Below are 576,716 nucleotides of genomic sequence, written 5' to 3' on the forward strand. Positions count from 1 at the left end.
AAATGCTCACACGTCTTTGACTTGCTGAAAAATACAAAACGTATTCCATATTTTAAAGTCAATCAGTTTGACGCACTTGAATTCCATGAATAGGCAAACACCAAAAACATGTCATAGACACGCTGGAAAGTACACAGACAGTTCTATATTAGTAAATCAATGAAGTTGACGCAAGCCAAACTCATGAATAGAACAGCCGCTCGTCTACGATGACGTCATTGAGTTCATTTGAAATATCCGTCAGAGCGGCGCCTCCGACGTGAGTATCTAGGAAACTGATTTAGCGTGTTCACTTGCACGCACCCGCTGCGTTCGATCAGGAGAACCTTTTGTTGGGCAAGTTGGTGCACGTTCATAATTGATGTTTAAGGCGCAAAGAAGGGCATATTCAAATGACACACAAGACGGTATGCACTAGCAGCGTATTTTTATTCTCCGAAATGCAGACACATATATGTCGTTCTCAGAGCGTGCGCAGAAACAAAAGTATTGCCACCGTTGGGGCCGGGATAAAGCATGTTAAATGAACTTTTTATCTCATTTAAACAAAACTATAGCAGTGTCGCTAACGCACTTGTAACCTTTTTTATCGATAAAAAATGCTTCCATTAATTCTCTGGCAGTTTGGTCCGAGCTCCTTGCAATAACCCGCACGTTAATAAATCATGGTCCACAAGAGCTTAACGGACACTGCCTAATGTGCTTAGGCAAATTGGGGCCCTCTTTATTTTGCTCTACATTCCGTTCGTGCTCCCTGATTCGCTCATTAAGCATCTGCCGGTTTGTCATATAAAGGAACAGCTGCACGCAAGAGGAATCTCGTACACTACCCCTTCAGCACATTTCATGTAGGACAGCCTATGTCGAGGTCCACAGACTCTTACATTCTCAATGTCTTTTTCTTGTCCTATTTGAGAGCAAAACCCTCCGAGCTTCCTAGGTGCAGAAAAAATGAGCGGAATGCCATGTCTACACGCAACCTTTTTCAGGTTGTGGGCACACTTGTGCACATGCGGCACGGCCACAGGTCTGACCTGTTCACGAGGGACTGCTGCTGAAGCTCAACCGCCAACTCGTTGCACAGTTCGCACGTTGTGACGCTTGGTGCAATTCTGTACCCTTCTTCCACGCAATACTACGTCCTAAAACCTGAATCCTCGTCGGACAGCACCTCCACAGCACCTCACTGAACCAGTTTCAATTAATGGCGTGGCTCTATGTAGAGTATTTGATTGCCAGGCAGAATGGCTGGGTTCGATTCCCATCTCGGGCAACTCGGTAAGCTTGTTTTTTGAGGATGGCGTTTCTTTGCCCAGGAACCCTCCACGATACCAATTTCACTGATGGGGCGTCTTCACTTGCGCTTAAAATAACACATGCGAATTAATCTGAGGGCCTTAATGCTCGTGATGTTCAACACCACCCTGCGCTCGTCCGCGCCGGCGGAGGGATTTTTAGATGCGAAGCAGCTTTTGCTCGGGGCTGTGTCAGGCCGTGGCGTCCGCGCTCCGCTGCGCATGCGCCTACTCCCACGCTCTCGCGCCAGAATAGGTCTTCTTCCTCTTGTTCTTCGACCACATTGATGTGTACAGAGCGCGCGCTCGCGCCAAGGAGAAATCTTCTTCATCTTGTTCTTCGACAGCCTTGACGATAATACGTGCAGAGCACTTTAGGGGACCGGGCCTCCGCATGCTGTCCAAGCTTGGCGTAACGCAGACAAAGCCGTACGTGCCGGCACGCGCTAGCGCGTTCGGGCGTGCGTAAAGGGGCTGGGCAAGGCGCTGTGGCCTCTCCCCCTTACACTCTCTCAGCGATCACGTGATGGCGTCGGGGAACGAGATTCTGTAGACGCACGACGAACCCACCTGGCGTGCTCCAAGAAGAGTTCGGGACGAGTAAGAGCAACAGCAACTGCAGTGGATTCGTGATGTGTTCCACTTGCAAGGACGCGTTAACATCGGGCAAGGTGCCTGTGATGAACGGAAATTTAGGTCGACCCATGCGCTGCTTCGCATCCTCACATGGTTCCCTTTAGTGAGAGATGGTATAATATTTTTCGCTATTGCGAAAGTTATTTTTTCCTCTCGTCGACACTGGAGCCGGCTTTTCCGTCGTCAGTGGACCGTTCACCGCCAAGCTGAAGAAAGTAACGTCTTTTTGGGAAGGACTGGACCGCTAAAGTAACCATTAACAACCACATTCATCCCGCGAAATTCATAATCCTACAGCGTTGCTCAAGAGATCCCATCCTTGGAATGTACTTCTTAAGCCTACATGCGGCAATCATCGATATGATATTCGAGTCGATAGCACATTCCAGAGAAAAAAAGCGCTACGGCCGCACACGCCACCAGAAAAGCGCGCCTTGAATGTGTTTGATGACCAAGTCACCATTCCTCCTCACTCCAGCTTCGTCATTTCCGTCGGCAATCAACAATCAGCAGACCTGGAGGGCGTCGTTGAAGCTGACCAGCACCTACTGATCAAGTGCGAGATCGGCGTCGCAAGAGGAATAGCCGAGTTGCGAGGAGGGATTGCAGCACTGATGCTCACGAATTTCAGCAACGAGTACAAGCATGTGAACAAAGGCATGACGGTCGCCTAAATCGAAGAAATTGTTGAAGCCACCAATGCTGTCGCCATCAACGATCCTACTGAACCTACTCCGAGAAACCAAGCTACTCAACCAGCTTTCGACGTCAATCCGAGAGTTCCGAAGCATATGTGAAAACCACACAAGCGCCTGCTCCTGCAATTCGAGGACTGCATTTCGTCGTCGTCAAGAATTCGGCCACCCCCGTAGCAAAACATCGCAACATAACAGAGGAAAGCGCTAGACCTTTCCTCCAGAAACAAAGGAAAGCGCTAGACCATTGCGCCGGAGTCCTCACGGAGTTTAGACGCGATAACGCGAGGCCATAAATAAAGAACTCGACGAAATGCCGCGAGACGACGTCATCCGGCCTTCCAAGAGTCCATGGGCGTCACCTGTGGTATTAATGGAGAAGGCCGTACCCCGATTTCTCGGCTTGTACGCCTTCTACAGACGCTTTATCAAAGAACTTGCTCGAATCGCCGAGCCAATAATGCAACTCACGAAGACCGACCTCGAATTCAGGTGGGATGCTGCTCAAGGCGAAGCATTTCGAGAACTGAAATGACGCCTACAGATGCGGCCGATACTTGCGCATCTGACGTATAGGCCGATACAGAAATTCACACCGACGCAAGCAGCGTAGGACTCGACGTCGTCCTTGTGCAGAGGACTGATTGTTCGGAAACGGTTATCAGTTAGGCTAGGCGGTCGCTATTCAAGGAGAAGCAAACTATTCCGCAAAAGAAAAGGAGTGCCTTGCCATCATCTGAGGTACGTCATAGTTTCGCCCCTACCTCTACTGCAGGTCTTTCGAAATTGTGAGCGGCCAGCACGCCTTGCGTTAGCTATTTAACGTGTAAGAGGCTCCAGGTCGCCTAGCACGGTGGAGACTAAGACTTGAAGAATTTGACATTGCCGTAGTCTAGAAGTCCGGAAGAAAACATTCCGACGCTCACTGCCTGTCTCGTACCCCCGTCGACCTGCCGTCGTAGGAAGACCAGGATGATGACTGCTTCCTGCTACCATAAGTGCCGATGACTTCGCCGAACGACGGCGAGCCGACCCGGACCTCACGGGCCTTGTGGAATAATAAAGATACGGAACGGTACGACCTACGACACACATTTGTTACCTACACACCAGGCGACAAGGTTTGGGTCTGGATCCCAATACGTCGGCGCGTACTTTCTGATGAATTGCCGACACGATACTAGAGGCCATACAGTCATCCGACGCTTGAACGACGTGAACTTCGAGATCGTTCCCGATAGTGATTGCAGTTCTAGTCACCGAAAACATTCAGCCGAGGTCGGGCATGTCGTGCCGATGAAACCGTACCTGTCCGGCTATCTCTGGTTGGGTTTCAGTGCATATGTGCGCGGTTTTCTAAGCAGAGTGCCTAGGCTGCGCATCTGGATGATGCCTTTTTTGGAGGGACGAGGATGCCACGTGCGTGCTACGAGAAAGACGAAGACGACAGCGCAAAGGCTCATAACATTTTGTACAGGGGGTAGAAAAAAGAAAGAAGAACTCGGTGGCGCGCGGTAGTAAAAAGACCGACCTGCTGTTCTTCTCTCGATCTTCGCATTGCGACATCTCGACGTCGCGACAATATTTACTGATGAGAGGCGTGAGTTGCGGAGGAAGCGGGAGATGAGGTGCCTTGACCTCTCTGCGCGAATATTTCCATCGGAAATTATTGATAGAAATATTTCGTGTGAGCCATCTCTTGAAATAAAAAGGTCTTTATTGAAGTACAAACTCTGATAACTCGTGTTTCAAGGTACTAGATCAAAATGTGCTAAACAGAGCACCGATCATGGGCGATATTTGTGCTAAAGAGCATTCACACTATGGTCGAAAAAGCAAATTCTAGTCGAAGAGATTCATGAGTCTACTCACCGAGACTCAGATTGAAGTGTGAGTCAGACAGAGTTCGAGTGACCTATATTTTGGTGAGTCTGAGTCCGAGTGAGTCCGGTTGAGAAAATTTATAGTGAATGAGAGTCCGGGTGAGTCCGGATGAGAAAAAGTTTGGTGACTCTCAGTCCAAGTGAGCCCTAAGGGCAAGATATGTATCGTGAGTGAGACTGACTAAGCTCCACATTTTTTATCGACCTGTGCAGCTGGCATATAAATGGTGGGAAGTAAATTTTGAGCTGTTGGAACTGTTCTAGAAATTTGGAATTATGAAGACTTAAAGAGTAGTTGATTTTGGTGGTAGATCTCAGTCGCTAGTTTCAGTTTCTCAGAAACCAAGTTTGTGGCTTGCGTACTCTCAATGTTCGGCTAAGACATCACATTGTGAAGTGTAGGTTCTGACGTCATTATTGTGATGATGCTCCTGCTATTTTTTATTTTTGCCACTGCATGCTGCTTTACAGTCGAAAACAACTGGTTTTGTAGATAACCTCTTTACTTCTATATGTTGTAGCATGGATTTTGGGGGCCAGTACACTGATGATATTTATGTGTTCTTTCTTTAAAATTCGGCTGATGAATGCACTGGTACATTTACATAGGGGGGAGACACATTAAGACAAGATACTTGTTTCTGAGCGTTGTTCTTGACAGGCTTTCTTTCTGCCCGCTTGCCTTATGAAGGAAGCAATGTGGGCAGGCTGTTTTTCCTGAGTTCTGTAAACATCACGCTTTCCTTGCATCTGTCACGCTCCAACTTAAAATGCTTTTCATTTATTCTGAATATAGTATTGGAAACCCATGATTTTGGCTTACCGGATGGCTCAAGCTGAAATGCACGTGGCGGTGTGAATGTGTTGGTTTGTGGTAGATAGAAAACTTTCGTCTCTTTGTTTTTCATGGTGATGCTCAAGTGAGGACCTGAGCCTCAGTTAACGTGACCAACGTAATCGTAAAAATGAGAACACCTCATTAGATTTTACACGAAACAAAAAGTATTCCTTATGTACAATAATGAGAACCAACATACATTCAAGCCAAGGAAATTATTCGCCGCGAGATCGGGCTACAGGTGGCAGCACCGTCGCCGCGCAAGTGTGGATAGGCGGTTGTCGGCGCGTACACAGACGAACACTACAGCGCTTTGCTGTGAGCGATCTCACCCGATTTCCGGCAAACAAAATGCGTTGAGTGCAGCTATCTGTTAATATGTGCGCTCTTCATTCCAGAATTAATGCACGAAGCGCGCCGAACGTTACTATCACTTGCGAGAGAAGCGCATTCTGTCGACGAACGGGCAGCTCGCCTTTGGCAACAGTCGACGTCTTTGCAATGGATGACGTTTTCTTGTTTTATTTGTACATGTTTAGCTTGTGTTCCAGCTACTACGCACTGATGTTGCGCAACTGAATTAAGTATTTACTTCTTGTTCATCTGTATATCCTTAACAAAAAGAAAGCCCGTATTCCTTCACGATGAGTTCAAATAGTAGTTTGCGCCCTGCGTGCTCAAATATTCATCGGCATTTCTTATTCAGTTCTCCATGAAATGTAGGACAGTTGATAGGTTAACTCAGAAAAGCTGCGTGGCTGACAGCGCTTTAGCGCTACGGAGACGTTTAACACGCACACGTTTGTTTTTATTCCAGTAATGGTACCCAAAGGTAACTGTACAACACAGAACTTTATTCGATGGATTACTTGTATGACAGTAATGGAACAAAGACCCGGTTATTTAACGGGACCAAAGTACGGTTTTTCATGGGAATAATGTCCGCTGTCTTCCGTCGATCTATAAGAACGCAACACAAACGCTCAAGATAATGTAAAGAATTAACTTTGACCATCAGGGCTCTTTAACGCGTACCTTAATTAAGTACACAGGTGTTTTTGTATAAATGTCGCCACAAGATAAAATTGCGCAAGGCAACTGAGTTTTGCGGTTTCCACGTCCCTACATTTTCTGTTCTTTTTAGGCGACAATTTAAGTACTGAAGTAGCAGACGTGACTTGACAGAAATATTTCGCTGTAGTGGGACCAGGACAGTACACAACTAAAACTCGTCGCGTAACCTATAAACGGCAGTGCCGATGTTACACACCTAACCACAACGCGCAAGTGCATGAGAGCCTTTTTGTAACCACCGAGCGGCTAAAAGGCTATATTCACATGAGATTTAATACTTCTCATCTTTAGGACAACGCCAAGTGCACTTGGCAATGCGCTTGGGCCACAGAACGGCACCTACACTGATATGACTTTCGTGAACGGAGGATACGACGACCACACACAGCACTCTCGACAAGTGCACTCACTGATCTTATTACAGCACATATACAGGCGGTCAAGGCCAAATGCTTCTTTACATCGTGTTAGGCATCCGTACGAGCGGTTAAAGTAGCACTAACGCAACGGAACAAACCGCCTTTTGAGCACCTGCATGACTGTGATGTGCAAGTGCGCGTTTGAAAAGGGCGCGACGCAAAGACAAACCAGAGAAGACGACGACGATGACTCGCGACCGCAGTGCGTGTGAGCGTGAACAATTCTGGTCCAATGAAGAGCCGCCACGGTGTTTCGGAAGAGAAAGCCACGGGTGAAGAACGGCAGAGCGGGGAGACGTGGCCGGGACGTGACCGAGTGAAGAAGGCGACCAGGGCGTGGGAGTGGCGGCCGGCAGAGTTCCTGCGTCGAGGCCGCTGCGGGCTCCCACCTGGGCGCGTACCCAGCTTCTTCAATCGTCTGGCGTTGGCCAGACACACGCTGCTCATCGTCTGGCGTTGGCCAGTCAAGACCGGCGTCTCCCGCTTCAAACCCAGTCTGCGGCTGGCGAACGCCGAAGGGGCGTCCGGCAGTTGACCTCGACTCGCCCCACGCTTCTGTCCACCCGAGTGAGCGTCTACCGCACCTCTAGCCGTTGGCGTCTGCGTGAGTTCGTCTGTGCCTTGCCTTCCCCGTCTCCGCTACAAGCTCCGCGTCTCGATGAACGGTGACACTGCGTTTTTCTCTTGTACTTATCTTCTGTGAACTGTTCGCGTCCGTTAACATTTTCCTACTCTTGTTAACTTCTTTTCCGCTTGCATTTTCTGTACTTTTCTCTCTCCTTTGCTATTCATATTTCTGCTGTGTAAATACATTGAGTGTTTGGTGTCTGGTGTGCACAAATGGTCTCGCCTCCTTTCTTGATGACGGTTATGTCATCAGTTCAATGTTTACCGAACCTACACGAGAGCGTATCGAATAAATAGCCTCGTGACAATGACCTATGCGCGCATGCAAACACAACGGGGCTAGCGGACGACGCATGGAGCAATCCACACTAGGCGCGGTTCAGCGAGAAGCCGCCAGGCAGCGACTCCGGTCGATCTCGCGGCTAATAGCGGATATTATTTGTTGTAATTATGATATAAATCTGAAAAAAAAATTAAAGTGGACAAAAAGACAGCGTGCTGCCAGCAGCGACCAATGTACACAGATATACTCGATAAAATGTGCAGGAGGAAAACCGCTGCCGTAGTTCAATTGGTAGAGCATCGGATGCATTATTGAAAGGTTGCATATTCGGTCCCTGCTGGTGGCAAGTTGTCTTTTCATCCACTTTAGTTTCTTCCCATTTATATCATACTTGCTACTGTGAACTGAATTCACAAGTGAATTCAGTTTACTTGTGAATGCGGAAAGATGGAGTAGAAAGTCTGTAATAACTCATTGTCAGGAAGTTTTACTTTAGGTAAAAAATAATTTGAAATGTATATAGTGTGAAATAATGTGTGCAGCTGGCGACAAAGTTGCAAAAAAAATTGTTCTTGCAGAGGTTTAGTCATATATTTTGCCTTGATGGGCTCCTAATAAAAATATGGTACATAACGCATTTACTAGCAAGCTTCATTGGCTACTGAATGAGAAAATTTTATAAAGTAATTTTTTTGTTTTAGGCGAGAAAAATATTTTTGAATTTGCGTCCTGCCAGTCTGCGTTTGCGCGTGTTTATACCTCGTAGCAATGCGTCCTAGTGGCATGTACAAGCTGCATGGACACCAGGAATATTCAGACAACGTAAGCAGCTTTATCCGTGCCTTTTTAAATGATTTACTTTTGAGTGTTAGCCTCAGTAAACAAGAAATCAAACCCCTTAGAGTGCATTCAATCACATGCAGCTTTCCGCTGACTGTTCGCATATTGCGCTTACGCAGCACCCGTCACCTATAATTCAAGATTGAGAAGTGGGAGGAACACTACGATTATGAAACGGATTTATCGAAATAATAAAGAAATATATGTTGCATGGTGGAAAAGTTGCAGTTTTGAACAAATACATTGTCAATGATGAAACATGGTCCCTTAAGTATGAATGTGTTGGTTCATGACTGCCACTTATCCTGTTTTTCATCTCGATAAGATCTTTTTGCTAATCGTAGTGTCCTCCCCACTTCTGAATCTTATCGCATAGGTAGGTAACGGGGTGTTCCACACATCGGTATTACTTCCCGGTGCTGTGTAAGCACACTATTCGAGCCGTCAGTGGAAAGCTGCATGTGGCGACCACATGCACTTTAGTATGGTTCGAATTTACGAAGTCCCCTACCCTGCCGTGAGCGCACATTCCCGGTCGACTACCTGATCGAATGCATTGAACCACCTTCGGACATGCGCCGTCGACGGCACGACATTGTCAACGTGGTGTGCCTCAAGGCCTATTGTGCAAGTAGGCCTTGAGCCGCTCATAGTGACAAGCTGTTAGGTCACCGGGCGGCTCCCTTTTCGACCGGGGTAATTGTGGTGAAGCCTTGGAACGGAGTAATGGGTTGCACTCTCCAGCGCCATGTAGATGGTTGTCCTCTTCGGCTCCTTCCTCAAAGACAGTCACTCGCGTTCAGAGTCCGTGCTCTAGCCTTGACTTTGTATATTGTAACGAACAAATACAGCGCCTGCTGCTAAAATAACTATTTATATAGGGCGAACCTGTGCCCGTCAACTCAAGACACACAACTTTTTGCAGAGATGTCCGCCGCTAGCTAGTCCGAGCCTCGTCTACTTCTTCTTCACACATATAGTCACGTGCCGGTCATTCCATCAGCCGCCAGTCTTCTTCTTCAGCCCGTGGTGTCGTGGCGCGCGCAATCCGGTGTTGTATTCTGCGGCGGAGTTTATAAAAGGAGGAAGCGGCGTGGGCGTGCTTCTTCAAAGGATGTATATATATATATATATATATATATATATATATATATATATATATATATATATATATATATATATATATATATATATATATATATATATATATATATATATACAGACGTATATATATCTATAGTGTTGAGGCGTCTATTGGACGGTAGTCGGCGACGATATGCAATGGCGACAGTCAAGGCACAAACACGGACCCAGAGCGCGAGCGCGAAGAGCCAAAGGCGACGACCCACTAGAAGGCTATTGAGAGCGCAACCCATTACCCATTAAAGGCTTCGCTACAATTCCCCGGGTACGAAAAGGGAGCCGTCCGGCGACCTAACAGCTCGTCACTATGAGTGGGTCATAGTAGGCCTTGAGACGCTCCACGTTGACGATGTCGCGCCCTCGACGGCGCATGTCCGAAGATGGTTCGATGGGTTCGATCACGTAGTTGACCGGGGATGTGCGCTCGACGACCCGGTAGGGGCCTTCGTATTTCGGAAGTAGTTTTGTAGAGAGGCCAGTTGCAGTGGTAGGGACCGAGAGCCATACGAGCGCTCCAGGGAGGAACGTGGACTCAGAAGTGGTGGTTCCACCGCGAATGGTCTTCTGCCGCTCTTGTTCCTGCGTTGTAAACGTCTTGGCAAGCTCGCGACACTCTTCCGCAAGCCTGGCTGTGTCAGACATCGGCGCCCACTCAGTTGAATCCGGCTTGTATGGGAGTATCGTGTCGATGGTGTGCGACGACTGCCTTCCGTACAATAGGAAGAAGGGTGAAAAACCATTTGTGCTTTGAGGGGCGGTATTATAGGCGTAGGTGAAGAAGGGCAGAATGGCATCCGAATTTGTGTGATCGGCGGCGACGTACATTGAGAGCATGTCGCCGAGCGTGCGGTTAAAGCGTTCGGTGAGCCCATTCGTCTGCGGGTGGTAAGCAGTAGTTTTGCGGTGAACAGCACGGCACTCTTTTAGAATGGCTTCGACGACTTCCGACAAGAAGACACGGCCTCGATCGCTGAGAAGCTCCTGGGGTGGACCGTGACGCAGCATGAATCGGTGTAGCAGGAAGGAGGCAACATCGCGCGCTGTAGCCGCTGGGAGAGCGGCGGTTTCGGCGTATCGCGTAAGGTGGTCAACAGCGACGATGGCCCAGCGGTTACCAGCCGATGTCAGAGGAAGTGGTCCGCACAAGTCGATGCCCACGCGCCCGAACGGACGGTTCGGGCAAGGTAATGGTTGTAGACCGGCGGGTGACGGTTGAAGGTTTTCGGCGTTGGGAATCGAGGCAGGAGCGAACGAACTTCTGCACGTAGCGGTACATTCCTCGCCAGAAGTATTGTTGTCGAATGCGGTGGTAAGTTTTGGATACTCCAGAGTGCGCGCATTGTGGATCAGAGTGGAAAGACTCGCATATTTCAGAACGCAGACTGCGGGGTATCACAAGTAGCCACTGGCGGCCGTCGGCGTTGTAATTGCGTCGGTGCAGTAGGTCGTCACGAATGGTGAAATGGTGGGCTTGACGACGCAACGCGCGAGTGGTTGGTGTTGCCGACGGATCAGTGAGCAAGTCTATCAGCGAGGCGATCCATTTATCCTTGCGTTGTTCGGTAGCGATGGTGTGAACGTCGATGGAAGAAACAACATTGTTAGGTACCGAGCAAGGAGCATCGTCGTCAGGCAAGGGGGAGCGCGAGAGGGCGTCGGCGTCAGCATGCTGGCGTCCGTTGCGGTACAGCACGCGAATATCATAGTCCTGTAGGCGAAGTGCCCAGCGGGCGAGGCGGCCTGAGGGATCCTTCAATGACGACAACCAGCATAGTGCATGATGGTCGGTGATGACATCAAATGGGCGGCCATATAAATAGGGTCGGAACTTTGTAAGGGCCCATATGATCGCCAGGCATTCCTTTTCAGTGACTGTGTAATTGGTCTCGGCTTTAGTAAGCGTACGACTTGCATATGCCACGACATATTCAGGGAATCGTGGTTTGCGCTGCGCAAGGACAGCGCCAAGGCCAACACCGCTCGCGTCTGTGTGTACCTCTGTAGGGGCCGTAGGGTCGTAGTGGCGTAGTATGGGAGGTGACGTCAACAAACGACGGAGCTTTGCGAAAGCGTCGTCGCACTCCGACGACCACGAATGGAGGGGCCCGTTACTTCCGAGGAGCTTCGTCAGCGGTGATATGATAGTCGCAAAGTTTCGAGTGAAGCGCCGAGAGTAGGAACACAGTCCTACGAAACTGCGCAGTTCTTTGACGGACGTAGGTTTCGGGAACTCGGTCACGGCCCGAAGTTTGGCTGGATCGGGGAGAATTTCGTCCTTGGAGACGACGTAGCCGAGTATTGTCAGCTGCCGTGCTGAAATCGGCACTTCTTTAAATTCAGTTGCAGACCAGCGTCGCTTAAACGTGTCAACACATGCCGGAGGCGTTGAGGATGCGTGGAGAAGTCTGGAGCGAAAACGACGACGTCGTCGAGGTAGCACAAGCACGTGTGCCATTTCAGGTTGCGCAGAACAGTATCCATCATGCGCTCGAAGGTGGCGGGCGCATTACACAGCCCAAATGGCATGACGTTGAATTCGTACAAGCCGTCGGGCGTGACAAAGGCGGTCTTCGGTCGAGCGTCATCAGCCATAGGTACCTGCCAGTACCCTGAGCGCAAATCGATAGACGAAAAGAATTCGGCTCCTTGTAGGCTGTCAATCGCGTCGTCTATTCGCGGTAGTGGATACACGTCCTTAAGAGTGATCTTATTGAGTCGTCGGTAGTCCACACAGAACCGCACAGAACCGTCCTTCTTCGCAACAAGTACGACAGGAGACGCCCAGGGGCTGTTAGATGGTCGAATAACATCGCGTCGAAGCATGTCGTCGACTTGCTCGTTGATTACGCGGCGTTCTGTGGGAGATGCGCGATATGGACGTTGCCGCAGTGGTGGTTGGGCGCCAGTGTCGATGCGATGCGTAACGGTGGACGTGCGGCCGAGAGAAGTCTGAGCAATATCGAAAGAAGCGCGAAATTCTTCCAAGAGGTCTAGAAGCTGGGAACGCTGGACCGGCGTAAGGTTGTCAGCAATGGAAGAAGCAAATACATCAGCGGGCGATGAACCAGACGTGGTAACAGAACTGAGCGTGCCGGAACTGGGGCAGTGCGTGCCATCTGGTTCGTCCATAACCTGTGCGTCTTCGAGGGGTTCCACGCTGCCGAGACATTCTCCTCGCACCAACGTAACACTGTACGGAGATGGGTTGATAACAAAAATTGACGTGCTGCCTTGAGTGACTTGCACGGTCGCGAAGGGCACCAGCAAGCCTTTCCTCGTGCAAACACGGTCGGATGGCGAGAGGAGGGCGACGGTGTCGGAGAGACTGGCGCAGGAGGCGGACACGGCCGTTGACGAGTATTCAGGCAGTTTGGTGTCGTCTTTGACGAGTACCTTGCTCACAGACATTGGACTGTCAGCCGGCGTCAGATCAGAGAATGGTGAGAGCTCTATTTCGGCGGGTGCGCAATGAATCACGGCGTCGTGGTGGGAGAGAAAATACCATCCTAGGATGACGTCGTGAGAGCATGCTGTAATTATTATCAATTCGACGGCGTACAGAGCATCCTTAATCATGACGCGGGCTGTGCACACCGCTGTAGGGTGAATACTTTGGGCGCTTGCTGTACGGCGTCGTCACTTTTCGCAGTAGTCGGCTAAGTTTGGCGTCAATAAGGGATACGGCGGCTCCAGTGTCAATAAGGGCAGATGCGCGCACACCGTCCACAAACACGTCTAACACGTTTGATGGGCTTCGCTGAGGGCTTTCGCAGTTCGATAGCGTCGCAGCCCTTGCCTCGTGGACTGCGACGACTAGTTTTCCTGGTCACGTGTGACCGGCCGTGGCCGCATCGGTGACAGTGATCGGCGTCGTGGTGACGGCGAACGGTGGGTAGATGGAGCTGGGCGAGACGACGGTGACATAGGCGGCGGTGAATCGTAAAACGGGCGGCTTGACTGGCTGGTGATGGTTGAGTCGACACGAGGCGGCTGCACGCGATTGCAATAGCGGGCGACATGACGTAGCCGTCAACTCGCTTCGAAGGCTTGAGGTCTGGCGACGGCTTCGGCGTAAGTAACTGGGGCAGCCACAGGAATCGCTTGGGGTGACCTGGCTACAACCTGCGCGTAACTGAGCGGCGCAGGTGCCGGAGGGGGCTGGTGGTATTCCGGCATGACCTCCGCGATTTCCTTCTGAGCGCGGCGTAAGGGAGCTAGCAGCGTGGTCGACGGCTGTTCAACATGCTGCGGGTGAGGGAAGGCCAGTCGGGAGAACTGGCGGGCAATTTCCTCGCGCACGAATGACTTGATCTCGGCGAGCAAGGCGGACTGATCAGAAATGGCCGACAAGCCTGCGAGATCGGCGTCGCGTGATGGAGGTCGACGGGTCAGCAGTCGCTGCCGGCGCAGCTCCTCGTAGCTTTGGCAGAGCGTGATCACCTCGGCCACAGTACGAGGGTTCTTGGCGACCAGCATAGTGAAGGCATCGTCGTCGATGCCTTTCAGAACGTGGCGGATCTTGTCAGACTCAGTAGCTGACAAGATGTAGCTCGTAAAGGACTCACCGGTCTGCTGAGCTCGTTCACGTAAACGTTGTTCGGCTTGCAGTTTACGAACGGCAGGGCGGCCAAACACATCGATGATGGCGGTCTTGAAAGCAGACCACGTGGGGAACTCGGTGGTGTGGTTGTTGTACCACAGGCCCGCCACACCCGCGAGGTAGAAAACCAGGTTGCTGAGTTTGCCTGCCTCGTCCCATTTGTTTGGTACGCTCACACGCTCGTACATCGCAAGCCAGTCCTCAACATCGGTCCCATCCGCGCCGGTGAAGATAGGAGGGTCGCGGATGCGGGGGACACCGGGGCATGCGGTCGTTGTGGAAGGAGACGTTTGCTGAGCAGCGTCTTGAGGCATGGTAGTTGGTAGGGTACGGGATCTCAGCTCCAGGGGCATCGAATAGGAGCACAGCACTCTCCACCAATTTGTTGAGGCGTTTATTGGACGGTAGTCGGCGACGATATGCAATGGCGACAGTCAAGGCACAAACACGGACCCAGAGCGCGAGCGCGAAGAGCCAAAGGCGACGACCCACTAGAAGGCTATAGAGAGCGCAACCCATTACTCATATATATATATATTACTATTACTTATATATATATATATATATATATATATATATATATATATATATATATATATATATATATATATATATATATATATATATATATATATATATATATATTGTAATGAACGAGACACAGAGACAGCACCCGTTCCTGGGCCAGCTGTTCTACATTCTAAACTTCTTCCTCCTTTTCCTTGGTGCTTTACCAGCTCCTCGCGCAAGCAGCCGAGCCGCATTGCCGTTCTTGCCTTTCACACTCGGCCACGCTGCGGACCTGGCAAACAAAAAGAAACAACAGTTCAGTCCAAGGGACGCACTCGTTTCTTGAAGCGTGAAACATGCACTGCGAAGTTGTTCTTTTTCCGCCGATCGAGTGCAAAGCTTGGATTTGAGGTGGTAACGCGCCAGGTATTTTGTCCTAACCGTTCGGTGATCGTGAAGGGCCCCTCGAACTTCGGTAGTAACTTCTTGCCCGGGCAGCTGCCGCCCCTTTGCACCCACACTTCGTCTCCAATTTTATATTCCGGTGCAGGGCGCCGGCGGCGGTCGTAATAGCGCTTTTGTTTTTCTTGTGCTCGTGCGGCTCTTTTCCTGGCCGCAGCTCTGATCTTCTGACAGGCGTCTGTACGGCTGTCATAGCGTGTGACGCTAACAGGAGCGTCTAGGCTGAGGACCGCTTTCAGCTGGGGCAGCTTTCCGTATACGATTTCGTACGGTGTCGCACCGGTAGACGTCTGCAGCGCCGTGTTAACTGCATAGCCAGCAGCCCGAAGGTGTACGTCCCAATCGGCCTCTCCTTTCGTGTCGACTTTGATGTACGAAGCGAGTCTTGCCTGAATACTTTGATTAGTACGCTCAGTAAGGCCGTTTGTCTGCGGATGGAACGCTGATGCGTAATGGTGCTGTACACCCGCCTTGGAAAGATACGTTCGCAGTTCCCGGCTACGAAATGTTGTTGCACGGTCAGATATAAGTTATTTTGGCAAGCCATGCCTCCATTCAAATCTGCGCTGCAAGAAATTGACTAAATGAACGGAGGCAAGAGATGGTACGGCTGCCACTTCTACGTATTTGGACAGATAGTCCACAGCTGCAATGATGTAGCGGTTTCCAGCAGTGGTGGTGGGTAGCGGCCCTATGTAATCGATGCCCACCGTATGAAATATCTGATCGGGTATCTGCACTGGTGTTAACAGTCCAGGCTGACACCCCGGCAGTCGTTTAAACCGTTGACACTCTTCGCAACAGGCTACGTAAGAGCGCACATTACTCTGCATTTTCGGCCACCAGAAGCGTTCTTGCAGCTTGCGAAGCGTGGCTCGTTGTCCAATGTGCCCTCCTTCGGGATCATCATGAATGGCCCGTAGTATTTCGGTACGCAGACATTTCGGAACAGCCAAGAGATAGCGTTCTTCCGAGAGGTCGTGGTTCCACTGACGACGGCACAGTACATCATTGCGTATTGCAAACAACGGATTTGTTTCCGTGCCCGTTACAAATGCAATGATTGGCGCCAAGTCCTCGTCCTCTTCTTGGGTTTTGCGCACGTTTACTTGGGCAAAATAGATGTGATTTTGCTTGCTTCCTTCAACGCGCATGAGTGGGTTGCGTGACAAGGCATCGGCGATGTTGTTCAAGACCCCAGCGCGATGACGCACGTCAAAGTCATACTCTTGGAGCGTGATAATCCACCGAGCAAACTTATGCTTGAGCTGTTGCTTGGAAAACATCCAAGTCAACGCGGCATTATCGGTTACCACGGTGAACCTGCGTCCGAACAGATAATGGCGGAATTTATCGTCCACGCTCCACACCACTGCCAGACATTCCAGCTCATTGGAGTGATAGTGGCGCTCGGTCTCGGAGAGTTCCGGCTGGCATAAGCGACGATGTGCTCGACGCCTTCTGGATCACGCTGGACTAGCACCGCCCCTAGACCGACTTGGCTAGCGTCGGTGTGCACTTCAGTGGCCCAGTCATCATTGAAGTGACTCAATACAGGACAGGCAGTGAGCTTTCGCTTTATCGTCCGAAAAGCAGTTTCTTGCGCGGCGCCCCATTCAAACTGGACGTCCTTTTTGAGGAGATCGCTCAGGGGAGCCGCAATCGAAGCGAAGTGGGGAATAAACCTCCGCAGGTAAGATGCCATGCCCATAAACGACTGCACTTGCTTCAAGCTGGCTGGTGTGGGAAATTCCGACACTGCTGCGATGCGCTCCGGGAGTGGCTGTATACCGTCGGGAGAAATCTGATGTCCAAGGTACGCTATCTTAGACAGACCGAACTGGCACTTCTCTCGGTTTAAGCGGAACCCCGCCTCGTAGAGCTTGTGTAGCACTTCGTTTAAATTGCGAAGGTGTTCATCTTCTGTGGTGCCGACGACGAGGATGTCATCTAAATAGACCACGCAGGCTCGGTTCTTCAGTGAGCCTAGTACGGAATTCATCGCGCGCTGAAATGTGCTAGGGGCCGTTCTGAGCCCAAACGGCATGCGATTGAATTCATATGGGCCTGACGGAGTGCGAAAGGCGGTCTTGCGCTTATCCTCTTCTGCGACGCTAATCTGCCAGTAGCCTGCGCGTAAGTCGAGTGAGGAGAAGAATCTGCAGTGGCGAACTGTATCGATGGCGTCGTCGATGCGAGGCAATGGGTACGAGTCGGGCGTTGTACACTTGTTGAGCTGCCTGTAGTCTACGCAGAACCGCATGGACCCATTTTTCTTTCGCACGAGCACGACAGGTGCTGCCCACGGACTTGATGAAGGCCTGATTATGCCTGCGGAGAGCATTTCGCGTACTTGATCTGCGATAACGGCGCGCTCCTTCTCAGCGTATCTTCTCAACGGCACGCATATCGGAGAGTGGTCCCCCGTTGGTATTCGATGCAAAAGCATCTTAGTACCCGGGAGATCTGCCGTAGTGTCGGCGAATATTGCGTTATGCCGAGTCAGTATAGAACTTAAGGTAAGCGGACTCGGCGGCTCACCTCTCGGCGTTGGCAGGGGCGTCGCCGCAGCCTCGGTTGACGAAGGCCGGAGCTCTACATGGCCGCGATCGATGGTGATCTGGATGTCGTCCGACAGCAGGAAGTCTGTGCCCAGAATCATGTCGGCAGGTAGATCCTCGAAGACAGGAATGACTGGCAGAAACTTTGTCCCCGCTGTCGTCCGGACATAAACGTCGAGCATGCCCACTGGCATCACGCTGCCTCCCAGTCCGCGGAGTGGAGGCTGCGTCCATGGGGAAATGGCGTCGGGAGCGTGACGTCGGTGCAGTGCCGTTCGTTCAGCGCCGGTATCAACAAGCGCTGACAAGTCGCCGATCCCTTCAACATGCACTGGTAACACTGGGGTTTGAAATGCTTGGTACTGAATCTGGGGTTGGGACGATTGGCGGCACTCCTTGGCGTTGTGCCCAATACGTCCGCACAAAAAGCAACCCCGTCGCGCGGAGGTGGGTGGGGACTGTCCGGCCTGCTGTGTCGTGCCGAACGTAAGACGGCGTCGGGTACCCTGCTGCACTTCCGCGGCCTTGTGAGCGAAGACGGTGGGTGAGATCTCAGGCAACTGAGAGGACAGGATGGCCGCATGAGTGGCGTCCCACATTCCGTCGACCGCGTACTGGCGCGCAGCTGGAGACTGCCACGTGATTCCACAGTCGTTGAGGAGCTGAAGCTTATCATAAATGTAAGTCGTGACATCTTCAGTGGGACCTCGCCGGCGCGATCGCATTCGCATGAACTGCTCATCATACGTGGACGAAAGCGGGCGGAAGGCACTCACTAGGGCTGCACTCCATGAGGTCCAAGTGGTGTGGTTATGTCCGTCGTAACGATGCCAAGCTTTGGCCGAGTCGCGTAGTCGGTTCTCGGCGAAAGACATTTTGACGTCGTCAGGCCAAGAATGTTGGCGGGCCAAGGCATCGATGGTCTGCAGCCAGATCGTTGGGCTGTCTTGAAATCCTCGAAATTCGGGAAGTTCGGTCAGAGATGGCGGAGGCAGTGTTGTACGTGCCAAGGCTCTTGTAATGCATGCGTTGGTGTCTGCCACGGACTTCATGATGGTAGAGACTGCCTGCGTGAGCACGGTGAAGTCGCTGCAGACCGCATTTGAAGTAGGAGTGTTGACCTCTGGCGTCGATGCGGAGGTCGCTTGGGCGGCGGTGTGCGAAATAAAGTCCGAGGGAGCATGGACAGCGTCCCTTGGGACTGAGGTAGCGTCCACCTGCAAGGCAGTGAAGTCGAAGACCGGAGCTGTGGTGACGCCTGTAGACGAGTCAGTTGGTCCTGGGGCGGGGTTGGGCTCGGAGCCCGAAGCCGCTGTAGCGGAAGCCGCTGAACGCCAAACTGTGCGTCCGCTCAGGAGCACTGTGTGCGACTGCAGGTCGTCAAGCAGAGGTCCGTCTGTCGGCTGCGCCATTGTAATGAACGAGACACAGAGACAGCACCCGTTCCTGGGCCAGCTGTTCTATATTCTAAACTTCTTCCTCCTTTTCCTTGGTGCTTTCCCAGCTCCTCGCGCAAGCAGCCGAGCCGCATTGCCGTTCTTGCCTTTCACACTATATATATATATATATATATATATATATATATATATATATATATATATATATATATATATATATATATATATATATATATATATATCTTGTGGGAACCACGCCCACCGGCCATCGGGAGATAGCGCCACGCGCTGCGCAGAGGCGGTGGGCGTGGCCAAGCTGCGCGGCTTAAAAGGGGCAGCCTGCGCGCTGCTCAGGGGGGAGGTACCTTGGCTGCCAGGAGCGACGCATGCTGCCACCCGCGCTGGCCGATTGCCGCTGCCGGAGACCGTGGTCGCCGCCTCGCTTTCTCGTGTCTCTGGACCGACCCGACCATATGCAGAGTAGCGTTAAATAAATTGTTGTTGTTTGTTGTGAGTTGAAGCCTCCGTCGTCCTTGCTTTAACTACGGACGGAACGCAGCAAGCCCAGTACCCACAGTCTGCGCCCAAGGTGGTTTTTGCTGCTGCCCGTAGGAATTGCACGATGGACGTAGGTCCGGTCTCTTGTCTTGTTCGTCGAGTATCAGTGAAGCGCATTCTCGTGTGTGTTCGTCTGTGGCGCTGGGTTTTTTTTCTCTTCATGGCGCAGGCAGACGGAAAGCACCTCCGGTCCGGGACGATCTTGCCTACCGGCGGCGAGCACGATTCTTCACACGAGCAGTCTGACTAGCTGCTGGCACAACAGCTGAACACATTTCAGCACGTCGCTGTGTTGTACAACACGGTCATGGACCGCATGGGCACTCGGGCCGGCGAACCATAGCTCCTACCTCCAGCCACGCTACCCACGTACACGGGTTACGACGACGCGAAATCAGTGGCTGACTTACTAGAGGAAATAGACAGATATGTCAAAGCTATCGGTGCCTCGGAAGCGCACGTGATAGCTAGAATTCTGCCGTTGGCTTTACGGGATGCCGCAGGACGGTGGTGGAGGCTACAAACGCCTTTCACCACATGGGCACAATTTAAACAGCGCTGCCGAGAGGCAGTTGTGACCCCTGGGTACGAGAGGCGAGTCCAGCGTGAGCTCGAACTGAGAACCCAGCATCCGGACGAAAGTTTGTTCGAGTACGTCCGGACGATGCAGGAACTGCATCGCCGAGCAGCACCGACTGCCTCGGAAAGGGACCAAGTAGTTCGGGTCATTCGACAGAGTCAACCCAGATTTAGGCCATTTCTTTTTAGGTGCACATTCTAAACCCTTGAGCATCTCGCACGGGAGGCCCTTGGTGTACAAGACGCCCTGTTAGCTGAGAGCACTTACGTGCCATAGCCAGCGCCGCAATCTGCTCTTGAGCCGTCACTGGCTTGGCGCGCCCCCGTAGCCAGTCCCTCATGCGACCTGACGAGCCCAAAGGCATTCACAGCTGTCTCCTCCCGCGCCCTGGACCCCTTCGCGCCTGAGCAAGGGTGGCGCGGGGCCCCATTCAATACCGTATCAGGGGTAAGCTGTTCCTGGGAGCAAGTGTCCGTGGAGAAGCGTCATAGTGCAGAGCGCCCGCTCCTTACTCGAGCCATACAAGAGAGAACGGTGAGAAAGAAAGAACGGTGAGAATCCTGTGGTGGCTTGCGTAGCAGTTTTGTACGCGTATGACACGAATGGAAGAACGGTGTCCTAGTTGGTCTGGTCGGATGCGGTGTACATCGTCAGCATCTCACCGAGGGCGCGATTAAATCTTTCGGTTAGGCCATTGGTTTGTGGATGATATACGATCGTCTGAACGAGCAATGCTTCAATAGCTTCTGACAGGAAAACACGTCCTCTGTCACTCAAAAGTTCGCGCGGGGCGCCGTGGCGCAGGACGAAGTTGCGTAGAATGAAAAACGCCACTTTTCTGGCTGTTGCTGTGGCCAAAGCTGCAGTCTCTGCGTAACGCGTGAGGTGGTCTACGCCGACAATAATCCATCTGTTCCCAGAAGTGGTCGAGGGAAGCGGGCCGTATAAATCAATACCAACGCGGTCAAACGGACGTGCCAAGCACGGGAGAGGCTGATGTGTACCGGCTGGTCGTTGGGGTGGAGCCTTTCGTCGCTGACAGGCGGTACAAGTGCGGATATACTTGCATAGAAACAAATGAATACAGACCGCGCCAATAGTATCGCTGACGCAGGTGGTTGTAGGTCTTGAGAACGCCGGCGTGAGCGCTTTGCGGGTCGGTGTAAAAAGCAGCGCACATTTCCATGCGCATGTGGCGAGATATCACAAGGAGCCACCTCCGACCATCAGACGCGTAATTCCGCCGATAGAGGAGCCCATCTCGAAAGCCAAATGGGGCGCTTGGCGACGAAGTGGGGTAAGCTGATGGATCAGCCAGAAAGTCGAGCATGTGGCAAAGCCACGCATCCTTGGTTGCTCCAACGACATGTCTGCGACGTCGATTGGCGACAAGGAAGCTGAGGGAGAAGCTGTGTCGGACGCTAGCGGTGAGCGGGAGAGCGCATCAGCATCAGAGTGCTTGCGGCCTGATCGGTACACAACACGAATGTCGTACTCTTGCAGCCGAAGCGCCCAATGACCCAGGCGTCCCTACGGATCTTCCAGCGATGAGAGCCAACATAGAGCATGGTGGTCCGTGACGACGTCGAAAGGGCGGCCTTAGAGGTGCGGGCGAAACTTAGCCCAGCCCCGATGTGCCGGGTTCACAAGTCCTGCGCGAGCCGACTGCGATAGGTGCTCCTGTGATGGGTACTTCCGGGGTAACTCTGACGAAAGGCGTGATTTCAGTGACAGGCTAACAGGCCAACGCAGACATGCGCAAGTCGTATGTTCCAGTCGAACTGGTATTGCGAGGCGGCAACGCTTTGCGAGCCGTGCCGCGAATGCAGAAAGTTGAGGAAACCGCTTCGGCCGGCGACACTAACCACTGGCGTTGTGTCGCAGCCCACGGCCGTCAATGCCAGGAGCGTGGAATGATGTCCGGGGCGTATCATGGAGGAACATTAAGCTGGTGAGTCAGTCATCGTTCCCTCTGCACGCCGCATAACGCAGGTACAGTATCCAGAACCGACGATGAACGTTAAAGCGCTGGGCATTACCGTACCTGCTCTTCATGATACCGGTTCAAGAATCTCGTTAATAGGTGACCTGTTGCTGGATAAGAGTAAAGCTAAAAAGGTGAAGTTTCGTAGCACATATGTTCAGCTGCGAATGGCATCAAACCACGTATCAAACGCTGAAGGTTGTGTTCGTTTACGGATAAGCTTTTATGGGAAACGAAGCGCCAGCGATTTGTTTGTTTGCCTGGTCTATCAGTACCAATGTTTCTCGGCCGAGATTTCCTTGCAGACGAGGGGTTCACACTTGACTTTCCGGCAAGAGGTTACCGCTTTCATGGACAGTCCGAGACAACACCCTTTGCGGAGACGATAGACTTCGGGCCTGTACCAAGACACGGGTAAAGCATGGCAGCCATGCACAGCACTCTGCCGTCAGCAGTCACGCAGTCCCTCGGCGACTTCAGGGGAACGAACCACCAGCGGAAGCAGCTAGAGGCTGTACTGACACCGTTCTCAGGAATGTTTACGGAACGTCCAGGGAAGACCGACGTTCCAGTGCATCGCATCAATACCAGCGACGCCCGGCCTTGGCGTTGCAACAGCAGAAGCGAGCCGTTCTCGATAAAGCCCTGGACGAAATCGACACAGGAGCCGTCCGACCCTCGGACAGTCGATGGGCCTTCCCTGTGGTATTAGCCCCAAAGAAAGATGGTACGGCACGTCTTTGTGCGGACTACCGCAGGCTCAACGCAGTCACGGTGAGAGAATCCTACCCTTTGCCAGCAATAGCAAGCGTAACTTATGTGCTGGGAAACGCAAAGTTCTTCACCACTATGGACTGCTCTCATGGATATCTGCAAATTGAGGTTCATCCTGACGATGTCCCTAAAACGGCATTCACATGCTACAGAGGCTTGTTTGAGTTTGTGTGCCTGCCCTTTGGTCTTTCCAATAGTCCGAGTTCCTATCAGCGCATGATGGATATGGTACTGGAAGATGCAAAGTTTAATTATGCACTTTGGTATCTAAGTGAGGCGACGGTGTTCTCGCGCACGTTTGAAGAGCACCTTGAACATTTGCAAACGGTGCGGCAGCGCAAATCAGCAGCCGGTCTAACCGTTCATCCCGGAAAACTGCAGCTCCCTACTAACAAGATCAACCATCTTGGGTTTGTTGTCGACAACGGTGTACTAAAACCAAACGCAGGTATACTCATTATGCCTATATGGTTAGGTAGCGCACTTTCGACGGGGACAAAAGAAACAGAAAGGACACGACTCGAAAGTGCGCTTGCACCGCCTTGTACCGCCTTGCGACTCGTAGGAGATACCGCCACGTGCTGCGCAGAGGCGGTGCGCGTGGCCCAGCTGCGCGGCTTAAAAGGTGCAGCCTGCGCGCTGCCCAAAGGGAGAGGTCCCTTGGCTGCCAGGAGGAACGGATGCTGTCACCCGCGCTGGCCGATTGCCGCTGCCGGAGACCATGGTCGCCGTCTCATGTCCCTGGACCGACCCCGCCTTATGCAGATTCATCATCATCATCAGCCTGTCTACGCCCACTGCAGGGCGAGGGCCTCTCCCATGTTCCGCCAATCAACCCAGTCCTGCGCTTTCTGCTGCCACGTTATACCTACAAACTTCTTCATCTCATCTACCCATCTCATTTTCTGTCTCCCCCTCACGCGTTTGCCATCTCTTGGAATCCAGTCAGTTACCCTTAATGACCACCGGTTAACCTGCTGCCGTGCTACGTGCTACGTGCCCGGCCCATATCCATTTCTTCTTCTTGATTTCAACTATGATATTGTCACGTGGTCGTGACGTCGACGCAGGCAGCAGTCAGCACGACACAGATAAAACTCTTTATTTGGCCGAACTTGTGGCCGGGAAATTAAAGGCAAACTACAGCAATAGACTGATACCGGCGAGCAGAGCGCCGACCGTCGTTCAACTGACAAGCGGTGAAGAGCGTCCGCATTTACACATGTGCCGTCGAATATTCCAGCGTTATCGCTGGTTGTCGCGCAATTTCTAGAATAAGCTCGAGTGTTCGCGTCTTGCGCGCAATGTTAACAAAACGATCTACAATAATCGGGAAGCTTCTCGAACAATGACGCGCAGTTTCTGCTGAGCGTTGCTGACAGTCTTCGTGGGCGAAAACCGAATGCAGCAAAAGTGACAGTAAGAAACGCACGTGGGAATATCCTTAACACCCGTTTGTTCCCTGACCCACTCTGCTCTCTTCCTGTCTCTTAAGGTAACACCTATAATTTTTCTTTCCATCGCTCGCTGCGTCGTCCTCAATTTAAGTTGAACCCTCTTGGTAAATCTCCAGGTTTCTGCTCTGTGGCAACGCCGCGGTGGTCTAATGGTTATGGCGCTCGACTGCTGACCCGAAGGTCGCGGGATCGAATTCCGGCCGCGGCGGTTGTATGTTCTATGGAGGCGAAAATCTCTGAGGCCCGTGTACTTAGATTTAGGTGCACGTCAAAGAACCCCAGGTGGTCAAAATTTCCGGAGCCCTCCACTACGGCGTCTCTCATAATCATATCGTGGTTTAGGGACGTTAAACACCACATCTTATTATTATTCTTCTCCGTAGGTAGAGTAGCGTTAAATACATTGTTGTTCTTTGTTGTGAGTTGAAGCCTCCGTCGTCCATGCTTTACCTACGGACGGGACGCAGCAAGCCAAGTACCCACTATATATATATATATATATATATATATATATATATATATATATATATATATATATATATATTCCTAATCAATTGGTTTCACTCTGGCTCAGTTCACTAATATACCGCTCAATCATGCTCCTGCTCCAATAAAGTCGTCCCACGGTTCCTTGTGCATTCGCCTAAGATTTGGAGGCGAAGGCTATCTTTCTTCTTCTTAACCCGAAATTTTTTTATGCCGTGGTTCACCAAGACTTTTATGACGTATTGCCGTCACGGAAATACGTCAGCAAAATGCACCCAATGAAACTGCACAGAAAAAAAACTAGAAGAATAAAGCTTTTGTAACAATGAAACATAGCAATTGTTGCAGCTCCACTAACGTGAAACCTGTTGAGGGGCGAAGTATGCAATGTGCGCCGGTGTTTCAGCTTCATCGGCCCTGAGTCGGCCTTGTCTTTTGCGGGTCGTGTTCTCGCTCCTTGCGAGCTTACAGTTCAGCGTCCATCACAGAAAGATCGTTCGTGGAGCTAACCTGCGCCGTTCGCCCTCTCTCGGCACACAGCTTGCGCTGACTGGGCGCCGGAGAAGGTTGGTAGGAGGAGCAGTCGTGTCCTTGCTGAGGCGGGGCACCCTCTCTTGCATAGAATCGATTTTAATAATTTAAGTGAGAGGCAGTCTTGCGAAAGTTGTCTTCGCGTTGCACACCGCAACATGCTACGAAGTATGCTTTGCACGAGAAAACTTTTGAAACCCGTTTTGTGACAGAATTTAAGAAGTTTCTGTTAATAATGCAATAAATCCGGATTAATTCTCTACTTTAAATTAGCTTAAGTCATGTTAGTTTATTCTGAACTGGTTTTGAATAATTTACACTTGGTGTTTACCATAGTTTGACAACTTGATTTACCGTAACGACGACATGGCACGCCGACAAGCCGAGACCATAAGATGCTTCGTCCCTAAAAGCTCCGTAAACAGGAGTCGAATCCACGACCTTTCGGTCCGCGGCAGTAGGTGACGGTTGCTCTAAGCAATGGGCAACAATCACACATGCAAGAGTCTTCGCGAACGCGCCTTTTATCTCTTACACCTTCATTTAACAGTGATCTTGACCGCGGGGTGGTGTCGCCATGTGGGAGCGGTGGAATGAAGTGATGCATGGCCTCCGAAATTAGCTCGGGCAACGCGCCGTCGCACAGTTACTACGGATGTCCCATTCGGCGCGTCTCCGAAAGAAGTTTAATTTATCAACGCTTTACACCGCGATGCGGCCGCCTTAGCCCAAACCTCGCTCATAGCATCCATCTAAATTAAAAAAAAAAGCTCGGCGACGATCGCCTGGCTCTCATACCACGTTCCTCGCACGAACCGCGAAAAATCACGGCTAGATTAGAGGGGAGACACGACGCGCGTCGCGTTTTCTCTCGCGTTTACAGAAAGGAAATGACCTTACTGTTAACTATTTACCGTTCCACGGGAGGCCACCTTAGCACAAGCTCATTAAAGAAGTTGAACGTCCAATAACCGACGCTCTTCTGGCTGTCACAACGCTTTCTCCGACTTTGTTCCTCAGTGCGAATGAAACGGCCTCTGCAAAACTAGCAACGGCGCGGTGCCGGAGCCGATGGCGGAGGCCACGAGTGATGCATCATGACAGTAAGGAGCCTCGACTGTGAGCGTTTCGGTAGTCTCGGCGCGGCGGAGGCTTTCGCTACAATATGTAGTAAATTCCATGGTCGGAGAAATGCGGCGTTCACGGCGATTCGATTCGGTAACGACGCAGTTACGCGATTCGCCTTTCGCGTCAGCGCGTGACGCCTCCTCACCAGCGTAGATGCCGCTTCGAAATGGACTGACGGCGTTTCTCTGCCACCTCAATTCCGAGAGCACTGTAGCCGACTACTAGGGAGCACACACCTTACCATTTCTCTCCTCAAATGCCGATGCTTTGAAAGAGTGCATGTCGAGTTTCTCTTTATTATGTGCATTTCGGAGCCATCTTAGCGCGGGATTCACCGTATGCTTTGTCCAGGTGTTAATTACTACAGCTACCACAAAGGTTTATACATGTTCATGAATGTTAGTCTTCGGGATGGAGACGTGCTACTAGGCGTCAACGTGGGTGCGTCTACATCATGCAGCACAATGGCTGCCAAACACCAATAAAAATTGTACAAGTTATCCAATATTAATGCATAATAAACACTCAACTACTCCTGCGAGGACACGTTTCACTTTCGTGTTAAGCTGATTCCTATGACGAAGGGATCAACCGTGTTTTTTCATCTATGTCGATTGTACTGAAACCCCTCCCTGTATGCTTTCTGTACCTAACGTGATTTTTTCCCTCCTTCGCACCCTCAGTTCTCTTTCCCACCCTTATACTATACTGTAGAAGGCTATGCTCTGGTTTTCCCTCTCACCTCCTCTTTTCCTTGCTCCTTACCTTCACATCACTACTCCTCCTCACCATTTCTCTTGCCCACCTACTTGTTTACTATACGATGCTCCTTTCATGGCTTGCGTGCGATGGCATAGCTAGGCAGGGCTCCCTATACAGTGACTCTAGGGCTCCCTTTCTCTCAAAGTGTCTCCTCCTCGCTCAACCAGTTAGTGCGGGCGAGAATGGAGTTACAGTTTCGTCGCAAAGCTGAAGCAGCGGGACAGCAACAAATTGGAATGTTATACGAAATAAGGCTAGCAGCCAACTCTTTTCGATTTGATCTCGCGTAACTCTAGAAGGAGCTAAGCGTTTTTCATGCTGACTGTTGTCTTAGCGCGAAGTAAGCGGCGCGAGCACAAGACATACAAGGATATACGAGCCGTCCTCTGACGTCTGTGCGACCGTGCCGTTTTGATTCAAGTTCGCAGTCGCTGCTCGAACGACGCGACACCTCTCCCCCATCCGGCGCCCTTTCGTGCTCTTTTGCCAGAGGAAAGCCAAGCAGGGCAGGACGTTTGCTCTCTGCTTTAGGAACCATCGACGGCAGGCCTCAAACGCGGGGTGATGTAATCGCATGGGTCCTTATGCAACGGAGATGGCCGGCTCGTTTCACCTCTGCCTCAGCCGCGTTCGTCGCCAGCGCTTGCGCGTTTTTTCTTTTACTCGCGCGTAAACCATACGATGCGTGGGGAGATGTTATCTATGCTCCCATGCAGATGGCCCAGGTTCGAGCCTCGTTCCATCCTGAAATTTTTTCTTATTGAGTTTTTTTCTTATTTAGAGCGATACTGGTTACGGACACCGGCGGCGGCGGACAACTACGGCGCCAAAAACGGCCGGTGAAATGATCTCATAACAGCTTTCGCTGTAAAAATATGCTCTTCCAGAGCCTGAACGAAGTGTGGTGACATATTGACTGAATCTGGAAGTCTATTACAGTCCTATATAGTTTTGGGAAAGAAGCTATTTTAAATGCCTTAGTTTTAGCGAAAATTGGTTTCAATATATGAGGTCTGGTGTGTCTTGCTTGTCGAGTTGTAAGAGGACGAAGGTATGGCAAATCATTTAATAACTTTTCAACCCTTTAATAACTCTTCGACCGCGTTGCGGAGTTGCTCAGGGATGAGTGATTTTAAAATCTGTTCATTATTTATTCAAATAAAGGTGACATAGGACGTCATAACCTCTGTGCGTCTGCTACATGGGAATGTCAACAAATGTGCACGTACGATTCACATGCTTGAACGAGGATCAATCGCGTAACGACAGACTTTCTTTTTTCTTTTGTGAACATATCATGTCGAGTAGACAGTATAAATAGCGTGCCCCATAGCGGTCTAGCTACTCTGAAAGCAGGCAGACAATCTGATGGCGACTTTCATAGCACTTATGTTTTCGGCCCTTGCCGTGGCAGAGGCTTCCCTAGATCTGCACGAATTTGTCAAAAACCCGGATCTTTCTAAGTATCAAGACCCCTCAAAGGTGATTATTTTTTCTGTTCCTTGTTATTAGTGCGAATGAAGCTTAGTTTTATGATACTGAATAATGTTATACTGATATTGCTTACTACGTTTTGGTATTCATAACGCACACGCTTTGTCATGCTGTTCCCATTAAGATTTATCATATCTAACAGGCCCATAATGCCGATCGGGCAGCTCATGAAAGCACGTAGGAAGATACCTCCCACTTTCAAGGTCTGACGCTGGCAGCAGTCTTCGAGGGCTTGCACATGAGATAACGCCCGCTCTATGGGCCTACCAAGCAGCCGAACCAACCGGACCAATCGTCAACGCCACCTGCCCTCTTTGATGCATCTCTGTATGCCAACTGTACTACGCCGAAGAGAGGCCACACTGCTTATGGCTAGGCGTGGCATTTACGAAGTCCTATTCCTTTCGGGTTGAAACGGCCGACAACGCTCTTTGCGATGCCTGTCGTTGCGAGGAGACGCTACACCACGTCCTGTGCGACGGTCCGGCATATAATGTTCAGAGACAGTCACTGGCGTCCGTTCTAGCGCGCCTTGACAGTAGACAAATGTCTGTTGAAACAGTTCTTGCATGCCGTCAACAGAAGACATCACAGCTGAAGGCGACGAAGGCACTGCTGATGTTTTTAAGAGAGACGAACTTGGACAAGCGGCTGTGACAGAAATGTCGCGTACCACGCAAGAGTGACCGACTGATTCTGTGTGTGCAGTGTCATGTACTATCTTTCTGTCTTTCTCTCTCTCTTTCCTCTCCATCTTTAATCTTCCCCACCCTGTCCCCATGTGTAGGGTAGCAACCCGGTTGTATTATACTGGCTAACCTCCCTGCCTTTCCTTCTATATTACTTCTCCCTCTTCATAATTATGTTGCAGCTGCCACTGCATGCAAGAGATCCAGCATCGCAAAAAATTCAGGCTTATTCCGCACACGGTGGGAGCAGATATCATGCGATGCAGTCAGAGAGTAGCTGAATATGACGCATTTCATGGCTTCAGCCAAGTCTTACGAGGTGAATCGCCGGCTGTGTGTAAATTTAGCACTTGTACCCACGTCGTGGACTTACCAGGCACATCGGCTGCACTGGCGTGTAAAAGGTCTGACATAATGGGCCGCTTACACGCTAGTGTAAATGGCCGTTATGGTTGATATAAATGGTCCGACATAACGTCGGCACTAACGTTACAGCGCAGACATCAATTAGATCAAACCAAAGTGTATGCAGCGTTTGTTGGCGTATTCCTGCGGTGACAAGCAACGCTTGCCGAGTCATTTGAGAACATGTGTAATGTTTAATAAATTGTTATCAAGTGGATAGCCAACGATACAAGCAAGAATTGTCGCTGGACAGGCGCTACTATGCACCACAACTGATGTTAGGCAGTGGTTGACGTAATGGATGTACTTACGATCTGTGCCGCGCGGTTGCTGCCTAAGAGTCATTGCAACAGGTTTCTCAGCGCCAATATGCTGCATTAAAGTTATCAGCAATGACAAGCGGTATGTCTTTCTCTTGTTTAACCTACGCAAATTATCCTATAATGTTTTAATTGGTTATGTTTTTACTGCTCCTGGGTTGGTATGGACTGTCAGGTATGGTGGATACACGCGTTCCACAGACGGTGTACAGCACACCGCAATACAAGAAATTAAGCATAAAAGCAGCGGAGCAAAGGCACATTTGCGTGTGCAAGTTTTATTAACAGCGGAGCTGATCAAACCGGCCGTAATCTCTCCAACGCGGAAAAAAAAACGCCAGGCCTGCGCTGAAACCGCAGCACTGTCATAGCGAAAGCTGGAAGAGCGGCGTTTCTAGAGCACGTTGTAAGCTCTCTTGGGGCTACAAAAAAGTACACTAGAAAGGTACCCACTACGCCATAAATCACAATTTTTGTGAAGTTGGGCAGCACCTACTAAGCCATTATTCGTCATTCTGCGGAGAAGCGAGGCAGCAGCTACACGTCTGTAAGGCATTATGTGCACTTTGTTGGTGCGACGACTGATGACGATGAAGAATTATGGCTCAGCCCTTCGTAATGGGTTGGAAGCTTTAAACGGGCCACCAGTTATGTGATTTACATTGGGCGACGTCCGGTCGCTATTTTCCTCTTCCGTCATGCTGTATAACATACGTTGACGTGGGAGAGAGACGGGGGGGGCGAAGAACTTTACTGAGACCCCGAGGAAATGGATCATGCGCTTATGGGCTTCCTTGGCAACCAATACAAGTGCACAAGCGAGGAACCCACTACGCTATAAATCATTGTAATTTTACTGAGACCCCGAGGAAATGGATCATGCGCTTATAGGCTTCCTTAGCAACCAATACAAGTGCACTTGCGAGGAACCCACTACGCCTTGAATCATTGTTTTTTGAGAAGTAGGGCAGCAGGCACTGTGGCATTTTTCGTCATTCTACGGAGAGCCGTGGTAGCTGCTAAACGCATGTAAGGTATTATGCGCACTTTGTTGATGCTGTGTCTGATGACGATGAAGAATTATGGCAAAGCCTTTTGTAATGGGTTCGAAGCATTCTACGACGTACTCGTTGCGCAATTCGCATTTTGTGACGCCTGGTTACAGAATTCGCGTTGTGCGACGCTTGGTGCTTATTTTACTCTTCTACTACGCTATATTGCATATGCTATGGTGGTTCCTACCCGACATGAAGCCCTTTTGCAAAGCTGTTACAAGCACCGGCGTGCCTCAGAGGTTGAATACTGGGCCCCCACGCAGAGGGCCCCGTTTCGAATCTCGTTCCATCCTGGAATTCTTTTCTTATTTCGTTTTTTTTTTCTCATTTCGAGTGATACTGGTTAAGGACACCGGGGGTCGGCGGCGGACAACTACGGCACAAAAAACGGCCGGTGAAATGATCTCATAATAGCTTTCGCTTGTAAAAAACTCCGCGCCGCGATATTCCGCAAACGGGCCTGCTGGGACTCGAGTAAGGTATTCCACGACGTAGTACGGCTGAAACGACGAGAGGCGACTGTGCTGGACTCGACTGTAACTTGGCATTCCTTGGCATTACTTGGTATAACTTAACATCACTTGGCATCACTTCGTATCGCCAGGTCGCGCTAGGAACCGATCAGTCCCGCTGTGCCTTTAGCCTTGCGACAATTGTGCAAGCTATGCTCGGCTATTTTTTTCCATTACACCCAACATTCACGCAGGAATAGGTAGCTCGACTAGCACTCATTCAGAATAAACATTCCTATAATCGACGTTTGAGTGTATGACGGTTCATTATGGTAAAGCCAAGCAGTGGCATTGAGCTCAACTGCAAGAAAAGCCGTTGAATAGTGAAGAATAATGTTGAAGAAGGTAGAATAACCTGTTGGCCGTCGCATGTTCACAGTCACGGACGTCCTGATGTTTTGTCCCACATAAACATGCTGTATACCTGGTGCCGATTTGTACAATGAAAATCGATGCGCGGTAGCATGCTGCGGCCAATACGTTTTGCATGGTATGGTCAGAAGTTGCTACCCGCGATATGTCGCTGCTAAGTCGCCAGCGTTAAATGACAAGCTTGTTGGTGTTTAATACGCAAGCATGCACAGTCAAAGGGTGGAAACCTATGGTAGAAAGCAAACCAACATATTTTTAGTGTGACAGCAATACGTCAAAATATACAAAATTTCTTGGAAACATTTCGGCGCGCACACAAAAGACGAAAACAAAAGGCGAGAAGACAAACGTTTGTTTTCTCGCCTTTCGTTTTCGTCTGTTGTGTGCGCGCCGAAATGTTTCCAAGAATGTCCTCAAACCGACTCGCCCAGCTCTCCATACTGTTACAATACAAAATTTCACGAAAAAAGAAACTGGCACACATGCATTAGAAATGTTCAATGGATGTGACGCAATACAAGCAGCGAAAAACTATTCATAGGTGAAAAAATTAGGGCACCAGGGAAATCAGAATCCGCTAAACATTCATACGAGTACGGTCAACAGCGGATAATTAAAAGGAAGTTAAAAATTACACCATGTCCCGCTAAAGGGGACCATGAAGCGATGCGAAGCCGGAGCACTTGCACGATCGCGTTCCGTTGGCGTTCTTTGGGCATGCTACCGACCTCGCTTCGTGGAACGCGAAGAGGAACTCTACGCGCGTCTTGTCTTCCCTCTAGCCTGGCTGTTAATTCTCACAGGACGAGCGGGAAACGCGGTCGGCAGGCGTGCGAGAGAGGGGCAGCGTAGGAGAGGAGAGAGAGGGGGAGGGGATGCGCATGCGCTGGTGCTCATCGCGGCGTGGCGCAGGAGAGAATTTCGGCATGTCTAGCCCGCGTTTCAGAGGAAGAGTGGAAAGGGGATGGGAGAGGGGGAGGGGAGAGGGACATGGAGAGGGGAAATGAGAGAGGGGAACGGGGAGAGGGGAAGTGGAAAGAGGGCGAGTGGAGAGGGTATGCGCATGCGTAGTAAGGGTGGTCACGCCGCACACCACCACCACCACCGGATTGAGCTCCGCCATAAGATACTTCGCATCTAAAAAATTCGGCACATCCCACGTACCGTGTGAATCGATGTTATGCGAAGCATGCGCGGAATGGTGACTGTGGTTATTTTTCACATTGAGCGAAACGTTACGGAATGACGCTAGAGAAATGTGGAAGTGGCGTACGCACACTCCTATACTGAAGAGTTGCATGTAATTTTAAAGCCAGTTGTTTATATGCAGTTGCGTAACGATGTCAACAGCAAAATGGGTGTTACCAACACCAGACGCGGTAAGCTGATATGTAGTGCTTATATTTTTCAGTACCGGATAGCGCGAATCCGAATAAGATAAAGAAGGAACACTGATGCACAGGACAGGCGTTACTCGCAACTAAGCTTGATTCAGGAAAGCTTTCCCAGATATATAGACAGCCGAGTGGCAAGCGCAGGCGCACTGCACGTATGTTACAGTCACAGTTGCAATTGTTACAGTTGTTATCAGTGCTGGGCAGTATCGAAGATACATGTATCTTAGATACTATCTTAGATACTCTATGGGTATCTTGTATCTGTATCGCGATACGTCTCGAAAGACGAGTATCCGTATCTGTATTTCCGATACATTCGATAATGTATCATGTATCTTAAGATACAAGATACTTCCATCGCAACACAACCGTGCGAAACAATAATCACTGGCGAAGCTCCGCTTTTCAAGCCGATATTGGTGCCAATAAGCTATCCGAACAAGTCTAAGGGCAGTGACGCAATTTTATTTTTCCGCCAGAAGGCAGAAGATGAGGAAGACAAGCGCGCGGACGTCTACGCCCAGCCCACGTACCTTTTGTTTTGTCGATTTCTTTTCTTTTTAGTTGCACCAAAGCCACGACATTGCTCTTAGCCACTGTCCTGCGCCGCGTACTCAACCGCGTGCCGCGTCTATCGCGCAAATTCTGATGTTGCTACAGTGTCGTTATTGAAGATTCTCTTGCATCTTGCTCCGTAACGAAATGTGATGCGTGCAAGAATGGGGTTGCTTTGTGTCTCGTGGATTTTACGTATCAGTGATTTGAAGGATCTCGTGGATGTAAAGCTTGACTTGCATGCAATGAATTAACTTATATGCAAATAAGATTCTAACAACTTTAGCACCACTGGTACTGATGCTAGATCTAATAGAGCAAGCGCTTACCTAACAGAAAATAACTTGGCGTACCGTATTTTTCACTTCCTGCTACATTTATTCAAAGACTTTAGGAAATCATAATTTGATTATTAGCACAAGTGCTTTTTTGCTGGCACTTTGCCTCCCATACATTACCCAGGTCTCTGTACTACTGTTTTTCCGGTCTGGTCGCTGCAGTATTTTTGACGGCGCCTGCTTGGGCCTACGTGGTTCTTAATCGGTTAAATCGAAGTACATTGTCCTCTGAGAGGGCCAGAGACATGACATAACGAGTTTGTGGAAATTTCGTCGAGCCAGTGGCGCCAAATACGTTAAGTGCTCTTTTAAGTCTTTTACGTCACGAATTACAAAGTTCGGCGCGAAATTTAAAAATGAAACACTGAACTTGGTTTTCTCCCCTAATAATAATAATAATAATAATAATAATAATAATAATAATAATAATAACCTATGGTGGTGAAATAAACAATGAAACATTGAACTTGGTTTTCTCCCCTAATAATAAACCTATGGTGGTGAAATAAACTACACAAGAGTTCTCCAAGCGCACTTTATCAATCTAAACCTATTCATTGTTTCTCTTCTGTGTCCCTTTAAGTGCGCCCTCTGTATTGTGTTTGTACTCATTCAATGTGAATGTTTGATACAGAACCACCTCTCTATTTTACTTATATTAGGTTTCCTGTTTTAGGCCTTCCTAAACATTTTTCGTATTACTAATCGCCACCTAATAGGAGCTTTAAGCGGCAATAGCGCGAATAACGGCGGTGCCCTCCGACGCTTTGTGCAACTATACAATACGTGAGATGTTTCTGTGTTGCACATGCTTTCTCGTTGAAGAAAAGTTGCTAAAAGATTGCAGGTTAGTGAGTATATCAACAAATAATCCTTTACGCCAGAAGATAAGTAGAATATGAAAATTCATTGCTGTTTTACGTCATCTACGTATACACCAGAGGTCTCAAACTCAGCCTATAGCCAGCGGGCCACAGTCGCGAAATTTAGTTCCAAGCGCCGGCACAATGAGGATGGTGCGAGAGAGTTTGAACAAAATGACGTTGCCATTCGAAAGGAAGCCTTTCCCATGTCTCATATAGAGGTCATTTCTGAAGGGGACTTGGAGTCAGGATTCGAGAAACATCGATACCGATGTACACAACGAGGGAAATCTGTACGGGGATTGAAATATAAAGTTTTTGTTCCACGGTTATATTTCAGCAAGTGGTGACCACATGTTCTTCACGAAAGAAATGCTTGAGACCAGTCATATCTGTGTAGCTCACGAACATACTTATTTAGAAAACAAAAACAAATTGGACGGAGACCCCGTCTCAAACCCCGTATACACCATGCGCTCCCTGCGCATGGTGTATACTAACAGACATTTCATTAAAGTGAAACAAAATAGGTCACAATTAGGAAATTTTCAAGAAGGCATTTTCGTGCATAGGCGTTCGCTGCTACATTATATGGATCGATAATAACAAATTAGAGAATGTATCGAAGTATCTTAAGATACAATTGCCAAGTATCGTATGGGATACAATTATTGAGGCAGTATCTTGTATCTGTATTTCCAATACTTCTTGCCTTAGTATCTTGTATCGTATCGCGATACAATTTCAAAGTATCTTTGCCCAGCCCTGGTTGTTATGCTCATACTTGTCCGTTTTGACGGAGAACGCACGCACGTTTAACGAACCCGTATGCATGCGGGAAAGGGGTTCTTGACAGTTCTTGAATAAGGTCATCATCACTGTGATCAGTGAGCCCCAGCAGCTGGACAGGACTTGTTAATCGGATCCGTTCATGATCGCGGCTACGAGAGGTACAAGTGCAGTGAAGTGCGAGTGATGCACAGTTGGTGAAAATCCTGGATGCTCTTACGATGAAATGATCTATGATGTCTCCTGTCCTTGATGTGGCAATGAAGTCTTTTGATGCCTTGTCCACATCCAATCCGTCTTTAACGCAGTATAAGGACCAGGCGTTGTTGGGTCATGATAATTCAATGCTGAAGTCACCGGTAATGATGAGAGGCCTGGTTCTCTCGGCAGATTTACTATGGGAAGCATTGATCCCGGTTTTTGCGTAATCCACGTCGTCCACGTTGCGGACCACGTGGACGAGTCGATGGTAGTTGAGCGTCTTCCAGGGGTGTTCTGTATTCAGCTTCCTCGCTTTCCTTGCGTCCATCGCGGTGGTGTAGCGGTTACGGTGCGCGGCTGCTGACCCGAACGTCGCAGGTTCGATCCTGGCCGTGGCGGCCGAATTTCGATGGATGCAAAATGCTAGATGCCCGTGTACTGTGCGATCTCGGTACACGTTAAAGAATGCCAGATGGACAAAATTTCCGGAGCCCTTCGCTACGGCGGCTCTCGTAATCATATCGTAGTTTTGGGATGTAAAGCCAACAGTTATTATTATTATCATTTTCCTTGCGTGTCAATGTGTGTGTCTTCGTGGTTACTGTGTTCGTTGAGACTGTGTCACCTGTGGCACATACCCGCATAACGCGAACTCTGGTATACGGGTATGTGCCACACGTGACTGAGAAAAAGGGTGTCATGGCGTACGCGGCAGGTACTTTGCGTTATTCGTGTTATCACCACTAAATCGTGTTTGTCATAAACTGATCCCCCGCCATGCCAATTTTTGTATATTACAAGTTATGGAGACGAACAGCAGAGCGCGCTGACATAGGCGGCTGGATAGATAGATACGTAGATAGAAACGGCCAAAGTGCCTGAGGTTCGCTAAGAAATGCTTCGCATTTAAAAACTTATGGCAACTTCGCACTAGGGGTGCCAAGTCTGAAGTTACAGTGCAGCTGGGTGGCTTTCCTGGTGTCTCCTATATTTCTTCTTTGTTTCTTCTGTTTCTTTCTCTTTCTCTCTGTTTCTTGTATCTCTTTTTCTTATCTATGCCTTTCTATTCCTTTCTTTCAATTTTTCCCCTTCTCTCTGTACTTATTTCTCTTTCTCGCTCTTTCTATCTTTATCCTTTCTGCCTTTTCCCCTCTCTCTCCTTCTTTCTCTCTGTTTCTTTGTTTCTATTTAGTTCTCTCTTTCTTTCTCTTCATGTCTTGCTCTCCGTTTTTTCTATCTCTTTTCTGAGTCTGTTTCTATCTTTCGATCTTTTTGTGTCTCTATTCCGTTTGTTTCTCTCTATCTTTCACTTCCTCTTTTTTCTCTTTCTTCCGCTGTCTCTTTTTCACGTGTTCGTTGGCGTTTGACACTTACACCTGTACACGGTAGTGGGGCTTGTCCAATTCCTGTGGCACGTACCCACATGAGGAGCTTTGCATGACGGAGCGCAAGCTACCGATAGCCTAAACAACTTCATCGTAAAGAGAAGGAAGAAATGAAGTGCCGGTTCATGATGATGACAGTTTTTTAGGACGAAGCACAAGTTAGCGACAGCTTAAACAGCTTAGCTGGTAAAATTCAACAAACACATGGCACACGCATGTCTGACAACGTTCACAAGCCTTTACATGAAGGTGAACAGTCCAGTAGAGTGCTTGCGAGTCTTCTTGCGTCACATGGGATATCAGCGCTGTTTTACAGCGAAAGCTGTTATGAGATCATTTCAGCGGCCGTTTTTGGTGCCGTAGTTGTCCGCCGCTGCCGCCGCCGGTGTCCGTAACCAGTATCGCTCGAATTCAGAAAGAAAAACGAGATAAGAAAAAAATTCCAGGATGGAACTGGATTCGAACCTGGGCCCTCTGCGTGGGAGCCCAGTATTCAACCTCTGAGCCATGCCGGTTTTTTTTTCTTTATTGCCGTTTTATTAACGTCACATGTACATCAATAACAGACACCACTTACAGAATAATACACAATGCTACAAGAATGTGTCAAGATGAAAAAATAAATGAAATAAAATAATAAAAAATAAATTACGGGACTGGCTTTCAAAATTCCTTAAGGTATGCCAGAGGTTCAACCCTGGCCAGCCAGTCAGGAACAAAGTCTTGTTGTTGGAGCACACCTATGCATTGAACAATGTTCTCGCGAAAAAGCACACGTGCAGGTCGCCTGTCAGGGTCGCAGTGAAACCCCGCCATTCTCGCCCGCCATAAGCAGTGGAGGCCAAGAAGCATAATAAGGTCAAAAAGCATCCCATCCTCGTTTTCTATCTGCAAAAACCTGATTCCAAGTGGATGCAGAGGAAACTCTTTCTTCAGCGTTCTCTGTAAAACATCCCAGAAGTAGACCCCTTCCCAATAGTGCAAAGATACGTGTTCTATTGTCTCCGGTTTTCTACAGATAAAACAATGAGAACCCTACGGCATGTAAAAACCCCGTTCTTCCAAGAAGGTCCGCACCGATAAAGTACCCGAATGTAATTTAAAAAAGAAAGTTTTCGCCGCTGAATGAATTTACATTTTCTTCACTCGTTTGAGTACATCTTTTCCTTCGCCTCCACTGTTTATTGACCTATACATAAACACTGGAAAAATCATATCACATATGTCTTTATATAATTTCTTTCTAGTGACTGTAAAGATATATTCATTTGAGAACCTCACTGATAGAAAATGGACGCTGTTCACAACTTCCTTAAAAAAGCCTCGCGCAGCTCCAGGCATGTTTGCAGTGCTAACAAAGTTAGGTAGCACGCGACAAAGGCGTAGCTGGCACACTGTTCGCAGAAAAGGATCTTGCACGCCCCGAAAGAAGAGAAAGCGATTAACTAGCTGCCGGACAAATAGATGCGACTAGCTAAGTCCCCCTGCTTTAACTCGTCTGAACAGATTCGATCTACTGCATCTTTCCCAAGTTGACCCCCACACAAAAACAGCGAATACTCTATGAAACTTTTGCAAATTCACTCGTGCACAACTTAGCACTTGCATCACATACCACAACTTGCTCATAAAAACACATTACATACAGTGGCTCGCGCAAACATTGAGAGACAAGTGGCGTTCCACCGTGTTGCTTTTTCTCGCATTTGCTGGACCTGCTCAGTCCAATATTCATCGGTGCTTTTATAGTGTTGAAGGGGTATACCTAGGTACTTTCCTGGACTTCTAAACCACCGAATGTTGGCAAAAGCATCTGGGAGCGATGACCATTCGCCATGCCATAGCCCCAGACACTTCCCCCAGTTCACTCGACTTCCGGTAATTTGGCCAAATTTCTTAACGACGTCAATTGTCTCTTGGACACCTTCTTTCGATGTACAACATACTGCCACGTCATCGGCATACGCCAAAACCTTCACTTAGGCTTCCAGTAGCCTAAAACCGCAAATGCTTTCATTGTGGACAATGGCCAAGCACAAACTCTCGATGTAAAGGGCAAACAATAGAGGAATAGCTGGGCCCATATCACTATAGCACACCCATATCAATAACTAACACCGACTATAAAATACTCATGAAAATACTTGCAGGGAGATTGCAGTCCGTTATTAAAGAAGTAGTTGGTGAGCACCAGACGTGTGGCATCAAGGGGCGTTCCATTTTGACGAGGACGCACAATGCGTTGTGTCCTTGAATGCTCTGAGCCATGCCGGTGCTTGAAACTGCTTTGGAAAAAGGTCCTATACAGGCTTCATGTCGGGAAGGAGCCACATTAAAGGAGCACTGACATCAAATTTACGCATGTCAAGATTTTTGCATCCACGAGTAGTTATCTACCCCCTAGTAGCGATTCACGACCGAAAATGCAACTGAGGGACGAATAACTATCTGTTTTATTGATTTATATCACCGGTATCTAGCACGATTCAAAACGGCCGGCAAGCCCGCCATTTCTTAGCGCTGGCAGCGCTCCCTCGCGGTCAATTCCAGACCGCGCCCAGTTTACCACTTGTCCACAGAAAGGAGTGACGTGAGGATCAGCTGCTCAGCTAACATTTCGTCTGCTAGGCACGCGCGTTCAGTCATGCCTTGTCACCAGCATCGCCGTCGCCGCCGTCAGAAGTGTCGACTAGTGTTGAAGACGGCATTTTGGAACTTAGAATCACCGCGATACGCGACGTCGCGAATCATTTTCGCTTCGACGCTTTGCAAAACAGCGATTAAAAAATGAACGCTGTTCCAAGCAGCAACGAGGAGGTGCCCAGGGACGCACGCTTGGGCCATACTCGCTGGTGTGCGTCAATTATATATATCAGAGAATTTTAGCGTGCACAACATTCCGGTATACGCAAAGGGGTCTATGAAATATCGGCATAGCGAATGCACACCAGCGGCGAAACAGAATACGATAGGTTTATACAATAACAATTCTGCGCCGCCAGATGGCCCCACCTATCCGGCCTCTCACGGTTACGGCTGCAGTAACCCGGTATTACGCTAGCGCAAGGAAGTCCACGGACGAACTAACATTCACTAATAACGCTACATACGTGTTACTTGTTAGCGATGATATCTATTTATAGGCTGCTCCACTTCGATAACTTGTGGTCGTGTTGGCGTGTACCGTACGTGTAATGAAACGCCACGCACTTTCCGCTTTTTCCGCGCCTCGACGAGCAGGTCCGTACTACGCAGCGGTTCCCCGACATGCTGGCACGTAGTCGCTCCGATTGATCGCACTCGCGCTGAGGATCACACGACAAATCAGTCGATACGACACGATGAATCGCAGGCACGGATCGGGACAGCGAGGACAGCCACTGGCTGGGAGAGCCGGTGAGAGCGTCGCCTGGCGTCGGCGGCACAATAAATACTCAGATCGTCGACGTCATTATTACTAGCGTATCGTCACTCAGGATGGTATGGTCGGAATGTATCACACTTGTTACGTAGCAGTAGTGTCGATGTCGCAGCGTGATCAATCTTCCGTTGAGCTTTCGTACGCTGTTTGCCCTCGAAATAAAATTACTTCCACGCGACGGACGCCATTCAAATTTGGCCAAGGAGACCTATGCATACCGAGCAATCGAATGAAGGGCACATCTCGACTTTGAAATTTGATGTCAGTGCTCCCTTAACATATGCAATATAGCGTGGTATAAGAGTAAAATAAGCACTAAGCGTCGCGAAACGCGAATTCTGTAACCAGGCGTCACACAATGCGAATTGCGCAATGAGAAGGTTGTTGAATGCTTCCAACCCATTACTAAGAGCTCCGCCGTAATTCTTAATCGTCATCAGGCACAGCATCAACAAAGTGCGCATAATGCTTTACATATGTTTAGAAGGTACCACGGCTCTCCGTAGAATGACGAAAAATGGCATAATGCCTGCTTTTGTACTTCTCAAAACTTACACTGATTTATAGCGTAGTGGGTTCCTCGCAAGTGCACTTGTATCGGTTGCAAGGAAGCTCATAAGCGCATGATCTATTTCCTCGGGGTCGCAATAATGTTCTTCGCCCCCCCCCCCCCCGCTCTCTATCCCACGTCAACGTATGTTATACAGCATGGCGGGAGAGGGAAATAGCGACCGGGCGTCACCCAATGCAAATTACATAACGGGTGGGCCGGTTAAAGCTTCCGACCCATTACAAAGGACTGAGCCATAATTCTTCATCGCCATCAATCGTCGCGTCAACAAAGTGCACATAATGCCTTACAGACGTGTAGCTGGTGCCTCGCTTCCCAGCCGAATGACGAATAATGGCATAGTAAGTGCTTCCCAACTTCACAAAAACTGTGATTTATGGCGTAGTGGGTACCTTGCTAGTGTACTTGTACTAGTAGCCCCAAGAGCGCTTACATGGGCTCTAGAAACGCCGCTCTTCCAGCTTTCGCTGTGACTGTGCTGCGGTTTTAGCGCAGGCCTGGCGTTTTTTTCCTGGGAGTGTAGTTCTGATGGTTTCCCTGAAGTGGGTTGAGCTAACTTGAGAGGAAATACGAGAGGCTTGAGAGGCTTGGTTGCAAAGATGGTTTGACGTATCTTCATCATATAGTCATTCAGGGAATGTTGGGCAGCCAGGCGATACTAGGCGATGCTGACGGCTTATAGAAGAGCGACGGGGTTCAGCAGGAGAGAGTAAAGCGCAGCACAGAAAGAATGAGGAAGAGAGAGAAAGAAATGGAGAATGAAAAGAGAGAGAAAATAGAGCACTGCACGGGCCTGAATTCTCGGCTTCGGACGGCCCAGCCCTTCGCGTCGGCCCGAGCCCGTGCAGTGCTCTAATGGAGAACATCAACGAAAGAGAAAGAAAGTGGTAGAGAGAGAGAGAGAGGAAAAAAATAGAAAGGAAAGATTGTAGCCCAAAGAAAATTCTTCACGATTTAAACCCGCGTACCCTCGATCTGCAGGCGAGCGTCCTAACCACTCAGCTTTCCAGGCACGCTAGCAGAGCATGCGAGCAGACCTAAAGAGTCAGGGGGCGTCCTAGGGAAGCGCGTACTCCGAGGAGGAAGCCGCGCATGTCGAAGCTAGACGTGTTGGTCAACGGGGAGTACGAGCGGCGAAGGGCCTTCGTTGTGCCAAGCTTTGCGCGACTTAGGGCAAACAATAAAACTTTTTTAAAGAATAAAACACCTTGCCTGTTACAATATTAAGCTCAAGTCGTGGGGGATAGACGTTATTCATCAACACACGTACTCCATGAGCAGTTCGTAAACGGTACTCTTATTTGTAGGTACACATCATTTAAACTGTTGCAAAGCTGCAACTGAGCTAGTGTTTACCTCCGCAACGCTCATGATCATCACTCGCAGTAATAGTGGTACGATTGTACAAGAGCAAATTGTGAATAGAGCAGTCTAAAATGTGGGAATCGTTACGATATCTTGTAAGAAGCTGTTGCTAGTGAAAAAACACGATGAGTGCAGACAAGCCACTGCACTGAGGAAAAGGAGGTGAGAGGGACTGGGCCGAAACATGAGTTGCGGTCCCGGCAGAAAGCAGTACATATAAATGTCTCTTCCTTGTTTCAGTTTATTTGGACTAACAGTAGTGTTTATCTTTTACGTCTATCTGTACCTGCGGAGACGACGCGAAATATATCAAAACCAGAAACTCCCTGTGTGCGCTCACAGTATTGGAGTAATACAACAGACAAAGTTGAGCGGTCTCTCGACGTTTATAATAAAACGAACCACAGGTAAGAATTCCAATATAGCCGAACTTATTAAAGCCTTGCTTGAAGGCAAAGTAACCGAAAGGAAAATCACGTAACTTCAGGTTGGTGCCTAAAGTTAGTCCTAAATAATTTAAAGGCAAGTACAAGTTGCGACAGCAGTGAAACAGAAGTCTGTGTTGGAGCGCTATAATACACAACGTGGGAGGAGTTTTCAGCATTTCAAGTATAATAAATTGTGTAGAAATTAATTCACCCTGACAAGATACTGTCACGTTTTAGGCGTCATGAAGACAAATATTTACTACCAAGCTCTCAGGCAAAAGAGCTCCGAAAAGTTTGAAGAACCCCATTGTGGCACACAGTATGGCCTGTTGAGGAAGATTAAGGCAGCTTCCAACTAGCGGTACCAAGCCTGAAGGAACAGGGGAGTTGAGCGGATTTCGTTGTTGCTATTTATTTTTCACTTTCTTTCTCGCTCTTCTTCCTTCTCACTCTCTTTCTCTATGTGTTTTCTTTCTTTTAGGTGCCTTTTACGTTCACCATCTTTCTCTCTCTATCTGCTTCTCTGCCTCTCTCTATACATGTCGATTCCTCTTTCCTTATTCTATCCCTCTCTTTCTCTCTCTATTACTTTCCATCTATTTCCTTGCTTCTCTCTCTTCTTTCCTGTTTTTCTCTTGCTTTTCTTTATTTCTATCACTTTGTCTCTTTCTTTCTCTCTGTACTTGTTCTCTCACCATCCCAATTATTGCATCCCGCGGCCTAGATGTGTTCTGGAATCGAAGCAGAAGATAAAGAAGAGGACAAAAAAGCGCAAAAACACTCATTGCATTGCATGGGCTAGACTTTAAGGTAGATGCTAAGGTAGATGCGGCGGTTCATGGTGATAGTTTCTGTTCACGCCCAATGATTTTTCTTTGAGCATAAACAGCTCCACTGCAAAAATCATGTGTCACGTGCTCAGGCGTGGTAGCTGAACTTCGATGAAGCGAGACAAAAATGCACTGCCGCTGGATTTTAATGTCCGCCATTAAGTAAGCTTACTCCTCCAAAAATGCCACAGTTTCGCCTCAAGCGCGAACCAATGAATGAGATAGCAAGAAATAGGAATGTCACAGGAAGAACGGCAAGCAGCTAGGAACTTGCTGCGCGTTGCTCAAGCACAAAGGACGCTGGAAAAGAAAACACACAGGGTGAGCGCGAACTAACAACTGTCACAGCTCGACATTTGCAGCTCGCTGCTAAAACACACCGAAGAACACACGAAAAGAAAAGTCTTGCGTGGAAAGCGCTTTCCTGAAGCCAATGAGGTTGTGCCTAAAAAGTTCGTGATTTCCAATGTGACCTGTAATACGACTGTGTATCGCATCTTCTGTCACTTTCCCAATGCACGATGTGAGGGAGATTGGGCGTAAGTTATCCATGTTTGCCCTGGCTTGGGGATTGACACACCTTGGGAGTGCACCATTCTATCGGAACTTGTCCAGTGCTGGATCCAGACCTCGCTGATTTTTTTTGAAGTGATTACAATGACCTTATCATCGAGATTGCGCAGTATTTTGCTAGTGACTCTATCGGGCCCCGGCGCAGACCTACCATTTAGGTTGAAAAGAACGTGTCTGATTTCAGACTCCGTGAATGGCTCGTCTAACTCCGGCCTATCTAGACCTGTATACTTAGTTTGTTCCTGATCTTGATCGACATTCTGTGGAATAGTCTCTAAGGGGCAGATGGGTGCAGGCCATGTTGCTAGCAATCTGCGTCTCCATGAGGCCGAGAGCAATCTGTTTCTTGATAAGCCTGTCTGTAGCCAAATTAGTCGCACTCTTCGAATGTGTATCGCTAAGGAGGCTTTTGAGTAGGTTCCACTTAGTGCCTCTTCTCATGCGACCATCCGTTTCATTACATTTGTCATGAGGCTTTTTTTTTCTCCAGACCACTATCCAGTATGGCATCCTCTGCTTTATTTTATTTTTATTCCTTCTGTACGCACTTTCGAGTTCAGCCTCCCTCGGGGCTCCGCAAGGGGTGAACTAATTTAGTCCCATCTTCCCCTTACTCACTTAATTTCTTTATTTCTCTCTCCTCACAACAATGGTTTCTCACTCTCCAATCTCCGTCCTTCCTCGTTTCCCTCACCGCATCGCTTGCTGGACGACAGCACCTCAGCTGAACTACCCTAGGGGCAAAGTTTGAGCGCCGGCTCCAAGCGGTCTCGAGCGTTTGAGCTCCTCCTGAGAGAAGCGAGGAACCTCATCAGAGATGAAGAGAGAAAAAAAACAGCTTTCACCTCGGAGCAAGAAAAAGCTCTGTCCAACCAAGCAAGCGCACCCGTCGTGCGGCGACAACACCGGGCTCCGTGAACCCTTGTCCGGCTTTTCCAACCAGCCTCGGTCTCTTCTAATTGCTTGGAGCAGCAGCGGAGCCTGTAGAGAATTCAGCCACGGCCATCTTGCCTCTGCCTGACTCACAAGGCCGCCATATTTTTCCCGAGCAATTCTCTCAAAGCGATCCTGCACCTGCAGACCCAGAAGGGAATAGCCCCAACTTAGCGGAGGCAGCTTCGCCAGCACCCCTTCTCAGTACTCGCAGCATTCCTGAAACAAGCATCGAAGGGTGATCGCCCTCGCCCACCTCAACTTCGGAGGGAAACACCTCTTCCACCTCGGGCCTTGACACACCACCTTCCTCCTCTCCCGCCGTCTCCACAGCGGCGAGCAGCGCAACAGGTCCCCCGCCTGTCCCTTCCTCTGCGGCCTGTGACGTCACTGGGTTACCAGGAACAGCCGCAGCCCCCACTCCCAGCACAGCCAAGAGCGTGACCCCTCCTCCTCCCCCTCTGACCATGACTGTCATCGATGGAGGGACAAAGGAGCAGCGCAGCAATCATGCCTCTGTTGCCCTCCCCACCCAGCAGGCATCTCTCCTGACGCCTGTCCAAAAGGGTGCCTCCGCAGGCGCGCTTCCCAAGCGTCCCTCTCGGCCAAGTTGTGTATTGGGCCAGCTACCAGCTGAGGACCCCTTCCCCTACCTTCTATCTAGAGGAGCTGCAAGCGGAACAGCGCTATGCGCACCGCTCGTCTCAATCCCGCGTCCAAACCCACGCGTGTTGACAAACCAGCCCCAAACCCTTACCAAACACAGATACCTACTCTCACACATGTGGACGCAGTCCTCTTTCGCCCTACTGAGAGGAAGGCATCCTTCCGGACTGCCACGCAGGAAGCCATCTCTACCTCTTTTGCCCCCATTGATGGAGTTGCGCGTGTGCGAGTTAACTTTCGGCGCAATGTGATCGCGGCCGACGTTGCTCCGGGCGCACCTCTCGCCACCCTCCTTGCCATTGCCGACACCTGCGGCATCCCAGTGCGAGCAAAGAAGGTGACCACCAATACCTGCAGTGGTGCTGTATACAACGTGGACCCCTCCATAGGTAATGAGGACTTCATTGCGAATGTTACGTCGCAGTACCCGATCATAGAGTGCTCCTGTACTGGCCGGAACATTCTTCTGACGTTCAGCGAGTCCAAACCCCCCGCTGACATCGAACTTTACAAACAGCGCCGCACTGTTCGCCCCTTACGGCCCCGCCCAGCTCAGTGCGCCCGCTGTGCCCGCTACGGCCACATGCATGTCACGTGCACGTCCACCAGGCGCTGTGTGCGATGTGGAGGGCCCCACCCTCCGGCTGAGTGTGCGGCTTAGCAGCCAAAGTGTTTGTTCTGTGGCGCGAAACACCTTGCCACGGAACCGCGATACTTCAGGCTCACGATCGACAACCGGCTAGGGTGGCTGCCCGCTGTCAAGCGCATTCGCCAGGCCGCCCGTCGTGTCGAGACCTGTGTGCGCCGGCTCCTCGCCCGTGGTGACGGCTGCCCCCGCCCCCGCCTTTGCTTGCAACATCTACGAGGCAAATAGCACTGTCGGCAGTGCATTACGCCCTTCCGCTGTGCAGTGTGCGGGAGGTGCAGCGGCGCGCGTTGGAGCGGGATTACCTGCTTGTGATCCGCATGTGCCACGGTCTTCCCCGCAGCTCTCGTGTGGCAGAAACACTTGCGGAAGCTCGCGCGTGGCCTGTGTCATTAACATCTGACATGCGCGCCCTCTGCGACATGGAGCGCCTTCACCGAGCCCCGGATGCCAGCCCCCTAATCACCAGACTGCGTGCAGTGCCCAACTCGCGCTTCGGCCGAATCCTCAATTTGTACGACAGTGTGGTGGTTGATAAACCGACGCCCCCTGCTCACTGGCCCGTCCCACACTGCCGCAAGTCCCTGCGAGTCTCCCTCGAGCTCCCCGGTGTCCGCTCCAAGCGCGTCACCCCTCGCTGTGCCATCGCTCAAGAAGCCGCAGCGCGGATGCACGAGGACCTCGTCGGCAGGACTCACGTCTTCACCGACGACTCTGTACTACGGACCACTCTGCTGCAGCCACCTGTGTCGCCCTCGAGCTCGCCACTGACGCCCAGAGACGCCTGAGCTACTGCGCCTCCTCTACCACTGCCGAGCTGATGGGTCTGCAGCTAGCTGCCGATCTCCTGCGAGAGTCGCCGGCTGTCGCTAGCGTGGCCATCTTCTGCGACTCCAGGGCAGCCCTGCGTCAACTAGTGAGGGAGGACCGCGGTCCTCCGCTCGCCCAGCGCGTCGCCCAGGGCCTCCTGGCACTTCATCGGAGTAGTTGGAACGTGGTCCTGCAGTGGCTACCATCCCACGTCGGCATCGCGGGCAACGAGGCGGCGGACGAACTCGCGAAGCGAGCACACTGCAGCGCGACCCCGTTCACGGACTACGCAACATCGTTCGACTCGGCGCGCATCAACATTCGCCGTGAGTGGTGCGAGAGCATCCCGACGCGCCGATCGCCGTTGGACACGCCCCACCTCCCCTTTCTGCAACTGGCTTCTCCCACCGTAATCGCGCGCTCCTCCTCACCCTGACAACAGGTTCGGCGTGACCCGCGGAACGTAAACATCGTCTCCGCGGCGCGGCTGCACGGAACTGCGTCGACTGCGGCGCCGTGGAAACAGTTGCAATCTCCTCTGTGAGTGTCCCGCCCTTGTTGACGCTCGGAAGCGGCTCAAAACTGAGTACCGCCGCCACGGCCTGCCCTGTGTAACCCTACAGGACTTCCTCTTCCCCAGCGGCTGCGAGGATCGCCTCCGTGGCGCTCTTGCGGCCCTGATCTCCTTCCTTCAACGTGCGAACCTGATCGAGCTGCTTTTCTAAGTCGCTCGACACGGATAACCATACTCCTCTCCCGCCTCCGCTCCAATCACTACCTCATCCTCTTCTCTCTTTCTACCGCCTTCATTGCCCCCCCCCCCTCCAATGAGTGTTTTGATTGAGGTGTCCTATACAGAGACAGTATCGAGCACTCTTCCCCATTTTCTCTCCTTTCACTCTCTCTTACCCCTATACTAAAAGAATAAAGAATCACCGACATTCCACTGTTGATCAGCAATTTGTTTGGAGAAGATTTCAATTTCTTTGTTAACCGAGGTTAGCTTAGCCCTGAGTCTACGGTTTAGTTTTTGCGTTTTCCATGTATTGGTGAGGGCATGTTTGGATTCTAACAGGTGCGCTAGTTTCGAGCCCACTTTAGGAACCTCAAGCTGCGTCGTTATTTCCTTCTAGCGCTTCTGACGGCTTGCTTCAAATTGTCGATTACATCAGCGTAGCTTTTTCTGGCGGCGCTGTCTCCTCTCTGATGTTTCTAAAGAGATCCCAGTCGACGTATTCTTATTTCATTGGTGGTTTGGGTTTAACCCGATTTATAATCTCTATGATAGAATGGTCGCTGCCTAAATCTTTCTGAAGGTTTTCTCACATTCACTCGGTGTCCCGTAGGAACGCGAGGTCAGGTGTGATGTCACGGCTCGCCGAGTTTCGCCTTCTTGTAAGGAACCGCGATCCGTGATGAGCGTCAGGCTAGACTAGGGAGCGCTGTTTGTGCCTTTGTTGGCTCTATATCCGTATCCCCATTCCGCATTGGGGAATTAAAATCACCTGCCTCGAACAAAGGCATGTTGGTGGCTAATTTAATTGGGGCATTGAATAGGATATGAAACTTCCTCCGTCTGTAGAGGGGGCGCTGTATAGATTGAGTATGAAAACGTTGGCTTTGCTCGTGAGACCAGGTATGATCTCGATCAGCTGTACCTCGAGTCTGACCTTTTATTAAGGCACATCATGTTCAACAAAGGGTACGTTTTTTACTATCAAGGTATCTGTACCTCTCCCCTTTTCGCTTTTGTACGCAACAACGTGATAACCGAATAAAGAGACGTTCTTGTCCCCTAATGTTTCTTGTAATAAGATTACTGCGCTATAATTTACCATCCATCCCAAATGAATATGCCAAACGTACTACTGCTACACACGGGCAGTTCCGTGAATTTTTTGCGTCTCTGTTGTAGCTCCAGCGTTCATAAGTCTTGACTGTGCAAACTTTAACTTACCTTGTCATATCGCATCTATATTACTATTTTCTGCCCTGTCATCTTTATGCGATATTGTTATTCCGTAAAATTTCCGCACTTTCAGCAAACGTTCAGGTTAACAGAATGCTGTTCGTATTTTTTATCTTTTTTTTTCGATCTTGCAATTACAGTACCTTTTTGTATTATGAAATTGTTTATGCTGCACTAAACGTCTAAATGCGAATGTTACTGTGACTTTCTGTATGCAATTTCGTTTGCTTGATGTAATCCTAAATGCAACTCTTACAGTATTACTCGCCTATGTAAAAGTATGATTTTATAGGCCCATTTTACTGTAAAAGTCGTATGCTGCCAATGTAACGGTCTTCAGGGACCAAGTCAAGCTGTCTAGAGCAGCTTTGAGCCCTCAAGACTATCCAGAATTCACTGGTGAAATATACTTTGACCATGACATTGACTTGTGGCTTCTCAGCCATTGATCTAATGAGATGACCTAGCGGAGCCTTGCGCCTCTGGAAACTAGCACTGTCCCACTGCCAAATTTTAAGGTTGCACTAATTTACGTTCGCCATTTTGCCTACTGCATTAAATCTTTCAGCACTTTGGCACCGCCATGGGAGTTTGTATTGACTGGGAGCGGTTCAGAGTGACTCATTGGTCTACTTTTGGATTGAACCTTTGGCCTTTCCAAAAGCGAAAGCCTGTTCTCCAAAGACGAAAACATTTCCGTCGTTTGTTCCTGCATCCTCTTCAGAGTCCTCTCTATGCACGTTGATTTACTCTTACGCATTGGCTTTTGTGGGAGGGAAGAAACGAGACGGTTGAACCAGAATCACAGTATATATCTCACCGTGACCAGAATCCTGAGGTTAAATTACAGCGCTAAGGCACAATACATTCACAAAGAAAAGAAACCTATGACACCACGCTGACTAACAACTGCTTTATTATTTCATACGTCAGTGCATATATAAGTCCCAAGGCAACTTTGCGGCACATGCGCACACAACAATAGCTCTAAACCAAAACGCGCAACAACGATGATAGTGTATTAGATACGCGAAGACATGAAATCGTATTCAGATGGGTGCAGGGACAAAGAAGTAAAGCAGAAGTAAGAAGGACAAAAAAGAGCGTTTGCGCTGTAATTCTAGCTTCAGGCATGTGTACCAACTAGACCCAAATGGAGTGACCAGAATCGGCGTCAGCAGGAACGCGAGCCGTGGCTTCGCGCGCCACTGACAAGCGCCGTCTTTATTTTCTTCCCTTGTGGTTGCGCGCTCTCCGCTTTCGTTTGCCGCCCAAAAGAGGGTGCTACAGGGTCTTGGGACAACGCGAGCGCAAGATTCCGAGAGTGGCTTGCGAGAGTGGATTGCCTGTGCGTTCTTTTTGTGCGTCCTTTTTTAGGGGCCGCGGGTCTTCCTCCGTTTGTATGTAGCGTTGTTGTAGCCACCTCTAGCTCGTGAGAAGCGCGCGTTCTGGTATGCAGTAGAAGAAGAAGACGACGTTGACGAGTGAGACTCTCGTTGCGTGTTCGCCTGTGTGGCGTTCTTTCTTCTTTACTACGTCTCGTGTTTTCAACGACACCCGAAGACAACATTTCAGAAGTAACGCGCCATGAGGCTCCCGCTTGGCACGCTTTCTCTTATGGCTCGGAGTCGCCAGATGGAAGACAAGGCTGCGGAACGGAGGGCACGAAAGGCGGCGGCAGCGCGCGCTCGCAGACAGAATCCTGAGGTGAGAGCCCGCGAGCCGACGCTGCACGTCGACGCCGCGAAGCAGATTCCGCCGTTCGAGCCCGGGAAGCCGAAGCTGCTCGACAAGCTGCACGGCGGCGGCTAGAAGACCCCGCCGTTCGAGCCCGCGAGGCCGAAGCTGCATGGCTGCGGCTAGAAGACCCCGCCGTTCGAGCCCGCGAGGCCGAAGCTGCACGGCTGCGGCGCGAAGACCCCGCCGTTCGAGCCCGCGAGGCCGAAGCTGCACGGCTGCGGCGCGAATAGGATTTTCAAAATGTGAAGGACCGTGAAGCGGCGAGAAAGCGCGCGTACCGGCAGGCAGAGCACGAGGCTGTGCGAGCACGTGAAGTGGCTGCGAAACGCATCAGGCGGGCTCTGCCCGAAGGCGCCGACGTGCGCTTCCAGCGCTTCCAGCGGGACTTCCTTGATAACAGTTTCGGCCAAAGTTGCGGTGTGTGCAACAGATTGTGGTTCTTAAACAATCTAGTCACAATATCTTCCATCAAGAAGGACCACGCTCGCGCCAATGCCATCGCCGCGCTGCAGCGCCAGTTCACTTTGCCCCACTCATCATTATTCATCACGTGGATATGCTGTGACTTTTTTGTATTTCCGCAGCGCGCTGCATGTGTCGAGCTGTGATAGTTGTTATTTCGCACTCGCCTTGTGTGTTTTCCTTTCCTGCGTCCTTTGTGCTTGAAGCTTTCTGCAACTACCGTGGTCTTGCACTGCCTTCATGATGGGAGGCCCATCGGACGATTTCTACATCTCACTCGCTTTTACACTGCCTCCGTAATCGGCCCACGTCTGACTAAAAGACAATGTCATGGGATGACGTCATCATGTGACGTCACGTTATGTGACACCATAGTGACGTCTTATGGGGCCGTCGTCACGTGATGATGACTTTTTGCATCACTTGTACTGACGCCGCCGGCGCGGGACGCCGACGTTCAATTTTCGTGTTTGGTGAGGCATCTAAGGCTTTTGCAATTATACAGTGCAATCACATACCACTATAGTTAACATGCCATGAAGTCACACGAACGCCGCAGTTGCTGAAAATAACACTACACGGCATCCAGTCACGCAACAACACTATAATTGGCAAATTCCAGTCACAAAGACACAGAGTAATTTTTACACTGAAGCCACACTTAGCCCAAAAGTTCAAGTGAGACTATACGCATAAATTGAACCTAAAATGTTTTCTCAATGATTTAAAAGTATACCACTCACTTTTCGAAACTTTTTCATCGTGAGCAGCGCCCCTTTTCAAAGGCACGTGTTGGCCATGGACCTATGGATTTCCTGTGTCTGAAGGGCCGACGGTCCATTGCGTTTAAATCTCGTAGTAGCTATCATCTTTGCTCAGGATATCGTGGGCATAAGCACGTGGCCACATACGCATTCTGGCCTCTCGTGAATGTTTGTGTAAAAGTGCTTTGTTTACGCGGACCAAATGTTTACTCCCTGCTATAACTTCTTTTGGGTCATGTAACTAGCAGGACGCCAAATATATTTGTCGATAGTAAGGAAACAGCGCGATGCTACGCAGAGCTACGCTGTCTTGCTTGTTTACACAAAAGACCCTAGCGACACAGTCAAGCTTTGCATTTTTGCTTAAACTAATGTCAATAGCTCAAAAGTACAAGCTTTATATTTATTTCAGTATTTTGAATGTTATATTTATTAAGGTTACACCATCGGACGCATTACACTTTTTTTCTCTCAGTGATTACAGGTCTACAAATATTACTCTTACCGTAAAATCAGAAGTCTTTCAAACGCTTCTTAATGTTGACCACAAAGGTAAGTCAAATCTCGACGCACAATGATGGTTCTCATTTATTTGCTCCATATGGTGAAAATAGCACATCCCGTTTGTTTAATGTATAGCCATATATGTAAACTTAAACTTTTAAATGTGTATCTAGCTATGTAATTATAGGTATGTAAATATAGGTGGAGTTGGGCAATGGTGGTTCGTACGTAGTAATCTATGGCTAACTGTCACTTGGGCTTTGCTTGTGTGGGTTACAGTCAATTGGTGTTGCCTATGCGCTCTCACAGCACTGTAAAACGTGACAGGCCGAAACAATAAATACGAGAAAAAAAATTACAATGCTATACGAAGAAAGGATAGCGGCTCGCTCCTTTAGCAACCTCGGTTGTTGCAGCGAGTGAAGGGACCTTCGTGCGGTCTATGACTTCAACTCAAACCTTGCGATGACAGCACAGCGCGTACGTAGCAATGTGCTATCTGTTGAACTACACTCAATAGATTGGGGGCGACGAGTTGCGGAGTCGCCCTTAATCGAATGCGCCTCTTTTGCGCCTAGTTAGGATAACGGCGACGCGCTCCTTATAGTTTTTTGCTGTCGGCGCTCTACAAAAACACCACGCCTTAGTCCTGCTGGGCATTTCTGTGGATACTTTCGAAACGAAAGAGGTTTTTACAGCCAAAATAACTACCTTGGAAAAAAAAACCAAAACACAGAACTGTTTGTAGGAGCTATCTGTTTACGAAATATACACCGTGAGCACACATTGCGCTCAGTCACCGCGGTGGCGTATCCGCAAACAATCTTCCTGCATAAAATGTAGGAAATCCCCGAAGGTGCACTATTTGACAGACACTATTACAGTGGTCTGCCTGTATACGGGAGCATACCACAATAAAGCGTCAGTTAATCGATAGGGCAGCCGCAGCACATAGAGGCATAGTTGTATACACAAGTTGCCACTCAGGCATGAAGCTTATCAAACCTTTTCGAAAATAATTTATTTTAAAATTAAGCAAATCGGTGCCTTCGGCGACCTAATTGTCGGCGCCGTCAGCAAGATTTCTTTCTGTAAGTTCTTCGACGTTTCAATATGATTATTACTAAAGTGACGTCGCAGTCTGCATTTATTGGTCTCTTTAGCGAGCAATGTCCCGTCCTTTTTTTTTCGATCCAGTACATTCACTGTTTGGGTCTATGACAAACATGGACATGTACCATGCATTCTTTTTTAAGATGATTCCTACCGCTTCCTTTTCATTCTGCAGTGAACTTGCCAGTAGCAATGGTATCAAAACGTGCATAAACGAAAGCTTACCGTAGGCTTCGCGAGTTCTGTGAATAGGAGAAGCAGTCTACGAGCGGAAACATGTGGCATATCGTGCAACACGAAGGCGAACAAATATCATATCAACGGTTGATGGACTAGTTCTAGAAACGACGGCAGTAGATAAGGACCCGCATGAGCTAGGAATCGGAGTGAAAAACAGAGAAGCTATTACAGCAAGCGCTGCAATGTGAGGTAAAAAGAAGTGGTAGAAACCACAATGGAAAGTTCTAATGCGCAAATTTCTTTGGCAATTTCTCGAGTAATATTAGTGGCAAAATCAAGTCCACAGCGCTAAGGGCGCGGCACCTTTCAGACAAGAATACATAAGCCTTCATAGAAAACAAGTAAGGTTGGGACGATCGAACATGTAGTTGGGAGTGAATTAAGCTAATTTTGAATGCAATATGAAGGCGGGAAACATATGGGCCAGCTCACAGGAGAAAGGCATCATTCGTTTGCCAGGGTGCACGGGCGAGCGTCTTAGTGAGCGCTTTCTTCTGCTCCCCGAACATTGGAAGGCCATGCAAAAACAAAAATGATCCACGCGGGAGTGCTGGCCGCACGCGCGTGTTGTAGCTGGTGACTGTTTACCATGCCTAAGTTTCAGAATCTGAGTTTGGCGCAGCTTTTAGGGACGAAGCTCCTTACGCCGTGGGTCTGTCTATCCTCCGTTTGTTTGTGTGCAGTAGCCACCTTTAGTTCGTGAAGTGCGCGTGGCGCTCGCTCCGTATATATATATATATATATATATATATATATATATATATATATATATATATATATATATATATATATATATATATGTCTGTCGGGAAAAGATGATTCTGGGTCCGGGCATATTGACGTGTCGGCCGCGGGTCCGGCCTTCATCAGAATACAATGCATGGCATGAGTGCAGTTTATATATATATGTATATATATATAGTATTGCACATAATATCGCGAGATGGTGCTAGTTTTAGTATAGTTGCAAAGGAACCAAAAGAATTGGTCGGAGAAGGCGGAAAAGAAGAGGCTAGAAGAAGAGGTTGAAGATGCCAGGAGGAATGTAAATAAAATGGCTGAAAGCAAAATGCTTTCTTTGGAACTTTGCATGCCCACGTAGACGATGTGGAACGGCACCCGATACTTACTGCGATGGACGTTCTCTGTCTTACCGAGACGTGGAACGCCAAAAGACCGTATATGAAAGGATACGTTCCAGTCGCGTACATTGATGATGCAGAGCGTCCTGCAGGTGGTGTGGCCGTATACGTCAAACAAACAGAAAAGGCAGAAGACCTGAAACTACTACCAATGACACAGAGCGACAACGGTGAATATGATGCCATCGATTTTGATGGATGCATCATCATGACCACGTACTTGCACCCAATTTGCCGAGTGGGAATATCAAGACATTCATTGACACAGCATTGTGTAATTATGACAAGTACAAGAATATGCCATTTGTGTTAGTTGGTGACCTGAATGTCGATTTTACCGATAAGAACAATCAGTGGTTAATACAACATATGGCAGCCAAATATGCTCTCACTTGCACGTCCGTTGATCATATGAAACCAGCGACCATCCGAGGGACGTGTATAGACCTGGTATTTTCAAATTTCCAATTGCGACCGACCCGTACAGGAACCGCTATCCCTTCATTTCACGGACCATAAAGCCGTGATAATGAATGAACAACGCAAGCCAAGCATCATTTATTCCAGGAAAATAAAAATTTGATGCTTGTAATATACACACAGTGTTTCTCACTCTTTATATGATGATTGATGGGGCGTTACACGGAAGATTCACGGTTTACCGATGATTCCCTGCGGAGCTTCGCCTTACTGATCATCATTCGCCACGTGGATATGCTGTGATTTTTTATCCTGCGGACACGTTTGAAGGTTGACACCGGGTTCTGTTGCGTACGTCCTGAACAGCTACGGCGGCACCGAGTATTGGAATGCAGTATCAGATGCCATCAAAGAATACGACCGCATATTGTAGTGCTTGCAAGTGTGAAGCGCACAGCTGAAGCTCAGAAACCTCCGCATATAATCAGAATAAGAGAGCAGGTGGCATTCTATAGTGTCGTGTTCACCTCGCATCGGTGCTACCGTAGCAGACGACGAACCCATGATCCTGTCTAGCACGTCTTGCCGACACTGGCGCCAGCTTTTCTATTGATGGGTCTCGCGCTCACGCAGCCAAACTTCCGCGAAAGACGAGCTTGACGACACCCTGTAAAACGCTCCCTTTGCGCCACATCGCGGGTGTGATAGTAAACAAAAGCCTCTGCCACGCATACAGATCTGCTTACAGATACACACACACACACACACACACACACACACACACACACACACACACACACACGCATACATATATATATATATATATATATATATATATATATATATATATATATATATATATATATATATATATATATATATATATTATATATATATATATATATAATTGTTTTTTTTTGCACACGTGGTCACGACCTACTTGCATGAACTGGCCTTCTCAGTATGTGTTTGACCTTTCTGCCGCTGGGAAGGATTACACTGTGGTGGTATGACTGATCTTGGCGCAATATGTCTTTTGTTTGTACGTGCACGTGTCCAACTGCATCTGGCTGCTGTGGTGTCCCCCCCTAATGCATTCCTATGCCTTTGTTCCCCTTCATAAAAAAAATGGGGAAGGACGAAGCATGCAGGGAATGGTGTTTCAGCTCCACTAACGTAAAACATGTGGAGGGGCGAAGCTTGCAGCGTGCGCCGTTGTTTCCCGCAGCAAAAACGCTGCTAATGGACAATGAGAGAGAAAACGAATATCAGACACAGAGACCCGCAGTGCGCTTTTAGTTAACGTGCACGCTGCGAATCTTTATTGTTGAAATACGCACAAGAGAAATCTTCCACCGACCCTACATTGCAGGTCAAGATCCAGTCCTTTCAACGGTTGTGCTGCGCGAGCAGTCGGTTTTAGGGGCGAAGATCCTTAAACCGGCACCCGTTCGTCCCCGTCGTAGTGCGTAACCAGTCTTAACGCTAGTACCAGATCTTGACCTGCAAGGTGGTGCCGGTGGGAGATTTCTCCTGTGCGTTGTTGAACAATAAAAAATTCGCAGCGTGCGCCTTAACTAAAAGCCGAATTCTTCTGTCTCTCATTCCCCATTAGCAGCCATTGGCATGTTCCAGTAGGAAACGTTAGTAGAAGTAGAGGTGCAAGTGTTAGCTAAAGGCCGACTTCTTCTGTCTCTCATTCCCATTAGCAGCCATTGTTTACCTCCAAGGTAGTGCCTGGATAGATTTCTCCTGTGCGTGATTAAACAATAGAAGTTTTGTTCAAAACGCCGTTGATTGATTAAATGAACCAACGAAAGACGGCAGATGTTTTCTAAAAGCAAAACGAAAAGACGCCAGATGTTTCTAAAGCAAAAGGAAAAGACGCCAGCTGCTTAACGAAAGACGCCAGATGTTTCTAAAGCAAAACGAAAAGACACCAGCTGCTTAACGAAAGACGCCAGATGTTTCTCCTCCTTTCTCCTGTGCGTGATTAAACAATGAAAATTCACAGCGTACATGTAAAATTAAAGTGAGCTGCAAGTCGTCATAACTCTCATCGAACCTTTAGTATAAACGCGCCCGATCTCACGTCGGTGATGATGTACTGGGCAGAATTCAAGGAAGATTCACGTTTTACCGATGAACCTCCGCAGCTTCGCCCACTCATCATCATTCACTCCGTGGATATGCTGTGTTTTTTTTTTCATGTAAGAAACTCAGTAGCAGACGCTGCTTGTGTCGGCGTTGTCTTTCGCGGGCGAGGGTGCGTTCTCGTTCCTTGCGAGCTGGTAGTTCAGCGTTCATCGCAGAAAGAGCGTTCCCATAGTCAACGCGCGCCGTTCGCTCCCTCGCCACACGGCGAGTGCTGAGGCGAGGTCGCCCTCTGTTGCGTTTTGCAAATGTGCCGTCACGACAGCAGACGACGACGCATGCCGACATGTCGAGACCCTAAGGTGTTTTGCCCCTAACAAACTCTTGTACCACGGCCGCTACATAAAAAAAACAGGTGCGGCCTGCTGCGTGGCATCGAAACGGCGTCTGGGGCCTAGTTCTCCTTGCGCCCGCTCTGGCGCCACCACATCGGCCAGCTGTTCACGGAGAAGCACCTCGACAGTCGCGTTCGTACGCGCGTACTTACTCCAATCAGGCCGTAGATAACCACACTGAGCTCCATTAAAAAGCCTGGACGGCGCATCCCCGCTCTGCGAGGCGGGCGCTTGTGAAGCCACCGGTAGGTCCCCTGTTTGTCCCGGAAGCTGGCGCCTTCTGTCCGTCTCAGTCGCGCAATTAAAATATTCTCGGGTGGCAGCTGTTGTTATGATCGTTTTTCTTTTTTATTTTTTTCAAACTCTGCGATTACACCTCACTTTAGACGCCGACATACGCTACACGAAAGATGACAGACGCCGTGCCGACACCGTCCGAATATGGCGGAGTGCTGTAACGTACAAAATGAGTAAAAAGTAACGCAACTTTGAGGTACATACGCGTGAAATTTCTCTGACGACTTTTCCGGTTGATTCGTTCAGTTTACTGCGCTGCAGGCAGGTATTTCTTTAAAAAAGAAGAGAAAAGCTCTCTTCCGGGACAAAAACGGCGGCTTCCGGTGGCTTCACGTCCGCGTGCTCGATGCGCCATCCAGCTCCTCCTGGTGGAGATCAGTGCAGATAACGCGGTTTATAGCTGCACGTTACAGGTTGAATATTGAGGTCGGTATTAGAAGTGCCGATTACCTCACATATGTGAACAGTTTGCCGTAGGAGTACAAATGTTTTGTAGAGTGGGCCTCAATACTCTGCATGAATGCTGCCCGTTTGACTCACCTGAAATGAACAGTATCACTTAGTCACTGATCCCGTTAATCGGGAGGCATTCGCCGGGCAGATTCCAAGCACTGACTTATTGGTCCACCGAAACACACCACGAAAGCACACACAATTTAAATGTTGGTCTTTTAGTGCGGCAACGAACGCCGGTTGTGGCCCGAAGACCGAGTTAGAGCCAAGAGTTGGTAACAGAAACAAAATGTATTCTCAATTAAGGCTGTACAAGCATCACACAAACTTGCACACTCGGCAGGTATCAATTACAACTCACAACATCACTTAAATGGTGTTTAAAACAACGGGAACGAACTTACCGTGCTGCAAATGCACTCTCATGCATTCGAAACTATCCAAGAACATCTAGCGCCTTGAATATTCACCAAACGTGTACAGCCCACAATTAGTTGAACGTTTCAGGAATATTTCTCTTCCAGGCAACACTCAAACGACCTACAGCTCTGATCACCGTCATCCGGCGATACTCTTCAAAACAGTGCTCCCACGGCATCATCACTCGATCATCCAAGATCTACTGACAGCACTACACGACTCACACGAACAACATAACTGCTTCGCCGACTTCACCATACCGTCCTACCCTCCGTCGTCTCTCGTTTTGGATTCCTCCCGGTTTCGCGACCATTCCAAGTGATTGTTCCGCTCGTACCACTAGAGTCTACCTAGAACTGTTGAGTGGCGTGAACGCGCCTCGCCGCCTGATGCCTTCCGCGTCGACCGTAGCGGCGGCGCTGCAGTCGCTCGGTACTGAAGGCGCGCGGCGCGGCGCGCTAGAACGGGCCGCTAGAACTGCTGGACGCGTCGGCGGCACCCGGCTAATCGGCACTAATTTGGCTTTCGTTGCGTGTCTATCATTATTAAGCGTAGGAATTGTCGTCGTAAGCCTTGATGGACGAAACTTCAAAGCTTTTAATGGATGCTTGCTTGATATATGCCTTTGAGAGATACTGCAAATCAGTTGTTGTAGCCGAAGTGACTGCTGGAAAGTACGCAAAATATAAAAATGAAAACGGGCTGACACCGACCGTGAATATTCGCGATCTAGTGTAATTGAGCCGAACTTATTGCTGGGCTATTTAGAACAATTACTCTCAATTAACTATACGCCGAACGACCGCCAGAAGAAAGAGACAGAGGAAACAAAAAGGGCATGCCTTATTCTGATTTCTTCTGCCCTAATGCTTTCTTTGGTGGTGATTCGGCGTCTAGTTTATTCAGAGTAACTGAGCTGCTCTAATGGAATTTAACTGTGCTCAGAAAGCTGTGAGCTGATATTGTGCCGAAAGCACACCGATCATTTCCGCACGTTGGCGAAGCTGCATGCGACGTGTACGGTGCGTATCTTTGCAAATGCGCTGTAAATATGACTTAGACATTACAAGGGCTCAAAGGTATTGGAACTCAAAGTTAACTCGACCAGTACAAATAACGGTCGTCCTCAGGTGTCTTGCACGGATATTGTTATTAATTGCTAGGCGCCGGTTGGGGAGGGGATACTTCTATCCGCATTTGTGCGTGTAAATATATATATATATATATATATATATATATATATATATATATATATATATAGAGCACCACCGCCCCAGGAGGGGCGGTGGTGCTCTATGTTTTGCGAGATTATGTTTATGTATATATATATATATATACATAAACACATATATATATATATATATATATATATATATATATGTATATATATATATATATATATATATATATATATATACATAATCTGGAGGGGCGGTGGTGCTCTATGCTTTGCGAGATTATGTATATATATATATATATATATATATATGTATACATAATCTCGCAAAGCATAGAGCACCACCGCCCCTCCTGGCTTCACTTTTGACACTTAACAGATGGATGGATGGATGGATGGATGAACAACTTTATTTTACAGATAAAGCAATGAAATTATAATACAAAACGTTGTCAAAAAGAAGTTTTTCTAATGGCATCGATAGAAGATCAGGAAAAGTGCAATATAAGGTGTCCATTGACAATGAGAACTGGCTGTAATGAATTTAGGCAGAATAACCGACGGGCTATATTTATATTTGCGAATTTGAATACGCTTGAGATAAGCCCTGATGCATGAAGTTTGTTCCTCGGAGGTGAACACGCGCCTTCGGCTCGGTTTCCTGGCTCGCCTTCCTGGTATGTTAAGCCCTCAGAGGTCGCATAACCGATGCATCGTAACCGCGGAAGCATGCTGTTAAAACAAGATAGCCTTTCAGCATTTAAGAAACAGTGTAAAGCTGGCAGAACTCAGCCGTCACTAATATAAATGTTGCGATAGTCCTTTGTACTCCGGTTATATCCATGAAACAGTCGAGCGCAGATCAATGCTCTGGATATATCGTATACAGACTGCCGGCAGAAGAATTGTAGGCTTTCGTCGCTGGTTCGTTAGTTCTTCGTAGTCAGTGTTCGTAGTCACTTATAGTGTAGCGCGGCTCGAAGTGCTGCTTGCAAACCGCAGAGCAATCAGTGAGCAGCTAGATGCATGTGCGCAAAATCCGATTGTCACCTTCTTTGGGGGTCGGCAGGCTCCAAGAACAGGAAATATCTCGGCGCAATTTTGGCACGCCTGCATATTCACTCATGCACCATGACGAGTAGCAGGCGTTGAGACACCGATTGAAGCTCAGTAATGCAATAAACGCGCTCAAAACGCGCAATTACACGCTTTCGTAGGCTGCGACGAGCGCGCGCCAAATGCAGAGGCTCTCCACAGCTTCAGTACAAAGTGACTACAGCGCCGCCGCTACGGTCGCCCGTCGGAGCATCACCAGAGATGCGGCGCGGCCGCTTCGTTCGTTCCACTGCCCCCTTCTAGTACACTGTAGTACCACGCAGCGCAGCGACAGCTAGGGGAAAGGGATTCGTCTCGCCGGTTCGTCTGCGGAATCGGTCGGTTCCACTTTGATTTCCTGAATTCTCCCGATCTGCGCGGGTGTTAGGCTCTCGCGACCGCGACGGCGTCTTCGGTGAAGAGGGAAGGTGCTCGCCCTGGGCGCCTTTTGATGCTTGTCTTGTTTTTTTTCGATGCGCGCACCCGTTTGGGGTAAGAGTGGGCGCAGTGGCTTGATGCTGTCGTCTGGATGCGGCGGCGAGCGCCTGTTTTAGCGCTCGTTTGTGAAAAAAAGAAGTGCTATGTTACGAATATTACGCTTCCCGACACTGTAGATCGCACGGGAGCACGTGGTACTTCACAGTAGCGTCTTTTCACGCTTTCGAATTGCGCAGCGCCACAGAACAGCTTCGCGTCATCACACCGCTAGAAAAAGCCGTCTACCACACACGCGCGCACCAAAAAACCGTACTCAGGTGCAGGGAACATGAGGCAACCTGCTCACACGCGCGGTCACACACAAGAAAGACTCCAGAAAGCACATGAAAAAGCACACGGACACGCGGACACGCATAAATCATGAGGCGACCACATAGTAACACGAACCGGCGTCTGTCTTGAGTACCGTGCTAGAGGCGCCCTCACCCAAAACAGCTGCCGCTCAGCCGACCCGTGCTCGCCCATTGACGGCGACGCGACGCAGCAGGCCGCACATGTTTTGTTATATAGAGGCCGCGGTTTTACCGTCTAAGGGCTTCAAAACGTCGGACGTCGGCGCACTACAACCACATTCACTCTGACAAAGGTCGGTCAACTGGCCGCAGCCTTCGTTAATAAATTATTAGTTGTTTTTCTTTAATAAACGTGGGTATCTTCATATATATATATATATATATATATATATATCATCAGCCTGTCTACGCCCACTGCAAGGCAAGACCTCTCCCATGTTCCGCCAATCAACCCGGTCCTGTGCTTTCTGCTGCCACGTTATACCTGCAAACTACTTAATCTCATCTACCCACCTAATTTGGTGTCTCCCCCTCACGCGTTTGCCATCTCTTGGAATCCAGTCAGTTACCCTTAATGACCACCGGTTATCCTGCCGACGTGCTACGTGCCCGGCCCATATATATATATATATATATATATATATATATATATATAATATATATATATATATATATATTATATATATATATATATATAATAAAACAAGGCGTTTAGGAGTAGCACTGGTTTATAAAACAGAGGAACAGTGACGACAAGTTACGTGCTAATGGCGAATGGCGGAACCAGCCTAAGCGCCGAGACAACCAAACGGCTTCTTCTTTTCCACCTGAGTGGTACTCTCTGCCTTTCCGAGCAGCACTCATCTTCTTCACTACATTTTCTACCCCTCCGGAAAAGAGCCATCCTGGCGACTTAGTGGCAGGAGACGACAGAGGGGTCGTAATACGGTTTTAGGCGGTCTATGTGAACAGTCTCACGTCCACGGCGTCGTTGATCAGAGGACTGCGCAAGCGGCTCCACTACGTAATTCACAGGTGATGTTTGTTTGACAACACGGTAAAGGCCGTGATACTTGGAGAGAAGTTTCGTTGACAGACCAGGGCTGGTTAAAGGGATCCAAAGCCATACAAGTTGATCAGGGGCATAGGATGCCGGAGGCGTCGACCTATCGCGATGGTGTTTCTGGCGTTGCTGGTCAGCAGTAGTGAGGGAGCGGGCAAGCTGGCGACACTCTTCCGCGTATTTAGCTGCTTGTGACAACGTCGTCGACTCAGCCACATCAGGGCGGCAAGGGAGGATGGTGTCTAGCGTGCAGGATGGCTCGCGTCCGTAAAGGAAGAAGTATGGAGGTACAGTGGTTGTCTGTACTGCAGTATTATGCGCGTACATCACAAAAGTGAGAACATGGTCCTAGTTGGAGTGGTCGGAAGCGACGTACAGTGACAGCATATCTCCTAATGTTTGGTTGAATCGTTCTGTCCTGCCGTTTGTTTGAGTGTGGTACGCGGTGGTGGTCCGATGAAGGACATGGCATTCCTTTAGAAGTGATTCGACGGCGTCCGACAAAAACACCTGGCCTCGGTCGCTTGGCAGCTCACGCGGTGCACCATGACGTAGAATGATGCGATGCAAAAGGAAAGAACCGACGTCATTTGCCGATGCAGACGGCAACGGTGAAGTTTCTGCATACCGCATAAGGTGATCAATGGCGACGATTATTCAGCGATTTCCAGCAAGTGTGATTGGAAGAGGTCCATAGAGATCTATACCAACACGGTCGAATGGTCTGGCAGGACAAGGCAAGGGCTGTAGTGGAGCTGGAGAACGGGAAGCTGGATTCTTCCGGCGCTAGCAAGCAATACAGGAACGGACGTAGCGGTGGACGAAGCGATACATTCCGCGCCAGTAGAAGCGTTGGGATAGGCGGGTGTAAGTTTTTAACACTTCCGCATGCGCGCAATGCGGGTTGGCGTGAAAAGAGGCGCATATGTCCGAGCGGAGATGTGTGGGAATAACCAGGAGCCATCGGCGTCCTTCAGGGAGATAATTTCGTCGGTATAGCAAACCATCCCGTATAACGAAGTGCTGTATTTGACGGCGCATGCCTCTCGGGATGGGTTGCGAGGGAGGCCGACGCAACAAGTTAAGAATTGAAGCAACCAAGGGATCTTTGCGTTGCTCCAGAAACATGTCGTTGACACCAAGTGCAGATATGTCGTGTGTAGGCGTAGACGGCGACTCGTCACTAGATGGTAGGGGTCAGGGCTGGGCACAGATACATTCAAATTGAATCGCGATACGATACAAGATCCTCGGGCTAGGAGTATTTGAGATACAGATACAAGATACGTCCGGAATAATTGTATCCGATACGATACTGCCCAATTGTATCTTAAGATACTTCGATACATTTGCAAATTTTCTATTATATATCTATATAATGAAGCAGCAAAGACCTCTGTAGAAATGTGTTTACTTGAAAGTTTCTTAACTGTGACCGACTTCGTTTAATTTTGACCCAATTTTGCTCAAGGTATATTAGTTTCATTCCTAAGCAACATATTGGGATTTGTTTGGCTGCTTAACCAGACAGCTCTTTAAAGGGGTTGTGCCACCATATTTGTGGCTTGCGCGTTCTTTGCTGCAAGCGTTTCCTATAGCTCCAGGAAACATGATGCACGAACCAAGATTCATGTATTCTCGCTAAATAACTTAATATCGCCTTTTGATGTGGACAACTTTCGGTTTCGGTTTCTGGGCGCCGAGGTTGGGCAGTGACGTAGGAGTGTAGAAGGCTTGGTCACGTGACCACACAAGGCTGTGACGCACTTAGCCAGGAAGCGATAGAAAGTCGGCGCGCCAACATAATGCATGGTGGTCTGTAACCACCTGAGTGGTTCCCTCTGCCTTTCCGAGTATATATATATATATATATATATATATATATATATATATATATATATATATATATATATATATATATTAACGAGAACTAACATATATTAATGCCAAGGGATATATAGGGGATGTTATTTGTAGTACTTAGGATACATATGTGAAGAAGTAAAGTAGACGAAAAGATAACTTGGCGCCGGCAGGGACCCAACCTGTGACCTTCCAATAACGCGTCCGATGCTCTACCGCTGAGCTACGGCGGCGGTCATCCTTCCGTCCACTTTATAGGGCATAGATGTGCATTAAACCTAGGAGTGTTAGTCAGCGCCAATCGCAGCCATGGCGGCGAGTCTGGAACACTCTTTTTCTGCCTGTTGGCGTCACGTAGCACCTGATCTTTTTACGAGCTGGCAGCTGACCAATAATCCCTCGCATAATACCTGAAGGCATCAAGTCTGCCAGAACGAGACCCTCGCTATGTATGAAGGAAAGAAAACGACTTTTAAGGGGCCGTTTTTCTTTGTTAGACACATTATTAATGAGAACTAACAGACAATAATGTCAAGGAACATACAGGAATGTTGTTTGTAGCAACTGAGATACAAATGTGAAGAAAGTAAAGTGGACGAAAAGATAACTGGCCGCCGGCAGGGACCGAACCGAATATATTGTAGCGAAGCCTCGAAACCCTGTAATGGGTCGTCCTCTCCAGCCCCCTCTAATGAATGTTCCTTTTCAGTTCCTTTATGAAAGAACGCCTCTCATGCTAAGGGTCCCTGCTCTGCCTTGGCTGTCAGAGTGTCGTCACATTAACACCTTTGTCACTTTGGTGGAGAGTGCTGTACCCGCAAAACAGCTTCGGTCCCCATTCGGTGCTCTTGGAGCTTCGATCTCGTACCCTGCCATCTACCATGCCTCAAGACGCCGCCCAGCAAATGCCTGCTCCCGCACCGACCGCATGTCGTGGTGTCTCTCGTGTCCGCGAGCGAGCTCTTTCCACTGGCGCGGATTGGCAACAGGATTGGAGGACTGGCCCCTGATATGCTTGCACGTGAGTGTTCCGAATAAATGGACCGAGGCAGAAAAACTCAGCAATTTTTTTTCTACCTCACGGGTGTGGCAAGGCTGTAGTGCAACAAGCACGCATCAGGCTTTCCAATGTGGTCCGATTTCAAGACGGCCATTTTTGATGTGTTCGGCCGCTGTGCCGTTCGTAAGCACCAAACAGAACAGCGTTTACGCGAACGAGCTTAGCAGGTCGGTGAATCTTTAACAAGTTACATCGAAGATATTCTCGACGCGTGCAGAAGAAAGAAGTGTTGCGTAGTGTGCACGTGTCTGCGTCGGCTCCCGCTTCTCAACATGATTTCAGCCATCATTTTTGAAACTAGCACTACAGTTCCGGCATTTTCTGAACGGCTATTCTGCGCTGTTCTCGAGGATATCACCTTCTTCGTAGTGAGTGCATTTTTCAAGACTTTATCGGACTTTGAACACTCGAGGCTGCTAAGCCTAACCACGCCTAGGTTCAGCGCGAGTACGGCATTCACGCGGCGGCGCCGGGCCCGTTGAGGTCCGTGGCTTGAAGACACTAGGCAAGATGCCTGAGACCATCGCTGTGGAGGGAATGGAAGCTGTAGTAGAGGATCTTTTCGGCGATGAATGGATTACCGCCTATGGTAATCGGACAAGGCAGGACCAGATGAAGAACACGGCGCCTCGTCTGGTGCGGAATGTGAGGTCGCGACTTAGAAAAAAGGACGTTACAATGGCACCCCGTCGACATTTCAGAGGGTAGTAGTTGGCTAACGACTCCCTCGAATGTCGGAGGACCATTTCAGGGTCATCGTCCGTCCCAAGGGAGGACTGAAACTTTCTACAGTGGACCACTGCACTCTCCAAGTCTCTGATCATGGCCGCAGCTCTCACGGACAAAGAGGCAGAGCAGGACTCAGTCTACCTGAACAAGACACAAAATATTATCGTCATATCAACTCCCATGATCGCCAACGCCAAAGCTTATGCCGGCGTAAGGAAAATTCACGCCAGCCTTTGACGGCTCTGCCTACGGGGCGGCACCGGAAAATACGCGCAAAGGTGTACTTAGAAACATAGACCCGTTGACCACTGATCAACAACTCAACGAGGCAATTTTAAACAGCCGTAACACAACAGCGATTGGCGTGAAGAGAATCAAGAACACGCGAGGCGTGATCATATTTTTTTGAGGGTTCCCATGTACCGAGGCATGTTGCGTGCAGATTGGCGTACATGCAGTGCTCGCTATACCGAAGACAGGTAGATATCTGCTACGCTTGCGGCCAAGTTGGGCACCGAGCCGCTGTATGCCACAAGAGCACAGAAGAAAAGGAGAAGTGTCACAACTGCGGGTTGAGCATTCCAAGTGATACCCGGGAGACACACAGTTGCACACCATAGTGCAAACGTTGCGGAGGAGCTCGCATCACGGGAGACCGTTCATAGAAAAAGAGATACCACGTTCCGTGCATAGTGCGAAAACGTCGGAGACAGGCGCTCCAGATCACGGGCCGACCAGAGGAGGACACCGGGGCGGCCATGATGCGCGGGGCACCTGCTGTTGCCGCATCCAGATCCACCTCCAGATCCAGGGATCGCTCCAGCTCCAGGGCTCTAGAGGGCGTTCTGGTCAACGAGGCGGTACCGGAGGACCTGCCAGGAGCCAATCCAGGAGCCACTCTCGCTCCAAGGCGAAGCTGATCTGGGCGGAAAAGGTACGAGGTGCTAGCGGTAGCAGCGGTGGCAACATTGGCGAAGCAGGACCCAGTCCCAGGCCCTCGACTCCGGTTAGAGTTAAGGCACAGTCAGAGCGAAACGAATATGAAAAACGCATCTTTGCCCTAGAGCCGGAAAACAGAGAATTAAAGCATAAACTAGAAGAACTCATGGCCCTTATGGCCATCAAAGTTAGTGAACCACAAAACAGCACTGTAAAAGCCCCCACGCCGCATCCACAACCACCCGCGATCGTAGGCACACAAAGAAAGGCACACCAGTTGCCGCCATGTCGGACGAAGGAGAGGATGACTAGTGGGGCATGTCAGACATCAGCGAGGCCCCCTCCAACGTCTCAGCTGTAGAAGGCACCTCTACGAGTCTACGCGACAAGAGACTGAATACCACGTTCAACACCAACAGCGCTGCGTTAGCGAAACTAAAAGATTCAATCGCAGAGATTAGCTCCAGACTGAACCACATAGGAATACCGGTTGCACACCCGAAATCCGCAAAACAATCACCAGCTTCAGCAGCAGGAGCCCTTATACCCTGTCCGAGAGCAGTAATCCCAGACTCGGTCACTAGAACGGCCAGTTGCACACCCGAAATCCGCAAAACAAGCACCAGCTTCAGCAGCAGGAGCCCTTATACCCTGTCCGAGAGCAGTAATCCCAGACTCGGTCACCTAGAAAGGCCAGTTGCACACCCGAAATCCACAAAACAAGCACCAGCTTCAGCAGCAGGAGCCTTTATACCCTGTCCGAGAGCAGTAATCCCAGACTCGGTCACCTAGCGGCCAGTTGCACACCAGAAATCCGCAAAACAAGCACCAGCTTCAGCAGCAGGAGCCCTTATACCCTGTCCGAGAGCAGTAATCCCAGACTCGGTCACCTAGAAAGGCCAGTTGCACACCCGAAATCCGCAAAACAAGCACCAGCTTCAGCAGCAGGAGCCTTTATACCCTGTCCGAGAGCAGTAATCCCAGACTCGGTCACCTAGAACGGCCAGTTGCACACCCGAAATCCGCAAAACAAGCACCAGCTTCAGCAGCAGGAGCCCTTATACCCTGTCCGAGAGCAGTAATCCCAGACTCGGTCACCTAGAAAGGCCAGTTGCACACCCGAAATCCGCAAAACAAGCACCAGCTTCAGCAGCAGGAGCCTTTATACCCTGTCCGAGAGCAGTAATCCCAGACTCGGTCACCTAGAACGGCCAGTTGCACACCCGAAATCCGCAAAACAAGCACCAGCTTCAGCAGCAGGAGCCCTTATACCCTGTCCGAGAGCAGTAATCCCAGACTCGGTCATCTAGAACGGCCAGTCGCACACCCGAAATCCGCAAAACAAGCACCAGCTTCAGCAGCAGGAGCCTTTATACCCTGTCCGGGAGCAGTAATCCCGCCGCATGAACCCACTGACCAGCACAGAGCCGATAAGGATTGTGCCAATAGGGTCGTCCCACTAGCACAGCCACATCATGTATAGTTTGCCGCAAGTTTTCAAAATCTGGCAGTGTAACTGCAACTCATTCACTTAGAAGAAGATTAGTCTAGCACAACTTCTCAGATCATACAAAAAAAAGCCACATGTCATTCATTTGCAAGAATGCGGGGGCAATGAATTCCTATGGTGTCTAACTTTTCCGGGTACAGGGTAACCAGGTCGACCCTGTACCCAGACTTTAAACAAGCTAGGGGTTAGCCACTCTTGTCCGCGAAGACGTCAGCTTTGTGGAGAGGACCACTCCCGCATACAAGCAAGGCCTGGAGTCACAGCTGGTCGAAATTATTCCCTGTTGTGCTTCCAAATCCAACATCTTTCTTCTGAACGTTTACAGGCACCCGAGGGACAGGCTTCGAAATTTCAACAACCTGTTTCTGGCAGCTACAAAGTAAGCCAAGGATAAACTGCTAATCTTCGCTGGGGACTTCAACGTGCACAGTAAAGCGTGGGGTTTATCCAAAAATGATGGCAAAAGGAACAAACTTGCCGAGTGTGCGGAAACCCTTGGCCTGAAACTCATCACGGACCCGAGATTTCCGACAAGCAAGGGCAATTCGGCACAGAGGGATACCACCCCAGATGTGGCCTTCCTGAGCAACGTAGAATGGTCATGGGACAACCTACAGGAGGACCTGGGTAGTGACCACTTCATTACGGAAATCAACGTAAGCATTACGCAACCCCCACCTAGAATTTACACGTATATTGACTGGGATGTATTCCGCGACATCCGGACCAAAGAAGAGAGGACCCGGGAAACATTCGAAGACCTCATTAGTAATCTCAAGGAGGCGGTCCACAAAGCCATCAAAGAGATCTCGACGGAACTGGAACTGGCAGTGCCTGCATTGGACTCTAGACTAGCCCATCTCCTGGAGGCCAAAAACGCTCTCAGTGACAGGTGGAAGAAACAAAAGATGAACAGGAGGCTCAGAACCAAAATATCCGAACTCAACATGTAGATGGAAACGCATGCCAAGAAGCTCGCCGCGCAGCAATGGGATGATGTATGCAACGAAGCAGATGGGAAAATGCGCAAAGGCAGTAAGTAGATACCAAGGCATTCGACTGGGCTGGTTGGTACATAGTCACAAAGGATAAAAACCAGCGGAGAACACAGGACACAGCGAAAAGAAGTCGACGGGACAGGCTGCCCTTTCTTTTCGGCCTTCTTTTCGCTGTGCCCTGTGTTCTCCGCTTGTTTTTTTATCTTTTGTGGCAGCCAGTGGAGCCTACTCAAGCACCTGCTTTCTGACAGTAAACCATCCAAAAGCAGCGCCCGGTTGGAAATTGAAAGGCTTGTGCACATGAACACCAAAGACGGCGGCGATCCGCAGACCTTCGCTGACAAATTAGCGTATATTTACATCCTGCTTGAGGGCAAGTCCATTCCGTGAAAGAACTCAAGGCCCGAATACCAAGAATCCCTGCAGTAAGCCTTGGATAGATCTTTCGAGGCTGCGGAGATTGTTCATGCCTTGCGGGACCTAAACGGACGGTCGGCGCCCGGCCCAGACGGAATTACCAACAAGCTCCTTATAAATCTGGACGACGCAGCGGTAGATGTCATTACAGAAAAAATCAACCAAGTGTGGTCCGATGGCAAAGTCCCCGATGAGTGGAGAACAGCCAAGGTCGTATTCATACCCAAACCGGGAAAGCACCTTCAAGCAGAGAACTTGCGACCGATGTCACTCACGTCGTGCCTCGGGAAAGTAGCTGAACATGCCATTCATAACCGAATTAGCGAGCACATTGAGGAAGAAGGCCTCTTTCGCCACAACATGGTGGGTTTTCGGAAATCTTTGCCACACAAGACGCTATGCTTTTCATTAGAGTGCCATAATTCACAGCACATCTCTGGACATCAAATGGATACTGGCGCTCGACCTGACTAAGGCCTTTGACACGGTCAGGCATGAGCATATTCTGAATGAAATTTCCAACTTGAGCCTTGGCGAAAAGTTTCACACCTTTGTTAAGTCTTTTCTGGCAAACAGAAAGGCTACAGTTCATATTGGCCAAATCAAGAGTAAAGAATAAGCGCTGGGTAACATTGGCACACCACAAGGGTCGGTGTTGTCCCCGCTTTTATTTAACATTGCAATGCGCAACCTATCCAAGCGGCTTGCCGACGTTCCGAAAATCGGCCACGTAATATACGCGGACGGCACCACAATATGGTCGGCGGAGGGCGCTCTTGGCAAGCTGGAGGGAAACCTACATCGGGCACCCGATGTCACGGAAGACTTTCTGGCTAGCACGGGCCTACAGCTGTCGCCTAACAAATCCGAACTCCTCCTCCACAAGCGTTTCCCGAGACGGGAGCCGGAGATCGACGGGGCGTCTATTTGCCTGCGGTCCAAAAGCGGAAAAACAATCCCCATCGGTGACTCAATCAAGGTTGTTGGCATGACAATGGGAAAGTGCAGCAATAACAACACTGACACACTCAGACGTATCGAGAACAATACTCACAGCTTCACCAGGGTCATCTCCAGAGTTGCCAAGAAGAGGAAAGGGCTTAACGAGGAGAATCTCATGGAAGGCTTCCATGCGTTGCTCATCAGCCACATTATCTACGCTGACCTTTACTTGAAATTGAAGAAGATGGATCTCGATAAAATTGATGCCGTTATCAGGACAGGGGTTAAACGGGTTCGTAATGTTCCAAAATGCAGCAACATAGAGCGGCTATTGCAGCTTGGACTGCACAAGACAGCAACGGAGCTCTTTGAAGCTTAACGAACATCTCAAATTTGCCGATTGTCCCTCACAAAAGCAGGCACCAGGATCCTCCTGGAGGCAGGGCTGCAACCCCTGTTCATGCCCCCCGACAAGACAAGATCTCCTCGGCGATAAAAGGGGCCATATGCATCGACCTGGTCCCCAGGAGCATACAGCCCATTACATTCAGCCCATTACAGGAGCATTCAGCCCATCAATTACTATCATTCCACAAGATCACCTCAGCTCACAAACTAGGGCGCGGGCTCTTCCCCCCTCCACACCCTAAATTGAAGAAAGCGCCAGCGGTCACACTACGACAACTACAGACAAAAACGTACATCACTCCAGCCATGCTAAACAGAATCGATCCAGACTTTTCACCTCACTGCCAGCACTGTAATCACTTGCACTGCAATTTCGAACATATACTCTGGCTATGCCCCGTTAGTTCAGGGTCACGATTATCAAACCCTCCTGGGAGGCTGCCACGCGCAGGATGGAACTCAACAACCAATTCTTGGCATTCCAGAGGACCCCGGACATCGCCGAGAGGCTCCAGCTTCCGGCACCTTCCTAGGTAGAGCCACCTGGCTGAGCTAGCGGGACCTCCAGTCGCGTTCAGCTTCTGCCGCTTTTGGAGCACAATAAAGTTCTCACTCGCTCACTCGACTTGTGCAAGAAAGCCAACGCGACGATGTCGGTGTCTGCCAAGATAGGGAATGTTATGAAAGACACCGACGACGGTGGCTTCACCATGCTCCTCGCAAGAAACGCGCGCACTGTAGCAGACGTGCGATGAGCTGCGGGGAAAGTTACGAGGAGCTGCCCCGGCAGCGGTTGATGACCCGTCGCCCTCCATCACGCCATGCAAATCTTCCTGGCTTGACGGCGATTTCTGACAACTCCGCCCTGCTCGCCGAAATCAAGTCATTCGATGTGTAAGGCGCGACTACGACAACGGACAATTTTAATAATTTGAAAAAGATCGCTAAACATGCTGGTGTAACGTCGGTCTTCTCTGCATCGTTAACGCTTTCTAGGCTCTGCAGGATGTATGATCCTTGTCTCTGAAGAGCTCCCACCTGCATCGTAAATCACAAAAACAAGTGCGTCCGCTGTCAGACGGGTGTTGTCTACGAGATCCCCTTGTGGCGTGGGAAGAAGTACGTCGGCCAAACTCAGCAATGCCTGAACGACAGACTGGAAAAACAACACATCACAAATGGCAGACAATGCCACCTCCCAATTCATTGTCGTGATTGTCAATGTAGTCGTCGCTTTCACGCCTGCTCTGTTGTCGCCAGAAGCCACGATAAATGCGTAAGAATTAATATTCAGGTCAAGAAAATCATTGAAGAAGGCGATAAGTGTGTGTCACAAACGAGTGCGTCAATAAAGCGCGCGCGAGGCCACTTTCAAACGGCAGAGGGATCGCACGGCGCCAGCCGCCCGCCCAAGAAGCGCGAACAAGAAAAAAATTACACCATCTCCCGCTAAAGGGGACCATGAGGCGATGCGAAGCCGGAGCACTTGCACCATCGCGTTGCGTTGGCGTTCGTTGGGCATGCTACCGACCTCGCGTCGTGGAACGCGAAGAGGGACGCTACGCGCGTCGTATCTTCCATCTAGCCTGGCCGTTAATTCTCACAGGGCGAGCGGGGAACGCGGTCGACAGGCGGGCGAGAGGGGCGCAGCGTAGGAGAGGAGAGAGAAGGGGAGGGGGCGCGCATGCGCTCGAGCTCATCACGGCGTTGCGCAGGAGCGAATTTCGGCATGTCTAGCCCGCGTTTCAGAGGAAGAGTGGAAAGGGGGAGAGGGAAAGTGGAGAGGGGAGTGGGAGAGGGAAAGTGGAAAGGGGGATGGGAGAGGGAAAGTGGAGATGGGGAGGGGAGAGGGAAGGTGGAGAGGGGAAAGGGAGAGGGAACGTGGAGAGGGGCAGGGGAGAGGGTGAGTGTAGATGAGGTGTGTGGAGAGGGTATGCGCATGCGCAGTAAGGGTGGTCACGCCGCACACCACCACCACCACCACCGGATTGAGCTCCGCCTAAGATACTTCGCATCTAAAACAAAGTCGCCGGCGTGCCGACTCCTCCCTTACTCACTCGAGCCAGACGCAGACAACCAGATCAAACGCCCGGTAAAGTCTGGAACAATCTCGACGGAAATCGTGACGCGACGCCGCTGCGAGTAGAACTGCCGAGAGAAATCTAGTACTTTCCCTAGTCTTGGCTTTGCTGCACGCCGAAGAACCCTCCCGACGCTTCTGGAACCCGGGGAGAAGGGATAAAATCTTGCATTGACTACCAGTCAGTCGGTCGGTCAGTCAATCCGGATTTTGTCCAGCAACCAACGGACAAAAGTACACAACTGAGGTGTCTGAAACATTGCCGTTGATGAGATGGCAGCTGAACGAAATCAGGGCTTGTTGTCCGACGTGTGGTCACCGCTTTACACAATTTTAACGTTGCAACGTTCAAGGAAGACGCGACGAAAGCGACGAGCCCAGACGCTCTTGTCGGGTGCACTGTCGACTGCACAGTGTACAGCGCGCGCTCTCACGGCCACCGAAAGAAATAAAAGAAAGTGGAGAGAGGGGTCACCTTGGAGCATGGCATATCGGTGGAAGCAAGAAGAGGTGTTGCATCGTCGGTGTGGCGTATTGAGAGATGGCGCTAGTTTGTTTTTGCGCAACGGAATCGCACATTTCGTTCAAGATGCATGGTATCCTATGGGGGGTTGGGAGAGGGTGCAACCGCCTGAGCCGAGCGGTGACGCCACCATACCAGCGCATGAGGCGGATAGCGAAGGGCTCCGGAAATTATGACCATCTGGTATTCTTTAAAGTGCACCAAGGTCGCACATTACACGGGCGTCTAGCATTTTGCCTCAATCAAAATGCAACCGCCGCGGCTGGGATCGAGACCGCGACTTTCGGGTCAGCAGCCGAGCACCGTAACCGCTACATCACCGCGGTGGACACAAGGAAAATAACGGAGCTGCAGACAAAAGACCACTGGAAGACGCTCAACTACCATCCAGTCGTCCACATGGTCCGTAACGTGGACCACGTGGATTACAAGAAAGCCGGGGTCAATGTTTCCCTACAATAAATCTGCCGATAGACACAGGCCCCTGATCATTAGCGGTGACTTCAACATTGACTTATCAAGACCCAACAACGCCTGGTCCTTATACTACCTGAAAGAGGTCTTGGATGTGGACAGGGCATCAAAAGAGCTTGCTGCCACGTCCAGAACAGGAGGCATAATAGATCATTTCATCGTAAGAGGCATCTAGGATTTCCACCATCTGCATTATACCTCGCACTTCACTACACTTACACCCCTCGTAGCCGCGATTACGAACGGATCCGACAGAAGTCCGGTCCAGCTGCTGGTACTCGCTGATCATAGTGATGATGGCCTTGTTCAAGAACTGTCAAGAACCCCTTCTGCACATACACAGATGTTCGTGAAACGTGCGCGCGTTCTCCGTCGTAACGGACATTTATAATCATAACAACTGTAACGCAACTGCAACAACTGCAAGTGTGACTGTAACGTACGTGCAGTGAGCCTGCGCGTGCCACTCGGCTGCGTACCATATATCCAGGGAAACTTTCCTGAATGAAGCTTAGTTGCGAGTAGCGCTAGTCCTGTGCATCTGTGATCCGTCTTTGTCCGGTTCACATTCGCGCTATCCAGTATTGAAGAATACAAGCACTACATATCAACTTGCCGCGTCTTGTGTTGGCAACACCCATGTTGCTGTTCCCATCGTTACGGAACTGTAAACAACTGGTTCTATAATACATATGCGACTCTTCAACTTATTGTTTCGTTCAATGTGAAAAATTAAGCCACAGTCAACAGCCCGCACATGCTTCACATAACGTCGATTCCCACGGTGCGTGGGATCTGCCGAATTTTTCGTACCCGCGGTACTTGTAGCGAAGCCTTAGAACTCTGCGGCAGATCGTTCTCTCGAGAGCATTCCAGTGGATCGCCCTCTTGGTTTCCTTTCTTTGAGAACGCCGTTTGTGCTGAGAGTCCGCGATGCGCTGCAACTGCCGCCCTCCTAGGGGCTACAGCTCGCTATGTGGCCTCCTTCCTGCTCCACCAATTCATGCTGCGTCACGCTCCACCCCAGGAGCTGCTCAGCAATCGAGGCCGTGTCTTCTGTCTGAAATCGCCGAAGCCATTCTCAAAGAGTGCAACGTTGTTCACCGCAAAACTACTGCTTACCACACGCAGACCAATGGCCTCACCGAACGCTTTAAATTGGAATGCCATTCTGCATTTCATAACGAGGCCTAGAAAACCGCCCCTCAGAGCACTACCGGTATGTCCCCCTTTTGTAGCGTTAGCTACATTGGTCGAGCCGGAGTGGTTTCGCGTGCACGTACAAGAGCCACGCTGCGCATGCGCGAGGAGCAGTGATGTCAGACAGCTGGCGCACCGGAACGCTGGAACACTCTAATACTATGCGCCCGTGGCTGCGGGCGGGCTGACCGCGTCCCTGTCGCGTGTGCAACGTCGACTAACTGAGTGCGTTCACTGCTGCCACTGCATGAACGGGCAAACTGCGCCACGGGCGATAGCGTTACTCTGCGCCAGGCAAGGTCTATGCCGTCACGGAGGGAGTGCGCAGGCCATCCCTTGACCGGGCACGAGACGCTGCCGTCTTTATGGCCCCAACACCGGCGCTGCGCCGGGCATTGGGGCCATAGGGACGGCAGCGTGTTACTACACTGACCACCGAGCCGTCTTTGTGGCAATAGAGAAATGACGTTGGGAAGAAAATAAGTATATATGTGTCGCATAATGCGTACAACATGTGTCTGTCATTGAAGCAGCAGTAAGCATGATAATCAAGCTAATCCTAGACAGCCAGGAGAGCTAAGAATAATCAGCTGAACCTTAGCTCACGCGACGTATATCCTGGGATAGCCGAGCTAAGCCACTGCAATTTTTTTTCTTATCGTACGGCTGGCATCCGTCACACACAATCGACACACTCGTTTCATTCAAGCCGGATCGATCTGAGTTCGCGCCTATTTCTGCCACAGCCAGACTTGCTGAAGAGTATTGCGAGCTTGCCAAGACCATGAAAAGAGCGGCAGAAAAGCATTCGCGGTGACAACACCACTTCTCCGTCCACGTTCCTCCCTGGAGCACTCGTAAGGCTCTCGATTTCTACCACTAGAAGTTGGTTCTCTTCAAAACTACTGCCCAAATACAAAGGCCCCTACCATGTCGTCGAACGCACTTTTCCGGCTAACTTCCTGATCGAACCCACTGATTCATTTGCCGACATGCGCTGTCGAGGGTGCGACATTGTCAATGTGGAGCGCATAAATGCTTATCAGAACCCACTCATAGTGACAAGCTGTTAGGTCACCAGGCGCCTCTCTTTTCGTACCCACGGTAATTGCAGCGAAGCCTTGGAATTCCGCGGGGGGTCGTCCTCTCCAGCGATTTCTAGTGGGTGGCCCTCTTCGTTTCCTTTCTGAGAGAACGCCGCTCGTTCTGAGATTCCGTGCTCCACCGTTTGTGTTACATTGGCTCACTGATGCCCATGGCGTGCGGCTTTCAGCGGTACAAGCCCGATTCGAAGGACTGACTGCTAGAGTAGGTTGATGTTGATTATAAGATTAACACTAATGCCATATGGTGCTCGAATGATAAGTTCACACACTTGAGAGAAAGCGCACCTGCGCGCGCTCGACAGATGATTGCGCTAGCCTATATGTACGTCCGTCGCTTAAAGGGGTGGTGCAACCCAATGTGTGGCCTGTGCGTTCTTTGCTGCAAGCGCTTCCTATAGCTCCAGGAAGCATGATGCACGCACCAAGATTCATGTATTCTCGCTAAGTAATTTTGTATCACATTTTGATGTGGACAACTTTCGGATTCGGCGTCTGGCGCCGAGGTTGGGCAGTGACGTAGAAGTGTAGAAGGCGTGGTCACATGACCACACAAGGCTGTGACGCACTAGTCAGGAAGCGATGGAAACTCGGCGAGTGATGTAGCAACCGATGCTTTGCCGGTACTATAGTGAACTAGAAGATATTCTAGTTCACTACAGCCGGTACGTACGTTGCGGAAGTGGTGGAGGTCTGGCGGTCACTCACATTACTACAGTAGATTTGGTGTGACGTCACTACAACTTTCGTTGCCCATCCTACAGATCTACGTCAGTGTTGGCGCGCTAGCGATGGGTTTCAATCGGGAGAATGGGCATTTACGTGCACTTTGGAAGTGAATGAAAATATATTCTAAACGTTTGCTGTGTCCGACCCTTCGTGTAGAGTGTCTTTGCATGCAGAGGAAACCCCGAATAGGATTGTTATAGCCTCGAAATTTCATGGCACCACCCCTTTAACTAAAGCTAAAGCTATATCTGCGTTGGACACACAACAGAATGATATTTTGAAAATATTCGACGAGTTTGCTTTCGAATTCTCGCGATCCAATATCAAATCTGCGCAGTGCTCGGGCAGACTCTGTACAGCAGCGTGGCCAGTGCGTCCGAGTGCGCTGAACGACACTGGGCCAAGCTGTACAGTATTCCCAGCGTCTTTCAGCGCACTGGGCGGCACTGGCCAGGCTGTACAGTCTGTCGCAGTGCCTCCCAGCGCGCTGTAGTACACTGGGACACACTGTACAGCGTTTCCAGTGCTAACCAGTGCACTGGAAGGCACTAGGAGGCAACGGAAACGCTGTTTTTAGATGTGTAGCATCTTATAGCGGAGTTCAATCCGGTGGTGGTGGTGGTGGTGTGCGGCGTGACCACCCTTACTGCGCATACGCAAGCCTTCTCAACTCCCCCTCTCCGATCCCCCTCTCCACTTCTCATTTCCCCTCCACTTCCCCCTCTCCACTACCCCTCTCCCCTCCACACTCCCTTTCCTCTCCTCCTCTCCACTTCCCCTTTACCTCTCTCCCCTCCCCGTCTCCCCTTTCTCTCCCCTTTTCCCTTCCTTTCTCCACTTCCCCTCTCCCATTTCACTCTCTCTCCTCCCCTCTCCCCTCCGCCTCTGAAACGTGGGCTCTACATGCCAAAACGCTTCTTCGCATCGCCTCAGGTCCCCTTTAGCGGGAGATGGCGTGATTTTTCCTATAGGGATATGTTTAATGTACTTCGCCTTTATGGCGAGTGCCTTTAATTATTGTATTAGCAACCGCCAGTAGCTGGGGTTACAAGCCAACAAGGCAGCACCCATGCAGACGCGACCGCCCGCTTCGATCCGAACTCGCGCTTGCTACTCGCCCACTGTCCTCACAGCAATAGATAAATGGCGAAATCGGCCATCGCTTTGTGTCAGCTCACGGTGGAGAAAAAGCTTCAGGTATGCCTTGCCTTTGTTATTTCGATCAGCTGTGTTTTTTTAGCCACTGCTGCTAAGCCTTGTCTCAGGGAATATGCGAATGAATCTTGGAAACCCTGCAAAATACCGACGAGTACATTGCTCTCGAAGCTTCAGGAAGCGAATAGAAAGCAAATAAATGCGTAGGATTTGAACTTACGGGCCACACAGCGCAGGACGACGACGTGATATATCCGAGGCGGAAGGAAATTGCATCCACAAGTGCCACCATCTCGACATTTCCGGCGCTGCTGTCCGCTCGCTTTTCCGTGCGTGCGCGCAGAGGCTGTGGGAACACGGAGCAGACGACGCGACGTGGATGGAGACATATTGAGCAGCGCTGCCAAAGGCCAAAGAGGGATGGCCATGGCGATGGCGACGGTAGGGGGACGGCCACGGTGCGGGGGCGCCATCTAGTTTTAATTGAAGAAACCAGCTGCGCAAAATCGTCTATAGATGCTTCTGTCTGCCTAATGTCATGCATGACTGTGCTATGCTTTACCCTCTCTCTTCCTCCTTTTCATCCTCCCCACTCTCACTTCACTTTCCCATTTATGCTAAGCTATGCCTAGGCATGCTAGGCTTTACCCTCTCTATTCCCCCTTCTCATCCTCCTTATCCTCGTATCACTCCACCTCACGCTCGCTTCCCTTTCCCAGCCCTCGCTATACACGGCTACGCTATAATGGTCCTGACTTTGCTGCTTTATCCTCTCTCTTCCTCCTTTCCATTCTCCGAACCCTCACATCACTCCTCGTCACCGTAACTTACCTTTCCTGCCCCCTTGCTGTACATGGTCACGCTATGCATTGTTTTGTGTGCGTACGCCAAGCTGTGATTTAAAATGACAGCATATTCCCTTCCTCCTCCCCCTTTCTCCCTCCTTTTTCACCTCCCCCATACATCGCTCCTCCTCAGTCTCAATTTCCTTTCCGGCCCCCTGCTATACATGACTATGCTACAGATGGCTATGCTATGCATGGTTTTGCCTGCGTTACGCCAAGCTACGACGACAGCATACGGCAGCCCGAGCTCCTAAAGCGCTCCGCACTTCAAACTATTTCTTACCACCCGGAAACCAACGGCTTACTAGAACGCTTAAACAAGACTATATCCGAAGTAAGACCAAATGACGAGCTAGTTAATACGTATACATCTTACAAATGTAGAGCGCAAACTTTGACATGGACAACGAGGGAGGGAACGGCACCAGATTTTTTTTCACTATTTACTGAAAGCTTTACTGGGCAAGATCAAACATATATACCCAACCGGAGCACGTCACCCGCTGCACATGCGCACCGTCCTAGATGCACTTTGTCCCGTCCTCGTTGTCCGTGTCAAAGTTCGCACTGGACTTTTCCAAGCAGATTGTTGCCGGAATGTAGTGTATGTACACAGACGTGGTTCATAAAAATTAGACGACATTCAACCATACGTCACGTTCGCCTATAGTACAGCGCAGCAGGAAACTTCTAGAAAGACGCTATTTAGTCTTTTTCATGGCCGTGAAATAACGACGATGCTTAATGCAATGTTACTGCATGACTACAACGATATATACACGGACGCTGTTACTTTCATTCAACGAGCTCCTTGCTCACTCAGCGAGCTGCTCACTCAACGAGGCAACTTGCGCGCGTCGGAATCGCACGGCAGTAGCACTACGACGCACAACATTACAATCTTCGGCACCGATACGTCCACTGTCAACCAGGTGCGGAAGTGTGGGTCTTGAGACCTATCCGCCAAAGGGACTTTCTGGAAGATTACTGAAGAGGTATTTTGGTCCCTACAAAGTAGCACGATGCCTAAGCGACCTGAACTACGGGGTATTCCTGACAGCCTCTCGAGAACTTGCCGGCACAAACCATAAGTCGGTCATGTTCTGCGAATGAAGCCCTCTTGTCCAGATTGATGTGGTTCATGCTTCTACTGCATCGTTTTCTTGCACTAGAGCATCGGGATGATGCTCGCTCCGGAGGGAGGCCAATGCCGCATCCAAGCAGGAAGACCGATGCCGCATCCGTGCAGCGCGAAAACGACAACGAAGAGCACGCAAGGTGAAAAATGCAAACGAGGTTCACGCCTGATCCTCTCTTCAGCGTATATAGCCGCTCACGACGCTGCACGTGAGGCGTCGCGACGCGTAGCAAAGGCTGCAAATGAAACGCTAAAATGCGAAAAAAAGAGACGCTAAGGGATCCACTACAACATGTTGTCAACCGGGGTTAGTTTATTGTAAATATAGCATCTTCATTTATTACTCAGTCTAAACACGACAAGGAAGATGGCTTTTCGGGTTATGAAATCGCTGAACTATTTCTTGGTGCAAACTCAGAGACTGCAAGAAGTCTCGCCAGCTTCGGTAGCATTGCACCTGATGTATGCAATTGAGCAAAGTTGAGGATATAGGGAACAAAAAATGTGGACCTCACTGAAACTCACTCCAGATTAATATTGTCTGCGCTTAGCACTCACTCGCGCTCATACTCACCAAAGTTTTCCTCAGCCGGACTCACTCGGACTCATAGTAAACAAAACATTACTTACTCGGACTCACACGGACTTGAAGTGAGTCTGAGTGAGTCGACTCATGAGGGAGATTGCCGACCTATGGTGGAGAACAACAGTATGACGCTGAAGGACGGAAAAAGTGGAAAGGAGCATACATAGTAAATCTAGCCAAGTCCTCCCGACGTCGATGTTCCGCGAAAGGCACAACGAATAACAAGCACGGCAAATGCATAGGCCTGATGCTGTATGTCATCCAGAACAATGAACGCACTACTCGGCTCAACACAGCTGCGCACGAGGAAGAAAAACTTACAGCATCTCCCACTAAAGGGGACCATGAGGCGATGCAAAGCAGCGTTTCGGCATGTCCAGCCCTTGTTTCATCCATAGCAGATTCCCGCCGACGTTGCCTCTTCCGCTGGGCTTCCCTATACCGAAGCTCAGGGTCCGCTTGCTGACATTTACGTTGCGCTTCGGCGCGTTGAGCCTTCCGCTGCTCTGCGATCTCGGCAGGCCTTAAGGTATTACTGCAACTGGCACCGCCATTGACGTTGGAACTCATGACACCGGAGCAGCCGGCGCAATGACTGAGCGTGTGTACGACCTAACGCGAGCCGTGGAGAGGGGAAAGGGAAGTGAACAGGCGGAGAGGGGGAGGAGGATTGCAGAGGGGGAGTGTGCAGGAGGTGTGTGGAGAGGGTTTGCGCATGCGCAGTAAGGGTGGTCACGACGCACGCCACCACCACTACCGGATTGAACTCCGCCATAAGATGCTTCGCGACGAAAAAGCCGGTGATTAGTAACAGTCACTTAGGCATCACGTAGACAACATCGAGAGCAGAGTCTGCATGAATTTTTCAACGTAGGCGCAGTACAAGTTACCGATTTCGGGGGCGGAGGCAGCGAAAACCGTCGCCGGCGAGTGTACAGAAATGCAGCCCTCGAAGGTGCGTCGGTCGCATTTGTATTTGTATGGGCCTATTTTCAAAAAGTGATGCTTTCTCGACCGTGGGCTTTATGGCCAGGAATTTGGGATATCGATGTACTTGAGGAAGTGGCCACCAGATGCCACTACAGAAGCTAAAAATGCGCGCACGCTGCCCGCACCAGTGGTGAGGCAGAGTTACTGAGGCATTTAAGCACCCTCTTCGTCTCGCTCGCGCGCACACGCTACCGAGCATTGTATTCGAAAACATTGTCAGCTCCGCCAGCTGTTCCGGCACACCCAGATACAATGTAGTTCTAGATGTGGACTTTGGAAACAACAAGAATAAACTGCAGCAAGGTCGACAATTGAGCTAGTGCTTTAACCATAAGGCAACATGAATAAGGCCGACAAAAAGACCAAGCAAGTTACATGGCTTTACTTACGCAATAAAGTAGCATGAAAATTGAAAGAACGCTTTTCAGCCAATATAAAACCGGGAGTCGCATTTGAAACCTCTTCTTTCAGTTTTGCAAACGAAGTTGTCCTGAAATCCTGGGGATGGTCGGCGATCGGCCGCTTCTGATATGTCGGTCCCATTTTTTTGTCCAGGTCCCTTGTCATTTTACGTTACCTCCTTTCATTGTTTCCTGGATATGAAGGCAGTTGTTGCCTGTAGCAACTCAAGCGTTGCGCTGTTAAGCACTTTATTTAAAGTCAATTTCCCGAAATAAAGGAGGCAAACAAATTACGGCAGCTTCGCACTAGTGGCGCCAAGCCTGAAAGGAGAGCGGAGCCGGGTGGTCTCCGTTTTTCTGTTTATTTTTCTCTTTCTTTATTGCATTTATTTCTATTTCTCTCTGTTTCCTCTATCATCTTTATACCAATTTCTTTCTCTCCTTCTCTTTCTATATTGATCTCTGTTATTTCTATCTCTTTCTTGTGTCTTTTTTATCTTTTTGTGTCTGTGCTCCCTTTATTTTTCTCTATTTGTCCTTTTCCCTTACTTCCTATCACTTTCCCTCTCTCTCTATTTTTCGCTTTTTCTTTCTTTTTATCTCTTCCTTTCCCTATCTCTTTTTCACGTATTTACGTGCTCCACTTCACCGAGCATAGTTTTCGTTTAAAGCTCACACCTGCTGTACTCAGTAGTGGGGCTTGCCCGATTTCTCCGGCGCATATCCGCATGAGCATTTTTGTTAACTTTGGATAGATAACGGCCGGCTTAAAAAGCTTCGCTGTTAAAAGTTAGGAGGGTGCATTGCGCAATGCGAAAGAAAGAAAAAAACATGGCTGATCCCTCCGGCATAGGAATCGGTATAACACGAAAGTGAAACGTGTCTTCACAAAGGTAGATGGGCGTTTATTGTGCATTGTTTCACCGCAAAGGCGAAGAAGCACTGAATGCAATAGCAACAAATTCAAATGTCACGCGAAGAACAGCAATCAGCTCGAAACTTGCAGGGTGCTGCTCAAACACAAAGGACGCAAGAAAAGAACACACAGAGGACAAGTACGAACTAACAATTGTCACAGTTGTTACTTCTTTGTGTTTGAATAGCACGCTTCTTTAGCAAACGCGGCCCCTTCAGCGAGCGTAGTGACCTTCGTGCACTCTGTAACATCAACGTAAACTTGCGGTGAAAGCACAATATGCACAAATCGCCCCCATCACGAGATGGAGGCGGTTTGTGTACAGGGTGTGGTCGCCATCCCGGGCGACCACACCCTGTAGGGCAAAGTACAGGTGGGGGCGCTTTGCGTATCGCAACGATCGGTTCGACGACCTTTAAAGAGCACCATTCGAATCCTTCGCGACATCTCGCTGGTGATAACAAAAAAAGTGCCTCAGAGCTCCGCGCACCGCCAGCGGTAAATTATGTATAGCAATAGCTCGCCATTAGTGGGCTGAAGAACGTAGGCGTTGTGGCCGAGTCGTTTCGCGCGGCGCGCTGCGAAGGAAGGCGCCGCGGGTGGGATTCCTGGCTACGGAACTTCTTCTTTGTTCTTGCCATCTGTTAGTGTACAGTTTAAAACGTCATATCCGTGACGGAAATACGTCATTGAAGTCTTGGTGGACCCTGGCACAAAACACTTTCGTGTTAAAAAAGAAAGAAAGAAGCAAGGAAAGAATTTTCTCGATAGGAAAAAGACTCCTGTAATTTTTTATAACCGCCGCCTATAACCCCCTCTTCGCAATTGGTAGGTTAGGAGTTAAGACTTAAGCAACCAGCATGCTAATGCAATGGCATTGTGGCATCCGTGTCGCAGAAATTCTTGCGTGGCAGCGTTAGTTCCGAGCAAAAAGTCGGCGTTGTACGTGAGCGAAGGTGGCGAAAACGCTATCAAAGTTCTGCTCACGAAATGCTTGGCAGGGCTGAGCACTACGATAGTCATTCATGAGGAGCGACCTTTCGACCCGGTGCGCCAGCATACAAGCTTCGGCCACTAGGTCCATTATAGCGAGGGGCTTTACGGCTCTGCTTAAGACTTCACAAATATTATACAAATGCTGTATTATAACTGGAAGCTTGAACACCACCCCTTTTAATTATATTTGTTCAGTCGTTACTTTATTTACTAAATGTAAAAATTCGCGAGGTGCTTCCCATGACTACGCAACATAACACTGCAGAAATTGTCTACGACTATATTTTTCCAAACTACGTGAAATTACTACCTTGCGCCGTTTTAAGTGGGTTGCTGTAAGAGCATCTCAATACTCTACCAACTAATGTTCTTATTGGAACGGAGGTGTCACAATCTGAGGAAAGATCTGGCATATTTTGCCCTGAACTCGATTGGTCTTTTTCATTACGGTTGCCTGACTTTCTGCCTGTTTTTTTGCTGAGTTTTTAGCACCTCCACCACTTATGAGACGACGCCCAGTTCAGTAATCGAAAGGTTATATTTCAATGTCCAAAGCGGCGCAGCCCGCGTGACAAACGAAGATGATGATTACAATGGTTTCTGTACAGATGAAGATGAACTATATAGTCAGCGCTCACAATATTATTATCTTTATGTAAGCAAAGTATTTCAATTACAATAGTTGCAGTTATAACTCATTCCTTATCTATGTGCTCCTCACTTGCCGCACCTGGTCAAATGGCGACATACTAAAGCTCTTTGAACTACTAGTTCGCGCTGATATTCAATGTATTCGTTCGATCTGGGTACCTGGCCGCAGAGGATTGTTGTTAAGTGAAATCGCTGATTCTCTAGCAAAAGCGTCGCTTTTGGCGCCGATAATTCGTGCTTATACGACAACAGCACGCATCCAGATGGCGAGATTTCGCTTGATAGAAGTAAGAAGTTAACCCACTATTGACAGCTTCTCCGGAGAATAAGCACCTGTTATTTCCCTGGTGCAGCGATTTATCCAAGTGAAGAACGATTGAAATGGCCATAACAAAATTTTATTGCCGTGTTACCTTCCTCAATTTTTACTTGCATAAAGCAGGTTTAGTGACTTCCCCTCTGTGCCTCTTCTGTAACAAGAAGGAAACTATCAGTCATTTTTTTCTATGGACGAAAAGAATAACAGTACTATCTCTTTGGAAACTGGGCCTGGAAGTATCAGAACCGGTTATCCTTGATTATGGAGTCGCTACTCTGGGATACAAGCACAGGGATGTTTTCTTAGCCATTGAGGATTTCATCAGCGAGACAAAAAATATCTTGCTAAATCTTTCTGGTATAAATATATCATTATCAGTAACTCCTACTTCAAATCAATATCATAATGAACTGTAGCTTCTACAAATGATTACCTACAGAAAATATTGGATAAATTCAACCACTACTCGGCCAATCCCCTACATTGGGTGTGAGCCATGTCCAGAGGAAAACGACCAGAATGACGCAGGCGCGAAGGTTGCTGCGGTCTCGGATCGGTTGCTCTGAGCAGCTGTTCTCACGTCTCTTGTGAGAGAGCTGGTAGGAGGTACACGGGAAAGGGCAGATTCTCGCACCCCCAAATATTGCAATTTTTGGTAGGTAATATTTGATTCGTGCCGCTTTGACATACTGAGTTTTATTGCCCGTTGGTAGTTAATTTGCCAGCGCATGAGAGCTATGGAATGAATTACCGTCGTGACGCTTGCGTGCAGAGGCAGATAAATTCGCCTTTTCTCCATGTAGTGTTATTCCGTGGTATGAGCTCGGTTCCTCATCCATATTATCCGAGTCAGAGGCGCGCATCTATTCGTTTGTAAATTATCGTTTGTAAATTCCTGTAGGCATAGGCGTGCGCAGGGTTCCCCATCAGGGGGGGCAAAGGTTCACCGCAGCGCCCTCCCACCCTACTAAGTCAATGCACGGGGCAGATTTTGCGCCACCCCCGCTCTTAGGTGACTATGGGTCAATGCACGGGGCAGATTTTGCGCCCCCCTCTTAGATGACTAGGGGGGGCCGGCCGCCCCCCCTGCCCCCCCTGTGCGCACGCCTATGCCTGTAGGACTCCCTCTGGGCAGACGCCTATGCTACCTCGCGAAAAGTTTGCGATCGGGCTTTTGGAGTCTCAGTGGACGGTTTGTACGGCAGGATGCGCGACGGTCAGAGCAATGCCAGCTTCTTCCACTTCGACGGTGAACGGTGTTCTTATGGTCGCGGCGTAAAGGATAGGTCCCTCAGTGGACACCACACACACTACGTAACTGTGGCGATACTGCAGTGCCGCATTGACGTACCAGTAGCTAAAAATCGCGATAAATGGGAAGAATAAAAATCATCGGTTCGCGCCGGAATGCAACCTAGTGCGGGACAGCTCTACCACAGAACGACACCTATGGTTGAAACTGTATCGCCAAAAAAATATATAAAAAAAACAATGGAGGTGTGATGTCGTGTAAAAAGTCCCGCAAAGACATGTAATATTGTGTGGTAGAAGCGTCGAATCACACCAGGCGTCGTACCATGTACACTACGAAAGAGTAGGCTGCTTAAAGGTCTATTCATTACAAAGCGCTCAGGCATATTTCATGATCAACATCCACCACAGCATCAACAAAGTCTGAAGCGGCAGAGGGGCGCGTGTTGCCTCACGGAGGCGTCGTGGGTACTTCGCTGTTTATTATGGCGTAGTGAACTCGTAACTGCACTTCCTTTAAGCATTCTCGGAGAGTTTAAGACGGCCAATATTACGCGCACAGACGTTCCTTTCCTAGCGGCACAGTTTAGGGGTCTAGGTGTCAACCAAATCGCGTTCCACTCTTAGACGGAACTCTAGCTTCGCTAGAGTTCCGTCTAAGTCCTTTACTTCAGTTCTTATTGAGATAGCAATTGTAAATACTGCGGGTTTTCGCCGTCACCGTCGATCATGCCTCGGTTATCTCTCTCTCTCTCTCTCTCTCTCTCTCTCTCGATATATATATATATATATATATATATATGTATATATATATATATATATATATATATATATATATATATATATATATATATATATATATATATATATATATAAGCTACAAATAAATATAAGCCCCACTAGCACCTGCCTTGGGTAGGCCGCTCTTGTGTTCGGAGGAGCAGCAGCGTTTGAGTGTTGGATAAAACGCAGCCGGCGTTGGGTCAAACGCACGAGACGCCACACAGGAGGAGGAAATAACTTTATTCCGAGTCCTGCGAGTTCGTGGGGCGGGCCGATGGCCCCGCCTAGCAGACGGCCAGGGGTCCTTGAAACCTGGCGGCTTCCTCGGCCCGCTGGACGGCCCAGAGCTGATCCTCGAGGGCGGAGCTGAGCAGCGTGGCTTCCCAGCGTCGCGAAGGCTGTCACTAGAGGCCGCGTTCTTGGCATTGTGACTAATCCCTCGGCATTCCCATAACATATGCTCCAGAGTGGCTCTGGATTCACATTGTTTACATTGGTCCGTTTCGTAAACCACACGGGACGAAATTAAAATTATGCGAGACTCGGGGCATGCTGCGTCGTTTCCCGTGCAGCGTTTCCGCCATATCGCTGGCGACCCACGCTAGTTTTCGATTTGTTGGTCTTGGGACAACGCGAGCGCAAGATGCCAAGAGCGGCTTGGGTTCTGCGCATGAGCCCTGGCGGCTCGCAAATTTATTGGGTCGCAAATTTTAAAGCTCTCTAGGGTTTCGCCGGGGTTGGGATGTGTGCCTTCGGCTTGTACTTTGACATACAGGACATGGTCGCCCGTGCTTGGGCGCTTATCTCTGGAGGGAGGAGGTTTATACATCTTGTGCTTTCATCGCAACGTTTGCGTTGAAGCTATAGGCCACACGATGGTCACTTCGCTCGCTTTAAGGACGTGTTTGCGAGAGGAATTAGCTGCTAGCTAAAAGAGCGAAAGTAGGGGCTGGTTGAAGTGACAACTGTGACAGTTGCTAGTTCGCGCTCGTCCTGTGTATGCCAGAGCGTTCTTTTCATGTGTCATGTTTGGTGCTTGACCAGCGCGCTGCAAGTGTCGAGCTGTGACTGTAGTGAATTCGCGCTCGCACTATGTGTGTTATTTTCGTGCGTATTTTGGGCTTGAGAAGCACGCAGCAAGTTTTGAGCTACTTGCCGTTCTTTCGTGTGACATTCTGATTTGTTGCAATCGCATTCATTGCTTTGCCATGCGGCGAAACTTACTTTCTCACTCTTACTAATATTCGTTTATCGTTAAATATATTATGTATTGTGTTGTTTCGTATTCTTTGATTTTTATGTTTTATTGGTTATTTAAATTTGATTTCACTGTTTTTGTTAAACAAAATACCTATCGTGCCCCTTTTACGACTATGGGTTGATAGGACACAAGAAAAGTTTTGCAAGAGCTAAACAGGTCACTTTTCTTTTTTCAGGGGGAAATTTTTCTATTATGAACATCACTGGCCAGGAATTCGCTATATCCTCCGCGAACTACACTTTCCTTGTACTTTTTAGTGACAGTAATTGCCTCATTCTGGCCCGAACGTTAAAAACAGGTAAGATTGCTGAATATTTCTCAACGAAAAATTTATTAGATTGTTGATTGTTTAAGGTGTAGCGTGCAGGCTGGCTTGGTGTAGACGAAGTTGCGGTGCATATTCTTATCGAATAGAGCACTGCACAGGCTTACCCTGAGCCTAAAAGCCCTAGCGCAACGTGACCGATTGGCCAGCCTCTGGTCAGGTAAGCAATTAGATCAAGTGCCTGTAGCCTGTCGGGATCGAGAACGATTCCAGCCTCCGATAGGCCCCGTAATGATGTGCTACTCCGCAAATCTATAGACAACAAAACTAAAGCTTTATGGAGGTCTTAGTTCAGTGGTGTCTCGATTTCTTGCAAATATTAGGCAAGCAGTCGACGAAAAAGCAGCGGTAAACTGCACTGATAAGTGGTGCTCTTCGATCGATGAGATGACAGCACCGGTGTCCGCGTCCGTACTATCGGTATTAAATGAAACGCGAACAGAGGAGCGAGTGACTTAAGTATTCGCCACTGTATAACACGCACGTTCCGTTCACACTAATAGGCAGGCGCACACATTTCGTTTGGCAGCACTGCGCGATTCCCCTGTAGGCCTCATGCGCTGCTGTTTCGAATCGAACACGCAGTGCCACTGCAGCGACGTTGTGGCGACTGCCGGTGAAGAGACTCGATTCCCTCTGCGCAGGCGCTCCCGCGTTACTCTGGCCTCCAGCAACACGAACCTGTGTACATGGCGAAAAAAAAGTACGTCTAGAAACTGTTTAGGGTGTGGACGAAGTACCTGTAACAAAGCATCCAGTAAGCTGCAAAGGTAGAATATGAACATTCGGTTTGGGTCATTTGACTGATTATATACGCTAAAGGACGAAGAGCCCACATGAAGCGCCCGTCCCATGTTCTTTCCGTGTCCGTTTTCTTCCACTGCCGTGGACGATTAAGTTGCAAAGTATACGTAAACTGGAAGCAATACTTCCATAGAAGCCCATGTGGCAAGAAGTTGGCGGCACGTTGCCACCGTCGCCATCTGCGTATGGTGAAGACAACTAACAGCAAGGAAAAAATAAAATATGGTGTCATAACCGGAAGCGGTAGCGACGTCCCGCATTTATGCTACGTGGCATGAAATGTCATATATTTTTTAAAGCGCTGCTCTCTTACTTCCTTTTGATATATACGGTTTTTTTCATCTTTACGGCCCGCTAATAGTCGTATGTTAGAGAAAAGGAGCATGAAAAAGAATGATTTGAGAAACACGCTTGCTGTTGCAAATACACCGCAAGTAGACTATTGGGCTAATAAGCCTAAAAGTGTACTTTTGGTGAATTTGCAATAGACAGCAAAATATTTTGCAGATAAAATAATATGATGATACAACGGCTCAGGAGCACAATAGCACAATAGTTCAAAAAGTCACGTTAGACAATAAAGGAAAACCACTGGAGCGATACAGCAGCCATGAAAGGATCACTTTGGCAGCCTTAAGCCTGTTCCACATGACAACGATTTTGCTCCAAGAGCAGGCTGCTGCCGTCGCGGGAGCCCAAAGCCGGTTCCTAGAGCGTCGAAACGTCGCTGCGATCTTCTTCGCTATAGTTGGAAAAATTCGCTCGCGGTAGAGCGTCTGCTCAACGTCAGCCAACAGGGGAGCAGTGACTTGGGGAGCACGTGACTGAAGGCGTGGAGTCGAGGAGCGGGCGCGCACGCCGGGAGGAACTCGCTTTCCTAGGAGACGACATCCGCTACAACGAGCTGGAATTGTCGATGTGCCGTCCTTTTCCTTTGGTTTTCTCAACGGCGCTTCCATCAAAGCACACAAATAGTTTGCACGTGTTATTTTGTCCTTTTGCATTTTTGTCGAATCACGGCGCCAATATAGGTCCCGACAGGGTGACTCTACGGCACTCCACATTTGTAGTTCGCAGCACATGTTGCTGTTTCAGATGCGAAGTATCTTAAGGCCGAGCTCAATCCGATGGTGTGCGGCGTGACCACCCTTACTGCGCATGCGCATACCCTCTCCACACACCACCTCTCCACTCACCATCTCCCCTTCCCCTCTCCACTTTCCCTCTCCCCTTCCCCTCTCCACTTTCCCTCTGACTTTACCTCTTTCCACTTTCCCTCACTTCTCCCCCTCTCCCATACCCCTCTCCCCTCCCCATTTCCACTCTTCCTCTGAAACGCGGGCTAGACATGCCGAAATTCTCTCCTGCGCAACGCCGCGATGAGCGCGAGCGCATGCGCGTCCCCTCCCCTTCTCTCTCCTCTCCTACGCTGCCCCCCTCTCGCCCGCCTGTCGACCGCGTTCTCCGCTCGCCCTGTGAGAATTGACGGCCAGGCTAGATGGAAGATACGACGCGCGTAGCGTCCCTCTTCGCGTTCCACGACGCGAGGTCGGTAGCATGCCCAACGAACGCCAACGGAACGCGATCGTGCAAGTGCTCCGGCTTCGCATCGCCTCATGGTCCCCTTTAGCGGGAGATGGGGTAATTTTTTTCTTGTTTACTCTTCTGACCCTGCGAGTCCGAATATTTTCCCGTTTGCTTCCTTTGAATGGTCACGTACCCCGATGACAACAAATGCCGCCGCCTCTTTAGTGGATTGGCCATAGGTTAAAAGAGAGATGAGCTCCTTCTCAAAGCCACAATGTCTTCGACTGGGCCGCTTGCATCCGGTTGCCGACCGAGACGGCGCACCAACTCCTTGCGGCATACGGTAGCAAAAGCCACCGAAAGCCCTGTGAGAGCTTAAAACCACAAAAGAAAACTTTTTTTTTGCTTTTTAGTTGCGTAATTCGGAATGTGTGCCTGGTCGTTCTTGAACTCTCCCGCCACTCTTTATAACATACGTTAACGTGAGGAAGAGAGAGAGCGAATTAAATTTATTTGGACCTGGAGGAAATGGGTAATGGGAACCTTATGGGCTTCCTTGGCAACCAACAGAAGTGCACTGCGAGGAATCCACTATGCTATAAATCATGATTTTTGTGAAGATGAGAAGCAGCCGTTATGCAATTTTTTCTTATTCTGCGGAGAACCGTGGTACCCGCTAAATACCTGTAAGACATTATGTTCACTTTGTTGATGATGTGGCTGATGACGATGAAAAATTAATGGCAGATTCCTTTGTAATGGTTTGGAAGCATTCAACAACGCTCTCGTTGCGCCATTCGCGTTGTGTGACGCCTGGTTACAGAATTCACAATGTGTGACTCCTGGTTGTTATTCAACTCTTCTACCACTCTACGTTTCATATGTTAATGTGGTTCCTTCCCGACATCAAGCCCGTAAAGGGTCATTTTGCAAAGCATTTTCAAGCACCCGCATGGCTTTGAGGTAGAACACTGGGCTCTCACGCAGAGGGCCCAGGTTCAAACCTTCTTATTTCGTTTTTTTTTCTTATTTCGAACGATAGTGGTTACAGACACCGGCGGCGGCGGCGGCGGCGGCGGACAACTACGGCGCCGAAAACGGCCCTTGTTGTGATCTCATAACAACTTCATGATCCGAAGAGTTAAGCTTCTTCGCTCTTCTGCGCCTTTGAGCAGCTCTCCTTTTCTAAGGCTAAACCATACATGGCAAACGCCTGTCAGAGGCGCTATCAAGCGGCTCCAGCGCAGTGTCAGCCGGCGACTGCACAGCGAAGGCGAATAGCTGCGCGCGCGCCTGCGCCAGTACGTCTACCTCGGCTACGACGTCACTCCTCTGGAAAGCGCAGATCGGAGGCAGCGACGGAGTGCGCGGGAGGTGCCGGCTTCGATGCGCCCGCTGTGGGACATCACCAATCCTCGCGCACACGCAGCACGGCTCTTGAGAAGCCACGCGAATCTGGCTCGGCTAGGCCATTGTAGCGAATGCTACCAAAAATTCCATTGAGCTCTTAATTTGCACTATTTGTCCCCACCTCACCCACTCGCGCTTCAAACGTACGCCCCGCGTTGATGTCCGTGGCAACAGGCTTTTGACCGCTTTTCATTACAACTTTCGCGACCGATATGAATTGACCTTGTATGTTGTCTGAAACTTTCCTTAGAATTTTCGCTTTCTGTGTCGTTCTTGGTACACGCACTCCAGCCGGCTGGTTCTCTTCTACTCCCAGGAAGTGCCTACATCTGTGCGCATATAGACCTACTGTTTTTACAGCGAAAGCTGTTATGAGATCATTTCACCGGCCGTTTTTGGCGCCGTAGTTGTCCGCCGCCGCCGCCGCCGGTGTCCGTAACCAGTATCGCTCGAAATAGGAAAAAAAAACGAAAAAAGACAAAAATTTCAGAATGGAACGAGGTTCGAACCTGGGCCCTCTGCGTATTCAACCTCTGAGCCATGCCGGTGCTTGAAACTGCTTCGCAAAAAGGTCCTATACAGGCTTCATGTCGGGGAGGAACCACATTAGCATATGCAGTATAGCATGGTAGAAGAGGAAAATAAGCACCAAGCGTCGCACAACGTGAATTCTGTAACCAGGCGTCACACAATGCGAATTGCGCAATGAGTAGGTTGTTGAATGCTTCCAACCCATTACAAAGGGCTCTGCCATAATTCTTCATCGTCATCAGGCGCAGCATCAACAAAGTGCGCATAATGCCTTACATGCGTTTAGCAGGTACCAATGCTCTCCGTAGAATGACGAAAAATGGCACAGTGCCTGCTGCCCTACTTCTCAAAAATTACAATGATTGATAGCGTAGTGGGTTCCTCGCAAGTGCACTTGTATTGGTTGCCAAGGAAGCCCATAAGCGCATGATCCATTTCCTCATGGTCTCAGTAAAGTTCTTCTTCCCCCCCGTCTCTCTCCCACGTCAACGTATGGTATACAGCATGACGGGAGAGGGAAATAGCGACCGGGCGTCACCCAATGCAAATTACACAACTGGTGGGCCGTTTAAAGCTTCCAACCCATTACAAAGGACTGAGCCATAATTCTTCATCGTAATCAGTCGTCGCGTCGGCAAAGTGCAGATAATGCCTTACAGACGTGTAGCTGGTGCCTCGCTTCTCCGCAGAATGAAGAATAATGGCTTAGTAGGTGCTTCCCAACTTCACAAAAATTGTGATTTATGGCTTAGTGGGTACTTTCTAGTGTACTTGTATTGTAGCCCCAAGAGAGCTTACAACGGGCTCTAGAAACGCCGCTCTTCCAGCTTTCGCTGTGACTGTGCTGCGGTTTCAGCGCAGGCCTGGCGTTTTTTTAAGGGCCCTTCACCGCCACTCGTTCAAAGACGAGGGAGTGCCTTCCTCCTCGCCTTCGCTGCCCTTCCTACAGGCCATATTTCTTCCTCAGCACTTATTTCCTGAAAGCACGGGTACCATGCCAGCACTCGGCGTGGACCCTATCAACATTTCGCGCTTGTCGACTACACCCTTGTTTCTCCGTTTGCACAGTCGCTAGCACAGAAAATGAAGCGCAATCAGTTGATCGCGCAAGATAGTCATGCGAGGCAAGGAAGAACGGGTGGGTGGCTGCATGCCAAAGCAGTTCAGAGACAATGCACGTCTCATATCTCATGTATATAGATGAATCGAGTATGTACTATATAGACGTCGCGGGAGTCATTGTTCTGTGTCACGAAGTGGGCCAGAAAGACGAGAAACGCCAGGAGGGAATATTGCGCTCGTTTTTTGTATTTTCAGAGGCTCGTGAGGGGTCCTTTAACGCGATAGCTTTAAAGGGCGCCTAAACCCCCTCCGACATTTTCCCAAACATTTCAAGTAAACAAGCGCATCGCGTGCAGAATGCCGTCGCGATCAACGATGCCACACGCCGCAGCGCTACAGGTCGCGGGCGCGCCACAATTTCGAAAAAACAATAGTTTCTCCTTTCCGGTCCCCGCCATTCCCGCCACTGACATGTGTGACATCAGCAGTGAAACTATGACGTTATCAGTTTCGATGCTTGCGATTGGCCGAACGACAACCGACGACTTCCGGTAACTCTGCAAACAGCTGTTCGTGCGCACATTGCTGTTCTTGGTCGTGTTGCCGCTTGCGAATCGACATCTGCGGCCCGTAAGGGCCCGCTCACGCTAGCGGCAAGCCTGCCGCAACGGCGCGGTGCCGCAGAACGTCGGCCGTCGCCGCACGCGCGACAGCAGTCCAACTTGCACGGCAAGCTACGCCGGCAAGCCTCCGAAAAACATGGCCGCAGTGCCAAAAGCGGTTGTCGTCCACCTCGAGTCTATCAAGTGGCCGCCGTGTGCTCTGTAGCGTGTAAGCTCCGAACTGATGCTTCCATTTGCTTTAGATTCATGTCCTTAAGCTTCGACAGCAAAGTATTCGTACCGATTCAGCCCCTTTTTGGAGAGCCATACTCAAATAATCGATGCTGTAGGCTTAGCGAGTCGAGAAGGGCGCTTCCGAATGCTCGGAGGACATAGATTACGCGTTTGTTAGTTGTTTCTAATCCTCCATAGCTGGCGCCACTTGACCTGGCGCCAGCTTGGGGACATTTTATTTGGTTTTACGCGACGCTTTCTTTAATGCCGGACAGACTAAAACGCAACCGCCAAGTCGCTAGCGTAATTACACATCCACGCCTTGCGGTTTGATGAGCTCCGTGTACTCATCTCGAGCCGAGGTGGTCTGGCACGGCGTGTCCCCGTACGGGTCTCATCACGTTGGCGATCCTTTGAAGGCGTGCGCGCAACACAGGGTCCATACCGGCACGATTCGTAGGGGCACCGGCCGGCACGGCAGCAACAGCGGTTAGTCAACGAACAGTGCACCCAGATACCTCACAGAGTTGACGGCGAGCTGGAGCGTCGGAGTCGCGGCAACCGGAAGTAGACGCTGTCTCGAACAGCGCGTCAGCGGTGACGTATGCCACGCGAGATGAGGAGGGGGCATTCAGCGAGGAGGGCAAAGCGGTTTTGGAAGAGGGTAACGTAGGAAAGAGGGAAAGAAGCGATCGTCGCGTTTCGATCATCAAACGCGTGTAACTCCGCTATTACGGCACCGTTTCGAAAAATTCTCACGGCTACGTGTTCGTTGTAAACTCGAGCACAACTTCCTCACCTCAACTAAATTTCGACCGCTGGGTGATCTTATTAAGTGCCCGGTAGTCTACGCAAAATCGCACGGAGCCATCTTTTTTCCGTACAAAAACAACGGGAGATGACCAAGGACTCACTGAGGGACGTATGATGTTCCGTTGCAGCATACCGGTGACATTTTTCTTCAATTACCTTCCTCTCGAATGAAGAGACGCGATATGGTCGACGGCGTACGATAGAAGTGCCATCCGTCTCGATCCGATGCGTGATAATGGACGTTTGTCCCAAATAGGAGGAATGGGCATCAAGCGATGTCGCATGCTTCTGTAGCAAGGCAAGCAACTCATCTGACTGCGATGAGGTAGGTCGGGACTGATAGTCGCAGCGAGAGCAGAAATGCATGGCGAACGTGCAACAGAAGTAGGGTCAGAGGACGCCGGCACGAGCGGAACAACAAAGAGAGGCTGGGATTCCGTGACGCAAGCCATTGTAGTGCCTTTAGGGATGAGAATCTCCTCGGACGTCTGGTTTGTAGCGTAGAGAAGTCCGCAGCCATCGTGGAACCGCACTAGCCCTGACACAAAGGCTATCCCTCTTGCGAGACAGCGTGCAGACGGTAGGACAAGCACGTCACCATAGTCGATCACGTCAGAAGCGATGTTAACTATTCGTTGATGACCAGGTGGTAGCTCGATATCCTGCACAGCGAGCAAGCGAAGTGGCTTGTCATCCGCAGATAGGGCATAGTCAGTTTCCGTCATGTGAAGAACACGTTCTCGACAGCAGATGGAAGCGTTTGCCGTAGACAGAAAACCACACCCCAATATCATCTGGTGGGCGCACGAACTCAGCACGGCGAACTGTACGTAATGGAGGAGTCCATCAATGAAAACACGAGCGGTGCACATGGCAGAAGGTTGAATGACGTCCCCTTGAGCAGCGAACGATGTAGGTCCATCATAAGGGGTGGTGACTTTCCGGAGACGGGAACACAAAGAACGATCAATAACCGATAAACAAGCACCAGTGTCTATCAAAGTGTCCACGTATACACCCTCTACTAAAACAGATGCCATATTATATGGACGCACTGGAGGAATTTCTGTCTTGTCGTTCAATGCAGCTTTTCCTCCAAAAGCTGCATAGGTTAGTTTTCCGGGCGATGGTCGGTGAACTGCGAGACAGGTCGCAGTGGTGACGTAGAGTGGTGAAGGGGCGACGGTGAGCGGCGTCTAGTGGGGCGGTAAGTTGGTGCCGTCTCGGATGTTGCAGTTGGCGATGGAGAGCGACGTGGCGGCGGAGCGTAAGGACGGCGTTGAAAGTGGCCCCGGCGGCACCATCATCCCGTTCGTAGGCGTCGAATCCACGGCGCTCGTCCTGCTGACGCTTACGACAAAAGCGTGCAATGTGGCCACGATACACGCAGTAATAGCAGACCGGACGAGGCGATCGCCATGGTGGGTGACAGGGCTGGCTAGGCGCACTCGGTGTCATCGAAGCCAGGTGGGCAGGCGTCGAGTGTGCAGACATCGATTGCACGACACCTGGTGAACCAGTGACGACTTATGCGTACGTTGGTTGGAGTCGAGGGGTCATAGAGTACACATACGCTGGAGCGGCCATGGACGCCAACTCCTCCTTGATCACGTCGCGCAAAAGAGTGCTGGAGGCGTGAGGTGGACTCGGGGTCGCTGATAGGCCAAGAGATTGTAGCTCTTCCCGTATGATCGCGCGGATCATAGCACGCAACGAGGGATCGGCGGTGGCGTTGTTGTCAGGGATGTGTCCACTGGGACTCGAGTTCCTCTAGGCGTTGGCACGTCGCAACAACGTCGGCGACTGTTGTCGGGTTCTGAATGGCCAACGCATTGAAGGCGATTGTGCCGATGCCTTTCAGCAGATGGCGAACCCTCTCTGATTGGGTCATGGAGCGGCGGCAAAGAGCAAGCACACCCTCAATATATGAGGTGTAGGATTCGCCAAGTCGTTGCTTGCGAGCGTCCAAGGTCTTCTTTGCGAGGGCAGAACGAACTGCGGGAGTGCCGAAAATTTGGCGAAGACGTTGCTTGAAATGGGTCCAGTCCGTGAAATCAATTTCGTGATTGAAATACCACGTTTTCGGCACGTCCGTGAGGTAGAAAGAAACACGACGAAGCTTGGCCGGATCATCCCAGTTGTTTGTTGAACTCACTCGGTCGTAGTGGTCCAACCAATCCTCCACATCTTCACCTCGAAGTCCGGCGAACATAGGGGGATCGCGCTGGTGCCCACTGATAATCATGGTGGATAGGCCGCGGTAGTCGGGGCAGTGGCGGTAGATGCATGTGCGCCGGTTGGCTCGTCCTGAGGCATGGTACCGGACACCTGGTAGAGACGGCGACCTGAGCGGAGCTTCAGGAGGTAGAGCAGGTTGGGAGAGGAAGGAAGATCGCTTAGCAGCCTCCACCACTTGTGACGCAACGGTTAACGCGACCTTTATTAGGCCCTGAAGGCACGGTGAAGCGATAACACCCGAGGCACAGATCTCACCATCAAGCAGCGTTTCCACCACCGACGAAGATGACAAACACTCATGATGATGAACATGCATGAAGAGGGTAGATGTGTCTAATGAACGCCCACACTATATGAATGTCATGCAGTGGAAGGAGTCTCCTTAACGCATGTAATATTGCGTAGCGGAAGCATAGAATCGCGCCAGGCGTGAAATTTGTGATCTGTGTAACGAGTGGGTCGTTTAAAGCTGCCCACCTATTACAAAGTGTGCAGCTGCGAGGGTGCGCGTGGCACCTTACGGCCGCCTAGGGGGCCCATGACCAATTTGCATTAATATTTGGGGTTTAACGTCCCAAAAGAACTGTATGATTATGAGGGACGCCGTAGTGGAGGGCTAAGGAATTTTCGACCACGTGGAGTTTTTAACCTGAACCTATATCTGAGTACACGGGCCTCAAACATTTTTGCCTCCATCTAAAATGCAGCCGCCGCGGCCGGGATTCGATCCCGCGACCTTCAAGTCAGCAGTCGAGCGCCGTAACCGCTAGGCCACAGTGGCGAGGCCATGGCCAATGTTCAAGAGGAAGAATTATCGCGTAGCGGGCACTTAACAACTGTACTTGTAGCAGGCATTCTAGGATAGTTTTAAACGGCCAGTGTGAAGCACACAATCGTTTGTTTCCTTACGGCACGGTTGAGGCATGCACTGAGAACGGAAGCCAGGCTGGCAATTACGAACGCGATGCGCACGGGGCCCGACTACGTTATCGCGTTCTACTCCTCTATGCGAAGCTCAAGCGTCCTCCAATTTTTATTTCGGTACTTATTGGCTCACTAAAAAAATGGCCGCGTATCTGCGTGCTTCGCTGTAAAAGTCGTCGAAAGACTCCTCCGTGTTGAATCTGCCACATGTGGCTGGCATTGATTAAATAGAGGAGGCGCTGCGGGAGATATGGGTGACTCTGGCAGTAGCCTCGGGAAGTATGAGCTTGTGCCGAACCCAGGGCCACTGCCAGGTGGTAGCTCAATATCGTCGGCAGAGAGCTTTTCGTGCATAGCGCCGCATTTTCAGCGCAGCCTAGGAAACACTAGGGTCTTTAGAATTACGTATCAATCTATTTTAAATGCGAAGCATTTCTTAGCGAACTTCTGCGAGTTTGAGCGTATCTATCTAGCTATCTATCTAGCCGCCTACGACTTTTCGCTCTCCTGGCCGTTTCGTTAATCGGATGTATACCAAAACTGGTATGGAATAACATGACCGCATTAGGAACATAAATAACAGGTCATAACATGAAAATCATGACATGCATGTCATGAACAGCATGATTTACATTCCACGGCCTTGGGGTTCTTGCGGCCGTTTCGTTAATTTCACATATACCAAAACTGGTATGACGTGACAAGAGTTCATGGCCAACATAATGACAGGTCCTAACGTGCAAATCATGACACGCATGTCATGTGCGGCATGATTTACATGACATGGTCTCAGGGCGCTCGCGGCCGTTTAAATGAATGGATATATACGAAAACTGGTATGACGTCACATTTCGACATTACGAACATAAGTGACACGTGGTAACATGGAAATCATGACATGCGTGTTATGCACGTCATAATTTACATGCCACGCTCATGACGCACTCGCGGCCGTTTCGCTAGGTTGTAAATACCAAAATTGGTATTGCGCGATGTGACTGTATGAAGAACATGAATAACAGGTGGTAACATGAAAATCATAACACGCGTGTCATGCATGACATGATTTACATGCCACGCTCATGACGCACTCGCGGCCGTTTCGCTAGGTTGATATACACCAAAATTGGTACTGCGTGATGTGACTGTATGAAGAACATGAATAACAGGTGGTAACATGTAAACCATGACACGCATGTCATGCATGTCATGATTTACATGCCACGCTCATGGTGCATTCGCGGCCGTTTCGCGGTCTTGATATACACCAAAGTTGGTATTGCACGACTCGACTGTATGACGAACGTAAATTAGAGGTGGTAACATGAAAATGATGACATGCGTGTCATGTACGACATGATTTACATGGCACGCTCGTGGTGCGCTCGAGGCCGTTTCGCTACATTGATATGCACCAAAATTGGTATTGCGCGATGTGACTGTATCAAGAACATGAATAGCAGGTGGTAACATGAAAACCAGGACATGCATGTCATGTATGTCATGCTTTACATGCCATACTTATGGTGCATTCGCGGCCGTTTCGCGGGCTCGATATACACCAAAATTGGTATTGCACGACGCGACTGTATGACGAACGTAAATTAGAGGTGGTAACATGACAATCATGACATGCGTGTCATGTACGACTTGATTTACATGGCACGCTCATGGCGCGCTCGCGGCCGTTTCGCTCGCTTGATATACACCAAAATTGGTATTGCGCTACGTGACTGTATCACAAGCATACATGATAGGTGGTAACTTGAAAATTATGATATGCATATCATTTACGGCATTATTTACAAGCCACGCTCATTGTCCGATCGCGGCCATTTCGCTAGCTTGATATACACCAAAACTGGCATTGCGTGACGCGAATGTATGACGAACATTAATGATTGGTGGTAACATGAAGAACATGTCATGCATGTCATGTATGGCAGGATTTACATGCTCTGTTATACGCTACATGCTCCGCCTTCTGTTATACATTACATGCTCCGCCTTCTGTTATACTTTTTACCGGTCTACTGAGTTAAAACTTCCCTAATTTGATCACCCACGGTTTCGCTAAGTCTAGGGGAACAACCTGATAACAATTTTGACCCGGGCCACCCAAATGTTTTTTTTTCTTTTTCAACCAACATTTCGCTTTCACTCGCTAAGCCTCGAGCAGGCTTAACACGACTACGTACCCCTCTGCCGGCGTCCCGCCGCTACGCCGCCGTCATGCCTGAGGCCATGGTGGAGGGACAACCAATCACTCACAAGGAAGCTAGCCCGCTTGGCTGGATCGACGCAATTCGACGTCGAGCAACATCTTCAACTACTACCACCAGCATGTCTGCCGGCGCAGCGTTGGTGCCCTGCGAACCGGAGCTGCGACGAGGGTTGCAGCCGCCAGCCGGCTCCCCCCGCTGCCAACGGATCATGACCGTGTCATCGTCCGCCCCGGAGGTGGACTGGATGTGCGTAAGTTTTTACAAGCTCTGCGTAAGTGCGTAAGTTTTTACAAGCTGTGCGTAAGTTTTTACAAGCTTAAGTTTTTACAAGCTCTGCTATTCGCTGCACGACTCCCGCCAGCGGCGGCAGAGGAAGATATCGTCTGCACTAATGACACACAGAATATTTTTGTGATCAGCACGCCGAACTTACAAATGGCCGAAGCGTACGCTAAAGTACGAGCAATTGTTCTCATGGAGCAAGCACAACCAGTATCCGCTTACGTAGTCGCCTCTGGCACGACCACCGAGGCGTAGTCCGAGGGGTCGACGCTGACCTTCCGGACTCCGAGCTACAACGCTTGTTCGTCTCATCACACAACCCCACGTTAATGAGGGTATGACAAATCAAGGATACAACCACCATCATCCTTCTCTTCGACTGACTTAAAGTCCCCAACAATGTGCGCTGCGGCATGCTTCTGCTGCGTTGCACGATCTACAAGCGACAGATCGACCCCTGCCGCAACTGCGGTAGAGTCGGGTACCGACAAGACGTCTGCCCTACCCCATCTGAGAAAGTGTGTGAACACTGCAGTATCAAACCCACCAGACCTGACCATGTGTGTGTGACTCCCAAGTGCGCATTGTGCGGCCAGGCCCACATTACAGGCGACCGCACATGCCCAAATCTCTATGAAATTCCTTACGTCGTTCGACGTCGACGCCGCCGCAGACGCTGGCGCAACAACAACCAACAGACCCAAGGTGGCTCGGCAAAGCAACAGCCGACGCCCAAGCAACCAGCCCCGAGTCTACCGACGAAGCACCTGCCTACCACAGCCGAGAGTCCGACTGCAACACCTACCTGGGCTGACCGATTCGCCGGTAAAGGTGAGACTCGCGGTTCCGCGCGGACGGGTAACTTGCCACAGCATGAAAAAGATGAGATTCAAGAGCTCAAACACGAGCTAGCGTTACTGCCCAAAGAAAACGCAGAATTCAAAGCACTCATCAGAAATCTGCAGCAGCCGAGCGAACGCGTTATCGAGGCACCGACGCCCACCGCTCCGGTCGTTGAACCCGCCCCCACTACCTCGTCGAACGCCAGTCGCGCCGCGTAGCGTCGCGCGGCCGAGGACCCGCCTGACGAGCCAGTTACTATGTCTAACTTCATGGAGGCACTTGGCCGCCTCCGCGCAGACATTGCGGCAGCCCGAGCTGCCGATATGACCCCGCACACCCTCCAGCTCACCGAGCTCCACGCGCGGTTACAATTATTAGAAGGAATACACGGCGGTTCGTGCGCCACCTTCTATGCACTAATCACGGCTAACACAAGCAATATTGTAATTTGGCAATAAAATTGCTTCAGCTTTCCGAAGCGGAAGGCAGCTTTGCAACAATTCATTAATTCTAGCGCCAATCGGCCTGCCGTAATTCTCTTACAAGAAATGCTAACTGCCGCCCTGTTTTGCGTGCCTATCGCACCGAAGCGGACCATCGAACGGGAACGCGAGGAATAGCGACGCTCATCTCCAAGAACGCATATGTTCGCCAAGAGGTCCGCCCCGATCTCAAAGACGAACACAATATGATGGAGTTAATTCCGAACTCAAAGCTTAAACAGTCAGTCTTTATTCTCAACGTATATAGTACACCGAAACACACGCAAACCACATTTCAGGTACTCTTTCAGCGAGCGAACAAAATTGCAGGGGACCACATGCTCATAATCGCGGGAGACTTTAATGCCACGCATCCAGACTTTGGGTACCGCGGCTCTTCCCGTAAGGGCACTGCCCTGGTATCACAAATGCACACACATAGACTCACGCTCCTAACAGATCCCACTTCAGCCACACGGGCAGGTAACTCGGTTACGCGGGATAGCGCCCCGGACCTCACAATGGTCAGGCACGCGGGACAACCCACGTGGACTAACCTAGGTGAGAATCTGGGCCGTGATCATTACATTATAGAGACGATCGTAAACGTTTCAACAAACAAAATCAGACAGTTTCGAATAACGGACTGGGTTCATTTTCGAGAGCTCAGGAAACGCGACGGCACTCACTACGAAACCCTAACAGCACTGCTCGCACGACTTAAAAAGGACGTTGCAAATTCGACTAAGTACGTTGAAACCGAACTGGAGGTCGAGCGCATGGATAGCTTGCTAACTCACCTACTCGAAGCTAAAAAAACACTGCACGCGAAATGGCGCACGCGAAAGCTCAACCGTAACCTTCGTAAAAAGATAGCTGAACTCAATCGTCAAATCGAGGAACATCGCCGTAACCTAGAGCGTCAGCACTGGGACGATGTGCGTAAGTCGGTTGATGGTCAAATGAGAAACGGGGCCAAATGGAACGTGTTGAAACACTTACTAGGCGACAAACCGTCGAAAGCATCCCAACAGCTCACGCATCCACAAACTCAGTCTCGGGTAAGACCGATACTCAAATCACCGAAGAGCTAGCTCTGCGTTACCTATGTACCGAACTTAGCTCCCCATCCGATTACCCGCGTCCCCCTGACGCTACGGAGGAAGATAAGGATCCCCCTTAACTTGCGCCGAGGTTACGGTGGTCCTCTCCGAACTAAACTGCCGCTCGGCCCCGGGCCCTGATGGCATACAGAATAAGCTTCTTAAAAATTTTGCCGAGCAGGACATAGAACTTCTCACCGAACACATTAACAAAATCTGGGAGACAGGTAACGTCCCGCCTGAATGGCGCGAGGCAACCGTCATACTTAGCCCTAAGCCGGGTAAACACTTAGCGCTAGGCTCACTTCGTCCCATCTCGCTCACGTCCTGCGTGGGTAAGGTGGCCGAACACGTAATCCTCAAGCGAGTCACGAAATTCGTAGAGGAGCGTCAGATTCTACCGATCAATCAAATTGGTTTTCGCCCGTCCATGTCCACGCAGGACGTAATGCTGTTGCTCAACTACGAGCTCATGGATAAGACCACCAGAGACACTAGAGCCATCCTAGCGCTCGACCTCGAGAAGGCATTCGACCGCGTAAATCACTCTCACGTCCTTGACTCGATTCGTGAGGCAGGATTAGGTACGCGCTTCTACAATTACGTTAGCTCGTTCCTACGTGACAGGGCAGCTACAATCCAACTCGGCTCGATGGGCTCGAAGCAGTTCAACCTGGTACCGAGGGACACACCCCAAGGGGCCGTGATATCTCCGTTACTGTTCAACCTCTCCATGCGCGCTCTGTCGCGACAATACTCACAGATCGACGGCATCAGTCACGCCCTCTACGCAGACGACATCACCGTCTGGTGTACGAGCGGCAGCGACGGCCATATCGAGGAGCGATTGCAAGAAGCGGTAAACACGGTAGAAACGTTCTTACGGCAGGCCGGCCTCTCGCTATCGGCCGAGAAATCAGAATTACTACTCTACCGCCCGAAATACAAGGCGCGCAGAGACGCATACGCGGAGATCAACGTCCTGACGGCGGACGGTACACCGATCCCTACGGTGGACCAAGTTCGCATTCTAAACATGGTCATTCAGGCCAACGGCCATAACGACGTCAGTATCATTCACATTTCCAAGAAGGCCGAAGCTATGGCTAAACTAATTCATCGAGTAGCTAACAAGCGCGGGGGACTGTTTGAGGAGAATCTCCGTAGACGGCTCCACGCGTTCCTCATGAGCCACATCAACTATGTGGGTCCCGCCCACCTGTGGTAGAAAGGAGACGTACGCCGTCTCGAAGTGATCTACCGCCGGTACGTTAAACAGGCGCTCCAGTTACCGGGCAGCACCCGCACGACCAAGCTCAACGGACTAGGCATTCACAACACATTCAACGAAGTCGTAGAAGCTGAAAAAGTATCTCAAATTGTAAGGCTGTCTTCCGCTGCAGCTGGGCGACGGTTACTACCACACCTCGGGCTCAAATCTCCCCTAACCCCAGAAAGCCCGTGACAGCTCCCCGAAGAGCTGCGCGCGAAACTTACAGTATCCCCAATACCCCGTAACATGCATCCCACTCATAATGTGGGGAGACGTCAGGCACGGGCGCGAGCCCTCTCAGTACCGCAGCCGCTATGGAGGGTAACGTGGCCGTCGTAGACGCCGCGCAATACGGCTATACGGACCACTTTGTCTCGGTAGTAACAACACTCAAAGACGAACACTTGTGGTCTATGACTTTATTAATTTCAAAGGCTGATCGCGCCGAGCAGGTCCCTGTGGCACTAGCTCTCGCTGCCACCGACCACACCGCCATTTGCACAGATTTGCGCGTAGCCGCACGGGCCTTCATGACGGGCTCGGTTTGTCGGGAAGCAGCACGCGTTCTCTCTGCTGCAAATTGGTCAGACAAAAAATTCGGCAGATCCCACGTACCATGGGAGTCGATGTTATGCGAAGCATGCGGCGGGTCGGGGACGGTGGCGTAACTTTTTTTTTACTGAGCGACACGTTACGAAATGACGCTAAAGATTTGTAGAAATTTTATACGCACACATATATATGTTGCAGAGCCGCATATGTGTTATATAACCAGTTGTTTACGGTTACGTATGCAACGTGGGTATTACCAACACCAGTAGCGGTAAGCTGATACATAGTGCTTATACCTGTCTCAAGAACGCACGCACGTTTCAGGAACCCGTGTACATGTGTGCAAGAAGTTCTTCACAGTTCTTGAACAAGGGCATCATCACCGTAATCAGTGAGCACCAGCAGCTGGTCATGACTTGTTATAGTATCCGGTCGTGATCGTGGTGACGAGGGGTCCATGTGTAGTGAAGTATGTGGTATAGTAGAGCTGTTGGAATTCGTGGATGCCTCGGTCATTTCGTCGACAAATTGTCTGTCGACACAGCCGGCGACATGTCGGAACCTGAAGCCACCCATCGCATTGGTGAGGTTCAGGCCGTCGAGGCTGGTAGGCCTGGATAGTGCTACGTAGACCAACATCAGTGGATGGTGTTTGTCGTGTTCGTAGACTACCTGGGTGTGTGTGGCCTACGTAGCCTAATCTACAAAGCGGCTGTCAATCAATCTGGCATCATCCTCGGTCAGCATGAGGCCATCGCCCAACCTCGTAAGAAATGAAGAGGACACTGCGCCGTTCTGGTGGACGAAGTGCACTTTACGGTGTGGTGATGTGGATATCATATGTAACTTTCGTTAATGTATTCCTCCGGGGTCGAGCAATGCTTCAATATAGCTTGCTGAATCATAGGAATACAAACGTAATGTTTATTAGACTGCTATAAAAGCAGAGCCGACACTGGAACTACAGACGTTAATCTGATACGACGCCTGTATCGTAGGAGTACATATCGTAGGAGCATCATGTAGCGTTTATTGCTTTCATGTAAAATTAGATAGCCAGCACCACAACCACAATTGACGTTGTACCGAATTACGCCTGCGTAGGCTGTTTTTTTCAAACCAGTTTATAGACCTGGCGTGGCTCAATGGTGGAATACCTGATAGCCACGCAGAATCCTTGGGTTCGATTCCTGCTGGGATCCTAATTTTGATTCTTTCTATTCGTTGAGTCAATGCTGCCGATGTTGGTTTTCCTTAACGCTTTAGCATTTAAGTAACCAATGTCTGTTCTCGCCGTTCCTGGGTAGATATAAACTGTCAATCACCTGTGGCGCATACCCGTACACCGCGGCCCATGGTAAACGGGTGTGCGCCACACGTGTCTACTGGAAAGGGTTTGACGACGTACGCGACAGGATTTTAACGTTAGTCATGTCATGACCCGGCAATCACATTCGTCAAATCCTCTTACCCTCCCATGCAAATTTTGGTCTACACCAAGTTAAGGAGGCGATCATGAGAGTACCCAGACGTATGTGGCTAGATAGATAGATAGATAGATAGATAGATAGATAGATAGATAGATAGATAGATAGATAGATAGATAGATAGATAGATAGATAGATAGATAGATACGTAGATAGAAACGCTCAAAGTGCCAGAGGTTCGCTAAGAAATGCTTCGCATTTAAAAGCACATCATCTGGTTCCCAGCACACGTTGGCCGACACGTACACGGAACCATCCACAATGCCAATGAATTGGCTCACTCCCGGCCGCAAGGTCTCACATTCCACGCCGGGCAGAACCAATCGTAGGCTGAGGACGTTACTTGGTACTTCAGAGATCCGTATTAACATTTAATGAAATCTGCAAACATTACCAGTTGGAGCGGCGCAGGTACCCACTCCCGCACCCACACATAAACAGTGCTCAATCTATCACTCTACGTCTGTTACAGACGGAGGCATATGTATCGCCTTTAAAATGTTCCAAATACATGGATGGCATAGAGGCGGAGTGCCCGCGCTGTGGCCACCCCAAATGCACCTTACAACACATGCTGTGGCAATGCCCTGCGTTGCGCGAGAGCAGCGAGTCTCCCCCTACGGAGGAAGACTGGAACTATCTGCTCACTAGGCAAGACAAAGAAGACCAGCTTAGGGCCATCCAGAGGGCCCGCGACATGGCCGTGGAGTTTAACCTCCCCGTCACGTCGTGGGAGCGGCCCACCGGTGTCACCCCATAAAGGGGGTTGAGCGCCGCCTCCGGATAATAATAAAGTTCTTTGCCTGCCTGCCTGCCTGCCTGCCTGCCTGCCTGCCTGCCTGCAGAGATTCAAACAATTCAAAGGGAGTTGTGATAGCTGTTTTGGGAATATTTTCCGGAGCCATGGGAATGTGATGATATACCTTTGCCAGATCAATCATGGAAAATATTTTCGCTCCGTGAAGAATAGCCGTAAAATCCTGAATGTTCGGCAGGGAGTATCTATCAGGAATTATGGCTGCGTTCAGAGCACGATAGTCTCCTCATGGACGCCAATCACCGCTTTTATTGGGTACCATATGTAGAGGTCACGACCATACACTGCAGGAAGGACGAGCGAACCAATCTCCAGCCTATGTTAGAAATCGTTTTTGGCTATGCTTCAGTTGTCTGGTGCCAGGCGGTGAGGTGAGGCATGCCATGGTGGGCCTCGAGTGATGATGTGAGGTTGGACGTTATGGCATGCAGATTTAGTCCAGTCAGCTGCAATGATAGGGAATGGAAACTCGTCAAGTAATGCGGCGTGGGGTTCTGAAACAGCGTGCCGTATCGAGAAAGCGAATGACTCGATGGAGGAAACCACGCCAGAAACTTTTGATCCAGTAGTGGAATCTAGTATCTGTTTCTTTGCCATGTCGACTAGGAGGCCATAGTGCGCAAGAAAATCGGCACTGAGTATTGCATGACTTACAGAAGAGGCTAGAACAATCCACCTGAATGTTCTTCTAAGTCTAATATTAAGCGTGACGAACCTGCGGAAGTATACGTCTATTTTGCTGCCGTTCACAGCTTGTAATTGCATGATTGGCCCATAGTTCTTGTCTATGCTACGAGCGGGTAGTACGCTCAACTCTGCTCCTGCGTCTACTAGAAACCGAAGTCCGCAGATGAAGTCTTAAAAAAAACAAAAGAAAAACAAGCGACTGGAAGATATGCGGGAGTCACTCGTTGCCGTTAGTGCTTCCCGATGCCGCTTTGCGTCCAGCCACTTGGTCGTGTGCAACGCCGCACGGATTCTCCAGAACGTTGATGGTATCAGCAGGGCGGCAGGGACTCTAAAGAATTTCTCTCTGGAGACGGACGGCCGAAACACGCTGGCGAATTAGGTCGAGATCGGCTGAAGCGTTGTTCATGTCTGAAGCGTCTCACTGAAGCGTCGTCAGCCGTTGTGGTGAGGTTGCTCGCTATGAAATCTGTGAGCCGCTGAATGTCGGCGCGAAGGTCAGTAATGTCATCTTGCCTTGACCAGGAAGCATACGACAGACTGGCAGGCAACGTCGCTGAAAGCGTGGTAGATGTCCGACTCTCGGAACTTGTATCAGGCACGGGTAGCTGAGAAGGCGCTAATTCGTATACCTTGTTGGCGTGGGCGGCCAAAGAGGAGAGATATAGCTCCGACGCTGTTGTCAAAACCATCTGAACAGTGGGTGGCAAATTCTGAATTTACAGTTCTTTTAGTAGCACGTCGTCAAAAGATAAGGCTCGAACGCAGAGAAGGGCTTGCATCTGCCTGAGAAGCTGTGATAGACGCCGATCTCCGAGCTTGGTTGGCGACAGGAGCGTTTGCAGCCGCCTTCGCTCTGAAATTGTAGTGCGCTCAAGGATTGCATTCTTCAACGTGTCATAGGGCTTCTTACCTACTGGCGCCGATAGGATGTCGCACAACTCGAGCGCAAGATTGTAGGGCAAAGCACGAAGTAAGTGGCCATACTTTAGATAACAGATAACTTTAGTGTGTGGTCATACTTTCAGGTAACCTGAAATCGGGCCTCTACTTGCATAAACCAAATGTCTGGATGCTCAGGCGAGAACTGAGGCAGCCGCACTGCGTAGTGGCCCATCGACGGTAGCGTAGACTCGGTTGAGTCGGTGTTCGGTAGCAACCCGGTGGAAACTTCTGGAACGTTGTGTTTCATGGACCATAGTCACCACTGTAGCGGAGAGGCAAAAGAAGAAGGATGCTGCTACATGCGTTACCAAAACCATGGCCGCTAGCGACCATGCCAAAACCAACTGATTTATTTCGATGCCCAAGCGCTCGCACTGCACGTGCCTCCGCTAACCTCGTCGTCGGTGCCTCGGCACGCCAGCACGCGACATGCGCAACCGAAATTGGGTAAATGCCACTGCTCACCACTGGCCTACTGAAAATGAAGAAGGCAACAGTTATCCCTACGAGAAATGGCCGCGAAGCTGCGGCGGCGAGCCGAAGACCCCGAGTGCGTGCAACGAGAGAACACCTGGTAACAGGAAAGGCTACGGCTGCAGCGAGAACACCCCGAAACGATGGAAGGCCTACGCCGACGACGACGTGCCCGTAGTTCTATGAGAGGTGGGAACTAGGTTTCAGTGCGAGGTTCTGTCTCTGGAGTTTGTACATCCGTGTCGTGTCTGTGAATGTCTGTGATTAACCTCGAAACTTTCTCCACTGAGAATCACCGTAGAAACAACCTAGCATCACCTAGCTATAGCCTAGCAATGACCTAGAAGCAAGCAAGAAAGAACCTGCTCCACCTAGCTAAGGCTTAGAAACAAGCAAGAAGCAACCAGATTAGTGTTCAGAATCGTCCAGTTTCAAGCCTTGCGCGACTTACTGCAAGCCTCGGCAATTTTTTTGAATATGTAGAAATGTGCGGCACGAATAATACAGGGCGAGTGTTTCGTGTGGCCCTGCTTTTTGTTAGCCATCCGAATATATCAAATAAACCCTAACAACTAGCGCCCCTTTCTGATAATCCGCGCCAATCACGCGACAAGCGATCGCGCTTTGCTGGCGACAGAAAGTAATTTTCTAAATTTAAGCTTTACAAAGAAAGTATATAACCGCAATGTATACCAGGAAAAGTCTACTCGCCCCTAAGCGCATGTCCTTTTGCAGCTTTTTATTTTTGAGACGCATTTTCTGAGGATGTCTGACGGTCTCACTACACTGGGGAGTTCTCTCACATAATAAACGTTATTAGCGAGACACAAGTCGCTGCTAACCTCATTTTCGCACTACTGTCATGTGTATGTACAGGTCACCAGGGCAATTGTCAAGCCGTTCTCATGGCTTTTAGCCTTGACGACCTTCCAACTTTGTGTGGTAAATAAAATTTGAATTTGAATTTGAAAATGCACTCATTCATAGTCGCAAAGCAGAAAGCGGGACTCTTTTTGCATTCACGCAACGACGTTGCTCGCACCAAACCAACTTCGAGCTACGCGTCGAAAAGAGAGCCGAGACAATATGCTGGACTTCGCCGCATAGGCGCTGCAGCTTCGAAGAACAGCGGCGCCATCAAATAAGTGCACTAGGCTTGTAGTGCGATACTTTCGCTTGTGTTTTAGGTCTGATGCCGTGTAAACGGCGGCCGGCGTGGGCGGGCCCGGCGTCTTTGGCCGTTCTACCTGCAGTGCTTCACTTTTACTCCAGTATCGCAGTGCAGTCGGCGTCTGTACATGATACAACGAAAAAAAAAATTCAACTCACTTCAGTTTTATTGCTTTCAAAACAGCACTACGAAATCACAAATATACATGCGAGGGTTCCAAAGTAAAATAACTGTAGTGGACCGTCGGTTAATTATGCAAACATTGATGGTAATAACTAACACAGCAAATGAACGCAATTATAGGCAAAATCGAAACGTATGAGATGAGACATTTCAGTTCACATCACTAAAACATGAAAAAGCACAGAAAAACGAAGCTCAAGTTACAAGTGAGAGAGTGAAGAAAAAAGTCGACAGTACTACAGCCGGGATGCGAGTACAGGTTTTTGAGGTAGTCATGTCCACGATCATTTGTAAAGACTTCAAGAGAAAGAAAAGATTTAAGAGCTGATGGTAAATCATTCCAAAATGAAATTTCAGTGAGCGCAGATGTTTTTTGCCTTAATTAGTGGGAGCCAAACGGACTTGCGGTAAATCAAATCAACTTGCGGTTGATTAGCTTTATTGTACTTTTATTTTTATTATCTCCCTTTGAATTATCAGAACTTGTAGAGAAGCGAAAATATTGCAGTTAAGGGGAATATCGCTGTGCTGCAAAACGGATGTGCGCGCCTTTCAGTGGTCATGACTGGCCGGCGCGCACAATACCGTTGTTAATGCTTCAGCCACGCGCTTCACTGTGCGTGTTTCATTTGACGCAGGAGTACACATTTGTGGCCGTAATTTTACAGCGAAAGCTGTTATGAGATCATTTCACCGGCCGTTTTTGGCGCCGTAGTTGTCCGCCGCCGCCGCCGCCGCTGCCGCCGCCGCCGGTGTCCATAGCCAGTATCGCTCGAAATAAGAAAAAAACGAAATAAGAAAAAAATTTCAGGATGGAACGAGGTTCGAACCTGGGCCCTCTGCGTGGGAGCCCAGTATTCAACCTCTGAGCCATGCCGGTGCTTGAAACTGCTTTGCAGAAAGGTCCTATACAGGCTTCATGTCGGGAAGGAACCACATTAGCATATGCAATATAGCGTGGTAGAAGAGTAAAATAAGCACCAAGCGTCGCACAACGCGAATTCTGTAACCAGGCGTCACGCAATGCGAATTGCGCAACGAGTAGGTTGTTGAATGCTTCCAACCCATTACAAAGGGCTCTGCCATAATTCTTCATCGTCATCCGGCACAGCATCAATAAAATGCGCATAATGCCTTACATGCGTTTAGCAGATACCAACGCTCTCCGTAGAATGACCAAAAATGTCACAGTGCCTGCTGCCCTACTTCTCAAAAATTACAATGATTTATAGCGTAGTGGGTTCTTCGCAAGTGCACTTGTATTGGTTGCCAAGGAAGCCCATAAGCGCATGATCCGTTTCCGCGGGGTCTCAGTAAAATTACAATGGTTTATAGCGTAGTGGGTTCCTCGCAAGTTCACTTGAATTGGTTGCCAAGGAAGCCCATAAGCGCATGATCCATTTCCTCGGGGTCTCAGTAAAGTTCTTCATCCCCCCCGTCTCTCTCCCACGTCAACGTATGTTATACAGCATGACGGGAGAGGGAACTAGCGACTGGGCGTCACCCAACGCAAATTACATAACTGGTGGGCCGTTTAAAGCTTCCAACCCATTACAAAGAGATGAGCCATAATTCTTAATCGTCATTAGTCGTCGCGTCAACAAAGTTCACATAATGCCTTACAGACGTGTAGCTGGTGCCTCGCTTCTTCGCAGAATGACAAATGATGGCTTAGAAGGTGCTTCCCAACTTCACAAAAATTGTGATTTATGGCGTAGTGGGTACCTTTCTAGTGTACTTGTATTGTAGCCCCGAGAGAGCTTATAACGGGCTCTAGAAACGCCGCTCTTCCAGCTTTCGCTGTGACTGTGCTGTGGTTTCAGCGCAGGCCTGGCGTTTTTTTCGTTTCCGGGACCACAAAAATTGTCAACACTGGTCACTGTGGTTTCCAAGCGTATAAACCTCTAACTGTGGGAAAGGTACCAAGACGAATAATAACAAAAAAATCGAAAAGTGCTATGAAGCTGAATCAAAGAAAGACTATTTAAATTGTAGTAATGGAAACAGAAGATTGGTAGTTAGGGCAGTGTTCGTATAATTACATTCGTCGTGCGTTCTTTCGTACGCTAGAAATTTCTCCAAATTACCATTCGCATAGTAGCCCGAAATGAAATCAGCTAAAGGAGGTTAAGTGCAACTGGTTGTCTCCTATGACGCTAGCTGTGAGCGATATAAGGCTATAGCGGAAAGGTTGACTCTCACGACACCACCCTCCCTCCCAAAGAAAAGAAAAGAAAAAGAAGAAATGAATGCAGTTGCACAGAACGTGAAAGGTGTCAGAAGTGCGGAGCACTCATTCGACCGCCTTTCAGTGACGCTCGCATTCACGGGAAAGCAGGACCTGGTGTTCCAAACGTGCAGCCTGCTCGGCGTTGATGGCGGGAAAGGAAGCCTTCATTTGTGATGCTGTGGCGCTCTTTTCCTTTCTCGTTTGCCTCCTCCTCATCGTCACTTCCCTTTCCTATCGACTTGCTATACTGCACTATAAACGTCTATGCTATGCTTTTACGCTCCCCCTGCTCGTCATCCTCAAATCACTCCTCCTCACCCTTACTTGCCTTTTCCAACTCCTCTCTATACTACACTATACAATGCTATGCTGTTCTTTACCCTCTCCCACATCCTCTCCCTACTCCTCACTCTTGCATCTATCCTCCTGACCCTCACTCCTATTTCTCACCCCTTGCTATGCTGCACTCTACACGGCTATGCTGTGATATGTCGTCCCCTTCTTCTTTTCCTCCTCATCATGCTCACGTCACTCCTCCTCCCCCTCACTTCCGTTTCCCACCACTTGCTATATTATACTACACACAGTTATCGAATGCTATGCTGGCTATGCTGCGCTTTACCTCCTCCCCTCCTTATTTTCATCCTTCTCACCCTCAGGTCAATTCTAGTCACCCTCAGTTACCTTCCCTGCCCCTTTGCTATATTGTGCTATCAATCGGTGTACTCAACAAGGTTTCATTTTGCGTGACGCAACTCATGGCTATGATAGGCTTTACTCTCTCACTTCCTCCTTTCCATCGTCCTCATCCTCCCTTCACTCTACAGCTCCCTTGCTATACTATACTATACATGGCTAGGTTATACGTGGTTTTGTTGCATGACGCCAAGCGACGACATGAAATGACTGTAAACGATGCCGGCATACGACAGTATACGACAGCGCGGTTCCCCAAAATGCAACGCACTTAAGAGGTGTACCGAAAGCAGGGGAAATAAAGAAATCAATAAAATGTAGTAATGGTTCTAGTGAATGGTTCTACAGGACAGAGAGCGCAACGAGCATTAGGTTAATCGGAGGGAATATTTCGATAGCTGCGTTGATAGTTAATCAAAACCTAATTAAAGGGGTCACTAAGACGTTGAAAGCACAGAAAAGTGCCTATAGGTACCCCGAAAGAGATCATAGGGCAGCATAGTGTGGTAGGTACGAGGTACCCAAGTGTCATGCTTCGAGGGGCATACTTCCCACATGTAATACCTAATTAGGAGTAATCGGGTATCTCAGAACGCCGTACAATATCTATAGCATCGCAGCAAATAGAGGTAGGAAGGGAGGGGTTGTGGCATAGATATATTGTGAGCGCAGCAAATCAGTGACTCTTCTTTGTCATCTCGACATATCATCATCGTTTGTGCAACTTCCTCATCTGTATATATCATCATGATTGTAGAACAGCTCGAGCTAGACTCGAATGAAGCGGTGCCTCACAAGTGGTGGACGGTGCTTTTCGATCCCCAATTCCTCTCGCACGTTCTCACTGGAGCTCCGCTCGGGTCGTCACGTCATACCACCTTCCATGCCCGCTCACGAGGATCCTGCCTCGTCCAACGCCGCCGGTCCAAACCAACCTCTGCCACCCGCTCCAGCCATCAACAGCCGGCAGCGTGATCCGCCACTGTTTTCTGGTCTACGCGGGGAAGACGTCGAAGAATGGCTACAAAACTACGACCTCGTCAGCGACTTGAACAGGTGGGACAACTCACAGAAGTTGCGGAACGTCCCCTTCTACCTTTCTGATGTCGCAAAAACCTGGTTTTGGAACCATCAACCAGATCTTCCCGACTGGGACACGTTCACTCAGCAGCTTCGTCATATTTTCGGTGCCCCCACACTTCGCGCTGAGGCAGCGAAGAAGAAGCTGGCTGAACGTATTCAACTGCCCCGCGAATCATACACCTCGTACATTGAGGACGTTCTTGCATTGTGCAAGCGCGTAAACTGCGCCATGTCCCAGACCGACCGAATACGCCATATTATCAAAAGCATAAACACCATCGCGTTTAACGCCCTTGCAACGCAAAATCCTGCCACCACCCAAGATGTCATCACCATTTGCGAACGACTTGAGGAACTCCAGTCCCTTCGCCTTTGCTACGACACCTCGAACATTCGTCTTCTTGCGGCCCTCGACTTACGTACGCTGATCCGCGACATCGTTCGTGAAGAGCTTCACGGGCGTTACTCTTCCTGCCCTCCGGAATCTCCTCTGCCTTCTGCTCCAAGCAACTTGCGAGACATGATTAGGCAAGAGATAGCGTCCGCGTCACGTCTAACGTGTTCCGATGGTTCCTGCACTTGTCAGGTGCCAACGTACGCCGACGTTGTGGCACTCCCGGAAGCCACCACCATCTCTGTGCCTACACCAGGAGACCACGCATCTGTGGCTTCGTTGACACCGCCGATGCGTGTCGAGCAGTACTACACCACTCCGCGTCCTCCTCGACCCATCTGGTGCTACTGTGGCTATCGAGGACACATCTCCCGGTTTTGCCGAAGGCGACAACAGGACGAGCAACGCGGCTACGCTCCCGAGGAACGCCCAGGCATCCGTCCAACCACGAGCTACCAACGGACGCCCTACCGCCCTTCCCTTCGCCGTTCACCTTCTCCTCCTTACTATGCTGATATGCCTGTGAATTCCTGTGAGTCTTGCCGCAGGTCACCTTCTCCACGCCGCCGTTCAGCGTCGCCTCTGCGACCCGCCTCCCATGTCACGAACGCCCACTCGGAAAACTCCCCGATGCAGTTTTAGGAGGGGAAACTGCATCCACCGGACAGCCACCAATTCCTCCAGAGCGTCCGTCGAACTTGTTAGTCGTGTTAGTTGAAGGTGTACGCGTCGAAGCTCTTGTGGACACTGGCGCTGCCATTTCCATTATTCGTGCTGACTTTTGTTCTCGCCTCCGAAAAGTAACCACGCCTTACTGCGGCCCATCTCTCCGTGCAGCGACAAACGCCGTCATTCGTCCGCTCGCACAGTGTACGGTTCGTGTTCCTATAGATGGTATTCGTCACCACATTGTCTATTTCGTGAGTGCACCCACGAACTCATTTTGGGGTGGGATTTTTTGTCGTCAGCGTCCGCTTCCATATCTTGTCGTCAGCGCCTAATCCATCTGAACGTCACGGATGACTCTCTCCCTCAGCACGAAGAGCGCATTCGCCTCGTCACCGCTTCAGACTACGTTCTTTAGCCAAAGAATAAATTATTCAATTCCAGCAACATTGTGGATGACGACGTGCTCATTTTACCTTACGGCCACAACCTATGTCGAAGAATTCTGATTATTCCTGGCCTTATTCGCTTCGCCGACGGGTCTGCCTTCGTTACTGCGTTAAATCCCACACCTGATCCCAAGATGTTGCCCCGTGGATCAACAGTCACTTGCGCCGTTGACACTCATCCGGTTGCGATTGTTGCCCTTCCAACTGATGTGCCAGAGTCAAGCTCGCCGCCACTTCATGCCTCTTCCAGACCTCTGTCGGCAACCATAAGCCCTGGCCTGACACCTGCCCAGAGACAAGTTTTGCTTGCCCTGTTGAATCAACACCGTTCTTTGTTCGACGTGAATTCGCACGTCCTCAGCATGACTACCGCCGCTACTCATCGCATCCAGACGTACGGCTCCCGTATTCACCGGCGCCCATATCGCGTGTCTCTGGCAGAGCGAAAAATCATCGAGGAAAACGTCTCAGACATGCTCGACAAAACATCATACGTCCTTCCTCGAGTCCCTGGTCCTCCCCAGTTGTTCTGGTACAGAAAAAAGGCGGAAAAGTGCGCTTTTGCGTCGATTACCGTGCCCTGAACAAAATAACGCGCAAAGATGTTTACCCCCTGCTACGGATCGACGACGCACTGGATTCGTTACATGGCGCCAAGTATATTTCTAGCCTTGATCTTCGATCCGGCTACTGGCAAATACCGATGTCCGAATCTGACAAAGAGAAGACCGCTCTTTCCACCCCAGATGGGCTGTACGAATTTAATCTGATGCCTTTTGGACTTTGTAATGCGCCCGCTACCTTGCAACGCATGATTGACAGTGTACTGGGTGGTCTAAAATGGAAAAGCTGTTTGCGCTATCTCGACGACATAGTCGTTTTTAGGGGCGAAGCTCCTTAAGCCGGCACCCGTTCGTCCCTCGTAGTCGTAGTAGTGTGTAACCAGTCGTAACGCTAGTACCAGATCTTGACCTCCAAGGTGGTGCCAGTGGGAGATTTTTCCTGTGCGTTGTTGAACAATAAAAAATTCGCAGCGTGCGCGTTAACTAAAAGCCGAATTCTTCTGTCTCTCATTCCCCATTAGCAGCCATCGGCATGTTCCAGTAGGAAACGTTAGTAGAAGTAGAAGTGTAAGTGTTAGCTAAAAGCCGACTTCTTCTGTCTCTTATTCCCATTAGCAGCCATTGTTTACCTCCAAGGTAGTGCCTGGTGAGATTTCTCCTGTGCGTGAATAAACAATAAAAATTTTGTTCAAAACGCCGTTGATTGATGAAATAAACCAACGAAAGACGCCAGATGTTTTCTAAAAGAAAAACGAAAGAACGCCAGATGTTTCTAAAGCAAAACGAAAAGACGCCAGATGTTTTCTAAAGCAATGGTTTTCTAAACAATGAAAATTCACAGCGTACATGTAAAATTAAAGTGAGCTGCAAGTCGTCATAACTCATCGAACCTTTAGCATAAACGCGCCCGATCTCACGTCGGTGATGATGTACTGGGCAGAATTCACGGAAGATTCACGGTTTACCGATGAACCTCCGCAGCTTCGCCCACTCATCATCATTCACTCCGTGGATATGCTGTGATTTTTCGTCCACGTTTTCGCAGCATCTGCAACGTCTTGAAGAAGTCCTCGCTTGCTTTGCAAAAGCTGGCCTCCAGCTAAATACAAGAAAATGCACCTTCGCAAGCAAGACGATCAAGGTTCTAGGGCACTTAGTCAGCAAAGAAGGGATTCGCCCGGACCCTGAGAAGCTTGCCGCCGTTCTCGACTTTCCCCGTCCGCTGCATCAAAAAGACCTCCGCAGTTTTCTCGGCTTGGCATCTTACTTCCGGCGCTTCATACGTGACTGCGCAGAGCTTGCGTCTCCACTCCATCAACGACTCGCAAGCAACGCGCCCTTCGTTTGGTCCGAAGACTGTGAACGTGCGTTCCTGGCGTTGAGACAAGGCCTTACATCCGACCCGGTACTGTGCCACTTCGATCCACGCGCGCCCACCATCCTTCACACTGACGCTAGCAGTCATGGTCTCGGTGCCATTCTCCTGCAACGTGACAACACATCGCGAGAACGAGTCAGTGCTTATGCCAGTCGTGCTCTCACCGCGGCAGAGAAGAATTACACCATCACCGAGCAGGAGTGCCTAGCTGTTGTTTGGGCAGTACAAAAATGTCGCCCATATCTCCATGGCCGCCACTTCACAGTCGTTACTGACCACAACGCACTGTGCTGGCTTTCGTCGCTAAAAAACGTATCGGGCCGCCTTGGTCGCTGGGTGCTTCGCTTGCAGGAGTACGATTTCAACGTCGCCTATGATATCTGTACATCGCCTCCTGCTACTGAAAGTGCTTTACCCATCCCAGCACTCAGTTGGCTAAGATCTGGCAGCCCATCCGTACTTGTGTCGCACCAACGCACCGACCCATACTGCCGCACTATTTTGGAGCGCATCGAAGGTTCTTCTGCTCCTCCGAACGCCCGAGTTCGTCGACAGCTTAACCAGTTCAAGCTTCACGGTGGTGTTCTACATCGCTATGTTTACCACGTCGACGGCAACAAATGGGTACCCATCATACCACGTTCTCTACAACGTGATGTTCTTCAAGCATTTCACGATGATCCCACAGCCGGTCATCTAGGCTATCATAAAACCTATGACAAAATACGAAGTCGCTGCATCTGGCCTGGCCTCTCTTCAGCCGTTGCGAAATATGTTGCTTCCTGCGTCCATTGTCAAAGCCGCAAACGACCCACGACTGCTCCTTCTGGCCTCCTGCAACCTCTTCCTTGTCCCGCTTTGCCTTTTGAAGTCATCGGGATAGACTTGTAGGGTCCCCTACCAGTGACATCGAATGGGAATCGTTGGATTGTGACGGCTGTTGACCATCTAACCCGCTACGCGGAAACAGCCTCGCTACAATCTGGGGCTGCCACTAAAGTCGCCTATTTTTTTCTGCGCAGCATATATTTACGCCACGGAGCTCCATGCGTTCTGCTCAGTGACAGCGGCAAAGTCTTCCTTTCTTCTATTCTTGACAAGGTTCTGCGCGCCGCCAACACCATTCACAAAACAACTTCTGCTTACCATCCGCAGACCAACGGCTTGACAGAACGCTTTCATCGCAACCTCTCTGATATGATTGCAATGTACATCGACCCCGACCACTCGAATTCGGACGCAATCCTGCCGTTCGTCATGTTCGCTCATAACACGGCTACGCAACGCACCACCGGCTTTTCTCCCTTTTTCCTAGTCCACGGCCGCTTGCCGAATTTCGCTCTGGACGTCTCGTTCCTTTCGGCTCCCGCACCCTCCGTAGGTCCTTTATCCGAAGTCTTTTTATCTTGCCTCGCACACTGCCGTCATCTGGCCCGAATTAACACCGGCACCTGCCAGGAAGCTCGCAAGTCTCGCTACGACTCCACTCGCCGTGCTGTGACTTTTTCCCCTGGAGACGAAGTTCTTCTATGGACTCCGCTGCGCGTTCCTGGCTCGTCCGAAAAATTCATGAGGCGCTTTCTTGGACCTTACACGGTCGTTGAGCAAACCTCACCAGTTAATTACCGTATCTCACCTCTTACGACTCCTTCCGATCACCGCTGCCGGGGGACAGAAATAGTGCATGTTTCTCGTTTAAAGCCGTATACCCGACGCCTTACGTAATACTGTCACGCGGCCAAGCGCCCGCTTCCAGCGCGAGGGGGAATCAGTGTGAGCGCAGCAAATCAGCGACTCTTCTTTGTCATCTCGACATATCATCATCGTTTGTGCAACTTCCTCATCTGTATATATCATCATCATTGTAGAACAGCTCGAGCTAGACTCGAATAAAGCGGTGCCTCACAATATGTACAACCGAAAACTGTTGTGGGGTACTACTCGGTTCGTCTCATTTGAAGGGAAGGGATAGAGTGGCCAGAGTGACATCATTCAATCCATGCACGCGCAGTGTGCGCCACTTCCTCGGGTCTTGTGGCGGCGCTCGCACAGCGCACAATTGCTGGCGCCGTCTGCGCCCGCTTGCACTCCGCTATGCTTACGTCACGTGCTTGTCAGGCACTTAGCGTGCGCTTATTGTTGTGCTCTGGTGACGGCACTCATCGCGCCCTCCGCTGCTTCCTCCGCTACTCTCATCTTGTTCGGCGCTGGCTTGCGCTTACGTGTTCGGACACGTCAGTAGTCGCCTGCCCGGATCGCTTAGGAGTAAGACGTGTGCACGCTTGCGCTGGCTTGCGCTCGCTCGTTCACGTGCAATGAAGGCGGGCGATGGTCAAGTATTAGGTCCTAACGTTCACGCAGTCTATAAGTCTATAAGTATATATAAACGGTCTTCAAAGTTTACCGAAACCGCACATCCCACAAAGAGTTGCCATCACAGGTTGTGAATTCTTCAAGAGCCATTAAGTAACTCAAGCCCAGCGAAGTACACCTAAAGTTTTCCCAGCAAAAGAGATGTGCCTAAAATTTGAATTTTCACAATCTTTTCACAGTGGAACTGCTTAGGTTGGAGCTTGGTCTATTGAGGAAGCAAAAATTCCGTCGAGCGATTACGTCATCATACGTCGCCCAGAAACGGGTTGGAGGAAGGAAAGGAGGACGAGAGAAGAAGAGCAAATAAATAGAATAATATAAAGTTACTTGGCGAGGCGGAATTCAAAGTTGACACTTCAGCGCACAGAAAGAACAAGATACTAAGCTAAGACGCGGACACGGCGGCAACTTCCAAGAAATTTGGGATTCTAAAGTTTTGGGACGTTAAACCTCAGATATTATTATTATAACTTTCAAAAAATGATATATTTTACGAAGCAGTACAAGTAAAAATATAAGAACCAGGTAGCAACGCACGAAGGCGCATACGTACGAGATTAGAACTTTTATTACATGTGAAAGATAGATGAAGGTAACATGAAAGGGCAGCGAAAGAAATATTTACAAAATTGCCGGGGCATCAAGATAAACCATCTTCGTCATGTCGTCAAGGTATCACATTTAAGAAGTACAATTCTTTTTTGACAGCTCAGTATTGGCGCTAAAGAGGAAGCAATGCAAATTTCTTGTTTTTGGAGGAAAAACATTACCATCCAACTTCGAGAAGGTGGAATGTAGATAAGGGACACCAGTTCAAGAGTACCCCGAGCAGATGTGCAGACGTAATTAACGAACTTTAGTTCATCGTGAGCGTCAATAGCCTTTGGAGACAGACTAGTAATTCATTATGTGGCAACGAATAATATAAATCCTTTACTTCTATAGAAAACGCGTTCAAATTACTACCTGCCTGCATCTTCAAGTACCCATCACTTTCTCGGAGTTCATGGCCAAAAAGGGGTCATTGACTGCCTACAATTTTAGCTTTTTGAATGCGCAGCATTTCTTAGCGAACCTTCGGCACTTTGAGCGTTTCTATCTATCCATTTATCTATATATCTATCTAGCCGCCTACGTCCTCTCATGGTCGCCTCCTTAACCCAGTGTACACCAAAATTGGCATGGGAGGGTAAGAGGATTTGACGAATATGATTGTCGGGTCATGACATGAATAATGTGAAAATCCTGTCGCGTACGTCGTCGAAGCCTTTCTACTAGACACGTGTGGCACATACCCGTTTGCCACGGGCCTTCGTGTACGGGTATGCGCCACAGGTGATTAACACCTTATAAATATCGAGGAACGGCGAGAACAGACATAGGTAACTTAAATCCGAGAGCGTTAAGAAGAACGGACATCCGGAACGTCGTCCCGACGAATGTGAAGAATGAAATCTAGGATCCCAGTAGGAATCGAACACAAGCATTCCGCGTGGCAATCAGGTATTCTACCACTGAGCTACGCCAGGTCTATAAACTGGTTTGGAAAAACAGCTTACGCAGGCGTAATATCGGTGCAACGTCAATTGTGGTTGTGGTGCTTGCTATCAAATTTTACAAGAAAGCAATGAGCACTACACGATACTGCTACGATCTCTACTCCTACGATACAGGCGTCATATCGGATTAACGCCTGTGGTTCCAGTGTTGGCTCAGCTTTTATAGCAGTCTAATAAACAATAAATTTGTATTCCTATGAGTCAGCAAGCTATATTGAAGAATTGCTGGACCACGGAGGAATACATTAATGAATGTTACGTGTGATATTCACATCACCGCACCGTAAAGTGCACTTCGTCCGCCAGAATGACGCAGTGTCCTCTTCATTTCTTAAGAGGCTGGGCGATGGCCTCATGCTGACCGAGAATGATGCCAGATTGGTTGGCAGCCGCTTTCTGGACTAGGCAACGTAGGCGACATACGCCAAGCTAGTCTATGAATACGACAAGCGCCATCCACTGATGTTGGTCTACGTAGCATTATCCAGACCTACCAGCCTCGACGGCCTATACCTCACCAACGCGAAGGGTGGATTCAGGTTCCGACATGTCGCCGCCTCTATCGACAGACAATTTGTCGACGAAATGACCGAGGCATCCACGATTTATAATAGCTGTACTATAACTCATACTTCACTACACATGGACCCCTCGTCACCGGGATCACGTACGGACCCTATAACAAGTCATGACCAGCTGCTGGTGCTCACTGATCACGGTGATGATGACCTTGTTAAAGAACTGTCAAGAACTTCTTCCAACATGCACACGGGTTCGTGAAACGTGCGTGCGTTCTCCAACATAAGGGACAAGTATAAGCACTACATATCAGCTTACCGCTTGTGGTGTTGGTAATACCCACGTTGGCGTTGGCAGCGTTACCCAACCGTTAACAACAGGTTATATAACAGATATGCGGCTCTTCAACGTATATGTGTGGGTATAAAATTTATACAAATCTTTAGCGTCATTTTGTAACGTGTCGCTTAGTAAAAAAAATTACGCCACAGTCACCTTCCCGGCGCATAATTGCATAACATCGACTCACATTATATGTGGGATCTGCCGAATTTTCTTGTACAAAAATTCGGCAGATCCCACCTGCCGTTGGAATCGACGTGATGCGAAGCATGCGCAGGATGGTGACTGTGGCGTAATTTTTCACATTGAGCGAAACGTTACGGAATGACGATAGAGAAATGTGGAAGTGGTATACGCACACTCATATGTTCAAGAGTAGCATATGTATTGTATAACCCATTGTTTACAGTTGCGTAACGATGCCAACAGCAACATGGGTGTTAAAAACACCAGACGCGGTAAGCTTATATTCTTCAATACTGGATAGCACGAATCCGAACAGGACAAAGAACACAGATGCACAGGACAGGCGTTACTCGCAACTAAGCTTCATTCAGGATAGTTTCCCTAGATATATACACAGCCGAGTGCCACGCGCAGGCGCACTGCACGTACGTTACAGTCACAGTTACAGTTGTTATGCTTATACTTTTCCGTTATGACGGAGAACGCACGCACGTTTCACGAACCCGTGTGTATGTGTAGAGGGGTTCTTGACAGTTCTTGAACAAGGTCACCATCACAGTGATCAGTGAGCACCAACAGCTGGACCGGACTTGTTAATAGGATCCGTTCATGATCGCGGCTATGAGGAATCTAAGTGTAGTGAAGTGCGAGATATTGTGAAGCTGGTGGAAATCCTGGATGCCTCTTACGATGAAATGATCTATGATGCCTTCTGTCGTGGACGTGGCAGCGAGGTCTTTTGATGCCCTGTCCACAACCAGGCCGTCTTTCACACAGTATAAGCACCAATCATTGTTGGGTATTGATAAATCAATGTTGAAGTCACCGGTAATAATGATAGGCCTAGTTTTCTTAGCAGATTTATTGTACAAAGCACTGACCCAGTTTTTTGCGTAATCCACGTGGTCCACGTTGCCGACCACTTGGACGAGTGGATGGTAGTTGAGCGTCTTCCACGGGTGTTCTGTCTTCAGCTTCCTCACTTTCCTTGCGTCCGCCGCGGTGGTGCAGCGGTTACGGTGCTTGGCTGCTGACACGAAGGTAGCAGGTTCGATCCCGGTCGCGGCGGTCGCATTTCGATGGAGGCAAAATGCTAGATGACCGTGTACTGTGCGATCTCGGTACACGTTAAAGAACACCCAATGGTCAAAACTTCCCGAGCCCTTCGCTATGGCGTCTCTCATAATCATATCGTAGTTCTGGGACATAAAAGCCCCACAATTATTAATATTATCACTTTCCTTGCTTGTCAATGTGTGTGTTCGCGGTTACTGTGTTGGTTGAGACTTTGTATCACCTGTGGCACATACCCGCATAACATAAACTCTGGTGTACGGGTATGTGCCACACGTGACTGAGAGAAAGGGTTTCATGACGTACGCGACAGGTATTTTGCGTTATTCATGTCATGACCAGTGAATTGTGTTCGTCATACACTGATCGCCTGCTACGCCAATCTTGGCATATTACAAGTTATGGAGACGACCAGGAGAGCGCCGAGACGTAGGCGGCTAGATAGATAGATAGATAGATAGATAGATAGATAGATAGATATATACGTAGATAGAAACGGCCAAAGTGCCTGAGGTTCGCTAAGAAATGCTTCGCATTTAATAGGCCTACGGCCTTTTGGCAAGTCCCCTAATCTGACACTATAGCACGTAGCGGCCACTCCGGTTTGTGGGGTTTGATTGAAAAGACCATTTCAACATTTCGACAGCTGGGCACGCGCCGGCGGCAGTGCATCTGCCGCGGCAATGACGTCACTCTTCTGGAATGCGCAGACCCGCGAGGCCCGCGCGGCTATGCTAGCCACCATAGCGCGGCGCCAGCTGTGCGCCGTGTCGTCACTGCTCCTCGCGCATGCGCAGTACGTCTCTCGAGAAGCCACGCGAAACTGCTCAACATCGGCCAAAGAAAAGAATTGCATTTCTTAAATGCGATTCGAAGGGTGACTTTACGAAGATGGTTTTTCTTGATGGCCCGGCAATCTCGTAAATATTTCTTTCGCTGCACTTTTCTCTTCATATATTTCCCATGTTTAAAAAGCTCTAATCTCGTACATACGCGCCTGCATGTGTTGCTACCTGGTTCCTCTATTTTAGTTGTACTGGCTTCGTAAAATAAATTATTTGTTGGAAGCTAGAGCCGTGTCCGCGTCGTACCTCAGTGTCTTGTTCTTTCGGTGCGCTAAAAGTTTTAAGATGCAATACCAACATGCGAAAGCTCACGTTCTTTCGGGATTCAAACCCGGGTACATATGGTGCGAAGGTGAGTGTCGTAACCACTCGGATATCGAGGCACGTAGCAGAACAAGCGTTTATGGGAACCAATTTATATCGTTGCTGTGGGCGAGAGAATGAAAAATAATAGAGAGAAAGATAAACAAAGAGAGAAAGAAAGAGAAACAGATAGAGATGAGGAAACAGACAGAAAGAAACAGGCAGACAGATAAAGAAAAAAAGAATTTGAAAGAGACAAAAAAATGAGAGAGAAATCAATAGAACGAGAGAGCCTCAACTTGGCTTTCCTCTGCCTAAAATGGCCTTTCCTGGATTAATTGCCCCTCTCTGTGCTCATGGGGCTACACCAAGGCTTAACTGGCTATCTTTGGGCTAAGCTTGACTGGTATGCTAAGAAAGCCCGCCCAGCTGCACGGTTCCTTCAGGCTTGGGTTCAGTGTGCAGCTGCCCCAATTTTTTGTTGCTGCGTTGAAGGTGTATAGGTTTGCTATCTTTTATTCATATTCTGCCTTGTATCCGTTCTGTGTAATAATTTTAACGCAGAAACGGAATAGAGGCTCACCAAATAACTTATTGGACATTCATTACAACTTAAACTATGTAATAGTAGAGATAACAAACCGCTTCACATTAAGTACTGCACTGTAGCGACGTAATGTGGAACAATCTTGGCAGAGAACAGCGCTTTGCGATAGGTGGCGAGGCACTTGAAGTTGTAGAGTACGTCTACTTAGGACAGGTAGTAACCGCGGAGCCGAACCATGAGAGTGAAATAACTAGAAGAATAAGGATGGGTTGGGGCTCATTCGGCAAGCATTATCAAAGCATGAATGGTAATCTACCACTATCCCTCAAGAGGAAGGTATATAACAGCTGCATCTTACCGGTACTTACCTACGGAGCAGAAACCTGGAGACTTACAAAGAGGGTTCAACTTAAATTGAGGACGACGCAGCGAGCGATGGAAAGGAAAATGATAGGTGTAACCTTAAGAGACAGGAAGAGAGCAGAGTGGGTCAGGGAACAAACGTGGGTTAAGGACATCATAGTTCAAATCAAGAAGAAGAAATGAATATGGACCGGGCACGTAGCACGTCGGCAGGATAACCGGTGGTCATTAAGGGTAACTGACTCTGACGGGATTCCAAGAGATGGCAAACGCGTGAGGGGAAGACAGAAAATTAGGTGGGTAGATGAGATTAAGAAGTTTGTAGGTATAACGTGGCAGCAGAAAGCACAGGACCGGGTTGATTGGCGGAACATGGGAGAGGCCTTTGCCCTGCAGTGGGCGTAGACAGGCTGATGATGATGATGATGATGTAGCGACGGGCCAACAGGAACCACACACGTGCGGTGGTTGAACCGTATGTTTCAGGCGTCCAAGTGAGATGCGACCAATCAATCTTAATTACTGCACCGACATTCGGTTAGGCCCCGTCAAATGACACGACCTTCCACCAGAGGGAGTACTTATTGTGAAGCCCGCGACCGTCATTTCGTTTCAGAAGCTTGTATTATTTCTTTGTAGTGGGGAAAGAGTAAGACCGCGAGCGGTAATCGCGACCTGTTGGCGCCGAGTCTGTGGAACTGTTTTTCGCTGTGCCGGCTTTCTGCCTGCTACCCGACGTCGTTCAATAAATCCAGTTCCACCTTACATATACCTTGTATTGCGACGGCAATTATATAGACACTCCAGGCACATTTTCGCCGTCTCCGTCAGTGTCGCCGCTCCATAATAATGTCTAAGGGCGATAACATCACCCTGCGCGTTCTATGCTCTGTCTGCAAGCAAAAACTTGCGAGGACAGCTGATGATGCTAGCTCAAGTAGAGAGGAAACGCGTCGGGCGTCTTCCGACGTGCGAAGGGCCCATGAGGGTACCGGAAATAGAGAGAGAGGGAAGGGGGCGCTGCGTGAGTGCGGCAAAGACTTAGTACATTGAACGACCGGGCGCGGTCGCGCGCCCGCTCTCTTGACATGGAATGGCATACGAATTATACATTTGTACTTGCTGCGTTCTCATCGCTCGCTTTGCGTTCAAACAATAGTCTGCACGGAGGTCGCTTCGATCGCTGTAGCAGCCGCGTTCCCTTAGACCAATGTTTTGCTGAATTACGTCAAGCTGGATGCTAATGGAGTTAGCTGCTAGCCTTACTAGAAAGGTGTTAGAGCAAATCGGCGTGCGTGTCTCTGAACGCGGGTAGCACCTTGCGAACAGGAGTGCTGGTACAAACAGCGAGAACGACAGTAGAGAATAACAGTAACAAGAAAGAGAATCATCTGTATTTCTTATACCTAAAGAACGAATAAAAACGCTGCCGAAATAAGAAACGCTAAAACGCTACAAAAAACAAACCACAGGTTGCGTAAATGTACCATTAAAAAGAAGGCCAAGAATAAAAGTTCACTAGGAGTTCTTTAGGAAGTCAAACTGTAATGCTGACCTTGGAACTGTGATTCCGGAGACCTCTGCAACACCGTTCCTCGTAGTGACCGCAAAATGTTGTCCTGTTAAATCCCTCGATTATATTTAGTACATGTCCTAACCTCTATACGTTGTTAACACTGGATTATAACGATGTCAACGATTATGTGCTTAGTTGTGAAGTAGATGACATTTCTTGATATTTACGCATAATTGCAGAACGCATATTTAGGTATGACAACTGACCATCTGGGCTGCAACCCTGCCAGTCTTGCAGAACGGTAGAGAATTGTCAACTCGCCGCTTTTGACAGCCGCTACAATGGTTACATTTCTTTGCTTGTTTATTTCACAGCACACGCCCAACGCCCCTGGCTTCAATGCTCCATGTGGCTTCCACAACATCGTATAACAAAGCCACCAAAATGTTGCCTGTTCGTTTTCGAACTTCTGTGCGCCTACTTGGTTGATACTATTGAAGTTTCTGACCAAAAATGTCTTAATACAACATCAAGACGCTCCAAATCTGCTTGAGATCCTACGACATCTACACTGTATCTAAAGTGGTGACGGGAATGAATGAATTGCCGCGTATTATTTTCATCAGTGCGCAAATAAAGGTTTTGCTTACGGAAACTGTTCAGCCTCACGAGCATTCCAGTGTACATATAGTAGCTTGAGCCCCATAATATAAAAAATCCACAGAACAATACTGGCAGTAAAATTTCATAATGGTTTTTCAGTGGTAAAGGCATCATTAAATTTTTATTTTAATATGTGAAGTGAAGACATAGTTGCTTGACCATAAGCATGTTATGGTAAAAGTTTTCATCGCTGGAACAAAAAACAGACGTCCCTGCCAAAAATTAACTAATAAATCCTATAAACGAATATACCGTTATGTGCACCCTATCAGAAATGAAAGCGGTAGCTGTGTGTTAAAATAAACATACTGCTTTGTTCTACTATATATTTACTGATTTAGAGTACTCTCAAAGTAAAAATACATTGCAGAAGGTAGACGCTACATAAAGAATGGCAAAAGCAAAACTTGGAAATAAAAGGAGCATGATAAATAACAACTGAAGAGTGTTAGCTTCGTAATTAAACTTTATATTGTAACACTTTTCCGATGCACAACTTAAGAGTGGCAGCTGAACACGTGCATAGTTTCAAGTATCGCGTTTATACTGGCCACAAAATGCACATGCAGCACCATTCACATGCTCCACACGTTAAATATGGTAAAGTTCTTGTATACATCACTTTCAATATGAAATTTTAGTTTACCAATTACATTTCACGATCAACACTTTTGCACTAGTCTACTTAGGATGGACAGCGCAATGCACACAACTTTCAAGTATCGTTGTCATTCACAGCATCACAAGTTCAAAAGATTTATCATTCACAATAAAGTTCCAAGTTAGATCTGGTTATCTCATTCAGTTTTAAGTATAGCGAGATTACTCATGCTAACAACGGACGCTGGCAGATTGTTCCGTTCATTCCATGTTCTACGTAAAAGTGACTGTGAGTCTGTCACTTTGTTGCAGTGGTCCAAACAAGCCAGAAGTTTCAGGGAAAATGGAGGCTCGAAGTCATCAGAAATCCTTGAAGATAGCCGGGTGTCTCTGGAACTAAGATTTCGAGAAGTGGACTTGTCTTCGTCAAGGCAGCAAGTTCCTAGACGAGGTCCTGCCTAGTGGAAGACAAGCCCACTTGAAAGGTTGGCTGCAGCGACACTCCCTGTTGAAGGATTTTTCATGTGTTGTAGTCAAAGCACATGTCTTGTGTATCCAGTCTCTGCTAGAGGAGATGAATGCTATTTGACTAGTACGTTTGTAGATCGGCTTAGTAGATGCGAGAAGTTACGTTGGATTTCACAACCTAAATTAAATTCAAGAGTAGATTGATGTTCATTCACAAGTAAGAGCAGTTCCCCGGAGTGCGGAAAAAAAGGCGCATGAGCACTGAGGGAGCGAGGAAGGGAAACGTGGGGAACTATTAGGACTCCGAATGCGAAAGGAAAGAAACTCTGGGCGACGAAGAACTGGTCCACCGAGGAGCCAGGAGAAATCCGCCTTCAGTGGTTAAGGAAATTCAGGTCCACCGTGGAGAAGACAAAACGAACTTTACTCTTGGGAGAGAGAGAGAAGGAAGTGTGACGATCGCTACAAAAGGCTGCCACCTGTAAGGCTGAGATCAGGGACAAAAAGAGGTAGATGCAGTCGCACAACACGGTTTATTGTTTGCCACGAAGGCCAATTATCAAGGTTTTGTCCGAACGCGAAACCACACTAAAGGAGCCATCTTTGCAAAAAGCTTAGTGGTGGCTTGATGGAGTAGCATCGCAAGATGGCGTGCGTGGCCATGTACATGAGAAACTAAACCCTGTCAGGCCGCGGGTGACAAGTGGCGACGTTGCTCGAAGGTAAGTCGAGTCAGGTTTCAGCTTCTATAATTGCTGCGATGGTGCCGGTGGTTTATTACAGCGGAAGCTCTTAAGAGATCATACCAAGAGTGCCGTAGCTGTGTACCGCCGCGGCCGCCGGTGTCCGGAAGCGCTAAGAAAAAGCGAAATGAGAAAACAAATGTAGTGGAACGGATATGATTTGAAGCCACGCTGGTGCTTGAAACTCCTTTGCAAAAACAACCTATATAGACGTCATCTCGGGCAAGGATATCAATCTAAAGAACCGCAGCACTGTGACAGCGAAAGCTGTGACAGTGCTACAGTTTCCGAAAGTGCTTCGGTTTTTTCCTCAGTGCCGAAAATTTCGCGTGGTATACGCATGGGTGAGATGAAAAAAAATTCGGCTGCGGTGACTTCAACGCCATCCGTGAAAGTTGTGTTGTACCATCGTATTACTAGAGTGTGGTTCTCAATGACGCCTTCGGTTGTCCCTGGAAGCGCTTGAAGGTGCCGTTGCTCTATGAGTGGTAAAAGTGGTGTTACGGAGGTGTGCGCCGAGGAGTCGTGCCAGGACAGAAGAAGTGACCTTCGGAACTGCGTCCTTGGTCAGCAGCAATGCAAGGGGACGGTTGTACAACACCTACGTCGCAATAAATGCTGCCATCCCTCTTTTAGCGATTATACACCATTTTCCGGACACGCTCAAGCGCCGCCATCTTGGACTGATAACGTTGCAGTTTTCTATCCGTATCAAATAAACAAACAGTGCCGCGGTCAACTCGCACGCACGAAAACGCTTGGGCCGGTACATTCAACGTTTCATGACCATGATCATTTCATATTACGACATAGACAACAGGCAGAACAATCGCTTATCAGTCCAAGATGGCGGCGCCCATAAATGGAAAATAAAATCGTGTATATCTTGCAGAGGAGTCACCCCACTACAGCCTGATTGGCGTTCGGTACACGTGAAGAGGAGATTAAACCCTTGTTAGGAAGGAATATGCCCCACTAAGTCTAAACCCACTTGGTGCAAACGGCTATCTAGGAGCACGAACAGCTGCACTGCTGTGCGCGTTTGTTTGGCCACTTTCCCGGCTTGACACTGGGATAAGCTTTTAACAGCGAAGCATTTTAACACGAAGTTAGGCCGTTCGATGTGCGCAGGAAAAGCTCCCAGAGCGACGACGTCACCGTGCGTCGCCTAGCGACGCCTCGGAGGAAGGATTGGAGGATGAGGGAGAAAGAATGTGGAGAGGAAGATGAGAAGAAAGAAAATAAAACAAAATAACATTGCTGGGAGAGGCGGGGTTCGAACCCGGGTACCCACGATCCAAAGGCAAGCGTCGGAACTATTTGGCGGTCCAGGTACGCTAGCAGAACCATTTATGGAAACCATGATTCCGTTGCTATTGGCCGCGAGAGCGAGCAGAGTCGCCGCCTGGCGGCTGCTGGCTGAAGCGCGCCTAGTGTGGATTGCTCCCTGCGTCGTCTGCTAGCCACGCGTTGTGTTTCCATGTGCGCGTACGTCGTGCAGGTCCTCAAAAGGCGGTTTGTTCCGTTGCGTTAGTGCAACTTTAACCGCTCCTACGTATGCCTAACACTACGTAAAGAAGCATTTGGCCTTGATCGGCTGTATATGTGCTGTAATAAGGTCAGTGAGTGCACTTCTCGAGAGTGCTGTGTGTGATCGTCGTATCCTCCGTTCACGAAAGTCCTATCAGTGTAGGTGCCGCTCTGTGGTTCAAGCGCATTGCAAAGTGCACTTGGCGTTGTCCTAAAGGTGAGAAGTATTAAATCTCATGTGAATATAACCTTTTAGCGGCTCGGTGGTAAAAAAAAGGCTCTCGTGCACTTGCGCGTTGTGGTTAGGCGAATAACTTCGGGACTGTTGTTTACAGGTTACGCGGCGAGCTTGAGTTTTGTACGGTCTTGGTCCCACTACAAAGAAATATTTCTGTCAAGTCACGTCTGACACTTCGTTACCTAAAATTGTCCCCTAAAAATAACAGAAAATGGAATGACGCGGAAATCGCAAAACTGAGTTGCCTTGCACAATTTTAACCTGTGGCAAAATTTATACAAAAACATTCGCGTACTTAGATGAAGGTACGCGTTAAAGAGCCCTCGTGGTCTAAATTAACCCAAATGGCGTACTTTAAATTTATGTCGTACAAACTTTTTGCGAAGCCGCATCTTTTTTTCTTTACATTATCTTGAGCGTTCGCGTTGCGTTGTTATCGATTGACGGAAGGAAGCGGACATTATTCGCATGAAAAAAATGTATTTTGGTCCTGTGAAATAACCGGGCCTTTGGTCCATTACTGTTGGGCAAGTAATCAATCGCAGAAAGTTCCGTGCTGCAGTTGCATTTGTGTACTGTTGCTGGAATAAAAACAAGCGCGTGCGTGTTAAACGTCTCCGTAGCGCTAAAGTGCTGTCAGCCACGTAGCTTTCCTCAGTAAACCTATAAACTGTCCTACATTTCATGGAGAACTGAATAAGAAATAAGGATCAATATTTGAGCACGAAGTGCAGAACGTGCTATTTCAACTCATCGTGCAGGAATTAGGGCTCTTCTGGTTGGGGAGTATCCAGATGCACAAGAAGTAAATACCTAATTCAATCGCGCTACAGCAGTACGTAGTAGGTGGAACACAAGCTAAAAAGTGCAAATAAAACAACAAGAAAACGTCATCTATTGCGAAAACGCCGACTGTTGCCGAAGGCGAGCAACCCATTCGTTGCCAGAATGCGCTTCTCTCACAAGTAATAGTAACGTTCGGCGCGCTTCGTGCATTAATTCGGAAATAAGAGCGCACATATTACCAAAAAGCTGCAGTCAACGCATTTTGTTTGCCGGAAATCAGGTCAAATCGCTCACAACGAAACGCTGTTGCGCGCGTTTGTATAGACCGTTGCATCGGGCGAGGAGGACCGGACTGGCAACCAGCGCATTCCTCCTTTCTGGCTCGTGCGCGACGGCGCGGAGTGTGCGGGCTGGTGCTTCGATGAGTGCCGTTTTCGAACAATTTTTGCGTGTTTTAGGTCGACCTGCGGATTTTGTTCACTTTTATTGCGATGTCAGCCAGTGAAAGGTCAACGGGAAACCACTGTGCCGTTTTTGGTTGTTCTAACAACTATAGAAAGTAAACTGCTGCCAGAATAAGTATGCGACGTGCATCACCAAGCGCGGTGTGTTTGCGGTTGTGTGCACTCTTCAAGGTACATCGTTTGTGTTACGTTACAAGTTATAAATTGGCAAGTGCCGCAATATATCCGGAATTCCCAGTGTTCCACGCAGTCAAATGTCAATCGGATATGGCCAGATTTGCGAACAAATATAAGCGGTCAAGTACGGCCCTGTTCGGTAAAGTGCAGAACATCCAAGTACCACTCGAGTAGAGTTGTTTTCGCTTCGTTGTATTATCATATTTTAATATGATGTGTTTGGTCTAACAATTAGCTTCGTAGCTCGGCTCAACACGGTGATCGCTGCAGTTGATGTATACCGGTATTAGCACGGACGAGACTTCGCAGCGGGGCATCATACATTTCATTTGTGCTCCGCCTTGTAAAACCCGACCATTCACTGAACGCTACATGAAAAGGATGTGGCGAGATCTCTGTCATGAGGTCACAACTTCCGTAAGACAGTGGGGTGTATCGTATACAATGAGCCACAAGAAAGCCGAATAGCAAAAAAAAAGTGTTCTGTCGCTTCCTGTCGAACAACTACCTCAGGAAGAAAAAATTTTTACGTGGTCAAGAACAGTGTCCGACCAGTCGCGCAATGATATGCAACATAGTTAATTCTCTTCTACGCGCGATACAAAACCACGTTGTTACGCTTGTCTAGTGTTTCTTCAACTGCCAGTTTTCCTGCTTAGCTTTGCGAACGACAGCAAGAATTTTGCAAACACAGTACATCTGGTAGATGAAGTTACAAAAAAAAACGCGAATCACCTCCAATGCTGATCAAATGCTCGAGCCCGGGAGCACTTCGTGCCTCACCGGCAGAAGAAACTCTCTAACCATCTTCATCTTATCGCCGCCGAAATCCACTCAAGTATCACGACTCTTAAAAGAAAAAGAAGCGCGCCGGCATGTCAACATCAGCATCGTTTTTATATGTACCAGCACATCCCTGTAAACAGGTAGCTTCGTCCACACCGGTGGGCAATAAACGAGCGAGTAATAAGCGGTTACCTTAATGTCGAGGAACAAGATAGGTAACTGTTCGCGAGCAACAAACAGATGCCACCCGCGCCACGAAATCGAGACTTCTTGCTCACGCACAACCGCATGTACATACGAGCGGTAGTCGGTGCGACAGCACAAACACACCGTGAATGAAAAAACAAACTAAAAGATTGCAGTCCAAGAAAAAATTCATTGTATCTGCTAAGAGTGGCGGCACTTGCTTGCCCTGCTAGAACAAGTCGAAATATTTACTTGGTTTTCCAACAGACAGTGCGGAAAATATATGATATCGACCACTTGCGACACGTTCGCGTCGTCGTATATCCTGAAACGGATCAAACAATTTCAGGACGTCTCACAGATTCATTTCCTACGTAGACCACATCACTTGATACGAAATTCAGTGCGCCAGAACGAAATAAACCGGCTGCAACTGCAGACGCACGTATATCTCTCATACAAACGCGGAGATTCGCACACGCCAGTGGGTTGCCAGACCAAGGACGGCGCCGCCCGCTAAGCAGTATGGCGGCGCCCACGAAGAAAAGGTCTATACGCGCCGACAACCCCCTGTCCACACTAGCGCGGCAACGGTGCTGCCACCTGTAGCCCGATCTCGCGGCGAATAGGGGAGACCCACGCCGTGGGAGGCGCTGCCGGTGAAAGTGGGGAGAAAACTCGTTTCTCGACTGCTGACCCCTCCGCTGTCCCCTTCAGGCTGCTGTCGAACGCGTTGCTTTGCTCGCACGCTGGGCGCGTTCTGCACGTGTTTTTGAGTTTCGCGTCGCGCGGAGTTAGGATGTACGCGCTTCTGTCCGCGTTTAAGAAGATCGCCGCAATTGAAGATGTTTTTCGTGACAGCAATTTGTGAAAGATCAGCGTCTGCTCAGCCACGCAGCACATGCGGATCAAGTGACAGCAGACGACGCCGTCCTCGTCAGAGGGAAGTGCATTTCACAAGTAAAGGACGACGCTGTTTACGCTGTTTACGACGTGGAGTTAGAGATGAGTACAATGTTCTTCACGTTCATAATTATATACCTGTTTTATTTGGTTTGCTGTGTGTACTATGCACTCTCTATGTTTGTTACTGGATGCATGGGTAAGGCCGCTTGTAGTGCTTTATGTTAAGCGGCCTTGGCGCTGTGACTGCGATTAGTTGGGATACCTTAATTTACTAGCAACCGTTCGAGGTATCATGCGGTACGCAACACTGCAAAAATAAACGGTCTATTTGGGGCTTCCTTTTGTCCCGCAACAAAAATTGACATCTATCTCGCGTGTCCTTCCTTGCATTATCTCTGTCCTCTTAGCCGGTATTCCGAGTTCACGAACAGCGTGCGTACTATCAACGTGAGGTAGCATGAAACATGAGCGCCGAGCTTTCAGAAAAGCTTTTTTTATGCACTCTGCGGGGGAAGAGCCAATTGCTGTCAAGGCATTTTATCTTGGTCACTATCGCAAGTGCACCGTGTGGTAGGGGCTGTACCTGCACACTCCGTAAAAACTAGTTCACTGTATCTGCCAAAAACCAATGGACATGCAACAACGGCTAATGCATTGTTTCTTTTTAACACGAAAGTGTTTTATGCCGGGGTCCACCAAGACTTTCATGACGTATTTCCGTCACGGAAGTACGTCAGCAAAACGAATACCATCAGACGGCAAAGAAAAAAAAACATAGTCGAACCCATGGCCTCTCGGTATGTGGCGATGGCTGGCGGGCGTTTAGCCCACTGAGCTACCGCCAAACACGTTACGGAGGCTATATGAACGCGCATTTTATCTTTCACACTTTCCTCTCGCAGTACTCTTTGGTAGATGGATGGATGCTATGAGCGTCCTTTTTATAACGGGGCGGTGAAACCAGGCTCGAAAAAAAAAACAATAACAAAAAGAAAACGTACCGTTGTTACGACCGTCCCATTCGGCGCGTTTCCAATAGAAGTTTAATTCTATCAACGCCTTAACACACCGTGAGGTGGCGGCTTTAGCCCAAGCCTCGCTCATAGAATCCATCCATATCGAAAAATATCTCTCTGACAGTCGCCTGGCTGTCGCACCGCGTTCCCCGCTCGCCCTCCGTCCCGTTTTTTGCGCTGTTCCCCTCAGCATCATGTACCAACTGGCCCTTCAAGAAACCCTTCTGCGATTAGAGATAGATACGCTCTTCCGGTTTCCACTCGTGAGCCAGATTCATGCTTTCGATCGCGCAGTGCTGCCTAATCGGGTTTGCGTGCCTGTCAATGGTGACGACAGGACGGCGCGCATTATACAGCTCCTAATGGTTGGGCAACCCGCTCCGCTGTTCGTGTTTCATTTTCCACCGATAATACAGCTTGAGAAACAGTAGGAAAGATTGGCGAGATATCTAGTAAGAGAAACAAAAGAGCTCCTTCCCATCATTTTTTTGGCCCCTTTGGCTGGTTATTGCCATTCTTTACCGCGCTGTAACAAGGTTAAATATTTTAAGATGAAAGCTTTGGATTCCTGATCAAACGCAAAAATGCACCGTCGGCGACCCTAGTCGGCAGCGTCAACACGAGTGATGCAAGAAATCCTCACACGATGACGCCACCTTATGACGCCCTCATGATATCACAGACCGCCAAAAATTCGTGACGTCATAACGTCACGTCACATGACATCATCGATTTGCATTGCCTCCGTGATCGGTGCGTCGATCACGGAGGCAATGCAAAGCCAGGTGTTGTATGGAAAGCTTGCAACGCCTCCGATCCTGGAGGTAGTGCAAAACCACGTTACGTCCAAAAGGCATTCGGAAGGGGGCGGGGAAGGAACAATACATCGACTGAACAAAAAGAAACAGATGGATTTCGCCTTCAATTCGTCTTAGGCAAATGCACAAGGGACCCTGCGAGTCTTTTTAGTAGAGTGACCGCATCACGCCCAATCAGGAGTTGGCCGTTGAGAGTGAATTACACTATTTTATAGCAAATACATCTTAGTACGATTTTCGATGCGAAAGCTTTGTATTTATCTACGTTAGTATGATTACACTAATTCTGTTCAGCATGCATTCAAACGGCCGGGAACGAGTAAGAAAACGTTGATTTTTTAACGTAGGGATTAAAATATGCTGCAAAAATAAAGCAAAGACACTCCGCACAACCTGTGATATATTTCATATCGCCATCGTGCATCCCCTTTTGAGACGTGCTCTCGAGGCTTGGCAACCGAACACAGCAGCACGCGGTATACGTATATTGCGCTTTAACGCAGACACGGTAGCGGAAGTCCGAATGCTACAATTAGTGATTGAAAACGGGCCGGAAAGGCAGTCGGAGTGCGTCGCGGCCACAGAACGGTCGCGAAAAGAAATCGTCGCCACACAAACAGATGTACACATTGATGGCTAGCAGACGACACCAGGAGAAATCGACACTGAAGGTGCTCCTAACGGCAGCTCCGCTCGATTTCGCTGGGCGTTTTGCTTGAACCTTCAGTACAAATTGCTTTATGAACTTGCCCATTCATGTCTCAATAACTCGAGCAGGACAGACTGGCCGATAGCGTCGAGTAGCCGTCACGCAGCGAGCGCCCGCGCGAACGGCGGCAACTGATTCCCCTCTCTGACGTCCCACGCGAGAGGGCGCCATTCAAAGGTCTCGAGGCCAATAGTCCGGCGTGTTCGGCGCATCAGGTTGCGCGCGCCGAGGTCAGATACGCTGGGTACGCGCAGCCAGCGACGGCGACCAATCCCTCACTCTCGAGTCCGGCGCGCGCACCATGCCGCGGCGATCAGCTTCAGAGTGGCGCATGCGCACCCTATTCCTGTAACGTGTACGCGGCTCCACGTTCTTCGGTTGACGCGTAAACACTTTTCTCGCCGTCTGCCTGTCTACCCGTGATTTTCGGTTGACGCGCGTTTTTAGCTGCGAAGCATCTCTTGCTCGGGGGTATGTCCCGCGGCGTACTAGTCCGCACTCACACTGCGCATACGCAACTCTCCTCCTTCCCTCTCTCCAACAGCTGCACGTTACTCTCTCCGCTTCACTCTCAGCAGCTGCTTGCGCTTCTCCTGCGTTCTCACTTCTGCTCTCGCGGACATGCGCTACTCTCCTCCTCTAGTCTCCTCTCCTTCAAGCCGGTACAACGCTGCGCGCGTTGTCTAGCGCTTGCTTCGGTCGACTCCTCTGAAATGCGACTCCTCGACATGCTGAAATTCTCTCCTGCGCAGCGCCGCCATGAGAGCCAGCACATGCGCATCCCCTCCCCCTCTCCCTCTTCTCCTACGCTGCCTCCCTCTCGCGCGACTGTGAACCGCGTTCCCCGCTCGCCCTGTGAGAATTAACGGCCAGGCTAGAGGGAAGACACGACGCGCGTAGTGTTCCTCTTCGCGTTCCACGACGCGAGGTCGGTAGCATGCCCAACGAACGCCAACGGAACGCGATAGTTCAAGTGCTCCGGCTTCGCATCGCCTCATGGTCCCCTTTAGCGGGAGATGGTGTAATTTTTCTCGCTGTCTGCACTGTTTTACTTTGCATCGGAAACGACTTTCCTCACAATCATTGCATTGAACGCTCTGGGAGCGAGACGTAAGCTACATAGGTTGCATTGGAAACGAAAGCGGATCATGTATTTACATACGAGAGCGCATTCCGAAGGCACCCCAGGCGTTCCTTGTCTCTCCGTGTCGCAGCAGTCTACACACACATGTGATTTATAATGCCTTCGAGCAGGCACACAGTTATGGCATCGTCGATGAATGTCCAGTATACCACGACCGCACTTTTCGAACGCGGGCCACACGCTGTCATTTTGCCGACCGCGGATGCCGCGCGCAGTGCATTGTGGTCTAACGCCAGCCGCGTGGAGCACTTAAAATAGGACATGTTCTATCTCGGCGCCGGCGACGCGAAACGACAAATGTAGCCAAGGGCGCCGGCTACGCCGTGACGCTGGACTACACGTTCTTCAATATTCGCCGGTGTAGCTTATTCGCGTCGCCCGTGCACGCTACGCCGGACTATATATAGGCGTTTAGGGCGCGCAAATACAAACGATAAGCTGGCCCACCGCTGATGCACGGCAGTGCGTCACCTACCTGATTTTCAGTCGCGGAAATGTTGCGGGTGCCCAGAGAAAATTTAAAAATAAAGTTGCCGAATGTCAATTTCTGAGTATAGAAAGCAGTTCATTGAAGACATTATGAAGGGCTTATGCTCAGTTAAATTGTAACAAGTTCAGCTTTCAAGGAATAAAAGGAAACGCGTGACAGTGCACTAGACGCCCATTCAATCTCTCCTGACGTGGTTGTAGCGAAACCCATTAGGCTTCAGACAATCTTAGGTGCCCCGCGCGCTCAGGTCTGTGACATCATGCTGTCGCAGTTTAGTGTCCACTGCCGTGTCTGAAGCGCCTGCTATATGGAGATATGGTGCGTCGACAACCGATAAATCAGCTGAACTGCGGTCGCCGTTTCGTGCTTGCACATCGCGCGTTTGATGAGGCATCTTAGGTTTTTCCCTTAATAAAACAATATTTATATCATTTTATTGTTACGACATATTTCAAAGTTCACTCTCTAATATGCGACCTTTAGCTTAACCCATTTCATGCCTTTCGTATTTCTTACTTGACAGCGAAAGCTGTTACGAGATAAAAACAGATGATCTTGGGGGTGTAATTGTCCTGTGCCGCCGCCGGTGTCCGTAACCGCTATCACGCACAATGAGGAAAAGATATCCAAGATCGCGCGAGATTTGTACCAAAGCCCTGTGCGCGGCAGCCGACCATTCTACCAGAGAGCCACGCCGGTACTTGAAATTGTGTAGCAAAATACAAAATACCCCACACAGGCGGGATGTCGGCCAAGGAATCGCGGTAAGAAATGTAATATAGCTTGGCAGAAGACTAATATAACGTTAATGCGTCACACAATTCGAAATGCGTAGCGAGTGGCTGGTTTAAAGCTTCCCACCCATTACAAAGGACTCACCTTAATTCTTCATCGTCATCAGCCACATCCACAAAGTGCACATAATGCCCTACAGAAGGGTAGTGGGTACCTGGCATCTCTGCAGAATGATGAATAGTAATGGCATAGTGGGTACTTCCGGGTTTCAGAAAGTTATTATGATTTATGGCTCAGTGGGTACCTTGCAAGTGTACTTGTATTAGTTGCCCGAAGAGAGTTTACAATGGGCTCTAGAAAGGCCGTTCCTCCAGCTTTCACTGTGACTGTCCTGCGCGTTCCGTGCAGTCCTGGCGTTTTTTTATCAACGTTTTCGAACAACGCGCGTTTGACAGGGCGAACTGGAATCCTAGCAAAAAGCGTCACTCGGTACTCGTGTGAGTAAAAAACAACAAAAATGCCGTTTTTTGCACTGTATGAATAAAAAAAGAAAGAAAGCGTGCTAGAAAGTGGAATGGTCCCTGTTGGCTGCTTCGGTTAATTAACATATTTTTCTGCAGATTAGAAAGAGAAACATTGAAATGACAGTCATTTCACATATAACGTACATCATGAAAATAGTGTAAATTTCATCCTGTTTCTTTGCCAAGCTAGAAAATGTGACAGATCTTTGGGACCTGTTGGGATACCATCTATCGGTAACATGAAACTATGAAATATATCTAGCGAACTCTATTAAACTGTAAATAATAAAAAAATGAAGTATAATAAAACGCAATTCAATGCTGTCACTGTAGATTTTGTCGTTGTATCACCCGTGACAACGATAAGCACACAATAAAATACAGACGAGACATGCCCGAGAGAAGAGCAGAATGCAGAAAGTCTGCTATAATCTCATTATTTTATTTTGGCATCAACTGACAGGTCCTAGCGGAAACATTTCGCTCGGGAACAACTTCTGTTTCGTTATTTCAATACATGGAAAACGGAGACATGATTTTACGAGGACAATCCACGGTACATTTCAATAAAACTTGTCTTTAAAACAGGTTAAAGTTCAATGACGGCTCCGGAAATCTATTTTGCCACCACCACATGCAAAGAAAAAAATTGGCGCAGGTTGCACTAAGTCGCCCAAGGCTGGGTCCCAGCAGAGCTGGTGGGCACGAGCTGGTCCTAGCTTGCCTAGGCTGTTACCCTCTCCCCTCTCTCTTTCCCACCCCTTGGCTATACTATACTATATGTGGCTATGCTTGCTCTAACAATTTTTTTTTCACCAAGAATTTCTCTATCTTTATCTTTCTCTCTGTTTGTACTAGTTCTCTCACCAATCAAAGTTATTGGATCCTACCTCAGAGAAATGGGCGAACGTGTTCTGGGAGCGAAGCAGAAGACAACAATGAAGAAGAGAGCGCGTGCTGGTTTATGATGATGATAATTTTCGATCTGCGATACACGGACAACCTCGAGAATAACACATCTCTGCTGTAAAACGGTGACGTTCACCGCGGTGCTCAGGCCGCCTGTAGGAACGTCTGGAGGGGCGGCGTCGCAGCCGATACACTGAACATACTAAAACAACGAAGGAATCCGCTACGGTACAGTTGCGTAGCCTGAGTTCACATGTACGTCGATCTAGGGGGACGAAGCGGCCCACACCTCTGCCGGCCGGCTTGTCAGCCCGGCTCTCTTCGCCCCATACGGTTTCCGACTCGTGGCGCTGTTGGTGGAGGTCGTAACCATCATCTATATACCTATGCGGCGATTCTGCGACACTGCCAGATTGAACGCCGTGGGCATCATGCGCCTCATCCAAAGATGGTCAAAAAATTCACGCGTGCTTTTAGCTAACTTAACACCGTAAAGCCCAATGTGCAGTGGAGCGGAGGGGAAGCCTCAGTGATGAAATGCAGTGATGCAAGGCTAGGTGAACATGGGCATGGTTTACTACTGAAGGAACCTCCTCTCCGCTTGACCACCTGCATGTCTCCAACCTACATCTCGCCTCCTTTCTCCGCTCGCCTCCGCTATACTGTGATATACTCTCCCTCCTCCTTACCCCTCCTCAACCTCCTGCACCTTTTCCACCCATTGCTATACTATACCATACATGGCTGTGCTATGCTACACACTCTTCCCTTCCTGCTTTGTTTCCTGCTCGCCCTTACCTTCCTTTTCAATCTTCTTGTTGCACTGTACTTCACATGGCTTATGCTATGCTTCTACCTTCTCCAATCTCCCTCACCCTCGCATCAGTCCTTCTCATGTCTCATTTCCCTTTTCCACCCCTTTGCTATACTACAATATACATGGCTGTGCTATGCTTCTACCCTCTCCCCTCCTTCTCGCCCTCCTTCGCTAGGCTGCGGTTGATACTTCTCCCGTTTGAGATGGGCATTGAGACCTCAGCTGTAAAAGGAAGCGTGATCAGCAGGCGCCTCAAAGCAACGCAAACACTCATGGAACGTTAATGCTCCGCCTCCCCCACTTTCGACAGCCCCATGTGCCCACTCTGCAACCTACTGGACACCCTGGTATATTTTGCACTGGAATGCAGTTGACATGCAAGCCGCCATGCGTAACAGGTTACGGACGCGAACTGGGCGCAAGAAGCAAAGGAAGACCACCTATTGCCGAAATGTGCTTGCGTGGCCAAACTCGCCCTCGTGAACCCTGGACACCAAATAGAGCCCTTCGATAGGGCAAAGTGCAGAGTCAAAGCTAGAGGATTCCTCTATTATGAAGCCTACCCTCCCCAGAGTGATACCCGTCTTCACTCGGTACACTGCTTCTACCAATCAACGTTAAGCTCTTGCTCTCAGCCTCTCTCTTGAAAGTACAATGTTGGGTTTTGTTTTCGGCATGATCTTGAAATATTGAAGGCAGTCAAATAAAGCAGACGAATAGAGCGTAGAAGTTCGTTCTTTGGCAACGAAACAGAAATGACAGTTCTATAAATTGCAGTTGTTAGAGCACATAAAGTGGACAAATCTTACATGCGAATTATCCGCTTACTTGAGCTATCATCCGATTTACGAGTGTTATGCTAAAGCAGTACACATGTATAGTTGGTATACTTAACAACATGCAGTAATTTGGTTGCTTTAGCAATAATATTAACGCTATAGTGTTAAGGAGCACGTCGTGCAGGAAATGCCGGCGTCAGCGGCATTGTCCGGGAGCCAAAAATCGCGATGGATGAGTGAACACAAAGGATGGTTCTAGCCGCAATTGAACCCAGGTATTCTGTGTGGCCGTCAAGTATTCCGCCACGCAGCCACGCCAGCGCTCGGAACTTCTCCCAAAAAAACTCAATGCAGGCGTCATGTCGGGCGAAGAGTCACATTAACTGATGTAATATTACATTGCACATGTGTTGAATCTCCACTGGTGTCACACCTTGTGAATTACGTAACGAGTGGGTTGTTTCAAACTGCCCGCGTTCTGCAAAGAGCTCAGCCATAATAATCATCGTCATCAGTCATCATCGCCAACAAAATGGGCAGCAGCATAGATGGGCGTATTCCCCAGGCGCGTAGTGGGTGCTTCGCAACTGTATTCGCAGCGGGCGCCCTACGAGAGTTCACTGCGGCCAGTGTCACGCGCAGAGACCTTTTTAAGGCGATAGTCTTTCTTGGAATACTTGAACGCAGAAAGTTTGGTCTGTCTGTCTGTGTGTCTGTCTGTCTGTCACACGATTCAGCCACCCGGCCAAAGTTTAAGCACTGGCTGAACGCCCAGCCTTTTTGAACTGGTAGCTGCGTTTGTACGTGTGAACATTGTCAATCAAAAAGCAAATATTACGCATATCGGAGGTGCAAGATCAATACGGAAATATTAAGTGGTGTGTTCCTTTACTAGAAAATACATAGATACGTAATACTAAAGACCTAGTGTATCTTAGGCTGCGCTGAAAATGCGACGCTATGCACGAAAAAAACCCTCTGCTGACGATATGGGGCAGCCACCTGGCAGTGGCCCTGGGAACAGCATCACGGGTGGCCGCGGATGAGACGAGGACTCATGCAGTACGGCCGGCAGAAAGACTAATTGGCCGCGTATCTGCGTGCTTCGCTGCAAGTGTGGTCGAAAGACGACATTTGCAGCGAAGCACGCAGATACGCGGCCAATTTTTTTAGCCCCCCGGCATGAATGAGGTGTCCTGCGAGAAGAGAATTATGACAAGGGAATGAGCAAGCGATGCGAGCAGTGCCCGATGCTGCTATCGTGTTGCAATGTCACAGGCGCATCGTAAGCGTCCTCCAAGTTTTAGGCGCATACTGACAAAACAAATACGGTGCGCTTCCTCAAAATACGCCACCATTCGCAGTACACCAAGCAGATCTTACTTGGCATGTACAGTGAGCTTCTGTTTGCGAATATATTAACGCGATAGCGTTACAGAGCTCGTTTCATGGAAATTCCCGTGTCGGTGTCGGCGGCGGCGCCTTTGGTTGTGAGCGAGAATTTTAGGTAGATGCAAATAAAGAATTAATAAAAATCTTTTGTTCGAGTTGGGCTGGAGATTTGAGGTCGCGACGCCTGGCTCCGTGGCACGATGTTCTCAACCGCTCGGCCACCACGCATACTTCCTCTAACATACTAACGGCGAGCTATTTATATATACGATTTAGCGTTGGGGCAGCGCATCTCGGAGTTTATTAGGGCGCTTGACTATCACCCGCGAGATGGCGCAAAGCGCCCACGGGCGCGCTTTTAAACGTCACCGCATCATGGTGTTTCGTCGCTCCGCATGCATGAATATAGGAGCGGGAGAACGTCCACACTTTGACTTTCCTTGAGGCACATTTGAGGTGTCCACCGAGAAGCGAAGCCAGGCGAGTGTTTGGGAAGGCGATACGAACAAGGTCCGATCACGCTGTCGCGTTCTACTACTCAAAGCGAAGCTCAAGCGTCCTCCAAGTTTTTGACAAGAAACGACTATATCTTTGCGAAGAATAGCATGCTTTTTCAAATCTCGAAGCCAATTCCTAAAATTAGTATGCTTTGAAGAACTATGACGTCGAATTCCGAACGCACCGTCATAATGTCATGCTTTCTCCGCGTACTCCTTATGAGAAAGCTGCCAAATTGTTACGACATGTTTCTGTTACTTTAAGAGGAATTTTCTGCGTTAAATATGTACCTAAAAGTGGTCAGATAGAGAGAGAGAGATAATACTAAGGCAGGTAGCGCAAAGAGACACGGACACAAGCGAAGAATAAGTGCACAGGACAAGCGCCAACTTCAAACTAAAGTTTATTTCCTGAATCCTCGCCTATTTATCCATGGTGACTATGTGGTGGTGTGATATAAGATAAATAGGTGAGGATTCAGGAAATAAACTTTAGTTTGAAGTTGGCGCTTGTCCTGTGCACTTATTCTTCGCTTGTGTCCGTGTCTCTTTGCGCTACCTGCCTTAACATGTGTTCCCACAAACTAGCCCAGTTATCCGTTCTCGTAAGAGATAATACTTTTTAATGAAATTCCCGGGGAGCTTAGCCTGGTTTGTCGCCTGGTTTGCTACTCCACGTGTCGGGTGATTACTGCGGTATATACAATGATGACATATTGGCACGCCCACTTCTTGTTTTATTTTGATGTTTTTTGGGTTTGACCGGCAAGGGCGGTTATCAACGCTCGAGGCTGTCCGCGAAGCAGTGTTCGAGAAACTTCTCGATTGTAGTAGATCGTTTTGTTAAGCTTTCGCGCCGCACGCGAATGTTCCAGCTTTATCGAGAGATAACGCCGCCACCAGCGATATCGCTGGAAAGTTCGATAGCACCTGTATAAAAAACCGACGCACCTGACCGCTTGTCAGTTGATCGACGCACGACGCCCTGTTCGCCGCTATCATTGTACAGCGTGTATTGCTGTAGTTATAGTTCTCATTTTCCCGGCCACAAGTTCGGCCAAATAAACAGTTTCATTCTGCAAACGCCGACTGCTGTCTTCGTCGACGTCACGACCACGTGACACACAAATATTACGTACACTCACAAACGCAAATATATGCACAAAATGGTCCTTCATAATCTTTCGTCGACTGTTCCTCAAGAACAACAACAGCGCTACGGAAGCATCACTTTGCTCGTGACATTCAGTGAAAAAGATTTCGCCTTCTCAGATAAATTGATAAATGTCGTCCTTCCCGGCACTGTGAGCGCATTAATTTCTCGCGGGGCGTAGGCGTATCACACTTGCCATGACGATGACTACGGCTTTACTGGTGTGGCAAAAGATTTACCTCGGATATGAATAATTCCTGACGTGGAAATTGAAGAAACTCAGAGAGAGCCTCAGAAAGGGGTCATTCCACGCCAAACGTCCGAGACACTGTGCTCGACCCTCTCCAATTGTATTGTAAAAAATTGTGGACGTTCATATCAGTGCACTATTTGCCCTCGGAAAGTATTTTTTGGAAAAAAAATTTCATGTCTGTTAAAGTGATTTAAATTTTGCCGTAGTGGGTGAAACATAGGTTGCGAAAAAATACTCTAAAAAATACAATACTTTAGGGAACGCCTTAAATGTCTGCTGTTTACTTGAAAAGGAATGGCGCTATCTTATTATTGCCCATTGACGACCACTACTTTGTCTCACAATGTGCTTTGTGGCGAAGCAATGCTGCAATCCTGAGCCTATATTGATTACTTTTTAAAAATTCTACGAATATTACAGACAAAACAGGACTATATCACATGGCTGGATAGTTGGCAGTTAGCGTGTCAAAAAGGTATTGAAGTCGATGACCGAGTAGTTTCAAAGTGGAAGGGGCGCAAACATTGAAAAATGTGTGAAATGCTCCAAGTTCAGGCACATTTAGAGTGGTGATGCAGTCCAAGTAAAAATGCACGCTTGGTCTCGTTGGCAAGCGTAAACAAAGGAGATTTATTTGTGAAAGTTTAATCGGAGTGTTTTTTGTTTTTGGCGAGAAACAAAAATATATGTTGAGCGTTCGCGGCGTGCCTGGGCGCGGGCCCGTAAGTCCGCTTCACTGCGCCGAAACTGTTCCTTGGGGCAACGGAAGTATGCAGCGCCCACGCAGGTGGCACGATCGTGTGCCGCTGTGAGTTTTCATGTTGCTGAAAACTTGCAAACAGTGTATATGGCTGGCAGAATGTCTCGGAAGGGCACTAAAGGCTGCCGGTTAGTAGCCGGAGCAGAGCACGATTTCATTGCCACGTCACTGCATGCACACGTACGACAGGCGCAGTGCTTGGGTTGTGTTTTCGATCTCTGCGGAGGTTGCAGTTTTTACTTCCGTTGCCGACGTAGGGTCTTCGCCACTTGAAATTCCTGTGTTGCTGAGTAGGTGGTGAGCCCAGCATTATGAGTGGTCAGTGATGATGGCACGAAATGGTGAAATGTGCGCGTACCTTTGAGGGAGATTGTAGACTCAAAGCTTGCTGAGAGCTCAGCTTTCTTCCGCGCTGCATGCGATGCCTTCATCTTAGTAATCGCCTTGCGATTACTAAGCGAAGGCGATAGATATTTAAAAGGACGAAGCCGCCTGGAAGGCGGCTTCGTCCTTTTGTATATTTATCGCGTTCAGTTTCCGTTGTACAGGCTCTCCGTCTAAAATATGACACGATAGCAGTATACTCGCCATTCGCAATGTTTATCTTACGCGCTGCCAAGGGATGCGGCCGAAAGACGAACCGAGGCACAAATGAAGTGAGTCACGTTCAAGCGAGCTGCCCACAAAAAAGAATTATAAGTGTATTTCGGGTGCCTGTTAGCCACTTTTATTATGTAATAATATATTTTAAACGAACCATCACTCGTTTTCCCTGACACTCCGTCGGCGGCACTGCGGTAAGCCGAAGAACGCGTGTCGAAACGTGAAAACTCACAGCAGCACACGATCGTACCACCCGCGTGGGCGCTGCATACTTCCGTTGCCCCAAGGAACAGTGGCGGCGCAGTGAAGCGGACTTACGGGCCCGCGCCCAGGCATGCCGCGAACGCTCAACATAAATTTTTGTTTCTCGCCAAAAACAAAAAAAAAACACTCCGGTTAAACTTTCGCAAATAAATCTACTTTGTTTACTCTTCCCAACAAGACTAAGCATTCATTTTTACTTGTATTGCATCACCACTCTACATGTGCCTGACAGTGGGGCATTTCACACATTTTTCAATGTTTGCGCCCCTTCCACTTCGAAACTACTCGGTCATCGACTTCAATACTTTTTTGACACGCTTAACGCCAACTATCCAGCCATGTGATATAGTCCTATTTTGTCTGTAATATTCGTAGAATTTTTAAAAAATAATCAAAATGGGCGCTGAATTGCAGCATTGGTTCACCACAAGGCACATCGTGAGACATAGTAGTGGTCATCAGTAGGCGATAATAAGATAGTGCCATTCCTTTTCAAGTAAACAGCAGATATTTAAGGCTTTCCATAAAGTATTGTATTTTTAGAGTATTTTTTCGCAACCTATGTTTCACCCACTACGGCAAAATTCAAATCACTGTAACAGACAAGAAAACTTTTTTTTTCCAAAAACTACTTTCCGAGCGCAAATAGTGCACTGATATGAACGTCCACAATTTTTTACAAAACAATTGGAGAGGGTTGAGCGCGATGTCTGGGACGTTTGGCGTGGAATGACCCAAAGGCTAAAACGCGACAGCCTTTAAAGATACAATTAAGGTCAGATCAAGTCGTACTTGAGCGGTCAAGCTCGCGCTCACTAATAAAATGAAGGTCACACCCGTTATAAAATGCAGACGCAAGTTGTTGATTTCATTAGGGCTGGAAACAAAGCAAGCGACGAAATAATAATAAATAACGTACTATAGCCTTGTTATGAGACTATTTTTACTGTGCCAGAAAGCTGCCTTCGCTCTAAATGAGCCAGCAACTGTGATTACCTTTCTGTTTAGTTTCTTTAGGCAGGGGCAGAGAAGCGGATCGGGTACAGGGACAAGGCCCTGTCGAGTATTGCCCGATGCCTCTAACATTTCATAAAGCGGAATTTCCCCTGGTATATTCTTCCACGAGTTTCGGGATTTATAGCAGCTGTAGACGGGGAACATTGGTGTTGTTGTCAACGAAAATAGCACATGTGAACACGGACGCAACAACAACAACAATAATAATGATGATAATAATAAAATAATAATAATAATAATAATAATAATAATAATAATAATAATAATAATAATAATAATAATAATAATAATAATAATAATAATAATAATAATAATAATAATAATAATCAATCATTTATTTAACGTGCCCAGGAACAACCGTAAGGTCTTTGTGCAGGCGCACGCAAAAAAAAACCAATAAAAATAAACAATACAATACAGACAGTTTTCAGAAATAAAAAGAGCAAAAACACGTAGACAAAGAAAAATGAACACAAAAGGGGAGGAGTAAAATAAGACAACATGACAAATATTGACGGGGAATAAAAAATTAGATTGCATATATACAATTATGCGGAAAGACTGAGAAGGGAAGACTTTGTACATTATACCACACTATGTCAAAACAGTGCAAAGCTCGGATAAAAACAATGATTGTGGGCCATGAAAAACGTCAAGATCAAGAAAATTAATATTATAAAGACTTTGTATTCTGTGAACGGTAGAGTGTTGGAAGAAGCAGGCGAGTACATGAAACGGTCTGTTCTCTCTGGTTAACTTACGCGGAATTCGAAAATTAACACAATTGAGAAGTACAGGGCAGGATATGATACCGTGGACTAGCTTGTAAAGAAATAAGAGATCAGAACGATTTCGTCGGCAGTGAAGTGATGGCAGTGATAATGACTCAGCAGTATTTGAACGAGATCCAGAGTCATTTTTAGCAAAGCGATGGTTATATATGCTGAGGAATTTTTTCTGGACTCGTTCAATGGTGTTACCGCTGGATTGAGCAATGCCATTCCATATCACGGACGCATACTCAAGTTGCGGAAGACATATTGCCGTGTACAATTTGTGTAGGGCCATGGGAGACCTGAATTCTCGAGATATTCTACAAACACATCCGAGAGAACGAAGGCCCCGCATAGCAGCACGCTTAGCGTGAGAAGAAAAAGTTTAACGCGCTGTCAACAACAACACCAAGATCACTGATTTCATAAACCTTGCATAACAGCACAGAATTGACAAAGTATTGAAATGACACGCTAGATGTTTTGCGAGTGATAGACATGAATTTTGTCTTTGAGGTATTTAGAGAAAGGTTATTGCCGTTGCACCATTCGGAAAAAGAACACACACAAATCTGACTGCAAGAAGCGACAGTCGTTAACTGAATGAATTTTCTTAATTATCTTGATGTCATCGGTATACAAGAGGAAAGAAGAATTACGAATGGCAAAAGAAACATCATTAACGTAAATTAAAAATAGGAGTGGGCCTAATACCGACCCTTGAGGGACCCCACTAGTCACTTTATACAAAGAAGAGGTTTGGCCATTTACGGCAACATAACAAGATCTATTGAGCAGATAGCTGTGCAAGAGATTCACAATCGACAAGTGAACGTCAAAGTTCACAAGTTTAACCATAATCAGTGTGTGGCTGACTACGTCAAAAGCCTTGCTCAGGTCACAGTAGATTACGTCAACCTGTCCTCTCTGAGAAATAGGTGTGGAGATCTGCGTCATGAAACTAGCAAGATTTGTGGTAGTTGAGCGGCCAGCAAGAAAAGCATGTTGATTTGGAGTCAATGAGTTTTTCACACTACAAGACAATATTTTGTGAAGATCCAGTTCGAAGATCTTTGATGTGGCACATGGTAGAGAAATTGGGCGATAATTTGAAACATCTCTCTTAGAGCCCGACTTAAATACTGGGAAAACACGAGCAGTTTTCCACATGCTAGGAAATGTGGAAGTGTCCAGGCAGTTATTAAATATCGTAGTCAGTACTGGGACAAATATAGTACCATATGCTTTTAGTATGGCGGAGGGGATGCCATCTGGGCCACATAATAAGGATGGTTTTAAGCGCTTAATGCATTAGCTGATAAGATTTTCATCCAGCGACAAAGCACTGGATGAGCTGACTGCCTTGGGCTGTTGTCTGATATCAGTGCTGGAGTCTAAGGCCTTATAAACGGATGAGAAATGTGTGGCAAAACAGTCAGCGACGGCATGCACTTCTACCCCATTTGAGTCTAGTAGTCTGAAGGACACTCCGCTTTTGCTAGACCGTTTACGTACATACTTCCAAAACTCAGCCGGCCTGTCAGAGGCGCTTTTTTCTAAGAATTAAATGTACGAACTATGATCCCGTTTATATAGGCGTTTAGAGAGAGTTCGAAAAAAGCTGAACTCTTCCTTCCACTCGCTGGATGGAGAACATTTAGATTTCCTGTGTGCGTAACCTTTATGCTTCAGTGCACTGATAAGTTCAGATGAGAACCAGTGGGGATATTTACGTTGTTTAGGTGTATACTGGGGAATAAAATTAAGCATGCTGCTCAGTACAAGCTCCGTAAACCGATCAACCTGGTCATCAACATTAGGTTTGTCAGTAACCTGTGACCACTCAACGGTGGACAAGTGATGATAGAGGCCCGTGTAATCACCTCGCTTGAACGCAAATCTTGGAGATTTGTTTACGTAACTGCTGTAGCTCGTTGTTTCGGCTGATGCAGATAATCTTACGTTAAGTGGTGGGTGGAATTTGTCCGGACGTACAAGAGAGATGTTGGAGCGGGAAACTTCAAGGGGTTGATCGTTTGACACACACAGGTCTAAGACGTTGCCACTGGAATTGACGAGTGAGTTATGTTGCACTAGGGAATTAAACGCCAGAAAGTCCAAGAGCAGGCTGCACTTTTTCTCTGTGAAATGATTGTAATGAGAAAAGGTAAGCGCGCTCCAGTCAATTCCAGGTGCATTGAAATCCCGAAGAACAATAATTCTGTGCCCACTATGAGAAGATATCACAAGTTCAATAGAAGATATGACATCGTGAAACGAGGCAGGGGAAATGCTGGGCGGTAAATAGAAGCATCCAATCAACAATTTTTCACGGCGCTCAAGGTTGATTTCTAGCCAGATCGATTCTTCGATGGTTTCTAGGTCTTTCCGTCTAACGGATTTCAGTGAATTGTCAACGGCAATCAGCACGCCACCGCCTTTCTGTTTGGTTTCACTGAAATCTCGGTCACGGCGGAAGGTGGTGTAGGTCGGGGATAATAATAATAATAATAATAATAATAATAATAATAATAATAATAATAATAATAATAATAAGTAGTAGTAGTAGTAGTAGTAGTAGTAGTAATAATTGTTGGGATTTTACGCCGCCAATCCACGATATGGTTATGAGGGAGCCGTAGTCGAGGGCTCCGTAAATTTTGACCATCTGGTGTTTCTTAAGATGCACCAAAATCTAAGTGGATGTGCCTCTGTGTACATGATCTCGCGACCGCGGACACAACAAGAAGACACATGACACAAGGCGCTGGTGTCCGTGTTCACGTTACTATACCAACAAGCCCAGATTTCAACTGTGCTGCACGGGATTCTGCGTTTCTTACCGTACACATGTCTACATTGAAAGTGGTACTTCTAAAATCATAACCTGGACATGTTTACACTTGTGATGTGACAGCCGGAGCCGTTTAGGGCATCGACCGGAATATATTAGAATGTTCTTCCTAAAGGTCACTAGCTGCTGACGTTAAAATATACTAATAAAATAAATTCGATGCACTTTTTTTATTGCTTTTCCGTTTGAACTACATTATTATAAAGCACGAATAAAAAATATCAGCTCCTTTTATTACAATATACGTTCACGCAAATGCTGACACGTTTTGGGGATGCTGGAAAGTACTAAGAGTATCCCCTATTTGAAAGTCAATCAGTTTGACGCGAGACTGCTGTTCAGTTTGACGCAGGAAAACTGTTGTCTATTAGTAAATTAATGACGTTGACGCACGCCGAACTCATCAATAGTCAAGCACAGAAAACCGAACTGCCACTCGTGTACGGTGACGTCATTGAGTTCGCTTGAAATATCCGTCAGAGCTGCGCCCCAGACGTGAGTATCCAACGAACTGACGTAGCATGTTCGCTACGTCAGTTCGTTTTCTTTTAACAAGGAAACGTTGGGCGAGAAGCGTTTTTGACGGTATAAGGTGTGATTTTGTGGCGTTTGTTACAGTGTGTCTTCGTTTCTATCTTTTGCGTGTTATTTATCTGCTAGTGGACAGCAAGTGTGGCTCCTTCACTCAAAAGCCGATGAGTCGGAGTTCGGATTCCCAGGTCAGGTAATCCAGTGTCACAAATTAGCGGGTTATAAAGCGCGCGCGAGGCCGCTTTCAAACTGCTACGAGACAGAACGGCGCGAACCGCTCGCCAAGAAGCGCGAAAAGACGAAAAAACAAGCATCAAAAGACGCCGGCGCTCCGCATCCTCCTCACCCAATCGAGCCAGGCACAGACGACGCGATCAAACGCCCGGCAAATCCTGGATGTTTCTAGAAGGAAGGGGGGACGCATCCGCGAGCGATGCCGCCGCGATTCGAACCTACGAGAAAGCTCTCGCCCTTTCCCCAGGCTTAGCTGTACTGCACGCAGAAGAAACATCCCGACGCTTCTAGAACCCGGGGGAGAAGGGATAAAAGCGTGCAATCGACGGTAGTGGAGTCAGTGCAGACAGGAGTCGGGAGGTCAGTGAAGGAGTCGAGACAGTCCGCGAAGGAGTGAGCGAGTCAGTCGGCCCGGTGATGGTGAAGTTATGCGAAGTGTGGCTCCGTTAGCCAAAGAAGACGTGTTTATGGTGGTGTGCGGTCGGCCGATCGTCAATTTGGAAGAATTGGATGACGACGCCGTGTGAGCCGTGACAAGTCACGACGACGGTTGAGCTACGACGATCAACGCTGGAGCTGGCGTGAGTGTTTCCTTGAAGAGAAGCATTCGATTACCGTCCAAGTATCGTGGACTGGATACGCCATTATCTATTCAGGACTTTAACGGTCATTGAATAGTTTTAATGCATGTGATTGCATTTGTAGCGTGTGATCTGTTTGTTTAGCTCCCGTTGTGTAAACACCATCTGAATTATATTGTGAAGCTGTAACGGGTACCAGCCGAGTGTGCACGTGTTTGTGATATTGGTATTGCCTTAACTGAGAATATATTTCGTTTTCGTTTGTGTTATCGACTGTCGGCTCTGACTCGGTCTTTGGACCACAACCGGCGTTCGCTGGCGCACCAAAGGACCAACTCTAAATTGTCCGCGCTTTCGTGGTGCGTTTTCGGAGGGCCGTGACGCCAGCCCTTAGAATCCGCCCGGCGATTGCCGTCCCCATTAACGGGATTAGTGACAATTATTCTGGCGTCCGCGACACAGGACCTTTTTGGTGCAACGTGTGTCCAAAGTAGGGAGAAAGAGCCTTGAGACGTTGATAGTGCTTGCAAACGATTTTTGAGTGCTGCACCGCGTTCTCGCTAACCTGTGTGCATAGAGTGTTTTGTAATTCGAAGTTAGGCAGAGGATTTGTGCACGCGGCTAGGTTATCGTTGACGGGCATCATGGATCTCGAGAAATTAGTTGCCCTTGGTGAGAAGATGGGTCTTTCTGGGGCCGACCTATGAAAGTGGGTTAGCCAAAAGGAAAAAGAAGAGAGAGAAAGAGCTAAGGAAGAGAGAGAGATGAAGGAACAACAGCTGAAAGCAGAGCTTGAAAGAGAGAGGTTGGCGGCTGAGAGGGCCATCAAAGAGAGAGAAGCAGAACTAGAGAAAGAGAGGCTGGCAGCTGAGAGGGAGAAAGAAGAGCGAGAGGCGAAGGAGCGACAGTTGAAGGAAGAAAGAGAACAACAATTGAAACTGGAGCTGGAGAGAGAGAGGCTAGCAGCTGAGAGGAAGAAAGAAGAAAGAGAGGCACAGATGGCTGAGAGAGAAAGGCAACGGCAGCACGAATTGGAACTCGAACGGCTCCGTTTACAGCAGCGCATAGAGACTCCCGTGCAAGCTAGAGTGGAGAGCAGCGAAAGGGAAGATCATAGCTTCCGATTAAACCCAAGCAAACTGCTTGTGGCGTTTGATGAGAGGAAAGATGACCTTGATGCATACCTGCACAGGTTTGAGACAATAGCTAGAAGCCAAAATTGGCCGGAGCAGCAATGGGCAACGGCTTTGAGCACTTGCTTGAGTGGCGAAGCGCTCAGTGTGTACGGTAGGATGACACCTACCGATGCAGCTAATTACACGAGAGTGAAAGCTGCTTTATTGAAGCGATTTCGATTCACCGTGGAAGGCTTCCGAGATCGGTTCCGTACAGGAAAGCCAGCTGATGGCGAGACGGCAACGCAGTATGCTGCGCGGCTCAGCAATTACTTTGACAGGTGGATCGAACTTTCAGAGACGGCAGAGGAGTACGGTGAGCTTAGAGAGCTTTTAATCAGAGAGCAATTTCTCACCAGTTGCCACCCGAGCCTGTCGCTGTATCTGAAAGAGAGGAGAGCTAAATCGCTCGAGGATATGCTTGAATTGGCCGATCAGTTCTTAGAAGCGCAAGGTGGCACGAATTTGGCCAAAGTAAAAAAGGAGGTTCACGAGGAGTCGAAGAAATCGGCACCCGAAGAGAACAAGCGTGCACCGGAGAGAGTTCCGCGATGCTTTCTGTGTAACCGACTGGGCCATCGCGCTAACAGTTGTCGGACCAACTTTTCACGTCCCGGTGTGACGAAATGTTTTAAATGCGGGCGAACTGGCCACAAAGCAGACGCATGTCGAAGTGATGTGAGCAAAGCCCACCAAGCAGCTTGTGCGTATGCCCCGCCAAACGAGGAAACAGAAGCGATCAAAGGTGAATTGGCCGATGTGAAAAGCGGGAAGAAGATGCATTTCATTGGTGCTGCGGTGACAACAGACACAAAGAAAGAAATGCCGACAGTTAAGGGGAAAGTTGGTGGAAAGGAAGTCACGGTATTAAGAGATAGTGGGTGCACCACTGTTATCGTACGAAAGAAATTGGTCCGAGAGAGTGACTTCACAGGCAATTCCACCCCGGTTCGCTTGCTTGATAGTTCCATTCGAACGCTTCCCGAAGCCAAGATTGAAGTTGAGACCCCTTACTTCAGAGGGAGAGTTACTGCTCTGTGCATGAATAACCCCCTGTTTGACCTAACCGTGGGAAACATCGACGGAGCTCGAGGGCCATACGATCCTGAACGTTTGGGAGAAGCCCCGAAGATGGAGCCCTCGTCAGTTCGGGAACCGCGACAAAAAGGAAGCGCGGAAGGGAACCCCATGAAGGATGCCGCCCGAGCTCAAATTGAGGCCGAGGTATCACGGAATATCAGTGAGGAGGCACCAACGGTTGCTGTACCGCCTGTGAAGACGCGCCGAGCAGGTGATGTTGCCACGAAGCGGCCACCACCACCCGTGAGTGGAATGATGACGAAGGTGGTCGTCCAGTCAAAACACCACGACGCGCAGAAGTCGGCGAAGCACCGCGAACGTTCGAACGAACGCGACCACGCCTTGCCGGTGTCGAATGTGTCGACGGCAGCAGAGACGCCCCCTCCGGCACCGTCAAATGGAACGGCTCGCAAGAAAAAGAAGAGGGACAAAAAGAGAGCGAGCGAGCACCGAAAGAAGGGGCGCAAGCGCGATACGATTTAAACAGGACAGGCTGTTGGAGTTGAAAGTGTTTGAAGTGTTTTGAGTTTGAAAGTGTTTGTTGTATTATTATACCCTGTGTCGAGTGTGTATAGCTAGTGAGCCGAAGAGCTACTTGCGTTATTTTATGTGTCCAATGTTATTGATATAACTGTATAAGCGTTGTAAAGGAAGAGCTTTGTTTTGCGCTTTTGCATTGTTGATATGAAATGTATGATGGCGTTTTGTACTTATGTACTTGTGTTTACCTTTCATATGTTGTGACATTGAAATGCCCTGGAATTGTATTAAGAGTTCTATTATGAATGTGACGCGCATTGTGTGTGGACTGAGTTATGAACTCTGTATGTGGGACATTTTTGGATGTGTATGTGCGCGCTAATTTGTGTTGTTTGAATATTATGTGATAATATTCTTGAAGTGGGGGGCAGTGTCACAAATTAGCGGGTTATAAAGCGCGCGCGAGGCCGCTTTCAAACTGCTACGAGACAGAACGGCGCGAACCGCTCGCCAAGAAGCGCGAAAAGACGAAAAAAACAAGCATCAAAAGACGCCGGCGCGCCGCATCCTCCTCACCCAATCGAGCCAGGCGCAGACGATGCGATCAAACGCCCGGCAAATCCTGGATGTTTCTAGAAGGAAGGGGGTACGCATCCGCGAGCGATGCCGCCGCGATTCGAACCTACGAGAAAGCTCTCGCCCTTTCCCCAGGCTTAGCTGTACTGCACGCAGAAGAAACATCCCGACGCTTCTAGAACCCGGGGGAGAAGGGATAAAAGCGTGCAATCGACGGTAGTGGAGTCAGTGCAGACAGGAGTCGGGAGGTCAGTGAAGGAGTCGAGACAGTCCGCGAAGGAGTGAGGGAGTCAGTCGGCCCGGTGATGGTGAAGTTATGCGAAGTGTGGCTCCGTTAGCCAAAGAAGACATGTTTATGGTGGTGTGCGGTCGGCCGATCGTCAATTTGGAAGAATTGGATGACGACGCCGTGTGAGCCGTGACAAGTCACGACGACGGTTGAGCTACGACGATCAACGCTGGAGCTGGCGTGAGTGTTTCCTTGAAGAGAAGCATTCGATTACCGTCCAAGTATTGTGGACTGGATACGCCATTATCTATTCAGGACTTTAACTGTCGTTGAATAGTTGTAATGCATGCGATTGCATTCGTAGCGTGTGATCTGTTTGTTTAGCTCCCGTTGTGTAAACACCATCTGAATTACATTGTGAAGTTGTAACTGGTACCAGCCGAGTGTGCATGTGTTTGTGTTATTTGTATTGCCTTAACTGAGAATATATTTCGTTTTCGTTTGTGTTATCGACTCTCGGCTCTGACTCGGTCTTTAGACCACAACCGGCGTTCGCTGGCGCACCAAAGGACCAACTCTAAATTGTCCGCGCTTTCGTGGTTTGTTTTCGGAGGGCCGTGACGCCAGCCCTTAGAATCCGCCCGGCGATTGCCGTCCCCATTAACGGGATTAGTGACATCCAGTAACAATTTTGTCTGTTGTTTCCTCTCAGCTAGCTTCGCAGCCTTTTATTGATGTCAGGTCCGTGAAGGAAGTAACGTGCTTCAAATCTTGATGATCCCCGATATAGTCCTAGGGTGCCTACTGCGAGTAAAGTTGCGAAATATCCACAACGACTTAATTCACCAAATTGCGAAATACCCACTGCTATCTGTAAGGCTATTCGAGCGCCAATGTAGCTTCACACTCTTTCTCATGCTGTTGCTGACGATAATTACGCTTTACGTCTTAGCACATTCCTTATTAGTGGGAAGCTATAAGCCGCCAACTCGTTGCACAGTTCGCATGTTGTGACGCTTGGTGCGATTCTAAACCCTTCTTCACGGAATACTACATACTGTAACGTGACTTCTCGCCGGACAGCCTCTCCACAGTATTTTTTTAAGTTGAACCAGTTTCAAGTAGTGGCGTCGCTCTAAGTAGAATATTTATTACAGTTTTTTCCGTCCGTCCGTCCGTCCTGAAATGTACAGACGTCCTCCAATGCACCCTCTGCAATTTGCCTTACGAAATACGGCCGAAGTGCGCTGCAAACTATTTTTCTTCTTGCGTAAGCAAAAATGCAAACGGCGACGAAAACAGGATGGTGTCCTTGCACTGGCTAGGTTCCTACTTATTTCCAAGTCACCTGTGTGCTTAAAAAGTTTGGGCAAAACCACAGCAAAATATTAAAGCACATCAAAGAGAAACATGCAGCAACTGTCTATAATAAGTATTATTGAACACAGAATATCAGTAACACTGAACCAGAAACACTGAGAAATGCGAGAAAATTTAAACAATATAAAAACCGGCAACACGAAGAATGAAAACATACACCCGCTTAAAATAAACATATATTTTAGGAGAAAAAAAACTAGAGGGTTAGGAAACAAACCTGCGTTTAAAATTGTATTTTCCAAACGGGCAGCTTTGCAACACACTGCTAAGTAAAGTACGCCCATCAATCGATGCTACTTACTTGCCATGTCTCTTTCTTTATCGTACACATCTCATCACCACCCTCTATATATGAGCGCTAAGAAAATGAGCGCTAAAAACAGTTCCGACTTTCTCCGAGTAAGTTTTTACCGACGTTTGGCAAATGAATTTTGTAAAATCTACGGGCCGCGCCAGGGCTGAGCGAGAAAACAGAGGTCTTGCAAAAATATTTTGCTCAAACGTTGCAGTAAAATTTCGCAAAAAATTAGTAAATTGCGAACACAAGAATTTCGCTGTAAATATTGTGTGCGAGAAAACGTGGCCAATAATGTCACGCCGATCTAAAGAGTTCGAATGACAATATAAGCGAAAGGGTTTAGTAGTGATCGATTTACCTCCCATAGCCTCCCGTCGTGGCAATCGAAGTTTTTTCCCGATAAAACGGGGTTATATCGCTCGCCGCTTCAGGTTATGCTTTCCACCAGGAGCAGCAAAAAGCTTGTCACCCTTGGCAATGCTGTTCCAGCAGCCAACAGCGCAACAAGTTGGAATCTGGCTGGAGCCGATGGCATCTTCCAACTGTAAAAAAGCTATAAGAAGCCGGCGCTCAGTACAGCGCGCACGTGCGGCGGTGTTTCTACGCCCAATAATGGCGTCGCTTTCGGGCGCCAGAGCAAGAGGCAGATGGGTTATCGGGGATAACTGGTCACGTGTCGGGCCTGTCCAATAGAGGAGCACAAAAGGGCGAAGAGAGGAGAGACGCAGAGGGCGGGGAGGAAATTCTCCCTATCCTTTTTGTACAATAGTTTGCGCTACCTTTGAAAAATAAAGGGACCTTAAATCAATGTCGATGGCCCCGCCACTGTAGTCTAGTGGTTATGGCGTTCGACTGCAGACCCGAAGGTCGCGGGATCGAATCCCGGCCGCGGCGGCTGCATTTTCGATGGAGGGGAAAATGTTTGAGGTGCGTGTACTTAGATTAAAGTGCACGTTGACGAATCGCAGGTGGTAGAAATTCGCGGAGCCCCCCACTACGGCGTCCCTCATAATCATATCGTGGTTTTGGGACGTAAAACCCCAGATAGTATCAATCAATGTCGGTGGAAATGTTATGAAGTAGACTAAAGCGCATCTCAAAACGACACCTTGCACCTTCAGCGGTGCACACACAATGTGCGATCAGCAAACAATAATCCTTGATAAGTGTTTGCATCGCTCGTTTTATGGGAGCTTCTACAGCAACGGGCATAACGGTGTTAACTCGTTAAGTGACAGTTTTATTTGGGCATTCGCAACAGCCCCGAGGTCACAGGCTGCTGTTGGAAATGTCTGGCAGCCTATTTACACAGAGCTGGTGCAGAGGCCCAGCTAAAGCTTTATAATTACTACCTACGAAGGCAGTACACTCGCCGTTAACAGGCGCACGTCGTCCATGTCCACAGCTCTATGAATATTCCGCCTTCCAAACGTCACTTTCAGCACGGAGCACGGCGTCACCGCCACCGAAGATGCGCATGTTCGCTCAAACACGAAACAGCAAGACAGGCAACTGACGGAACCCGCGGAACTCACGCAACGCATTCCAAAATCCCGAGGAGACTGAGAGAGGAGGCGGAGGCGCCGCGCCAGCCCGGATCTGTCGACGAGCCATGGCGCCACGACAGCGCCGAACGGCAAACGCGCAATATGTACGGCGTATATGGCGCTGCCTTCATCACGGAAGCCAATCGAAGCACGCTTCACGAGAGTCTAGTGACTCCTTCAGAAATGACTACTCTGTTTTTTTGCTTCTACCTTCCAAAATGGGTGAAATGGATAGTCGAAGAGAGTCACGGTGCCCTGACCCTCTTTTGACTCTTTTAACGTGAAAGTGTTTTATGTCCGGGTCCACCCAGACTTTCATGACGTATTTCCATCAGGGAAATACGTCAGAAAATGAAGTGCCATCATATGGAAAAGAAAAGAAAAACTGTAAGAAAAAGCCCAGTTGACAGCAGTCGAACCCGTGACCTCTCGGTCCGTAATGATGGCTGGCGGGCGTTTAGCCCACTGAGCTACCGTCAAACCCATCACGGAAGCTACATGAACACACCTTTTATCTTTCACACTTTGCTCTCGCAGTGCTCTTGGATGGATGGATGGATGGATGGATGGATGCTATGAGCTTCCTCTTTATAACGGGACGGTGACATGTGCCACCAGGCTCGAAAAAAAATCCACGCATATCCACGAAGTGAACGATGATGAGTGGGCGAAGCACTGAGGATCGTTCGGTAACCATGAATCTCCTGTTTGTCGTTTTTGCCATTTCCGACCCTTCCCACGCGCTCGCTATGGTACAATACCCTTGCCTCCGGAGTAGTAGCCTGCCGTCGGCGTTCCCGTTGTGCCGTCGCATGCGGTGCCTTGCACTCGTTTTCATCCATGGCAGAAAGAGAATGTGTGGTCTGGAACGCGCTTACATACGCATTTGCACCGCAGCGTCCTCTCGTGTATTTTCACTCTAGCGTGCATAGTGTTGTCATATGATTGATTTATGGGCTCTAATTGTCGGTATTTTTATGCTGTTTTGACCTTTTTATTTTGTAGCAGAGAGAATGTGTGGTATGGAATACACCTCCATGAAGTAAATGATGACGAGTGGGGGAAGCTAGGTCCTAAAGTCTCTAACGCCTATGTTGTAGTCGCCGACAAGTATAAAGAATTTGTGCTTGTAGGAGCTTTATATTGTACTGTCACAATTACGATTGATATTAGTGTACTGTTCAACCTTTTTTTGTGCCTCACATATATTACCCAAGCCTTGCCCCGCATAATGTAAATTGAGCGATATAAAGTTACATAAAGAGTCGATCACAAAGCTGGGTCCTAAGGTCCCTAATGTGTACGTTGAAATCGCCGACTAGTATAAAAGGTTTGTGCTTGTAGGTGTTTTATATTGCTTCGCCACAATTACGATTGTTGTTGGTCTATTGTAAACCTTTTTAGGGGCGAAGCTCCTCAAGGCGGCACCCGTTCGTCCCTCGTAGTCGCAGTAGTCGTAGTGCGTAACCAGTCGTAACGCTAGTACCAGATCTTGACCTCCAAGGTGGTGCCGGTGGGAGATCTTTCCTGTGCGTTGTTGAACAATAAAAAATTCGCAGCGTGCGCGTTAACTAAAAGCCGAATTCTTCTGTCTCTCATTCCCCATTAGCAGCCATTGGCATGTTCCAGTAGGAAACGTTAGTAGATGTAGAAGTGTAAGTGTTCGCTAAAAGCCGACTTCTTCTGTCTCTCATTCCCATTAGCAGCCATTGTTTACCTCCAAGGTAGTGCCTGGTGAGATTTCTCCTGTGCGTGATTAAACAATAAAAAGTTTGTTCAAAACGCCGTTGATTGATGAAATAAACCAACGAAAGATGCCAGATGTTTTGTAAAAGCAAAACGAAAGAACGCCAGATGTTTCTAAAGCAAAACGAAAAGACGCCAGCTGCTTAACGAAAGACGCCAGATGTTTTCTAAAGCAATGGTTTTCTAAACAATGAAAATTCACAGCGTACATGTAAAATTAAAGTGAGCTGCAAGTCGTCATAACTCATCGAACCTTTAGTATAAACGCGCCCGATCTCACATCGGTGATGATGTACTGGGCAGAATTCACGGAAGATTCACGGTTTACCGATGAACCTCCGCAGCTTCGCCCACTCATCATCATTCACTCCGTGGATATGCTGTGATTTTTTTGATTCACATACACACATATCTTTCGACTATAGCAACGGTTTTCTACCACCATATCAGCGGACAGTGAGCGTCGATGACAAAGCTAGGTTGTAAGGTCCATAACGTCTACGTTGAAATCGCCGACTAGTATAAAGGTTTCGTGCTTTTAGGTGTTTTATATTCTTCTGTCAAAATATGATTGGTATTAGCCTATTGTTAAACCTTTTTTTACAGAATTTTACACAGTGCTGTGCCGTGAGCACGGACAACACCACACGCCGGACAAGCCTAGACCCTAAGGTGCTTCGCCCCTGAAAAACGCACCGTTGCTACAACCGTCCCATTCGGCGCGTTTCCAATACAAGTGTAATTTTATCAACGCTTTAACACACCGCGAGGTGGCGGCTTTAGCCCAAACCTCGCTCATAACATCCATGCTTATAAAAAATAGCTCTCTGACGGTCGCATGGCTGTCGCACCGCGTTCCCCGCTCGCCCTGTGAGAATTAACAGCTGGGCTAGAGGGAATACACGACGCGCGTAGCGTTTTTCTTCTAGTTTCACTACACTTTGAAGGAGTGCATGTCGAGTATCAGTGCTTATTATGTGCTTGTTGATGCCATCTCTGCGCCGGATCTGCCATATGCGGTGTCCACTACGGTAAGGGTTAAATCATGATCATGGGCGTTAGTCGTCGGTAGTTTTTCTTAGAGTGTATATATCAGGGGCGTAGCCAATCCTCGGGGAGGGGGGTTGGGGGTTCAACCCCCCAAATTTTAAATTTTTTCTTGCGTATATGTACACGCACGCATACAAAGGCACGCACGAACATACATAATGTATGGTTGAACCGACCCCCCCCCCCCCAAAAAAAAAGAAAAATATTCTGCCTACGCTCCTGGTATAAATGTTGCTGCGAAGTGGAGGTGCAAGTGATAAATGAAGTGACGGCGCATCGGTTTACCCAGTTCTAATCGGTGTTGTCGCTCTCACATGAAACTTATTTCCCGCGTGTTGTATGTTCTATGTGCCAGCGAAAACTTGCGAGGGCAGTCGACAATCGTGGCTCAAGCAGAAAAGAAACGCACCGGCCATCTTCCGCGTGCGAAAGGCTCGGGAGGGTCCCGGAGAGAGAGAGAAAAAGGAGAGGGTGGGGAGGGTATTTGCGTGGGTCTAGGAGACATTGAGTACCTTTAGCGGACAGGCGTGGTCACGCGCTTGCCATCGTGATAGGAATTAGCATGATACATATTTACTTGCTGTCTTATCATTGCTCAATTTGCGTTGAAGCGATAGATATCAAGGAGGTCGCTTCGCTCGCTGTAGCGGCTGCGTTTCTTCACGCCAACGTTTTCTTGAGTAACGTCTGGTTGCAGGCTTAAAGTGTTCGCTACTAGCCTTGCTAGAAAGATGAGAGAGCAAATCGGTGAGCGTGTCCCTAAGCGCGGCCACCACCTTGCGATCAGAAGCGCTGGCACAGACAACGAGAACGAAAGTAGAGAATAACAGTAACAAGAAACAGAATCATCACTATTTCTAACAATGAAAGGACGAAGAAACAGTCCAGCTCAAGTAAGAAGCGCTAAAAGAGCGACAAATAAAAAGCATAGGTTTCGTAAATGTACCATGCAATTCAAGGCCAATCATAAAATTAACACATCGCCGTTCCTATGATTTGTTCAGATTAAACCTCACAATTTTATTCCGTATAAATCTCAGCCTTGTGGTAATCGCCGCCGATGAACCCCCGCGCCCCCAATGGCTACGACACGAGGAATGATCCGACTTCAGTGCGCACGTTCCACGCGTCAGGAGGAACATATAAGAAGGGAGTGTTCGTGCACGCGGAGTGCGCCCCGCCGGGATCAAGGTTAGGAGCCAGCAGCTTTGCCTAACAGCTCGAGTGTGTTTCCACTAATAAATGATGTTCCAGCTGCCCAGCAGTCTCCGACGGCGTTCTTTGGAGCAGACAGCCATGAACCCCTACAGCCTTTAAAAGGCGTTAACGCAGGAGTTGACGCATGTCGACGATTATGTGCTTCGTTATGAAGTAGGTGTCCTTGCTTGAAATTTGCGCTTAATTGCAGAACGGCTGTTCTGGTATGACAACTGGCTATCTAGGCTGCAGCCCTGCCAGTCTTGCAAAGCGGTAGAAAATTGTCAACTCGCAGTTTTAGACAGCCGATGCAATGATTACATTTGGTTGCATGTTTATTTTACAGCAAGCGCCAAACGCTACTGGCTTCAATGCTCCACGTGGCTTTTACAACATTGCATAACAAAGCCACCAAATTGTTGCCAGTTTGTTTTCAGACTTCTGTGCAACTACCAGGATGATGTTGTTGAAGTTCGTGAAAAATCATGCCATAATACAACAGCAGAACACTTCAAATGTGGTTGAGATCCTACGGCATCTACATTGTATCGAAAATGGTGACGGGTAGGAATGAACTGGAGCGTATGATTTTATCCATGCGCAAATAAAGATTTTGGTTACGGAACCCGTACAGCCTCAAGATCATTGCATTGTACATGCAGTGTACATGACTCATTATAAAAAAATTCGGCGGACCTTACGCGTTGTGGGAACCGGTTTCATGCGAAGCAGTCAGCAAGTACATCTATGCTGTATTTTATGGCTTTGAGCCAAGCGTTACGAGGTTGTTCGACGTGTTCTTGTAAGTGTAGTAACTGTATGCACATGGTGGGCTTACCAGGCAGGACAAAAACGACAACACTGGCATTTATAGGGTAAGTTATGGTGCCACGTCACGTCAGCCTTCACTTTAGAGTACACATACGCCAGTATTATCCTATCGAAGTGGACTTTATGGTGCAATAATGTGAATATCATACCTAACATTCGTTAATGTATTCCTCCGGGGTCGCTTACATGTAGCTTGCTGAACATGGGAATGCAAATGTAATGTTTATTAGACTGCAATAAAAGCGGAGCGAACACTGGAACCACAGATGTTAACCTGATATGACGCCTGTATCGTAGGATGACATATGCAGTGTTCATTACTTGTAAAATTAGATAGCCAGCACCACAACCACAATCGATGTTGCACCAACATTAGGCCTGCATAGGGTGTGTATCCAAACCATTTTATAGACCTGGCGTGGCTTTGTGGTAGAATGCCGGATTCCCACGCAGAATGCTTGGCTTCGATTCCTACTGGGATCATAATTTTTATTCTTTCCATTCGTCGGGTCAACGCTGCCGATGTAGGTTTTTCTGAAAGTTCTAAATTACCAGTGTCTGTTCTCGCCGTTCCTGCGTTGATATAAACCGTCACTCACCTGTGGCGCATACCCGTACACCGCGGCCTGTGGTAAACGGGCATGTGTCGCACGTGTCTGGAGGAAAGGGTTTGACGACGTACTCGGCAGCATTTTCACGTTGTTCCTCATGACCCGACAGGCGTATGTCAAATCCTTTTACCCTCCCATGTGAATTTCGGTCCACACCATGTTAAGGAGGCGATCATGAGAGCACCCAGACGAAGGCGGCTAGATAGATAGATAGATAGATAGATAGATAGATAGATAGATAGATAGATAGATAGATAGATAGATAGATAGATAGATAGATAGATAGATAGAAACGCTAAAAGTGCCAAAGCTTCGCTATGAAATGCTTCGCACTTAAAAAAAACGCTGAGCAGTTTCGACAACATAACTTTATTATGATGTTTCAGCGGTCATGGCATCATTCTATTAGGATATGGAGGTGTCAAGTGTGGAGATATCGTGGCTCCACACTTGTTGCTTCTTTTGGAAAGACCTGTTTTCACTTCTAAGAAGGAGGAGGAAGAAAATCGGAGAAGAAAAAGTAGGCATTTCCGATAACTTATATACTGTTAATTTCTGAAGGCGATTTGACGTCAGTAATCAAGAAACATTTCGATACCGACCTCCGAAACGACTAAATTCGCGAGGCGCCGATTTCGAATTAGAGTTTTTGTTCCACGCTTATGTTTCAACACATCGTAACCGCACGGGGTACCTCAAGAAAAAAGAAACCTTGAGAGCAGTCACGTTTATATAACTTACCCGCATAAATAACTGTTCAGGTTTAACGTCCCTGTGATTATGAGGGACGCCGTAGTGGAGAGCTCCGGAAATATAGACCACCTGGGTTTCTTGAACGTGCACCTAAATCTAACTACACGGGCCACAAGAATTCTTGCCTCCATCGAAAATGCGGCCGCCGCAGCCGGGATTCGATCCCGCGACCATCGGGTCAGCAGTCGAGCGCCAGACCCACTACAAAAGCGTGGCAGGTTACCCGAATAAAGCATTAATAATTGCAATAGGCGAGAAAATAATGCGGGTACCATTTAGCAAAGTAATAGAACTTAGTTCTTCGTGAAGCACGAAAAAAATTAAGGGGACCCTTAATCTTCGCCTTTAAGTGTTGAACGCGATAGGAAAATCCGGCCCCTAGTGCGCACTTTAACCACTAAGTGTATACTTATTATTGTGTGTCGTTACACACACACGCGCACAGACACAAACACACGTCCGCGCGACGTATCTATAGTGTTGTTACAGGTTTTCGATCTAAAGCACTTCCCTGTGCTAGAGTCGAGACATGTTTCTCACAATACCTCACAGATGGCAGCACATTATCTAATGTTTGCTTGATATCTTTTCCTTTAGATAGACATAGTTGTCCATTTTTGGAGCTATTCGCAAGTTTGTGTGCGTTTTTAGCGCCGATGGGTGCACTATCTCGGCTTTTTTCGACGCATTGCGTCGCGCGAAAACGTAGTTTGATGCTTTAGGAGAACTTGCGTTTGGCCTAGTTGGTGCTTACCTTTTGACATTTTGACCGCACGAAAAAGACGAGGACAGAGGGAGGTACGACGACACGGGCGGTAAACTTTCAACTCATTTTATTCAGTGAAAGACGTAGCAATATGTAGCAAGTTTTGGCATGCGCAGACACAGTTAGGTCCGCTCATCAGTCTAGTGGCGCAGCCACCTGTCCAAGAAAGACATTTCCGATTGAAATAATCTGATAGAGGTGTCACTGACACAATCATCATTTTTCTTTCTAACAAAGTAAGCTTCTAATAGCTCTCGAGCTGGTTGATCTTGGCTTCTGCCCAGAATCTTTATCCCTTGAAACCGTGGTTCACACGTGCAGTCTTTACAGTGCGCAGGCAGGTGCGCCAAAACGTCTCCGTTCTTTAACTTTTGCTCGTGTTCCCTGGCTCGATCATTTAGGCACCCTATGCCCTATGTAGGACTTGCCGCACGTCAGGGGGATTTCGTACACGACTCCTGTAGAGCACTTCGCGATTCTGGGCAGAAGCCAAGATCAAACAGCTCGAGAGCTATTAGAAGCTTACTTTATTAGAAAGAAAAATGATGATTGTGTCAGTGACACCTCTATCAGATTATTTCAATCGGAAATGTCTTTCTTGGACAGGTGGCTGCGCCACTAGACTGATGAGCGGACGTAACTGTGTCTGCGCATGTCAAAACTCGCTACATATTGCTACGTCTTTCACTGAATAAAATGAGTTGAAATTTTACCGCCCGTGTCGTCGTACCTCCCTCTGTCCTCGTCTTTTTTGTACGGTCAAAATGTCAAACAGCAAGCACCAACTAGGCCAAACGCAAGTTCTCCTAAAGCATATATCTCGTACAGTGGGCCTTCTTTCTGTGTTCCTCCGCATTCCGTGTCCTGCAATGAAGATTCGCTGATCAGTTACATCGTGGCAACTACCTGCCGGGCAAGATTCACCGGCTTCTGCATTAAGTGAGGCCTGATCCCTCTTGAAGTGAGTGCACTGTTCGGATTGTTGTTCCGTCCTGGGGGCACATAAAGCGCATGTGCAAAATTCTACGCGCTGAGTTGTGGCGGCAAGTTAGACTATGCAACGATTGGCTTCGCATCTTATGCTTCGCAAGAGACAGGGAGTGGTCCGCGGAAAAGAACCTAAAGTCTGCTAGACGTGTCACACATCAGTTGACTGAGTACTACTGGAATAACTTGGTTGGTCATTTTCTGAGAGCGTCGAAAGGTTCGAGGGCCGGACAGGAGCAAGCAAGGAAGCCTCTCGTGTTGGGCAGCGTAGACATCCCAGAAGACATGTCCACCTTGCTTGGGAAAGGTCCGAAGTTCAGCGTCGAGGCGCTGGTTCCTGCCCATGAACTGGCTGCTTGGAATAGACGTGTGGCGAAGAAGGCCCCGCAGGAAAGCCATGACAGGTGCCTGCTAGAAGGTGTTGACTGTCTTACCAAGAGTGTTTCCTGCCCATCTTCTAATCGTACTGTATCCGTTATACATAGGACTTTCAACTTTTGTAAGGATAATGACCTTGTTTATTTGGAAGCAGATAAGGAAGGAGGGTTTGTAGTCCTTCCGAGGGGTTTGTTTGGCACAAAGGCCTCTGATGGTTTGAGGAAGAATTTTAAACCTATAAAAAGCTCTGAAGCTAGGGTAAAGAGCAAGGTTATAAATATGTGCAAGTCTTTTAACCTAGATAGACTAGCCAGAGACATTAGTAGCACTACGAGTAAGGCCTTAAGTGTTTTCTTCACGGCGAAGACACATAAGCCTAGTATTCCGTTCAGAACAATTGTTAGCGAGCGTGGAACCGGGCAGCTACATGTTAGTCGCTTCATTCTTAAGAGTTTGAAGAGTCTTGTTATTACCGATCCCTTTTTGACTAAAAGTTCGGATGATGTTGTTGCCTTTTTTAGGAACAACCAGGCCATAGGCCCAGCTTTTTCTGTAGATGTGGAGGATCTTTTTTACTCCATCCGACATAGCGACCTGCTTAGGGCGGTTAGGATGTGCGTTGACGAAAATGGCTCGATTCCTTTCCAGAACGCAGTTGGTATCTCGGTGGAACATTTTTTAACGCTTTTAGAGACTTATCTTAATAGCACTTTTATCAGGTTTGACGAACAGCTTTTTTACAGAAGCGTGGCATCTGCATCGAGTCGTGTATTGCGCCGCTACTGTGTAATATATTTCTAGGTTACATTGACAAGGCGCTCGAGGAGGCATTTAAAGGCAACGCGTTTTTAAACATTTTAACCGTTTTTAGATATATGGACGATCTTTTATTTGTTTTTAACGAGCAAGGGACTTTAACCACCTTTCATGCCATTCTGGATATGTTTGAACGTCTTGGCAAATGTCTTTCCTTTACTCGTGAGCTTCCACTTGAGAATACCCTGCGTTTTTTGGACCTAAGCATTTCTTTTGCTATGGTCATGCCTGCTGGCAGTATTTTCCTCGGGCAGAGAAGGGTTTGGTGCCATATGATTCTTCCCAGTCAAAGATTGTGAAAAGGGGAGTTGCTATGCTCTGTTTAGAGTCTGCTCTCAGGAAGTCGTGCGTTCACAAAATGCAGGATGCATTTGACAATCAGATTTCCCGTCTCAAGACGGCTGGGTTCCCTGACTCGATGGTGACGCCAGTGGTGGGACCACTTCTGCAGAAGGTGAAAGGTTCGAGGAGGGAGGCAAGGACGAGGACGACCCCTCTTACCGTAAGACCTGGAGTGGTTCCTTATATACACAAGGTCAGCCACAACCTAAGGAAGGTAGCAGGCAGGTATGGTGTCCCCCTTGTTTTTTCGGCGCCATTCAAGCTGGCGCGGCTCTGGCCCCGTACCTCCAGAGAACCTAAAAGAAGTCTCGGCTGTGGTAAAAACCATGCAAAGCCGTACGCGAAGTGCTCTACAGGAGTCGTGTACGAAATCCCCCTGACGTGCGGCAAGTCCTACATAGGGCAGACGGGGCGGTGCCTAAATGATCGAGCCAGGGAACACGAGTAAAAGTTAAAGAAAGGAGACGTTTTGGCGCACCTGCCTGCGCACTAAAAGACTGCACGTGTGAACCACGGTTTCAAGCTATAAAGATTCTGGGCTGAAGCCAAGATGAAGCAGCTCGACAGCTATTAGAAGCTTACTTTATTAGAAAGAAAAATGATGATTGTGTCAGTGACACCTCTATGAGATTACTTCAATCGGAAATGTCTTTCTTGGACAGGTGGCTGCGCCACTAGACTGATGAGCGGACGTAACTGTGTCTGCGCATGTCAACTCGCTATATATTGCTACGTCTTTCACTGAATAAAATGAGTTGAAAGTTTACCGCGCGTGTCGTCGTACCTCCCTCTGTCCTCGTCTTTTTTGTGCGGTCAAAATGTCGAACAGTAGTTTGATGGCCTCGCGAATGCGCGTACAAGTCGCCGAATGGGCTCATTTTCGTCGTAACGCCTGTCGAACAAAATGCGTTAAGGAGAGTCTTTCTACCACATGGCATTAATGCAGTGTTTCTTCCCGAAGCAGCTGCAAGTAACATCGTGGCTTTGTGGTAGGACACCTGCTTGCCACGCAAACGGCCTGGATTCAATCCTCAATGTGACCGAATATTTCTATTGTTTATTTTATTTGCTTCTATCCCTATTTTTCGCTCACAAGCGACGCCGTCCCCGATGCCGACATCGGAATTTCTACAAAAGGAGCTCTCAAACTCTATCGCGTTAAAACGGCTAAAGATCTACACACGCCTAGATAATGCCTGGCGACGCTTAGCTGCGATGAAAGAAGAAATACCCACATTAACTTCTTGTGCGGAGGCAATCCTCATGGACGGTCGCGTGTATTCATCCTTGACCGGACTTGTACCTTCAGCAAGCAGAACAGTTGTTTGCACAAATAGGTACTTCCGAAAATAGCGATGACCCTACCAGCCTGTCAACTTAGAACCGGGCCGTGGGCCGTTACCGAAGGGTGCGCGGGTCGCATGCGGCCCACGCACTGCATGTGTGAGACGCCTGACGTACCTGATGTATACAGTCTGCGCGACAGGAGATGAATGGTTTGTGATTAGTCTGTTCGTAGGTCGGTTTAGAAGATGCGAGAAATTATATTAGATTCAATACACTAAAGTAAATTAAACAGTAGACTGACGGTTATTCACAAGTAAGAAGAGGTGCGTGGAGCGCAGAAAAAAGGCACACGAGCATTTGAGGGAGCGAAGAAGGGAAAACGGTGTAAAGTATAAGAACTCCGAATGCGAGACGAAATAAACTCTGCGCTAAATTAATTTTTAAAGGAAATGCAGGTGCACCGCTTGATGGTGAAACACAGTTGACTCTAGGCAAATAGGGAGAATGTAGCGTCGGAGGATCCGCTACAGAAGGCTCTCACATGCAATGGTCAGCTAAGGAAAAAAAAGAACACATCAGCACAAGATGGCCTTTTGTTTGCCTAGAACGTGAACTTTCAAGGTGTTGTCCTAACGCGATACCTCACGACAAGGGTGGCGATGCGGGCTTGTTGGTTGGTCATACTTGAATGAGTTGAGCGCATACGAGGACACGGACAGAAGGAAGAGACGTACACACACTGGCGCTACTAACAACAATGGTTTATTTCATTCTCCTGCCGATTCATATACCAGTTTTGCGCACGACAGTCACGTGAACACTCTTTCATAAAAAACAACAATTTGATAACAACCAGGGAATTCACCTCACGAGAAGATAAACAGGGTGCACAGGCAATGACAAGCAAATTTAATGATTCATGCGCAGAAAGTGTAATTCTTTAGCACTCAGGGACATTGAGGGATTGCTAACACAAGCGTCTCCAAGAAAATCGATTTGTTCGGCTTCAATGATCAGCCTCGTAATTTCGGACCGGTTCCTACTGACGACAACGGTTCCCTGAAAGTTCGGTTTGCACGCACAAGCATGGCAGTGTTGCGCCAGGAAGCCGTCAGGTGGGAAGTTGCCCACTTTATTACAGTGCTCACCAAGCCGGACATTTAGGCAGCGGCCAGTCTGCCCAATGTAAGCACGGCCACAAGACAGAGGAATGCGGTATACAACGTTAGTCACACACTGCACAAAAGGTTTTCTGTGCTTAACGGAGCATTCAGACTGAGCTGTCTTATCTGGATTAGTTTTCTTGCACAACTTACTGAGTTTAAACGGGGCGGAAAAGACAACACGGGTGTTAACTCTGGCGGCTATTTTTTTTGAGATTGTGCGATACTTGATGGATATACGGAACCACTGCCACGTTTCTATTTTCAGGCGTGGGGCGATCATTGGTGCTGGCATTACAGTGCATACCTTTAGATTCTTTAAGCAAACACTCGGCTACTGCAATTATGAGGTAGGTCGGGTACCCTGCTGTTTGTAAACGTGAAGCTTGCTGCCTAAAGCTCTCGTCAAGCATGTGCACACAGGACTTACTGAGGGCATTTTTGAGACACATTTTTACGATGCCCCTTTTAACGAGGTTAGAGTGACTCGAGTTAAACGCCAATAACGACTTATTTGCCCTGGTCTCGTAACACCAGCAAATTAGATCATCTGCAAGGGTGAGCGATACGTCAAGGAATCTGATGACACCATCTGCAGGCTGCTCCACAGTCACAACCAAGGGACAAAGACAGTTACGTATCAATGATACAAGGTCATTACACTGATCATTGAAATGATTAGTCGTACATTTAAAAAAACACAATAAAATCGTCAACGAACCTAAAAACTGTTACACTGCTACCCTTTGCGTCAAGCTGCGTGGACATCTGTCGGTCAATTCTAGCTAAAAACAGATCGCTTAAAAGAGGTGCTAGGCAGGAGCCGATACATACTCCTGCTTTCTGTAGGAAGGAAACTTGGTTCCTTTGGATGAAAGTGGAAGTTAGATAAAATTGGAGCAGCTCCAAGAAAGCACCCACCGAAACACCGGCTTCGCCGGAAAACTTAACGGAGCCAAATTCGTCAATAGATTCTTCAATGCAAAGCAAAAGCTTGTCATGGGGCAGAGAATAGTAGAGGTCTTTTACGTCGACAGAAAAGGTTTTCAGGCCTTCCTTAGCATGAGTGGCTAAAAACTCTAAAACCTGGTTGGAATTTTTGATAAGAAATGGATCCCGGACTTCGAGAAGCCTAAGCTTATCGAGTAGATACACAGCAATCTCCTTCTGCCACGTCCCTTTTTCGGATATGATAACCCTGAAGGGAATGTTCAATTTGTGGGTCTTCGCGCTGAAGAACACATCTAAGGATAATTTGTCACTTTTTTCAACACTTTTGCGTAGTCTATCAAGGCCTAAGCTCTTGCACATTTTCACTGCTCTTGCCTTGACTTTGGCCAAGGAAACATTGTTGTGCTCGTTAAACACTTCCGACACCGCTTTGCATGCTTTTTCGTTAAAACAACTGCGCGAGAAGACGGCAAAGCCGCCTTCTTTATCGGCCGGTATTACACAGAGAGAATGTTCTTGAAGGTAGGAGCACGCGCGTTTCACAGGAAGTCTAGAAGCTGATGGTTTGCAGCGGAGCAACACGTCAACTCCCTCCGAGTTGATTCTCGGCTCGTCCTCAGGGGGGACGCGCTTTGAAACCTGCCGAACTACGGTAAGGAGCTCAGAGAGACTTCGCTTAGTTTCAACACCAAACTTAGGTCCGAGGCTAAGAACGTGGCGCACATCCGCAGGGAGGCTAAAACCTTCAGGAATGCAAACACTGCTGCTGACCTTTTGGCGAGCCTCTGCGCAGCGGCGACGAAGATGCTTTAGCTGGATACCCCAGAGGTGTTCCGTAACTTGATCCGCCAGACGGAGGTGCTTCTTGAGAAGACAGGACGCGACACTGGGTTCAAAGGACTTGTGAAGCTGAACGCTGAGGTAGGTCCGAAGCAGGCGGGCTTGCCGCTGCCATTCCGAGCGCAATATCTTCAATATTCTTTTGCCGTGACCAATGGACGGAGTAAAATAGCCAAAGATGGCCAAAACGTCTTCTGGTAAAAAACCGTTGCGTATACAAAAGCTGAGAGAACGTGCTTTGCAAACGGCCGTGGCAAGGATGGCGACAGTGCGGCTAGGATCTTGATATACACATAAGAAAGGGCCCGAAGAACGAGAAATGAAGTCGACGAGGGTGGCGATGTGGGCTTGTTGGTTGGTCATACTTGAATGAGTTGAGCGCATACGAGGACACGGACAGAAGGAAGAGACGTACACACACTGGCGCTACTAACAACAATGTTTTATTTCATTCTCCTGCCGATTCATATACCAGTTTTGCGCACGACAGTCACGTGAACACTCTTTCATAAAAAACAACAATTTGATAACAACCAGGGAATTCACCTCACGAGAAGATAAACAGGGTGCACAGGCAATGACAAGCAAATTTAATGATTCATGCGCAGAAAGTGTACTTCTTTAGCACTCAGGGACATTGAGGGATTGCTAACACAAGCGTCTCCAAGAAAATCGATTTGTTCGGCTTCAATGATCAGCCTCGTAATTTCGGACCGGTTCCTACTGACGACAACGGTTCCCTGAAAGTTTTTTATGAAACAGTGTTCACGTGACTGTCGTGCGCAAAACTGGTATATGAATCGGCAGGAGAATGAAATAAACCATTGTTGTTAGTAGCGCCAGTGTGTGTACGTCTCTTCCTTCTGTCCGTGTCCTCGTATGCGCTCAACTCATTCAAGTATGACCAACCAACAAGCCCACATCGCCACCCTCGTCGACTTCATTTCTCGTTCTTCGGGCCCTTTCTTATGTGTATATCAAGATCCTAGCCGCACTGTCGCCATCCTTGCCACGGCCGTTTGCAAAGCACGTTCTCTCAGCTTTTGTATACGCAACGGTTTTTTACCAGAAGACGTTTTGGCCATCTTTGGCTATTTTACTCCGTCCATTGGTCACGGCAAAAGAATATTCTGAGCAGCTGAACGCTTATCTATTTCCGCAATTAGCGCTTATTCGCAATGCACGCTTTAGCACGGCATTCAGTGAACCTCTATAACGCATATCCAGTATTTATTTGCTTTCATACTCGGATACTACCTACATTTCTTACTAATTAGCTTTTATTGGTAAGCATCACGCCACCGCGTTAAAGCGAATGCCTAACGCGTGCCCCAAGGTCAAGGACAGCCTCCCCAGTTTACCAGTGACAGGTCTCCCACAAAACAAAAAAGTTAATGTACTTGCACTTCTCTCTTGTGAACGTCCATGTGTACTTGGCGCTCCCCTCAGACAGATGATGCAGCACCCATTAAAAAAAAGCATTACCAATGGAACAGCTGTTCTTGAGAAAATATGGTTCTGTTGAATTACTTCACCACAGCAGCAGAGAGGTTGGCTTGTTTGCAATTCAGAATTTCACAATTGAAACACAGAAACACGAGGACTGTAGCAAATATGCAGAAAACTGGAAAAACTATCATATGTGCACTCCCTCGTCCACCTGCACACTACGTTAAACTTTATTTATACAACAGCAACCTTCAATTATGCTACTATTGATAAAAGATCACCCAATCTACGTTAGAACGCAGTGATGACTTTCTGTCTTTCTCTTGCCTATCTTCTACAATGTGTCATAATCTGTGAATCATCTGGTCAATGTGTTTGGTAATAAAACACAAGCAGTTACATTGAGCAGGCAGTGTTTCAGCAATTTGTTTTGCAAGCACAAATTCATTTCTTGAATTTGCATGCACGACAAGTAGTGATACTTCAATTGATACAAGAACCAGTGGTTGCAACATTTTATTGGAATCAAAACAGCAGCAGTTCTCGTGTCAATGTAAGGATATAGGTATATATTTCCATCGTCGTGCACAGAACCTACTCCCAAAACTGAACACGTGGAACAACATATACAGTACAGCCTAAGCACTATACATAATTCACAGCAGTAAAGCAATACGAAAGTAGGGTGTAAAATCTCATCATGATGCGCACTAACGTGTGCACTTCACCGTACCAGTATGTAAGTATAATCCAAAAAAATAAGCTACCCAAGGAACTTGGTGTCAGCCTACACACGAAGGCAACTAATTAGTACAATAAGGCTAGCATCACTTTTGGGAAATATGAAACCGTGTAGACAGGCAGTTGTACAGTTTTTTATTGCATTAGTTTGCCCTATGGCATCAAAACATGTCGCACATGATTTTGGAGTTGAGTTTCCTACAAAAAAGCCCAAAATAGACCTGTGGTGTTGACTGTAGGTCCACTTAGCAAGGTGCATAAAAGCATTCAGCAATGCCCACAAAATTACAAGGTTGCCTTCATATGTTGCTGTACATATTTACTCACAGATACCTGGAAGCCATCGTAAATTTCTGGAAGTGTGCTTGGGAACTTGTCGGCATAATCACATGAGTGCAGTGTATCAATACTTCTAATATGCATAACAAGTACAGCCATGCTTCAATGTTTTTATGCCAGCTAGTGCCATCTGTAACTCAAAAGTTCATCCTTAATTCGTCACTTGATGGCTTACGCATAATTACCACATTGAAAACAATCCAAGCACCATGGCTGCAACGTCAACTTGCAATTAGGCAATCACAGGCACTAAATAAAAAAATTCCTGTAAATAGTGACTGGTCGCTTTGCACATTAGATCCTAGGACTTGATATGCCATGAGGATGAATAAAAATTGGCCACACATATATAGAGACTGTGAAACAGTCAGGAGTTCATTTCATAGGTAAGGAAAACGTGAAAACGAAATCAGAACACATAGCAACAAAGGGGACGGAACGACACACTACTAACAACTGAAGCTGAACATGTGCGGCTTTTTTAGTCATGTGTGTTTATATCTTTCTGTGGTTTTGATTACACTTCAGTTACTAGTAGCGCACTGTCCTGTCTGCCCCCTTCATTCCTCTGTGGATGTGTGATTGTTTAGTCTCGTAATTTTTTCATACTGTGTGTTTACATCTTTCTGTGGTTCGATTAAACTTCAGTTGCTAGTAACGCGTCATCCTGTCCCCTTCATTTCTCTGTGCTGTGATTTTTTTGCACCCTCTTTAACTATGAATATACACCAACTCGCCCAACTGCCCCTGTTAAGACTTATGTTTGCTGAATAACACTGGGCCCACTCAGTGTCTTTTTAAACAATGCGAAATTTTCAAATGCACACGATATCAGAAAGGTTGCTCGCAGTATTGCGCATAACACTCTGCATCAATACCAGTGTTGGCCTAAATGTGGTAAGATGTACGAGCTGTTCGACATAGTGTAAAGTGAGGCACATCAGGGTGTTCCCACAATCATGGGTGTCGGCAGGGGTTTGCACAAAGGGTACCTGCCACCATCAAGACATACCAGCACTTGACCCCACCCAAGCTACACCAATGCTCTCCTGCTCACCAGGCCGACACGTTACACCGCCTTGCACCCCCAAGACAAAATCCTGCTGACACTCATGCCCACAATACACTTGACTTCAACACAGACTGGTGGGCAAGCAACACTTGCTGCTTTGCCAGAAGTGTATTGCTGAAAATTACACAAAAAAGAAGTCCACTAAGATTTCTGTATACATAAAACTGAATGTCATACCGAAGATTCGCACTTGACTATCCTTATTGCAGACATTTTGTCAAAACACGAAATAAATACAAAATTGAGATGCTGCTAAGTATTTCCTTATGAGCGTTTCACTTCGTGTGCACAGGGCGAAAAACAAACGGATGTAAAAAAAAATGCGAAACACCACCAGAAGTGTACTCTTGCCATGTTTACCATTATGTGGGTAGTTTTTGATGTCAGTAAAGTTATCATTATAAGTACACTTTAAAAGGGTTGTGAATGTTAGCAAGGTCTTGATTAACCGCACCTACTCTGTTTAGGAGTGAAGATTGGGCAACTTGGCACTGAACCATGGCAAAAATAAACAGCGCACTTCTAGTGAGGATAAACTAAGGCCGATGTGCAATCAGCAGGTCGCCGCGTCTGCCTCGTTTTCGAGAGAGAGATGGTACGCTAAAAGACTTGCAATTGTCTCTATTAGGGGCGAAGCTCCTTAAGGCGGCACCCGTTCGTCCCTCGTAGTCTCAGTAGTGCGTAACCAGTCGTAACGCTAGTACCAGATCTTGACCTCCAAGGTGGTGCCGGTGGGAGATTTTTCCTGTGCGTTGCTGAACAATAAAAAATCCGCAGCGTGCGCGTTAACTAAAAGCCGAATTCTTCTGTCTGTCATTTCCCATTAGCAGCCATTGGCATGTTCCAGTAGGAAACGTTAGTAGAAGTAGAAGTGTAAGTGTTAGCTAAAAGCCGACTTCTTCTGTCTTTCATTCCCATTAGCAGCAATTGTTTACCTCCAAGGTAGTGCCTGGTGAGATTTTTCCTGTGCGTGATTAAACAATAACAATTTTGTTCAAAACGCCGTTGGTTGATGAAATAAACCAAAGAAAGACGCCAGATGTTTTCTAAAAGCAAAACGAAAGAACGCCAGATGTTTTCTAAAGCAATGTATTTCTAAACAATGAAAATTCACAGCGTACATTTAAAATTAAAGTGAGCTGCAAGTCGTCATACCTCATCGAACCTTTAGTATAAACGCGCCCGATCTCACGTCGGTGATGATGTACTGGGCAGAACTCACGGAAGATTCACGGTTTACCGATGAACCTCCGCAGCTTCGCCCACTCATCATCATTCACTCCGTGGATATGCTGTGATTTTTTCCTCCGTACGATCACCCATGGCGAGGCAGACAAGAGCGCTGACAAGGAAAACAGACGCCCACTGTTGCCACAATAATATATAAAGGCCGCCAGTTGGGCAAACGCTTCTTAAGATATTACTGCGTGAACATTTTTTTTCAACTGGAGTTGTTAAATTTATGTCAACAAATGTGCCATACAATAAATTTGGACATCTTCTGTCGAGATACCTAATTTTCTTTTCGCTGGTTCTCTTTTGAAAGTGAGCGCCACTCTTTCGGCAGCGCATTCGGAAGAAACCTCTAAAGAGAGACCGTCGGTGCCGTGTGACTGCGAGGGGACGCCACGGTGGTCTACTGTTTATGGCACTCGACTGCTGACCCGGAGGTCGCGGGATCGAATCCCGGCCACGGCGGCCCAATTTTCGACGGAAACAAAAATCTTTGATGCCCGTGTGCTTAGATTTAGGTCACGTTAACGAACCACAGATAGTCGAAATTTCCGGAGCCGTCCACTACGGCGTCTCGCATAATCATATCGTGGTTTTGGGACATTAAACACCAGATATTGTTATTGTTATTACACCTGTATCTTATGCTATCATCTTTAAGGCAACAAAAACCATTATATATAGCGCGTCTAAGTGTTCTGCAAGCAGACTATTTTTGATTACGTTCCCATGCGCGGAGGATACTGTACACTCAATGTCGATGAAAATGTCATTATGAAGCGGACTACAGCGCATCTCAAGACGAGACCTTTCATCTTCACTAGTGCAGACACAATGTGCGATCAGCAAACAATTATGAAGAGTCATTGTTTGCTGATCGCACATTGTGCAGTCAGCAAAAATGACCCTTGATAATTGCTTGCATCACTAATTTTATGGGAGCTTATGGGAGCAACGTGCATAATGGTGTCAACTTGTTAACTAACAGTTTCAGATGGGCATCCGCAACAACCCCGCGGACGCAGGCTGCTGTAGGATCAGGCAGAGAGCCTACTTCCGCACAGCTGCTACAGACGCCCAGCTAAGGCTTTACAATGAGTACCTGCGAATGCAGTTCACTCACCGCTAACGGGCACATGTTGTCCGTGTCCGCAGATCCGTGAAACGACCGCCCACAAAGCGTCACTTCGAACACGGAGTCTGGCGCAACCTAAGATGAGCGTGCTCGCTCGAACACAAAGCTACAGGCTACTGACGCAACCCGGGCCGACCGCGCAACCAACGCAATGTATTCCAAAAAACTGAGGAGACTGAGAGAGGAGGCGGAGCCGCACATTTACAAAGTCGAGCGGATAAGAGTACACGGAATGAGCTCCGCCACGGCGCTCTCGGGGGCTATGTATTTTGGGTGGCCTCCTTGTCTCGGGCGGCTTCCAGTCCCCGTATTTTCGTATCAGGGAAAACAGCCCCGGTGGCTGTGACTGTGCTGCTGCCAGCTGCTGCAAAGGCAACCGCGTAGCAGGCAAACACCAGTGCTGGCACGCCCTAGGAGGAATCGGATATACGTGAAGAGGCAGTAGATGCTTCGTGAAACCCTGCGCGCACACCTAAAGGCGCGTTAACACTGGGCCTCAAAGGGGACGAAAGCGGCAAAACTCACCGGAAATTCACTCGCTTCGCCGCCTAAGCGGTCGGAAAACGAGGCGGCGAGCCCGACGCGAAAACATCGGTGCAAGACCGATGTCTCCGCCACGCGAATGCGGATCGCCTTTCCGCTTCACGGGACGCCGTGCTTTGGCTGCACTATAGCTCAAACCACGCGATGTAAACAACGGTGGGCTGCAAATTCAACATGGCGGCCAGGGTGTTGGCGGTGTCTCGCATCGGCGCAATTGCAAGCTACCCGTGCAGCACGACAAAGCTCACAGCTTCGACAAGACGCGTTCTTTGAGAGCCTGGTTTGGATTAAGATTGCCGAGAAGACTGGAATTCGCAGAAGGTCAGGCAGCAGGGAATCGGCGTGCCCCAACGTATTTCGCTTTTCCACAACCGGGTGAACCGGCACCGCCGCTGCAGGCGTGCCCGCTTATGTAGTTTCTGCTGATGTATCTCCCGAAACAACAGTTTGAAAAAGGTGAAAGCTATTCCTTTTCCGTGTTTTGGATGCATGACTTGAATTCTGTAAGAAATATAAATGCTGAGGGAACGGGCAAGACAGAATGAATTCTCGAAGTCGCAATGGCGGCGACGGCATGCAGGAGGGGCAGAACAAACGTGAACATTTTCAACGCGCACGCTTTTTCGGCCGCTGTGGCGTTTTCGCTTTCTCTTCGCTTCTCAAGTGTGAATGCGCTTTACTGACGCAGAGTTTCGCTGCCGAAAGTTGCCTCGGTCAAGATGCATTTAACAGGACACAGCCTCCAGTGAAAAACAACGCGATGGCAGGATGACGGATGCGGGCGCCGCGTAGGCGGCGCCCGCAACGACATTGCAGTCGTGGCGGAGCAGAGGGAAAGAAGTGGTCTCCGGGACGATGTGACTATAGAAAACCCTCTACGACAGATCGGATACACATGAAAGTGTAAATGCTTTAAGCAACGTTGGTGCTCGCGCGCAAAGAGTTTCCTATAGATACACTAAAGGGAACTCTAGCGCTAGTGATTATGGGAGCTTCAACGTCCACAACGTCCATGTTTTATCGGAAACGAATTCCAAAACACAGCAGTAAACAAAGCCCCAAGTGCGTTCGAAGCTGTAAGCACGAAGATTAGGCAAATCCGTGTAACGACTCGATAGGGAGCTTCATACCTGGGCAGTAACTTCGAGTCGAGAGCAGGTGCAGCGGACAAGCAGCACGCACATACCGGATTTAGACAAGGTAAGCAGCTTTGTCCGTGCTTATATGAATGATCTGCTAGCGTGTCTTAGCCTGAGCCAACGAGAAAGTCGAACCATACTAAAGTGCATGTGGTCGCCACATGAAGCTTTCTACTGAAGGCCCAAATAGCCTGCTTACACAGCACCGGGAAGTTATACCCACGTGTGGAACACCCAGTTACGTACCTATACGATAAGATTTAGAAGTGGGAAGGACACTAGGATTAGGAAAAATATCTTATCGAGACAAAAAACAGGATAAGTGGCAGTCATGGACCAACACATTCATACTTATGGGACCATGTTTCATCATTTACCATGTCTTCGTTCATATCTGCAACTTTTCCACCATGCAACATATCCTTTTCTATTATTTTGGTAAATCCTTTTCTTAATCGCAGTGTTCTTCCCACTTCTCAATATTGAATTATAGTTAACGGGTGCTCCGTAAGTGCATATGCGAGCAGTCAGCGGACAGCTGCATGTGATTGAATGCACTCTAAGTAGGCGTTTGATCTCTTGTTCACTCAGGTTAACACTCAAAAGTAAATAATTTAAATAGGCACGGATAAAGCCGCTTACGTTGTCTAAATATTTCTTGTGTCCACGCAGCTTGTACATGCCACTAGGACGCATTGCTACGAGGTATAAACACGCGCAAACACAGACTGGCAGAACGCAAATTCAAAAAGAGTTTTCTCGCTTAAAACAAAAAAAAATACTTTATGAAGGTTACTAGTAAATGCGTTATGTACCATATGTTTATTAGGAACCCCTCAAGGCTAAAGTTACGACTAAACAGCTGCAAGAACAAACTTTTTTGCAACTTTGTTGCCAGCTGTACACATTATTTCACACAATGTACATATCTAATTATTTTTTGCCTACAGTAACACTTCCGGATAATGAGTTAATACAGACTTTCTACTCCTTCTTTCCGCATTCACAAGTGAACTGAATTCACTTGTGAATTGAGTTCACAGCAGCAATTATGATATAAATGTCAAGGAACTAAAGTGGATGAAGACAACTTGCCACCAGCAGGGACCGAATATGTAACCTTTCAATAATGCATCCGACGCTCCACCAAATGAACTACGGCAGTGGTCTTCCTGCTGCCCATTTTATCGAGTGTATCTGTGTACATCGGTCGCTGCTGGCCGCACGCTGTCTTTTTGTCCACTTTATTTTTTTCAGATTTATATCATAAAACCACAAATAATAACCCCTATAGTTTTCTTGCCTTGAATGTATGTTGGTTCTCATTATTGTACTTGAGAAGTACTTTTCGTTTCGTGTAAAATCTGATGAGGTGCTCTTATTTTTTGATTACGTTCGTCACGTTAATTGAGGCTGAGGCCCTCATTGGAGCACCACCATCAGAAACAGAGAGCCCTCCGCTCATTTCACCGAAAACTAAAAGTCTTTCTCAGGTGCAATCGACCACAAAATAATACGGACCTCACAAGTGTGTGATGAAATTGCCGTCTGCACTGTCTAGGGGAGAGGCATCTGCTGTCGAGAGCATAGCTGTGGCCACGCATTCTCCAGAGCACCACTCTCGACAGCAGATGGCTAAACATTGGCTAAACAGTGCAGGTGGCAATTTCGGCACGCGCTCCCATGGTCCACATTATTTCGTGGCCGACTGTGTGGGAATTACGGTGATGCCACAATTCAGAAGCTTACTCATCCGTCTAAACTTGGCGCATATTCAGTTCATTTGTCAATGCAAAAAGATGAATCTCTCCCATTCCTCCGATATATGAATAACCGAAACGGGAGACGAAAGTTCGGTATCTACCACAAACACATTCACCCCGCCACGTGCATTTCAGCTTGAGACATCCAGTAAGCCAGAAGCATGGGTTGCCAATACCTCACCGAAGCAAAGAAAGCGTGATTTTTACTGAACTCGGCAAAAACAGCCTGTCCACATCGCTTCCTTCATAAGACAACCTGGCAGGAAGAAAGCCTGACAAGAACAACGCTCAGAAACAAGTATCTTGTCTTAATGTATCTCCACTTATGTAAATGTACTAGTGCAGTCATCAGCCGAAATTTAAAAAAGAAGACATGAATATCACCCGGCTACTGGCCCCCAAAATTCATGCTACAACATATAGAAGTAAATGGGTTATCTACCAAACCAGTTGTTCCGACTGTAAAGCAGCATACAGTGGCAAAAATAGCAGGATAATCATCACAATAATGATGTCAGAACCTGCACTTAACATAGCGATGCCTTAGCCAAACATTCAGAGTAGGCTAGCCACAAAGTTGGTATCTGAAGAACTGAAACAAGCGACCGAAGCCTACCAGCAAAATCAACTACTCTTTAAGTCTTTATAGTTCAAAATTTCTAGAATAGTTCCAATCGCTCAAAATGAAACCTCCCATGATTTTTATGCAAGCTGCACAGGTTGACAAAAACTGCTTGTCCTTTGACCAAGACCCATTGACCACCATTGACCAAGAACCGAATCGTACACCATTGACCAAGAACCGAATCGTTCTTGAGGATAACACGAGACCTATCCGAGAAAATCCCTACGATGTGGCACCGAAAGAACGCGATTCAAAAGCAAGTACAGAAGATGCTCCAGGATGAAGTCATACAGCCTTCAAAAATTTCATACAGCCTTCAAAAAATTGGTTAAAAAGAAATACAGCAGCTTGCGCTTCTGTACAGATTACAAGTTAAACCAAGTCACGATGAAAGACGTCTACCCGCCGCGACGCAAATACGATCCTCTTGATAGGCCGCGGCATGCACTCTACTTCTCATCAATGGACCTGCGAAGTGGCTATTGGCAGATAGAGGTCGACGAGGGAGATTGTGGTAAAATTTCCTTCGTGACGACCGACGGTCTTTTTGAATTAGGGTGCTTCCATTCGGGTTATGCTGAGTGCCAGCCACTTGTCAGCATTTAATAGACACTGCGCTACCAGGCCTGAAATTGCAAACATGCTTGGTCTGTCTAGAGGACGTTAGTCTTCTCAGCTACATTTGAAGAACATCTATGCAGGTTATCACAGTTTTCCAAGCTATACGTTTGGCTGGTCTTACGTGAACTAGGGCTCTTTCTGAGAACTAGAGTTGGCTACGACAGCGCCATCTAGTGAAGACTCCAAGAACTAGAGGTGACTACCTACTACTACTACTAACGCGGGAGACGAATTACAGCTCATGATAACTGAACTGGACACGGAAAGTAGAAAAGTAGGTCTGAAAATTAATATGCATAAAACTAAAGTAATGTGGAACAATCTTGGCAGAGAACAGCGCTTTGCGATTGGTGGCGAGACACTGGATGTTGTAAAGGAGTACGTCTACTTAGGACAGGTAGTAACCGCGGAGCCGAACCATAAGAGTGAAATAACTAGAAGAATAAGGATGGGTTGGGGCTCATTCGGCAAGCATTATCAAATCATGAATCGTAATCTACCACTATCCCTCAAGAGGAAGGTATGTAACCGCTGCATCTTACCGGTACTTACCTACGCAGCAGAAACCTGGAGACTTACAAAGAGGGTTCAACTTAAACTAAGGACGACGCAGCGAGCGATGGAAAGGAAAATGATAGGTGTAACCTTAAGAGACAGGAAGAGAGCAGAGTGGGTCAGGGAAGAAACGGGAACAAAGTTTGCAGGTATAACGTGGCAGCAGAAAGCAGAGGACCGGGTTGATTGGCGGAACACGGGAGAGGCCTTTGCCCTGCAGTGGGAGTAGACAGGCTGATGATAATGATCATGATGATGACCTACTACTACTACTACTACTACTACTAGCACTACTACTACTACTACTACTACTACTACTACTACATACTACAGAGGAGGGACAGACCCACACCCAAAGGAGCTTCGCCCCTAAAAACACTACATAAACGCCGTGTAATGGAAGGAGCCTCCTTAACGCATTTAATGTTGCATGGCAGAAGCGCACAATCGCGCGAGGCGACGCTTAACCGCTTCAAGTATTTCAGTGCTATTTTCGTGTGTGAAAAGGCACGTGAAGATCAACTTCACATTTTTCGCACTCCCATCGGCTCTCGGGCTTCTTGCCGTGTGCCTTGCAAACTAAGCACAGCCTTGAGGGATTCTTTATTTTCTTCGGCAGTTGTCACGACGAAACTGAGCCCATTCGGCGATTTATAGGCGCATTGGCGAGGCCATCAAATTATGTTACACACACAGACCTTCGTTTATTTGCGGCGCAGTTGAGGCGTCCACGAAGAAGCGAAGCATGCCAAGCGAATGAGAAGGCGATACCAACGCTGCCCGGCTACGCTATAGCGTTCCTCTCTTGAGGGCGAAGCTCAAGCTACCTCCAAGTTCTCGTTTTCAATTTCAATTTCTCACTTTTACTATATTTGCGTTTATATTTTATTGTATTCTGTTTTATTGTTTATATTTTATTTCTGTTTTATGGTTATGCTGATTTGTTTTCAGTGTTTATTTAATAAGAAATACACATCGTACCCCTTTACTGAATATGGGAAAAAAGGGCATAAGAAAACAGTTTTTGCAGGAGCTTAACGGATCACTTTTGTTTTGCAGGGCGATATTGTTGAATCATGACCCACCCTGATATGAACATCGCCCTCTTCGAGCACGACTGAATACGGATTCCTTGTGCTTTTGAGTGACGCTCATTGCCTTATTCTGGCCAAAGCGCTTTTACAGGTAAGAGTTATGGGTTTTTGACAAAGTCAAATTGATTTGTGTGCGTTCATTATTTAAGGTGAAACGTGCAGTTTGACTTGGTGAAAACGTGCTTGTGGCGCATATTGTCACTGAGTAGAGCACCACACAGGCCTACCCTCAGTCTAAAAGCGCGGGCCCGTCGTGACCCACTGGACGGCCACAAATGGGCCGCAAAGCCTGAGCTCTCCACTGCTCTTACGTCCCGCGCGCGTACGGCGGGTCGCATGCGCTTCTCGCTGTGTTCTCGCAATCGCACTTGTATCGCACCCTCCTCTGCTTCCTCCGTTCTCCGCTACTCTCAGCTCGTTCGGCACTAGCTTGCGCCGACGCGTTTGGACACGTTAGCAGTAACCTGTCCAAGTCCCGTAGGATCATGCATGCGCTGGCTGGCACTCGCTCGTTCACGTGCAGTGGGGGTAGGCGATGGTCAAGAACTTCGTCCTAGCGTTCACACAGTCCATAAGTATACATAGAGCGTCTTCAAAGTTTACCGAAATCGCACATTCCACACAGAGTAGTCATCACAGGAAGCGAACCCTGCTAGAGCCATAACGTAACTGGAGCCCAGCTAGGGGCATCTAAAGTTTTCTACAAAAATATACGTGCCTAAAATAGGAATTATTAACAATCTTTTCACAGCAGAGCTGTTTAAGCTCGAGCTTGGTCCGTTGGCGTTGGTGAATGCTCCATTCAGCGACGATGTCATCGTGCGTCACCTAACGACGCATTAGAGGAAGGAAAGGAGTAGGAGAGAAGAGTCTGAGAGAAGGGAGAGAAGAAATAAATAAAATCAAATAAAATTACTTTGCGAGACGAGATTCGAACCCGGGTACACACAGTCCGAAGGCAAGCGTCGTAACTACCCGCCGATCCAGGTACTCTGGCAGAAGAAGCGCACTGGCCTTGAAGAAGGCAAACAATTGGAAGTTCTTATGGAGAGATCACTGTTAAATCAAAGCCAGAAGGACTACAGAGAGCAGGGTGCTCCGCATAACCTGCGAAGCTGACCTGTCTAAATTCTTCTAACGAACAATATTGACTTGCAATTTCTTCCTTTGTTCACTTAGGTCTATCCAATTATAGCTACTTATTCCTAAACAGAGCATCTCAACAGCTTTCTTTCACCTGTCTCTCGCTCTGCGATTCATATTAATGCAAGAAGCATCCGCAAACACTTTGATGACATAGAGCTTCTTCTCTCTGCTCTTGACAATCCGTTTTCACGTATCGGTATCCCTGAAACCTAGCTAAGCGATGACGACGGAACTTTGTTCTCCCCTGATACAAGTCTGAATATTCTCATAGGGCAAGCAACAACCATGGAGGTGTCGCCGTTTACATCAACTAGAACATACACCATATACTATGACATGACATTGAATTAAATGTACATGACTGCGAAAGTGTTTGGGTACAGCATAACCACGATTTTCTTAACCTAGACAGCAAGAGCTTGATCTTTGGGTGCATATATCGATCCCCATCCTCATCGGTCATTATTTTTTGTGAAGCCCTCCACAAAGTATAAAACAGACTATCTCTTATTCATACAAATGTAGTGATCATGGGTGATTTCAACATAGATTTACTCCACCTTTTTTCTTGTTTTTTGAATTACTCCAGAGTTTTTGTAAGAGTTTCGGCTACGAATGTTTAATCTCCCTTCCTACGGGCTGCATCAATGGTGAAAGTACCTTGATTGATTATGCACTTTCTAATTTACCAGAAGTACCGGATGCAGGTGTTCTTAATGCCGACATCACTGACCATTCACTGATATTTCTGCGCTTCAACTGTAATGCTTCACCGAGCAGCATATGTTACACTAGGTGTATTTTAGACCAAGAATCGTTCAATGATAATGTTATGCGCACTGACTGGTCCTCAGCAATACCCTTAGATTATCCACAAATTACATTCAGTGTTTTCATCTGTATGGTTATCTCCTATTCAACGTCATACTTGTGTTCGTAAATGTAATAAAGTATACGCCGGTCCTCAATACCTTTGTATTACTGAAAAATTATTGAAGGAGCTGAGAGCCAAAGAGAACCTTTATGTAAAAACAAAACGGAAGCCTTTTAATTTAAAATTACTCGAGCGTTACAAACAGTTCTGCAGCGCCCTTACATTGTGACTGAAAAATGAACGAAAAATTGAAGATCCTGGTTCAAATGTCACGAAAAATGGGAGATCGTCAACATTCCTGAACAGGAATGAAAGGCACTCCAGCATCACTACTATTCAGTAGAAAAATTACAGCGTCTCCTTCTAAAGGAAACCATGCGGGGATGCGAAGCAGCGCATGGGTCGACTTAATCTTCCGTTCATCATGGGCACCTTGCCCGATGTTAACGTGTCCTTGCAAGTGGAGCCCGCCATGAATTCCCTGTAGTTGTTGTTGCTGTTACTCGTCCCGAACTCTTGTTGGAGCACGCCACGCGGGTTCATCGCGCGTATGCAGAATCTCGTTCCCCGGCGCCATCACGTGATTGCTGAGAGAGTGTAAGGAGGAGAGGCCACAGTGTCTTACCCACACCCTTACACAGTCCGGAACGCGTTAGAGCATGTCAGCACACATGGTTTTGTCTTCGTTACGCCAAGCTAGGACAGCACACGGCAGCCCGGGCCCCTCAAGCGCTCTGCACGTATCATCATCAAGGCAGTCGAAGAACAAGAAGAACACTTCTCCTTGGCGCGAGCGTGCGCTCAGATGGCTATGCTAGGTGGTAGAAAGCGGACGCCACCGCCGAACACAACCCTGAGCAAAAGCTGCTTGGCATCTAAAACGTTACATATGATACCCATTAGAAATTGATGAGGCATTCAGTAACTACTTTTTTCTCTCTGAATTCATCCGCAATGCTATCATCTTCCTCTTTCTCGTCTGTCACAACCTTTCTTTTTATTTCCTACCACATCTCATGAAGTACACGATGCCATTTGCAACCTGAAGACACGGGCTGGCTCTAATGGTATTCATGCAACCCACGTAAAAATAATTGGTCATGGTGTTTCTGATAGGTTGGCATCCATCATCAACCTAGCTTTCAAAACTGGCCTCTTTCCTGTAGAATTGAAAGGTGTAAGAGTCGTTCCCGTGTTTAAAAAAGGTGACCGTACACTGACATATAACATCGATCCATTTTCATAATACCCTTTCTCAGTAAAACATTTGAAAAATTGCTAGAAATTCATCTGTCGAAATACCTCAATAAATTTCAGATTCTATCTCTTTCCCACTTCGGTTTTCGTGAAGCACGTGGCATTGACCTCGCTTTGTTACCTTTAGCTGAAAAGCTGAAGGAAGTAATTGATGGGGGCTACTAGGCAGGTTCCGTTTTTATAGATTTCACCAAATCATTCGACACTATCAACCGCCACATTCTATTTATGTCCTGCACTGTTAATTATAAAAAACTACCTACTCAATAAAAGCCACGTTTTCAGTCTGTTAGGTAATAAATCTTTTCCTGAAATAACAAATATATGAGTACCTCAAGGTTCTATTCTCGGCCTAGTTCTTTTCATATAAATGATCTGCCATCTTTTCTTACCAGTTTAGAATTTTTACTGTATGCAGACGACACAACAGTTATTAACACTGATAAATGCCTCCAAACTCTGACTCAGAAATAAACTCATGACTTTTCAAACTTGGCTGCTTGGTGTATCTATAATAAATTACAAATCAAGCCGACTAAAACGAACCTCGTTGTTTTCCACTCTGACCAACGTGAACATAAATATATCCCACCAATATTTCTAAATCAATTCGCAATGGAAGCAGACGATGAGGCGACCTTGTTGAAAATTAAGCTGAACCGTCACTTGATAATTCATTCGCATCTTGCATACCTGCGCAAAAAATGGCTTACGGCCTATGTGTTCTAAATAATCCAGCAATATATTTACCCAACCTACATTACTTTCATTGTGCTACGCTTTTATTCATCTTCATATTAATTACTGTATCACGTCTTCGGGCATTACATAAAGCAGTGATCTTGTCTCCCTTCAAGCTATGCAAAATCACTCAAGAATACTTACCCACAGTCATTATCGCTGTGATGCTAAAGCACCCCTGCATGCAACAGTTTCAAATGTATTCTAAGAATACCAGTTTTCAAGCAAATAAAAAATCAGCTTCCTTTGTTTATAATCCCTCCATCAAGTCTAGAGACTACAAACGTGAAAAGGTTTGCGCACAATCACAATTTTATTTTAGCTATAGTTCATACTAACTGTGGCAAAGAAATAGCCCACCTCGCTGGAATCCGTCTCTGTAATAGCATACCTTCAGGAATCAAAGCCTCGCAATCAATCGACATATTTAAAAAAGATATGAAGGCTTTCCTCGCATCCATTCCGTAATCTGGATTGCTTTGGTCACCTCTATTACTCCCGATCTTTTCATGCTTTCTCACAAGCTAATGTTAACGAAGCATCGCATATTCACCCTATATTGCCGAAATCAGATGTCTCTGTTTACTTTTCTTTTTCGTCGTTTATTTTTTACGCTCTTTCACGATGTAATTATCTGAAAACTCTTTAGGAGAGTTGAATTACCTCTATTTTTAGGTTGTCTAATTTGGGTTTCTGTTGCTGCTTTCTGCTAATGTTTTTCTTAAGTGGAACTTCTTCTTTTGCATGCCATGTATTTTATTGCCTGTTTTCTGTGCCACTGTTTACTGCATCAAATAATTTTTTTAAAGATGATAGTCTTTCTTGGGGAACTTAGACGCAGAAATTTCGGTCTGTCTCTCTGCTTTTCTGTTTGTCTGTCTGTCACCCGATTCAGCCACTAGGCCAAAGTTGAAGCACTTTCTGAACACCCGGCCATCTTGCACTGGTATCGCCGTTCATACTTGTGAACATTTTCGATCAAAAAGCAAATGTTACGTATGCCTGAGGCGCAACATCAATAACTATATATTAGATGGTGTGTTCCCTTAATAGAAAATACATAGATACGTAATTCTAAAGAACGTAGTGTTTCTTGCGCTGCGCTGAAAATGCTAGTGTTTTTTGCGCTGCGGTGCAAATGCGACGCTAGGAGCCAGATGCTGCGATTCAACGTAGAGGAGGAGGGCTCATGTAGTACGGCCGACAGAAGACTATCGTCTTTCGACGGCATTTGCAGCGAAGCACGCAGATACGCGGCCAATTTTTTTTCTATATTATCTGACTATGGGACCTCCTTCTGTATAGACAGGTTTTGTAATCGATTCGATGCCTAAATAAAACCATTTCTTACCCTGATTCTTATTGGAGCTATTTTATTGTGTTGCTATGGGCCAGAGAAAGAGAGAAGGATACAAAGAATGCGAGAAAGAAAAAGAAACGGAGAGAAAGGGAGAGAAAGAAAGACAGAGACAGACAGAGAAAGAGAGAGATAAAAACACAGAAAGAGAGAGAAACAGATAGAAATAAATAAAGAGCGACATAGAAAATTAACTTGGCTTTCCCAGGCTTAACTGCCTCTCTGTATGCTCCTATGGCTATAACAAGACCTAACTAGCTATCTCTTGGCTAGGCTTGCCAGGTATGCTAAGGAAGGCCGCCCAGCTCCGCTTCGCACGGGTGGCTTGGTACCACCAGTGCGAAGTTGTCTTAATTTTTTGTTGCTGCCTTAAAGAATTGCATTTTTTGAAGCCTTTATTCATATTGAATTTTGTGGCCGCTTTTCTGTATATTTCTAAAGAAAAAAGAGAATAGATACACACCAATTAATTTCTTGTATACTCATCCCGAATTTAAATGATGAGAAGGAGCACAACTCGCTACCAATTTCCATTTATTTATTCAGTGCGTGTTGAACCAATCTGGACAATCTGAAACTCATTATCGCATAAATAAATCAACTATTTGACACACTGAGGTTTCGACGGTGGTTAGGATGAACTCTAGGTAAAGGCGCTCCTGAAAAATCATTGCCAGTTAGTCAAGGGGCTCAGAGATTGTAAAATACGACGCAGAGAAATGAACTTTATCACAGCATTCTTTTATTGAATGACGCTTTCAGAGGCACTGGCAGATATTTTTTGCGGGAACGAAGCGGTTGGAAGAGTATAGTGTTCTCGGGAGGCACAGAAGCACGTTTTAGTACAAATGTTGCCGCACAGTGGAAGCGCAAGTGATGAAGGAAGGTGACGGCACATCGGTTTGCCCGGTTGTACTCCGTGTTGCCTCTCTCACATGAAACTTATTTCCCGCGCGTTGTATGCTCTATGTGTGAGTGAAAACTTGCGAGGACAGTCGACGATTGCGGCTCAAGCAGAATAGAAACGCGCCGGCCATCTTCCGACGTACGAAAGTCTCAGGAGGGTCGCGGAGAGAGAGAGAGAGGAAAGATAGGGTGAGGAGGGCGTCTGCGTGGGTCCAGCAGGGATTGAGTACTTTGAGCGGACTGGCGTGGTCGCGCGCTCGCTGTCCTAACATGAATTAGCATCATTCATAGGCATTTGCTGTCTTCTCATCGCTAACATAGCGTTGCAGCTATGGACAGCAAAAACTTGCCACATCCCACGCATTGTGGGAATCGATGTAATGCGAAGCAGCCAGCAAAGAGCTGCATACATAGTTTTGTCTGTCATTGAGGAAAATGTGTGCTATTCATGTTATTTATGTACGTTACACAGTAACGTTGCGCAATACCAATTACGGGGTATATCAAGCTAGCGAAACGGCCGCCAGCGCACCATGAGCGTGGCACGTATGTCATGCTGTACATGACATGCGTGTCATAATTTTCATGTTAACTAGTGGTATTTATGTTTGTCACACAGTAAGGTCACAGAATACCAATTTCGGCGTACATCAAGCTAGCGAAACGGCCACCAGCGCACCATGAGCGGGGCACGTAAGTAATGCTGTACATGGCATGCGTGTCATGATTGTCATGTTAACTCATGTTATTTATGTTCGTTACACAGTAACGTTGCGCAATACCAATGTTGGTATATATCAATCTAGCGAAACGACCGCGAGCGCGCCATGAGCGTGGCATGTAAATCATGCTGTACATGACATGCGTCTCATGACTTGCACCTTAGGACCTGTCAGTGATGTTTGTCATATATTCTTCTCACGCCGTACCGATTTTGGTATATATAAAGTTAACGAAACGGCCGTAAGAGTACCAAGACTGTGGCATGTATATCATGTCGTTCATGACATGCATGTCATGATTTTCTTGTTATGACTTGTCATTTATTGTCGTCGTGCAGTCATGTTACGCCATACCAATTTTGGTGTACATTCTATTAACGAAACGAGGAGGACAGCACAAAGTCGTTGGCGGCTAGATAGATAGATACGCTCAAAGTCGCAGAAGTTCGCTAAGAAATGCTTCGCATTTAAAAGGCCACCGTTTTCTTGAGTTACGTCTCGTTGGAGGCTAAGAGAGTTCGCTTCTAGCCTTGCTAGAAAGCGCTGTCACAAAGAACGGGAACGACAGTATAAAGAATAAATGTAACAAGAAAACGAATCATCACTATTTTATAATAATTAAAGGAGGAAGAAACAGAGCAGGGAAAATAAACCCTAAAAGCGCTACAAAGAAAAGCGCAGGTTTCGTAAATGCACCATACAATGGAAGGCCAGGATTGAAAAGAAACGGAGTGGCGTTCCAAATATTTGGCCAGATTAAACCTCACAATTTCATTCAGTATGAATCTCAGCCTCGATATGCCGTTAACGCAGGAGTAGAAGCGTGTTAAAGATAATGTGCTTCTTATTAAGTATACTTCATTGCTTGAAATTTGCGCTTAATTGCAGATTCCCTATTCTGGTACGACAAATGGCTATCTAGGCTGCAGCCCTGCCATTGTTGCAGAACTTTAGAAAATTGTCAACTCGCAGTTTCTGACAGCCGCTACAATGATTACATTTGATTGCTTGTTTATTTCCCAGCAAATGCCAAGCGCCACTGGCTTCAATGCTTCATGTGGCTTCCACAACATCGTATAACAACGCTAAGAACTTGTTACCAGCATGTTTTCAGGCTCCTGTGCATCTACCAGGATGAAGTTGTTCAAGTTTGCGACAAAGCATGTCTCAATACAACAGCAGAACGCTTTAAATGTGGTTGAGATCCTACGACACCTACAATGTATCGAAACTGCTGAGGGAAAGGAATGAACTGCCGCATATGATTTTATCCATGCGCAAATAAAGACTTTGTTTACGGAACCCATAGAGCCCCAAGATCATTGCATTGTACATGTCGAAGCTTCTGCCTCCTTACTTAAGAAAAAAAAATAGGCTGAGCAGTTTTGACATACAACTTTATTGTGATGTTTCAGCGGTCAATAAATCCTTCTATGGTCACATGCGACACATCGCAGAAGTCTCCAAGACCCTTCGTCCCGGTCCAGTTTCGGCGTGCAGTGTTTGACAGCCTTCACGAACTCAGCCACCCGGAATCCGCGCGACGCAGAGGCTCGTCACGGACCGCTTTGTGTGGCCAGGCATAAACGCCGACGTTCGACGCTGGGCGAAGACGTGCCAAACATGTCAAGTAGACAAAGTAACTCGTCACACGAGCACAGCACTTCAAGCATTTCGGCCACCAGGGTGTCGTTTCGACCACGTCCACTTAGACTTGGTAGGACCTCTTCCTCCTTCCCAGGGTTACAGGTACCTGCTCACATGTGTCGACCGCTACTCACGGTGGCCTGAGGCGACGCCGATTCTGGACATCGCAGCCGGGACCGTCGCACAGGCGTTTGTGGCCACATGGGTTTCACGCTATGGCTGCCCACTGCGCATAACAACCGACCGTGGACGACAATTCCAGAGCAACCTATGCTCTGCGCTGGCAAGGCTTCTGGAAACACGGCTCCACTTCACCAGGGCTTACCACCCAGCGAGCAATGGAATGGTGGAGCGGCTACACCGTCAACTGAAGGCATCTCTAACGGCCAAATTGGATAGAGAGCACTGGGTGGAGAAGCTCCCTCTTGTTCTTCTGGGCCTGCACACCGCGACAAAAGACCTCGGACTTAGTGCAGCAGAAATGCTGTACGGCTCTACAATCCGACTACCGGGAGAATTCTTTGGTGAGAAACCAAGCACTGCACCGACACCTTCAGAACATAAGGAAAGGCTACATTCCTGGTTGGAGCACCTGCGACCCAACGCGCCACGCGTCAGCCGCGACCAAAAGTTCTTGCCCAGACTTCAAGGAGTGTATGTGTTTGCTTTTCGCTCCTCCTTGGGGCGAGTACGCTACACTTCTATTAGTATTTCGAGGTTTCAAGTGGAGCTATTGCTTCTCCACTGATGTTGCTTCTTTAAGAAAGGCCGGCTTTCACTTCTAAGAAGGCCTTTCGTAGAACTCATATATGGCTCATTTCTGAAGACGATTTGGCGTCAGTGTTTAGGAAAGCTTTCGAAACCGATCTCCGGAACGACTAAATTCTGGAGACGCCGATTCTGAAATATAGTTTTTTTTCCAGAGCTTCATTTCACGACATGGTGGGCGCATGGGGTGCCTCACGAAAATCAAAATGCCTGAGAGCAGTCATGTCTACGTATCTCACCCCTATAATAATACTTGTTCGGGTTTAACGTGCCAAAACCACGATAGGGTTATAAGGGACGCCGGAGTGCAGAGCTCCGGAAATTTAGACCACGAGGGTGTCTTTAACGTGACCTAAGAACACAAGCCCGAAGAATTTTCGCCTTCATCGAAAATGCGGCCGCCGCGGCCGGGATTCGAAGCCGCGACCTTCGGGTTAGCAGTCGAGCGCCATAAACACTAGAGCAGCGCTGCGGGTTCCCCGAATAAAGGATTATTAATTGCAATAGGCGAGAAAATAATACGGGCACCGTTAAGCGAAGTCATAAAACTTAATTTCTCGTGAAGTACAAAAAAAAGATGGTTGATTCCTCCGTCATAGGAATCGGAATAACACGAGAGCAAAGCGTGCCCTTACAGAAGTAACTCAACCTTTACTGTACATTGATATAAGAGAGTTTGCACAATGCATATTTATGTCTGGCAGCTATAGCACTATTCAACGTGGATGCACCCACTTTGATGATTGGTGGTACATCTCCATCCCGACGACTAACAGCCATGTTAAATGATTACACAGAACCTTGTGGTAGCCGTGGTAGTTAATGCTGAAAGCGTAATCAGAGAACGAGGTGTGATTGCCAGAAGAGCGCCGCATATTGGACGCCGAACTTGGTCGCCATCCCGCGGCATGTTAAAATGTGATTGAACACCACGGCCGGACCAGCGGGAAATGCAAATCCCGTCATGCCGCCCCCCGGGGGTGATTTTTCTAGGGGCGAGCGCGTGAGCGGGGAATGCGGTGTAACAGCCAGGCCAGCCAGGTGAGGCAGGCGCGCGTCGCAGAGCTAATTTTGGTTTGGATTAGCGTGATGCTATCAGCGAGCCCGACGCTTTTACGACGCCTGAGCTAAGATCGCCCCCTCGCGGTGTGTTAAAGAATTCACAAACTTGAACTTCTGTTGAAAACGCGCCAAATGAGACGGACGTGTAACGCGTTGCAGGTGTTAATCGCGGTGGCCAGAGTAATGACGAATTACTTTAGCGCTCCCAGAGGGCAACACCACCCCGCCGACCGGGAGAGTGGTATATATATGACAAGCACGTTTGCAAAGCCTCTGGAGTCTGTGACCGCGGCACAGTGGATAGCGTGCCCGGCATCTGTTGTGGCGGACCGAGCGGTCGTGGGTTCGATTCCCGTTGACGGAACTTTTTTCTTTGCCATCTGACTGTGTAATTTTTTCCACGTCATTTCTGTGACGGAAATACGTCACTGAAGCCTTGGTGGACCCTGGCATAAAACACTTTCGTGTTAAAAACGGCGTCGGATGATCGCTACAGAAGGCTCTCAGCTGTAATGCTCAGCTAAGAAAAAAAAAGACACAGCAGCACAGGGTGCCCTTTTGTTTCCCTAGAACGTCAACTTTAAAGATTTTGCCCTAAAGCGAAGCCGCGCGACAGAGACTTGATGGAGCGACTGTGCAAAAAGACGTGCGTGGCCGTGTCGATAGTTCACAAAATAAGTACTGGCTGACCACGGGCTGCAAGTGCCGACGTAGGTCGAAACTAGTGCAGTCAGGCATTCATTTTGTGTAAGGCGGCGTGCTTTGCTAGGCGCCAAAAACTAGCCTAGAATGCGAATTGACGAGATAACTTCGACTGCGCTTACTCTAACGCGAACTTTGAACAGTGGCGTCACTAGGAGAGGGGCAGGGGGATACAAGTGCCCGGGGCGCCACTTGGGAGGGGGCGCTGAGCCCAGTCCGCCCGACGTGCGCTCGGGGACTTCCTGAGGACACAAACGGGGCGCTAGCGCCCCGCGCATAATCGAAAGGTCGCCCCTACAGGTTCTAAACCAGTGGGGAATGCCCCCACACTGTTCCAACACCCCCGTCCTCGCCTTCTCTCTTGGTGTTACCCGTGAGGCTATAGACTCCTCGGACTAGTTAAATGGTGCACATTTCCTTTAAAAAAATGAAACACAATCTTCTGGAAGCCTATGGCTCCCGACATTCAATTTGTCGGCAGCACTGCCTTTTTTCGTCTGGTCCAGCGTATCTTCTTCCTTGAAATTGTTCTCGAGGAGGTAAAGGCTAGCGCTATATTCCGTAGCCCTTGCATGAGCCCGTCTCTGCGCAACGACTTCGGAATGCCTCTTGTTATCTCCCCCCCCCCCTCCCCGGCAATACACCTTCTTTTTTTGCTCATATCCAAGCCCATGAAAAGCAATAAGATAAAAAGACGCCAGGCCTGCGCTGAAACCGCAGCACAGTCACAGCGAAAGCTGGAAGAGCGGCGTTTCTAGAGGCCGTTAAGCTTTCTTGGGGCTACAATACAAGTAAACCAGAAAGGTACCCACTACGCCATAAATCACAATTTTTGTGAAGTTGGGAAGCACCTACTAAGCCATTATTCGTCATTCTGCGGAGAAACGAGGCACCAGCTACACGTCTGTAAGGCATTATGTGCACTTTGTTGAGGCGACAACTGATGACGATGAAGAATTGTGGCTCAGCCCTTTGTAATGGGTTGGAATCTTTAAAAGGCCCACCAGTTATGTAATTTGCACTGGGTGACGCACTGTCGCTATTTCCCTCTCCCGTCATGCTGTATAACATACGTTGGCTTGGGAGAGAGACGGTCGGGGGGGTGAAGAACTTTACTGAGACCCTGAGGAAATGGATCATGCGCTTATGGGCTTCCTTGGCAACCAATACAAGTGCACTTGCGAGGAACCCACTACGCTATAAATCATTGTAATTTTACTGAGACCCCGAGGAAGTGGATCATGCGCTTATGGGCTTCCTTGGCAACCAATACCAATTAATAATACCGCACAGGGACGTCGCATGGGTATTAGAATATAAAAAATAGTTAATCGCTGATTATGCCACGCACAGGGCCACAGAGATTAACATGGCAAAGGCAAGCTTGGTCCAGTTTCACGCCACGCAGCCTAAAAAAAGCTTAAAGAGCTCTGCTTTTAAAAAAACGCCAGGCCTGCGCGGAAAGCGCAGCACAGTCACAGCGAAAGCTGGAAGAGCGGCATTTCTAGAGACCGTTATAAACTCTCCTTTGGCTACTAACACAGGTACATTAGCAACGTACCCACTACGCCACAAAGCGTAATTTTTGGGAAGCACCCAGCACGACATTATTCGTTGTTCTGCGGAGAAGCGAGGTACCATATGTAAGCGATTATGTGCAGTTTGTTGATGCGGCGGTTGATGACGATGAATAATTATGGTTGCGCCCTTTGTAATGGGTTGGAAGCTTTAAACGACCCACTAGTTACGTAATGTATATTGTGTGACGGCCGGTCGTTATTTAACTGTCCCACCACGCTTTATAACACACTTTAACCGGAGAAACGTAGAGCGAGAGAGAGAGAGAATTGACTTTATTGAGACCCTGAGGAAATGGATCATGGGAGCCTTATGGGCTTCCTTGGCAACCAACAGAAGTGCACTTGCGAGGAACCCACTACGCTATAAATCATTGTAATTTTTGAGAAGTAGGGCAGCAGGCACTGTGCCATTTTTCGTCATTCTACGGAGAGCGTTAGTACCTGCTAAACCCATGTAAGGCATTATGCGCACTTTGTTGATGCTGTGCCTGATGACGATGAAGAATTATGGCAGAGTCCTTTGTAATGGGTTGGAAGCATTCAACAACCTACGTTGCGCAATTCGCATTGTGTGACGCCTGGTTACAGAATTCGCGTTGTGCGACACTTGGTGCTTATTTTACTCTTCTACCGCGCTATATTGCATATGCTAATGTGGTTCCTTCCCGACATGAAGCCTGTATAGGACCTTTTTGCAAAGCAGTTTCAAGCACCGGCTTGGCTCAGAGGTTGAATACTGGGCTCACACCCAGAGGGCCAGGGTTCGAACCTCGTTCCATCCTGGAATTTTTCTCTTATTTCGAGCGATACTGGTTACGGACACCGGCGGCGGCGGAGAAAAAAGGTCGGTGTAAGCCCGTTTCCACATAAGCATGATTTTAACCATAAACGTACCTGTCCAGTGTGGTAGACAAAAACCTTTTTTCTGGGGTTCTGACTTCCCTTTATGCGTGATCTGGCATGTTTTTGTATCTGTGTGCATATACATACACATACAAAATGTAATAATATCGGGGTGGGGGGGAGGTTGAACATCTCAAACCTTCTTCTAGCTTCGCCACGGAACTTATCGCTTGAACTGTTCGTTTCCTTCTCGTTCGACCCAAACCCCCTTTGTTCTTCCACGCGTAATAACCGTAGAGAAAATTGGAAAGGGAAAGCGCTGCCCACGGTCTTGTTGCTTAAGGGTTGCGATCGAGCAGCTCTTTACCAACTCATCAGAAATGTCAGCCTCCAAGCTTACGGCGAGCTTTCACAGCCGGACATGGGGATGAAATGCCGAAATGAAAAATAAGCCAACTAAATATGGGCTTTCCTGCAAGGTTTCTATTTTGTCCTCAACTCAAAAACTCGTCCACAGACAGCTTTCTGCCATCAAATTACGTCAACCCTCCTCATTTTTCTCTGTGTATCGGTACCTTCCACACGACATTTTTCCAGATCAGCGTGCGTAGGATGGGGTTCACTATGAGGAATGACGTCCCGGAAGTAATTTTTGAGAAGTCTTCGTGGCGTGGGTGTCTCCACGTCAGGAGGTAGATGTGACGTGTGAACTCACTGTCGCTCACCAAATTAACATTTGCGTTCCTGGTGTGCAGACAAAGCCGCCTTCTCGGAAGTGCTGGCTGCAAACACATGCGTGGGATGGCGTAAATTAATGACGAGACGAGCATTTGTACCGTAACCATTTATTTACACATTCATCAGCACCTGTTTGTGTTGTCATTGCACCTGACGGCCATAATCTCAGCCTTGTGGTCGCCGTTGGCATTTCACAGCGGCGTCTAGAGCACACATTTCCGGAGGGGGCAAGGGTAAGCGCGCGCGCCCGCAGCTGTTGCTATGGGAGAGGGAGTGAGAGCAGAGAGATAACACCTGCCGGCGCGCGTACAACACCGGAGTCCTTACCTAGCCCGACTAAGAAATGCATTCGCATTTAAAATGTAGGCATAGTATGCAGACTTGATGTACGCAATAAATAATTTCATAGTGATGTAGCCAAAAACGATGAGAACAGTTTACATGCCTACGTCGTCGATCTCTTTTGTGTGGTTCTATTGTAATTTAAGAACTTTTCGTGAAAAGCGAGACGACAGCAGGACAGCGGCGCGGTTCATTTCTTCTCGCATTTTTTCTAAGCTTGTGAACTTCTGGTGTGTCGTACGATGCGTGGATGTGCAAGACGGCTTTTTCTTGCACATGAATAATAATAATAATAATAATAATAATAATAATAATAATAATAATAATAATAATAATAATAATAATAGTAATAATAATAATAATAATAATAATTGTTGAAAACCAGGAACCTTATCACTTCTTCGTCTTCGCTCCTCTTCCAAAAGAATATTTAACAATAATAATAATAATAATCAATCAATCAATCAATCAATCAATCAATCAATGATTTATTTAACGTACCCAGGAACAACCGTAAGGTCTTTGTGCTGGCGCACGCAAAAAAACAATAAAAATAAACAATACAATACAGACAGTTTTCAGAAATAAAAAGAGCAAAAACACGTAGACAAAGAGAAATGAACACAAAAGGGGACGAGTAAAATAAGACAACACGAGAAATATTGACGGGGCATAAAAAATAGATTGCATATATACAACTATGTGGAAAGACTGAGAAGGGAAGACTTTGCACATTGTGCCACACTATGTCAAAACAGTGCAAAGCTCGGATAAAAACAATGATTGTGGGCTATGAAAAACGTCAAGATCAGGAAAATTAACATTATAGAGACTTTGTATTCTGTGAACGGTAGAGTGTTGGAAGAAGCAGGCGGGTACATGAAACGGTCTGTTCTCTCTGGTTAACTTACGCGGAATTCGAAAATTTACATAATTGAGAAGTACAGGGCACGATATGATACCGTGGACTAGCTTGTAAAGAAATAAGAGATCAGAGCGATTTCGTCGGCAGTGAAGTGATGGCAGTGATAATAATTCAGCAGTACTTGAACGAGATCCAGAGTCATTTTTAGCAAAGCGATGGTTATATATGCTGAGGAATTTTTTCTGGACTCGTTCAATGGTGTTACCGCTGGATTGAGCAATGCCATTCCATATCACGGACGCATACTCAAGTTGCGGAGACATATTGCCGTGTACAATTTGTGTAGGGCCATGGGAGACCTGAATTCTCGAGGTATTCTACAAACACATCCGGGAGAACGAAGACCCCGCATAGCAGCACGCTTAACGTGAGAAGAAAAGTTTAACGCGCTGTCAACAACAACACCAAGATCACTGATTTCATAAACCTTGCATAACGGCACAGAATTGACAGAGTATTGGAATGACACGCTAGATGTTTTGCGAGTGATAGACATGAATTTTGTCTTCGAGGTATTCAGAGAAAGGTTATTACCGTCGCACCATTCGGAAAAAGAGCGCAAGTCTGACTGCAGCAAGCGACAGTCGTTAACTGAATGAATTTCCTTAAAAATCTTGATGTCATCGGCATACAAGAGGAAAGAAGAATTACGAATGGCAAAAGAAACATCATTAACGTAAATTAAAAATAGGAGTGGGCCTAATACCGACCCTTGAGGGACCCCACTAGTCACTTTATACAAAGAAGACGTTTGGCCATTTACGGCAACATAACAATATCTATTGAGCAGATAGCTCTGCAGGAGATTCACAACTGGCAAGTCAACATCAAAGTGCGCAAGTTTAACCATAATCAGCGTGTGGCTGACTACGTCAAAAGCCTTGCTCAGGTCACAGTAAATTACGTCAAACTGTCCTCTCTGAGAAATAGGTGTGGAGATCTGCGTCATGAAACTAGCAAGATTTGTGGTAGTTGAGCGGCCAGCGAGAAAACCATGTTGATTAGGAATCAATGAGTTTTTCACACTAAAGGACAATATGTCGTGAAGAGCCAGCTCGAAGATCTTTGATGTGGCACATAGTAGAGAAATCGGGCGATAATTAGAAGCATCTGTTTTAGAGCCCGACTTAAATACTGGAAAAACACGAGCAGTTTTCCACATGCTTGGAAATGTGGAAGTGTCCAGGCAGTTATTAAATATCGTAGTTAGTACTGGGACAAATATACTACCAGAAGCTTTTAGTATGGCGGAGGGGATGCCATCTGGCCCACATGATAAGAATGGTTTTAAGCGCTTAATGCATTCGCAGATAAGATTTTCATCCAGCGACAAAGCACTGGATGAGCTAACCGCCTTGGGCTGTTTTCTGATATCAGTGCTACAGTCTGAGGCCTTATAAACGGATGAGAAATGCGTGGCAAAACAGTCAGCGACGGCATGCACTTCTACCCTATTTGAGTCCAGTAGTCTGAAGGACTCTCCGCTTTTGCTGGACCGTTTACGTACATACTTCCAAAACTCAGCCGGCCTGTCAGAGGCGCTTTTTTCTAAGAATTCAATATACGAACTATGATCCCGTTTATATAGGCGTTTAGAGAGAGTTCGAAGGAAGCTGAACTCTTCCTTGCACTCGCTGGATGGAGAACATTTAGATCTCGTGTGTGCGTGATCTTTATGCTTCAGTGCACTGATAAGTTCAGATGAGAACCAGTGGGGATATTTACGTTGTTTAGGTGTATATTGGGGAATAAAATTACGCATGCTGCTCAGTACAAGCTCCGTAAACCGATCAACCTGCTCATCAACATTTGGTTTGTCAGTAACCTGTGACCACTGAACGGTAGACAAGTGATGATAGAGGCTCGTGTAATCACCTCGCTTGAAGGAAAATCTCGGAGATTTGTTTACGTAACTGCTGAAGCTCGTTGTTCCGGCTGATGCGGATAATCTTACGTTAAGTGGTGGGTGGAATTTGTCCGGACGTACAAGAGAGATGTCGGAGCGGGAAACTTCAAGGGGTTGATCGTTTGACACACACAGGTCTAAGACGTTGCCACTGGAATTGACGACTGAGTTATGTTGCAGTAGGGAATTAAACGCCAGAAAGTCCAAGAGCAGGCTGCACTTTTTCTATATGAAATGATTGTTATGAGAAAAAGTAAGCGTGCTCCAGTCAATTCCAGGTGCATTGAAATCCCCAAGAACAATAATTCTGTGCCCACTATGAGAAGACACCACAAGTTCAATGGAAAACATGACATCATGAAACGAGGCAGGGGACATGCTGGGCGGTAAATAGAAACATCCAATCAACAATTTTTCACTGCGCTCAAGGTTAGTTTCTAGCCAAATGGATTCTTCGATAGTTTCTAGGTCTTTCCGTCTAACGGATTTCAGTGAATTGTCAATGGAAATCAGCACGCCACCGCCTTTCTGCTTGGTTTCACTGAAATCTCGGTCAGTGCGGAAGGTGGTGTAGGTCGGGGAAAAAAAGTCAGATGAGGGAATTTCAGCGCCTAGCCAGGTTTCAGAAATAGCAATAATAGGAAAAGAAGACGAAAGAACATTAGAGAAAAACTCTCGTGTCTTGGTACGTAGACCACGAGCATTTTGGTAGAATATCTCTACGTTACACGGCACTTTCGATTCCAGTCACTTGCTCAGAGGGATGCTTCAGCTCCCCACGAAATGGGGAGCTTCAGCTCCCCACGATCTTCAGCTCCCCACGAAATGGCTTGAAGAGGCATCCGAGGGGCCACATCGAAGGGTCATTCAGGCGTTGTAGTGTTTCCTTGTCGACTTCGATGTAGAACGAAGAATAGGACTGAAATTTGGTTTGAAGTCGCCGGCAGGAGATGGGAGACAGATCGAATGAAGCAATATGTTTTTTGATGTCAGCAACAGTGGTGTCCGGGCTCAGCTTCGTAACAAAAATGGCCTTTCGCCGTTGTGGCCGTTGTACTACAGATATATTCGATGTTGTCATAGCTCCAAAAGAGGCGGGTTTCTTCTTTCTTTCCCCCTCAGTCACCGCTGCATAAGAGGCTGTCGCAGGCATCACACTGCCACGCTCGGACGTGTCTACGTCAGCTGGCGGCGAATTCGAAGATGAAAGAGTTTTGGAGAGAGGTGGTTCAGAGCAGGCAGCTTGCTCGGAAGTCACTGATCGCTCAACGATCACATGCGCTGGGGGGATCACAGGTGCCTTCACTGCCACTCCGGCCTTGCGGCGCGTCAGCTCCTCACGCAGGAAGCGGACCTCTGCACGAAGGGAGGCGACCACGCGGGCTTGTTGTTCAACACCGCGGGAGTGATCCTTACGGAGGCGCTCGTTGTCTTCGCGTAGTTCGGATACCTCGTCGCTGAGGAACGAGATTCCCTCCAAAGCGTCGAGGAGAAGGCGGCGCAGCCCGGCGAGATCGCCATCCGGAGGGGTGCACGTGAAGAGGGAACCGGTTTGAGAGCTGCAATGCTCATCGATGCAGGCCGCCGAGTTGTCTTCGCTAGGCTTACCAGCAGCACGGCTCAGATCACATAAATTGCAGCAAAACGAGCGCGATCCAGACTTCAGGAGTTGGAGCTCTTCATCAGGCCAGGTTACACACTTCGCATGAACACGTTTAGAGCAATTTTCACAGGGGAAAAACTGCTGCTTACCGAAAAACGGGCAGGAGCATAGCAAGCATGCGTCCTGACTGGGAGCCATGGTGCGGGACTAATAATAATAATAATAATAATAATAATAATAATAATAATAATAATAATAATAATAATAATAATAATAATAATAATAATAATAGTAATAATAATAATAATCACTGTCATTACCATCAGCGCGGAAATATGTTTGCCATGGGCGCCGTCCTTTCTAGTTACGCGATACCTCTGCATTGCTAGAGACAGATATCTATTAGGCGGGGGGCGGCGCATTGGGCGAGTTGTTCATCAGTTGAGACGATCAGCTGCACGAAAACACCAGTGATGAGCAAAGGACAGGAGACGGGCGTGGTGGTCAATGACGCCTTCAGTTCTCGCTGGAAGCGCTCGAACACGCCGTTGCTCTATGGGCGGTAAAAGAAGTGTTATCGAGGCGCGTGTCGAGGAGTCATGCTGGGCAAGAAAGTGGCCTCTGGAACTGCCGGTCTCGGTTCGCAGAGATACCAAAGGTGCGGCTCTACCTCCGCAGCCACGTCGCAATAAATGCTTCCATCCCTCTTTCAACCATTATGTCTTGCACAGTCTATATGCTATAACTTTTTCCATTCCTGGTTTTTTTACTTCCTCGCCCTCACCTTCCTTTTCAATTTTACACTATACTTCACAGAGCTATGGTATACATTTACCTTCTGCAATCTCCGTCGCCCTCGCACCACTCCTCTTCATTTCTCACTTCTCTTCTCCACCTCTTTGCTATACTATACTCTACACGGCTATGCTTATGCTTTACTCTCTTCCCTCCTCCTCGCCCTCCTTCTCTAGACTGCGGTCGATACTCCTCCCGTTTGAACTGGGCTTTGACAGCTCCACTGTATAAAGAGATCGTCATCATCAGACGCCTCAAAGCAACGCATACACTCATAGAATGTTAATGCTCAGCCTCAACCCGACTCTTCACAGCCACATGTGCGCGCTCTGTAACGTACTGCGCACCCTCGTACACTTGGTCCTGGCATGCAGTTGACATAGAAGCCGCCATGTGTAACAGGGGACGGACGAGAGCCGAGCACAAGAATCAAACGAAGACCACCTGTCACGGACTGCCATTTTTGCGACCCGGCGTCACGGCTAATTAACGGGCGCCGCACTTCCCCGCTGACCCGCGGGAACCGCGTACTCTTGAAAAGAGCCGGGAAGTGCTGAATGGGGTGTCCTTCTTCGAACGTCGCCGCGGACGATTGATCCTTTGTACCTACGGCGGCGGCGGCAGGATCTTGGAAGGCCGCGAGGTACTCCGAACAAGCTCTTGACTACAAGAGCTGTAAGCCAAACAAACTGACCGTTCCCACGGGAAGAACTTCTGGTGGACAAGCCGTATGGCAGCACCCCAACAGATTGTCACCTGCGCTCAGTTGAGGACCCTCTCCTAATTAAAAGGGGGTGTAGTCAGTGTATTTTTAGGGCGGAGTTTCTAACAATAAAACGCGCATGATTGGACCCAGGTAGAGGTCTCTTGTTCCCCCAGGAAGGGGATGAGGGGACACGGAGGATGATTTAAGGGCCGGATTTTGCCCTGCTAAGTAGTCTAGTCGCTTACCAACATGGTGTAGAAGCAGATCAACAAGTTTCCCTTCTGGAAGTTTTTAGTGTGGCTCTGTATCGGCTAGCCACCTAAACTTAGCCGTTCGTCTAGTTGTGACGAGAAATTAACGTCTGCATCGTAGACGTCGGAGCTTCCTCTCGGGTTAGCTCAACCTGCCCGAGATCGCCTTCAAGCCTCCCGGAAACACCAGCGTTGCAACACCACCGACATCGCAGTCGTGCCAGAACTCTCTTCGACTTCTCACTTCCGGTCGTCGTGGACTCAACGCTGCCGGTCATCACACGTATGCCTTCACCTGTGTATACCTTCGAACTTTCGCATCAGTAGTCTTAGTGTTTGTTAGCTTTGTGTAGTTTATAATCCTTCTCTCTTGTAAGCTGATTTATTGAGTTTGTATGTAGTTGTTAGTTCGTAATAGGTGTTGTATTCGATTTCTTGTGCTGCAATATTAATAGAGTAAAGTTTGCTTTGTTTCACCCACGTCCCTGATCTCTTCACTGTCTCTGCTTACGTACGGAACGAACTAACCTCCTGTCATCCCGTCGCCGACTTCGCGCTGGCGACGCTGGTGGCTGCTTGTAACACCACCTATTGCCGAAATGTGCATGCGTGGCCAAACTCGCCCTCGTGAGCCCTAAACACGAAAGACAGTCTTTCAATAGGGCCAAGGGCAGAGTCAATGGTAGAGGATTACTTTATTATAAAACTTACCATCATCAGGATGATACCAGTCCTCACTCGGTACACTGCTTCTGCCAATAAACATTAAGCTTTCTCTCTCAGTCTCTCTGTTGAAAGAAATATGCTGAGTTTTGGTTTTCGGCAATGATCTTGAAATACTGAAGATAGTCAAATAAAGTAGACGACTGAAGATAACTCGTGCGTACTTTGGCACCGACGACAGAACTGGCAGTTCTATATTCTGCAGGAGTCAGAGCACACAAAGTAACAAACGTTACATGTGAATTAGCCACACACTTTAACTCTTAAACGATTTACGAGCGTTATGCAAAAGTAGTACACTTATATATTGGGTATACTTAACAGCATGCAGCAATAAATACATCATTTGGCTGCTTTAAAATTATTAATAACGTGATACAGAAAATGAGATGTCGGCGTCGGCGGTGGTCCATGAGCGAAAAATCCCGATAATTGCAGAAAATACAAAGCAGGGTTCTAGCCGCAATTGAATCCAAATTTCCTGCACGGCCCTGAAGTATTCCGCCGTACACCCACCCCAGCGCTCGAAACTTCTCCCGAAACGAACCCTACGCAAGCGTCAAGCAGGGTGAAGAGCCACATTAACAGATGTAACCTGACATGACACATGCGTTGAATCTCCACAGGCGTCACACTATGTGATTTACATGAGTGGGTGGTTTAAAGCTGCCCGCCTGTTGCAAAGGGCTCACCCATAATAAATCATCATCATCAGTCATCATCACCAACAAAATGGGCAGCAACGTAGGTGGGCGTATTCCCCAGGCGCGTAGTGCGTGCTTCGCAACTGCATTTGCAGTAGGCGCCTTTTGAGAGTTCGCTCAGGCCAGTGTCACACGGAGACACATTTTTTGCTCGCAGCATGGATGAAGTGGCCCGAGAGAAGAGAATTGTGGCAAGGGAATGAGCAAACGATGCGAGCACTGCCCGTTAAGGCTATCGTGTTGCACTGTCACAGGCGCCCCGGAAGCGTCCTGCACGTTTTTAGGCATATGCTGGCAAAGTCAGTACGGTGCGCTTCCTCAAAATACGCCGCCATTCGCAGTACATTATGTAGGTCGCTCTACCGGCATGTATAGCGAGCTTCGGTTTGCGAATATATTAACGGGATAGCGTTAAAAGCTCGTTTGGCAGAAATTCCTGCGTCGGCGTCGCCGTATATGGTTGTGATAAAAAAATCAGCGTTGTTCGTGTGCGAAAATGCTAGGCAGATGCAAATACAGGAATAATGAAAATCTTTTGTTCGAGTGGGACTGGAGATGCGAAGTTGCGACACCTCGCTCAGTGGCGCGATGCATTAAACCGCTCGGCCACCACGCATACATCATCTAACATACTAACGGCGAGTTACTTATATACACCGTTTTGCGTTGGGGTAACGCACATCTCCGAGTTCCTCCGGCCGCTTGTTTATCACCCGCGAGATGGCGCAAAGGCCCACGGACGCGCTTTTATACGCTATGGGATTCCTTGAGGCACCTTTGAGGTGTCTACCGAGAAGCGAAGCCAGCAGAGCGTTTGAAAAGGCGATACGAACAAGGCATGATTAAGCTATCACGTGCTACCACTCAAAGCGAAACTCAAGCGTCCTCCAAGCGTTTGACAAGAAACGAGTATATCCTTGCAAAGAATATTATGCTTTCTCAATTCTCAAAGCCAATTCTCAACAACTAGTATGTTTTGAACAAATATGACGCTCAATTTCGAATGCACCGTTATAAAGTCATGCTTTCTCCGCGTTCTCCTTGCGAGAAAGCTGCCAATTTTTCACGACATGTTTCTTTTGGTTCTTTTGAGGAATTTTCCACGTGACATATGTACCAAAAATGGACAAAGAGAGAGTTAATAATCTTCAATGAACTTCCCGGAGAGGTTAGCGAGGTTTGTCGCCTGGATTGCTACGCCATGTGTCCGGTAATGACTATGATATATACAGTGATCACATATACACACAAATAGTACATACAGTCAAAAACGCAGATATCAACACAAAAGAGTCATTCACAAACTTTGGTAAAGTCGAGTGTTCCTCTAGAATACCGACGGCGCTTTACTGAATGTACTTTGGTGCACTTTGTGCAGGCTGGCACTTAAACACCTATTGCAAGAATGAAATCGTGAAAGTGTTGCCTGTCATAGATTGGCAAAATCCTACGGAAGCGTCACTTTGCTCGTGACATTTAGTAAAAAAAGATTTCGCCTTCCCAGGTAAATATCCTCATTCCTCGCACTTTGAGCTCATTAATTTCTCGCTGAGCGTAGGCATATCACGCATGCCATGATGATGACTACGACTTTACTGATGTGGCGAAAGATTCTTCTCGGAGATGAACAATTCTTCTCGGAGATGAATAAGCGATTCTTCTCGGAAATGAAGGAAGTCGCAGAGAGCCTCGGAAAGGCTAAGACGCGACCGCCCTTTAACGATTCAGTTAAGGTCAGATCAGGCCATACTTCAAAGGTCACGCTCGGTCACACTAGAAATAGTGTGCAGACGAAAGATGTTAATTTGATTAGGGCTGGAAAGCAAGCGACGAAATAATCATGAATGACGAACAATGGCCGTGTTATGAGACTATTTTTACTATGCTAGAATGCTGCCTTCGCGCCAAATGAGCGAGCATACGTGATTGCCTTTCCGTTTGGTTTCTTTAAGTAGGGGCAGGGAAGCGGATCGGGTACAGTGACAAGGCTCTGTCGACAATTCCCCGATACCTCTAATATTTCATAAAGCGGAATTTCCCCTAGTATATTGTTTCATGAGTTTCGGGACTTATAGTCTCTGTGTACGGTGAACAGGGGTATTAAAGTAAACGAAAATAGCACATGTGAAAAAGGACGCAACAACAATAATAATAATAATAATAATAATAATAATAATAATAATAATAATAATAATAATAATAATAATAATAATAATAATAATAATAATAATAATAATAATAATAACAATAATAATAATAATAATAATAATAATAATAATAATGATAAACATTGTTGGCATTTTACGCCCCTAAACCACGATATGGTTATTAGGAACGCCGTAGTGAACGGCTCCTTATATTTTGACCCTCTGGTCTTCGTTAGAACGCACCTAAATCTAAGTATATGGGCCTCTATGTACATGATTCTCCGACCGCGGACACAACAAGAAGACACATGACACAAGGCGCTGGTGTGCGTATTCGTGATACTATATCAACAAGGCCAGATTGAAGCTGTGGTGAACGGGGTTATCCTTGCTTACCGTACACATGTCTAGATTGAAAGCGGTATTTCTGAGTTCATAACGTGGACATATTTATACTCGATATGTGACAGCGCCGCAGCCGCTTAAGGCGTCGGCCGAAAAATTTTAGAATGTTCCTCGTAAAAGACACTAGCACTTGACAAGACGTGTGTGACAATATACCAATAAAATAAACTGTATGCAGTTTTTTTTGCTACTCTGTTCGAAGTATAATATTATAAAGCACGATTAATTCTGCTCATCTATTTTTAATACTATATATGTTCAAGTCAATGCTCACACGTCTTGGACTTGCTGAAAAATACAAAACGTATTCCGTATTTGAAGGTCAATCGGTTTGACGCACTTGTATTCCATGAATAGGCAAACACCAAAAACATCCCTTAGACACGCTGGAAAGTACACAGAGAGTTTTATATTAGTAAATCAATGAAGTTGACGCAAGCCAAACTCATGAATAGAACAGCCGCTCGTCTACGATGACGTCATTGAGTTCGCCGGAAATATTCGTCACAGCTGCGCCTCCGACGTGAGTATCCAAGAAACTGATGTAGCGTGTTCACGCACGCGTACCCGCTGCGTTGGATCAGGAGAACCTTTTGTTGGGCAAGTTGTTGAACGTTCATACTTGATATTTACGGCGCAAAGAAGGACATACAGAAAAAGGACACGGGACGGACTGCACTAGCAACGTATTTTTATTCGCCGAAATGCGCACACATATACGTCGTCCTCAGAGCGTGCGCAGAAACAAAAGTATTGCCACCATTGGGGGCGGAATAAAGCATGTTCAATGAACTTTTAGGGGCGAAGCTCCTTAAGGCGGCACCCGTTCGTCCCTCGTAGTCGTCGTGGTCGTAGTAGTGAGTAACAAGTCTTACGCTTTGACCTCCAAGGTGGTGCCGGTGGGAGATTTCTCCTGTGCGTTGTTGAACAAAAAAAAAATCGCAGCGTGCGCGTTAACTACAAGCCGAATTCTCCTGTCTCATTCCCCATTAGCAGCCATTGGCATGTTCCAGTAGGAAACGTTAGTAGAAGTAGAAGTGTAAGTGTTAGCTAAAAGCCGACTTCTTCTGTCTCTCATTGCCATTAGCAGCCATTGTTTACCTCCAAGGTAGTGCCTGGTGAGATTTCTCCTGTGCGTGATTAAACAATAAAAATTTTGTTCAAAACGCCGTTGATTGATGAAATAAACCAACGAAAGACGCCAGATGTTTTGTAAAAGCAGAACGAAAGAACGCCAGATGTTTTTCTTAAAGTGTAGTAGTAGTAGTAGTCCACCTCGCCCGATCGTCAACGGGCCAGGTGGACCGGCAACGGCGCGAGGACCCTGCCGTACGAGAGTTAAATCACACTAAAAGACATACTTTGCGGGCGATACACTCTAGTGAGCTTTCAAGTTTTCGTCTTAATGCACATGATAAAGAAATTATTTCTACGAAAAACGCAAGGCACACCTTGAGCAATATGTTTGGTTTTGGGACGCTAAATGGAACCATGAGGCGATGCGAAGCCGGAGCACTTGCACGATCGCGTTCCGTTGGCTTTCGTTGGGCATGCTACCGACCTCGCGTCGTGGAACGCGCGTCCTGTCTTCCCTCTAGCCTTGCCTTTAATTCGCACAGGGCGAGCGGGGAATGCGGTCGCTCTTGGCGCTCTTTCGCTCGGGAGCGGACTTCTTCCTTGCATTTCACCGATCACAAGTGATAATGAAGGGACCACGTAAACCAACAGTACAATAAAAGTTTGATGTTTAATATATACACGATGTTTCACACTCTTTATATTATGCACTGGGCGCATTTCACGGAAGAGTTTCACGGTTTACAGATGATTCCCTCCGTAGCTTCGCCCCACTCATCATCATTCACCCCGTGGATATGCTGTGATTTTTTCACTTGTCACCTTTTTTATCGATAAAAAATGCTTCGATTAATTCTCTGGCGGTTTCGTTAGAGCTTCTGGCAATAACCCGCACGTCAGTAAATCATGGTCCACAAGAGCTTAACGGCAAATTGGGGCCCTCTTTATTTTGCTCTACATTCCGTTTGTGCTCGCTGATTCGCTCATTAGGCATCTACCGGTTTGTCATATAAAGGAATAACGCACGCAAGAGGAATCTCGTACACTACCCCTTCAGCACATTTCATGTAGGAGAGCCCATGTCGAGGTCCACAGCCTCTTACATTCTCAATGTCTTTTTCTTTTTCTTGTCCTATTTGAGAGCAAAGCCCTCCGAGCTTCCTTGGCGCAGAAAACACGAGCGGAACACCATGTGTACTCGCAACCTTTTTCCGGTTGTGGGCACACTTGTGCACATACGGCACGGCCAGCGGCCTCACCTCTTCACGAGGGGCCGTTGCTGAGGCCCACCCGCCAACTCATTGCACAATTCGCACGTTGTGACGCTTGGTGCAAATCTGTACCCTTCTTCCATGCAATATAACATCCTTTAACGTGACTCCTTGTCGCACAGCACCCCCACAGTTTCAATTATTGGCGTGGCTCTATGTAGAATATTTGATTGCCAGGCAGAATGGCTGGGCTCGATTCCCATCTCGGGCAACTCGGTAAAGTTGTTTTAGGGGCGAAGCTCCTTACGGCGGCACCCGTTCGTCCCTTGTAGTCGTAGTCGTAGTAGTCGTAGTGCGTAGCCAGTCTTACGCTTTGACCTCCAAGGTGGTGCCGGTGGGAGATTTTTCCTGTGCGTTGTTGAACAATAAAAAATTCGCAGCGTGCGCGTTAACTAAAAGCCGAATTCCCCATTAGCAGTCATTGGCATGTTCCAGTAGGAAACGTTAGTAGAAGTAGAAGCAGAAGTGTAAGTGTTAGCTAAAAGCCGACTTCTTCTGTCTCTCATTCCCATTAGCAGCCATTGTTTACCTCCAAGGTAGTGCCTGGTGAGATTTCTCCTGTGCGTGATTAAACAATAAAAATTTTGTTTAAAACGCCGTTGATTGATGAAATAAACCAACGAAAGACGCCAGATGTTTTCTAAAAGCAAAACGAAAAGACGCCAGCTGCTTAACGAAAGACGCCAGATGTTTTCTAAAGCAATGGTGTTCTAAACAATGAAAATTCACAGCGTACATGTAAAATAAAGTGAGCTGCAAGTCGTGATAACTCATCGAAACTTTAGTATAAACGCGGCCGCTCTCACGTCGGTGATGATGTACTAGGCAGAATTCACGGAAGATTCACGGTTTACCGATGAACCTCCGCAGCTTCGCCCACTCATCATCATTCACTCCGTGGATATGCTGTGATTTTTTTGAGGTTGCCGTTTCTTTGCCCGAGAGGCCTCCACGATACCGATTTCACTGATGGGTTATCTACACTTGCGCCTAAAATAACAAAGACGAATTAATCTGAGTGTCTTAATGTTCGTGATGTTCAACACCACCCTGCGCTCATCCGCGCCCGCGGAGCGATTTTTAAATGCGCAGCATGTTGTGCTCGCGGCTGTGTCCGGCGGTGGCGTCCCCGCTCCCTTACGCATGCGCCTACTCTCGCACGCTCGCGCAAAGGAAAACTCTTCCTCCTCTTGCTCTTCGATGGCCTTGATGTGTGTAGAGCGCGCGCTCGCGTCAAGGAGAATTCTTCCTCTTGTTCTTCGACCGCCTTGATGATTACACGTGCAGAGCACTTTAGAGGGCCTGGCTTCCGGATACTGTCCTAGCTTGGCGTAACGCAAAGCCGTATGTGCTGGCACACGCTAGCGCGTTCGGGCCGGTGTAAAGGGCTGGGTGAGACGCTGTGGCCTCTCCCTCTCGCACTCGCTCAGCAATCATGTGATGGCGTCGGGGAACGAGATTCTGCAGACGCGCGATGAACCAACACGTTGTAGCCTAGTCAGAACGCGCTCGCACGCGCTAGCGCGTTCGGGCGTGTGTAGGGGGATGGGTAAGACGCTGTGGCCTCTCCCCCTTATCTTACACTCTTTGAGCAATAACGTGATGGCGTCGGGCCACGAGATTCTGCAGACGCGCGATGAACCCGCCTGGCGTGCTCCCACAAGAAACCCGCACCGAAAATCAGAAGCACCTACAAAGGGCAATCCATAGCTTCCAGGGCAATACAACTCAGCTGGCGCACAAATTAAGGGACCAATACCTGTGCTCCACACAGGACCCCCGCGGAACGGCGTACTCCTATGCAGGTTCGGAGAACGTTGCGCTGGATCGACCTTTCCAGCTTTTCGAACTGCGGAAGGCCCTGTCTAAAATGAAACGTGGCACCGCTCCGGGTCGGGACAAAATTACTGTGAAAATGTTAGCTAACCTTCCCGATCCGGCATATGAATCACTATTAGCTTACATCAACTCAATTTGGTCAGGGGAAGTGCCACTCCCCATAGAATGGAAGACCGCCCTAGTCACATTTATCCCAAAACCTGGCAAGGCCGTGAACACGGATAACCTTCGCCCCATTTCGCTCACATCATGTGCGGGCAAACTGATGGAGACGATGGTGCGGGATCGGTTGTCTGATTTCATGGAGAACCAATGTATTTTCGCAGAATCAATGCACGGGTTTCGCCCGTACAGATCCGCGCAGGACATTCTGCTTCAACTTAACCGGGACATTCTAGACCCCGTCGAATGCCCTCGCAACGACAAGGTCGTACTCGCCTTGGACTTGAAGGGAGCATTTGACAATGTAACCCATGAGTCAATTTTAACACACCTTTCAGAAACCGGCTGTGGCTTGAGAGCGTTCGAATACATTCGGCAGTTCTTAACCGATAGACAATCTTACATCCGCATACAAGACAAGGAATATGGCCCTTTCCCCTTAGGAACTAGAGGTACACCACAAGGCGCAGTGCTGTCTCCTCTATTATTCAATCTGGCCATGATGCACCTGCCGGCTCAGCTGGCTGATGTCCCTGGTATACAACATGCGTTGTATGCTGATGACATCACCATCTGGGCCACTCAGGGCTCACTCGGAGACATTGAGGCGAACCTGCAACAAGCCGCGAGCATAGTCGACCGCTATGCCCGCCAGTGCGGCCTTCAATGCTCACCCTCGAAATCAGAATTCGTGCACATACGCCCCTCGCCAAAGTGCACGGCCAAAATTGAACTTTCGCTGGAGACAGGTCCAATCCCTGAACAAAAAGAAGTCCGGGTACTGGGGCTCTTTATTAATCAAAACAGAAGGTCAGACAGCACATTGGCCAAACTCCGTAAGGTGGGAGACCAGGTGGGCCGCATGGTCCGCCGGGTCTCTAACAAACGCGGGGGGCTACGGTGCAGAGATGCCTTGCGGCTGGCACATGCATTTGTAACCAGTAGAATTTTGTATTCTACCCCATACCTCCACCTGCGGAAGCAAGACGAGGATGCACTTGAAGTCATCCTTCGCAAAATAGTTAAGCGGGCCCTCGACGTCCCCGTGAATACCTCGAACCAGCGCCTTCTAGGCCTGGGCATGGCAAACACGTTTTGGGAGCTTCGAGAGGCCCAGCTCACAAATCAGTACACTCGACTCTCAAAGACGGTAGCGGGTCGCCGCCTATTAGCCCGCTTACATATCCAACACACCAACATCACGGAAGACCGCGTTCAACTCCCATTCGAGTGGAGATGCGCCCTCCACGTGCGCCCTCTTCCAAGCAACATGACAAAAGAAGACCACAATGGCCGGCGCCTGGCGCGGGCGGAAGCCCTGGCCCGCCATTATGGATCGAAACCCGGCGTGTTCTACGTGGACGCCTCCGGCCCGCACCATGGGGGATGGTATACATCCGCTGTCGTCCACGAGAACCGAACAGTTAACGGGCTCACTTTCCGAGCCCGGGACATAATACACGCGGAGGAAGTCGCCATTGCATTGGCAGCTTGTCACCCCGCATCGCAAACCATCATCTCCGACTCGCGAGGGGCCTGTCGGAACATCGAAAACGGCTGTGTCGCGGACTTAGCCTATCGACTATTGAAACGTTGTGACTATCAGGGAATCCCCGCACCCCGCCGTATAGTCTGGGCTCCTGCTCACATGGGATTAGAAGGGAATGAGGCAGCCGACGCCGCCGCCCGCGCGCTCTCTTACCGGGCATTCCCACTCGCCTCCCGCGATCAGGAAGACCTCGAATTTAATCCTGTCTATTCTTTCCGCGAAATTGTGCAGCATTACCAATCTGACCACAGCCTTTATCCACGCCCGTGTAAAGGCTTAAGTAAAGCGGAGGAGCGGCTTTTACTCCGTCTGTACACAAACACTATGCTGTGCCCGGCAGCACTAAAACACTTCGACCCCTCTTTTCCGGCAGTTGCTCGCACTGTGGGGAGAAGTCTTCGGACATCTACCACATGGTGTGGGCCTGCCCCTCCAATCCTGCTATACCCCCTATCCCCAACCCAACCCGGGAGGAGTGGGAGGCGACCCTGCTTGGCTGTTCTGACCTTCAGGCCCAAAAGGCCTTGGTCCGACGAGCCCAGGCAGCAGCCGACGCCAATGGGGTCCCGTACTAGGGAGCCCCACCTACTGTTTGTAGGTGCCGTCCCCTTAAGGGGTAGTGCCTGCATACCTCCCTTGTTTTCTTTTTTCTAATAAATGTTTTTACCACCACCACCCACAAGAGTTCGGGACGAGTAAGAGCAACAGCAACTGCTGTGTATTCATGGTGCGCTCCACTTGCAAGGTTGCTTTAACATCGGGCAAGGTGCCCGTAATGAATGGAATTCTAAGTCGATCCATGCACTGCTTCGCGTCCTCCCATGGCTCCCTTTAGTGGGAGGTAGTATAAGTTTTTTCGGTATGGCGAAACACATTTTGTCCTCTCGTCGACACTGCAGCCGACTATTCCGTCGTCAGTGGACCGTTCGCCGCCAAGCTGAAGAAAGTAACGTCTTTTTGGGAAGAACTGGACCGCGAAAGTAACCATTACCAACCGAATTTATCCCGCGAACTTCGTAATCCTACCGCGTTGCTCAAGAGATCCCGTCCTTGGAATTGACTTCTTAAGAATAACAGAGAGCTGGGCTAGTTGGTAAGTATTCATTCTAGAAAGACCAGGCTTGCAAACACGGACACAAGAAAGAAGTCAGGACACCAGAAACGCCGACTAACAACTGAAGAGACGCACAACGGCTGAAAAGAAACAAGGCACGAAATCTTATATGCGCATGCCCATGCAACAGGCGAACCTATCAATCCGGCACGCGTGGCGGTCTACGTGGAAGGTAACTGTTAAGGCATTTGATTTCATATTTATGTAAGTTAATCGACGGTTGGCTCACGCATGCGCTACCATTATTCTCGATATGCCATGCTTCAATCATCAGGCGGGTTTCTTCATTTCTATGACAGTACAACACTGGGCATTCATCGAATTTTGGCGTGCACTTACAATCTCGACACTGTAGAGATAGATTAGAAGGTGAGCCTCCTGTTAGCGATCTCTTATGTTCCAACAATCTCTGGTTAATACATCGGCCCGTTTGTCCTACGTAGAAGCGGCAACAGCTGAAAGGGGCCTTATACACCACACTCGTACGGCAATCAGTGAATTTGTTGGTGTGTTTTACGAAGCAAATATCGGTCCGCTTCTTGTTTTTTACTCGCTCATTCTTCCTCTTGGTTTCACTCTGGCTCAGTTCACTAATGTACCGCTCAAGCATGCTCGTGCTCAAATAAAACGCCCCACGGTTCCTTATGCATTCGCCTAACATTTGGAGGCGAAGCCCACCTTTTTTCTTCTTCACCCGAAATGGTTTTATGCCGTGGTCCACCAAGACTTTTATGACGTATTGCCGTCACGGAAATACGTCAGCACAATGCACTCAATGAGATTGCAAAGAAAAAAAAACTAGAAGAATAAAACTTTTGAAACAATGAAACATCGCAAATGTTTCAGCTCCACTAACGTGAAACCTGTCGAGGGGCGAAGTATGCAATGTGCGCCGGTGTTTCAGCTTCATCGGCCCTGCGGCGGCGTTGTCTTTCGCGGGCGAGCTCGTGTTCTCGCTCCTTGCAAGCTTACAGTTGAGCGTCCATCACAGAAAGATCGTTCGTGGAGCTAATACGCGCCGTTCGCTCCCTCTCGGCACACAGCTTGCGCTGACTGGGTGCTGGAGAAGGTTGGTGGGAGGAGCAGTGGCGTCCTTGCTGAGGCGGTGGCGCCCTCTCTTGCGTAGAATAGATTTTAATCATTTGAATGAGAGGCAGACTTGACGTAAGTTGTCTTCGCGTTGCACACCGCAACATGCTACGAAGTATGCTTTACACGAGAAAAGTTTTGAAAGAAGTTTTGTGACAGAATTTAAGGAATTGCTGTTAATTAATTCAAATAAATCTGGATTATTTCTCAATTTTAAATTATTTTAGATCATGTTAGTTTATTCTGAAGCGGTATTTTGACTAATTTACACTTGTTTTTTTGTTACCATAGTTTGACAACTTGATTTACCGTAACGACGACATGACACGCCGACAAGCCGAGACCATAAGATGCTTCGTCCCTAAAAGCTCCGTAAACAGGAGTCGAATCCACGACCTTTCGGTCCGCGGCAGTAGGTGACGGTTGCTCTAAGCACTGGGCAACAATCACACATGCAAGAGTCTTCGCGAAAGCGCCTTTTATCTCTTACACCTTCATTTAACAGTGATCTTGACCGCGGGGTGGTGTCGCCATGTGGGAGCGGTGGAATGAAGTGATGCATGGCCTCCGAAATTAGCTCGGGCAAAGCGCTGTTGCACAGTTGCTACGGCTGCCCCATTCGGCGCGTCTCCAAAAGAAGAATAATTTCTCAACGCTTTACACCGCGATGCGGCCGCCTTAGCCCAAGCCTCGCTCATAGCATCCATCCAAGTTGAAAAAAAGCTCGGCGACTATCGCCTGGCTGTCATATCACGTTCCTCGCACGAACAGCGAAGAATCACGGCAATACTAGAGCCGTCGCGTTTTCTGTCGCGTTTACAGAACGGAAATGACCTTACTGTTAACTATTTAACATTCCACGGGAGGCCACCTTAGCACAAGCTTATTAAAGAAGTTGAACGTCCAATAACCGACGCTCTTCTGGCTGTCACAGCGCTTTTTCCGATTACGCTCTCCCCGTGCGAATGAAAGGGCCTCTGCAAAAGTAGCAATGGCGCGGTGCCTGAGCCGATGGCGGAGGTCACGAGTAATGCATCATGACAGTAACGAGCCCCGACTGTGACCGTTTCGGTAGTCTCGGCGTGGTGGAGGCTTTCGTTGCAATAGGTAGTAAATTCCATGGTCGGATAAATGCGGCGTCCACGGCGATTCGATTCGGTAACGACGCAGTTACGCGATTCGCCATTCGCGTCAGCACGTGACGCCGCCTCACCAGCGTAATTACCGCTTCGAAATGGACTAACGGCGTTTCTCCGCCATCTTCAGTCCGAGAGCACTGATACCGACTACTAGGGAGCGCACACCTTACCATTTCTCTCCTCAAATGACGATGCTTTGAAAAAGTGCGTGTCGAGATTCTCTTTATTATGTGCATTTTTGAGCCATCTTTGCGCGGGATTCACCGTTTGCTTTGTCCAGGTGTTAACTACTACAGCTACCACAAAGGTTTATTTATGTTCATCAACGTTAGCCTCCGCGATAGAGACGTGCTACCAGGCGTCAACGTGGGTGCGTCTACATCATGCAGTAAAATGGCTGCCAAACACCAATAGAAATTGTACAAGCTATCCTATATCAATGTGAAATAAACACTCAACTGCTTCTGCGAGGACACGTTTCACTTCCTTGTTAAGCTAATTCCTATGACGAAGGGATCAACCATGTTTTAAATGCGAAGAATTTCTTGGCGAACCTCTGGCACTTTGAGCGTTTCTATCCATCTAGCCGCCTACGTCTGGGTGCTTTCATGATCGCCCCTTTAATTTGGTGTGGACCAAAATTGACATGGGAGGGTAAGAGTATTGGCGAATATGACTGTCGGGTCATGATATGAATAACGTGAATATCCTGTCGCGTACGTCGTCAAACCCCTTCCTCTAGACACGAGTGGTACATACCCGTTTACCACGGGCCCCGGTGTACCGGTATGCGGCACAGGTGATTGACAGTTTATATCTACCCAGGAACGGCGAGAACAGACATTGGTAACTTAAATGCGAGAGCGTTAAGAAAAACCAATACCGGCAAGGTTGACCCGACGAATGGAAAGAATGAAAATTGGGATCCCAGCAGAAATCGAACCCAAGCATTCTGCGTGGTAATCAGGTGCTCTACCACAGAGCAACGCCAGGTCTCTAAACTGCTTTGGAAAAAACAGCCTATACAGGCGTAAAAGCGGTGCAACGTCAATTGTGGTTGTGGTGCTTGCAATATAATTTTACAACATGCAATAAACACTACATGATATTCCTACGATCTGTACTCCTACGATACAGGCATCATATCAGATTAACGTCTGTGGTTCCATTGTTGACTCCGCTTTTATAGTAGTCTAATAAACATTAAGTTTGTATTCTTATGATTCAATAAGCTATATTGAAGCATTGCTCGAGCCCTGAGGAATTCATTCACGAAAGTTACGTATGATATTCACATCACCGCACTGTAAAGTGCACTTAGCCCGTAGTCCATCAGCATAAGGCCATCGCCCAGCCTCTTGCGAGGTTGGGCGATGGCCTCATGCTGACCGAACATGCCTGACTGATTAACAGCCGCTTTGTAGACTAGGCTACGTAGGCCACGTACGCCCAGGTAGTCTACGAATACTACAAGAGCCATCCACTGATGTTGGTTTATGTAGCACTATCCAGGCCTACCAGCCTCGTCGGCCTATACCTCACCAAAGCAAAGGATGACTTAAGGTTACGACATGTCGCTGGCTCTATCGAGAGACAATTTCCCGACGAAATGACCGAGGCATCCAAGAATTCCAGCATCCAGCAGCTGTACTATACATCATGTTTCACTACAAAAGGACCCCTCGTGACCGCGATCACGACCGGATCCGATATCCAGTCATGACCAGCTGCGGTGTTAATGACCTTGTTCTCGCACCTTTTACACAGGTTTGGGAAACGTGAGTGTGTTCTCCATCATAAAAGACAAGTATAAGCACTTCATATCAGCCTACCGCTTCTGGTGTCGATAATACCCCCGTTGCCGTTGGCAGCGTTACCCGATTGTAAACAACTGATTATATAACACATATGCGGCTCTTGAACCTATATGTGTGCGTGTAACATTTATATAAATCTTTAGCGTCATTTTGTAACGTCTGGCCAGTGCAAAATGATTACGCCACAGTCCCCTTTCCGCCGCGCGCTTCGCATAATATCCACTCCCACGGTACGTGGGATCTGCCGATATTTTTTTTTTCATCTATGTCGATTGTACTGAACCCCCCTCTCTGTAAGTTTTCTGTACCTAACGTGATTTTGTACAACCTCAGGGATCGGAGGTATTGCAATTTTTGCAGCTCACGTGGTTTTGCGCTGCTTCACGAATCCGCCCACGTATGACCAGCGACGATGTTGTGTGCAATGACGTCATCATGTCGCCGTAATGACGTTACAGGCTCAGATCTGTGAAGTCACATGACGTCATGGTGCGACGTCATTGGCCGGAGAACGTCACGGGGATTGCGAGACCTTTCGAGACCTTCCGAGAGCTTTACCAGCTCTTGCGGTCTCGTGTTCCCGCGGAAGCCTCGTGGTCAGGAGCACCAACGTAGCCAATTAAACCTTTCGGCTTAAGAAGTTTCAGCGTAGCTCATTCAGGCTACATTCGCGGTTCGGTCGGAGTATGAGTCAGTCTCGGTGAGTGGACGCATGAGTGAGTTCGCCTACCTATGGGCAGAACAGGCGCACAGCGTTGACCTCAAGGATCATGGATGTGAGTCTACGTGACGCTCTGTCCGTGCCCGAATTTCGTCAGCTGTCGATAAACGCAGGCGTTAGGTAGGCGCAAAGTTCCCTGAGGCTGTCTATGAGGTGGCAACGCTAAGTCAGAAAGCTCATGGGATGTCAGTGATCCACGGTCGTCAAAATATATCTGGTCAATGGCTGCTAAGGACAAGGCATATGTGGAAATGTGGTTTTAAGAGATGGCCCCGGAGGGTAGTCGCGGAACCGTTGCTTCGTGCCATAGTAAGCGAGCAACCACAAAGTACATCTGTGTCCTGGTGCTTTTTAGCGGCACGAGCACCAAGTGACAGTCTTGCTTATGTTCCAAACCTATCCGGTCGAGCACTCACCTCCGGCTTTCCAAATATCCACCTAAAATTTGGGGCAGCTACGCTCTAGTGGTGCAAAGACTGAGGAAACAGGGGACCTGGTGGCCTTCCCCGCCCCCTTTTTCTCCTTCCATCTCGCTCTTTTCTTTGTACTACAGAATTATTTTGTACTACACAAGATTATGCCTTGCTATACATACCACCAGGGTGTCGGAACGAAATGTTTTTCGTTTCGGTTTTAGTTTCGTTCCACCGCAAAAAGTTCCGTTCCGTTCCTGTTCCTGAACGAAAAAAAAATGTTCCGTAACGGTTCGTAACGTTTTTTTACAGCGAAAGCTGTTATGAGATCATTTCACCGGCCGTTTTTGGCGCCGTAGTTGTCCGCCGCCGCCGCTGCCGCCGCCGCCGCCGCCGCCGGTGTCCGTAACCAGTATCGCTCGAAATAAGAAAAAAAACGAAATAAGAAAAAATTCCAGGATGGAAGGAGGTTCGAACCTGGGCCCTCTGCGTGGGAGCCCAGTATTCAACCTCTGAGCCATGCCTTTTTTTTTTTTCTTTATTGCCTGCTTTTGACAAGAAACAAACAAAAACAAGAAGAAACGCTATTTACAATACAAACACTGGTTGCGTAAAAAGGGAGAGGGATCGACAGGGAAAAAAAAAAAGGAAAGGCCATACTGGGACTAATGAGGACGCTCTAAACCTCCTTCATGCCTGTGCTTGAAACTACTTTGCAAAAAGGTCTTGTACAGGCTTCATGTCGGGAAGGAACCACATTAGCATATGCAATATAGCGTGGTAGAAGAGTAAAATAAGCACCAAGCGTCGCACAGCGCGAATTCTGTAACCAGGCGTCACACAATGGGAATTGCGCAACGAGTAGGCTGTTGAATGCTTCCAACCCATTACAAAGATCTCTGCCATAATTCTTCATCGTCATCAGGCACAGCCTCAACAAAGTGCGCATAATGCCTTACATGCGTTTAGCAGGTGCCAACGCTCTCCGTAGAATGACGAAAAATGGCACAGTGCCTGCTGCCCTACTTCTCAAAAATTACAATGATAGCGTGATAAATAGGAGATAGCGTAGCGTAGATTATAGTGTAGTGGGTTCCTCGCAAGTGCACTTGTATTGGTTGCCAAGGAAGCCCATAAGCGCATGATCCATTTCCTCGGGGTCTCAGTAAACTTCTTCACCCCCCCCCCCCCCCCGTCTCTCTCCCACGTCAACGTATGTTATACAGCATGACGGGAGAGGAAAATAGCGACCGGGCGTCACCCAATGCAAATTACATAAGTGGTGGGCCGTTTAAAGATTCCAACCCATTACAAAGGGCTGAGCCATAATTCTTCATCGTCAACAAAGTGCACATAATGCCTTACAGACGTGTAGCTGGTGCCTCGCTTCTCCGCAGAATGACGAATAATGGCTTAGTAGGTGCTTCCCAACTTCACAAAAATTGTCATTTATGGCGTAGTGGGTACCTTTCTAGTGTACTTTTATCGTAGCCCCAAGAGAGCTAGCTTACAACGTGCTCTAGAAACGCCGGTCTTCCAGCTTTCGCTGTGACTGTGCTGCGGTTTCAGCGCAGGCCTGGCGTTTTATGGAAAAATTTTGAAGTGAAGGTAATCATGAAGAACATTGGATTCTGAGGAGCGGAAGTAACTGTACCACAAATTCCCACCAACTAGCACAGACCAGTATTTCATTTCTCAAAAGTCAATTAGGAATATTTTGAGCAGGCAAGGAAGTGGGCATGATCTCAGAAGCAGCACGTCATTGAGTGTATGCTCTTATGTGCAAGACCGCTGTTGTGATAAAAGGATCGCCAGGCCTGCGAAGAACACGTAGCACAGTCACAGCGAAAACTCGAAGAGCGGAGTTTGCAGATCCTTTTGTAGAATCTCTAGGAGCAACTAATACAAGTACACATGCAATGTACCCACTACGCCATAAATCGTCGTAATTTTTCTGAAGTAGCCAAGTTCCCACTATGCCATTTTTCGTGATTCTTCGAAGAAACGTAGTACCGCTATACGTCTGTAAGGCATTATGTGCACTTTGTGCTGTGGCTGAGGACGATGAAGAGTTATGGCTGAGCACATTGCAGTGGGTGGGAAGCATTAAACCACAGACTCTTTGCGCAATTAGCATTGTGTATTGACTGGTTGTTATTTTACTGTTCTGCAACGCTATATTACATGCGTTAGCACGATTCCTTGCCTGACATGGCGCCTGTATAGCGCATTTTTGCGAAGGAGTCACAAGCACCAGCATGGCACTGTGGTGGAAGACTCGACTGCCATGCAGAGGGCGCGGGTTAAAATCCCATCCGATCCTAGAAATTCATTCCTCATTGCATTCTTTCTTATTTCACGGGATAGTGGTTACGGACACCGGCGGCGCCGGACAACTATGGCGCCATAATCAGCAGTTGTGGTTTCATAACTGTTTTCGCTGTAACAAATTCAGCGCCGACAATGCCGTCTCCACTTTGGCCTGAGTGACTGGCGCGCAAAATTCCACTTGCGTTAATGTAAACATCTCTGCCTGCCACTGTTCTCGTTTTTCGCACAATTTCAACACACCTTTGCGTTGGAATTCTTTCCTGAGGCACGCGCTAATACTATACCCTGAGATATGCTCGCATTGCATGAGCGCAGTTGTTCCGGATTTCGAAGCTTTGACGTAAACCAAAAAACGATTGAAAAAATTTTGAGTGATTGAAAAATGGAAAATATCGTGTTTTTTTTTTCGTTTTTCGTTTTCGGTTTTCGTTCCGTTCCGACACACTGCATACCACACATGGCTCTGCTGTGCTTTACCATCTGCCCTCCCATTACAGTGAAAGCTTCTGTCAAATCACAACAGTGCCGCAGTTGTCCGCCGCCGCATCCACCGCCGGTGTCCGTAACCGCTATGAAAAAAAATGAAATAAATGTAGAAATATTCAGGATCACACGGGATTTGAACCTAGGCCAGTGGAGTGACATACCCATAGGACCAATGGGGACGTTTTTCCGCTTCCGGCGACGGTGGCGGTTCCTGGGATGGGCGGCAATTGACTGGATTTTGGATTTCTACTGGAGGCGAGCCAATCCGAAAGGAAAAAAAATCCAATATGGCCGCGCCCGTTTACGGTCGCTTTACAGTGTACTAGAATGTAGGTCGCTTCCTCGCTCGTGGTGCCGCCGGCCCCGCGGCGGCGACGTCTGTTCGAGCGTTTACGCACTAATTGCTACTGCACTGTCCTCTCTCTTTATTGCCGATAGACGTACGTAATGTGTGTAGTTGTTTTTCTGCTTCGTTGTAGCCTCTGTGGTAGCATGGCGAATGGTGGCGAGCGGCGCCGTCGCAGCTGCATAGCAGCCGCTTTCGGCGCTCGCTCGAGAAGGAAAAAGCGCATATAAATTTCTTCACATGACATTTTATTGAAGGAAACGCAAATTGCTGCACGTTTAGGCAATATTTGGGCTATAATATCGGTAATAATAACAAAAGAAAACGAAAAAGATTCGAAATACTGCTGTGGTAGAACCTGAATACAGGAATGCGTACATCGAGCACGCGTACAATATAAATAGGATACGAAAACGCATATTACAATCACATAAGCAGGGTAAGCATATAAAGAAGTGCTACATCAGCGTAAATAGGTGTACACATACTAGTTGTATAGATTATGACTAACAGCATGAAGCGAAACAATCCCGCGCATTGAAATATATCATAACAAAACAAGTTGTTCGAATGGTTGGTTCATACTGTGCAAAAGATAATGACGCAACGCAAGCCGAAGAAAACAAGGGGTATAGGAAAAACACCCTTTCCTTACTTTTTTTATTGCCCTGCGTTGTGTCATTGCCTTTTGCACATACACACACACACACACACACACACACACACACACACACACACACACACACACACACACACACACACACACACACACACACACACACACACACACACATACTTTTGCATATATGTACACAGAAAGTGCACCTAACAGTCATAGCCTTTGGCTCATGGAGACGAACCCATGGAGCATAAGTATATCAATGTCATAATATGCTGCAGTGCTACAGCATATTATTTTGTAAAAGCAGTGAGACAAATCTACCATTTGGCTCAGCTATCCCTGATCATGTTTTCCTCCAGGTAAATGTGTTGCAGGCAAGCTCACGTGATGTGAACAAGACACGCGACGCTTTAATTTTCAAGTAATAAAGGGAGAAAAACGCAACGAAGAATGGTCTAGACTCAGTTGCAGAGGCGACCTTTGAAATATGTGGAAACATTGTGGTTGTGACTGGTGAACAACAGGAATGATCACAGGTCATTAGTTAAGTTGGAAGTGGTGCGAATTACTCAAGGTAACATGAATTATACACGAAGATAAGCATCTTATCAAAGAAATAAGTAGAGTAAAGTGCAAAGTTGAACGCAGCTTCCCTATTATTTTTGCTACCAGGTATCATGTTGGATCCATCACAATGTCAGAAGATTTTCTGAGCAGTACTTAAATTGCAGATGGGGAACGCTGCACAGTTTCATCATAATGCGTCACTAACTAGAACTGCATCGCTTGTCATTCGTTGGTTCAGAAAGTGGAATGTCGGAGTTTGCAGAGTTTAGTTAAACAAGAAACACAGTTGCTCTACACAAACAGTACGTTGTGAATAGTTTCAGTGAGTATGGATGCATGCTTCTATTTCAAACTAACATGCACGTCAACCGACTCGCAGCTTCTGCAAAAACCCCTCTGGAATCCTCACAGAGCTGAGCACTTCATCAATGTTTCTTTTATGCCTGTGAATAGCTGACACCATCAGTTCTTTGCAGTGGCACAACAGTCATGACCAGAGGTTTGTAATTGAAAAGTGACAGAGCCCCTGGGTGCTGAAAATCTTTTGGACTTGGTGAGCACCTGAATTCATGCATGCTTCAAACTTCGTGGCCCATCACAGTGGTCTAGTGGTTACGGTGCTCAACTGCTGGCCCGAACGTAGTGGGATTGAATCCCGGCTGCATATCAATGGATGCAATATGCTTGAGGCCCATCTGCCTAGATTTAGGTGCACGTTAAAAAAACGCCAGGTGCTCAAAATATCTGAAGTGCTCCACTACTGCATGCCTCATATTCGTATCATGGTTTTTGGACATAAAACCCCGACATTTCTTATTAATCAACCTATTTTTGCAACGTTCATTGTCAATTAATCACACTGTTACTGTTTGTAAAGACTGCTTCAGTGTAAAACGAGTCGTCAGTATTATATAAATTTTGGCATTTTTTGGGAGGCTGGATGTTTGATTGCCTTCCAAACCATGTCAACAAACAGAAAGAAAGCAGAACGAGCAGGGTTTTCCAGTGCATTTTGGGAAGTGTTGGCATTTGCCAATACTAAAGCAATCCAGAACCTCTGGTTGTAATACTCATGCTGATAGCGGCACACAAGGCTTCAAAAAAAAGTTAGTCGGTTAAACTTGTATAATACAAAAGTAACGCAGCAGGAGCAAAAGTAGTCAATGCATTACATAGAACCACAGCAGAATTATAAATACACATATATAAATATATACCTACATAACATATTCATATATACATAAAAATACGTACATATACACATAAAAAAAGAAATAGTGCAACACATCTAAAAAATGGATAGGAAATGGGTGCAGAAGGCTGCACTAGAAATCCAATTTACATAACCATGTTCTAGAAAGGCACAGGATAAATTTAGCCTGCTACTTTACGTTTTTGCTGGCAGCAGCACTGTGCCTTGACTTTGTTTCTTGTGTTTTTGTTTACAAATGTAATGTGCCAATGTAGCCTTGTGCGGCAGAATATTTTAAGAAATTTCTCAGTGCAGCCAACTGAACAGAAAATAGCTTGCCGGATTGCCATCCTTTCCACCAGATTTTTGCACACATTGGAAAAATGTGCACAATAGTTGATTTCATGTCTGAAGGCCGAATCTAATTCCTTTATGTAATTCAGACATGATTCAGAGGTTACTGCAATGGAACCGAGGAGTTTCTCGGGTACACCACTTTCCTTGAGTAGTGCAAAGAATTGGTGTCGTTCATGGAGAGAGCCACCATCCACTTCAAGAAGTGTTCTCTCACATATGCACTCACTAGTCCTCAGTTCAAGAAAGCTGTTCACAAGAGTACCAGCGACATGGTACACACCATTTTCATACACCATGTCGGTCGCATCTTGTGAAGATGCCTGCAGATCAGATGAATCAGAGGCCTGCTGCGTGCTGTGGCTTGTGGTTGGTGTGCTGCTAGTTGACAACAATGCAGATGCACTCTCCAAGTTGTTGAGGATAGCAATTGTTGACACCTCACAGTTTCCTTGAGAAAGCTTGAAGAGCTTGCCAATCCAAATATGTTTTAGAGCCGCCACGAATTGGTACACATTTGGTGTCTCATTGCAGCCATGTTTTTGACAAATGATTCCAAAAGAGTTTTCTAGGGGATCTTGCTGCAATCAACGTGTGAAAAGATGAGTGAAATCAAAGTCCCCATTTAAATCAGTCCACAGCAACAACAAGGCTTTGATTGTAATCTGCCAACCTTTAACAGTGCGTGGCTGCTTGTCCCGAGGACTACCAAAGTGCCATTGGGCAATCCAACTGATGCATGACTCAAGGGAAGCACGGTGTTCCAACCCATCAACCATTGCATACCGCAACTTATCGTCCTGATTTTTTAGGGTCGAACTGTTCTGGCTGTCAAAAATCTTATCCATTCTTTCTGTGAACAGAGCTGTAAATTTAGCATCATGAGGAAGCTCTTGAATGGCAATGAGAGTGAGAAGTGCCACAGAGAGAGATTCACTGAATACTTGTGTGGCATACTTCACTCTTATGTCAGCCACGGCCGCTGGATGAAAGAGCGCACTTTTTATCCAGCGGCCGTGTGTCAGCAAAGGGCATCTTGTAGATATGTTGCTCTTTGAGCTTCCTTGGCAATCTTTCTTTCTTAGATGTTCAGTTGGTGTGTTGGAGGGGTGATTTGCGAGTATTTTTGTAAAAGGTTTCAATGTACGCCCAGTCAACAACCTCGGAGCCAATCGTGAGCTTGTGTTTTCTCAAATTATTCCGCGTGCATTTTATCAGGTGTGGGATGTCAAACATGAAGCATAGTTTGCAGTTGTTGACAGTAAAACATGGTTCATGAAGAGAATGGATCAGCATTCTTGACAGGCTGACATTTTTTGACCCTTGATCATAGATGACCACTTTTACCAAAAGACCTTTTTTTTTCAAGCTGCATAATTACATCTAATAGCAGCTTGTGCATTGCAAGAGCTGACGTTGCATTGCGGGACACTGCAAAGGCTACTGGCTGCATCCAAATTCTCGATATGCCAGACACAGCCATTAGAATGGCTGCATTTGCCACACGAGAAGTCCTTGTGTTTCCTTCATATGTGTAGCCAATCACTATATCTTTTGATTGATCGTACATCAAATGTCTTTTCAAGGCTATTTAATCGAATAAAAGACAGCATGCTTCGTCTTGCAGAGGCCAAGCTTTAATGATTGATTCTATTGCATCCATGGCACCTGGAATGATACCAGGTGTCATTGGGATGTCTGCCAGCCAGCACCTGAGTGTCCGCACATGTGGCAAGTGAAGCATTTCTCTGAAGAAGCGTGAATTGAGAGTGAATTGTTTCATCATTTGGACCAATGTTTTTTTTGTTTTTTTGGGGGGAATGTACCAAGCCTGATTCGTGCTTTAAGCAGTTCAAAAAAGGTCCTTTGACAAATCCGGTTCAAGCTTGTTTAAAACCTCCTGCTGCGTTACTCGCCTCGCCTCGTCCCTTTTTTTCATCTGACCGACTGCCTTGCGGTACCTTTCCCTTCTTCGTGAGTGAAGTGAAGAATCATTCAAGAGAGCTAGCTTACAACGTGCTCTAGAAACGCCGCTCTTCCAGCTTTCGCTGTGACTGTGCTGCGGTTTCAGCGCAGGCCTGGCGTTTTTTTCATCTGACCGACTGCCTTGCGGTACCTTTCCCTTCGTGAGTGAAGTGTTAGCAGTTTCTTTTTGGTGCGAAGAGTGTGCACAGAGCTGCGTTTTCTTCGCCCACTTTTTTGGCGTTTCTTGCATCTGCTCCGCGCTGCTGCCCTCCTTGGAAAATTGGAGGCCGCTCGGACCAGGCTCAGCTGAAAAAAAAAGACCTGGAAGAATGCGAAGGTATAACCTTCATCAGTCTTGTAGAGAAAAAAAATCACGATTAAGATATCAGGGCGCAATCACAGGGCTACTAATATACGGACCACTATGTGCTGCCATGCCATTTTTCATTGGAAGCAATGTGTATGCTGCGACTGAGACAGGAATCATAATTGATTTATACATTCCAAGCATTTTATCTTCAAAGAATCATCCATGATTAAGGAAATATCACAAAGCATTGCAAAAATGAACATTTCATGAAATGCTGAGCAGAGGCAATGGCATTTACAAAGTGGAGGATTTTGAATTATTCATCTCATAAGTAGCTATCTGGGCTGCATAAGCCACATTTACATGAATGCACACCTTGATTGTGCATCATATTATGCTGGCCTATCTCGCAGAGCTACTCTCATCACAACAAATCGGACAGCACAATTTTCAGTGTGAACCATGTAGGTCCAACTGCACCCACCTTATATTTGAAATATAAATAATTGCGTGAACTAAATCACGGGTTGCAGGCCCTGAACTATATGTATGGTTTTGTCAACATTATAGGTTGTGACAATATTACACAGGCTTAGGTGTCCATATCTACTAGGAAAACATCAAGACTACTGGTCCATACTTCCTTATACAGATGCAGGATGTGTACTTTGCAATAATTCTCTCTCTCACGTTTTGCACTTACCATCACTTGGTGAAACCTGTGACGGTGGTGTGGGCCTTCTTGTGGGTGTGCTTGGCGAAGCGGCTGTTGAAAAAGAAATAAATATGCTATAAAAGGCTGGCAAGCAGGTATTTTATTACCCTCACTTTGCATTGCACGTGTGAATGCTGAGCAACAGACATATGGAGCAATTTTCACATGTGCCTGAGGAAAACTACTCAGTGTTTTCATCTCTATGGAATGAGCTCAACAAAGAAAGCACTGAGTCTGCATTGATTTAGAAAAAGAAAAGATATCTATACCACGCAACAAAGTTTTCTTGCAGGGAGGTTGGTTTGTTGTGAACTCATACCGAGCTCCACAAACACTAGAGGAGTAAGGACGGAAACAGGACAGAGTACAAACTATTTATACTGTGAGATGCCAAAAGCCATTTTCGCTGCTCTATCTCCCTGTTTCTTCATTTTGCGTTTGTGCAGCATGCTATCAGTTCATCCATATCATGTAAACAGTGCACTCAGACATTCTTACTGGAAAGCATGCAAAATGCTACTCTATGAGTGCAAGCTAACAACATTTTTTTTCCCTAGAGTACATTTCCTGCATTTAAGGTTTACGTACAGCAATTGTTCTCATAGCACTGGTAATTGAAAAACAGCTGTGGCATTTCTACCTACTGTTCTAATTTCAGAGAACAATCTGCTCGAGTGTGCAGATGTAGAATACAAAATGGTACCGCTCTTTGTTTTTATTTTTTGCAAGCTATTCGTGCAGTATTACAGTGGCACCACCAACCATATATTCTGTACCCTTTCATTCCAAGCAGAAAGGTGAAACAGATCCTTGTTCGGTACACCTACCTTCCACACTAGGGGGACAGTCTCAGCAGCAGGGATGGCAACTCGCTTGCAGTAAACTGGTTGTCTGCAATTAATGTACTCGAACTTAGTCACCCTACGGTGAAAAAACAGCTGGTAGAGTAAACACACTTGCAAGCTTTTAAAGGCATGGCACTAAGCCTAATAAATGTGCTTGTTTTTAATCTCCACTAAATTATAATTACAGATAATTACATATATCCCGACAATATTCTCTGAATTAAAACTTGATATATGAAACACAACTCGATCGAGTTCTTGTTTTTCCACTGCTTTTGCGAGTCGAAACGATATTGTAAGCTTATAAGGAATTATGGTGTGTAAACGCTAAGCGCAAACAGCGCATTGAAAAAAAAATACAGAAAAGTGAAAGGGTGGCGGTGGGGATGGGTGCAGATTAGAGAGGGAAAAAAAGTGGCCCCGCGCGATAAGCGCGGCCTGTTTCATGAACATCCAAAACCGAGCTTGGCCATGCCTTCGCCAGTTGGAAGCATCACGAAGGAGTAATGAAGAGATAAGCGAAACTGTTTCCGGGAGCTTCCCGAGAGCGAAAAGGGGCAGGTGGGTATCACGCTTGGTTCAAGGTCCCCCGTCGAGCAGCGCGGCAAGGTACGCCGAAGGGAAGGAATGAGCACAATTTACGGCGACAAAAATCCGAGCAGGCGGTCGGTGTGTAAACAGACACACAGATGAGGAACGCGGTGGTTTTCACTTGTGCAACACCGCAGCACACATTCGAATCTGAGGGCAGTGTCCCGAGTTCGCTACTGGGGCCTCCGCAATAACTTTGCGAGCGATACTTTCGTCGGCTGCGAGCACCACCCATAAACTACACGGACGTGATGTATACGCACGCATTAAAGCGCTTAAAGCGCTTAAAAAAACAGCTGCAGCGAGCACAACAACTATCCCACTCCGTTAACGTTACTAGCACGCATAAGTTAAAGTAACACGTAACAAAACACCCTGAAGACACGGTTGTATGACACGGTAATCCGAATTGGTTAGCTTTCATGAGATAGTAGAGGTAACGTCAGGCACTGAGGCACGCACATATATACTAACGTGAGCAACCATAACTAGCGAACAGCTCCGCTTTTGAAAGGTGACGCCGCGTCGAGCCACAAACTGCAGCCCGCCCACTAATTTTAACTTATTATCGTAACCATTTCTCAAACAGATAGCTGCAGCAACGAATGGCAGCAAGAAAATTCGCTGTTCATTCAGCAGTTTCAAATCATAACGGTCAACGACAGTCAAATCAAAACTTTGCGAACATCTTGGGAAATATATAATAGTGAACGTATAAATACCTGCGGTCAGCAGGGATTCTGAAGAAGTGTTCGCCTTCATTCCCCGAGGAATCGCACCACTTCACGCCGCAATAAAGGTGCGACATCGCTGCTCCTCGCTGCGGTGGTAAAGTTTGCGTTTCTATGCGCTCTCGTGCTTGCGCGTCGTCTGCTTGTGCGCTGCGCAGGCGTGATGGCGGCGGTACCTAGCGGAGCCACGCACAGTCATGTTTACAAAACTTCTTTAAAACTTTGCCTTGTAATACTCGTGGCTGGTTATAGTTTAATGCAGAAGCACGTTTTTACTTACTACTGTGTACTACCGTGGCCGCGTTATTTTATTTTAATTAGGCTTACTGAGGCTTGCACTTCCCGCCCGTACCAGGTTCGCTGCAATCGTTTCGACGGTAGCGACGCCCCATGGCCGGACGCCAAACTGTCATCATGCCTCGGGCCTGCCTAGGCCTTCTTCGTGGCAGTCGAGTATTCTACCACAGAGCCACGCTGGTGCCGGAAATTCGTTTACGAAAAGACGCTATATAGGTGTCATGTCGAGAAAGCAATTGCGTTAACATGTGTAACATAGCGTGGTAGAAGCGTAAATAGCAAAGAGGCGTCACAAAATGCGAATTGCGAAACGAATCGGTCGTTGAATCGTTCCAACCCATTACAAAGGGCTCAGCCATAATTCTTCATCGTCATCAGCTACAGCACGAAGTGCACATTATACATTACAGATCTGTAGCGGGTACCACGATTCTCCGAAGAGTGACGAAAAGTGGCATAGTGGCTGCTTCGGTACTTCAGAAAAATTACGGTGATTTATGGTGTAGTGGGTACCTTGCGTATGTACTTGTATTAGTTGCCCCAAGAGAGTCTACAACGTACTCTAGAAAGGCCGCTCGTCCAGCTTTCGCCGTGACTGTGCTGCGTGTTCCGCGCAGGCGTGGCGATTTTTTTTAAATAGCGAAGCTGCTCCAGCTAGACGTGAAATGTCGTGACTCAAAGTTATCATTATCATGAACTGGCATGCGCTGTCCTCGTACTCTTCTTCATCATCTGCTTCGTTCGCAGAACACGTGCGCCAATTTATCCGGCGTTAACAAGGGGCAAGTACAAAGTGAACAAGACATATGAGGGTGAGAAGGAGGGCGAAGAAAGAAAGAAAGAAACATAGAGACAGAAAGAAAGAATTACATACAATAATAGAAAATTATTGGCGAAAAAAAAATTTTCACGAGGCGGCGGGATTTGAACCGCCATACCCACGATTCGAACTCGAGCCTCTCAACCAATCGGCTATCGAGGCACGCTGCCAGAACGTAGCCTAGCCTTGTATAGTATCGTATAGAAAGGGGGTAGAAAAGGCAAGTGATGTGAAGAGAGAAGATGTAAGGGTGAGGGAAGGGAAAGCAAAGGAAAGGGAGTAAAGCATATTATATAAAGATTGAGAAAGAGAGTAATAGAGGGAAAGAAAGATAGACAGAGAGAATAAAAGAAACAGAAAGAATGGAATAGAGAGAGAGAAAAAAATGTAGTGAAACGGGAAGCAGGCGAGAAATAGGCAGAGAATGACGCATAGATAGTGGAAGAAAGAGAAAAAACGGCAGAAAGAGGAAGAAATAATAAAAAATAGAGAGAGAGAGAGAGAGAGAAAGAAATAGAAAAAAGTCCCAGTTTCGCCTTAACGGCGAAGCAATGAATGCGATAGCAATAAATTGGAATGTAACGCGAAGAACGGAAAGTAGCTCGAAATTGCCAGCGCATCGCTCGAGCCCAAAGGACGCACAAAAAGAACACACACAGGACGAGCGCAAACTATCATGCGTCACAGTTCGACACTGGAAGCGCACTGCTCAAACATAAAGCAGGACGCACGAAACGAACGAACAGGACACACAGGATGAGCGGGAACTGTCACAATTGTTATTTATTTCTGTTTGAACAGCGCGCTCCTTTCGCAAACGCGGCTGCTGCAGCGGGCGAAGTGACCTTCGTACGCTCTGTGACTTCAGCGCGGACATCGCGGGGAAAGCACAACACATACGACCCCTCGCCCCCCCCCCCACCCCACCAGCCGCCCCCTTCTTTCCTCGAAATAAGCGCATGAAGGCGACCACGCCCTGTAGGGCGAAGAGCAACGGCGCTCGCAGGAACGGGGCGATGATCTTTGAAGCGCGCCACGCGTGCACATCGCGCCATCTATGTGGTAACTAAGAAAGCATGCTGATGTAAGTGGTGTATATAAATAGCTCGCAGTTAGGAGACTGGAGGACGGGGCTGTTGGTGGTCTAACCGTCTAACGCCGCGCGCTGGAAAGCGGGAGGTTGCCCGTTCGATTCCGCGCGTCGGATAATTTTTCTGGATTCTTTTTCTTTGTGGCTTTGATATATATATATATATATATATATATATATATATATATATATAGACATAGGCATACAGTGAAACCTCGGTCATACGATCACAGCTGATACGAATTTCGGGGTGATACGAATTTTTCGTTGGTCCCGGCTAAGGCCCATTGGCCTGCAATATAATGGAGTACGCTTGCTACGAACCGATTTTCACCGAGGGACGTGCGATACGAACGTACGCTACCGCCCAGCTACGAGCGCGGACAGCTACCGCCCTGCTGTCCGCGCTGTCGCGGAAGACGCGCCAAGCACGTGCGAGCGCGAGAGGGCAAGCGTGGGCATGGGCGCCGCACCGCCAAATCGTCAAAACCGCGGTGTAAGAAAAACACTTTTTTTTACCGTCAGAATAAACCTGCAGAGACGCGTCACGGTCTCCGATATTGTGTGTGCGAATCTCTGAGGCTCTTATGTGCATCCGTGTGCCTTCGCGTTTAGATTACAGAGTACATTTGTGCCATGCCTTTTTTTTTCTCTCTCTAACGCATCGACGTGGGCTGCTGTCGTTGTAGTGTGTTTACATGTGCTTGCCTCGTGCATCAGACATACTATGAAAGGTGGACGAGGACCAGTAGAAGGCGAGGACGGCCTTGGCGAAGAAATCAGGCCTCGCAACGTCAACACGCGCGACCGTTAAGGTCGCACTTGTGCGGACACGGCCGTGAGTCTTCCAAAAAACATCCCCAACGCCTCCGCGATAACAAAAACATAACCCAGGACCATGGTTCTGTAATTTTGTGGCCTTGATCCATAGCGTCAAAGCGCTTCTTTCGTTACTTTCGCTGCTGTATTCCGGTGTCATGCAAAAACGCATACTAAAATTTGGAAGGGGCTACTGCTCTCGTGGGTCACGACGCACCTGGTCCATTAATTAAATACGCGCGTAACGGGCCGTATATTTACGAGTGCTGGTATGATTGCCCATATCTAGCAACTTAACCGACAATCATTCAGGGTTCTTCGTGACGTCTTCGTGACGTCGTGACGTCAGGGTTCTTCGTGACGTGTCGACAAGTAGCTGTGTCAGTGGGGCGATTATTGTCGCGAAATTGCGTTGCTGGAGCCCTGAAAAACAATAAATGAAAATGTATGCCAGCTTTCCTTTGTCGCATGCTAATTTTCCATGCTTTCTGGTGATACGAATTTTGGATGTTACGAATATTTTTGGTGGTCCCGTGAGATTCGTATCACCGAGGTTTCACTGTATACGGTGCATGACGGCGGTGATGGCCATGGCAAAAATCAGCCGAGACTGTCCATTTAATTGCTATCGCAATAATAAACATCGACAAAAATGACAAAAAACAGAGATTAGAGAGAAAAAGAAAGAGGGAGAAACAAATACTAAACACGGCTGATACCTCCGTCATAGGAATCGGCATAACACGAAAGTGAAACGTGTCTTCACAGAAGTAATACTTATTGTGTAGTGATATATGACAGCTTGTTCAATGTCTATTGGTGTTTGGCATTTATAATACCGTTTGACGGGGACGCACGCACGTTGACACCTAGTGGCACATCTCCATCGCGACGACTAATGCCCATGATGATTATTTAACAGCTGTGGTAGCTGAAGTTATTAATATGTGGACACAGCACATAATAAGCAGTAGTACTGAATATGCACTTCTTGAAGGCTTCGTTAATTGAGGAGAGACACGGCACGATATGCGCTACCGAGTAATGGGGTAACGTACGCCTATGCTCATGCACACACTTCCGAACTGCACTTCAGCAACACGGGAGGCAGAGATTCGTAGCTTGAGCCGCGAACGCGCGAAGGCGTTCCACGTCCCACGTGGACCGTCAGCCTTCCCGGACCGAGAGGTCGTAAGTTCGATTCCCGGCGACGAAAGGTTTTCTTCTAGTTCTTTTCCCTCTCATCCGTTAGTGTGCATTTTACCAACGTCTTATCCGTGACGCAGTGTTGAAAACTAAAGAGCAACAAAGAAGGCTACCTAGCTCTATAGAGAAATATAAAGAAATAGAGAAATCGGTTGCCCACCGAGCAGCGACGGGCTCGTGCTTCGCTGTGGCAAGCTTTGCGTGACTTAGTGCGCAATTGCCTCATTTTTTTTCCCTTCTTCGCACCCTCAGTTCCCCTTCCCACCCTAGGGATGGTCGATTAAAATTTTTAATCGATTAATCGTTAATCGTTAATCGATTTAGCCTTTAATCGAATAATTGCTTTCGGTGGAATGTTTTAATCGATTAATCGTTTAATCGACATTTTTTGTGGTTGCTTTAAAACCGATATCTCTTTGTATGAGAGGCATCGTTCGTGTTTTATATGGACCCAAATCTTTTTATCAGACGCGCTGACGATACAAAATTCCCAGTTTTGAAAGTGTCGACAACGACCCCATTGTGTACAGTGTGCGAAAATTCCCACATTCGCACACTGGACAAGGAGGGGTCCGTCGTCGTTGGTTGATGTCGCGGATTCAAGCATCTGCGGCCATCATCCCTGGACTATTCGGCAGCAGGCATAGGCGTGGGCAAAGGTTCTTCGCAGCGCCCCCCACCCTACTAAGTCAATGTATGGGGCAGATTTTGCGCCCCCCTCTTAGGTGATTAGGGGGGGGCGGCCGTCCCCCCTGCCCCCCCTGTGCGCACGCCTATGGCAGCAGGTCGTATTTTCTCGAAGCCTGCCTACTGGAGCTCATCGAAACCGGAGGCGCGTTCGGGGACCACACTGGTTGGAAAGTGGCAGCAGAAACATGCAGTGTGGCGGAGGGTGAGGAAATCCCGAGAATGGTAAAAGACAGACGAGGAGGAAGAGGAATTAAATAAGACGCTCGCTCTCGTAAGCACAGCATCTTTTATCGGTTTGTCGGTTAGATATTGTGGAAGCCCTACTTAATATTTTAACTGCGGACTGACGCGATCTTTTCCTTGAGGTCACCCATGCAGAGATTACACAGAAACATACTGGCCTCACACAGACCATCGGTACAGGTAACTGCGGGAGTGACATGAGTTTCTGGCTCCCAGCTAGAATAAACAGGAGCTGCGCCAGTATACTCCGCAGGTTTCATCTGATCGTTGCCTTAACGCGGCGCCACTCGCATCTTTCCAGTCGTACGTACAGCCTGAACGGTGAGCGCTGTCTAGTGTATCAGACATTACAATATAAATTTCGCGACTGTCCTTCTTTCTTGTCACAGCAGAAGACGAGGGCCTCTGGCTGAAAGCTGTATTTGTCCCTAAATATGCGACCATACAGTATTAGTAAATGCTACAAGGTCACTTCTTCAATAGTAATGCACTGGATGCTAGACGTTCGGTAAACCGACGCGTAAAGCTGAGGATTACATAAAGGGTCTATAAGGCCCTTTTCACAATTCGCGAGTGCGCATTCCTGCGCTACATTTTCTCTCTCAACTAATGGGAGCAACTTTCGTGCTTCAAGTGGAGACGAGGTCGTAGTTGCACGTGCTGTCTATTATGCGTGTTCGTGTCAAGAGAGCCGAGTCTACATTTCCGCGTCCCAGCGTAAGCATACTGCGCTCGAACACTCTGTTTGAAGAAGTGACTAGCTGTCATTAATTGGGCTAACTGCATCGAAGGAAAGCTAGGTGAAAATTATGAAAGTAGTATATACCCTATAAGACGGACAGTTGGGCTAATTGGTATACAGCATAATAAAAGATGCTTACTAGCGTCCCTGTCCTATTTAAGTTAGCAAAGGTGTCTTATGTATATAAGGATTGCGTAATCCTCTCCCATCATTGTACTTCATCACTCTTTTTCCCCCGTTGCGTTTTCCCCGGTGCAGAGTAGCAGGCAGGGGCGTACTAGCTCAGGCCACCTTCTCTGCCTTATAATATATTTTTTTCTCTCTTTCATTGATAAAGAATATTTTATTTGCTAAAGAGTAAAACAGAACGGCACTAAGAACCAGTCAGGAAATAAGCAGCGCATATTACAATGCCGCACTTACACAAGAAACGAGTAAAATCTGAGTGTTGAATAAAATACAAAGAAAGTTGCGATTGACACTACAGTTGACGAAAACTACTCGTTTATCAAATGTAAGGAGAGATGCGTTTATGCGGCAACACGATGAAACAGCGCGGCAAAAAGCGAACACAAACAAAATAAGCAACAAGACGATATGCGCTGGCAAATATGAGGCAGCAGCAGCAAATGACGGTGAGCCGGAGAGAAGCGGGCAAGTTCATTTCTGCCTCGATGGGGTAGAGCCGCCTCTTGCCCGGGCTTGAAGCATTGGTGAGTGCTTTGAGTTGGACGCTGTACGCGACGGAGATCAGAGCGTGTTCATATCTTTCTCTATGGGGTATGGCCGCCGCCAGCACCGGGCTCGTTCTGCTAGCGCAGAAATATGCGCTGTAGTGAGAGCAGTGAAAGAGACGCAATGTGCACGGCATCTGCGGCTCAGGATAGCGCGCCTCACACTCATGCTGGAGTGTACTAGAATATATTCAGTACACTCTACTCATGCGCTCCGGCCAAGGGGCGAGGTTGGGGGCGGGAGTGGGGGGTGCCGTAATCAATTAATCGAGTAGTTTTAATCGATTAACTCGATTAATTGAAAGCCGGAAATCGATGACGATTAATCGATTAATTGTTGACTTAGAATCGATTAATCGTTCATCAATTTGACCATCCCTATCCCACCCCTTATACTATACTCTACATGGCTATGCTACAGGTTTACCATCGCACCTCCTGTTTTCCTTCCTCTTAACCTTCACGTCACTCCTCCTTACCATTTCCCTTTCCCACCCACTTGCTTACTATAAGATGCTTTTTTCATGGCTTTGAGTGCCATGGCATAGGTAGGCTGGGCTCCCTCTCTCTCTATGTGTCTCCTCTCGCCTAACCAGGTAATGCGACGCTGCAACGGAGTTAGTTTTACCGCAAGGGTGAAGCAACGCGACAGCAACAGAGTGGAATGTTATACGAAGTATAGCAGCCAATTCTTTTTCATCTGATCTCGGCTAACTCTACAAGGAGCGAAGCGTTTTTCATGCTGACTGTCCTCTTAGCGTGTAGCAGCAGTGAAAGCACAGCACATGCAAGGATGTACGAGCCGTCTGTGCGACCGTGCCGTTTTGATTAAAGTTTGCAGTCGCTGCTCGAACGACGCCACACCCCCCTCCCTACCCCCCTCCCCCCCCCCCGTCCGGCGCCCCTTCGTGCTCTTTTCACTGAGGAAAGCCAAGCCGGGCAGGACGTTTCTTCTATGCTTTAGGAACCAGGAACCATCGACGGAAGGCCTCACACGTGGAGTGATATTACCGCATGCGTCCTTCATGCGACGGAGATGGCCGGCTCGCTTCACCTCTGTCTCAGCCGCGTTCCTCGACACCGCTCACGCGTTTGTTAGGGGCGAAGCTCCCTAAGGCGGCACCCGTTCGTCCCTCGTAGCCGTAGTCGTAGTAGTCGTAGTGCGTAACCAGTCTTACGCTTTGACCTCCAAAGTGGTGCCGGTGGGAGATTTTTCCTGTGCGTTGTTGAACAATAAAAAATTCGCAGCGTGCACGTTAACTAAAAGCCGAATTCTTCTGTCTCTCATTCCCCATTAGCAGCCGTTGGCATGTTCCAGTAGGAAACGTTAGTAGAACTAGAAGTGTGGGTGTTAGCTAAAAGCCGGCTTCTTCTGTCTCTCATTCCCATTAGCAGCCATTGTTTACCTCCAAGGTAGTGCCTGGTGAGATTTCTCCTTTGCGTGATTAAACAATAAATCTTTTGTTCAAAACGCCGTTGATTGATGAAATAAACCAACGAAAGAAGCCAGATGTTTTGTAAAAGCAAAACGAAAGAACGCCAGATGTTTCTAAAGCAAAACGAAAAGACGCAAGCTGCTTAACGAAAGACGCCAGATGTTTTCCAAAGCAATGATTTTCTAAACAATGAAAATTCACAGCGTACATGTAAAATTAAAGTGAGCTGCAAGTCGTCATAACTCATCGAACCTTTAGTATAAACGCGCCCGATGTCACGTCGGTGATGATGTACTGGGCAGAATTCACGGAAGATTCACGGTTTACCGATGAACCTCCGCAGCTTCGCCCACTCATCATCATTCACTCCGTGGATATGCTGTGATTTTTTACTCGCGCGTAAACCTTAAGATGCGTGGGGAGATGTTATCGATTTCGACTTTATACAGAACATTGGGGACTGCATAAAGGCCCCATGAGTGCCCATTTAATTTCTATCACAATAAAGATCTTCTAGAAATAGAAATCAATTTTATGGTTCAAGTTAAGAGTTATATTGTATCATGTGATATTGTGATGTAATTTTACATAAAATAAGGGACTGTGACGATAATACTGATGGTTACGTGACTGAGTTCATTGAAATAATGTGAGCTGTTGAGATCGTTGCGGCAGGTGGCGGAGCAGATCCCAACCACGCATTTCTTTCTATGCGGCCTCTGAGATCCGCTTCAGCCACGCGCGAAACACAATGTTAAATGACCACTAAGAAACCATTTTGTTTGTAACTATCATGCTTTAATAGGCAACCTTCTCTCTCATAATCTCGAATTTGTATCGTAAATGCTCTAACGTATCGCATAATTAGGCACTTTCAGAATAGTGTACGAAAAGATACGGTTCGTTGGGTACGTACGCTATTTACGTCACCTAATGATCGGTACGCAAAAGGATAGCGTATGATGCACGCGCGGTTGCAACGAACGCTAAAGCAAAGATTTGCGTGCCCTATTTTAAAACTGCCTATTAATACCAGCGCCATTGATTCTGACATATTTTGGAGTCTTTCGAAACGACAGCTTTATATCATAATGATAGCATGCGTTTAATAGTTTAGGTACGGTGAGCGTCTTAGAGGCGGGTCAGCGACGGGACAGCAGTCAGTTCCCACAAACGGAGCTAGCACGTGGACCAACCACAAGAACCGTCTTCTTCATCGTTTCTCTACGGCAACCATATTTATCACTACAATCACTCCCCGGCAGAAAAGGAGCCATCCTGGCGACCTACTGCACAGGTAATACTGGTGGGTCGTAGTGAGGTTTCAATCGGTCGACGTGAGCAGTCTCGCGCCCGCGGCGCCGTTGATTCGTAGGTGGCTGAAGCGGCTCAATAAGTAGTTGACCGCTGAAGTCTGGCGTAGGAACCGGTAAGGACCGTCATACTTAGGGACGAGCTTTGCGGAAAGGCCGGGGGCAGATGAAGGCACGCGAAGCCACACGATTGTTCCAGGTGAATATGACGAAGGAGATATGTTTCGGTCATGAGAGTGTTTATGGCGGGCCTGGTTGTGCGTGGTAAGCGAGCGTGCGAGCTGCCGACATTCTTCGGCTTAAGTGGCGGCTTCGGCTAGAGTCGTAGTTTCTGAGGGGTCCGGTCGATACAGAAGAATAGTATCCAAGAACGAGGAAGGTTCCCGACCATAAAGTAGGAAGAACGGAGAAAACCCCGTAGTAGACTGAATGGCGCTGTTGTAAGCATACGTGCCAAACGGCAGTACGCGGTCTTAATTTGTGTGGTGATCGGAAACATAGATGGAGAGCATGTCGCCGAGTTTGCGATTTAAGCGCTCGGTCATCCCGTTGGTTTCCGGGAATATTCGGTAGTAGTTCGATGGACTACGTTGCATTCGCGGAGGAGGGGTTCTACGGTTTCGCATAAAAAGGAACGTCCGCGGTCACTGAGTAGCTCGCGAGGCGTACCATGCCGAAGAACGAGCTTTCAAAGGATGAACAAGCCGACCTCACGCGTTGTGGCCTCTGGAAGCGCGGCAGTTTCCTGCATAGCGCGTGAGGTGGTCCACAGCGACGATCACCCAGCGGTTGCCATCTGGTGTGTACGGTAGGGGACCGTACAAATCGATCCCGATGCGGTCGAACGTTCGAGAGACAAGGCAGTGGCTGGAGTGGCCCTGTGGTGGTGCGCACAGAGCTCTTCCGGTGTTGGCACTTGGAGCATGAACGGACATACTGCCGAACAAAGCGGTACATTCCGCGCCAGTAGTATCGAATCCGGAAGCGTGCATATGTCTTCATACCAGCATGGGCGCATTGCGGATCCGCGTGAAAGGAGGCACAGACGTCGGAACGTAGATGGCGAGGAATTACCAGCAACCATTTGCGGCCATCAGACAGGTAGTTTCGGCGGTACAGGAGGCCGTCACGGATTTGAAAGTGGCGAGCAGTGCGTCGAAGCGAGCGGTTGGTTGTACGTGGAGACGCTTGAGACAGATACTCTAGGAGAGAGGCTATCCATGGATCCTGGCGTTGCTCAGATGACATGTCGGCATGTTCAAGAGATAAACAATCGCGGCTGGAAACAGATGCAACACCATACTCATGGGGAAGTGGCGAACGAGAAAAAGCATCGACATCCGAATGCTTACGCCTGATTGATAGACGACACGGATGTCATAATCTTGAAGACGGAGCGCGTAACGAGAGGCGACCAGATGGGTCTTTTAATGACGACAACCAGCACAAAGCGTGGTGATCAGTCACGGCGTCGAATGGGCGGCCATATAAGTAAGGACGAAATTTCGTGATTGCCCAAACGGTGGCAAGGCATTCTTTTTCCGTGGCTGAGTAGTTCTTTTCCGCTTTAGTGAGAGTGCGACTGGCGTAGGAAACGACATACTAGTGGAAGCCAGATTTACGCTGGGCAAGAACAGCGCCGAGGCCTACTCCACTAGCGTCAGTGTGGATTTCGGTTGGAGCATCCGGGTCAAACTGGCGTAGGATAGGCGGGGATGTCAGAAGATGGCGTAAAGAGGCGAATGCTTTGTCGGAAGCGGAAGACCACGCCGAGATGTCTCGGTTGTCGACAAGTAGCTGTGTCAGTGGGGCGACTATTGTCGCGAAATTGCGCACAAATCTGCAAAAGCACGAACAGAGGCCTATGAAGCTACGGAGTTCTTTTAGTGTATACGGCCTGAGAAAGTCGGCGACAGCGCGAAGCTTTGCAAGATCGGGACGAACACCATCCTTGCTGACAACATGCCCTAAGGTGGTAAGCTGGCATGCAGCGAAATTGCACTTTTTCAAGTTCATCTGCAGTCCCGCGTCCACAAGGCAAGTGAGGACGCTTGCGAGGCGACTGAGGTGGGAGTCGAAGTCCTTCGAGAAAATGACGAGGTCATCCAGATAGCACAGGCACGTGTTTCATTTTAGGCCTCTTAGGATGTTGTCCATCAGACGTTCGAAGGTGGCAGGCGCATTAGAGAGGCCAAACCGCATCACGTTGAACTCGTAGAATCCGTCAGGAGTTACGAACGTAGTCTCGGGGCGGTCGGCTTCATTCATAGGAATCTGCCAGTAGCCCGATGAAAGGTCTAAAGTAGAAAAGAACTCCGCTCCTTGCAGGCATTCGAGAGCGTCCTCGATTCTGGGCAGCGGGTAAACATCTTTTCGCGTGATCTTATCAAGGCGCCTATAATTAACACAGAATCTCATGCTGCCGTCCTTTTCTTTTTCACCAGCACAACCGGGGAGGCCCAAGGGCTCTGTGAAGGTTGTATTACGCCACGTTGAAGCATGTCGCTCACCTGCTCGTCGATGACCCGGCGTTCAGTGTGAGACTCGATAGGGACGCTAGTGCAAAGGTGCATGGGTGCTGGTGTCAATGCGGTGAACGATGGCAGACGTGCGGCCAAAAGAACGTTGGTTATGGTCGAATGACGTCTTGAAGCGATCATGTAGCGCCAAGAGTTGCGCACGCTGAGCAGGGGGGAGCTCAGAATCAATCGATTGAAGGAATGCCTCGAGAGATGAAGTGGTAGTGGTATCGGAGGTTACGCTGTTGACGTGAGGAGTTGTCGAGCCATCAGGCAGGTGACTGGCGTAAACAGAAACTATTTCCTCAAGGTGACCTATGAGTTCGCCGCAGAATAATGTGGCTGGGGAAGAAAACGGGCTCGTGATATAGATGGCGCCGCAAGAGTTTCCTATAGTGACAACTGCGAATGGGAGAACGAAGCTCTTGCGAGAGCCAGAGGCTTCGGAGGGTGTAAACAGGGCAGTGACAGAGGACGCGCCGTCGCAAGAGAGTGGCACAAGAACAGAGGATAGAGAAGAAATGTGAGTGGCCGCAGCGACGCCGACTCGAGAAGATAATGCCTGGTCAGAGGGTTCGTCATGCATCAGCGTTTGACACAGCGGCAGCTCACACATCGTTGACAACTCTAGTTCGGCACGCGCACTGTCGACGACGGCATGATGAGGGGAAAGGAAGTCCCAGCCCAAAATGATGTCATGCAAACATGGTGAAAATACGATAAATTCAACTGCATACAAAACGTTCTGTATGACTAGCCGAGCTGTGCACGCCACAGAAGGTTGGATGTTGTGCGAAGTTGCCGTACGGAGAGAGACGTCGTAAAGCGGGATCGTAATCTTCTTTAACTTGCGGCACAGTTCACCACTCAGCACAGACACAGCAGCACCAGTATCAACGAGCGCTTGCACAGCTACACCATCAATATACACGGTTATTTCGTTGGCGGGTAGAAATCGAGGCCTTGAAGTTTTCAATATGAGCGCAGCTCTTGCCTCGGGAACTGCGACGGTTAGTTTTCCGCTGGGACGGGTGGCGGTCGACGAACCATAGGCGAAATGGAACGGCGCCGTGGTGAGGGTGACCGATGACTGTCGAAGCCGCGACGACTTCACGATGACGTGTCCGACGTGGGGTGGAAGGAACTCGACTGAGGTGGCTCTGTACGATAGTAGCTGTAACCTTCTTCACCGGCACCTTGGCGGAAATCACGACGACGAGAGAAACGGGCGACATGGCCAGGCAGACGGCAGGAGTAGCAGATCGGCCTGTTGTCGGGTGTGCGCCAAGGATTCGAGGACGGTGGTGCGGGACCACGAAAAGGAGGCGGGTCTGGGCGTACACGCGGACTTGCTGCGTAGAAGGCATTAGCCTGTCGAGCAGGGTCCGTGACGAGTGGTAGCGACAGCGATGGTCGTCTGGCGACCTCAGCGTAAGTTTTAGGTGCGGAGGTAGGCGAATGATGGTAGGTGGAAGGCAGAGCGTCAGAGACTTGCTCCTCTATCGCTTGTCTGAGCGTTGGGGTCAGCGTATGCGCACTGGCCAGAACGTAAGGCACAAGATCTTCGCGGACGAACTGCTGTATCTGTTGCATTAACGTGGTCTGGTCGATCGAAACAGCGCCAACGGTTAATGCAGACGTTGCGGCCGCGTCGAAGCTCGGCTGTCGCGCAGAAATGCGCTGTCGCCGCAGCGCGTCGTAGCTCTTACAGTACTGAGTTACCTCTGCGACAGTTTGGGGTTTTTTTGGCAACGAGCACGTGGAAGGCGTAGTCTTCGATACCTTTCATAATATACCGGATTTTGTCAGTATCAGACATGTCTGGATTGACACGACGGCAGAGGTCCACATGCCGGAACAGGTAAGAGATGGAGTTGGGGTAGCAGCTTGCTCGGCCATGTCGTCAGGAATTGACGAGGCGGAGGGTAGAGTCCGAGAACGAAGTTCCACGGTGAAGAACCCAGCACGCTCCACCAATTGATAGTATGCGTTCAATAGTTTAAGTACGGTGAGCGTCGTAGAGGCGGGACAGCAGTCAGTTCCCACAAACGGAGCCAGCACGATGTAGATGTAGATGTAGATCCTGGACTGCTGGCTCACACCCACTCAGTGCGATTGGCCAAGAATCGGGTAGCTTAGAAAAAATTATTTAAAAGCTAGTAATCAGAATAATTTCCTATTTTGTTTAACATAAAGATTTTTTACAAGTTATTTTGTGAGAAGAATAATTTATAAAAAAAGGAAAAAAAGTGGGTGGAATTAGTTTTCATCAAAAAAGAAATACATGAATATAGAAACGAATCTTTCTGTACTTTGCTTCTGGTTAACTATGGAGCTTTTGAACTGTGGTTATTGTTTAAATCTCTTTCACTGTTCGATGAATACCTCAATGGCCTCGCATACTTTCCCGCGGCTGTGCCCAAGGGTAAGTGCCCCTAGAGATAGTAAATTTGAGGTTCTCAACTCTAATGCCATTATGCGTACCGACGTTTCCAGAGATGTCTTTCGTAATGTAGAAAACTTCTCACATGAGATCAGAAAGTGTTCTATTGTTTCCTCTTCCCTACAATAAGAACAAAGGGGTGATGGTGCCAAACCGGCTCTACATAAATAAAAATTTAATGATGGAATTCGGCAACGCAACTTCGTAATTATAACTTCCAGATCTCTGTTATGACATGTTGAACTTTTCCTGGGTGCCATTAGACGATTGAAGTCCGGAGAATTTCTTAGACCTGATATACTGAATTCTCGCATCATCATTTGCATCCGAAATCTAGCCGCAGTATAAAAGCTGATGTAGGGGTAATATTAACAGCTGGTCCGTCTAACGCCGCTTTCGCTAATGTATCAGCTGTTTCATTTAGAAATAGACCTCTATACCCAGGTACCCATACTAAACGAACATACGTTAAGTGCTCAGGTGTTAGAGATTTGAACTCTTTCAATGTTTTCGTATCACCGGATGCCGTGAGCGCGCTGCACAATGATAAAGAGTCCGTTATTATTACTGCGGAAGTTATTGATGTCGGCATTTACGCAGGGCCAAGACTATCGCTAAAAATTCTGCAGTAAAGATGGGTGTGTAATATGGAATTCGGAGCGAAAGGACCAGTCGAGAACAGGGCAGTATATACCGATGCCACACTTTTCCTCTCTCTGAGACGCGTCCGTCGTAATGACTACGTTTGCTTGCATTCTGACCAGGTAGTCCTGTAGTGTAGCTCTTAACATGTTACTCGGCAGGTGTTTTGCATTGTTAGGAAAAATGTCATCAAAGTAGATTTGAAGAGAATTTGTCACTTTACTAATCTGAATAACCTCCCTTATTTGGACGGACAGTGGATCGAGGAGAGTTTGTACAAATTTTACTTGAGGTGTGTGAAATCTAGTCCAATAACAATAAAAAATAAACCCGGTTGCGCAATGAAAACTGTTTCGTTACGCCTTAAAGGGGATTCAAATGCCCTTAATTATGTTTGCACTGCCAATACTCTGAATCTAGTGAGAAGTGAGGGAATTCTAGCTTCCGTATACAAAACATTATTCGCTACAAATTTAGGTAGCCCTAAGCACATGCGCAGTGCTTGCTTTTCCAGAAGAACAAGAGGACGAAGCTTATAGGCAGGTGCCCCGGAGTATAAAACACTCCCAAATTCTAGAACCGGTCGTACATACATTTGGTATATTGATAATAATGTGGTCCTACGCATTCCTGATCTCCTGTTGCTTATTCTCCGTGGGATACCAACTGCCCGAACACCCTTCGCTGGGATATATTCTATGTGGTTTCGCCATAAGAGAGAGCTGTCATATATCACTCCCTAATATTTGATATTTTGAACTTGTGGAATGATGTCAAGTTTGTATGATAGAGATAAATGCACTGGGTCTTTTATAGAGAATAGTAGTACCGCACACTTGTTCACGCTTAGAGAAAGATGAATATCGTCAAGCCAATGTTCTATTCCAGATAAGTACCTTTGCAGGTTATCATAGAGAGCGTGAATGTCATTAGCTGATGAAAAGAACGCTATGTCATCCGCATAGACGTACGTGTGTACGTTGTCGTTACATGGAATCGAGCTTAATAAATATTGAGTAAGACCGGTGACAGAACAGCCCCTTGGGGTACTCCTTTTGTCTGTTTATAATTACTTGATGAAACTACGTTCTGAGAACAATAAAATTTGCTATTACCTAGAAATCCCGTAATCCACGCTTCTAAATAATGTCGGAAGTTGATTTCTCTCAGACCACTAATTAATACGGTGTGTTCAACACTATCGTACGCTTTTGTAATGTCCAGAGTAACTAAAGCTGCATACTGTCCTTGTCGCCGCGCCAGATGTATCCGATTTTCGAGGTGAATATGTGCTTGCCATATTGAACATCCCTGCCTGAATCCAATTTGACATGGACGAAGGATCATTTCTCCATCCACAAATTTCACTATCCGAATGAGTAATCCTCTTTCTATTAACTTGACAAAATTTGACGTTAGTGCAATTGGCCTGATATTGTCTAAAACATATCCTTCTCCTGTTTTTTTAAGAACAGGTATAATTTTGGCTCTTTTCCATTCAGTTGGAATCCAAGCTTCTTTTATGGATTATTTTAATATATTAAGGATATCTTCCCGTGACTGTTTGAATAGAATTTTTAACATTGCCGACGTGACTCCAACGGGGCCTGGAGCAGCAGCGGAAAGTTTTCTTATCACCTCTGATAATTCCTCCATCGATATTTCAGTACAAATATCACCTGATTTCGGCATTAATGGAGGGGCGTGCACCTTAGCCGCAAAGCGCTTTTCCAAACCTTGCGCTATGCTGTCCAATGACTGCGTCGATTCCTGTGACGATAATATTATGGATTCAATATTTACTGATTGAGGAATTAGTTTCTTATGTCTGAGAAAGCCAAGTAGTGCTCTTTTGTTATTTGATTTCGAAAGAAATTCAAAATGCTTTTGGTCATACTCCACCTTCGCTTTCGTGACTGTATGTTTAACTGTACCTGCAATGAATTTATAATCTACCAGTTTTAAGGGCATTGATTGTGTAGTAGCTTCTTCCAGGCGGCTTTTCTACGCATGTAATGCCGAGTGCAGTCATCATTCCACCAACGCGACATCGACTTTTGTTCAACTGAGTGCACCTCAAATTCCGCTTTTCTACGCGACTCCTGTAAAACAGAACAAATGCTCAATGCTTTTTGTTTTGACGTTCTTCTGACAGAGATGCCATGGAGCATCGCAAGCTCTTTTTAGACGTACTGTAATTTATGCACGTGAGTCTTCTAGAAATTACTGATATTACCGGACATATAATCTTAAATATCACCGGAATGTGATCACCATTAGTAGCAGAATCAACAGTCGACCAAGATGAAATACAAAGGCCTGATCCCGAGAAAGTCAAATCTAGAGAAGAGGCAGCCATCCCTCTGATAAAAGTAGGGATGCCTGAGTTGTGACAAGTCAGACTTTCTTTATTGTGAGGTATGAAAAAGAAAGAAAAAAATAAAAAAATAAAATAATATAAAAATAAAACCTCGGCCTGCACCATAATAATATAGCAGGCAATGCCAATGAGAAAAGAAAAATGAACAGGTCAGAGCCAAGTTAAATTTTGGAGGGGAAGGAGAACGGGACCCCAACCCAGAGTAGCGGACAAAAAAAAAACTACTGTTCATGTTACATTGATTTCTTGCTGCTAACATGTGTCAGAGTTTAATCTTCGGAACTGAATCTTGAAAGTGGTAGCTCTTCAGTCTTGTCTTCGTGGAATCTTCCTTGTCTTGTTTCCTTGGGGGCAGGCTGTTGATTTTTGGTTTAACTTCTACTGATTAAGTGCTCTGTAAAATAATGAAATTTTTGATTACTGACCCCCCCACCCCCCACCACGGTAGAATGTGACTTGATTACGTGTCAGTAGTAGATGCGGAGAATATATCTAAGTTGAATTATTCTTGAATTCTTGATTTTCAATTTTTTTAATTACATTACTGATATCTAGTGGTTGAAAGTGTGAGAGAATGGTGAGGCGCTTACATATTCTGTGGTTGACTTGTTAGTGTGGTTAACCTTCCTGCATGAATTTTAGAGGTGTAATTTCATGGTTTTAATTGTGAGAAAGAGAATTTTGAAGTGTGACAGATGGTCCTCGATAGTTAGAGGTTGGCATTCGTGAGTAAATATAGTATACATATACATATACATACACACATATACACACATACATACACATACACGTATATATACATATATATATACATACATACATACACACCTATATACACACATACACACACATATATATATATATATATATATATATATATATTGCATATACTTCCATTTTCACATTTTTGGTTCTTTCTTTTCTTTTATTTCTTCTTTTTTCTTTTGCATCGGTCTCTGTTTTTTTTGTTATTTTTCTTTTTCTCTCTCGATGGTTTCTCTTGTTTTTTTTTTCACTTCTTTTGTTTTGTTTTGTTTTATCTTTTCCTCTATTACCCTGAGACCAATGCCATAACCGAGTTCCACACGAGTCTGTCCTTAAACCCCATGTTTTATGATGGGAGTTGAAGTCACCCGCCAATAGGTCATTATTACCGCGAACAGAGATTACACTATCCGAAGGGTTTGTGTCGTTAACCCCTTACGGATAATATACATTTGCTATGTAAAATGTTCTACATCAAGGAAGGCTCAATGCAATTACAAGAATTTCGTGCTCCGACGACAGAAGCTGAAGTGCTATTTGCGCCTTGTGGCAAAATCTGTTTGAAGTTAACGTAAGTAACCCACCCCCTCTTGACCTTCGGTCAAGACGAAATGATCGATAGTTTTTTAAATGGTCATGCTGTTCTGGACCTAACCAAGTTTCCTGTAATAATATATCTGAATTTTTTTCAACAATGAGACACCATAAATCTGTGGAAGCTGAAAAAATTGAACGACAATTCCACTGTAATACTTTCAAAGCCTTAATGATTGGATATACCAACCGTAGAGACAATCTTCTGAAAGACGCTTTCCTTTAAGACCTTGCTAGTCGGAGCCTTCTTCGTTTTAATCTCAGGCGACAAGGAAGACGATGGGTTTAGGGGAGATCGGCTACGTTTCTGAGCCCGCGAATCTATTTCAACGTCAGTATTAACACTCAGATCTAGGGTGTGGAGACGGCCCTCGCTCCCTGTAGAGTTATTCATCTCCCGGAAGTCATCGAGAGGCTGCCTATCTTCATTCATGCCACATCTGGCTTCCTGCTGATCAGGCAGCGAAGTCCTTTTCTGGGGAGGAGCAGTTATGTTATTTATCAGCTGAGTATTCATTATCTGATACAATCATTCCGAGAGGCTGGTAAATAACCTATCTATTGCTTGCTTTAGACATTGCCTTTTCCACTGCCGCCTCAGTTGTTTGTGCGATATTTGCATCTGCCATTGTATTTTGCCGAGCGGTAATCCCAGCATAACCTTGTGTCCTTTCCTTAATAACTGCCATTGCTTCTCTCCTAGAACATCGTCTTCTGTCCATTACTTCCAGTAGTTACTTCTCTTGAAAATGAACTGGACAGCTAGAATAGTCCGCTCTATGAGCGCCCTCACATGGGCAGCACTTCTCATCTTGGGCAGTACAGTCAGAGCGTTTGTGACCCTCGCCACATATGCAACACCGTATTCCAGATTTACACCAACTAGCACTATGGCCAAAATGCCAACAATTTCTGCACGGCAGGGGACGCGATGCTAACGGTTCAACCCTGGAGATTAGAGGCCAAGCTTTTCTTTCCGATGGGTATGATGTACCGGCGAAGGTTGCAATCACCGACTCTGTGGCTACTCTCACGTTGTCTGCCACGCGATTGCACCGGTAGATAGCTTTGACTCCGGCCATTGAGAGTTTCTCGAGTGTCTCAGAAATGCTAAGTTGTGAGTCAACTCCACGTAGTACACATTTGGTGCATGCGAGATGAGGTGGAATGCATGCACTCACCGGGATAGAGGCAAATGACGAACATTTCAGTAGATCCGCTACACAATCTTTGTCCGGTGATCTGCATATGATACCTCCGCGGCCGAACTGTCGCACATCGGTGATGCTCTGATACTGAGAAGTTACCGCACGAAGTTGCTCCTGAATCGCCTTAGGGTTGTTCAACCGGATTGAACCACTGGACGATCCCTGAAAACAGAACTAACACAGGTGAAAGTAAATACTCGATAGAAACAAAAGATATTAAGCTACCCGATTCTTAGCCACCAATCTGCGAAGAAGCTTGCCGAACGGGCAGACCGAACGGGCAGACCGACCCTTCAACGTCCCTTCAACTTGGTTTCCTTCTTATTCTCCTTCATGCATCAACCACAACAACCGTCTTCTTCATCGTTCCTCTACGGTAACCATATTTATCACTGCAATAAGAAACTAGCGTCCTACTGCGGTGAATCACCATATGACGACGCGAACCCAAGTTTTGGTGACGTTGAGACCGCGCATTTTGAATCGAAGGGAATGAAGCGGGAAAAAATGAAAATGGAAAAGTGCTGCGGTATTAAGGCGTGATGCAGCAGGCACGGTTCTCCTGGCGAAATTTCTGCGATACACCCACCAGCCAAGCACCCACTTTACTGTCAAGAGCATGCCACCGCAGAAAAAATAAATGCTCACTCGGTTTATGTAAGTGAAGGCAACGTGAAAAATAAGTAGTTTGCTGGCTAACAGCAACCAACGATTCATTGAATGCAATGGTCGTCTTCAAGGTGGAATATGTCCGCACTGCTCAGAATTACGGTCTCGTCTGCCTTCCGTAGGGTTCGCCTTCTTACACCACTTAGCCAGCCAGCCACGCGCACACACACACGTGTACACACACACAAACAAACAAGCACACGCTGTCGACGCTCCGCGCATCTGGTTCCTTGCCTGACGTCTGTACTGGTGCGTCTCGCCCATCTCACCATCAAACAAACAACGAAGTCTGGGATTTTGGGAGCACACTCTCTGGGTGTGTGAGGCAAACGTTGAATGTGTCACCGAGACGCGTGCACAGGAAACGTAAATACATGCGCAGTCTTACCTGGACTTTTTGGTGAACGACCTTTGGAGCTATCCGTGGGTATGACATTCATTCATGCGGTACTTTAAACACCTCAGGCGTAAGCACAACTGTTTAATGACGTGCTGGCACGTAATGCATTTGTAATCGTCGCTCCTAATAATCCCACACGCGCTGATGAGTGCACGACAAATCATTGGGAGCACCACGACGAAGACGCAGGAGGATGGCGACGAACCAAGTCAGACGATGGAAGTGAAAAGCGTTGCCAGGCGTCACATCATTCGGAGCTACGATGATAACACTGAGATCGCCGACGTTATCATAACCAGCGCATCGGCATTCGGGCGGATGGACTGGTGTCGAGGGTTCGTTGAACGCGTCACAGTACTGTGAAACACACAGCGCGAAACAATGACGGGGACACAGAAAGGAAACACACACCGTCGTTGTTTCGCGCTGTGTGTTTCACTATGCTACACCAACATGCTCTATCACAGTACTGTCTTTGTGAAAGACTGCTGAACACACTATTGAGCCTTCGTATGCTGCCTTCGAAATAAAATAGTAATTTCTAAGTAGCCCACGCAATCTATACTTCGCTAAAAACTTACCCATACCCTGCTATCGAGTGAAGGCCACATCGCGAGCTTGAAATTTATGTCGGGGCTCCTTTAACTCAAGGATTACACCAAAGCACAAAGACGCTGATAGAGCACCCCTAACAGACACCCAAGTCAAGGAAGAGGGTTGCCACCAGAACGTTTACAGCACTAGCAGAGAATAGTGACTTCATATTCCTGCAGACGGGTGATGCAGCGACCAGGGCATATGGACAAGTTTTTGAGCATAGAAAGCCAGCATAATGCATGGTGGTCCGTAAAGGCGGTAAAATGGTGGTCATGGGGATTTATTTATTTACTTATTTTATTTCATAATGCACCTAAAAACTCTTGACGGGGTATTCCGTAGGGGAACAGGCACATAATGCAAAGCGATGTGCGTTTACGCAGCTTAAGACAAGATTATACAAAATAACGAAAGCGAGCTAAATAAACAAATAAATCGTCAAAGCTCTGACACAAGGAGAGGAGTGCAGCGACTGTGGTGGGATTCCTTGCGAGGAGCATCTGAAACGCATCGTCCTCGATGCCCTTCAGGATGTGCTTGATCTTATCCTCTTCGGTCATGGTAGAGTTCACGCGGTTGCACAGGTTCAGCACATCCTCAATGTAGCCCGTGAAGTTCTCGCCGTGTTGCTGCGCGCGCTGACGCAAGCGCTGCTCTGCCCGAAGCTGGCGAGCCGATGGCCGACCGAAAACGTCCGTAATGGAAGTCTTAAAGACGGACCAAGTGGGAATGTCGCTCTCGTGGTTGTTATACTACAGCTGGGCGATGTCCGCAAGGTAGAACTGGACGTAACCAAGCTTCATTTGGTCGTCCCATTTGTTGCTGGCACTCACACGTTCGTATTTCGAGAGCCATTCTTCCACGTCCGAGTCACCTGAGCCGGTAAAGATGGGTGGATCTCGCTGGCGGAACACGGCGCCGCAGGTGACGTGGACTGCCGAAGGTCCCGACTGGAGAGGGGTCTCCTCGGCCATTGTCGCGATGTGGTCACGAACCGGGGGAAGTTTCCGGGAGCGAAAGTCCAGGTTGGTACTGGGAATCCACGTACCTCCACCAAATGTGACGTGGTTTATTGACGCGTCTTCAGGGAATGTCAACAAGCGTCTAGAGTAGGGCGTCGGAGAGCGGCGGGCGTCAAGCACTCACGACGACCGACACGCTATCGAGTACACTAGCAAGGTACGCACTACGCCATACATCACAATTTTTGTGAAGTTGGGAAGCACGTACTAAGCCAATATTCTTCATTCTACGGTGAAGCCAGGCACCAGCTTCACGTCTGTAAGGCATTATGTGCGCTTTGTTGACGCGACGACTTTCTGGCAAACGCTTTGTAATGGGTTGGAAGCTTTCCACGGCCCACCAGGTATGTTAGTTGCATTGGGTGACGCCCGGTCGTTTTTTCCCTCTCCCGAAATGTTGTATAACATACGTTCACGTGAGAAAGAGAGAGAGAGGGGAATAACTTTATTGAGACCCCGAGGAAATGGATCATGCGCTTATGGGCTTCCTTGGCAACCAATACAAGTGCACCTGCGAGGAACCCACTACGCTATAAATCATTGTAATTTTACTGAGACCCCGAGGAAACAGATCTTTTGGCAACCAATACAAGTGCACTTGCGAGGAACCCACTACGCTCTAAATTATAGCAATTTTACTGAGACCCCGAGGAAATGGATCTTGCGCTTATGAGCTTCTTTCGCAACCAATACAAGTGCACTTGCGAGGAAACCACTACACTAGTGATCATTGTAATTTTACTGAGACCCCAAGGAAATGGAATATGCGCTTATGGGCTTCCTTGGTAACCAATACAAGTGCACTTCCGAGGAACCCACTACGCTATAAATCATTGTAATTTTTGAGAAGTAGGGAAGGAAGCACTATGCCATTTTTCGTCATTCTACGGAGAGCCGTGGTACCTCCTAAGCGCATGTAAGGCATTACACGCACTTTGTTGATGCTGTGCCTAATGACAAGGAAGAATTATGGCGGAGCCCTTTGTAATGGGTTGGAAGCATTCAAAACCTACTCGTTACACAATTCGCATTGTGTGGTGTCTGGATACAGAATTCCCGTTGTGCGACGCTTGGTGATTATTTTACTCTTCTACCACGCTATATTGCATGTGTTAATGGGGTTCCTTCCCGACATGAAGCCTGCATAGGACCTTTTGCAAAAGCAGTTTCAAGCACCGGCATGGCTCGGAGGATGAATACGGGGCTCCACGCAGAGGGCCCAGGTTCGAACATCGTTCAATGCTGGAATGTTTTTCTTATTTCGAGCGATAGTGGATACGAATGCCGGCGGCGACGGCGGCGGCTGACAACTACGACGCTGAAAACGGCCGCTGAAGTGATCTCATAACAGCTTTCGCTGTAAAAAAAAAACGCCAGGCCTGCGCGCAACGCCCAGCAAACGCACAGCGAAACCTCGAAGAGCGGCATTTCTAGAGCCCGTTGCAAACTCTCTTGTGGCTACTTATACAACTACACTAGCAACGTATCCACTACGCTACAAATCCTAATTTTTGTGAAGTTGGAAAGCACCCACCACGACATTACTCGTCATTCTGCGGAGAAGCGAGGTACTATCTGTTAGGCATCATGTGCAGTTTCTTCAGGCGACGGCTGATGACGATGAAGAATTATGACTGAGCCTTATCTAATGGCGTGGAAGCTTTAAATAACCCACTAGTTGCATAATTCCCATTGTGTGATGCCCGGTCGCTATTTCACTCTCCCACCACGCTTTATAACATACGCTAACGTGAGAAAGAGATAGAGAGAGGGGAATTAACTTTATTGAGACCCTGAGGAAATGGATCATGGGAGCCTTATGGGCTTCCTTGACACCCGACAACCAATAGAGGTGCACTTGCGACGAACCCACTACGCTATAAATCATAATTTTTGTGAAGTAAGGAAACAGCCACTACGCAATTTTTCGTCATTCTGCGCAAAACCGTGGTTCCTGCTAAATACCTGTAAGGTATTATGAGCACTTTGTAGATGCTCTGGCTAATGACCACGCATAATTGTGGCAAAACCCTATGTAATTGGTTCAGTTTCAGTTTCAGTTTATTGATATCAAAAGGTAATACAAGATTAGCGAATATACAGGCGAGGGTCCCAAAGTAAAAGAACTGTAGTGGGACCCTCGGTTCATTATACAAGCATTGTGGCAATAACTAACAGCAGCAAATGAACAGAATTCTTAGAACAAAAAATCAAAACATATAGGTGAAACATTTCAATACAAATCAGTTAAACATGAAAAAAGCACAACAAAAGAAATTCAAAGTACAAGCAAAAAAAATCTTTTAGACAGCAGCCATTACGTGGGTACACTTAGTACAGATAATGATGTCTAAGGCCATTTTTAAAGACTGGAAGGGAAACACAAGATTTGATAGATGTAGGTAAATCATTCCAGAGTGAAATAGCAGTGAATGCAGATGTTTTTTTGCCGTAATTAGTGTGAACTGTTGGTAACAAAAAATTCTTATTAGCTGCAAATCTCGTCAGGTTTTTATTCAGCAGTAAATCACGTGACACGAGTGGATGCATGAGGTTATTATGAAGCATTTCGTGAAATAGGACGACTATGTTGTACTGGAACAAACGAATGACAGGCAAGATATTGAAGGAGTGGAGTAACACAGAAGCATTAGATTGCATGGAACTAGAAGTGATAATGCGTATTGACTGATTTTCGATATGTTGTACTGATGACAAGTGACAAGCGTACGTGTTCCCCCATGAAACGATACCATAGTTAATGTGACTATGAATGAAAGCGAAGTACAACGCTAGAAGAGCCTCACGAGAAAAGAAGGGGCGAGCTTTGATTAGTGCGCGGATGCCAAACGAAGTTTTATGCTTGAGATGGTGGAAATGACAGCGGAATGTAAGTTTAGGGTAAAGATGTATGCCAAGAAATGTGACGTCTTCGCAAGCGGGTATAGAATGAGTCCCAAGTGTTAAGTCGGGAATAATTGTTAAGGGCCTTTGAGCAGTCTTAAACACCATATATTTTGTTTTTGAAGGATTAAGAACTAAGTAATTATTGCTGCACCAGTTCATGATGTTACTCAATGCAGTATTTAGCCGTGAAGTGAGAACAGTAATAGATTTATCAGATGAAGATATGGTAGTGTCATCGGCGTATAAAATGCAATGATCGTTGTCGGAAGCATTCAGCAACTCACTCGTTGCGCAATTCGCATTGTGTGACGCCTCATTACAGAATTCGCGTTGTGTGACACTTGCTTGGGATTTTACTCTTCTACCACGCTACACTACATATGTTAATGTGGTTCCTTCCCGACAGTAAGCCTGTATAGGGTCTTTTTGCAAAGCAGGTTCAAGCACCGGCACGGCTCTGAGGTAGGATACTGGGCTCCCACGCAGAGCGCCCAGGTTCAGACCTTGTTCCATCCTGGAAATTTTTTCTTATTTCGTTTTTTTTCCTATTTCGAGCGATAGGGGTTACGGACACCGGCTCCGGCGGCGGCGGCGGCGGACAACTACGGTGCCATAAATGGCCCTTTTTGGGATGTCATAACAGCTTTCGCTGTAGAATAAAAGGAAATGCTTGACAGAAAATAGACGCGCAACGAACCTCTCATGAAGCTGTTGCAGCGAGAACCGTTGGTTTCAGACAATTTGCGAATCCCAGGCCTGTGCCATCAGGCTGCTGCAACCACCGCTCTTGATAGAAGCGTTTGCCATGTGGTCAAATGGTGCATCAAGCAACGAATAAATGAGCAAAGCTGCGGTCAACATGTCCTGTCTTCGCTACTTTCGCCCTAACAAGAAAATATTTATGTAATTTTTTTAATGAGATATATCTATCATGTTGCCACGTGCGTTTCTTTATCGTCTTTGCTGTTTTCGGTTTTAGGCCACAAGGACTGTCAGCAACGCTCAGCGCGAACCGCCCCTCATTGTTCGAAAAGCTTCGCTATCATTGTAGACCGTTTTGTTAAGATTGCGCGCACGAAGCGCACACTCGAGCTTATTCTAGAATTGGCACGACAGCAAGCGACAACGCTGGAATATTCGACGGCGCATGTTTAAATGCCGACGCGCCTCACCGTTTGTCAGCTGATCGACGGTCGACGCTCTGTTCGCCGCTATAAGTGCGTAGCTGTAGTTTGAGTTTCAGTTTCCCGGCCACAAGTTCGGCCAAATAAAGAATTTCATCTCTAACGTGCTGACTGCTGCCTTCGTCGACGTCACGACCACGTGACATCTGGTGGAGGTGCTGGGTACGTTCTTGTTCCAGACGCCCCCGTCAAGCCGTGAACCCAGCCCACTCGTGAAGAAGACACCGACACCATCAGGGACAGTCGAGCAAGCCGGACACTCAAAGAACCCTCAATTTGGACTCCCTTTGGAAGCACGCGTACAATGTGAGCACTAAGCGTTGAACCTGTCATGAATTTGCGCTCGTCGGCTATAGTCTGTTATCTCTGCATGCGCGGTCGCAAACGCACAAAATGGAGCGCAGTCAGTTAATCGAGCACGATAGTCGTGCGACAGAAGCAAGATCGGGTGGGCGGCTACAAAGCAAAGCAGTATGGAAGGCAATTCACAACTGTTATTACTCGTACATGAACCAGTCGGGAGTATGTACCCTGATGATGTCACGTGACTCACTGTTCTGTCAACACGATGTAACCAAAAGACAACAAACTCCAAGAGAGATTAACGCACAGGTTGTTTTTTTGTTTTCAACATGAAAGTGTTTTATGCCGGGGTCCACAAAGACTTCAGTGACGTATTTCCGTCACGGAAATGACGTCGAAAAAATTTGCACGATCAGATGGCAAAGAAAAAAAGTTCCGACAACGGGCACTGAGCCCACGACCGCTCGGTCCGCAACAACAGATTCGCGGCACGCTATTCACTGCGCCACGGTCTCTTTTTTTTCTTTATTTCCGGTTGTTTTTCGGCACGTTGCTGCGCCATTGTAAGCCATGCCATAGGAACGTCTGCAGGCTCTGTCCTGTTCATTAAGAGGTTACCAGGTCTTGCAGTTTAAAACACCTTCTCATGCACAGCGCCACGGTCACAGACTCTAGATTCTTTACAAACGCGCCTTTTATATCTACCACTCTCCCGGTCGGCGGGGTGGTGTTGCCCTCTGGGAGCGGTAATGTAAAGTAGTTCTCCATTACTGTGGCTTCCGCTATTAACACCTGCAGCGCGTTGCACGTCCGTCCCATTCGGCGCGTTTTCAATAGAAGTTCAATTTTGTCAATGCCTTAATACACCGCGAGGTGGCGATCTTAGCGCAAGCGTCGTAAAAGCGTCGGCCTCGCTCATAGCATCACGCTTATCCACTGCGTTCCCCGCTCACGTGATCGCCCCGAGAAAAATGGCGGCCGGGGGGCGGCCCGACGCTCTTTGCGTTTCCCTCTAGTCCGGCCGTGGTGTTCAATCACACTTTAACATGCCGCGCGATGGCAACCAAGTTCTGCGTCCAATATGCGACGCTCTTCTGGATATCACACCTCGTTCTCTGATTACGCTTTCACCGTTAACTACTACAGCTACCACAAGGTTTTGTGTAATCATTTAACATGGACGTTAGTAGTCGGGATGAAGATGTACCACCAGTCATCAAAGTAGGTGCATCCACGTTAAACGGTGCTATATCATCCACGTTAAACGGTGCTATACGTGAGAGATAGCTGTTCACTCTGTTGAATTTTCTCTTATGTCCGTGTTTCCACGTCATGTCTTCTTAACACGAATACCTCCCAACTAGCACAGCTATATTCTTAGTTTGCCATTCTCTTTACTTCTGCATTTATTTATCAGTTTACTCAAGTAAGAGTGAAAGAAAAAAGTGTACTAAGGCACTGATGTATATATATTACTCATATATCCTATTTATTTTTGCACAGTGTACTAGGTCAAACGACTCCAAGAATATGCTATTCAGCGAGTTGGGCCGTCGCCCTTTAAGGCTGGAGGACGCGGCAGCGTTAAGGTCAGGCAATACTCGTGCTAAATTTTGGAGAAGAAAAACATGCTACAACTTCTGGGGAGCTTTTCTCGATGCGTTCATCCAAAGATGTCCACAATCTATTTCGGCAGAGCGCATTCAGTGATTCCAAAAAGCGGTGAGCCGTTATGTCACCTCGCTCTTGATAACGTCGCCGCACCGAACCCGCCAGCACATTCCTAGCGTAAGAAGAGAGTGGACGAAATGCACGGAAACAGAAACTTTTCAAGTCTGAATTTGCATATGAATGTGTCCGAGATGTTTGACAACGATGCAGGGAATACGTACCGACCTTACAGATGCGTTAGACGAGCGGCCGCGTTAAACCTAAATCGATGGCTAACACGATCAAGAGACATGTGCACCGAAAATCGGATCTCTGAGGGTTGCGTTCGTTGGATTGAAGCGCATTCCGTCCTTATCATTTGTGTCGAGAGTGTTTGAAAGCTTCGTGATGTCATGATGGCGCTGCAGAACAAGAACCGGAAACAGGGGGCGCGCTTCTCGCCGAGTTCCCGATATTCCGTGCCGCTGAAATGGACTGTTCATTACATGAACACGTCGAGAAGAGCTCCTCTGGCGAACTGCTGTATTTTATTTCCAGATTTCTTATTGGAATTACAGTTGAGCCCCTCAGTAACGAAAGCCCTCAAGAACGAAATTCTCGCGGCAACAAAGAAATCAGGCGTTCCCGGCGAACGTCCATAGAGTTCAACGCGTCTGCCTTCTCTCAACACCGAAGATAATTTAAAAAGCTCTCCCACAATAATGAAAGTTTCAGGCAGTGATACGCAACATCTTTTTCCAGCTCATGAGCTAGTAGGGAACCCATCAATCCGAAAATGGCAGCGCCGCTCATTCCACAAGTCGGACACATAAGTTTCCGCCAACTAGCATCGGTGCGACCATTCCTGCCATTTGGTAGGATGGTGATTATAGCAAGATCACTACTTCTTTTCGTTGAGACTAGTTTTTGTTGAGGCGGCGTGATCTCTCTTGGAACTTCGGCGGCGGCGGCGCGGCGGCGGTGCGGCGCGGCGCGGTGGCGGTGGCGGCGCGGCGCGGTGGCGCACACCTCAACGTACTACTTGCGTCAGTATTATGTACACACATATTACTGACGCATTACATACTGACTTATATACATACGTTTCGCATACGTCAGCATTACGGAAACTAAGTGCACTTTATGCTGCAGTCATGTTTACACTATACGCAACTTTCATTAATGTATTCCTCCGGGATCGAGCAATGCTTCAATATAGCTCGCTGAATCGTAGGAATGCAAATGTAATGTTTAGTAGACTGCTACAAAAGCGTAATCGACACTGGAACCACAGACGTTAACCTGATATGACGCCTGTATCGTGGGAGTACATACGTAGTGTTTATAGCTTTCATGTAAAATTAGATAGCCAGCACCACAACCGCAACTGACAATGTACTGACATCACGCCTGCATATGCTGGTATTTCAAACCAGTTTATACACTTGACAAGGCTCTACGGGGTGTGTCCAGATAAGATCGAACACGAGGTCCCGGTCACCCAGTAAGCGGCTTCAATACAGCACGCATGTATTTTTTTCCGGCTGTTATGCCCGAAGCCGTAAAATATCGTGATAAACGCTCGACTTGCGTTGAATATTCTATCTGCGGACGCCCAACAATACAGTATTGTAAAAGCGGTTCTTCAATGAAGCAAGGGACTTGGGCACATTTCTTTCCACAGCCGGCTGACGCAAGTGTTCTCGCACGAGATGAACTGCAGTTTGAGTTATTCGACCATCGGAAGCACGTATAGCAGCTTTCTTTAGATGCCATTGGTTTTTGTGTGTGTGATATGCTGCTCATAGAATGAACCTAATTATCTTTAGGCCATCAGAAGATAGAAAGCAACACATGAGCGCACTACTGGAGGCGCTATCCTGGAAATTGCCGGCAGAGTTTTCGTTGCATACTATGACATTTGTTAGCACGTAACAGCCTTTAACTTTCACAGTGATGCGTTCATTCTCTCGTTTGTCCTCTGAGCGGCAGTCATGTAATGTGAGTGCCCGCAGCATCGAGCGGCGCCTGCTGCGGGTTTGTCAAGCGGCTGATCGCAAGACAAAGCTTGCTGAAGCATGACCATGACACCTGGCTGCGGATTTGTTGGTGTGGAGCTCCTGATTTATGGTTGTGTCGTGTACAAGTATTTTTTTTAAGAATTTATATCTGGGTGTCAGCAAATAACGAATGACGCGGCCGCTAGGCTGGCATGGTCACATTTGATGCACTATAACATGTTAGCAACCAAAATAATGCAACGTTTTTTTCTGCGGAATGGTAGATGACGACCTTTACTTGAATCAGAGGGATTTAAAAAATATAAAAACGTCCTTTTTGAGAAATTCATTTTCAAGCTCGGCGTTTTTGGTAAATCACTTATATTTCAGCCCACTTATCTAGTAAAACGGAGCGCGATATAACCACGCAAATTTATTTAAAAGAGAGCGAAAGTGTCAAAGTTCATATGTACCGAATTTTATTATCCTCACTTTAACTGGCTTGCAGCAATAAGTTCCTGAAAAACAGGTATTTTGTGCAATTTGCCAAGTTTGTGTTTTTTTTTCTTCAAAAGTGCTTCGACAAGCAAGAGAAACACTAGACTCATAAGATTCTATTTCACTTTTTCTTTAAGGGGAGTAAATATTGTGACGAAGAAGTGTACCGTTTTCTCCCTTGGTGCGCTCAAAATTCAGAAATCGCGAAATTGGCGGAAACGTGTTCTTTGCGGCCAGAATTTGTATTTTTTTTTCAGGCGAACAAAATATTTTTTCGCGAAACTAAGCGCGAAACCATTGTTCCGGGTGTAATGCTTAGACCTACAGTAAATTTCATCAAAATCGGCAATCGTGACCGGGACCTCGTGTTCGATCTTATCTGGACCCACCCTGCGGTAGAATACCTGATTGCCACGCAGAATGCTTGAGTGCGATTCCTGCTGGTATCCTAGCTTTTATTCTTTCCATTCAGTGGATCAATGCTGCCGATATCGGTTTCTTCTTAAAGCTCTCGCAGTTAAATTACGAATGTCTCTTGTCGCCGTTCCTGGGAGGTAGAAACTGTGAATCACCTGTAGCGTACACCCGTACACCGCGGCCCGTGTCACACGTCTCTGGAGGAAAGGGTTTGACGACGTACGCGACATGATTTTCATGTTATTCATGTTTTGACCCGGCAGTCATATGAATCAAATCATCTTACCCTCCCATGTCCATCTTGGTCTACACCAAGGTAAGGAGGCGATCATGAGAGCATCCAGAGGTAGGCGGCTAGTTAGATAGATAGATAGATAGATAGATAGATAGATAGATAGATAGATAGATAGATAGATAGATAGATAGATAGATAGATAGATAGATAGATAGATAGATAGATAGATAGATAGATAGATAGATAGAAACGCTCAAAGTGCCAAAGGTTCGCTAAGAAATGCTTCGCATTTAAAATATTCAGGTGCGTCAAGTGACCGTTCAGGTCATCCCCGCCTATTCCTCAGCGTTCTTGTCTACTACAAGTAACTTCGCTTATGTATCAATACTGAAGCCCTACCACACACCTTTCATCACAAATGAGCAGGTTAAGCACCGGGACGGTGACGGTACCGGCAGGGTTGATGACACGGAAGGGCAGCGGCAGCGTGGTTGCAGTGAAGACGAAGACGAGTTTGTTATTGCTGGATAGTCGCCATTTTATCTGTACGCATATATATATATATATATATATATATATATATATATATATATATATATATATATATATATATATATATATATATATATATATATATATATATATATATTGTAGCGAAGCTTATTGGAACCCTGAAGTGGGTCGTCCTCTCCGGCCCCTTCTAGTGGGTTGCCCTCTTCGGACAGAGCGCAGCTCGCGCAGAGTCGGCCCCGCCTTGACTGTCGCTGTCGCTCATCTTCGCCGAGTGTCCGCCAATAAACATCTTTATAATTTGGTGGAGAGTGCTGTGCCCTTCAAACAACTACGGTCAGCATTCAATGCCCTTGGAGCTGCGATCCCGTGCCGTGCCCTCTACCATGACTCAAGATGCCGCCCAGCAAACGCCTCCCCCTGCACCGACATCTTGTCCCGGTATGCCCCGTATCCGCGACCCTCCTGTTTTCACCGGCGCGGATGGCACCGACGTCGAGGACTGGCTCGCGATTTACGAGCGTGTCAGCGTACCCAATAAATGGGACGAGGCCGGAAAACTAAGCAACCTGGTTTTCTACCTCGCGGGTGTCGCAGGCCTATGGTACAACAACCACGCTTCCGATTTCACTACGTGGTCCGCTTTCAAGACCGCCATCGTCGACGTGTTTGGCCGCCCTGCCGTTCGTAAGCTGCAAGCTGAACAGCGTTTGCGTGAACGAGCCCAGCAGTCCGGCGAGTCTTTCACGACTTACATTGAAGACGTCCTGGACTTGTGCAAGAAAGCCAATGCGACCATGCCTGAGTCTGACAAGATCCGGAACGTCATGAAAGGCATCGACGACGATGCCTTCACCATGTTGCTCGCGAAAAACCCTAGCACTGTGGCTGAGGTCATCACACTGTGCCAAAGTTATGAGGAGCTGCGCCAGCAGCGGCTGATGACGCGTCGACCTCCATCACGCGACGCCGACCTCGCAGGCATGTCGGCCATTTCGGACCACTCCGTCTTGCTCGCCGAAATCAAGTCCTTCGTGCGCGAGGAGATTGCCCGCCAGTTCTCTCTACTGGCCTTCGCTCACCCGCAGCCTGTTGAACAGCCGTCAACCCCACTGCTGCCTCCCCTACGCCGGGCTATTGAGCATGAAATCGCGGAGGTCATGCCGGAATACCACCAGCCCCCTCGGGCGACTGTGCCGCTCAGTTACGCGCAAGTTGTCGCCAGGGCGCCTCCAGCGATTCCTGTGGTTCCCCCACATAATTACGCCGGAGCCGTCGCAAGGCCTCAGGCCTTCGAAGAGAGTGTGCCGGCTGCGTACGCCGACGTCGTCCATACGCCACGACTGCAGCCCACCATGCAGTCATATCAGCAGCCACCCCGTCCCTCGCGTCCTACGACATGGATGGGACCTAGCCTGGCAAGCCGATGGCGCACTTCCGACAACCGCCTCATCTGCTTTGCGTGCGGTTGCGCCGGTCACGTCGCCCGCTATTGCAACCGCATGCAGGCGCCTCGATTCGGATCGACCGTCACCAGCCAGTCCAGCCGCCCATACTACGAGCCGCCGCCGCCTATGTCACCGACGTCACGCCCGTCTCCATCTAACCGCCGTTCGCCGTCCCCAAGATGCCGCTCACTGTCACCGATGCGGCCCCGTCCGGTCGCGCGCGACCAGGAAAACTAGTCGTCGCAGTCCAAGAGGCAAGGGCTGCGACGCTATCGAACTGCCAAAGCCCTCAGCAAAGCCCATCGAACGTAGTAGACGTGTTTGTAGATGGCGTGCGCACATTGGCCCTTGTGGACACTGGAGCTGCCGTATCCGTTATGGACGCTAAATTTAGCCGACTACTACGAAAAGTGACGACGCCGCTTTCCGGGCTCTCCCTCCGTACAGCCAGCGCCCAAAGTATTCACACGACAGCGGTGTGTACAGCCCGTGTCATCATTCAGGACGCTCTGTACGCCGTCGAATTCATCATCATTTCTTCATGCTCTCACGACGTCATCCTGGGTTGGGATTTTCTCGCTCGCCACGATGCCGTAATTCGTTGCGCACCAGCCGAAATAGAGCTCTCACCATTCTCCAATTTGACGCCGACGAATAGTCCATCGGCTGCGACCAAGGTACTCGTCAAAGACGACACAACAGTTCCTGCATACTCGTCAACGGCTGTCCCCGTCTATTGCACCGGTCTCTCCGACACCGTTGCACTCCTTTCTCCCTCTGACCGCGTTTTCACCAGGAAAGGTTTGCTGGTGCCATTTGCGACCGTGCAAGTCACTCAGGGCGACACCGATATTTTCGTTACGAACCCATCCCCGTACGTTGTTACGTTGGTGCGAGGGGAATGTCTCGGCAGAGCGGAAGCCCTCGAAGACGCACAAGTTATGGACGCACCGGGTGACACGCACTGTGCCAGCTCCCGTACGCTCAGTGCTGTTACCACATCCGACTCGTCACCCGCTGACGTGTTTGCTTCCTCCATTGATGACAACCTTACGTCGGTCCAGCGTTCCCAGCTTCTGTGCCTGTTGGAAGAATTTCGTTCTTCGTTCGATGTCGCGCAAACTTCTCTCGGCCGCACGTCTGCTGTCACGCATCACATCGACACTGGCGCCCAAGCACCGCTGCGGCAACGTCCATATCGCGTATCTCCAGCGGAGCGTCGTGTGATTAACGAGCAAGTCGAAGACATGCTTCGCCGCGATGTTATTCGACCCTCAAACAGCCCATGGGCGTCTCCTGTCGTTCTCGTTGCGAAGAAGGACGGCTCTGTGCGGTTCTGCGTGGACTACCGACGACTCAATAAGATCACCCGTAAAGACGTTTATCCCCTCCCTCGAATAGACGACGCCATTGACAGCCTGCAAGGAGCAGAATTCTTTTCATCGCTCGATTTGCGCTCAGGGTACTGGCAAGTCCCCATGGCTGATGACGCTCGACCGAAGACAGCGTTTGTCACACCCGACGGCTTGTACGAATTCAACGTCATGCCGTTTGGGCTGTGTAATGCGCCCGCAACCTTTGAGCGCATGATGGACACCGTTCTGCGCAACTTGAAATGGCACACGTGCCTGTGCTACCTCGACGACGTCGTCGTTTTCGCCCCGGACTTCTCCTCGCACCTTCAACACCTGCGGCTTGTTTTGACGCGTTTGAGCGACGCCGGGCTACAACTGAACCTAAAGAAGTGCCGATTTGCAGCACGGCAGCTGACAATACTAGGCTACGTCGTATCCAAGGACGGAATTCTCACCGATCCAGCCAAGCTTCGGGCCGTGACAGAGTTCCCCAAACCTACGTCTGTCAAAGAACTGCGCAGTTTCGTAGGACTATGCTCCTACTTTCGGCGCTTCATACGAAACTTCGCGACCATCATATCGCCGCTGACGAAGCTCCTTGGCAGCAACGGGCCCCTCAATACGTGGTCGTCAGAGTGCGACGCCGCTTTCGCGAAGCTCCGTCGTTTGTTGACGTCTCCTCCGATACTACGCCACTACGACCCTGCGGCCCCTACAGAGGTACACACGGACGCCAGCGGTGTGGGCCTCGGCGCTGTCCTTGCACAGCGCAAACCTGGGTTTCCGGAATATGTCGTGGCATATGCAAGTCGCACGCTTACTAAAGCCGAGACCAATTACACCGTCACGGAGAAAGAATGCCTGGCAATCATCTGGGCCCTTACGAAGTTCCGACCTTATTTGTATGGTCGCCCATTTGATGTCGTCACCGACCATCATGCGCTGTGCTGGTTGTCGTCATTGAAAGATCCCTCAGGCCGTCTCGCCCGTTGGGCACTTCGCCTGCAAGACTACGACATCCGCCTTGTGTACCGCAACGGACGCCAGCATGCTGACGCCGACGCCCTGTCGCGCTCTCCCTTGCCTGACGACAGTGCCCACAGCTCAGTGTCTCCCCTTGCCGTTTCTTCCATCGACATTCACACCATCGCTACCGAACAGCGCAAGGATCGCTGGATTGCCTCACTGATAGCCTTGCTGACTGATCCGTCGGCAACACCACCCACTCGCGCGTTGCGTCGTCAAGTCCACCATTTCGCCGTTCGCGACGACCTCCTCCACCGACGCAACTACAGCGGCGACGGCCGCCAATGGCTACTAGTAATACCCCGGAGTCTGCGTTCTGACATATGCGAGTCGTTCCACTCTGATCCGCAGTGTGCGCATTCTGGGGTATCGAAAACTTACCACCGCATCCGCCAACGGTACTTTTGGCGAGGGATGTACCGCTACGTGCAGAAGTTCGTTCGCTCCTGCATCGATTGTCAGCGCCGGAAGACTTCAAGGCACCTGTCGCCGACAGGTCTGCAACCTCTACCTTGCCCTGACCGGCCGTTTGGGCGTGTTGGCATCGATTTGTATGGGCCACTTCCTCTGACATCCGCTGGTAACCGCTGGGCCATCGTCGCTGTAGACCACCTCAAGCGATACGCCGAAACTGCCGCCCTCCCAGCGGCTACAGCGCGCGATGTGGCCTCCTTCCTGCTCCACCGATTCATGCTACGTCACGGTCCACCTCAGGAGCTGCTCAGTGATCGAGGCCGTGTCTTCTTGTCAGAAGTCGTCGAAGCCATTCTAAAGGAGTGCAACGTTGTTCACCGCAAAACTACTGCTTACCACCCGCAGACGAATGGCCTCACCGAACGCTTTAACCGCACGCTCGGCGACATGCTCTCCATGTACGTCGCCGCCGATCACACCAATTGGGATGCCATTCTGCCCTTCGTCACCTACGCCTACAATACCGCCGCTCAGAGCACCACTGGTTTTTCTCCCTTTTTCTTATTGTATGGCAGGCACCCCTCGCACACAATCGATACAATCCTTCCATACAAGCCGGATCGGTCTGAGTGTGCGCCGATTTCTGCTACCGCCCGACTTGCTGAAGAGTGTCGCGAACTTGCCAAGACCTTCACTACGCATGACCAAGAGCGACAGAGGAGCATTAGCGGTGACACAATCACTTCTGAGCAGACGTTCCTCCCTGGAGCGCTCGTATGGCTCTCGATCCCTACCACTGCACCTGGCCTCTCTTCAAAACTACTGCCCAAATACGAAGGCCCCTACCGTGTCGTTGAACGCACATCCCCTGTAAACTACCTGATCGAACCTACCGATCCATCCTCGGACATGCGCCGTCGAGGGCGCGACATTGTAAACGTGGAGCGCCTCAAGGCGTACCATGACCCGCTCATTGTGACAAGTTGTTAGGTCGCCAGGCGGCTCCCTTTTCGCACCCGGAGTAATTGTAGCGAAGCTTATTGGAACCCTGAAGTGGGTCGTCCTCTCCGGCCCCTTCTAGTGGGTTGCCCTCTTCGGACAGAGCGCAGCTCGCGCAGAGTCGGCCCCGCCTTGACTGTCGCTGTCGCTCATCTTCGCCGAGTGTCCGCCAATAAACATCTTTATAATATATATATATATATATATATATATATATATATATATATATATATATATATATATATATATATATATATATATATATATATATATATATATATATATATATCTGTGCGGCAGACTTTCGGTCTAACCCACTCGCAACAATGTCGAATACTGCCGCTCTCCAACTCAGCGTTCTAGTCCACCTCGGTGGTACAGTTGTTAAAGTTCTCAGCTGCTGACTCGGTGGTCTCGGGTTCAATCCCGCCCGTGAGAGTCGCAACCCAATGGAGATGAAATACTAGAGGCCCGTGCACTGTGCGATGTGAGTGCACGTTAAGGAACACCAGATGGCCGAAATTGCCGGATGCCTCCACCAAGGCGTGCCCAATAATCCTCATCTTGATTTTGGTCCCCACGTATTATTCTCAGCTTTGCAAGCTAGCCGACCTTTGCCTACCACACACAAAAAATTGAGCATGTGCGAAAGGCCGAGTTTATGATATGAATAACCAGAAGTATGAATCAGCCATTCATGAATCTCATAAGGCAGTCTACTTAGGTGGTCGTAATCGCGTGCTTCCTTTGTTTACTCGCGACTTGTGCTCTTGAGCCCCTTTGAATGAAATCCTTAGTATAATACATACGTACTCGCATCTTGCTTAGAACGCGGTATGAATAACCCCTAAGTCAAGATAATTCTGGGAAACTTTCCTCCACCGGAGGAAACTGCGTAGTTTTTCATGAGAAGTTCATTCAGACCTACGTCAATATAGTTTACGGAGCGAGAATGTAGAGACACGGCTTTTGAAATTCTGCGTGAGTGCTTATAGGTCACACGCAGGGGTGTTTGCTCACCACACACAAAAAAAATGAGCATGTGCGAAAGGCCGAGTTTATGATATGAATAACCAGAAGTATGAATCAGCCATTCATGAATCTCATAAGGCAGTCTACTTAGGTGGTCATAATCGCGTGCTTCCTTTGTTTACTCGCGACTTGTGCTCTTGAGCCCCTTTCAATGAAATCCTTACTATAATACATACGCCCTCGCACCTTGCTTAGTACGCGGTATGAATAACCCCTAAGTCACAAGATAATTCTGGGAAACTTTCCTCCACCGGAGGAAACTGCGTAGGTTTTCATGAGAAGTTCATCAGACCTACGTCGATATAGTTTACGGAGCGAGAATGTAGAGACACGGCTTTTGAAATTCTGCTTGAGTGCTTATAGGTCCCACGCAGGGGTGTATTTTCTGAAAATGATTAGGAGGACGTCACGGGCCACATTCGTCAGCGAACAATCAACTCTGCTGTGGCGCGCACTAGAATTTCTATGAAATAGGTGACGTGTCTGAAACTAATAATAATTGTTTGGGTTCAGCGTCCCAAAAGCACGGTTTGATTATATTAAAAGACGGCGCAAATTTCGATCATTTCCAGGAACTTCGACCATCTGGGGTTCTTTAACGAGCACGTAAATCTAAATACAAGAGCCTCAAGTATTTTCGCTTCCCTCGAAAATGCAGGTGCAGCAGCCGGGATTCGATCCCGCGGCCTTCGGGTCAGCAGTCGAGTGCCATAACCACTCGACAACTATGGCATGTGTGTGGAAAACTTGAGATATTCAATAACAACAGTTATTGTTTTAGGACACGTATAGTGTCTTCGGCTAAGCACCGCGGAAAGGAAGTTAGCTAAGCGGTGTGGAGGCGCTGTCAGGAAACATCGCCAGTAGTACGGAGGCCTTAATTATGGCTTCTGTAGCGATACCACTGTGGGCCCTCAGTTCCATGGTATCTGCCGCAAATAATGCATGGGAGTTTCTCGAACCAAACTTTCCTGCAATTCCTCAACTTTAAAATCATTGGATGGTAAATACTTGAGTTTTTCATGGCAATGTAATAGACCTGGAATGCTATACAATCACCTTTTAAATATTTGTCGTTTTTGTCGCTACTTTGATATTATTGTTTTTCAATTGTTCTTCCTTAGGTGCTTGTGCAACTTCCAATGAAACGTGTATTCAGTATTTGTGATGCTATTTTGTGATGTCATGGCCCAGCAAACGTGTTTTCTGTTGAAACCTAAGATTAATAATCGAAACGAGCAACCGCAAGCGGCGCCGCACAGCAATTTACGTCCAAGCTCGCAAAGCTGCGTGTTAAGCCGTTAGTGTGTGTGCGCGAAATTGCGTATCAGGTATTATCAATGTAAGCTATTTTTTTGTAAGTTGACGATGAGCCTCCAAAAAGTGCTATGTCTTCGAGGCTACAACGTTGCTCTGGTAAGCACGAAGACGTGGGTTCAATTCCCAACCAACCGCGACCCCCGCAATTTTTTTGGGTGGGGGGAGAGACGCAAAACGCTAGTTGGCGTGGTTTGATTAAACACGTTAAGGAAATCATGATGATTAGAGGTAATTTGTTCTTCTCTGCGCGGACATGCCTCAATTGATATCGTGTCTGTAACATGTGAAACTTATTAGCCTAAAACGGTAACTTATGAGAAACACGTAAACAGGCGCAAATGAAGCCATGCAAGGGTTTAATAGCGCCTTTTCTTTAAATGTACTATCTACATGAAGATTGTCTTGATGCTGACTAACAAAGGACGGTTCAGTGATAGGGTTTCATACGAGCCATAATGGACTGTTTTGTTTTGTATTGTACGACATGTGTGTCCTGGTGGCTTCGCCCAAGCTAGCGATAAACGCGACCACAATTAAAGCAATAGCAAACATGTCCGAGAGCCAAACAAAATGTAGAAGGCCTGCTGTCAATTTCTTATTTCATTTCGGTGCCTACTATCATGTCTTATGGAGAATATACTGTTCGGGGCCAACTCCGATGTCGCGATTCGAATACATGTAAAACACAGAGGTGACTTTACGAGAAAACCCACGACCAATTTAATAACAGTATGTTGCATTTGAAAAGGCAGAGTCCAGTGATCCTTGAGATAATAGATATCGCCACCATCACAGAGGGATGCAGCAATGTTCACCGACTTCACGTCACCTCTAGGAAATGCTCAGGGGCGCTCCTCTCAGCTGATGCGCTCAAGATTCTAAAAGATTGGAGAACTCCGTCCCTGTACAGCTACGTAAAGTGGCTGCTTGGGTACGAGAGACTAGAGGGGTACGAAGCGGCCCAGAGCGCAGCGTGCATACACGTCAGCAGGGCTCCCCTCGCCCCACAGTCTCCAACGCGCAGCAGTATAGGCGCAGGCCGTAAAGACCACCTGTTCGACGGTACTAGACCAGCACATACTCCAGTGCCAGGCATATGATCCATCGCACCGATAACAGGCCCAAGAAGATAGCGTGATAATCAGACGCCAACAAAGCGACGCCTGCTCTCATTGAACGATGATGCGCCACGTTTACGCAAAGACCAAGGCTGCTTGTGTCGCTCTGTAACGTACCGGAGCCCCTCACACAATTGCTCCAGGAACACCCATGACATCCAAACCGCAAAGCAACCGGAGACGGAGGCGAACGGAGCTGTACAAGCAAACAAATAGCACCTACACTCGAAACTAGGGAATCCAAGCTCGCCCTCGTCGACCAGGAAGACAAGCCACAACTGTTTGCCGGACCATGAACAGGGTCCAAGACAGATGACTCCTACAATAAGAAGTCTTCCCCTCTCAGGGTGCATAGAGCTCCTCACGGATTATCGTTTTGAGCAATGAGCCTTTGTCTCCGTCTCTGAATCTCCTTGAAAAATGTAGATCTGTGTTTTGGTAATGTTCAAACAACGTTCAAATCAAAAACAATAACCAAGCGCACATATTCGTTACACAACAAGAACAACACAAACCATAGTTCTGTATATGCAGGAGTTAGATTATCTAAAACGCGAGATCTTCCGCGCTATTTTGCAGTTTAATTGAATTCTTATTCAGTTTACAAGCTTTCTGCAAAAGTAGTACGCATACATGGCTGGTATGTATAACAGCTGCTAATAGTTGATATAGAATTTTGTCTGCTTTGAAGCGGTGACAAATGCCTCTCAACCGCTTTTTCAGGTACCAGATGTGTGGACTCCATGATATGCCTCTGTCTATTATGATGCCCAGAAACTCGCTAGAAAGACCTGGGGGATGTCGCCCAGTGCTATATTGCAACTGTACAAGGTGTTTATAGGAGCGAACAGCCTTAGGGCCACCCCCCGCCGTCGCCGTTGAAGCTCCCTTCTCTTAAGCATCGCTCTGGGTTGCAGTGGCCGGTGATTTAAGAGGAAATATTTAGGCCTTGAGCAGTTTGATTCTAGGCCACCAGAAATTCAAGGTTAAAAGAAATAAGCTCTGTGCACAACTGGTTATAATGGTCGTCTTCACTTTCACCACCTTTATTGCGGATTGTGAAATGACAACCATCATTCTAGCGTCCAACGGGCGTTTTGTCTAAGGTAGTAGCAGACGCTCTCCCCACCCGGCGCCCGCGGAAAAAGACAATGACTGCGTGCGACGTTGCGTTGCCGCTGTCGAAGCTCACCGCCGCATCTCCGCTCGCACCTCTCTCCCACCTGGTTCCGTCTCCCTGCGCGTACCGCACTCAATCGCTCAGGCGTTCCCGCACCCGAGGGCAGTAGGCGCTCCCCACTCAACCGCCTTTGCCAGCATTGCCAGCAGCGAGATCAGGCGCGTAGTCGTTTGCGTCCCATTTCTAAGGAGCTTCGCTCATCGGTTGACTTCTTACACGGAACTGCTAGTTTTTTTTTCGGTTTCCTGGGCTACGGTTTGCCTCCATTAACTAACGCAGGCCTGCCACAGAGTGCGTCATCAATGGCGACTATTGTCATCGCTAAGGGCCACCTCGTAAAGACTCATATTGCGGTTGAAGCGCTGAGGACGCACATAAGATATGTTGCCCGGACCCCACACCACCACTCAGCCTCTCTACCAGCAAACAGTCCATGCACCTCGTTTTGCCGAATAGTAACCGCACTAGGCTCATCTCGACCATCTGAATTGACACCTGCGGCGGGACCTTTGTTCCTCCTTGGTGCCTCAAACAGTCCATCAAAAACATGACAATACCAGGTGTCCAACAAAAATCTCTCAGCACCAGCTCTTAAACTGCCCTATTCACTTCTATTGTACGAGAAATTATCAAGACTACACTCACGTCTACACCGATGGCTCCGTCCTACCGAGCAGTTCAACAGCGGCGGTCGTGATTTCAGCGATCGCCACAACTATCCAGTTCAGGACGGCTCAGCCAACAACATCGACGGCAGCAGAGCTTACAGCTCTGGGCGCCGCGCTGCTTTTTGTTAATGATCATCATCATCATCAGCCTGTCTACGCCCACTGCAGGGCAAAGGCCTCTCCCATGTCCGTTGCTTCCATGTCAGCTTCCTGTGCGTTGTCTACAAGCTATTTAGAAATGTAATTGCTAACAGAATTATTGCGACATTAGAGTCCAATCAACCAAATGGCCAGGCAGGATTTCGTACAAGCTTCTCAACAATAGACCATATCCATACTCTCAATCAGGTGTTAGAGAAATGCGCGAAGTACAGCCAACCCCTATACATAGCCTTCATTGATTACGAGAGGGCATTTTATTCGGTGGAGACAACAGTAGTCATGCAGGTACTGCGGAATCAGAGCATCGACGAAGCCCATATAAACATAATGAAAGAAATGTACAGCTGATCCACAGCCACTATACTCCTCCATAAAGAAAGCGACATAATCCCAATAAAGAAGGGCGTACGGCAGGGACACACAATTCTCTGCAATTCTATTCACCGCGTGTTTACAGGAGGTTTTCAGTGCCCTAGATTAGGAAGAATTATGGATAAGAGTTAATGGAGAGTATCTCAGTAACCTGCGATTGGCTGATGACAATGCATTGATGAGTAACGCGGGAGACGAATTACAGCTCATGATTGCTGAACTGGATACGAAAGGTAGAAGAGTAGGTCTGAAAATGAATATGCATAAAACTAAAGTAATGTTGAACAATCCTGGCAAAGAGCAGCGCTTTGCGATAGGTGGCGAGACACTTGAAGTTGTAAAGGAGTACGTCTACTTAGGACAGGTAGTATCCGCGGAGCCGAGCCATGAGAGTGAAAAAACTAGAAGAATAAGGATGGGGATTGGGCTCATTCGGCAAGCATTATCAAATCATGAATGGTAGTCTACCACTATCCCTCAAGACGAAGGTATATAACAGCTGCATCTTGCCGGTACTTACCTACGGAGCAGAAACCTGGAGACTTGCAAAGAGGGTTCAACTTAAATTGAGGACGACGCAGCGAGCGATGGAAAGGAAAATTATAGGTGTTATTATAAGAGACAGGAAGAGAGCAGAGTGGGTCAGGGAACAAACGGGGGTTAACAATATCATGAAATCAAGAAGAAGAAATGGATTTGGGCCGGGCACGTAGCACGTCGGCAGGATAACCGGTGGTCATTAAGGGTAACTGGCTGGGTTCCAAGAGATGGCAAACGCGTGAGGTGGAGACACAAAATTAGGTGGGTAGAGGAGATTAAGAAGTTTGTAGGTATAACGTGGCAGCAGAAAGCACAGGACCGGGTTGATTGGCGGAACATGGGAGAGGCCTTTTAATAATAACCAACTGGGAAAAAAGTGGACGATTTTCTGCGACTCCAAATAGACACTGCAGCCTTCACTGCCGACTTTACGCAGCGGTCCGCGCGAAAAGTGTGTACTTGAGTCTGCAGAGATGTTACACCACCTAACCGAGAAAGGACAGCATATTACATTTCAATGGCTAGCAAGTCACTGTGGGCTTATCGGTAATGAACGGGGCGATGAAGTTGCCCGTTCAGCTCATATACCGGAAACTACCTTCTGGTTACCGTCCCTGCCTTCCTCTTTTCTTTCTCTCTTTCTTGTCCGCTTTAATTTTGATGTGAGATATAGTTTTCGGGAGTGTGATGTTATTTTTGCTACAGAGGTGCGCGGTTGTAAACTTCGTTCTTTGGTGCTTTTCTCCCAAGTTTCTATAGTTTGGATAAGTAGGCTTACCTCTCAAATAAAGTATTCGCTAGCGACATTCAACTGTTACAAATTGTTTTTCTGTAATAGAGACAAAATATTGTCGAAGTCGGTAAATACTTCATTTAGCAACACGATGTCTGCGCTCCAGTGCAATTTTCTGTGAGCCCGCAATCCGTCGCTTGCACAACGGAAGCTTGCAGGAACTCAGATCGCACCTGTTCTGATGCATGTAAACAGAGGCGTACTTTTATGACAAACACTACTGATCATTTGCATAAGGCATTACGCCTTTGTTACAGCACTTTAACGGGAAAAGCTTGCAACAGCTGAGTCGTGGTTGTTGCAGTATTTACAACATAGAAATATTTTAGTCACCATTTAGTAGAGTACAGTTGAAACTTGGATTAACGAAATGATGCCTACGCTCGAATCATGTTGTTAAATCGGGAAGTTTGTAAAATCGAGAAAAGGAATATTTCGGTCCTTCGAAATGTAAACAGCAACGAAAAGGGCAAGCGTTGAAAGCAAGGAAAGCCTTGGTAAGTAGGAGGGTAACTGTGAGTCGCATGAGGTTTTCTTGTTGCATGGTGCTACACATAACTTAACCTGCGTATAATTTGATAATGCTGTAGCCTGAGCGCACGCACAAAAGAAAGAAAGAAAAATATTTTATGGTCTTTTTTAATCCACAGTACCCTTGCTTTCTCATTTCTGATCGCTAATATATATCCCTATAAAACAGCTAATCAAGGCTGAATAGAAGGTACTATTAAATACAGTATTGAACGGTCTCATCATCTGCTGCCCAAATATCAAATTGTGTAAACATTATTTTAAAAAAAAGCTTATAATGTGACATCGAGGTAAAATATCGTTTCAAATGCTCCGCCGAATAATCGACGGGTCGGTACTTTTGCACTGACCAACTGAATGCTTTAAATATAAAAAAAAATTATGTGGGAACCATTCAGAAGAATTGGTCAGTGGGTCGTTGTACAATAAAGGTTACATAGACGGGCATGAAGTGCCTCTGATAAGTTGGCTGACGTTTCGGTGGGCCGGCCTATCCTTGTAAAAGGCGCCTTGTTATCATTGTCGTGTTAGATTTCAAAGGACCATTGGTTGACGTCACGTCACGTGGTGTTGCTGGCGGTTTACGTTAACGGCAAGAGAAGAAACTGCAAGGGAAATGAGCATCTGTGTCGCGGCGTGGAGCATCGCACTAGAAGAAGTCTCTAATGATATTATAAAAACAAAATAAAGAAAGAATAAAAGGTGCCTGGGTCCAAAAATTTAAGGAACACGGAGATGCAAAAAAATGAATTAAAGAGGGGAGAAAAGAAGCTTTATTCAAAAGCAAGGAGAACACAAGGACAGTAGAAACGGCTGAGTAGTGGTCTCAAATAACCGCTGGATGCACATAATATAAAATGTTGAGGTAAAATTGGTTGAGGAAAGAAAACAAGACAAGCAAGAACAGGTTAGTTAGGTTCACTGTCAACGAATGCTGCTGTCGCAAGAGAGATGAGAGCCGCGTAGGTCATTTAAATGTCTGTTTTTTTTAAGTTTTAAGCACAACCGATGATGGCTGTCTTATCGAGGATGTCTAGTAGAGAGAGAAACTGTAAGAGACTGTGCGTAAAGTCTGAGTGTGTCGGACAGGAAGCAAGCAACACTACAATTGAACGAATCCTCAATATTTCGTTCTTGTCGCTTAATATGGCAAGGTAAGGAGCTATCCCGTACAGCCAAATTTCAACATCACAAAATAATATATAGGCCAATAAAGTACCCAACAAACTACACCATCTCCCTTAGATATTCCAATACAGCCAAAATGTGGAGCTCCCACATGTAAGTTTCTTACACGGTACTGAAACCGCTTCGTTGGGTATATACAAACAACTAAAAAATTGCTGAGGACCAAAAAGAGCCGCAGATTGTTCGCGTGGGACGAACAACTTTTCTAAAAACACCATCAAAACAAGACACACCTCACTGCACCCTAGAGCGCCCCTGTGGGACCAAATTGCGCGCAAAAAAACGAGAAGAAAATGCAAAAAAGAAAGACGCACGCAAGAGAGCGGGGTGAGAAAGATTTTTTTTTATATCACACGATAGCGGTCACGAACACTGGCAGCGGTGGACAACTATGGCGCCACAATCAGCTGTTGTGATCTCATAACAGGTTTCGCTGTAACAAACTGCAGCGCCGACAATGCCCTCTCTACGCTGGCCTATGTGAGAGGCGCGCGGAAGTCCACTTGAGTTAATATAAACACCTCTGATTGCCACTGTTTTCATTTTTCGCACAAATCCAACATATCTTTGCTTCAGAATACTTGCCTGGGGTACGCGCTAATACCGTACCCTGAGATATGTTCACATTGCATGGGCTCAATTACTCCGGATTCCGAAGTTTTCTCGTGACACGAAAAACGATTGAAAAATTTCCGGTTTCACTCCGGAACGTAATAATAGATAAAGTTTCGGTTACGTTTTCGTTCCAGTCGAAAATATCGTTTTTTTTTTCGTTTTTCGTTTTCGGTTTTCGTTCCGTTCCGACACTCTGGCCGTAACTATTACTGCAACGAAATTATGCAATATGTTTTCAATGATTGTGAAAGCTGATGTGGAGGAGAATAAGTGGACAAAGTCTAAGAAATATAAAAAAATGTTCTTTTTTAATTGTCATAAGTTTCCATTGTTCGGTGTTTTCTTGAAATTAGTCCGATCGTATCTCTTTGCGGAAAAGTTATATAAAAAGAACATTCGGCAGTTTGGTAGATAAGTATGCGAAGAACGTAATGAGGAATTTTTGTCGCTCCGCTACAAGGCTTTTTTGAGATAAAGACCTTCAAATTAATGAAAATAGCGTTTCCTGGGCCAATTTTGAGGTTTTTTTATAAAAACGTCTACACCACACAAAAACAAAATATGCCTGAGCAGGAGCAAAAGCATGCATATATTTAGTTAGACAAATTTCACCTGCCTAACTTGAATATATTTTGTGCAATTCATAACGAAAGTTGGCCAAAACCAACGTTACTTGGCCAATACAGCAGAGCGGATGAGCACTCCACTCCACCTCTTCGTTATTATTGATGTCCTGTGCTTCGACAAAATTTTTGGCGGCCAAAGAAATTGCGGGTCTCTTCTCTCTACTCATCAAGCAATAATATATAAAATTTTGAAATAAATTTAAGAGCTCGACCAGCCATCGTTTGTTCGATCTTACGTGGAATCACCCAGCATAGCATCGTATATCTAGGAGATAGGAAAGGGATGTGAGGGTGAGGAGATAAAGTAAAGCATGGCATATAAAGAATGAGAAAGAGTGAAATAGAGAGATAGAAAGAGAGGATAAAAGAGATAAAAAGAAAGGAATAGAGAGAGAAAAAAAGATAGAACGAAACAGGAAGCAAGCGAGAAAAAGACTGAGAGTGAGACAAAGAAGGGGAAGAAAGAGAGATATAGAAAGAGAAAAAAAGCTATTATGAAGATAGAGAGAAAGAAGGGAACAGAAATGAACAGAGATAAAAAAGACGAAAAACAGAGGTTAGAAAGAAAGAGAGACGGAGAAAGAAACACAAAACCTGGTTGATCCCTTCGTCGTAGGAATCGGTGTAACACGAAAGCAAAACGTGTCTTCACAGAAGTAGTATTTATTGTGTACTGATATATGTGAGCTTGTACAACGTCTATTGGCGTTTCGCAGCTATAGCACTGTTTGACGTGGATGCACCCTCGTTGACGCCTAGTGGCACATCTCTCTCACGAGGACTAATGCATGATTTAACCGCTGTGGCTGCTGAAGTTATTAATACCTGGGCACAGCATATCGTGAATCCAGCGTAAGGATGGAGTCAACCAGCACATAATAAACAGTGGCACTCGATATGCACTTCTTGAAAGCGCGGTTAATTCAGGAGAGACATGGCACGATATGCGCTCCCCAGTAATCGGGTGACGTACGCCGATGCTCATGCATACGCAACCAAACTGCGCTTCAGAAACACGGGAGGCAGAGATTGGTAGCTTGAGCCGCGAACGCTCGAAGGCCTTCCATGTTCCACTTGGAACGACTTCACGGGCCCACAGGTCGTGGGTTCTATTCCCGGTGGCGGAATACTTTTTTCTTCCAGTTCTTTTCCTTCTCATACGTTAGTCCGCCTTTTACAAGTGTCATATCCGTGACAGAAATACGTGAGTGAAGTCTTGGTGGACCTCGGCATCAGACACTTTCGTGTTAAAAACTAATGAGCGCCAAAGAAGGCCACCTAGCTCTATTGAGAAAATATAGGGAAAGAGACATAGAGGTTGTCGAGCGAGGGGCGACGGACTCGAGCTTCGCTTTGTCAAGCTTTGCGCGACTAAATGCACACTTCCCGCATTTTTTCCCTCCTTCGCATCCACAGTTTCCTTTTCCACCCCTTATACTATACTGTACATGACTATGCTCTGATTTACACGCTCACCTCCATCATTCCTTCCTCCTCACATTCACATCATTCCTCCTTACCATTTCCCTTTCTCACCTATTTGTTTACCATACGATGCTGCTTTCTTGGCTTTTGTCCCCCTCTCTCAACGTGTCTCCTCGCTCAACCAGTTAATGCGGGGCGTCGACGGAGTTACAGTTTCACCGCAAGGGTGAAGCAACGCGACAGCAACAAATTGTAATATTATACGAAGTAATGCTAGCAGCCAGCTCTTTTCGATCTGATCTCGCGTAAATCTGCAAGGAGCGAAGCGCTCTCAGGCTGACTGTCGTCTTAGCGTGAAGTAAGCGCTGAGAGTACAGCACATACAAGGACGCTGAAACAGAATTGCGGGTTGGGCTAGTTGTTGGATGTTCATCGTAAAATAATTGACAGCGCAACGGCTTAAACACGGACAGAAAAAAGAGAAGGACACAGCGCTGAACTCACAACTACATTTATTTTTCAAAAAGAAAGAACAGATATACAGATCAATGAGTCATCATGACCTAGATGTATTCTTCTAGATGAAGAATACAAGTATCTGTTAGACAAGACATGATTAACTGTTGTGTGTTACACGTGTGCTCGTTTTTTATGACTCATTGGTCTGTATATATCTCATTTCTTTTTCAAAAATAAATGTAGTTGTGAGTTCAGCGCTGTGTCTTTTCCTTCTTCCTGTCCGTGTTTAACCCGTTGCGCTGCCAATTATTTTACGATGAACATACACGGATGTGCGAGCCGTCCTCTGATGTCTGCGTGACGGCGCCGCTTTGATTCAAGTTCGCAGTCGCTGGTCGAACGACGCAACACCTACCGCCCCCCCCCCCGCCATCGTGCTGTTTTGCCCGAGGAAAGCAAAGCCGGGCAGGACGTTTCCTCTCTGCTTTAGGAACCATTGACAGCAGGCCTCACATGCGGGGTGTTGTTATCGCATGCGTCCTTCATGCGAAGGGGATGGCCCGCGCGTTTCATTTCTGCCTCAGCCGTGTTCGTCGCCAGCGCTCGCGCGGTAACCATACGAAGCTTGGGGAGATGTTATCGATTTCGACTTTGTACAGAAGATGTCGGTGACGGCAAAAGCAAACCGTGAGTGCCGATATCATTTCTGTCGCAATTCAAAACAATGACAGCATATCCACCGGTGAATGATGAAGAGCTTGGGCGAAGCTCGTGAAGCAATCATGGTCTCGGGATTCGCTTCTCGTTGAGCCCGTTTCGCAGCGGCGTCCTTGGCGCGCACCGCCACGGGATCCGCCTGGCTGACGCCAAGCGAGCGCCCGCCTCTGCGCATCGTCCATGCTCCGCCAACGATCCGACACCTACGGCGACGATCCAGGAGAATGAGAGAGGCGGTCGCTCCCCGCGCATCCCCGCGCAGCCCGCACAGCAGCCAATCGGAGAGCAGCGGCACTTCAAGCGCCATCTAATGTCGATTCACACAAGCACCAAATTGCACACAATTCGACTGGACCAACGCCATCTAGGAAATGAGACGGGAAATGGTGATGACGACACAGATTCTGTACTAGAATATCGTCCCTGAACTGCAGTTTGTATGTACTTCTATGAGACAGCGCCATCTATTGCATCATAAGGCAGATCCGTTTACGCCGGACAACGGAGAGGTGACAAGGTTAGACTAAGAGGAGCTACGGCCCTAAAATAGAAATCACTTTTCCTGGTTCAAGTTAAGAGTTGTAATGGATAATATGTTATTGTGATATAACTTTACACAAAATCAGGGGCAATTGACTGTCACGATAATTAATGGAAATTATAGGATTGTCTTCATTGAAATAATGTGAGCCGCTGGGATCGTTGCGGTATCTGGTGGAGCAGATCTCAAACACGCTCTTCTTTCTGTGCGGCCTCTGAGATCCGCTTCAGCCGCGCGCGAAACGCAATATTAAAGGACCACTGAGAACCACATTTTTGTTTGTGACTATCATGCTTTCATACGTAGATTTGTGTCTCATAATGTCGAATTTGTATCGTAAGTGCTTTAACGTATCGTATAATTAGGCACTTTTAAAATACAGTACGCAAAAATAGTGTTCGTTGGGTACGTACACACAGTTTCATACAGTAACCTAGAGAGGAATCTGGCGCTGCGATCGTTCAACCACCATGGGGATGATGGGAAGTACAGGCTTCGGATTGGATAACGTTAGATAGTGACCTGTCTACAAATCTTTTTCTACAGTTTCAGTTTCGTTCTTCGCGAGGCATGGGTAGTGAGATGCGTTGCGAACAAGGAGGTTTAAAAAAAATTCTGGAGTGGAAGCTCTCGCAACGCCTTGCCAGCGCAAGTGAAGCCAGCTTTTGCCCACCAAAGAGCTCATAAACATGCTCTTTTCTGGTGGTGCCTACTAAGAGATCAAATGGCTTTGATCTGTTAGTATAAATACTACGTTAATTATAAAATAAAAGATAGTTGTTGCCGACAAAAGTAACCCGTCCAGTGGAGTATTGGCGATATATCTCCAATAAAATTTGCCATGACTTTGAGGCTTACTGATGAAAACTAGTAACACAAAAGCACGCTTGGAGCAGTATCTGACCCGTAAAAGTTGCCATATTAAACTCGTCTGGCGTGCGTGGAAAACGCTCGCTTTCCTCCGCCAAACGCCGATGATTTATCGTGCCCCTACTAAGATGGCGGCCGCAGCCGCCATCTTTTGGTGGGCATGGCGTCACTCTTGCGCAATAATCGCCACTCCAGCAATTTTTTTTAACCTCCTTGGTTGCGAAGCACTCAAGCAGTGTTTTTTTGTTCAAAGAGGCTGAAGACCGCTACATCTATTGGTTTACTGCGGCGTTGCAGCTTTACAGGTTGTATTTGACAGTTTTAGCAAAGCGTCGTGCACTCACCGCTGCGCATAGATGTAGCGTTCCATGCCAGTGCACGAAACTGCATAGATTTCCCGGCTTTTGATAAGCGCTACTCGTCACAACTCTTTCAAACCGACCGTAAAACGACGGAGAAGCTAAGTAGACGCACCATCACGCTCAACTGACTCGACAAAACGAGAAATGTGTTGGGGGCAGGCCACTTAGACGGACGCACCTGGCGTCGCACCAGATGGTAAGTAAAGTATTTCTCACTCAATAGAGTACTGTTATTACCATTGATAGATAATGCGTATTTTCGAGGGAAAGACGAGCGTGCTCGTTTTAAGTGTTGTAAAAAATAATACATTATATCGTGATGCCAAATCTGGAACACAATTGTAGAGCCATGCATACCGTGGTGGTTGAATTTGCCCAGGTTTCACTTCCTTTTTACGGTCACGCAAACTTTTTGCAATAACTTTTACGTACATATGAATGAAGCAACATTTAATTGGAAATACCTTGATATCACGTTGTTTTACACTCGGCAAACAAGCGTCGCGAATCTCAAGAACGAAAGCCATCCGAAGCAAATCCGAAGCCTGTACTTCCCATCATTCCCATGGTGGCTTAAGCGCCGCTGAAGGAGCCCGCATATACAATAGCGCCAGAATCCCCTTTAGGTACTATAGTAAGAAACTCTATGGGTACATACGCCACTTAATGTTGGTACGCAAAACGGTAGCGTACGATGCATGCGCAGTCGCGACGAACGCGAACGCAAAGCTTTGCGTGCCCTATTTTAAAACTGCCTATGAATACTAGGGTCATTGATTATGACATATTTTGGCGTCTTTCGAAACGACAGCTTTACATCATAAGAAACTAGCGCCTCACCGCGGTGATGCAACGTAAGACCACGTGCACCCAAGTTTTGGTGACGTTAAGACCACGCATTTTGAATCGGGGCCTCGCGAAGGAAAATGCGGGAGTGCTGCGGTATTAAGAAGTGATGCCGCAGGCACGGTTCCCCTGGTGAAATGTCTGCGATACACCCGCCTGCGAGGCACCTATTTTACTGTAAAGAGCATGCCACCGCAGAAAAAAAATACTGACTCGGTGCACGTTTGAAGTGAAGGCAATGTCAAAATAAGTAGTCTGCTGGCTAACAGACCCCCAACGATTTATTGAGCGCAAATGGTCGTCTTGGAGGTGAAATATGTACGCACTGCTCAGAATTACTGTCCCGTCTATCTTCCTTAGGGTTTGCCTTCCTACACAACTCAGCCAGCCTCCCACACGCACGCACGCACGCACACGCACGCGCACATACATAAACAAACAAGCACACATACATAAACAAACAAGCACACGCTGTCGACGCTGGCGCGTCTCGCCCAGGTCACCATCAAACAACCAACGAAATATCTGGATCTCTGGGAGCACAGTGTCCAGGTGGGCAAGGCAAACGTCGAATGTGACCCCGAGACGTGTGGACGGGAAACGTAAATGCATGTGCAGTCCTACCTGGAATTTTTGGTCAATGACCTTTGGAGCTGTCCGTGTCTACGGCATTCGTTCTTGCGATACTCGAAACACCGGAGGTGTAAACACAACTGTTTAACGACGTGCTGGCACGTAATGCATTTGAAATCGTCGCTCCTAATAATCCTACACGAGCTGACCAGTACACGACAAATCATTTGAATTTGCGACGAACCAAACAAGACGATGGAAGTCAGAAACAAGACAATGGTGTCACGCCATTTGGAGCTACGGTGATAACACTGAGATTGGCGACGTTATCGTTACCAGCGCATCGTCATTCGGGGGAATGGGCTGGTGTTGAGGGTTCGTTGAACGCGTCAAAGTACTGTCGATGTAGCACGGCGCTAAACGCCCTCCTGAGCCTTCTTATGCAGCCTTCGAAACCAAATAGTAACTTCTACGTAACGCATGCAAATCATATTTCGCTGAAAAAAGCTTGAAATTTAAGTCGGCAGTCTTTTAACTCAAGGATTACACCAAAGCAAACGGACGCCGATAGTGCACCCCTACCAAACACCCAAGTGAAGGGTCCGTGTCGCCACTAGAATAGTGAATTCGTATTCCTGCGGATGGGTGACCCATCGACCAGGGCGTATGGACAAGCTGTTGAGCGTAGAAAGCCTGCATAAGGCATGGTGGTCCGTAAAGGCGGTAATATGTCGGCCATAAGGATTTGCTTACTTATTTTATTTCATAATTCACCAAAAAACCCCTGACGGGGTATTTCATGGGACAACAGGAACTGAAAGTAAAGCGATGTACGTTTACACATTATAGTACAAGATTATACAAAATAACAAACGCGATCTAACTACAAAAAACATGGCTGATCCCTCCGTCGTAGCAATCGGTATAACACGAAAGTGAAACATGTGTAGACAGAAGTTGTGCGTATTGTGTAGTGATATATGAGAGTTTCTACAATGTATATTTGTGTTTGGCAGCTATAGCACCGATTGGCGTACATGCACCCATGTTGGCGCCTAGTTCGTAGAGTTGTTTTGCTTGAGCCGCAAGCGCGTGCATCCCGCTGGCCTCTGTCTTGCTCCACCAAGGCACCCCATTCGCCCGTCGAAATCCTGTCCTTTCTGCAATGCCTATTGCAGCAGTTTTGTTAGTCGGTGCTCTCGCAATCGAAGTAGTCGGCGGCGGCTTCCACATGTTCGTGCATGTGAAGCCGCACTACTCCGATCAGCCGGCGCACGTTGACACGAAGCGAAAGGCAAAGAACGTACGCCAGCGCGGCCAGTGTCCCTCGCTGGTATCGAGACGCATTAACCATGACCTTCGATATCGCGCGCAATCTCGGAGTAAGCACTACTAAGTGTCGATCGCGGCGCATTACTTCTTTTCACCTCTCGCATACGGCGGCACCGCCCCGCTCCGCCCCGCCTACCTACACCGCCAACAGAGAGCACCGTGCGAGACAGAATGTGTGAAAGATGTAAGGGACGTTCATGACGCGGCCAGCATGTGCCATGTAGCTTAGTTTGTTTCGCGTCGGGCGCTTACCGTCGCGGCCGCAACGTACGCAACGTCGTGTGTTCGATTCCCAGCGCCGGTCTCTTTCTTGGTTTCTTTTTCTTTCTCATCCGTTGGCGTTCATTTTATGAACGTCATATTTGGTAACGGAAGTGCTTTGTGGACCCAGACATAAAATACTTTCGTGTTAAAATAAATAAACAAGATGAAAGTGGAGGAGAGATAGAAGATTGCCTAATGCAAACACAAACTAAGGGCACTAAGAAATACAGTATACAAGGAAAAGAAGCAAAACGAACTCTTGTTCGGAAGATAGAAACGTTTGCGAATGACAAATCAAATAATATGAATCAGCGTGTACAATGGTCATGAAAATCGTTAACAAAAGATTACAATAGGAAAATTATACACTGAAGAAACGTTAAACAGTACGCGTGATGGATATTACGAAAGATACTAAAACGTCGTGAAATCGGCTTGAGTGGCAATATGGGATTGCAGGTTACTCCATGCAGTTATTGTTCAGGGAATGAAGAAGTTAGCATAACGAGTTGAGCGGCAAATGTATACATTTTATCTTGAAGATATGGTATGTGCGTGGAAAGACAGTTGGTTCTTCGAAAACGCCGTGAAGATATGGGTGATAATAAAGTTTTTGAAGAAGCGAAAGACAGACAATTATGCGGCGATGAGATAAGTCATCAAGCTGAGCTCGAGCGTTTAGTCCTAAATTGCTACACTCGGGTACGAGTGAAAAGAAAAACCGCTTTTCGCCATGAAAGGACCCCCCTCCAGCCAATGAAGTCACCGTGTCATCGTGACGTCTCGACCGACCGCCTTCGCGCTGTGCTCACGTGAGGAATCAAAAGCGTGTTCTTCCGAGCTTACGGGCCTCCACCAAAATGGCCGCCTCCGCTGTTCGTGACAATCCACCGGCGGCGTCAGTGAGTTCACGCTCTCACAAGCTGACTTTAGTGCCGCTGATCGAAATTTGGATTCCACGAAAAGCCTTGTCTGTGTGTCATGTACAGTGTTGTGTAAGGACCATCGCCGTGGTGTTCCGTTTGTTGGATAAGCGCTCGGCGCTGCCTAGGAACAGCTGCCAATATTTGCGCCGTTGATCGGCGCTGCAATACCTTGTGGTCGTCATCATCCTCTGCGTGTGTTTTGTGTTGAGCGTGAGGCGTTGCGCGTTCTGCCGTTTGGTCCCTCCTGCATCTGTGGTGTACGTGGCTACACACGCCTGTAGTCAGACCAGTGACTGCGACACGTGGCGATAACTGCTTCTTCAGTTCTCGTTGATTACGCTAGTAAGTTGGCGATATTACTGTTGTGCATAGCGCACGACGTTACCGGGTGGTTCCCGCATATTGCGTCCGCAAAAACTGATGGCTCTCTAGTTGATCATCTCTCAAGTGTGACCGCTTTATTACTCTCCCATTTATTGCTCGCCGGGGCGCGATTACGCCTGTTTTTGTGCAGGCGCTGCCGCACAAAAACGATACCGCTGTGGTTGCAATTAACTACTCAAGCTGATCAATAAGCTCTTTCACGTGTTGCATCCTAACGGGGAAATAAAAGAAATTCAACTAAAATTTTATCTTCGCTCAAACTGAAGGCTCGCGGAGGAACTTCTTTACGGCGTGGACGCACTCATAGAAGCTTGCGTCCAAGCGCTGCCGGCAGGCGCAATGCGGTCGGCCACGAATCACGATGACAAGGCGACGTCTTTAGCTGGAGGGGGGTGCTTTGACGGCGAAAAGACGCTTTTTCCTTCACTTGTACACCAGTATAGTACAGGACGAATAATCCGAAAAGATGAAATGGACTACACGTTTTTGTAGAGATTGAATTTCATGGGTGATATAGATTTGTGTGGGACCCCAGATAGCTGGTGCGTACTCGACTTAAGGGCGAATTAATATGATCTGTGCTAGTCCACGGAGAGTATCTCAAGCATGCCTGAGGTTACGTTTGATGAGACCTAATGAGCGGTTAGCTGAGCTGATGCCATTGTCAGGCGGATGTGATAATGCCACGTAAGGTCAGACTGTATGTGAACACCAAGGTTCGTATATGAAGTTGTGAGTTTAATAGCGTTGTTATTGGGATTACGTAGGATGTCGGAGTACGGTGGATGTGCCTTGTAAAGAATAATAAGTGTGTTTTAGCTGTATTACGAGTTGTCAACCATGTTGACCACCGTGCATTTGTTGCTTTAATGTCAGCTTCAAAAATATTTTTCACATTGTCACACGAAGGTATTTAATTTATTGCACAGTCATCCGCGAAAAGTCTGATGCTAGAGGAAACATATTTAGGCAAATCATTAATGTAAATTAAGAAGAATAAAGTGCCAAGAGAACGCTGCCCTGCAGAACATCGGATGTTACGTTGGTGGAGGTGCTTTTGTAAACACACGTGTATTGTAACCTGGTTGAGAGGAAATCGTGAATCCATTCACTAACGATTGGGTGCATGTTAAGGTTCATTGGCGTTATTATTCGCCTATGGCGAGGAACGCGATCGAAGGCTTTTGAGAAAACGAGGAAGATTGCATCAAGTTGGAATCCTAGGTCTAGATAGGAATGTAACTGATGTAAGAAGGCTTGTGTTTCCCATGAATAACCCCGACGGAAGCCATGAAGGTATTTAAAAATAATTCTGTGATCTTCTAAGTAGTTAATGATTTCAGTGTACAGGATGTGTTCAAGTAATTTTCAAGTAGTACTAGTTATATAGAAATGGGGCGGTAGTTTAATGGGTGAGTGCGATCCCCGGTCTTGAACATGGGTACGACTAAGGGTATGGTTATGGGAATATGGGTTCGAATATGAATACGAATATGGGCACGAAGAACGAAACCACTGTAGAGACCGAACCACAAATAGACAATCCTTCTTAGTGATCGTCTAATTCCCGGCGTTTGTCAGTATGCGGCTTACATACGCGATGACCATCTCACGTAAGGATTTCGCTTACTGTGGGAAATAAACTAAATCCCGTCACCACTATCGTCCGTTTGCAAGAGTGTACATACGGTTACATCCGAATGGCGAAGTACTGATTCAGAATTGTGTGCATGTTTTATGGGTTATGAAAGGGAACATTTCTAGTTGCTTCGCGCTACAAATGGGTATTGGTAATCATCTCTATCATAGCTCTTTTTCCACTTTGCGAGATTACGCACTACTGATTGCCTATGTTCAGTGTTTAGGTGCTTCATATTCACTAATTCACCCTTGCCCCGCCAGTTGGAAGCTTCCTGGTTAGATCAATGCGTACAGTGGCCGCAACGGATGGGCGTACGCTTCGCGTCCCATCGCGAACCAGGATGAAATTTTGACCTCTAGGAAACTTTACTTTTCGATGAATACGTATTGACGTCGTTGTAGCTTTGCGCTAAGAGCAGACGAATGCCGGTTTGCCCTTTATTAACTCTTCGACCGCCTTGCGGATTCCTTTGAACTGGGTGATTGTAAAATCTGTTCATTGTTTATTCAAATAAATGTCACATAGGACGTCATAACCTCTGTGCGTCTGATACACAGGAATATCAACAAATCTGCACGTCCGATTTACATGCTTTAACGAGGACCAATCACATAACTAGAGACTTTTTCTTTCTTTTGTACAAGTGCAACATTTCATCCTGAGTAGACAGTATAAATATCGTGTCCCAAAACGGCCTGGATACTCTGAAAGCAGGCAGACAATCTGATGGCGACTTACACAGCACTTATGCTTTTGGCCCTTGCAGTGGCAGTGGCTTCCTTAGATCTGCACAGTTTGATCGAAAACCCGGATCTTTCTCCGTTTCAAGACCCCTCAAGGGTGATTATTTTTTCAGTGCATTGTTATTAGTGCGAATGAAGCTTCGTTTTATGATACTGATTGCTGTTATAGAAATTTGCTTACCAATTGCTTCGCCACACTTCTATATATTGGTATTCGCAACGCACACGCTTTGTCATGCTGTTCCCATAAAGTTTTATTATATCTTCAGAATTACGTTTCAGCTGTCACTGTATGCTAAACAGATCCAACGTCGTAAAAAAAGTGAGGCATATTCCGCACATGGTGGAAACTCATTTCATGCGATGCAGTCAGGGAATGGATGACAATGCCGCATTTCATAGTTTGAGCCAAGTCTTACGAGGTGGATCTACGGCGCTGTGTAAATTTAGTAGCTGTACCCACGTAGTTTGTTTACTACACTGGCGTGTAAACGGTAGCTTTGGTCCGACATAACGTCTGCACTAATGTCACAGAGCAGACTTCACTGAGATCGAAACTAAGTGTATACAGCGTTTGTTGGCCTAGTCTTGCGGTTACAAGCAACGCTAATTTATAGCTTGCCGAGTCATTGGAGTCCCTGTGTAATGTTTACTACAGTGGATAGCCAACATTACAACCAGAATTGCGATTAGAGAGGCGCTACCACGCACCACAACCGATGTTAGGCAGTGGTTGATGTAATAGATCTACTTACGATCTGTACCGTGCGGTTGCTGCCTGAGTCGTTGCAACACGTTTGTAAGCGTCTCTGCCCTACTATAAAATTATTAGCTATGACAAACGGCATGTCTTTCTCTTGTTTAGCCTACGCAGAGTGTCCTATAAAGTTTTCGCTTCTTATATTTTTACTGTTCCTGGGTTGGCATAGACTGTGAATCACGTATGGCGCATACCCGCGTTCCACGGACCATGTACGGCACACCGCAATACAGGAAATTAAGTGTAAAACCAACGAAGCAAATGCACATTTGCGTGTGCCAGTTTTATTAGCAGCGAAGCTGTTTAAAGCGCCCTTAATATATCCAACGAGAAAAAAAGAAAAAGACTCCGCGCTGCGATACCCCGCTAGCGAGCCTGCTGGACTCGACTAATTTAAGCTACTGCACGACGTAGTGCGGCCGCAACAACGAGAGGCGACTGTGTTGGACTCGACTGGAACTTGGCATCCCTTGGCATTACTTCGTATCGCCAGGACTAGCTAGGAACCACCGATCAGCTCCGCTGTGCCTTTAGCCCTTCACCAGTAGTGCAAGCTACGCCCGGCTATTACTTTTTTTTTTGCATTACGCCCATTATGCACGCAGGAATAGGTAGCTCGACTAGCAGGGATTCGGAATAAACATTTCTATATTCGACGTTTTAGTGTATGACGGTTCACTATGGTAAAGCCAAGCGGTGGCATTCAGTTCATTTGCAAGAAAAGCCGGACTAGGAATGTTGGCCGTCGCATGTTCACGTTCACTGACGTCCTGATGTTTTCGTCCCAAATAAATATGTTGTGTACGTGGTGGCCATTTGCGCGATAAAATCCGATGCGCGGTAGCATGCTGAGGCCAATATGCTTTGCCTCATATGGACACAAGCTGCGGCCCGGGACATGTCGGTGCTAAGTCGTCAGCAGCAAAGGACCAACTTGTTGGCGTTTAATGCGCAAGCAGGCACAGGCATAGCGTGGAAATTATGGTGGAAAGTGAAACACCATATGTTTAGAAAGACAGCAATGTGTGAAATAATACAAAATGTCACGAAAAAAAGAAAGAAATCTAGTACACATGCATTATAGGGATGGTCAATTAAAATTTTAATCGATTAATCGTTAATCGATTTCGCCTATAATCGATTAACTTGCTTTTTGTGGAATGTTTTAATCGATTAATCGACATTTTTAATGGGTTCTTTAAAACAGATATCTGTTCGTTTGAGAGCCATCGTTCGCGTTTATATGGACCCAAATCTTTTTATCCGACGCGCTGGCGATCGAAAATTCCCACTTTCGAAAGTGTCGACGACGGGCCCGTTGTGTCCAGTGTGCGAAAATGCCCGCTTTCGCACACTGGACACAAGGGGCCCGTAGTCGTTGGTTGATGTCGTGGATTCAAGCATCTGTGGCCGTAATCGCTGGACCATTCGGCAGCAGGTCGTATTTTCTCGAAGCCTGCCTACTCGAGCTCATCGAAACCGGAGGCGCGTTCGGGGACCACACTGGTTGGAAAGTCGCAGCTGAAACATGCAGTGTGGCGGAGGGTGACGAAATCCCGAGGAAGGTAAAAGAGAGACGAGGAGGAAGAGGAATTAAATAACACGCTCGCTCTCGTAAGCTCGGCATCTTTTCTTGGTTTGTCGGTTATATATTGTGGAAGCCCTACATAATAATGTAATTGCGGACTGACGTGATCTTTTCCTTGAGGTCATCCATGCAGAGATTACACAGAAACATACTGGCCTCAAACAGACCATCGGTACAGGCAATTTCACGAAATAGAGTGACATGATTTTCTGCCTGCCGGCTAGAATAAACAGCAGCTGCGCCAGTATAGACGTCAGACTCTGGAGTTTCCAAGATGTGTGGCGCCACCTGTCGGAGAAGTATTGAGTAGTGCATAGACCGACTCTCTCGCATAGTTTCCTATGGGACCAGGTGCAACTAGCGAGTGCGAAACAACGATTGAGCTTAATATCGCGTGTGTTTGCGCATTTAGCACTCAGAACGAGAGCTGTGAATTGCTCTCCGCTAGTCGGACGCGCCACCGAACCGTCGTGAAGTGCTTGCTGGATAATTCGCCTGAACGACGGCGAAAACAGCAGCAGACGAGAGCCCTCCGCACGCTACGAAGAAACTCTGCAAAAGACGCACTGTTGCGTTGTGAATTGCCGCGGACGTAAAAGACTGAATAACAACGTTCAGTTTTACCGATTTCCATAGTTGTCGTACGAAGAAGAAAGGCGAGAGCGCTGGATACGGGCCGTTGCGAGCGTGTTGGGTAAGCGAAGTACCCGCGTTCTCCACAGCCGGTGGCACCGCGACGAGTTGGTCGTCACAACACAGCATCGCAGACGTATGTACGTTTTGAAGGCTCAGAGTTCTTGTTCTAACTAGCTAACACCACGTGCGTCATACAAGTAAATCGCAGAATGTTGGTCGTGACCCCCTTCAGGTTTGTTTCGCCTGTGTCCTCCTCGGTTGCCGTAGCTATCTCGGAGGCCACGGTTTTGCCTTTGGTTGTACCCCGCGAAAGTGGACACGCACGTATCCCCATTTGCAGTACATACAAACGGAAGACGACCATCAAGAGACCATTTGAGGATGCGTAATAAAACACTCCAATGCACAGGAAGCGAGAGATGAATTAAGGGAGAATGCAACTGAAAAGGCGAAAATCGCCGGGGCCATTCGCCCCTGATGAACCGAGTTTTGTACCACTGATCGTAAGATGCATAGCTAAGTAAATTGATCGTGTATGTAGGTACTTTATCGCTGTGACATACGTATATACCCGATTTTAACGCATTTAGGCTCTAGAGAACGGATGTCGGAGGGCTTGCCTCGAACTCGGTGTCGTGTGATGCTCGCTTGTACTTGCGAGTTGCAGCGCGCGGGAATAACTAAAACTTATTTTGCATCGTACTCGCAGTTCGCTTTGATCAGCTTCCTTTGTTTCTGAAGCGTGGATTGGCGGAAGAAGCTTTCCAGGTCCTTGATTTTCAGGACACCGCGCCTCGACACCAACGAAAGAGGAGGGTTATATTGCGGCCTATGCACATTCGCTTGCGGGCGGCTCTCTTTGCACTACCCAGTTAGGGCGAGGGCTACGATGAGGGCGCTGGTGGCGGTGTTTTTCGCAGCGCCGCCTGGGCAGAGTCTGACGTCTATACTCCGAAGGTTTCATATGATCGTTGCCTTAACACGGCGCCACTCGCCCCGTTTCAATCGTGCGTACAGCCTGAAGTGTGAGCGCTATCAGTGCATCAAGCATCAGAACATAAACTTCGCGACTGTCCTTCTTTCTTTTCACAGCAGAAAATGGGGACCTCTGGCTGAAAGCTGTATTTCTCCCTAAATATGCGACCATACAGTATTACTAAATGCTGCAAGGTCACTTCTTCAATAGTAATGCACGGGATGTTAGACGTTCGGTAAACCAACGCGTAAAGTTGCGGATTACATAAAGAGTCTATAAGACCCTTTTCACAATTCGCGAGTGCGCATTCGTGCGCTACATTTTCTCTCAACTAATGGCAGCAACTTTCGTGCTTCAAGTGCTGGCTTCGAGAAGTGCTTGCCACATTTACTACACCTTGCAGTCTTCGTTTTCTCATCTTCAGCGAACAACGGTCACAATGCGCTCTTCTTACGATTTCTCGGCATTATGACATCGCAAAGGTAGCAGTGTAGCCACCAATGTGTAATAATTACACAATATAACACGCACGCAACGCAAGCCCCGCGATACTCAGGCGACGCTCAACCAGCTTAAGGGAGAGGCGGTGAAGGCAGTAGCAGCAGTAGACTGTGAGCCGGAGAAAAGCGGGCAAGTTCATTTCTGCCTCGATTAGAGTTACTGTATATGCTACCTTTAAGTAGCAGAGTTGCGCATAGGTCAGGCTAGCAACCACAGCTATGCGGTGAAGTCGCACTCCGTATTTGTAGGCGACATGGCTATTGTGTCGCCGATTAACATGCCTGTCGTGTCGAGAACCGGCGTCCAACATTAGCTGCCGATGACTAGTGTCACTTAAGTTCGCTGCAGCGGCGGCGTCTGGAAATAAAACAATCGGCCCGAGCGTCAGCTTCTCCGCAATGCGTGGTCGCTAGCAGCGTGTAGAAGACCAATGCGCAACTGTGCTACCTAAAGGTAGCACATACAGTAACTCTAGCCTCGATGGGGTGGAGTCGCTACCTGCTCGGCCTTGAAGCATTGGGGAGTGCTTGGAGTTGGACGCCGTACGCGACGGAGATGAGGGCGAGTTCATATCTTTTTCTTTGGGGTATGGCCGCCGCCAGCTCCGGGCTCGTTCTGCTAGCGCAGTAATATGCGCTGTAGTGAAAGCAGTGAAAGAGAGGCTATGTGCACGGCATCTGCGTCTCAGGATAGCGCGCATCGCAGTCATGCGCTCCGGCCAAGGGGCGAGGTTGGGGGCGGGAGTGGGGCGTGTCGTAATCAATTTTTCCAATAGATATAATCGATTATTTCGATTAATCGAAAGACATAAATCGATGACGATTAATCGATTATTTGTGGACCTTTAATCGATTAATAGATTGATCGTTCATCGGTTTTACCATCCCTAATGCATTAGGATTGTTTAATGGTCACGACGCAATAGAAGCAGCGAGAAACTATTCATAGGTAGAAAAACTAGGGCGCCAGACAAATTAGAAGTCGCTAACCATTCGTACGAGTATGGTGAACAGCGGCTAATTAAATATAAAAAATATGATGGCAGCTTCGCACTAGGGGTGCCAAGCCTGAAGGAACAGCGCAGCTGGGTGGCCTTGCTCGTTTCTCTTTATTTTATTTTTTCTTTCTTCTCTTTCTTTCTCTTTCTCTCGGTTTCTTGTATCCCTTTTTTGTATATATCTATTTCTTTCCGTTTCTTCCTTTCTCTCTATATTTATTTCTCTACTCGCTCTTTCTATCTTTGTCTCTCTTTCTTGCCCTCCTCTCTCTTTTTGCTTCTTTTTCTCTGTTTCGTTCATTCGATTTCTTTCTTTTTCTTTATGTCTTGCTCTCCGTATTTTCTATCTTTTTCGTGTATGTTTCTTTCTATCTTTCTCTGTCTTTCGATATTTTTATGTCTTTATTCCGTTTGTTTTTCTCTATCTTCCGCTTCCTCTTTCTATCGCTTTCTTCCACTCTCTCTCTCTTTCATTCTGCATACTTTCTTTCTCTTTCTTTCTCTCTCTCTCTCTCTTTTTTACGTGTTCGTTTCCGCTTGACGCTCACACATGTACATGGTTGTGTACATGTGTGAGTGTCAGTTTAGGACGACGGTGCACAGGTTACCGATAGCTTAAACAGCTTCACTGTCAAAATTAAAGAAACCGATGACACACGATTTTCCGGCAACGTTCACAAGTCTTGACAGATGAAGGTGAGCAGTCCCGTGCAGTGCTTGCAAACCTTCTTGCGTCGGATGGGATGTCAGCGCTGTTTTTCCTGGGAGTCTAGTTCTTACGGTTTCCCTGAAGTGGGTTGAGCTACCTTAAGAGGAAATGCCCCAGTGTTGGTAGCAAAGCAGGTTTGACGTATCTTCCTCAAATAGTCTTTGAGATAATGTTAAGCAGCCAGGCGATACTAGGCGATGCTAAATGCTTCTAGGAGGGCGACGGGGTTCATCTTCTATGCAATACTAGACGAGACAAGACAAGCTAAAATGGTTAGCAGGGTGATCTTCTGCATTTAGATAGCTATTCACTTCCTCGGGTCCTCTGCCCGTGGGAATGGGGATCCAATTAGTGCGCCTAATATTGTCAAATTTAACCCGAATATAAATTTGCGACGCCCCAACAGACACAGGGCGACAGGGCACCGGTGTCCCGTACATACCTCGCAGATGTGCTCTTGTGGGCACTATCCAGTGACTACGTTCCCGGCCGGCGCATTTCACTGTTCATACGTTGTTCAGTATAGTAGGCAGTGATCTCTGCTTTGAACGACTCCCGCAGCCCGCACCGGAACAAGCGGACAAAACATGCTTAAACGGGAAGTGGTCCAATATGAACAACCCTTTCGGACCTGCTCCGCTCGAAAAATACAATCGGCTCTTATGGGCAAGCGTTGCCCCTTAAAATGAGGTTGAACAATATAAATTCTTTGGCTGGGGCGCCCGTTAAGCAGCGTGCCACCTCGTTCAAAAATGACATTCCCTGAAAAATTCGTTACACCATCATAATGTTTTTCCAGCTTCTCCTTTGACATTTTACTCCTTCTATCACGCTCTGTTTTAAAAGCGAAGTGGTTTAGGCAGACCGTACGGCCGACCCCGCCGCCAAACTATCATCATCATGAGCAGGTACGTGCCACAGGATTTGGGCAAATGCCACTACTCACCGCTGCGGCGTGGCCTTGTCCCGAGAACGGGACAAGGCCCCGAGAATGAGCACCGGCGGCGCGGCAGTGGCGGCTATGTGACGTCACGGCAAGGACTCCCTTGCTCCGCGGCTGAGGATCGCCTTTGTCTGCGCCCGCCGTGCACCCGCTCTTTTGCGATACGGTGGTGATTACTGCTCATTCTTTAGATGCAAATCTCCCAAGGTAGAACATAGAAGATTTCACTACCAGCGAATGTTCAGTAAGCTGTAGAAAGTTCAGATAGTATAGCTTGATGGGCAATGTCCCGTCCGAACGGAGGATTCCCTGTGAAAACGGTGATGCAGGACAGCAAGAGATTTGTTTTTCACCTCGTACTCCCAGAAAATCTGACCAGATTGGTCGAAAGTCATGTTCCATGTAGGTACTTGCGTAAAAAAAAAACGCATAAACCTTGGTTTAACACAGAAATACGCAAACTTATTAGGAAAGCTAAACGAGCGTATAAAATATTTTCTGCTAACTCTAGTTTGGTAAACCAAAAGCGCTTAGAGGGAATAAATAATTTATTAAAAGGAACAGTTAAATCGGTGAAAGATTCATTTTTGTTAAATTAGGCAATGACTTAAAAGGAAACCCGAAGTCATTCTGGAAATATGTAAAGCAGAACCGAAAAGAAGATATATCTATGCCAGCTTTAAGTGTCGACGGCGAAACCGTGACGTCAGACTTCCAGAGGGCGGAATGCTTTAATCAATATTTTCAATCAGTCTTTTCGCATGAAACTACCGAGCAGACAACGCTTCTAAACAATACCGCTCAGAGCAATATGACGCCAGACATTCAAATTGATGTTAGTGGCGTCGATTCGTTATTACGCCGCTAAGACGCAACAAAACTAATTGGACCTGATGGACTATCCCCAGTAGTCCTCAAAGAGTGTCATGACATCATTGCTCCGCATTTAATTATCATCTATAAGCTCTCCCTTGAAACTGGTCTTATCCCTCAGGATTGGAAAACGGCAAACGTTACACCCGTTTTTAAAACTGGAGACAAAGAACAGAGCGAAAATTACAGGCCAATCTCTTTAACGCCAATATGTTGCAAAATATCTGAACACATTTCACATTCCAACGTATATAAATTCCTTGATTCAGACGCTTTCTTTACTCCCGCCCAGCACGGTTTCCGGAAAGGTTATTCCTGTAGCACCCAACTAATAGAATTTCAGCATTTCGTATCCAAAGCCATTGATAACGGTAGTCGCGTAGACGCGGTTTTCATAGACTTCCAAAAAGCATTCGATACTGTGTCACGTAAGCTCTTGGATGTAAGGCTTGCTGCATTAAACATAAATAAAAACGTTCAAACATGGATACGAAATTACTTAAATGGTAGAACCCAGTCCGTCGTCCTAAATAATGTCAAATCTCCGTCAATAGCAGTGACTTCGGGAGTTCCCCAAGAAAGCGTTTTAGGGCCCTTATTGTTCCTAATCTACATAAACAACATAGTTGAAAACATCAGATCACCCATAAAATTATTTCCTAACGACTGTGTCATATACAGAGAAATTGCGACTGTAAATGATATACACACTTTGCAAACCGACCTAGATCGCATAGCGGACTGGTGTAAAAAGTGGAACATGCATTTGAATATTAAAAAGTGTTGCAGCATGAGCGTCTCAAGGAAAACATCCAAATCAGAGCATCAATATAACATCTACGACGTCCCTATCAACATACACTGCGATTATAAGTATATCGGCGTTTACTTTACCGAATCGTTTACATGGAACAAACATATTGACACGGCCATAGAAAAAGCTAGTAAGACGCTTCACTTTATCCGCAGGAATTTCAAACGGTCCACGCGCGAAATCAAGGAAACCTAATATTTTTTGCAAGTCAGATTCATACTTGATTATGCATGCGTAATATGGGACCCACACCAAGACTATCTTATAAATAGACTTGCAAAACTTCAGAACCAAGCGACAAGGTTTGTTTTAAATAATTACAACCCTTACGCCAGTGTTTCTGAAATGAAGGCCACCATGAGATGGGATCTGCTCCGTGTACGTAAACAGAAACTACGGCTGTTGCAGCAGATCTATAACTCTAACACAGGTATTAATCGTCATAGCTACTTTGTTGAACCATCCTACACATCCACTCGCTGTGATAATAGCAAAAACATTTCTACCATTGAATGCAGATCCAACACTCTTTTCTACTCGTTCTTCACTAAAAGAATAAGAGATTGGACCAGTTTAACAGAGGACTTAGTAAATATAACAGATAATGATTTTTTTTCCGTGTTGTGAAATTGTTCTTGCAACAACAAATGTATGCACTACGTGTCTCGAAATTGTATTTGGTGATGTATACTCATGTTACTCCTGATAATGTTATATTGATATTTCTATATGTGTGTACATATATATGTCTGCAAGCGTACCTTTATTCTGGTTATGTTTTTGTACCCCACCCACCCTAAGTAATGCCCATATGGCGATGTGGGTAATCTGTAAATAAATAAAAAAATAAATAAAAGCATTTACGCTAATGGCTCTAACTTCATTACAACTTGGCGTTGACTCCACAGTTAGAACATGTCACCCGAAGAGTTACAAATGAACTTAGGACATTTTCAATTCACTAATTACCTTGCGGATTATCGCACAGGTTATGCCTGTCTCTGCAGATTATCTAGGCGATTTGACTGAATTGCGCTTCTGCAACAGGAGACTTTAGATGAATATGTCTATCATGAAGAATCGCTTAATTAATCCGGAACATTTAACAAAATAATGTTGCCACACACACGCAGCGGTTTCGGAAATGAAGGAAAGAAATGTTAATTTCAAGGGCTCGTTTTTCTTTGTTATACACAATATTAATGAACACTAACAGACAATAATGCCAAGGAGAGCATAGGGGATGTTATTAGTAGTAAATGTAAGGTAAATGTGAAGAAAGAAAAGTGGACGAAAAGATAACCTGCCGCGGGCAGGGACCGAACCTGCGGTTTCGGAAATGGTAAGATGTTACTATGCTCGGATTATGTAAAGATTTCTCGACAGCCGTCTGAGATTATGTGACCGTGCGCCCTGCTTTGCATGACCTGCTGGTCCGATCAACCACCGAATCACAAGCGCTAACGTGAAATTCACGTGGGAGCAATGCTGATCGCAATGGTTGGCAACAAAACGCGTGAAAGTCGAATTCAGGATTCTGATCTCTGTGGATGGCGCTCTCAGCGACGTAGCCCACGTAATAATTAAACGTCCTTCTCGTCAATGATGCAATACCTGGTCTTGTATGTTATGTCCACATACAGGTTGATGATGCTCAGAGGTAATCAAATGCAAAGAAAATTAATTTAGGACCTGGCTATCTAAAATGGTACTTACGAGTGTAACAACACCGTTGCTATGATGCGTCATCAGGATACAATCTGACAGAATAAGAAGTTTCCCCAATGAACCTGAACTTGTTTTTGTAGTCAAATGAAGCCCCGAATTTATTGCGAGGAAAACGCGAAACTAAGCAGCACGATGAGAGAACGAGTACACAAGAAAAAAACCCACAGCTGGAGCAGTATTCTCGGGGAGTGCTTTCGAGATATTTTGCGAGCCTCGACGCTGCGAGGGTTCTTGTTACTGTGCGCACGGCTTGACACACCGGCAAAAACACTGTCCGGAGAGACGCGCCTGCGTCCGATGCAAATAACACTTGTGGAGGCAAGATCATCATATCTCTAAAAGGAGTCGCGCGTGAACAAGGCAGCCTAATCATTTAAATATAGTATCTTACGTGTCAAAACTACGAATTCATTACAAGAAACGCTGTGCACTAATCCTGACCGTAATCCTGTAGAATAGTCGTGATTTGTTAGCGTGCCGTTGTACCTAAGCGCATACATGTTCTCGCTGTTCACCAGGTCGTAATGGGGCAGCCGTGGCCGAGAATCGAACCCATTCTCGAGATTAGCAGCGCGACACCACAAACCTGATCACAGTGTGTACAACGGAGCGCGGGCGCCGTTGGCGACTGTAATGCAAATATGTATAGCAGCTGTTTGCAGTTTTACTAGAAACATTATCGATGCTCTTTTGCTTTTGCAGCTTGAGACAGGCGAAACGCGATCGCAAACAGCGCAACAGCGCACGAAGGGAGCGCATGTTCTGTAGGCGCGCCACGGTGGGTGTCAAAGAGTCAGTGCCGTGACGTCATCCAGGCTTCCCGCTATGCGGTGCCTCCCCCCCCCAACTTCTCGGGGCTATTAGTATAGTGTAGCAAGGGGTGTTACAAAGGGAAGTGAACGTGAGGAGGAGGGACAGGAGAAGGGGAGAGAGTAAATTGTAGCACACAAAGAATGAGAGAAATAGAGAGAAATACAAAAATAAAAAGACAGACAGAGAGAACATCAACGAAAGAGAGAGAAAGGAGTAGAGAGAGAAGAAAGATAGAAAGAGAGAAATTCTGGACAAAAAAAGACATGGTTGATCCCTCCGTCAGAGGAATCGGTATAACACGAAAGTCAAACGTGTCTTCACAGAAGTAGTGCTTATTGTGTACTGATCTATGAGAGCTTGTACAATGTCAATTCGTGTTTGGCAGCTATAGCACCGTTTGACGCGGATGCACCCATGTTGACAGCATGTCTCTATCGTGACGACTAAAGCCCATGATCATGATTAAACCGTTGTGGTAGCTGAAGTGTGAACACATATTTGGACAAAGCGAATCATGAATCCCGCGTAACGATGACATCAACAAGCTCATAATGAACACTGGTACCCGATATACATTTCTTCAAAAATTAAGGAGAGAAACGGCACGGCGTGCGCTTTCTAGTAATGGGTAACCGACGCCTGTGTTCATGCATACACCACCACACTCAGCTTCAGCAACACGGGAGCTTGAGCCGCAAACACGCGCGTCCCGCTGGCCTGTGTCTCGCTCCACCAAGGCACGACATTCGCCCGTCGAAATCGTGTCCTTTCTGCAACGCGTATTGCAGCAGTTGTCGCCTTTGTTAGTAGGTGCTCTCGCAATCGAAACAGTCAGCGGCGGAGAAATCCTGTTGGTGCATGTGGAAGCTGCACTACTCCGATGAACCGGCGCACGCTAACACGAAGCGAAAGGCAAAGAACGTAACTGTGTCTAGGGTGCCTCGGTAATGCCAGCGCGACCAGTGTCCCTCGCTGGTGTCGAGACGCTTTAACCATGACCTCCGATATCGCGCAAAATCTCGGATTAAGCGCTAGTAAGTGTCGATCGTGATGCATTACTTCTTTTCACCTCTCACAGACAGCGGCACCTACACCGCCTACCTACACCGCCGAGAGAGCACCGTGCGAGAGAGAATGTGGAAAGATATTAGGCACGTTCGTGAAGTGTCCAGCAGCTGCAAAGGTCGATCAGTCGGTTTAGCGTCAGGCGCTTACCGTCACTGCCGCAAGGTCGTGGGTTCGATTCCCCGCGGCGGATCATTGTCTTGTTTTTTTCTTTCTCGCCCGTTGGTGTTCATTTTATCAATGTCATATCCGTAACGGATGTGCTTGGTGGACCCCGGCATAAAAAAATTTAGTGTTAAAAAATTCTTCGCGAGGCGGGACTAGAACTCGCGTACCCTTGATGTGAAGGCGAGCATCCTAACCACTGAACTATCCAGGCAGGCTAGCAGAGGATGCGAGCTGACCTAGATAGTCATGGGGCGTGCTAAGAAAGCGCGTACTCCCTAGGTGGAAGCCGCGCATCTCGAACCTAGACGTGTTGGCCGACGGGGCGTGCGAGTGGCGAAGGGCCTGTCCTTCGATGTGTCACGCTTTGCGGACCTTAGTGCAAACATTAAAATTTTTAAAACAATAAATAACCTTGCCTTTTACCATATTAAGCTCGAGTCGGGAGGAACATACGTTAATCAGTCACACACACGCACTCCGTCAGCTGTGAGTATACGGGACTCTTATTTCTAGGTACACATCATTTGAACGGTTACTAAACTGCGACTGCACTAGTGTTTATCTCTGCAACGCTCATGACAATTACTCGCAGTAATAGTGGTGCGACTGTACAAGAGCAAATCTTAAATAGAGCATTCTCAAATGTGGGAATCGTTACGATATCTCGTAGACAACTGTAGCTAGCGAAAAAAGATAATAAGTACAGACGTCACTGCATTGAGGGAAATGAGGCGAGAGAGACTGTGCCGAACCATCACTTATGCTCCTGGCAGAATGCAGTACATATGAATGTCTCTTTCTTGTTTCAGTTTATTTGGACTAACAGTAGTGTTTATCTTTTACGTGTATCTGTACCTACGGGGACGAGGCAAAATATATCAGAAATACCCATTCCCTGTGTGCGCTCACGATATTGGAGTAATGCAACAGGAATAACTGAGCGGTCTCTAGATGTTTATAATAAAACGAACCACAGGTAAGAGTTCCAATATTGTCGAAAGAATTAAAGCGTGGCCTGAAGGCTTATTAACCGAAAGAAAAATCACGTCACTTCTAGTCGGCACTTAAACTTAGATCTTAAATATTTTAAAGACAAGAACAAACTGCGGCAGCACTTAAATACAAGTCTGTGTTGGCGCGCTATAATACACAAACTGGGAGGCATTTTAAGCATTTCAAGTATAATAAATTTGGTAGAAATTAATTCATCCTGACAAGATACTGCCGCGTTTTAGGCGTTACGAAGAAAAATATTTACTACTAAGCTGTCGGGCAAAATAGCTCCGAAAAGTTCGAAATACCCCATCGTGGCCCACAACATGCCCTGTTAAGGAATATTAAAGGTACACTAAAGAGCCAAAGGATTTTTCTGATATTAGTAAAGTACTCTTTCACGGATTTTTTCTATTAGTAAAGTACTCTACACCATAAACACCACGCTTGCGCCCAGAAGACGCTTACTAAGCGAGAAAACGCGCAAAAACTAAATGTGGGTGGCGACGCCACCTTGAAGTTTCCGCACCATTCGCCGTGACGTCACGTTTTGACGGCGCCTACTAGGCACTACGTTTTTCCCCTAATCGCTAAAAACGACGTAGATTGTCCTATGAGGGGGCCATAGGCTTAACATACCAAGTTTGGGGTAATTTTGTGGAGCCAATTACGCAAGAATGCAATAAGTACACCTTGAAATACGTGACGTCCCGCGAGGAGATTTCGGCGCTAAATGAAAAATGAAACTTTGAACTTCATTTTCGCCTCCATTAAAAAACCTATGATGGCTAAATTAACAACATTAGAGTTCTCAGAGCACAATTTATCGATTTAAACACATTCATTATTTCTCTTTAGTGTCCCTTTAAGGCAGCTTCTAACTAGTGGTCAAAAACCTAAAGGAACAGCGTAGCTTGGCGGCTTTCGTTGTTTCTACCGACTTTCCCATTTTTTTTTCTCGCTCTCTGTCTCTCCCTTTTTTATCTCTATATCTAATCCTTTCTCTCTCACGATTTGCCAATTCCTCTTTATATATATGTGACGCTAGATGTGGTAGACGTGCTGTGGCTCAGACGCCATACTTTTATTCCATTCACGCACATACTTCTTCATCGTCGGCTTCTACAAGCCATCCCTGCATCCTGCATACGTCACAGGATACCCCCTCCCCCCGGAAGAATGCGCGAATTACGAACAACAAAGCATGAACAAGCAGTCTTAGAAGCAAAAAATGTCGAAATGCACAGTAGTTCCATGTCACACTGAAGGTACGTTAACTTGCACAAAAGAGTTCACAGAAGAGGGTAGCAGTCCGGTGATATGTAGGAAAGCTCTGGTGGGCGAGGCTGGCTGTTGCGTTCAGGAAAGCTCAAGCATGCTTTGCACATGGAGAGTGACGATGACTGGGTTCTTGGAAATGTCACAACTGAGTAATAATGCAACTTGAAGCATCGGAAGCTCGGCTGTGGTGGACGTCGCATTCCTTGTCCTGATTGGCACACAGGCAGTGCTTTCAGTTTCCGTGCGCGTTGACGGAGATAATCGGACGATGCTCGAGTCCTTGCGAGAAACAAGGGGTGATTACTTGTCTTTCTTGGTGTCTTCTGAGATGTGGGTGGTGTGATCGCAGGCGCAGTCTTGATTGCTTGTGCAGAACGCGTCTCTGACGACGGTCCTTTATGCGATGATGCCTTACATTTTGACGACGTCGTCCTTTATGCTGTGATTGTGCTTTCGACGAAGTTTTCGTTGGTTGTTGTGCTTGTCGGAGGACCGATTGTAGTCCTTGAGGTTCGTCGACTTGTCTGTGCTGGTCTTGCTGATCTTGCCCAGGAAATTGATCAAGTGGAGCCCCTTTCGAATCGTGACGTTCCTTTTCTTCGCAAGTTGATGTCGTGTCTGGTAGGTAGCTGGTGCATGGTGTGCTGTTGTCTTGCTTGTCGGGAAACGGAGACTTGGCCAATTGTGAATGTGTGTCGCTTTGTTGAACTATCGAGCAAAGTCCTCCCGAAGCCTGAACTCTTTCGGCATGGCAGTGGCTTGGCAAGATATGTTCTCGATACTTCATCTGGTCCGTCACGCACGTAATGATCCCGTGAGGCGTGCGGGGAGAGTTACGAGCACCAGAAGAGCCACTTGACGCAAAACCAGGAGGTGGGCTGCGTATGCGAGGCGAGAAATCAAGGGCAACAGGCGCTTGAATAATGACTCGATTTCTTTAGTGCGATGAAGAGGTAGGCGATGGCGACTTTTGTGCGGATGGGAAACCGGGTGGAAGGTCGGGTCTTGTGCGGCCGGGATGCATTTTCGTGAGCATACGCCTTACTTTGTCCGTAGGGAATTGTAAATTCATGCTTGGTGTTCGGGTGCGTGACAACTCTTTGTTACTGTGACGGCTGAGTGCGATTGTCTCCGGATGATGACTTATAAGCGAGCCTTCGTCGTAGTCTTTAAAACGGGTGGCCATTTCTTGCTTGATTTTTGCCCATGATTCGTTGTTTTCAAATATGTGTGTGAGGTAAAATCGGAATGCCTCACAGATGACGTAGTCATTGAAGTTGGTGACCATCTCCCGTTCCGACCAGCATGCAGCGGTAGCGTGGAGCTCGAATAGGTCGAACCACTCCTGCACGGGTCCATCGTCCGCTGATCCGGCGTACATGGGGATGTCAAGGTCAGTCGATGGTTCGGTCATGATGCTGGTCGGTGTGTTCAACAGGATCTGCCTCGGTGGTCTACATGCGGTGAAGATGTCTTGCTGAGGTATTTGCTGGTGATGTGCGGCTGATGAGTCGGCTGCCAGGTCTCCATCCTGTCGACTTGTGTGACGCTAGATGTGGTAGACGTGCTGTGGCTCAGACGCCATACTTTTATTCCATTCACGCGCATACTTCTTCATCGTCGGCTTCTACCAGCCATCCCTGCATGCCTGCTTACGTCACACACACAAATATATATATATATATATATATATATATATATATATATAGTTGTTTTTGTGTCTTTCTTCTCTGTCTTGCTGCCACGCTCTCTATTTTTCCACCTCTTTCTCTCTCTCTTTCTTTTCTTTCTTTGTCTCCGTACTTGGTCTCTCCCTATGCGAGTTATTGCATACCGTGCCCTAGATGTGTTGTGGAATCGCAGCACAAGATGAAGAAGAGGACGAAAGGAGCGCTTGACGGTAGAGTCATTGCGTTGCACGCGCTAGGCTTTAAACTTGGCGCCGCGCATCATGATGATGTTTCTGTTCATGCCTAACGGATTTTCTTTGAGCATAAACAACTCTGCTGTTAAAAATCGTGTGTCACGTGTTCAGGCGTCGTAGCTCAACTTTAAAGGAGCGAGACAAAAAGGCACTGGCGCTGAATCTAATGTCCGCCATTAGGCAACTAACTCATAAAAAAGCGACAGTCTCGCCTCAGGGCCGAAGCAACGAATGCTTTAGCAAGAAATTGGAATGTCACAGGAAGAACGGCAAGGAGCTAGAAACGTGGTGCGCGCTGCTCAAACACAAATGACGCAGGAAAAGAAAACACACACGGCGAGCGCAATCTAACAACTGTCGCATCCCGACACATGCAGCGCTCTGGTAGAACACAAAGATGAACGCACGAAAAGAAAGCACAGGTACGCACAGGACGAGCGTGAACTGTCACAGTTGTTATTTCAACTCCTTTCCAAATGTGGCCGCTGCAGCCAGCAAGGTGACCTTCGTGTGGTCTATAGCATCAACCCTAACTCTGCTGTGAAAGCACAAGACGTACCAAACTCCGCCTCAAGGGAAGCCCGCGAGCACGGTCGGTGACTCCCTGGATGTTTACAGTTTGCAGTTAATTTCTTTCTCATACAGAAAGACGTACATGAAAGAGATACATCCGACTTGTCAAAGTACAAGTCGGATGCGCGCATCCAAAATCCCGCGAAACACTAGAGAATTTTTGAATTGTCCACTCAAGAAATTTGCCAGCCGCCAATGTATATGCGCAGAAGGCAAGCCGCTATCGGACTCTTGCGCTCCCGTTGACTGAAGACGCTGTGGCGCCCTCCTTTGAGCAGCAAACGAAATCGGGGAGCCCGTGAGCACAAGAGAAAAAAATTAACACGGCGCTTACCAGTGGCGCGTGAAGCCGCGGCTCGAGTTCCCTGCTTACGTCGATGCTGTTCACTAAAATAAAAATTCGTTTGGGTCTAGTTGGTAAATATTGCTAAGGCTAAAATTACAGCGCAGACTCACTTCTTTGACCTTCTTACGGTTTCTTTACGTTTTTGTCCCTTCACACATCTGAACATGATTTCATGTCTTCGCGAATCCAATACACTATCATCCTTGTTACACGTTTTCGTTTAGAGATATTTTTGTGTGCGCGTGTGCGGTAAGGTTTCTTTGCGCTTATATATGCACTGGAGTATGACAGAATAAAGAAGTGTTAGTGAGCGCTTGTGTCGTATGTTTCGTTTCTTCGTGGGTGATTTCGGCATTTGTGCTGTAATTTTTTGCCTCGCGGTTCTGGTTGCGGTGTAACATATATACTGTGATTCTGGTTCAGCCATCTCGTTTATTCCCTCCTATGGCATAAGTCTACAAAAGCCAAAGCGTTCGCACTAGCTCGCGCCACCACGAACCACTGGAAGCTTTTCTTTTTCCCTGGCGGACTGGCCACGAGTGGCGCGGTGCTACAACTCTAAAATGGAAAACCAGCATGGGTTGCCAGTTATACGACGCAAAAGCAGCGAGGGCAACGATGCAGAATGGCGCGCGTTTCGAATTGTTTTAAATTTGCCACGTGTGGCGCCCCGAGCGCATTACCCAGCGCAGCGTGCGTTTGTATTCTGCCGTTAAGATCCTGGAGAACGAATGACGCATGGCGTAATCCGCCTCTTTCATATTCCTGTCCTGCCCTCTGCCGTTTTTGGTAGGGTGTGCCTGGGGACAGGACAACTGGTATTGCCAGAAGCAAAGCCTCCGAGATGAAGAGACGTTTCGCCACTTTTCCACTAGGGGAGAGCGCATGCGCAGGGGCGTGGGGAAAAGGTGGTAGGAAGGTCGCGAAAAAGGTCCTCCTCCTGAAATTTAGAATACTTTTCTATGCAGGTAGCTTGATAGAATGGATACCTGCGCTGGTCGCCGTCCCCCCCCCCCCTCGCTTATGCGGCAAAAAGTTCTGCAGACGCACTTGAGCGCCACGTACGTCCGCGAGCCTCGACAAGCCAATCTTTGACACCACCCCTCTCGCTTTTAGGGTTTTGAAACCCGGACATGTTCATGGTCGATTCTGCGCGGACCAGCGGATTGACGCATCACCTGGGAGCAGTGATGCAAAACACAAGACCACGTGATCCCGCTCTGCATACGTTTCTCGCAAGCTGTTCAACACCGCTCAATGATCGCGTTGTTACGAGCATTTTATTTATTATTTTTATTTTTGGCCAACAGATGACGCGACAATAAGAAAAACCTACGATTTCGGCCAATGGCGTGTTCGGAATTTCGCAACTCGTATACTAGTAGAACTCTGTGGCTGATGCCCATAGACACTAGCGCCAGATCTCGCTTTAGTTTATCATCAGGTCCGCCGCGGTGGCGTAGCGGTTACTGTGCTCGGGGGCTGACCCGGAGGCCGCGGTTTCAATCCCGTGCTCTCGACCGCGACGGCCGCATTTCGATGTAGGCGAAATGGCAGAGGCCCGTGTACTGTGCGATGTCAGTGCGCATTTAAAGAGCACCAGATAGTCAAAACCTCCGGAGCCCTCCACTGCGGCGTACCTCATAATCATGTCGTGGTTTTGAGACGTAAAGCCCTAGATATTATTATTAGTACATCATTAGGAAACTATGATTCGCTCCACACTGCTGCCCGGCCATTTAGGTTTGCATGGTCAACTGTGGTCGATCAAAATAAGGACAAAGGTTACTGCACATTTCCTTTCGAATTTATTCACTTGTTCACTACCGCAAAATCATCCTACTACTTTATTCACTACCGCAAAGTCCCGACCAAGCGCCTCTATCCGTGCAAGCGCCCCCTCCCTTCTTCAGGAGACTTGAAGTATGCGTCCCCTACTCCCTCCAACCATTTTCACTGTTTCATTCATTCTTTTTATTCGCCCTTGTCCGGCCAATGAACACAGTGAATGCATGCGTATTTAATAAAGCATTGCATTAGAATCACGGGTGTGCATTGGTTATCTTTAGCGGCTCTTCGCCTTCGACGAGTTGCACCAGCTCACGATGAACTGCCAGACGCACCGCACACAGCCAGCGCGCAGCGCGAGTCTGCCCGCAGCGGCCAACACTCGGCGGTCAGTAAGGGAAAATCAATCCACGAGACCTCTGTACATGCCTCTCGATAGAAACATAGCGACCGGCGGGCACCCGCGAAGGAAGCCGAAGGCGAGGAGGTTGCGACTCTTGCGAGCAACATCAGAGCAAGGAGGAAAGGGCAGTTGTTTTCTCATCGCCAATAGATGCGTGAAAGCCGCACTCAAAAAAACTCCAGGCCTGCGCGGAAAGCGCAGCACAGTCACAGCGAAAGCTCGAAGAGCGGCATTTCTAGAGCCCGTTATAAACTCTCTTGTGGCTACTAATACAAGTACACTAGCAACGTACCCACTACGCCACAAACGATAATTTTTGTGAAGTTGGAAGCACCCACCACGACATTACTCGTCATTCTGCGGAGAAGCGAGGTACGATCTTTAAGGCATTATGTGCAGTTTCTTGATGGGACGACTGATGACGATGAAGAATTGTGACTGAGTCTTTTGTAATGGGTTGGAAGCTTTAAATGACCAACTAGTTACGTACTTCGCACTGTGTGACGCCCGGTCGTCGTTTCATTCTCCCACCACACTTTATAACATACGCTAACGTGAGAAAGAGATAGAGAAAGGGAATTAACTTTACCCTGATGAAATGGATCATGGGAGCCTTATGGGCTTCCTTGGCAACCAATAGAAGTGCACTTGCGCGGAACCCACTACACTATAATTCATAATTTTTTTGAAGGAAGGAAGCAGCCACTACGCAATTTTTCGTCATTCTGCGCAGAACAGTAGTATCTCCTAAACACCTGTAAGGCATTATGCGCACTTTGTTGATGCTGTGGCTAATGAAGATGAAGAATTATGGCACAGCTCTCTGTAATGGGTTGGAAGCATTCAACAACTCACTCGTTGCGCAATTCGCAGTCTGTGACGCCTGGTTACAGAATTCGCATTGTGTGATACTTGGTTGTTATTTTACTCTTCTACCACGCTACATTACATATGGTAATGTGGTTCCGTCCCGACATGAAGACTGTATAGGGTCTTTTTGCAACGCAGTTAGAAGCACCGGCATGGCTCAGAGGTTGAATACTGGGCTCCCACGCAGAGGGCCCAGGTTCGAACCTCGTTCCATCCTGTAATTTTTTTCTTATTTCGTTTTTTTTCTTATTTCGAGCGATAGTGGTTACGGACACCGGCGGCGGCGGCGGCAGCAGCGGCGGCAGCGGCGGCGGCAGCGGCGGCGGCAGCGGCGACGGCGGACAACTACGGCGCTAAAAACGGCCGGTGAAATGATCTCATAACAGCTTTCACTGTAAAACCTAGCGTACCTCTCTCACGGAGCGGTTGAATCACGGAGCGGTTCAACTCAAATGGAGCGGTTCAGTCGGTTCAAACAACGATTCAGCACGGCTCACTGAGCGAGATCGAACTACCGCTGAGTGAGCGAGAGAGAACCGCCTTTAAGGGAGCGTGAAAGAACGGCCCCCGCTGCGGCTCAGTGAGCGAAAGAACACCGGAGAACCGGCGCCGCCGTCACTCAGTTGGCTCATTCGGCTCAGAGAGCCGTCTCCCAAAGAACCTCCGCTCACTTTTACAGAACCGCGGATCACTCGTTCTTTTAAAAGAGCCGCTTAAAAGATCCGGCTCGTTCCTGAGCGATTCATATCTAGTGACAGACAGACATACAGACAGACGGACAGGCAGACAGACAGACAGATAGATAGATAGATAGATAGATAGATAGATAGATAGATAGATAGATAGATAGATAGATAGATAGATAGATAGATAGATAGATAGATAGATAGATCAAAATGTCTGCCTTCAAGTGTCCCAAGAAAGACTATCGTCTTTAAAAATCCCCGCACAAGCACCCCGTACATCTGGTTAACCAGCGAAGCTGAAGCGTGCGGCCCCGGTGTTTAGCAGTGGGTTAATCCGGACGTTGTACGGAAGCCTTTCTCAATTATTAGTATGGTTTGAATGGCGAAATGCGCCGGTCTTTGAGCATGTTGAGGATGACGTCGAAGAGGTTGTTGACATATATCGCACATGCCTGAGGATCAATGTTTCAAACTTCGACGCTTCCAAAAACCTAATTTGAGCGCAACCACACGACACATTCACACAAACACCCACACACCCAGGCATCAACCACGTGCATGTGTGTGTGTGTTTGTGTGAATGTGTCGTCTGGTTGCGCTCTAATTAAGTTTTTGGAAATGATGTACCAACTAGCCCAACAACAAGTTGTTTTACAAACTTCGACGCGTTCAAGGAATGCCATCGCCTGCACGAACCAGTGTTGCGTGTCGTCGCCGTGTACCCTGATGCGTTCGAGCAGCTCAATTAGGCGGTTCCAATGAACTTCAGGGGCATCCAAAGTTGGAAATACCGTCGGCTTGCCACGTTGAGTTGCCATTTCGAATACCTCCTTCTCGCGTTCCTGCCAGCAATGGACCGTGTTTGGGCAGACGCGGGGCCACTAGATGTTCCTCGACGACGTTGAGCCTGGGCAAATGTAAAGGCATCGGTGGGTAAAATTAGCCGTTAACGGGGCTTAAATTTGGCACACTGCCTGTAATTAGCGATTCCTTGCATGCCCTACAGACCCGGAACGTGGCCGACCTCGGGAGCAGCTGGGGAACTACCGCGTCAGTACCTCCATGGCATTGTTCCGTTGTTGTTGGGACCAGTTCCCGTCGATCGTATACAGGTAGTTGTCGAACCACAGGCGGTCGCAGACGTCGCAGCCGCAGCCGAAGTGCCGCTCGAGAAACTCCCACCGAAAGCAGGTGTTGGTCCCAGCGACGAACGCGTTGCGTCAATGCCATGTTGACGCTACTCTGCCGGCACTGCCGCGTCCTCGCCGCTTCCGCCAAGCATCCGCCTGTCATGCCGCGTATCCTTCGATCCGACGGAGAGACGACGTCACTGAAGAGAAGCCAATGGCGTGCGCTTGGGTGCGACGTAGAGAACGACATAATTAACGGCGCAGCCAAAGGAGACCATTGTCGAAACATATCACAATAATAATATCTGGGGTTTAACGTCCCAAAACCACGATATGATTATGAGAGACGCCGTAGTGGAGGGCTCCGGAAATTTCGAGCACCTGGGGTTCTTTAACGTGCACTGGTGAATGGTTTTTCGTTTCGCCTAGCCATATACAACTTTGTGTCTAATAGTGTTTTGTGTACGCCGTACCGAGCCGGCGCCGGTGCACCAGTGTTTCAAATGATTTATATAGCGATGCTTGCCGTGTCGTGTTCCATGTCTCATTTATGGCGCTCTATAGCCTAACGCCGAACCAAATGTTTACTTCCTGCTCTAAATTGTTTTCAGCCGTGTAACTAGTAGGACGCCAAATATATTTGTCGATAGTAAGGGAACAGCGCATTGCTAAGCAGAGCTACACTGTCTTGCTTGTTTACACAAAAGCCCCTCGCGCCACAGTCAAGCTTTACATATTTGTTTAAACTAATGTCATTTGCTAAAAAGGGCAAGCATTATGTTTATTTCAGTATTTTGAATGTTGCATTTATTGGGGTTACACCGTTAAATGCATAATACATTTTTCCCTCTCAGTGATTACAGGTCCACAAATATTTCTCTTACAAAAGAAGAAGGAGAGGAAAACTGGCAAACATTTCTTAAAGTTTACCACGAAAGTAAGTATAATCTCTACGAGCATGGGTGGTTCTTATTTATTTGCTCCATAAGGTGAAAACAGCTTATCCCGGTTGTTTAAACTGTAGCCATATATGTAAACTTAAACTTTTAAATTTGTATCTAGCCATGTATATCTAAGTATGCCGCGCAGAGAAAGAAAGAGCACAGGCTAACGTTCACTTGCTATTGGCTAGTGTTGGGTAATGTTGGTTTTACGTAATAATGTTGGCTAACTGTCAAGTAACCTTTCCTAGTGCTTGTTACAGTTCAGTGGTGTTGCCTATGCGCTCTCATAGCAATGTAGAACGTTAGTTTCACCGCAAGGGCGAAGCAATGAATCCGAACGCTAGAAATCGGAATGACATGCGAAGAAAGGATAGCAGCTCACCCCCTGTAGAAGCGCGCTCGTATGGCACGTGGCACAGTTGTCTAACGCGGCCTGTTTGGTGCGATGGGTCGGAGCTTCAATCCACGGTCGCGCACTTCAAAATTTATTTATGAGGTATGTATATATACATATATATATATATACACATATATATATATATATATATATATATATATATATATATATACCTCATAAATACATTCTGAAGTGCGCGACCGTGGATTGAACCTCCGACCCATCGCACCACAACAGGCCGCGTTAGACAACTGTGCCACGTGCCATACGTCCTCCAGAATGCTAACGGCGACCTATTTATAAAATAATAATAATAATATTATCTGGGGTATAACGTCCCAAAACCACGATTTGATTATGAGAGATGCCGTAGTGGAGGGCTCCGGAAATTTCGACCACCTGGGGTTCTTTAACGTGCACCTAAATCTAAGTACACGAGCCTCAAACATTTTCGCCTCCATCGAAAATGCAGCCGCCGCGGCGGGGATTCGATCCCGCGACCTTCGGGTCAGCAGTCGAGCGCCATAACCACTAGACCACCGTGGCGGGGCGACCTATTTATATAGCCTACACCATTCACCGCTGGTGGCACGCAAAGCTCGGAGGTGTTTCTGCTTTTTTACTGTCACACGAGATGGCGCGAAGGGGGTACTCTTAAGCCGCCGTCCAACTAGTAGCTGCGTTGGGTAGGAAGTTCTTGGGTTCGGAGGAGCCCCAGCGTTCGAGAGTTGGATCAAATGCAGGCGGCGTTGGGTCAAAAGCGCGCAACGCCACACGGGACGAAATTAAAATTATGCGAGACGTGGGACATGCTGCGTCGTTGCTCGTGCAGCGCTTGCGTCGTCTCGCTGGCGGCCCACGCTAGTTTTCAATTTTTGGGTCTTGCGACAACGCGAGCGCGAGAGCCCATGAGTAGGGGCTTCTCTTGGGCTCAGTGAAAGTAGGGGCTAGTTGAAGTAACAACTGTGACCGTTGTTAGTTCGCATTCGTTATGTGTATACCTGTGCGTTCTTTTCATGCGTCGTGTTTGGTGTTTGAGCAGCGCGCTGCAAGTGTCGAACTGTGACAGTAGTTTGTTTGCGCTCGCACTGTGTGTGTTCTTTTTGTGCGCCATTTGGGCTAGAGAAGCCCACAGCAAGTTCCGAGCTACTTGCAGCTCTTCGTGTGACATTTCAATTTCTTGCAATCGCATACATTGCTTGCCTCTTACGGCGAAAATGAATTTCTCACTCTTACTTTTATTCGTTTGTAGTTTATTGTATTGTGTAGTCTGTTGTTTCTTAATTTTCTTATTTCTATGTTTTGTTGTTTATGTAGATTTGCTTTTACTGTTTATGTTAACAACAAATACTTGGCGTACCCTTTCCCGAATATGGGTAGAAAGGAAACAAGAAGATATTTTTTGCAAAAGCTAAGCACCTCACTTTTTTTTCAGACAAAGAATTTGTTATCATGAACCTCACTGACGGGACAAAGATTGCTATGTCTGCCACCCTGAACTACACATTCCTTGTACTTTTTAGTGACGCTAATTGCCTTATTTTGGCCAAAACTTTAAAAACAGGTAAGACTGAAGTATATTTCGCAAAGCAAGAATTATTCGATGTGCTCGTCGATGATTTAAGGTGAAACGTGGAGGGTGGCTTGGTGTAGACGAAGTTGCGGTACATATTCTTATCGACTAGAGACAGCGCATCTTGAACCTAAATGCCCCAGCCCGACGTGACCCACTGGCCCGGTAAGCAAGTAGACGCGGTGCCTGCCGGGATCGAGAAGGATTCCAGCCTCCAATAGGCCCCTTACAGATGTGCTACTCGGCATATCTACAGACAATAAAACCAAACCTTATGTAGATCTTAGTTCAGTGGTGTCTCGATGTCTTGCAAATATGAGGCAAGTAGTTGATGAGAAAGCAGCGGTAAACTACATTGATAAGCGGTGCTCTTTGATCGATGAGATGGCAGCACCGGTGTCCGCGAATGTACTATCGATATTAAATGAAACGCAAACAGCGGAGCGACTGACCCAAGCACTCGCCACTATATAATGTCCAGCGTTCATTCACCCCCATAGGCACGCACGCACATTTCGTTTGGCAGCATTGCGCGATGAGGCCCATGCAAGCCTCGTGGGTTGCTGTTTCGAATCGGACATGCAGCGCCACAGCAGCGACTTTGTGACGACTGCCGAGGAAGAGACTCCATTCCCTCTTCACAGCATCGGCCGCTTTGCTCTGTCCTCCAACAACACGGACCTGTGTAGAGGGCGAAAAAAATAGCCCACGTCTAGAAACTAAGGTGTGGACGAAGTACCTGTAAAAAAGCATCCAGTAAGCTGCGAAGGTAGAATTCGAACATTTGATTCGGTTGATTTCACATATTAGCTACGCTAATGGACGAAGAGACCACATGAAGCGCCGTGCTGTGTTTTTCGTTTCCCGTGTCCGTTTTCTGCCGCTGCGGTGGACGATTGTGCTGCAATGTATATGTGTTAAGAAGCCCATGTGTTAAGAAGCTGAGCGGCTCGTTGCCACCGTCGCCATCTACTTATGGTGAGGACAACTAACAGCAAGGAAAAATTAAAATAAAATATGACGTCACAACCAGAAGCGGTTGCGACATTGCTCATTTTCGCCACATAGCGTGAAAGGTCATATTTTTTGAAAGTGCTGCTCTCTTACTTTCTTTTGATAACTACGGGATTTTTGTTTGCATCTTTACGGCTCGCTAATAATCGCATGGGAGAGGAAAGCAGGATGAACAAGAAGGATTTGAGCAGCAAGCTTGCTATTGCAAATACACAAAAAGTAAACTAAGAGGCTAAGAAGCCTAATGGTGTACATTTGCTGTATTTGCAATAGACAGCGAAATATTTTGGAGATAAAAAATATGATACAATGGCTCAGGAGCACACTAGCACAATAGTTAAAAAACTCACGTTGCCAAACCAAAGAAAACCACTTCAGCGAGACAGCAGCCGTGAACGGATCACTTTGAACAGCTTTACACAGCGCCGCGTTTCTTCTTTTGGCGTGGTGCATTCTCCATCAGCAAGGGCGACGGTACGCCGGCCGTGCGCCAGCGAAAACAATCTGTAGTAACACGAACGGTTATCCACAGATTCTGTGAGTTTAACCACAGATTCTGTGATAAACAACCTACTGAAGATACGCGCAAAACCACTTAACAAAAGTGAGCGAAGCTTTGCTGGCCCGACAATGCGCCAAACTAAGCACAAATTGCGTGTACTAGCAAAGGGAAGTGCTCGGAATGGCCGAAAGTGAAGCCAAAAGAGGGTAAAGCCGCTGATGCCGCTGCGATCGGTAGCCTGCAGTGGGTTGTCGCATAAGAGAGACGCGTGGCTTTACCAAAGTGTTGCAAAGGACAATAAAAAAATAAACCATTCTGGTGCAGAGGTAGAATGCCCCGCCCCTTTAAAAGACCCGGTTTCGAGTTGCATGTGTAGCTAGTGGGTTCTCAATTTTTGTATCACTTGTTACAGCTGTATTGGTCTTTTTTTTTTTAAAAAAAACAAGCTTCAGTAGCTCAAATTGCCAGAAAAAGGAACACCAAATGTGCAGTAAAATACCAGAAATTTGACAATGAGTGTAAATGTTGGCAGCACCACCGCATGGGATTCTTAAAAAAAAACTAAAACAAAACTAAGGCTAATAAACCCACTTACACTTTACATATACAGGTTGTCCCACATAACTTAAGCCAATACTTTGAAAATGAAAGGCACTTCAGAGGCAAATTGAACCGAACGTATACTACTCGCACTAGCCTATAGATACTCAGGCTATTTTTGATTTTCCCCTAAACTAAGTAGTTAATTATTTTGAATTACTTAACTTTTTAATTATCGGCTGAAAACTCGAAATATGGACACTGAGCTGTGGAGCACTTTTAGAAATCACACACTGTATTGTTTTATTTGTACGATACGTCTCGCGGTGTTATTTTTACCGCGTTGAAAGAACGTCCGCGAAATTTGAAAAGAGGCCACGTGACGGACCGCAAGCGCACTGCTATAGTGCTGCTCTCAAGAGCACAACCGGTGAACGAGGTCGCCTGCGGCTGCCACTGGGCAGTGACAGGGTGCTTTAAAAGTGGCCGATGTTTGGGCGTCTGTCTTTCGTTGAATGACGGTGCAAGTGAACGCTGCTGGTCTAACGCTGCCGAGGTAAGCGTCCAAGACGGATAAAAAAAACTAGAAAATAGCTTTATTGTCGCTTTTGAACTTGAGATGCGTAAAAGGAGGCGACGACGTGAAGCTAGTCACGGGTGGCGGTGAGCAGGCGAACGGCATGAGGAGACTTTTTTTTTCAGTGATCGGTGCTCCTAAAATTAAGCCGCGATTACAAAACATGTTCAAAGAGGCCGCCATCTGCTGCAATACAACTCTGGCATCTCTTTATCAGACTTTCCGTGAGGTTCTTGACCATGATTATTGGGACAGTAGTCGCAAACTTGTCTGATTTTTTCTTTTAGATTACCTGATGTTGTGGTTGGTGCCTGGTATACCTGACGCTTGACGAACCCCCAAAGAAAAAAAAATAAATGGGGTTTAAATCTGCAGACCTTGCTGGCCAAGCAATGGGCCCCGTGCCGCCCTATCCACTGCTGCGGGAAAACTTCATCCAGCCAACTGCACGCTTTGCTGCTTCTGTGCGCAGGAGCTCCAACATGCTGAAACCAGATATTTTTAATCCCAGCCAGTGGAACTTCGTACAGAAAACTTTGAAGTGGTCCATCGAAGATACCGTTCACATATCGTTCGTCTGTAAGTGTGCTGTCGAAGAAGATAGGTCCGATGATAGTACCACTGTAAATGCCACACGACACGTTGAAAGACCACTGATATTGGTGACGCGCCTGCCAAACCCAGTGAGGGTTCTTGTCACTACAATAGTAAGCGTTGTGGATGATCACTTGAGCATTGCGCGAGAAGTTAGCTTCGTTGGTCCAAAGGACCTTGTTAACGCTGCCTGGGTCTTCTGTGTTGATTAGGATCCAGTTTGCAATGTCTGTGCGGTTCTGGAAGTCGCGAGGCTCCAATGCTAGGTGGAGCAGCGCGTGGTAGGGATGAAGTTGTATCTTGTTTAGTATTCTCCACACCGAAGATTTCGAGACACCAGCTTCAGCACCCACACTACTGACAGTTCTGCAGAAAACTTGGACAGGATATCCCTCTCCACTTCCTCGCCCAAAACTGAAGATCTGTGCCGTTTCGTGGTAAATGTTCCATTCTCTGTCAGCGTTCGAACATATGTACGAACAATGGTCATTAGGCTAGGCCGCGTACCTGGATGTCAGCGTTGAAACAGCTTAATGCCTGCCTTGTGTGTCCGCGTGATGCACGTAGGGCCAGAACCATATGCGCTCGAGGCTCATTCGAGTACGGCATGTCAGCTGCTTACACAGATTAAAACAATGTAACTTTGCTGTCCAGAACACGAAGGGTTACGGGTGTCTGAGGAGCACCTGAAGGATGAACTCGTCAGGAATGGTTTGCACGACGCAGACGCTTTGTGGGGTCTCTTTTTGTTCAAACTGCGAAATTGCAGCAGCCGTCGAGGCCTTTCATCGTTCTGTCGCGTTTCGCCCTATCTGCTGAATCAGAATCAAACTGCTGTTTTTTTTCCTCGCAGTCGTGACCGCTTTATCACCGCGGTAGCGCTCGGCCAGCAGCGTGCATTTGCACCGTCATTCAACGAAAGACGGACGCCCAAACATCGGCCACTTTGAAAGCACCCTGTCGCTTCCCCTTGGCAGCCGCAGGCGACCTCGTTCACCGGTTGCACGCTTGAGAGCAGCACTATAGCAGTGCAATCGCTGTCCGTCACGTGGCCTCTTTTCAAATTTGGCGGGCTTTCTTTACAACGCGGAAAAAATAACACCGTGAGACGTATCGTACAGGCAACAATTCAGTCCGTGGTTTCCAAAAGTGCTCTACAGCTCAGTGTCCATATTTTGGGTTTTCAACCAATAATTAAAAAGTTAATATTTGAAAATAATGAACTAATTATTTTACTGGAAAATAAAAAATAGCCTGAGTATCTCTAGGCTAGTGCGAGTAGTATACGTTCGGTCCAATTTGCCTCTGAAGTGCCTTTCATTTTCAAAGTCTTGGCTCAAGTTATATGGGACAACCTGTAGATGTTATTGCGATGGCAATTATATGGACACTCGGCGCATTTTTGCCGTTGGCGTCGGTGTCGCCGCTTTCGTAGAATATCTATGGGCGATTACATCACCCCGCGCGTTGTATGCTCTGCCTGCAAGCAGCAACTTGCGAGGGTAGCTCACGATGGTGGCTCAAGCAGAGAGGAAACGCGCCGGCGGTTTTCCGACGTGCGAAGGGTTCATGAGGGTACCGGAAAGAGAGTACCAAGAGTATGAGGGTACCGGAAAGAGGGAGGGGGCACTGCTGGAGTGCGGCTGGGACTCAGTACTTTGAACGACCGGGCGCGGTCACGCGCCCACTGTCTTGACATAGAATAGCATACGAATCATACATTTGTACTTGCTGTGTTCTCATCGCTCACTTTGCGTTGAAGCGATAGACTGTACGGAGGTCGCTTCGTTCGCTGCAGCAGCCGCGTTTCCTTAGAGCAATGTTTTGCTGACGTACGTCAAGCTGGATGCTAAAGGAGCTAGCTGCTAGCCTTACTAGAAAGGTGAGAGAGCAAATCGGTGAGCGTGTCTCCGACCACGGGCAGCGCCTTGCGAACAGAAGCACTGGCACAAACAAGGAGAACGATAGTAGAGCAACACTAACAGAAAAGATGGCTGGTCCCTCCGTCATAAGAATCGGTGTAACACGAAAGTGAAACATATCGTCACAGAAGTAGTTTATTATTTGTAGTGCATTGGTATATGAAAGCCTGTACAATGTCTAGTGTTGTCTGGCTGATATCGCACTGTTTAATGTGGACGCATCGCACTCACGTTGACGCCTTGTGGCACACTTTGGTACCGACGACTAACGCCCATGATCATGATTTAAAGGGCCAGTAAACAACCCCGAGGTCCAAAAATTGTAATGAAGTGAAATATGCGCACTTTTGCTATGTGAACATGCTGCCGCAATAATTTTGCGAATACGTGCTTTAATAAGGAAGTTACAGGGGTTAGAACATCCGTTTCAGCTGGTTTCAAATTTTTGCGCGGCGTCGCCACCCTTCTCCGCCACAAGGAGGGGAAGGCGTACCTCGTCGTCGTGACTCCGGCCACTTCGGCAACGTGACACAACGTCAGCAATTGACGTCATCGGCGAGTGGGATCAGTCGCAATGTACTTCCGCTTGCTGGAGCTCCTGGCTGTTTATTGTTTACATTGTCGCACGTGCTCCACAACTTGACGGGCAGTTTTCGGCTTTTCGGTATTTTGGAACCTTTGTGACAGTTCACAATGTAGCAGGAATGCGTGCTTGCTTTCCAAGACGACGAAGGCGCGCGAGAGAAAAGCGTTGAGAACCCCGCTTGCCGCAAGGGCGACACGTCCGAGCAACTGGAGATTCCCCTTTCTCCGCTGGATTTGCAGCCGACAACTGAACAACGCGTCCGCCACGTGTTGCTCATGTCGAAGGCAAACTGCGTGCAGGTGCCATGCAGTGCAGGGAACATACGCATGACAACTGCGTTACTGTGTGGCCGAAACCGCATCACCGCAGGGCCAAGAAACAAGGCACAGTTTCGTAGTGGTGGGGGGTAACAGGAACTGACGTTAACCTGGCTCAGACCAATCGACGACCTCAGTGCTACGTAAACTCGCCGCGCCGAGTTAGCGTCACTGCGCGTACGAGGAGGACTGGTCAGGCGTAGGAAAGAAGCGCGGGAATTGTTTTTCGAAATGAAGGGTCTGCGCGGCGCGCAGCTCTGTAATATTCGGAAAACGTGATCGCCACGGTCTACTGTATGAACTAGCTAACTTGTTTGTGGGGTGTAAAAAAAAGTCGCATCCTGTTTACGGGCCCTTTAACTCTTGAGGTATCTGAAGTTCTTAACATATACGTGGACACCGCATATGGTGAATCCCGCGCAAAGGTGGCATCAACAAGCACACAACAAAAAACTGATTCTAGATATGCACTCCTTCAAAGCGTTGTGAAATGCGAAGAGAAACGCTACACACGTCGTGTATTCCCTATTGGCCTGGTGTGCGACCGATGGCGGCGCTGCGAACGGCGCCTGCATGACGTCAGAGCGGGGATTCGCGCGCTTTCGTCTGCTACGTAGGCCCAGCGCCATGTTGAAACCACCGCTGTGGTAAATCTCAACAAAAATGTAGTTCAATTGGTTATCTTGAGTATTGTGGCTACTGACGCTGTTCGAACAGCCACGGGACTGCCTTTAACAGGGGCGTAGCCAGAAATATTTTTTCGGGGGGGGGGGGGGGCACCATACTTTATGTATGTTCGTGCGTGCGTTTGTGTGTGTTCGTGTATATGTACGCAAGCAAAACTGAAAATTTTCGGAAGGGTTTGAACCCCCCAACCCCCCCCCCCTTCCTTGGCTACGCCCCTGGCTTTTAACATTCATTTAGAACTACAGCTCTTTGCTTCTTAGAACTGCGGCCGCATGTCTCCGCGGCGAGTGCTGCGCAATGGTGAAGTACTGCTCTGTGCCTCAGTGTACTTCGTCCGCTCGTGAAAAAGGCGTTAGCTTTTACAACTACTCTAAGGACCCGAAGCTGAGGAAGGAGTGGATCGTCAAGCTAAGAATGGGAATGCGCCCCACGCCTTCATCGATCGTGTGTAGCAATCACTTCGCGGACAGTGACTTCTGCTACCCACCGTACGCGCCACTCTTAGGTAAGCTTGTGACCGCGTTTAAGCGCCTCGCCAATACTTAAGCCGTTTATTGCACGCAGGCTATAAGCATAGGCGACTTACACCAGGTGCGGTGCCGTCACATAACCTACCGCGAAGGCCCCTAGACAAGGAGCCGATGAAGCGGCCTCCGAATCGCCTAGCACGTAAGCGCGCCTCGTGAGCTCAGCTGAGCGCCGCAAGATATCTGAGGCTACGGCTGCATTCGGTTGGTGTACATACGTATTTTACTTACGTATAAAGGAAAGCACCTGTTGCTGCTGTGTAGTGCACATTCTCTAAAAGTTTTCACCTGAGGCAGTGCAGACAATTTTAAAAGCGGAGCTCTTTAAGCTTTTCGTTAGGCTGCGTGGCGTGAAACTGGACCAAGCTTGCCTTTGCCACGTTAATCTCTGTGGCCCTGTGCATGGCATAATCAGCGATTAACTATTTTTTGTATTCTAATACCCACGCGACGTCCCTGTGCGGTATTATTAATATGAACTACGACGTAATATCGTTCTCACTGAACCAACATTACGGGACAAACTGCGATCATGGTCATTGACAGGAGGCCGTGCAACAAGGCGGCACTTGCGCACTTGTTTCTAGGACGAGAGCTGCGACGGTGGTGCGATCTCCGTTGGCGGCCTCGACCGCGCATTCAACAACGTGGCCTGCGTCGTACACCGCCTCGCCCTCCATGAAGCACCGCGACCTTTCATAAGCTTTATCTACATACTTGTAGATGCTGGAGAACGGCACGCATACTGAAATATCGAAAGAAACACCCAAACTAATTAGTATCGTACGGCGGAAACACGATAACGAGCGAGAACACTCACACATGGTTTCACTTTCTTACCAGCAATGCGGTCGGTGGCATCGGCGCACTCGTCGGCCATCCGGGGGATTTCTTGGCCCTGCCAATTGGGCCGCAACTAAAACAAGTTCAAGATTACACTCGAAAACATTCGTTGTAGTCGTTAGTTGACCGTCGCGAGGCTGTTCGTTCGACAATGTTCCCGCCTGAAGCAGACGATCCGCATACAGGAGCAGCGGCTGCTGCAGAGCGGTTGAGAGCGGAGCCCCCGCTCTGACGTCACACGCGAGAGGGCGCCACTCCAAGATCTCGAGGCCAATAGCTTGCCCGTTACATCTCACAGGGCGAGCGGGGAACGAGGTGAGACAGCCAGGCTAGTGTCGGAGAGCTATTGTTTTATATGGATGGATGCTATGAGCGTGGCTTTGGTGAAAGCCACCACCTCACGGTGTGTTGAAGCGTTGACGAAATTAAACTTGTATTGGAAACGCGCCGAATGGGACAAATGCAGCAACGGCGCGTTTTTTTTTTTGTGCCTGGTGCCACAGATGTCACCTCCCCGTTATAAAGGGGGTGCCCATAGCATTCATTCATCCATCGAAGAGCACTCTGAGTAAAAAGTGTGAAAGATAAAAGGCGCGATCATGTAGCCTCCGTGATGTGTTTGGCGGTAGTTCAGTGGGCTAAACACCCGCCAACCATCGTCGCGGACGCAGAGGTAATGGGTTCGACTCCCATCAACGGAACTTTTTTATAGTCTTTTTTTCTTTGCCATGTGATGACATTCATTTTGCTGACGCACTTCTGTGACTGAAATACGTCATGAATGTCTTGGCGGACCCCGGCATAAAACACTTCCGTGTTAAAAAAGAATCATCGCTAGTCCTAATAACTAATGAACGAAGAAAAAGCGCAGCGGAAATAAAAAAAGGCTGAAAGCGCTACAAAAAAGCACAGGTTCGCTTAAATGTACTATTCAATAGAAGGCGTAGAATGAAAGTTCACTAGGAGTTCTTAGAGAAGGTAAACTGTAGTGCTACCCATGGAACTGTGATTCCGGAGACCCCTTCCGCACCGTTTCTCGTATCTATCGCAATATTTTTGTTTCGTTAAGCGCCTCAATTATATTTGGTACATGTCTGAACCTCTATACGTTGTTAACACTGGATTTTAACCTTGTTGACGATTATGTGCTTAGTTGTGAAGTGAATGTCATTGCTTATTATTTGCGCATAATTGCAGAACGCACATTTAGGTATGGCAACTGACTACTTTGGCTGAAACCCTGCCAGTCTTAGTGAACGGCAGGAAATTGTCAACTCGCGGTTTTTGACCATAGCTATACTCATTACATTTATTTGCTGGTTTACTCCACAGAAAGCGCTCAGCGTCCATGGCTTCGCTGCTCCATGTGGCTTACAGAATCTCGTATAACAAAGCCACCAAAATGTTGCCAGTTCATTTTCGATCTTCTGTGCGCCTACAACGTTGAGACTGTTGATGTTTTTGACAAAAAATGTCTTAATGGAGCATCAAAAAAATCCAAATCTGCTTGAGATCCTACGACATCTCCACTGTATCGAAACAATGGTGACGGGAATGAATGAATTGCCGCGTATGTTTTTCATCAGTGAGCAAATAAACGTTTTGGTTACGGAAACTATACAGCGTCAAAAGCATTGCAGCGTACATATGGAAGCTTGAACACCATTATTTAAAGAAAGTCCACAGAACAATACTTTCAATAAAATTTCATTCTGATTTTCAGTGGTACAGACATCATTACATTTGTATTTTAATATGTAAAGTGTAGACATAATTGTTGGGCCATAAGCATGTTATGCTAAAATTGGTCATCGCTGGGACCAAAAGAAATGTCCCTGGAAGAAATTAACTATTAAACCCTACGAAACTAATATACCGTTACGCGCACGCTATCAGAAATGAACGCGGTAGCTCTAAGTTTAATTAACCATAATGTTCTGTACTACACTGCAAACCGTTTCACACCCGTATAGGTATTTTTGAGGTAAAACACCTATCGTACACCACATTTTTCTGTTAATATTATGCCAAAGGGTGTAATGTCTTCTTTCCACACTCTTCGCACACCCATTTTTATTTTTGGGTGTAGAATGGGAGTATGTTCGTTTTACAACACCCATGGGTGTTCTTTGAATTTTACACCTATGGGTCAATTCACGCAGTGAATTGACCTATAGGTGTCGCCCGTGGCAGTTGGACATTTCTGGGATGAAATTTCTGCATTTATTTGGCTATATACTGCCGATCTACTATTCTACGGCAGACAGTACTCACATTCATAGTGCATAAACGTGAAAAAAAAATAATCACCGTTTATTCGACCACAGCAAAGCGACGACATAGAGAGTACATGAACCAACATGACGCTGCAGAAACGAATCAATGATACAGCATCAGCACATAAGGTGTTCCACTGGGTGATTGATGAAAGAGTATATGCAAGTCTTCTACACTCCAGTTCAATCACCTGAACGTGATTTTTCATGTCTGTCCGTTCTAATGAGCTCTGACCGAATAACCCACAACATAACTCTTCATGCGGCAACAATGCATTGCTGACTTCCTGCTTTAGTAACAGAAGCAACGCAGGTAAGTGTAACCTCCTAGTACACAGTAGTGCGCAGAAACTGTACTGCAGCTGAATGCACAAAGAAGGCTTAATTAATCAATTACTGGGGTTTTACGCACGAAAACATAAATATAATTATAAGGCAGTCCGTTGTGGAGGGCTCATTTTGAGACACCTGGGGCTTTTTAACGTGCACCTTGTAGCGGCACGCCCTCGCTCCCGCTTACAGCGACACGAACTCCGAGCGGTGCGCTCAGTGCGCACCCCCTTACAGCGCCCGCACCGCGTGGCGCAACACGCGCGAAATAAAGATCATGTTCTCTCTCCAGCGACCACCGTGTGCTGACGTGCATTTCGCTGCTCGCCTATGCCTGTCTGTCTATAGACAACGTATATCGTGTTCCCTATAGCTTGGTGACCCGGACGTGATGGCTACTAACACGAGCACGACAGCGGACAACGGCACACAACCTCAGCAACCGCAGTCAACCGTGGGAAACGAGGAACGAGCCCTCACCGCGGACATGGAAGCCGTTTCCGATGTGCAGGTGCAGCTGCCGCCATTTTGGACGAAGAACCCAGCAGTATGGTTCACTCAAGTGGAAGCTTTATTCGACTTGCGCAGCATCATTTCACAACGCGTGAAGTACTTGCAATGTCCTCTCCACGCTGCCCTCCGAGGTTGCAGACGACTTTGACGGCGTCTTGAGCGTGCCACACCCATCCAAGCCATACGAACATTTCAAAGCCATTGTTCTGACGCGCAAACCGGTTTCGGAGCGCAGCCGCCTACAGCAACTCCTCAACGCCGAAGAGCTCGGAGACAGACGACCATCGCAGCTGCTGCACCGAATGCGCTAGCTACACGGCAACAGCACGCAATTCTCCGAAAGCCCGCTGCTTCGCGCGTTGTTTTTGCAACGCCTGGCCCAAAACCTAGTTTCTGTCTTGGCTGCTGCTGGTGAGATACCCTTAGAGAAGCTAGCGGAGCTCGCCGACCGTGTTTACGATTACTCCCCCGCCGGCCCCACTGTTGCGTCAGCGTCAGCCACCGCCATGACACCCGACACCGAAGCACGCCACTCTCACCTCGAAGAGAAAGTGGACCAGCTCGCTGCCTCCATCGCTGCGATTCACGCTCCTCCTCGCGCTCTCGTTCAACTAACAACCGTGACGGCTACTGCTGGTATCACGCCCGTTTTGGCGCCAGCGCTATGAAATGCCGGGCACCCTGTCGCTGGCAGGAAAACAAAAACGCGAGTCGCTAATGGCGGCGAGTGACTGCGTGACGCCACAGCGACACGCAGCGGTCTGTTCTACCTATAAGACAAGATCACAGGACGTCGTTTCCTGGTAGGCACGGACGCTGAGGCGAGCGTTATTCCTGCCTCACGTCTCGATCGGCAACGCGTTGAGAGAACTGCATTACTACAAGCTGTGAACAGTTCCGCAATCGCCACGTTTGGACAGCGCTCCCTAACCATCGACTTGGGATTGCGCCGCACATTTCGGTGGATATTCATCGTCGCTGATGTGCGCTTCGCCATACTTGGAGCGGACTTTCTTAAGAACTTCGGCCTGAACGTAGACATCCGCTCTCGTCGCCTTGTGGACTGCACTACCAGCTTGCACGTGTAGGGCATCCTCGCGCCTGTGTCGGCTCCTGTGCAAACGGCTCCCAACTTCGAAGCGAGCTCGTTTGCTGCAATTTTGTCTGATTATCCAGAACTCGCAAAAACCGAACAATTTGGAACTACCGGTGCGGCACACCGTCACGAACCACATTGTCACAACTGGACATCCAGTATTCAGCAAGCCACAACATCTTGCTGGTGATCGCCTTGCCACGGCACGCAGGGAGTTTGAACATATGTGCAGCTGGGCATCATTCGCCCATCGTCACGCAGCTGGTCATCCGCCCTGCACATGGTACCGAAGCGTGATCCAGGTTACTGGCGCCCCTGTGGCGATTATCGTTCATTAAACGGGTGCACTGTCCCTGATCGATATCCGCTTCCCCACATTCATGATTTTGCTGCCACACTAGCTGGAACGGCACTCTTCACCAAGATCGATCTGGTCAAAGCTTACCACCACATTCCTGTCGAGCCATCGGATATACCAAAGACCGCCATTGCAACACCTTTTGGACTTTTGCAGCGAAAGCTGTTTGAGATCATTTCACCGGCCGTTTTTGGCGCCGTAGTTGTTCGCCGCCGCCGCCGGAGTCCGTAACCAGTATCGCTCGAAATAAAAAAAAAACGAAATAAGAAAAACATTCAAGGATGGAACGAGGTTCGAACCTGGGCCATCTGCATGGGAGCCCAGAATTCAACCTCTGAGCTATACCGGTGCTTGAAACTGCTTTGCAAAAAGGTCCTATACAGGCTTCATGTCGGGAAGGAACCACATTAGCATATGCAATATAGCGTGGTAGAAGAGTAAAATAAGCACCAAGCGTCGCACAACTCGAATTCTGTAACCAGGCGTCACACAATGCGAATTGCGCAACGAGTAGGTTGTTGAATGCTTCCAACCCATTACAAAGGACTCTGCCATAATTTCTTCGCCCCGCCACGGTGGTCTAGTGGTTATGGCGCTGGACTGCTGACCCGAAGGTCGCGGGATCGAATCCCGGCCGCGGCGGCTGCACTTTCGATGGAGGCGAAAATGTTTGAGGCCCGTGTGCTTAGATTTAAGTGCACGTTAAAGAACCCCAGGTGGTCGAAATTTCCGGAGCCCTCCACTACGGTGTCTCTAATAATCATATCGTGGTTTTGGGACGTTAAACCCCAGATATTATTATTACTATTGCCATAATTCTTCATCGTCATCAGGCACAGCATCAACAAAGTTCGCATAATGCCTTACATGCGTGTAGCAGGTGCCAACGCTCTCCGTAGAATGACGAAAAATGGCACAGTGCCTGCGGCCCTAGTTCTCAAGAATTACAATGATTTATAGCGTAGTGGGTTCCTCGCAAGTGCACTTGTATAGGTTGCCAAGGAAGCCCATAAGCGCATGACTCACTTCCTCGGGGTCTCAGTAAAATTACACTGATTTATAGTGTAGTGGGTTCCTCGCAAATGCGCCTGTATTGGTTGCCAAGGAAGCCGATAAGCGCATGATCCATTTCCTCGGGGTCTCAGTAAAGTTCTTCGACCCCCCCCCCGTCTCTCTCCCACGTCAACGTATGTTTACAGCATGACGGGGGAGGGAAATAGCGACTGGGCGTCACCCAATGCAAATTACATAACTGGTGGCCCGTTTAAACATTCCAACCCATTACAAAGGGCTGAGCCATAATTCTTCATCGTCATCAGTCGTCGCGTCAACAAAGTGCACATAATGCCTCACAGACATGTCGCTGGTGCCTCACTTCTCCGCGGAATGACGAATAATGGCTTAGTAGGTGCTTCCTAACTTCACAAAAATTGTGATTTATGGCGTAGTGGTACCTTTCTAGTGTACTTGTATGGTAGCCCCAAGAGAGCTTAACGGGCTCTAGAAACGCCGCTCTTCCAGCTTTCGCTGTGACTGTGCTGCGGTTTCAGCGCAGGCCTGGCGTTTTTTTGAGTACGTCCGCATGCCATTCGGGTTGAGGAACGCCGCCCAAACATTCCAACGATTCATCAATGAGGTAATACGCGGCTTACACTTCGTCGTCGCCTACCTCGATGACATCCTTGTGGCAAGTTCTTCACCTGAACAGCACGCCGATCATCTGCGATTGCTTTTCTCAAAACTCCAGGAACATGGCTTGACCATTAGCACAGCGAAGTGTGTCTTTGGCGCAATCAGCATCGAATTTCTTGGCCACTTTGTCACACCTGAAGGAGCCCAGCCTTTGGAAAGCAAAGTTCAAGCCGTGCGCGATTTTCCTCGTCCAACATCACTTCGCAAGCTGCGCGAGTTTCTTGGACTGCTGAACTTTCACCGTCCTTTCCTACCTAATGCGGCCCGGATTCTTCTGCCACTCACCGAAATGCTCAAGTCAACCAAATCACCGTCAGCTCCTCTTGAGTGGACAACTGCAGCTGATGCGGCGTTCGAGGAAGCTAAAACTGCTCTCGCAAAGGCGACAACGCTCGTGCATCCGCTACCAAATGCACCCATGCGGCTGATCACCGATGCTTCTTCGGGCGCTGTTGGTGCCGTCCTGCAGCAATTTCAGCAAGACTCGTGGTGCCCACTAGGCTTCTTCACTCAGAACCTAAAACCTGCCGAAACGCGTTACAGCATTTTCGACCATGAACTTCTCGCCATGAATCAGTCATGAATGCCAGCGGACAATTTGGTTGTGTGGGGGCGAGTAGAGTGGCCTCGGCTAAGGCGCGCTTGATAGCATCAAATGCGTCATCCGCAGCAGCATTCCATTGTAGTGCTTTCACTGAGTGTTTGCCGCAGAGCATGCGGTCTAGGGGTTCCAGCAGCATGGCGCTGTTTCTGATAAAGCGGCGGTAAAAGTTTACGAGGTCGAGAAACTGGCGGAGCTTTGTGGTTGACGTTGGTTTGGGAAACTCGATGATGGTTTGGACTTTGTGAGGAAGTGGGCGGATGCCGTTGATCTCCAAGTGATGACCAAGGAATTCGAGGCTTTGTTGTCCGAATGGGCTCTTTTCTGTGTTGATGGCTACGCCGTTTGCGGAGAGACGCTGGAAAAGTTGGCGCAGCTGGTGCAAGTGTTCTTTGGGGGAACAACTTGAGACTAGGATGTCATCAACGTATGCAAATACGAAAGGCAGTCCTCGCACAACAGAATCGATGAAACGCTGGGAGGTCTGCGCCGCATTGCGAAGTCCGAATGGCATTCTTACGAATTCAAATAGTCCGAATGGTGTTGTGATTGCTGTTTAAGGAATGTCTTCATCTGCTACGGGAATATGGTGATAGGCACGGACAAGATCAATTTTTGAATAGATGGTTGTACCGTGTAGAGATGAAGTGAAGTCTTGTATGTTGGCGAGGGGGTAGCGGTCCGGAACTGTCTTGGTGTTTAAGTACGGGTAGTCCCCGCATGGCCTCCAATCTCCGGATTTCTTGGGAACAAGATGGAGAGGAGATGCCCAGCTACTGGAGGAGGGTCTGATGATGCCGAGTTCCAGCATATGTTCGAATTCCGAACGGGCCACTTTGAGTTTGTCTACAGCTAAGCGCCGCGGGCGAGAGAATGCAGGTGGTCCTGACGTGACAATGTGGTGCCGAACGTCATGGGAGACCGGTTGAGTCTAGTCCGGTGGTGATGTCAGCTGAGGAAACTGTGATATGAGGGCTGCAAATGGCTCTTTCGCAACTGTGGTACATGAGAGTGCTACATCCGTAGTTGCGCGCATTGCGATGCCTTGGATGAAGATGTTAGTTGCAGAGTCTATCAAGCACTTTCTCTTGACATCGACGAGGAGTCCATGTTGGTTTGAAAAGTCAGCACCAATTATGGCAGAACCAACATCAGCGACCAAGAACACCCACCGGAAGATTCTTCGAAGCCCCAAGTCGAGTGTTACAGAACGTTGCCTGTACACGCGAATGTGTGTTCCGTTGACAGCATTGGGGTGGAACAGTACAGTGGAGGCGCGTTCGGCTTTTATGGCTGGGAGGACCTCACTTGGGCTCCGGTGTCACTAAAAAAGTTATGTCCCTTAGTTCGGTGGATGATGCGGAAAAGGCGACATTCTTCTTGGCGCTGACCGCTTGTCGCCGCTAGTGTTCGGCCGACGGGTTTTCCGACCAAGTGCATGGCAAGAGGCAGTGGCGGGCATTTCACCGAAGCGGCGATGGTAATAGCACATATGTGGACTTGCTGACTCACTTCGCTCTCGTTGTCTGCGCCGATTGGGCGTGGAAGAACGATGACGTTGGCGCTCACGATATGAGGATGGCTCTGGTTAATTTGCTGCCGTGATGAGTTGTTCCAGCCGAGTACAAAGGCGCTCAACTTCGGAGGGGTCAACGGCAATGGGTGCCGGGTTAGGTGGCTGAGGAGTTGTGACAGGAGAGGTCGACGGTAGTGATTGCGTGGGCGTGCTGATGGAGGCGATTGGGAGGTTTGCTGTCGCCAGCTCTATAACTTTATCGGCTAGCGCAGCCAGTGATGTGAAATCCATGGCTGTGGCTGTAGCAAGCACCATTTGGACCTGGGACGGCAGTCACTGGAGAAAATGTTCACGTAGCACTGCATTGTTCATAGTTGTCCCATTACTGCCGAGGAGCTGCGTCATTCGTCGCAAGGGCTGGCTTGGCCGTTGGTCACCGAGTTCCTCTGCGGAATAGCTGCTGCATTCTGGTTCTCTCCGACGCAGTGGTCCTTTCTAGTAGGGCTTCCTTGAGCTGTTCGTATGGTCTTGGTGGCGGGTTGTTGCGGAACGAGGTGAGTATGTCGGCTACTTCTTCTGCAGCTGTTGACGGGAGCGCGCTGACTACGTGGTGGAATTGCCAGTGTGGCGAGGTGATCCTTGACAGCTGGAATTGGGATTCCACTTCTAAGGACCGCACGGCAGGGTTGCGTTTCCAGTATGGTGGAAGACGGGCAGTGACGGCGGAGACGGCCTCACTGGATGCATCAGTCTCTGGAGTCGTTTGGCTGGGGCTGGGTGTCTGGACTTGAAGATGTTCCATTTTAGAAGTTCTGCGCGTTGGCGTCCTATCTTTGTCAGTCGTGAAAGGCGTGGCTCTACGCTACTTTTGTGCGTTTAAGAAAACCGGGTCACCATTGTAGAGAGCATGCGGTGTATTGACTGACTGCGAGACGAGACGTCCGTGTGGTATTGTTGTTTATTCTCCGTCTGCTGAGCTGCGGCGGCACGGGAGCGCGGGCCGCTACCGCGAGAGGGGAAGGAAAGAGGGAAGAGGGAAGGCGTACACCAGAGATTGTCTCACGCATACACAAAAGCACAGTGTAGGAAATGATACACAAAATAAGGTTCGCGGCACAGAGTTTATGTTACGTGCGGGTGCGGAGGCGTGTGAATGTAAACACACCTTGGGCTTGCAAGTTCCGACGCTCACAAGCGCGTTCGGGCCTTTGTAAGGAGCTGGGTAAGACGCTGTGCCTCCTCCCCCTTACACTCTCTCAACAATCACGTGATGGCGCCGGGAAACCAGATTCTGCAGACGCGCGATGAACCCGCGTGGTGTGCTCCAACGAGAGTTCGCGACGAGTAATAGCAACAACTATAGTGAATTCATGATGTGCTCCACATGCAAGGACACGATAACATCGTGCATGGTGCCCGTGATAAACGAAACTTTAAGTCGACCCATTGGCTCCTTCGCATCCCCACATGGTTCCCTTTAGTGGGAGATAGTGAATTTTTTTCGCTCGCAACCAAAGAAGCCGCCGCTGACACCGGAATTTCCGCGAAACGGCTTTTTAACGCTATCGCGGCCACGACGTATAAGTATCTACCTATGGATAGTGGGGCCCACGGCGTCTCGACGCGTAACACAACGCCTGTCTGTACGTGATGTCGACTAGACCGTGTATCTCAATCCTCATCGCAACCAGCTATCAGAGGAACGTGATGTATCCGCGACTATCTTCCCTTTTCATTTTATTTTATTAATACTGCTGCTGTTAACAAACATGCGCCACCGCGCCGTTTACTCCATGTAAAAAAACGTTGAAACTTGAACGCTTGAACTCGAGCTTGCGAGCCATGTCTTATCGCGAAAAAGAAAATAACGCCAAAAAGATATTAAATGTGTTGCATTGCGTCAGTGAGCATACAGAGTGCCAAGGTCGTTAACTAGCAAGCTTTCCGAAACGTAATAACAGCGATTACCGCCTAACTTTGTGACGGTCATCGTAGCGCTGGAGCTGCATCCAGTGTATCCATCCGCGCCGCTGTGTGACGTCAGTCGAGTACGCGGACGTGCCGTCAGTCGAGAATTCGGACGTGCCGGTCGCGCTCTACGCGCTCGTCTCCTCTCGCTTTGTTTCGTGCTTTGCGAGTTCACGGAAACTATGAACGGAAAATATTCGTTCATAGTTCACGGAAACTATGAACGCAGCTGTGAAGAAGCTACTTCGCGGCATGTTCAGCACTCGTGTACCTGCGTGCAAGTACTACGTTCCTCTGCAGTGACTGTTAGTGGCTGTTATACGCGGACTTGTCCCAGGCAGCACGCCGGCATTGGACCAATCTCGGAACAACGTTGGTAAACATTGGCAGAAATATTGGTCCTGCGTTGGCTTTTGGGGGTTTGCTACACCTAAATGTGCATTGGTCCAATATTGGATGCCAATGACTTTCCAATAATGGCAAGGATGGCTGGAGCCAACATTGTCCGTCCAACATATCGCCAATAATGGCAAGGATGGCTGTAACCAATATTGTCCGTCGTACGTATCGCCAACATTGTATAAACATTGGCAGCTCCAATGTTTTTTGCCAGCCTTTATCGTTGGCTGCACCATCGTTCTTTCTTTTTCAGCGTTTCACACTGGTTCATGCCAGCCTTTCTGTTGGCTATGTCAACATCTTTACGACATTTTTCACTGAATGTGTAGTTTAACATGAGGTAGATTTTTGTGCACGTAAATAAATGCATGTTGCCCACGCTTTTGCTTTTTGGCAAGCAGCAGGGATAATCAGCGTAGAAAAGCTGAGAGTACACACAACTTTATTCTGCATGTATACATATGGCAAAGATACTGCAAGTATTGAAAATAATTTCGCATTTCACGCTTTGTTCTGCTGACCGCTTGCACAGAACCTACACTAATTACCTTGAATAACGCTCTTATATTAGAAATCGCGGAAACGGGACCACTCACAAACACACACAGCCTCCCTGTTAGCGCTTATTTAAGTTGTCAGTTCACCGAAGGTTCAAAAGGAAATGAGTGAAAAGCGAAGCGTAATGCAAAATGAAATAAATGAACATCTACATGCGAACAGACATTCGACACAGATGAAATCTATAACCATCTTGAACTACCGGAATGTTCATAGCCTATTTGTTAATTAAAAGGTAACTGCGGCAAGAGCTCGAAAGACTGCAACAACTTCAAAACTCAGGAAAATTTGTGTGTTACAGATCCATCATTTCTTTGCGCGAAACGAGCGGCGAAGGGCAAATCAAAAACGGATATTTAGCTGGCGCACGACAACGCGATAAAAGAACAAAACAACAAACGCAAATGCTGAAACATCGCTAAGGGCGAGGACTTAACTAACCTGCTTCGACGCGCACAGCAAAGCCCACCACATGGGTATTCACAAAGTAACAATTTTAGAGAAAGTACGCGGTAATGTATACGTTAATAAACGCAGCACATATTTCACGTACGAAAAACACGGAAAGTAACATGCGACTAAGGAACGAAACGACTTACTGAACGCTATACGTACACAAAAATCCGGCGGAAAGTTTGCGATTTGTCAGGACACATCGGCGCTCATCTGCGGATCGCTCTTCAAAAGTCAAAACAATCAAGTCCGATGAAGAACAGGACAGCTGCCTTCTCACTGTGGCATCGTCGTCGAATCTCCGTATCCATAGAATCGCGGCATCCTGTCTCGATATCCGACTTCGTTTTTTCCCGATGACTCTTGACTGAATACTGAGGGGCGCGCGCGCGGCGCCCGCCGATGCTTGGAGCCCGAACGAGGGAAAGTAACCACCACTATAGAATAGCCGCCGGCCAGAAGGGGCCGAAACGCGTACGCATCTTCCGAGGTGCCGTCGTCTCCCGCGATCTCCTCACCCCCCACCCTCTCGTTTTCTAAGGCATTGAAAGCCCGGAGCCACGTTTGAACCGTCGTGGGCGGAGCAGCCGTCAAGTGACAAGTGTTTTATGACCAGCCACCCCCGCGCAACTGCCGGGAGGAGAGGATGTAAAATTCCTGAGCAAAACATGGCGTCGCGCTGCTTCTCCGGCCTCCCGATCACCGAGAACATTTGTTCGAAGTGAACACGTCTGGTTGCGTGAAGCGTTGAGAGTGCAAACATAACTCATCGCTCATCTGGAGATTCCGCGGGCGATACTGTAGTCTTGGACAGCACGTCGTTGTAGCACGCACACAAAGAAGTTACAATCCTGTAATCCAACCAGTCGTGTAGCAAACACAAAAATACGTGGTGTGGTTGAAGTGACATGAAATGTTTTGATTGTTCGCCGCTAATAAAGCCGTCAGAAAAATTTCGGTGCGCGTGCGCTAAAGGCCCAGAGGCCCATTGCGAAGAGGCCCATTGCGAAGCAGACTAGAATTCTATAGCTTCAATCAATGTAAAGGCAGGGTTTTTTTTTTATACAGTTGCGTTGTGTACGCTGGCTGTATCACACAATTAACTTTTAACAAGCATTGCAAAGTGAGATGTTGTGTTGTGTTTCCTTTCTCATAGATGTATTTCCAGCAGCGCGAAACTCACTTGAAAACTTGGTACTTATTTTACATTGCTCAACATCTCTAAAACAAATTTTGTCCAACTGTTTGATATATTTTGTGCCACACTAAATGCCAACTTAAAAATCTAGACCCTGTGTGCGCCAATGTTCCCTTTCTTATAGAATGGAATTTCCAGTTTTGTTTGTTGACTGACAGCAATGGACTGTTTTTGCCATATTTATACAGTAAAAGCTCGTTAATTCCACAATCATTATTTCGGAAAATCAGACAATTATAACGTGTTCTCTGGTCCCGCCAAGCATGTTTATTCTTTAATGGCACCGAACTCTCGTTAATTCGGTCATATTGGGGCGCAACCGGGTTAATTCGGACGAACCTCGGAACGCGCCGAGCGCGAAGCGCCGCAAATATGCGATGCAAAGGAGCGAAAACGGCACTCGCGGACGGCCGAAACGGCCGCTGGCTTTCAGAAATGCGGGGCCGTCATCTACAATCGCGTTGTTATACGTAATAAGAAATGGGTTCAGAGCACGTTTCGGATTAGGACTCGACCGGGCCGCTCCCACGTCGGAACAGAAATACCAAGTCTTTTTTGCGTCGCGGGCCCGTTGGACGGCTGTTCTCGAGTCCGGGGCAGCCTACCAGTTGGACGGCGTGATGCCTTCGCCGCCGTGTAACGCGGGGCTTTTGTAGAATATTTGTAGAATAAAGCAATGTGATAAGTAACCAGAAATCTTCTTTGAGGTGCGCTGGATGCCGGACACAGTGATTTTCATATTAGCGTGCATGCGCAGGTGGTGGCTCGATTCCGGCTAACCTTCACTCAGTGATGGTAAAAGGGAAAAAAAAAACATTCTTGCCGATATATCATGCATATGCTTGCCAGTGTTTAAGACAATGGAGCGACAACGTGTAAGTCTGGACAATATTGTCCGGCGCGTAGCATTGGCCGTCCAATATTGTTTAACCAGTCAGATTGACTGGACAATATATCCGATCTACTCCCATTACTTAACCAATATTGTTTTACAAACGGATAAGCTGGCCCAATATTGCCATCCATACGGCCTGGTTCTGCCAATATTGTATGTACATCGGCAACCATGGACCGTTGTTGCCAACCTCAAAGAATGGCACGACCAATATTGTATGTTGGCTGGCAAAGATGGACCATTATTGGCATCCTTGTAGGCTGGCTTGCCAACATTGGTTTTATAGTGGTTTGTATGGGCCATCATTGGGCCATCGTTTGCCAACGTATAAACAATATTGGACCAATGTGCTGTGCTGCCTGGGGTGTTAGGCCTATAGTCCCGTAACATTTCCTGTGGAGAAATGGACGTCTCAGTTTGGGTGCGAGACTCACACCGTCATTTCTGCTCAGATGGAGGGACGGACGCGATCACCTTGATGTGCGTTTACCATTGCTTGTATTTGCGGATTCCTTACACAAAACCATGAAAAATGAAAATGCGTGTTTGGTTGCATCACGGGTTACATGCGCGACATGTTTGAGAACTACGTCACTGCGTAATTTTTGCGGCATGCATGATTACACTGTCCTAATATAAATGAATGTTGCGATTTCCGCTCACTTTCGAACATACTGGCTTTTATTGGCCGCGCTTCTTAGAGCTTGTTTCAAGGTATGCATTAACGCTTACGTTCAAGCGCCTGAACTACTATTCTGACTCTGCAAAGCTACTTTGCGCTATTTGCACTATTTTGGAATAGTTTCAAATGTGCTAGTTTGTGAGTGTTTATAGTCGTGTTTTAGGAACAGATGTTGGGCGTCTTTCTAGTAATGTGACGTTACTTTGCCTTGAGTGTTTCGACGCGCACCTTCAATGTTTTCGTTCTCCAGCGTGCCCCTTCAGCCTGGTTAATTGCAGCATGTTCGTTCCTTTGGAGCCGTACAATGTTAACGAGTTTTCGCCTGTTCGCACCGTCCTCTTCTATGCACGGACGCATATTCTAGTTAGCCTCCCTGCCTTTTCTACACTCCTTCTCTCTCTCTATTATAGCATTTCCTTTTCTCATTTTTTTGCAGGTGGGATTCACCATTTATATTTTGAAACAAGTGCTGCACCAAACAAGTTATCGCTTTCATGTCTGATGGGGGAGTTATTTGCAGTTTTTTTGCATAAAGACAGATGTCTACACATTTGCGTTTTGTTCTTTTCCTTGGGCTCTTGAAATAAAACTAAAGGTCACAGAACCTATAAAAGAGTTCGCTTGTCCCAGTGTCTGTATGTGTGTCATTCAGTTGACATGTGCCCGTGTCCTGGTATTTCATTTCCCGCCCAATTACCTTGTTTTAAGGTTCACGCACGCTTTGAAGAACGAAAGCATTATGGCAGGCGATAAAAAGTTATTGCTGTTGCAATTCAGCTGAAGTTATTATTTGCTTTTTGTGCACTTATAGCTTGCTGTTTCCCATCCAGAATGAGTTGGCACAGTCTTCCAGAGTAACACTCGAAATGAGCAGGCCTCCTATAGTTCTTTATGCAAGGATACATCAGCACTGCACATGTACAGACAGGTTGCTGCTCATATAAACCCACAAAAAGACACCAAGCACATTTTATTCCAGTTACGAAAAGCGCATATGAACCCCAAGCATACAATGGGGAATTGCAATACATGTTGTAACCACCTGTCTTAGTAGGCATTCTTCAAGAGGTTCTATATCACATGTTTTGAACAATGCCTACTTAGGCACATACCTCAGTAGTACTGAGGCACGTGCCTCAGTAGGCATTGTTCGTACTGAGGTAGTCACTTGTATGTCACTATTAAAACCTACTCAACCACTATTAAAACCTACTGTACGTGCACATTCAATAAATCATCAAATTTCAATGCACAATGTACTTTAAATAAGAAGCCCACTACTATTCAACAACTTCTCTGTGAATAAAATTGCACAATTTCAGTAGCGAATAATTTTCCATAGGTGTCAACATTGAAATCCATGATTATACAGTGGACAGGCAATAACTCAACTGTTTCTACCGTGAGTTCCTTTTTACACGAAATTATCGTAGGTTAAAATAGAATTGTTAGCGAAAAATTCGCCATCAAAGGGTAGATATTTGCTACTTAACACTTTGTTGTAGATTATGTGTTCTGGCAACACCACCTATGTTACTAGCTCGTGCCGCTGTTGGTCCTGATCTAGCGTCGGGACGGGCAGCGCCGGGTAGCCGAAATTTTTTCTCGGGTTCGGGCCGGGCCCGGGTCGCGCATTGAATCACCGGGCCGGGCTTGGGCGAGTAAACTTGAACGAGTTCCGGGCCCGTGCAGTGCTCTGTGTATGTGAGGGCCATATATGCTATGCTTCATATGCACCGTAAAAGCAGTGCTGGGGCTAGGATTTTCCCGCTGTGGCAAGAGCCATTATAGAAGGTCATGCGCCCTTGAAAGGACGAGATAAAGGGTAAGCTTTCTAGCTTTTCAATGAGAGCCAACTGGGAGGGGGAGCTACTTGAATTATGGAAATTTTTGCCTGGGTGTTTGGGCGTAATTATGCATAAACACCTGACGCCCTTTTTTTGGTCGGATGTAGCGTGCTTTTACACCTTACACCTTTCTTTTGTTGGGTTGCAATGTGGTTTTACACCCTAACACCCTTTTTCTCGTTTGGGTGTAATGTGCTTTTGCACCCAACAAAAATGTTAGTGTGTTTGAAATTACACCCACTGTATAGGTGTAGTCCTGCTTGGTACACCTATTTTTTGGGGTGTAGGGGTGTGAGTTATAGACACCAAATTACACCCATATTGGTCTAATGTGGCTTACAGTGTACTATTTGTTTACTTATTTACAGTACTCTCAAAGTAAAAATACATTGCACAGGGTAGACGCTACATAAATAATGGGAAAAGCAACAGTTTGAAAAAAAGGAACATGACGAATAACAACTTAAATGTGTTAGCTTCATAAGTAAAGTTTATAATGTAACACTTCTGCTATGTACAAATTAAGGGTGGCAGCTCAATACGTGCACATTTTCAAATATAGTATTTATACTGGCAACAAAATCCACATGCAGCATTATTCACATAGTCTTTACATTATATATAGTAAAGCTAGCTTACACAACACTTTCAATATGTAATCTTAGTTTACCAATTACACTTCACGATACACGCTTTTGCACTAGCCTACTTAGGATGGGCAGCGCAGTGTACACATTTTTTAAGTATCGTTCTTATTCACACGATCACAGGGTCAGAAGATACAGTATTAAAAACAAGGTTCCAGGCTAGGTCTGGTTAGCTGATTCAATTTTAAATATAATAAGATTACTCATGCTAACAACGGACGCAGGCAGATTGCTCCATTCATTCTATATTCTCGGTAAATGTGATTGGCAGTGGTCCAAACAAGGCAGAAGTTCGGGGGAAAAGGGAGGCTCGAAGTCACGAGAAATCCTTGAACACAGCCGGATGTCGCTGGAGCTGACAGTTCGAGAAGTGGACTTGTCTTCGTTGAGGCAGCAATGCGTAAACGAGTTCCTGCCTTGCGAAGACAAGCCCACTTGAAATGTTTACTACAGCGGCACTCCCTGTTGAAGGAGTTTGTAGCGTAAGCCAAAGAGTTAATATTCTGTCTCTAGAGAAAAAGCTGGGCCGCGAGGCCACTAACGACACAGACGCTGACATCTTGGAACGTTGTCATTGTTGCCATCACCTTAATTTAAAGATGCATGAAAATTAGCGTTACAAAACACTCACAATACTCGCCATATCAATCCTAAAGAAGCATCTGCACAAGTCAAAACCTTTTACGAAAATTAAATTAGGATAATTTTACGAAAAAATACAACGGCTATTTATGTAATCTATTGTGCGCCAAAAAAAGCGTTTGTGGGCTGGTTTACTAGATGGCGCCACCATATCAACAATACTAGGGTGCCTCGACCCTAAACAATACTCCATAGTGCACTCGCGGCTGATTGCGCCGGTTTGCGCTTCGTATTAAAGCCCTTGAAGCTTCGTTTACGTCCTGCATATCGTAGCTGCCAGTGTCCCCATGTGTGCGTTTTCTGTATCCACGTATCAACAACTCGACTTCATGTGACAGCCTTGTTCCTGTAAAGCTCAAAACACCAGTGCAAACCAGGACAGACGGCACACAAGAGATGCGACAAGCACTGAAAGTTATGTACCAACTAGGCGCACCCGAAGTTTTTTGAGGCAAATTACTGGCGGTGAAACTTCGTGTGACGTGTAACATTGGTTTTTATTGAAGCTTTCGGGTGATATCTCACTCACATTCGCCACTGCATGCTGCAATCGACATTTTTCTGCTTTATATTGTCTCTCTGGGCTGAAGTACGGTAGCAATGGGCTGAAAAAGAATGTGGATACAGGTGCCTCGTCATTTGAAGTCGAAGCACCGCGCCCAAGGCCTAGAATATTTGCTTTCGAGCTGCGAATCCGTCGAGTGACCCTTGTGCCAGAGAACAGAGAAACTGCACTCGCTATGCATTGTTGGTAGGGCGTGCATAGTAAAAATTATGCACAAACAGGTGGAAATTTTCACTGTTATCAATCGGGCCAGTTGTACAGACAACGCAACACTAACACGCGGCTTTACGCATCAAAAACAGCAGTTGTTCCCTGACATAGCGCCCACAGCGCGTAGCTGTCTTAGGTTGGTCGATTAAAACCGATTACTGCCGTCAAATAGAGCGACCGTCTACTACTGTCAAATGTATCGAGCGTTCAAGAACCTGGCAACGTTTGTTTTGTTCCATCGTGACGGAACCCTTGCGGTTATAGGTTTCGATGCGTGGGCCCTATGGGGAGCTTTTCCTCTAGAACAGTTTCGCGTGACAGTCCGAGAGCCACGCTGCGCATGCGCGAGGAGCAGTGACGGCACACGGCGCACAGCTGGCCGATCTGCGCATTCAAGAGGAGTGACGTCATAGCCGCGGGAGACGTACTGGCGCCGGCGCGCGCCCAGCTGTGCGCCTTCGTTGCGCAGTGGCCGTCTGACGCTGCGCCGGGTGTTGGCGCCATTGAGAACGCAGTGTGTTACTACACTGACCACCAATCCGTCTTTGTGGCAATAAAGAAATCACGCTAAGCGAGAATGAAATTTACATGTGTCACACAATGGGCACACCGTGTGTGTGTCATTGAAGCAGCAGTGCTCAATGATAATCAGGCTAATTCTAGACAACCAGGAAAGCTAAGAATAACGAGCTGAACCTTAGCTCACCCTACTTATATCCTGGCATAGTAGAGCTAAGCAACTAATTTTTTTTCATGTGTTAGTCAGAAGCACGTATCTTATGCATACAATCCCTGCGAAAGGAGTTGAACGGTGTTCGACTTGTCTTTTCGTATGTCGGATTAGTAGATGCGTGTGAAATAACTTGGATTTCACAACCAAAATAAATTTAAAAGTAGATTGACGTTCATTCACCAGTAAGAACAGTTTCATGAAGTGCAGAAAAAAAAATGCAAAGGAGCATTGACGGAGAGAGGAAGGGAATCGGGGTGAACTATTAGGACACCGAATTGAGAAAGGGAAGAAACTGTCTGCGACGAAGAACTCGTCCACCGAGAACTAAGAGAACTGACCCTTAAATGGTAAAGGAAATGCAGGTCCACCATGGTGATAATGAAACGTACTGGACTCTTGGGAGATGAGAGAGAAAGAGAGAGAGAGAGAAGGGAGTGTTTGACAATCGCTACAAAAGGCTGCCACCTGTAATGCTGAGCTCAGGACCAAAAGAGTTAGATGCAGTCCCACAACACGGTCTATTATTTGCCATTAACGCCAAATATCAAACTTTTGAACAAACGCGAAACCACACTAAAGGAGCTGCCTTTGGAAAGAGGCAATGGTGGCTCGATGGAGTGGCATAGCAAAATGGCGTGCGTGACCGTGTACATGGCAAACTAAACCCTGGCTGTCGGCGGGTGACAGGGACGTTCTCGAAGCTAAGTCGAGTCAGCAATTCAGATTATATAACTGCTGCGATGGTGCCGGTGGTTTATTACAAGGAAATCTCTTATCAGATCACAACAATAATGGCGTAGCTGTGCACCGGCGCCGCCGCTAGTGTCCGTAAGCGCTATCGAGTGAAATATGAAAAAATAAATTAAATGAGAAAAAGCATACACAATCGAACGGGATTTAAACCCGAGCCCTCTGCGTAGTGCCTAGTATTCTACCACAGAGCCACGCTGGTGCCTGAAACGCCTTTCCCAAAACACCCTGTACAACCGTCATCTCGGGCAAGGAATCTCAATCTCAAGGACCGCACTGTAACAGTGCTGCGGTTTCCACGCAGGCTTGGCGTTTTTTTCCTGGGTGCCTAAAAATGTGCCTGTGATACGAATCTGTGAGATGAAGAAAATTTCGGCTGCGATGACTTGAACGCCATCCGTGAAAGTTCTGCGATACCCCCGTAGTACTAGAGTGTGGTTGTCAATGACGCCTTCACTTATCACTGGAAGCGCTTGAACATGCCGTTGCTCTATGGGTGGTAGAAGAAGTCTATGGAGGTGTGTGCCGAGCAGTCGTGCCAGGGCAGAAAAGTGACCTTTGGAACTACGTCTTCAGTCAGCAGCAATGCAGAGGGGACGGTTGTACAACAACTACGTCGCAATAAATGCTGCCATCCCTCTTTCAGCCATTAGGTCTTGCAGAGGGGTCACCCCAGAACATACTGATTAACGTTCGGCACACGTGAAGAGTGGAATAAACTGTTGTCACTGAGGAAGATGTCCCACTAAGTCTAAACGCACATGGTCCAAACGGCTATCAGGGGCACGAAGAGCTGCACTGTTGTGCGTGTTCGTGTGGTCGCTTTATCGGCTTGACACTCTGGTAAGCTTTTAACAGCGAGGCTGTTTAATGCGAGTTTAGGCCATTCGGTGTGAGCAGGAAAACCTCGCAGAGCGATGACTTCACCATGAGTCCCCTAGCAACGCCTCGGAGGAAGGAAAGGACGATGACTGAAAAAGGGAAGTGGAGAGGAAGAGGAGAAAAAATAAATAAAACGAAATAAAATTGCTTGGCGGGGCTGGGTCCAAACCCGGGTACGCACGGTCCGAAGGCAAGCATCGTAACCACTCGGCTGTCCAGGCACGCTAGCAGAATTATCATTTATGGAAACCATATGATTGCGTTGCTATGGGCGAGAGAACGAGAAAACATATAGAGAAAAAAAAAGAAATATATAAAGAAGAAAATAAAGAAAGAAAGAAATAGCTCAACTTTGCTTTCCCAGGCTCAACCGCCCCTCTCTATTGTCATATGGCAATATCTTGGCTGAACTGGCTACGAATAGCCTAGGCTTGGCTGGTATGCCACGAAAAGCAGCCCAGCTCCGCTTTTCCTTCAGGCTTGCCTGAGGAGTGAGACGATGCAGTTGTTTGCCTCAATTCGAAAATTTTCGGTGAAGTTTCGCTAAACTAACAAGCTCATGGTAAACTCGTTGTACTATGTCGCTCTGATGCTGGCGTCATTTAATCTCTACAGTAGGTGATATTACTCGCATCCGAAATCGAAGGGGCACGATCGGGTGAGGAGTTGCCTGTGATGTGTTTTGCATGAGAGGGAAGCGGAACTTCTGTACACTGGAGCGGTCTACAGGCAACTGGCACAGCACGTGACCGTTTTGAAGGGCGCTGGTTACGGCGAGCAAATCCACAGGATAAGCTGGCACATCGTTGATCCAAGGCTGTGCGCCAGCTACCTGATTTTCAGTCCCGGAAATGTTGCGCACGCCCAGAGAAAATTGAAAAAAAAAATGAAATGTTGCCGAATGTCAAACTCTGAGACTGGAAAGCTGTTCTTTGAGACATTGTGAAGAGCTTGTGGTAAGTTAAATTGTAACATGTTCAGCATTCAAGGAATAAAAGGAAATGCCTGACAATACAGTAGACGCCCAATCAATCTCTCCTGAAGCGGTTGTAGCGAACCCCTGTAGGCTTCAGACAATTTTAGATGCCCGGCGCCCTCAGGTCTGTGACGTCATGCTGTCGCAGTCTTGTAACCACTGCCGTGTTTGAAGCGTCTGCCATGTGGAGATATGGTGCGTCGACAACCGATAAATCAGCTGAACTGCGGTCAACGTTTCGTGTTCATGCTTTTCGCGTTTGATGAGGCATGTAAGGTTTTCCCCTTAAATAAAAGCATTTATTTATATAATTTCATTTTTACGACATATTCGAATGTGCACTCCTTAATATGTGATTCTTAGCTTAACTCATTTCATCCCTTTTGCATTTCTTACTTTACAGCGGAAGCGGTTACGAGGTCTTAGCAGCCAATTTGGAGAGTGTAGTTGTCCACCGCCGCCGCCACTGCCGGCGTCTGTAACCGCTGTCACTCACAACGAGAAAAAATATCGAAGATCGCGAGGGATTTGAACCAAAGCCCTCTGTGCGGCAGCCGAGCATTCTACCTCAGAGCCACGCTGGTACTTGAAATTCTGTCGCAAAAAGACCTATACAGGCGTGATGTCGGCCAAGGAATCGCGTTAAGAAATGTAATATAGCGTGACATAAGAGTAATACAACAGGCATGCGTCACACAATGAGAAATGCGCAACGAGTGTGTGGTTTAAAGCTTCCCACCTCTTACAAAGGACTCAGCCTTATTTCTTCGTCGTTGACAGCCACATCAACAAAGTGCGCATAATACTTTACAGGTGGGTAGAGAGTACCTGGCTTCTCTGCATATTGATGAATAGTGATATGGTGGGTTTTTCCCGGTATCAGTTATGATGATTTATGACGATTATGATGAGTTATGAGGATTTATGACGCAGTGGGTACCTTGCAAGTGTACTTGTATTAGTTGCCCCAAGAGAGTTTACAATGGGCTCTAGAAAGGCCGTTCCTCTAGCTTTCACTGTGACTGTCCTGCATGTTTCGTGCAGCCCTGGCGTTTTTTTTAATCAACGTTTTCGAACAGCACATCTTTGACAGGGTGACCTGGAAAGAAAGCGTGCTAGGAAGCGGAATATTCAGTGCTGGCTGCTGCGGTTAACTTAAATATTATTCTGTAAATTAGAAAGGGCAAAATTGAAATTACAGTCATTTCACATATGACGTACATCCTGCATATAGTGTAAATCTCATCCTGTTTCTTTGCCAAGCTAGATAATATGACACATCTTTAGGACCTGTTAGGATAGCATTTATCGGTAACAATGAATCGAACATTCGATATTCAACGATAGTGCAAATTCTCGCCGCGCACAATACTGAAGGCAGCATAGTACTGGCTAAACATAACCAGCTCCACTATGCGGCATCGCACTCTAGTAAAAAATCTCACCATCTCCCCGTAAAGGGAACCCTGAGTAATATGCGAAGCAGCCATGAGTCGACTTAGATTTCTGTAAACGTTTTATTTTCTTCATCACTGTTCATGGTCCTTCCATTCGAGGTTCCCCTGATGATGTTACTCGTCATATCTAAAAGCTACGCCCGGCTATTTTTTTTTCATTACACCCAACATTCACGCAGGAATAGGTAGCTGGACTAGCACTCATTCAGAAAAATCCACAGCCTATCCACAGGGTGGACGATGATGAGTGGGGCGAAGCTCCGGAGGGAATCATCGGTAAACCGTGAATACTCCGAGTAATTCGCCCAGTATATGATCAAGTAAACATTTGAGAAACACCATGTATATATTAAACATCAAACTTTCATTGTACTGTTGGTTTACGTGGTCCCTTCATTAAAACGGTCGCCCTAGCGTACGTCGCCGCACTATATCGAAGGATTGCCTTCCGCCAATGACAGGCGCTATATGTGAATCTTCCGTGAATTCTGCCCAGTACATCATCAATGACGTGAGATCGGGCGCGTTTATACTAAAGGGTCGATGAGAGTCATGGCGAGTTGCAGCTCACTTTAATTTTGCATGTACGCTGTGAATCTTTATTGGTTATTCACGCACAGGAGAAATCTCCCACAGCCACTACCTTGGAGGTCAAAATCTAGTGCCTATATATACGGGGTGGTCAGTGAACGGTTGAGCAGCGCGAGCAGTCGGTTTTTTCAATCAAGAAACTCGCCAGCAGACTCTGCAAGCATCGGCCTCGCGAGGCGAGAGAGGGGGAGGGGGGGAATAGAGCACGCATCTGCAACACAGCGAGCGCGGAGCGCCGGCGTCGCGAGGCGAGAGAGGGGGGTGGGACTAGAGCACGCATCTGCAAAGCAGCGAGCGCCTCCGCGCCATCTAGAGATCTTTCTGAGAAATACGACAGCGCCATCTAGTAAACACTCCAAGAACTTTTCGGCATCGCGAGGCGAGAGAGAGAGGAGGGGGGTGAACTAGAGCACACATCTGCTACACAGCAAGCGCCTCCGCGCCATCTAGCGATCCTTCTCAGAGCTAGAGGTGGCTATGACAGCGCCATCTAGTGAACACTCCAAGAACTAGTGGCTACCTACTACTACTACTACTATTGGCCGCGAGATCGAGCGAAGTCGCCGCCTGGCGGCTACTGGCTGAAGCGCGCCTAGTGTGGATTGCTCCCTGCGTCGTCTGCTAGCCACGTCGTGTTTGCATGTGCGCTTACGTCGTGTACGTTCTCAAAGGGCGGTTTCTTCTGTTATGTTAGCGGGAGTTTAACTGCTCGTACTATACCTAACATGGTGTAAAGAAGTAAATGGGCTTGCTCGGCTGCATGCGCATTGCAATAAGATCAGTTAGTGCGACTTTCGAGAAGGCTGTGTATTGGTGTCGTACCCTTCGTTCGCCAGAATAATTTCAGTGTTGGTGCGGCTTCCTGGTTCAAGCACATCCTAAAGTACGCTTGGCATAGTCCGAAACATGAGGAGCAATAAATAGTGTGTGAATGCAGCGTTTTAGCGACTCGGTGGTAAAGAAAAACGAGGCTCCTGCACTTTCGCGGTGTTGTTAGGTGTATAACTGTGGCACTGTAGTTCATGATGAGTTTTAGTTGTGCTTAAGACGTCCTTTTATTGTACGGTCCTGGCCCCGCTACAGCGAAATATTTCTATTAAGTGAAGTCTGACACTTCGCTACTCAAACTGTCCCCTAAAAAAAGACAGTGGAATGACACGGCAGTGACAAAACGGAGTATCCGCGCGCAATTTTAACTTGGGGCGGAATTTATGTAGAACCACCCGTGTGCTTAGATTTGGGTACGGTTTGAAGAACCGAGATGTTGCAAGTTATTTCCGATGGCGTGACTTACATTTATGTCGTATAATTTCACGTAGAACCTCATCCTTTTTTTACATTATCTTGAGTGTTTGTGTGGGGTTGTTATAAATTGATGGAAGGCAGCACACATTATTAGTTTGAAAAAACAGACACTTATTCCATAAAATAACCGGACTTTTGTTGCATCAGTGTCGTGCACGTAATCAATCGATGAAAGCTCTTACCTGCGTATGCGTATTCGCGCGAACAGGGCTATTGAACTCATTGCACAGCAATATGGGCTGGTATACAAATTAACAAGCAGTATACACTTAAGTAGTTCAGTCGTGCTACAGCAGTGCGTAGTACATTGAACACAAGCTAAACACGTACAGAGGAAACCACAAAAAAACGTCATGTAGTGCGTAAGCGCAGACTGCCATCCAGGGCGAGCATCCCTTTCATCGGCAGATTGCGCTTCTCTCACTAGTAATAGTAACATAGGATGATCTTCGTGCATCGATTCAATAATGAAGAGCGTATATATTACCAGTGAGCTGCAATAAACGCATTTTCTTCGGCGACAATAGGCTCAAACCGCTCACAACGAAGCGCCGCTGTGTGCATTTGTATATGCGCCGCCGACCGCCTGTCCACACTAACGCGGCGACGGTGCTGGTACCTATAGGTCGATCTCGCGGCCAATATTCTACAGAGGAGGGAGAGACCCACGCCGAAAGGAGCTTCGCCCCTAAAACATTTCTACAATCGACGTTTGAGTGTATGATGGTTCATTATGGTAAAGCCATGCAGTGACATTGCGCTCAACTGCAAGAAAAGCGGGACTAGCCTGTTGAATAATGTAGAATAATGTTGGAGAATGTAGAATAACCTGTTGGCCGTCGCATGTTCACATTCACTGACATCCTGATGTTTTCGTCCCACATAAATATGTTGTATACCGTGTGGTGATTTGTGCAATGAAAATCAATGCGCGGTAGCATGCTGCGGCCAATACGTTTTGCATGATATGGTCAGAAGTTGCCGCCCGGGACATGTCGCTGCTAAGTGATCAGCGCTAAATGACAAGCTTGTTGGTGTTTAATACGCAAGCATGCACAGCCAAAGGGTAAAAACCTATGGTGGAAAGCAAACCAACATATTTTTAGTCTTACAGTAATACGTCAATATATACAAAATATCACGAAAAAAAACTGGCACACATGGATTAGGAATGTTCAATGGATGCGACGCAATACAAGCAGCGAAAAACTATTCATAGTTGAAAAAATTAGGTCACCAGGCAAATTAGAATTCGCTAAACATTCATACGAGTACGAACAACAGCGGCTAATTAAAAGGAAGTTAAAAAAAAAACTTATGGCAGCTTCGCACTAGGGGTGCCAGGCCTGAAGTTACAGTGCAGCTGGGTGGCTTTCCTGGTGTCTCTTATTTTTTTCTTTGTTTCTTCCATTTCTTTCTCTTTCTCTCTGTTTCTTGTATATCTTTTTCGTATGTAGTTCCTTATATTCCTTTCTTTCTAGTTCTTGTTTTATCTCTGTACTTACTTGACTTTCTCGCTCTTTCAATCTTTGTCTCCCCTTCTTGCCTTTACCCCTATCTCTCCTTCTTTCTCTCTGTTTATTTGTTTCTATTTATATCTCTCTTTCTTTCTCTTTATGTCTTGCTCCCCGTTTTTCAATCTTTTTTTTCTGTCTGTTTCTATCTTTCGATCTTTTTGTGTCTCTATTCCGTTTGTTTCTCTCTATCTTTCACTTCCTCTTTTTTCTATCTCTTTTTCACGTGTTCGTTGGCGTTTGTCACTCACACCTGTACACGGTAGTGGGGCTTGTCCAATTCCTGTGACACGTACCCATCTGAGGAGCATTGCATGAAAGAGCGCAAGCTACCGATAGCCTAAACAACTTCACTGTAAAGAGAAGGAAGATAGGAGGTGCTGGTTCATGATGATGACAGTTTTTTAGGACGAAGCACAAGTTGCCGACGGCTTAAACAGCTTAGCTGTTAAAATTAAGCAAACACATGGCACACGGATGTCCGACAACGTTCACAAGTGTTTACATGAAGGTGAGCAGTCCAGTAGAGTGCTCGCGAGTCGTCTTGCGTCATATGGGATATCAGCGCTGTTTGTCCTGGGAGTGTAGTTCCGACGGTTTCTCTGAAGTGGGTTGACTTAACTTGAGAGGAAATACGGCAGGCTTGGTTGCAAAGCTGGTTTGACGTATCCTTGTCAAATAGTCATTCAGGTAATGTGAGACAGCCAGGCGATACTAGGCGATGCTAACTGCTTCTAGAAGAGCGACGGGGTTCAGTTTCTATGTACTACTAGAAGAGACAAGACCAGAGTAAAATGGTCAGCAGGGTGATGTTCGGCATATAGATAGTTATGGATTTCGTCAGGTTCTCTGCCTGTTGGAATGGGGATCCAATCAGTTCGCCTCATTGTCTCCAAACTTAACCCGAGTATATATTTGCAGTGCCTCATTTGACAAGGGGCCACAGTGATGACCGAGTTCATGGGCACCGGTGGGCCGTACATACCTCGTAGATGTGCTGTCGTGGGAACTGTCCGGTTACTACGTTCGCGGCCGGCGCGTTGCACTGGTCATACGTCGTTTAGTATAGTAGACAGTGGTCTCTGTATTGAACGACTCCCGCAGCCCCCACAGGAACAAGAGAACAAAACATGCTTAAACGGGAAGTGGTTCAATATGAACAACCCTTTGGGGGCTGCTCCGCTCGAAAGATACAACCGTCTCCTATGGGCAAGCGTCGCCCCTTAAGATGAGGTTTAACAATATAGGCTCTTTGGCTGCGGTACCGCTAAGCAGCGTGTCACTTCGTTGAAAAATCACAGTGCCTGACAAATTCGTTAGACCATCGTAACTTTTTTCCCTGTTCTCCTTTCTTGCGTTACTCCTTTTATCACGCACTGTTTTAACAGCGAAGTTGTTTAAGCCGACCGTAATGTCGACCCTGCCAAAAAACTATGATCATTATGAAGAGGTACGTGCCACAGAATTTGGGCAAATCCCTCCACTCACGGCTACGGCGTGGGGGGGGGGTGATTCTTAAAAGGAAGAAGAAAATGAAAATTGGGTGTGGAGTGCACGATAACTGTCTCTCAAGTGAGGACACCTCAACCGATACACTCACGGGGGACTGGGGAATGAAGAGACAGTGAGAGTGAAAAGAGAGTGCTAAAGAAGAAAAAGAAAGACATGAGTGGAAGAAAAAAGAAGTCAGGGGGGGGGGGCAGGAGAACGCGCGTCGGAGTTACCGTGGTGAGTGGCTAGAAAATTCGTTCGACTAGACCGGCATCCTCGAGAAAAGCAAGTAGGGCCGCAAGGGCTGATCCGCGACGGTGCACGCGGCCGGTGGGATGGAGAATGTCCTGAAGGGTCGCACACGGCAGTCCGACGAGGCGGTACTTCATGACGAGCCGCTTCCGCGCTTTGTTGAGAGAAGGGCAGTCAAACAATAGGTGGCACAGGGTTTTGGTCGCGCCGCAATCGGCGCAGTTCGATGCAGCGGCGTCGCGAAGACGATGCCTGCGTTCCGCGGGCCACACAGAACCTGTCCTCAGGGCAAGGAGAAGGGCGCGCTCGCGGCGGGTGAAACCAGTGGCTAAGATGGGAGGAGGCGGGTGACCGACGGCGACCCGTGCGTCGGGATGCTCGCGCACAAGCTCCCGGCGAAGGTTGTTGCGTGCCGAGTCGAACGAGCTGGCGTAATCCGTCAGCGATGTCTTGGCGGAGTGTGCTCGTTTTGCGAGCTCGTCTGCAGCCTCGTTGCCCGCGATGCCGACGTGTGAAGGGAGCCACTGAAGGACCACGTCACAGCCTCGTTCCTGGAGGGCCAGCAGGCTGAGAGCGGCGCGCTGAGCAAGAAAGGGGCCTCGTTCCTCCCTCGCGAGCTGGCGCAGGGCAGGTTTCGGGTCGCAAAAGATTGCTGTGCTAGAGACGGCCGGCGAGTTGCGCAGGAGGTCTGCAGCCAGCTGGAGCCCGACTAGCTCAGCTGTTGTTGAGGATGCACAGTATCATAAGCGGCGCTGTCGTTCCGAGCTGAGCTGAGGGGCTATGTAGGCGGCCGCGGCTGAGCGATCCTGCAGGACGGACCCATCGGTGAACACTTGCGTCCTCCCGGCCAGGTCCTCATACATCCGCGCCGCGGCCTCCTGAGCAATTGCATTGAGGGGGGTGTGGCGTTTGGATCGAATGCCCGGCAGGTGCAAGTTCACTCGAAGGGGCACTCGACGGTGAGGGGGTGGCCAGCGCGTATAGTGTAGTATAGTATAGTGCAGTATAGTGTAGCAAGGGTGTTGAAAAGGGAAGTGAGCGTGAGGAGGAGGGACAGGAGAAGGGGAGAGAGTAAAGCCCAGCACAGAAAGAATGAGGAAGAGAGAGAGAAAGAAATGGAGAAAGAAAAAGACAGCTAGAGAAAATAGAGCACTGAACGGGCCTGGTTTCGCGGCCCGGGCCCGGCCGGACCCGCGGTTCCAAGACCGGGCCCGGCCCGGGCCCAGGCATTCAATATTAAACTTATCCAGGGCGTGCGTGTTCATGAGCAGGCACGGCCCGGGCCCGCTAGAGGACATTAGTTGTTGATGATGATTATTAACGATGCCTTGCGCTTTGTATCGGGCGATCGGGCGGAAAATCCGGTGTGTACATGCATCGAAATGTTGCTTTGCCCGCGGTGGTAGCTCAGCGGTTAAGCTGTTTCGCTGTTAAGTCCTAGGACGCCGGTGCGATTCCCGTGGCCACGACGGCCGCATTTTGATGCGGGCGAAATGCAAGGACACCCGTGTGTATATCTTTAGGGCACCTTAGAGAACTCCAGGTGGTCGTAATTGTTCCGGTCCCCACTACGGCGTGCCTCAATGATATCGTGGTTTTGGCATGTAATACCAACGAATATAAATGACGTGGAAAGTATGTGTCAACATCAAATAAAAGACCGAAAGCTTTATTGCTCCCAGTATGCGAGGAGGCACTTCAAGAAAACTTCATTTATTACATGGACGTTTCGGTCAGAGCTTGAACTTTCGAAAGACAAAATATTGGTTTTTAATTCCGTGCTTATATAGACACCAACTGAGCGGGGAAGAAAGTGAGAGAGAGAGAGATGGACCGGAGGGGGGGAATAGTTTGCTTAGGGGTTATCAGGAGCGAGGAGTAACACGCTGCCCGCTGCCGCCGAACGCGGAGCGCTTCGCGACATTTTGTCTTCAGAAAGGGCAGGCTGTGACCGAAACGGCGACGTAATAAATGAAGTTTTCTTGAGGTGCCACTTCTCCACACATGTACGTCAACCACTCCTTCAACTATATATAAATATATATATATATATATATATATATATATATATATATATATATATATATATATATATATATATATATATATATATATATATATTCGAATTCATCAGCATACAACAGAAAATAAACGTACCAGCATAGATATAATATATCGACACTGGTGAAAACAACAGAACTTGAACTGTTTTTCTATTTTCTTTGCTAAGCTTTACAAAGAGCCAGCTCTTTGCACGTGTCATTTCAGCTTGGCACAGAATGCCTGCAATGCATGACGTTCACGTGTGCTCGAAGGCCCGACTTAGGCCTTTTAATGAGCGGGCCCGAGTCCGGCCCACAGACTCGGGCCCGGGCCCGTCGGAAAACGCTTCGGACGGCCCGGCCCGTCCCGCGGGCAGGGCCGGGCCGGGCCCGGGCTTTCGGGTCGGCCCGGGCCTGTGCGGTGCTCTAATGGAGAACATCGACGAAAGAGAAAGAAAGTAGTGGAGAGACAGAGAGAGAGAGATAGGAAAAAAGAAATGGCAGCGGTTGATGACCCGTTGCCCTCCATCACGCCACGCAAATCTCGCAGGCTTGACGGCGAATTCTGACCACTCCGCCCTGCTCGCCGAAATCAAGTCATTCGATGCAAGAATGGCAAACTGGGCGCGTAGGTTCAGCATATGTGAAGTGTAAGGCGCGACTATGACAACGGAAAATTTTCATAATTTGAAAAAGATCGCTAAACATGCTGGTGTAACGTCGGTCTTCTCTGCATCGTTAACGCTTTCTAGGCTCTGCAAGATGTATGATGCTTGTCTCTGAAGAGCTCCGACCTGCATCGTGAATCACAAAAACAAGTGCGTCCGCTGTCAAACGGGTGTTGTCTACGAGATCCCTTTGTCGCGTGGGAAGAAGTACGTAGGCCAAACTCAGCAATGCCTGAACGACAGACTGGAAAAACAACACATCAGAAATGGTAGACAATGCCACCTCCCAATTCATTGTCGTGATTGTTAATGTAGTCGTCGCTTTCACGCCTGCTCTGTTGTCGCCAGAAACCATGATAAATGCGTAAGCATTAATATTAAGGTCAAGAAAATCATTGAAGAAGGCGATAAGTGTGTGTCAGAAACGAGCGCGTCAATAAAGCGCGCGCGCGGCCACTTTCAAACGGCAGCGGGATGGAACGGCGCCAGCCGCCCGCCCAAGAAGCGCGAACAAGAAAAATTACACCATCTCCCGCTAAAGGGGACCATGAGGCGATGCGAAGCCGGAGCACTTGCACGATCGCGTTCCGTTGGCGTTCTTTGGGCATGCTACCGACCTCGCGTTGTGGAACGCGAAGAGGAACGCTACGCGCGTCTTGTGTTCCCTCTAGCCTGGCCGTTAATTCTCACAGGGCGAGCGGGGAACGCGGTCGACAGGCGTGCGAGAGGGGGGCAGCGTAGAAGAGGAAGAGAGAGGGGGGGTGGACGCGCATGCGCTGGTGCTCATCGCGGCGATGCGCAGGAGAGAATTTCCGCATGTCTAGCTCGCGTTTCAGAGGAAGAGTGGAAAGGGGGAGGGGAGAGGGAAAGTGGAGATAGAGAAAGGGGGAGAGAAATGGAGAGATGGATGGGAGAGGGGAAGTGGAAAGGGGGAGGGGGAGTGGAAAGGGGGAGGGGGAGTGGAGAGGGTATGCACAGTAAGGGGGGTCACGCCGCACACCACCACCACCACCGCATTGAACTCCGCCATAAGATACTTTGCATCTAAAAACGATAGAAAGGAAAGGTTGTAGCCCAAAGAAAATTCTTCATGATTTGAACTCGCGTACCCTTGGTCTGCAGGCGAGCGTCCTAACCACTGAGGTATCCAGGCACGCTAGCAGAGCATGCGATCAGACCTAGAGTCATGATGCGTCCTAAGAAAGCGCGTACTCTCGAGGAGAAAGCCGCGCACCTCGAAGCCAGATGTGTTGGTCGACGGGGAGTACGAGCGGCGACGACCGTTCGCTGTGCCAAGCTTTGCGCGACTTGGTGGAAACAATAAAACTTTTTTAAATAATAAAGTACCTTGCCTCTTACAATATTAAGCTCGTGAGGGATAGACGTTAATCAGCAACGCCCGTACTCCGTGAGCTGTTAGTATACGGTACTCTTATTTGTAGGTACACAGCATTTAAACTGTTACAAAGCTACAACTGCTCTAGTGTTTACCTCCGCAACGCTCATGACCATCACTCGCAGTAATAGTGGTACGATTGTACAAGAGCAAATCAAGAATTGAGCAGTCTAAAATGTGGGAACCGTTACAATATCTTGTAAGCAGCCGTTGCTAGTGAAAAAAAACGATGAGTGCAGACAAGTCACTGCAATGAGGAAAAGGAGGCGAGAGGGACTGTGCCGAGTCATCACTTATACTCCTGGCAGAATGCAGTACATATGAATGTCTCTTTTTTGTTTCAGTTTATTTCGAATAGGAGTGATGTTTATCTTTTACGTCTATCTGTACCTGCGGAGACGACGCGAAATATATCAAAAACACAAATTCCCTGTGTGCGCTCGCGATATTGGAGTAATACAACAGAAAAAGTTGAGCGGTCTCTCGATGTTTATAATAAAACGAACCACAGGTAAGAATTCCAATATAGCCGAAATTATTAAAGCCTTGCTTGACAACAAATAACCGAAGGGAAAATCACGTTACTTCTGGTTGGCGCCTAAAGTTAGTTCTAAATAATTTAAAGGCAAGTACAAGCTGCGGCAGCAGTGAAATAGAATTCTGTGTCGGAGCGCTATAATACACAAGGTGGGATGAGTTTTCAGCATTCCAAGCATAAGAAATTGTGTAGAAATTAATTCACCCTGACAAGATACTGACATGTTTTAAGCGTCATGAAGACAAATATTCACTACCAAGCTGTCAGACAAAAGAGCTCTGAAAAGTTCGAAAAACCCCATTGTGGCATACAACATGGCCTGTTAAGGAATAATAAGGCAGCTTCTAACTAGTTGTAACAAGCCAAAAGGAACAGCTGAGCTGGGCGGCTTTCGTTGTTTCTATTTATTTGCACTTTCTTTCTCGCTGTTCTTTCATCTCACTCTCTTTATCTAAGTGTTTTCTTTCTATTAGGTCCCTTTTACTTTCTCCTTCTTTCTCTCTCTATCTACTTCTCTGCCTTTCTCTCTACTTGTCGATTCCTCTTTCCTTCTATCCCTCTCTCTCTGTTTCTTTCCATCTATTTCCTTGTTTCTCTCTCTTTCTTCCTATCTTCCTTCTTTCTTTTCTCGATTTCTATCTCTTTCTCTCTTTCTTTCTCTCTGTACTTGTGCAGTCACCATCCGAGCTGTCGACCCGCGCGCTAGATGTGTTCTGGAATGAAAGCAGAAGATAAAGAAGAGGACAAAAAGAGCGCAAAACCACTCATTGCGTTGCATCGGCTAGACTTTAAAGTAGATGCTAAGGTAGATGCCGCGGTTCATGATGATAGTTTCTGTTCACGCCCAATGGATCTTCTTTGAGCATCAGAGCTCCGCTGCTAAAAATATTGTGTCACGTGCTCAGGCGTGGTAGCTGAACTTCGATGAAGCGAGACAAAAGGGCACTGCCGCTGGATTTTAATGTCCGCCATTAAGCAAGCTCACTCATCCAAAAAAGCCACAGTTTCACCTCAAGCACGAAGCAATGAATGCGATAGCAAGAAATAGGAACGTCATAGGAAGAACGGCAAGCAGCTAGGAACTTGCTGCGCGTTACTCAAGCGCAAAGGACGCTGGAAAAGAAAACACACAGGGTGAGTTATTACCCTGGCTTGGGTATTGACACCACCTTGGGGGTGCACCATTATATCGGAACTTGTCCAGTGCTCCAGGCCTCGTTGAGTTCCTTTGAAATGATTTCGATGGCGTTATCATCGATATTGCGCAGTAGTTTGTTAGTGACTCCATCGGGCCCCGGCGCAGACCTACCATTTAGGTTGAAAAGAACGTTTCTGATTTCAGACTCCGTAAATGGCTCGTCTAACTCCGGCCTATCTAGACCTGTATACTGAGCTTGTTCCTGGTCTTGATCGATATTCTGTGGAATACAGTATTTAAGGGGCAGATGGGTGCAGGCCAGGTTGCTTGCAATCTGCGTCTCCATGACGCCGAGAGCAATCTGTTTCTTGATAAGCTTTTCTGTAGCCGAATTAGTCGCACTCTTCGAATGTGCATCGCTAAGGAGGCTTTTGAATAGGTTCCACTTAGTGCCTCTTCTCATGCGACCATTCGTTTCATTACATTTGTCATTCGACTGTTGAACAGCAAGTTGTTTGGAGAAGATTTCAATTTGTTTGTTAACCGAGGTTAGCTTGGCCCTCAGTCTGCGGTTTAGTTTGTAGCGTCATCATCATCGCCATTCATCATCATCATCGTTTTTACCACCTACGCGCCGCGCCTCTCGCGCAGCTCATGCTGAGAGCTCGAGGCGCGAGCAGTTAGGAACGAGCTCACGCTCCTGGAGGCTGGACGCCGGCAGCCGCTGCCGCTCTGCTTTTACTAGGGCCCTCGAATAAAGTGGCGAGACTTCGGCACGGCCACGTCGGCCGCCTTCACGTCTCCTCTCTCGCTACAATTGGTGACCCGGCCTTCGACCACGCCCTTCGACGAGCGGCGCTGCCATGTTGACGTCACTCTGCCCGCCAGTGAAGCCGTTCCACCCGGCCTACCCCCGAGCGTGGTTTATGCAGCTCGATGCCATTCTCGCACTGAATGGCATCACGGAACAGCCGATGATGCACGCCGTCCTGCTCCAAGCGCTGCCGGTTGAGCTACACCATCTTGCTGCCGCAACGACATCCAGCCCGCGGCCCTACGATCACCTCTGCGCTGCGGTGCTGGCGCGCTACGGCGAGACGTACCGCCCGCTACCGGGGACCCGTGAGTTCAGGGTTTCCCCTCCGCCAACACGAGCGGTACCACCCGGTCCGCAGCCCTCCCATGACCGCGACCTACCTACCCCGGCTACGACTCCTCCGACCTCACGTCAGGCCGCCAGCGCATCGATTCCTGCGCCCGGCCACCCGCCCGACGAGGTACAGGAAGTGCCTGCTGCCATCGGCCACTCCACTAAGACCTCTGTCTTTTCGACAGCCTCGGCCCATGGTCCTTCAGACGTGCCGGCCATCTGCACGTCTTCCCCGACCTCCACGGCCCACGACACTTCTGACACGTCAGGATCCACGACGGCTACCTCGCCGCACGCCCTGGAGCCTGCCACAGACACGGACATCGTGACTCCCGCTGTACGACCCCCAATTGCGGAGGCATCGCCAGCGATGTCCAACGAACCCGCCTTTTCGACCTCGACACTGTGCGTATCTTGCCAGCAAGAACTGCCATCGTCCTCGAAATCTCCCGCAGCAGACGTTCAAGCCCATAACCAGCTACGGCCGAACGTGCGTGACGCTGCGACGATCACAGAAAATCCCGAGGACCACCCGCCGGGCTTGCCACAGGTAGACCACACCGCGTATGCCCTACCGGCCACGCAGGCATACAACCCGCCTGCCGCCCCGCACACGCGCTCTCCTTCACCTACTAAACAACTTCATTCTGCGACTACAGCTGCACCGTCGTCCAGTCTCTCCAGCACGGCTCATCACACCGAGATTAGTCGCGCCACGTCTATCTGCAGCGCACGCCTCGCGGCTCGTCTGCACTCTGCACGTCAGCTAATTCAGCAGCCGCATCCAGTAATGCACCACCGCCAACGCCGTTACCGGCACCGTCGCCGCATCAACTGCGTCGCCCGCCCATCCCGGCTACGTTCGTGCCCACGTACGTCTAAACCCGCTGGCCCAGACGTACTACACCTACGCTCCACCCTGTTTTTAACATACCTTCGCCCGAGTGTGCGCAAGAACCGCCAGCATCACAACAGGTTGTGTCTGTGCCGATTTCGCTGGGCTGCACCGCGGAATTTCTCGGCCCACTACCGATTTCCACGTTATCGGTGTCGCTCGCTCCTTCCAACAGCGTCCCTTCGTCGCGACCCTCGACCGCTGCGCTGCTCCCAGAGTCGCCCGCCAGAGACGTTGTGATTTCCGACGGCTACTTTCCCGTGAACGACCTGGACTGCCCACGGACCCTATCGTCTCGCGAAATGAACATTCTTGTATATACGCCCCCATAGTTTTTCATTTCGGCTTCATTTCTGCGGGGGGGAGTAATCTGTAGCGTCATCATCATCGCCATTCATCATCATCATCGTTTTTACCACCTACGCGCCGCGCCTCTCGCGCAGCTCATGCTGAGAGCTCGAGGCGCGAGCAGTTAGGAACGAGCTCACGCTCCTGGAGGCTGGACGCCGGCAGCCGCTGCCGCTCTGCTTTTACTAGGGCCCTCGAATAAAGTGGCGAGACTTCGGCACGGCCACGTCGGCCGCCTTCACGTCTCCTCTCTCGCTACAAGTTTTTGCGTCTTTCATGTATTGGTGAGGGTGAGGACTCTAACAGGTGCGCTAGTGTCGAGGCCACTTTAGGAACCTCAAGCTGTGTCGTTATTTCCTGTGTAGCGCTTCTGACGGCTTGCTTCAAATTGTTGATTACATCAGCGTAGCTTTTGTCTGGCGGCGCTGCCTCCTCTCTGATGTTTCTAGAGATCCCAGTCGACGTATTCATATTTCATTGGTGGTTTGCGTTTAACCCGATTTATATTCTCTATGATAGAATGGTTGCTGCCTAAATCTTCCTAAAGGTTTTCTCACATTCACTCGGTGTCCCGTAGGAACGCGAGGTCAGGTTTGACGTCACGGCTGACCGAGTTTCCCCTTCTTGTAAGAAACCAGGATCCGTGATGAGCGCCAGGTTAGACTAGGCAGCGCTGTTAGCCAGGCTTGTGCCTTTGTTGGCGCTATATCCGTATCCCCATTCCGCATTGGGGGCGTTAAAATCACCTGCCACGAACAAAGGCATGTTGTTGGCCAATTCATTTGCGGCATTGAATAGGATATGAAACTGCCTCCGTTTGTAGAGGGGGGGCGTGTATACATTGAGTATCAAAACGTTGGCTTTGCTCGTGCGACCGGGTATGACCTCGATCAGCTGTGCCTCGAGCCCGACCTTTTATTTAGGCACATCATGTTCAACAAAGAATACGTTTCTGCTATCAGGGTATCTGTACCTCTCCCCTCTTCGCTTTTGTACGCAACAACGTGATAACCGAGTAAAGTGACGTTCTTGTCCCCTAATGTTTCTTGTAATAAGATTACTGAGCTATTATTTACCATCCATTCTAAATGAATATGCGGAACTTACTACTGCTACACACGGGCAGTTGCGTGAATGTTTTGCATCTATGTTGTAGCTCTAGCGTTCATAAGTCTTGATTGTGCAAACTTTAACTTATTTTGTCATATCGCATCTCTATTTCTATTTTCTGTACTGTCATCTTTATGCGATATCGTTATTGTGTAAAAATTCCGTACTTTCAGTAAACCTTCAGGTTAACAGAATGCTGTTCCTATTTTTATCTTTTTTTTTCGATCTTCCAATTACAGTACCTTTTTTTATTATGAAGTTGTTTATGCTGTACTAAACGTTTAAATGCGAATTTTACTGTGACTCTCTGTATGCTATTTATTTTGCTTGATGTAATACTAAATGCAACTCTTACAATATTACTCGCCTATGTTAAAGCATGATATTATAGGCCCATTTTACTGTAAAAGTCGTATGCTGCCAATGTAACGGTCTTCAGGGGCCAAGTCAAGCTGTCTATAGCAGCTTTAAGCCCTCAAGACTATCCAGAATTCTCTGCTGAAATAAACTTTGACTATGACATTGAATTACCAGTACTTACCTACGGAGCAGAAACCTGGTGACTTACAAAGAGGGTTCAACTTAAATTGAGGACGACGCAGCGAGCGATGGAAATGAAATGATAGGTGTAACCTTAAGAGACAGGAAGAGAGCAGAATGGGTCAGGGAACAAACGGGGGTTGAGGATATCATAGTTGAAATCAAGAAGAAATGGATATGAGCCGGGCACGTAGCACGTCGGCAGGATAACCGGTGGTCATTAAGGGTAACTGACTGGATTCCAAGAGATGGCAAACGCGTGAGGGGGAGACAGAAAATTAGGTGAGTAGATGAGATTAAGAAGTTTGTAGGTATAAAGTGGCAGCAGAAAGCACAGGACCGGGTTGATTGGCGGAACATGGGAGAGGCCTTTGCCCTGCCGTGGGTGTAGACAGGCTGATGATGATGATGATGATGACATTGACTTGTGGCTTCTCAGCCATTGATCTAATGAGATGACCTAGCGGGGCCTTGCGCCTCGGGAAAGTAGCACTGTTCCACTGCCAAATTTTAAGGTTGCACTAATTTACGTTCGCTATTTTGCCTACTGCATTAAATCTTTCAACACTTTGGCACCGCCATGGGAGTTTGTATTGACTGGGAGCGGTTCAGAGTGAATCATTGGTCTACTTTTGGATTGACCCTTTGGCCTTTGCAAAAGCGAAAGCCTGTTCTCCAAAGCGGAAAACATTTCCGTCATTTGTTCCTGCATCTTATTCAGAGTCCTCTCTATACACGTTGATTTACTTTCAAGGTTTGGCTCTTGTAGGAGGGAAGAAACGAGACGGTTGAACCAGAATCACATTATATATCTTTCACCGTGACCAGAATTCTGAGGTTAAATTACAGCGCTTACGCACAAGACATTAAGAAAGAAAAGAAACCTACGACACAGCGCTGACTAACGTCTGCTCTATTCTTTCACACGTCAATGCATATATAAGTCTAAGGCAACTTTGCCGCACATGCGCACACAACAATAGCTCTAAACCAAAACGTGCAACAAGGATGATAGTGCATTAGATACGCGAAGACATGAAATCATAATCAGACGGGTGCAGGGACAACGAAGAAAAGCAGAAGTAAGAAGGATAAAGGAGAGCGTTTGCGCTGGAATTTTAGCTTCAGGAACGTCTACCAACTAGACCCAAATGGAGAGACCAGTATCGGCGCCAGCAGGAACGCGAGCCGTGGCTTCGCGCGCCACTGCCAAGCGCCGTCTTTATTTTCTTCCCCTGTGGTCGCGCGCTCTCCGGTTTTGTTTGCCGCCCAAAGGAGGGTGCTACAGGGTCTTGGGACATAAATTGGGACAGCGCGAGCGCAAGAGTCCGAGAGTGGCTTGCCTGTGCGTTCTTTTTGTGCGTCCTTTTTTGTATTTGAGCAGCGCGCTTCATGTGTTGAGCTGCGACAGTTGTTAGTTCGCACTCGCCTTGTGTGTTTTCTTGTCCTGCGTCCTTTGTGCTTGAAGCTTTCTGCAACTACCGTGGTCTTGCACCGCCCCCACTATGGGAGGCATTGTAAGTTTCTGCAACTTACTTGCTTTTACACAACATCCGTGATCGGCCCACGTTTGACCAACAGACGATGCCATGCGATGACGTCATAATGTGACGTCACGTTATGTGCAGCATTGGGATGTCATATGGGGCCGTCGTCACGTGATGATGGCTTTTTGCATGACTCGTATTGAAGCCGCCGGCGCGGGACGCCGACGTTCAATTTTCGCGTTTGGTGAGGCATCTAAGGCTTTTGCTATTACAGTGCAATCCCATACCACTATAGTTAACATGCCATGAACTCACACGAACGCCGCGTACGCTGAAAATAACACTACAGGGCATCCAGTCACGCAAGAACACTATAATTAGCAAATTCCAGTCACAAGGACACAGGGTAATTTTTATACAGAAGCCACACTTAGTCCACATGTTCAAGTCAAAGTATACGCATAAATTAAACCTAAAATGTTTTCTCAATGATTTAAAAGTATACCACTCACTTTTAGAAACTTTTCATCGCGAGCAGCGCCCCTTTTCAAAGGCACGTGTTGGCCATGGACCTAGGAATTTCCCAAGTCTGAAGGGCCGACGGTCCAGTGCGTTTAAATCTCGTAGCAGCTGTCATGTTTGCTCATGATATCGTGGGCGTACTCTCGTGGCCATATACGCATTCTGGCCTTTCGTGAAATTTTGTGTAAGAAGTGTTTTGTGTACGCGGTACCCAGGCGGGTTCTATACCTCGATAATAGCGCTCTGTAGCCTAACGGGGACGAAATGTTTATTATCTGCTCTAAATTCTTTTCGGTCATGTAACTAGTAGGACGCCAAATACATTTGTCGATAGTAAGGAAAGAGCGCGTTGCTACGCAGAGCTACGCTGTCTTGCTTGTTTACACAAAAGACCCTAGCGACACAGTCAAGCTTTACATTTTTGTTTAAACTAATGTCAATTGCTGAAAAGTACAAGCTTTATATTTATTTAAGTATTTTGAATGTTAAATTTATAAAGGTTACACCGTTGGACGCATAATACATTTTTTTCTTTCAGTGATTACAGGTCCACAAATATTTCTCTTACCGTAGAAAAAGACCAATTCCAAACAATTCTTGATGTTGACCACGAAGGTAAGTCAAATCTCGACGCACAATGGTGGTTCTCATTTATTTGCTCCATATGGTGAAAATAGCACATTCTGTTTGTTTAATGTATAGCCATATATGTAAACTTAAACTTTTAAATCTGTATCTAGCTATGTAATTATAGGTATGTAAATATAGGCGGAGTTGGGCAGTGTTGGTTCGTAGGTAGTAATCTTTGGCTAACTGTCACTTGGGCTTTGCTTGTGTGGGTTAGAATCAAGTGGTATTGGCTATGCGCTCTCACAGCAATGTAAAACGTGACAGTTTTGCCGCAAGGGCGAAGCAATAAATACGAGAACAAAAAATTAGAATGCTATACGAAGAGAGCATAGCAGCTCGCTCCTTCAGCAACCACAGGCTGCTGCAGCTAGTGAAGGGACCTTCGTGCGGTCTATGGCTTCAACGCAAACCTTGCGATGAAAGCACGGTGCGTACGAATGCGCCTCTTTTGCGCCTGCGTAGGATAACGCTGACGCGCTCCTTATAGGTTTTTGCTGTCGGCGCTCTACAAAAACATCACGCCCAAGTCCTGCTGGACATTTCTGTGGATATGTTCGAAACGAAAGAGGTTTTTACAGCCAAAATAACTGCCTTGAAAAAAAGCTAAACACAGAACTGTTTGCAGGACCTGTCTGTTTACAAAATATGTATGGTGAGCACACATTGCGCTCAGTCGCCGCGACGGGGTATCCAGAAATTATCTTCCTGCATAACATGTAGGCAATCACCGAAGGCGCACTATCTGACATACACTATTACAGTGATCTGTCTCTATACGGGAGAATACCACAATATGGAGTTTTCGAATAGCCTATGAAAAACTTTGCGTTGGCGTTTGGAGCAACTGCGCATGCGTCGTACGCTAACCACCTGCGGGCTCCCGTTAGGTGACGGAAATAGCGGGCCGCAAACGCTAACGCTAACTGAGCGTCCGCTATTCGCAAACTGCCGAATAAAGCGTCAGTTAATCGATAGGGCAGCCGAAGCACTTAGAGGCATTCATAGTTGTATACAAAAGTTGCCGCTCGGGCATGAATGTTATGAACCCTTTTCGAAAATTATTTATTTTAAAATTAAGCAAGCTGGTGCCTACAGCGACCTAATTGTACGCGGCGTCAGCAAGATTTTTTTTATAACTTCTTCGGCATTTTCATTATGATTATTACTAAGGTGTCGTCGCAGTCTACCTTTATTGGTCTCTTTTGCGAGCAATGTCCCGTGCTTGTTCTTCTTTTTTTGTGATCCAGTACATTCATTGTTTAGGGCGAACACAAACATGAGCACATACCATGCCTTCGTTTTTAAGATGATTCCAACCGTTTCCTTTCCATTCTGCAGTGATCTTGCCAGTAGCTATAGCATCAAAACGTGCATAAACCAAAGCTTACCGTAGGCTTCGCGACTGCTATGAATAGGAGAGATAGTCTACAAGTGGAAACATGTGGCATATCGTGCAACACGAAGGCGAACAAATATCACAACAGCGTTCGCTGGACTAGTTCTCGAAACGACGGCAATACACAAGAATCCGCATGAGGTAGGAATCGGAGCGAGAAACACAGAAGCTACTACAGCAACCGCTGCATTTTTCATTTGGCAGCAGCGGTTGCAGTTATCGGAACGCTGACTTATACGCACTTCTTTGTACCCGCAGTTTGAATGGCCCCTTTGTGAACTTCAAGCTCGCGCTGCCTGGTCAACGCATCTACTCTTGCACCCTATCGATCACACGTGGAACCCTTCTGCCGATCAACGTCCTGTCGACCAACGTGGATTACACCTGGATTATCTGCGTGCGTGGACTGCCTGCGCACTGTCTTATCCAAGACCACTTCAGCATAAAACCAAACGCAAGCTTGACCACGGCTTTCATTTGGCAGCAGCGGTTGCAGTTAGCGGAACGCTGACTTATACGCACTTCTTTGTACCCGCAGGTTAGTTTTTTGCTCATTGCCACTCTGCTTTCTTTCTACTTTGCAACTGCTGCTGCCAGTGTACCCAGTGTTGTGTTTTTCTGTGCTTTTGTTAAACATTGGTCGCAATGCCTACTTGTGCCGTGTTGACCAAGAGGCTAGAAAAAGTCGAGGCTTTATCCGAAAGCAAGCTGGACGAGGTAGCTGAAAAGCTACTTGTTAAGCTCCAAGAGAAGATTCGTTCTTTTGAACCAGATGTAGTGGCTCTCAAATCTGAAATTGAGAGCCTTATATCTAGTGTCACCAAGTTGATTTCGGTGATAGAGGCAATCGAATCAGAAAATTCAGCGCTCGTCTCAGCCAACAAGGATCTGGAGCGTGAGAACGAAATTCTGAGCAAAAAAGTTGCCCAAATGGAACAGTATTCCAGGGCAAACAACGTAGAACTGAAGGTTGCTCGTTACTCCCAGGGTGATGATTGTTCTGAGATCATTAGAACCATTGCCTCGAATGTTGACTGCGTGATCTCCGACTCCGATACCGACATTGTTCATCGAGTGCCCAAAAAAGCCGGGTCTACCAAAAACATTGTTGCCAGATTTTGTTCTCGGGCAAAAAAGCAAGAATTCGTCAACAAAGCGAGGAAGGCTCGACTTGCTTCTCGTGACCTTGGCTTTTCTGGCTCTCATTCAAACGCTGTATTTGTCAATGCACACCTCATCCCAGAGAACAAGCGGCTTTTCGCAAAGGCTCTGTCACTCAAGAAAGAAAAACAATGGCAATATCTCTGGACTGACAATTGCCAAATTAAAGCCAGAAAGTCGAACGAATGCCGTGTTTTCCGCATTTCTTCAGAAGAAGACCTGTCTGTTTTCCAGCAGACCGGCTGAACCTTTTTTATAGCTTATTTACCGAGCAGTTCAGCGCATATCTTACGTGTGTTTTTTGATCGTTTTTCTTTCTCTTTTACCGGTTCTTCACAATGTATTTCGCCGTGGATCAACTTCAGCAGTTTTGCTGCGATCGATTTTGAGCTGTTGTTCACTTTAATGCACGTAGTCTTAAAAAAATTTTCATAGCATACATGCATTTTTGCCGTCCTATCACTTGAACTTTTCTTTCATTTGTTTCACTGAGACCTGGCTATCGCCTCACGCCAAAAATATGTTCTGTTTCCCATCATACATTCCCGAGTATTGTCATCGATTGTCTGGTAGTTTTGGCGGTGCAGCTATATTCGTATCTGCATCTATTCCATATCAAAGAAGATATGATCTCAGCCTTTCCGTTGAGAATACCGAGTCCGTATGGATTGAAATTGCTAACCCATCTTTGCCATCGAGCGGTAATAAGACAATCATAGGCTACAGATATGGTTCACCGTCATCCTCCTTTCCCGATTTCTGTTCATCACTTTCATCCATTTTCAACAAGTTATCACTTGAATATAAGAATCTCGTCATTCTAGGTGCCATAAATATCAATCTTCTCGATGTCAGCAGCTCAGCGTACTCTGATTACACTGCGTGCTGTCTAGGATTTGGCTATGAATCTCTAATCTCGGTTCCTACTATATGTGTACTTGGTGCGTCCAGTTCTTTAATAGATCCCATTTTATCAAAGTTCATTCCATCAAACGACTGCGGCGTCCTCGAAGCCAGCTTAACTGACCACTACCCTGTATTTTGCCGATTTGAATGTGCCATACCTAATCAGCTAAGCTTTTTTAAAAAATATATTTGATAAAACAAAGTCATAGAATTGTGTTTTTTAGTGATCCTGAAGCTGCTTTTAATTCTTTTTCATCTGCCATTAAAAATGCTTAAACAATTCTACCAGCTTTGTCAAATGTCGCAAGAACTTTCCGGCCCCCATGGCTCACAGCTGGCTTAATGAAGAGCTTGCGAAGGAAATACAATTTATATAAAATGTTAAAGAAACGGCCTTTCAATGCTGCCCTGCGATCGCGATATAAAAAGTACTGCGACCTACTTAACTAAGTCCTTGAAGAAGCTAAAAGAAATTATTATACGAACAGGATACGTAATGCTGGTAATAACAGGAAAGATCAATGGAAAACAATTAATTCATTTCTAAACAGATCATTAAGTGAGCCAGCTATAACTGAATTATAGTCATCAGAGGGTGTTAGAAATGCGACGACATTGCGAACGCCCTCAACAAGTACTTCTGTGCTAACACTTCCCTCTTGCCTCATGATGACCTGCCAACGATTAGGGAATGTCTCCAGTCATTTTACCTCTTTCCAAGAGGCCCAGATGAGGTGGTGGAAATAATTATACACATGAAAATAACAAGTGCCGGTCTCGATAACATTCAGCCTATTCACCTGAAATGCATCTCTCACATGATCTTGACCCCGTTAGCCTATATCATTGACCTTATGTTTAAAACTGGCATCTTCCCATCCCCGCTTAAAAAGGCCAAGATAATTCCAGTCTTTAAAAAAGGCGACAGAACGCTTATTGTTAACTACCGACCTATTGCCATTCTTTCATCGTACAGCAAAATCATAGAGAAGTGCATTGAAAAACGATTATCTAAATATCTAAGTTTCGTATTTTATCCACTCAACAATTTGGTTTTCGTGCAGGCTATTCAATAGATTTCGCACTACTCTCTTTTACAGATTATATTAAACACGCTCTTGACTCTGGTTGTTTTGCCAGAGCTCTCTTGATTGACCTCTCTAAGGCATTTGATTCTATAGTTCATATTATACTATTAGCTAAACTTAACTCAATAGGTGTCGTAGGTAGTGCGCAGGAGCTGATTAATAGCTACTTATCCAATAGACAGCAAGCTGTTTGTGTCTCTAACATCCTCTCCACTTTTAAGTCCATTGACAAAGGTGTCCCGCAAGGTTCCATACTGGGTCCGCTTTTATTCTTAATCTATATTAATATAACCACGATTTTAACACACAGTCAACCTTTCTTGTACGCAGATGATACATCTATAGTTACTAAAGACAAGTCCATCGATGCGCTAACTAATAAATTGTCCTCTGACTTCTATAACTTTCAGAATTGGTGTACAGCTAATGGTTTACAATTAACACCAGTAAAACACAGTTCATTGTCTTCCATTCCAGTCATAAAGCTCTTTCACCTCCACCCGCTATTATTATCAACGGCCACAGCCATCTTAGTGCTACTAAGTGCACATTCTTGGGAGTAGTCCGAGATGCTCATCTCAGGTACCATCATCACATTTCACTTATAAGGCAGAGGATTGCTCACTGTATCAGAACATTAATTAAAGCACGACATTCTTCACCTTGCAGACTTTGCTTAAACTGTACGACGCCTTCATCCACAGTCATATCACGTACTGTATCACGTCATGGGCGAATACCTATCCATCTCATATCCTTCCACTTCAACATCTCCAAAACCAAGCCATTTTGCGAGCAGCATCCTGTCAGCAAACTCGGTACCACTTACTGGTGTAAAAGTCTGAGCGCTGAAACGTTTAACTTCTTTGACGCTCATGACCTACCTTGCATTGTCGTCGCGATTACACACGTGCGTTTTCGTGCAACCTTCAATAGACACAAACATACAAAATTTCTAAGCCTGACTTCGACCACGAACATGCCGCACCATCATGACTCGGCCGAAAACATCCGCTGCGGCTGTGGCTGGCTGTAGCCGGCTCGCTTGCTGGCTGGCGCTCGTGCCTGGCCATACCACAAAAACAAGATTTTATTTTTTGCTATTGTATTGCAATATTTTGCTCTATTTCCAACTCCTCGAAAATATTTAGCTGCTGACACATTGGAAGGAAGGTTGTGGAAAGCGTAGCGAACCGAAATTTCAGCTGCAAAAAGGAAAAGAAAATAGAAGACATACAGCGCCTTCACGCGACAGCTATTATCTTCAATGAGCTCTTTTAGCAAGCCTGTACCACTGTGGTTGCTCGGCGTTGGTTGCTCATGATTTTGTTATCGTTATCGTTATCGTGTTTCCGCATGTTTCGAACTTCAGATTTTTCTCGTTTTTATTTGATGCGCATTAAGGGTGACCCCGCAGGTACAGTGTCTGCGGCAGCGAACGCGATGTTCACCGTCGTAAGAAGTGCAAGCGCTCGAGCGAGCTTGCACTTACAACCTACCAGCTACTACTTACAAAGGCGACGAAAAGAACGCGAACAGCGCTATTCGCATTTGTCTACTCCGCGCTCTTAGCTTGGTGACAATAAAAAGACGCTAGTCTCGTGAATGTATCATGGATAACTTGTCTTATTACCAGCCAGGCTACAGCTGTTTTGAAAAGTAATGCGACCAGCGGAGTTGGTAGATGCCGTACTGTTCGCGTTTGTTTCCATAGCGTGCTGTCGAAGAATCGCAATAGCCCACCTGCTGAAAAGAACGATGTATACATTATGTGCACACATTCAAGCAGGAAGTGACGAATTCCACCTTACATGTTGACTTCGCTTATTTTATTAGCAGCTTATTTTCCCACCCCGTTTGCACTATGCAAGGATAGCAGAGTACAAATTGCTGTCCTTTACAAAAACATTGAGTACCCCAGTTAAAACATTACCTACTGTGGCGTTCCCTCTTCAACTATGATAACTTTCTCTTTCTGTAAACCTGTCTTTTTGCGGGTTTATCCCACAAGTATATTGCATAACCATAATCTTGAGTACAGAATGATATTGCACAAATACACAGGCGTCTGTGCAGGCCCGTAGCCAGGAATTTTTTTAATGGGGGGGGGGGGAGCACTTGCTGAAAGCCTTGACTATGTGAGAAAAACGCCTATTTTCATTATTTATTTTCGGTAAAACACCATGCATCATAAAAATTTCGTGGGGGGGGGGCGCTACGGGCCTGCGTCTGTGTAATTATTTTGGTAAGATTTATGAAAAATATGGCTGCGATATTTTGGAACACTGTTATGTAAAACAGCTGCCACTTTGCTCAAATACTGAACAAATCAAAAACTGCCTTTTGGCTGAATTCGCTACTGCATGACCTGTAAGTGAAATAAATACATATAGATGGCCTTTTAATACCATGCATAACCCTGCGACTTTGGTGGCAATTCACACCTGCTATTTCTATAAATGACAAATAGCTGCTCTTTATTGGTTCTATAGAGAACAAGTAGACGTCGCCTATTAAAGCCTATTGGTGCCTGCTGGTTCTATAGACCTCGTGAGCTGGTATGGTGGCGCTACTGCTCTCGCCCTCTATCGGGCCAGCGGCGCACTGTTAGGATTGTCGCCTACGGGCCCGTCTGCATGTTTCAAGGCGGCGGCTATGGTTGCGGTGGCCGCTGTTCTCCAAGAACGGCCACCGTAGTTCCTTTTTTTTTCTGTCTGAGTGTGCAAATACGCTGTGCTAACTTACGTGTATTTATGTTTTTCTTTCTGTCTCAAAAACCTCTCAAACTACAGCCGTAGCCGAAAAACCAGCAGGCAGCGACTCTTGTTAAAAAAAAGCATTCCACAAAACTTCGTCCCCTATTCGCCTCAAGCCATTCGAGAAAGAGAGACCCCTCTGAGTCATTCTTTTCACTGAAAACCGAACTGCGAGCCCTACCAACAAAAAAGAAAAGAACAGAAAAGAAAAAGCCGACAAACCCAGCTGCTTGCGCCGGAAACAAGTTCTTTTCCGTCGCTTGGACACCACGCGGGGAACAGTAGACTACCCCCCCCCACACACACACCAACACGCTTACAACACGCACACACACACTTTACAGACAGTGAGACTGCAAGGCAGTGCAAGCGCCCATCAGTTCGTCACTGGTTGTCGTCTGCTAGGAAAGCGCATCACCGCCAGCCCGCGCGTGAACGTGAGGACAAGCGACGATCGTGTGTTGTGTGTGGTTTCCGTAGGATTGAACTTGCAATAACGTGCGTTTCAAGAGGAGTTCTTGGTCGCTTGGTACGAAGTTGCACGCGAGTGGTCAGTGTGTGGTCTGAAAGAAGAATTGATGTGCGCGATGGAATCTTCCGAAATTATTGGGAAATGCAGAGTGCAATCGAAAACCGTGGACTACGACGCGCGAGTGGAGGTGAGCTTTTGATTTTTTCAGTGCTCTACGTGTGCTGAGCCATACCGAACTGTTTTCGTTCCCAACGAAGAGGACGCGGCAAATTTGTGTCTGATTCCGCACCGGCTACCCCTGCTCGCCGCTCTGGCTGGGAAGCCTTGAAATCACGCGTGAGAGCAGAAGACGCAGACAGGTACATTGCCCCTCTAGGTGGCCGTTGTTAGCCTGCTATCTTCCTATTTCTTTGTGACCTTGTAAGCTTGTGTATACATTTAAAATAAATAATAAAAGGCGAAAAAAAAACGCACGAGAGTGGGGACACTTATGGACGGAATTCGAGGCGTTGCTTACGCAGCCCCGCACAGCTGCGGTAGAGTTGTCTTTCATTTTTGTCCGACTTCTGAGGTAAACCGCAGAATTTTAAAGCTAGTTGCTTCCGAACGGTGTTCCTACAGCTGTTGTGCCAGCCATGCACGCAGAAGTACGAAAACGTACCGGACTACTGCGACGTTTTTACGTCCTTGCGGCGAGGAGCCATGCGTTTCTACCGTGACTGCGGGCACGGGAGCAACAAACGACAATCCCAAGTTTTCCGCCGCGGCCGTCCGGTGGCGCTGCCTGTTCGGTTCAAAGCTGCAGCGCACTAGGCCAATAAGTGAAAATAGCTGCCACCTATTGGTACTAACATATAGCTATTGGTTCCATTGGTGACAAATAGACGTCTCCTATTAAACCCTATTGGTGTCAATACGTGTCAATTGGTTCTATGCGTGACAAATAGGTGCCAGCTATAGGCACCAATAAAAATTTATTGGTCCTATCGGTGACAAATAAATGTCGTCAATTCGTCTCTATTGGTGACAATAGAATTCTAATAAGACCTATAAAGCTCGAATAGAGCACTTATACAACAAATAAGATTTTTCTATAAGACCAATAGAAAATTCTATTGGCATTTTCGCTAGGGCTGACTTGCAGTTCCATCGATACCTACAACTATAAAACCGCTCCGCAAAAACAAATACAATTAGTTGAAAAAAGATGCCGGTGTGTTAGTTCACTAACGCGTACCGGTTGACAGGTATGTGTTCTGACGTATGAGTCAGAGAAGTACCGGCGTACCGGCGATTGCGGCCGGCTGCTTTCGGTGAGCCTGCGTTTGTTGCTGAAAGCGCGTCGCATCGATGGTCATCGCTCCTTGTGCGGACACCGTACACAAGAAAAAATATTTAATTTAGGTTAACGGATGTCCAGACTATACTTTACAGTAATTCTTACACGTTGGAATTGCGTGTGCTTTAACCAAGAAGCGCCGGTGGCATGTAGACGGACTCGGCCGGTACGCTAGGCCTAACACTCGCTGGGAGCCGCACTGGGTACGAACGATCTCGGCGCAGATGAGTTGCGATGGTTGAAGTTTCTGCATTTTAGCCTCGAAACCTTTTTAACTGTTACCTAACGTATAGCTGAAGTAAGTGGAAGTGCAAGAATTGCCCGAGGTGCGTTTCCGGTGTGGCGATATCGAATGACGGCTGTTTTTCTGGCCTCCGTTGGGAGAGGTCGCGAAGCCAGCGCTCATTTACTTCTTGCCAACTGCACGGCGATGCAACAATTTGTTCTGTATGTTCAGACCCACGCCTCCAGACTTAGAAACGTTACAATATGAAGTCATTACCGCCACACATCACGGATGCAAAATTGATATATATATATATATATATATATATATATATATATATATATATATATATATATTAGCGGCATGCACAAAATGTGTATTCATTGCTACTACGTACGTGTTCGCCAAAAATTAACGATGTTATTGGCACTGCATGAATAAAAAAAGCGTGGTAGAAAGCAAAATGATCAGTGTTGGCTGCTTTGGGTTATTAACATATTTTTCTCCCCATTCGACAGGGAAACATTAAAAGCGAGCGTGATTTCACATATATATCATATCACGTATACCATGAAAATAGTGCGCATCTCCTGGTCTTTTTCTGCCAAGCTAGAATTTGTGACACATGTTTGGGACCCGTTAGGATAGCATCTGTCGGTACCATCGAATCAGACATTTGATATTCAACAATACCAAAGCATTCCGCTGCGCACGATACTGAAAGCAGCGCGCGGCACTGGCAGAACAGTGCAGGCTCCAGTAAGTGCCAGCTCACGCCAGTGATAAATCCAGCGTCTCCAGCGCTTGCCAGTGAGCGCCAGCGTCACAGCGGCAAAGCCAGTGGCTCTACCAGTGCGACCCAGCGCTTTCACCGGAGTCCCAGTGAATTCGAGCGTGTACCAGTGTTCCCAGTGCGGTCCAGCGCCATGAAACGTACTGGTATCAGGCTGGGGGTACTGGAACGGCGCTGGTTTTTGCAATAGGGCTCTAAGGCAAAAGGGTGTTAAAAGGGTGTGTGGTTCGTCCTTCTGGGGACTAATGGTGCTGCCACAACCAGTAATCCCTTTAAAGGGGTCATGAACCACTTTTCCAAGTAATGATCTAGTGGCCTCAGTATCGGAGTGTACTGCCTCCCGAATCGATTGCCGCAAAAATTTCTCGAATCCGTCAAGAATCAGCGGAGTTACGGGGGTTTGGCGCACGCTCCCAGCGCTTTCTCTCTTTTCTCGTGCCGGCGAGCGCACTGGAAGCTAGACAGGGAGGGATGGCATGGGGGAAAGAAGTTACGCCAGCGCGCGTCATGAAACGCGATCGCTCTCCCGCTGTGATTCGCTTGCGCGAGTGCGGCTACCGTGTACTGAGGAGTGCGGCGCCGGCAAGTGGTGGCACCCCGCGGCAAGAAGCGCATCTGATCCGAACGCCGCTCTCGATTTACGTCGGCTATCGGCAAATAAGCATGCTATGTCTCTTGCTACGTACAGCGGACAGACGCCCCGCCCACCAACGAGAGTGAGAACCGGCCTCTGTTTGAAAAGAGGGTGCCTGGGGAAACGGCAACTTCGCGCTCCGCTTGTGGCCATTACGCGGCGCGCACGACCGTAATATTTGGCAGAGCAGTTCATAGCCGTGTCAGCTTTCCGCAGGATGTGTTTTTTCAATCAGCCCAAGGGGTGCTTCATGACCCCTTTAAGGACTAACGGCACCGTGTCTAACAGTTAGTCCCCACAATGGACTAACATTTAGTCCTCACATTTACACCTTACTGGGCTACTGTTTGTCCCCACAGATCACCTCAATGGACTAACATTTGGTCCTAACACTTACACCTTACCGGGCAACCGTTAGTCCTCGCAGTTGCCCCTCGCCGGACCAACGGTCGGTCCACTCAAACTTTTTATTCCAGGGATGAATTTCTACAGTTACTCTCCGCAAGACAATACTTTTTTCGCGTGTTTCTTTCCGCGGTGAGCAACAAATGCCGCGGAAAAGAACACGCAAAAGAATATTTAGTCATGCGTGTGTCACTGCTTTCGCATTCAATGCGAGAGCGAAAGACAAAAGTGAGACAATGAAACGTTTTATTTTTTCTATACATATGAAGTTTCTGCTTTCTTTCATTGAATTCCCTACAAATGTTCAATACAGGTTCAGCTGCGTTGTCATATCTTGTACAGTCCTTTCTGTGAAGCTGCTCCAACGGAAGCGATAGATGGCAGGCGTTTTACGCGCCAGGGCACAGAGCATTCTGCTCGTTGTGGGTAACGGCTGCATCCTGCAAAGCACAAAAATATTGCAAATATTTAGTCACGTGACAGCGAGGGTGAACACGCACGCACTGTGCAAATACGTGTAGTGTGAACCAAAACATGTCCAAAACATGGCACGCAAATTATTTCACCCCTGCGAAGCACAAAAATATTACAAATATTCTGCGACACGTCACAGAAGGGATGAAGACGCATGCAAATTACAAATACGTGCAAGGTGAAATCAGAATCAGAAATCATTTTATTTAGTTATCGAATCAATTACAAAATTTGTGTATACAGGAGCAGGTCCCATAGTCAGAGACTGAATCGGGACCTCCTACAGTAGTGAATATAGAAACAATTAATTGATGCAGCAAACAGTGGTACAGAAAACAGGTAATAAAATACATCGCAGGTAAAAAAGAAAAAAAAAGAGTTCTACTTAAGAAAATCTTTAGCAGAAACTAGCAACAAAAACTGAAATTAGACAACATAAACAATAGAGGTAATTCAACTCTCCTAAACAGTTTTCAGATAATTACCATGGTGAAAAATAGTAAAAAATAAACTACGAAAAAGAAAACTAAACAGAGACATCTGATATCAGCAATGTAGGATGATGATGCGATGCTGCGTTAACATTAGGTTGTGAGAAAGCACGAAAGGGAGCGGGAGTAATAGAAGTGACCAAAACTATCCAGATTATGGAATGGATGAGAGGAATGTTTGCATATCTTTTTTGAATATGCCGATTGATTCTGAGGTTTTTATTCCTGAAGGTATAGCATTCCAGAAGTAGATTCCAGTGAAGTGGGCTGTTTGTTTGCCATAGTTAGCATTAACAATAGGTAAGATAAAATTGTGATTTTGTGCAAACCTTGTCAAGTTTGTATTCTCTAGACTTGATGGAGGGATTATAAACAAAGGAAGTTGATTTCTTATTTTCTTGAAAACTAGTATTCCTAGATTATATTTGAAAGTGTTCTCGATTGTTAGGATGTTGTTGGCATGCAGGAGTGCTTTAGCACCACTGCGATAATGACTGTGGGTAAGTATTCTAGTAGAGTGATTTTGCATAGTTTGAAGGGAGACGAGATGACTGCTGTAGGTATTGCCCCAAGATGTGATACAGTAATTAATATGAGAATGAATAAAAGCGTAGTACAATGAAAGTAATGTGGGTTTGGTATATATATCGCGGGATTTAATTAGAACACGTATGCCGTAAGCCATTTTTTTTAGCAGGTATGCTACATACGAATGAAATTTCAAATGATGGTCCAGTTTAATTCCCAAGAAGGTCGCCTCATCGTCTGCTTCAATTGCGAATTGATTTAGAAATATTGGCGGGATATAATTATGTTCACGTTGGTGAGAGTGGAAAACAACGAATTTCGTTTTAGTGGGATTTATTTGTAATTTATTATGAATACACCAAGCAGCCAAGCCTGAAAGATCATCATTTAGTTTCTGTGTCAGAGATTGGAGGCATTTATCAGTGTTAACAATTGTTGTGTCGTCTGCATACAGTAAGCATTCTGAACTGGTAAGGCGAGATGGCAAATCATTTATTTAAATAATGAAAAGAAGTGGGCCGAGAATAGAACCTTGAGGTACTCCTATATTTGTTACTTTAATTACAGATTTATGACCTCACAGACTGACAACTTGGGTTCTATTGAGTAGGTAGTTTTTTTATTAATAATAGTGCAGGACCAGTTACGCCTATTGCTTGAAGCTGCATAAAAAGTATGTGGTGGTTGATAGGGTCGAATGCCTAAATAAAAACACACGTCTAAAATAGGGCGTGTAAATAATTTCACCATGATGTCATACGTCATCAAAGACGCATTTCAAGCCACACAGCGCAACAAACACTTCAAGTGCGGCGGCCGCAGCCATCCCGCCGAGGCGCCGCCAACCTCCGTGCCCCAACGAGCCGGCGAGTTTTTTGCGAGCGGCGTCGTACAACCAGGGGGAGGTTACTCCGTATACCTCCCATAGGACGCCTTAATTCATGACGTCAGCGCTGGCAGCGCCAAACGTCCCTTCAGTTACTATCCTGGCGGCTGGGATTCAGAGACTCGAACGGCAGAATGGCGGCGCACACGGTATGCGTCGTCATGGCAACACTAACACCAGCCCCGCCTCCTCTCCTAGCTCCCTCGCGCGCGCCGGGTTTTTTTCTTTTTGTTTTGTTTGCGTGCGCGGGCTCCCTCTCCCTTTCTTTTATGACCCCCTCGTCCGCGTGCTGCGCCGTGCAGCGCGCCGGGCGCTTTTTGTTTTTTTGCATCCGCTGCGCGTACTGCGCCGCGCGTTCGCTGCTCGTTAGAATGTGCGCAATTTGCAATCAGTCATTCTGCAAACACTGCAGTCGTGCAGCATGTGCCAGAACGCAAAAGAATGAATTGCACTCACAACACAAAATATCTCTGGTCTCGTTTTATTGTCCTCGTTTTCGAAAATCAACATTTTCATCAAATGTGGTGCGATACAGGCTCAGGAGATTAACCGAAGTTATCAACAGGAGATTAACATACACGTGTTCATGATCACTAAACAACACGAAAGTTCTCGGCAAAGTTAAGAACTTAAAGAACAGTGGAATAAAAAACAACATAACACTAGGGCACATATTCAAAAGACAATTTTTATACTGACAAAAGTGCAGAACAGCTTCTGATATATGCGCACGATATTGCACAAAATTATCATAACTAACAAAATTGAACATTCCTGGAATGCAAAAACAATGAAATCAGTTGAAATACCTAAAAATAGAATAATAATGTAAATATCATTTTAAGATGTCAAAATGGACTCCACATACAACACAACTAATATTGGCCGCACTTTATTGACTACATTTCCGAAAAACGTTGATTTTCATATAACTAGTGATGATAAACGCGGAGAAAATGAACGACTGATATGGGATGATTCACGGCATCTCTTCTTGAGGTGCGCCGATTCTGCAATTCTTCAGCTTTTCTCTGGGCGCACCGATCAGCTGTGTTGCGTTCCGAAATACACCCTGAAGAAAAGGGCAAGTTTCAATCAGATAAAGAGCGCCGTCGACTCGTGCAAAAGTGAACTCGTTTGTTCGTCTCAGAGAAGCACAAGTTTTCATACATCTACCTAATGTCTCACAAACGTGGTTATAGGCGATGGCGAGTAATTAACCGGAGAGAAATGCAAAGCACACACTCAAACACGCGGTTCTGTGAGAGTTGTAAACCTGTAACTATAGTTACGTCGCATGGGCTTCATGTCCGCTGCTTGTTCGTATAACGATTTAAACGCAGCATCGTGCCCTTTTCAAATCAGTCATTTTTGAAAACGTTAAGTGAAGCCCCACTGCAGAGGACAGCTGCTCGGTATGGGCGTGAATTCAAATTGACACAATGAAGACCGCGACTCAAAGGGCACGCTCACCTGTCGTTCTTTTGGGGGCCGGCACGTATATTCCAGGACTTGTTCTGGAAGTATTCGAGCAACAAAGCACTATGCACGAACAGCGCGAGTCGTAAAACATCGCGTCGCACAAGCACACAGCGAGCGAGCACCATGAAACGGACGCGCGACGGCTAACACATGCCTTACCAACGCCAGACACGAAACTTTCTAACGGATTTCAAAGTCGGCGGCGCCAGCAAGGCGGCGGAAAGCGCGCCTCCCGCAGGAAAGGGACTTGATCCCACCAGAGAGGGGGTTGAATAGAGCTGGGAGGAAAGAGACGGAACGCAGATTTTAACTCTGATCCCAGTCAATAGATGGCGCCTCAATTTGCCATACCGGTCACGTGGGTTTCTTTCACTAGCCTGGTACAACTCGAGCAAGCCCGTCAGCCGCAACAGCCGCCAGTGAAACTCGAGCAGAACAGCACGCGAACGCGAAGCCGACGCCACGAACGGCGCCAGGCTGCTTGCGAGCGAGCGAAGGGGACGCCGACGATAACGGCGTCCAATTTCCACCAAATTCCTCGAGCGCGCGCCAATACAGTCATCATCATCATCATCATCATCAGCCTGTCTACGCCCACTGCAGGGCAAAGGCCTCTCCCATGTTCCGCCAATCAACCCGGTCCTGTGCTTTCTGCTGCCACGTTATACCTGCAAACTTCTTCTCATCTACCCACCTAATTTTTTGTCTCCCCCTCACGCGTTTGCCATCCCTTGGAATCCAGTCAGTTACCCTTAATGACCACCGGTTATCCTGCCGACGTGCTACGTGGCCGGCCCATATCCATTTCTTCTTCTTAATTTCAACTATGATATCCTTAACCCCCGTTTGTTCCCTGACCCACTCTGCTCTCTTCCTGTCTCTTAAGGTTACACCTATCATTTTCCTTTCCATCGCTCGCTGCGTCGTCCTCAATTTAAGTTGAACCCTCTTTGTAAGTCTCCAGGTTTCTGCTCCGTAGGTAAGTACCGGTAAGATGCAGCTGTTATATACCTTCCTCTTGAGAGATAGTGGTAGACTACCATTCATGATTTGATAGTGCTTGCCGAATGAGCCCCATCCCATCCTAATTCTTCTAGTTATTTCACTCTCATGGTTCGGCTCCGCGGTTACTACCTGTCCTAAGTAGACGTACTCCTTTACAACTTCCAGCGTCTCGCCACCTATCGCAAAGCGCTGTTCTCTGCCAAGATTGTTCCACATTACTTTAGTTTTATGCATATTAATTTTCAGACCTACTCTTCTACTTTCCGTATCCAGTTCAGTAATCATGAGCTGTAATTCGTCTCCCGCGTTACTCATCAATGCAATGTCATCAGCGAATCGCAGGTTACTGAGATACCCTCCATTAACTCTTATCCCTAATTCTTCCCAATCTAGGGCCCTGAAAACCTCCTGTAAACACGAGGTGAATAGCATTGGAGAGATCGTGTCTCCCTGTCGTACGCCCTTCTTTATTGGGATTCTGTCGCTTTCTTTATGAAGGACTATAGTGGCTGTGGATGCGCTGTAGATGTCTTCCATTATGTTTATATAGGCTTCGTCGATGCCCTGATTCCGCAGTGCTTGCATGACTGCTGATGTCTCCACCGAATCAAATGCCTTCTCGTAATCTATGAAAGCTATGTATAGGGGTTGGTTGTATTCCGCGCATTTCTCTATCACCTGATTGATAGTATGAATATGGTCTATTGTTGAGAAGCCTGTACGAAATCCTGCCTGGTCCCTTGTTTGATTAAACTCTAATGTCGTATTAATTCTGTTAGCAATTACTTTTGTGAATAGCTTGTAGACAACGGACAGTAAGCTGATGGGCCTGTAATTTTTCAGGTCCTTGACGTCCCCTTCCTTATGGATCAAGATGATGTTGGCATTCTTCCAAGATTCTGGTATCCTCCCTGTCGAGAGACACTTCGTATACAGGGTGGCCAGTTTGATGTTACCTGATCCTCACCAGGTCTGATGTTACCTGATCCTCACCAGCGGCTTTGCCTCTTTGCATTCCCTTTAGGGCTTTCTTTACTTCTCCTGTTAATACTGGTGGGATGTCAGATTCCTCTGGGATATTACTGCTTCTTACATTATCATCCTGACTGTCTCGGCTGCTGTACAGATCTCTGTAGAACTCTTCCGCTACCTCAACTATTCTATCCATATTGGTTGTGACCTTGCCATCCTTGTCCCTTAATGCATACATCTGATTTTTGCCTATGCACAGTTTTGTCTTCGTAGCTTTGAGGCTTCTTCCGTTCTTTAGAGCATGCTCAATTCTCTCCATATTATACTTTCTTATGTCGGCTACTTTACGCCTATTGATCAACTTCGAAAGCTCCGCCAGCTCTATTTTGTCTGTTGCATTTGAGGCTTTCATAGCTTGACGTTTCTTAATGAGGTTTTTCGTCTCTTGGGATAGCTTACCAGTGTCCTGTCTAACGACTGTACCCCCGACTTCCACTGCACACTCCTTAATGATACTAGTCAGATTATCATTCATTGCGTCAACGCTAAGGTCGGTTTCCTCGGTTAAAGCCGCGTACCTATTCTGAAGTGAAACTCTGAATTCCTGTACTTTCCCTCGCAGAGCTAGTTCATTAATCGGCTTCTTGCGTATCAGTTTCTGCCGTTCCTTCCTCACGTCTAGTTGAATTCTACATCTTACCATTCTATGGTCACTGCATCGGATCTTGTTAACTACTTCCACATCCTGTATAATGCCCGGGTGGTCGCACATTATGAAGTCTATTTCATTTGTAGTTTCGCCATTAGGACTCCTCCACGTCCACTTACGAGTAGTCCGTTTTCTGTAGAAGGTATTCAAGATCCGTAAATTATTGCGTTCTGCGAACTCTACTAGTAACTCCCCTCTGGCATTTCTAGAGCCGATGCCATATTCCCCAACTGCATGATCTCCAGCCTGCTTCTTGCCTACTTTTGCCAATACAGTACAGCGAGCGAAAGCGGGGTCGACGCCTCGAACGGCGGCGAACTGCTTACGAGCGAGCGTCGAGGAAGCCGAAGGTCACGGCGACCAATAGACCGATCTCACCAGATGATCTGCGCATGCGCGAGTTTCCGACAGCGGCACTGCCGCCATCTTAGTTGGAGTTCTCCTGAGCGCTGCTGGTGCGGCTGCTTGCTGCGTGCTTCAGGTATATTGGCGTTTGGCACGAATCCGCGTCATATAAGACGATTGAAAGCGGTGGAAAACTGTTTGCGGACTTCCAATGCATGTTATTTTATTTCAGGTTACACTGCATATCCTAACGTTAAGAAAAAAAAAAGCACAGTCGACACTGCTTCCATGTGGCCAGGGCGTCTCGGCGTGTTGACGCGCTTGTGTCATTTCGCTGAGTACATAATATTAAAAAAAACGAGAAATCACGTTCCTGTTGTCATGAGAGCAAGAATCTTATTTAGTGAGCGTGAGCACGCAAGCGATACAGGTTACAGTATTCGGAAAACAACTTGCCCAAACTAAAGCCCTTCGCGACTGCGAAGAACGAAAAAAAAATCACAGCCTATCCACGGGGTGAATGATGATGAGTGGGGCGAAGCTACGGAGGGAATCATCTGTAAACCGTGAAACTCTTCCGTGAAATGCGCCCAGTACATAATATAAAGAGTGTGAAACATCGTGTATATATTAAACATCAAACTTTTATTGTACTGTTGGTTTACGTGGTCCCTTCATTATCACTTGTGATCGGTGAAATGCAAGGAAGAAGTCCGCTCCCGAGCGAAAGAGCGCCAAGAGCGACCGCATTCCCCGCTCGCCCTGTGCGAATTAAAGGCAAGGCTAGAGGGAAGACAGGACGCGCGTTCCAAGACGCGAGGTCGGTAGCATGCCCAACGAAAGCCAACGGAACGCGATCGTGCAAGTGCTCCGACTTCGCATCGCCTCATGGTTCCATTTAGCGTCCCAAAACCAAATATATTGCTCAAGGTGTGCCTTGCGTTTTTCGTAGAAATAATTTCTTTATCATGTACATTAAGACGGAAAGTTGAAAGCTCACTAGAGTGTATCGCCCGCAAAGTATGTCTTTTAGTGTGATTTAACTCTCGTACGGCAGGGTCCTCGCGCCGTTGCCGGTCCACCTCGCCCGTTGACGATCGGGAGAGGTGGCTACATACAACTACTACTACTACTACACTTTAAGAAAAACATCTGGCGTTCTTTCGTTCTGCTTTTACAAAACATCTGGCGTCTTTCGTTGGTTTATTTCATCAATCAACGGCGTTTTGAACAAAATTTTTATTGTTTAATCACGCACAGGAGAAATCTCACCAGGCACTACCTTGGAGGTAAACAATGGCTGCTAATGGGAATGAGAGACAGAAGAAGTCGGCTTTTAGCTAACACTTACACTTCTACTTCTACTAACGTTTCCTACTGGAACATGCCAATGGCTGCTAATGGGGAATGAGAGACAGAAGAATTCGGCTTTTAGTTAACGCGCACGCTGCGAATTTTTTATTGTTCAACAACGCACAGGAGAAATCTCCCACCGGCACCACCTTGGAGGTCAAAGCGTAAGACTTGTTACGCACTACTACGATGACTACGAGGGACGAACGGGTGCCGCCTTAAGGAGCTTCGCCCCTAAAAAACAAACTGACGGGACGAAAAAAAAGACGCTTTTCGAGCTTTTTTGTCGAAGCGACACTTTCCATCTACACTGTGTTATCAACGCAAAACTTCAATCACCGTGATGCGTTAAGCGTGAACGAATATGAAAGAGTAGCCGGGAAGCAGGTTAGAAGTGCGTCCGCGGGACGGCGGCTGGACGCATGCCGTTTGCAAAAGTTTAACGTCACGGAAATCTTGCGAGCGGCAAAATATTCCCTACTGCACAAGAGATGGATCAGTCAGTATATGTTTTGTCGTAACACACAATGTGGCGGATGAGCAGTAGTCCGTTCCGGCCACCGGCGGCGGATTCAGCGGATGGCTGGGCGCCGATGTCGTCGCTAGGCTTACCGCTTCGAAACTGCAGTGTACGGTACGTTAAGACCCGCCCAAGCTCATATAAGAAGCTAAGCTTCGGTACCGCTGTTGCCGCTTTACGAAGCGTTCGTGATAATATCGCCTATTGAAAAGAATGGGGAAATTCCTGCGGCGGCAGCGATGCTGGCACGGCCGAGTTTATACCGTGCACTCCATGGCGCGAGCTGTACACGCACAGTATATGCAGTTGTAAGCTTGGTTTGTGCCATAGGTCTCGTTAAAGCATTACACTTGAAAGTCGTCATCGCTCTTGGTGAGAGGTCGGTTTAGGCATCGCTGCATACTTAGCACACGTTGAATGAAGTTTTGCTGTCGCTGATCGGCCCATCGGTAGTGCGGAAAGCTAGTTATGATGCGATAGGGCACTGCTAAACTACCACGCCTTACGTTGAACAACACGCTGAAAGTGCGCGGTAGTTGCCACTCTCTCCGACTTCGTTGTCTGCAGGTCGTACACATTCCTGTCGGAGCTTGACGTGCTTTGAAAACGCACAAAATCCGAGCCCTTTTGCTTCAGGCTTCTGTTGTAGCATCCCAGCACACAGCACGTGAACCCAACCATCGCTATTCATCCAAATACGGCCGCTAAACCTCGTCAATGCAGCTCGCCGATGCACCAGCTGAACGTACCGAGTACTCTATGTACCGGCATGCACTGCGGCAGCGGTGGCGTAGTGCAACTCGCGGTGAGATCGGTCTATTTCCGCAGAGTTCCGAATCGCAGCTAATGTCGGCTAGCTGAAGCACCCGCCAACCCATGCCGGTGCATTTCAAGCGCGCGGCATACAATCGAGCTCGTTGCTACCGCACAGCGTTTCGGACGAGTCGCAAAACAGCGGCGAGGCCTCTGCCTAATATTCCTAATATCGCGAGCTTGCAGCTCATCACCACGGTGAATCATCAGTGAGCGAACATCCGGCCAGGCGACAACAACGGCGGCCAGTATCCAGGCGGTCAAAAGCACAGGCGATCTCACGCCCAAGCCGGCCCTCGCGGTACATTTCGTGCGCGCGACATACAACACGATCGAGTCCGTTACCGATAATCGCGATCAGTTTCGCGCACGCGATAGGTAAGGCAGAATAAAAAGCGATCACTTACTTGTGAAAGAATCCAGCGCCGATTTGTGCCCCGCGTTAGATTGAAGTCCGATAGGCCTTCTGTCTTCTCGGCCGCCATTCCTAGCCGGTGGCGACGCAGTGCCGTGACTACGCCGGAGATATACAACGCGGCGTCGCGACGTGTCGAGAGCAGCTCCAGCCTTCGTGGGTGTGGCGAAACGTAAAAGCAGCACGACACACTCATCCACGCATACGTGTGTATCAAAGGCAGCGAGCAGTAGGTCCTAGATCGGCGAACTCCGAGCGCGAATTAATCGGCAACACGCCAGCTCGAACACAAGATGGAAGACTGACCCGAGCGAGGAGGACGATTAGCTCCCTTGACAACGGTTTGCACACGGAACATATCCATGCACACGGCCTGCATCTCCCGCGCCGTTCATCCCTTTGCAGACTAACTGAATTGCACACGGCACGCATCCCTCTCCGCTTGCTCCTACGACGGTCTAACCGTTCATCTGCGCGCCTATTGGGCTCCGTTACTCCTCGTTCTGGGTAATTTTGCCTTAGACTGTATACACGGCCACGCTATACATGGTTCTGCCTTCCTAACGCCATACATCACTATGCTATCCTTTGCCCTTCTCGTCCTCACTTCCTTTTCCCACCTATGCTAAGATATGCCCAGGCTATGCTAGGCTTTACCCTCTTTCTTCCCCCTTTCCATCCACCTCATCCTCGCATTACTCCTCCTCATGCTCACGTCCTTTTCTCACCCCACACTATACACGGCTATGCTATAGTGGTTCTGATTGTGTGACGCCATGCACGGCTTTGCTTTGCTCTATCCTCTCACTTCCTCCTTTCCATCCTCGTCATTCTTACTTCCCTTTTCCTGCCCTTGTACTTACATGGTCATGCTACACAGTGCTTTGTGTGCGGGATGCCAAGCTCCGACATAAGATGACAGCATACGATGACAACATATTCTCTTCCTCCCCCCTTCCTCGTTTCCGTCGTCACCCTTACATCGCTGCTCCTCAGCCTCACTTTATTTTACCGTCCACTGCTCTACTTGACTATGCTATGCGTAATTTTGCCTGAGTGACGCCAAGCTACGTCGACAGCATTCGACAGCCCAGCCCCTAAAGTGCTCCGCATTTGACACTGCTTCTTACCACCCGTAAACCAACGGCTTATTAGCGAGTTTTAGTATAGCGGGAAACGCTTACGTTAGCGTTAGCGTGCGTCTCAACGCTAACGCTAAAACAGAACGCGCTGCGTGCCAACTGGTGGTCTTTTAGTACAGCGGAAGGCATTCCCGCTAACGCTAACGCAAGCACATACGGCGCCATCTAGACTTAAAAACACTAAATGCACTGTAGAATCCACAAAAGCGCCACCAAGTCGAGCTGATCCAAAGTCACCGCTGTTGCGTCTCCATGTCGCGTTTGCAGAAGTGTTGAGTTCTGACACACTGGTTTCTGTCGACATGCCGCGTTCGAGAATTCTTCAAGACCCCTATTACTTGGCCTTTTTAAGCTGGGACGCATCACGCGTCACATTCATGCACTCCCGCGAAAGGCATGAAGGGAAACGACGCCTGACATGTATCTGCTTGACTTGTGGCCGTATCTTGGAAAGAGACGACTAAAGACAGCGTCGCCATCTCTGCGCTGCTAAAGAAAACATGAGCGAACCTTGCAAACAAATCTTGCTAAGCCTTCTGCAGCGCAAATCCACTTTGTATCTCAAAAACGGAGCTATTTTATCGGCGGTACACGGTTGGCGAAGCCTCATTACTCAAATCTAAATCAAACACGAACATTATTAGGGAATGAATAAGTTTAATAATGCAGGACGACGGCTACAAAGATTCGAAGTGGACGGCTCTCGCTTCAACAGGCACCGCCATCTTGCCTTACGTACGGGATCTCTTGCGTGCGTTAGCGTTGAACGCTATATTCCAGAAATAGCGTTCGTACGTAAGAGCTCGGGCTACGTTTACGTTCTGCTCATGCGCAGTTAGGAGCACGCAACGCTAACGCTAACGCTAAATCCTTGCGTTTGTTGTTTTCCGCTATACTAAAACTCGCTATTAGAACGCTTAAACAAGACTATTGCCGAACTAAGACCGAAAGACTGGCTAGTTGGTACGTATGTATCTTAGAAACGTCGACCGCGAACTTTGACAGGGACAAAGAGGGAGGAAACGACACCAGCGCTTTTTTTACTATCAGCTGAAAGCTTTACTAGGCAAGATCAAACATGTAAACCCAACCGGAGCACTTCACCCGCTGCACATGCGCACCGTACTAGGTGCGCTTAGTCCCGATGTTGGCACGCAGAGCTTGGAGGCGTTTCAGCTTCTTTACTCTCCAGCGAGATGGCGCGAAGGGTGCGCTTTAAAGCCGCCGCCCCAGTAGCAGCTGCGTTGGGTAGGCAGCCGTTGTGTTCGGAGGAGCAGCAGCGTTTCAGAGTTGGATCACACGCAGCCGGCGTTTGGTCATAAGCGCGAGACGCCACTCGGGACGAAAGTAAAACTATGGTAAAACTATGCGAGACCCGGGCATGCTGCGTCGTTGCCCGTGCAACGCTTGCGTCGTATCTCTGGCGACCCACGGTAGTTTTCGATTTGTGTGTCTTGGGACGAAAGGTAGGCGCTACACTTGGGCTTAGCGAAAGTAGGGTCTAGTTGCAGTAACAACTGTGACAGTTGTTAGTTAGCGCCCGTCCTGTGTACACGTGTGCGCTCTTTTCATGCGTCCTATTTGGTGTTTGAGCAGCGAGCTGGAAGTGTCGAGCTGTGACAGTAGTTAACTCGCGCTCGCACTGTGTGTGTTCATTTTGTGCGTCCTTTGTGCGTGTCATTTTGTGTGTCATTTTGTGCGTCCATCGTGTGACATTTCAACCCTTTGCAATCGCATCTATTGCTTCGCCCTAGCGGCGAAACTTGTTTTCACGCTTACTATTATTCGTTTATAGTTCAATATATTGTGTACTTTGCTGTTCTTTAATTTTCTTATTTCTATGTTTTATTATTTAAATTTGCCTTTACTGCGTATGTTAACAAGAAATACTTAGCGTAGCCCTATTCTTAATATGGGTTAAACGGGTACAAGAAGATATTTTTTTTGTGAGAACTAAACACCTCACTTTTTCTTTTTCCAGAGAAAGAATTTTTTATCATGAATCTCTTGACGGGAAAATGGCTTTGTCGTCCAGTAACTACACATTCCTTGTACTTTATAGTGATGCTAATTGCCTTATTCTGGCCCAAACGTTAAAAACAGGTAAGATTGAAATATATTTCGCAAATCAAGAATTTATTCGACGTGCTCGTTCAATATTTATGGTGAGGCGTGCAGGTTGGCCTTGTGTAGAAGTAGTTGTGGTGCGTATTCTCATCGACTAGAGCACCGCACAGGCCTACACTGAGCCTAAACGTCCCAGCCCAATGTGACCCACTGGGCGGCCTCTGGCTGGGTAAGCAATTAGATCAGGTGCCTGTCGGGATCGAGAACGATTACAGGCTCCAGTAGGCCCCGTAAAGATGTGGTACTCCGAAAATCTATACGCAATAAAACTCTTACACTGTAAAAAATCTGTGTAAAAGTACAGACATCTTTACAGACAAAGTCTGTGGACACACAGAAAATTTCTGTTATTCGTCTTTAACAGAAATACGTACCTGAAAAAAACAGAAAATTTCTGTCTTTATAGCCGGCGCTTTACAGACCATTGATCACGTGCCTCTTAGTAATTGAAAAACAGCTATAAAAATACACTCCACCGAGTAATAAATTGCTTATATTTTAGGAAGCAAGCCAACTGTAGCAATTAATTTTCTCTCAAGTAATATGCGCATTCGTACATGTTGCGGTCCTTGCTTTCGGCGCGCTTCGATGCACAGATTCAAATTTCATGCTGCATAGGTTTATAGTTTCTTCTTTGTGGACTGGACCGACTGACGCTCCTCGTTGTTTGCTCGTCGACGGTCTGCTGCCATTGAACCACTGCGCTTTGTTACAGTTCGTCCATCAGGTGAGTGAAAGTTCCCTTGCTGCTTTATGTGATTACTGAACTCTATTCTCTATTACTGAAGTGATATCACTTGATAATGTTGTTGCTATAGCGCTCGATGACAGTGGCTCGCGTAGCCATGCACAGTTAGCAACGTTTTTTGAACGAATGGTTCTGGAAACGTTGATTGCTAGTGCACGTCGTATTTAGCTGTGCTGATGCGCTTAGCCGTGCGGCAGGAGGTGTAAGCAGAGCAGTGCTGCCATTTCAAATGTGCCAAGCGGCTGCCGCGGTCTGCGCAGTGTGCTTCGTTGTTACCGCGCAGAGCGTACTATCGTGCACGCGATTGCGAGAGATTGCGTCGCACTGCAATATGTTCGACCGTTGTCTCCTCTGTGATCCGCTAGTTTAGGCGCACCAAAGCGGGTGCTCCGCTGATGTTGCGATCTAAGAATGTGTTTGTGTAATGTGGCGTTGGCGGAGCAGTCCCATTTATGCGGATCGTGTGCGTCCTTAGCTTGCTATGATGCGTGATTTCTTGCTCTGCTTTGCCAGCGTAATCGCCTCGTTATAAAGGGCCCTTTATAGTCCAGCGCAGCGTTCGCGTCAACCAGCAGACGTTGGCGGCGCCAGGTTCGTTGGTTCGTCACGTTACGTTGACGCGAAAACCGAGCACTCATACTCCCACTTGCGCGCCCCGCCGGCCGCGCTACGTCGACTTGACGCATACGCAGTTGAGCACGCCCGGCGTCCCTTCGTAACGAAGAACGAAGGAACGCAGACACCGTGCAGTCAGGGTCTTTGGGTACACTGTTCTTTGGGTAACGTCGCCGGCGCGGATTGCAGCATGTCGCATCTCGCGCCGGCTGCAGCAGGGGCGCGGCGCGCCACGGACGCCGGACGCGCGGTCGCGCCGGCCTTTGTGCTGTATACGTTTGAATAGCGTAGCGTCGCTATGCCGAGCGTGCGCACGCGTCGACGTTACGTCGAACTATAGAGGGTCTTTGACACCGCAGCGCTAATGTGTCTGCCTTAGTGAATTGTATCGCTCGAGATTCTGTTCAATAATATAATCACTTAAAAAGTGACGCGACGCAGTGTCCCTTTTGAGCAACGCCTCAACCCGTTTCATATTACCGCAACGATTCTGTGCCCTCTACATGAACAGCACTTATCGAAAAAATGCAGTCGAACACGCATATATCGAACCACACGAATTGTTGTGCCTGTGAAACAGAGGTAGAATTCCATGCAAATATCTTGGGTTTGTGCACGCAAATATAGTGCTCCTCTTCGCTGCACATCTGATATATCGAACGCGACGCCACGCCCAAGGCCTCAAAGTGGACTGCACCACACGTGCAGGAAATCCGCGCACGCGTAGCGTAGTGTGTGTAGCGCCTGTCTTTTGTTCCTCTCCTTTTTTCTGCTTCCTTTCCTTTTTTTTTGAACTTTGCGTTACTACAAGATATGTATGCGTGGCGACATATAAGTTATTTTCAGTGCCACAGTCTGATAGTGTCTTTCCTCACTTCTGGCTCACTGGCTTCTTCGTTGACTGGCCGACCCACACGCCTCTGCGCGCTTATTGGTTCGCGCCTTGGTTCGGGAGAGTTGGACATGACTCATCTGTTCACAGTGCAGCAGCGGCTGGGTAAAGATGTTGAGCCAGTTCGGCGTCGTCGGTAGACGCAACGGTGAAAGCAGTGTCGTTTGAGACGGCGTCACGGGGGCATAAGGTTCTCGAACTTTCGACGCTATGCACAAGCGGCTTTGTTCGAAGCCCGCTGGCTGTTCTTGTACGCATTTCTCCGGCGTTGGGGAAGGGTGGGTGCTTTGAAGAAGTGGCTGCCTTTGATGAATTCCCGTTCCGTTGAAGGTATCGGCGCCGTGATTTGACGCTGGATCTGGAATGTGGTGTAAGCGCTTACTTGTTCGAAACACGCTGGCTGTTCTTGCACGCGTTTCTCTGGCATGGGGGGAGGGTGGGTGCTTTGAAGAGGAGGCTTTTGATGAATTTGCACTCCGTCGAAAGTATCGGCGCTGTGATTTGACGCTGTATCTGGAATGTGGTGTAAGTGCTTACTCGTTCGAAATACGCTGGCTATTCTTGCACGCGTTTCTCTGGCATAGGGGGAGGGTGGGTGCTTTGAAGAGGAGGCGGCTTTTGATGAATTTGCGCTCCGTTGTAGGTATCGGCGCTGTGACTTGACGCTGGATCTGGAATGTGGTGTAAGCGCTTACTTGTTCGAAACACGGTGGTTGTTCTCGCACGCGTTTAGCTGGCGTGGGGGTAGGGTGGGTGCTTTGAAGAAGTGGCGGTTTTTGATGAATTCGCGCTCCGTCGAAGGTATCGGCGCCGTGATTTGGCGCTGGATTTTGAGTGTGGTGTAAGCGCTTGCTTGTGACTACAGGGCATGTCTTTCTCGGCACAAAACTGGCCTTTTTTTTATTCAGCACTACTTCCTTCTAGCGCATTTCACGTGTGCTGCCAGTTGAGCCCCGTCGACCTGTTCGGCTTTTTGAGCATCAAATAAATCATTTATCACCGTCGTGTGCCTGTCGACGTTGCTGCTTTTGGATGCGCCAGTCGGTAATCTCCCGTCTTTCTGCAAATTTAGATATTTGTCAGACACGTGCTATGTTTTTATTATGAGCACAATTTCGAATATCGAATTATTTATACATCGAACTATTTCACAATCTCCATCGAATTCGATATATCCGGGCTCGATTGTACACCGAAAATAGAGCGAACCATCGCAGGTGCAGACCAGCATTTTCAGAATGCGTCATTTCACTTCCACTTAGGGCAAGAGATTCGGTGCTAATACAGCCTGAAAATCACTTGTTGGTTTTTTATCTTTTTTCTTGCATTGTGCTTTTTGATAAGCATCGTTCGGGCGCTCAAAGTGTTTGAGAGTACGCAGTGTTAAAATACGTGCAAACATCCAGCTTAACAAATTGTTTAAAAGGGTATGAGCTTGAGCTTGTTGGTTTGGCTTCATAACAGGGAACAGCGCGGGCAAACGGGACAAGAAAGTCCTATCAGCCTTTCTTGTCCCGTTTGCCCGCGCGGTTTCCTGTTATTAACAAATTCTATTTTACCTCGTGTCTACTTATTCGATCAATGCTCTTTTTTTTATTCAAGGATACCACCTGTGATGATGACATTGAGGAAATGCCAAGTTGGCATTTCATATTTGCTAAAGGTATGTTATTCTCCCCTTCTAAATATAGTAAATCTTGAACCCAAATTTTCAACTTCCAGGTGGTGGTTTCCTGACAGGGAAGTCCTTCACACCTTGCATTGACAACGTTCCTCTCATGCAAGCATCCAGTCCTAGAGAGGCGTTCAAGATATTATTCCTGGCACACTTTGCGTCAACTTTGCCCACCCAAAAGAGGCAAGTCTTATCCTGGAGTTCACTCATAGGTGAGATTGAAACTAAATCTTGGACACAATACTTTGGCCAATAATTTTAGCTTTCCGGTAACATTAAAAAAATGTGTGGTATATTGCTCACATAGAATACCTTTATTTATTGAGATGGCCTCATTTAGGTAACCTGAAAAGAAAGCGTTTTGAAACAAAAGTACTAAAACTAAACCATAATGCCTTCAATGAGAAGCTACCTGTTTTATGGTATACTGCTCGCGAGTATCCACAAGCAAACTGGCTGTCAGTACTTAGACATTAGGAGGTCCAGATTCTAATTTTAGTGTTATAAAGGTTAGGAGTTTCATTTTAGACTTATGTGGCAATATTGTATTTAAAGTGATGGTAATTTAAGTTGAGATGGATGCATGCAGAAAAGCATATTCTTAATGAAGAGCAAGTAGGTGCCTTTGTAGTTACACTGTATCTAAGAATATTTAGGTTCTTGTGCACTGCTAAACGAAATTGCCTCTTCTTTTTAGGTCAATTGCCAATGTCAGTCCCGGAAAGGGCACAACGACTGACCATACACGTGGGAAACAGCACAACCTGAACCCGAAAGTGCCGTCATTGAGTAGCTCCCTGAAGGACTTGACGTTCAAACATATGTGCCGGCCAACTCGAACAATATCCCCGAGAGATTCCTGAATCTGGACCCCTTGTGATACTGGGGGCATAGTGAACGAAACGGGAATTGTACAACTAACAGACAAAAAGCCAAGGCAAGTACAGGGGATGTTATTTGTAGTCATTACGAAGTAAATGTGAAGAAAGCAAAGTGGATGAAAAGATAACATCGCGCTGGCAGGGACCGAACCTGCGACCTTCAAATAACGCATAGTGGCCGCTTGTGATAGTGTGGGCATCTCTCGTATTTCAAGATGCACATGTTGGCAACTGCCTGAACTTTTATGTTCCATGTCAATAAACTTGTTCGCATTTCACTCTATGGTGTACTGAATTAACGAATTTGTGAGAGAGGATGCGTGCTATAAAGGGGACAATGCAGATGCAAAAAATCGTGGTGCTTTCTGTCTGAGATTTTCTGTTCTTGCATCACATACATTTAATATTGCATAACCTTCAAATTGCCTAATTTTCGTCAAGTGACGTTGCTGCCATGAGAAAGAATAAAATTTCAGAATTGTTACTTAAAGCAGAGAGCCCTTTTTAATTACGGAAACTTCATGTACTGAACGAATGAAAAAAAAGATACTTGTCCAATCACAGGATTTCTGTACTAAAAAACCAAGAGTAGTAAAATTACAGAAATTCGCTGTTAGTGCGAACCGAAAATCTATGTCAAGGTACAGAAGTTTTCTGTTACTGCCAACAGAAAAGACATTCGAAATTACAGAAATTTACTGTTGCTGAGAACAAAAAAATACATGTAATATTACAGACATTTTCTGTTACTAAAAGCGGAAAAAGCGATGGAAATTACAGAAATTTTCTGTTAGCAGGAACAGAAGAGACATGTAAAATTACAAAAACATAAAAACAGAAAACAGAAAGAGAACAGAAATTTTCTGGCAGGCCAGCTGCCAGACAATTTCTGTTTTTTTTCAAGAAAAAATTTTTACAGTGTAGTTCAGTGGCGTTCAGTAAAGATCTTAGTTCAGCGGTGTCTAGATTTCTTGCAAATATGAGGCAAGCAGTCGTCGAGAAAGCAGCGGTAAACTTCAGTGCCAAGCGGTGCTCTTTGATCGGTGAGATGGCAGCACCGGTGTCCGCGCCCGTACTATCGGCGTTAAATGAAACCCGAACAGCGGAGCGAGTGACTCAAGCATTCGCCACTGTATAGTCTGCACCGTCCGTTCACCCTCAGAGGCATTTCGTTTGGCAGCACTGCGCAATCCCCCTGTAGGCCTCGTGCGCAGCTGTTTCGAATCAGACATACAGCGCCACGGCAGCGACTTTGTGGCGAATGCCAGTGAAGAGACTCTATTCCCTCTTCACAGCCTCGCCCCCTTTACTCTGACCTCGAGCGCCACGAACCTGTGTACATAGTGATGTACCTGTAACAGAGCATCCAGTAAGCCGCGAAGGTAGAATTTCAACATTTGGTTCGGTTGACTTGACATATTAGCTGCGCTAAAGGACGAGCAGCTATCGCCCGTCCCGTGTTCTTCTTATGTCCCTTTTCTGCCGCTGCGGTCGGCGATTATTCTGCAAGGTACATCTAAACTGGTAGTCATACTTCCATAGAAGCCCATGTGTCAAGAAGTTGGCGGCTCGTTGCCACCGTCGCCACCAACGTATGGTGAGGGCAACTAACAGACAGGGAAAAATGAAAATAAAATATGACATCACAATCGGAAGCGGTAGCGACGTCGCACATTTAAGCTACATACCTGAAATGTCATATATTGTTTAAGGTGCTGCTCTCTTAGTTCCTTTTAGTAACTACGGGATTTCCTTTGCATCTTTACGGCTCGCTGATAGTGGTATGCGAGAGGAAAGGAGAATCAACACCAAAGATTTGAGGAACAAGCTTGCTATTGCAATGGACAACAAAATATTTTGCACATAAAGACACATATGACGACACAACGGCTCAGGAACACAATAGCACAATACTTTTAAAACTCACGTTGCCAAACCAAAGAAAACCACTGGAGCGAGACAGCAGCCGTGAAAGGATCACTTTGGATGCCTTACACAGCGCAGCGTTTCTTCGTTTATGGTGCTGCAATCTCCGTCAACAAGTGCGAGGGGACGCCAGCCGAGCGCCAGCGAAAAGAGTCCACAGTCACACGAACGGTTATCTAGAGATTCTGTGAGCAATTTCAGCTTACATGAACTGAACAGCTAACAAGCAAAGAAATAACCTACGGAAGATACGCGCAAAAGGACTGCACAAAAGTGAGCGATGCCTTGTTGACCTGACAATGCGTCTAACTAAACACAAATCGAGCGTACTACGTAGAACAGGGGAGTGCTCGGAATGGCCGCGGCAACAACACACAGAAGCGAAAAGAGGGTAAAAGCGCTTATGGCGCTGCGATTGGTAGCATGCAATGCACTGCAAACGGGTTTGAGCCTTTTCAAAGGCTCAAACCCCCTTCAAAAAGAGGTTCAAAAGGAGGTTTTATTTACATCCTTTAAGGGAGTGATTAGACGGAACTAAGGAGGTAAATTTGTGCTTTTATTGAACTCATTTTGAGGGCTTGAACGGAGCGCATTGGAAGTTTTTCTGGTTCTTTTGAGAGCTTTTAAAGCCTCCTTTTGGAGGTAAAGTTGGTGTTTTTATGTAAGCTATTTTGGGGGCTTGAACAGAGCGCATTGAGGGTTTTTCTGCTTCTTTTGAGAGCTGTTAAAGCCTCCTTTTATACGAGGCCCTAGAGCGGTCGCGAAATGAAAAAAAAAAGATTTAGGCAGTATATTACGTTTACCGGCTAATTTCCGCTACTATTAATCACTAGCACATAATAGAAAATGGACATCAAAGTGTTTATGCCCAGACATGACATTTGCATACAAGTACGCACGACACAGGAATCGAACTCGCGACCACACGCACTCAAAGCAAGCACTATAACCATTACACCATAGCGCCACCACTTGCAAGCTTGCTCTTTTCGTGGGCTTATATATGTACCAATGCATGTACAAAGCGGCTGGTAACCCGTCGGCACAATTTCGAACTTCTGTTCTTGTACCATCGGTGTGTGTTAGCTCTTGCGGAAGGTCAATACATAATTTGTGGGGCGTCATGCAGGCCGAGCCGATCGACGTAAACACCCTCGGCTGCGAATTATCCGGTTCACCGTGTCGTGCCGCTAGAAAAATTATAAACGTGTGCCCTCTTCGCTCGCGCTAAATTCGTGAATACCAGCGTGACAAAGGTATCTTCAGATGAGCGAACGTATGCGCATTCCATGAGCGTATGCTGTGGAGCAATTTTCGTTATTTCTGCAGCCGCGAACTGTGCGCGTCCAGATGCGGCAGCGTGTTATGAGCGGTTCGAAGACCGCCTGCGTTCTCGTATGAAAGTTACACACGCAGATGCCCGACTTAGAAGAACATTGTAACGCGCCTACATTAAGTGCATTTAATGCGCGCGTACTGCCGCGAGCTGCACGCAGGGGCAGCAGCGCGCTCTGAGCAGCTGAACAAAAATCTGTTTCCGCAATTAGCGCTTATTCGCAATGCACCCTTTAGCGCGGACCGCCTGCGTTCGCATATGGAAACTACACACGCAGAAAATTCCAGAGTTACAAGGACATTGTAACGCGCCTACATAAAGTGCGTTGAATGCGCGCGTACAGCCGCGAGCAGCGCCTTCTGAGCAGCTGAACGCTTATCTATTTCCGCAATTAGCGCTTATTCGCAATGCACGCTTTAGCACGGCATTCAGTATTCTCTATAACGCATATTCAGTATTTATTTGCTTTCATACTCGGATACTACCTACATTTCTTACTAATTAGGTTTTATTAGTAAGCATCACGCCACCGCGTTAAAGCGAATGCCTAACGCGTGCCCCAAGGTCAAGGACAACCTCCTCAGTTTACCAGTGACAGGTCTCCCACAAAACAAAAATGTTCATGTACTTGCACCTCTCTCTTGTGAACGTCCATGTGTACTTGGCCCTCCCCTCATACAGATGATGCAGTACCCATTAAAAAAAGCATTACCCTCTTCCTCAATGGAACAGCTCTTCTTGTGAAAATATTGTTCTGTTGAATTACTTCACCACAGCAGCAGAGAGGTTGGCTTGTTTGCAATTCAGAATTTCACAAGCGTAACACAGAAACACGAGGACTGTAGTAAATATGCAGAAAACTGGAAAAACTATCATATGTGCACTCCCTCGTCCACCTGCACACTACGTTAAACGTTATTTATAAAACAGCAACCTTCAATTATGCTACTATTGATAAACGATCACCCAATCTACGTTAGAACACAGTGATGACTTTCTGTCTTTCTGTTGCCTATCTTCTACAATGTGTCATAATCTGTGAATCATCTGTTCAAAGTGTTTGGTAATAAAACACAAGCAGTTACATTGAGCAGGCAGTGTTTCAGCAATCTGTTTTGCAAGCACAAATTCATTTCTTCAATTTACATGCACGACAAGTAGTCATACTTCAATTGATGCAACAACCAGTGGTTGTAACATTTTATTGGAATCAAAACAGCAGCAGTTCTCATGTCAATGTAAGGATATAGGTATATATTTCCATCGTCGTGCACAGAACCTACTCCCAAAACTGAACACGTGGAACAACATATACAGTGTAGCCTAAGCACTATACATAATTGACAGCAGTAAACAATACGAAAGTAGGGTGTAAAATCTCATCACGATGCGCACTAACGTGTGCACTTCACCGTGCCAGTATGTAAGTATAATCCAAAAAAATAAGCTACCCAATGAACTTGGTGTCAGCCTACACACGAAGGCAACTAATTAGTACAATAAGGCTAGCATCACTTTTGGGAAATATGAAACCGTGTAGACAGGCAGTTGTACAGTTTTTTATTGCATTAGTTTGCCCTATTGCATCAAAACATGTCGCACATGATTTTGGAGTTGAGCTTCCTACAAAAAAGCCCAAGATAGACCTGTGGTGTTGACTGTAGGTCCACTTACCAAGGTGCATAAAAGCATTCAGCAATGCCCACAAAATTACAAGGTTGCCTTCATATGTTGCTGTACATATTTACTCACAGATACCTGGAAGCCATCGTAAATTTCTGGAAGTGTGCTTGGGAACTTGTCGGCATAATCACATCCCTATCGGAAAACCCAGTGGCACTGTCCCAGTGCCATGCCTGATTATTGGACCAGTGTGGCGCTGGGTACTGGGACGCTGGCCAGGGGCGTAGGCAGAAATTTTTTTCGGGGGGGGGGGGGGGGCACCTCCTTGATCTGTAGTGGGGACGAGCAGGCAGATGTGGTCGAGTGTCATTTTCTGCTCTGTATGCTATGGCAAAAAAAAAAATTCGGGGGGAGGGGGGGCACGGGCCCGGGTGTGCCCTAACGTGGCTACGCCCCTGACGCTGGCACGCTGCACGAGGCACGCTGGCGCACTGCACACTGGGCCACCCGTAACGGGCCGAAATCGGGCTTTTAAATGGTTTCTAAAAGCTGTGATCATACCCCGATCGTAATTAGGGCTGATAAGCGAGCACTGCGCCAAAAAAAAGAAAAACCTAAAAAAAAAAGCACCAGCGAGCGGGATTCGAACCCACCACCGCGACGCAGCATACATCCCGAGTCTGACACGTTACCGCTGCACCACACATGGAAGACGAGAGACGGTCGCTTTTTTTTTCCATGTTATAACTACCTCCGGTAGCCAATATTTGATTGATTGATTGATTGATTGATTGATTGATTGATTTTATTGGCGCAAGGGCCACTCTTGGCCAAAGAGCGCCATTTCAATAGAAGTTAGTGGAAACTAATTAGAAGAAGTTCAAGGATGTAGATGTGACATGGCTGTAAATGGGCCTAAAATGGGTCGGTGCAAAAGTGTGAAAGACATAGGTAATAAAATATGGGGATGACTAGTGGTATACTAAAGAGGACTTAGTTGCGTAAATAATGATTGTGTATTACAGATAATACATGGCGCTTGTAAAATATAACCGGGAGCACTACTGCCTTAGCAGAGCCCTTGTTTAGAAGGGTCTGAAGGCGCGTGCTACACAAAGTATGACACTCGCAGCAGCAACATCTCTAGAGAGGGTGTGCTACGAGTTTTTTGGCACTATAACATTCAATGCGACGTCGTTTATGTAGTTTAATACAGCCTTACTGTCGAATAAAGGCTTCACCCCAAGAAATAATAAAGGATGTAGGGGGACATGCTCTCTGTACATTAAAGGGAAGTGGCGCTTACGTTCTATTTCAGCTTCGCGGCACTCAATTAAGAGCCAATATTTTTTTCATTTTTCTCGTTTAGAAACGTAGATTTCAGTTTCTTCGTGCTCGCGAGAACCTAAGGGAAGGTAGTTAATTTGTTTTTTATGTGCTGCCTAGGATCGGAACGTCTATCGGGCCCGTTTTGCCGCAAAAAATATTAGCGTAACCGCAGATGTGTTGCGGCAATCGCACTGACTCGCTAAGCAGTCAGCCATACCTACGTGAACAAAAATGTGCGTGTGACCTGCACACTGAAGGCTATAGTTGTCATCACGCGTTTGAACACATTTTCTGTCCTTTTTGTTTACGTTCCGCGTACTATACTGCCCCAGTAGTTCATCCTAGCCGAACCGAACGTTAGGCTTAGAGCTGTACTCTGTGCGCCACGATCGCTGTGAAGAACGTGGATATCCAAGTACGAAGAATCTAATAACTGTTCGAATGTAGTTTCGATCATACTCTATTCAAGCGAGGCCATATTAGCACCTTCGACTACATGAATCAGAAGCTAAACACGCCGACATTGAGCGTTACATTGGCTCACTGTTGCCGGTGACGTGCGGCTTTCAGCGGTACGAGCCTATATGGAAGGACTGGCTATTAGAGTAGGTTGATGTTATCATCAGACTAATACTAATGTCATATTGTGTTGCGAATGATAAGTTGTTTCGATGCAGTTATATGAACTACATTTACGCCACTTGATCACACACTTCAGAGAAAGTGCGCGCGTGGGCGTTCGACAGATGATTGCTTTAGCGTATACAAACCTCCGTCGCTTAACTAAAACTAAAGCTAGATATGCAAATATTCTATTGTGTGTCCGGCACATGTGCAGGACACACAATAGAATATTTTCAAGATATGCCGTAAGTTTTTCTTTCGACTTCTCCTGACCCAATTCCAAATCTTATATCAATTCCACCCAGCGCGCCCAGTTTTTTCCAATGTGCTGCCAGTGTTCCCAGTGTGCGAGCAGACACTGTACAGCGTGGCCAGTGCCTCCCAGTGCGCAGTAAGACACTGGGCCACGCTGTACAGTGTTCCCAGCGTCTTTCAGCGCACTGGGCGGCACTGGCCACGCTGTACAGTTTGTCCCAGTGCCTCCCAGCGCGCTGTAGTACACTGGGACACACTGTACAGCGTTTCCAGTGCCACCCAGTGCATTGAAAGGCACTGGGAGGCACTGGAAACGCTGTTTTTTCCGATAGGGATGACTGCAATGTACCAATACTTCTAATATGCATAACAAGTACAGCCATGCTTCAATGTTTTTATGCTAGCTAGTGCCATCTGTAACTCAAAAGTTCATCCTTAATTCCTCACTTGATGGCTTACGCATAATTACCACATTGAAAATAATCCAAGCACCATGGCTGCAACGTCAACTTCAATCACAGGCAATCACAGGCACTAAATAAAAAAATTCCTGTAAATAGTGACTGGTCGCTTTGCAAATTGGATCCTAGGACTTGATATGCCATGAGGATGAATAAAAATTGACCACACATATATAGAGACTGGGAAACAGTCAGGAGTTCAGTTCATAGGTAAGGAAAACATGAAAACGAAATCGGAACACATAGCAACAAAGGGGACGGAACGACACACTACTAACAACTGAAGTTGAACATGTGCGGCTTTTTTAGTCATGTGTGTTTATATCTTTCTGTGGTTTTGATTACACTTCAGTTACTAGTAGCGCATAGTCTTGTCTGCCCCCTTCATTCCTCTGTGGATGTGTGATTGTTTAGTCTTGTAATTTTTTCGTACTGTGTGTTTACATCTTTCTGTGGTTTTGATTAAACTTCAGTTGCTAGTAGCGCGTCATCCTGTCCCCTTCATTTCTCTGTGCTGTGATTTTTTGCACCCTCTTTAACTATGAATATACACCAACTCGCCCAACTGCCCCTGTTAAGACTTATGTTTGCTGAATAACACTGGGTCCACTCAGCGTCTTTTTAAACAATGCGAATTTTTCAAATGCACATGATATCAGAAAGGTTGCACGCAGTATTGCGCATAACACTCTGCATCAATACCAGTGCTGGCCTAAATGTGGTAAGATGTATGAGCTGTTCGACATAGCGTAAAGTGAGGCACATCAAGGTGTTCCCACAATCATGGGTGTCGGCAGGCGTTTGCACAAATGGCACCTGCCGCCATCAAGACACACCAGCACTTGACCCCACCCAAGCTACACCAATGCTCTCCTGCTCACCAGGCTGACACGTTACGCCGCCTTGCACCCCCAAGACAAAATCCTGCCGACACTCATGCCCACAATACACTTGACTTGAACACAGACTGGTGGGCAAGCAACACTTGCTGCTTTGCCAGAAGTGTATTCCTGAAAATTACACAAAAAAGAAGTCCACCAAGATTTCTGTATATATAAAAACGAATGTCTTACCGAAGATTCGCACTTGACTATCCTTATTGCAGACATTTTGTCAAAACACGAAATAAATACAAAATTGAGATGCTGCTAAGTATTTCCTTGTGAGCATTTCACTTCGTGTGCACAGGGCGAAAAACAAACGGATGTAAAAAAAATGCGAAACACCACCAGAAGTGTACTCTTGCCATGTTTACCATTATGTGGGTATTTTTTGATGTCAGTAAAGTTATCATTATAAGTACACTTTAAAAGGGTTGTGAACGTTAGCAAGGTCTTGATTAACCGCACCTACTCTGTTTAGGAGTGAAGATTGGGATACTTGGCACTGAACCATGGAAAAAATAAACAGCGCACTTCTGCAGTAGGGTACGGATTTGGGCTGGTTGGTGCATGACTTCAAGTAGAAAACAGCGCTACGAGACGGGACAAAGAAAGGGCACAAACACGGCGCTGACTATCAACCAAATATGCTTTTATTCCACCAGTCCGCATATTTATACTCCACCATGACTAAAGAAAGCATAACAAAAACACCAGAAAAACCGGTCAGCCTGCGCAAAGGCAGCAAAAATTTTTTTTAACTCGACAGAAATTTTATCTCCTTCGCAAGCAGTGAAATCGAGGGGAGGCTAACACATGCCTCGCCGCCGGAATAAAAGCATATTTGGTTGATAGTCAGCGCCGTGTTTGTGCCCTTTCTTTGTCCCGTCTCGTAGCGCTGTTTTCTACTTGAAGCGCACTTCTAGTGAGGATAAACTAAGGCCTGGGCACAATAACAGCGCTTTCACCTTGTCAAATTGTGTCAACAGTCATGATACTATGTATTGACCTTGAAAACTATGGCAACATAATGCCGCGGTAGCTCAGTTGGTAGAGCATCGGACGCATTATTCGAAGGTCGCAGGTTCGGTCCCTGCCCGCGGCAAGTCATCTTTTCGTCCACTTTTCATTCTTCACATTTACCTTACATTTACTGCTAATGACATCCCCTATACTCTCCTTGGCATTAGTGTCTGTTAGTACTCATTAATATTGTGTATAACAAAAGAAAAGCGAGCCCTTGAAATTAACACTTCTTTCCTTCTGCAAACTATTGCCGCATAAGTGTGCACACTGCGAGAACATATTTTACCAGCGAAGCTGTTTAGAAATAGTTCCTTGTCCGACGAACAAAAAAGACTGTCATAATGAACGCGTATGTACCATAGAAATTGGGTAAATCCCACTACTCCCCACTTGTTCACTAAAAATGAAGGCAAAAACTATCATCATCGTAAACCGGTATGTGCAAGAATAATTGGGTAAATCCCACTACTTACCACTGGCTCATTAAAAATGAAGAAGGCAGCGTTAGCCCAACAAATGCGTAACAGAAATTGGGTAAATCCCACTACTCACCATTGGTCCCCTGGAAATGAAGAAAGCAGCAGTTAGCCCAACAACAAATCGCTGCGAAGCTACGGCGGTGAGCCGAATATACCGAATGCGTACAACGAGATAATACTAGGTAACAGGAACTGCAAAGGCGGCGGAGAGAAGACCCCGAAGTGATGGAAGGCCTACGCCAACGACGACTTGCCCGTAGATCTATGAGAGGTACGAACTAGGCTTTAGCACGAGGTTCTGTCTCTTCAGTTTCGACGTCCGTGACGTATCTGTGATTGTCTGTGGTTTCACTCGAACCTTTCTGCGCTGAGAATCAACGTCTAAACAACCTAGCATCACCTAGCTAACGCCTAGTAATGATGTAGCAGCAACCTAGAAAAAACCTTAATCAACTAGCTAAGGCCTAGAAACAACCTAGAAGCAACCAGAGTGGTGTTCAGAATCGTCCAGTTTTGCTGTTTCAAGCTTTGCGCGGCTTACTGCAAGCCTCGCCAATTTCTTAGGATATGTGGAAATATGCAGCACGAATAATACAGGGCGGGTGTTTAGTGTGGTCGTCTTTTTATATTAAGAATTCGAACATGGGAAATAAACACAAGCAACTAGAGCATACTTCGGCTAATCCGCGCCAATCACGGGACAAGCGAACGCGCCAGGCTGGCGATAGAAGGTAATGTTCTAAATTTAAGCTTCACAAAGCAGGTATATAACCGGAATATATACCAGGAAAAGTCTGCCCGCCCCTGAGTGCATGTCCTATTGGAGCCTTGTCACCCGCGTGTCCGACGGCACTGGGCAGTTCGCTCACGCAACAAATGTTATTAGCGAGACACAAGTCGTTGCTAACTTCAGACGCTCGTCCGTTGCAGCAAAGCAGCAAGCGGGACTCGTTTTGCCTTGCCACTGTCGCGCACCGACGTTGCTCGCACCAAACTAACTTCGAGCTACGCGTCGATAAGAGAGCCGAGGCTAAATGCTGGACTTCGCTGCATTAGCGCTGCAGCTTCGGAGAACAGCGGCGCCATCAGCTGAGGCGCACTAGGCCTGTAGTGCGATACTTTCGCTTGTTTTAGGTCTGATGTCATGATAACGGCTGCCTGCGTGGGCGGGCCCAGCGCTTTTGGCTGTTTGACCTGCAGTGCTTCGCTTTTATTCCCGTATCGAAGTGCAGGCGGCATCTGTGCACGTTACAAAGAAAGAATACATTCAATTCAATTAAACTGAAGTGAGTTTTATTGGTTTCGAAAAAAGTATTACAAGATCACATATATACGTGCGAGGGTCCCAAAGTAAGAGAACTGTAGTGGGACCGCCGATCAATTATGCAAACATTGATGGCAATAACTAACACAGTAAATGAACGCAATTATTGGCAAAATCAAAACGTATTAGATAAGACATTTCACTTCACATCAATAAAAACCTGAAAAAAAAACACAGAAAGAGGAAACTCAAGTTACAGGTAAGAGAGTGAAAAACAAAGTCGATCGTACAACTGGGAGATGAGTACAGTTATTTAAGGTTGTGATGTCTAGGATCATTTTTAAAACTGCAAGAGAAGCAAGAGATTTAATAGGTGGTGGTAAAATCATTCCAAAGTGAAATTGCAGTGAACACAGATGTTTTTTGCGGTAATTAGTATGAACGAAATCGACTTGCGGTGAATCAAATCGACTAACGGTTCAATAGCATTATTTTACTTTTATTATCATTATCGGCCTTTGATATATCAGAACTAGTGGAGAAGCTAAAATATTGCACTTAAGGGGGATAGCGCTGTGATGCCCAGCCGGATGTGCGCGCCTTTCAGTGGTCATGACTGGCCGGCGCGCAATGTACCGCTGTTAATGCTTCAGCGACGCGCTTCGCTGTTCGCTTTCCATTTTACGCCGCGAGTACACATATGTGGCCCTAATTTTTCGTTTCCGTAACCACTATAATATTGCCAACACTGGTTACTGTAGTTTCCAGGCGTATAAGACCTCTAACTGGGGCAAGGTAGCAAAGGACAAACAGAAAAATCGAAAACTCACTGCGGTGAAGCTGAATCAAAGGAAAACCATTTATATGGTAGTAAAGTAAACAGAACATTTATACTTAGGGCAGTGTTCGTATGATTGCATTCGTCGTGTGGTCTTTTTCAGGATAAAAATTTGCCCAAATTGCCATCGTATAGTAGCACAAAATGAGATCAGCTAAAGAAATTTAAGTGCAACTGGTTGAGTCTCATGGCGCTAGCTGTTAGCGACATAGGGATATAGCGGAGAGGCTGACCTCTAATGACACCCCTCCAACACCCCCCCCCCCCAAAAAAAAAAAAAAAAAAGTGAATGCTGTTCACTCAATGTGAAAAGTGTCGCAAGTGCGGAGCACTGATTCGACCGCCTTTCAATGACGCTCGTATTCACTGGCAAGCAGGCCATGGTGTTCCAAACGTGCAGCCTTCTCGGCGTTGGTGGCGGCACAGGAAATTTTCATTTGTGATGCAGTGGTGCGCTTTTAGGGGCGAAGCTCCTTAAAGGAGCACTGACACAAAAATTTTGCACCTTGTTTTTTTTGTTGCAATAGATAGCTTATGATCCACTTATCACGGCTGCAAACCTCGTTTGCGCGAGTGCGCGACGGTTATTTATTTAGAGACGTTTTTAGAGCGCCCAGTCGCAGTTTCGGTTTCAAAGAGCACCGAGCTAGGCAGCGTCCTCCTGGGGCCGGGAAAACACAGCTGGCCACGTGAACACGCAAAATTGTGACGTAGGCGGCGCGCGAGCGTGGATGCGGTGGGCGCCGAACCAGGTCAAGTGGCGCCAGCTATGGAGGATTAGAAACAACTAACAAACGCGTAATCTATGTCCTCCGAGCATTCGGAAGCGCCCATCTCGACTCGCTAAGCTTACAGCATGGATTATTTGACTATGGCTCGCAAAAACGGCGCCGAATCGGGACGAATACATTGCTGTCGAAGCTTAAGGACCTGAATCTAAAGCAAATGGAAGCATCAGTTCGGAACTTACACGTTACAGCGCGCACGGCGGCCACTTGATAGATTCGAAGTGGACGACAAGCGCTTTTGGCAGTGCTGCCATGTTTTTCGGAGGCGCGAATGCCACGCCGGCGAAGCTTGCCGTGCAAGTTGGACAGCTCTCGCGCGTGCGGCGACGGCCGACGTTCTGCGGCACCGCGCCGTTGCGGCAGGCTTGCCGCTAGCGTGAGCGGGCCATAACATCTGCCAACGGGCACGACGAGCGAACAGCGGAAGAGAACACAACTAGCACACGCAAAGCCGCAGGCACGGAGGAAGAAATGGCAGGTACCACGGCACAACCAGCCACCAGCCAACACAAACTCGTGACGTAGGTTTGTTTACACACACCCCGCGTTGATATCGGCGTCGCGAAGCGCCCGCATCTCGCTCAGTCGCGCGGCATGTACTTTAAAATTGATTTTAAATATGTTCTAGGCTATATTGGCCCTTGATATTTCGTAGACGTTGTGTACGGCTCCACATACATCTATTTCACTCATTATCTCGCCTTCGAAATTTTGTGTCAGTGCTCCTTTAAGGCAGCACCCGTTCGTCCCTCGTAGTCGTAGTAGTCGTAGTGCGTAACCAGTCTTACGCTTTGACCTCCAAGGTGGTGCCGGTGGGGGATTTTTCCTGTGCGTTGTTGAACAATAAAAAATTCGCAGCGTGCGCGTTAACTAAAAGCCGAATTCTTCTGTCTCTCATTCCCCATTAGCAGCCATTGGCATGTTCCAGTAGGAAACGATAGTAGAAGTAGAAGTGTAAGTGTTGGCTAAAAGCCGACTTCTTCTGTCACTCATTCCCATTAACAGCCATTGTTTACCTCCAAGGTAGTGCCTGGTGAGATTTCACCTGTGCGTGAATAAACAATAAAAATTTTGTTCAAAACGCCGTTGATTGATGAAATAAACCAATGAAAGACGCCAGATGTTTTGTAAAAGCAAAACGAAAGAACGCCAGATGCTTCTAAAGCAAAACGAAAAGACGCCAGCTGCTTAACGAAAGACGCCAGATGTTTTCCAAAGCAATGGTTTTCTAAACAATGAAAATTCACAGCGTATATGTAAAATTAAAGTGAGCTGCAAGTCGTCATAACTCATCGAACCTTTAGTATAAACGCGCCCGATCTCACGTCGGTGATGATGTACTGGGCAGAATGGGCCTTTTTCAGAAGGGTAGTCTGCGTATGCGCGGCGGCGGTGACGACACGCGCGCCATGTTTTTTGAGGGTCAAAGCGTGGCGACAGGAGCGAACTGAGCGCCACCTGGCGTGGAAGATTTGCAAATTTTCCCGAAAAATACCAGGCCTCCGAGAATGTCTACCGGCACGCGGCGGGCAACATCGGAGGCCATGGACCCTCAGTTTCGATTTCAGCGATCTCCACTAGAGGCGCTGTTCAGACCTGAAAAAGGCCCATTCACGGAAGATTCACGGTTTACCGATGGACCTCCGCAGCTTCGCCCACTCATCATCATTCACTCCGTGGATATGCTGTGATTTTTTTATTTTTCATTTCCCTACTCCTCATCCTCACTCTCCTTTCCCATCCCCTTGCTATACTGTGCTATGAATGGCTATGCAATGCTTATACCTGCCCCGAGTCCTTTTCAAATCACTCCTCCTCACTCATACTTCCATTTTCCGACTCCTCTCTATACTACACCACACAATGCTATGCTGTTGTTTACCCTCCCCCGCCTCCTCTCCCTGCTCCTCACCCTCGCGTTTCTCCTCCTCAACCTCACTTTCATTTCTAATTCCTTGCTATGCTGAACTCTACACAGCTATGCTGTGATAGGCCCTACCCATCTCCTTTTCCTCCTCATCATGCTCACGTCACTCCCCCTCACTTCCCTTTCCCACCATTTGCTATACTATATGACACATGGTTATGCTTTACCTTCTCCCCTCCTTATTTTCATCCTTGTAACCCTCAGATCTATTCTCACCCTCAGTACCCTTTCCCGCCCCCTTGCTACATGATGCTATCAATCGCTGTGCTAAGCATGGTTTCGTCTGCGTGATGCAGTACATGGCTATGCTAGGCCTTACTCTCCTTTCCTCCTTTCCATCAACCTCACGCTCACTTCCCTCTACTGCTCCCTTCCTGTACTATACTATGCATGGCTAGGTTATACGTGATTTCGCTTGCATGACGACAAGCGCCGACATGGAATGACGGCATACGATAGCCCGGTTTCCTAATGTGCTCCGCGCTTTAAAGATGTAACGAAATCCGGGGCAATAAGAAAACAATAAAAGGTAGTAGTTGTTCTAGTGAATGGTTCTATAGGATAGATAGCACAACGATGATTACGTTGAGCGAAGGAAATATTTCGTTAGCACCTTTGATAGTTAATCAAAACCTAATTAAAAGCGTCACATATACCCTGAAAACACAGAAAAGTGTCAATAGGTCCACCGTAAGAGAACATAGGACAGTCTAGTTCGGTAGGTACGTAGTACCCAAGTGTCATGCTATGAGGGGCGTACTTCCCACGTGTAATACCTAATTAGGACTATTCGAGTATCTCATAAGGCCGTACAACATCTATTGGCCGCGAGGTCGAGCGGAGTCGCCGCCTGGCGGCTACTGGCTGAAGCGCGCCTAGTATGGATTGCTCCATGCGTCGTCTGCTAGCCGCGTTGTGTTTGCATGCGCGCGTACGTCATGCAGGGCCCCAAAACGCGGTTTGTTCTGTTGCGTTGGTGCAACTTTAACCGCTCGTACGTATGCCTAACACGATGTACAGAAGCATTTGGCCTTGATCGGCTGTATATGTACTGTAATAAGATCAGTGAGTGCACTTGTCGAGAGTGCTGTGTGCGGTCGTCGTACCGTCCGTTCACGAGAGTCATATCAGTGTAGGTGCCGCTCTGTGGTTTAAGCGCATTGGAAAGTGCACTTGACGTTATCCTAAAGATGAGAAGTATTAAATCTCATGTGAATGTAGCCTTTTAGCGGCTCGGTGGTTAATAAAAAGGCTCTCATGCACTTGCGCGTTATGGTTAGGTGTATAATTTCGGGGCCGTCGTTTATAGGTTACGCGACCAGCTTTAGTTGTGTACGGTCCTGGTCGCACTGCAGAGAAATATTTCTGTCCAGTCACGTCTGACACTTCGGTACTTAAATTGTCCCCTAAACAGAACAGAAAATGGTATGACACGGAAATCGCAAAACTGAGTTGCCTTGCGCAATTATAACTTGTGGCGAAATGTATACAACGACACCCGTATACTTGCGAGGTTGCTTATGCCTGTCAAATTTGCGCTTTGGCAAGTTCCGTGTCGGAACTGCGTCAGGCCTCAATCTCTTCCGCGAAAACCCCTAAAAAAGACAGCGAGCGAGAAAAATATATTCATCAAGATCAGCAGTGGCGATAAACTCGCTCGCGCATTTTCATCGCTTACGTGGTGAGTGAGGGCTCATAAAACGATACCCTTTACTATGCACCAGATCATGCATCATGCGAACTACAAAAAGGGCTCGGGGACTCTCGTGTAAACAGACTCATAGCCGAGCGCGAACAAACTTCGCATTCACAGCGCAAACGGTACATGAATGACAAAGAATAAATTCCATGAATTAATTTTCTTCTTTCTAGATTCATTATTGCTTAATTTTCCTGCGGAAATGTACGAAAATCAAAGCACAGGGAAGCTTCCCCGAGCGTTCGCTTACTGCGACCGTCTTCGCGCTCGTAGTGCACAGCAGCAACAAGCATATAAATGCAAGCATTAGTGAAGTTACCGCTGACTACTCACCATTCTTTCTCGTCTGCGAACGCTTGAATTCACCGTCGTTGAAGTGCTTGCTGCACACCATCGCGTACTTGGAAGGCGTCTTGCCATTACGAAGCCTAACGAGCCACAGTCGGCGACGTTCCGCATCGGTGGGATAAAAATGGAAGCTTATCCCTGGCTCTGTGCAGTATGTGCGGCATTGTGGCACCGAACAAAACCTCACCATCGATAACGGAGAGTTTTCTGCGGGTACGGAACACAAAATCACGATGTGAAAACAGAAGCCCCGTGCACTTCTACACACACCACACGAAACCAGTATCCACACTAGCGGGGTGACGGTGCTGCCACCTATAGGTCGATCTCGCCGCGAATAGCATCGCCGCAAAAACACCTAGGAGGAGACGGTTTGGGGCGTTGGTATATGTAGAAACCAAAAATGGAGCGGTGTACTTCTCGCTTCGTCTCACTTGAAGAGGAGGGAAAGAGTGGCCAGAGTGGCATCATTCGCTGCATCCGCGCGCAGCGTGCGCACTACCTCGGGTCTTGAGGCGGCGCTCGCACCGCGTGCGTTTGCTGGCGCCGTCTGCGCCCGCGTGCTCTCCGCTGTGCTCACGTCAAGTGCTCGTCAGGCGCTTAGCGTGCGCTCATCGCTGTGCTCTTGTCAGGAGCTTAGCGTGTGCTTATCGCTGTGCTCTGGTGATGGCACTCGCATCGCTCCTTTCGCTCCTTCCGCTCCTTCCTCCGCTACTGTCATCTCGTTCGCGCTCGCTTGCGCTTACGCTTTCGGACACGTGAGCAGTCGCCTGCCCGGAACCCCTAGGAGTAAGACGAGGGCACGCTTGCGCTGGCTTGCGCTCGCTCCGTTTAACTCCAATGAAGGCGGGCGATGGTCAACAACCAGGTCCTAACGTTCACAGAGTCCATAACTCGATAGGTATACATAAACAGTTTTCAAAGTCTACCGAAACCGCACATCCTACAATGAGCTGCCATCACAGGAAGTGAATCCTTCTGGCGCCATTACGTAACTCATGCCCAGCCAAGGACAACTAAAGTTTTGGCAGGAAAAAGACGTGTCTAAAATCCGAATATTAAAAATATTTTCACAGCGGAGCTGGTTAAGCTGGAGCTTGTTCCGTTGGGGTTAGCAAGAACTCTGTCGAGTGATGACGTCATCATACGTCGCCCAGAAACGCTTTGGAAGAAGGAATGGAGGACGAGAGAAGAAGAGAAGTTAATAGAAAAACAAGAAATAAATGGCGAGGCGGAATTGAAACTTGGCACCTATAGCGCACAAAATGACAATACACTGAGGTAAGAAGCGGACACGGTGCTAACTTCCAAGAATGATTTTATTTTGTGAAGCAGTAGAAGTAAAAATATACGAACCAGGTCCCAGGCAGCACGCCGCCATTGGACCGATCTCGGCCCAACGTCGGCAAATGACGGCAGCAATATTGGCCCCACGTCGGCAAATCACGCTCGCGCTACTTTCACCCGCATCGGCCCGACGTCGGCTAGCCGCCTTTGGGCCCATGCGGGCTTGCCGGCTTCGGGCCGACGTGGGCTAGCCAGCGTCGGTCCGAGACGGGCCTGCCGTTATTCAGCCGATGATGGCAAGCCGTCATTGGGCCTATGTATGCTAGCCGATGCTGGCGCGGTGTTGGCCCCGCCGACGTCGGGCAGCCGCCGGCGTGACCGTTTACACCCGTTATTATGTTTTAGCAGTGGTGGCTTACCGTGCGTTAAGTACGGCAGTACTGTACCGTCGTGGTCGGCACGTAGCTAGTTTATATGGAGACACCGGCGGTAGTTGCTCGATGCGTAAAGTAACTTGATCAGCCAGGCTGATACATGTGTTATAAAGTAAAATGGCTGCGTGCCGACCACGGCAGTTCGGTATTACTGTGGTTACTGTACTGTAAGTCAGCAGCGCTAAAATAGACTATTCGCGGCCCAACGACATTCATCGACTGCCGTTGGTGCCATATTCGAAAAATGCTTCCTAATTAGAACGACTGCTCCACTGATGTCTTAGTGTGCGATTAAGACCCACAATTCTGTCGAACCGTGCAAGGCCGAGAACGAAAGTCAATATTGTCTCCAACACAACTAAGGTGATGAAAGGCCTGCTGCACCAACTACGCATGCGTCTGAGAAATTAAGGAGCAACACATTTGCAAGGTGATAAACACAAATTTATTCACAGATATGAACACTCGCCAGCAGTTCCGGAATAATTATGCCATAAAGGAATATCTAAACATCTATAGATACCGTAGCCAACATCTAAAGCAACCCCACAGCCACCGTATTCCTCAAAAGAAGCAGGACAATCCTAATCGAGAATGGGATCAGGCGCAAAATCATAGGCGTGAGCAGGGTTCCCCTTCAGAGAGAGTGGGGGGGGGGGGAAGGTTCATCGCAGCGCCCCCCCCTCCCTATTAAGTCAATGTGTTTGGCAGACCTTGCGCCCACCTCTTCTTAGGTGACTATGGGTGCCGGCCGCCCCCCTGCCCCTCTGTGTGCACGCCTATGCGAAGAGTTACAATCTCTTCAACGTTATGCGCGGCACATTCACTATAAATATTGAAAGAACTAGGACGGGCAAAAATAGGAATAAGGATTAACAAAGAATATCTTAGCTACTTGCGTTTTGTGGACGATATCGCGCTTTTCAGTAACGACGGTGCCGAATCACGAAAAAAATTCTGGAGATGTAAACGAAGACAGCATTAAAGTAGGATTAAAGACGGACCCGAAGGAAAGAAAGATAATGTTAGGCGGCTTGCCGAAAAAGCGAGATTAAGTGTGGCAACTAGAATAGAAGATTGTGTATACGCGTGAGCTAATTACGAGCAGAGGAGCACCCCCCCCCACGTTTATTAAGTTCACCAAGGAACGGTAGGCATTCGCAACACATGACTGGCAATTAAATTAGCGTTATCCTTTAAGCGGGAATTTCAATTTTTCAGTGATATCTTAAGAGCCAAAAAGATGGATAAACCGCTGCACGCGACGCGAGAAACATTGCGAGCGGTACCACAAGATCCCATGAACTCTACATCTAAACAAGATAGACACGCACGCATTTCTAATCTAAAGGTAAGATTGTAACAGAAAGGAATCGTGCATAAAAACCACTCACGTGTGCCCGTTGGATCGCTAAAAACACGAGCGAATAAAAAATGCAAGCGCACCATATTAGAATACACAAAACACGAGGGTCAATAGAGAATGCGCGATAAGAAGAGAACAAAAATCTGATGACACGTAACAGTAGTGAACACGCGGCCTTATATGAGGTGAGCGAGTTCAACATGGAAGCAGGGGGCCACTGGTTTCTCGCTGCGGTGATCTCTGCCGAAAACAATGCCGGAATGCTGCCGCGTATCCGTCTCGTGCACGATTTCGACTTTCCACCACACATGTCCACACACCGCACTTCTTGAAGAATTCTGCTGGTCGGAGTGAAAAAAACCTGCTCCCGCAGCTACGATTGTCCCTCCGTCTGGACGGCTACCCTACCCTGCCTGGTCAAGCGAGTTTCGCGACAATGGCGCTGAACGAGGGGAAGGGAGGGAGGGGGGGGGGGGTAGAGGTTGAAGAAGACGAAAAAAAAAATGCGAATTTTCCCTTCTTGAAAGCACGGCTCAGCCTACCACAGTGGTGTGCGATCCCCCCAGCATGTCTATGGGCATGCCGTTTGAGAAAGGCGTTCGTCGAATTTTCAATGCATCACTTGTTGCCACATGTCGCTACATGAAAACTTTGCGTACACCACGTTGTAGCCGCATTTTTCATCGTATTTCACGTGCCATAATAATAATTTTATGCGACTGTTTCTGAAAGCACGTGGGAAGCAATCGTTGAGCGAGATTTTTACTTGAAAAAGATATGTATGTCACAAAATGGACGGCAACGAACTGCAAATACGAACTGACAAACACGTGGCAAACATGTGTTTCTCAGTTCGTTAAAGATGGTCAGCGGGCTAGTTGATTTGGAAACATTCAAACGACAAAACGTGTCTTAACTTCGCCCGGTCTTTTTTGCACCATACCTATTTTTCTCAAGTAATGAACCAACTAGCTCAGCAACACGCCTTGCTGAGCTTTTTACTATTTTCATAAATTATGTGACATCCCTGAAGCAAATGCGCTTGTTACGCTTCACCCAAACACGCGCGTGAGTAAATATGTGTAAACACAGAGATCGGAAACTGTCCGTGTAGTATATGTGCGCTGGCGCCCCACATTCAGCGGCTGAAAGGATATAGCACTATAAATATGATGACAGGCTCGATTTATGCACAGAATTAGTATTCACATAAAACTTCTTCCGTTAAAAACATTCGTGCGGGAATGTTTGGGTGAATTTTGATGCTGGATACATTAGTGAAGTCGGCCGACCAGTGGCAAAAACATTTACGAAACAGAAGTACTTCGAATTTGGCGCATGAAGTTATTGGTATGTGTTATAACGTTGCAACATTTTTGATAGCGTTGAACAACTGGTCAAATGAAGTGGCCATCTAATTTCAGTCAGTTATTCTTCTAAAGACCACCTTTTTTTGGTAGAAAAGTGACTGTGCTAGTGATAGTTGTTTGTCATTGTCATAGCAGGAACTCATAAGAGAATGCAGGCTATTCAGTCGGCGATACTTCGCGCACCGAGTCGTACGTGCGGCATTAGCACGGTACAATATTTGAACTTTGTTATTTGTGCTAGTACAGCAATCCATGTAGCGGTATTCTACAGCTTAAGCTACAAATATTCAAGCGCCTAATGCTCTATTGCATTACGATTGTATCCTAGGCGGGCGAGCTGCCGGGCTTCTTCGGCGGGCTGAAGGTAGAGCGCAACGTCGAGGTTATTCTCGTCACTGACGGCCGGCAACACGGCGTCCAGCGTCGTTGGGGGGCTTCCATGAACTAGTTTGAACGGCGTCATATGTGCGCCGTTTCTTACACTGCCGTGTTAACTTCAGGTTATGTGCGGAAGGTATTATGGCGTCCCATGTCATGTGTTCGACGTACAGTACATTGCCAGCATGTCGGCGAGCCATTTAGCCGCTCGATGAGGCCATTCGCCTGCGGGCGATGTCCGTCGCTGACTTGTGTGGCTATATTTCAAGATGGTTTGCGTTAGCTCTGCCGTAAAAGCCGTAGCTCTGTCGGTGACGAGGACTTTTGGAGCGCCGCGACGCAGGAGGACGTTCTCAACAGGGCATGTATAACTGTCTGAAGGCAGACAAGAAAGTTCCAACATCGTCGATAAGCCATCGGCTCCGCCGATGTCAGCTGATACACGGCAGAATGACGGCATGCTCGGCCCAATGTTGCCGGTGAAAACCATCGGCTCGGCCGATGTCGGCGAAAGTACGGCAAAACGGCGGCTAACTCGGCCCAATGTTGCCGGTGAAAGCCATCGGCTAAGCCGATATCGGCGGAGGAACAGCAAAACGCCGGCAAACTCGGCCCTGTGTTGCCGGTGAAAGAAATCGGCTAAGCCGATATCGGCGGAAGAACAGCAAAACGCCGGCAAACTCGGCCCAGTGTTGCCGGTGAAAAAAATCGGCTAAGCCGATATCGGCGGGAAGACGGCAGAAGGCCGGATAACTCGGCCCAATGTTGCCGGTGAGAGACCAACACCGGTTGAAAGGCAGCAAAATCGGCCCAATTTTGCCGGCAAAAGTCAACGGCTCCGCCGATGTCGGCGCCAGGCTGGCAACGCTGGCCCGAGGTGGGGCCGCGCACAGCCGCCGTAAAACCAATATCGGCCCGACGTCGTGTGCTGCCTGGGGTAGCAACGCACGCAGGCACATATGCACGAGATTTGAACTTTCAAAACTTGTGAAAGATAGATGAAGACAGCATAAAAGGGCAGCGAAAGCAATTTGAGAAGATTGCCGGGTCATCAAGAAAAACCGTCTTTGTCAAGTCATGCTTGGTATTATATTTCGGAATAGAATTCTTTTTTGGACAGCTCAAAATTGGCGCTATAGAGGAAGGAATGCAAATTTCTTGTTTATGGAGGAAAACATTACCATCCAACTTGCAGAAGGTGGAATATAGATAAGGGACACCAGTTCAAGAAAACCCCGAGCAGATGTGCAGACGTAATTAACGAATTTCAGTTCGTCGTAAGCGTCAGTAGCCTCTTCGACACCGACTCGTAACTGATTATGTGGCAGCGAAGAATATAAATCATTTCCGTCTTCAGAGAAGGCGTTCAGATTACTACCTCCCTGCTTCTTCAAGTTACCTATCACTTCCTTGGAGTTCTTGGTGAAAAGTGGTCATTGACATGCCAACAAGTTTAACTTTCCCTGTAAAAATAGACAGATGGCCTTTTGGCAAGCCCCCCTTTCTGACACTATAGCGCGTAGCGGCCAATGCGCTTTGTTGGTTTTGATTGAAAAGAACATTTCGCGGCTACTCGCCAATATTAAGCGACCTTTTTCTGGCTCGTGCAAACAGGAAACTAGAAGCCGTATCAGAAAACACAAATGTAATGACAGTGTTTAGTTACGTCGAATATTTCCTTTTGTTACTAGATTAAAGTTCAGCTAAGCTGTGTTTTGCTGCTTCTGTTGTACTAGGTCATTTTACAGATTTTTCACGCAGTCATACGTACACATGAAATGCCGCAAGATGGCGCCTGGAACCAAAAGCCAATAAGCCTCTACTGCCTTTCTCGTCAGGCCACTCTAAACTGGTTTAGCGAGCCACCGCAAAATTAGCCTTAACGAATGCGCCTTCCTGCTCTTGTCCCCAGAAGTGTGGTTCCAGCTCCTTGGCTCGAGCTGACCGCCTCAAAAAGGCGGGTTTTCCGCAGCATATTGTCACAGGTGTTTCCGAAGGTCTACTTAACGCCGTAAAACGCGGCCGCAAGGATAAGCAGTCTGCTTGACTGGAAATGGAGCGAGTGAAGAATAAATGCGCAATATTAACATATATTCACTTCTCACACAGGCTGAAGAAGATTGGCAATAACGCAAATGCATAAGCATCATCTTCTCAGTACCACGCGAGCTGTCAAATCTGTGCAAGGCTACTTACTGCGGTTTCGAGAAGCCGAGTTGCCAGAAAAAGCACAAATAAAGCTTTATTCAGTGTTGGAACAACGTGGTAAATGAGCTTCCTTTGTATTGTGGGAAAAAATATCATTGGAGAAGTGGGAAGGTGCGCGAGTGACAGGCTGCGTGAGCACGCAAGTAATGAGTGGACTGAAAGCGCAGGTCATATCGCTGTTCACTGGAGGAACTGCGGATGTGTCCTTATGTATTCCCAGTGCAGTGTAGAAGGAGGAAGCTCAGCGCAGACAACACGGAAAATCGTCGAGGCGGCGAAGATTGCTAGTTTGGGGGAAACGTGCGTAAGCGCGCTTTCAATTGAGCTCTTAAAAAAAGAATTGCATTCCCTAAGTGTGATACTGCACTTTTCTGTTATCTTCAGCTATCTTTCACATGTTTTAAAAGTTCTAATCTCGTAAATACGCGCCTGTCAGCGTTTCTACCTGGTTCCTATATTTTTAGTTGTACGGCTTCGTAAGATAAGTCGTTTGTTGGTAGCTAGGGCCGTGTCCGGGTCATACCTCAGTCTCTTGTCCTTTCTGTGCGCTATAGGTTTTAAGATGGAATACCAACATGCCGAAGCTCACGTTATTTCGGGATTCAAACCCGGGTACACACGGTGTGAAGGTGAGCGTCGTAACCCCTCGGCTATCCAGGTGTCACGGATCTCCGCACAACAGTCAGCTAGAAACAATAGAAAAGCCGATGGCGAGTCCTAGGCGTTGCTGGTCCAGGTCCGTGGACGTGTCCTCGAACAGGCGGTGGCTACTGTACGATGCCGTAGAACGAGAAAGAGCCGGAGCGCCCGGAACACAGGCACAGCGACGCTCATCCTAAGCTCATGCACTGACGTACGAACACACCCAGGGCCCTCTGCGCACGTTATCTTCACGTTTTATATCTTGCACTTCGTTTTCGACTTCTTCTATCTTCTCGGCTTAACGTCACGCTACACTTGGCATCTTCCTCTTCTGTTCCCTTGTTTACCTGGCCGCCTCCTGAATGTGACACCAGGCACGCTAGCACAATAAGCGTTTATTGGAACCATTTCATTGCGTTGGTGTGGGCGAGAGAATGAGAAAATAATACGGAGAAAAAAGAAAGAGAAGCAGATAGGGAGGACGAAACAGACAGAAAAAAATAGGCAGACAGATAAAGAAAGAAAGGACGTGAGACAGACAGAAAGAAAGAGAGAAATCACTAGAAAGAGAGAGCCTCAACTTGGCTTTCCTAGGCTGAACTTGGCTTCTCGAGGCGTAACTAGCCCTCTCTGTGCTCATGAGGCTACATGAAGGCTTAATCGATTATCTCTAGGCTGAGCTTGGCTGGTATGCGGAGAAAGCTCGCCCAGCTGCGCGGTTTCTTCAGGCTTGGCTCCAGTGTGCAGCTGCCCTAATTTTTTGTTGCTGTATTGAAGGTGCAAGGTTTCGGAATCGTTTATTCACATTTTGCTTGTATCCGCTTTTGTGTAAAATTTTAACGCAGAAAGTTGATAGAGGGACACCAAATACTAACTTATCGGGCATTCATTCCAAATTAAATTATCTGGTAGGACTGAGCACAACCCGTTTCACATTAAGAACCGCACTATCACGACGGGCCGACAGGAACCACACACGAGCTGCGGTTGAACCGTATGTTTCATGCGCCCAAGTTACATGCGAGCAGTCAGTCTTAATTACTGCGTCGACATTCGGTTAGGCCTCGTCAAATGACGCGACCTTTCATAAGGCGAGTGCTTATTGTGAAGCCCGTGACCATCATTCCGTTTCATAAGCTTGTATTATTTCCTTTTTAATGGGGAAGGAACAAGGCATTCGCCAGTGGGACGCTCTCTTGGTGCGATGCACGAGCGCTGATCGCGAGCTATTGGCGCCGAGCCTGTGGTACTGTTTTTTGCTGTGCCGGCTTTCTGCCTGCTACCCGACGTCGTTCATTATAAACCCACTTCCAGCTTACATATAGCTTTTATTGTGATAGCAATTATATGGACACTCCAGGCACATTTTTGCCGTTGCTGTCGGTGTCGGCGCTTCGGTATAATGTCTAAGGGCGATAACATCGCCCTGCGCATTTTACGCTCTATCTGGGAGCAAAAACCTCCGAGGGCAGCTGACGATAGGGGCTCAAGCAGAGAGGAAATGCGCCGGCCGTCTTCCGACGTTTGAAGGGCCTATGAGGGTCTCGGAAGGAGAGAGAGATAGGGTAGAGGGGGGAAGGGGGGTGCTGCGTGAGCGCGGCAGGGACTGAGTACCTTGAACTACCGGGGGCGGGCGCCCGCCCGCTGTCTTTCGATGGAATAGCACACGAATCATACATTTCTACTTGCTGTGTTTTCATCGCTCGGTTTTTGTTGAAGCGATAGCGCTAGACTGCACGGAGGTCGCTTTCTTCGCTGCAGCAGTCGCTTTTCCTTAGAGCAATGCTTTGCTGAGGTACGTCAAGCTGGATGCTAAAGGAGTTAGCTGCTGCCTTACTAGTCGGTGAGCATGTCTTTGAACGCGAGCCTTGCGAACAGAAGTAGTGGCCCAAAGAGCGAGAACAATAGCAGAGCAAAACTAGCAGAAAAAAGAATCTTCCTTAGTCCTAATAACTAATGAACGAAGAAAAAGCGCAGCGGAAATAGGAAACGCTTTAACCGCTACAAAAAAAAAACATAAGTTACGTAACCATTCAGGAGAAGGTCAAGAATAAATTCACTAGGAGTTCTCTTGGAAGTTAAAGTGTAGTACTAACCACGGAACTGTGATTCCGGAGACCCCTGCAACGCCGTTACTTGTAGTCATCCCAATATTTTTGTCTCGTTAAACACCTCAATTACATTTAGTACATGTCTTAACCTCTATTCGTTGTTAACTCTGGATTTTAACCTTGTTGGCAATTATGTGCTAGGTTTTGTCAAGAGAGGTGATTGCTTAATATTTATCCTTAATCGAAAAATGCATATTTAGGTATGGAAGCTGACTGTCTGGGCTGCAACCCTGCCAGCCTTATAGAACGGCAGAAAATCGCGGTTTTTGACCATCGCTATACTGATTACATTTATTCGCTTGTTTAATCCACAGCAAGCGCTAAGCGCGAATGGCTTCGCTGTTCGATGTGGATTCCAGAGCATCGTATACTAAGACCACCGAAATGTTGCCAGTTCATTTTCGAACTTCTATGCGCCTATTTGGTTGATACAGTTGAAGTTTTTGACAAATCATGTCTTAATACAACAGCAAGAAGGTCCAAATCTGCTTGAGATTCTACGACATCTACACTGTTTCGAAAGTGGTGAAAAGAAGGAATGAATTCCCGCGTATGATTTTCATCAGTGAGCAAATAAAGGTTTTGGTTGCGGAAGCCGTACATCCTCAAGAGAATTACATTATACATATAGAAGCTTGAACTCCATTATTTAAAGAAAATATACGGAACATTATTGGCAATAAAATTTCATCATGGTTTTTCAGTGCTAAAGGCGTCATTTGTATCTTAATATGGGAAGAGCAGGCATAATTGCTCGACCATAAGCATGCTATGCTAACTTTGTTCATGGCTGGGGCAACAAATAGACGTCCCTGGTAGATATTAACTAATAAACCCTATGAGACGAATATTCCGTTATGCGCACCCTATCAAAAATGGACGCGGGATATATAAGTAAAATTAATTAACTATAATATTCTGTACTACTATTTATTTACATATTTACAGTGCTCTCAAAACAAAAATACATTGCAGAGTGCAGACGCTACATAAATAACGGCAAAACCAAAAGTTAGAAAAACGGAGCAAGATCAATAAAAACTGAAATGTGTTAGCTTCACAATAAATGTTTATATTGTAACACTTTTTCGATGTGCATGTTAAGAGTGGCAGCTGAATACGTGGAAATTTTCAAATATCGCGTTTATACTGGCAACAAAATGCACATGCAGCACTATTCACATGGTCCACACATTACATATTGTAAAACTCGTTTATATACCACATTCAGTATTTAATCTTATTTTACCAATTACATTTCACGATAAACACTTTTGAACTAGTGTACTTAGTATGGGCAGCGCAATGCACACAATTTTCAAGAATCGTTCTTATTCACACGATCACAAGGTGAGAAGGTACATTCACAAATAGGTTCCAGGTGATGTCTGGGTAACTGAGTTTTAAGTATAGCAAGATTACTCATGCTAACAGACCGACGTAGGCAGATTGCTCCATTCATTCCATCCTCTACGTAGAAGTGATTGTGAGTATGTCACTGTGTTACAGTGGTCCAAAAAAAACCAGAAGTTTGGGGGTAAATGGAGGCTCGAAGTCATGAGAAATCGTTGAACATAGCCGGGTGTCGCTGGAGCTAAGATTTCGAGAAGTGGACTTGTCTTCCTCAAGGCAGCGAGTGCCTAGACGAGTTTCTGCCTTGCGGAAGAAAAGTCCACTTGAAACATTGACTACAGCGACACTGCCTGCTGAAGGATTTTTCATGTGTTACAATCAGAAGCACGTATCTTATGCATACAATCTCTGCGAAAGGAGATGAATGGTGTTTGACTAGTCTGTTGGTAGGTCGGTATAGTAGATGCGAGAAATTACGTTAGATTTAACAACCTATTTAAATGTAACAGTAGATTAACGTTCATTCAAAAGTAAGTGCAGAAAAAGAGGCGCATGAGCATTGAGGGAGCGAGGAAGGAAAACGACGTGAACTGCTAGACTCCGAATGTGAAAGGAAAGAAACTCTGGGCGACGAAGAGCCGGTCCACCGAGAAGTCAGGAGAAATCCCGCTTAAGTTGTTAAGGAAATGAAGCTCCACCGTGGACTCGGATGAAACGCACTGGACTCTTGGGAGAAAGAGAGGGAAGGGAGCTTTTGACGATCACTAGAAAAGGCTGCCACCTGTAATGATGCGCTCAGGGACGAAGAGAAGTTAGTTGGCTGTCGTGCAGTCTTGTGTTCGAACAAAAATGCGCATCTTCGGTGGCGTTGACGCCAGGCTCCGTGCTCGAAGTCGCGCTTGGAGGGTGGAATGTTCATAAAGCTGCGGACACGGACAACGTGTGCCCTTTAACGGTGACTGTACTGCTTTCGTAGGTACTAATTATACAGCTTTAGCCGGGCGTCTGCAGCAGCTCTGCGGAAATTATCTGCCAGCCATTTCCAACAGCAGCCAGCGTCCGCGGGGCTGTTGCGGATGCCCAACTAAAGCTGTCAGTTAACGGGTTGACACCGTTATGCGCGTTGCTGTACCAGCTCCCATAAAATGAACGATGCAAATAATTATCAAGAGTCATTTTTTACTGATCGCACATTGTATCATTCATCCTCGACCGGACTGCCACCTTCACCAAGCCGAACTGGAAATTGCTCAGAGAGGTGCTTCCGAAAATGGCGATCACCCTACCAGCTTGTCAACTTAGCGCCGGGCCGTGGCGGGCCGCTAGCAAAGGGTCCCCGAGCCGCATGCGACCCGCCTGCGGCGTGCTTGACATGCCTGCCGTACCTGATCTATACAGTGTCTGCGAAGGGAGATGAATTGTTTGTGATTAGTATGTTAGTAGGTCGGTTTAGCAGATGCGGGAAATTATAATAGATTGAATAACACAAATTAAATAAATAGTAGATTGACGGTCATTCAGAAGTAAGAAGTGGTGCGCGGCAAGCAGAAAGAAGGCACGCAAACATTTAAGGGAACCTGCGAAGAGAAAACGGGGTGAAGTGTAAGAATTCCGTATGGGAGAGGAAATAAACTCTGGGCAACGAGGAAATGGTCAGCAGAAAAGAGTGGAGAACACGTGCTTAATTTTTAAAGGAAATGCTGGTCCACCGCTTCATGGTGAAACGCAGTTGACTCTTGGGAAAGGAGGACAAAGAAGCGTCGGAGGATCGCTACAGAAAGCTTTCACCCCTAACTCTCAGCTAAGGGAAAAAGAACAAGAAACAGCAGCACAAGATGGCCTTTTGTTTGCCTAGAACGTAAACTTGCAAGGTTTTGTCCTAAAGCGAAGCCGCACGACAGGGGCTTGAGGGAGCAGCGTTGCAAAATGACCTAAGTGGCCGTGTCGACAGTTGGCAAAATAAGTACTGGCTGACGGCCGGCTACAAGTGGCGACGTAGGTCTAAGCTAGTTCTGGTATAGGGCAGTGTGTTTTGCTAGGCGCCAAAAAACTAGCCTAAAATGCGAATTGACGAGCTGAGAATTTCGGCTGCGCTCACTCTAACGTCATCTTTGAGAGTTGCGCGATACGTCTGTATCACTAGAAGCTGCTATTTATTAGGCGCGGAACAGTGCGTTGGGCGAGTTCGTAATCAGTTAGGACGATCAGCTGCACAGAAACACCAGGGACGAGCCAAGGACACGAGACGGGCATGGTGGTCAACGACGCATCCATTTCTCGCTGGAAGCGCTCACGCCGTTGCTGTATGGGCAGCAAAAGAAATCGTGTTATCGAGGCGAGTGTCGAGGAGTCGTGCGAGAACAAAAAAGCGGCGTTTGGAGCTATATCGGCCAGTAGATGTACCAAAGGTGCGGCTGTACCTCCACAGCGACGTCCCAATAAATGCTTCCATCCCTCTTTGAACCATTTTGCCTTGCAGAGGCAATATGCTATACCCTTTTCCATTCCAGGTTTCTTTCCTCCTCGCCGTCACATCCCTTTCCAATCTTCTTGTTACGCTATGATTCACATAGCTATGGTATGCTTTACCTTCTGCAATCTACGTCGCCCTCGCATCACTGCTCGTCATCCCTCACTTCCCTTTTCGACCCCTTTGCTACACTATACTATACATGGTTATGCTACGCTTCACACCCTTGACTCCTCCTCTCCCTCCTTCGCTAGGCTGGGGACTCTCCCGTTTGAGCGTGATCATAAGACGGCTCAAAGCAGCGCCTACACTCATGGAACGGTAATGGTCCACCTCTACCTGACTTTTCACAGCCACATCTACCCGCTCTGCAACGTACTGAACACCCTGGTACACTTTGTCCTGGAATGCAGTTTACATGCAAGCCGCCATGTGTAACAGGGGATGGACGTGAGCCGAGCAGAAGAACCAAACGAAGGCCACCTATTGGGAAATGTACGTGCGCGGCCAAAGTGGCCCTCGTGAACCCTGAAGACCAAATACACTCCTTCAGTAGGGCCAAGAGCAGAGTCAAAGATAGAGGATTCCTCTGTTATGAAGCCTACCCAACCCAGGATGATACCAGTCTTCACTTGGTACAGTGCTTCTGCTAATAAATGATAAGCTCTCTCTCTCAGTCGTCCTCTTGAAAGAAAAATGTTGAGTTTTGTTTTCGGCAATATTCTTCAAATGCTAAAGATAGTCAAATAAAGTGGACGACTGAAGCATAGAAGTTTGTACCTTGACTCCGACAACAGAAATGGCAGTTCTATGAACTGCAGGAGTTAGATCACATAGAGTGCACAAATCTTACATGTGAATTAGCCTCTTGAATTATTACACAGTTTACGATGTTATGCAAAAGTAGTACACATGTATAGTGGGTATACTTAACAACATGCAGTAATAGATCCATCATTTGGCTGCTTTAAAATTATTATTATAGCGATACCTTTAAAGACAACGTGGGGCAGAAAATGAGATGTCGGCGTCAGCGGCATTGTGCGCGAGTGAAAAATCCCGATAGATGCAGAGAATACAAAGCAGGGTGCAGCGAATACAAAGATACAAAGATAGATACAAAGATAGATAGAGAGGACAAAAATAGATGCACAGAATGCAAAGCCGCGATTGAACCCAGATATTCTGCGCGACCGTGAAGTATTCCGCCACACAGCCACGCGAGTGCTTCAAACTTCTCCCCCCAAAAACTTTATGCGAGCGTCATGCAGAGCGAAGAGTCACATTAACAGACGTAACATTACATGGCACATGCGTTGAATCTCCACAGGCATTACACCATGTGATTTACGTAATGAGTGGGTGGTTTAAAGCTGCCCGCCTGTTGCAAAGGGCTCAGCCATAATTAATCATCATCATCAGTCATCATCACCAACACAATGGGCAGCAACCTAGTTGGGCGTATTCCCTAGACGCGTAGCGGGTGCTTCGCAACTGCATTTGCAACAGGCCCCTTGCGGGAGTTCACTGAGTCGAGTGTCACGTGCAGAGACGTTTTTTTCTCTCGCAGCATGCATGAGGCCTCCTCCGAGAAGAAAATTATGGCAAGGGAATGAGCAAGTGATGCGAGCAGTGTCCGATAATGTTATGGTGTTGCACTGTCACAGGCGCACCGTAAGCGTCCTCCAAGTTTTTAGGCATATACTGACAAAGTCAATGCGGTGCGCTTGCAAAAAATACGCCGCCATTCGCAGTACACCATGTAGGTCTCACTATTGGCACGTATAGCGAGCTGCTGTGCGCGAATATATTAACGCGAGAGCGTTAAAGAGCTCGTTTCGCAGCGCGGCGTCGGCGGCGGCGCCTTGAGTTGTGAGCAAAAAATTAGTGTTGTCCTTGAGCGAAAATGCTATGCAGATGCAAATAAAGAAATAGAAAATATTTTTTGTTTGAGTGGGGCTGGAGATTCGAAGTTGCGACCTCTCGCTCCGTGGAGCGATGCGTTCAAACGCTCGGCCACCACGCAGACATAATCTAACGTAGTGACGGCGAGCTATTTATATACACCATTTAGCATTGTGGTAAAGCATATCTCGGAGTTCCTTCGCCCGCTTGACTATCACCCACGAGATGCCGCAAAGGGCCAACGGACGCGCTTTTGAACGGCACCGCCTCATCGTGTTTCGTCACTCCGAATGCATGAATATAGGAGCGGGAGGGCGTCCACACTTTGGCTTTCCTTGAGGCACATTTGAGGTGTCCACCGAGAAGGGAAGCGAAGCGAGCGGTTGGGAAGGCGATACGAACAAGGTCCTATTACGCAACCGCGTTCTACTACTAAAAGCGAAGCTGAAGCGTCCTCCAAGTTTTTGACAAGAAACGACTACATCCTTGCAAACAATAGTATGCTTTCTCATTTCTCAAAGCCAATTCTCAACAAATAGTGTTCTTTGAACACCTATGGCGTTGGATTCCGAACGAACCGTAATAAAGTAATCCTTTCTCCGCGTTCTCTTTACTAGAAAGCTGCCAAATTGTTACGACATGTTTCTGTTACTTTTTTTTTTCGAGGAATTTTCCGCGTGACATGTGTACCCAAAAGTGGACAAAGAGAAAGATCATAATCTTTAATACAATTACCGGAGAGGTTAGCCTGGTTGGTCGCCTGGCTTGCTACTCCAGGTGTCGAGTGATGACCATGGTATACAGTGATCACATATACACACAAATAGTACGTACAGTTACAGACACACATATATGCACAAAATATTCACAAAATTTCGTAAAGTCGAGTGTTTCTCCAGAACACCAATGGCGCTTTATTGAATGCACCAAAGTGCATTAAAAATGTGTGCAGGCTTTCATTTAAACACTTATTGCAGCAATGAAATCGCGAAGGTGTTGGCTGTCATAGATTGGCAAAATACTACGGAAGCACCACTTTGCTCGCGACATTTAGTAAAAAGCATTTCGCCTTCTCAGATAAATATCCTCCTTCCTGTCACTTTGAGTGCATTAATTTCTCGCGTGGCGTAGGCATATCACACATGCCATGATGACGACTACGGCTTTGCTGGCGTGGCAAAACATTTATCTCGGAAATAAATAATTCATGACGTGAGAATTGAAGAAACTCGCTGAAAGCCTCAGAAAGGCTAAAACGCGACAGCCCTTTGACGATTCAGTTAAGTTCACAAAAGGTCCTACTTGAAAGGTCACGCTCGGTCACACTCGAAATAAAGTGCAGACGCAAGATGTTGATTTCATTAAGGCTGGAAAGAAAGCATGCAACGAAATAATCATAAATAACGAACTATAGTTTTGTTATGAAACTATTTTTTACTGTGCTAGAATGCTGCCTTCGCGCTAAATGAGCCAGCGACTGTGACTACCTTTCTGTTTGGTTTCTTTAGGCAGTGGCAGAGAAGCGATTCGGGTACAGTGATATGGCTCTGTCGACAATTGCCCGATACGTCTAATATTTCATAAAGCGGAATTTCCCCTGGTATATTGTTTAAGGAGTTTGGGGATTTATACCGGCTGTGCAAGGCGAACAGGGGTATTATCGTCAACAAAAATAGCACATGTGAACAAGGACGGAACAATAATAATATTAACAAGAATTGTTGGCGTTTTACGCCCCAATACCATGATATGGTTATGAGGGACGTCGTGGTAGAGGGCTGGGTAAATTTTGACCATCTGATGTTCGCTAACATGCACCTAAATCTAAGTACAAAACAAGAAGACACATGACATAAGGCGCTGATGTCGTTGTCCATGATACTATACCAAGAAGGCCAGATTTAAACTGTGCTGAACGGGGTTATCCTTTCATACCGCACACATATCTATATTGAAAGCGATACTTCTGAAATCATCACCTCGACATGTTTATACTTGTCATGTGGCACTGCCGCAGCCGTTTAAGGCATCGACTGGAAAATCTTAGAATGCTCTTCCTAAAGGTCACAAGCTGCTGACAAAATCCTCGTCACTATGTACTAATAAAATAAACTATCTGCACTTTTTTCTTGCTAGTCTGTTTGAACTACGTTATTATAAAGCACGAATAATTCTTCTCAGCTGATTTTATGACTGTATGCGTTAAAGCAATTGCTCACACGTCTTGGGCATGCTGGAAAGTAGAAAACGTATTGCATATTTGAAAGTCAATCAGTTTGACGCACATAAAACTCATTAATAGGCAAATATGTAAAACATGTCTTGGACATGCTGGAAAGTACAAAAAAAAGTTCTATATTAGTAAATTAGTGAAGTTGACGCAAGCGAAACTCATGAATAGTCAAGCAACGAAAATCAAACAGCCGCTCGTGTACGGTGATGTCATTGAGTTCGCTTGAAATATGCGTCAGAGCTGCGCCCCAGACGTGAGTATCCAACGAACCAACGTAGCGTATTCACGCGCGCACACGCGCTGCGTTGGATGACATTTGCTCCTTTAACAAGGAAGCGTTAAGCGAGAAGTGATTTTCCTGTTATGACGTGTGGTTTTATCGTGTTTGTTACAATGTGTTTTTGTTTCTATCTTTTGCTTGTTATTCACGTGTTAGTGGACAGCGTGTGTTGCCCCTTCACTCAAAAGCTGAAGAGTCGTTGTTCAGATTCCCAGGTCAGGTAACCCAGTAACGATTTCATCTGAAGTTTTTTGTGAGCTACCTTAGTGGTCTTTTATTGAGTCACATCCTTGAAGGAAGTAACGTGCTTTAAATCTTGGTCATCCCCTCTATAACCCTAGGGCTCCTACTGCATGTAAAGTTGCGGTGTACCCACAACGGCGTAATTCACCAAATTGCGAAATACACACTAAAATCTGTAAGGCTATTCGAGCGCCTATGTAGCTTCACGCTCTTTTTCATGCTGTTGTTGGCGACGATTATGATTTACGGCTGAGCCCATTCCTTATTGGTGGGAAGCCGTAAGCCGCCGACTCATTGTACAGTTCGCATGTTGTGAGCCTGGTGCGATTCTATACCCTTCTTCAACGCAATATTACATCCTGTAACGTGACTGCTCGTCGGACAGCAACAAAATACAAATGGCAATTGGGCCTCCAATTGTTTGCCGAGCATAGAGAGTGGAGGGCAAGCCCCCCTCCCAATCTCTCTAAACTGGCGACTTTGCCCACAAACTTTCTGTGCCTTTCATGCCACCGGAGAGCTGACGATTAAAAGAAATCATGTATTGGGCTCGTCCTAATTTTCTTGCTTTGTGAGAGACGAAGCACCATTGGCAGCTATGGCTGCTAAAAAGGACACGATAGTTTACCTACCATGTGGGTTTGCGAAAATTGCTTCTGTCTGCTGATGGCAGTGCTACGGATAGCACTAGACGAAAGTGTGGGGACAGTTTTTTTATATGCATGCTCTGGCTAGAATACATGCGTTTCCAATAATTTCCTCTGATTGCATGCTCACCTGGAACAGCACATTGAAACCACGTGTATTTTTTCTAGTCTTTTATAAATGCAAGTTTAATGAGGTCAACAAACAATTACATTTAATCTGTCTGCCATATAACCACAGACATTGTTGACAGGTGCGTTTTATCATGAATAATTAGCGTATTCCATTTGTATAGGTGTTGTTACAAGATATTGTGTAAAAAGCAAATGACACATCAAGCGAATAAATTTCAATGCAACTCTGGAAAGGAAAAAAAATAGTATGAGCTCATTCGCAAAATTTCACGGCGTCGAAGTAGACAAAATTCTAGTACAATGGAATTTTTACACTTCGCTCCTTATCTCGACACTGGTTTCCTCTCAAGAAAACACCTTATTATTTTCCTCACTGGCCCTTCATTCGGTGGATCACAAACTTATGTGCCTCTATCCCTTTACATGCTTTACTTTCTTTTCTTGAAAAAAGTTCTTATTGGTATCATTTTCTAATACAGCAAATTGTGATGTGCAATATACGTATTTTTGGTACAACATCTGGTGGAAGAGCAGGAAAGATTAGCTGGTAAGCAGGCAAAATTACGTAGTCTTTTGCTGCAGTGCAGGCCACTAGACTAGAGGATAAATGAACTTGATCAGTTTGTTTATGACACAACTCATAACGGCATGCAAATCTACTGGACATTATCCTAGTCTTCATTATTTGCTTCTGCAGTGGCAAGCGGGCACATTTCGCAAGTGAGGATGTTCCAATGATGAGATCGATAGCACATAAGCAAAATGCGCATGCACAATATGCATTCAGCTGGAACGAAATTAACACGTTTTGTGGCTTTTGTATGACTGCTTAAGTAGATGGCTCGTTAAACACACAAGAAAAAGTAGGCACACATGTGCAGAATGAAATTTCACCAAGTATAAGTTTCACGCAATATTTTCAGTGATCATATTTTTGTATCTACAGCAATAAATTATTGTCACGTGGTCGTGACGTCGACGAAGACAAAAGTCGGCGTTTGCAGAATGAAACTGTGTATTTGGCCGAACTTGTGGTCGGGAAAATGAGAACTAGAACTACAGCAATACACGCTGTACAATGATAGCGGCGAACAGGGCGTCCTCCGTCGATCAACTGAGAAGCAGTCAAGCGCGTCGGCTTTCATACAGGCGCTATCGAACTTTCCAGCGATATCGCTGGTGTCGGCGTTATCTCTCGACAAAGCTGGAACATTCTCGTGCGGCGCGCAATCTTAACAGATTGTTCCAAAACAATCGCGAAGCTTCCTACACATCACGGCGAGGCCTGCGCAGCGCGTTGCCCACAGTCTTTGTGGGTGAAGCTTACACTCATGAAATATAAGACTCGCGGCAATGCCCCCCTCTGAAAAAGCATCGTCCCGATGCTTAAAAACAGAACATGAATAGATGCAATACTAAAGAAAACTAATAAAGAAAGGAAACATTAGAGTCCTCAGGTGCGCTAAAGAGCATAGTACGGTTTAAGGCGCACCACATGCACGACCTCGGGTCGAGCTCGGAGCCTCTGGGAGTTCGTGATGCCGTCGGGGACAACCTCGTAGTCGAGTGCGCCGAGACGTCGAAGTACCCTGTACGGTCCGAAGTATCGTCGAAGAAGCTTCTCGCTCAGTCCGCGTCGTCGTATTGGTGTCCAGACCCAGATACGGTCGCCGGGCTGGTACTCGACGAAGCGTCGTCGAAGATTGTAGCGACGGCTGTCGGTGTGCTGCTGGGTCTTGATGCGCAAGAGGGCCAGCTGTCGAGCTTCTTCGGCACGTTGTAAGTAAGCGGCGGCGTCGACATTTTCTTCGTCGGTGACGTTGGGCAACATGGCGTCGAGCGTCGTCGCCGGGCTCCTTCCGTAGACCAACTTGTACGGCGTCATCTGCGTCGTTTCTTGGACGGCCGTGTTGTAAGCGAAGGTCACGTACGGAAGGACGGCGTCCCACGTCTTGTGCTCAACGTCGACGTACATGGCGAGCATGTCGGCGATGGTCTTATTTAGACGCTCGGTGAGGCCATTGGTCCGCGGGTGGTAGGCGGCGGTGCGGCGGTGGCTCGTCTCGCTGTACTTCAAGATCGCCTGAGTTAGGTCCGCAGTAAAGGCGGTACCTCTGTCTGTGATAAGGACCTCTGGGGCGCCATTACGCAAGACGATGTTCTCCACGAAGAACTTGGCTACCTCGGAGGCACTGCCTTTGGGCAAGGCCTTTGTCTCGGCGTAGCGGGTGAGGTAGTCAGTCGCTACGACAATCCACTTGTTGCCGGAAGTCGACGTCGGGAACGGCCCCAGTAGGTCCATCCCAATTTGCTGGAACGGCCGGTGCGGTGGTTCGATTGGCTGCAGAAGTCCCGCTGGCTTAGTCGGCGGTGTCTTCCGTCGCTGGCAATCTCGGCAAGTCTTGACGTAGTGGGCAACGTCGGCAGCAAGGCGTGGCCAGTAGTATTTTTCCTGTATTCTGGCGAGCGTGCGGGAAACACCGAGGTGTCCAGCCGTCGGGTCGTCGTGTAGGGCCTGGAGGACTTCTGGTCGCAATGATGTGGGCACGACAAGAAGGTAGTCCGTTCGCAGTGGCGAGAAGTTCTTTTTCAGGAGAACGCCGTTCCGTAAGAAAAACGACGGCAGTCCTCGCGTCAATATCCTCGGAACAACGGCGGTCTTGCACTCGAGGTACTCAATAAGGCCCCCCAGTTCGGCGTCGGCCCGTTGCCTTTTGGCGAAGTCGTCGGCACTTATAGTTCCGAAGAAGCAGTCATCGTTGTCGTCTTGCGGCGGCGCGTCGACGGGGGCACGAGACAGGCAGTCGGCGTCAGAGTGTTTTCGTCCGGACTTGTACACGACGGTAATGTCGAATTCTTGAAGCCTCAAACTCCACCGTGCGAGACGACCTGAAGGGTCCTTCAAGTTAGCTAGCCAACATGGTCACTGACAACTTTGAAGGGCCTGCCATAGAGGTAGGGGCGAAACTTTGATGTAGCCCAGAGGATGGCAAGGCATTCCTTTTCTGTTGTGGAATAGTTTGCTTCTGCCTTGGATAGTGACCGGCTAGCATAACTGATAAAGCTTTCAAGCCCGTCAGTCTTTTGTACAAGGACGGCACCGAGTCCTACGCTGCTTGCGTGGGTGTGTATTTCCGTATCGGCGCAATCGTCGAAATGCGCAAGTATGGGTGTCGTCTGCAGGCGTCGCTTAAGTTCTTGAAAAGCTTGCACTTGCGCCGTTTCCCACCTGAATTCCACGTTATTCTTCGTGAGAAGCGTCAGTGGTTCGGCGATACGTGAAAAGTTTTTGACGAAGCGTCTGTATAGGCGCATAAGCCGAGAAATCGGTGCACGGCCTTCTTGTCGGTGGGTGGCGCGAAGTCGGCGATGGCAGCTGTTTTCCGCGGGTCTGGGCGCACTCCAGACTTGCTGATCTCATGACCCAGAAAAAAGAGCTCGTCGTACGCGAATCGGCACTTTTCTGGCTTCAGAATCAGTCCAGAGGCCTTGATTGCTTGAAGTACTGCCTCAAGCCGCCGGAGATGCTCGTCGAAGGTCGAAGAAAACACGACGACGTCGTCCAAATACACAAGGCACGTCTGCCACTTCAATCCAGCCAGTACAGTGTCCATGACACGCTGGAACGTCGCAGGTGCCGAGCAAAGACCGAAAGGCACGACCTTGAACTGAAAGAGGCCGTCGGGTTTTATAAAGGCAGTCTTTTCTCGGTCTCTCTCGTCGACTTCGATTTGCCAGTAGCCGGTCTTGAGGTCCATCGACGAAAAGTACGTCGCGTTGTGAAGTCGATCCAGGGTGTCGTCTATTCGTGGGAGGGGGTACACGTCCTTCTTCGTGATTTTGTTCAGGCGCCGATAATCAACGCAGAAGCGCAGTGTCCCGTCCTTCTTCTTCACTAACACCACGGGTGACGCCCACGGACTCTTAGACGGCTGGATGATGTTGTCGCGTAGCATCTCGTCGACTTGTTTCTTTATCGCGTCGCGCTCTCGAGTCGAAACTCTGTAGGGGCTCTGACGGAGGGGCCTCGCACTTTCCTCCGTTATAATTCCGCGTTTCGCCACCGGACTTTGTCGAATTCGTGATGACGACGAGAAGCAGTCCTTGTATTGCAGGAGCAGGGTTTTCAGCTGGTCTTGCTTGACCTTCGGGAGGCTCCGGTTGACGTTGAAATCTGGTTCGGGACCTCGATTCGTTGAAGCAGGTTCGGCGGCATCGTAGAGGGCGACAGCATTGCTGGCGGCCACACATTCGTCGATGTAGGCGACCGTCGTACCACTGTTGACGTGCCTATAGTCGTGGCTGAAATTTGTCAGCACTACCTTTGCTTTACCGTCACGCAGTTCGGCTATACCTCTTGCGACACAAATTTGACGATTCAAGAGTAGTTGCTGATCGCCCTCGATGACGCCTTCAATGTTCGCAGGTTTTTCGGTGCCAACGGAAATAATGACGCTGGAGCGCGGCGGGACGGTCACCTGCTCTTCTATCACGTTCAATGCATGATTCCCTGGCGTCGCGTGGGGCGGGAGCGCTTTGTCTGAGGTTAGCGTTATCAACTCAGACCTCAGGTCGATGACGGCGCCGTGGTCACTTAGGAAGTCCATTCCAAGTATCACATCCCTAGAGCAATTTTGTAGGATTACAAAGCTCGCAGGATAAGTCCGGTTATTGATGGTGACTCTCGCCGTGCAGACACCAATCGGCGTTATCAGGTGGCCTCCAGCTGTCCGGATTTCGGGCCAACTCCAAGCGGTCTTTACTTTCTTCAGCTTGGTGGCGAACGGTCCACTGAAGACAGAATAGTCGGCTCCGGTGTCGACGAGAGTTGTGACGCTGTGGCCGTCGATAAGAACGTCGAGGTCGCTAGTTCGTCGTCTCGCGTTGCAGTTAGGTCGTGGCGTGGGGTCACGGCTGCGTCGGTGTGTTCCGCTGCTTCCATTTTGCGTCGTCGGGTCTTCTTCAGTCCGCGAGATTTTGTCGTCAGGGGTCTGTCTGGTTCGCGTCGTGTTCTGAAGGTTTCGTCGCGGCGTCGTCGTCGGCGGCGGAGGATCTTCGGTAGTTCGTCGTACAGCAACCGCACCTCCATCGGTTGCTGCCCTTAGTTTTCCGGATACGGGCTAGGCGACCGGCCCCGGTTTGGGCCAGTGTACGGCGGCGGTGCTGTGACATGTAGCGGCCGGGTGACGGCGAGCGTGAAGGTCGTCGTTGTTGCCACTGTGTTCCGGTGAGGTAGTCGTTGATGTCGTGCGGCCGTTCGCCTGGCTGCGGGCGCGGCGCGTTGATAGCGAATCCGCGTAGTCCCATCTGTCGGTACTGGCAGCGGCGGCACGTGTGGCCGGCCTCTCCGCAGTGGTAGCAGAGCGGGCGGTTGTCGGGGGCACACCAGACATCGGTCTTCCTCGGGGTGTTGCGCTGGCCGACAGGTGGTCGGTAGGGCGTCGGTGGCGGCGGCGGCGTCTGGCGACGGTACTGCGGCGGTGTGGCCTCTTGGCGGGGGCGTGGAGGAGGAGCATGATGGTGGGCTGCAGCAGCATAGCTAATAGCTTGCGGCTGCGGCTCTGCTAGCTGAGGCGCGCCGAGTGAATGCTGGATCTCCTGGCGCACGACGTCGGCGATGGACTCTACTGGAGGTTGCGACGGAGGTAGAATTTTTCGCAACTCCTCTTGCACGACTGCTCGAATCGTCTCACGCAGGTCGGCGGGTACTAGGGCTTCAACGTCGGCGTAGCTTGTAGCCGAGAAGCTGCGGTTGTATTGCCGCGTTCGCATCTCAAGCGTTTTCTCGATCGTGGAAGCCTCCGATGCAAATTCAGCGACATTCTTCGGCGGGTTCCTTATCAATCCAGCGAAGAGTTCCTGTTTGACACCCCGCATGAAGAACCTCACTTTCTTCTCTTCGGGCATACTTGGGTCGGCGTGTCGAAACAGGCGATTCATCTCCCCCGTGTAGATGGCAATATTTTCGTTGGGCAGCTGCACACGGGTCTCCAGCATAGCCGCGGCCCGTTCCTTGCGGACCACGCTCGTGAACGTGCTTAGGAACGTCGTCCGAAAGAGATCCCATGATTCTCGGTTCTCGGACCAAGTCCTCGCGGCGTCTTCTAGGTAGAAGTATACGTCCTCGCAGTTCCAGTTATTAAATGTTGAGACCATTTCGAAGGCCTCGAGCCAAGTCTCGGGGTCTTCACATGGCGAACCACGGAACGTCGGCGGCTCCCTGGGTGGCTGCATCACGGTCGCCGTAGGGGGCACTGCGTCAGTCATCGTCTCGGCGGTCGATGTGACGGTCTTCGGCTGCCTGGCGTTTTCGGGAAGGAGCCCGTACTCTGGTTGTAGTCCCTTCTGCCGGTGGCTGGTTCGAAGATCCGGTGTGTCCTTAGGGTCGTCTTCTTCGCGGCTTGGGCTTGGGTCAGCGCTCCGCGGTGGCGTCCGGATCATGAAGCAGCACGGCTTTTGCTTTTCGTAGGCTTTAAGCACGTCGCGTTGGACTGCTTCACTATACATGTCTAGATATTTATCACGTTGGGCCGGAGGGGTCCAACGGTTATTGGTAAACACAACTGGCTGCATGTCGCTAGTGGACGGACGGTCATGGAAATATCCTCATAGGTGCATGTTACGTGAAAAATTCTCTAAATCCTTAGCCAATTGAAAATCGTCATATCCACCAGTTGCAAAGTGCACCAGTTACACCAGTTGGAAAACCAGTATACCGTACAGTCAGGCGCTCCGCTTTAAGAGAATTTGCTCTGAGCAGTCAGACTTTTATGCAAACTGCGTACAACTCCGCGAATCTTTGATCTAGCAGCAATACCCACCCCGCATTGTTGAGGATGGCGTCAGAAGAGCCGATGCGCTGAATCGCAAGGATTTGTTCAGCGCTAAAGAGCAACCATCCGTTCAGGCACAAAGTAATCTAGTTCTAACACACTCAGCATCGGTGCCAAACGTTTCCTCAATTCTGAAAAACATTTCAACATACTAGCGCACAGTGCTCATCTTAAAGTAATCTTTCCATTGCCACCTCTGGTAGTCTTCAGACGGTCTCGCAATCTGCATGACATCCTAACTTCATCTAAAACAAGGGTTCCCGATAATATCGGTTGCCGACCTTGCCAAAAACCACGATGCAAGGTTTGCGCGCATATAACGACGTCACACATTGCTAAAGCACTGCTTCTGATTTCTTCTATAAAATTAAAGGAAATTTTACGTGTGACACTTACAATTGCATCTATTTGCTCGAATGTTCCGTCTGCAAATTACAGTACATTGGACAAACCGAAACGCCCTTCAGATATCGGTTCAACAACCACAAGTGTCATGCTGCCACCATTCCTAACCTTCCGCTATCGAAACACGCGCACATTCCGGGCCTCTCATTTGATAATATTACAGCTACAATCCTTCAATCTGGTTTCCGTTCCCACCACGAAAGAGAGCTTCGGGAATCGTATTTAATCTATAAGTTTAAAGCCGTCACTTGTGGTTTGAATGAAAGCGCTGGCAAACTTTCATTTTTACCCATTTAGTTTCCTAAACACTCTTGACTACCCTCGCTATTATTGCCGCTATGCTTTCACGCAGATAGATTAGTTCCCTGTTTGAGCTTTGTCGGATCATGACAAGATGTTACACCCGCGTTTATGTTTATCGATAACTTGCTCGCAGTTCTACCTATGACGTGCTATTGATGTTTGTGCCGGTGACACACGCGTTATGTGGCTTCATCATTTTTTACTCATTGTTAATCATTTTTTACTCTTTTATTCTTTTTGTCTTGCGCAAGTGCGCACGCGTGTATTCTCGTTTTTTCCTGTCCTATCACGCGCACTGTTTCCCCATGTGCTTTTAACAACCGCTTGTCAGCCATTAACAGCGCTATGATACGTTACTGCGCATTTTATATTGCGGTACCGTCGCATGTTCGCATCACTCCGACGAAGGCCGGTCCCCCGGCCGAAACGTCAGTCCTTTACTGAACGATTTTTCCTACGTGCTTGATTTTTTTCAACTTTTACTTCCGGTGTCGGAACGGAACGAAAACCGAAAACGAAAAAAACGATATTTTTGACCGGAACGAAAACGTAACCGAAACTTTATATATTATTTCGTTTCGGAGTGAAACCGAAATTTTTTCAATCGTTTTTCGGTTCACGAGAAAACTTCGCAATCCGGAGCAACTCAGCTCGTCCAGTGTGAGTATATCTCAGGGTACAGTATTAGCGCGTACCTCAGGCAGGAATTCCAAAGCAAATATATGTTGAAATTGTGTGAAAAACGAAAACAGTGGCAACCAGAGATGTTTATAATAACGCAAGTGGACTTTTGCGCGCCTGTCACGCAGGCCAAAGCGGAGAGGGCATTGTCGGCGCTGAAGTTTGTTACAGCGAAAGCTGTTATGAGATCACAACAGCTGATTTTGGCGCCGTAGTTGTCCGCCGCTGCCGGTGTCCGTGACCGTTATCGCGTGAAAAAAGAAAAAAATTGAATGAGATACGAATCTCTAGGATCGGATGGGATTTTAACCCGCGCCTTCTGCGTGGCAGTCGGGTCTTCCACCACAGTGCCACGCTAGTGCTTGTAACTCCTTCGCAAAAATACTCGATACAGGGGTCATGTCGGGCAAGGAATCGTGTTAAGATACATAATATACCGTGACAGAAGAGTAAAATAACAACCAATCATCACACAATGGTAATAGCGCAAAGTGTGGTTTAATGCTTCCCACCAGTGTGGCGGAGTTGGCACTCCAGAATTGGAATGACTCCGAAATCATTCCACATTTTCGCGACCCCGGAATAGAATGGGGAGAACGCTTGGAGGAATGGAATGAGAATGGAATTACGTCCTTTTCCGAAAATTGAGCACGTTTTCGTCTACCTGCTGCTTTTCAAACTTCAAACATTAGTAAGTCAGAGCCTCGAATTTAACAATAAAACAGTATTTTTTAAATGTCTTGGCTGATTACAAGCACGGTACATTTATAAGCAACCCGCCTACTACAAACCGAGGCATAAGTTAGTGTACAAACAAATGCACTATCGCAGCAGATACTGAAGGGAGAAAACAAATTATTTCTGCTCGTGGTTGCCATTGATACCCCGACACGAAAGTAGCGAATACTCTATGCACGGCCTGATCTTTTTCTCGCGAGCAGTTTAGTGCCTGACACACGTAAATAACCTTTGCGACAAGGAAGACACTGCACACCCGCGCACAGGCGAACACAAAGTTCTCCTCACCCCACCCATAGTTGCGAGGCGCGCTTGACAAGCGTCAGTGCTGACGAGCAGTGTGGCCCAGTGTTTCGTATTCGATGAAAAGGCACAAGGTGGCCTAGCGGTGCATTGTTCCAACTAATACCAACGGATCTAGAGGGTTTTAGATCTAGAAGTGCTCAGCCATTATTCTTCATCAGCATCAGCCACAGCACAAAGTGCGCATGCCTTATGTATGTGTAGGGGGTACCACGATTTTCCGAAAAATGACGAAAATTTTCAGAGTGGGAACTTCGCTACTTCAGAAAAATTACGATGATTTATCGCATAATGGGTAGCTTGCATGTGTACTTGTATTAGTTGCCCCAAGAGACTTTACAACGGGCTCTACAAACTCCGTTCTTCCAGTTTTCTCTGTGACAGTGCTGCGTGTTCCGCGCAGGCCTGGTGATCCTGTTATCAGAACAACGGTATCGGATATCAGAGGATACACTCAATGACGTGCTGCTTCTGAGATCTTGCTTACTCCCTTGAGACAAAGCATTGAGCCCACTAAAAGAAAGTCGTATTTGTCTTCTGCGAAAACAAATACTATGACAAATTAATACTGGTTTGTGCTAGTTGGTAAGAATTCGTGGTACAGTTACTTCCGCTCCTCTGCAGAACTTGTTTTACCCTTGTCCCACTTTCCTAGGAGGAGGGTAAGTAACTAAATCACAAATGCAATGTCTTTAATGATTACATTAACTTCAAATTTTTGCATTAAAAAAACCGTTATGAACCGTTACGGAACATATATATATATATATATATATATATATATATATATATATATATATATATATATATATATATATATATCAAGTAAGGCCACCTAATGCAAGACTTCAGTGTCTGAAAGATGCAATCACACTGACTGTACTGGTAAACTTGTAATTAACTGTGCGACGACTTTTTCTGTACAGTCGATGTATTGATCCTTGCTCCCACCCTGAAAGCTTTGTGCTCCTAATGTGTTTTTACACTGCTTGCAGGATTAGCACACCTTTGACCATGCGATGATTTCTTATGTCGTCACGTCATGTCATCTTATATGACGTCACAAAGTTTGCTAATCTGCAGCATCATGATGACGTCATCAAGCCTTAATCTCTGATGACGTGGCTATTTGCATTGTTGTTGTTGCTGCAACTGCCGACAGTCACTTCTCTTGTTTTATGAGGCATCTAAGGCTTGCGCCTTAAAATACAACCCTTTACTTGAACCACCACCATCAATTTTGTATGATTTCACCAGAGCATTTATGTTTATTCATATTTTATACTAAGTTTTTCGAATTATATGAGTTCAATTTTAATTTATGAAATGCCCTAATGTACACTCTATCATAAACAACCATTATCTCAACCTATTCTAGCCCTTTTAGATATTTTTTTTTTTATTTTTATAATGGTTTTCAGACAACTTACACCGGTGCTGGACAGGGTGATCTGGAAGATAGCAGTGCTTACTCTATGCTTGTAAAGGTGTGCGCTATTCCACTTACGTTACACACCCACGAGCCCAAACGACTCTTCTTGCTAGAATAACAGAAAGCGAAGCTAGTTGATAAGTGTTCATTCTAAAAAAGCTGGGCGTGCAAACGCGAACACAAGAAACAAATCAAGACACCACAAGCGCTGACTAACAACTGCAAAGGTGCACAACGGCAGAAAAGAAACAAGGCACGAAAACTTATCTTCACATACCCAGGTAATAGGGAAACCTATCAATCCGGTACGCGCGGGGTCTACGTGAAAGATAGCTCTTAAGCATTTGATTTTTCTTTAGGCGAGTTAACCGAAGGTTGGCTTACACATGCACTACCACTATTATTAATATGTCATGCTTCAATCATTTGATGTGATTTTTATTCATGTGCCTGCACAAAACTGCACGTTCATCAAATTTCGGCGTTAACTTATACTATCGATAATGTAAAGACAGACTAGATGGTTAGCCTCCGGTTAGCGATTTCTTAGGTTCTAATAATCTCTCGTCAACGCAGTGGCCCGTCTGTCTTATGTAGAAGCGGCCACAACTAAAAGCAACCTTTATACCAGACCTGTATGGCACTTGATAAATTTGTTGGTGTGTTTTACGAAAAAGATGTCAGTCCGTTTCTTGTCTATAACTTGCTCATTCTTTCTATGCTTAGCGGTAGACGTACAAACAACATGAACGCCTATTTACTTTCCCCTTTCTTTAGCTTGTGAGATACGCAATGAATGTAAGGAATACCTATGACACCCTTCTTCCTATTGATTTCTGCAACCATGTTCGGACCTAACAAAACAGACTTCTTTAAATGTTCCGTGACAGTAGACATTGCAACGCGAGGATAGCCTACATCTAAAAGATGCGTAAGCTGTGTGTTGAAGCTGCCACTCATTTGCAGGCTAAAAGAGTTAGCATTTACAGGCTAAAAGAGTTAGCTACTTGTCTTGCTAGAAAGATGAGAGAGCAAATCAGTGAGCGCGTCTCTGAACGCGGGCAGCACCTCACGAACAGAAGCGCTTGTACAGACAACGAGAACGATAGCAGAGAATAACAGTAACAAGAAAGAGAATCATCACTATTTCTAATAACTAAAGTACGAAGAAACAGTGCAGCGAAAATAAAAAAACCCTTAAAAGCGCAACAAAGAAAAAGCACTGGTTTCGTAAATGCACCACGCAGTTGAAGGCCAAGATTAACAATAAACGCAACGCCGTTCCAGTGATTTGGCCATAATAAAACTCACAAATTTATTGAGTATGAATCTCAGCCTCTACACTCTAAGAAAAAATTGAGTATTTGAGGAGCATTACTACCACGCAACAATAATCGTCATCTGGCTTGCTCGCGTTTCCTTTCTTGAAAACCCGGCTCTCGTCACTTTCCGACCGAGAATGCTATGTAACGCTGACAACGCGCACGCCGTTCGTGACCGGGAAGTGCCGCGACCACGGCGATAACACGAGGAAAGTACGCGAGATGGATGACGATTACAGTTGCGTGGCAGAAATACTCCCCAAATACTCGATTTTTTTCTTAGAGTGTATAAGGCGTTAACACAGGAGGAGAAGCGTGTTGACGATTATGTGTTTCATTATGAAGTAGACGGCATTGCTTGAAATTTGCGCTTAATTGCAGAATTCCTATTCTGGTACGACAACTGGCTATCTGGGCTGAGACCCTGCCAGTTTTGCAGAACGGTAGAAAATTGTCAACTCGCAGTTTTTGACAGCCGCTACAATGATTACATTTGTTGGCTTGTCCATTTCACAGCATACGCCAAACGCCACTGGATTCAATGCTCCAGCTCCATGTGGCTTCCGCAACATCGTAAGAAAGCCACCAAATTGTTTCCAGCTTGTCTTCAGACTTCTGTGCACCTAACAGGATGATGTTGTTGATGTTTGTGAGAAATCATGTCTGAATACAACAGCAGAACGCTCCAAATGCGGTTGAGATCCTACGACATCGATATAGTATTGAAACTGGTGACGGGAAGGAATGAACAGCAGGGTATGGTTTTATCCATCCGCAAATATAAATTTTGGTTGCGGAACTCGTACAGCCTCAAGATCATTTCATTTTGCATGTCGAAGCTTCTGCTCCATTACTCAAAAGAAAAACGCTGAGCAGTTTTGACAATACAATTTTATTACGATGTTTCAGCGGTCAAATCGTTCTGTTAGCATTTGAAGACCTTTCCTATAACTCATATATGACTCATTTCTGAACGCGATTTGACGTCAGTATTCAAGAAACATTTCGATGCCGATCTCCGGAACGACGAAAATCTGAAGGCGCCGATTGTAAAATATAGTGAGGTGCAGATATTCTTGCTTCACATTTGGTGCTTCTTTCAAAAAGGCCTGCTTTCAGTTCTAAGAAAGCCTTTCCTATAATTCATACATGGCTAATATCTGAAGGTGATGTGACGTCATTATTCAAGAAACATTTTGATACCGATCTTCCGAACGACGAAATTCCGATTCCGATACCGAGATGCCAATTCTGAAGTATTGTTTTTGTTCCAGAGTTATATTTCAACACATGGCCACCGTGGAGACCGCACGGGGTGCCTCACAAAAAAAAGCTTCGGAGCTGTCACGCCTACATATCTTACCCGTATAATAATAACTGTTCGGATTTACCATATCAAAACCATGATATTCCCGCGCGCGCTTCTTTTGCTATGTTTATGTAACGGGTCCGTTAGACGTGTAATAGCTGTCTTGAGCAAACCGAGCCCCTATGGCTGGGAGCCTTCCAGATTATTTCAGAATCTTCTTATAGGCTTGAGCGCGCAAACGCGAACAGTTGAGTTCATTCCGGAACTAAGGCGGCCACCAGCGATAAGGCTGGAATGTTCGATGCCACACACATAAATGCCGACACGTCTTAACGCAGATCAGATTATTGACGACCGACCCTCTGTTCGCCGCTATCAGTGTGCAGTGCGTATTGCTGTTGGTTGACTTTGCGTTTGAAGGCCAGAAGTTCGGCCAAATAAAGAGTTTTATTTTGGGCACGCCTACTGCTGCTTTCGTCAGCGTCATGACCACGTGACAATATGATCATGAGGGACACCGTAGTGGAGAGCTCCGGAAATATAGACCACCTGGGCTTCTTGAACGTACAACTAGATCTAAGTACACGGGCCTCAAGAAATTTCACCTGCGGACGGGCTTAGTGGTCAGTGACCACCACGGGACGGGCTTGGTGGTCAATGACGCCTTCAGTTCTCGATCGAAGCGCGCGGAGACGCCTTTGCTCTATGGGCGGTATAAGAAGTCGTGTTATCGATGCGCGTGTCGAAGAGTCATGCCAGGGCAAGAAAGTGGCCTTTGGACCTCCCGGTCTCGGTCAGCAGATATAACAAAGGTGCGGCTGTATCTCCACAGCCACGTCGCAATAGATGCTTCAATCCCTCTTTCAACCGTTATATCTTGCAGAGGGGTCGGCCCAGAACACCCTGAGTAGCGGTAGGCACACGTGAAGAGGGGATTAAACCCTTGTCAGGGAGAACGGACGATGCCGCACCAAGTGAAAACGCAATTGGTCCATATGGCTATCTAGGAGCAGAAACAGCTGCATTGTTGTGCTCGCTTGTCTGGTCACTTTTACGGTTTGGCAATCTGGTAAGGTTTTGGTCCAGCTTCGGGCATTTCTAGTCAAGTTTTGTCAAGCTAAGCAGTCCACGGTGAGCCTATGGGCCGCTCTGATGCTGGGATCGTTAAATCTCTGCAGTAAGTCAAATCACTCGCAGCCGAAGTCGACTGCCGAAGTCGAAGCCGAAGCAGAGTGTCCTGTGATGTGTTGCACATGACAGGGAAGCGGAACTTCTACAATCTTGAGGGACACGCCTTTTGTTCACAGTTGGCGCAGCTCGGGGTCGCTTTGCAGGGCGCTGGTTAGGACTTCGAAATCCAAAGGATAAGCTGGCACAGTGTTAATACGCGACAGTGCCTCGCCTGCCTGATCGTCAGTCCCGAATATGTCGCGCACGTCCAGACTAAAGTGAAAAATATAAACAAAAATTGTGGGACCGTTAATACTCGCCTTTAAGAGTTGAACGAGATAGCAAAATCCGGCCCACAGACCGCACTTCAACCACTATGTGCACACTTTCTTAACATGTGTTACGCACACAGGCACGCGCACACATACACACACACGCGCGCGCGTGACGTGGTCAGGCCAGGAAAGCGGAGGTCAAACGCCAACAACGCCATGAAGATGCCTTGCTGAGAGCCAGGGACGCTGAAATGAAGCGTCCGTGATATAGATACCCAACTACGAGCGCGGGAAGCCGATCACAGGCGTCAACGACGCCAAAATGACGCAGAACTTCGAGCACGAGAAGCGGAGGCCAAGCGTCAGCATCGCCAAGACAACCCTGACATGAGAGTGACTACTTGACATGTATGTCCCGCCGGCATTCATAGATGAGAAAACTGTGCAGTGTGGCCACTTCTGTAGTCGAGACACGTTTTTCACAATGTCTCACAGATGACGCACATTATCTAATGTTTGCTGTTTTTTTTTCATATGTTTTCTGCTAGATGGATATAGTTGTCCATTGTTGAAGCTGTTTGCAAGTTGTGTTTTTCAGCGGTGATGGGTGCAGTATACTGGCTTTTTCGAAGCATGGCGTCGTGGAAAAAAACGTAGTTTGATGGCCACGCCAATGCGCCTACAAATCGCCGAATGGGCTCAGTTTCGTCGTGACACCTGCCGAACAAAATAAAGAATCTCTCAAGGCTGTGCTTAGTTTGCAAGGCACGCGGCAACAAGTCCGAGAGCCGATCGGAGTGCGAAAGACGTGAAGTTGGTCTTCACATGCCTATGTACTTCAGTTTTTCACACACGAAAATCGCACTGAAACAATCAATGCAGTTAAGCGTCGACCGCCTTGCGCAATTGTGCGCTTCAGCCATGCAACAATAAATGCGTCAAGGAGACTCCTTCCACTACATGGCACTTATGTAGGTTTTTTTATTGCGATAGCAATTATATGCACAGTCTCGGCTGACTTTTGCCGTCGCCGTCATTCACCGTATATATATATATATATATATATATATATATATATATATATATATATATATATATATATATATATATATTGTGGCGAAGCAATTGGTACTCTTTAACGGTTGCGTTCTCCAGCGGCTCCTAGTGGGTCGTCCTCTTGTAAACGCCGCTCGCTCTCGGAGCCCGTGCTTTGGCCTTGACTGTCGCCATAGCGAATTGTCGCCGAGTCCCGTGCAATAAACCGCTTAACAAATTGGTGGAGAGTGCTGTGCTCCCATTCGATGCCCCTGGAGCTTCGATCCCGTACCCTACCAGCTACCATGCCTCAAGACGCCGCCCAGCAGACGCCTCCGCCTACACCGACCTCATGCCCCGGTGTCCCTCGTATCCGCGACCCCCCAGTCTTCACTGGCGCAGATGGGACCGACGTGGAGGACTGGCTCGCGATCTATGAACGCGTGAGTGTCCCTAATAAATGGGACGAGGCGGGAAAATTGACCAACTTGGTTTTCTACCTCGCGGGCGTGGCCGGCCTGTGGTACAACAACCACGCATCCGATTTTACGACGTGGTCCGACTTCAAGACCGCCATCATCAACGTGTTTGGCCGCCCTGCCGTTCGTAAGCTGCAGGCCGAACAGCGTTTGCGAGAACGAGCTCAGCAGGCCGGCGAAACCTTTACCAGCTACATTGAAGACATCCTCGATTTGTGTAAGAAAGCCGACGCCACAATGTCGGAATCTGACAAGATGAGGCACATTATCAAAGGCATCGACGACGATGCCTTCACGATGCTGCTCGCCAAAAACCCCAGCACAGTGGCCGAGGTCATCACGCTCTGCCAGAGCTACGAGGAGCTGCGCCGGCAGCGGTCGATGACCCGTCGCTCTCCATCCCGCGACGCCGAGCTCGCTGGCTTGTCGACGATATCCGACCACTCCGCCTTGCTCGCAGAGGTGAAGTCATTCGTGCGCGAGGAAATTGCGCGCCAGTTCTCTCTGCTGGACTTTGCTCAACCTCAGCACGTTCAACAGCCGTCAACCACTCTTCTCCCTCCCCTCCGTCGAGCGATTGAGCAGGAAATCGCGGAGGTCATGCCTGAGTACCACCAGCACCATCCAGCTCCTGCACCACTCACTTACGCCCAAGTTGTCGCCAGGACGTCCCCAGTAATACCTGCGGCAGCCCCATACAGTTACGCCGAAGCCGCCCCTAGACATCAGTCCTCCGAAGCGGCTGTGCCGGCTACCTACGCCGACGTCATGCAGAGGCCACGACTGCAGCCCACAATGCAGTCATATCAGTCGCCACCCCGTCAATCACGTTCTGCGCCATGGGCGGGCCCTGCTCCAGCAAACCGATGGCGCACACCTGACAACCGCCCCATATGCTTCGCATGCGGTTACGCCGGCCACGTGGCACGTTACTGCAATCGCGTCCAGCCGCCCCAAGTCATGTCGCCCGCCACCAGCCAGTCCAACCGCAGATTTTACGCCCCACCTACGCCTCTGTCGCCGACGTCACGCCAAGCTCCATCTACTCGGCGCTCTCCGTCTCCGCGACGTCGCTCACTGTCGCCGATGCGCCCACGTCCGGTCGCTCGCGACCAGGAAAACTAGTCGTCGCAGTCCAGGAGGCAAGGGCTGCGACGCTATCGAACTGCGAAAGCCCTCAGCGAAGCCCATCGAACGTGATAGACGTGTTTGTCGACGGTGTTCCCGCATCTGCCCTTGTCGACACTGGAGCCGCCGTATCCGTTATGGACCAAAAATTGAGCCGATTACTACGAAAAGTGAGGACGCCACTTTCTGGGATGTCTCTCCGTACAGCCAGCTCCCAGAGTATTCATCCTACAGCAATATGCACAGCTCGTGTCGTCATTCAGGACGTTTTGTACGACGTCGAGTTCATTATAATTGCTGCATGCTCTCACGACGTCATCCTGGGATGGGATTTTCTCTCCCGCCATGACGCCGTAATTCATTGCGCACAAGCCGAAATCGAACTCTCCCCGTTCTCAGATCTGACGCCGGCAGACACTTCATCGGTATCGAGCAAGATCCTCGTCAAAGACGATACCAAAGTGCCTACAAACTCGTCGACGGCTGTGTCAGTCGACTGCGCCGGTCTCTCCAACACCATTGCGCTCATTTCGCCATCTGACCACGTTTGCACAAGGAGAGGCTTGCTGGTACCTTTCGCGACCGTCCAAGTCACTCAGGGCAGCACCGCTATTTTTGTTAACAACCCATCTCCATACATTGTTACGTTGGTGCGAGGGGAATGTCTTGGCAGAGTGGAACCCCTCGAAGACGCACAAGTTATGGACGCACCCGATGACACGCACTGTCCCAGTTCCGGTACGCTCAGTGCTGTTTCCGCGTCCGATTCGTCACCTGCTGATGTGTTTAGGTCCTCTATTGCTGACGAACTCACATCGGTCCAGCGTTCCCAACTTCTGTGCCTGCTGGAAGAATTTCGTTCTTCTTTCGATGTCGGGCAAACTTCTCTCGGCCGCACTTCCGCTGTTACGCATCGCATCGACACCGGCGCCCAACCACCACTGCGGCAACGTCCATATCGAGTGTCTCCCGCAGAACGCCGGGTCATTAATGAGCAAGTCGACGATATGCTTCGACGCGACGTTATTCGACCCTCGGACAGCCCATGGGCCTCACCCGTTGTTCTCGTTGCGAAGAAGGACGGTTCCGTGCGGTTCTGTGTGGACTACCGACGGCTCAACAAGATCACTCGCAAGGATGTTTATCCGCTGCCGCGAATCGACGACGCGATTGACAGCCTGCAAGGAGCCGAATTCTTTTCGTCACTTGATTTGCGCTCGGGGTACTGGCAAGTACAAATGGCGGATGACGCTCGACCGAAGACAGCCTTTGTCACGCCCGACGGCTTGTACGAGTTCAACGTCATGCCGTTTGGTCTGTGTAATGCGCCCGCGACCTTCGAGCGCATGATGGACACCGTTCTGCGCAACTTGAAATGGCACACGTGCTTGTGTTACCTCGACGACGTCGTGGTTTTCGCTCCGGACTTCTCCACGCATCTCCAACGTCTGCGGCATGTTTTGACGCGTTTGCGCAACGCCGGCCTCCAACTGAATCTGAAGAAGTGCCGATTTGCAGCACGGCAGCTGACAATCCTCGGCTACGTCGTGTCCAAGGACGGAATCCTTCCTGATCCGGCCAAGCTTCGGGCCGTGGCCGAATTTCCCAAACCTACGACCGTAAAAGAACTGCGCAGTTTCGTAGGACTGTGTTCGTACTTTCGACGCTTCATACGAAACTTTGCCACCATCATATCGCCGCTGACGAAGCTCCTTGGAAGTAACGGACCCCTAAATTCGTGGTCGTCCGAGTGTGACGACGCGTTCGCAAAGCTCCGTCGTTTGTTGATGTCTCCTCCCATCCTACGCCACTACGATCCTACGGCCCCAACGGAGGTACACACGGACGCCAGCGGTGTAGGCCTCGGCGCTGTCCTTGCGCAGCGCAAACCAGGGTTTCCCGAATATGTCGTGGCATACGCAAGCCGTACGCTTAGCAGAGCCGAGACCAATTACTCAGTCACGGAAAAAGAGTGCCTGGCGATCATATGGGCCCTTACAAAGTTTCGACCTTATTTGTATGGTCGCCCATTTGATGTCGTCACCGACCATCATGCATTATGCTGGCTGTCGTCATTGAAGGATCCCTCAGGCCGTCTCGCCCGCTGGGCACTTCGCCTGCAGGACTACGACATCCGCGTGCTGTACCGCAACGGACGCCAGCATGCTGACGCCGACGCCCTCTCGCGCTCTCCCTTGCCTGACGACAATGCCCCCTGCTCAGTATCTCACATGGCTGTTGCTTCAATCAACGTTCACACCATCGCTACCGAACAGCGCAAGGATAAATGGATCACCTCGCTGATCGACTTGCTCACTGAACCGTCGGCAACACCATCCACTCGCGCGTTGCGTCGTCAAGCCCACCATTTCGCCGTTCGTGACGACCTCCTGCACCGACGCAATTACAACGCCGACGGCCGCCAGTGGCTACTAGTGATACCCCGCAGTCTGCGTTCTGAAATATGCGAAGCCTTCCACTCTGACCCGCAATGCGCGCACTCTGGGGTATCCAAAACTTACCACCGCATACGACAACGATACCTCTGGCGTGGGATGTACCGCTACGTGCAGAAGATCGTTCGCTCCTGCCTCGATTGCCAACGCCGAAAACCTGCAACGCACGTGTCGCCAGCAGGTCTACAACCATTACCTTGCCCTAACCGTCCGTTTGGGCGCGTGGGCATCGATTTGTATGGACCACTTCCTCTGACTTCGGCTGGTAACCGCTGGGCCATCGTCGCTGTTGACCATCTAACGCGATACGCCGAAACCGCCGCCCTCCCAGCGGCTACACCGCGCGATGTTGCCTCCTTCCTACTACACAGATTCATACTGCGTCACGGTCCACCCCAAGAGCTTCTCAGCGATCGAGGCCGTGTCTTCTTATCGGAAGTCGTGGAAGCCATTCTGAAAGAGTGCCATGCTGTTCACCGCAAAACTACTGCTTACCACCCGCAGACGAATGGCCTAACCGAACGCTTTAACCGCACGCTCGGCGACATGCTGTCAATGTACGTCGCCGCCGATCACACCAATTGGGATGCCATTCTGCCCTTCGTCACCTACGCCTATAATACCGGCCCTCAGAGCACTACTGGTTTTTCACCCTTCTTCTTACTGTACGGAAGGCACCCGTCGCACACTATCGACACGATACTTCCATACAAGCCGGATCGCTCTGAATGTGCGCCTATTTCTGCCACAGCCAGACTTGCTGAAGAGTGTCGCGAGCTTGCCAAGACATTTACGACGCAGGAACAAGAGCTGCAGAAGAGCATTCGCGACGGCACCGATCGGGGTTCTCCAGGACCAAATAAAGTTCATTTCATCATCACCACTTCTGAGCCCACGTTCCTCCCTGGAGCGCTCGTATGGCTCTCGGTCCCTACCACTGCAAGTGGCCTCTCTTCAAAACTGCTGCCGAAATACGAAGGCCCATACCGGGTCGTCGAGCGCACATCCCCGGTCAACTACTTGATCGAACCCATCGAACCAGCTTCGGACATGCGCCGTCGAGGGCGCGACATAGTCAACGTGGAGCGTCTCAAGGCCTACTATGACCCACTCATAGTGACGAGCTGTTAGGTCGCCGGACGGCTCCCTTTTCGTACCCGGGGTAATTGTGGCGAAGCAATTGGTACTCTTTAACGGTTGCGTTCTCCAGCGGCTCCTAGTGGGTCGTCCTCTTGTAAACGCCGCTCGCTCTCGGAGCCCGTGCTTTGGCCTTGACTGTCGCCATAGCGAATTGTCGCCGAGTCCCGTCCAATAAACCGCTTAACAATATATATATATATATATATATATATATATATATATATATATATATATATATATATATATATATATATATATATATATATATATATATATATATATATATATATATATATATATATATATACACACATATATATAAAAGCCACACACGAAAATAATTCAGAAAAACTTTCCGATGCGCGGACTTGAAAGTGCGACTACTCGCTTGCCAGCGCCCGGCGTTAGACGTTAGACCACGAACGGCAATGTCTTTCAACCTGCTAACGGCGAGCTATTCATATACACCATTTCCTTCAGCATGCTTTCTTAGTGACTACATAGATGGCGTGACGTGCGCGCGTGGCGCGCTTTAAACATCGTGGCTCCGCTCCTGCGAACGCCGTTGCTGCTCGCCCTACAGGGTGTGGTCGCCTTCGTGCTCCCATCTCGAGGAAAGAAGGGGCGGCCTCTGGGATGGAGCGGGGGGTACGAAGTTCACTGCGCTCGCTGCAGCGGCCGCGTTTGAGAAAGGAGCGCGCTGTTCAAACAGAAATAAACAACAACTGTGACAATTAGCGCTCATCTTGTGTGTACCTGTCCGTTCGTTTACTGCGTCCTGCTTTATGTTTGAGCACTGCGCTTCAAGTGTCGAGCTGTGACGCATTAGCTCGCGCTCGTCCTGTCTGCGGTCTTTTCGTGCGTCCTTTGGGCTCGAGCGACGCGCTGGCAATTTCGAGCTGCTTTCCGTTCTTCGCGTTACATTCCAATTTATTGCTATCGCATTCACTGCTTCGCCGTTGCGGCGAAACTGACTTTTTTTCCGAAGCAGTTGCAAGTAACACCGTGGCTTTGTGGTAGGACACCTGCTTGCCCGGTTTCGACCTATAATATAACGAAGATTTTTATTGTTTATTTTATCTGCATCTTTCTTGATTATTCGGTCACGGACGATTTTTCGCTCACAACCAACGACGCTGATGTCGTAATTTCTGTGACACGAGCTCTCTAACGTTATCGCGTTAAAAGTTGCCGAATCACACTCTGAGAATGGGAAGATGTTCTTTGAAGACAAACGTGGATGCATGTGTTCAACTGAACTGTAACAGGTTCCGCTTTTAAGAAATAAAAGGAACTGCTTGACAGCACAATAGATGCCCAGTTAATCTTTCATGAAGCTGTTGCAGCGAGAAACCAGCTGCAGTCTGTGCCGTCATGCTGGCACAGTACTGCAACCGCTGCCCTTTATAGAAGCGCCTGCCATGTGGTGAAATAGTGCATCTAGCAACCAATAAATCAGGAAAGCTGCGGTCACCGTGCCCTATGTTCGCTTTTAGCGTTTTGTGAGGCATTATAATATTATTTTTAGGAAATACATCCATCATATGCAATTTTTAGCTTCACCCATTCCTTCCCTCTTATGTAGCTTTATTTTAATCAAGATTTTCCAGCAACACGCACCTGCGCTTGGCAGGGTGGTCTGGAAACACAGAAACCTGAAAAAGAACTGTAATATCACACATCACGTACGTCATGAAAATAGTGCACGTCTGATCTCTTTGTTTGCGAAGATAGAAAATGTTACACACCTTTCGGACCTTTTAGGATAGCCTCTGTTGGTAACATCGAATCGAACATTCCACATTCAGCAATACTGAAAAATCCCGCCACGCACGGTACTGAAGGCAGCGATACTGGCACAAACCGCGCACTCCAGTAAAAAATCCAGCGTTTCCAGCGCTTTTCAGTGCGCTCCAGCGTCACAGAGGGGAAGACAGCGCCCCTAGCAGTGCGAACCAGCATTTCCCTGTGCGCCCACCAAAATGCCAGGGAATCCAAGAGAGTGTCAAGGCTCTCAGTGCGTTCAAGTGTCAAAATGCGTACTAGTTTTACACTGGTACCTGAGTGTCGTTGGCTTTAAATGCGTCAAAGTCAGTTTTGATAAGCTTAAGCAGGAAGAAACCGATTCTGCAACAGGCGCACTCTTGAAATGAACATCGTATTGATAGAGTCGAGGAACACAGATGCTTATCAATAACGTTGAATTTAAGATAAAATTAGCGCATTGATACCACTTGTGTTAGGGCTTACAAATCTTTGTGGAGACTTCAAACTTGCATGACGAAAGCCCAGAAATGAAATTCTTGGTAGGCAAGGCACTAGTAGAGCCAAATTCGGAGTGCACTAAAGTAATATAAATTCCGCATACAAATAGTAATAGCCTCACTATTGATAAAGTACAGCGACTCGCATAAATGTTTATTTTTTAAAAAATATTGTGGTGCAACAAGTGATCGTCACATGTAGTGTCGTCCCCACCGATTCCTCAGCGATCTCGTCAGCTGCAAGTTACTTCGTTTATATAGCAATGCTAAAGCCCTACCACACACCTGCCACCACAAATGAGCAGGGTAAGCTCCGAGACGGTGATCGTACCGTGAGGGTTTATGACACGGAACAGCAGCCACACCGTGGTTGCACTGAAGAAGAGGAAGACGAGTTTGATTGCTGGATGGTCGCTATCGTGTCTATATATATATGTATATATATATTCATAATGGTGTAATAGTTCCGCAAGCAAAGACGAAGACATGAAAGCGAGCACACCAAGCGCTTACTTGCAACTGAAATGTTTATTGCTTGAACAGAAAATATACATCTAAACTTGACGCTCGACTAATTCCCGCGCATGCGCATCGTGGGCAAGGCAAAGGGCAGAATCCAGAACAAGAACACACCTCCTTCAACCCCTTCCCTCAGCAGGCTACCCCCTTTCCTTGAGTAGTATAACTTCCTCCTCTGCTAGTAACAAGCTAGGCAGACTATGTTCAATGGTCGGCAACAGGCTTGACAACGTCGGGAAGCGCGGTTGCTCCATTAACCACAAAGTTAGGTTCGTGCCGTGCAGGGCCAACGTCGTCTATTGCATCTCTCTGTCGTGTGGTCGTGTCTACGTCGGCCAGACAGGCCGATGTTTGAACTAAGAGAGCATCTAAGAGAACATCTAAGAAACCATCAGTCTTGATTACAGGGGAGACCCCTAACGCACTTGGCCATGCACTGCGCTTAGTGCCTGTGCGAAGCGCAATTCCCCGCGACGGATATCGTGTGTAAACACCATGATCGCACGACACGAGAACGTGCTGAGGCTTTCCGTATTAACAGGAGGGCATCTACGAGCGTTAGTCATCCTTCTTTAGCCATATCGGAGAAGGAAGTGATGCTACTCAAAAAAGGGGGTAGCCTGTTGGGGGGAGGGTGGTTGAAGGAGGTGTATTCTTGTTGTGGTTTTTGCCTTTTGCCTTGCCCACGATGCGCATGCCCGGGAATTAGTCGAGTGTCAAGTTTAAATATATTGTCGCGGGTTATAAAACACGGGGGCTTTATTTAGAAAGGCGTACGGCGTGTCGTACTCCAAGATAGCGCTGAAGGCGTGCAGCCGCCAAGAACGTCTTCTTTTTCAGTCTGTTCCGCTGCGCCTCTCGAGCGCACCGGTTGTCTTCCTTGTCGTCGCCAGCGTATAGACAGACACAAATATGGACGCGGCATTACCCTCCCTCCAGAGCGAGCATCGTCTCGATGCTCAGGAAGTAGCAGTTGATGCGCAGTTAGCGAGTGGGCAGTCACATCACTCAGAAAAGTACGGCTTCATGCGTACCACGTGCACTGTCTCAGGCAGATGCTGGCGGCGCTTTGAACAAGAAGAGCCGTCAGGGACGACTTCGTACGTGACGTCGCTAAGGCGGCGCAGAACCTTGTACGCAGAACCGATGGGGGCGCGGCTTTCACAAAACTGTCGGCGCGTAGCAGCAGGTGCACTTCCGCGGTACCCAGCTGGACGATGGGGGCAAAAACGGTAAATGTGCCCTGGCTCTCCACAATTGTAGCACAGTGGCCGACGATCCGCAGTGCGCCATATATCCGTCTTACGCAGTTGAGGTCGCCTTATGGGATCCTGCTGGGCCCAGGCTGCAACAGGTGGTGGTTGGCGGTACTGCGGCGCGGGCATGGGCAACGGTCGACGAACAGCGTCTGCATAGCTGTATGCGTCCGGCTGGTACGATAGTTCTGGAGCCAATGGACGACGTACAGCGTCACCGTAGGTATATGCGTTGGGCTGGTACGACGCATCAGGGTATTGCTCGGGAGAGGCAAACGCTGCCGAAGTTCCTGGCGGACGACTTCAGCGACGGATGCAACCGTGAACTCCTGCTGCTGCGGCGATTGCGACGGCGATGTGCACCTTGCGTTCTCCTTTGCAATCTCCTCGCGCACGATCTGTCGAATGAGTAAGCGTAGAGAACACTCATCGGTCGCAGTGAGTGCTGCGGCACCTGCAGGTGCACCGGTGGCTCGGCGATCGCATTGATGGTACCGTTGCTGCAGCGCCCGCTCTATTGCGGTGGCTTCCCTGATAAACTCGTCGACTGTTGTCGGCGGATTGCGCACGAGACCAACAAACAGCTGTTCTCTGACGCCTCTCATGAGATGGCTTAGCTTCTTAGCCTCGGACATGTTGGGGTCAGCGCGGTGGAACAAACGCACCATATCCTCGGCAAACATGGCGACGCCTTCATGTAGCTGTTGGATGCGTGACTCAAGAAGGCGTTGTGCGTTTTCACGTCGGTCTGTGTTGCCGAAGGTATCGCGTAACCGACGGCAAAACTCGTCCCATGTTGTCAGTGTTGCCTCGCGGTTTATGAACCACGTCTTCGCACCGTCTTCAAGGGCAATGTATACGTGGAAGAGCTTCTCGTCGGGGCTCCAGTGGTTCGACTTCGCTACCCGTTCAAACTCCTCAAGCCAGTCTTCCGCATCTTCGTTCGGGCGGCCGTGAAATGGTTCGGGAATCCGAAGATTCTGGACCGTTACCTGCGTAGGGCTCCTTGAAAACGCCATTTCTTGAGCAGGGGTGGCTGTCGGCAGTGGGGGTCCTTGTAAAAGGCTAAATTCTGGTCTCAGACCTTGCAGGCGACGGCTTGAGCGGTGTACAGGCGTCTCCACGTGTGGCGGTCTCGTGGGGCTGGATGCAGGGCTGCTCACAGGAGTACCGATCATGAGGCGATGGTACCCAGCACCTCCACCAGTGTCGCGGGTTATAAAACACGGGGGCTTTATTTAGAAAGGCGTACGGCGTGTCGTACTCCAAGATAGCGCTGAAGGCGTGCAGCCGCCAAGAACGTCTTCTTTTTCAGTCTGTTCCGCTGCGCCTCTCGAGCGCACCGGTTGTCTTCCTTGTCGTCGCCAGCGTATAGACAGACACAAATATGGACGCGGCAATATATTCTCTGTTCAAGCAAAAAATTACAGCATATCCACGGGTGAATGATGAAGCGCTTGGCCGAAGCTCCTGAAGCAATCATGGTTACACCGTGAAATGTTCAGTGGTTTCTCCCAGCAGTAATCAAAGCGATACACCGCTTTGATTACTGCACGCCATCTAGCGTGCAGGGTGCCGCTGCTTTTTCCTTCTTTCTTTCTTTTCTTTATTCTTTTTTTTCCTTCTTTCTTCTTTTCTTTTTTTTTCTTTTTTTTTGCGCACATATTGCACACATCTCTATGGGGCAGCGCCATCTTATATCGTCACCCAACTGCAGTTTGCATGCATTTCTCTATGGGACAGCGCCATCTATTGAATGATACGGGAGACCCGACGGCGGGGACACACCGTATGGGGCGTCGACCGACCAGGTGATGCTATAAGGAGCTTCGCCCTAAAAGCTTTCAGTTGTGAGTAAGCACTTGTGGTGTTCACTTTCTTGTCTTCGTCTTTTTTGCGTAACTATTACACAATTATGAATCAGTACCAACTAGCTCGCCTTTCCATTTTGCTTCAATATATATATATATATATATATATATTGGCCGTAGCCGTTCAGCTAACCCAGACGTTGTTTTGGGTGATTCCACGTAAGATCGAAAAAACGATGGATGGTCGACCTCTTAAATATATTTCAAAATTTTATATATTATTGCCTGATGAGTGGAAGAATACCCGCAATTCGGTTTGCCGCTAAAATTTTTTTCGAGGCGCAGGAAATCAATAATGACGGGGAGGTGGAGTGAAGCACTCATTCGCTCTGCTGTTTTGGCCAACTGTCGTTATTAATTGCACAAAATGAGTTAAAATTAGGTAGCTGAAATATCTTTAACTAAATATATGCATTTTTTTTGCTTTTGCTCAGGTATATTTAGTTTTTATGTGTGGTGTAGATGTTTTTATAAAAAACCTCGAAATTGGCCCAGTAAACGTTATTCGCTTTACTTTGAAGGTCGTTATCTCAAAAAAGCCTTGTAGCAGAGCGACGAAAATTCCGTATTACGTTCCTCGCATACTTATCTACCAAACTGCCGAATCCTATATCTATATCGCTTTTCAGTAAAAAGATACGATCGGGCTAATTTGAAAAAAAGACAGCGAACAATGCAAGCCGAACATTGGTAACAACTGCAATTTTGAAATAAATTAAGAGGTCGACCAGCCATCGTTTGTTCTATCTTACGTGAAATCACCCATCAATGTCAAGCACTTCCCCTCTCCAACTCAGCTTCCTAGTCCGCTTCGTCCGTACAGTGGTTACTGCTCACCCGAATGTTGCGCGTTCAATGCCGGCCGCGACGGTCGCATCGTGATGGAGGCGAAATGCTAGAGGCCCGTGTACCGTGCGATGTCAGTGCACTTTAAAGAACACCAGATGGTCGAAATTTCCGGAGACCATCGCTCATAATCGTAATCGCGGTTTTGGTCTCCACACAATTAAACTCAGCTTTGCAAGATAGCCCACCTTTCCCCAGCACAGAAGGAAGCAAAAACAAAAAAAATGTACTATGTACGAAAGGCCGAATTTATATCAATAAACTGGTATATGAATCAGCCATTCTTGACTGTCGTAAGGGAATCTGCTTAGGTGGTTATAATCGCGGTAAACTGAGCGCCTTTCTTCTTTTCGCGTCCTTCCTTTCCTATATTTGTTCACGTAGAAGTTTTTAAAAAAGAGACCTCCTAATACTCGCGACAACTTCTAGGGTTTAAAGTTTTACCGACTTGTGCTCCCGCGCCCCTTTAAATGACCTCCCTAATTCAATACATACGCAGCACTTGCACTTTGCTTAGAATGTGGTATCAATTAATAACCCCTAAGTCGCAAAATAATTCTGCGAAACTTGCTTCCACCGGTAGAAAGTGCGAAGTTTTTTTTTTATGAAAAGATCATCGGACGTACATGAATATAGTTTACAGAGCTACAATGTAGAGGCACTGCTTTAGGAATTCTGTTTCAGTGCTTAAAGGTGACGCGCAGATGTTTCTTTCGTGCAAATGGCGAGGAGGACGTCACTGGCCACATACGTCAGCGAACAATCAACTCTACTGTGGCGCACTAGAATTTCTATGGAATAGATGACGTGTGGAAAACGTACAATAATTGTTGCAGTTTAACGTCCCAAAACCACAATATGATTATGAGAGATACCGTAGTGGAGTGCTCCAGAAATTTCGATCATGCGAGGTTTCTTAATGTGCACCTAATTCTAAATACACGGACCTCAAGCATTTTCGCTTCCATCAAAAATGCGGGCGCCGGGGTCGGGATTCGATGCCGCGGCCTTCGGGTCAGCAGTCGAGTACCATAGCCACTACGCCAATAAAAAAGGCTCTTGAATGCGGAAAAACCTGTAGGTAAAATGCTGGCAATCTCCTTTCCGTAGTCCGAAAACATCAGACCTGTGACGACGTAGAATCCATGGCACGTAGAGCCCGTTCATGTTATTATGAAGCGTTCCGCAATGAAGAAATGAAGCAACAGCTACTACGGAACAACAGCTGTTACGTAGGACCATTTGTCACACATTATTAGTAATGTCAATACTAAATGGACCTAAAAGAGCAAATGTGTTTTCTGTTAGTTCAATATTAGGCATACGTAAAAAACAATTCCATTTCATGCGAATAAACAAACACTCGCCAAAGTTACAACGAAAAAGAAATTATAACGTTTCGAGACCACTACAGTTCTCTTGTTCACATACAAGCGTAAGAAGTTGGGCCATGCCGTTATATGCGTAGTAGATGGCGTAATGATGTGGTGTAAGTATCGGGTAGATTACCACGTGTCCGATTACGTGTATGGGGCGTCGACTGAATAATTAATGATTCCAAAAGAAGGCGGGCTGACAGCGATTTTTTGGTGTCGATGACTGTCGCTGAATTCCAAACAGTGTTGTGACCTTTTTCGTTGCAACTTTATTCGCATGAAATGTATGCCCCTCGCCAGACCCTGGACTGTAAAAAACAGTTGTATTTTTTGCAGGTACGAGGGTAGTGAAAATTTCGCAAGCCGCTATCCCAAGTAATCCTTTGGCAGCATGGCCTGGGAACTTTTGACCACCCCTGTACATGTAAAAAACAAACCCGAAGAATATATGAAGTGAATTGGAATGCTTAAAATCCAACAAGGTCAAGTTTTATCTTCACAGAAATCAAACTTTATTTCCCTAGAATTATAAAACAAACTATATCACATGCATTCGACAGATTGTGTAAATAAAAATTATCAGGGAAACTTTATTTCATCTAAGTAGCTTCACATCTGAAATTTATAATATATGAAAGGTACTACAGGAAACCTCAATCTGCAGCTAAAGTGCACAACTTCACTTGAAAATTAGGCAGATACCACACATTGTGGGAATCGATGTAATGCGAAGCAGTCAGCGAGGAGCTGCATGGACCGCATTCTTTGTGTTCCAGGCAAATCAAGGCATTCATGAAATGGGCGCACCGTGAAGTGGCACGTAAATTGTGCCATGCATGAGTTGTATGTCATGATATTGATGTTCTCCCTGTAGTTATTGCTCGTCTAGAGTCATTCCGCGCCATACCAATTTTGGTATATATCAATTTAACGAAACGACCGCAAGCCTCTCAAGACTGTGTCGTGTGAATCAAGCCGTACATGGCATAGATGTTACGATTTGTATCTTACGCTCTATCACTTATCTCCTTCATCCACTCCTGTCCCGCCATACCAATTTTGGCATATATCAAACCAACGAAATGACCGCGACAGCACTAAGACTGTGGCATGTAAATCAAACCATAACGTGACATGCATATCGCGATCTTCATGTTACGAACTCTAATTTATATTCTGTCTACACTTAAGTCACACTAAACTAATTTCCATACATATCACATTAACGGAACGGTCGCGTGTGCACCATGAGCGTGGCAAGTACTTTGTGTCGTACATGACATGCATGTCACAATTTTCGTGTTGCAATCTCCTATATGTTCGTCATACAATCATATCTTGCCACACTAATTTTCGCATTTATCGCACTAGCGAAACGGCCACGAGAGAACCACGAGCGTGGCATGAAAATCATTCCGTACATGACATGCATTTCGTAATTTTCATGCCGCCATGGCTATGATCGGCGCTGACTAACATTCCTAGGTTTTAACGCACATATATACCCCATGAAGTGGACGGGATGAGGATCGCCGCCGTAGCCCAGTGGTGGAGCATCGGAAGCGCTATTCAGAGGTCGCCGGTTCGGTCCCTGCCGGCGGCAAGTTATCTTTTATTCCACTTTACTTTTTTCACATTAGTGTGCTTATTATTACGAATAACATCGCCTATACTTTCCTTGACATTATTGTATGTTAGTTCTCATTATATCATGTTACCAACTGTAATTTATGGTCGTCTTATAGTCATGTCACGCACTGCCAATTTCGGTATACGTCAAGCTTGTGAAATAGCCACGAGGAGAACATGAGCATGGCATGTAAGTCATGGCATGTATTTCATACATATCGTGATTTTAGTGTTAACACCTGCCACTTATATTCGTCACACAGAAATGGCTTGCCTTACCAATTTTGGCGTATATCAGTTTATTTAAATGGTGGCGAGCTCCGCAACACCATGTCGTGTAAATCATGCCTTACATGACATGCATGTCATGATTTCCACATTACGACCTGTCACATATGTTCGCAATACAGTGATGTCATAACTTACCAAAGTTGGTGTACATCTCATTAATGAAACGGCCACGAGAGCGCGAAGTCGTAGGCGGCTAGCTATATAGATCCGACGCACAACGGCGCAGAAGATCCCTAAGAAGTGCTTCGCATTTAAACATGGTACCACGTAAGTATCAGCCATCATATGACATTTGGTAGCCGCGAAAGTCAACCTGGTGAGGACAGTCCAGCTTCTCGAGTGAGATGTTTGCGCGAAGCTCACAGCTCAGCTTCGTTCTCTTGGAGTGCATATATTCGTTGAACTCTGTCCATCATCCCACTTTGTCACCCTTTGAGGGATTGATGAGTAACACATGCTAATAAAACTAAAATTTTAAGCATATTTGTACTTCACAATATGTTTGCAAGCTGTGTTTTCACTGTCTTTATGGTGTAAAACTGTATAATATTAATATCCAAGCCACAGTTATCTGAGATAGCGTCAACACTGCCGGTTAAATTAAACAAGAATATTAAGTTTGCTGAGTCATGCCGGTCGCTGCAGTATTTTCCTAGCTTTTTACTAGGTGGTTGCTCTGCAGCATCTGTTAGAACAACCAGCTGAAATAACATTTATAAGCATTGTTGGCTTTTTCGACTTTGTCAATCGCACAGTGCTTATATATACCAAAGGAGATATGCACAAGATTGCGCGCATTATAATATCTTCAGCACTTATGCGGTGTCATGCCTCTAATCTGCACAAGAGGTATGATGGTTGGTGGAAAGTGCTGCATTCTAAAATAACTTGACCACTTATGTTCTGGTACAACAGAGCCATGGTACATAAATTGTATGTGCAATCGCCCTCTCTCGTTGCTGTTTAGTTGTTCAAAAAGTTGTGCACATATACTGTAACGTGAGAAAACAGTTCAGAACAATAGTGAGTTTTATGTGCAGCAGGAAATGCAAACAGGCTATATTTTAAAGTGAGCAGTTATCCCAACAATCGGACATGGCAGAGCTATTCGGCGGATGGTTTTAGTGAGAAATAGCTATCCTCGTGCGTGATGGCGAGGGATGTCTGAATGCTAGGAATGAGGCTTCGGCTAGTTGGTTCATGCTTATAACAGTAAAAAAATACAGCGCAAAATTATGCAGGACTATCTATCTATCTATCTATCTATCTATCTATCTATCTATCCAGCTGCCTACATCTGGGCGCTCTGCTGGTCGTCTCCATAACTTGCATATACCAAAATTGGCATAGCAGGGGATCAGTGTACGACGCACCCGATTCACTGGTCATGACATGAATAACGCAAAATACCTGTCGCTTACGTCATGAAACCCTTTCTGTGAGTCACGTGTGGCAGATGCCCGCATATCAGAGTTCATGTCATGCGGGTATGTGCCACAGGTGATACAGTCTCAACCAACGCGTTAACGGCACACACAGGAAATTTTGGCCATCTGCTATTCTTTAACGTGCACCGAGATCGCACAGCACACGGACATCTAGCCTCCATTGAAATCCGACCACTGCGGCCGGGATTGAACCCGCGACCTTCGGGTCAGCACCCGAGCACCGTAACCGCTACACCACCGCGGCGGACGCAAGGAAAGTGAGGGAGCTGAAGACAGAACACCCCTGGATGACGCTCAACTACTATCCACTCGGCCACGTGGTCCGCAACGTGGATCACGTGGATTACAAATAAATTACACCATCTCCCGCTAAAGGGGACCATGACGCGATGCGAAGCCGGAGCACTTGCACGATCGCGTTCCGTTGGCGTTCGTTGGACATGCTACCGACCTCGCGTCGTGGAACGCGAAGAGGGACGCTACGCCCGTCGTATCTTCCATCTAGCCTGGCGGTTAATTCTCACAGGGCGAGCGGGGAACGCGGTCGACAGGCGGGCGAGAGGGGGGCAGCGTGGGAGAGGAGAGAGAAGCGGAGGGGACGCGCATGCGCTACGGCTCATCGCGGCGTCGCGCAGGAGAGAATTTCGGCGTGTCTAGCCCGCGTTTCAGAGGAAGAGTGGAAAGGGGGAGAGGAGAGGGAAAGTGGAGAGGGGAAGTGGAGAGAGGAAGGGGAGAGGGATAGTGGAGTGGGGAGAGGGTGAGTGAAGAGGAGGTGTGTGGAGAGGGTATGCGCATGCGCAGAAAGGGGGGTCACGCCGCACACCACCACCACCGGATTGAGCTCCGCCTTAAGATACTTCGCATCTAAAAAACGGGGTCAATGCTTCCCTACAATAAACCTGCCGAGAGTACCAGGCCTTTCATCATTACCGGTGACATCAACTTTGACTTATCAAGAGCCAACAACGCCTGGTCCTTACACTGCGTGAAAGATGGCTTGGATGTGGACAGGGCATCAAAAGACCTCGCTACCACGTCCAGGACATGAGGCATCATAGATGAATTCATCGTAAGAGGCATCCAGGATTTTCACCAGCTGCACTATACTTCGCACTTCACTACACTTAGATTCCTCGGAGCCGCGATCACGGACGGATCCGATAACAGATCCGATCCAGCTGCCGGTGCTCACTGATCAAAGAACTGTCAAGGACCCCTTCTACACATACACACAGGTTCGTGAAACGTGGACGCGTTCTCCGTCATAACGGACAAGTATAAGCGTAATGACTGTAACGCAACTCTAAGAACTGCAACTGTGACTGTCGCGTACGTGCAGTGCGCCTACGCGTGCCACTCGGCTGCGTACCATATATCTAATAATATCTGGGGTTTAACACCCCAAACCAACCACGATATGATTATGAGAGACGCCGTAGTGGAGGGCTCCGGAAATTTTGACAACCTGCGGTTATTTAACGTGCACCTAAATAGAGTACTATATATCTAGGTAAACTTTCCTGAATGAAGCTTACTTGCGAGTAACGCCTGTCCTATATACCTGTGTTCCTTCTTTGTCCTCTTCGGATTCGCGCTATGCAGTATTGAAGAATATAAGCACTACATATCAGCTTACCGCCTCGTTTGTTAGTAACACCCATGATGTTGTTGTCATCGTTGCGCAACTGTAAACAACTGCTTATATATTACATATGCGACTCTTCAACATATGAGTGCGCGTGTACCACTTCCACATTTCTCTAGTGTCACTCCCTAACGTTTCCTTAAATGTGAAAAATTACGCCACAGTCACCATCCCACTCATGCTTCGCATAACATCGATTCCCACGGGGCGGGGGATCTGCCGAATATTTTATTTTTCGGCATGTAGCCACATATATACCATGACAGTAAAAGAACAGAAAGAATCTTTTTAAAGAAACTAACATTATTGGTGCCCCTATCTCTCGTCAACATGTACAGCACCGCAAGCAGGTGCTGTACATATCACCTACGGTTGAGGAAAATCCATTTCTTTTTGGGAAAGGGAGAGAGACGGCATGCTCACAGAGTTAGTCTCTACAAGTGCTATTTCTGCAGCCTCACTTATTTCTCTAGTTGTATGATCACTCTTTTTTGCTGTAACATTTGTTTTCTGAAAAGATTGGTTTGGAGCCATAATCCCTGCAGTGGAGGCCTAGATGACCACTAATTTCTCTGTTTACACTGTGGTTATGCTCTCTTAGACGGTCACTAAGGCATCTACAGTAAAACTTCGGTGATACAACACGGCTCGTACAAATTTCGGGGTGATACGAATTTTTCCGTGGTCCCGGCCAGGGCCCATTAGCCTGCAATGTATTCGAGTACGGTTGTTGCGAACCGATTTTCACTCCGCGACGTTTGATACGAACGCACGCTAGCGCACTGGTAAGAACAGGTGCTGCCCGCACTTTCGCGGAAGACGCGCCAGTCGCGGCGGGTGCGCGCTGCGCGACCGACAACGGCGCGTCGTTACCTCCGAGATTGTACGCACGAAGTTGGCGGCCTGGATGCGCCTTCGCGTTTAGGTTACAGATGTCGGTGGCGTCGCGTTTCGTTTTTTTTCCAGCGCGTTGACGCGTGCTGCCGTGCTCGAGGCGTTAGCGTCTTTGTACTGTGTTAACACCTGCTTGCCACTTCGATGCAAGTCATGTCCTCGCAATCAGACGTTCTATGAAACAAGACTGAAACTTGTGCTGTGGGTCCATCAAGAAGTCCCATGAAAGGTGGACGAAGACCCCAAGAGACGAAGCGGACGGTCTTGGCGAAGGAGCTAGGCCTCGCAACCTACGCGCACACATGCCAACCATCCAGTTTACACGGGAGACTAATGGATTTTGAGTAAACCTCCCGATTGTGCGGGCACAGCCGTAAATCTCCCGAAAAGAACTCCAAACAGCACCGCGATAAGAAGGTAACAGCAATAAAGGACAACGATTCTAAAATTTTCTGGCCTTCCAATCTATCACGTGCAATGCGCTTCCTAAAGTCACTTTCGCCGCAGTACTTTGATGTCATGCAGAAAATCGTAGTAAGTTTAGGAAAGGGCTACCAGCAGTCACGGGTCACAACACATCAGGTTCATTGATTACACACGCGCACACTCACTGTATATTTACGAGTACATATATGACTGTTGACGTCTGAAAACTTTACTGCCAATCATTTAGAGCTGTTCATGACGTCGGTGCGGCCCTGGGATACACTAAATCAAAACGTATGGCAACTTTCTTTTGCCACATACTAATTGTCCATGTTTTCTGGTGATACGAATGTTTTCGGTAACCCCGCGAGATTCGTATCACCGAGGTTTTACTGTATATATTTTCTTCCACATGACAGTGGGATTGAATAGACGACGCCTTTACTACAGCTTACAAATGGGTTTACGTGCCTTATGGAACACAACTGAGGCTGCTGCCTTCCTGTTTCGTTTACTTCGTAATATATATTCACTTTGGTTTACATTGGTCGCCTTCAATCCCGCTATCCTGTTTAAGAAAATATATGGGGCAAACAGTACGATGCCTTTAATGTATGACTACAAGAGCAAAACTACAGCGTAAACAGAGCGATTAGTGGCCGTCTAGGCCTCTACTGCAGGGAATGTGGCTGCAAACCAATCTTTTCAGAAAAAAAGTTATAGCAAAAAACAAAGGTCACACAACTACACAAACAATTGAAACTGCAGAAATACAACGTATAGAGACTAACTGTGGGAGCATGTCACCTCTGACCCTTTCCCAAAAATAAATATACTTTTTTAACCGTAGGTGATATGTACAGCACGTGCTTGTGGCGCTCAGTGGTGGTGCATCTTGACGAGAGATAGGGGTACCAATCATGTTACTTTCTTAAAAAAGTTTTCTATTTTTTGACAGCCATGCTATATATGTGCCCCCATGTGGAAAAATAAGATCAGTTGTAAGCCAGCGCTGTTGCCGTGCCTTCTTCGTCTTGTGTGCTGTCATAATTTCGCACTGTTTTTCATCTGTAATGTCTTAATGGCAATCCCATGGAAGCACGACACCGACAATCCAACATGCTCTTTTGTTTGCACCTCAACACCACTTTGCATTGATGCAATGACCTCTCACTCAAGTGGCTTTCCCCCACACTTGGTGCACTTGTATTCACTTGTTCACAAAAGCCTATCGACTGACTGCTGGGTGATTCCACGTAAGAACGAACAAATGATGGCTGGTCGACCTCTCAAATTTTTTTGGAAATTTTATATATTATGAGTGGAAAGAAGAGATCCGCAATTTGTTTTGCCGCCAAAAATTTTTTCGAACCACAGGAAATCAATAATGACGAAGAGGTGGAGTGGAGCGCTCATGCGCTCTGCTGTTTTGGCCAACTTTGTTATGAATTGCAGAAAATATATTAAAGTTAGGTAGCTGAAATTTATTTACTTAAATATATGCATGTTTTTGCTTCTGCTCAGGTATTTTTAGTTTTTATGTGTAGTGTAGATGTTTTTATAAAAAACCTCAAAAATGGCCCAATCGGCAAAATTTTCTTTACTTTGAAGGTCTTTATCTCAAAAAAGCCTTGTAGCAGAGCGACAAAAATTCTGAATTACGTTCATCGCATGCTTATCTACCAAACTGCCAAATCTTGTATTTATATAAGTTTTCAGTAAAGAGATATGATCGGGCTAACTTCAAGAAAACACCGAACAATGAAATCTTCTGACGACAATTAAAAAAAAAAACCCATTTTTTAAATTTCTTAAACTTTGTCCACTTATTCTCATCCACATCAGCTTTCACAATCATTAAAAACATGTTGCATAATGTCGTTGCACTAATAGTTACGGCCCCTCCAATGAGACGCTTTGGCAAGGATCGGCAATTCCGACTTCTTGCCCAGCAAGTGTATAAAATGCAGGCAGGATTGAATTTCTTTTTATTAAAAGGTCAGCAGGTACCTAAAAAGGTGCCACCGGCGCTGAGGACGTAAATTTTGAAATTATTTGGTCACTGCAGCGGCCACGAGCTCGGAGCTACCGAGTAGGCGCGCGCGCACCCGAGATGCTCGTTGTAAGAGACGGCGCAGTGAGAGCTCGTTCTCGCGCCCTCAGACCGATTGAGTTCGAAACAGCAACACCTCTCGGGTGACTTGAACGCACGTGCACTGGAGCTTCGCTATTCTATCCGCCCTCTGTTCGCATCTCAGCTAGGCGCTGATAACATGGCGGAGATGGAAGCAAGATGAAAACTCTATATGAGCGCTCGCTTCACGCACGCTGCTGCCACAGAATCTGCGCTGCGCCAGTTGCGATCAGTGGAATGCATGAACGTGGCGCTCCAGTGGCAAAGCAAAATATGAATTGTCAAAGGAAAGAAAAGCAAAACTATCGGTAACCGGATGCGCTTGTCTGTATTAGATGTCGGCAGCAGACGGCGTGAACTGGCCGCGCGTTCGGTGCGTTGTTCACACTTCATTCGGCGCGGATAGTTCTTGTGCTTTGCTCTCACTCTACTCCTCCTGTGCGTCTCATGACGAGAAAGTATAGCTCTGAAGAGTCTATTGTGGAGACTACCTTTCGAAGCACAAGAAGCTTAAAGGAGTACTGACACGAATTTAAAAAAAAATTCGGATTGTTGCTCTAAATAAAAATACTGGTGTCGAGAAACCTGAAACGACTATTGTCGTGCGTGGGGATGCATTCTATATATTTTAATTAGCGCCACCTTAAAAAGACACTTTCGGTTTCGATATCGAGGGGGTGGCTTCTCAGTGTCGTGTCATAGCAGTGTGACGTCACGGAGATACAGAAATTCGCGACGTGCTAGCGGGAAATCCGTCATCTGCTCGTGGTGCAATAGACAACGATGAGTGAATTGTCGTCCAGTGACCCTGACAGTGATTTCTACGATTTAGGCTGCATGCAGGACGCAGAACTCGCGAACTCGGAGGAACTGTCTTGACTTGTCGGGATAATGTCCTTGCAGTGTGGGTGGCTTGCATATGCTCAGCGACGAAAACTTCAAAGTCAAATTAAAATATTTTATACGTGTTCTCCGACTCCAGTGTGTGGACAGCGTGGACACTGCATACCAACGAAGCAAAAAATGTCCCTTTTGCGATGTCTCAAAATCGTGTCAGTACTCCTTTAATTATTGCAACAAAGCCAAAATTTCGCAGAGTTACCGACCTAGACATAAATGCTTTGAAGGAACGTTTAACGCCCGAAAGATCAGTGACTGTCAGTGAGACGGACTACTTGTGCTACGCGTGCTTTTGCTACCACTGCAATGAAAGGTCTTCACGGAACGCACAGTTTAACGATGACATTCTTATGCCCCCTGAAAATGAAATCGACGCAATTAACCAGATCACTGCGACTACCGGTGCACGTGCGTTCAAGTCACCCGAGAGGTGTTGCTGTTTCGAACTCAATCGGTCTGAGGACGCGAAAACGAGCTCTCACTGCGCCGTCTCTTACAACGAGCATCTCGGGTGCGCGCGCGCCTGGTCGATAGCCCCGCGCTCGTGGCCGCTGCAGTGACCAAATATTTTCAAAATTAACGTCTTCAGTGCCGGCGACACCTTTTTAGGTACCTGCTGGCCTTTTAATAAAAAGAAATTCAATCCTTTTTCAAAATTGGCTAGCGCGAAAATCGACAAGGACTAAGGAGGAACACTGATGTACAGGACAGGCGCTAGTGTTCATCAGTGTTCCTTCTTAGTCCTTGTCGATTTTCGCGCTAGCCAATTTTGAAGATTATGAACCAAGTAGCCCAACAACGTATACAATTAAAAATTCAATCCTGCCGGCATTTTGTATACACTTGCTGAGCAAGAAGTCGGAATTGCCCATCCTTGCCATAGGGTCTCATTAGAGGGGCCGTAACTATTAGTGCAACGACATTATGCAACATGTTTTTAATGATTGTGAAAGCTGATGTGGAGGAGAATAAGTGGACAAAGTTTAAGAAATTTAAAAAATGGCGTTTTTTCTTATTTGTCGTCAGAAGTTTTCATTGTTCGGTGTTTTCTTGAAGTTAGCCCGATCATATCTCTTTACTGAAAAGTTATATAAATACAAGATTTGGCAGTTTGGTTACCGACCTAGACATAAATGCTTTGAAGGAACGTTTAACGCCCGAAAGATCAGTGACTGTCAGTGAGACGGACTACTTGTGCTACGCGTGCTTTTGCTACCACTTCATGCGAAGAACGTCATGCAGAATTTTTGTCGCTCTGCTACAAGGTTTTTTTTTAGATAAAGACCTTCAAAGTAAAGAAAATTTTGCCGATTGGGCCATTTTTGAGGTTTTTTTATAAAAACATCTACACTACACATAAAAACTAAAAATACCTGAGCAGAAGCAAAAACATGCATATATTTAGTTAAAGAAATTTCAGCTAGCTAACTTTAATACATTTTGTGCAATTCATAACGAAAGTTGGCCAAAACAGCAGAGCGGATGAGCGCTCCACTCCACCTCTTCGTCATTATTGATTTCCTGTGGTTCGAAAAAAAATTTTGGCGGCAAAACAAATTGCGGATCTCTTCTTTCCACTCATCAGGCAACAATACATAAAATTTTCAAATAATTTTGAGAGGTCGACCAGCCATCGTTTCTTCGATCTTACGTGGAATCACCCTGCACTCAAGCTGTAAACACATACCTTTTGAAGTTCTGTTAATTCAAAGAAAATTGGGGGGTCCCCTCGAGTTTGAATTACAAAGAGCTTATAACATAGTGTTGTTAGTTCTTCAGTATTGTCATTAAGGATGTAAGCGGTTAGAATGCGATGTTAGAATGAAAGACATGTTTTGTTTCCGATCAGAACTGCTTAAGGTCAGTTGGTAGGGATTGCAGGTCAGTGTGAGTGGTAATTAAGGTAAGTAATGGTAAGGACTGAGCACACTTCCATGGGATACACCACATGTCATATAAGCAGAATAAGAGGTAAAACTATTAACAGAGGTGAACAGTGTTCTGGAAGAGGGAAAGCCTTTAGTGAGCACATTAGGATGAAAGTTAAGCTGTGTTTGTAAGGTCCGTGGTGAGGAACCCGATAAGGAGCTTTAGAAAAATCTGCAAATACTGCTTCGGCCTAGGAGCCCACCTTCAAGCAGCAAATGAAAGTGGTTAAAAATGCCAGTAACTCGAGTGTCACATGAAAAACCCTTACGAAAGCTCTACTGATATTTGAAAATAATGTTATGATCTTCGAAGTAGTTAATGACTTGGCGGTGACCGACATTTCCGAGAAGTTTGTAAAATGTGCTTGTCAGTGAACTGGCTCGATAGTTAGTGGGGAGGAATGTTCACCTAACTTGAGTATAGGCAATACCCTGGCTGAACGTGATGATGTTTTCCATTGCAATGCATGGTGCACTCAAAGATGATTAAAACAGGGATGTCTCTAACTGAAAAAAAAGTTGGTTAATTTTATTCCGAAATTTTGGGTATTAACTCTGTTCTTTTTGAAGGGGGAGTGATGACGAAGATGGTAGTTCACACCTTCGAAACTTCAAATAAAATTGAAGGAAGGAAGGCAACTTCTTCATAATGTCTCACTTCTTTTTTTTCCTTTTTTTTCATGGGTGACTAAAAGATCAGAGAGAGCTGACAGTACATTCATGGCCTCACTAGCCTCACTATCCTCACTATCTATGTGTACAGCAGCATAGGTCGGCAAACTCGCTCATGAGTGGACTCACTCTGACTCATATCGAGACGTGAGTCTGAGTGGGTCCGGGTGAGTAAAGTTACCGTGAGTCTGAGTCTGAGTGAGTTCGGTTGAGAAAAATTATAGGAAGTCAGAGACTGAGTCAGTGCGGTTGAGGAAAATTTTGGTGAGTCTGTGTCCGAGTGAGCCCTTAGGGCAAACTATATTGCGTGAGTAAGTCTGAGTGAGCTCCACAATTTTTGCCGGCTTATTGTCCTATATACTCAACTTCAGCATTACTGTCAGCCTTACGTCAGCTCACGTTTATGTTCACGTATACTCCCACATACTTCAACGCGCTACCGTTCACACGTCAGCTCAATATCGCCCAACAAAACCGTTGCCATGTTCGCAGAGGATATGACTTCTCTGTTTTGCCGACCAGATCCTCATATTCCCGAGTCGAACAAGGTGCGTTATCTGATGAGGGGCGTCAAGGAACCGCTCTTCGTGGGCCTCGTACGAGATCCGCCAACAGTAGACGAATTTATAAAGGAGGCGACTGTTATCGAGCGGGCACTGCAGCAATGATGCCGCCATTTTGACCGCCTACCCAACCACGCGTCACTAAGTGCTGCGGCTGAGAACGCCGCCGTCGGCGAAAATTCCCTGCGACAAATGATCAGGGAAACACTGCATGGGGAACTTCGGGCCCTCGGCGTTCCTTCTACGGAGCCGCCAGTTCCTTCTGTTGCCGAAATCGTGCGCAAGGAGTTGAGGCAGGCCTCTCGGTCACCCACGCCAAGTCCTGAGCCACGTCCGTTCAGCTATGCTGATGTGGTCCGTCGTCCTCCACCTTCACCTGAGGCAGCGCCCTTCTAGCCACCGCCCGCAGCCTTACCTTGGTGGCAACGGGATCCTACGAGACGACCACCAGTTCGCAGAACCGACTTGTGGGGCACAACTGACCGGCGACCCCTTCGCTTCCACTACGGGAACCAGGCCACATTTCCCGCTGCTGCCGTCATCGAGCTGCTGGGTTTGGCAACACTTCTCGTCCCGCTTCTTTTCGCTTTAAAGACCGTCGCGCCCACAACGGTGATCGCCTGTCAACCAGCCAAGCAGCTTCACTAAGTCGTCGTTGGCAATCTCCGTCACCTGTGCGTCACACTTTCCTGAACCGCCAGAGCTACGCTGACGTCGCCAGAGGCCGTTACGCTAGCCAGCGCCGGGGCTACTAACTGCTGCTACCTTCAAGGGCAAGGTTGCCAATCGTCCAGACGCCGCGAAGTCCTCCCTACCACCCCAAGAAGACGATATGAAGGCGACTGCGACGAAGACGACGAATACTAATAACGACGAAGTTGTACGTGCCGATCTTAGTGTTCTCGTAGACGGGCATCACGTGACAGCACTTGTTGACACAGGCACTGACTTCTTGATTATGCGGTAAGAGCTCGCTATCTGCCTCCGAAATGTCAAAGAAAGCGAGCTAAATACAAAAGTAAAAAAAGAAACAATGTAAAAATTAGAGGAGGGATGAAAGATTAAATAATGAAAACATAAACTGAAGTCACTAACATACAGTATACAAGCAAAAGAAGTAAAACGAAGTGTTGTTCGGAAGATACAGAAGTTTGCAATTTTCAATATACCGACAATATTTTCATGGCATCCATTGCACTTATGCTTGTCATCAACATTTATGTGTGCTACTGATCTTGCCCCGTTTATAGGATGTACGCTTTTTAGATGTTACTGAATTAACAGGTGTTGATGAACAGATGTTTGTGTCACTGCCTTTTGTGTTGTCTTCTTTTTTTCTGTGCGTGGGCGCGCGAAAGCTTATGAATTGTATAAATGCTGGCGTTTCCGTTTGAGGCACTAGTTCTCGATGGTGAAGTTGTGCGTTATATTTGTCTTTTTCTCTTGTATTTCCATATCGGTCTCATTTTATGCATCACCCACTCCGGCTGAAACTCGACGTTGCCTACAAAAAATACTTCAAGCACAAGATCAGGCAGTCGGCCTCACCCACGTGTACCACATGTAACACTCGGGAAGACCTCTAGCACGTACTCTGCGACTGTTCCCGTTTTAACGCCGAACCACAGATTCTGAAGGCAGCACTTCATTTGCAACGCGGCTCGAGCTTGGAGCTGCGGCACCTTCTCGGCCCGCGGCAAGGCAGCGGTTGTGCGATGCGCAGCACGAAACAGGTGTTGGTGTTTTTGAGGAACACTCGACTTAACCAAAGTTTGTTAATGACTCGTTTGTGCATATATGTGCGTTTGTGACTGTACGTACTATTTGTGTGTATATGTGATCATTGTATATACCATAGTCATCACCCGACACCTGGAATTGGAAGCCAGGCGACAAACCAGGTTAACCTCTCAGGGATTTTCATTAAATATTGTTATCTCCCTCTCACTCCTGCCTAAGGAGAGGCCGGCAGTACTTCTGAAATAAATAAAATAAAAAATCGGCAGATCCCACGTACCGTGGGAGTCGATGTTATGCGAAGCATGCGGCGGGAAGGTCACTGTGGCGTAATTTTTTTACTGAGCGAAACGTTACAAAATGACGCTGAAGATCTGTATAAATTTTATACGCACACATATATGTTGAAGAGCCGCATATGTGTTATATAACCAGTTGTTTACAGTTGGGTAACGCTGCCAACGGTAACGTGGGTATTACCAACACCAGAAGCGGTAGGCTGATATGTAGTGCTTGTACTTGTCCCTTATGATGGAGAGTGCACGCACGTTTCACGAAACCGTGTGCATCTCTAGAAGAAGTTCCTGACAGTTCTTGAACAAGGTCATCATCACTGTGATCAGTGAACACCAGCAGCTGGTCATGACCTGTTATCTGATCAGGTCGTGATCGCGGTGACGAGGGATCCATGTGCAGTGAAGTATGAGGTATAGTACAGCTGTTGGAAATCGTGGGTGCCTCGGTCATTTCGTCGACAGTCTGTCGATAGAGCCGGCGACATGTCGGAATCTGAAACCACCCGTCGCGTTGGTGAGGTATCGGCCGTCGAGTTTGGTAGGCCTGGATAGCCCTACGTAGACCAACTTCAGTGAATGGCGCTTGTCGTATTCGTAGACTACCTGGACGTATGTGGCCTAAGTAGCCTAATCTACAAAGCAGCTGTCAATCAATCTGGCATCATCCTCGGTCAGCATGAGGCCATCGCCCAGCCTCGTAAGAAATGAAGAGGACACTGCGTCGTTCTGGCAGACTAAGTGCACTTTACCGTGCGATGATGTGAATATCACACGTAACTTTTGTTAATGTATTCCTCCGTGGTCCAGCAATTCTTCAATATAGCTTGCTGAATCATAGGAATATAAATGTAATATCTATTAGACTGCTATAAATGCGCAGCCAACACTGCAACCACTTACATCAGCCTCATATGACACCTGTATCGCAGGAGTACATATGTAGTGTATTTTGCTTTCTTGTATAATTATATAGCAAGCACCACAACCACAACTGACGTCGCACCGCCATTACGCCTGCATAGGCTGGTTTTCCAAACCAGTTTATAGACCTGTCGTGGCTCTGTGGTAGAATACCTGATTGCCACACAGAATGCTTGGGTTCGATTCCAGCTGGGATCCTAATTTTCATTCTTTCCATTCATCGGGTAAACGTTGTCGATGTCGGTTTTTCTTAACGCTCTCGCATTTAATGTCTATTCTCGCCGTTGTTGGGTAGATATAAACTGTCAATCACCTGTGGCGCATACCCGTGCACCGCGGCCCGTGGTAAACGGTTATATGCCACACGTGTCTGGAGGAAAAGGTTTGACGACGTACTCGACAAGATTTTCACTTCATTCATGTCATGACCCGACAGTCACATTCATCAAATCTTACCCTCCCAAGCCAATTTTGGCCTACGCCAAGTTCAGGAGGCGACCATGAGAGCCCCCAGACGTAGGCGGCTAGATAGATAGACAGATAGATAGATAGATAGATAGATAGATAGATAAATAGATAGATAGATAGATAGATAGATAGATAGATAGATAGATAGATAGATAGAAACGCTCAAAGCGCCAAAGGTTCGCTAAGAAATGCTTCGCATTTAATAAATAAAATAATATGAATAGGCCTGTACAATGGTCATAAAAATCGTTAACGAATGATTGCAATAGGAAAATTATACACTGAAGAACATATTTAGAAACGTTAAAAGAGCATGCGTAATGGATATTACTAAAGTTACTAAAACACCGTGAAATCGGATTCAGTGGCAATATGGGATGGCAGGTTATTCCATGGAACTATTGTTCGGGGAATGAAGGAGTTAGCATAGAGCTGAGCGACAAGTTATACGTTATTGTTTGATGATATGATATGTGCGTGGAAAGACAGTTGTTGGTGCTTCGAAGTTGTGGAGAAGATATGGGTGATAGTAAAGTTTGTGAAGAAGCGAAAGGTGGGCAGTTCCAATTTGGATGCCACGAAAAGCATTGTTTGTGTGTTGTGTACATTGTTGGGTAACGACAATCGCCGTGGTGTTTCGTTTGCTGCATAAGCGCTCGGCGTTGCCTGGAAGCAGCTGCCAATATTTGCGCCGTTGATCGGCGCTGCAGTACCTTGTGGTCGTCATCATCATCTGCGGGTGTTTTCTCTCGAACGTGAGGGGTTGCACGCTCTGCCGTTTTGTCCCTCCTGCGACTGTGGTGTACGTTGCTGCGCACGCCTCTTGTGAGACAAGTGACTGCTACAGGTTGCGAAAACTGCTGGTTTATTTCTCATTGATTACGCCAGTAAGTTGCTAACATTACGGTTGTGCATAGAGCACGATGTTAGCGGGTGGTTCCCGCTTATTGCGCCGCAAAACTGATGGCTGTCTGGTTTCGAATCTCTCAAAGATTGACCGCTTCGTTACTATCTCGTTTACTGCTCGCCGGGGTGCGATTACGCTTGTTTTTATGCAGGCGCTGAGTCACACAAACGATGCCACTGAGGTTGCAATTGACTACTTCAGCTGACCAAGAATCTCCTTTACGTATTGTATTCTTCAAAGAAATCAAAGAAATTGAACTAAAATTTTATCTTCGCTCAAAAGTAAGGCTCCCAGAGGAACGACATTAAGCGCGGACGCACTCACAGAAGCTTGGGTCCAAGCGCTGCCTGAAAGTGCAAAGCGGTCGGCCGCGAATCACGATGACATGGCGACGCAATTGGCTGGAGGGACGTCCTTTGACGGCGAAAAGCCGCTTTTTTCTTCACTTGTACGCCAGTATAGTATAGAGCGAATAATCGGAAAAGAAACGGACAGCATGGTTTTGTAGAGATTCCAGTTCATGTGTGTAGATTTGTGTAGCCCAGATATCTGATGCGTACTCGACTTTCGGGAGTATTAATATGATGTATGCTAGTCTACGGAGATTATCTGGAGCATGCCAGAGGTTGCGCTTGAGGAGACTTAATGAGCGGATAGCTGAGCTGATGGCAACGTCAGGCGGATGTCACGATGTAAAGTAAGGTCAAACCGTAATTGAGCACCCAGGTGCTTATATGAAGCTGTAAGTTGAATTGTGTTACTGTTGGTAAACTTAGGATATCGGAATGCGTCGGATGCGCCGTCTAAAAGATAATAAGTGTGTTTTAGCAGTATTAAGAGTTGTCAGTCATGTTGAACACCACGTATTATTTGCGTTAAGGCCAGCTTGAAGAATGGTTTTGTCAGTGTCAAATGCAAATATTTGACATATTACACAGTCATCAGCGAAAAGTCTGATGCGAGAGGTCACACAGTTAGCCTAGTCATTTATATACAATAAGAAAATTAAAGGACTAAGAACGCTGCCCTGCGGAACACCGGAGGTTGCGTTGGTGGATGAGGAGGTGCTTTTGGTAATAGATGTGTATTGTAATCCGTATGAGAGGAAATCCAGAGTTCATCCAATAACGGTTGGGTGTATGTTGAGGTTTATTAGTTTGATAAATACGCTATGGTAGGGAACGCGATCGAATGATTTTGAGAAAACGAGGAAGACGACATCAACTTGGAAACTTAGGTCTATATAGGCATGTAAGTAATGTAAGAAACCGTCTTACTGTGTTTCGCATGAATAACCCCGACGGAAGCGATGATGATAATTGGAAATAATTTTGTGATCTACAAAGTAGGTAATGATTTCAGCGTACAGGATGTGTTCAAGGAATTTGCAAATAGTACAAGTTAGAGAAATGGGGTGGTAGCTTAATGGGTGAGTGCGCTCCCCGGACTTGAATATGGGAACGACTATGGGAATATGGGAACGAATATGAATACGGATATGGGTACAAAAACGAAACCACTGTAGAGACCGACCCACAGCTAGACCATCCTTGTCAGTGATCGTGTAATGCTCCGCGTTTGTCAGTATGCGGCTTGCGTACGCGATGACCATCTCACGTAAGGACTTCCCTTACTTAAGGAAATAAAATTAATTTGTCACCACTAGCGTCTGTTTGCAGGAGTGTACGTGCAGCTACATCGAAATGGCGAAGTACTTATTCAGAATTGTGTGCATGTTTTATGGGGGTTATGAAAGGGAAAATTCCTAGTTCCTTCGCGCAACAAATAGATAACGGCAATTTTCTCTATCATAACTCTTTCTCCACTTTGCGGGATTACGCACTGCTGATTTCCCATATTCAGTGTTTACGTGCCTCGTATTGAGTAATTCACCCTCGCCCTGGCACTTAGAAGCTTCCTGGTTATATCAATGCGTACAATGACCGCAACGGATGAGCGTTCGCCCCGCGCCCCATAGCGAACAAAGATCAAATTTTTGACCATTACGAAACTTCTCTTTTCGATAAATACGTATTGACGTCATTGTAGGTTCGCGCTAAAAACAGATGAATAACGGTTTACCCTTTAATAACTATTCGACCGCCTTGCGGAATTGCTCAGAAGTGAGTGATTATTATTCTGTTGATTATTTATCAGATAAAGGTCACATAGGGCGTCATAACCTGTGTGCGTCTGATACGTGGGAATGTCAACAAATCTGCACGTCGGATCCACATGCTTGAGCGAGGAATAATCGCATAACTACAGATTTTTTTTCTTTTGTACAAGTACAACGTTTCATCTCGAGTAGAAAGTATAAATAGCGTGTCCCAAAACGGTGTGGCTATTCTGAAAGCAGGCAGACAATCTGATGGCGACTTTCACAGTACTTGTGGTATTGTCCCTTGCCGTGGCAGAGGCTTTCTTAGATCTGCACAGTTTGGTCAAAAACCCGGATCTTTCTGAGTTTCAACACCCCACAAAAGTGATTATTTTTCCTTTTCATTGTTATTAGGGCGAATGAAGCTTAGTTTTGTGATACTGATTACTGTTACACTAATGTTGCTTACTATGTTCTGGTATTCCTAACGCACACGCTTTGTCACGCTGTTCCCATAAAGTTTTATCATAGCTTCAGAATTACGTTGCAGCTATAAATTAGTAGTTGTAGCCACGTCGTGGGCTTACCAGGTACATCGACTTCACAAGCGTGTAAACGCTAGCTTTGGTCCGACATAACGTCGGTACTAACGTTACAGAGCAGACGCCACTGAGATCGAATCGAAGTCTATGCTGCGTTTGTTGGCGTTTTCCTGCGGTGACAAGCAAGCTAAACTGTAGCTTGCTCATTCATTGGAGAACATGTGCAATGTTTACTACATTATTAAAAAGTGGATAGCCAGCATTAAAACCAGAATTGCCGTTACGCAGGCACTACCATGCACCACAACTGATATTAGGCAGTGAGTGATGTAATGGAACTACTTACGGCCTGTACCGTGCGGTAGCTGCCTTAGAGTCGTTGCAACACGCTTGTCAGCGTATGTGTGCTACATTAAAATGATTAGCTATTACCAACGGCATGCTTTCTCTTGATTAACCGACGCAATGTGTCCTACAGAGTTTTCATTGCTTATATTTTTACTATTCCTGGGTTGGTATAGACTATGAATCACGTATGGCGCATACCCGCGTTCCATGGACCGTGTACAGCACACCGCAATACAAGAGATTACCTATAAAACCAACGAAGCAAAGGCATATTTGCGTGTGCCAGTTTTATTAAGAGAGGAGCTGTTTAAACCGGCCGTGATCTCTCCAACGCGAACAAAAAAAAGGAACTCCGCGCCGCGATACACCTTAAGCGAGCCTGCTGGACCTGACTCCTTTAAGGTATTTCACGACGTAGTACTACCAAAACGACGAGAGGTGGCTGTGCTGGACTCGACTGGAACTTAGCATCGCTTGGCATCAGTTCGTATTGGCAGTACCAGCTAGGAACCGATCAGCTCCGCTGTGCCTTTAGCCTTGTGCCAATAGTTCAAGCTACGCCCGGCTATTTCTTTTTTTTTCATTACGCCCATTCATTTTCAGACGCTATGATGGTACTTTCTAACCGTCATCCCATCTAAAGCACCTTGGCTTACCTTCTCTTTGTAAAAGAAGGAACATCCGGTCTCTCAAACTTTCCGACTCTTTTCAATTCGCCGCAATATTCATCATACATCAACTATATAATACCTGCCAAAACAACATCCACCAGAAAGAGCCACGCACTCAACGTATGTGTGTTTCATCATCGCACAGACTTCTTCAAATGCACTTTCTTCCCTCGATGCATTGAAATCTGGAATACCATACCAGGTCACATTCGTTCGTTACAGAAAGCTAAATTTTTTTAAGGCACTAAAACACGGTATACCCTAATCCTTGCTTCTTGCTTTACACTGTTTATATAATTACGTTTATTGTCCTATTTCTCTGACCTGTCTTTGTGTTTATCTCACCTGTTTTCGGTTTTCTTTTTTATAATACTGACTGCTCTGTACACACTCCTGCGATAGCCCTGTAACGGTGCTGCAGTATGTGAAAATAAATAAATAAATAAATAAATAAATAAATAAATAAATAAATAAATAAATAAATAAATAAATAAATAAATAAATAAACATTCACGCAGGAATAGGTAGCTCGACTAGCGGTCATTCAGAATAAATATTTCTATAATCGACGTTTGAGTGTACGACGGCTGACTATGGTAAATCTAAGCAGTGGCATTGAGTTCAATTGCAAGAAAAGCTGGGCTAAAAATAATGTGTTCGCCGTCGCATGTTCACAGTCACTGAGGTCCTAACGTTTTCGTCCCCCATAAATATGTTGTATACCTGGTGGCAATTTGTGCAATAAATAAATTGGCCGCGTATCTGCGTGCTTCGCTGCAAATGTCGTCTAAACACGATAGAAGAGGAGCTGCTTGAGATATGGACGCCATCTGGCAATACGTCGGGAAACATGAGTGCTGTGTTGCGGGCTGGTAGTCCCGGCGCAGCAGCAGGCGAAGACCGGCGGGGACGCCAGCCAGCCCGAACACGCGGTTTGGCGCGATGCGCTGAAGCAGAAGAAACGTCCGCACTCAACGAGTACTCTCCACACACTCGTTTATTTGCACGGCGCCTGCGTAAAACAGGAATGCGAGATCGGCGCCCCATGGCATTCGTACAGTGCAATAGGGAACCCAAGCTCAAGCTTGCGGCGCGACGACAGCGCAGCCCCAGCCGCGCTGCGGCTCTGTCGGAAAGCTCTGAACCTTCTGCGCGGCCGACTCAGCATGGACTCAGCCCCTTTCACGGCAGCGGTAGCGCACGTGCGCACGCGTTCTTCTCTCAGTGCGGGTAACTGGGAGGCCGTCAGCTGGGTACGTTGAACCGAGAGGCTTGCTGTGCGAAGCTGCGCATTTCCACGATGGCAGAAGCGACCCCGCGGAAGCGCAAGCGTGGTCCGAAGTATTGTGGTTTAGTGGCCAGCCACAACAGTGCAGACAAGGCACACGATTCACGTGTTAAAACTGTATCGGTTCCCGGGCGTGTCGCACGAGAAATAAAGGCGGCACGCGTGGATAGCTGACAGCGCTGTCTCGCCTTCTATTTTGGCTGTCTGAGTTCATCGCTTTCGTTCCTTCCCACTACCTGAATCGGTAAGTAGCGGGGCGCATGCACGCAGCGACCACAGTAATGATTACTCGCTGTCTTCTCGCATTGTTAAAGTCCAGTTACGGTTGTAGGTGAAGCAACTTTGTGTTTTGATTCCCCGTGCTCATGAGGCCTACCCGTCGTTGTTGAACGTTCACATTCGCGTTATACCGTTAGCGTTGCGCGGTTGGTTGAATTCAACTGAACTCCGCACATTGTCAGAAGTTCGGCGCCTGCATTTCACGTGTCGGGAATGCTGCTTTGTCACGCCGGAACGGACGTCTGTGCATTTTCAGCAAGCTTCGACATTGTTCTGCAGGTTTGCTTTGTTTTTGTCACTTTATTGGGGTGATATATATTTAAGCCGCTAAATATAACTGGCACTTAATACATGCTTTGCAATTGCAACCTTGAAGTAACCACCTTCTGACTTTGTGCGATTTTCTAGCCGCTTTCACGCAACAGGTTTTACACGCCTGTCAAGTCGATATCATAAAAAGAGACTGCAAGCATGACGCGAGAGCCGAAAAAACGAGGCGAGCAGTTCATCTTGCTTCACAGAGGTTGAAGTTCAGCTAGCTGCCTCGCGTCTTAATCGGCGGGTGATTCTCCAGCGGCAGGGAGGACTTGACTCTAACCTTCTCAGGAAGCAGTGCCATGGCTGTATAATCTTTTTTTCGCACGCCGCAAACGTTTGTTCACGAAAGTACACGGCTGCTACTGCAAGCATGCCATATCAAAACAACAATCATATGAATTGTAGTCCACACCGCAGAACATTGATAGCGTGTGCGGCTTCATTTCAGAGTGCATGTGGACCATTATTCATCTTTAACATGACAGAATGAGACTTACCTCGAGGTATACGTCCTACACGGTGTAATCGCGACTTGGGAAATGCATTTCGCTTTGAGTCGGGCGTTGTTGTCGTCAATCGTCTGCTCTTCACCGTTAACGTGATTGACGAGCCTTTCTCATTTTATCAAGTTCGCTTTTCGGAAGTGCCAGTCAAGCTTGAAAATCCTTTTGAAGCCGCACTGCAAGCGGTACATTGCGAGGCGCCGAAAGTGCACCGCGAGAGCTCTGCACGTGCACAGAAGCGAGCAGCAACGCGGTGGCGAGAAGGGAAAACGCGCGCTGCTAACACCCCAGTTTCTCTTTTTCTGCCAGAGATGGCGCTGCCTGTCAAGAGCAGCAGCGCCGCTAAGCGTTGCTTTGGAAGCCTATACAGAACCGAAGCTGAAACACAACAATGAGCTCGTGCAGAGGGCACGGAGGAAGGCAAGTTTCAGCGCAGTCGCATTTTCAGCGCAGCTTGAGACACTTGGGTCTTTAGAATTACGTATGTATGCATTTTCTATTAAAGTAACACACCACCATATACTTACCTAGTGATGTTGCGCCTCAGATATGCGTGATATTTACTTTTTGATCGACAACGTTCACAAGTATGAACAGCCGTACCAGTTCAAGATGGCTGGCCCTTGGGCAAGTGGTTCAACTTTGCGGAGTGGCTGAATCGAGTGACGTGCCGACAAATCGAAAGACAGTCAGACCAAAATTTCCCCGTTAGAGTATCCCAAGAAAGACTATCGTCTTTAAAATCGATGCGCGGTTGCATGCTGCGGCAAATATGCTTTGCATGATATGGTCGCAAGCTGCCACCCGGGACATGTCGGTGCTAAGTCGTGAGCGTTAAATGACCACCTTGTTGGTGTTTAGTACGCAAGCAGGCACAGTCAAAGGGTGAAAAGGTATGGTAGAAAGCAAAACAACATATTTTTAGACTGACAAAATACAAAAGATGACGAAAAAAAAAAGAAAGCTAGTACCCATGCGTTACGATTGTTTATTGGTTACGACGCAATACAATTAGCGAGAAACTATTCATAGGTAGCAAAATTGGGTCTTCAGACAAATTAGAATTCGTTAACCATTTGTACGAGTACGGTCAACAACGGCAAATAAAAGGAAGTTAAAAAAGTTACGGTAGCTTCGCACTAGGAGTGCCTAGCCAGAAGAGACAGTGCAGCTGGCCTTCGTCGTTTCTCCTATTTTTAGGGGCGAAGCTCCTACGGTGTGGGTCTGTCCCTCCTCTGTAGTATGTAGTAGTAGTAGGTAGCCACCTCTAGTTCTTGGAGTGTTCACTAGATGGCGCTGCCGTAGCCACCTCTAGTTCCCAGAAAGATCCCTGGATGGCGCGGAGGCGGTCGCTGCGTTGCAGATGCGTGCTCTAGTCCCTCCCCCCCTCTCTCGCCTCGCGACGCCGAAGCTGCGCGCTCGCTGTGTTGTAGATTCGTGCTCTAGTCGCCCCCCCCCCTCTCTCGCCTCGCGAGGCCGACGCAGGCAGCGTCTGTTAGCGAGTTTCTTGATTGAAAAAAACCGACTGCTCGCGCTGCACAACCGTTCACGGACCACGCCGTATAATAGGCACTGGATTTTGACCTCCAAGGCAGTGCCTGTGTGAGATTTCTCCTTTGCGTGATTAAACAATAAAAATTTCCTGCGTACATGTAAACTTAAAGTGAGGTGCAAGTAGCCATGACTCTCATCGACCCTTTAGTATAAACGCGGAATTCACGGAAGACTCACATCTGGCGCGTGTCATTGGTGGAAGGCAATCGTCCGATTCAGTGCGGCGACGTACGCTAGGGGGACCGTTGTAATGAAGAGACCACGTAAACCAACAGTACAATAAAAGTTTGATGTTTAATATATACACGGTGTTTCTAGCGTGTTTACTTGATCATATACTGGGCGAATTACTCGGAGTATTCGCGGTTTACCGATGATTGCCTCCGGAGCTTCGCCACACTCATCATCATTCACCCCGTCGATATGCTGTGGATTTTTTTCTTTGTTTCTTACCTTTGTTTTTCTTTCTCTCTGTTTAGTGTATCTCTTTTTCGTATCTATTTCTTTCGATTTCTTTGTTTCCATTTCTTCATTTCTCTATCTATTTTACTCTTTCTCGCTCTATTTTTACCTCATTTTCCGCTTTTCTCTCTCTGTTTGTTTGTTTCTCTCTCTCTCTTCATGTCTTGCCGTCCGTTTCTTCTATCTCCTTTTCGTGTGTTTCTTTCTATCTTTCTCTCTATTTCTATGTCTGTCTCCCTCTTTTACAGGAAAGCGGTTATGAGATCATTTCACCGGCCGTTTTTGGCGCCGTAGTTGTCCGCCGCCGCCGCCGGTGTCCGTAACCAGTATCGCTCGAAATAAGAAAAAAAAAAACGAAATAAGAAAAAGATTCAAATATGGAACGAGGTTCGAACCTGGGCCCTCTGTGTGGGAGCCCAGTATTCAACGTCTGAGCCATGCTGTTTTTTTTTCTCTTTCATGGTATTTATTATAATGCGGTTTTGAAATTATCACAAACGCTATGACGCAGTCATGCATTCACTTAGCGACAATAATCGCACAAGCACTGCACAAGCATTCAAAGGCTTACATGCATGTGTACTGTGCAAATCCAGAGAAACAGGAAAAGTTCTTCAAAGCTTGTTACACGCGGAGGCTGGTAAGGCTGAACACCTCATCAAGATGGGGTGCCAGTCTGGTCTCATGTCAAGTTCTTCGTAAATGTTCTTTACATGGAGAGCCATACGCATGAAATGCATACTTGAAGCAGTGGTTAGTTCTGCATTACGGTCTTGCATGCTCTGAGCCATGCTGGTGCTTAAAACTGTGCTTGAAACTGGTTTGCCAAAAGGTCCTATACAGGCTTCATGTCGGGAAGGGACCACATTAGCATACGCAATATAGCGTGGTAGAAGAGTAAAATAAGCACCAAGTGTCGCACAACGCGAATTCTGTAACCAGGCGTGACACAATGCGAAATGCGCAACGAGTAGGTTGTTGAATGCTTCCAACCCATTACAAAGGGCTCCGCCATAATTCTTCATCGTCATCAGGCACAGCATCAACAAAGTGCGCATGATGCCTTCCATGCGTTTAGCAGGTACCAACGCTCTCCGTAGAATGACGAAGAATGGCACAGTGCCTGCTGCTTTACTTCTCAAAAATTACAATGATTTATAGCGTAGTGGGTTCCTCGCAAGTGCACTTGTATTGGTTGCCAAGGAAGCCCATAAGCGCATAATACACTTCCTCGGGATCTCAGTAAAATTACAATGATTTATAGCGTAGTGGGTTCCTCGCAAGGGCACTTGTATTGGTTGCCAAGGAAGCCCATAAGCGCATGGTCCATTTCCTCGGGGTCTCAGTAAAGTTCTTCGCCCCCCCCCCCGCCCGCCTTTCTCCCACGTCAACGTATGTTATACAGCATGACGAGAGAGGGAAATAGTGACCGGGCGTCACTCAATGCAAATTACATAACTGGTGGGCCGTTTAAAGATTCCAACCCATTACAAAGGGCTGAGCCATAATTCTTTATCGTCATCAGTCGTCGCGTCAACAAAGTGCACATAATGCCTTACAGACGTGTAGCTGGTGCCTCGCTTCTCCGCAGAGTGACGAATGATGGCTTAGTAGGTGCTTCCCAACTTCAAAAAAATTATGATTTATGGCGTAGTGGGTGCCTTTCTAGTGAACTTGTATTAGTAGCCCCAAGGGAGCTTAAAACGGGCTCTAGAAACGCCGCTCTTCCAGCTTTCGCTGTGGCTGTGCTGCGGTTTCAGCGCAGGCCTGGCGTTTTAACCTTTCCAACTTTTTATGCATTTATTCCGTTTGTTTCTCTCTGTCTTTCACTTCCTCTTTCTTACTATCGCTTTCTCGATCCCTCTCTCTTGCTATCTCCTTCTTCGTATCTCTTTTCCATTTCTTTCTCTCTCTTTTTCACGTGTTCGTTTGCGTTTGACACTCACGCCGGTACGCGTTAGTGGGGGTTGCCCAGTTCCTGTGGCGCATACCCAACTGGTGAGTTTTGGACGATGGAGCAGAAGTTACCGGCGGCTTAAACAACTTCGCTGTTAAAATTAAAGAAACACATGGCACACGGATGTGCGGCAACGTTCACAAGTGGTAACAGACGAAGGCGAGCAGTCTCGTACAGTGCTTGCGAGCTTTCTTGCGTCGGATGGGATGTCAGCGCTGTTTTTCGTAGGAGTCTAGTTCTTACGGTTTCCGTGAAGTGGGTTGAGCTAACATGAGAGGAAATACTGCAGGCTTGGTTGCAAAGCTGGTTTGACGTATCGTCGTCATATAGTCATTCAGATAATGTTGGGCAGCCAGGCGATACTAGGCGATGCTAACTGCTTCTAGAAGAGCGACGGGGTTCAGCTTCTATGCCCTACACTAGGTGACACAAGACAAGAGTGAAATGGTTAGCAGGGTGATGTTCTGCATCCCTATTCATTTCCTCAGGTTTTCTTTCTGTGAGAATGGGGATGCAGCACACGTGACATGGATTGGCGCCGCTGTCTTGTCTAAGTAAGATGAGTAAGATGAACTTAGGGAAACACTTGCCGCAGAAAATCAATCAAATTCTTTGTCACGCCAGATCAATTGACGCCTGGCTTACACAATTATCGTTGTCGCACAAGTTTTGCGCGACTAATTTGATGTATGAACCGATACCAACTCGCCCAAGTTGCCATTTTACTTCAATATATATCTACCGTGCCCCTTTTGACAAGGGTCGACAGTGATGACCGAGTTCGTCAGGCGCCAGCGTCCCGTACATACCTCGCAGATGTGCCCCAGTGGGAAGTGTCCTGTTACTACGTTCGTGGCGGGCGCGTTCCACTGGTTCTACGTTGTTCAGTGTAGCAGACAGTGATCTATGTCTTGAACGACTTCCGTAGCTAGCACAGGAACAAGAGGACAAAACATGCTTAAACATAAAGTGGTCCAATATGAACAACGCTTTCGGGCCTGCTCCACTCTAAAGATGCAATCGGCTCCTATGGGCAAGCGTCGCCCCTTAAAATGAGTTTTAACAATATGGACTCTTTGGCTGCGGCGCCCGTTAAGCAGCGTGTCACTTCGTTGAAAAATTACATTCACTGACAAATTCGTTAGACCAATCGTAATATTTTTTTCTCTTCTCTTTTGTCGCGGTACTCCTTTTATCACACACAGCTTTAACAGCGAAGTTGTTTAAGCCGGCGGTAATGTCGACCCTACTGCAAAACTATCGTCGGCATGAACAGGTACGTGCCACAGAATTCGGGCAAATCCCACCACTCACCGCTATGGCGTGGCCTCGTATAGTATAGTGTGTCAAGGGGATTAGAAAGGGAAGTGAAGTGAGGAGCAGAAACACGGCAAGGAGAGTAAAGCGTAGGACACAAGAAATGAGAAAGAGATAAATAAAGGGAAAGAAATGCAGAAATAAGAAGAAAGATAGACAGAACATCAACGAAAGAGAAAGAAAGCAGTAGACAGAGAAAAAAAGATATAGAGAGAAAAATTGTAGCAGAAAGAATATTCTTCACGAAAACCCGCGAGCCGTCCATCTGGAGGCGAGCGTGCTAACCCCTCAGCTATCTAGGCACGCTAGCAGAGCATGCGAGCAGACCTAGAGATTCATGGGGCGTCCTAAGAAAGTGCATACTCCCGAGGAGGAAGCTGCGCATCTCGAAGATAGACGTGTTCGTCGACGGGGAGTACGAGCGGCTACGGTCCTGTGCTTCGCTGCGCCAAGTTTTGCGCGACTTAGTCCAAACATTAAAGCCTTTAATATGCGAAGCAGCTTTTGCTCGGGGCTGTGTCCGGCGTCGGCGGTGGCGTCCGCTCTCCCTTTCGCAGGCGCCTACACTCCCTCCCACTCTTCCTCGTTACGCAGGTGTTTGGTCGCCTTCTGTCCTTCTCTCCCACGTGATGCAGCCGTCCCGCAGACAATTACCGCCTGTAACCCACTCTCTCCTCTCCGTCCGCCATTTCATGTGTATATAAGCGCGTGCCCTTGGTCGGCTTCCGTCATTCTTGCTTCGATCCCGGTCAGATGAATTGTAACGTCAACGTAGCCGCCAGTTGCAGCAGCATTCCAACCTCTGCTGAGATCGAGATCGTCGCGGAGCAGCAGCGCAGTGCTCGCGATGCCGAACGCATACACCTATGCAGGCAAGGTGATTCCGAACTCCGGGCCAGCGAAGCGCAAGCGAAACGGCATTTTCGAGCTGCAAGCCCCGAGGTCAAAAACGCCGACGGCGAAGCCAAGCGTCAGCGTCGAGCTACCGCTTCCACTACAGAGAGACAACGCGAGTCTGCGGCGAGGGCAGCGAGGCGTTCTAGACAACTGCAACGACCGGGAACTGACAGAGCGACCATGCGATTCAAGCGAGACATCCTCGACCGGAGCTTCGGACACAGCTGCAACGTGTGCGACCGACTTTTGTTCGACAACAACCTGAGCGAGGTCGGTAGGATCCAGAACGAACAACATCGTAACGTCGCCGTTGGAGTACTGCAAAGAGAGTTTGCTGCTGACTGCGGCGACGTCTTGCAGTTCAACGTGTGCTCCACGTGCAAGGAAGCGTTGCCGTCGGGGAAAGTTCAAGCCATGAGGTTGACCCACGGCTGTCACTACCCACCGATGCCTGAACACCTACCCGAACTGAATGCGGTCGAAGAGCGGATCATCGCGCCTCGCCTGCCATTCATGAGCATTCGACGCCTGACGCACGGCAACGGCCAATACTCAATCAAGGGCCAGGTAGTGAGCGTGCCCCTCGAACTGCAGGAAACCGTGCAGTGCCTGCCCAGAAACGTACCGACGACGCAGCCATCGACGTCCACAGCAAGCGAAGACTCGTGAGCAAGGCCTCGTCAAGAAGAGCACCGTGCACTCGTGGCTGAAATACCTAGAGCGGAGTCCTCTCTACCGGCACCTGAACATCAAGATCAACTGGAGCCGTCTGTCTGAGTTCGATGACGATGACGTCGAGTGTAACGACGATGAAATCGAAGCCGTCACCGACATCACTGACCTGGACGATTCCGTGCAAGCCACAATCGCACTCAACGCCGCGAGCCAGAAGAAGTAGACGCCGTCAGGGCTACGTCGTGTACAACGACGTAGCCCTGGCGGCGTCTACTTCTTCTAAACAGAGCAACAACGACGACGACGACAACGACGAGGAAACGGTGCAGGGCCTGCTGCAGGGCATGCTCGACAACACGCTCAAGTCTGCACTGGGCTCCGGGCGAAGATAAGATTCCCATCTTCCTACTCTTCGACGTTCACTCGGCGCTAACGAAAAGCAACGCACAAACAACGCGTAATGATAACACGAACATTACATACAAACCTCACACACTAACGGAAAGCCGAGTGAACTTAACGGACACTTGGTGTGCGCCCCGAATGCTGCTTCGCATCGCCTCATGGTTCTCTTGAATGGGAGATGGTCTAATTTTTGAAAGAATAAATTACCTTGCCTGTTACAATATTAAGCTCGTGTAGAGAGGGTATACGTTAACCAGCAACACGCACGTACTCCGTCGGCAGTTAGCATACGGTACTCTTATTTCTAAGTACACAGCATTTGAATTGTTGCAAACTGCGGCTGCACTAGGGTTTACTTCGGAGAAGCTCATGCTTATTACTCGCAGTAATAATGGGGCGATTTTACAAGAGCAAATCATAAATAGAGCAGTCTAAAATGTGGGAATCGTTACGATATCTCGTAGACAGCCGCAGCTAGCGAAAGTAGACGATAAGTACAGATAAGTCACTGCATTCAGGGAAAGGAGGTGAGAGGGACTGCGCCGAAGCAGCAGTTATGCTCCTTGCAGAATGCTGTACATATGCGTGTCTCTTTCTTGTTTCAGTTTATTTTCAATGAGAGTGATGTTTATCTTTTACGTGTATCTGTGTCTGCGGGTACGGCGAGCAATAAACCACAAACTCCTTGTGTACGCTCACGGTATTGGAGTAATACAACAAAACAAGTTGAGCGGTCTCTCGATGTTTATAATAAAACGGACCTCAGGTAAGAGTTCGAATATTGTCGAAAGAATTAAAGCGTGGCTTGAACGCGAAGTAACCGAAAGGAAAATCACGTAACTTTTATTTGGCGCCTGAACTTAGTTCTAAATAAAGACAAGTACAAGCTACGGCAGCAGTGAAATTGAAGTCTATGTTGGTGCGCTATAATACAGAAGGTGAGATGAATTTTCAGCATTTCAAGTACAATAAACTGTGTAGAAATTAATTCACCCTGACAAGATATTGTCATGTTTCAGGCGTCATGAAGAAAAATATTTGCCACCAAGCTGTTGGGCAAAACAGCTCCAAGAAGTTCGAAATACCCCTTTGTGGCACAGAGCATGCCCTGTTAAGGAATATTAAGGCAGCTTCTAACTAGTTCTACCAAGCCTGAAGGAACAGCGGAACCGGGCGGCTTTCTTTGCTTCTATTTATTTTTCTGTTCCTTTGTCCCTCTCCTTCCTTCTCGCTGTCTTTCTCTTTGTCTCTTTCTCTCAGTTTTTTTCTATCTCTTTTTGTCCCTGTTACTTTCTCTTTCTTTTTCTCTATATCTACTTATCTCTCTCTATTTGTCGATTCCTTTCTCTTTCTCTCTATTTCTTTGGTTTTCTCTTTCTTTCTTTTCTTTATTCTATATCTTTCTGTCTTTCTTTCTCTGTGCATTTGTCCTCTCACCATCCAAGTTATTGCATCTCGCGCTCTAGATGTGTTCTGGAATCGAAGCAGAATATTAAGAAGGGGACCAAAAGAGCGCTTGCCGGTAGAGACATTGCGTTGCACACGCTATGCTTTAAGGTAGATGCCGCGCATCACGATGATATTTTCTGTTCAGGCCCAACGGATTTCCTTTGAGCATAAACAGTTCCGCTGTAAAAATCGTGTGTCAGATGCTCAGGCGTGGTAGCTGAACTTTATTGTAGCGAGACAAAAAGCCACTGGCGCTGCATTTAAATGTCCGTCATTAAGCAAACTTACTCATAATAGTTTCGCCTCAAGGGCGAAGCAATGAATGCGATAGCAAGAAATTGGAATGTCACAGGAAGAACGGCAAGGAGCTAGAAACTTGCTGCGCGCTGCTCAAGCCCAAAGGACGCAGGAAAAAAAAACAGACTGGCGAGCGCTAACTAACAACTGTCACAGCTCGACACTTGCAGCGCGCTGCGAAAACACAAAGAAGGACGCAGGAAAGGAACGCACAGGTATGCACAGGACAAGCACGAACTTTCCAAGTTGTTATTTCAACTAGCCCCTACTTTGGCCCTTCTAGCTTGCAGCTCGCTCCTTTCCCAAACGTGGCCGCCGCAGCGAGCATGATGACCTTCGTATGGTCTATAGCTCCAAGCAAACGCTCCGGTGAAAGCACAAGACGTGCAGGACTCCGCCCCAAGAGACAAGCGCGCGAGCACGGTTGACCGCGTCCTGTATGTGAAAGTACAAGTCGGATGCGCACATCCCAACTGCGGCGAAACACTAGAAAGTTTTGAAATTGCGGAAGCAAGAAATTTCCGAGATGCCAGGGCGCATGCGCAGAACGCCAGCCGCTATCGCACTTGCTCTTGCGTTGTCCCAACATCCTGTAGCACTCTCCTTTGGGCGGCGAAGAAAACCGGAGAGCGCGCGACCACAAAAGACAAAAATTAAGACGGCGCTTGGGAGTGGCGCTAAAGGCTCGCGTTCCCTGCTCTCGTCGATTCTGGTCACTAAAATAAAACTTCATTTGGGTCTAGTTGGTACATATTCGTGAGGCTAAATTTGCAGCGCAAGCGCGCTTCTTTGTCCTTCTTACTTCTTTACTTTTTTCTCCCTGCACCCATCTGAACATGATTTCATGTGTTTGCTTATCTAATACACTATCAGCGTCTCTCATAATGATATCGTGGCTTTGGGACGTTAAACTCCAGATATTATTAATACACTATTATCCTTGTTGCACGTTTTGGTTGATGTTGACGTTTTGATGTGAGATAAGGTTGTTTTAGCCTTATATATGCATTGGCGTGTGAAAGAATAAAGCAGTTGTTTGTGAGCGCACGTGCGGTACGTTTATTTTCTTGATGATTGTCTGTATGTTTGCGCTGTAATTTTAGCCCCAGGATTTGGTCACGGCGTAAGGAAAGAAAAGATGGTTGATCCCTCCGCCATAGGAATCGGAATAACACGAAAGTAAAGCGTGCCCTTACAGAAGTAACTGAATCTTTACTGTAGATTTATTTAAGAAAGTTTGCAAAATGCATATTGATGATTGGTGGTACATCTCCATCCGGACGACTAACGTCCATGTTAAATGATTACAAAAAACCTTGTGGTAGCTGCAGTAGTTAACGGTGAAAGCGTAATCGGAGAACGAGGTGTGATAGCCAGACGAGCGTCGCATATTGGACGCTTAACTTCGTCGCCATCCCGCGGCATGTTAAATTGTGATTGAACACCACGGCCGGACTAGTACTCTAACCCGACTAAAGGGTAAAGCGGGGGACAGACGGTCCGATTTTCCATGCAATCCGACGGCCGACGCGGCGGTGGGGGAGAGGGAATGGAGGCTGTACGATGCTATGAAAGATCACCATTCCGGTTTCCCCTCCGCCGTGTCGGACGTCGAATCGCATGAAAAATCGTACCGTCTGTCTCGCCCTTAACGCAAACCGCGTCGTGCCGCTCCCCGACCGCGATTTTTCTCGGGGCGAGCGCTCGAGCGGGAAACGCGGTGTAACAGCCAGGTGAGGCAGGCGCGCGTCGCAGAGACGCTTTTACGACGCTTGCGCTAAGATAGCCACCTCGCGGTGTGTTAAGGCATTGACAAAATTGAACTTCTATTGAAAATGCGCCCAATGGGACGGACGTGTAACCTGTTGCAGGTGTTAATTGCGGAGGCCACAGTAATGACGAATTACTTTACTTTACCGCTCCCGGAGGGCAACACCACCCCGCCGACCGGGATAGTGGTAGATATAAAAGGCGCGCTTGTAAAGCATCTACAGTCTGCGACAGTGGTGCAGTGGATAGCGTGCCCGGATTCGATGCCCGTTGATTGAACATTTTTTCTTTGCCATCTGATCGTGTAAATTTTTTCAACGTCATTTCTGTGACGGAAATAGGTCACTGAAGTCTTGGTGGACACCGCCATAAAACACTTTCGTGTTAATATATATATATATATATATATATATATATATATATATATATATATATATATATAGATGCTGAAGTGAAGTGCACGAACGAACGAAAAACGATGCTTTATTGCCAACGTTGCGGCCGGGGACAGGCCTTCGTCAGGGCACACATGCATATGACTGTAATGCGTACGTCTTAAATAAGACGTACTTATTTATTTATTTACTTGCTTATTTAAGACGTACGCATTACAGTCATATGCATGTGTGCCCTGACGAAGGCCGGTCCCCGGCCGCAACGTTGGCATAAAGCATCGTTTTTCGTTCGTTCGTCCACTTCACTTCAGCATCTATAATTCTACCGAATCCAGGAAGACCTTCTACATATATATATACATATATATATATATATATATATATATATATATATATATATATATATATATACATATATATATATATATATATATATATATATATATATATATATATATATATATATATATATATATATATATATATATATTTCTGCCGCAAGGGCAAAGCAATGAACGCTATAGCAAGCAATTAGAATGTCACACGAAGAACGACAAGCAGCTCGATACTTGCCGCGCACCGCTCAAGGGCAAAGGCCGCAGGAAAGAACACACACATGACGAGCGTGAACTAACAACAGTCACAGCTCGACACTTGCAGCGCGCGGCTCAAACACAAGGAAAGGCGTTCGAAAAGAATGCACAATTATACAAAGGACGAGCGCCAACTGTCACAGTTGTTACTCCTTTGTATTTCAGCAGCGCGCTACAACCAGGCTTTCTTAGATACTCTTTATTCTAGAAAAATGCGGCGCGTAGAGTGATCCCTCCGCGTCTCCTGCCGCGCGCTGGCGTTTGACACATTGACGGCGACGGCAACAATGACGGCAAAAACCCTCTGAGAGTATCCATACAAACGCTATTGCAATAATACATACCGTGATTCTGGTTCAGCCGTCTCGTTTCTTCCCTCCGGCGGCATAAGCCTACAAGAGCCAAAGCGTTCCCACTGGCTCGCGCCAGCATGAGCCACGGGAAAATTGTTGATGTACGAACAGCAGCAAGAAAACAGGACCCAGTACACTGCCCTGGTGCAGTCCCGATGTAACAGTTGCTAAAGTGGAATTTTTGTTTTGGTTATGCACGAATCGCAAGCGGTTACGCAGGTAGTTCTATCCACTTACCAATAGGGCCTTCACCTATTGTACGCTGAAGCTACTTCATTAGTTCCTTGTGTCGTACACAATCAGAAGCCTTCGAGTAGTCCAATAAGATTAAGTCTGTTTGTTTCCTCTAATCTATATTTTGTGATATGTGGTGTGTCAGTTCTAGTAGCTGAGTGACTGCTGAGGGACCGTGAAGGACGCCATGTTGATAGGATGAAAGACAGAATCCTGTTCGAGATACATGTTTATGTGTTTAAGTGCTGCGTGTTCGAGGAGTTTACATATGGTCGAGGTTAAGGAAATGCTCCTAAAATTGAATACCCCCGATGCGCGACCATATTTATGGACGGCGATGATTTGAGCAATTTTCCGCTCAGCAGCAAGTGTGCACATCAATAACAATTTAATAAAGATATGGCACATGTATGTAGCATTCCACTCAGCATATCTCTTAAGAAACATATTATCAGGTCCAATCCCTTTATTCGTGTAAATATTGAGCAAAATGTTTAACAGGCCTGGTTTTGTGATTTTGAGTGGCTCGATAGGCTTACGGTCAGATTGGACTATGTTTGGTTGTTTTCCATTGTCAGTGTTAAATACTGACTTATAACAACTGTTAAAAGAATTTGTGGACGTTCTATTAACATCACCGTTAGTGGCGGGGCTGTCATGGTGTTTTGGGTTCAGGCAATTCCAAATATTTTGTGGTGCGTTTTTCAAGAAGTTAGGAAGAGTCGTAGAAAAATAGTTGTTCTTAGCTGCCTTGATTTGACAGCGAAAGCTGTTATGAGATCATTTCACCGGCCGTTTTTGGCGCCGTAGTTTTCCGCCGCCGCCGCCGCCGGTGTCCGTAACCAGTATCGCTCGAAATAAGAAAAAAAAACGAAATAAGAAAAAAATTCCAGGATGGAACGAGGTTCGAACCTGGGCCCTCTGCGTGGGAGCCCAGTATTCAACCTCTGAGCCATGCTGGTTTTTTTTTTGTCTCATGGTATTTATTACAAATGTGTGTAACTAGCATACATAGCGAACAAAATATTCAAGGTGGTCTCTACCAGCGTACAAGCGTTACACAGAAGTCCTAAAAGGGTATTAAAGCTATACATTTCATGAAGAGTGGATACCAGTCCGGTTGAAACTCTAATTGTTTGTAAAAGTCTTTTAGCTGAAGAGCCATTTGAATGAAATGCAACCGCGATGATACCATGGGTTCCGCATACCTCTCTAACATGCGAGTTTTCCATAAAGTGTGTATACCCATTAGTAATAGCATGTCAACAGGAATAGAATGGCTTTTGGGTGGCATGAAATAACGTACGCTATACGAATTTATATCGAGTTGTTTTTTAAAAGCCCTTTGTAGAACGTCCCAGAAGAGTATGGCGTCTTTACAGCTGATGAAGCAATGTTCTATAGTTTCCGGAACTTCACAGAGGCGACAGTTAACTGAAGATACAAAGATGCCTTTGCTGCTTAACCAGGTCTTCACAGGCAGCGTCTGTGTATGCAGTTTGTAGAAGAATGTCTTGGATGTTGGTGAAATAGGCATTTTCTTCACATGCACAAGCACGTCGTGTCCAGGCAATCCAGCATAGAGTGAGCGGTACAAAGGTGCAGGAAACAACATATCTAATATGGCAATATATATAGATCTTTCCGTGAACTAGAGAATAAATAGTCATTAGAGAATCTTACTGTCAAAAACCGCACTGATTCATACACTTTACGCATGAATCCTTGCAAATAGGGAGGCGAGGCACAATTAGCAGATACCACTAAACATTGTAAAACATCGACGAGATACACTTGTAAAAACGTTCGAAGCAGCGGATGATCGCAGTCTCGAAAATAGAAAAAACGGGACACCAATTGTCTAATAAAGAGATGCACCATCCCAAGACCACCTGCACAAACTGGTCTAAAAACATTGTCACGCTTCATCGGCTCGTAATTGATGACCAAATAAAGGTAGCAAAGATTCGGTGAAACTTCTGAATGTAAACCCTGGAACAATGTAGTATTTGCAGTACGTAGAATAATTTTGTTGCCAGGAATAGATTGCATGCTTTAGCTCTGCCAAAAATTGAGAGGTTATGGGGAATAAACGTATGGGCGTAACGCTTTAGGCTGGGTACACGTTCTTTCCAATAATGTGCGCTTGACTTATATACATCCAATGGAACGCCAAGGTATTTCGGTGGCACACAAGACCATGCAATATCATCGAAATTTGTTGGTTTATAAGCCCACGGGCCAAACCACAGTCCTAAACTTTTTGCAAAGTTCATTCGTGCACCAGAAATGGTTCCGAATTTCCGAATAGTGGACACCACTGTTGTTATGCTGGAAAAGTCTGTGCAAAAAAGCGCCAGGTCATCTGCATACGCTAATACTTTCACCTCATTTCCATAAACACTGAAACCATGAACATTGCAAGATCGAATCACGCTTAAGCACAGTGGTTCCAAATAGAGGGCAAAAAGCAGTGGCGACAGCGGACACCCTTGCTTCACAGAAGAGTGAATCGACAGAGGTTTTGACAGGTGGCCATTAACAATTAAACGAGTTGAACAATCACTGTAGCATAGTTTTATACCTTTGAATATAGTGGAACGAATGTTAGCATGCTGGTGCTTGAAACTGCTTTGCAAAAAGGTCCTATACAGGCTTCATGTCGGGAAGGAACTACATTAGCATATGCATATAGCGTGGTAGAAGAGTAAAATAAGCACCAAGCGTCGCACAACGCGACTTCTGTAAAGAGGCGTCACACAATGCGCACTGCGCAACGAATAGGTTGTTGAATGCTTCCAACCCATTACAAAGGGCTCTGCCATAATTCTTCATCGTCATCAGGCACAGCATCAACAAAGTGCCCATGATGCCTTACGTGCGTTTAGCAGGTACCAACGCTCTCCGTAGAATGACGAAAAATGGCACAGTGACTGCTGCTTTACTTCTCAAAAATTACAATGATTTATAGCGTAGTGGGTTCCTCGCAAGTGCACTTGTATTGGTTGCCAAGGAAGCCCATAAGCGCATGGCCCATTTCCTCAGGGTCTTAGTAATGTTCTTCGCCCCCCCCCCGTCTTTCTCCCACGTCAACGTATGTTATACAGCATGACGAGAGAGGGAAATAGTGACCGGGCGTCACTCAATGCAAATTACATAACTGGTGGGCCGTTTAAAGATTCCAACCCATTACAAAGGGCTGAGCCATAATTCTCCATCGTCATCAGTCGTCGCGTCAACAAAGTGCACATAATGCCTTACAGACGTGTAGCTGGTGCCCCGCAGAGTGACGAATGATGGCTCACTAGGTGCTTCCCAACTTCACAAAAATTATGATTTATGGCGTAGTGGGTACCTTTCAAGTGTACTTGTATTGTAGCCCCAAGAGAGCTTAACGGGCTCTAGAAACGCCGCTCTTCCAGCTTTCGCTGTGACTGTGCTGCGGTTTCAGCGCAGGACTGGCGTTTTTTGATTTCATATTTGTTATGGATACGCTAAGCGCTTGTCTGTTTACGTGCGTTGGCTTTAGCTTGAGGGTTTTATGTAGCCTTTTTACTTTTTGGTTAGCTTGGATTATTTCGCCTGTTATCGAAGGATTTGTTTTCTTTGCCTTTCTGGACTTGACTGGCACATAATTTTCAAGAATGAAAAATACAATGTCTGTATTTTTTCCCCAAAGTGTGTATAACTATGGGAGTGTTTGTAGAAAGTTCTTCAAATGCAGCGAATTCAAAGCTGGTGGTACGATAATACTGACATCATCAGTATTTTAAAAAAACGTAAAATGTGCTACGCATTTAAATGACTAGGATAGGGGTTTGTGAGCGGATGGTGAAATATGTTATTTCGCGATCTGATATACCTTGCACAATTTGTAAATTGATGTTTTCACGTGGAAAGTAATGAGTTTGAAATGTCAGATCAAGAATATTTGATGTAGTTCCGTTAGCACGCGTGGGCTGGGTAGCTACCTGATTCAGGTTAAAATGCAACATCAAACCACTCAATATTTCAGAGAATGCCGGTGGAAAGCGCAGGGCTTGCCGATCAATATTGGGTAGGTTAAAATCACCCTCTAAGATTAGCCGGCCACTTGCCGGATAATCTTAGTGGGCGATTTTAGCAGATAGTCATATAGTCATTTAAGCAGATAGTCATATAGCGAACGGGTAACGCTACAAACAGATGTGGGATAGCGGTAAACGCAACCCGCCATGACCAGGTGTTCAGCCAACATTAGTTTGCAAAAGATAGCTTCAACATCTTCTACATCAGGAAGTCTTGAAAAAGAGATTTTATAAATATCGTAACAGCCCCCCCTCCACGTGTTTGCCTGTCTTTTCGCATTGCTAAATAGTAATTTGCTGGGGTCAATTCAAGGTCCGTTATATCTTGTGTCAGCCATGTTTCTGTCACAGCAAGGAAATCAGGCTAAAGACTAATTAGGACCGACTCTAGGGAACCTACTTTATTAACAATACTGCGTGCATTTAAATTTATGAAACTTCTCTCACACTTTGTCGTTGACGTAGTGACTTCGATTTGCCTCGCTGGTTTTTTTCGAGCTAGGGTCCCGACTATCTGTTTAAAGGTACCACACTTGCTTGGCTCTCATCCCAGCAATACAGCTCACCGTTCATTCTCAGTTTCTCATTAGGTAAAGAAACGCTCTCTCCAGTCTCCTTTTTTGTTTAGCGGTAGTTCCAAAGTTTCATTATTACGTCTTCAGTATGGACTGAAAAATCTTCACTTATGAAATAATTGGTCCCTTTCAACCTGCGCATTCATTCAAGACCCTAGTTTTATCTCGAAAATTGGCAAGTTTCATTATTATCGGTCGGGCAGGTTTCTCACGTCTTTGAATTCTTTTGCAAGTAACAGGCTCCATGTTGAGAATATTTTTGATCATTGTTTCATTTACAGCTTCTTCAAAAAAGTCATCGCTTTTTTCTTCATCCTCAGCTACACCATAAATGATGAGGTTTGACCTCCCGGAACGATTTTCCAGGTCATCTACATTAAGGTCGATGGTACATATATTTTTTTTCTGCAAACTAGCCAGGCCCTTAATACAAGCTGCTATTTTACCATATAATACCGTAAGGAGCTCCAACTTCGATTCAATTGCGGGTAATTGTTCTTGCTTGATTTCCGTCGGTTATCAGCAATCAATTGCAGTTGCTTCGGATCAGTAGTGACATCGGGACCGGGGTTTCTTTCGATGGCACCACATAAAAACAACATTGTGTTGGTAAATGTAACGCCAACACATTCACACAACAGCTCAACAAGCAGCATTGGCCCCGGCAGCAGAACAAAAAACAGATTATTTGACCGAAAGCACTTATCATAACATTCATCACCTGCGTAAAGAAGGTAAAAGGATTAGGCGGATGCATTCTGGCAGTCCTGCCGTGCCCTTCGCGCGAGCGGCCTTCGTGTGCGCCTTTTATATGCCACGATGTCAATTTTGCCGCCAGGAAGCCGTTGATGCCAGCTTCAGTATTGGCTGCCGCCGTCACAAAGCGCGCAGCACTGCTGACGTCATTCTGTATCAGTGGCTTGGATGAGACAAGCAATTTCCCTTCGTCAAGTATCTGTGTAATGCTGTGTCAAGTATCTGTGTAACGACCAGAGGGTAGCTTATATGTCGACGTAAAGTCGGCAGTCACGTTAGAGCATAGACGTCAGTTTTATCATAACGTAGTGCAAGATACAATGTAATGACGTGCATGTCATAAGTAGCGGTTGTCAGCGCATCCCTTGAGGGCCAAGCAACGGTTGCCTATACCTCGTGGAGTATGTGTACATAAGTAATGTTCATTACATTCTTGTAAAGGGGGTAAGCCAACACTGCAATTATGATTTACGTTGCCCATACATGACCACTCTACTGGGTCTTTCCCCGTTCCAGTTACAGCACTGGCGTGGCTGTGTGGTAGAATAGTTGACTGTCATGTAGAACGCCTGAGTTCGATTCCATCTCGAAGAATGATCCTTATTATTTCCGTCCATGTGATTTTTGGATCACCTACAACGTTCTCGACTCATGCAACGCACGTGAGACACGGGCACACGGGCTCCTTCACTGTATTGCATTAGGATTTTCCAAGTCTGTCCTCGCTGTCTCTCAGCTGATACTCACTGTGAATTACGTCTGACACATACCTGCATAAGTATCACGGTAAGTGACGTTGCGCCACTCGTGACCGAAGGAAAAGGTATCATGACGTACGCGACAGCCATGGCATGTTATTATTGCGATAGCCATTACATGGACCCACTGGGTGGATTTTTGCCGTCGCCGTCACACCCCGTATACACACATGCTACCAGCTCGTAAAAAGATCACGTGCTACGTGATGCCAGAAAGGCAGAAAAAGAGTGTTCCACTCTCGCCGCCATGGCTGCCATCGGCGCTGACTAACACTCCTGCGTTTAAATGCAAGTATAAATTCTATAAAGTGGACCGGGAGATGACTGCCGCATTGGACGCGATAGAGCATCGGACGCGTAATTCGAAGGTGGCAGGTTCGATCCCTGCCGGCGGCACGTTATCTTTTCATCCCCTTTAGTTTCTTCGCATTTATATTCCAATTACTGCAAATAACACCTCCCATACTTTCCTTGGCATTATTGTCTGTTAGTTCTCATTGATATTGTGTCTAGCAAGGAAAAAACGAGCCCTTAAAAGTAATATTTCCTTCATTCATAGCAAGGGTTTCTTATGCCAGACTTGGTGCCAGTGCTGAGCAGTGTCGAAGATCCATATATCTTCTATACTATCTTAGATACTGTTTGGGTATCTTGTATCTGTATCGCGATACGTCTCGCGAGACGTGTATCAGTATCTGCATTTCCGATACATTGAAGAATGTATCGTGTATTTTAAGATAGAAGATACTGCGATCGCAACACCACGGTGCGAAACAATAAACGTTGGTTAACCCTTTCGGCCCTGGCATCGTCATTTGACGACACCGCACAATAGTTCCCCTAGCACCTCGGAAATGAAGCCAAAACTGCTCATCCTTGGGGATCATGCGCTTATGCGCTTCCTTGGCAACCAATACAAGTGCACTTGCGAGGAACCCACTACGCTATAAATCATTCTAATTTTTGAGAAGTAAAGCAGCAGGCACTGTGCCATTTTTCGTCATTCTACGGACAGCGTTGGTACCTGCTAAATGCATGTAAGGCATCATGCGCACTTTGTTGATGCTGTGCCTGATGACGATGAAGAATTATGGCAAGGCCCTTTGTAATGGGTTGGAAGCATTCAACAATCTACTCGTTGCGCATTTCGCATTGTGCGACGCCTGGTTACAAAATTCGTGTTGTGCGACGCTTGGTGCTTATTTTACTCTTCTACCACGCTATATTGCATATGCTAATGTGGTTCCTTCCCGACATGAAGCCTGTATAGGACCTTTTTGCAAAGCAGCTTCAAGAAAAAAAAAAAAAAACCCAGCATGGCTCAGAGGTTGAATACTGGGCTCCCACGCAGAGGGCCCAGGTTCGAACCTCGTTCCACCCTGAATTTTTTTTATTTTGTTTTTTTCTTATTTCGAGCGATACTGGTTACGGACACCGGCGGCGGCTGCGGCGGCAGCAGCGGCGGTGGCGGCGGCGGACAACTACGGCGCCAAAAACGGCCGGTGAAATGATCTCATAACAGCTTTCGCTGTAAAAGGCAGAAAAAGAGTGTTCCACACTCGCCGCCATGGCTGCGATCGGCGCTGACTAAAACTCCTACGTTTAAATGCACATATAAACCCTATAAAGTGGACGGGGAGATGACCGGCGCCGTAGCTCAATGGTAGAGCATCGGACGCGTTATTCGAATGGCGCAGGTTGGGTCTCTGCCGGCGGCAAGTTGTCTTTTCGTTCACTTTAGTTTCTCCACACTTATATCCCAAATAATAAAAATAAGACCCCCCATACTTTCTTGGCATTATTGTCTGTTAGTTCACATTACTATTGTGTCTAACGCACACACACACACACACACACACACACACACACACGCACACACACACACACACGCACACACACACACACACACACACACACACACACATATATATATATTGTAGTGATAAATACGGTTACCCGTAGAGAAATGATGAAGAAGACGGTTGTTGTGGTTGGTGCTCGTGTTGGCTCCGTTTTGGGAACTGACTGCTGTCCCGTCGCTGTCCCGCCTATGAGACAATCACCGCACCGAAAGAATTAAACCTATACTATCAACCCTACCGTACAGACCAGATGGGAACCGCTGGGCGATCGTCGCTGTGGATCACCTCACGCGCTACGCTGAATTTTCCGCGCTTGCAGAGCTCGCGTGATGTCGGCTTGTTCATCCTTCGAAAGCTCGATCTTCAGCATGGTGCGCCTCGCGAGCTACTCAGTGATCGCGGACGTTCCTTTTTTATCTGAAGCCCTAGAAGCCCTCCTCCGCGAATGCAACGTTGTCCATCGAACTACCACCGCATATCACCCGCAAACCAACGGGATGACCGAGCGCTTCAATCGCACACTCGGCGAAATGCTATCCATGTATGTTTCCGATGACGACACGAATTGGGACCACATACTGCCGTTTGTCACGTATGCTTACAACAACGCCATTCAGTCTACTACCGGATTTTCTGCGTTATTCGTGCTTTATAGTCGGGAACCTTCCTCCTTCTTGGATACTATTCTCCTGTATCGACCGGACCCCTCACAATCTACGACTCTAGCCGAAGCCGCCACTTATGCCGAAGAGTGTCGGCAGCTCGCACGCTCGTTTACCACGCATGACAAGGCCTGCCAGAAACACTCTCATGACCGACACTTATCTCCTTCGTCATATTCAACTAGAACAATCGTGTGGCTTTGCGTGCCCTCACCTGCCCCCGGCCTTTCCGCAAAGCTCGTCCCTAAGTATGACGGTCTTACCGGGTCCTACGCCAGAGTTCACCGGTCAACTACGTTATTGAGCCTCTTCAGCCACCTACGGATCAACGGCGCCGCGGGCGCGAGACTGTTCACGTCGACCGATTATCTCTCTCTCTCTCTCTCTCTCTCTCTATATATATATATATATATATATATATATATTGTAAACAAGACAGCGGCGCTCGGGCACGGCCGCGAGATCGGCTGGGGCGAAGGAAGAGAACGACGAAGGCCAGAGAATAGAACAGCCGGCCTAGTGAACAGGCGTTGAGTCTTTTTCTCTGTCTCGTTCCTCTACAATGGCGCAGTCGTCAAACACGGAGCCTTAAGGCAGAAACAGCCTGTGCTCGTCTGTCTTCGGCTTTGCGAAGCCGCCAGTTAAGGAACGCCGTCCACGCTTCCTAGGGCATGGAAACCGCAATCCTGCCGCCGCAGGAACCACAGTTCGGCGGGGACGGCGTCCAAGCCTCCTCGACACCCGCTTACCTGCCGGCGCTACAAGCATCGTCCGGGGAAGGCGTCCAGGCCTCCTCGGCGGCTCGACGGTATTCTACCGGTGATGCCATTCATCGTGTTGACCACGCATCCCCGATTGAGGACATCGCCATGCTGATTGCTGCGACGAAAAAATATTCCGCGGCCGCAGCCAATGGTTCTCCAGGCGGCTCACCCGACGATGCTACGAGGATCATCTGCGCAGCCACGCGCTTGTCCGAACAGCTTCACAGCTTGGCGCTTTCAAACTGTGGGTTCTCAACCACCGCCGTGAGTACCGGGGGCCCCGTATTCTCCACGGCCATCGCCCCTGGCTCCTCAGGCTCCTCGCTCAACCTTCCCACGGACGTCATGCGGGCGACATCCTTGCTTCTCCAGGAACTAGAAAGTTTCGCCGCGAGAGCCTCCAGACCCTTGCAGTCCGCATTACCATCAGCGGTTGCATCGGAACTACCGGAGTTCCGAGGATTCCAGGATAACGCCGTCCTGTGGGTCAAAACAGTAAACGACCTCGCCGCCTGCCATGCCTGGCCAGACCATAAGAAATGGCTGGTGGCCATCGACCAGCTTCGAGATGCTGCCAAGGCATTGCACAACTACGAAGGCGTCAAACAACAATCCTGGACTGAATGGTGCGCCAGGTTTACTTATGTATTTCGCCCGCTTTTCGATTCCTCCGACCCTATCTCTGCCGACCCAGACTCTACCGCGCATGGGAACTCTGCGACACACCACCACGACGGTGCCGCTCGGGCGTCCACGAACCTGCCCTCATTCAGAGATAAAGCTCACCACCACCGTAGCGCGGCCTGCGTTGGCACTCCTCATTCGATTCAGTTAGAGAATGGGCCCCCAGTTGCGCCTTTGCTGCAGGTGCACGTGCAGATGCCAGCTCCTGTCGTGCCTGACACGCCACCAGAGCTGGGAGAGCCTATGTCGACCATAAACACGCTCACAGACTCATCGGAGCCGCTTCGACAGATTCGACAGCAGTCGTTCGCACTCGATCACCTTCCACCCAGCGAGAAGGGTCTCCCGGGCAAGCCTAAGGAAGCTGCCGACCTGCTAATTCCACTGCCCGTTGATGTACCATCAACTATTCGTAAGAAGTCTGCGGTGGACTCCACAGCCAGGTCACCCGGTGTGCCGCCCGGACACCGCCAGCAGTGCCGGACGATGATGGAGAGGAAAATGAGCGATGAGCATCCTAATACTAACGTGGAGGTTGTATCTGCGGAAAAGGACTTCTCCGTTTTCCCAAAGCCACTGCCACTGAAACTTCGTTTTGCTGACGAAGGTCGTGACCGTCTTCCCGGAGTTGACAATGATGCGAATGTGACCGACGTCCTCAAAGAAGCGGCAAAGGGGGGCCGAGAAGCTAGGCCACCCACTGTGCCTCCTCGGATGCTCTTCCGGCAACCTTCTTCGAGCATGCCGCGTCCGCCGCTTACTCCGCGACACAGCCTGAGTCGACTGCCGGATGTATGGCTGGCACCTGCCCACAAAAAGTCGCTTCGTGGCCGAGGCCAACTTCTGCGATGCAACCAGTCTCGCCCTCCACACACCCTTTCGGCAGATCCCCAAACCGAATCGCAGTGTGGCCGAGACCTGCTGCCACAACGAGGCAGCCAAAGTCGACCGCCGGAGTCTTCGGCAATTCTGCAAGACACGTCGTGGCGTGCAAAAGAGCGACCACCCAGGCACAGCCAGTACCGCCCGCCAGAGACGTTTTCACTTCAGCGTCCAGGGCCTGTGGGCCTGCGACTACCAGCGCTGCACAGCCAATGTCGTCCACCCGAAACCATTTCTGCAGCTCGCCATGTAATTTCGCAGCGTGGCCGAGTGTAAAGAAGACAGCGGCGCTCGGGCACGGGCGCGAGATCGGCTGGGGCGAAGGAAGAGAACGACGAAGGCCAGAGAATAGAACAGCCGGCCTAGTGAACAGGCGTTGTGTCTTTTTCTCTGTCTCGTTCCTCTTTTATCCACCATGTGGGATGGTCGATTCCACCATCCACCATTATGGTGGATTATGGTGCTGGAAGATGGTGGCACATGGTGTATACTGGATGCTGGCGTATGATGGATGCTGGGAATTGCGGAGCGTAAAACGGTTCTACAGCGTCGGGACCATCGTGATTAGCTGTTACACATAAATAATTGTATAGAAGGCGATGTAGAAAGCATTACTACAAAAAACGAAAAAAAAAAGCCGTATGCAAAAAAAAAACTGCCGCCACCGGGATTCGAACGTGCGACCTTTGGATCTCGAGCCGAGTACTTTACCACTACGCCACGCTGACAGTTGCTCTGAGTTCTGCAAAATGACTAGTCAACATACGAATACACCGTTTGGCTTCAGCTTTGTATGTTTCATACTGGACACAGACGCGATCTTCACATCCTACTAAAATTTGCATAGTTATTAAACGCGAACAAACTGCTGCCGGTAACGAATGGCATGTCGATAATGGCAACAGCGCTAACTTTCTTGTAGAATTCACAACGTAACTCCAAAAAAAGTGTCAAGTGGACCGAGGAGCGGGAATGTTACAGCTAAGTTTAATTGCCGTTTCTCGCTTTTTCCAAATTGCGACATGTGCAGAAGCTTTATGTCGACTCAAATCTCATTCGATAAATACGCGCGTACGGTTAATAGAGTATTGTGATGCTTTTTTCGCGCAGCCTACAGCGCAGCCGTGCCAGCGCACTGATCTGACGCTGTATCATTAGCTACAACTGCAGAACAGCTCGGCCAAACGCAAGTGCAGTGCGTGGGAACAATATGCCATCATATTGGTTCAGTAAGGCGTTCGAATTGACAAGTCTATGTTCTCGCATACGTGTCAGAGAAGCGCCGGCGAGTGCGACCGCCGGCGGTTGGTGAGCGGATCCGTTTGCTGGAAGCGCGTCGCATCTATGCTGATCGCTTCTTGTGCGGACACCGTACACAAGAAAAAATGCTTCATTTAGGTTAGCCGATGCCACAGCTGTACTGTAAAGTCATTCGTACTCATCGGAATTATGTATCCTGAAACCCAGAAGTGCCGATAACACGTAGACGGACTCGGTCGGTAAGCTATGCCTAACCTTTGGTGGCAATCATGGTGGTAGAATATGATGGTGGAAGTGATACTTGGTCGGGCTTATCTCGACGCAGGCCGAAGGTAAAAGTTTGTGCATTATAGCTTCGCACGCATTTTCACTGTTACCTTAAAGTGCCGCTGAGGTAAGTGAGTGTGCAAGAATTGCCAGAGTTGCGTTTCTAGCGTGACGGTATCAAGCGGCGGCTGTTTTCTGGTCTACCCGCTGGAAGGGCTCATTTACGTCTCGGCAACTGCGCGCCGATGTAACACAGATACTGTCGCTGTTCACACCGACACTTCTAGACTTGTAAACATCACAATGGAGCAGCACATCGCGGATGTAAACCTGATAAGTACGTGCGTAAAATGTAAACATTCACGGCTGCTGTGCTCCACAAATCTTGAGGCGGTTACGCCGCATGAATAAAAAAAAAGCGTGCTGGAAAGCTTAATGATCGGCGTTGGCTTCTTTGAACTGTAAACATATTTTTCTACACATTGAACAGCAAAACATTAGAAGTGACAGTGATTTCACATAATGTCACGTGCATTTCCATCATGCCACCGTCATCCAGCTTGTTCACCAAGCCATCCACCGAAACATGTTTTGCTCGCCACCATCAGCCAGCATTTTCCACTTAACACCAAAAAAAGCTCGCCACCACCACCACCATCTGCCACCATTTTTCCACTCTCGCCACCATCAGCCAGCATTTTCCACTCAACACCAAAAGAAGCTCGCCACTACCACCACCATCTGCCACCATTTTTTCCACTCTCGCCATCATCAGCCATTATGACCACCACAGTTTCCACCACATCCACTATTGTTTCCACCTTGTCCACCAAGAATTCCAGCATCCACCAACCCACGATTTTCAATAGGGATATATATATCTATATATCTATCTATATATATATATATATATATATATATATATATATATATATATATATATATATATATATATATATATATATATATATATATATATATATATATATATATATATATATATAGTTTTCCATTTTATATATATATATATATATATATATATAATGGAAAACCAGCGCGGACTGCCAATGAAACGACGCAAACGCAGCTCGGGCAACGGTGCATAAGGGTCCACGTCTCGCAGTATTTTAATTTCGCCACCTGTGGCGTCCCGTGCGTTTGTATTCTACCGTTAGTTTCCTGGAGAACGAATGACACATGGCGAAATTATCTAAGGCAGCGAACTGCGGAGCAAGTGGCCGCAGGTCCGAAAGCCCATACGGGTGCTTCGGAAATTTTTCTTCTCAATTATCTTTATTTGTCGCTTCTATCTATCTATCTATCTATCTATCTATCTATCTATCTATCTATCCATCTATATATATATATATATATATATATATATATATATATATATATAGATAGATAGATAGATAGATAGATAGATAGATAGATAGATAGATAGATAGATAGATAGATAGATAGATAGATAGATAGATAGAAGCGACAAATAAAGATAATTGAGAAGAAAAATTTCCGAAGCACCCGTATGGGCTTTCGGACCTGCGGCCACTTGCTCCGCAGTTCGCTGCCTTAGATAATTTCGCCATGTGTCATTCGTTCTCCAGGAAACTAACGGTAGAATACAAACGCACGGGAAATTAAAATACTGCGAGACGTGGACCCTTATGCACCGTTGCCCGAGCTGCGTTTGCGTCGTTTCATTGGCAGTCCGCGCTGGTTTTCCATTTTGGAGTGTGGCGCCGCACCACTCGTGGACAGTCGGCCAGGAAGAATAGCGTGCCGTGGCTCATGGTGGCGGGAGCTAGTGGGAACAGACATACAAAGAACTTTACTGGAGTCCTGAGGATCAAGAATAAAAGAGGCCAGAGATCTCCTTAGTTAAGTCGATGGCTCCACCCATATCAGCACCGGGAGATGATGACTCTCGGCGACAATACCAGCCCTCTGGACCGCCTGGAATTGATGCGTAAGATCCGGATGCGCAGTCGCTCATCCGAGCTGACCGCCTCGTGGAGAGTGGAGCGCACGTTCATTAACCCTTTCGGCCCTGGCAGTGTCAATTGACACCACCACACAACATTTCCCCTAGCACCTCGAAAATGAAACCAAAACGGCTCGTTTTTGAGGAATAATCCTTTAATGATCCCCACTGAGATTGACACCAAAGTTGGGGTATGTCTGCGGAGCTGGAAGCCACAAGGAAGAAAAAATTCGGCAGATCCCACGTACCGTGGGAATCGATGTTATGCGAAGCATGCGCGGGATGGTGACTGTGGCATAATTTTTCATGTTGAGCGAAGCGTTACGGAATGACGGGAATTGTGGAAGTGGTATGAACACTCGTATGCTGAAGAGTCGCATACGTATTATATAACCAGTTGTTCGCAGTTGCGTAAGGATGCCAAAAACAACATGGGTGTTATCAACGACAGAAGCGGTAAGCTGATATGTAGTGCTTATATTCTTCATACTGGATAGCGTGAATCCGAACAGCACAAAGAAGAAACACAAATGCACCGGACAGGTGTTACTCGCAACTAAGCTTCATTCAGCAAAGTTCCCCTGGTTATATGCACAGCCGACTGGCACACGCAGGCGCACTGCACGTACGTTACAGCAACAGTTGGAGTTAATGCAGTTGCGTCACAGTTGTTGTGCTTATACTTACGTGTTATGACGGGAACGCACGCACGTTTCACGAACCCGTGTGTATGTGTAGAAGTGGTTCTTGACAGTTCTTGAACAACGTCATCATCACCGCGATCAGGTGAGCACCAGCAGCTGGACCGGACTTGTTAATCGGATCCGTTCGTGATCGCGGCTACGAGGGGTCTAAGTGTAGTGAAGTGCGAGGTATAGGCTTCCCAAGCAACGCTTAGCGGCGCTGCTGCTCTGGACAGGCAGCGCCATCTCTGGCAGAAAAAGAGAAACTGGGGCGTGATCAGCGAGCGTTTTCCCTTCTCTCCACCGCGTTGCCGCTCGCTTCCGTGTACGTGCAGAGCTCTCGCGGTGCACTTGCGCCGTCTCACAATGTACAGCGTGCAGTGCGGTACATTGTGACTTGACTGGCGCTTCCGAAAAGCTTGACTGGCGCTTCCGAAAAGCGAACTTGATAAAATGAGAAAGGCTATCATGCTAACGGTGAAGAGCGGACGATCGACGACAACCACGCCCGACTCAAAGCGAAGTGCATTTCCCAAGTCGCGATTACAACGTGTAGGACGTATATCTCGAGGTAAGTCTCATTCTGTCATGTTAAAGATGTATAATGGTCCACATGTACTCCGAAATGAAGCCGTACACGGTATCGATGTTCTGCGGCGTGGACTAGGAATCATATGTTTGTTGTTTTGATATGGCATGCTTACAGTAGCAGCCGTGTACTTTCGTGAACAAACGTTTGCGGCGTGCGAAAAAAAGATTATACGGCCATGGCACTGCTTCCTGAGAAGGTTTGAGTCAAGTCCTCCGAGCCGCTGGAGAATCACCCGCCGATTAAGACGCGAGGCAGCTAGCTGAGCTTCAACCACTGTGAAGCAAGATGAACTGCTCGCCTCGTTTTTTCGGCTCTCGCGTCATGCTTGCAGTCTCTTTTTATGATATCGACTTGACAGGCGTATAAAACCTGTTGCGTGAACGCGGCTAGAAAATCGCACAAAGTCAGAAGGTGGTTACTTCAAGGTTGCAATTGCAAAGCATGTATTAAGTGCCAGTTATATTTTGCGGCTTAAATATATATCACCCCAATAAAGTGACAAAAACAAAGCAAACCTGCAGAACGATGTCAAAGCTTGCTGAAAATGCACAGACGTCCGTTCCGGCGTGATAAAGCAGCCTTCCCGACGCGTGAAATGCAGGCGCCGAACTTCTGACAATGTGCGGAGTTCAGTTGAATTCAACCAACCGCGCAACGCTAAAGGTATAACGCTAATGTGAACGTTCAACAACGACGGGTAGGTCTCACGAGCACGGGGAATCAAAACACAAAGTTGCTTCACCTACAACTGTAACTGGACTTTAACAATGCGTGAAGACAGCGAGTAATCATTACTGTAGTCGCTGCGTGCATGCGCCCCGTTACTTACCGATTCAGGTAGTCGGAACGAACGAAAGCGATGAACTCAGACAGCCAAAATAGAAGGCGAGACAGCGCTGTCAGCTATCCACGCTTGCCGCCTTTATTTCTCGTGCGACACGCCCGGGAGCCGATACAGTTTAACACGTGAATCGTGTGCCTTGTCTGCACTGTTGTGGCTGGCCACTAAACTGCAATACTTCGGACCACGCTTGCGCTTCCGCGGGGTCGCTTCTGCCATCGTGGAAGTGCGGAGCTTCGCACAGCAAGCCTCTCGGTTCAACCAACCCAGCTGACGGCCCCCCAGTTACCCGCACCGAGAGAAGAACGCGTGCGCACGTGCGCTACCGCTACCGTGAAAGGGGGTGAGTCGGCCACGCCACGTTCCAGAACTTTCCGACAGAGCCGCGGCGCGGCTGGCGCGGCGCTGTCGTCGCGCCGCAAACTTGAGCTTGGGTTCCCTATAGAGCACCTGGTGGAAATGGTTTTTGTCGCGCTAGTATTCGTTCAAGCTGGTGGAAACCCTGGATGCCTCTCACGACGAAATGATCTATGACGCCTCCTGTCCTGCACGTGGCAGCGAGGTTTTTTGTGGCCCTGTCCACATTCAAGCCGTCTTTCACGCAGTATAAAGACCAGGCGCCGTTGGGTCTTGATAAATCATTGTTGAAGTCACCGGTAATGATGAGAGGCCTGGTTCTCTCGGCAGATTTATTGTAGGAAGCACTGACGCCGGTTTTTGTGCAATCGACGTGGTCCACGTTGCGGACCACGTGAGCGAGTGCTGTGGATAGTTGTTGAGCGTCTGCCAGGGGTGTTATGTCTTCAGCTTCCTCACTTTCCATGTGTCCGCCGCGGCGGTGTAGCGGTTACGGTGCTCGGCTGCTGACCCGAAGGCCGTGGGTTCGATGCCGGCCGCGGCGGTCGCATTTCGATGGATGCAAAATGCTAGATGCCCGAGTACTGTGCGATCTCAGTGCACGTTAAAGAATACCAGATGGTCAAAGTAAAGCCCCAACAATTATTATTATTCACTTTCCTCGCGTGTCAATGTGTCTGTTCGCGTTTACTGTGTCGGTTGAGACTTTGTATCACCTGTGGCACATACTCGCATAACATAAACTCTGGTATGCGGGTATGTGCCACACGTGACTGAAAGAAAGGGTTTCACGGCGTACGTGATAGGTCTTGTCTTGTCGCCTAGATCTTGGCTCATATCCGCAAGGGGAATTGGCCACACTGTACTTTATAATGTAAATGGTTTACACAACGCTTGCTAAAAAATTACAAAAAAAGAGAGAAATTAGATAAGAACTATAATAACATTCCTTAAAAAAAAGAAAGTGATAGGGGCAGAAGCTTTCGATAAACCATAATATATAAACAAATTAGCAAAAATAAAGAAGGGGGTCAAAGAATTGGATGTAACTGGCGGTACCACTAGCAGCGTATCCTTCCGGTTGCCTGCGTGATAGGTATTTTGCGTGTTTCATGAACACGATTGACTGTTCATGGTATTTTGCGTTATTCATGCCATGAACAGTGAATCGTGTTCATGAAACACTGATCCCCTGCTATGCCAATTTTGGTATATTAGAAGTTAAGGAGGCGACCAGGAGAGCGCCCAGACGTAAGCGGCTAGATAGATAGATAGATAGATAGATAGATAGATAGATAGATAGATAGATAGATAGATAGATAGATAGATAGATAGATAGATAGATAGATAGATAGATAGGCTCAAAGTGCCTGAGGTTTGCTAAGAATGCTTCGCATTTAAAAGCGTAACCGAAGTCATGGGTACACAAGCTGTCACATCGTACACAAGCTTTTGCAAGGAATATCACATTGACTAATAAGTCGTTGGTTCACATTTTGCGTACTCTAGTGAGTAGTAGGAATAAACAAGCCATTTTTTTCATTTAACAACCACTGAGCCCTGATGACCTAATTTGAGTCCATGTTGATTAATCCATAAATACTTGCATAAGCGGCTCAATTTTTCCTTTTTGATCTTCTGACGTCGTAACTGTTAGAAAGGTCTCCGACGCATGTACAAGAAAGGTCTCCGACGAAAATAGAAAATCCAGGGTTCAAAAGTAAATGGGCACAGCCAAAGCATATACGCCTAGTGCGCGCCGACGGAAGCGCCATAGGCGGCGAAGTCGGTCATTACTTTCAGGAAAGCAAGCAGGCGGCCGCCATGGTTTCCTACGTCGTTGTAAGTGTGTTTCCGCGTTGTTCACGTTTCCGCAGTGAAATAGGCAATGTTCGTCGTATGTGTGGTGGCTGAAACTTCAAGGGATGTCGAACAACAATTGCTGTGGAGTGGAGTGCTCAAACACCTACAAAAACGCGCACGGAGCAGGGTTTTATTCACTTACCGTAAGGCCTCCTGAGCAAGAGCGACGGAAGCAATGGATCGCCGTTGTTCGTTGGCAAAGGCAAGCCGCTTCGTCATTGTGCGAGTTAACACGTCGCTTCTTGTTCTAATGCTTTCGTTCTGCCATATCGGTGCTCGCTGGATGCACTCGATCATGTTGACACTGGTAGACGACCAAAGTTATCAGCCTGAACATGTATTGGTTTGGTTCGACAGCCGTGACCCCAAGGGCACATCGCTCAAACGTTCTATATTTCAGAAGTGTTGTAGTTCGGGCAAGTTGGTCATCCATGAACTTTGCTTGTACTAGCGCGGTACATGTACCGCGCTATTACAAGCTAAGTTCTTAATTTATTATTTACAGAAACAGAAATGCAGCAATGGTTGAATTCAGAAAGAACAAGAAATGATTGAGACGCCACCTTTGTAAACAAAACAAAGCGGATGTTCCCCATGAGCTGCACCTCATAGCTGGATCTTGTTACGCTGGTCTGCGCGACGCACCTTTCATACTCACCAGCATGACGATTCACTCCAGTCCACGTGGACGTTCGTTCGCCTCCGCAGTCGGTCATCACATGTCTCGTCGGTGACCCTCTTCAAAACTAGTCACTGCTCCCGCGGCGTCATCTCTTGATACTTTACTCACAGCACTAGATAATCAAACAACACGTCTTCTGCGGTCGAGCGAACGATGCTATCACTAGAACGACATAACTTCTTTCCCGACTGACTCCTCACTGACTGACTCTCCGTCGCCGCACGCTTGCATTACCTGTATCGGCTCGCGCCTGGGTTCGGGAAGGTGTGTATGATTCGTCTGTGCGTAGCACAGCGAAAGCTAGGGAAAGGGTTAGATCCTCTCACCGATTCGTCTGCGCAATCAGACGGCGCCGCTGGTGCTGCTCTGCCGGCTTTGCTTTCTCGAATATCCCGACCTTTCGCGTGCGTCGGCTGTGTCGGTGGCGTCTTATGTGGAGAGGGTAAGGGGCGCACTTTCGGCGCCTTTCTATACTTGTTTTTTCGATGCGCGCGCTCTGTCGCGCACGAACCATCGGCGCCAGGCTTTCGTGCCATTGTTCCAAATCGGCGACGTGCGCTTAGTTAAGCGCTCGTTTGTGACAAACATCCTGCACAAGTCCACTTTCGCTGAGGCCCGCGCCTTTTCTGCAGACGCCAGCGCAGAATTAGTTGTCTGGCACCCGCACGAAGGGGAAATATCAGCCGCCAACTTCATCCATCGCCTCACAGGAAAGCTGTGCAAAGCGCTGTCGTCTGCTCGGCTTCCCGCACTTACTGTCGGCGGCGCCCGCTAGGTGGGTATCAGTGGCGCCTCTATAGGCGGTGCACAAGGCGTATATTCGAAGGAACAGGTGTCGCGCCCGCACTTAGAACACGACTGTGGAAAATCGGGATTGGATCAACTGAAGGCTCTAGGAGCGACATAAGTGCATGTCTGCAAATGTCTGAAAGTGATTGATATTGCTTTGTTTATATATTGTTGGGGGGAGATAATTTCCTCCTACACAGCCTAATTTCGCTAAATGTGGTTAAAGGGCCCTTAATTAGGCAGTCCTGTGATTGAGTCGGCCCGTTAGTCGCAGCACGGTACGCAGCACGGTACGTGAGTTCTCGCTATAGGGAATGAGCCCGCTCGTTGGGATTGCATCCTGCTATACTTTCGACGTGAGCAGGGAACCACGAGATGTGGTGACCACTCAGTTTTTCATTTATTTCTCGTTGTAAAGATTTGTGAATAACGCTAGCAGCTTGGCCTGATATTAAACCATTGGAGTAGGCTCTAACCGCCATACGCGAATCCTAGTAGATGGTGACGGGCTGTTTAGCCGTATGAAGGGCCAGGGATATGATGGTCTCCTCCTCACATGCATAGGCGTGCGCACAGCGGGGGCAGGGGGGGGGGGCGGCCGCTCCCCCTAATCACCTAAGAGGGGGGCGCAAAATCTGCCCCGTACATTGTTTTAGTAGGGTGGGGGGGCGCTGCGATGAACCTTCGCCCCCCCCTGATGGCGAACCCTGAGCACGCCTATGTCCACATGTGCATGTTTTGTAAGCACTGATGCTGCATTGATACATCGATTAGTGTTCCTTTCGAGTCAACAATCGTTATAGCGAATCTTTCTTTTCCGTCGTATTTGGCTGTATCGACAAAGAGAACGTCAGTACTGTGTGGGACGACTCTCTTGAAGATAGCGTTTGCACAAGCGACTCTCCGACCTTTGTTATACATAGGGTAGATGTGTCCCGGAATCGGCTCCACCATTATGCCCCACCATTAGCGCAAGAGTTCGAGAGTTGCAAATTTCGTGGGTCCCAAATTCCAAAACTCACTAGTGTTTCACAGGAGTTGGGATGTGCATCTCCGACTTGTACTTTGGCATACAGGTCGTGGTCGACCGTGCTCGCGCGATTATCTCTTGAGGGGGAGCTTTGTACGTCTTGTGCTTTCACCGCAAAGTTTGCGTTGAAGCTATAGACCGCACGAAAGTCACTTTGATCGCTGCAGCGGCCGCATTTGCGAAAGGAGCGAGCCGCTAGCCAGAAGAGCCAAAGTTGGGCCAAGTTGAAGTAAGAACAGTGGTAGTTCGCGCTCGTCCTGTCCATACCAGTGCGTTCTTTTCGGGCGTACTTTGTTGTATTTGAGCAGTGCGCTGCGTGTGTTGAGCTGTGACAGTTGTTAGTTGAAACACACCTTGTGTGTATTCTTTTCCTGCGTCTGCGTTCTTTGTGCTGGAAGCTTTCTGCAACTACCGAGGTTTTGCACTGCCTCCACAATGGGAGGTACTGCAAGCTTCCTGCATCGCACTTGCTTTTATACTGCCTCCATAATGGGCCCACGTTTGGCCAAGAGACGATCTGATCGGATGGCGTCATCATGTGACGTCACGTTATGTGACACCATAGTCACGTCATATGGCGCCGTCGTCACGTGATGATTTTTGCATCCCTTGTGTTGAAGCCGCCGACGCGGGACGCCGACGGTCAATTTTCGCGTTTGATGAGGCATCTAAGGTTCTTGCATTAATACAGTGCAGTCTCATAACGCTATAGTTAACATGCAATGAAGTTACTCGAACGCCGCATATGCTGAAAATAACACTAGATGGCATCCAGTCACGTAACAACACTGTAATTGGCTAATTCCCATCACAAGGACACAGTAATTTTTACACTGAAGACACACTTACCGCGCCAGTTCAGGTTAGACTATACGAATAAATTCAACCTAAAATGTTTCTCAATGATTTAAAAGTACACCACTCACTATCGGAAAGTTCTTTATCGCTAGCAGCACCCCTTTTTGCAAGGCACGTGTTCGCCATGGACAAAGAAATTTCCTGTGTCTGAAGGGCCGATGGTCCAGTACGTTTAAATCTCGTAGTAGCTGTCGTTATTGCTCATGATATCGTGGACATACGCACGTGGCCACATACGCAATCTGGCCTCTCTTGGGAAACTTTGTGTAAAAAGTGTTTTGTGTACGTGGTACCCAGCCGGGTTCCATATCTCATTATTAGCACTCTGTAGCCTAACGTGGGACCAAATGTTTACTCTCTACACTAAATAATCTTCGGTCATGTAACTAGTAAGGACGCCAAATGTATTTATCGATAGTAAGGGAACAGCGCGTTGCTAAGCATAGCGACGCTTTCTTGCTTGTTTACACAAAAGCCCCTCGCGACACAGTCAAGCTTTAAATTTTTGTTTAAATGTCAATTCCTCAAAACTCCAAGCTTTATATTTATTTCAGTATTTTGAATGCTGCATTCACTAAGGTTACACCGAGAGACGTATTATACCTTTTTTCTCTCTCAGTCATTACAGGTCCACAAATATTTCTCTTACCGTAGAAAAAGATGGTCAGGATACAGTTCTTAATGTTCACACCAATGGTAAGTCAAATACCGATGCACATTGGTGGTTCTCATTAATTTGCTCCATATGGTGAAATTAAACTTTGAAACTTGTATCTAGCCATGTAAATCTAAGTATGCCGCGCAGAAAGAGAGAGGGAGCACATGCTAACGCACGGTTCCTATTGGCTTGTGTTGGGTAATATTGGTTTGGACGTAATAATCTTGGCTAGCTGTCAGGCAAGCTCTGGTACTGTTGGTTACAGTAAAGTGGTGTCGCCTATGCGCTCTCATAGCAATGTACAATGTGACAGTTTCGCCGCAAGGGCAAAGCAATGACGGCGAGAGCAACAAATTGGAACGCATTCGTAGAAAAGATAGCAGCTCACTCCTTTAGCAAGCACAGCTTCTGTAGCGAGTGAAGTGAACTTCGTGCTATCTATGGCTTCAACGCAAACCTTGCGATGAAAGTACAACGCGTACGAAGCTATGTGCCTTATGTTGAACTACCCTGAAGAGATTGGGGGCGAGGAGTTAGAGTCGCCGTCAATCAGACGCGTCTCTTTTGTGTCTAGGTAGGAAAATGTCGATGCGCTCCTTATAGGTTTTCTCTGTAGATGCTCTAGGGAAACACCACGCCCAAGACGTGCTGGACATTTCTTTGGATACTTTCGGAACAAAAGTGGTTTTTACAGCCAAAATAACTACCTTGGAAAAAAAACTAAACACTGGCACTATCTGTTTACAGAATATATATGCTGATTGCACATTGCGCTCCGTCACCGTATCCATAAACAATCTTCCTGCATAAAATATAGGTAATCCACGACGGTGCACTCTGTGACATACACTCTTATAGGGTTTTGTCTTTTTACGGAGGCATACCACAATGAAGCCTCAGTAATTGATAGGGCGGCCGCCGGGCGTGGATGCTATAAAAGCGTTTTCAAAATAATTTCTTTAAAATTTAGAAAATTCGAGCTTAGGGCGACTTAATTGCACGCGCGGTCAACAGTGGCGTAGGCAGAAATGGTTTTCGGGGGAGGGGCACCTCCTTGATCTGAAATTCGGTCTGGGCAGATAAGGGAGGTGGAGCGTCGTTTTGTGTTCTGTATCCCATGGGAAAAATTTCGGAGGGGGGGCAGGGGCTCGGTGTGCCCACCCCCCCTGGCAACGCCACTGCTCGTCAGCAAGCTTTTTTTAAGTTCTTCGAAATTTCATTACTATTATTACTAAAGTGATGTCGCACTCTACAATTATCGGTCTCTTCAGCGGGCAATGCCCCTGCTTCTTTTTTTTTGATTCAGTGCATTAATTGTTTGGCGCTAAGACAAATATGAGCATATACCGTGCCTTCTTTTTAAACATGATTCTTACCACTACCTTTTCATTCCATAGTGAACTTGCCAGTAGCTATAGCATCAAAACAAGCATAAACCAAATCTTACCGTAAGCTTCGCGACTGCTGTGAATAGGAGACACAGTCTAGGAGAGGAAACATGGGGCATATCGTGCAACACGAAGGCAAACAAATATCACAACAACGTTCACTGGACTAGTTGTCGAAACGACGGCAGTAGACAAGGACTGGCATGAGCTAGGAATCGGAGCGAAAAACAGAGAAGCTATTGCAGAAAGTATTGCAAAGTGAAGAAAAAACAAGTTGTAGAAACCCCAGTGGAACGTTTTATTGTGCAACATTCTTTGGTAATTTCTCTAGCAATATCGGTGGCGAAATCGTGTCCATAGCGCTAAAGGCGCGCCTCCTTTCCGAGAAGAATACACACGGATCCGTAGAAAACAAATAAGGCGGACATGCACTTGGGAGTGAATGAAGCTAATTCTGGAGTTGATATGAAGCTGGGCAGCAGATAGGCCAGCTTACACGAAAAAGGCATCGTTTGCCGGTCAGCGTGCACGGGCGAGTATCTCAGTGAGCGCTTTCTGCTGCTCACCGAACATGGACACCCCATGCCGAAACAAAAATGATCCACGCGGAAGTGCTGGCAGCACGTACGTGTTGTAGCCGATGGCTGTTCACCATTCCTAAGTTTCATGACACGAGCTTGACGCAGCTTTTTACCCTGCGGGCACGTTTGAAAGGTGACACCGGGCTCGGTTGCGTACGTCCTGAACAGTTACGGCACCGAGTGCTGACCTACAATGTCAGACGCCTTCAAAGACAGCGACTGCATATTGCAGTGCTTGCAAGTGTCAAGCGCTCAGCCAAAGCGCGGCAACCTCCACATTTAATCAAAATAACAGAGCAGGTGGCATTCTATCATTTCGTTTTCAGCTCGCATCGGTGCTCCCGAGGCAGACGACGAACCGATGACTGTGTAGCACGTCTCGCCGACGCCAGCGCCAGCTTTTCCAGTGGTGGGCCTCGCGCTCAAGCAATCTTTCTTCGCATGCTTCAGACGGGGACATACCCTAGCCTTTCCATTGTTAGTCATTACTCCGACATTTCAGCACTTTCTCCGGACTGTCAAGATCGCAGTGATTTTAGACATATGCTCTGGAGGTGCCCCTCTTTACAGGGAGGGCATCAAGAATTCTCTGAAGAACAATTTTACTCTATCATAAAGAGCCCGGTCCTAATACAAGAACTCCAGGCTGTCCAGAAGGCCCACGACGCGGCGGTGAGGCTCGGCGTCCCCGTCCCTACGTGGGAGCGGCCCGCGATCTTTCCCCTATAAAACGGAGCGGGCATAAGCCGAGCGAGACGACGGGAAAGAAGACTGAGCTGGTTCAGCCTACCGACGCCATCATTACCTGACCATAAACCTCACCCTGTAAGTAAGCATAGTTCAACCGTACCCGTATCAGTTTTGTGGTGGATGTACGGGGTTCTTCGACGAAGACGACGGAGCCGCTGCCGCTAGGTCTACGCCAAAGCTGACGCCTCGCTCGACTAACGCTTACACTTCCGAGGATTCCGATGTCAATAATAGCAACCAACAGTCATCTCCGACTCCGCCGGCGCAGACAACCGGCGCAGACAGCCGGCGCCTGGATGCTTCAGATGGAGCCACGCCATTTCTTTTGAAAACTCGGTGAGGACGTGGAGGAATGGCTCACTACTACAAACGTGAAAGCAAGTGCAACGGCTGGAAACCCGCGGCTCAGCTGGAGGTGGTCGTTCTCTTCATGACAGACACTGCGGGGGTGTGGTTTGAGAACCACGAACATTTATAAACAACCTGGGACCGCTTCGCTACTGAAATCACAGAGTGCTTGGAAGATTGTACCATGAAAAGGAAGCGGGCGGAGCAGACATTGCTTCAGCATGCGCAAGTACCAGGTGTGGCCTGTACTACGTACATAGAGGTGATCCTGAAGTTGTGTAAGACGGTGAATCCTGGAATGGCCGAAGAGGTTAAACTTGGGCACCTCAACGGTATCCGATGATGTATACAACTATTTGCTCGCCAAGGAGAGTCTCGCGTCGGTCGATGATGTCATCAAGCACTGCCACACATTTGAGACCTTGAAGCTACGCCCCAAAGTTTGGCATGTTATCAAGTGTTGTGATTGTAGCAAGCGTTGAGAACAGGTATCGTTTTCAACTTTACTTTGCGGTATTCTAACACAAATTCTCCGCGAAGAACTAGAACGACACATCAAATTGGCGGGTGTCTAACAGCCTGGTTGTCCTTTTAACCAACCCCTCGAACCTGCGTCGGCTGTATCCACATTGCCGGCCATGTCAGGCGGCACAGGCTTTTGAGTCGACCAGCTGCAACAGGACCGAAGTTCCTTTCCCGACGACATGACGCACGGCCAATGCAATCATAGGGATACGACCATGAATCGGCACTGACAAGACCGTGTTTTCTACACGCAGCGTCCCAGAGCTCATCCCGAAACCTACAACGTCGGTCGACCAACGCGTGTTGCTACAGCTGTGGTGATGTAGGTATCATCTCTCGTTTTTATCGCCGGAGCCGGCAGACAAGATGCGGCCCACCAGCGACTTGGACTAACCTTGAACAAGGAATTTATGACGATCATTGGCTGATGGAGCCTCGGGCAGTAAAAACCACAGGCTCGCCACTTAGGAATTTCTTCCGTCATTACTACAGAAAGAGTGACTCGCCAGCTTCAGACCGTAGCCTGACGCCACCGACCAGACGCCAACGCCATTCACCGTCACCACGGTGACGTTCTACGTCACAACCACAGTCAGGAAACTAGCTGGCGCGGCCGATGGAGGAAGGTCGCCGGCCGGTCTCCGCCATGTTTCATTTGTGCAGCTTTAAAGACGATAGCTTTTCTTGGGATACTTGAACGCATGAATTTTCGTCTGTTTGTCTGTCACACAATTCAACCACCCGGCCGAAGTTTAAGCACTTGTTGAACGCCCAGCCATATTGCACTGGTAGCTGCGTTCACACTTGTGAATATTGTCGATCAAAAAGCAAATATTACGCATATCTGAGGCGCAACATCAATACGCAAGTATTAGGTGGTGTGTTCCTTTACTGAAAGTACATAGATACTAATTCAAAAGATCCTAGTGTTTCTTAGGCTGCGCTGAAAATGCGACGCTATGCAGGCGACAGCCCTCTGCCGACGATATGGTGCTGCCACCTTGCAGTAGCCCTGTGTTCTGCACAAGCGCATGTTTCCCGATGCCACTGCCATATGGCGTTCATATCTCACGCAGCGCCTCCTCTATTTGATCAATGCCAGCCAGATGCGGCCGATTCAACAAGAGGAGGCGCTGTCTGAGGCAAGGCCAAACATAAATGGCAGAAGACATTCGTCTTTCGACGACATTTGCAACGAAGCACGCAGATGCGCGGCCAATGGTTTTGGCATATTGAGCTTCATTGCCCGTTGGTGCTTATTTTGCCAGCTTATGAGAGCTATGGAACGAATCAGTTTAGATTTGACGCAGGTTCGAGGCTTTTACCCTCGTGAGGCTTGCGTGCAGAGGCGGATAAATTTGCCTTTTCTCCCTATAGTAGTGTTATTTCTAGGTATGGTCTCGGTGTTTCATCCATAGTATGCTAGTCAGAGGCGTTCATCTATCGGTTGAGATCAATAGAGTCAGCGCTCGTAAATTCCTGTGGGACTCGCTTCTGGCAGACGCATATGCTACCTCGCGTAAAGTTTGGGAGTGGGCCTTTGGAGTCGCAGTGAACGGTTTGTACGGCAGGATACGCGACGACCAGAGCAATGCCAGCTTCTTTCACTTCGCCCGTGAACAGTGCTGTTATGATCGTGGCGTAAGGGATACGTCCCTCATTGGACACCATGGAGATTACGTAACTGAAGCGGTATTGCGTTGGCGCATTGGCGAACCGGTAGATAAATATCGCGTTAAATCGGAAGAATAAAAATCAAGGGTTCAGGCCGGAATGCAGCCTAGTGCGTGGCAGCCAGATGGTCTACCACAAAAGCAGGCCATTGCTTGCAACTGCATCGCAAAAAAAAAGAAGTATACAGGCGTGATCTTGAGTAAGAAGTCCCGTAAACGTATGCAATATTGTGTGGTAGAAGCGTCGAATCGCACCAGGCGTCACACCATGTAAATTTTGAAAGAGTAGGTCGTTTAAAGGCCTATTCATTACAAAGCGCTCAGCCATTTTTGATGATCATCATCCGCGACAGCATAAACACAGTCTGAAACGGCAGAAGTACTTGTTTCTAATTTTTATTGAGATAACAATTATATAAACACTCTCAGCCTCTTTTTGCGTGGCCGTCATGTCTCGTATATGATATGTATATAGAGTCAGACTCGAATTTATCGAACTCGCTGAGAACAGGCATTAGTTCGATACATCGTATACTTCGATATACAACTTTTCAAGAATTCACCGTATTTGCGGTGCGAATTTCGGCGCGCAAGTTGGCTTCATGTCACTGCTTTTCGGATAATACCGGGAAGGCGGCTTACAACGATACGCGGGGAAGTTCTTTATTTTTTTATTTTTCCGAGGTTTCTAGCTTGGGGTACGGGTTATATGGAAGGACGGGTTGTAGGCGAGAAAACACGTTGTCGATGTAAACAGACTGAAGATTTTGAAACGCAGCTGTGGGTACTCGTCGGGCGCCGGCATCCTCGACTGCGTTGGACCTAAAGCTGGCGTTGTTTTTTAATATCATACTCGCAGCAGGGGCGTAGCCAGAAATTTTTTTCGGGGGGGGGGGGAGTTCAACCATACTTTATGCATGTTCGTGCGAGCGTTTGTATGTCTGCGTGTATATTGTCACGTGGTCGTGACGTCGACGAAGACAGCAGTCGGCGTTTTCAAGAGGAAACTGTTTATTTGGCCAAACTTGTGGCCGGGAAACGGAAAGTTGATTTCAATACACACGGTATGCACTGATAGCGGCGAGCAGAGCGTGGACCGTCGATCAACTGACAAGCGGTCACGCGCGTCGGCGTTTATACAGGCGCTATTGAACTTTCCAGCAATATCGCTGGTGGCAGCGTAATCTCTAGACAAAGCTGGAACATTCGCGTGCGGGGCGCAATCTTAACAAGCCGATCTACTACAATCGCGACGTTTCTAGAACACTACTTCGCGGACAGCGTCGAGCGTTGATAACCGTCCCTGCCGGTCAAACCCGAATACATCAAAACAAGACAAGAAGTGGGCGTGGCATGTATGTGTGCGTGTATATATACACATGCAAAATTGAAAAATTTCGGGGGGAGCTTGAACCCCACCAACCTCCCCCCCCCCCTTGGCTACGCTCCTGAGTGGCAGTGCTTCTGGGATGCTCTACGCAGTGGCGACGTCAGACTTCTTTTCTGCACGTACGACTGTAGTGATTACCACCAGTTTCGCGGAGAACACCCAGGTTCCTCGCTTTATGCTTTAACAAAGGCAGTGAGTTCAGAAGCGAACGGTGACCTCGCATGATGGCCGCGATGACGAGGAATCATGAGAGAGAGAGCACGCGATGGCAAGCGATGGCTTCTATTAGCTATGCGCGGCGCCCTCTTAATCACACCGCTCACTCTCCAAAATGTTTGCGGGAATGTCCCCCTTCCGTGAGGAAAAGCCAATTTATTCGGGCGTATCGCACTACTCCATGTAGTGCGATATATATATATATATATATATATATATATATATATATATATATATATATATATATGGAAGATGCGGGCGATTTTTTTAGTTACTTTTCTTTGTGGCCTATATATATATATATATATATATATATAGGCCACAAAGAAAAGTAACTAAAAAAATCGCCCGCATCTTCCAACGAGTAAATGCGTCGCAGAGTGGTGGGGCTATCGCGTGATTATTGAGTAATTGGGTATAGTTTGGGAATGCTTAATTGTTACACGATTCGCACACCAAGTACGACTTGAACGGCTCTAGCGTGCACGAAGTTCCGGGTCCGCAGCTCGCTTCAAACGCTTGCTTCAGCGTCGCATGCTCGTCTCTTCACCGCCTTGTCTTCTGCGTTGCTTGCTGTTGTTGAGGCCGACGATAGTGAGGGTGGGGTAACGTTGCCTTCAATGAGTGTTGGGACGCTGATTGAAGGTACTGTTGCTTCCATCGCATCTACTCGAGTCAAGCAAAGCGTCAAGTCAAGCGAAAGCCAAGTAAAGACGCCCTTGACTGAATTCCGAACGCGCGCTCCGCCGCTTACATACACACTGCCCGCGTTCGAGGGAGAGGAGGGAGGGACGGAGAGAAGGGAGGGAGAGGCTTGCTGCCGGCACAAGAGGAGCCGAGCATGCACAGTGGGGGTGTGGACGGCGGCGCCGACGCCGCAGGTGCGACTAGGAAACGCTCCGCATTGAAAAATAAATTCTGATGTGCTTGACTGGGGATCGAACCCGTGACCCCTCGCATCGCTGGGCGCCGCGTTAGACAACTGTGCCACGCGCGATGCGTCCTCCAGAATGCTAACGGTGACCTGTTTATACACACCATTCACCGCTCGTGGTACGCAGAACTCGGATGCATTTCAGCTTCGTTATGGCGCGTTCACACTGAGAAATTCGGCGGCGGGAGCACGCGGAATCCGCTTCGGCGGCAGCGACATCCGCCGGAAAAGCCCTTTCCACGCCGATCGGTCGAGGACCGATTTTTGCGGCAGCTGTCACCGGATTCCCTCACCACCAACCAATCGGAGCGCGAGTCGAACATTCGAAAAATGGTGGCGTGCTTGTGATATCGCAGTCGTCGAAGCCCGTAGCAATAGCGAAGTCTTTCATAATCATCCCGTAGTTCTCGACAACTGCCAAGTGTTGTCGCGATTAGCATCTTTGGAATACACTATCGCGATCTCGCAGAACGGTTAGCATTATCTCGGCTCGACCAAGCTTCTCGCGTCTTGCAAATAAAGACGAACCAACCACAACTGCTTGCGTCGTTTCTTGTTCGGCGAATTCATGTTTCTTCTCGTCAGACAATGCCAGAAAGTTGCTTTCCAGCAGGCCCAGCTGTTCGACGACCCTGAACATGGACTCTGTTGTTTTCTATTTTTTTATTTCTATGTTTTATTGGTCATTTAAATTTGCTTTCAGTATTTATGTTAACAAGAAATACGTATCGTACCCCTTTCGCAAATATGGGTTGAAAAGACACAAGATATTGTAAATGCGAAGCATTTCTTAGCGAACTTCTGCGACTTTGAGCGTATCTATCTATCTATCTATCTATCTATCTATCTATCTATCTATCTATCTATCTATCTATCTATCTATCTATCTATCTATCTATCTATCTATCTATCTATCTATCTATCTATCTATCTATCTAGCCGCCTACGACTTTGTGCTCTCCTGGCCGTTTCGTTAATCGGATGTATACCAAAATAGGTGTGTCATAACATGGCCTTATTACGAACATAAATGGCAGGTCATATCATGAAAATCATGACACGCATGTCATGAAAAGCATGATTTACATTCCTTGGCCTTTGGGTTCCCTGGCCTTTCCGTTAATCGGACGTATACCAAAATTGGTATGTCATAACATGGCCTTATCACGAACATAAATGACAGGTCATATCATGAAAATCATGACACGCATGTCATGAACAGCATGATTTACATTCCACGGCCTTTGGGCTCCCTGGCCCTTCCGTTAATCGGATGTATACCAAAATTGGTGTGTCATAACATGGCCTTATCACGAACATAAATGACAGGTCATATCATGGAAATCATGACACGCATGTCATGAACAGCATGATTTACATTCCACGGCCCTTGGGCTCTTGGGGCCGTTCCGTTAATTTCAAAGATACCAAAATTGGTACGGCGTGACAAGAGTTCGTGACGAACATAATGACAGGTCCTAATATGCAAATCATGAAGCGCATGTCATGTGCAGCATGATATACGTGACATGGTCTCGGGGCGCTCGCGGCCGTTTAAATGAAGGGATACATAGCAAAACTGGTATGACGAGACATTTCTGTATGACGAACATAACTGACACGTGGTAACATGAAAATCTTGATATGCATGTCATGTATGACATGATTTACATGCCACGCTCATGGCGCACTCGCGACCGTTTCGCTAGATTGATATACACCAAAATTGGTATTGTGCGTAGTGACTTTATGAAGAACATGAATAACAGGTGGTAGCATGAAAATCATGACATCCATGACATGTTTGTCATGATTTACATGCCACGCTCGTGGTGCATTCGCGTCCGTTTCGCTTGCGTGATAAACACCAAAATTGGTGTTACGCGACAGGACTGTATGACGAACGTGAGACGTGGTAACATTAAAATCATGACATGCAAGTCATGTACGAGATGATTTACATGCCACGCTCAGGATGCGCTAGCGGCCGTTTCACTAGATTGATATACACCAAAGTTGGTATTGCGCGATGTGACTGTATGAAGAACATGAATAACAGTTGGTAAGATGAAAACCATGACATGCATGTCATGTATGTGATGATTTAATTGCCACGCTCATGATGCATTCGCGGCCGCTTCGCTAGCTTGATGTAACCAAGATTGGTATTGCGCAAAGCGACTGTATGACGAAGGTAAATGAGACGTGGTAACATGAAAACCATGACATGCATGACCTGCACGACATGATTTACATGTCATGCTCATGACGCACTCGTGCCGTTTCGCTTCCTTGACATAGACCAAAATTTGTATTGCGCGACTGCATGACGAACGTAAATGAGAGGTGGTAACATGGAAATCATGACATGCAGGTTATGTATGTCATGCTTTACATGCCGCCCTCATGGTGCATTCCCGGCCGTTTCGCTATCTTGGTATACACCAAAATTGGTATTGCGCGACGCGACTGCATGATGAACGTAAATGAGAGGTGGTAACATGGAAATCATGACATGCAGATTATGTATGTCATGATTTACATGCCGCGCTCATGGTGCATTCCCGGCCGTTTCGCTAGATTAATATGCACCAAAATTGGTATTGCGCGATGTGACTGTATGAAGAACTTGAATAACAGGCGGTAACATGAAAACTATGGCATGCATGCCATGTATGTCACGAGTTACATGCCACGCTCATGGTGCATTCGAGGCCGTTTCGATAGCTTGATATACACCAAAACTCGTATTGCGCGATGTGAGTGTATGATGAACATTAGTGACAGGTGGTAACATGAAAAACCATAATATTGACACGTGCATAAACATAAACGACGATGACGATGGCGAGGTTTCACAGACTCCGGCTAGTGGGACAGTAGCTTTCGGTGTGAAAGACGAGGAAGACGTTTTTCTGTTCAGCTGATTTGAACACGCTGCTTCTCTGTCGCAAGTCGTCCTTCTTGTTTGTTCGCGTTGCACCGCGACACTGGTGGAGGTGCTGGACCGCAACCCTGCCTGATGCTCCACACTCCCTCTGGGAGTCGTTCATCCAGCCCGGACGCAGCTATCGCAACTCCCGTGCATCGCTTCAGTCGTCGGCTGCGCGGCCTTGCTCCCGAGCTCACCCCCTCGCCGGAACCCTCCACACGGCGCCGCTTACCACTACCAATGGCCAACGCCAGCCCGCAACAGGTACTGCAAGCCAGCGGTCCTCCCAACCCATCTCATGTAACGCTTTTTCAGCCACTGGTGCCTGATCGCTTTGGTGGTGGCGCACACGAAGACGTTGAAGACTGGCTTGAGCACTATGATCGTGTTGCCAAGATCAACCAGTGGTCTGCTGAGCAAAAGCTTTCCCGCGCCTATTTCTACCTTGACGACAGCGCTCGTACTTGGTATGAAAACCGCGAAGGCAGTCTGTCAACATGGCGCGACTTCCAACAGCAGATGATTGACACCTTCGCCAATGTCGATCGACGGGACCGCGCCCAGCAACTACTAGAGTTACGGGTTCAAAAACCCAATGAAACAGTCGCGATGTTCGCCGAGGACATGGCCCGTCTCTTTCGTAGAGCTGACCCACATATGACCGACGATAAGAAGTTGCGCTACCTCATGCGCGGCGTAAAGGAGCAGTTGTTCGCCGGACTTCTGCGCAACCCACCAAGCACCGTGGCGGACTTTATCAAGGAGGCTACGGCTATCGAGCGGGCACTTCACCAACGATGCCGACAGTACGACCGCTTATCCAGCAGCGCCCAACTTCATGCCGCCACCATGACGTTTGACAATCACAGCTCCTTGCGTGACTTGATCCGAGAGATTGTTCGCGAGGAGCTGCAGAAGTTACGGACTCCGGTAACGGAAACGCCCATAGCGTCTGTCGTTGAAGTCGTCCGCGACGAAATCCGCCAAGCATTCTCCACGGCTGATACTCCTCAAGATCAGCGTCCCATGAGCTACGCCGCCGCCCTTCGACGCCCACCACCCGTTCCACCGTCATACCGCCAGCCATCTGCCGCCATTCCTTGGCCACCGCCGCAGGAGGATACATCGAGGCGACCTGCCGTCCTGCCGCCATACGACCAGCCATCTGCTGGCATGCCATGGCCTTCGCCACAAGAGGAGCCGTTGCGACGTCCACAGCTTCGCAAAACAGACGCCTGGCGCACCGTAGATAGGCGTCCACTTTGTTTTAACTGCGGAGGAGTGGGCCATATTTCCCGTCATTGCTGGCACCGCGTCGATTCGTTTCGCCCTCTTAGGCCTTGGTCTGACAGTCGACGCGCCAACGACGACTACGTATCGCGCCGCGACGACACTGGTTCTCAAGGACCTCCAGCGCCTCGACCCCATTTTGACGACCGCCGTACCAACGACGACGAGAGCATGCCTGGTTACCAGCCGGGTTTGGGACATCGACCACGCTCTCCGTCTCCTGCCCACTCGCCTTCATCGCACCGCCGCACTTTTGCTGACGTCCGAGGAAGGAGGTCACCCAGCCCACGCCGGGGAAACTGAAGGCGGCGACCTCCGGGGGTAAGGTTGCAGGCCGTCAAGACGACGAAAAAAAGCCCCCATTCCTCTCACCACAGGACGCCGTAAAGCCGACACGACGTAACACCGACGAAACTGTGACCGCAGACCTTGCCGTTCTCGTGGACGGACAACAAGTGACCGCCTTAGTTGATACCGGTGCCGACTTTTCTATAATAAGTGAAGACCTCGCCGTACGCCTCAAGAAAGTAAAGACGCCGTGGACGGGACCTCACCTAAGGACCGCAGGAGGCCAGTTACTGATGCCTATCGGAAGGTGTACAGCGAGAATCAACATCGGTGGTTCCTCTTTCGTGGCGACGTTCGTTGTTCTCGCCTCATGTTGCAAAGACCTAATTATTGGGATGGATTTCCTGAGAGAATATGGCGCCGTCATCAACATCCCGGACAGTTTAATAACGTTCCGCAATAGCCCTGGTTTAGGCGATTGTTCTGGGGCGACACACAAACCTCTGCGTCTAACTGATGATGATGTGGTCGTCCCGCCACGGTCATGCACTCTTGTTTCGGTGGCAGGGGACGCACCGTTCGACGGCGAAGGCATTGCCGACCAAATCAGCTCGCTGCTCTTTAGCCATGGCATTTCAGTTGCACGAAGTATTGTCATTGTCACTGCTGGACGCACAAACTTGCTCCTCACCAACTTTAGTGCTGAGCGCCGGCACCTTCCAAAGGGCACAGCCGTCGCTTACTTTGACAATATTGTAGAAGTCCAAGGCTGTTTATCGATACTGGACGAAGCGCCTAAACAAGAATCGGCACCCGTTCTTGACGTTGGTACTACCCTGCCAAAGGACGAACGAAAGAGACTTCTTGAGTTGCTAGCCGAATTCCAGGACTGCTTTTCATCGATATCACGAGTTGGTCGTACGCCGCTAACCATGCATCGAATAATTACCGAAGACACGGCGAGACCTATTCACCAGAATCCCTATCGTGTGGCTCTCAAGGAACGCGAAGTGATACAGCAACAAGTAGCAAAAATGCTTGAAGATGACGTGATTCAGCCATCACAGAGCCCCTGGGCATCACCTGTAGTCCTAGTCAAGAAAAAGGACGGCACCCTGCGATTTTGCGTGGACTACAGGAAGCTGAATCAGGTGACCAAGAAAGATGTGTACCCGCTTCCACGTATCGATGACTCGCTTGACAGACTTCGACACGCTCGCTACTTTTCTTCAATGGACTTGAGGAGCGGATATTGGCAGATCGAGGTAGATCCAAGAGACCAGGAGAAAACCGCTTTTGTTACACCAGATGGTTTATACGAATTTAAAGTCTTGCCATCGGTTTGTGTTCAGCGCCCGCTACTTTTCAAAGGCTCATGGATACCGTCCTTTCGGGGTTGAAGTGGAAAACCTGCTTGGTTTATCTTGACGACGTCATAGTCTTTTCCGCAACTTTTGACGAGCACCTCAAAAGGCTGGAAGTTGTTTTACGAGCCATAAGGTCCGCGGGTCTCACGTTGAAGCCAGAGAAATGTCACTTCTGTTTTGAAGAGCTACAATTTCTTGGTCATGTCGTCAGCCACGCAGGCGTTCGGCCCGATCCCGAAAAAATTGCCGCCGTTGCACAGTTCCCGGTACCGTCCGATAAGAAAGCTGTCAGACGCTTTCTTGGCCTTTGTGCCTATTATCGACGGTTTATTGCGGACTTCGCACGCATTGCGTCACCTTTAACTCGGCTCACGAGGGACGACGTCGCCTTTCAGTGGAATGACGAACAGGAAGCTGCGTTTAATGATCTGCGCCAACGTCTTCAAACACCCCCAGTGCTTGCCCACTTCGACGAGGAAGCCCCCACGATGCTTCACACTGACGCTAGCAATGTGGGTCTGGGAGCTGTGCTAGTGCAGCGGCAAGAGGATACGGAAAGAGTCATCGCCTACGCAAGCAGAACGCTAACACGCGCAGAGGCTAATTATTCAACAACAGAGAAAGAATGCCTCGCCGTGGTATGGGCAGTCATGAAATTTCGCCCGTATTTGTATGGCCGCCCCTTCAAAGTTATTAGCGACCATCATTCACTTTGTTGGTTGACTAATCTTAAAGATCCCACCGGCCGATTAGCGCGTTGGAGTCTGAGGCTGCAAGAATTTGATATGACGGTCGTACACAAGTCGGGGAAGCGACATATGGACGCCGACTGCCTGTCTCGATCACCAATACAGTCGGCTTCTCTACCCGATGAGGATGAAACTGCATTCCTTGGTGTCCTCGACACATCGACGATCGCCCAACAACAACGTGACGACCCTGAGTTGCTTGGCTTAATTAATTACTTAGAGGGACAATCTCAGAGTGCACCCAGAGTTTTTGCACGAGTATTGCCGTCGTTTTGTTTACGGAACAGCGTCCTTTACAAAAGAAATTTCTCGTCGATTGGACCTCCCTATTTGCTCGTCATTCCTGCAACCCTTCGTACTGAAGTGCTTCAAGCATGTCACAACGAGGTGACTTCTGGTCACTTAGGCTACACGCGCACATTGGCAAGAGTTCGGCAAGGATACTACTGGCCAAGGCTTACCACAGCCGTGAAGCAACACATTCGTACTTGCCTCGACTGCCAGCGACGCAAGTCGCCTCCGACGAAACCAGCCGGCCTGCTGCAACCTGTCCAAGTCCCACGAACACCATTTGCCCAGATCGGAATGGATATTTTGGGTCCACTTCCTACTTCTACTGCAGGGAACCGCTGGGTTATCGTCGCAACGGATTATCTGACCCGGTACGCCGAAACAAAGGCAATCCAAAAAAGCACAGCGGCAGAAGTAGCGAGATTTTTCATAGAGAATGTTGTACTGCGACATGGTGCCCCAGCCGTCGTGATTACAGACCGCGGAACCGCATTTACGGCAGCTCTGTTAGACCATGTCTTGATGTTAAGTGGCACGACTCATCGTAAGACAACTGCCTACCACCCGCAAACGAACGGATTAACAGAGCGCTTAAACAAGACTATTGAAGACATGCTTTCAATGTACGTGGATGCCCAACATAAAAATTGGGACGAAATCTTACCCTATATCACGTTCGCGTACAATACAGCTAAACAAGAAACGACTCGCATGACTCCATTCAGCCTCGTTCACGGACGAGAGGTACGGACGATGTTGGATGCGATGTTACTACACGAATGGGACGACATTGACACGGACGCCGACGTGTTTACTCAGCGGGCGGAAGAAGCTAGGCAGCTCGCACGATTACGGATCCGCCAGCAACAAGACTACGATGCAGGCCGCTATAATGCCGACCGAAGAATAGTAACCTACGCAACCGGCGACCGAGTGTGGGTTTGGACGCCCATACGGAAACGTGGACTGTCTGAGAAACTGTTAAGGCGATACTTCGGGCCATATCGTGTATCGCGACAGCTGAGTGACGTAACCTACGAGGTCGTCCCCGACAGTCCCTATTGCACAAGGCGTCGCCAGCACCGGCCTGAACTTGTGCATGTCGTACGCATGAAACCGTATGTCACCGACTGACTGTGCACTTCCATAAAACGGTGGTTCTGGTTTAGCATCGGGGCGATGCTCTGTTAAGGAGAGGCAAGTGACACGTGCATAAACATAAACGACGATGACGATGGCGAGGTTTCACAGACTCCGGCTAGTGGGACAGTAGCTTTCGGTGTGAAAGACGAGGAAGACGTTTTTCTGTTCAGCTGATTTGAACACGCTGCTCCCGAAGTGGGTTGGGCTATTCCCCCAAGGAACCAACCAACCAACGCTGCTTCTCTGTCGCAAGTCGTCCTTCTTGTTTGTTCGCGTTGCACCGCGACAATATGCATGTCATGCATGGCATGATTTACATGCTCTACTCATGGTGCACTCGCGGTCATTTCGCTCCTTTGATATACACCAAAATTGGTATTGAGCGATGTGACTGTATGGCGAACATAAATGACAGGTCTTAACATGCGAATCATGTTATGCATGTCACGTACGGTATGATTTACATGCCACTGTCATGGTGCGCTTCCGGCCGTTTTGTTAACGTGATATATACCAAAATTGGTATGGCATGACACGAGTGCGTGATGAACAAAAGCGACAGGTCATGCATTTATATACCAGAATATGCGTTTGATTGGCATGGTGTACACTAGTTTGTGCATGCATGCGTGCATGGCAAACATGCGATATATGGTGGACTAGATGCCATGGCATGAATGATTTCATTTGGCTCAAAGACAAACAAGGCGATGTATGCAGCTCTTTGCTGGCTGTTTTGCATTACATCGATTCCCACAATGTGTGGGATCTGCCGAATTTTTTTGCAAGAGCTAAACACCTCACTCTTTCTTTTTTCAGCAACAAAATTTCATATCATGGACCTCGCTGACTGGAAAATGGCTATGTCCGCCAACAACACCAAATTCCTTGTAATTTTTAGTGATAGTAATTGCCTTATTCTGGCCCAAACGTTAAAAACCGGTAAGATTGAAGAATATTTCGCAAAGCAAAATATATTAGATGTGCTCACTGAATATTTGAGGTGAAGCGTGCAAATTGGCTTTGTTGTAGGCGAAGTTTCGATACATATTCTTAACTAGAGCGCCGAACAGACCTGCCCTGAGCCTAAAAGCCCCAGCCCAATGTGACCCTACTCTGCGGCCTCTGGCTGAGTAAGCAATTAGATCAGGTGCCTGTCGGGATCGAGGACGATTCCAGCCTCCAATAGGACACGTAAAGATCTGCTACTCCGCAAATCTTTAGACAATAAAACTAATACCTTATGTACGTCTCAGTAAAGCGGTGTCTCGATTTCTTGCAAATATGAGGCCAGCAGTCGACGAGAAAGCAGCGGTAAACTGCATTGATAGGCGGTGCTATTTGATCGACGAGATGGCAGCACCGGTGTCCCCGCCCGTACTATCGGCGTTAAATGGAACGCAAACAGCGGATCGAGTGACTCAAGCATTTGCCACTGTATAGCGTCCGTTCACCCCGATAGGCAGGCGCGCACATTTCGTTTGGCAGCACTGCGCATCCCCCTGTAGGCCTCGTGCGCTGCTGTTTCGAATCAGACATGCAGCGCCACTGCAGCGGCTTTGTGGTGACTGCCGGCGAAATAACTCGATTGCCTCTACACAGCCCCTCCCGCTTTACTCTAGCCTCCAGCAACGCTAACCTGTGTGCATGGTGAAAAAAAATTCTACGCCAAGAAACTGTTTAGGATGTGAAGGAAGCACCTGTAACAAAGCATCCAGTATTGCTGCGAAGGTGGAATCTGAGCATTTGGGTTTGGGTGATTTGACGTATTAGCTACGCTAAAGGACCAAGAGACCACATGAAGCACCCGTCCCGTGATCTTCGTTTCCTGTGTCCGTTTTCTGCCTCTGCGGTGGACGATTATGCTGCAAGGTATATGTAAAGTGGTAGCGACACTTCCATAGAAGCCCATGTGTCAAGAAGTTGGCGGCTCGTGGCCATGGTCGCCATCTACGTATGGCGAGGACAACTAACAGCAAGGAAAAAATAAAAATAAAATATGACATCACAATCGGAAGCGGTAGCGACGTCGCGCATTTACGCTATATACCTGAAATGCCATATTTTTTCTAAGGTGCTGCTCTCTTACTTCCTTTTGATAACCACGGAATTTCTTTTGCATCTTTACGGCTCGCTCATAGTGGTATGCGAGAGGAAAGCAGGATGAACACCGAATATCTGAGCCACAAGCTTCCTATTGCAATAGACAGCAAAATATTTTGCAGATAAAAAAAGATACGATGACACAACGGCTCAGGAGCACAGTAGCAGAATAGTTCTAAAAATCACGTTGCTAAGCCAAGGAAAACCACTGGAGCGAGACAGCAGCCATGAAAGGATCACTTTGGCAGCCTTACATAGCGCAGCGTTTCTTCGTTTAGCGTGCTGCATTCTGCGTCAGGAAGGGCGAGGGCACGCCGGCCGTGCGCCAGCGAAAACAGTCTACAATCACATGAACGGTTACCTCCAAATTCTGTGAGCTAGTTTAGCTTATATGAACTAAACAAGACACAAGCAAAGAAATAACCCACGGAAGATACGCGCAAAACGGCTGCACACAAGTGAGCGATGCCTTGTTGACACGAGAACGAGCCTAAATATACACAAATCGAGTGTACTAGGATAAATGGAAGCGCAAACTGGGTTAGGACATATGTACGCAACACGTGTTTCGTGTATGTGTCCTAACCCGGTGCGCGCTGCCATTTATCGTAAATATGACCAACCAACTAGTTCACAAGTACATTTTAGGCGAGTGTACTAGAACAGGGGAGTGTTTTACCAATGTGGTGCAAAGGATAAAAAAAAGAAACCAAAGTGGTGCAGAGGAAAAAAAACCCCTCCCGTTTGAAAGACCTGTGTTCGAGTTGCTCCTGTAACGTGTGGGTTCTTATTTTAGGGGCGAAGCTCCTTAAGGCGGCACCCGTTCGTCCCTCGTCGTGCTCGTAGTAGTGAGTAACAAGTCTTACCCTTTGACCTCCAAGGTGGTGCCGGTGGGAGATTTCTCCTGTGCGTTGTTGAACAATAAAAAATTCGCAGCGTGCGCGTTAACTAAAAGCCGAATTCTTCTGTCTCTGTAGAAGTGTAAGTGTTAGCTAAAAGCCGACTTCTTCTGTCTCTCATTCCCATTAGCAGCCATTGTTTACCTCCAAGGTAGTGCCTGGTGAGATTTCTCCTGTGCGTGATTAAACAATAAAAATTTTGTTCAAAACGCCGTTGATTGATGAAATAAACCAACGAAAGACGCCAGATGTTTTGTAAAAACAAAACGAAAGAACGCCAGATATTTCTAAAGCAAAACGAAAAAGACGCCAGCTGCTTAACGAAAGACGCAAGGTGTTTTCTAAAGCAATGGTTTTCTAAACAATGAAAATTCACAGCGTACATGTAAAATTAAAGTGAGCTGCAAGTCGTCATAACTCATCGAACCTTTAGTATAAACGCGCCCGATCTCACGTCGGTGATGATGTACTGGGCAGAATTCACGGAAGATTCACGGTTTACCGATGAACCTCCGCAGCTTCGCCCACTCATCATCATTCACTCCGTGGATATGCTGTGATTTTCAATCAGTGGACGTGCCGGTAAACACAGCAACTCGTCGCTCCTATCATTCAAGCGTTGATCGCTGACCCCCTTTTTTGTATGACTTATTACAGCTGTGTTGGTTTTCTTTTTTCATAGCTTCAGTTGCTCGCATTGTCAAAAAAGGAACCCAAAATGTGCAGTAAAATACAAGAAATTCGACAGTGAGCGCAAATATTGGTAGCACCACCGCATGGAATTCTTAAAAAAACATACAAAAGTAAGGTTACCGAGATTTTTTTTCCAGCAGAAAACTTGGCCTGTGCGTGTTCCATACGCAACTCTCGGTTGTCGGCCACTGGCTCGCAGCAAAAGAAAAACTGAAAGTAGTCTACATTCGGTGAGCGGGAAACGGAAGAGGTTTGTTTACGTTTGTGTTGAATCTCGCGTGGTGGCACTGCAAATAACTATGCTCACTCTGAAATTGCTTGTATATTACTTGCCACTTCACGTTACATTTTGTGGCAATACGCAGCAACTGAAGCTAGTTCAAAAAAGAAAACCAATACAGCTGTAACAAATGACACTAAAAAAAATTGGCCGCGTATCTGCGTGCTTCGCTGCAAATGTCGTCTAAAGACGATAGAAGAGGCGCTGCGTGAGATATGGACGCCATCTGGCAATACGTCGGGAAACACGAGTGCTACGTTGCGGGCTGGTAGTCCCGGCGCAGCGGCAGGCGAAGACCGGCGGTGACCAACGCGACCGGTGGGGACGCCGGCCAGCCCGAACACGCTGTTTGGCGCGATGCGCCGAAGGAGAAGAAACGTCCGCACTCAACGAGTACTCTCCACAAACTCTCTTACTTACACGTCGCCTGGGTAAAACAGGAATGCCAGAGCGGCGCCCCCTGTCATTCGTACAATGCAATACTGAACCGAAACCGAAACACAACATGAGCTTGTGCAGAGGGCACGGAGGAAGACAAGTTTCAGCGCAGTCGCATTTTCAGCGCACCTTAAGAAACTAGGGTTGTAACATTGTAGGGCGAGTAGGGCCAGAAGGACCGTCACGACGAAAACCTGCCTCCTTAGTCGTATTCGCCTGTAACGTTGGTGTGGCTTCGCGTTCCCTCCTCCGCTCCTGGCCTTTCCACAAAGCTACTGCCTAAGTACGAAGGCCCCTACCGCGTCCTACGTCAAGCATCCCCAGTTAACTATATGATTGAGCCTGTTCAATCATCTACGGACCGCCGTCGTCGCGGCCGCGAGACTGTTCACGTCGATCGACTGAAGCCGCATTATGACCCACCAGTTGTACCTGTTCCTTAGGTCGCCAGGAGGCCAGGATGGCTCCTTTTCCGCGGGGGAGTGATTTGTAACATGGTAGGGCGCAGACAAGAACGCCTGCGAAAGAAGACGACGAAGACGGTTGTTGTTGGCGCTCGCGCTTGCTCGGCTTGGACCGCTGATCGCTTCAGCTGTGGCAATCTTTTAATAAACGCGTTACTGTCTCAACGTTAAACGCATACCATCAAGGTCTTTAAAATTGCGTATCTATGTATTTTCTGTTAAAGGAACACTTCATCTAATATTTACCTAATGATGTTACGCCTCAGATATGCGTAATATTTACTTTTTGATCAACAACGTTCACAAGTATGAACAGCCATACCAGTTCAAGATGGATGGGCGGTAAGCAAGTGGTTCAACTTTGGCCGGTTGGCTGAATCGGGTGACGTGCCGACAAACAGAAAGACAGAAAGATAGACCAAAATTTCTGCGTTTAAGTTCCCCAAGAAAGACTATCGTCTTTAATAAAACAACACCATCTATAGCTGCAACTCGTACCCGAGTCTTTTAAGTGGGGAGCAGGAATTCTACCTCTGCACCACGTTGGTGCAGCCGCACTCAGCTCTTAAACGACGACATATTACAGGCTAAATAAAGATCGCAGAGCCACAAGAGGCTTGACGCTGTTTTGGCTTCACTTTTCGAACCTAGTTCCGAACACTTCCCTGTTCTACTACACTACCACGGCCGCTACATAAAAAAAAGGTGCGGCCTGCTGCGTGGCGCCGAAACGACGCCCGGGGCCTCGTTCTCCTTGCACCCGCACTGGCGCCACCACACTGGCACAAGCTGTTCACCGACAAGCGCTTCGGCAGCGGCGTTTGTACGCCCGACACTTACTCCAATCAGGCCGCAGAAAACGCGTTTTATAGCTGCACATTACAGGTTGAATATTGAAGTCGTTATTAGAACTGCCGATTACCCCACATATGTGAACAGTTTGCCCTAGGAGTACCAGTGTTTTGTAGAGTGGGCCTCAATACTCTCCACGAATGCTGCCCGTTTGACACACCTGAAATGAAAAGTGTCACTCAATCACTGATCCCCTTAATGGGCAGGCAGTCGTCGGGCAGATTTCAAGGGCTGACTTATCGGCCCACCGAAACGCACCACGAGAGCACACAAAATTTAAATGTAGGTCCTGTTAGTGCGCCAACAAATGCCGGTTGTGGTCCAAAACAAGAGTTAGAGCCAAGAGTTGACAACACAAACAAAATATATGCTCAGTTAAGGCAGTACAAGCATCACGCAAACATCCACACTCGGCAGGTATCAATTACAACTCACATCATCACTTAGATGGTGTTTAAAACAACGCGAACAAACTTACCGTGCTACAAATGCACTCTCATCTATTAGAAACTATCCAAGAACACTTAAAGGCCTTGAATATTCACCAAACGTGTGCAGCCCACAATTCTTCGAACGTTTCTCGAATATTTCTCTTCCAGGAAACACTCAAACGAACTCCAGCTCTGCTCACCGTCATTCGACGACACTCTTCTAAACAGTGCTCCCACGGTGTCATCACTAGATCATCCAAGATTCGACTGAACGCACTACACGACTCACATGAACAACATAACTTCTTCGCCGACTTCACCTTACCGTCCTACCCTCCTTCGCCTCTCGTTTGGATCCTTCCCGGTTTCGCGAACATTCCAAGTGACTGCTCGGCTCGTAGAACGTAGCGCAGCGACAGCTAGGGGAAAGGAATTGGTCTCGCCGGTTCTTCTGCGGAATCGGTCGGTTCCACTTTGATTTCTTGGACTCTCCCCTTCTGCGCTTGTGTTAGGCTGTCGCGACCGCGACGGCGTCTTCGGTGGAGAGGGTAGGGGCTCGCCCTGGGCGGCTTTTGATGCTTGTCTTTTTTTTCTTTTTCTTTGCGCGCACCCGTTGGGGGTAACAGTCGGCGCAGTGGCTTGATGCTGTCGTCAGTATGCGGCGGCGCGCGCGTTTTAGCACTCGTTTGTGACTGAAAGAAGTGCTCTGTTACGAATATTACGCTTCCCGACACTGCAGATCGCATGGGAATACGTGGTACTTCACAGTATCGTCTTCTCACACGTTCGAGTTGCACAGCGGCACGCAACAGCTTCGCGTCATCACACCGCTAGAAAAGCCGTCTGCCACAAACGCGCGCACGAAAAAACCGTACTCAGGCGCAGGAAACATGAGGCAAGCTGCTCACACGCGCGGTCACACACAGGAAAGACACGAGAAAGCACACGAAAATGCACATGGACAAGCATAAATCCTGAGGCGACCACACAGTAACACGAACCGGCGTCTGCCTTGAGGACCGTGCTAGTGGCGCCGTCACCCAAAACGGCTGCCGCTCAGCCGACCCGCGCTCGCCCATTGACGGCGACGCGACGCAGCAGGCCGCACCTGTTTTTTTTATGTAGCGGCCGTGACACTACACTCTAACAGATGCCCACATTAGCTGACTGCTTACATATGCCCCCATTTCTGGCAACCCACCAAAAAAATGAGGCTGTCAACAATTTAGCCAAATGCCATGTAAACCTTAATGTAAATTGCTAGTTTATTTTGTGAAGTTTAAATTTAAGAACATCGAAATAAAAATTCCATTGAGCTTTTGGTTTGCAATATTTGTCCCCACCTTACCTAGTCGCGCTTGAAACGTACGCCCCGCGTTGATGCCCGTGGCAACAGGTTTTTGACCGCATTTCATACCAACTTTCGCGACCGATATGAATTGACCTTATATGCTGCCTGAAACTTTCCTTAGAATTTTCGCCTTCTGCGACGTTCTTAGTACACGCACTTCAGCCGGCTGGTTCTGTTCTACTCTCAGAAAGCGCCTACATCTGTGCGCATATGGACTTACTTTTTTTACAGCGATAGGGAACCCAAGCTCAAGTTTGCGGCGCGACGACAGCGCCGCGCCAGCCGCGCTGCGGCTCTGTCGGAAAGCTCTGGAACTTGGCGCGGCCGACCCTTTCACGGTAGCGGTAGCGCACGTGTGCACGCGTTCTTCTGTCGGTGCGGATAACTGGGGGGCCGTCAGCTCGGCACGTTGAACCGAGATGCTTGCTGTGCGAAGCTGCGCATTTCCGCGATGGCAGAAGCGATCCCACGGAAGTTGACGCGAGGTCGAAGTATTGCTCCGCCGTGCGCTGCCACAACAGTGCAGACAACACCAAGGCACGCGATTCACGTGTGAAACTGTATCGATTCCCGGGCGTGTCGCACGTGAAATAAAGGCGGCAAGCGTGGATAGCTGACAGCGCTGTCCCGCCTTCTATTTTGGCTGTCTGAGTTCATCGCTTTCGTGCGTTTCGACTACCTGAATCGGTAAGTAACGCGGCGCATGCACGCAGCGACTACAGCAATGATTACTCGCTGTCTTCTCGCATTGTGAAATTTCAGTTGTGGTTGTAGGTGAAACCACTTTGTGTTTTGATTCCCCGTGTTCGTGAGACCTACCCGTCGTTGTTGAACGCTCACACTCACGTTATAGCGTTAGCGTTGCGTGGTTGGTTGAATTGAACTGAACTCGGCACATTGTCAGAAGTTCGGTGCCTGCAATTCACGCGTAGGGAAGGCTGCTTTATCACGCCGGAACGGACATCTGTGCATTTTCAGCAAGCTTTGACATCGTTCTGCAGCTTTGCTTTGTTTTTGTCACTTTATTAGGATGATATATATTGAAGCCGCTAAATATAACTGGTACTTATTACATGCTTTGCAACTGCAACCTTGAAGTAACCACCTTCTGACTTTGTGCGATTTTCTAGCCGCGTTCGCGCAGCAGGTTTTACACGCCTGTGAAGTCGATATCATAAAAAGAAACTGCAAGCATGACGCGAGAGTCGAAAAAACGAGGCGAGCAGTTCATCTTGCTTCACAGTGGTTAAAGCTCAGCTAGCTGCCTCGCTCTTAATCGGCGGGTGATTCTCCAGCGGCACGGAGGACTTGACTCTAACCTTCTCAGGAAACGGTGCCATGGCCGTATAATTTCTTTTTTTCGCACGCCGCAAACGTTTGTTCACGAAAGTACACGGCTGCTACTGTAAGCATGCCATATCAAAACAACAATCATATGATTTGTATTCCACACCGCAGAACATCGATAGCGTGTACGGCTTCATTTCGGAGTGCATGTGGACCATTATTCATCTTTAACATGACAGAATGAGACTTACCTGGAGGTATAGTCCTACACGGTGTAATCGCGACTTGGGAAATGCATTTCGCTTTGAGTCGGGCGTCGTTGTCGTCGATCGACTGCTCTTCACTATTAACGTGATTGACGAGCCTTTCTCCTTTTATCAAGTTCGCTTTTCGGAAGTGCTTGTCCAGCTGTGAGATCTTCTTGAACCCGCGCTGCAGGCGGTACATTTTGAGGCGCCGCGAGAGCTCTGCACGTGCACAGAAGCGAGCGGGAACGCGGTGGAGAGAAGGGAAAACGCGCGCTGCCGACACCCCAGTTTCTATCTTTCTGCCAGAGATGGCGCTGCCTGTCAAGAGCAGCAGCGCCGCTTAGCGTTGCTTGGGAAGCCTATAGCGTTTAAGAGCTCGTTTGCAGCAATGCCGGTGTCGGTGTCGGTGTTGGCGACGGTGTCGGCGTCGTTGGTTGTGAGCGAAAAATGATCTTCTCCGTGATCGAAAAATTGAGAAAGATGCAAATAAAAGTCACAGTTTCACCGCAAGGGCGAAGCAACGAATGCAATAGCAACAAATTGTAGTGTTACACGAAGTGAGGCCGGCAGCTAACTGTTTTGTGTCCGATCTCGCGTAACCACAAAACGCTAGTGTAAGAGAATACGGCCGCTTCAGGGAGAGATGCTCTCCGCATAGTCACTTCGCGTTGATAGCGCAGCACGTAGAAGGGTATACGAGCTGCCCGCTGGGTTTGCTTTTGAGATTGCGCGCGCGCCAAGGCCCTTAGATTTAAAGTTCAAACTTGCTCCTCGCGCGACACTCCCCTCCCCCCACCCTCACGTCATCGCTTCTTTAACGCTCATTAAAGACGGGCGGGGCGTTTCCTGTCTGCGTCGACAGCAGGCCTCCCGCGGGTGGTGATGTTATCGCATGCACACTCCGAGCGACAGAAATGAGCCGGCTCGTTTGAACTCTGCTTCGGCCGCGTTCGTCGCCCCCGCTCGCGCGCTTTTACCCGCGGTAGAATGTGCAATGCGCGGGGGGATCTTATCAACTTGGACTTCATACCGGAAGGACATGACGGCGACGGCAAAAAAAACCGTCGAGACTGTCCATATAATTGCTATCGCAATAAAATAAATAATAAGAATACTAGGTTTAAGTAAGAATCGAACCAAGGCCGTCCGGGTGGCACGCAGGTGTTCTACCAGAGAGCCCCGCTATTGGTTGAAATTGCTTCGGAAAGAAGCACTATATGAATGTCACGTAGTGGAAGGAGTGTCCTTAACCTATCTAATATTGCGCGGCAGAAGCGTAGAATCGCGCTAGGCGTGAAAACTTGTAAATTGTGCAACGAGTGAATGATTTAAAGCTGCCCACCCATCCAAAGTGTGCAGCTGCGAGGGTTCGCGGGGCACCTTACGGCCGCTTAGTGGATACATGGCCAATTTTGAATATTCTTTGCGGTTTAACGTCCCAAACCCACGGTATGATTATGAGGGACGCCGCAGTGTAGGGGTCCGGAAATTTCGACCACCTGGGGTTGTTTACCGTGCACCAATATCTAAGTACACGAGCCTCAAACATTTTCACCTGCATTGATAATGCAGCCGCCGCGGCCGGGATTCGATCCCACGATCATCAGGTCAGCGGTCGAGCACCATAACCACTCGACCACCGTGGTGAGGCTTTGGTCATTTTTCAAAAGGAAGAAGTATCGCGTAGTGGGCACTTAAGAACTGTACTTGCAGTAGGCATTCTATGATAGTTTGAAACAGCCAATGTTACGCGCAAATTTGCTCGTCTTCTTACGGTACGATTGAGGCATGCACCGAGAACCGAAGCCAGGCTGGCAGTTATGAACGCCATGCGCAAGAGGCCCGATTAAGCTAACGCGCTCTACTCTTCAACGCGAAGCTCAAGCGTTCTCCAAGTTTTTTTCGCTACTTATCGGCTCACAAAAGAAAAATTGCGCGAGCTTGTTGCACCTGCAAGCACGCTGGTGCAAGCATATCGTGGTGCTGACCCTCTATGAAAAGAGACAACTAGACACACCGTGTACGGACCTGCAGTGCGCTTGGCAGAAGCCGTGGCCGCAGAAGTGGGAGCAAAAGTGGGAGCATCGGTTCACACTGTGAGATCATCTTTTACCAGCGAAGCTGTTTAGAAAATTGTTCCTTTTTTGTTGTTTAGAAAATTGTTTAGAAATTGGGTTAATCCCACTACTCACCACTGGCCCACTAAAAACGAAGAAGGCAACGTTAGGCCAACAAATGGGGAAAAGAAATTGGGTAAATCCCAGTACTCACCACTGGTCCACTGAAAATGAAGAAGGCAACAGTAAGCCCAACAACAAATGGCTGCGAAGCTACAGCGGCGAGCCGAAGACCTCGAGTGCATACAACAAGAGAATACCAGGTAACAGGAAAGGCAAGGGCGGCTTTGAGAACACCCCCAAGCGATGGAAGGCCTACGTCAACGACGACGTGCCCGTAGATCTATGAGAGGTGCCAACTAGGTTTCAGCGCGAGGTTCTGTATCTGTAGTCTGGACATCCGTGTCGTATCTGCGACTGTCTGTGCTTTACGTCGAACCTTTCTGCGCTGAGAATCAACGTCGAAACAGCCAAGCATCACCTAGCTAAAGCCTAGCAATGACGTAGAAGCAACCTAGAAACAACCTGCATCACCTAGCTAAGGCCTAGAAAGAACCTAGAAGCAACCAGACTGGTATTCAGAATCGCCCAGTTGCGCTGTTCGAAGCATTGCGCGGCTTAGTGCAAGCCTCACCAATTTTTAGGGGCGAAGCTCCTTAAGGCGGCACCCGTTCGTCCCTCGTAGTCGTAGTAGTGCCTAACCAGTCGTAACGCTAGTACCAGATCTTGACCTCCAAGGTGGTGCCGGTGGGAGATTTTTCCTGTGCGTTGTTGAACAATAAAAAATTCGCAGCGTGCGCGTTAACTAAAAGCCGAATTCTTCTGTCTCTCATTCCCCATTAGCAGCCATTGGCATGTTCCAGTAGGAAACATTAGTAGAAGTAGAAGAATAAGTGTTAGCTAAAAGCCGACTTCTTCTGTCTCTCATTCCCATTAGCAGCCATTGGTTTCCTCCAAGGTAGTGCCTGGTGAGATTTCTCCTGTGCGTGATTAAACAATAAAAATTTTGTCGTTGATTGATGAAATACGCCGTTGATTGATGAAATAAACCAACGAAAGACGCCAGATGTTTTGTAAAAGCAAAACGAAAGAACGCCAGATGATTCTAAAGCAAAACGAAAAGACGCCAGCTGCTTAACGAAAGACGCCAGATGTTTTCTAAAGCAATGGTTTTCTAAACAATGAAAATTCACAGCGTACATGTAAAATTAAAGTGAGCTGCAAGTCGTCATAACTCATCGAAACTTTAGTATAAACGCGCCCGATCTCACGTCGGTGATGGTGTACTGGGCAGAATTCACGGAAGATTCACGGTTTACCGATGAACCTCCGCAGCTTCGCCCACTCACCATCATTCACTCCGTGGATATGCTGTGATTTTTTAGGATATCTGCAAATGTTCACCACGAATAATACAGGACGGTTGTTGCGTGTGGTCATGGTTTTTTTAACAATTCGAATATGTGAAATAAACCCAAGCGTCTATCTAGCGCTCCTTTCTGCCAATCCGCGCCAATCACGGGACAGGCGAACGCGTCGGGCTGGCGATAGAAAGTAATATTCTAAATTTAAGCTTTACAAAGGTTGCATATAAACGGAATGCATACCAGGAAAAGTCTACTCGCCCCTAAGAGCATGTCGTATTGCAGCTCTTTATTTGTGAGGCGCATTTTCTGAGAATTTTCGACGGTCCGACTGCACTGGGAGGTTCTCTCACGCAACAAACGTTATTAGCCAGACACAGGTCGCTGCTAAATTCAGGTACTCGTCCATAGCCGCAAAGCAGCAAGCGGGACAGGTTTTACCTTGCCACTGTCACGTACCGACGTTGCCGGCACCAAGGTGACTTCGAGCTAGGCGTCAAAAAAGAGAGCCGAGACAATATGCTGGACTTCGCCGCATTAGCGCTGTAGCATAGGGGTTGTGGCATACTTTTCTTCTTCATCTGGCACGACACACTTAGGACAAAAACTAGTAGTGGGTAGTCTGCTGTGGAGAAAGAAGAAGTAGTTGGAACAGTGGCGGAGATACATTAATAAACCACGCTGTGTTTTCGGAACCGCGTTTCAGAGTGCTATATTTATTAGTGACCCGGACTACGAACGCGACCTTCCATGGAGCAGCGTGAGCATCTCGACGGCCTCAGCCCTGGTACCGCTGCCACTGCACCCGGCCATGTACCCTCTTCGGGTGTTGTTGGAGGTACTACTACCATAACGCTACCACAGCTGTGGCTTGCCGATCCCTCCTTATGGTTCATTCAAGTCGAGAACAAGTTCCGCATTCATCGCATCACGTCAGAAGTTCGCAAGCATGAGCTCCTCGTTGAAGCGTTGCCGCCACAGGCAATGGCCGAAATACGCGACATCCTCGTGGGCCCGCCTGGTGACACTCCATATACGACAGTGAAACAGGCTCTTCTTCACCGACTCGTTCCGCCTAAGCATCGGCGCATTCAGCAACTTCTGTGCAACAAAGAGCTCGGGGACCGCCGTCCCACACAGTTTCTACGTCACCTGCAGCACCTGCTTGGGGACCAGCCGGACGGTTTGGAAACATCCATACTACGTGCGTTGTTTCTACAGCGTCTTCCACCTACCGTGGGAATGGCTCTTGTCCCAGCTCAGGATAAGACGCTGTCGGAGCTGGAAGAAATGGCCGATGACATGATGGACGTTGCTCCGGCAGTCATAAACGCTGCCCACACCTCTCCGATTTCCGAAGCAGATTCCCTTCGAGAAACGGTAAAAGATCTCGCAGCTGAAGTCGCTAACTTGCGTCTGCAATTGCTGAGCATTCGTAACATAAATGACCATCCTCGTCCACACCGACCATCTCTCACGTCGCCTGCTCCTCAACGGCCCCTCCACCAGCCCAAGCACCGCTTTTCACCGCAGAACACATGCTACTATCACCGGCGTTTTCGTGCCGCGGCTCTCAGATGTGTGCCACCCTGCTCATGGCCCATGGGAAACGCTCCGGCCGATCGTCAATAACAGCGGCGGGCGATGAAGGCCAAGCATCAAGCCGCCTCTTCCACATCACCGACAAAACCACAGGTCTTCTCTTGCTGGTGGACACTGACGCAGAAGTCAGCATAATTCCAGCGTTCAAAACTGACCGGCGTCTCTGCGAGAAGTCTACTCCTTTACAAGCGATCAATTCTTCGGTCATCGCAACTTACGGACAGAAGTCTCTGACTCTTGATCTCGGTCTCAACAGGAAACTGCAGTGGTTATTTTGGATAGCAGACGTACGCTATGCAATCTTAGGCGCCGATTTCTTAAGGCATTTTCATCTGCTCGTGGATATGAACCGCTGTCGCCTGGTGGATAGCTATACCGGCTTATCGGTCAATGGTTTTCTGTCACGCGCTACGGCACTAAACCCCACTTTCGTGAAACTGCCTACGTCACCGTATACAGCTCTGCTCAACGAGTTCCCGGAGATTAAAACGCAGTCTCCATAGGATAAGACCCCCAAGCACACTGTGACCCACTGCATCGTTACCACAGGCCCACCGGTTCACTGCCGCCCTCGTCGACTTGGCCCTGATAAACTTCGAATTGCTCGCAACGAGTTTGAGCATATGTTACAGCTGCAGATCATTCGTCCGTCATCAAGCTCGTGGTCGTCGGCGCTACACATGGTTCCCAGGAAGAACAATGACTGGCGGCCCTGTAGTGATTATCGGGCTCTCAATGCAGTCACCGTTCCAGATCGATACCCGTTACCCAATATTCAGGACTGTACTGCCTTTTTAACCGGCACAACAGTATACTCGAAGATGGATCTTGTGAAAGCTTATCACCAGATCCCCGTTGAGCCTTCTGGCATTCCCAAAACTGCAATAATTACCCCATTTGGGCTCTCTGAGTATTTACGAATGCCGTTCGGTTTGAGGAACGCAGCTGAGACATTTCAGCGTTTTATAGACGAAGTCACAAGAGGCTTGGCGTTTTGTTTCGCCTATATCGACGATCTTCTCGTTGCCAGCAAGGACGCTGAAACGCACAAGCCACATCTACGTGAGCTTTTCACTCGACTTCGTGATCACGACCTTGTCATCAATGTAGAAAAGTGTCAGTTTGGAGTCTCGGAGATAGCATTCCTCGGACATCAGATCACTAAAGATGGCATCACTCCTCTACCTGACAAGGTTCAAGCTATCCTCGAGTACCCGCCTCCCACGTCCATACGTAGTCTGCGACGTTTTCTCGGACTCGTCAGTTTTTATCGCCGCTTCATCCCTGCATGCTCTACACTGCTGCAGCTTCTGGAAGCACTACTCTCGACTTCGCAAGCCGAGTCAGCCGCACTTCCCTGGGACACGGTCGCGGATCAAGCTTTTGCCGCCTTTAAGACCAAACACGCCCACGCCTGCACCACCCTTCACCAACTGCTCCCACTAGCCTCATGGTGGACGCTTCTTCAGAAGCAGTTGGAGCCGCTCTTCATCAATGAATCAATGGTGCATGGGCTCCAATTTCCTTCTTTTTCCGCAAGTTACGCGACACTAAGCGCCGATACAGTACTTTCGGACGGGAGCTCCTCGCGGCCTACCTTGCGGTGAAGCATTTCAGGTACTTCCTTGAAGGGCGACAATTTGCATTCTTACCGACCACAAGCCACTTGTTTCGGCTTTACGTTCCTGCAGCGCCACGCACACTCCTAGAGAACTTCGACACCTTGCTTTCATTGCCGAATTTACTACAGGCATACGTTATGTAAAAGGCAGCTTTAACAGTGCAGCGGACGCTCTCAGTCCTATTACCATCAATGCCACGACAGGCACCACCTACCTTTCATTGTCTTCGCTCGCGGAGGCACAGGCATTAGACGATGACCTTCCACGACTGCGATCCTCTACTTCCCTCCGACTGGAACAAGTCAACTTTCCCGACGACGGCGTTACGCTCTGGTGCGATGTTTCACACAACTGCACGCGTATCTATGTTCCTTCACAGCTGCGTCGTGCTGTTTTTGACACCCTCCACTCCATCTGCCATCCAGGCGTAAGAGCTACGCAACACCTGGTCACTGAACGCTACGTCTGGCCGCGCATACGCACTAACATTCGTGACTGGGTTTGCACTTGCACAACGCGTCAGCGTATCATGGTACAACGGCACACCAAGCCTCCATGGGGAAAATTCCCTCTCCCTGATGCACGTTTCGACACCATTCATTTGGACATTGTCGGGCCTTTACCTCCTTGTCGGGGAAATACGTATTTGCTTACGTGTATTGACAGGTACACTAAGTGGCCTGAAGCAGCTCCAATGCCTGACATCACGGCAGAAACAGTTGCTCGTACCTTTCTTGCAACCTGGATTAGCCGTTTTGGTGTACCATCAACGGTGACTACTGATCGAGGCAGACAGTTTGAGTCAGCGCTTTTCACCTATGTCACATCTCTACTGGGTTGCGCGCGTATTCGCACAACTGCGTATCATCCAGCGTCAAATGGCTTGGTAGAGAGACTCCACCGTCATCTAAAAGCACCACTCGCCTCGAAGCCTCACGCCGAAGATTGCGTATCACACCTCCCCATCGTGCTTCTTGGCCTGCGTTCAACACTTCGGCCAGAACTTGCCTGCTGTGTAGCCGAGATGGTTTATGGCTGCACACTCCGTTTGCCTGGTGACCTCGTCAGCCCCGTTACTACGCAGGGTGTTTCGGATCCATCTTCTTTCGTCCAGCGTCTGAGGATCTTCATGCAAAACTTGCGCCCATCACCAACTTCAGCTCACACTAAGAACGAGGTTTTTCTGCCGGAAAACCTACAGACATCTTCACACGTTTTCGTTCGTGTAGATGCGTCTCGCCGTGCTCTTCAGCCTCGCTATGACGGTCCTTTCCCAGTCATCAAGCGTTCTGAACATCATTTTACAATCCTGCGTAATGGGCATGAAGACACGGTCAGCATTGAAAGGATCAAGCCGGCACCCATTCTGACAAGCTCCGTCTGATCATTTTTTTTTCTTCAAGTGCCCACGGCCACTTGTCTGCAGGCTGGGCCTATCTGTGGCATACGTTTCTTCTTCTGGCACGACACACTTAGGACATAAACTAGTAGTGGGTAGTCTGCTGTGGTGAAAGAAGAAGTAGTTGGAACAATGGCGGAGATACATTATTAAACCGCGCTGTTTTCGGAACCGCGTTTCAGAGTGCTATAGGGTCATTGAAAAGGGGTCATTGACTGCCAACAACTTTAACTTTTCTTAGAGGAATAGGCCTAAGGCCTTTTGGCAAGTCCCCCTCTGCTACACTATAACACGTAACGGCCAATCGTGTTTGCCGGTTTTGATTGAAAAGAACATTTCGAGGCTACCGGCCAATATTAAGCGACCTTTTTCGGGCTCGAGCAAATGGGAAACTAGAAGCCGTATCAGAAAACACAGATGTAATGGCTGTGTTTAGTTACGTTGACGATTTCCTTGTGGTGCTGCATTAAAGTTCAGCGAAGTTTTGTTCTGTCGCTTCTGTTGTGCTAGGTCATTTTACAAAGTTTTTGCACCACTCATGGTTACGCATGAAATGCCACAAGATGGCACCTGGAACCAAGGGCCAATAAGCCATTACTGCCGTTCTCGTCAGGCCACTGTAAACAGGTTAAGCGAGCCATCGCAAAATTAGGCCTAACCAATGCCCCTCACCGCTCTTGTCACCAGAAGTGTTGTTCCAGCTGCTGGGCTCGAGCTGACCGCCTCAAAAAGGCAGGTTTTCCGCAGCATATCGTCACAGGTGTTGCCGAAGGTCCACTTAACACCGTAGAACGTTGCCAGAAGGATAAACAGCCTGCTTCACCGGAAATGGAGCGAATGAAACATAAATGCGCAATAATACCATATATTCACGTCTCACACAGGCTGAAGAAGATTGGAAATAACGCATATGTATAAGGGTTACCTTCTCAGCACCAAACAACCTGTCCAATCTGTGCAAGGCTACTGACTGCGCTTACGAGCAGCCGAGTTGCCAGAAAAAGCACAAAGAAAGCTTTAATTAGCGGGGGATGATGATGAAAACATTCCTTTATTAAAATTTAAAGAAAACGGGGAGGGTCCCTATTCCGGAACTCCTATAGCAACCTCTGCGATAGCCCGGGCCCGCTGGACGAGCGCCCGACAGACCTCGGGGGCGCCTTCGCGAAGGATGCCTTCCCACTGCTCTGGGGTACGGGTGGACCGAAGGATTGGTGGGAGGGGAGGGAAGTAGGCAGCGGTGCACTCTACGGTGACGTGAAATGTTGTGGGGATGGCGCCACATCCTGGACAGGCGTTGGTATAGCAGTCGGATATAATTTGTGCAGGAAGTGCAGATTTGGAAATGTTCGGGTCTGCAGTCGGCGAAGTGCGACAGCCTCCTCTCGTGTGAAGGGCGCTGGTGGTGGTTGGTATCGCTGTCGTTGGCGTATGTAATGCTGTGTGACCTCGTGATAAGTGAGAAGTGGGGAACCTAGCTCTATGTTGGCCGCCTCACTGCGCAGTGCTGCTCGGAGGGTGAGTTCTCGAGCGGCCACATGAGCGCGTTCATTACCCGACAGTGAGGCATGACCAGGAGTCCAGAGCAGGTGTATTGTGTGGCTGATGTCTGACGCAACTTTGGATGTACGTAAAAGAATAGAATATGAGGTTTCGGGAATGCCGCGACCTCTTAGGAAAGCCCGACATGCCGCTTGCGAATCGGTGATTATGTAGTACGTTTCCGCGGGGAGGCTCAAGGTGTGTTGGATGGCCAGGGTAACCGCCAGAATCTCGCCCGAATCGGTGGCTAAACATGGTGAGGAGATCGAGGCAGTACTTACAATCTCATGAGTGCCGCTAAACACCACTGCCGTGTGTGCGTTTGCCATGCAAGCCGCATCCGTGTAATAGACCCTATCCTCCTCAACCTCGCTGAGAGTGCGGTTTAGGTATCTCACTCGTGCCCACCGACGACCGGTGTTGCGCTCAGGGTGCATGTTGCGTGGTAGGGGATGCACGCGAAGTACTCGAGCTATTTGGAGCGGCACGGAAGTCCCCTGTGTTTCCGGAGGTGCAGGGGGCACTGGGTGACCCAGGCGGGTTAGTAGCTGTCTACCCGTTGGAGTGAGAAGGAGGCGTTGGCGCTGACTAATCCACTGGGCCTCGAGCACTTCATCGAGGGTATTGTGCACTCCTGGCGAGAAAAGGCGCTGCGTAGAAGTATAGTGCGGAACCGCCAACGCGACCTTGATGGCCTTACGGATGAGCGTGTCTACTCGTTCACGTTGTCCTTGCGTTAACCGGTGAAAGGGAAGGTGGTAACTAAAGCGGCTTAGAATGCACGCGTCTAGTAGTCGAAGCATGTCCCGCTCCCTAAGGCCCGAGCGTCGATTGCTTACGCGTCGGAGCATGGCGATGATCTGTTCCGTCTGGCGTGAGAGTAGAGAGATGGTGTGTCTAGCCCTGTCATCTGCTTGAACGTAAAGTACGAGGATGCGCGCTCGCTCTACCTGAGGGATTAGTGTCCCTTCGACGAGTACATTGATGTGGGGTGGGGGATCCTTACTGCGGCCACGGAAGACAAGGAGCTCAGACTTGTTGAGGCCGCCCTGTCGAGCATAGTCTGATACGACCGCGACTGCTTGTTGAAGCCGGTCTTGAATGGCACCGTCCGAACCCCAAAACTTCCACAATGTGATATCGTCGGCATAGATGGCATAGTGCAGATCTTCAACTTGCTGAAGTTGTTTGGGAAGACCTGACATAGCAAAGTTAAAGAGTGCTGGCGAGATCACAGCCCCTTGAGGCGTGCCTCTGCCCGGCAGGTGTATGTTACTGGAGCGATGAGGGCCTATACCAATTGTTGCGGTACGGTCGCGAAGGAAGGCTCGGACGTAGTTATAAGCTCGAACGCCGCAGCGTGATTCGGCGAGGTTGCTGAGAATGAGGTCGTGCTCCACATTGTCGAAGGCCGACTTAAAGTCCAGCGCAAGCAAAGCGCGGGTTTGAGCCCCCCGCGATGGACCCAAGACCTGTTCTTTCAACTGGAGTAACACGTCCTGCGTTGACAAGTGAGGGCGAAAGCCAAACTGCGTATCCGAGAAAAAAGACTTGCCTTCCAGAAACGGCTGCAGGCGTCGCAGGACAACGTGCTCCATGAGCTTGCCTATACATGATGTAAGTGAGACCGGTCTGAGATTTGCGATGGAGATGGGCTTCCCCGGTTTTGGGATGAGGGAAATATCCGCATGTCGCCATGACTGGGGTAGCGTGCCGTTTCGCCAATGCTCGTTAAACGTGTTCACCAGGTGGGTAAGATCTGCGTCGTTCAGGTTTCGAAGCATCGTGTATCGGATGTGGTCCATACCCGGCGCTGAATTCTTGCGGATGTCCGCTAACACGGAGCGGACCTCTTGAATCGTGATTTCGGCATCCAGAGCGTTGGGCATATCTGTGACGTACGGGTACGGGTGGTACTGGGGACTCGCTCCAGAAGGAATATAGCGCGCCTGCAGTTCCTGCAGAAGGCGGTCGGGAGAGTCTCGAAACGAGTGGGTAAGGACGTGCAACCGCTTTTGTGTCTGCGTCTTGGTGCCCGAGGGGTCTATAAGTGCTCGGAGAACGCTCCATGTCTTAGCAGTACTCAGGGTGCCGGACAGCCTGTTGCAAAATCCCCTCCAGTTGTTACTCGTGAGAGTCTGGGCGTATTCCTGCGCTTCTCGCGTGATACGCGCAATCCGAAGTTTCAGTCTACGATTCAAACGCTGCCGCTTCCAACGCTTCGTCAACCCCCTTCTAGCGTCCCACAAGTGGAGCAGGTGCGGGTCGACGTCGGGATTGAGAGGCGTAGTGGTGATCGACCGCGTGGTGGCTTCGAGGTCAGCCGTAAGGCCCGCGAGCCAGCCGTCGTAGCCATCCGCTTCTGGACTGGCAGTCCGAAGTTCTCGAAATTTAGGCCAATTTGTTATACGAACTCTACGCTCAGGACGGCGCGAACTGGTGAGAGGAAGGACGGTTGCGACGATGTAGTGGTCGCTACCAAGAGTCTCGTCTAAGGGCCCACTAGATATGACCGCTCCAGTACAGCGGATGATCGTGAGATCGGGACATGTATCTCGCGAGACGCTGTTCCCGACGCGGGTGGGTTGTGCGGGGTCAGAAAGTAGGGTGAAGCGCATATTACATATGTTGTCCCACAGTTTCGTTCCTATTCCTGTGTTCTTGGGATATCCCCAAAGCGAGTGCGCGGCGTTGAAGTCCCCGCAGATCAACAACTTATCCCCGAGCTTGCTAAATTCTGTAAAGAGGTAATGAAAATTGTGTGTACGGGCACGAGGGGAACTGTAAAGATTGAGAATGAACAGGCTGTCGCTGCGCTTGGTGTGCGTGATTGCTTGTATAATTTGATGGGGGATGTCAGTGGCTACTGAATGTATGCGTACTGTTAAGCGGTTAGACACAAGTGCTGCTATGAGACCCGAATCACTGCCGTACGCTTCGAATCCCGCAAGTGGAGGGGTGCAGTTGGGCTCCTGAAGGAGTACGACGTCGGGAGCCATTGGGGTCATGGCTATGTACTGCTGCAGGGGGCCCCGCTTGCGGCGAAACCCCCTGCAGTTCCATTGCCAGACCACAAGATGGTCAGCGTTACGCGTCCCCATCCTCACTCCTGAGAGGGGAAGGGCGTGTGTATGGGTGGGAGCGCTTTGTGATCGGTGCCAATGTCAGTGCAGGGGCGAACTCCTGGCGCATTTGTTGCATATTTCGCTCAGTCTGCTGCTGTATATCGGTGGATAGAGTAGAGATACTGCTACTGTTTAAGTTGAGGAGTGTCGCTACGGTGTCGTTGAGTGTGTCCTTCAGCGTAGATACCGCCTGATTCAGCATATCGCGGAACTCTTGCCGGATAGTAGTGCACGCGGCCTCTATCTCGCGTCGAAGTCGAGCATCGAGAGCACGCAGTTTGACCTCCATTTCCGCGCGGAGCTGATGAAGCGCATTCGGATCGGGATTCTGTGTCGTCTGTGGAGCTGACGCTAAGGTTTGGGACGGGTAGCGGAGGAAGGTGAGAGCAGAGGAGGCCCCTTCGCCCAGCTTACCTCCCGAGGTTCCGCCGGGCGCTGCTCGGCTCCTTGATTCTTGTCTGGCTGGTTGAAGTCTTTCAACGGGAGGGAAGGCTGGTTCGTCACCAGTGGTCCGGTGGCTTCCGAAGTGGTCGCCCGCTTTACAGGTGGCGTTTGAGACCCCGTCCTGGAGTGGGTACGAGAGCGGGCCTTGCTCCGCGACCTCCGCCTGGACCGGGACCGGGATCTGGATGTCCTACCCGGGTTGGGACCTGCTGCTTGCGACTCACCCTGAGTCGATGACGGGGGGTGGAGTGATGTTCTACATCTCGTTGTTGCTGTTCTTGCTGAAGTGCCTTCCGAACCCGTTCCTTGTGCAAGGGAGGCCGGACGCGGGCGGGACAACTCGTGTCCGTTGTGGGGTGATCACCTCCGCATGATCGGCACTTGGGCGTGCACGAGTGCCCTGGTGTCGGGTTATCTACGCCGCATGTCTTGCACGTGACGCAATTCGGTGTAGGGCAGTTGTCAGAACGATGTCCCAACCGGAGGCAAACCGTGCAAACTTGCTTGCGGGGACGATGCACGTAGCACCGGTACTCGGCGCCGTAATAACGTATGTAATGGGGAACCTGCAGTCCTTCGAAGGTAATGAGGGCCGTGCTCGTTTTACCCATCATTCGTTCCTGTAGAACGGTGTGGCCAGGCGTAATGAGATGATCCATAAGCTCGGAGGGGCTCGTTCCCGGGTCGACGCCATATATAATGCCTTTACATGAATTGTCTGGAGCAGCAATGTAAATTGACACGGGGTAGGTATGCTCGCCGAGGCGCAGGTGTTGGACACTGTAGAGGTTCAGGGCGATGTGCTCATGTGGCGTGCTTATAACAGCGAGGTTTTGTTCAAGGCGCAAGCGGAAAACTAGCCGGTCGACTTCGGCAGGAGGTAGGCTTGCGGCTACTCCAATAGCTCGCGTCAGTGTGGGGCGACTCCACTGGTCCAAGCGTAGCCCCCCCAGTGGGCGCAGGATGGCTTTGTAATCGTGGAGAGGCAGGGGTGGCGGCCACGATGTCGTTGGCTTACGTTGAGTGGTCTTGCCTTGAAGTTCGCTTGTCTTAGTGCTTTCCAACAGGTCGGCTTGTGTGCGTCGTTTCTTCTGCACCAGCACCCAAGCAGAGCCGTCTTCGTTGGAGGGGGACGTTTCGTCATGGTTGGTAAGCGCAGGCGGAGTCGTGTCCATAGCTGCTGCCGCAGTCATGTTGATGGCGTCCTCCGTAACTTTCTCTCATCAGTGGGGGAACAACGTGGAAATCAGCTGCCGTTATCTTATGGCAAAAGAATAGATTTTACAAGCGCCAAGGTGAGCGAATGAGAGGCTGCGTGAGCACGCAAATAATGTGCGGATTCAAAGCGCCGGCGATCTCGGTGTCCATTGCAGGAACTGCGGGTGTGTCCTCGTGTATTCAGAGTGCAGTGTAGTTGGACGAAGCTCAGCGCGGACAACACGGAAAATCGTCGGGGCGGCGAAAATTACTAGCTTGGGGGAAACGTGCGTAAGCGCGCCTTCTAGTGAGCTCTCAGAAAAAAAAAAGAATTGAATTTCTTATATCTGATATTAATATTCACGTGACGAACATGGTTTTTCGTGATGGCCCGGGAATCTTGTAATTTTTTGTTTCGCTGCACCTTTATGTTAGCTTCGTCTATCTTTCACATCATTTAAAAGTTGTAATATCGTGCATACGAGCCTGCGTGCGTTGCTACCTGGTTCCTATTGTTTTACTTGTACTGCTTCCTAAAATAAATCATTTGTTGGAAGCTACAGCCGTGTCCGCGTCGTACCTCAGTGTCTTGTGCTTTCTGTGCGCTATAGGCTTTAAGATAGAATACCAACACGCACAAGCTCACTTTATTTCGGGATTCGAACCCGGGTACACACGGTGCGAAGGTGGGCGTCGTAACCACTCGGCTATGCAGGCACGCTAGCAAAAGAAGTATTTATGGGAAAATTTTTAGGCGTTGCTGTGGGCGAAAGAATGAGAACGTAATAAGGAGAAAAATAAAGAGGAGCAGACAGAGAGGAGGAAACAGACAGAAAGAAATAGACAGACAGATAAGGAAAGAAATAATGTAAAAAGACAGAAAGAAAATATGCAAATCAATACAAAAAATTCGGCAGATCCCACGTACTGTGGGAATCGATGTAATGCGAAGCGGCCGGCAAAGAGCTGCATACATCGCCTTGTTTGTCTTTGAGCCAAATGAAATCATTCATGCCATGGCATCTAGTCCACCATATATCGCATGTTTGCCATGCACGCATGCATGCACAATCTAGTGTACACCCTGCCAATGAAACGCATATTCTGGTATATAAATGCATGACCTGTCGCTTTTGTTCATCACGCACTCCTGTCATGCCATACCAATTTTGGTATATATCACGTTAACAAAACGGCCGGAAGCGCACCATTACAGTGGCATGCAAATCATACCGTACATGACATGCATAACATGATTCGCATGTTAAGACCTCTCATTTATGTTCGTCGTACAGTCACATCGCGGAATACCAATTTTGGTGTATATGAAACGAGCGAAATGGCCGCGAGTGCACCATGAGTATGGCATGTAAATCATGCTAGCGAAACGGCAGGGAATGCACAATGAGCGTGGCATGTAAATCATGACATACATAACCTGCATGTCATGATTTCCATGTTACCACCTCTCATTTACGTTCGTCATGCAGTCGCGTCGCGCAATACCAATTTTGGTGTGTGAAGCAAGCGAAACGGCACGAGTGCGTCATGAGCATGATATGTAAATTATGTCATGCATGTCATGCATGTCATGATTTTCATGTTACCACGTCTCATTTACCGTCGTCGTACAGTCGCTTCGCGCAATAGCAATTTTGGTGTACATCGAGCTAGCGAAGCGGCCGCGAATGCATCATGAGCGTGGCAATTAAATCATGACATACATGACATGCATGTCATGGTTTTCATCTTACCAACTGTCAATCATGTTCTTCATACAGTCACATCGCGCAATACCAATTTTGGTGTATATCAATCTACTGAAACTGCCGCTAGCGCATCATGAGCGTGGCATGTAAATCAGGTCGTACATGACTTGCATATCATGATTTTCATGTTACCACGTCTCACTTGCGTTCGCCATACGGTCGTGTCGCGTAACACCAATTTTGGTGTATATCACGCAAGCGAAACGGACGCGAATGCACCATGAGCGTGGCATGTAAATCATGACATACATGTCATGGATGTCATGGTTTTCGTGCTACCACCTGTTATTCATGTTCTTCATAAAGTTACATCGCACAATACCAATTTTGGCGTATATCAATCTAGCGAAACGGCCGCGAGTGCGCCATGAGCGTGGCATGTAAATCATGTCATACATGACATGCATATCATGATTTTCATGTTACCACGTGTCAGTTATGTTCGTCATACAGAAATGTCTCGCCATGCCAGTTTTCGTATGTATCCTCCCTTCATTTAAACGGCCGCGAGCGCCCCGAGACCATGTCATGTAAATCATGCTGCACATGACATGCGCGTCATGATTGGCATGTTAGGGCCTGTCATTATGTTCGTCATGAACTCTTGTCACGCTGTACCAATTTTGGTATATATGAAATTAACAGAACGGCCGCAAGAGCCCAAAGGCCGTGGAATGTAAATCATGCTGTTCATTACATGCGTGTCATGATTTTCATGATATGACCTGTCATTTATGTTCGTGTTAAGGCCATGTTATGACACACCAGTTTTGGTATACATCCGATAACGGAACGGCCAGGGAGCCCAAAGGCCGTGGAATGTAAATCATGCTGTTCATGACATGCGTGTCATGTTTTTTATGATATGACCTGTCATTTATGTTCGTAATAAGGCCATGTTATGACACACCAATTTTGGCATACATCCGATTAACGAAACGGCCAGGAGAGCACAAAGTCGTAGGCGGCTAGATAGATAGATAGAGAGATAGATAGATAGATAGATAGATAGATAGATAGATAGATAGATAGATAGATAGATAGATAGATAGATAGATAGATAGATAGATAGATAGATACGCTCAAAGTCGCAGAAGTTCGCTGAGAAATGCTTCGCATTTAAAAAAGAGCCTCAACTTGCCTTTCTTAGACTTAGCTTGGCCATTTCAGGATTAGCTGCCCCTCTCTATGCTCACGGGGCTACAGCCAAGCTTAACTGGCTATATCTAGGCTAAGCTTGGCTGGTTGCTAAGGAAGCCCGCCCAGCTGCGTGGTTCCTTCAGGCTTCGCTTCAGTGTGCAGGTGCCCTAATTTTGTTGCTATGTTGAAGGTGTATAGTTTTAGAATCTTTTATTCATATTGCGCCTTCTGTCCGCTTTTGTGTAATAATTGTAACAAAGAAACGGAATAGAGGGGCACCAAATAAATAATTGTACATTCTTTCGAAATTTAAATTATGTGATAGGAGAGAGCACAACCCGCTTTACATTACCAACTGCACTATAGCGACAGGCCACCAGGAGCCACACACGAGCGGCGGTTGAACCGCATGTTTCATGCGGCCAAGTTACATGCGACCAATCAATCTTAATTACTGCGCCGACATTCGGTTAGGCCCCGACAAATGACACGACCTTTCACCAGATAGAGCGCTTAGTGGGAAGCCCGACACCGTCATTTCCTTTCATACGCTTGCATTCTTTCCTTTGTAATGGGGAAGAAGCAAGGCATTCCCCAGTGGGACGCTCTCTTGGTGCGATGCGCGAGCGCTCATCACGAACTGTTGGTGCCGAACATGTGGGACTGTTTTTCACTGTGCCTGCTTTCTGCCTGCTATCCGACGGCGTTCAATAAACCCACTCCCACCTTACATATCGATTCTTTTGCAATGGCAATTATATGGACACTCAAGGCACATTTTTGCCGTTGGCATCGGTGGCGCCGCTTCATAATAATGTGTGAAAGCGATAACATCGCCCTGCGTATTGTATGCGCTATCTGCAAGCAAAAACGTGCGAATTGCCCATGAGGCTCCCGGAAAGAGAGAGAGAGAGAGTGGTAAGGGGGCGGGGGGCTGCTGCGAGAGTGCGGCAGGGACTGAATACTTTGAACGACCGGGCGCAGGCACGCGCCCGCTGTCTTGACATGGAATGGCATACGAATGTTACATTTGTACTTGCTGTGTTCTCATAGCTCATTTTGCGTTGAAGCGGTATACTGCACGCAGGTCGCTTCATTTGCTGCAGCAGCCGCGTTTCCTTACACCAATGTTTTGCTGAATTACGTCAAGCTGGATGCTAATGGAGTCAGCTGCTAGCCTTACTAGAAAGCTGAGAGAGCAAATCGGTGAGCGTGTCTCTGAACGCGGGCAGCACCTTGCGAACAGAAGCACTGGCACAAAGACAGGAATCATCTCTTTTCCCAATAACTAAAGAACGAAGCGCAGCGGAAACGAGAAAGGTTAAAACGCTACAAAAAAACACAGGTTGCGTAAATGTACCATTTAATAGAAAGCCAAGAATAAAAGTTCACAAGGAGTTCTTTAGGAAGTTAAACTCTAATGCTAACCATCGAACTGTGATTCCGGAGACCCCTCCAACACCGTTCCTCGTAGTTACCCGTTACCCCATTATATTTGTCTCGTTAAACCCCTCAGTTATATTTAGTACATATCTTAACGTTTATACGTTGTTAACACTGGATTTTTACCATGTTGACGATTATGTGCTTAGTTGTGAAGTGGATGTCATCGCTTAATATTTACGCTTAATTGCATAATGCATATTTAGATATGACAACTGACTATCTGGGCTGCAATCCTGTCAGCCTTAGAGCACGGCAGAAAATTAAACTTATCAACTCGCGGTTTTTGACCACCGCTATACTAATTGCATTTCTTTGCTTGTTTACTCCACAGCAAACGCTGAGCGCCCATGGCTTCGCTGCTCGATGTGGCTTACAGAATCTCGCATACAAAGGCCACCAAAATGTTGCCAGTTCATTTTCGAACTTCTGTGCGCTTACTTGGTTGATACTGTTGAAGTTTTCGACAAAAAATGCCTTAATAACACAGAAACAGGCTCCAAATCTCGTTGATCCTACGACCGCTGCACTCTAACGAAGCTGGTGACGGGAATTAATGAATTGCCGCGTATGATTTTCATTAGTGACCAAATAAAGGTTTTGCTTACGGAAACTGTACAGCCTGAAGAGCATTGCAGTGCACATGTAGACTATCAAGGAGGTATACCTACAGCTCCGACTCGACAAGCGTCTTTACCCTCCTCCTCATCCATCGCTCACTCTACTAGAGGCTCGAATTCTACGGCACATCCAAATGAACTGCCTGATCACCCCCTCTCGCCTTTTTCTTTATAAATATAGATCGGACCCCTGCTGTCCCAATTGCCCATCTACATATGCAGACCTGCCACACTGCCTTTTCTACTGTCCAACTGCTCAGCAATCCAGCTCTTATCCTCCCCCTTTCCTTTCCATCACCACCTGGCTCGACTGGATCGGCGCCGAAGGGGAAGAAGAACAGCGTCGACTGATCGCGCAGGCGGTCGAAATGCTCGGCCTATGAATTTGGCTGAATAAAAGTCTATTACTACTACTACTAGGAGCTTGAACGCCAAAATTTAAAGAAAATCCACGGAACAATACTGGCAATAAAATTTCATTGTGATTTTTCTCTGGTAAAGGCAACATTACATTTGTATTTTAATATGTGAAGTGTAGACATAATTGCTCGTCCATAACCATGTTATGCTAAAAACTTTAATCGCTGGGACAACAAGACATCCGTAGAAAATTTAATTCCTAAACGCTACGAAGCGAATATACCGTTATGCGCACCCTATCAAAATTTAACGCGGTAGCTGTAAGTTTAATTGATCATGATGTTCTCTACTTATTTAGAGTACTCTCAAAGCAAAAATACACTGTGGAGGGTAGACGCTACATAATGAATGGCGAAATCAAAACTTAAAAATAAAAGGGAACGTGATAAATAAGAATTGAAATTTGTTAGCTTCGTAATTAAATTTTATGATGTAATACTTGTCCGATGTACAAGTTAAGAGTGGCAGCTTAATACGCGGATATTGACGCAAGCCATGAAGCAGTCTCTAAACTACGCGCGCCCTCCCAGCGGACAACGGCGCGCTGCATTAACAAGAATCGGCCACGACGACATGCGCCTTCGCCGCGCGCGATCAGATAAGACTGGGGCCAGAAAACAGAAGAAAAAGAAGTGAAGAGTCGCTCGAGCAAGAGGGAGAAGTCTTCTTGTTTTTGACAAGCTAGCCCTCAATAAATAGTTTTCCCGATGCTACCTGAATTGCTCTTTAAAATTCTGGTGGATGAGCTGGGTATAATCTCAAGCCCTGTTCGAGTTAGAAAAGGGAGCCCGGAGCCACGACGACTGGAACCCACGCCTGTCCACGAGCACGCCAGCCATCATGTGCGTGGTCAGTCACCTGAATTTCCTCTTTTGCGGTAGCCTGCTAGGGCAGCACCAGCTGTCTGCGGTGACAATACCGAACTGATATCCCCAGTTGCCGCTACCCACGTCATCGTCGATCAGCCGCGGAGGCCCGAGCCTGTCCACAGCGATACGTATGAAGACACCGAGGATTGGCGTGAAGGTTTTGAGCGCGTCGCCGACTGCAATGGATGGGCTGAAGGTCAGAAGCTCCGCCGCATTTATTTAGCGTTGCAAGACAGTGCGCGAACATGGTTTGGAAACCATGAAGGTTCTTTCCAGTCATGGGACAACTTCCGGCGGGAGCTGCTAGCCACGTTTCCGAGCACGGACCAAAGGAAAAGAGCTGAGGCCGCTCTGCAAGCGAGAAGCCAGCGGAACAACGAAAGCATGACAATGCACGTGGAAGATATGTCCCGCTTGTTTCCCCGGGGTTCATCCGCGCATGAGCGAGGACAAGAAGCTTCGGCATCTGATGCGCGTTGTGGAGCAAGAGCTTTTTGCCGGTTTGGTGCGAAGCCTCCACGCACCGTTGCGGAATTCCGCTGCGAGGCGACAACTATGCAAAAGACACTTCAGCAGTGAGCAAGGCTTTATAACCGAGCAGTAAATGTCGCATCTATGGGAGGGGTGTCCGACGTATTCGGGAACAGCATCGATGTCTTCTGAGAACTAGTGGCCTCTGTAATTAGAGAAGAGCTCCAGAGGCAGCAGTTAAACAGCAACCCAACAACGATCTCCTTGTTGGCAGAGGTGGTTCGCGAAGAAGTTAGGGAAGCAGTCCGTGAGCAGCAGCCCCAAGCACAGCCTCAAGTGTCGTTACCGGTGCAGCCAACGATCTCGTAGGCTGATGTACTCAGGGGAACACCTTGACGTACCTTCGTGAAGGCAACTACACGTCTACGCGAACGTCGGTTGACGGCACCGCACCTGAAAGGAGAGTCCGGAAAGCTGACATATGGCCAACTCGCGATGGAATCTCGCTTTGCTCTCTGCGGCGAAGCTAGCCACCTGTACCGCTTGTGCGAATACCGCCGAGAATGACTTCGGGGTTTCTCCGTAAACGCCCCTTGCCCAAAAAACTGAGAACACTGTTTTGCAATCCAGGAGTACTTATCGACGCGTCAAAGCCTTCACACCTCACAACAGCATCAGCCTCGCTCAACAGCGCCATTGCGGTACGGATCATGAGGCCCGCATCCATCTTCTAGTTCCCCAAGGCAACGTTCCCAAAGCCCGCTTCGAGAAAACTAAAATTGGGGACCTGTGGAGGTAAGGCGGCTGCCGACACAACTGAACCTCCAGCGCTGATTTCGGGATACGACGACGGACAAAACATGGGTGCAGAAACAGTAACGTTGCTTCTGATTGGTGTGTGCTTATAGACGGCTACGAAATTCCTGCTTTAGTGGACACTGACGCATAGAATTTCGTTATGAGTTGAGTGCTTGCCAGAAAATTAAAAAGGTGCTGAATTCTTGGACAGGACCTCAAGTGCGAACGGCAGGAGACACCTGATAGACCCAGCCGGCAGGTGCACTTCTAGAATTGGAATACGTGGCTTGAAGTACGTCGCTAGCTTCATTGTTTTGTCAGAATTCTCAAGGCATTTAATTATTGGAGTGCACTTTTTACAGGGGAACGGTGCAGTGATAAATTTGCAAGAAGCGTCCATGTCGTCCTCCACGATGCACGGCATCGCGACGTTCGAATGTGAAGAGCAATAGGATGCCCTCTGGATTGTGGACGACCACCTAACGTTACCCCCAAGATCCAGCATAGCTGTCACCATAGGTAGCAACGTATTCAGCGACTATGAAGGTATGACGCACAGTAACACTGGGCTTCACCTCGAAAAAGGGGTCTGTATGACAAGAGGTTTTGTTCGGCGGTGTGATGGGTGGGCTAATGTCTTTTTGAAAAATTTCGGAAACGAGCAGCAACATATTGCGATGGGAACCGTCATCGCCCACCTGAACGATTACCTTATGGTTACAGATTTGAACCCTTCTGATGTGACAGCACTCAATTCTAACAACGTAAACTGCATACTCGCATCCATCAGCATCGACACAGCTCTATCACCAGACCCGAAGCGGCGAATCGAGAGGCTTCAACGAGAATTCGGCTCCTGTTTCTCAATATCATCAAACGTCCAGGAGACATCTATCGCCAAGAACCGCATCATAGTCGAGGAGTCAGTGAGGCCTATTTGCAGCACCCCTGCTGAGTGTCACCAAAAGAGAGAGAGGTCATCATAAGCCAAGTTGAAGAAATGCTTAGAGACGACATCATACAACCGTCAGCCAGCCCGTGGGCTTCGCCTGTGGTGCTAGTTAAGAAGGACCACACTTTGCGCTTTTGCATACATTACAGAAAGTTGAACGCGGTCACCAAGCGGGATGTCTATCCGCTCCCAAGGATCGATGACACCCTTGGGAGATTATGGAATGCGAGATTATTTTCCTCTTTGGACCTCAAGAGTGGGTACCGGCAGATAGAGGTGGACGAAACAGACCACGAGAAAACGGCGTTCGTCACACTAGATGGGCTGTACGAGCTATGGTACTCTCGTGCGGCCTCTGTTCTGCACCTGCCACGTGCACCTGCCAATGATGAACCTTGTACTATTGGATTAAAATGACAGTGTTGCCTTGTTCATCTCGACGACGTCGTCATGTTTTCGACCACCTTCGATCAGCATGTGGAACGACTGCGAACTGTGCTCACAGCTATTAGCTCAGCATGGCTAGCGATAAAGCCACAAAAGTGCCATTTCGGTTTCCGTCGAACTACTTTTCCTGGGCCATGTGGCATCCGGGCCATTCTGAAGGCATCCGCCCTGTCCCTGAGAAGACTTAAGCAGCAGGCAAGTACCCAAGACCCACGGATAAAAAGGCTGTCAGGTGATATTTAGGGCTTTGTGCCTATTACAGACGCTTCGTCAAAAATGTTTCCAAAATTGCCGAACTGCTAACACGTCTAACAGATGATATGCCTTTCGTGTGGACCAAAACTGTAACAAACAATTCAGGAGGGTGCGCGTAGTTTAAAGACTGTTTCATGGCTTGCGTCAATATTTTCAAATATCGCATTTACACTGGCCACAAAATGCACATGCAGCACTAGTCACATGCTCCCCACGTTAGACATGGTAAAGCTCGTTTATAGATCACTTTCAATATTTAATCTTTGTTTACCAATTACATTTCACGATAAATGCTTTTCCACTACTACACTTAAGATGGGCAGCGCAAAGTACACAATTTTCAAGTATCTTTAATATTCACACGATCACAGGGTCAGAAGATACACTATTTACAATGGTTTCATGCTAGGCCTGGTTAAGTGATTTAGCTTTAAGTATAGCAAGATTACTCATGCTAACAAAGAACGCTGGCAGATTGTTCCGTTCATTCCACGTTCTACGTAAAAGTGATTGGGAGTCTGTCACTGTGTTACAGTGGTCCAAACAAGCCAGAACTTCGGGGGAAAATGGAGGCTCGAGGTCATGAGAAATCCTTGAACATAGCCGGGTGTCGCTGGAGCTAGCATTTCCAGAAGTGTACTTGTCCTCGTCAAGACAGCAAGTGCCTAGACAAGTTCCTGACTTGCGGAAGACTAGCCCACTTAAAACGTTAACTACAGCGACATTCCCTGTTGCAGGATTTGTCATGTGTTTAGTGAGAAGCACCTATCTTATGCATACAATCTCTGCGAAAGGAGATGAATGGTGTTTGACCAGTCTGTTCGTAGGTATGGTTAGTAGATGCAAAAAATTCGTTGAATTGAATAACTCAAATTAAATTTATTGTACTTTGACATTTATTCACAAGTAAGAACAGCTTCGCTGAGTGCAGAAAAAAAAGGCGCGTGAGCATTGAGACAGCGAGGAAGGAAAACGGGGTGAGTTATTAGGACTCCGAATACGAAAGGAAAGGAACTCTGGGTGACGAATAAGTGGTCCACCGGGAAGTCAGAAGAAATCCCTCTTAAATGGTGAAGGAAATGCAGATCCACCGTTGTGATGATGTAACGCACTGGACTCTTGGGAGTGAGTTAAGGGAGTGTTTGAGGATCATTACAAAAGACTGCCACCTGTAAGTTTGAGCTCAGGGACCAAGAGAGGTATATACAGCCGCACAACACGGTCTATTGTTTGCCACGAACACCAATTATCAGTTTTGTCCGAACGCGAAACCACACTAAAGGAGCCATCTTTAGAAAGAGCAAGTGGTGGCTTGATGGAGTCACATCGGAAAATGACGTGCGTGGCCGTGTACATGGCAGACTAAACTCTCGATGGCCGCGGGCGACAAGTGGCGACGTTGCTCGAATCTAAGTCGAGTCAGGAGTTGGGCTTCTACAATTGCTGCGATGGTGCCCGTGGTTTAAAACAGCGAAAGCTATTATGAGATCACAGCAAATGTGCCGTGGCTGTGCACCACCGCCGCCGGTATCCGTAAGCACTATCGAGTGAAATAAAAAAAATGAAATGGGAAGAATATCAGGATCGAATGGGATTTGAACCCGAGCCCTCTGCGTGGCGGTCGAGTATTGTACTACAGAGCCACGCTGGCGCTTGAAACTCCTTTGCAAAATTACCCTATGCAGACGTCATCTCGGGGAAAGACACACAATCTCTGGGAACTATACCACGGTCACAGCGAAAGCTGCGACAGTGCTGCGGTTTCCAAGCAGGCCTGGTGTTTTTTGCTGGGTGCAATAAATTCGCCTGTAGTACGAATCGGTGAGTTGACAAAAAAATTCCGTTGTGATGACTTCAACGCCATCCGTGAAAGTTGTGCGATACCCCCGTAGTACTAGAGTGTGGTTGCCAGTGACGCTTTCACTTGTCACTGGAAGCCCTTGAACACGCCGTTGCTCTATGGCTGGTAAAAGAAGTTGTATTATGGAGGTGCGTGCCGAGGAGTCGTGCCAGGACAGAAAAGGTGACTTTTGGCACTGCGTCCTCGGTCAGCAGCAATGCAGAGGGTTGTACAACACTTACGTCGCAATAAATGCTACCATCCCTCTTTCAGCGATTATGTCGTGCAGAGGGGTCACCCTGATTAGCGTTCGGCGCACGTGAAGAGGGGATTAAACCCTTGTCAGGGAGGAAGGTGCCCCACTTAGTCTAAATGCACTTTGTCCAAACGGCACCTAGGAACATTTGCCGGTCACTATCCCTGCTTGACACTGTGGTAAGCTTTTAACAGCGAAGCTGTTTAATGGGACTGTCTACCGCCCTTCATCTCTTTTCTGATTTGTACCGCAATCAGAAGCATACAGCCTGAAGCGTCCAACTCTGCAATGGTTTCTCCAGAAAGTGAGTACAAATTTTTAAAACACAATTTTTGATCTGCGTTCGGTCTTCTGCCATTGGCGTGAAACATGCCTACAACACTGATTGGTGGATGCGATGACGATTGTAAGGCCGGTAAAAATTAAAACCGAAAACACATGTGATTTCTGAAGGATTACATTATTTTCGCTGAACATTACCGTAATGAATGTAACAGTCGTTTTCAGCGCGCTAGCGGTTGAATGAAGCCATATTATACGATTAGAGAACACTTGTTTTGCTGTAATCGCAGTCTATGCGTTTATTTTACCACTCCTGCTGCAATCCAAGCCAAACTGATTCATCAAAAGGAGACTATAAATGCACGCCTTCACAGCGCAGAACATGTGAGAAATCCTAACAGTAATACAGCGGCACTGCATGACCAGCGCTGAGGTCAGCATGGCATAGCGCATGAGTTGAAGCAGACGAAATCGAAGGCGGTGCCGCAAGCAGCACCAGTGCGCGCTTTCTTAGACGCGTGAGGAAAAAAAGGCAAAAAATTACGCTCTCACGCAAAAGAAAGCTGCCTCAAGTGCGTAAAAAACAATTTTAATTTATAAATGTTTGTTTTTAAGCAAAATGAGTCTACTTGCGAGGATTTCTTGTCCTACCAGTAGATTGTAGCACATCGCCGTTGGGTGACGCTAGCGGTCATTCTTTCACGATTTTCAACATCAAATTAAAAATATAATTCCTTTTTTATGGACCAAAAGCATGTTCGTTGCGGCAGATGTGACGAACGACCTTCTCATTTTCACCACAATCAGAAAAAAATTTTCCGAGTGGTAGACAGTCCCTTTAATACGAGGTGAGGCCGTTCGGTGTGCGCATAATAACCTCGCAGAACGATGACGTCAACATGCGTCGCCTAGCAACGCCTCGGAGGGAGGAAAGGAGGATGAGTGAGAAAGGAAGTGAAGAGTAGGAGTAGAAGGAATAAATAAAAGGAAATAAAATTGGTTGGCGAGGCGGGATTCGAACGCCGGGGTACGCATGGTCCGAAGGAAAGCGTGGTAACCACTCGGCTATTCAGGCACGCTAGCAGAAGAAGGATTTATGGAAACCATATATGAGTGAGAGAACTAGAAAAAAGAGAGAGAAAGAAATAAAGAAAACAAGAAATAAAGAAGGAAAGAAGGGCAAAGAAAGAGATGGACTCAGCTTGGCTTTCTCAGGCTTAACCACCACTCTCTATGGTCATATGGCAATATCTTGGCTTAACTGGCTACGACTAGCCTAGGCTTGGCTGCTATGCCACGAAAAGCTGCCGAGCTCCGCTTTTCCTTCAGGATTGCACGACGAGTGAGAGGCTGCTGTTGTTTGCCTAAATTCGAACATGTTCGGTGAAGTTTTACGAAACTAACAAGTCCATGGTAAAGTCGTTGTACTATGTCGCTCAGATGCTGGCGTCGTTTAATCTCTACAGTAGGTGAAATTGCATCCGAAATCGAGGGAGCACGATCGGGTGAGGAGTTGCCTGTGATGTGTGTTGCATGACAGGGAAGCGGAAATTCAATAAGGTTGAGAGCTGGGCTAGTTGGTGACTGATATGGGCGCCATCTGGCAATACCAGGGGTAGGTTACACCGTGTACCTCCCATAGGACGCCTTAATTCATGACGTCAGCGCTCGCAGCGCCAAACGCCCCTTCAGTTACTATCCTGGCGGCTGGGATTCAGAAACACAAACTGCAGAATGGCGGCGCACACGGTATGCGTCGTCATGGCAACACCAGCCGCGCCTCGCACCGCCTCTCCTACTCTCTCGCAAGCGCCGTTTCTTTATTCTTTTTTTTGTTTGCGTGCGCGTGCTGCGTAGCCTCCTCCCCCACTTTTTTTCATGAAACCGCTCGCCCGCCCGCTCGCGCATGCTGCGCCGCGCGTTTGTTGCGCGTTTGAATGTACGCAATTTGCAATCACGCATTCTGAACACACTGCACATGTCCAGGAATTCGGGACATCGACAACTAGCGCCATCTGTTGCGTTGGCTGCTGAGTGGCAGCGTCACTGAATGGGAAACGGCCTTTAAACATTTATTGTAGCGCAACGCTTCGATATACGCTTAAATCACTTCGTCCATATAATCTGGGAGACATCACCTCACAGTGCGAGAAGTTTTGCTTTATTCCCATAAACTTCCTGGGTTCGAGAACCACTTTTATGTGCTATGTGAAACTCCATAGGAGAGAATTTAAAAATTTATATAAAAACAATGCGCCCCGCCTGCTTA

At 47.7% G+C, this 576,716-nt stretch overlaps 2 protein-coding genes, 2 long non-coding RNA genes, 1 other non-coding gene and 1 pseudogene across 8 annotated transcripts; 5 read left to right on the forward strand and 1 right to left on the reverse strand.

The window, feature by feature from the left end:
- Window positions 1–28,853: 28,853 nt before the first annotated feature.
- Window positions 28,854–331,922, forward strand: LOC119383875 (uncharacterized). Of its 4 annotated transcripts, none has more exons than XM_049412697.1 (5): window positions 28,854–29,005; window positions 43,496–43,662; window positions 53,552–53,628; window positions 322,061–322,189; window positions 331,640–331,922. In XM_049412697.1, exons 1-5 carry the CDS (start codon window positions 28,892–28,894, stop codon window positions 331,816–331,818), a joined length of 666 nt encoding a protein of 221 aa, XP_049268654.1. In that variant the 5' UTR covers window positions 28,854–28,891; the 3' UTR covers window positions 331,819–331,922. The 4 variants fall into 4 exon arrangements, 3 of the variants coding, with proteins under 3 accessions (XP_049268654.1, XP_037508082.1, XP_049268653.1); XM_037652154.2 differs by lacking the exons at window positions 322,061–322,189; window positions 331,640–331,922 and adding exons at window positions 90,723–90,845; window positions 131,002–131,282 and having other exon boundaries at window positions 28,864–29,005; XM_049412696.1 differs by lacking the exons at window positions 28,854–29,005; window positions 43,496–43,662; window positions 53,552–53,628 and adding exons at window positions 296,639–296,816; window positions 310,100–310,266; window positions 320,139–320,221.
- On the reverse strand, window positions 43,494–363,291 carry LOC125757261 (uncharacterized). The gene is made up of 2 exons (XR_007415188.1): window positions 363,201–363,291; window positions 43,494–43,541 (listed from the first exon to the last, which is right to left on the reverse strand). It is a non-coding gene; the product is annotated as an uncharacterized LOC125757261 (long non-coding RNA).
- Window positions 363,205–395,486, forward strand: LOC125757260 (uncharacterized). The gene is made up of 3 exons (XR_007415187.1): window positions 363,205–363,321; window positions 371,077–371,153; window positions 395,461–395,486. It is a non-coding gene; the product is annotated as an uncharacterized LOC125757260 (long non-coding RNA).
- Window positions 395,487–396,241: 755 nt separating this feature from the next.
- On the forward strand, window positions 396,242–400,695 carry LOC125757259 (uncharacterized). Its single transcript, XM_049412700.1, has 4 exons — window positions 396,242–396,333; window positions 399,464–399,524; window positions 399,584–399,719; window positions 400,234–400,695. Exons 2-4 carry the CDS (start codon window positions 399,494–399,496, stop codon window positions 400,397–400,399), a joined length of 333 nt encoding a protein of 110 aa, XP_049268657.1. The 5' UTR covers window positions 396,242–396,333; window positions 399,464–399,493; the 3' UTR covers window positions 400,400–400,695.
- A 9,189-nt stretch (window positions 400,696–409,884) lies between these two features.
- Trnam-cau (transfer RNA methionine (anticodon CAU)) lies at window positions 409,885–409,957 on the forward strand. The gene has a single exon. It is a non-coding gene; the product is annotated as a tRNA-Met (tRNA).
- Window positions 409,958–494,373: 84,416 nt separating this feature from the next.
- LOC125757402 (uncharacterized) lies at window positions 494,374–495,415 on the forward strand (annotated as a pseudogene).
- The last annotated feature ends 81,301 nt before the right edge of the window (window positions 495,416–576,716 follow it).

This window comes from Rhipicephalus sanguineus, chromosome 2 (assembly GCF_013339695.2).
Source record: "Rhipicephalus sanguineus isolate Rsan-2018 chromosome 2, BIME_Rsan_1.4, whole genome shotgun sequence".
NCBI lineage: Eukaryota > Metazoa > Arthropoda > Arachnida > Ixodida > Ixodidae > Rhipicephalus > Rhipicephalus sanguineus.

Excerpts from the sequence above, each read along its gene's own strand:
- LOC119383875 (XM_049412696.1), top strand. The coding sequence starts at position 296,703 with ATGGCGACTTACACAGCACTTATGCTTTTGGCCCTTGCAGTGGCAGTG. Across the intron at positions 320,222-322,060 it reads TCTTAAAGTTTACCACGAAA|ACAAAGAATTTGTTATCATG; the intron begins GTAAGTATAATC and ends CTTTTTTTTCAG. Across the intron at positions 322,190-331,639 it reads GGCCAAAACTTTAAAAACAG|AAAGCGCTCAGCGTCCATGG; the intron begins GTAAGACTGAAG and ends TTTACTCCACAG.
- LOC125757259 (XM_049412700.1), top strand. The coding sequence starts at position 399,494 with ATGCCAAGTTGGCATTTCATATTTGCTAAAG. Across the intron at positions 399,525-399,583 it reads GCATTTCATATTTGCTAAAG|GTGGTGGTTTCCTGACAGGG; the intron begins GTATGTTATTCT and ends TTCAACTTCCAG. Across the intron at positions 399,720-400,233 it reads ACTTTGCCCACCCAAAAGAG|GTCAATTGCCAATGTCAGTC; the intron begins GCAAGTCTTATC and ends TCTTCTTTTTAG.